Raw genomic sequence first — 559,861 nt, forward strand, 5'->3', positions numbered from 1 at the left:
TGACTGATATACCTAATTTAGAACGTTTTTTTTAGCATTTTGTTTAACGCTATCACACTTGGAAAATACGTAGGTAGTAGTAGGAACATCATAACTCGAACATCATCATAGTTATGCAAATAATTTTTTTTGCATAACAACGCACAAATAGCGAAAATTGAAGGTCACACGGAACACAAAAAACATCATCGTGATCACGCCACACCTCCATTCACGTTTGAATTTTCGTCAGTCAAAGCTATAACTATAACTTGATGATTTACAACTCATTTTCCTTTAACTGGCCTGCGTATGCAGTAATGTTTGCGTAGAGGCTCGACCGGCAACCAGTTTTTCCGTTCCTTTAGCACGATCTGACCCAATATTGTCTGAAGCCAGTCGCCGTTCGTCTTACTTAGTGTTTCATCGTGTTTTGTACTGTGGCATGATGTTGCTGAGGAAATTGTGCCGGACTTCTCACGCGATTAATATTTTTAGGACGTACAGTGTAAATGGCGGCAAGCAAACTCCACCTAAAATTTTAATTACCGGTAAGTTGGAGTATACCTACTTATACTTAGGCAGAAACTGTGTATTTTTTATTAGAGAAACAATCATCTTAGCATAAGACCTTGGCAAGTTATGTGGGTTTATCGAGTTTTCTTCGCCAATTTTGGATACAAATAAATTCACCGAGTTGGAAGTTGATAATTGTTATTATTTTATTCAACGAACGTAGAGATTCTTGAGAAAGTGAAATGTATGCCATAACGTTGTTTACCCACAGTACCTACCTACAGTAGGTACAGTACTACAGGACCATAAAGTATATTCGATGAGTCCACCATGTTTTTAGTTTACGTGTTTTACAGAACATATGGTGCTAGTTACCGCACTACTCGCACTAGTCGTGTCAATTTAAAACACTCCCTTGGAAATTTCCTGCTCTTCGCACTTGTATCGTAACGTACTACTTATTGCTAATATCATTTATCAGTTATATGACTGAATGTGTTCGGAGTCGGTCTAGGGTCCTTTCAGTGGGGGATGGAACGACTGCATGTGACCTTTGTCTCAGGCGACGTCGCTTGACTTGACTGTTCCTTGGGTTAAACAGCTGGTTTACCCCTCTTAGGTACCCGTGTTATTTCTGGCTTACGGTAATGTGTTATCAATTCTAACACAATGTAGAGCCAGATTTACAGTTTTCTACTGACTCCTGAATATGAAAATTACCAAATGCTTAAAAGTTAACATTTTCAGAAAACCATTTTTTCGAAGACTAATTTGTCTTTGGGCTTAGTAGGCCATCCTATTTTTTTCAACTGATGGTCTCTTAGTCTAGTCGACAAGTTCCAAATAGTGAAAATAAGAAATATTGCTCCTAAAAATACGTGTAATACCACGAATACCTCATTGAATTCGCAATGATATCACGCAATGGAGCGTTTATTAGCACATAAAAAATTGCAAGTTTAAATTACACAACAATTATAAGTCTTATATAGTTATTTGTGTAACAAGAGAGGAAAGTTGGTTTTTCTTGCGAGTGTTTATTTTGAGTCCCGAGAAAGCGAAAGATTCTATAATTGAATCACGAGCGAAGCGAGTGAATCTAAGGTAGAATCTTGAGCGTAGCGAGAGACTCAAAAACACGAGATGTAAAATAACTTTGCTCTCGTGTTGCACACATAATTTTTCACCTCAGTAGTGAGAACATATTAAAGGTTAAAATGTATTTCGAATTACACAGAATAAACAGAAAAAGTATTATAATATGTACGATACGATAAGATACGATACGAGACGAGACGAGACCGGACCGGACCGGACCGGACCCTACCGGACCGTACCGTACCGTACCATTAAAAAAATGTAATAAAAGTATGAAGTTCATGGCCTTCACTAAATTAAAAAGCTACATTGTTTCACTCCCTGGAGTGAGGAAAGTCACACTTTCCTCACTCCAGGGAGTGACGAAAGTATGCTTGTTCGAGCTGCTGAGGTGAAAAGTATTTTTTTCTACTCGTCGAGTATAATCTGTGTATTACAACTTCACATGCAACACTACAACCTTACTCTTTTCATCGTATGATAGTCTATGGCACTTACGACTTAAGCATAAGAATTTTATCGATACGGTTTAGTCAATTATAAAATTTTTGAAAATAGAACATACATTTCGATAAAATAATTCGATTCAATGCAAATTAGCCTACTTAAACACGCTGCTGCGTCGCATTTGCTTTGTGATTGGTTGGCCAACAAAAACATTTATATTTTTTGTTGTAGTAGAAACAATTGCTTCATAAGTCAGAAACGCGCATGTGACACCCTTCATATAGCAACATCCATACCCTACGAAAACCGCTTAGCGTTGCTTGTTAGTCTCCATAGGCTACGGTGGCCGAAATCGAGAAGGTCTTAAAACTGAATTTTGCAAGGAGCAGGTACCAGGGCCTCATGAGTTACGAGGAGGTGTCGTTGACCAACCCGCCGGGGGCGCCGGGCCCGGCGGCCGGAGCGCGTACGAGTATGAAGGTATCGCGGGCTGCGGCAGCTCGCGTTTCTTAGCTGTATACTTTTGTTTTGTTTATCTATATGATTCTACTAGTTGAAAGTATTATTTTCTTGTCTCGTAGAAAAAGTATTGTATACAATAGTGATATAATCAAGCTTTTCAATCTCGTACCTTAACTTAAGCAACTCAGCAAGCTTCGTTGCTTAAACACGGTACTCGACTGAAAAGCTCTCTATTATATCACGATTGTATAAAATACTATTTCATTTTCAATTATTACAATTAAAAATGAAAAAATACATTTTTTATAAACAAGCTACTATTTTTCTTTAACTTTTATGGCGTGATCTTGTTAAGTATAGTATGTATAGGTATATAAGAAGAGCTCCACGAAGCGAAATATTTTTACATGAATTATTTAAACATTTTTTTTTTAGTTTCCAATGAAGACAAATTGTTCAAGAAAATGTTTTTGGTTAACAATAGCCTAACTTGTTTTAATAAATAACTGATAAGTTTCTAACGGTTAAATTTTGTAATGTATTTTTTTATTTATTTTAAAATTAAATACCTTTTAAAAAATATTGAAAGTCACGTACTCGCTTTTGACGCCGCGCGCACATGCCGAAAATGACGCGCGGAGGGCTACTTTCAGCCTTAAATTAATTGGCGAAAAACAATTTACTTTTTTTTTATTGTTTATAACAGTTGCTTTTTTATGTGCTAGTAAATGCTTCGAATTCATTTTTCTAGACATTATTTTGAAACCAATGAGCCACCTATCACACGACCTTTTAAGGAGCAGGTCTCTAATTTTTCACAAGTTTGATCGAACTTGTCGACTAGAGTACTAGACTATCTACCATGACCATGATAGAGAAGTAATAGACTCGAACGCAGTAGATGTTACGCATTAGTAATATTAGTATAGAATCTAGTTGTTTACTTCATTGCTTCAACAATTAACTCACGTAGACACGACGTAAAGCAAATAAACATGTTTATACTCTTTAGGGGAAATATGTAACGTTTTGTTTGTCCAATTAGTTATAGCCATGCGGTCATTCTACGGTAGTTTGACTTGAAATTACGTCACGTAGTAATATAATAAAAGTAACATACAATTAAAACAGATTTAAACAGGTTAAGAGTCCTTAATATTTAAAATATACAAAAATAAAGTCAATAGACTCAATAATATTAACATAAAATTAAACAAAATGTAAGTCCTTACTGTTTATTATTAGTATAAATAGTAAGGACTTTTATAGGACTAGTATTATAGTAAAATTAGCCGTTAGTTGACTATAATTTATCAACTAAAAGTGGCATACTATTAATAGAAAAAAATTAGGGTTCTTGGGTAAGGTAGGTAACATTTTCCGCGATGATTTTACTTATATAAGTATCTTACCCTAACCTTAAACCCTAATTAGGTAGGAGGTACCGCCTAAGACATCCTATTATATGCCCTATGGTCACAATCAAACATAACATCCCCGAATCTCCTTGATATAACAACACACGTGATCCCGACTATTCCGAATTCCGAGGTAAATTATGATGTCGAATGTACGGTACTTACGCGATGTCCCTAATAATTATATTTTGTAAATAAAATAAAATGTTTTAAGCGAATAAACTGTTCAATAAAACGGTACATTATTCTGCTAAAGAGTAATTAGGTACTTACTACCCGTTACGGACACGGACAGTAGGCAGTTGTTGCATTTTGCATTGCAAATATTTATTAATAATAACAATAATTCCTCACCTTGATATATAGTCTGTTAAAGTAGAAACCATCTTATGGAGCAAACTGTCGCTATCGTATCACGTACAAATCCCAGCTTTAATAGAGTTAAATTCTAAACGTATACTATACATTAATAAAGTAGTGTCCTCAATACAAGGTTTGTCGCCTAGAGACAATATATCTATCGAAAATATGAATCTCTTGTCTCGCCCGCCTCGTTCTACATGTGAACAAACACTTTAGCTCTTGATGCAAGTGACCGTGTTCCATTAAAATATCTTTATACGGTGGTCTGTGCTTTATACCTATAGTCCCTTTCTAATACAGTGTACTTATATCTACGTACCTATATATATAGGGTATCGTCGTTAACATCGGAATTATTTACTTTTGCAGGAGGCCTAGGTCAGCTCGGCGTCGAATGCGCCAAGTATCTACGAGGAAAATACGGCCGAGAAAATGTTATCCTCTCAGACATCATCAAGCCAACGCCGGACGTTGTAAAAGATGGCCCTTACATCTTCGCGGACATCCTCGACTTCAAAGGCCTGCAGAAAATTGTCGTTAACCACAGAGTTGATTGGATGATCCATTTCTCGGCATTACTCAGCGCTATAGGAGAACAAAATGTTCCTCTAGCGGTCCGAGTGAATATAGAGGGAATGCATAATGTTATAGAACTCGCGAAGCAGTATAAACTAAGAATCTTCGTCCCCAGCACGATTGGAGCCTTTGGCCCTGATTCTCCTAGAAATCCTACTCCTAATATAACTGTACAGAGACCTAGAACAATTTATGGCGTGTCGAAAGTGCACGCAGAATTAATAGGAGAATATTATTTTTATAAGTTTGGGTTGGATTTCCGTTGCTTGAGGTTCCCGGGAGTTATCTCTAGTGATCCGCCCGGCGGTGGCACCACCGGTAAGTGAATTTTGATAGAATAGCCAGACCAAACGCCATTTATTAATACTACTTACCTACTGGCTGAGTGATCCAGTCCAGAGTAGATCTCGGCCTTTGCCTCAGACACAGTGAGAACTACACTTTGCCCGATGAGATCTTTTAAGGCCCCATCTCCAAATGGTGATTTGATTGATATGAAGCAATGAATGAAACTCCATTCCACGTGTAAAAAACTCTACCTACTTCTTCAATTGCAGCACTTCTTGAATTGAGTCCTTTCATAATCCCCAATGCCACAACATTAGAAAGCTTGTCTGACGGTTGTAATTGTGGAAATATGTGAGTGAAAATCGATTTATCTTATTCCAGACTACGCTATTGCAATTTTCCACGATCTCATTCGCAAGGGCAACTACGAGTGCTACCTCAAGCCCGACACGCGCCTGCCCATGATGCACGTGCGAGACGCCCTCCGAGCCCTCTCCGAGTTCCTCGAGACTCCCAACGAACTGCTCAACAGGAGGGTCTACAATGTCACCTCCATGAGCTTCACTCCGGAAGAACTGTCTGATAAAATAGCTAAATATGTTCCTGACTTAAAGATCACGTATCGACCTGACAGCAGACAGGATATTGGTAAGAAACCCGAAAATTGTGTCAAATAACGGAGAGCAAAGGTTTGGAATTTGGAAACTCTCTTACACGTTTAGGGGGTGTTAATCAGCAACAATATCTGAGGGCCTACCGCGAACCACGTTCGACGTGTTGACTCTCTCTGTCGCATAAATTCGTACGTGTCTGACAGGGAGGCAACACGTCGAACGTGGTTCGCGGTAGGCCTTCTGATAACATGATGGTAAAGTAAGCCGCGCGTCCGCGCGAAATTGGTTTGGTAAAATCACCTGATGCCACGATAGTATAGAATAGTAAGCATCAAAAGTACCGGACTACGCGTCATAAGTATATGTCCATAAATGTAGAACAATTACACTGTGACCTGTGACAGATACTTTAGACCGCGAGCTGTAGAGATACTTATATATCTTTTTGGAAGTCATTCCAAGATGTCAGATACATTCTCAACCCAGTTTGTGCATATTAGATTATTTATTATTATTATTATTATTATTAATACTTTATTTCAAGCAACATGGCTCATAAAAGCAGTGAAACATTAAAATTGAAAATAAAAAATTAAGAATAAAATTTAAGTTAATTAAAATTAAAATACAAATTCTATTGACCTATGGGACACATGTCAGAAAATATAATTAAGATTTAGAAAAATATAAACATATTATTATTGATTGTATTCTCATTTCAATTTAATTTAATGTCAAAAGTAAAATCATTAACATGTCTCCGATAAATTAATATTACATATATCTTTTTATTATAAATATATCTCTTATTTCGCCCAATTTTGAGACACTGGTGCATGCAATGACAACCAGTGTCTCACAAATGGAGAGTCAAGTCGGTCCGCGACAACCGCTAGTAGGGCGCTGCCACTGGTGCGCACGCGGCAGGCAGCTGACCAAGCCCTCTTGCGCATGGTGGCGTAAAAACAATCCACGCGCGCCTCCGCGAACATACCTGAGGCGCTGCAAAACCGCGGCAGCCGCAGCAGCGCCCTGAAGGCATCATTGTATTGGACACGGAGGGCGTTGTATGCCTTTTGTGTATACTTAACCCACAGGCTGCATGTGTAGAATGATGTGCAAAATGCACGGAACAGTGTGACCTTCACGTTATTCGAGCAGCTGGCAAACCTGCGGGCAATCATATTGGCACGAACTGACAACGCTCTCCGTTCCCTTTCAATATCAGAGTCGTCGATCAAATCATCAGTCAGCACATGTCCCAAGTATTTAAATTTGTGAACGCGCTTCAAAGGTGCTCCGTTGAGATACACAGGAGGAACGCTAGACGGACAATTGGACCCCGCTTTGAAAATCATAATCTCACTTTTTATTGCATTATATTTTAGGCCATGACTGTTGGCAAATTGCTCACAGAGAGTTATGAGTTCTCGAAGGCCCCCCACGGACGCACTCAGCAGCGCCATGTCGTCTGCATAGCTGATATTGTTAAAGCAAACCCCGTCAATGTGACAACCGACATGGCGGCTGCTGAGTACCTCGATAAGCTCATTGATGTAGAGATTAAAAAGTGTCGGCGAACTCAAACCGCCTTGCCTTACGCCGCACTCCAATCTGTACTCATCGGATACGGTGTCCCCCCACTTGACATAGTTGACCTGATTTCCATACCAATATTTAAATATTTGTATAAGCTCTAGGGGTAAATTAATTTTCTCGAGCTTTTCCCATAGCTTGTGGTAGGAAACCAGGTCAAATGCCTTCGACAAATCGAGAAAGCAGGCGTATACGGGCGTCTTTCTGTCGGTATAATATTTGACAGCATGCTTAAGACAGACAATCGCGCTTTCAGTTGAGAGATTGGGTCTAAAACCGAACTGATTATCATGCAGCTTAGCAAAGTGATTAAGATGTTTGTTAAGGAGGCTGTCAAATACTTTAGCAATTACCGTGGCTAATGAGATCGGTCTGTAGTTAGACTTATCCCCAACATCTCCCGTCTTGTCCTTAATTATAGGGACTACAACCGTTCTCATCAGCTCAGAAGGCAGGTACGAATGTCCAACACATAAATTAAACAATGTCGCTAAAATCGTAGGTAAGTGTGAACCGGCATACTGCAGATGCTCAATACTGAGCCCGTCAACTCCAGGAGACTTGCCCCTTGACATAGTTTTAATTATTTTAGCAACGTCCTCAGAAGTAAACTGCAAGACCTGGTTATTATTGACGTGCCCAGCATCGGGCAAGTGGGCAGACTTCCCAAGGGGTGATTGTATGGCAAAGTGAGACTTAAAAATATTTGCTATACCCTTGCAGTCACTGACACCGTCTACGCTCGCTGGCCGGCCAGATTTTCCATTTAACTTGGCCGTGTTCTTCCAAAAGCCTCGGAAGTCATTATTAGAATGCAATTCGGCAAGACGGTCCATTTTAATCTGGTTACTATGGCTCTGACACCACTTTAACCTTGACTTAAACAAACGCCTTGATTTTGCCATATCGTCGTAGATTCGACCACAGGTCGGTTTACCATACCAAAGCCACACTTGAAATCTAGCCCTAGCCTCTCTATGAGCCTGACTGACGTGCTTGTTCCATCCTATCATGTGATTTGCCCGTTTTTTGCGCCCATTACGCCCACCTTCACGACTCAAAACTGCAGAATCCCTTAAAGCGGCTACCACTTGTCCAAATAAATCGTCAATTACATTTCTATGACAGATATCGTTACAAGATGTACCCATACAACATAGTACGTTTAGTGCGTCAATCGACTTTAACTTTTTCTGACATTCCACAGTGTACTTCTCAATTTCAAGGCAATTACGTTCCCCCCATAATACCTTATCTACTGATAAAAATGTGTTCATAACCTTATGTCTAATTAAGTTGACGTCACATTCCATCAATAGTGGGAAATGATCTGACCCTAATATCTCATAATTCACATATACTCTATTCACGGTATCTAGGGCCGAGTTAGTTACAAGACAGTGGTCTAACCACCGTGTGGTCCCATGCGCTTCACTTAAAAAGGTAAATGTATCTGACCCTAAACCTAACCTTATTATGTCCACACAGTTCCAATTATGCTCCATACAGAAGCTATCTAGTTCATAGTAGAACGGTTCGTAAGGATGAGCGTTGAAGTCCCCTAATATAAAAACTGCCTCCGCGTTGCAACTGTCTATAATAGCGCTTACCGCTCCGAGGCAATCCGCGAACTCTGGGAGATTACACACTGCATCCGTAGGCATATACACACTGAATACAAGAATAGAGCGATCACTCACAACGATTCTGATAGCACAATTTATGAATACTTATTTTGCATATTAGGAACCTACTGTATACAATAATGTGGCCTTACTAAACCGTCGAAGGCTAGCAACCGGAAAGTAGGCTAACTTATGCTGATAGGGTTGCAGCGTGAAATTCTAGATAAGTAAACAGCTGTTTATGCTCGCTAGTATACGGTAAAAATCTACCTAACTGCCTAACAACCATCGTAAATGCCTACGCGTACGCGAGATAGTTCGAGAAACGCCAAGTTTAAGTAGTTCACTCATGTGTTCTCCGTGAAACAAGGTTAATAATCTGAAATAAGTAATGTCCTTAGCTTATTTTCCGCTACGTTTGTAGCACAAACGGCCAAGAGCAATAAATACTTACTTTCTCGCTCAAGCAATAAAGTGGCCGGTTTAAGCGCATATTTCTAACTAATATGTTTTACGTTTCAGCGGACTCCTGGCCCCAAGTATTCGACGACAGCGAGGCGCGCCGCGACTGGAACTGGAAGCCAGAGGTGGACCTCGACAACTTGGTAGCGCTCATGATGAAGGAGGTCAAAGAGAAGATTGCAGCTAACGGTTTATGAGCTGACGTTCAGTTTAGACCTATTAGTTATTCCAAAGACTATGTAACTCCGTATTAGATAGATACAGTCTAAGGAAAAAAGTGCCTCGAAAATCAAGAAAATTTGATTCGCGAACAGATGGCGCCAATACGTTTTACCACCTTTGGCCTACTCTCGAATAGATGCCGTTGACGGTTTCATTTGTTAATTTAACAATTTGAACGCATATCAGTAAAAGAAAATGGGTCAACATCATATAAAAATAATTAATGCAAATAAAAAATATCATTTATCCATATATAAATACATTTTTTGATATTATTATTTTTAGTTTTAACCGTGTGTCGATAGATGGCAGTGAATTTACTGTGGCTACAAAATTTACTATGACAGTACCGCTCTATCCTATTATATCCTCTTTTATTCTTAGGGAGGGCCGATTGTGCCAAACCATCTGCAATCGTATTTATTTTCGATTAGCATCATGCTGCTGAAACGGTTACCAGGCAATAAACTCGTTAACGCCTATTAGTTATTCTGTGTTAACGCATCTGTAGCTACTATCATTTTCAGACCCGTTAAATAGACTCCAAGAATCGGATATGTTTTTGTCCACCAATAGGGGATCGGACTGGTACTTAGAGGATATAAGCAACGGAGACGCCTTGTCTGCAAGTTGCTGTACAAGTCTGCCAATTTTTGCGGGGGAGGGGAACGTCAAATGTATACATATAGTCAAAAACGTTTGAAAACGTTTGAACGTTTGAGCTCATTGTGTATGACCATTGGCAGACTATTTTCGACAGAGGGGAACGCCTGTTAATGGCTACTCCGTTTGGTTATATCCTCTAAGGACTGCATGGTAGGTCAAACTGGTTATTTTTTAGAAATGCCAAACAATTTGTCAGCTTGTATAATCTGCGTATGACGTGACTGGAGTTCATAAAGTACCAGCAGCCAAACTTACTTTACATTTAACTAAAACAGCTGAAACAAACTACATTTTGTTTACTTACATGAAGACCTGTAAACGTTACCCACTTTTTGCAAAAAAATAATTGTTTATATATTTGTCTGTAAAGAGTCGATCATAGTAACTGATAATTGATTCACACTGATTTAACTTTTACGATTTTTACTCATTATTACGCCGTCCTCGAAACGTCGGAGGTAAATTTAAAACTAATTTTATGCGATTAAGTCCCGTCGTTGTGAATAATAATGATAATTGATTGTTTGCATTATTTGCAATGTTTTTTAGTTATGCCCACTTGATGTAGAATAATTTTCTTTGATTATAGTCCGCTTCCCTAATAAATTAGCTTAACTCTAGAAAATTTGAATTAGGACAATTATTATTACTTATTCATAATAGTACTAAAATTTTAGATAGTAAATTCATAATTGACAGCCGTCAATTTTCATATTTGTAGATTAAAGACTAAAGTGTTCAAACCCTGTGCTCAACTGCGATTTTCACATTTTATAATTATAATTATTAAATTGGTCGTGGTATTATCTAAGTCAGTTATTACTTATATAAATGCCGTTTAATTTATTGACAGTTGTTTCTTTGTCTTATAAAAATACCTAACAGCAGTTCCTTATGCTAGGATTAAGATTCGGTTTTGTTATCTATTTTAACGTAGGTATCTATATCTTTAACGCACAATTTTAATCGTAGTAGGTGTCTGTTTTTTTATTCCGTAGACTAAAAGGACGTTTCATGTGTAAGACATGACATTTCTTAGTATCACATGAAATGTCATTTTTGTCTACGGAATAAAAAAACAGAAGTTGATCAATTTTGAATACACATGCTGATAGTGCTGATATCATCAAATACCTAAATTAGTCCTAGTTTACCTATGTTAAGGATATTTTATTTAGATAGGTAAAAATTGCCTGAATAAAAACACTTGAATATGTAATCCATGACTTTATTGAAAAGCATACATAAAACAAATTAAGTAAAAATCCTTTACCTTAAGCATAGTGGATTTTGAAACTAATATTTTATTAATAAGCTGGTTAAAGCATTATCTGGTGAATGAAATATGTATACTTAAATAAAAAATAAATGACTCCAATCTGCCTGCCAAACAAAAATGTGTTTGATACCTATCATTGCCGACTCTTAGCAATACGATGAATCACTTATATCGACTTCAGTTACCCGTGAACAAGATGCATGTAACTGCGTCGAAATATCGGGAGCTCGAAAACAATACAAAAGATAATCACGGTTCATATAAGTCTAGTGAAACTAACCGTGAATCATTCAAAACTGTTAAAGGGCATTTCCTGGGCGCTCATCACCAAAATATCACCTACAATACCTACATCCTTGGGCGCCCCCTTAGAGGATAAAATCAAACGGAGTAGCCATTAATAGACCGCTGGCCATTCGCCTCCCGGGCGAAAACTCGTATATTGGTTAACAGCTATGTATGATAAACCCTAGTGAACGTCAGCTGCCGCTCCGTTGGTGGAATGGCAGCAAATAAAGTCTATAAAAAAATTAGTCATCGTCTCCCGCTTGATACTTTGTCAGATGATAGTTTAGATGTTATTGTGAATAAACAAAATCGTCAGCCGATTGTATCGCTGTGGAAAGACCGTCAGCTGGTTACATGAACATGTAAAAAAGAAAATTCTTTTCAGTGATCGGCGTCATCGCCTCCCGTTTGATACTTTGTCAGATGGTAGTTTAGATGCTATTGTTAATAAAACAAATCGTCAGCCGGTTGTATCGCGCTGGAAAGACCGTGTTACGCGTTTCGGTGGCTGCCATTCCTCAACCCATCAACGGAGCGGCAGCTGACGTTCACGAGGGTTCATCATACATAGCCGTTAACCGCTATACGAGTTTTCGCCCGGTAGGCGATGACTGACGAAATTTGCGCCTGGCTCGCGTAGTCGCGGTCCATAACAGGCGTTCCCTTCTGTCGAAAATAGGCGGCTAATGGTCATACACAATGTATGGACTGATGACGTTTATCTAACACGGCTATTTTTACGTTACGTATACATTTGACGTGCCCCTCCCCCGCAAAAATCGGCACTGTTTTATACAGAAAATTATGGCGTCTCCGTTTGGTTATATCTTCCAAGGGGGAACCCAAGTTCATTATAGGTAAATAGATGCATTGGCATGGCACGACAACATTGGCGAGATCTCAGTCTCATACTGTCTAAGATGTGGAAAATGCGTGATATAGACCGCGGGCCAGGAAAATATTTCCATGACCAATCGCCTCCCGGGCGAAAACTCGTAGAGTGTTTAACGGCTATGTATGATGAACCATCGTGAACGTCAGCTGCCGCTCCGTTGGTAGGTTGAGGAATGGCAGCAAATAAAGTCTATAAAAAAGTTTAGTCATCGCCTCCCGCCGCTTGATACTTTGTCAGATGATAGTTTAGATGCTATTGTGAACAAACAAAATCGTCAGCCGATTGTATCGCTGTGGAAAGACCGTCAGCTGGTCACATGAACATGTAAAAAAAAAAATATTTTCAGTCATCGGCGTCATAGCCTCCCGTTTGATACTTTGTCAGATGATAGTTTAGATGCTATTGTTAATAAAACAAATCGTCAGCCGGTTGTATCGCGGTGGAAAAACCGTGTTACGCGTTTCGGTGGCTGCCATTCCTCAACCCACCAACAGAGCGGCAGCTGACGTTCACGAGGGTTCATCATACATAGCCTTTAACCGCAATACGAGTTTTCGCCCGGGAGGCGATGACTGACAAAATTTGCGCCTGGCTCGCGGTCTAACTAAAAGCGTGGCAAAACATATACCATCGACAACAATCATGTGAAATGTGTAGGTACACCTACCACATGTAAGCTTGGCAAACAGATTTCTACAAATTAAAATCAATAATAATCATTCTTTCAATTACCTCTAGTCTAGTTTAAACATGTAGCGATTTGTAATTAAAAAAAAGACATATATATACATCGTCGTTGTAAATCATTCATTTCTGTATTGTGACACTACTTTAGAGAGAAAGTAGGATAACGCTTAGGTGCGGGGAGGTCTTTGGACCAATTAAATTGCCTCTACAGTGATATTTATAATTAGCTACAGTAAATTTACGGCAACAAAATACTTTTGAAGGTGCTGATAGACTTGACTTAAGCATTCACTTGTGTTGTGATGAGCATTTTCGCAAACAGAAGAATTTACTAGCGTTCGTCGAACAATTCGGCGAAACTGCGAATGCTCGATGTTCTGCTCGAATGAATGCTCAAGTCTATTTAGCACTTTAAGAGTCAAAGTGACTTTTATTGTCATGGGTAAACCAATAGGGATGATGATGACACATGTTGAATTTTATATCAAAATCTAGTAACATAGATAGCAAATGAGCAATTTATCACAATAATGTAGATATTAAAATAATATATGGAAATAATACAAAAATACAGGACTTGAAAGTTTCAAAATTTAAGTAATTTTTCAACTTCAAAAAAAGGAAAAAAGTTAAGGGTACCATTCGATTCCTTACATTTTATCCAAAAAAATATTGTACAGCAAGTATATACATAAACGCAATATTTCATCGACAAAAACGCAATTTTCTTATTTTGTCCATACATTCAAAATGATGACGTCACGTTCACTTATCGTTTTGTTAGAAGCGTTTCGCGAGTGAAGTACGACTGTCGGGCTTTGACTATCATTTCTGACTTTTGTATTGCTTTAATGCAATGGGTCCCATAGATATTTGATCCTAAAAATAAACCTGATCGATTGATACAATTAATAAAAAATTGTCATCTAGCCTATTGTATTTTTACGAAAAATATCTGTTTTATTTATGTACTTGTAGTTTTTCTTTTTAATTCTGAATACCACTTTAAGTCATCATTATATAATAATGATCATGATTATATAATGATCGTGTCAAATGCCTGTAGATGATATAATAAAGCCTGTAACAATTATGTTATGAATCACACACATCTCAGTCTTGATATTTACTCATAACTGCTAAATACTATTAGAAATGAAATCATTTACACAAGGCTCTGATAATCGACATAGCAGAAAGAAAGTAGATAATTTACAAAGGAAGTTGAGTCATTGAGTCCTAGTTAAACTTCGTATTTTATTTACACACCAAATTGTAATACTTTATCCATACATAATACAGAACGCATCAGCTTGGATTTACAAACGCCGAAATTGAGTTACTGCCTAAGCTGTAGATGAGTGTGGATGTAATGGGCCAATTAAACTATTTTCAAACTTTCAAAGAAATATAAACTCTATGAATGAATGATCTTATTAAAGGTTAGTTCTATGACGCGAATATATACCTACATATTTATATTTTTTATATGGACTAAATACGTACAGCACATGCTATTATCTAAATATCGTATGGACGTAATCAATAATTGAATGTTTGAGTCTATATTTATTAGACGTGTATAAAATTGATTAGTCTTGAAATCAAAGCGAAGGTAGAGTTATCTTATAATTTTGATATCACTATTTTAGATACTTTATCTGACCTTCCAAAATACTTGTTCCAAGCAAAATAAACAATTAAAACGAGATCCAATTGACAGTAATGAAATAGAATACATAAATTCTTATTTTTAAATAATAATACCATAATAAGAATGGACAAAATAGATAACATTGAAAAAAAAAAAAAACCAGTTATCGTCTATTATATACATATAGGCACAAATTGTTATATTGTCCACATTCAAATAACATATCCGCCAGTGATGATTGTAAAAATTACTGCATTTCAATATAAAAGAAATCTATCTTCATAATGGCAAAACCCATGATCTTTCAATCATCATTCTTTCAGCCATCGTCCAATGACGGAGGCACCATTATATTAAATAAATAATTGATTATGTTTTATTAGATAAAAAACACATCTTATTTTTTCCAAGGAATATTTCCGAAATGTTATATCGATTCGATATACTTCAATCTTTCGCAAGTTTCACTAGATAATTTATCACAAACTTAAGTATATAAATAAACAGCCATTCATAAGTCATAAATCATAAGTAATTTATTTGCGAAAGAAAGGGTACCTATACATAGGAAGTTACAGTTCACAGTAAGTGAGCCAAGCTACCTTGTCACACAGTGACATTGTGAACGTTTATTAATTTTATTATGTTTTTCATGTATCAAAATAAAGCATTTCTCATAATGTCAAAATTACATTTCATATTGAGTCTAGTCCTCTTTTATTTTGGTTTTAAAATAAAGACAACTGCATCGATTTACTTAAACCTAAAATTGTCAAAAAAATATATATACAACACAACAGTTAGTAATATAACAATTTGGACATAGAGTCTTAAATAATAATTCTGTAAAAAACATTCACAATAACAAATTAAAAAAAACTATTCTAGCGACTTTATGTACTAAAAATTAAATTTATTTTACCTTTTCTAATCGTATATTTCCATACAAAACCTACAAATACATGGCAACAGTTTAGGTTTCATATTCGTTTACATGCGTGCTAAAACAACGGCAAACTTACATTAATGCGGTAGAGTAAAACACTCATAAAATGCATGAGCATCCACAAGTATTTTCAACCCGAATCCTAAATACAGAGAAAATCCGCCCGACCCAGGTTCAGGTCCAGATAATACCCTATTGAAGAGAGTACTAGTAGCAGCGTACCTACATTTTATGATTGGTTTAACTTTATGCTATGATTGTATGTAACTTGCCGATGCAGAGCAAGCATGGGAGCGCACAAAAAATATAACAAAGCGATTTAACATCCAGATATTTTAATTTGTATTTTTATATAAGAACGCCCTAACTACTGTTACGTTACTGTTTGTCTACTGACAACTGGCAACAACGTCATGACTTAAGGAAAATAAAAATACAGTTTTATATCTTAAGTACAAGAAAATGCAAGAAACACGTAGGAAAAAATGCAGTAGGAATACTAGGATTACAAGTGCTCCCAACAACACATCATGAAAATTTAATGCTGGGCTAATATTATTCACTCTCTTATTAAAACCTTATAAATAAAGCTAGAAATAAGTGCAGCTAACGAAGTAATTTTACATCTCTGTCTTAAAAACAAACAGAAAATCTTATACTTATTATAAAACAGAAATTCTTTAAGTAAGTGGACACGGACAGTCTTAGTCGATTCATTAATTAGATATTTGGTGCACGTACATCATGTAAAGGCGGGATTCCACCAGTGTGCTGCACGAGCAAATTCAGTACAAAAATGCTTGTGCCGCACAGTGCCGCACACTAGTGGAATCCCGCCTTCAGTCATCACGTCAGATTCACTTTATTTTCGTATCGTTCATTATCTTTTCATGTATACTGAATACTAAAGAAGAGACGCGTTCCATATAAAACTGTCAATGTCACTGTGTGAGCTTGACCGGCATCATGGGCGGGATATAATTGTGCGAGTGCAATAGAGATGTCAACAGGCGGGTCAATGTACGAAAATCTATATGAAAAGATAATAATCTATATGATGATTCTCTTTAGGCGATACCCATCTTGTCAATTTTGTGGTTTTTATCTACAATCAAACATTTGAAATGACAGCTTATGGCATGGTACGTGTACTAAATCCTTTTTTTTAGTTGAATGGTGCCACTGAATTGATTGTTAATCTATGTATAGTAAAAACTAAATGTGATGAAAGTTAATTACGAGTATATAGTAGATATATGATCATAAATAAATTTTAGGTCAAACCGGGCCGTAGATATTAATTTGTCTATATTCCGTGAAGTAGGTAGACAGTTAATAAAAAGATGAAAATAATTTATAGCAAAAGCTGGATAGAGCACGTACTTATTTATGCAAGTCGTGTATATTAATATGTAGAGTCGAAATGCGAAATGTCAATACATTGTTAAGTAAAAAATGCTCTGAAAAAACTGATTTAAACAGAATGCCTGCGCCAATATTTATAATAATAACATTTCTTATCCAAAATTGATCACATTTCTTACACCAAATTTAATTAGTGATAATGGCAAAAACATTTATACTCTTTTACGCCAAATGATATCATTGGTAACCTGATCGAATATTATATTCAATCTTATACAACATCAAAATCAAAAGTATTCGGGGCTTTAGGCCGATTTTTAAAGGTAACGTGCTGCGACTGTTTGTAGTAGATACTCGATCAAGATTACTAAAGATATCATACTTTGTTTTCTTACGATCACTGCAAAAATGCCGATATTCTATCTACTGCAAAAACTAAATACTGTAATCATTTCCAGAGTTGTTTTTTAAGTTTTTTTTTCAATATTCTAACAACAAATGTGGTGCCGTGACCAGGATATCCTCTCTGTAGTTTTTGCTTGATAAAATATCTGCTATTTAGTGTCCTACCGGTACCTGTATGTTATCATTTAGTCTGACTTAATGTGTTTCTGTTGCTCTCTGTTGATGTTGAGCTCTTTCAGCCGCTGCCGTAACTGTGCCTTCTTGATGTTGGTCATTATCTGCGTGGATTGGTACAGCCATGAGCCCTGAAAAAAACGTTTCATACGTTAATTGACGAATTTAAGAATTAGGTACGTCACAAGTTAAGGAGGAGGGAGAGACATGTCAGTACATTGTATTTATAATAATAACTGTCAAATATCACACAACACTTAACAGTGTGGCAAGTTGCGACAAGGGTGCAGGGGGGGGGGGAGGGGCGTGTGTATTTGTGTAAATGGTTGTTTAAAACGAACACAAAATATTTAATACCTAATTAAACAAGATTAAATAAATGAATAAGTGAAATCTAACCATTTATAACTATATTAGATTATGTTAAGATTATCGCATTGATTAAGGAAGTACTTAGTTTGTATGTTACGATATGTATATGCGTGCCAAATGCCGTTGACATTTGCGAAAAAATAGAAAGGATAATGTCGTTTCCTACAGCAGGCTACTGTACTTGTCTATAAAAAAAGCCGGACAAGTCCGAGTCGGACTCGCCCACCGAGGGTTCCGTACTTTTTAGTATTTGTTGTTATAGCAGCAACAGAAATACATCATCTGTGAAAATTTCAACTGTTTCAATTTCAACTAGCTATCACGGTTCATGAGATACAGCCTGGTTACAGAAAGACGGGCAGACCGTTTTTACACTTTGGGCACGGAACCCTAAAAAGTATTTGATAAGTAATAATTTCATAGCCGCCATAAAACGAAACTTATGAAATATGTCCAAAAAAAAAGTGTAGGTACGCGTATTATTTTTATTTATTATTTAACAGTTCATAAAAAGTACCTAAGTAAAGATCATAGGGTTTGACTTTTTAAGAAAATTAATTTGCACTTCATATATGTAACGTAACTAACTAATCAACAAGTGGCACATCATTCGATAAGAATATAAAACAGCTTATAGGTTTCTAAAAAAGTATTTGAAGTTAATATTTTTGAATATAATCATTCCGAAAGTCCCAAAACACTCGGTCATAAAAATAATTGCGAAACTTTTTTGGTTACGGAAACCTTTTGGAATGCGAAATATTTGATGAAGGCTCAAATAAAAATAATTGTATATGTGTATTGTGAATTCTTTATTCACCACCAGACATAGAAAACCTGGTTTTTGATTTTTTTCTTTTTATTACGAGTATTCTCGCGGAGCCCTAGGGCTCCGCGGAGCACACTTTGAGAATGGCTGACGTAGATGATGGTCTGGGGTTTGTCTACTCACCACCATAATCATGCAATTCAGCAATATCGGGATGGAGAACACCACTGATATGAACAGTCCTTTGCTGTCAAAATACTGTTGTCTGGAGAACAGGGCCCAATTCCTTGCTGCCACCTCGTTTATACTCTCCGAGAAATACACGAGAAGTACTGAAAAAGAAAAGAGTGACAGGTACAATTCAAGACATATTGAATCCTTAACACATTGAGTGCCGGGAACCCCCGTTCGGCAGGTTCTCTGTTCGCTTTCCTCTACAAAGCGGGAAAACGCGGGGATCGGCTACGAGCGTAGCGCTCAAAAACGTTGGCAGTAAATGCGTTAAACTACTTATAGTTAAGAAAAATCTAAAATCGTTACTGCCTCTCCACCCCTCTTGCATATTCGAGCGATAGAAATAGGCCAATCAAATTAGATTTTTTCGAAGTATCAACTATCAATTTCCAGCAAGCTGCATGGAAATCGTTTTAAGTAATACCTTCATTTGTGACGTTTTCAACCAAAAGGTACGACATTGTCGCTTGTCGATAAGGTTGATTTCAAATTAAAGTTACATGGAAATAGTGCCTTATTGACAACCGGCAATAAGTACCCTTTTGATTGAGAATGGCACATTTAGTCCTAAATGCGTGTAATCCGAGTTTGCGCAATCCCAGGTGTGCATATTTGAAGTTTTAAATGCTCATTCGACCGTCGACACAGAATTTTGGTTGGAATTATATTTTCCGTCGAACGTACCGTTTTCGAGCTACAAGCAAAATACTGAAGAAAGAGCAAACATTTCGCTCCCAAAAGTTATGTACATTCGGATTACGCAAACTACGATTACACGCATTCACAGGACCAAATTAAGGTATTAAAACTTTAAAACGAGTTCCAGCTAACTGGAAATGCTTTTGATGGATCTAAATTGATTGGCCTAAAAGGCAGATAAGGTTTTTCGATTTTGGCGGTAGGCCCTCTGAGATTGGACTTGGAAAACTTAGAAGTAATGCAGTTAGTTTCGACAAAAATAAACTGATAAAAAGATACTCTCAAATGCTTTTTTATTTAAATTCGCCAGACTCCCCATGCTGGCGTTTTTTGTGTTAATATCATTGAAGTTCCTTACGTATAAACATATTCAACATTCGTTTTGAGATACGAACATAAGATACCATTTCAATACCATACCTACAAGGCTTTCACTAAGTGGCCTGTGTCCTTGACGGCCTACGGTAACCGACAACACTACAACAGATAAGTAATTACTAGACATTTCATTAGTGTGAAATGTGGGAAAACAATGGTTATTTTTTAAAATGCCTTATTTATTGTACTTGGGATTGGGACACACCGATCGAAACGAAAACCCGTGCAATCATGAATATCCCAACGATGAATCGCCATTGTATGGCTCTTTGCGACCAACGATTTGATTTTTGTCTCATTCTTGACACAGGCGCCGCACGCGTATCCCTCAATCGCGCATCGATCGTAACGGCCAATTGCTCCGTGTATGAGCGCTGCATCTGGCTGCCTGGCTGGCAATTTTGAAGCGTCTGATCATGATTCTCGTCAGATTGATCGAAGCCATTAATGGGACCATGAGTGAACCTCTTAAGGTGTCGTGTGTACGAATTTCCTTAGTGGATCGATTAACCCTTCCAATCTTTATCAGAGTAGACAATTAAATGTGGCTTTCTATCAGAGAAGGTTCCGTATAATAAAAACCTTTATAATAAAGACCTTTCTATCAGAATTTCTGTTGGAAACTCAGATAAAAATGGCCTTATTGCACTTGAAGCGTAAGGACCCTTCTGTGTGGAAAGCCACAAACGGATTCTATGGTTGTCACCTTTTAATTTTTTATAGTTTGTGTTTACAATATTATTTACTAAATATTAGGCACCCCATACATCTGTCGCTGCCTTATAATATTTGCAGGTTTATCATTCTTTTCATATGTGTGTGGTGGTCAAAAATGTGTGTGGTGGTCAAAAGTGGTGTATAGAGCAGAAAAAATCGTTTTCTTAAAAACGCAATAGATGACTAAATATTTGGGCAGGATCCTTATCTTACACAGACAGGTCAATAATGTCAAAATTAATTAAAATAAGGTTCCCCACTTCACCAAAATAGCAAGGATGAAAACCCTAAAACATTGTTACATCTCCTGTAGTTATTTTAAAACCATGTATCCTTTCCCAAACGTTGTTACTTTTACCTTAAGTAATGGATTTGCAATTTAAATGCCCATAACTAGTTTATTATGCAAGCCGTCATTTAAAATACAGCTCATTATTCAGCCAATGACACGCAGTATTACCCAAGACCTTGTAGAAAATAATAACATAGTACCTACATGTAACAACTTGATAACATGTAATTATTAAGTTAAGAGTAGTGAGGTCAAAATTACATGTATGGAATTGCCAATTTCTGCAGTAACCGGCAAAGAATTAAATCTCCTAACAGACATAAAAAATTTAGATGTGGTTACCACAAGCATTTGGCTTTTATTTTTAGAGGTGGGTATTTGTGTGTCATTAACTTTTGTTTTTATTTGTGAGTTTTCAAAAATCATAAGTAACATTTGGACACCTTAAAAATTCCAAATATAACTTTCCTTCTTGGTTGGCCTCTTAGAAGTTTATTAACACTTCATTTAGGGAAAAGGATCCAATCCATAAAAAACTGTCAATAGAATTTGAACTTTCTGTCAAAACGAAAAGTCATTGATTTAAATGGCAAATTTTAGAGGATGGATCCTTTTCCCTAAATGGCATCCTTTTTATCCTATAAAGAACCAGAATTGTTGTCATATCTTTTTTCCTTTATAAAAAAATGCTTTTCTTGTTTAGAGAATTGGTAGATAAAAAATTATCATAAATTAAAAAGATAAGGCAGGCCTTTTATGATCATTTTCTTATAGCAACCTATACCAATCCGTTTAAAAATCGATCCTCTATGTTGGTATACACAATTAAATTTGTTATCTTAACAGCACAAGTAGCACAATGCTTCATGAATTCAACTTTGTAAACAGTTACAAGAAACCTTTTGATAATAATTAACAACCAGTTATTGTAAATGTACTCAAGAAAGCCTGACAGTTAACATATATTGTAATTTACAATAGTAGCTATTGAGATAATATATTGCATTTGCAGAAGTACAATCAATCTGTTTTATTATGACGTTTTTAATCTCTGTCTGTTTAAGATAAGAATCCTGACCAATATTTTAATCATCTTTTGAAGAAAAAAAAAATATTTCTGCTCAGCACAACCAAGATTTGAACACGCGATTTTTGACCACAACCCACAATACATTAGTGGCTGTACTGTAAGTTTCTAACTTATAATGTCAAAGGTACATGAGAAAAGGAAAATTAACTTACATAATGTTATAAACAGCATAACTTGAAAGTTCCCATAATTTCTTGTAGAGAAGCACATAAATGTTACCAGAATGTGAAATGATAGTAAAGCTATCAGCCACGGATCACGCCATTCAATCTGAAAGAATAATATGTAGTACTTAGTATTGAATCTATGCAGACATGCCTATATTGGTTGTTCAGTTATACATGTGTATAATTATAATTCACAAATGCCTATACTTTAATCTTAAAATTGAATGACAGTATATTACCAGTAGTATTGCGTATAAATATATGTCGGTTTCGGTTCAATACCTATCTGCCTAAAAGTCTGTCTTAAACTGTCTATGTTCCTAATCCAGCCTAAATTCCTAAGCACTAATATTTTTTTGGACAAGTTTCAGGGTGTTTACGCCTCCCAACACCTACGCAGAATCTTTATAATCAGAATTACAGCAGAAAGAGGTAAAAAAATAGATGTATTGGGGTATCAAGGTCTAATACTTACACTGCGGATATATGAAACGAAATCAGATATTTCATTCACTTCAATAAAACCTTCCATAACTGGAAAAGTAGATTATTCTTCTTACTAATTAAAACTACTTTTGTACACCAATTTTAGCCACACAACAAAATAAAATAAAATAGCTATATCTATATGAATTATAGAATTGTAATATTTATAATGACATTTGAATCCACAGATAAACACAAAAAAAAACTAATGTTAAGGGTGTGCTCGTAATTAGGTAATGATCATAACAAAATAACGAGCAAATTTGTCTCCGCAACTATAGTTGGTAAAGCAAATCTTCCAGTAGAAAAAAACGCGAAATTATTTTCCATACTACTCGTTGATTAGCGAACTAGACTCCACACTCACGGACCTCACGGTCGCAGCTTCGCGCCGTGATTCGCGAGTGCGGAGGACCTTTTAGGGACATCCCTTTGCGCCTACATTTTTAAATTTGCCGCCTTTTCTACCGATTAGATCTGCTTGACCTGCTTGATATTTTATCTCTCTAAAGTGCGGAAACAAAAAACTCAAACACACCCACTTTGTCAGTAGAAAAAGGCGCAAAACTCAAATTTTCTATGGAAAGTCAAAATCAAACATCAACCCTTTTTCTACTGACAAAGTGGGTGTGCCACAAAGAGTAGTATAAAGCTCGCTCCAGACTACGCGGCGCGAGTGTGGAGGGCCCTTAATATGTGTTACCAAACTTACCAAAGAATACAATATCACTACTCATCACTTGGAACGACCACCCAGTGTGTTTATATTGTATTATCTATGCTAAAATATATATAAATAAATAAGAAATTTATTTTTTTGTCGGACTGTGTTGTTTGCAAAATCGCGTGCTTTGTTCACTTAAATATCATATTTCAATGTTGTAATCATTATAAAGAGTAATTTTACTTAGGGGTTAGATATTAACAGTGTAGGCATTTAAATTATGACACTTTACTGGCGTTAATTACAGCGCTCCTTTATACTACTTAGCCGGTATCGAAATGTTAACAAATGTTGTAATATTAAAGCTGTTATGGATATTAACAGCTTATTTAATAAGCAATACAGAATGTGCTCAACTGCCAGGTGACCTGAAACGTCCCAAGGGGAGGTATACCTTGGATTTAAGTGGCTGTGGATTATTTGAACAGCAGTGCGCACAATTGGAAGATGATCTGGCTATATTATCTTGTGCTTTGACCACAGCTCGCAACAACAAGACACAAGCGTTATCCACGTGCCAACATCAAGTGTGGTCTCATCAGTCAGAGCTCATTGACAACACATACATTAATTATAAGTTGAAACAACCATGTCAAGACGAACTTTTAATAATGGATTGTTTAAATCCTCCCGAAGTTGCTATAGATTGTGTGCTCAAGAAAAAGGCAAGTGTAAAGAACAGAAGTTGTTGGAGGATGATAAATAAAATAGAGTCCATGATCTTTAATGATTGGCAAATAATTGACAGTTTTTTAAAGGCCTGTAATGATGACATCCAGGCCTATACCTGTGGTAGAATACCGCCAGATTTTAGAAGTCTTTCACAGAGTCAAACACTGAAATGTCTTGAAACTAAGGAGACTTTAAAGCCAGAGTGCAATACTGAAATCACTGCATTAAAAGAATTGAAATACAGTACTCTTCAAATGGATAAGATAGTGTTTGTGGCTTGTAATTTAGATCACAAGACTTTCTGCCCAGATGAAGTCCCGGGATCATGGTTGATGTACAAATGTCTTGTTCGGCATAAATATGAGAATGGTAAGTTTTTACTAAAATTACTTGCAATTTATTAACATTATTGGAAATATTGCATTCTTATAAGATATAAATAGTATTCATTAAAAACATTTGTTTTTTAGGTTATCCACTTAAATGACTTTTGTGGTTTGTACCAAGATCAGTACAACAGTATATACAACAAGACAAGAAAACTAGCTTAATTACAGATCAAACATATACAGTACAGTCACTATCAGATATATGGTGGAGGTGCTCGAAAATATCTGAACACACTAACACCTTGACAATAGAGGCGGGTTCAGATATTTGTGAGCACCCTGGCTGCTCCGATATATCTGATGGCGACTGTAGACGGCAGATATATGCCATGGGACTTGGATAATTTTGATTTTGGAGTATAGTAATTGCTCACTTCCTGACTTTGGCTGCGAATGTGTTGACACAATACCTGGTACTAAAATTGCTTTTTGTATAGGAAGTCACCACATATTTTCTAGGAAATTAGAAAGGGAGTTAAACTAATGGATAGCAGTAAAGTCACCATATATACATGCAAATTAATGAATGCTAATTCATTCATTCAGAGGTTTTATTACATTGCAAAACATCGTTACTAGCCTACTATTTGCCATGTCCCATGGTTGGGCAAAGGCCTCTCCCACTTCTACTTCCATTCATCCTATTTTGACCAAAATAGATTTTATAGTAATTATTAATATAATTTTAATTTCAGCAATGACTAAAAGGTGCCAAGATCAACTTTTCTATGATCAGAGAAATATGGTAATGAATTACAAAGCAAGTAAGGGACTTGTTAGATCATGTAAGGAAGACATAAGGAAGTATCATTGTCGCAAAGGAGTGGTAGATGATAAGGATGTGAGGCTTGCACAAATACTATTATGTTTAGAAAATGTATCAAGGACTGATACTAATAGGCTCGCTCCGGAATGCTCAGCAGAAATGATTGACCACAGGAAAATGCTCCTGGATGACTACAGGTTATCACCAGAACTGATGCATGAATGTGCTAATGATATTACTGCACTCTGCCGAGGAATAGAAGCTGGAGGTAAAACACTGCACTGTCTAATGGATCATGCAAGACCCAGAAAGAGAAAGGAAAAACGAATTAGCTTGGCTTGTCACAAGTCTTTACAGGCACTGGTCCAAGAGGCGGACCCAGGGGAAGACTGGAGAGTTGACCCGATTTTGCGCAAAGCCTGCAAGCCTGTAGTAGACAGAGCGTGCCAAGAAGTAACTGGAGGTAACGGAAGGGTCATGTCCTGTCTCATGGAAAAACTTGGTACAGCAGTCATGAGTAGCGATTGTGAAGCAGCCATAATGCAAATTCAATACTTCATATCAAGAGATTTTAAACTAGACCCTCAATTATATAAGGCATGTAAATATGATGCTGTCATGCAATGTAAAGCAACACTTAAATGGGCTGATGCTAGTGAACACCAGTCGGAGAAAGATCCTGTAATTTTACCATGCCTTTACAATTTTGCTTATGATCCGGATTTGAGAGACAAAATAAAACCAGCCTGTGTACAGCAGGTTAGAAGAGTAATGAGGCAAAGGGCAGTGAGCGTAGATTTACTTCCAGAAATAGAAGATTACTGTATAGATGACCTAACTAATTTATGTATAGGATACACAGGTAAAGGAGAAGAAATTGCTTGCTTGCAGAGAAAGATTAAAGATTTATCTGCTAAATGTAAAGAGGCTGTTACTAATTTTACTGAGACCCAAAGTGGGCACATAGAGTTGAATACAGTGGTTAGCACTAACTGTAGAGTTCCTATAGAGAGGCTCTGTTCTTCTGAGCTAAAGACTAAAAAGGAGGAAGATGATGTCTTGGAATGTTTGATAAGTCACAAAAATGATCCAGAAATTAAAAGCAACGTGAAATGCAAAGCGGCAATTGATCACGAGCAGTTGATATCTCTCAGAAACTACAGATTTACACGAAAGTTCAAAAATGCTTGCAAGTCATATGTTCTCAGATATTGTCCAAAAGCACAAACAAAAATTCAGGTTGTGACATGCTTGAGTGAAATTGTTAGGAATGATACTATTAACAGAAGAAAGCACACAATATTTAAGGAATGTCGCCAGCAGCTAAGGAGTCAGTTGTTCCAACAGAAAGAAAGCATTGATTTGGACCCAGAACTTAAGGAAGCTTGCAAAACAGATTTACAAGAATACTGTCCAAACGTAGTTCATGCAGAGTCTGCTGCATTAGAATGTTTACAAACGGCTACTGGGAAACTATCTGATAGTTGTAGGAAAGCTATATTTGTAGTTCGCAAACAGGAATTCACTGATAACGCAGTTGATTACCATTTAATCAATACATGTAACAATATGATAGATTTATACTGCCACAATACGGATCCTGCCAACATATTTGAATGTTTAAAGGTATGATTTAAATTTAATTTTTTAAATAATAGGGTAGTTGACACATGTTGAATTTTATAACTAAATCTAGTTAAATATATAGAAAATGAGCAATTTATCACAATAAATTGGAAACCTAAAAATATATGGGAATAATAAAAAAATACAAGACCTGTTTCGAAAAAAAAAAATATTTTTTTAACTTTCAAATGAGAAAAAAAAACGGTACCATTCGATTCCTTACATTTTATGTAAAAAAATGTATAGCAAAATTTCCATAAACGCAACATTTCACCGACAAAATCGCAATTACCTTGTTTTCTATACATCGAAACGGCTTCTAAGCAAAGTGACACAGTGACGTCACGATGTGTTGCCATTTGTGTTAGAGCGATTGCTCAGTAAGTGGCGATGCCAGACTTTGACCATCATTTGTGACTTTTGTAATGCTTTAAGACAATGGGTCCCATACAGACATTTGATCCTCAAAACAAAACTGATCGACTGATACCATTAAAAAAATTCTCAACTACCCTATTGTATTTATCTTTAACTACCTTTTGAACGCCACGTCGCGGCGCGTCACCATGAACCTTGTCGGCATGCACGAAGGTTGATATTCATATTCATAATCGTTTATTGCACCATGGTAAAAAAACAAGTTATTACAAAAATAGTAGTGTCTCATGGACCCTAAAAGGGTATGGCAAACATTTCCTTAAATTAACTAGCTTATTTATTTTTGGGCTGTAACTGCGCACGTCAGTTGACCTCTTTGGAGGTCATAGGGTAAATAGTAAATACTTTTTTTTATATTTTCAGGCACATCATGACAAACCCGACTTTGCGGAAAGTTGTAAAGTGGTTATAGTAAACAGGATGATAGAACAAAATACGGATTATCGTTTTAATATAAACTTACAGAAGAATTGTGATATGGATATTAAAAAACATTGTTCAAGTATCGTTGGTAAGTAAAAGCAGAATCTGAAATGGTTTGATTGACCCATAGTTATTTGCTTAAAGAAAGCGTATACAGACAGGGGATTTAGGTTTTAGCCCGAGTGGTATTAAGGCGAGGTGTGATCAAGGCGATTGATGGTAATTTGAAGGGGCCAAATCCGTCTTGAGGGAACTTTTAGGATTACAAAATCATCTAAATGTGTGTTTGTGCTTACGAATAAATTATTTCTATGTCTAAAGTTCCCTTGATAAAAATAAAATAGGTACTATCTATACGGATTGGCGCCTAGCCTAGCCGTAACGTAACGCTGTTAAATAAAGAAATAATATGTTCTGCCACTTAAAATTTTGCATAGAAACAATAGATTTATGATATGACTCACTTTCGCATTGTTTACTATACTTGGTGATAGCATACTTAATTCACCATCGGTGGACCTTATGCCTTTCCGATAAGGTTTATAATTGTCAGTTAACAGCATGGACGTGGACAATAGTACGCCACCGTGGGTTTTAGTTATCTTTTTATTAGTGTCCGAAGTTTTGGTTTCGGCATAAAATCATATTTCGGCCTAAGGTTCGGTTTTGGCCAAAACTTTCCACCGCGCCGAACTGTATTTTCGGTAGTGCCCGATCGAAGTTTCGGTTTCGACATAAAAATCATGTTTCGGCTGGACTTTTTGGTGAAACCGAAGGTTCAGTTTTGCTCTAATTTCGGGCGAAATCGAACCTTCGGTTTCACCAAAAAATCCGGTTTCGGTCGGACACTACTTTTTATTTTGTTCACGAAGTCACTGCAAAATTCTGATAACGTATGTTGCAGAGAATGAACCTCAAGATATTGAACTCCAAGGAAAAGTATTAGATTGCCTAACAGAGAAGTTCCGGCAGTCTAAACTGACCAGCGGCTGTGAGAATGAGCTAACAAACATACTCAAGGAACAAGCCTTGAACTACAGACTTAACCCTCTGCTTAGCAAGCTATGCAATGCTGAGATACAGACGATATGCGCCGTGCCTAATGATTCAATCACGAAATCCGATGGACAGGTAGGAAATTATGATGATTTTAAAATAAAATTGAAAACAATAAAATGGTTAATTCGTTATTATACGAGTATGACTGATGTGTGTAGTGTACTATCGCTCACACTGTTAACCACCTTCACCTTCATCAGTGGACCTTATGCCTTTTGTAATAAGGAGTGTTGCTTTTGTACTGTACACGAGCAGGTTTGAAAAAAAATACGGTTTTTTTTCTTTAAATACTCGCCTCTTATAAAGTAATCGAAAAAAAAAAACACACACGGTATAAACAATAGATATCCACATATACTGCTAAAATAATAACTCTTCAGAGACATGCAACAACTCTTAATGATTGTTATACAGTAGAATAAAAATATGTGGGTTGTGCCAATTTCCATTGCTCTTGATGCTTACAAAGCACGTATTACTTCATAATATGTGACGTTTTCAATCAAAAGGTACATTGTCGCTTGTTGATAAGGTTGATTTCTAATTGAAGCTATATGGAAATAGCGCCTTACTGACAAGCGACAATAAGTACCCTTTTGGTTGAAAATGGCACGTATATTGATTAGTAAATATTCTAAATATCAATATACCTACTCAGAAGTGAATTAGGACGATATAATTAATAATTCATTTTTCACCTCACTAGCTCGGAAAGTTGTCTTTTATCCTTTAAAACAAGCGGGTAAAAACGCATTTTATCCACTAGTGGAGAAAGTAATTTGACCTTGGATGGAGCGTGTTTAAGTAGCTAGACAGATAACAAAACGTAAAACGCTCAAAATAATGGTTTGAGAATCTAATAAAAAATACTAAATTTTTTATAAATTTTATGTCATAAACCTTAAAATTCCATAAGAAACGTTTGTTTTTTAATAATGATGTTATGTATAATTCTGAACGCACAAGTTGAGTCGATGCAATTCCAAAACGCATCATTGACATTTCATACGTCAGAAATGTCAACATTGTCAACAAAATTTGTACTTAAAACTTCTCACGTAAAATACAGAATTTCCAGAGTTTTTTGTTATAATATTGTAGAAAAATGAGTGATTCCAGTGATGAAGATGATCTAACGCCTGTGGATGTTGCACTTTCCTCGCTATAGTGAGGTGAAAAGTTTTGTGTTACACACGGGTGCAAATGTATTTTACTTCTCGTGTGTTGAAACACTCGCTACGCTCAGGATTCTATTTTCAACTAAGGATCCTTTCGCTTGCTCGTGATTCAATTCCACACTCGCGGGTAAAATACAACTTTGCACCCTTGTATAACAAATAACTATTCTGATGACGCAGTATTATGCTATAAATATTGATAAGCTCCACGGTATTAGCTAAGTCCTTAATTTTCACTAAACAGTATTCTCATAGGTTGTAAACTCATGGTAATTCATTTCAGGTTGAAGAATGTCTCAAGAGTGCTTTAGTGAACAACAAAATAGTCTCCGCGGCGTGTGCCCATGAAGTGGCTCAAATAATTGAAGACAGGAAGGTGGACATCAATGCCGATCCGTTATTGGAGCGCGCTTGCACTTTCGACTTACTGAAGTACTGCAAAGATCTGGAACATGGTGATGGAAGACGTAAGTATTACGTAATAAAATCAAATAACTTTTTTCAAGGCGAAAAGTTTACCTGATGTTGATCTCTTCCTCTACTACAAGCACCTAATACAGTACACAATATAGGTCCATTGCAATTTGCAGCTAAGACTCGTGGGTGCACATGCCGGTTGTCATGCTTGGAATTCTTGCCAGTTAACCTCCCATCGCAAGGCCAGAGACACGAATTAACCTTTCGTATGTGTGGTGGCCATAAATCATAGGTTCAAACCTCAGTCGTGACGGAGACTGATAGAGCAAAAAAACGTTTTCGAATAAAATAAAAATTGACAAAAAAATCGTTCAGGATCCTTTATCATATCGTATCACGGTATCAGACAAGAGGTCCAAGTAGGCACTTGCGAGTAAAATGTATTATTGTTTCAGGCCTAAAATGTTTGAAAATTATACTCAATGACGACAGCCGAAAATTAGAGGATGAATGTAAAAAAGAATTGACAAATAGATTGGAAATGTATAAACATGTTAGTGCTGTAAGTATTGAATTTTTCGTCTTATTTTGTTTTTGCGGACATGATTCCTGTACCTTTCATAAATAATACTGCTGATAAATATTAAATAAATAAATATTATAGGACATTCTTACACAGATTGACTAAGTCCCACGGTAAGCCCAAGAAGGCTTGTGTTATGGGTACTCAGACAACGATATATATAATATATAAATACTTAAATACATAGAAACATGACTCAGGAGCAAATATCTGTGCTCATCACACAAATAAATGCTCTTACCGGGATTCGAACCCAGGACCATCGGTTTCACAGGCAGGGTCACTACCCACTAGGTCAGACCGGTGGTCATATTGATTTTTTAATATTAATATTTTTGTTTTCAGGCTAGACTGGAAAATCTGGGTGATGTTTTAAATGAAATGTCATCTTCTCCAGCAAAGAAATACTTCCTAGTCATAGGTATCTCTACAGTTGGCCTCATCTTTATATTTGGTCTATACTGCGGACGCATGACAAGACGGGCTATGTATGTTAAGAAAAAATAGATTAAGTAGATAAATTACGAACAAATAAATACTTTATTAGTCTTTAATAAAATGGATTTATTTTTTTAGATTTCGTAGATACAGTTAAGGCATACAAAAACTAATTATTAATTTGTTTCATTCTCATGGAATAGGGGCTTGGCCCTGGGTGTGGTATGTGGTAATAGCAATATTATTAACACATTCACTGCCAGCAAGCGCAGTTCAAGTTCAGCAAGTTCTGCTTGCAGGCACTGAATGTATTGTAGTAACAACAACTTAAATGCTTTCCCACTTTAGGCCCATTCCGGGAGTCCCTGATCCTTAATTAAGAAACATTTAATAATTTAACACACATCAAATGCTTTTGTTTAGGAATCTTTCCATTCAGATATTTCATCAAAATCCATGTCTTCAATATCATTCCCAGGCTCCTTTTTGACAGCTTTAATTTCTTTCTTAATTTGTATTTTATTTTCAACTTTCTTATCTCCTTGAAGCTTCTGGCTCTCCTCAAAGTACTGATTAGGGTGATTGATACCCAATCCTATGTCGACATTATGCACAGCATCAAAGTATTTACTGCAGGCTATTTGGAAATGACCCTTTTTGACCATATCTACAACATTGTTTACAGCTTGGGGGTCTAAAGCATATCCTTGTAGTCTATTTTTCAAGCCAGTTGGATCACAGTGTTTGAAAGGACAGCCATGGCAGTCACCAGGTCCCACATTATTGCTTATTATTCTCATGCAGCTGAATGGTGAATAATTCTTCTTGCTTCCTTCTTTACCATAATTATACCTGACGTTGTAGGCATATTGCTTCTCAAATTTGTCCAATTCCATTATTTTTGTGAACTCCTCCCTCCAGAATCTTAGCGAGTCTTCCAATGTAACTCCAATGCCTTTAAGGAAGAGTCCATATTGGAGTCTTCCTCCGTGTTTGAGATGGTGAGCTGATCGCAGCTGCTCATGTAATTGCCTCATGCAAAGTGGGAATGATTTCACAGACAAAGAGTCCAGGCTTTCAATAGGTATAACTGCCTTAGTATCACTGTAGTCAGTGCCCGTGTAGGTCTGATGCAATCCTTTCAGTAACCCTACAAGCCTTTCATCATTTTCTACTTCAGGCAAATGATGTGAAGCAATTGCTAGACTCTGCTTCAAATGTGTCCGATACTGAGCTGATAGAACTGATATAAAATCCTTATGCGGAATGTAAGCATATCCACCACTCAGGTAAGCTTTCCTAGATCTAACTAGGTCTAACACTTCATAGAATTTAACTTTGTAGTATTTCAAATTGTCAATGTTTTGATGTGGAGTAGATTCTCTCAGAAAGTGAATGATGCTTTCTTTTTCTTCATCTGAGATGTTTGTATAGCATAGATTGTTTAGTTTGAAAAATTTATCTACTGTTTCACCCCTCATGATCATAAATCTCATTCGGAATAGTTCCATCTCTCTCGCGATGAACCACCGTCGTAACTCCTCGGTGCGACAGTATGCTAGACGTAATATAAAATGTGCAATATGATCCTTACGTCTCGCCTGCAAATCAGCTTCAGAAGTACCACAAGCGGTCTTTTCACACAGCTTCATGTAGTATTTGATGCCCTGTGTTCTTAATTCATTTAGAACGTAATCCGTCCATTCTTCAGAGTAAATACGAAGTCCTTTTAAAGTAGTGGCAGTTGCTAAACTTCGCAGAAGCGTTAGTCTCTCCAAAGCCAAGGTTTCGAACTCTTGAAGTGAAACGTTTTCGGTTGGAGGCAGTTTATACATTTGGAGATCGTGTGGATAAGTTTCGACAAGACTGCCGGTAATGGGTGCTCTTGTAGACTTCCTTTTGATTTGGAGATCCATGACGGTTTGTCATTTAATTAAATCCTAGCGATTAAACACACTATTTCGTTTTATAGAGAAATTTTAGTACACGAAAACATGAAACGAAATCCGATTGCTAATGTTAGGGTTTGCAACGATTTCGCGCTAATTTTTGACACTGACATTTGACCACGTTGACAGCAAAGGGAGCGTTTAGATATCTGGAAATTCGTACGTTTGCTTTGATAGCTGTTGATTGTGCAAAAACTTATTCATCATATTTCGTCTTTACGGGTATGATTAGTATGACAATGTGTGCTATTTTTTATAAGCCTTAAAAATAGATATAATAAATATAAAAATATAATGTCGCAGAAGACCTCTGCAGAAGATATTTTTCAGTTAATACAAAAGTAATAAATAACTATAGGTTTCTGAACGTAATCTAGGGCTGCAAGTAAAAAAAATACATTTTCAATTATGTTTTCAATCAAAGATTTCATTTCACTATGTGCCTGGGTTAATGAATCTTGAAAATGGTTAAAATCAATAACTTGCGAGACATTGAAATCGCCACGGGCGCAAGAATTATCAGAAAAGTATGGTATGCTTGAAACGGAATATAAAACGTGTCACGCACGCTCTTGTTCTTTCAGTTCTTCTCTCCTCGCCCCCCTCCCCTCACCCCTTTGTCTGTTCTGTCAAGTCCGTAAACTCGGCAAAATCGAATTTTCCGTAGTATTATTTTTTAAATGATTTGTATGAAAGAAATATGCAATAATGCATAACCCTAATTTGTAATTCTAATGGTGACGTGTACAAAAGTCATTTTCAGAAGTTGTTGTTTAAATTAAGTGTATTATGGTGTCTAACGAGATGCAGTCGTCATTGGATGATTTAGTCCAATATACACAGCTATTTAAGCCTGTAGCGACTGTTCTGCAAGGGACAGTCCTGCCCTTTCTCATTTTATATCCGGTGATATTTTATTCATGGATTGTGGTGTACGGTTTCGAGGACAACGTGGAGGCAGGGTTTGTGGTCGTCGCTGTCGTGGCCACGATTCAAATCCTCGTTTGTTTATGTTGCTATTGGAGTGTTCACATTCAATGTTTCCTGTCGTGTTCTAAGGTATGAGACTGTTACTTTGTTTTATTTTATTCCTAGTTTTTATTTTTCAGGTAGCTAAAATCTATTTTACATCATAATTGTTTTACGTAGGGTTAGTAGGAAACGAGGCAGTAGGTAAGCTTGCTAAAACCGCTGTAATGGATGGCTCTGTACTCGATTCTATACCATATTCAAGTGAAGTAATTCCCAGAATTAAAAAAAGATGTTTACAGAAATGGGAATACCATTTTGGAGAACAAGCTTTATCACGGGGTGTTGGAATCTTGTACAGAACAATCCAAGATAGACCCTTGTGGATACCCTGGTTTGATTCTGCCAACCTCGCTAGAAAAGTGTTAGTCTCAGCTTTCCGAGTCTGGTCCGGGCACATCCCTACAAACAAGTTTCCGTGCATGATGGGTGTTAAATCGTCACCACGGTGTGCAAACTGTCAGAAGACTGATGACTTGTCTCACGCGTTGTTGGAATGCGTCCGGAATTCGGACTTGAGAAAAAGAATTTTTGGTAGTCTGGGCTCCATGCACAATGGACAAATTGTTGGTTGGCAGAGCCTATATCGGACAAATCAATCAGTGTTTACCATTTTATTGACCTCTCCCTTGAGTAGGGAACTATGAAAGCACCCATGAGGCTGACATGTTCACCTAGTGTCCAAAGCCTCAATAAAAACCAGATTTAAAAAGAAAAAATAATTGTTGCCTGTTTATATCTGTTTCTGATTTAGATTACTGAAACATATGCTTTGAAAGGGTTTTGCGCAACTCGATTGTCTTGTAAGCATGAAATTTTTACTATGTTTATACAGGTAAAAGACCCCATACAAGCGGAGATTGTCAAAGTTGTTCCAACTCCGAACAATGGATTTTCTGAAATCGTCAAGTTACATCATACTAAGGTAAGTTTCAGAGGTTAAGTCAAAAGGTGTGAGGCAATTGTTTCGTCTATATGGAGATAATAGATAAATAACTCTTTATGAGTTTACTTATTTTATTAACAAAGCAATGCTATCAGTTTTATTGTTTTAAATCACTAATTACTGAAAAATAATTAAACAAAAATCAATCTTATTCGGATAATAATATTAATAATACGGTTCACTATGGCTATGAACTTGTGGTGGTAATTAGTGAGTTTGGCTTGTCACCTGATGACCTGACGAAATAGAGACTAAATGTGACATTATTTATGTAAAAATGTTGTCAATTTATTATCACAATGGGTTAATAGTTTGTAGCACTTTTACCTTTAGAAAATACTAGCAGCAATGTTCTAAATACAATTACAGTAGTTACATTGAGCTTTGTTTTATTATATTTTTTAAATTTCAGTCCACAAAGAAAGGCAGTCTCAACCCCGATGTATGGTTCATGTTCCAAAAGAGTAAATATGTTTATGACTGGGATAAGAAGTCCTTCAGCACAGTGGAGTTCCCCATCAACAAAACACATGACCACTACTTAGAATCCAAGGGGTATGCAGATGATGAAGCTATTGAAATGGCAGAAAAGGAATTTGGGAAGAATGAGATGGTTATGGTAAAGTATTGTTTAAATTTCATATTTTGGCCTAGTTTAGAACACTTTCAGGCAGTGTTTCTCAACACAGGGATTTTAAAAGCATCTTGGATTACTCAGAGATTTTTAACTCAAACACTGAGTCAAGTGTAGGTAGTTGTGCCGTTCCCGGGAATGTTCCCCGTACAAAATGGGGAACATTCCCAGAAATGGCACAACTCTAGGTGTAGGTTTAATTCTGGTACAGGTTTACTCATGGTTTACTTATGAAATACAATAATTTTCAATGGTGTCTAGGCAAAAAATGTGATATCACAAAAACATCCTGGATTTGCACTTTTTGACATCTGAAGCAGTTCCATTTGTAATCTGTGCTTGTTTTGTTTCGAATAGTATTTGAAATAATGCTTATGTTGTACGTTTTTCTTTTAGGTGGTACCAGAGTTCATGGAACTATTTAAAGAAAGGGCAACAGCACCATTCTTTGTATTCCAAGTGTTCTGTGTAGCTCTCTGGTGTCTTGACAAGTACTGGTACTACTCCATATTCACCCTCGTCATGTTGGTCATGTTTGAGTGCACCCTGGTCCAACAGCAGCTTAGGAATATGTCAGAAATCAGAAAAATGGGCAACAAGCCATACAACATTAATGTTTATAGAAACAGAAGATGGCGACAGATATTAAGTGACCAGTTGGTGCCTGGAGACATTGTCTCCATTACACGTTCCGTCAACGAAAACCTTGTACCATGTGATATAGTTCTGTTAAGAGGTTCCTGTATAGTAGATGAATCTATGTTAACTGGCGAGAGTGTCCCGCAAATGAAGGAGCCTCTAGAAAATGAAAAGAACACACAACAGCACTTAGAGCCCGAGGGCGACGGAAAATTACATTTGCTGTTTGGTGGCACTAAGATTGTACAACATTCGTCACCAAGTAAAACATCAGGTCTGAAAGCACCTGACAATGGATGCATTGGCTATGTCATTCGGACAGGATTTAACACATCACAGGGTAAACTTTTAAGGACCATTTTATTTGGAGTAAAAAGAGTCACTGCCAATAATCTAGAAACCTTTGGGTTTATTTTGTTTTTGTTAATATTCGCGATCGCAGCCGCTGCATATGTTTGGGTGAAGGGCTGTGAGGATCCTACAAGAAATCGTTATAAGTTATTTTTGGAGTGCACTTTGATATTAACATCTGTTGTTCCACCAGAGCTGCCTATAGAGTTGTCTCTAGCGGTGAACACATCTTTGCTCTCCCTATCGAAACTAGCAGTATTCTGTACAGAACCATTTAGGATACCGTTTGCTGGTAAAGTTGAAATTTGCTGTTTTGACAAAACAGGCACATTGACCAGCGACAACTTAGTTGTAGAAGGCGTAGCTGGCATCGGCGAACATAAAGACGCCACTGTCATTCCACTCTCTGAAGCTCCTATGGAAACAATACAAGTATTGGCGTCTTGTCATTCACTTGTTCAACTAGACGACGGAATAGTCGGAGATCCATTAGAAAAGGCCACTTTGAAGGCTGCCGAATGGAACCTAACTAAAGGGGACGCTATAGTGCCAAAGAAAGGTAAATCGCCCGGTCTAAAGATCGTCCACAGAAACCACTTTGCAAGTGCCCTGAAAAGGATGTCTGTGATCGCCGGTTACCAGGTAACCGAGAGAGGGTTCATAGAGACTCACTATATCAGCAGCGTCAAGGGCGCGCCAGAAACGGTCAAGTCTATGCTGAAAGAGGTTCCTAGTCATTACGACCACGTTTATTTGACATTGTCGCGCAGGGGCGCCAGGGTCTTAGCTTTAGGTTATAGGAATTTAGGAAAGTTAAGCTCTCAAGCAATCCGTGATTTATCAAGGGAAGATATAGAGTCCGAATTGACGTTCGTCGGCTTCGTAATCATTTCGTGTCCACTGAAAGCGGACTCGAAAAAGGCTATAGCGGAGATAGTTCACGCGTCGCATTCCGTAGTTATGATAACTGGTGACAATCCTTTAACGGCATGTCATGTGGCTAAAGAGTTGAATTTTACGCAAAAGGAAGTTCTCATTTTAACTCAAACTAAAGAAGAATGGGGATGGAAATCTATAGATGAAGAAGTGTTTTTACCAGTACAGCCATTTAAGAAAAGTAAGCAGTTGACTTCTAAGTTTGATCTATGTGTTACCGGCGAGGGTCTGAGCCATCTGAATGAGAGTTATTACAAGTTCATGATAGAGCTGATGCCTCACATAAAGGTGTTCGCGCGGTTCGCGCCGAAGCAGAAGGAGTTCGTGGTGGTAACGTTGAAAGCTCTCGGGTATTCTACGTTGATGTGCGGCGATGGTACTAATGATGTGGGAGCTCTGAAACATGCTGATGTAAGTACCAACATTCTTGTTCTATAGTTCTATTTTCCATCGTATTTTCCTGGAAACGTTCGTATTTGTCAGGCTACTTCAGTCAACCTCAGTACTTTTTGTACCGAGACTGACTAAAATAGCGTTCGTACGTTTCCGTGAAAATACGATGGAAAATAATTATGCACAGATCTGTATGAAAATGTATCATGTTTATGTTTAGTAATAAATACATTATTGAAACTCAAGGTACAAAGAACAATAGGTACCTACAAGGGTTAGGTTAGTGTCTGACTGAAACCAGTTTTTATGGCGAATCCGAAACCGTAGGTTCGGTTTAGACTCAGTTTCGGCCGAAACCAAACTCGAAACTTTTATAGAAGTGTTAAAAACGTTAAAAAACAATTTTTCTTTTTAGACATACGAACAATGAAACACCTATAATTCGTGCAAGTGGTTTAAAAAAATTAACCGAGTGCGCCGCGCTACGCCTATTCTAATTAAGTAATAGTTATTTACGATACAAGTGCGGAAAAGAGGAAATTCGAAACGAGTGGCGATAAATTAAAACACGACCGCAGGGAGTGTTTTAAATCGACACGAGTTGCGAATTACCTTTTCGCACGTGTATCGTACAACGTTTTACAGTACATATGGCCCTTTAAATTTTCGACATATGCACGAAAAGTGCTCTTTTACGCACTAGTGCGAGAAAGTAGCACCATATGTACTGTAAAACTATTTACAGTTCTCCTACCCGTAAGCGATGCGTAGACTAGCAAGAACTTGCATGCAATTTACGTTTACTATGGTAAACTGCATTCAAAACTTTGATCAAATGCCGCAATGTTATGAAAATTGCATGCAAGTACAGAAAACTAGTCGAACGCGAACCGAAAGTGCAGTTTTTTCGCCGAAACCGAACCTTCGGCCGTAACACGTTTTTTTATGCCCAAACCGAAATGACAATTTCGGTGGGACACTATCTAATAAGGATTAGTTTTTTTTTGGATGTCAAATATTTTGAATCAAGAGACGTCACCATCAACTAGCTACAGCTACATCAAATTAAAATTGACCCATTTGATTCAGGTGGGCGTAGCGATCCTCGCAAACGCTCCCGAGCGCCTGCGCGAGCGCGCCGCCCCGGAGCCCGCGGCGCCGCGGCGCGCGCGGGACCCGCGTGACCCGCGTGACCCGCGCGACCCGCGCGACCCGCGCGAGGCGCGCGCCGAGGCCGCGGCCCGGCTGCGCCGTGCGATGAAGAAGCTGGAAGAAGAGGATCAACCGCAGTTGGTTAGATTAGGGGACGCCAGCGTCGCCGCGCCGTTCACTAGTCGGCTCTCTAGTATTCTGTGCAGTGAGTACTTTATATAGGTACCTAACTATAGTCTGAACTTTGAATTTATTACCACCCTGATGCTGCTGTGTTCCTCGTGAGGCCTGTGCGGCTACGCGCCGAGCGATGATAGAAGAAAAGCATCGGCAGCAGGTAGGTTTTGGAGAATACTGGGTAATAAGTACAGCCGTAGGTATAATAAAAGATACCAGGCGCTATTATCAGGGTCGAAGTCATTGGCACACGATTCACTTGCTCCTAAAGGTTGAGAGACATAGGTAAAACATAATTATACAATTGTAGAACCAAAGATAGATATAACTCCGTAATAGATGGATACAGTCTAAGGAAAAAACGTGCCTCGAAAATCAAAAAAAATTGATTCTCGTTCAGAGGGCGCTACTAGTTTTGACCTACAGTCGTATAAATGGCGTTGACGGTTTCGTTTGTTATTTAACAATTTTAACGCATACCAGTGAAAGAACATGGGTCAAAATCATAAAAATAATTAATGCAAATAAAAAAAATCATTTATCTATATTTAAATACATTCTATCGTATTTTTATAAATCTTAATTTTTAGTTTTAAAGTGTGTCGACAGATGGCAGTGAATTTACTGGGGTTACAAAATTTACTATGACAGTACCGCTCTAGTATAAGTTACTCTATGCTAGAACTCATGTGGATACAGATGATAATAGGAATATTATCATCTTCTTGCTCAAGGGGTCTGATTTCTGCTCGGGCTGAAAGGGGAAATAGGGATCGTACGACTACATACACTAAATTAGATAATTGGTTAATGTAAATTAATGACAGGAAAGCGACTTTTTACTCTTGTAAAAGTTGAGAAAATTCTAGAAGAAGAATACCTCACCCCAATAAGTGTGACTAGTTTATACGATGCGCTTGAACCTAATGAACATTGTTCAATCCATAACTTTCTTTTCAGTTTGCCACATCATCAAGCAAGGTCGATGCACTCTCGTCACCACTCTCCAAATGTTCAAGATCCTAGCCCTAAACGCCCTCATACTGGCCTACAGTCAATCAGTGTTGTATCTCGACGGAATCAAGTTCAGCGACACGCAGGCGACTCTGCAAAGCTTGCTGTTGGCTTCGTGTTTCTTATTCATATCGCGGTCTAAGGTGAGACAGTTTACCTAGATTTACTATATTATCAACTGACCTGATTGTCGTCACGCAAAGTTAAGTACTACTCCAACTTTACTACTCCAATATTAGGTTAAAAATAAACAAATCTGGCCTCCTAATCGCCTTTACCCCTTTTGACCGCCAAAGACGTCAACTGAAGCGCGCGGATACAGCCCCATATCAACCTTCGTGTATACCAGATACCACGTTCACGATGATGCGCCGCGCGCGATAAGGGTAGTGTTCAATAGGTTAATGAGCTAGTCATTTATTATATTATACTAATCAGGAATCTCACAACTTTTAAAAAGAACAACCATTAGAATTCATCTACTTATGTAATTTCAAAGTGGCATAAATAAGAGTTTTGTTTTATAGCCTATATTGTGTCCCACTGCTGGGCAAAGGCCTCCCCTGTCTTCCGCCACTCGTCACGGATTTGTGAATGCTCCCGCCACAAAAAGGGTCCAGGTCGTCTCGCCATCTTCTTTTTGGCCTGCCTCTGCCTCGGGTGATCTGTGGTGCCCATTCGGTCGCTATTTTGGCCCATCTTTGGGTTTGATTAGTCTAACTAACCTCAATTGATCCTTTTTTTGGGAGACCAGTAAAGCGCTATTGTACTTCGAGAGAGCCGCAGTCGGTTCGCGATTTTCTGACCCCTGAGACAGTTTGCTGAATGACAGTGATATGCTTTCATCTTTTTCTGATATATTAAATAAAATATTACCCCAATATATCACATGGTATCGAGTATTTGAAGTATTTTATTAAATACTTCTGATAAAACTATGACGCGGATGTTTGGCGTGACAACATTTGACCTTTTGGTGTAATGACCCAAATTGTTTTATGATTTCCAGCATTAAAAATGTGCATTTAACTTCCAGCCTCTAAAGCAGCTGTCAAAGCAACGCCCGCTGCCGAACATCTTCAACGTGTACACGATAATGACGGTGCTCACACAGTTCGCGGTGCACTTCCTCTGTCTGGTTTACTTAGTCCGTGAGGCCACGGAGCGCTCGCCTGGCAGGTAATATAAAACAAAGAATTTCAATATGTTAAAGAAACGACGCTTACGCTATCGCACGCGCATAATTATATTGCTGTCTCGCCCGTGATGCCGGCGGTCAATGTCCTGACACTGGACGAGCGGGACAGCTATACAATTATGCGCGTGCAAAAGAGATAGGAATACGCGGGTCAATGTACAAAATTCCTCGAGGTAAGCGTCCTTTCTTTAGAAACGGATGACACTGCTGCTTGGCCCTTGTACAGTCGTATGACCATTTTAGTAATTAGTTTTTAACAAACAGAAACGTCTGCAAACGATGCTAAGCTTAGAATAAATTTAAAAGTGGAAAAATACTGCCTTGGGTGAGACTTGAACTCAAGGCCTCTGGATCGATACTCCAGCGCTCTGCCAACTAAGCCACCAAGACATCATCCATAGTCAGCAAAAGTCCAGAGGTCGTGAGTTCAAGTCTCACCCAAGGCAGTATTTTTCCACTTTTAAATTTGTTCTAAGCTTATTAGTATTTTATTTATGTCCAAAATATAAATAACTATATAAAAATAAATAATCACCATTTTAATGCTGATTAATACCAACACTAGGTGCTGGGAGCGGAAAAATGAATCCCACTACAAAACCAGATTTATAAATGGAATCATCAGTGGATTCACTAGGATTTTTTAATCACTTCTATTAGCTGTATTGTATAACCTATAGCCCAATCCCTCTCGCGCATGAGGAGGCCTGTGCCCAGCAGTGGGACGTATATAGGCTGAAATATTATTATATATAACCTGGTTTTGTAACGGGCGAGTAATCCTCTTGCTACGTAAAAAATATCGCACGAGCTGAATAATCCTAAACTTCACCTCTTCTCCTAAATATCCGATTTTACCTCGTCGCCAAATGAATATTTTTCCACCCATAGAGACACGAAGCCGAAGTTAGACATGGACCTGGCCGAAGACGAGGAACGCGAGTTCGCGCCCGACCTGCTCAACAGCACCGTGTACATCATATCCATGGCGCTGCAGATATCCACATTCGCGATCAACTATAGGGTAAGTACCTGTCATTATTATGGACTATTACTAAATTGGGAAAACACATTTATAGATTTAAAGCCTGAGTTTTTCTATTTGGCCCTGAGCCCTAGTGTCGCTACAAGTTGCTTACATATATAGCAATAATGTGCGTACGTTATGTATAATTGTATGTGATAACCACAGAGTAACTTATACTAGAGCGGTACTGTCATAGTAAATTTTGTAACCCCATTAAATTCACTGCCATCTGTCGACACACTTTAAAACTAAAAATAAATATTTATAAAAATACGATAAAATGTATTTAAATATGGATAAATGATTTTTTTATTTGCATTAATTATTTTTATATGATTTTGACCCATATTCTTTCACTGGTATGCGTTAAAATTATAAATAACAAACGAAACAGTCAACGCCCTCTATACGAGTGTAGGCCAAAACTAGTGGCGCCATTTGATCGAGAATCAAATTTTCGTGATTTTCGAGGCACGTTTTTTCCTTAGACTGTATCCATCTATTACGGAGTTATATCTATCTTTGATGATAACTAAATAGGAACTCTATGTACCTTAACCTACGGTTGATATTCGCACAGGGCGAGCCGTTCATGGAAGGCCTACGAGACAACAAGCCGCTGCTGTACAGCATCGTGGTGTCCGGCGGCGCCGTGTTGGCGCTGGCCGCAGGGATACTGCCAGATCTGTCCAGTATGTTCGAGATAGTCTACTTCCCGCCCGATGTAAGTGATAATGAACTCTCACCCTACGTTAAGGTTTACGGTCGATATTGGCACGTGCGAGTCGTTCATGGAAAGCTTGCAAGACAACAAGCCATTGCTGTACAGGATACTGCCCGATTTGTCTAGTATGTTCGAGATAGTCTACTTCCCGCCCGATGTAAGTGATATTCAACTCTGTTACTTTACGTTACGGTTGGTTTTCGCACAGGACGAGCTATTCATTGGGATACTGCCAGATCTTTCCAGTATGTTCGAGATCGTTTACTTCCCGCCCGATGTATAACTATTAGCTACTAGCAGAGGCTTGTAACTGTAGATTACTGTTTTTTTTTTTAATGGCGCCACTTTAGTAACCTTGTTTGATCTTGCCAAAGCGTGTTTGACTACGACTTTGTTTAATACTGACCATTGGTATAAAATAAATTATCTGGTTGCAATAAGGTTGTCTGGTTGGTTGGTGGTCTGGTGGTAATAAGGTTTACAAATGCTGAGATACCTGTGCCGAAGATAGTATTTATCGTTAATGTCAACATATTTGTTTCAGTACCGGCTCATCCTCGTCCAAGTCCTAATAGCGGACATGGTGTTCGCGTACCTAGTGGACCGCGCCTGCCTGTGGCTGTTCGGTGAAGGCCGCTCGCTCGCGACCTAGCGTCCGGTCTCAACCTATTTTGTACGCTCGCGTATTGTATTAAGGTTCATTTTAAACGTATCGGAATGAGAATCTACTACTATGGTAATGTTCACATGTATTGGGAATGATTGGTGGCAGGGGTTGTGCATATACGGTTTTTTCAACCCTAAGCCAAATTTCCCGAGGTTAATATAATTATTCGATAGCGAAGCGCAAGCGATCGTCACCTTGGCTAGGCCGCTTGCAAAGAAAAGTTCTAATTTATAATAAGGCAAACTCATAAAAGAATAGTTTATTTTCTTTCCGATACGGTTATTATTTGTATCGAAATTCGTATCGGTCTCCGTATGGGTTGATCTCGTATCGAGACTCGATATGACGCTCAATTATTGCATTTACCTGTAAGTATGCCGAGTAGGGCTCGCACAGTTGGGGAATGCTCCCGGTACTGAGTTTGTATGGCGAGAACCGGGAATTCCCGGTCCCGGTACTGTATTTGTATAGAAAACCAGTACCCGGAGCACTCCCTACTCGCACTACTAGTCGCCACTTTGAATCACACAACAAAGTTCATCAAAAACTATTATACCCCGTTATTTTTAGATTAGATTTTTTTTAACCTCAAAAGTAGTTGTAATTAACTTTTTCATCCGAAATGCTAAGGTAATATTGCGGTACAATAAACACTACACACACTAAACGACACTATAATTCAGTGCATTATTACTCAGATTTAATTTCGGAGGAAAAAAGTTACCACTACTTTTGAAAAAAGGTACATTTCTAAGGACCAAGAAATTCAGGCTACTCTTAGTTGATACAAAAATAAGAAGTTTTTAACCCTTTGTTTGCAATTCGGATCCGAAATGTATGAAATTATCCGTATCTGGATCCGGATCCTCGGATCTTCCCATACATTTCGGATCCGTCGTGCAAACCCTAGCCTGCCTTATCGTATGTATCGATATTGGGCCGTTGTCGCACGCGTCAGTTGACGTCTTTGGCGATTATAGGGTTAAGGACACGATCAACGTCACGTTTGTCAAATCTAACAAGCCGTTGATAATCGTTTGTTCTTATCCGCCATTCCGACATTTCTATTTGTTAGAGAGAGACACAATGTAACAGAGGTTTATAAGAGGTTGCTGAGTGTTATGAATATTAAAAGGTCGTGTCTCGAGTTACCTTCGTATGAAACTTCTAAAAACGATCGATTTCGATTCCTAGCTGACAGTTCACAGCAAAGATACATTGATTGAGTAAGATGCGTAAAATCGAAGACAATTTCGTGTTTCGAATTTGACAGGTAAACGAGATGGCGCTGTACAGCTCCATACATTTTGCGCTGATTGTCAAAAGTTGACGTTTGACAATAACTAAATTATTCAGTGTATATATATAATATATGTATATTATTATTGACTTTTTGTTGTCAAAATATACCTTAAGTATTAATTACTTCATTTCTCTTGCATTGATGAATAAATCAATGTTACTTATTGTGGTGATACGGTCTGGCGACTAGTAAGTGTCGAGCCCCAGTTAATGAATGTGTCAGTGGTATTCTATTTATGTACTAAACGTGTAGTATTATCTATTTTGGACCCGCGGCATGTAAGAAAATAAAGTTTTCTGACAAACACTTAATTTTATTTAAATCCTGATTATGCTGCTGAGTATTGAAATTTGAGACACTATTGTTTTCACATTTGAATTTCACAGTCAATTCATAGGCGAAAACACAGTATTATACAACTAGTGTTTCCAATAGCCGGCGTCGAGTCCTCCTAAGCCGAGTCCGGCGTATTCAAGGCCGAGGCCGTCATGTCCGAGTCCGAATCCGCCGAGTTCAAGACCGAGACCGCCTTTGAGTCCGATAGGCGCGATGTCGATAGGTTCCATGATAGCTCTGCTGACAACGGGGGCCACCGCTACCGGGGCAACAGCGAGTTGCGCGGGGTGGGCAGCGGGTCCAATGCGTTTAACAACAGCGTTAAAACCAGTGACAGGGTCGGCGGTGTAGTCGACCACGCGGATGGTGCCGTCGGGCTCGGACAGCGAGTAGGAGCCCTTGACGACGCCGCCCACGCGCTGCTCGGACTGCGCCTTGTTGTCGCCGGTCAGCGGGTCGCTCACGGCGTAATTGAAGCCGTAGGACGGGTTCGACTGCAAAAAAAATGAAAATGTATTTTCTAATTTCTTTGAAAATACTTTCGAAAGGTAATAAAAATCCCTTTCAGCTATGTATTGTTATAGTGTTTCGTTTGTCTTTTTGTCCCATCCACTTAACAGCGTAATTAAGGAAAAAAAGCAATTGTAAGGTTTACCAATTTACCGCAAAACACAATTATAAACCACGTAGTAAACAATAACCATCTTATAGGTCCAACGGATTATCAAACACTATTTCTATGGACAATAAATATATTACAAGTCCAATATGTAATAGATAAAGGATCATCATTTATCTATTTGATCCTTTATCTATTCAGTACGCTCATACGCTGTGAAGTGGATTGGCCAAAAAGAAAAACGAAATATTATACGTTAAAATTCTTTGTTGCAAGAGGACCCCGGATGGTTAGTTATAGTCCCCATCAGAGTAATTGGAGCGGCTAACGCCTTTACAAAGGTTAAAATTGAAATGAAACAATGAAAATGAAATAAAACTATGAAAACGGATTATATCGGGTATATTGAATTTATAATACATCCCGACGTTTCGAACTCTTTACAGCGTTCGTGGTCAACGTAACCCGTTGACCACCCGTTGACCACGAACGCTGTAAAGAGTTCGAAACGTCGGGATGTATTATAAATTCAATATACGCGATATAATCCGTTTTCATAGTTTTATTTCATGAGTAACTATCGCGGTAACCGAAGACAATATAATGAAAATGAACTAAAAATTGAGACTGAAACAGTTATCTTACCACACTGCCGACCTCGACGCCGATGCCTTGGCTGTAGATGTCGCCGGACGGTGCGCTGTGTGCAGCTCCCAGCAGGCAAACAATCTAGAACAAAATTTTGCATATGCGTCAAACTCGTAGACATTAAAACTACCGGATCTTGGTATTAAGGTAGGTAACTAGGTAGTTCAGACGCCGTGTTCTATTTAACCAGGTGGCTTGAAGAATAACTTCTGCCAAATCCTACACCGGAACAGGTGACGCAGCAGAAAACTTTTGTCGCTAAAATGAATGTTAGTTTTTAAGATTAATTGAACATACAATTAATCTTAACCACCCTAATGTAGGTAAGTACATACTTACCTACATAAGGGTGGTATTCCACTTGGCGAATTCCTTTGTCTAATGTGAATTGCGTTTCACTCTCTCATTAAGCAAAATGTGAGACGCAAATACACATTGAACCAAGATATTGTACAAATGGAATACTAACCTAAAGGTACCTACATACTTATAGTTGCTTATAGGTACCTATATATATACTTATATTAGTCTGTAGAGTACCTATGTAGGTATCTATGTCTGTAAATAAATGATACTGATGTTACCCTTATTTAAGAGCAAAACATTTTTACTTGCTTGTAAGTAAGTTAGTGTTTTTAGGAAGTTTTTTTTATTGCCGGAGCGTAATTACGTCTAGGATAGGATGATGTTATTCAGGAACAACTAATGGAAGTTACTGGTTTCACCTCAGTTTAGTGCTTTATCTTCATAGCAATGAAGTTTTATCATAAAGTTGGATGCCTAAACTAATTATAAATACAAAACTTAAAGGAATACCTTCTGAAATCTCAGAAAACACATCAAAATGGGGTCCGATAACAAAGGGCCGACTGCACCAGTGTAAAAAATTAACCAGATAAGGCCTTGTAACACTTGTTAACTGGGTACATACTTACAGTAGCGGCAAAAATCATATCAGATTGTATCATAATCACGACCATATATGTACAATAAGTAGGTACCTACTTATATACTTGTTGTTGTTGTTGCAGGGCCCATCCTATTTACATGCACAGAACAAAACTCACCGTAACGTAGTGAAGCATGTTGATTTTTTTCACGGGTTCACTGAATTGTTCCTCAAAGCAGCAGTTGCAGTATGATGTCCTGTCGGTAAACCAATTTGTTTATATACTGCAGCATGAGCCAATAGCCAATACTTTACCCTTCGGATGTTCACGCTTATTGACTATTCCAATAGATGCACTGGAATGTTTTCGTAACGTGCGCCTTAGTCAAATGCGATCCGTTGTTTCATCAGATTTTTAAAAACAGTATTTTCAAACATTTTCATGACGCGACAACCTTGACATAGGAAATAGGAAGAGGAACACTTTTGGCGACCCCCCCTTGGCATGAATCATTTTTCGCCGCCCCCTGCTCTTAGCTGTTTCTTTTGTTTTTTTTTTTGTTTTTTACGTAGGCTTGCGATCCCGCGATCCAATTAAGTAGAATTCAAATGAATAGAACATCTTTATTTTAGGCAACTATATAGTGGCCCATAAACAATTTATATATTATAGAAATATATTTACAAACTAACTAGCATAAACATTGACTAGGCCTTCGGACCGCCTAGAGGCCCTAGAGTGTCGCGATCCACAAATTGAGAAACTGTATTAATTATGTAACTGCTTGAAGCAAATATGTATGTATGTGTATGTATATTAAGTGTTCTGCGACAGAGGGCTATTTTTGTGGTAAACTTTCAGCAACAAGTCAGTCAGGTATAACAGTAAGAACCAACCAGTTGTGCAGTAATGGTTAAATTGAAATAGTTGTATTGGTGCCTGCGTTGGTGAGGGTAAGTCCTTGAGCACACAAGCATTTAGGACTCAAAATTAGAGAATACCTTGACTGGTCATTATGTAAAATGGTGTATATAGGTAGTATAGTATGCAATTCAGTAGTGCGTCTCGCGGCATAGCGCGTACCTATGTTATAAATAAAGGAACACGTACAGTTGTGTGCAATAAAAAAGCAGTCAATAGGAAAATGAAAATTAGGGGAAAAGTAACTAAGATCGTCTTATAGAAAAAAATTTTTTTTTCTGGATGACATGAGTTTTGATGTAAAGCTTTGATGGAAACAATAGGCAAGATACTAAATTACAATTATAGTACATACATACATTCTAGTACATGTAGTTATTTTTTTCGTAGGTTGTTACGTTTTTATAAGAATTTTCGCGAGGTAGTAAAAAAGACGATTTTCAAGATATTTTTTTTATATACTTCCAATATTATTTAAGTGAAGGTTACAGTTAATTTTGAATCAATGTTAAGTAATGCAAAAGAATTATAAAAAAAGATCCAATATAATTAATCTAAATCTGCCTTTTGCCAATTTTGCCATATATGCCAAGACGTGACTGCGGTTATACCGTGCGAATATCCACGCTAAGCCGGAGATACAGTCCGGCAAAAAAGAGTAGAAATTAAAAAGTGCCAACACTGTAGTGTCGTCCCGTTTTACTTAGATTGATTTGAAAGGAACGACACTACAGTGTTGCCACTTTTTAATTTCTACTCTTTTTGCCAGACTGTAAGTTAGATTTTTTTAAATAGGGGGTATTACTGCAATGTTCTGCCACCAGAGTGCAGCACTAGCCCGTTTAGTAAACCATAGAGTAACTTATACCAACTTATAGGTACATACTGTACCTACTCAGTTGTTTGACAAGTTTTCAGAGATAATAAAATATGACATTGATGCATCAAGGCGGTTTGTTTACAAAGGACCTACCGGGAAACGCGAATCCGAAATTTCGCTATCTGCATCTTTATCTCTCGAATATGCAAGAGTGTCAGAGATGTTAGATAACGTAATTTCGATTTGGTACCCTTAGATTGTGGTAGTGGCGCCCCCTACGCAGAGTTTCGCGTAATATTCCCTATTGTCCGATGTTATCGGTGATTTTTTTTATGCTGACCGTTTAGTACTATGAGAGCTCATAGTTCTAAACGGTACGGTAATTATGGTAATTTCGGTTGTGCTTTACAGAGCAGAAAAAATAGTTTACGAAAAAAATGCTCAAAAATTACATACTAAAAATTCGGTCAGGATCAGAGGGCCTACCGCAAACCACATTCGACGTGTTGCCTCTCTGTCGCACTTGTAAATGCTTACGTAAGTGTGACAGGGAGGCAACACGTCGAATGTGGTTCGCGGTAGCCCCTCGGGACCCTTCATGAGAAGGGTATGAACTCAGACAAGAGGTTAAGTTCAAAGTTCAAAGTATTTTTATTTGTGAGTATATGTCAAACTGATTACAGTGGCGGTAAATAAATATTTGTAGCACTATACCCTGCCTGATGGTTATTAAGAGTTGTTCATGACCTTAAAAAAATGCTGTAATTTTTCGCTCATTGCTATACAAACGGTTGTTCCCATTTATTACCAAAACAAGTTGATCGTAGTGAATATAAAAATAAAAAGATAAATGCTTTTATTCTTTAAAGGATTTTTTGGATTACTCTGTTAAATAAATGTATTATAATTATAGTGACTTTAAATTCATTGTTAAATATAGTACAATATTTAAACTATACGTGACTTGCATGTTATGTTAATGATTTTATATTATTTACCTTGTTTTGACATTGTAATAAAGGGTTTTTATTAGCTTTAAGTTTGCATGCCATATTTTGGCTAAACATGTGATTGATGTAATACCTACTAAATTAATTTTACTTTTGACATCTGTATGCAATTACCATGCTTAAGTAAATAAATATTTCTATTTCTAAAGGTGTTATGTTTATAGTACATATATACGGTCTATAATGGATAAAATTATAAAACGGACCTACAATTGTTGTCGAGCCTTGTTTTTAATTTTAAAATAATAATAAACATGACTATCAAATAATCATTTTCCTACTTCGTAGGCAGCAGCATTGTCATTTTACAAAGTAAACACAGGCGAGTAGGATACCTACCTGTCTACGCTTATACGACTGCTACGCATAAATACGAGTAGAAACGGAGCAAAGATATACAATTTTGTTTACTTTAGAGAGTCGCCTGTAGTCTCCACAGACGGTACGGCGGGAAACTAAACATGTTTTTTTTAGGGCAACTGTAATTTCCTGCAAGTAATCGTCATAGAAACAGGTTTTTGTAAAAACAGTTGCACAGTCATTTAATTTCATATACCTAGGTTCACCGGAGGTTTGTAAAGAGAGTATTTGTGAGTAATTTGGTCTACCTACTACTTATTCCGTGCTGATAAACTATGATATCTGACGCTACGCAAAGCTGAACGAGGCTCACTCTAGAACGTAACAGTCCGGGTCCAGGCGTCGGACTCTTCATTTTCTATGATGGGTGATCGGTGACCAGTGATCACGTGCTTTCTATAGAAAACGAAGTGTCGGACACCTTATGAACCTTATCCCGGACCCGGAGCTCTTAAGTAGCCACAAACCTAGGTAAATATTCTTAATACCAATACAAAACAACAGAAATAGACAGCAACAGGCGGTCATTATTGTCTAAAAGCGATATCGTTGGGACTACACATTGTAAGTTGAATTTAAATTCCAATTAAAGTGTTGTCCCTCAGTTATCGTCTTAAACGTGTGCTCGGTAAGGTTCTACTTACATCGCATACATATTAAAAGCATCAAATAGTCAATAAATAATCATAAGATAATGAAGTAATCAATTTCTTCACAACCCGCAATGCGAATAACACACTAAAATGATTCAATTATGCATAACTGTTCCTATCGCAAACTTATAAATATTCAGATCCTATTTATAAGTTGTTCACCTTGTAGTTGCGAATTAATTGGAATAACTATTCAAATTAATTCGCAACTACATATAAATGTATTTTTGGCGTAAAAACTAAGTGCGATATGATCTTGTTTTACTTACTTAATTCTCATATTAAGTAGGTATGGATTTGTCATTACGACAACACTACAGCACTAGTAATAGTAGGGTTAGTAATTGGCAGGATTGTTCCTTAGGTCAAACAAATTTGGCCCGGTAGCCACGAGATCGTACCGTGCATTCCCCCCAAAAGGGGGGGGGGGGGTGAAAGGGTCGCTCCCCAGGTCCAATCTCTGCTATATTTGTTCCTGTTGTTTTGTTTTTGTGCTGTTTGTTGTTTGTTGTTTTGTTTTTGTGTTTTGTTGTTTGTGTTTTGTTGTTTGTGATTTGTGTTTGTGTGTTTGTTGTTTGTTTGTTTGTTGTTGTTGTTGTTGTTTGTTCCTGTTTTTCTGTGCATTTAGGGCAAGTTATATATCATTTTCGTATAATGTAGACACGAGGAATTCATTTCTAAAATAATTATTATACCTTTCCATACAAAAAAAATCACTAACAAAAGCAAAGCAATAAAAAATATTGTGAAGGCTACCAACAAGTCGAAAAATAGTCCGCACTTATTCCAACGCACCTTAACCGTTTTTGCAATATATATCCGTCATTAAAAGGAGGCGAATGGGCAGCAGGGTGCTTAGCCAAGATGCTAATCGCTAATGCTCGGTAGCGAACGAAACGGATGTCTCTGTCGCACTAATATGGAAGAGTGATAGAGAGAGAGACTACCGTATCATTCGCCACGGAGCGAACGATTGGCATCTTGGCTACGCACCCAGGAAATTTAATTAGGAAGGATATGAAAAAAAAGATAATCACGTCAGTTCTAACCTTAATAAAATGAAAGCAATTAGATATGCTCGAAAGCTAATTAAACCCAGAACATCCCAAACTTAATATTGACAAATTACGGTAGCAAGTTTAAATATTGGGTGCAGCAATGGCTGGTCGACCGCCTCATTACCTCTTTTCAGGCAGAACACTCTTTCCACTCCGACTACGACTTACACAAATTCACATTTGCAATCAGAGCCCGGAGAAAAGTTCCTCCGCGCCCCCCACCGCCTGCCGCCTTTAATTAACAGAAAGTGGTTCATTAGAGCTTATTCATTAAAGCAAGGAGTAATTAGCGAACTCTAATGAATGCTGTAATAATGTAAGAGCCGTCGGACTGCGGCTCTACAGCCGACTTCTAGATTAATCTAGAACTGGGAATAATTTAGTGATGGTATTTTATTAATTTGATGCGGCGGGGTTTTGGTGGGTAACCGTTCGATTTTGGCGTGATTTTAAACCAGGACGAGTCTATTCTAGACAGTCTATATTAGACAGGTCGATTCTACTTAATCCTGTCTTATAACAATTGTTCTAGGAGTCGTAGTCCTAATTACAGAATGACATTTGATATTTACATTTTCTTTCTGGTTAAATACACATTGTGAGGAAACCTGCCTACTTAATGTTTCCAAAAAAACCCATGTGTATTCGAAGTCTCAACCTGTAACGGGCAAGTGTGGTATTAATCTACGCCCAAAACGTAGTGCTGGTATTTTTAGTTTGTTTCTTAACTTAATAATGTAAGGAACCGCGGTTATCAAATACTGGGAAGCCAATTAACTCATTTTTGAGAACGTTTACTATAGGGTAGGGTAGAGGTAGGGTAGGTAGGGTACCCCTACCCTACCTACCCTACCTCTACCCTACGTGGGGTACGTTTATTGTAGGGTAATTCCTGTTTTTCTGGTAGTTACCGTTTGGTAGGTATCGCGAGAAATATGATTGTTGAAAAATTACAAATTGTGGACGAAGTTTCAGAAAAAACCTAGTTAAATTATGCTTTGCATCTTATTTTTCTATCTCTAATTAATATTTTTAAGCACAAGAAAATTGCTTGGTTCAAATGCGTGAGTCAAAAGGTTCGGAAAAACGGGTGCTTTTCCTTTGGAAAATATTATAGTTAACGATTCGATTAACTAATGCTTTCTCCATAGACTATTAACAAGTAGATGGTTTGAACTTGCCTTTAAGGGTCCAGAAAGAAAATAAGGTTTTAAAGTCCATTATTTTATGATGTCGAGGAAAGGCGCGTAGGTATCCAACGCTAATACTAAAAAACGTTTTGACTGGTCTACAATTCCTAGTGTAAGTAAGTTTACCTATTTGTCAATTAAAGTGTAATTATAAAATTTGTCTTTCTCCTCGCTTAATGTGGTTGAATTTTATTCAACCAATTAACGCAAAATAAGCGAACACCAAGCGTAGCCCAGACCCAGAGCTCTAGTAATTTAACTTAGAAATTTACAATTTACATAAAGAAAACACCGACCAACCTCGCATGTTCATTAGTATTCCTCGAAAGAGGTAAAGGGGGGAGGGGGTTGTCTTAAAGATGTCAGTGTAGCATGGCTGGCTGGCCAGAACACGCATTGATGTATGCTGACATTATTATCGTATCATAATAAGCCCCGACTGAAAGACAACGTACGGTGATGCAAAAAGGTTTGTTATGAATTCTTAATGCAGTTACGAAATTCGATGTTGTTGGTGCGTTGCTACATGTTCAGTGTTTCTTTGGCTGTGTTTGGTTGTGTTGTGTGATTTGTAATCGGTAGTAAATAATCTTTTACAATAAAACCGACTTCGTGAAACAGTTTAGAAATCATAATTTTAAAAGATCTTTATGGAGTTCCACTTCACCAAATACCAAATTGTGTTTTCTGAGAGTATCTTAATACATGAAATACTGAAATCACTATAAGTGTTGTGACGTTGTGTATAATATTCAAAAATCCCCTCAATCAACATGATGGGAGATTTAAAAAAAAAAAACAAACAAACCAACTGTCAAAAACACAAAAAGAAAAATTTTTACTCGGGAAAACCCGAGCCCTCATTCGAAATTTCGAAGTCGGTTCAACTATATAAAAAAATAGACGTAGTCTTGATTAGGCACCTACTTCTATTTATGAATTGGGTAACCCGGGTAACATCCAATTAGGGCCCTTAATTAATTAACTCTTTAAATTTACGTTTTAGTATATCACAACGTTCTTCTGCAGAATAAGGTAGAATTTCGTAAAACAATGGCTTGAAAAATACGAATAGATCTAGTAAATAATTTATTAAACAGTAGATGCCTATATATATAACAGTTTCTTACTTCATGCACATAATACAATTACCATTAACATGCCATGAACTGTACCTACTTATCTACTAGCTTCTGCCCGCGATTTCATCTGCGTGGGAAGACGATGATGATGATTGATAAAAATTATCCTATGTCCTTCCTCGCGCCTGAAACTATCTCAGTAAAATGGCTTCATCGGATACCTATAACTATATTTATCATTGAATGCGCTTCAATAAACTTAAAATGTTTAAATGAGAACTAAACTAACTCATAATACACTACCGATACACTAACAAAAAACTACCCTCCCTTTTTAATTAGCGGGTTAAAATACTTTTTCTAAAGTGAAACTTAGCTTGCTCACTGTAGCTCGGACGCGGCCGATTGACCCTTACTCTAACGATACATGCCCCCTAGCTGAGACATCACTACCCTGTACCGTATCTACATATATACGTTGTCATTTCATTATTCTGTTCGTTATATTTCAGGTATTTTTCGGGAATGCTTTTCAGGTGTAAGAAAATACGTATAGAGTTAGACCAAGCTACGAGTAAGAGTCCCCGGAAAGCTCGGTTCTCCATACAAACGTAGTTACGATCTCATTTTAAAACGACTAGCTAGATTGCCCTGAAACATAGTATTTATGTACAATATGATAAGGTATATCTAGGTCTGAAATTAGTTGATGTAGCGAATTTAAGTTTCTCATACAAGACTTGTTTTTCGTCTATTTCGATTATTTTATATACTAGAGCTATATAAACTAATTTCAGACCCAGATGTGCAAAGTATTATTACAATCCAACACGTAGTTGTAAATGAGAACGGAACTTCGTTTGTATGGGAAGGTGAAATTCGGCCGAGCTTGCCCGGGACTCCTAAGTTGCAGATTGTGCAAGTGTTGTTTCAAACGTCAAACTTAATAAAAAATAACACTTGCACAGTGTGCTATAAAAATCACTGCCAACTTAGCTTGGTCTAACTCTACCTACCTAATTAGTCGCTGTAAAAAAATGTTGTCCGTGGTATAGACTGTTCATAACTATCCGTAGACAACGGTTACAATTGTAACACATTGCCAATAGTTGTTCGCGCCTTTATGTTACTCTTAAGCTCCCTCCAGACTGTGCGTGAATCGCAAACTTCACGGCGATTTCGCGGTTTGGTTCGCGCCAAGATGGCGGAAAAGCATCAGAAGATCGAGTTTAACTGTCATTTATCTACGGCATCATACGTGCTGTAGGAATTTTTCCATTTTGTTTTGTTCTAAAACCGTAAAATTGAGCTGCTTTATATAATATAATTATTATTTATCTTGCCACATATGGCCAAAATAGTGTGTAATGTGGAGTCTTGCCAGTTCGCGCTTCGCGCCTCCTTTGACGCGGGCCGATAAACCGACAAAAAACGTGGAACTAGGCGCGAAGTCGTGAACAATCTGCGAAATCGACGCCACACTTACGTTCGCGGCTTCGCGCCGTGATTCGCACGAGTGTGGGGGAAGACGACTAGCGTAGGTAGACTACCTAATGCATTTGGCACTAGAAATCTGATTTTTTAAATTGTACAACTTTTCGTAACCTGGCCATCGTCGTAAGCAATAGGTAATATAGTCTTAATAAAGTTATTTTAAAGCACAATGTACTCTACATGTACTCTACTCTGAAGCCAGCCTGAATATTCCACAGTCTATTGATCAGCCTAACCATCACTCATTCATCGGCCGTCCGTCACCCGGCATTTTTGCCATTTGCTATTTTCCGCTAAAGGCCGGTACATATTTGATGGCTGCAGGAAGGAAGCGACGCAGTAATTGGTGCCCCGGGGCAAATACTGGTGTGTGGGGATGGTCAAGTCCAAAAATATGTATGCGATTCTGAACCTTATTGGGCGGGTGGAAGTTTCAGAATTTACACCGTAATACGGTTTTTCTGGCGACTGAATGTTTATATATGACCGAATGCATTAATTAAGGTAGGTACTCGTAATAGAAAAATCTGATAGGTATAAAAGTGAAAATCGGATGTTTTTAGTTACTAAGCCTGCCAAATGCTTCATACTCGTGTACTAAACGTGGCTGGTCTATGATGTCACCAAGCTGTAAGAATGTCCCTTTAATTTACACTAGCCAAAAAATAGGTAAAAACTGTAAAAACCGATACTAATTTAACATTTATAAGCACATTTGGCTTACTACCTATTTTTAATTCATAGCATTAAATAGTTTGGTATTTATTTTACAATAAACAAAGTTATAAACACACGAAATCATTCCCGCACCAAATACCCTGATGTATGATTATAATAAATAAAATATTAAATAATTAAAATACTATAATAATAAAACGCCAACTTGTAAGGTTAACTAGTTGGTGTAGAGTTAGACCAAGAAAAGTCTGCAGCGATTTTGATAGCATACGCAGTGCAAGTGTTATCTTAAACGTCAAACCTATGAAATTATGACGTATAAATAACACTTGCACTGCGTGTGCTATCTAAATCACTGCAGACTTTTCTTGGTCTAACTCTAGTATTATCTACTTACCACGTACCTTTAAGATAAGTACGTTTCTGAACTCATCTTTTTCCGGCTTTTTACTACGCCTCATGGGGGCCTGGGGTCCGTGGCAACTTATCTAATAAGTCTAGTTTCCCCAGGATGTTTTCCTTAGCCTTCACCGAAAAGCAACTGTTAATATCAAATTAGGTACCTATAGCGTTCATAAGTTACGAAAAACTCATTCGTACGATCCAGGGTTTGAACCCGCGACCTCCGGATTAAAAGTCGCTACCAATGTTTACAAGATAGCTTCTGAACTAATGGTGTACTTAAATTGAATCGGACCACGCTAAGTTTTTCATGCCAAGTGCTACGTCTAGTATGGAGGAGCTTATAGGGATACTTATGTATTCATTTTTACTGCCAAGTTTGTGCAAAGTTAGCGTGGCCAGTCTATAAATATTGAATACAATTTGGGTAAAGCCGACACATGTAACAGAAGGATAAATAGAAGATAATCCAATTGACGTTGCGCCCAAAACTCGTGTCCGATTGGCGTGAAGTGCGTTCGACTGTGCTTCGAGTTCGGCGTTACTACAAGAATGTCCTCTATCTCTTTATACTTTTAAGACTTCAGAACCTTTTTATACGTTTTTAGTGGAAGATCTTATACATACATATTAAAGTAGTTCCCATTTTTCTTCCTGGATATTGACTGAATGGAAAATACTTCTACACAATTAGAACATGTATGCACCTCCGTTTTTTTTAGATTATTATAAGTTTTCGATACAATTTTTTAAGTTCCCAACTCCTATAATAATTAAAAAGTTGAAAAAAAAAACGCACGAAGGGGCACTGCTATTAGACCTAGTTACATCAAATTGACTAAAAATATTTTCTATAATGTACATATCAAGAGAGGAAAATGAGGACTACGTTTGTATGGAGAAGCGGTCGTCCACTTTCCTCTTAATGTCGGTCCCACAAATAAACAATTTCCCAAGTAAGAATAAGATTCCGATTAGAAAAACATGACGATCGGGAAAAGAAAAAAAGTTTTCAAGCAAAACGTAATTAATTCACTAATGATTTTCGTAAAGGGTACGAAAAAGATACAACTGATACAAGTAAAAATAGTCCTTACCACCTTTTCTATGATTTGGCATCTTTCGCTCGAAAGCGTCCACCTTGATGAGTATCTCACGACGATATTCTAAAAAAATACGTGTTAAAATAAAAATGGACAGGTAGCATATTAAGGCATTTTTTTCATGCCGCGTATTTGTTATGCTGTGACTACTGTCCAAACGTAATTACCGTTTTTATTAAGTGAGTGTTTTTAAGCATAGTTAAAACCTATTTAAAAACCATTCCCTGATGATGAGTGGCAAGGCGGAGTGGCATTTTCAAACTGTTGTAGGCGTAGATATTTACGACTCGTTCCTGGCGTGAAAAATCTTCGTGGGTAGAAAAGTACCAAAAAAATAGGTAGGTACCCACTACAACCATGGGATTACGGGAGTACCTATTGTCACTTCAAACATTTTTGTTGCAAAACGTGACATCAAACTATGGTACGAGCTAAGCTCACGCTGAATTATCGTTGTATGTTGTATGTGTGGATCATTCTTTGTCATCCCGATAGGTTTTAATGCCCATTCATTGGTTGGAAGGTCCAATGTAATGCTCCCGGATTTAATAATAGAAATAAGGATAATCATTCTGGCTCACGAATTCCGTAATGTGAATCTTTATAGGTACGAAAAAAGTGTAGGTCTGATACGAGCAGACGTATCGCCTGCTGGTAATAACCGTCGCCCATAGGCACCCGCAACATCAGGGATTGTAAGTGCGCTACCGGCCTTTATGATGGACGTACGCTCTTTTCTTGAAGGTCTGAAGGTCGTATAGTATCGGTCCGGAAATACCGCAGGTTTATTCTACAGTACTGGAGAAACGCACAGTTGAGGACTGCCAACCATTCTGTAGTGTGAACGGTTAGTGTCCTATATACTTTGTATATACCTACTTCGATTACTTCCTTGTTAAATCGACGAAGCTTGCGTTGTGGATTTCGCCTCTGTCTTAGTGGTATAGTTAATGATTGTGAAATAAAATATTTTACATTCAAAGAGTACTTGGTCTTAGTTTCTCAAGCCGTTTGGCACACAATCATCCAAACCTGTAAGAATATGCATAATTTCCGTGCTAAAGCATAACTAATGATATAGATATATTACACAATTCTCGCTGACTACCAGATAATTCATTGCACCAGCTGCTACTTAGTGTCATTCCAATTCTTCCCAGACTGATTGAAATTGACATATTTTTCAATAATTAATTAAGTACCGTCCACTCATTTTGTCATGACGCCACCAAAAAAGGTTCCGAAAGGCTTGTTTACATAATCGTTCAATTTGCAATTTTAAACAGCGTTGACCAGCTGTTTTCTTGCCTTTTAAGCCGATACACCGTGTTTTTGCGGGATACGGTCGCCACAGTCTGCCATAAATTAAAATAAAATTAATAATGTTTTGGTAAAAATAATAATGCAGATTTTTCTTCAGTTTGTTTTACCGGCGTTGTTTACGAGAGTCGAACGAATGAAATTAAATGGAGAAATGAATGACCAATTAAAATGCCAGTTTTATGGAAATGCTGGTAAAACAGATGTTCATACCTGGGTCAATCAACTTTTAAATCTCCACATGATTAAATTGTGTATTTTTTCTTATTGTCCATATTTATATATTTTATTTAAAAGATAGGTAATTTACTCTTGTTTATAATTATGTATAAAGCAGAGCTGTTTCCGTAAGGGTCTCCGGCAAGCTCGGTCCTCCATACAAACGTAGTTCCGCTCTCATTTTAAAACGATTAGCTAGATTGCTCTGAAACTTTGTTCTTACTATAGGATAAGGTATATCTATGTCTGTAATTAGCTTATGTAGCTTAAGATACCATAGTTAAAAAAATACAGCGAATTTAAGTTTTTCATACAAAACTTGGGTTTGCTCTAGTTCGTTTGTTTTATAAACTGGAGCTATATAAACAAATTTCACACCTAGATATACCTCATGTCATTGTATGTGCAAAGTTTCATTACAATCCAACACGTAGTTTTAAAATGAGAGCGGAACTACGTTTGTATGAAAAAGTGCAATTCGGCCGAGCTTGCCGGGGACTCTTAAGAATTTATTCTCCATATTATTCTCCAGGAGGCGTGGCGAGCCCCCAGACGCGGAGGAGGCCGACAGGGTGGCGCAGGCAGCCGCGGAGCGCCTACGAGCGCGATGGAGGGATGCCTTGGAGGATAGCCACTATGGAATCCGAACCGGGCTATCCTTCCGGTAATGAATGAGTGGGTGGACAGGAGGAGGGGGGCCCTGACCTTCAGGATAACGCAGGTGGTGTACACTACCTGTACAGAATTAAGAGGGAGCCACGGCCCCAGTGCGACACGGCCCAGCACACTCTGGAAGAGTGCAATCGCTGGGTCGTGGAAAGAGCTGCCCTCAGGGCGGCAACAGGGGTGGTGGACCTGTCGCTGCATAGCATCATAGCAGCGATAGAAATTGGGAAGCGGTGGCCTTCTTCTGCGAACAAGTCATGTTGCAGAAGGAGGAGGCGGAGAGGGGGCGCTGATCCTAACGCGCTGCCTCTCCGACGCAGGCGTTCTCCCTCCCCTCTCGCCAGTTGAGAGGGGACAGGAGCGGCGAGTCCCACACACCCCCCCATCAATGGCCTTTCCGCGGCCGGGGGGACGGTGCGTAAATGCATTCGCCTACTCCGTGAACAAGAAAAAGGGCTTAGCCAAGATAGCACTTGTACATCTACAAACGAAAAGTAAAAATTAATCGGGATGAAAGATGCTACGAAAAGTCACGTGACTATTTTAATACCTACATTATTTAAGTTTCTATTGGCGTTTTCTATCGACGATTGTCAACTTGGCTAGGCCCTCAGGGCAGTAAGCGAGAATTAAGAAGATTAGACAAAGCATAAAACAAACTAAATATTTAGTAATATTCAGATATAGGGTGACTTGAGGCAAGTCATCTGTGTCTGTGTGGATAGAGCAACTGGTCATTTAGGGCAACTGAAAAACATGGAGAAGGCTTTTATGTATTATATAAACTGGCCCAAACTAACCTTATTGAATGATACCTCCAATTCTAATTAGTAACTTACTTAGTAACTTACTTAGTAACTACTTAGTAAGTATCCCATCCAATTCTACTTAGTAAATTACACGAAATAGGTATCCGAGGCAATGCTTACAACTGGTTAAAATCATACCTTAAAAACAGACAACAATTCGTGCAAATCGACCATTACTATAAAGATTCCGGACAGCTTCAAAAAATTCAATCTAAGTGGCAAACTGTCAACAGCTCCATTCCCCAAGGCAGCGTACTGGGATGTGTGCTCTTCTTAATATACATAAACGACCTCCCAAAAATTACTAACCATAAATGCGTAGTATTTGCCGACGATATCTCCCTCCTATTTAAACACGATAATGACTCAAATAATAACTTTTCACACATAAAGGAAACCTTCTTTGACATATCACAATGGCTACAAGACCATAACTTAATTATAAATACAGCTAAAACAAAGACCACAGAATTTCGACCACACCAGAAAAGACCGACTGACTTGACATCACTATTACTAGATTTAAACATAAAAGAAGAGACTGAATGTACCCTGCTAGGACTAACTATTGATACCCACCTAGACTGGAAAAAACATATAGCCAAAGTTAAAGCAAAATTATCTTCCTTCCTTTACGCGTTCAGCATCTTAAAATCAAACACACATATCCAGTGCGCCCTGTCCGCTTACTACGCATATGCACAGTCTTGGCTTAGTTATGGTTTACTGTTGTGGGGCCATAGCAGTGACGCTCACGACCTCTTTATAATACAAAAAAAATGCATCCGTATATTGGCAAATATTCCACAGACCGACAGTTGCAAACCTCATTTTCAGGAACTTCAAATATTGACTCTCCCCTCTCTGTATATCCTGGAAATAACTTCATTCGTCAAAAACAATTTACACCTATTTGAATTTAATAAGAGTGCACGTCGCAAAAATAATCTCATTCTTCCGGAACCAATCTTAGATATTTATAAAAAAGGACCGTACTACCGAGCAATAAAAATATATAATAAGCTACCTACAGAAATAAAAAATACACAAAAAAATCACTTATTTACAAATAAACTCAAGTCCCTTCTATTAAAAAAACCATACTATACCATCGAAGAATTTATGCAGGATGATCTATTATGATAGTAAACAAAGTTCCTATACTTAGAAAATATTAAAAAGCAATAATATAACGTTAAGAAGTGTTATCTGTAAGTACTAAATGTTATATTTAATTTATTTAGTATTTAGTTAATGTAGTTTTAAGGATAATTGTCATACCCTACCAGGGTGCCATGTGATCTTTTTTAATTGTAACATCTATTGTATTGTACCATGGTTTGCAATAAACGACTTACTTACTTACTTACCTACTATCTAATGACGTAACCATCTAACCGTTGAAGATATTTTATCAGAAGTTATTTTATTATCTAAACGTTCGTAGATAGTTAGTTAACTAACTACAGACCGGTTGAAAGCTTGGCTGCGTGCGGCTGATTTATATTATCAAAGATTTTGTAGCCACGGTAAATTCACTGCCATCTATCGACACACGATTAAAACTAAAAATTAAGATGGTTAAAAATGCCATAAAATGTATTAAAGCTAGATTTAGTCCAAAACTAAGCTTCTTTCTACTAGAATGCCGAGGCGCAATACTAGAATAATCGCCGTGGTTAAGTGGCAACCTGTAAATAATAAGTTCAATAAATAACCAATTTAATATTGTCTTCGGTTACCGCGATAGTTACTCATGAAATAAAACTATGAAAACGGATTATATCGCGTATACATCCCCACCCGTTGACCACGAACGCTGTAAAGGGTTCGAAACGTCGGGATGTATACGCGATATAATCCGTTTTCATAGTTTTATTTCACAAATAACCAATTTGTTCAGTATTAGAGTTCACTTCCAAAGAGTACCGCAGAGGATCAGATCACCGGTTAAATTGAATCTAATTGCATGCCAGGTGTTGTGGTCGTAGCGTGCGCTTAATCTATTCTATTAGGATAGTCGAGTGCTTTGTAGCAGACTGTTAATAAGTAATAATCCGGCGAGGTACTAAAGTGCAGTACAGAATACCAGGATATTAGGATTATTAGGTTTTAGCTTGAATTGTCTGGGGAAACGGTTACCTATGTATTGTTTTCTTAGCTGATGCAACTGCGACGCGACCGTGATTCACTTTGCAGTGCGGTATTTACCATAAGGCCTCTGAGATACACTAAACTTGTAAGTTTTACTTACGTAAGTAGGGACAAAGGTATTTGTTAGAATGAGATAATGATATTTATCTCTCATTCTGTAGTATAGCTGTGTCCCTACTTACGTAAGTAAAACTTAAAAGTGTATCTTGGGCCCAGGGGTTACAAAGTGAATTGTAGCACGGCAGGTTTCCGCAACTTGACGACTGGCTCCTATTTTGCCTGAAGGGGATGGGGGGTACGCTAATCCAACCAGCCCAACTCCTCAAGGCATCCTATCAAACCTCCGATGTTGGGGGAGTTCTCTTGGAGATCCGAGATATTTTGCCCTATATGGAGCCACTCCATTGCATTCCAGCACCACATGAGGCTGTCTCGTCTGTCTCCATGCAACCTCGTTAATTATACCTATATAATAAGTGTAACGCTGCCTGTCTAATTTTGTGTCTACCAAGCCTCGTGCACGGGAGCTCCGCTATGAATCTTGTCAACGACATCAGTTTTACTCGACTGCGCAACATCAAAACTCGGGTAAAGTTTTTGACGCAATGACGCGTATTCATCTACCTGTGTAGCATTATTTATTCCCTCAAATACTTTAAACCACAGAGTTAACTGACAGATTAGACGGACACTGACCGTGGAAAAAGGGAATACAATTTTGAGACCACCCAAACCCTTGTAATTTGCTTGCTATACGACTTATATATTATTGTTATATATTATATTACGACTAGATCCGAAATGACCGTGTCAGCTAACTTTACACCGACTTTAATATAACAAAGTGAGGGAGTGTCATTTTAAACGTCATATTTTCATAGAAATTTGACATTAATGATAACATTGTTATACTTTGTCATTGCAAATGGCATGCAGAGTTAGCTTGGTCTGACTAGTTATCTGTAGAGGTCAAATTAACGGCTCAGAAAAGGGAATTTAAAATCAATTGAGTGACACCATTTATATTTTAAGCTCAGGGCTGGAGCTTAATAATTGCACACCTCTGGAATGCCACTGTGGTCCTCAGCGAATTTTCACTTTTGGATGCTTTTTCATTTTCAATTTTCCCTTAAGCGATTGCGACATTTTCATGGATCAATATCTAGTTTTTACGTTTATCCATATTTAAAAACACATAATTACATTCATTACATGTCCGTAAGTAAAACGTGTACGAAGTTAATGTCTTGACTCTTGAGAATCCTGAGGTCAGAGTAAAAACGCATGTGACAGACAGACAGAACCACGAGTACACCTAGATGTTTTTAACGCCACTGTTTTTCGTAAAAGCTTTTTGTACTAACAAAAAAACGGTGGCTCAGTTAAAACTATGTCCGAAAATGAAATATTTAATATTTAATAGTGATAGTCTCATTTTCAGTTTGATTCATTTTAATTGATTTTTATTAATATTATGAATGCGAAAGGAAATCTGTCAGTGATCTGTTACCTCTTCAAGATTTAACCGCTGAACCGTTTAGATGTAATATGGTATGGAGATAGTTTGTGGCCCGGGGAAGGACATAAGATAGTTTTTAATGTTTTTATCAATCATCATCATTCCGCGCATCAGACAGTCGCGGGCAGAAGCTACTATAATATACAGTGGCAAAAAAATTTCTGCATTCCCGTTGCCAGGGAGGTTTTGGGGATATACTGAGCCACTTTTACTATGGGACTAACCCCGAAATCGCGAAAAAAAATTTGGTTGTTTTATACATTTTGGCTGGTCCATTTTCTATAGAAGGGTAGATTTTTTTTGCGATTTCGTGGTTGGTCCCAAAGTAAAAGTTGTTCAGTATATCCCAAAACCTCCGTGGAAACGGGAATGCACTTATTTTTTTTGCCATCCTGTATATGTATGGGTGAAAATAAACGTAAACACCATAATGTTTGCTTTTTTCGAAATTAGGTGTCTCAAAGAACCTTACCTAGTTGTGTACTATAACGGCTGAATTTTGCTTTACGAGACAGCCACGAGTATTTGCCGTTCATATTCTTAATCTCCTGCTCGTGATAGTTATGGTCGCTGAGCAGACTGGGAAATCTCGCCTTAATTTATGCGGAGGACATTAAGGAAATATATGCAAGAGAAACTAGAGATTAATTTACAAAATTTTAATTTTCTCCTCCCATCGCCGACTTAGGCTAAATAGTTGCAATGTTCTTTCTTTGTGTACTGGTAACACCATAACTGTTCTAGAAAAACTGCCGGTTTCAGGACACATTTTATACAAATATTTTATAAATTTTTACATATTGGCTTGCAATACAATTTATAACCTTTAACCTCTCGTATGCTATTGTAAAATCTTGCATGTGGGTACTTAAGAGAGAAGTATAGCTCGTACTCGTCCACAAAAAGAGAAAACGTTTTTCCACTTCTACATATTTTCCATTCTTATTGACACAATGAAAAACTAGGTTTAGATTTTCTTTTTTTAAATTTGCAATAAAAAAAACATTTTTTTAAAGCGAAACCTATAAACCTAGAGTATATTATGCTGAAGCAATCGACATCAAAATCAGTGATTTGTTAAGATTTAGTTAGTGGAAACCGTTTTCTCCCGATATGGAAATTGTATGAAAAAAGTGCCTAAGTTTGTCAGTAGCTATTCATACCTCTTAGTGATGACATGCTTAAGTCGAATCTAGGAATGCACAGATCAGTGCTAAAGCATACCAAAGGTTTAAAGTTAATTCACTGAGATATCAGGTGTCACACTTGACTTCTAATCTGCAGAGGGCACAACATTGATCGAATACTGAACACATAACACCTTGATTTAAGTAACACATTTTTGTTTGTTTTTGGTTAGGATGTATCTGTGTCTGAAACCTGGGCCGTTCCTTATACATTACGTATTGTTAGATGGCAAGATTCACTAAACGCTAACATTACATATATATTGATTCCAAATACTATATCGATTTGAATTATCGTAACACTGATGAATTTACACAATAAAAGATTCTATTTTAATAATGACTGGATAAAATTAAGACATTTACATGATGCATATTTGAGACGGTAAATAGCCACCTAAAATTAATATCAGTCCATGAATTACTAATTAGTTTCATAATATTTTAACGTAACATTGAAATTGATAGCAATTCTCTAGAATAAATGTCGTAGAATACAAAAAATGTTTAAAAACAAAATAACAAGTATATTATAGGCATGTATTTGAGTTACACTTACACGAAAAGGAATGTTAGCGTTTAAGATAACTTACATACATTAACTGTAGGTTTATATTTAAAATTTTGATTCGCACAAATTTATTTGATGGTAAAACTTAGTTCAATATATACAGAGAATGTTAGTAAACTCGAATTTTAACTTCAAAGATGTTGGCATCGAATTATTGCTACGAAGTTTTGCGCCTAAAGTTTTAGGTACACGATGTCTCTACTTAGATCTAGATGTTTATGCTAATATTTACAATTTAGAAGAATAATATTAACGGGCTCATATCGAAGTTTAAGTAACAGCTCGTCGTTTATATACGAAATAACAAATTTATTCGAGAATTAATGTTATTATTTACAGAGCATGATAGCAAATCACAGAGACGCGTGCGTAAAACAAGGTTTTAAAGTAAGGAGCTACAATAAATAATATTAACCACTGGCAAGAGGTGGCACCAGTGGACATGGACACACAAGTACCTGAAAGCACTGACTCATTCAGTATTCGATGGTGATACCATAGCAAAAAGAGAAGGAGTAAACCGTGTTTGTAATATTACCACCGTTACTCTGTCAAAGTAACGGCGTCTAATCTTACTTCTCTCTATTTACTATATCATGTCAATATCATAAATGGTGGCAATAACAAAATATCGAGTGGGTTTGATCTCGCGTTAAAAGCGTATTGGTTTAAACGCGGGAACAAACTCCATTATAAATAAACGTTGCTGAAAGTTTTTATTCACTACGAGCGTTCATGATTTCCAGTGAGAGTTTGAAACAGTATATTTAAACGCTGACTTTTGAAATTCAATCATTATTAATGTAACAATAATTGTTCGACAACGAAGGGTGTATATGACACCTTTAACGAAGTATTCTAATGAATAAAAACCATCATGAAACATCCTGTTTTGGGTCAAATACTGAATTTTGAACTTAAGACCACTAGCGTACAAACAGTTTGGAGACTAAATGTGTCAGTTTATTAAAAAGTAATTAAATATAATCAAATATAATTAACATAACTTTGTTCAAGTACCTTGTATTTTTATGATGGTATTAACTGACATTCGAAATAAGGCAGGTAATTAGTGAAGTTCGATTAAATACCATACGATATGTCGTCATTGTTTTCATGCACCCACATCTCATTATCACTTTTAAGTAGAAACGCGTTGTGTTAAACACATCTCGTCCAACGCTTAAGTACTACCAGAGCTTAATGGGATAGATACCATTAAAGCGAATTTACATAAATTGCCATTTTCACAACCGAAATTAAATATGTACGTTACTAAAGTTTAACTTAACAGATTGTAAAATTATTACTGACCGCTCTTTAAATTAGTTATGGCGATCACCTGAGTCGCTGAGTAATAATTTTATTTGATTGTCTAGCAACACTAGTCACTCGTCTTCACGCGGCGGGGTGAGCCGCGGCGCGTGCGGGGTGGTGAGGTCGAGGGCCGGCTCTGGCAGCGGGTGGCAGGGCGCGGGCGCGCGGTAGGGCGGCGCCAGCGCGGGCGCCGGCTCCGCGCCGGGCAGCGGCAGCGCCGGCCAGCATGCGCCCGGCTCCGGCTTCATGCCAGCGGCGCTCAGGTACGAACACGCCATCATCTGTGGAGAATAAGGTACTTTTATAAGTAACGAATCAAAGAGATTATATCTTGATTCGTTCGATCTCTTAAGAGATATTTTGCTGCGTCAGGGCTTTGACAAAAAATTACAGTTTTTCGTTACACCTTTTCTCTTCACTAGATGATTACTTATGCTTAAAAACAAGTCACTAAACACATTTAATAATTTAATGTGGAAGAAAGACCTCTGTTTGACGAGTCTTTCTGGCAATCTGTACGTCTAAATAGTAGCGCACTAGACAGCTAAACATACACACGTCTTTCTTTGGAGTGTAAATATTATCATACTAGCTTTTGCCCGCGACTTCGTCTGCGTGGAATTAGTTCCAGCTCTAACGAGTAAGTATAGCGCCTGGATTAAATCTAATGGCAATAGTTTTGAGCATAATACCTATGTTTAATTGGTGTAAGCAATGGCAGGCAATTCATTAATTTTCTCATTTCCACCCCCTGCATAGGTCTTGTTCGCCTACAGGCCCCATAAAGTATGAATATGTTCGAAACCTACGTAATGTCCAATTTCCTGCATGTGTACAAAATAAATATTGCGTAATCTCCCGGAGAGTAGATTGAAGTAAAACAGAGCTTACATAAATAATGAAACATGTAGTATCTATTATGAGATGAGAGGACTAAAGAATTCGCGGGCGGCAGGGAGGCTCTCTAATCACGCTAATGGCCAATGCGCAGTCCCGACCCCCGCGCCCCGCGAAGGCTTTCACGCTAATACGGAGTGGGCGCAAGAGCAGGGATGCTATTTCTGGCATTTACCGAACATCCTTCAAGTGAACCACTTAAAAACCGATCTCAAAATACTATAGTTATTACGGATCTCCGGGTCATACTGATACTGGATTTCTTGAGACGAGTACTTGTTAAGCTTTCATATTTTACAGGCAGTTCCGTGCTAAATCGTATCACACGTCCTCTATGTCGCTTCACTCGGAAGTTCCTTAGATTTACTACGGTTTTACTTCTTCACCAGACGCAAAGTGGTTATGAAGCAGATATGTCGTTTGTCGGGTCGTAACCATTTCAGTGCTCGTGTTGCGGAGCAAAATTGAAATGTATCTATGAGGTATTAGCGCTGCCAACGTCAACGATATTGTAAAATAAAGTGCAAAGTTAATTTTACAAACATTCGTTAGACGAAGTTTTAATAGTTTCTGGCGTCCGGGAATGCGTCTAAGAATTATAAATACAACACGGGGGCCCCATATATCAGGGCGCAGTGTTGCAGCGCGCCGCACATCGCCCGTGAAATTGATTCCATGCCGCATGATCGGCTTCTTACATCCCCCATATTTCACTTATTGCTGGGATTAAAATGTTTTATTTTAGTTTCAGATAAGTGTAACTAAACGTTACAAGCGTACCTTTGTTGGAAGCAGTTTTATAGTTTAATGCCACGAACAAAGCGAACCGCACAATAGTATAGTTCGCGGTAACGCGGTACCCGGTACGGTTCCAACAATGATACTGTAACTTTAATATTTATTGCACTTGATCAACTTGCTGCGCGTACGAGACGTTTCTTACCTATTCATATTATATATAATAAACGAGATTATATAAAAGGGCAAGTTATGAGTTAATGCATAAATTAAGGCAAGTCGCTAAACAATGTGCCCAAGTTAATTAAGTTGACGTGATTGTACGTTAGATCGTAAAGTGCATAATTAAGCCCTTAACGTAAACGTTTCGTAATATTGTCTTCGGTTACCGCGATAGTTACTCATGAAATAAAACTATGAAAACGGATTATATCGCGTATATTGAATTTATAATACATCCCGACGTTTCGAACTCTTTACAGCGTTCGTGGTCAACGGGTGACTGAGGAAAAATTACAAAATGCAAAAATACCCACATACTAAAATAATGAACAATCATAGACTACAAACTTTAAGGCTGGTTGTACATGCAAAATCGGTTCATAAGGCTAGTTATACACTATACTAAAACTATGCCGGCTCCAACCCTACACCACGGACCCGAGAAGATTTAATTCCCTCTTAAATTGTAGGAGGGTATCCCAATATGGGACCGGCAACAAACTCGGCGGGACACATCTTTTCAAAACATCAGAAAACAGTAAACGTTTCGGTTAATATGTTCAGGCGTCGTCGGTAATGCTTTAGGAGACCTAAACTCTCCTATGAGAATAAACAGTTTGGCTCGAGGCGAGTGGACGGGGCTCGTCGCACAAATGAATTAGTGTTGTGTTGCCCCCCGGGTTGCGGGGGGAGCGGGGGGCATGTTGCGATTAAAATATAATTAGGCGAGCGGCAATTGTTTCGCCATCGAGCCAGGTGGCGCGGCTAGGTAAATTAAATAGCCGTATAGGGTTTCCAATTACATCCACCGGGCACGGAAAACGCGCTTATTGTCTAATAATAGAACGGGGGAACAATATGAGGATCTTGTAGTTGATTAATTTATTTGTAGCGCTAGTATACGCCAGGTGTAATGCTGTAATGCGATATTAATTACGTTGAGACACTGTTAGTAATAAATCACGCACCTAGACCATACTTTCGGCATTAATGAAATTCAAGCAGCGATAATTGCGAAGCTAATTACAGGAAGATCCCGCTAATTTATAACTGTCGGATTATGAATTAGGAGTAGCGTTAATTAAACAATGCATATTTGCGGAGGCGAGTAGTGGAGCAGTATTGTCGCGGCGGGTTTCAGAACAATTAGGTTTCAAACTAATACGTACGCTATTGAAACTTGCCCGGCCGAATGTCCCATTCTATGCGGATGAAACGCGCGAGCTATTCCGTTTACATTTTCAAATTATGCAATTATGTTGTTGTAAGTGATTAACTGGCTAACAAATGGCATTATTGGATTTTGCGGAAGTATATGGTGGCTCTTGTTTTCAATGAAAACTTAAAACTACCTGCACAGGCAATAACAAAAGTTGTGCTTTTCTGTTTCGTAAAGTCGCGTTACATTGGCCCTGGAAGGTAACTGAGCTATTGGAATTAATTCGGTGCAGGTTTAATTATTGCGCTGAAATGATAGCATGTGGTAAGTAGATTTCTCTCTTTTGGGTCAATGTTAATAATGTAATTCAACTTTACGGTTCTCGAAAGTCAATTTTAGGTTGCAAATAATAAGTTCTAAAACTGTCTCGGAAGTAGTGTTTAGCCAACCAGAATTATAAGCCAATGTTTCACAAATATCCGCAATTTTAAATTACTAGAAAAAAATGACCTTTAAAAATCAAAATGACCCTTTTCTTGAAACCACAATGAAATATACCATTGTTTACAGATTCCTAACCCTATAACCCAAATAACCGATCTCCCATTTTCTTTCCTCCAAGTTTGCGAATCTCCAACTTCAATATCGTATATCGGTCATTAGAGTGCAGCCAAAGGTCCGGGGCCTGACCTTTGAGTTTACGCACCGATGCCTCGTGTTTACGACGGGGGTTACTGCTCTTAATTTAGACGTTACAGTCAATATTTTACGTGTCTACTTGAGCAAATAGCTACGGTTATTGCAGGCGCATTTGGTGCTATTTTTTCGCGAGTTATTTTGCTAAGGAAAAGGTAGTGTGGTCATAGATACCAAAGCTTGTGCCTGCGGCCAGATTCTTGTGTTTTCTACACTACTAAGTATAAACTATTTGATGTTAGTTAGAATTAGTGGCGTGTGGCGTGGACAAGTCATTTTTGGAATTCTAAATAAACCTTGAGATATCCCGGCCTCTATAGAAAGTAGTATCAGAACTCAATGAGTACCCTTGACCTACATCATACCACTTTCCTCAAATACTGTCTGTTGCGTGACCAGTTCACTAGTATTATGCTAGAATAAAGTTCTTTAAAATTAAACTGCATGTATAACGCAGAGACTATAAATTACATTAAAAAAAATATAAGCCACCGATGAAGTTAGCGTGCGGCTATACATTATCTTTGCGAAGAATGAATAATAAAGTAAACTAAAATGCGAGAAAACGTTAATATTATATGTATATTTCTTTAATATAAAACCCGTACCTCTACTATTGTTTCGATATTACAATGTGTATTGTTTCGAGAAAGTCATTAATAAATTGAGCAAATGACGTCATTGCCAGTTCAGAGTATTAAAATATGCTTGATGGGAGGCGAAAAGTTGCTTTTAGGGTTTCGTACTCCATACAAAATAAGAACACGGTACGGAACCTTCCGTTACGCGTGACGGACATGCACTTTGCCGGTCTTTTGACTTGGGTGGCTTCAAAAGTTGTTAAATTTAATATGTAAGTTGGCATTAAACCTACAAATCAGTTCAACTTAATATCGTGGTCGAATAGAAAGCCCCCGAGCTCACAATGGCCCATCGGCATTCCATTAACCGGCAGAGCAAACAGGACGCGTCCGTCTAACTCAATACAGAACGATTCCTAGCGATACTCGCATTCGGCACATTCCCATTGGATTGTAACTTGTAACAACACTAACGACTGTTTATATTGGCGACGTCGACGTCCCCCAGCCCTATTTGACTCGAGACGTGACGTAGCTACCTTACTGGATTAGTGGATTACTTTAGTGGAATAGGTGATGTCACGGAGAAACTGTAAAATTTTGTTAAATTAAAAAAATACAAGTTTAGTCACCATTTAGTTTCTACATACAATATTACATAACTACATATTACAGGGCAACTAAGTCTTATAAGTAATCCCATTTAAAGTAGTCTCATTTATAGTGGTAGCGGTACGCCAAAAAACGCTGCAAAGTGTGTTGAAAGCATGAAAATCGGTACGTCGGTCGGTGGTTTTAGGTCATTTGAATCAATTTGACCCGTAGCATCAAAAAAAGGAGGAGTTATGACATCTTTTTTGTATGGTAAAAATTTTTTTGTTTAGAAACCTATCATGTGTGGTATTAAATGAAAAAGCTTTTGCAGCCGATTCTAAAAATATATCATAAATTTTCATTATTATGCCGGGGCCACACTAACGGGAAACGGCGGGAAACGCGGTTGATTATCGCGATAATCCCAGTGTAGCCGTATGAAAAACGTCAAATTAGCATAGTAATAATGAAAAAAAAAAAAAAAAAACTAAATATATTCAAAATTGCTTTCTTGGGGTCAGATATGAGGATATTAGGTATAATTTGAGGAGTCCAAACTTGGGCTGTTTTGAAAGTAATTCTAATTAAAAAAAAAGTGACTGAAATGTAATGATGTGATATATTTTTAGAATAGTCTTAAAAAGCACTTTAATTTGATACCAAACACGATAGGTTTCTGAACAATTTTTTTCCCATATAAATAAAGATGTCAACTCCTGTCCTTTTTCTATTTATTTATGGGGTTACGGGTCAAATTGATTCAAATGGCATAAACAAAGATCAATCGTACTGATTTTCATACTTTTATCACCATATGCAGCATTTTACAGAATTTTAATTATGATCTCACAATGTAAGTTTGAGCGTAGCTGCATTACATGGCCGCGATGATTTACTTGACACCCTTCGGCCAAAAACTTTCCCCAAGCATTAGGTAATAGAAACATTACATCCAGTTACATTCTCAAGTCAAATCGGGCCCGGGCGATCCGGCACGGCAATCGGCCCGACATTCGCGAGACAATACCTATACAAGACTCGGGCCTAAATAATTTAATAGTTGTACGAGTAGGCGTCGTAGAGCGGTCGGCAAACACGGCGATATTTGGCCGCAATATTGCACTCGTCGAAGGGCCTGCTTATGAGCTTCGGACAGACTCCTTCAATGTTCATTATCTATTTATAAATTTACCTTCTCGGTGAATGTTCTTACCCTGGGTTTGCCATGGTTATGTATTTTGCTCGTCTGAAGCAGACGTTATTAATACTTTGTTTATTTTGGTGTAAAATAGGGCGAGTGTGAATTCATTACAAAAGAAGCGAGTTAATGATTGCTTAATTTACTTTTGAAACAATTACGTCACACTAATGAGCTTTAATGCTTTTTTACAAACTTTTTACTGCATATTTATAGTTTAGCGAAAAAATACATTGATGACAAACAGTTTAACGGCCCAATTCGAACAATGCTTATAAGATGTCACAGCGATACGATACAGACCTGTCAGTGTCAAAAGTGACGTTTTTGGTTGAAGAAAAATGACACTTTCGACACTCTTTTGAGCATTGTTCAAATTAAGCCGTTAGAAAATTCTCAGATTATGAAGATAAAAAATAATATGTGCCATTCTCAATCAAAAGGGCACTTATTGTGGGTAGTCAGTAAGGCGCTATTTCCATATAGCTTCAATTAGAAATCAACCTTATTAACAAGTGACAATGTGGTACCTGTTGGTTGAAAACGTCACATAATAAATATTAAGTATTACGTTAAATTAAGGGCCGGCAGTTAAACATTGAAAATAATGTCAGACAAATGTCCACCTCTAGCAGCATGGCAGATGTGAATCCTTTTCATAATCATAATCAATTATTTATTTCTTGAATGTGGTACAATAACATTTCATGACATTTCCTGCGTTATCTCAGTGACTGTGTCTCGAATATTTTGTTTTAATTGCTGAAGGTTCATTGGCCTGTTAGCATAGTCATGTCCCTTTAGATAGCCCCACAGAAAAAAGTCAGGGGCTGTTAAATCAGGCGATCTTGGGGGCCAATCAATGTCCCCGTTTCTCGAATTTTCTGCAATAGGTACATGATTGGGTTGAGTAAAACGTTTTAATAATTAAAACACGTTATAACATTTAAAACTTTCGCGTTTTGAACACATATTAAATCACATTTACAATCTGGTCTATCGCGAATTTATTTTCTTACCTTTATTTACCGACGTTTCGACACAGGTTTCACTGGTCGTAACACGTATATTATAACACGTTGTTCCGTCGTATAACGCTCCATAACAAATTTGCCGTATCTACACAAAGTAATTTTCATGCAACAACTGTCATATTTACTAACAAAACAAAATGGCGGCAAAAAAAGTTGTATACCTCCAAGTTGGTCACCCTACTTTAGTTGATTTATTTCTGACGTAATTTTCCGTCGGATCATGATAGGTTCGACACAAGTGATAAATATGGAAATATTACAGGAAAATTAAAAAAAGGCGATTTATTACTGAGAGACATATAGATAGATAGATAGAATACTCTTTATTGGCACACCTCAGTAAAAGATACAGCTTACAGAATACAATAGATATACTAGTTAGTGTAGTTCCGCAATTTTCCGCCATAATTCACCAGCTCGTCAGTTTAACCCGACATATAAGTAGTTTCAAGATGTGCATAAGCATCGGTGTAAAGATAGGGAAAGGTAAGATAAGAGTGATAGGTGCGGGGGGGTGGTAATAAATAAGGGGAGGGTGGGGTTGCGTGCGCCGCGGCAGTTTGTCGCCGTTCGCGTGCGCTGGCGCTGCTCATTCGTTATTCATGCGCGGGCAGCACGCGTACCGCGGGAGCTCAGGGCCCAGGCCACCCTTAGGATGCATCAATGAATAATTTTGCGTAGTGTTTTTTAAGGACTTGTTGATGTGACAGGTTTATTTGATTGCGCATTAAAAACTGGTAGTTTTAGAGATATAACTATTAGACTAGTTATTTAGTAACATTTCCATACAAAACAAGCGCACATCTTTGATTTGACGATTAACACTTCTTTAAACTTTGTGATTTAAATATATTTATTACAAATTATAGAAGGTGGAAAACTTAAGTATGTGTTTAAAATATTTAAGACTTGATATTTTAAGTAAGTACTTTAACGCGTCTTGACAGGGGCGGGACTGTAATTTTGATTTGTGAACGAAATGGAATAGTAAGTGTATAACAAGATTTATTTGAAGTTTCAGTAAGTATCCATGTGTAGTTATTTTCAGTCACCAAAGCTACTATTAACTTTAGCTTGGAAATATCTTTGTACGTCAAAGGATTTTGCATAATTCTCGATAACGAGCGTTCGAGTCGCTCTTTTACTTCAAAGCTGCCGTTTCAGTTACAGTTTATTATTAATAAAATTTGGGTGGGCGATGGCGGGTTGCGGGGCGGGGGGCCTGGACCGCGCTCGTTTCGCTCGTTATCGGCCGCTCCGGCCGGTCAGCGCCGCGGAAAATTCGTCCGAAACTGACGCGCGTGAAAATTTAATGAACGGCCGGACGCTAGTTAACTAAAAGGTAAAGTGCACCCTCTTGACGTGTTCGGTAAATATTAATAGTGGGTGTGTAGCGCGCGCCATTAAAAATGCACGAGCCCACGGACACGTTGCCCGCGTTCATTAGCCTCTTTACATACGGCTCCTTCAAATTAACCTAGCTTCACGCCGACGACTCAATTAAGGTTCCAAAACACGACCCGACGAAAGAAACTAGATCTAGACTAAACCAATACGCAGCCCAATCAACGTCTGCTTTCAACGAAACGTGTGCGCTGATCGACAGCGCGTTACAAATAGTTCCGACAGTTTGCATGCTGTCCTATTCAAATATCGGCCAATAATTGGTAGCTAGAACAAGCTATCTTGCTAGCTCTGTGTATAAATGTCGTTAACAAAATACACGGTACGTAGTCGCTGCGCTTTGCGATAATCGAATTCGCCCAATAAAACGCGACATTCAATATCGAACTTTGCCAGTTCTGCATGGCCTGCGAACACTTCCCGAGAACAAGTTTCTCACTGAGCCGTTTTGAAACTCTTACGGCCACTATTAAGGATAATAGAAACTGTCTAGCTCGCACGATGAGTCTAGGAATTATGTGTTCGACTGGAATGATCTAAGTTGGAGTTTTATACGTGTTTGTTTGGTTCTTAGGTCGCGAAGCGATGCACGATGCTCGTAGCTTTCAGTTCGACATCATTTAAAAACTACGGAACCTAAAAACATGAGTCTCTGCTTCGGGTGCATTGTCGATCGTGGTCTCGTGATGACAGATCGGAAGCTTTCACATCTTAGGGATTTTCCTGGTTATATCCTTAACTACTGCTTTGAAGTGCGGCATCTACTTGGATGAAATTCTGCATTATCTTTAGTGTGTTTGTTGTCCTGACGATATGTCACGATATGATAAGTAGATCAAGTTGTGGATGGTGGGACGTGGAGCGGCGCGGCGTGCGGACGCACGCATCTATCGCGCGGCGAGCGATACCCGTAATGAGGATCGTTAATTATGTATCGCAAGCGTTGCCATTTCAATTCCGAACGGCTCACTGTCGCGGGCTCTTGCGAACCAGGTCAAGGGTTCGCGACTCCCTCAACCCTGAGCCAGAGCCTCGAGGGGCTGCCAAATTAATGAGGCACTCCTTTGTAATAAAGAAATAATAAGAATTGCGCACGCAAACCGGGTCTCACCAACTTCGATGTCATTAAAGGCGTCGGAGGCTCGAAGCGAGCCGTTACCGCGCCTTGTCTAAACAACTTCCATCAAATTTCCTAATGAATTTATATCTACGTGTACAATTTAATAAGAGTACTCAGTGTCTGAGGGAACAATGCAGATAATACACTGAATGAACAAACACTAAAAAATGTACTAACTTTAGTTTAAGTTACCTACACCATAATGTTTCCATTGCTGTACTATTTTGTGTCTGGTAATAAACGTATTTTTTTAAATAATGAAGAATGGATTGTTGGCATTTGAAAGGCAGAATAATTTCAAATGATAGCTGATTACATTGTAGGTAAAAAAAGAGTAATCGAACGGAAAACCACAAAAAAATTAGGAACTTCCGAATTGTTCCAAGAACTAACTCGTTCTTATCGGAACAACCAGTTTCATGGAACTATTCGACAGTTCATTCGTAGCTAGAACATTTCGACAGTTCATCCGTAGCTAGCTGGTTGGTTAAAAAAGTTACCCACTATACCTAGATATAACCGACTAATTTGAAAGTAACCTAAAAGTGATCTAAAGTTACTATACCTAACTAGAACAATTGAAAAATAGTAATGTTTCATTGAATCTGAGCAGGAATACAGTTTCACGCAGTAGGTCAGCGAGTAAATGGAGCGCTATTCAGAATATGGTAATCGGACAGTCGCCGGCGCCGGGCTCGATGGATTGGATCCACTGCACCGCTTTGATTTGAGCTTTCTTCTCAATTGCGATGTAGAGTAAAAAGTGGCATTTTCATACGCAAAGGACTCTATTCTTAATGGACATTTGAATGCCGATTTTTATATACGAGGCAATTATTTGATGATTGTGAACGTTTTCATAAAGATCATTTATTTTCATTTTCATTGTTTTCCTCAGGGGAAGGACGGTGAGGACTATTATTTGATGATTGTGAACGTTTTCATAAAGATCATTTTCATTGTTTTTCTCAGGCGAAGTGAGGTGAGGACTATTATTTAATGATTGTAAACGTTTTCATAAAGATCATTTTCATTGTTTTCCTTAGCCGAAGTGAGGTGAGTAAAATGTAGATGACAAAGATCTTATGTATACGGTAAGGAAATCTAAATACTAGGCATCAAAGAACCCTAAAAAAAAAGCTAAGCTAAATTATTAAAAGCTTTAATAATTTTACACGATCGAATTCACAGGAAGAAATGTTTAAACAGTATAAAACATGACATACCTATGTATATCGTAAAAGTAGATATTTACCTAACTGTCAGCTGACAAGAAGTACAATTTTCTTACATCCCCGTAGATTAGTGAGGCCTGCGGGTTTCTAAGTCGCAGCTAATTGGACCAGCCCGGCCAATTAGACCGACGCGGTGATTCGTTTTAATCGCGCACCCTTATCAGTGCACCCGCTGCTTCGCTCACAGCGAAATGCTGTCTCACCACAAAGGGGCTTATGGACATATGCCGGTTATAAACTATACGTCGTTTAGCTTGGAGCGAGTATGCAGGACAAATTGTTAGCTTTCGGGACATAGAGCAGTGATGGTTAGTAGTTTTATATGAAAATCGTTGTCAAAATATTAGCCCCTAATTTCATGAATTTGATAATTAGTGAAAACACTACTGAGGTAAAGATGAGGTAAGGCCGACTAAATTCCTTGGTGATATTTTGAAATGCTTTTTTTTACTTTAAATGGTCTGTGATGGATCGAGCCATTGCATAATCCTAAGCTTTATCGACACTATATCTAATTCTCTTATTAAAAAAAAAATAACTACACTTCTTATGCTCGTTAAATTCGACTTTAAATGCGTACGTGCGTGCGTAGACGACATTAAATCGCTTTTTAAGCTCTAGTGCATAAAGTAAAATTATCTATTACGACCTTTATTGACTAAACAATAAAGTCCAAAATCTGCCATACAAACTGCCAGCCCTGTCGGGGCGCGCCGGTCGGGCGCCCCCGACCTCGCTGAGCTCGGACCGATAATTTCCTCGGATAAAAATGGATCGCTTTATACCCTTGTTGTATAATCTTGTATTATACCTAGGGCAAAATGAAAAACAACATGTAAATCTGACATATGAATAATAAATGAAACGTCTAAATAAACAATGTCATGCAAGTAAGGACGTCTGCTCTTTGATGCACTTGTGTCAATTTCTCAGAATAACAATGGAAGGTGACACTGACATTGACAGTAACATGGATTGAACAAGTTTGGGAACAAATCAAATTATTTTATTAAATATTTTGATTTGTGTTTTTTTAAGTAGTCACTCTACTATATATAAATTAAAAACTGTAATAGATGTCATATTTATATTAAAGAAAAAGTGACGAAACCCTCCAGTGGTGAAGGCCGGATTCGTCTTTAGCTATCGCGGCTAACGCCATGAACCCCTAGGCCACCCCGCCACGGCGGTGCCCGTCCGAATTTCTCGACTATATGCCATCTTAGTAAGACTAGGCGTCTTTGACCAGCTCTAAGGGCAAGCAGTGCGCGCTTGCACCCCCTAAACGAACTCCTTACGGATTTACGTTGTAGCGAGAGAGACTGGTGCTGCCATCTATGAACAAGTTTGGGAACAAATCAAATTATTTTATTAAATATTTTGATTTGTGTTTTTTAAGTAGTCACATTACTATATATAAATTAAAAACTGTAATAGATGTCATATATTAAAGAAAAAGTGACGAAGCCCTCCAGTGGTGAAGGCCGGATTTTTTTCTTTAATATATGACATCTATTACAGTTTTTAAGTAACAAGGATTACATAACTTTCAGTAGCGGCGGGAATTATCTAAGTGTATAGAGTTTTAAAGTCGTGTCACAGAATAAGTAATAGTATTATCATACAGAACGGCCACGCACCGCCCCGCCCCGACTCGTATTACTTCGCCCCGCGACAGCAGATTGTCGGCAGTTTGCCGGCCGCTCAGTACTATTTTTAAGCAACGTACTCACACTATGAAGCATGACGCGTGTACAGACGTGCCGTTCACACATAGAAACACAAGTGATTTTTGATGTATAGCGTGTCCGCCCTGTGGTCGTGTAGATCTTAAGCGTTTTTTGCTTACTGCAAAATGCGGTCTTTTTTCTTGCGAATGAATGTAGATATTCCATTCCATTTTCATTAACTCTATCATTTCTAAACTTTCTTCTTACTATCCACCTTTATGCCGACGATCTTCAGATTTACAGGGTAGTATTGGAGATCTCCCATCTAGAACATCTCGAATTGGGGTCGTAGTTTTGGCCTTAAAGTTGACCCAGCAAAGTCCCAGGTCATTGTAATTGGTAGCTCGAAACTGCTACTAACTACGAACGTTTCTTCTATTTACTTTAATGGCGTTCTGATTCCGTACTCGCAACAAGTAAAGAACCATCATCGATAGTACCTTATCATGGGGACCTCTGGTGGGCGAAGTCAGCAGGAAGATGTTCGCGGCGGTAGACTTAGAAGATTACGGAACTTCCTGCCGCTTCCTACCAAAATTGCACTTGCACAAACTTCTCCCCATTCTGGATTACGCTGACGGGGTCAATCTCCATTTCACTGAGGAGTAACTTAGTAAGCTTGAGCGTATCCAAAATGTCTGCATTCGGTTTATATTTGGGTTACGCAAAATATGAATATAAAATGATGTTTTGTTTCTTTTTAAAAATAAAAAAATGTTTCCTTTAAGTAAAATGAGCTAACTTAAGGTTTTAAGGCACTTTTCCTCCAGGGCCCATTGTTTTTTTCCACCCTGTATAATTGTATGTTTGCATGCCAAATTATTGAGGAGCATAAAATAAATTCATATAGATTAATGTATAATAATTTATACTGTAATTTATTATTATGAAATAAATTGCGGCGATTTTTTTTCGCGACTTCTTGGTTGGTCCATGAGAAAAGTTGTTCAGCATGTCCATCTCTTATTACGATTTATAAATATTGACAATGATACTGGTACTTTAGCCTATTTAGTTTGAAATAGTTTTAAGAGAGTTATAAACTGAAATAGATACTAAAGAAATAGTGACGAAGCCCGCCAGTGGTGGAGGCCGGATTCGAACCGGCGTCTAGCTATCGCGGCTAACGCCAGTCCCTATTTTTCTACTATATGCCGTGTTGAAAGACTAGGCGTCTTTGCCCAACTCTATACCGTAGGCATTCAACAATCGAACCTAAACCTACCCATCATGAGCCTTGACTAATAGCAGGCCTGTGTGACTGATAGTGTGTGGCCGCCCTACTGCCCCTTATTTACCCTCGCCTTATTTGTTTAGGATCGTGTTAACGTTGCCTTAATTTGATTATAGTTTCAGAAGAATTTACACAAAGCACCTACGTAAGTTGTGTTGTAATGAAGCTATACGGGCTAACATTAACGTTGTACTATGGTATTATACTATAGGTACGAAGATATTACGAAGTGTGTTCTAGTCGTACTGTGGTATACCAAAATGATGATAATTATTCTCTAAATTTAATTATTTTGGAATCAAAATGCAAAACTGTATATATGATTCAATAACATTGAAAGATAGTGCAAGATAACAAACTAAAATAAGTTACAGTAACTGAGTTTACGAAACAAGATTACAAAAACTTTAATCCCCACTTGTCCTCCTTTGCCCACGTATTTTTTAATTACCTAAATTAGGTTAAAACTTATTTATAAACCGGGAGATATCTATACTGTACAATAAGCATTAATTACCTATAGGTACATTTGAATATAAATTTCAGCATTCTGAAAATCAATCTCTACTACTCTACTTTATTTGTAAAACAATTTTACATATAACTTTCTTGGTCCCGAATACTTTGGATGCAATCGCATCAAACGGCCGAATGCATCCATTAGTACTAGTAAGAAGAGGACAGACTGTGCGAGCGAGACGACAAAGGAACCACTTCCGGAATGAGTTGCACTCCCTCTGATTGAGGTCCTTGCTAAGAATGGTTTTACGAATCTTTGCCGCACTACAAATAATTAATTTTAGTATAACGTTTCCGTGCGCGATGCGGTGCAGACGAGTATATTGTAGGAAATGTAGCTACTGGTATTATAATGACGAGTTCAAAAACATCTTTACAACGTTCAGTTATTGTTGAAACGTCATCAAAAAATATATTTACACGACCTTGTCAGTGTCTTAGAAGTGTGTAAATTATATTTTTAGAACGTTGGCATGATGTTTGTGAACTCGACTGTACGATTTGACAATGAGTATGTAAACAAACGAATATAACCCGTGGAAATAATTTCGAATTTTCGCCTTAAGTTTTTGGGCTAGAACCTACCTAGCTGAAACGTCGGAAAAAGGGTAAAATAATGAAATTGAATCGCGTTAGACCCGGTAATGACCTTAATTATGTGTAAAACGCGAGAGCTTAAAGTGTTATATAGTTTTTGGACTGTCAAAATTAACAAACTTTTTAACACGGATATCTGGTTAACAAAAAGTATTTTGCACAACGCTTGCTATTTTTGCGTGAGCCTACAAAACGACGTAATACACAAAGTGCATGAGGTAAATGTACCCTAAATAAGTTAATTAAGTAATGTTGTGTAAAGGGGAGGTTTATTCGGTTAAGTCTCTGATATTATCATGAAATCACAATTAAATATTTACGTGTGTAGTCCCTTCTTATTTAAAAAGTTTGAACCCCTCCAGCAACTGTGAGATGATGGTTTTAATACAATTTTATATGTAAGTAACTGTAAATTTTATGTCCGAATCCCATTTTCAAGCAACATATCTGGAGCGGGCAATAAAGTTCGAGATTATTGCATTATTATTGCAACTTACGTTAGGGGAAACTCAATATTGTATTTATGCTTAGTTCTATATTAGATCTTGTAACCAATCACTTGTCCATTATGTGGGCAATGGATTTTGTAAGTAATTGGTAAAGTAACCGTGTAATCAGTAAATGCACAATATTAGTTAATGATCACTTATTTTTTTAATAAAAAACCGGCCAAATACGAGTCGGACTCGCGCACGAAGGGTACCCTACCATTACGCAAAAAACGGCAAAAAAATCACGTTTGTTGTATGGGAGCCCCACTTAAATATTTATATTATTCTGTTTTTAGTATTTGTTGTTATAGCGGCAACAGAAACACATCATCTGTGAAAATTCAACTGTCTACCTATCACGGTTCATGAGATACAGCCTGGTGACAGACGGACAGACAGACAGCGGAGTCTTAGTATTAGGGTCCCGTTTTTACCCTTTGGGTTCGGAACCCTAAAAAACGAACCTACGAAAATACTTTTTTTCTCGTGTACATAGGGATAATTCTGGACTAAAATGTCGCATTTGACTGCTGACAGATACAAATCATAGCAGTTTGAGAAAATTAAAATCAGACAGAATCGGCCTCAACGGCTCATGTCGTTAATTTATTTGTTACAATTAATTAGCTTACGCCTTCATCAATGTGTGTCGCGCTACACGTGCTACAAGTGCTACGGCGTAGCACTGGCTCGTTCGATCACGATACGTTCCGATGCTGCTACGGGTAGGTACGTACGTATGCAGTAATTTCCACTGCCCCACCGGCTAAGTAATGACGTACATCCATTGGGATAAACAGCTAATTGAATGCGGGGTTCTTCACTAGTGCCTGCTAGTGCTGAATGTAGACAATTATTAATTATATATGATGAGTAAAAAGATATGAAAATATACTTTTTCGTAACGCCTTTTATAAAAAAAATTGTAAAGAAAATTCGTCATTAACGACAGGGACTAACATATAAGTAAGCTAACACAGTGACCATACGAATAAGTAATAAAAACTATGAAAGAGAAACGAAAACAATATATTGCAAGGAAATATTTTATTCAAGATTCAAAAGCTTCTTACAAAATTAACGCTCAAACATGCTGTAAAAAGTACTTCGTAACTAAAGTGTAGGGAATGTAATCCCGCATGAAGAATTCAATCCCGGTAGTCAGCGGGATTGTGTCTCAGTCCCGCGGGATCCCGGTATTTGCGGGATCCCGCAAGTTAGTATACAATTTTACGAATTGCTACTGAATTTGAAGATTTAAAACAAAAAGTAAACAAAATTTAGAAATTTAGAATTTGGTTAACAATGCTTTACAAACGAGTGTGAACTGAAGGCTTAATCAACACGAGTTCGTAATTCCTGTACCATGGCACACACAATTTGTTTTTCATCATGCTTGTGAGGAAAAAAAGAGGCAAAAAAATAAAACCTGCTAAATTTCAGACGTACATTACAGCCCTGGATGTAGGATTTATGGACCGTATCGTCTAGCAAGTGTACCGAAAATAGTACATTACTACAGAGGCCGGGAAGTAAGGGGTTGCCGGCCGAATGCATATATACGGCCGAACGTAGTGAGGCCGGATAGTTATGAGGCCGACAACCCCTTTTCACGCCGATGTATGTATAGTGCTTTTCTCAAACATGCAATGAAATAAATAAAGAAATCTCCACGAAATCAAAGTTTTAATTCTAAAGAAACTAAAAGTAAACTAGGCACAAAATATAACTACCACTTGTACCTATCTTTATCACACGTGTCGTATATTTTACACATGTAGTTAATCAATTTATTACACAAATGTTCAAAGGTATATTTATGTATCTTTGATTTTTCGCCTTGCATCCTTCTGACTGTAGTTTTAGCCACATAACTAAGATTACATCGTTTTTTATGTTGATATTATGCTTCACATACATCCTTGCCTTAAACATGGAGTATAATTAACAGGTATTCATTTAATATTTTCGTCGGAACTCATATTAAATAACACAATAAACAACGCACAATAAATCCAATAAAATAGAATTACAGATACACAATGAAAAATGTTCAACTTTACCTCCAAAACGATTAAAAAAACACCAACGCGTGTTTGAGTAGACATTTTTACCGCTAATATTTAAATGAAATATGTTTGTCAAAGGACTGTCTCATTTCAAACATAGACAGAGATAATCATACTATCTTTGTCTTACACTGGTACTAGCACCCAAAAGAAAAGGATGAGTATAGTTTTTTGTTCTTATTTACTGACAAACTGGTTTGACCAACTATATTTTAAATCTGTATTTGTAGGTAAATTTGTAATTCAATATTATTGGAATTTGTTAATAATGTTTTATTTATATATTTTTAGTAAATTACAAATAAAACTGCAAAATATATTAATTATCGTTTATTGTTTTTTTTAAGGGGTATTGGCTTTGTCATTCCGAACCATAAGCAAATATTGGTTATAGTTTTTTTTTGGCTGAATGCCATGATGCTGTGTCACAAATATATGTGAAATGGAAATTAAAAAAGAGCCACTTCCCGGCCTAGGCCTGCAACTTTGTATGAAATTTCATTACAGGCCCTTCGTCTAGCCGCGCCGGAGTCGTGATACTTCCCAGCCTAATATAAAGAACGTAATATCAATATTACATAGCATGTTTGAGAAAAATATATTACAATCCTGGGTCGAAATTTACGATTTACGGACCGCATCGCCTACGTGTAATAACACCTTTTACGAGCAAGTGTGATGAATAGTTATTAATTTAACTTCTTAAATAATAATTAATTATTAGACATTACTGATATAAAATATGTCCCGTAGTATTATGATTACTTTACACAACTTGCATCTAGCACTGAGAATCTCCCGCCTTCAAAAAATACTTCCACACACATCGTAAGGTTCCTACTAGATAGTCTCCTACATACTTAACAGTATTTACAAGCAAATATATTTATTCATAATATTACTCAATGCACAAGGTAGCAAAAAATAGACAAATTCGGTCGAAATTCTTTTCCGTGTCCCTACCCCCTTCCTCTACAGATGTACCTAAGCTCCGTAAAGAACTTTCGCCAGTAGGCGCGCGTCCGCGCACGTGTTACTTGTAGTAAAACGTAACAACCACGTCGCTCCACAATCCCGCAAATCCCGCGGGATCCCGCTTAATTTACGAGCGGGATTAATCCCGCAAATTCATGCGGGATCCTGGTATCCCGGTATTGCATTCCCTACTAAATTGGTATATTTATTTAATTTACTGTGTACAGCGAAATAACAATTTTTCAATTAACCATTGTAAAACGTAGCAGTGTTCAGTGGATACAAAACTTAATACTCCCTAAGCATAGGATTAAGTGAATCGATAAGTCCTGCGTCTACCGGCTAAATTAGTCCAATTTATTTTTATGTACAGCACGATAGTGCCGGCACCGTTTCGCCGCGGCACTAAAACGGAAAAACCGGTAATTTCGGGTGCAACAAGCACAGTTAAAACTATGTTTTAAAACTAATTCCGGGCCCGCGTCGATAACCACCAAGCATTTACATTTACAATGTTTTTCGTCGGTCGTATTTTTTGGCTCGTTTTACGGGTGGGGAATATGAAAAGTTTTGAGAGGTTTCGCGGAGAGGCGTAAAGGCGGTTTACGATGCGTCTTCCAACTCGAATACACCACACATTTGCGCATCCCGCGGCATAACACGTGCAAACCTGACCATGAAATTTTATAAATGCCACTTCAAACTAACAACGCCCGCCAAATTGTGTAGTAAACCCGCTTTTTAACAAAACACTATTTTGGGGTGAGGATTAAAACAAAAATCTTTTTCCCCGGAACAAAGCAATTCACTCGGACAGCTGCAAAAACTTTCCCAGTCCCAGGATAACAATGAGACGTTCTTATAAATTCCCGATTAAATTTTGGATACGAGCGGCAGTGAACACAAATTCCTAGAGTCGGTCCAATAAAGGACGCCGTGCAGCCGCGTTAGGAGGCCATAAACGAACGTATTATCCATGTAAGGCGGAATAGCCGTTGCACAATTAATTGTTTCATTTTGGGAAACAATTCCCGCTCCTCATTCAATTAAGAGCGGCGACTGTGGGGTGGGAGTGCGGGCAGCGGGGCGCCGCCCCCGCTTATGAGACGGACGTATTAATAGCGCTGCAATATTGTTATATGTTCCCGTATCGTATCCTGCTCGTACGTACCGCCTCGAATACGATATTGTTTGTTAGAGAATTCGATTTGTGTCGATCATAAATCTTGCGCCGTATGTTGAGTTTGGAGTTGATTGAATTCGCGAACGTGTCGTGCCGACCTAAGCTTTCTTAGGCTTTTAAATGAATTCCAAAATAAATAATATATAGGAGCGAGCTCATGCGATCGCTCAGGTGCCGAAGCGAGACTCAATTAGCAAAAACACACAGAATTAAACGAGACAAACATGATGGGACACATGATGAGGCGCCCTCCTCAATCCGAATTTTATATTGCGCCATTCATTATTCATTGTGTTTGTCAAGAAAATTACTGTGGGCCTCTTAATATAACTTCCCGTTACAAACGGAGCTACAAATTGAAGTTTGAGAACTCGGCCCTTAACCTTGGCGATTAGAAGGTGCGTGTCGGCTTGGACAAATTTAATTTGGTGCTACATTAATGCGGATCATTGGACCAATTAAGGGCACGGATTAAGTTGTACCCATTGATTATAAGAACAACAACAAAAGAAAAGTTTACAAGGTTGGAAATTTAAGAGTAACATTACGATTTATACTTAGAAGAGTAGTCGCGTATGTATATCATTTGTTATTGATGTTATTATTATCTCAACATACTAATTTAAAGAAGTTTCATATTTGGAAACTGCTCCTTACTAACGAAAACCTAAATATTTTCTTCCAGAGATTATTAACAAGTTTTGAGTTAAGATACGTTTCCGCCAGTTCGTCTGAAGGAAATTTCATGCAATCGGCGATAAAATTGGCATTTGTTTTATTACTAAATGTATTCCTATTCCGTTCCGCTTCACCGGTCGCCGTTGGAATAGCAAATATAGCAATACAATAATATTATTAGCGAAACATATTTGCCACTTGTTTTATAAGTAAAATATTCGGCATCCTTGGTGACAACGCCACACTTATTGGAATAGGTACACGGTCCTAATATGTACTAGTGAAAAATACCTCCAATAAAATTTAAATAATTATTAAATGGTACAGAGTTTCTTTTAATATTGTCTTCGGTTCGGTTAGTTTCTTTTGTTTCGTCTCGTTCGATTTTAAAACGAGCGAAATTCAGTTCTATTTTATAATACCTTTGACTCAAATTAGACTGCCAATTTTTCTTGTATGGAGGGCCGATAGAAGATAATAATAGAACGAGTATGTACTGAATGATTACGACAACCGCACTGAAACCGACAGCCTCACCCGACACCGTCAACTCTAAGTGTGTTGCAAAGTTAAGATCTTACTCCGTATTTAATTTAGAAGAGCGCGTGGCGAGGCTTTCAAATCAGCGGTGCTCTACAGCAATCTGTTAGATTGGTTCATTACTGCCTCCATTAGTCGAGTAATGAGTCGCGATGCATTCCGAGGCGGTGCAGCGCAGACGAGCGCTCAGAACGCCACGTACCGCTTTCATTACCCTCTATTATCATTTTACGACTACTTAGTTACTACTTAAGGATTTAATGGCTTGTGGCTAATTAACTTGCACATAAATCATGACGGTTCTTTAACGCTTGTTATGGTTTAGTGCGATTGGACACTCAATCGATGATGTAAGAAGAAAAATTGCGCCTTGGCACGGAAATAACAGTTGCAATCTTTGAAATGAATCAAAATTATGAATTCAAAGTGTGAAAACCGCTTTAATTAACATATGTTTATTGCATCATAATCATATTTCTTTCGTATCCCCTTGCCGTCAGCATAAGGCGCAACAAGAAAGAGCAGGGAGTGCAACGCGCGTGAAATTTATGACTTCACGTGTGAAAAAAAAATACTAATACCTTAGCATTTTGGACAAATTTATATAGGTTGAACAAACCACTTGCGTGTAATATCACAAAATATAACCATTATTCATATAACAGCAACATATATCAACACAGCAATCGGTAAATACTGGATAAATGGCCCCCCTCTTCAGATTTATACATCGAAAGATTTGACTTCTGAAATATCGAACCTGCTTAACATTGAAGCGCGCAAATGAGCGCAAACGCAGAGAGTAGGTGCCGAGTTCAAACCGCCCGTGTGCCCCGCCAGACGCGGCGTTTAAGGCTGAAATTAGCCGCAGCCAGGAGACCCGCGTATCCAGGTCGGTCTGTCCATTACCCTAATTGTGGCGCCTACGACCCTTTGTTGTCAACGCGCGTGTGTCAACTTTGTGCACTTTCAGATTAATTAGCCACTACCTTATTCCGAGTGTGGGCTTTGGGTGTAAGTTGGACGGCTAAAGTCGTTGTTTCGTTTCATAGGTGGTTGTTTTCAGCGATTATGTGCCGTGTTTCTAGGATTACTCATATTCCTACATATATGTACATACAGCGAAAGGAGAATGAGCTCCTATTTTTAGGGTTCCGTAGCCAAATGGCAAAAAACGGCAAATAATGTATTCTGTGAACCGCATTAAGATTTTTACACAAAAATAAAAAATAAAACAATAAATTTTGGGGGTTCCCCATACTTGGCACTGAAACTCAAAAGTTAGATAGGTCTTCAAAAATGATATTGAGGTTTCTAATATCATTTTTTTTTAACTGATTAGTTTGAGCGAGAGACACTTCCAAAGTGGTAAAATGTGTGTCACTCCACCTGTAACTTCTAAAATAAGAGAATGATAAAACTAAAAAAAATATATGATGTACATTACCATGCAAACTTCCACAGAAAATTGGTTTGAACGAGATCTGGTAAGTAGTTTTTTTTAATACGTCATAAATGGTCAACCGCAACTAACCTTTCACTCACGTTTCACATAAAAAATACATTGTTAAAATTATGTAATGTACGGAACCCTCGGTGCGCGAGTCCGACTCGCACTTGGCCGGTTTTTTTAAATATTGGTATTGATATTGGTATTTTATGTTTTTAGTTATTTAGTAGGTGCCTACCTAGCATATATTATGAAGAATAAACGTTAATAAAAATGTCTTAGGTCTACTGTTATTCAATGATTCTCCTCATCTGTGTTTAATATTATTGTTGCCTAGTAGATACCTAATTAGTGTGGTGGTTTTGGAATGACAGTGCATTTTATTTAAATTTTATTTTTTAAATAAGACACAACCTCGAGTTGAATCGCTACTTGATGTTAATTAGCAACGTATCATAAAACTCATTAATTACCGCACCTCAACTCTCACCTCAAAATTATTTCCTCTAACAAGATTCCGAACAAAAGTCGGCAACAAAACAAACAAAAACGCTCCTTTTGTGCAGCATGCAGCAAGAGTTGTGATTTGAAATACGCCCTAATGAGAAACCTTAACTTGGTCTCATTCGCGTCGCGTTACAAAGGTGAGGGCCAGACGGTACTAATTAACTGGTAAACTTCCCCCACCCCGTTCTACTCCCCCCTCCCTAATTAATGTGCCCGCGGGAACCTCGGACCGCCCCGCTACTTGACGCACGTGAATTGAGCGCATTCAATTAAATGTTTGGTCAATCAAATCAAGGATGGCTTTGGCTTAGCGACTGCGACGTGTAGACGCTTCGGTTATTTATGTGTGCGTGGTGTGGAATCAGTCAGGAACGCTCGCAGCGTTGGTAAATTTACTATTACAATACTAATACACTAGGGTAGTTGTGCGTTAGGATCTTTAAGAAAAACCAAACTACTAATAATATAAAAACTTGTAACGTCACAGGCACTTAACAATCACATAATTGGCCATAATAAATTATATCGGTCATAATTAGCTTTATTATAAATTAAATTAATTTTATAATAAAGCTAATTATGACCGAATTAATTTAGATCTTTTAGATATAAACTGGGACTTTGAATTTTCTACCCGCACACTCGACCAGTGTGTTGACTTTTTTTATTCAAAATTTAAATACTTGAGAGATAAGTGTGTCCCTCATAAGTTAATTACCGTAAGTTCATACCCAGCATGGTACTCATCCTCGCTTAAGAAGGCTATTAAAGAAAAACACAAATATCGTCGCAGATATAAACTATATGGTAATAAGTGCGATTTGCTTGCTTTTGAGTATCAGAGGGACAGAGTTAAACGTATGGAAAGGCAATGTTTCATAAATTACACTATAACGGTTGAAAATAATATTAGTAAAAATCCTAAGCAATTCTGGTCTTTTATAAAATCTCGATCTAAATCTTTTGGCATTCCTAGTAGTGTACGTTATGGTGATACTACTGTGAACTCAGGGGTTGACATTTGCAATGCGTTTTCTGATTACTTTAAAACAAGTTTTTTGGATCCTGAATCGCATAACTCTTCGAATAGTGGTACTCTCCATGTATGTGCTGATTCTATTGGTGATATAGCTAGTATTTTGGTTGATAATGATTTGGTTACTAAACTCTTACTGAGCCTCGATCCAAGTAAGTCAGCGGGTCCCGATCAAGTGCCAGCCTTGTATTATATTAACTGTGCTAAAACCCTAACCAAACCTGTTTCCTTATTGTTCCGCCGTTCGTTTGCCGAATGTACCGTTCCCGCGATCTGGAAATCGGCTTTTATTACTCCTGTTATAAAGAAAGGTCCTAAAACGGATGTGACTAATTATAGGCCCATTTCCAAATTGTGTATTATAGCTAAATTATTAGAAAAAATAGTCCACATACAGGTTTCATCTGTACTGAAAAATTCCATAGATAACTCTCAACACGGGTTTGTCCAACGTAGGTCAACTGTGTCTAATCTTGCTTTACTTAATGACTTTGTCTCAGAGGCAATGGACAATGGCCGTCAAGTGGATGTAATCTATACTGATTATAGTAAAGCTTTTGATCGAATTGATCATGATATTCTAATATCTAAGCTTTACTTAATTGGTATAAGGGGTGATCTTTTAAGATGGTTCATATCTTATATAAAAAATCGATGCCAGTCGGTGGTGATCAATAATTATATGTCAAGCTGGGTAGCTATACCAAGCGGAGTGCCCCAAGGCTCTTTATTAGGTCCACTTCTATTTAACATATTTATAAATGACATTAGTACTAGTGTTTCCAGTTTTCAAAATTACTTAGTTTTGCTGATGATATGAAAATTTTTGCTAAAATTGATACGCTTGCCGATACATATGCATTGCAATCCGATCTAAGCCGGCTAGATAGCTATTGTATAAGAAACAAGCTAGATTTAAACCCCTCCAAATGTTTCACTGTAACTTTTTCTCGTAAACGTGACATAATTCCTGCTTCATATTCGTTAAAAGGTGACATTCTACAGCAAGTAGAGAGCATGAGGGATTTAGGTGTTATTCATGACTCCAAGCTTATTTTCAATGACCATATTGACAGTATAGTGGGTAAAGCAGCTAAGTCACTTGGGTTTATAATGCGTAGTTCAGCTTGTTTTACTCGTCCTAAGACCCTTAAAATCCTGTATTGTGCTTATGTAAGGAGCAAGCTGGAATATGCATCTCAGATTTGGAATCCTCAATATCAAATTTATGTTGATAGGATTGAGCGATTACAAACTAAATTCATAAAATTCCTCTGCTTTAAAATGCATGTAAATTATAATTCTGCTAATTATTTTAGGCTGTGTAAAAAACATCACTTAATCCCACTTGTTAAACGCCGGGAAATTGCGGATATTTTGTATTTAATAAACATTATTAAAAGGCATGTTGATTGTCCTAGTTTACTTAGTAAAATCTCTTTCACTGTTCCATCGAGAAGGTTAAGGCACTTACGTCCCATTAGTACTAACGAGGCTTCCACTAAATATAGAAAAAACAGTTTTTTGTGCAGGGCAGGCAAGACTTTAAATAAAGTTTTGCTTAATTTAGACTTCGATATATTCAATGATAGCATATCTGTAATAAGAAAGAAATTAATTGCATTTTATATGGGTGATACTTCTAGCGCAGGTTCGGGCTCGGCTTACTAAAGTTGTCCTTTATAGGTGTATTTGCTTTTTGTTTTTTTTTTTTTTTTTTTAATCTTTAAAGTTTTGTGCAGTCAGCGGTTGAAGTGCATGGTTACTTTATGAATGAATTCCATTCCTGATGTGTCTATGCGGTTTTGCAGCTGGCAGTACACACTAACCTTGGCTTGTGCTGTCGGTACTTGTGTGTTGAACTGAATTTTAGTTATATTTGATTTTTGTATATTTAATTTTTATAAGTGAGAACCTGTAATTGGCTCTGTAATTCTATTGTAGCTTTAAAAATGTTTATAGCTGTTGGTTTTCCATGTATGAAAAAAAAAAAAAAAAAATGTGTAACCTAGTATGTATCTAGTATAAAAGTTAGTATTTCCACTAAACGAATCACTGCTCCAAAATACTGAAACTCGTTAAACTCTGAACTAAAATCAACGCTAATCTATCGTTTTTCATATTAATGTTTCATCAACGAAATCGTTCATAAAAATAGTGAATTCTATATATGTATAGCTAAATTGAGAACTTTTGTAGTTCTCTTAAATATCGATAGTGATACACGACAATCCTTTTAGTAAGCGCTAAAAACTATGGCAGGGGAAGTCAATGGCGGGCCGCACGCACCTGGTTCGTCGCACCCGCTCCCGCCCCCGCTTCTGAGCGCGGGCCCGTGCCCGCGGCTGCTGGGGACCGATGCCGTACTAAATGTATTGTCGTGTTCCGCTTCTCGTGTGGCCGAAACTAAACCCCAACTACTTAATTGAAAACCTTAATAGCGATTCAAATACACGGTAACCCTTTCTATCGGATATTGGAAGGTGTGACACGGAACTCATTAATTTGTCTAATTGTATCAGAGAAAGGGATATTTTCGCACGTATTAATTAAGGATATGTGACGTTTTCAATCAAAAGGTACCACATTGTCGCTTGTCGATAAGATTGATTTCTAATTGAAGCATATGGAAATAGCGCCTTACTGACAAGCGACAATAAGTACCCTTTTGGTTGAAAATGGCACATATATTCAGCAAAACTGGGAGATAAGTAACAAAAAAATAACCTAAATGAGAAGTCTATTTGTAATTTCTATGTAGATTTTCCACGAAAATAAGGTTGAATTAATTCAAATTGCTGTTAGTAATAAACGTCTGTGCTTGCGACACAGAATCTTCTGGGAGCCCGAAGAATACGCCAAAATGTCCCAAGTTTCTTCAAGCAATCAAGGCTTTAATACCGTAGTGAAGTTTCAAGCTGGGAAATTATAGGGCACGGGACGGTGGGGGGTGCGGACGTCCGCGGCGTGTCATCTCCTAACATCAAAAATGCATTTAAATTCCGCGCAATAAAAAACAGCGGCGAGAAGTTTCGCTGCGGCCCGGGGATTGAAGACGCCTGCCGCTGCTGCGACACACTCGCGATGTGAGAAAACTGTTTCGTAAAAACACTGCATTAAAACTGGATATAGTTAGCGGAAATGCAACCAAGGAAGTCTCGAAATATTCCTGATAATATTGATTAAGTATTGGTTATGAAGTTCTATGTTCTAAATAAAGTACGCGGCATGCGTACATACATATACGATTACGTCACAATTTGCGCACTAATAAGTTCTGATTGTTTTTATTTATTTATTACCAAACTTACAAAAATTTAAGTAAACAATTTTAATCTTTTAAGAACAATGCGATGACAGTACTTGTCATGAATAAATTATATTTTACATGCAGGATGCATGTAAACAAAGATTAATTTTATTTTAACACTGCATTATCTGCCAACAAGTTTCTTACCAATAGCATACATTGTCGAGTACTTACTATTAAACATTTCCATATCGATAGACAAGTCCTCGTCTCTGAACGCGGCACAGTGCCACACTCTCCGTAGAAGGAAAACTGTCCGGCCGTCGCGGGCCCGTGGTGCCCCCGTCGCGGGCCCGTCTCCCCCGGAGACGTGATAATTAGCCCGCCCACTGACAAGTAATTGGTAGATCCGATAATATTGTCCGGGAATCGCGTTTAACCGCTTACAGAGAATTAGCCTAAATGGGTACATTTGAATTATGTGGTTGGATTGGGATGTAGAAAGATGGGTGTTTTTTTAGTTCATTGCTAAGCCAAACTCGTAGCGCTAAGACGTAGCGTGTAGCATGCGTTTGCCCTTTGTAGAGACTTGTCGATATTATCGTTTTAACATGGAATAATTGGTAACTCGTTTTTCGTGCCGTGTAAGGATAAACCAACATGATGTTTTCGCCTATCACCGTGGATAAAAATGAGCTACTATCCAACAAGTAAGTGATAGAACTGTGACTGTAGAAGGTCGCATGTGGAGTAGATTTTCGTCAATTAAAAATTACAATTGGTTCCATGCCCAGGATGTCAGTTTGCAATAGTTTGTTAAATTTATCAGTGCCGAGAGTCGTTCGGAAATAATCGTAATCGAAGCGAGTACTGCGAACAATACGGGCCGATGGCGGCCTCTAATTGGCCCTTACCTGGAGCGCACTCGAGAATGATAAAGCCCCCATTAGCCGCCCTATTATTTACCTACTCGTCATTAGCGTAGACTTCATTAGGATAACGAGATAACGGATCCGGCTTGAGTAGCGAGCCCGTGCAGAATTTTTGGTGTTTTTGAACGAATTTCAAGAAGTACTGTTGAGATTCTTGTTAAGTGGCCGAGGAGAAAGAATGAGCTAATTTATTTCACCCGAGAATTGAGCTCGAACAACTGATTTGTTTTTTAAGAATTAAACAACACGTAATATCCGATCGATTCTGGGAACAAAGTGCTAATAGACAGTAGACCACCGCGGTATTGTAGCTCATGTGTTATTAAGATCGATATCGGGGGTTGGAAAAATTGTTGCAGCGAGCTCTCGGTCCAACAAAAAACATACCGAATTTATTGTTAATTATAAAACTCGGCGTCGAACATTAACTCGAGATGCGATGCCCGATAGCCGCTCGCCTATTTATTTATTATTTAGATATCGGCCGGCGCGGTCACGACGCCAGTATTGTTCGTTATAATGGCATTAATGACCCCGGTTTAAAGTTGAAGTGTTAATTTGATTTAAAATTATGCCCGCGATTATAATCTTGCCCAACTTTAGCCCTAAAGCTTTAATTACGGAGATCCCGATGGAGCGCATGATACGGTTTGCACGTCCATATAATACATATTACAGACTAATAAAGCCGGGCCACATCGGTTACTAAACTCCGCTGCAATGCAGTTTAATGCACGCCGTATAAAAGTTGAAGATTTAAATTTTTATGAACACTATTTACGTCCTTTAGCGACAAATTATGCAAACGATCCGACTATGCATTATAATAAATACAACGTTGTAATTTTGTTGACTGCATGTGTACTAATATTTTATTTTAAAGTCAAACAAGTCGGCACGAGTGTATATTTTAACCATTAAAATGATAAAGGTATAAATAAGCAACAGGTATTATTTCGATCGCTTTACTGACCGCAAAATACAGGGTACTGAAGACAGGTGGTGCAAAAATTTCTCAAAGGGGAGGCCAACGACTGCCACAGAAACGTGGTTTTATTAAGTGCTGAGTCTGCAGCCATGACAATTTATATAAAAAAAGTACTAGGCGATCGCACAAACTTGGCACTCGACAAATGTAATGTACCCATCATATAATCAAAAAATTATTCCTCGTTAGATATTTTACATTGAGTAATGTGCGAAAACCGAAAGAAAATTTGAAACTAAATCATTTTAGACCCGTTACCGAAAATTACGAGTACACATTCGCATAACAAATATGTCTTACTGTATTACTGGAATACAGTTTCCAGTACCTATAGGATACCTATACGCATAGGAATTCTGTGAACTATCAAATTTAATCAAATAATCGAGACTATATCACTATTAGCTCTTGGAACAATAAGCATACTAATATTACTAATGTTTTGTTAACTATCCACCGGTTTATAGTTGTATAATATACATGTTTATGCCTAGGTTCCTTACTAGTTATAGTACTATTGCCTTACTGCTCGACTAACCGCATGCATAGTTTATATTGAGACCTTCCGTGTTTTGATGTTACTGGCCTTTGTCCATTTTGCGCAGTACTAAGTCTATATAAGGATATTACTCGTATCTAAACTTCTATTGTTAGTCATTTTCATTCGAAATATTTCAGCAGAATCATATTTTAAAACTTCTGAGTAAAATTATAGTAGGTACCTATTGTTACTATTTAAAAAACCCGTGGCTACTGTTACTATTTAAAAATTAGACACGCAATTTTGATCCAGAATTTGAAAGCTGATATCTGACGGGCTAAATGAATAGTATGAAAGGTGTGATATCATCATATCATACTTTCATACTTCGATTCCCATTTTCCAATACATCGTGTAACTTGTGTATATTACACACGCATCTGTCATATGTATTGTGCAAAAGAAGGCGCGGGTAGCGGGGCGCAGCGCAGTGCCAAACTCTAGGCTTCGCTACAAGGGTTTCAACTTATCAATTACAGCGTTCCGTACTTACCGCGCGGAAAGGGCAAATTGATTTAATGTAACCAGCCGGAGTGCTTTGACGAATATTATTAATGTCTTTTTGCACCCTCTTTGTGGAGGCGCTAACACTTTGTTCTTTTTGCGCGGTTTTGTATAACATCGAATCATACTTATCTAAAGCGTAGCAGTGCTGATTGTGTTTCCATGTCTGTTTCGGAGTAAATAAGGAATACCCACGAAGCGACTTTTCCTAAACAGGGTTAAGGAAAAACAATGACTGTAACTTGGTCGTCTTACTAGGTACCTTAATTAACTCAATTTAATTCGTAGTGATCACTACTTACTCATTTAGTTATATATATTTTTGTTAGGCTAAAGAAATAAAATGATTATTTACTCACTGGATCAATGTTATTTGTTTTGGGTTTTAATATTACATGGTCGTAAAAATAAAATTCGGTGGATGCGAGCGGCACTGGATCGGTCGGAGTGGCGAGCCTTGGGGGAGGCCTATGTCCAGCAGTGGACGTCTATCGGCTGACATGATGATGATGATGATGATGATGATGAAAAATAAAATTAAGAAATTACATTTCACGAATGGTATTCCGATTTTAAATCGCTCTATTTACGTGGCATAAGTAATATATTGTGACACGGATGGAATATAATTCAGTTTAATCGTAAATTGTGCCATTACGCGCACACCTAAACACGTGTTGCTGCAATTTCGCCGCACTGCCATCTGATATGCGATTTATTTACATGAACAATTAACGTTTTGATTTACGAGAGTAACGTTTTACGGGCTTCCTGGTGCGTGCGCGATGGGGCGCAGGACAAGTATGTGCAGTACGTTACGGGGTACTACCCCAATTTTCCCACCGAATACGAACTTTTTTAAGGTTTTATTATTATGTGGAACAAATGGGAAATACCATTAGCTTAGAACATCAAAAATGAAAAAAAAAAATGTAAATGAAAGTTTATTAATAACAATAGTTACAGGTCTGTTTAGTGTACATGTGGTATACACATTAAAGCTGTGGTGTGTAGTGCTGGCTGCGGATGGAGAAGATTAGTTGGACCGAGAGAAAATCTAATGAGGAAGTTCTTAACCTTGTGCAGGAGAGGAGGTCTCTGTTGCAAATCATTGAGAGCAGAAGAGGGAAGATGGTTGGGCACCTTCCTGTTACGACACGACGAATTCATAAAAAATATTGTGGAAGGGAAAGTAGAAGGAAGGCGGAAGAGAGGGAGACCAAGAAGAACATACATGGACCAACTAAAGGAAAAGATAAACGTCGTGTCGTATCAGGCGGTCAAACGAAAGGCTCAGGAAAGAGATACATGGAAATTGCTCCACCGACAAGAGAATGATGATGATGAATCTACATACACGTGGTAAGTTGAGGTTTTTTAGGCACAGTCTTAATGACAATTATATTTATAATTCGTTACATATATGTTTATTTATTCCATTCATTTAACTATATTATATTTAAATTTTATAATTATTTATGTGTTTCATGTATTCATTTATATATTTCAAATTCATAATTTATCATTATATTATAAGCAGGCATCGTAAACTGCGAGCGAAATCCATTGAAATGACGTAAGACAACCAGTTACAACCCTAGTACTTCAATGGATTTCGCTTGCAGTTCACGATGCCTGATTATAAGGTAAGTGGCATGTCAAAAAATTCATTTTTTTTATACCACGTCGGTGGCAATCAAGCATACGGCCCGCCTGATGGTAAGCAGTTACCGTAGCCTATGGACGCCTGCAACACCAGAGATATTATACGCGCGTTGCCGACCCTTTAAAAACCTGTACACTCATTGTACCTAGTCATAGAACATATTAGTAAGGAGCCACTTATTTAGCCTAGATTTAAAACCGGCGGTCGGTCGATTTAGGTATAGTTAATTTACAATAAATTGTGCAAAAATATTTTATCAGAGAGGAAGATGGGGACTTCGTATGTATGGAGAAGCGGTAATCCACTATCTTCTTAACTGTATAACTGCTTCATTAAAAAAAAAAACAACTACCTATATAATTGGACTGGTTGTTTAGTAAAATAATAAACATTACCACAGACAATTAAAAGTAACCACGTTTAAAAATAACATGAGGGTAAATTTTTTATAAATCGTCCTGTTTTTTTTTAATGGTTTAAACAACCTATTAATATATTGAAGTTAAGATACTGAGCTAGTCAAACCGCGGCCCCGCCGTCCGGGACGTATATAAATACATCGCTACAAGTCTCTCATTAGAGCGCCATAAGTCCTCATTAGCGGGCGGGCTAATTAATGTGACGGGCCCGACGCATAACTCACTCGCACTCACGTCACTACCCAAAGTACTCTCTACTTCTTCAATCGTTGAAATTGTGACAGTATGGTAATGTAATGTCAGTAGTTCGATTCTGCCGCTTGACTGTTTTTTCATGAGCTTAATGTCAGATAAGGCTAACGCATAACTCATTGGCGTTTGCCTACGTCAGTGGTTTGTTTTTGCAGATTAACTGGTAAAGAATTTTGTCATTATTGAGTTAAGCCCGACGCATAACTCACTCGCTGTTACGACACTACCCAACTGTACATTTTACTTCTTCGATCGCTGAAATAGTGAACCAAAAATAAAACTATGAAAACGGATTATATCGCGTATATTGAATTTATAATACATCCCGACGTTTCGAACTCTTTACAGCGTTCGTGGTCAACGGGTGACTGAGGAAAAATTACAAAATGCAAAAATACCCACATACTAAAATAATGAACAATCATAGACTACAAACTTTAAGGCTGGTTGTACATGCAAAAACCGGTTTATAAGGCTAGTTATACACTATAATTATTTTTCAAGTAAAGATATATATATATACGCGATAAAAATAAACTATGCCGGCTCCAACCCTACACCACGGACCCGAGAAGATTTAATTCCCTCCTAAATTGTAGGAGGGTATCCCAATTTGGGACCGGCAACAAACTCGGCGGGACACATCTTTTCAAAACATCAGAATGTCCAGCATCATCCAACACTACGGTCTCACAGTCTATGTCTCGCTTGCTCCTTTATCAGGTGGACTACAGGATCCCAAGCTGGTGGTAGAGAAAAGCCATCTTCCCTATTAAAGTTTTATTAAAGTTTTAGTTTTATTTCATGAGTAACTATCGCGGTAACCGAAGACAATATAGTGAACCAAAATTTTGACAGTATGTTAATGTCAGCAGTTTAATGCTATCGTTTTGATTAATGTTTTTTTTACATATTAAGCTTAATAGTGATAGGACTGACATATATATCACAGATTCACGTCACTAGCACCACTCTACTTGTCCAATCGTTGAAATTGTTAACCTAAATTGTGAAGTTATGGCAATGTCAGTTGTTTTATTCCGTCGTTTAACTGTTAGATAGGTATTTTTGTCATTAATGTGACAGGCCCAACGCATAATTCATTTGCAGACTTCAGTCACTACTAAGTTTAATTATTGAATTCCAGAAATTTTCGTCCTCATAGATCATTTCGTTGTGCGACGTGCCCTGCCCACTGTCAGAATGTCAAACATGTAAGCTAACTACAACTACTTCTTATTTTAGAATGGCGACCACATGCCGGAAAATTTTGTTCGCCACAAGAAGGATCGTTATTTGGTGAAGGGTGAAGATAGCAAGAGCACGCTGGATAACGGCGGCAAGGGAGCAAATTTTGTAACAGGTAGCGACCATTGTAGGAATATTTCCAGCAATGGACAATTTTTTTTAGCAGCGAGTATTGACGGAGGAATACTTATTTCTAGTAATATAAAGTAAATAATGTGTAAAAGTATCGGTAAAATGATTTCATCTTGCTTGCCTTATCTTATAAAGATAATTTTGTTTTGCAAGTCTTGATGCACTTTCTAAGCAACGACACAAACCTAATTAATTTGATATGATATTAAAGGGTTGTTGCCGCACCGCGCAAGGCTGCCTGGGGTTTTAAGTATTTTTATTAATACAGTAGTAATATATTTTTATTACTTTCTGGTAAAAAAAATATTTAAACTGTTAATTTCAACAAAAGAAATTACAAAAACTACTTACAGACTTAGCCTAGTCTACACTCTAATAGATTGTGTGTGTTGTTAATCTAGTTTGATTAATTGATTAACGTTTTACTACGATTCCACTCTTGATGAAGATCATCATTTCTAAAATATATATTTGATTTCATCTATTAATATAAGGTTGGCGTACAGTCGCCATCAGATATATCGGAGCGTCCGAGGTGCTCAAAATGTCTGAACACGCACTCTAACGCCTTGACAATAGAGGCGTGTTCAGATATTTGTGAGCACCTCGGGCGCTCCGATATATCTGATGGCGACTGTACAATGATCAAACGCAACTAACTAAATGCCAGAGGAAATGAAACTCCAGCGCCCGATATTAGATTGTGACTGCAATTCTTACAAAGAAGCACAGAATCAAACAATACCCTTTTGATATAGTTGATTGGTTGATTACTTAAATTCCATTGCAACCCCCCAATATTTTCCATTACACACACATGTACACGTGTGTACGTACATGCGAGGGAGATCATAAAGGAGTGCACCGGAACAGGATCGTACGACAATATCCTAATTCACTCGCGCGAATGTAATCCATTAGTGCTCCTCTTCCCCTTTAGGGGCAGGGGGGTCGTAACCGTCTGTCATTCATAAAGCTCCATATTATTTATATTGGCACATGTTTCATATGACTAATGGACGAAAACCGACATCTTCTTAATGCAGTTCGGGACTTCAATGGATATAATATGTATATATAATGTATCTATGGGACTTCGTTTCTGCCTCAGGTGGGGAGGTAGAAAGTATTTTGCCGGGTAGATTTAAATTATTCGGTGTGCATGAAGAGTATTAATGCATTTCTGTAAAGTTTTTGTTAATCACTCAAGTTTCAAAGAACAGCAAAATATTCTCACAATGGGATATGTCAATCATATCGTTATCGACAGATTAAAATATACACATTAAATAAGCCTTAATGTAATGTAAAGCACTTGAATTCATAATAAAGCTTTTAAAAATGGAATCGTTCCGAAGTAAATGTAAGCAACTCGTTCATTACATTAGGCTGCCAGATCTACGTAAAACGAACGTATTCCTAAGTAACGAAGCAATAAGTAAGTACTTACATGTTTAAATTTTCATTCATTTAATGTTTGCTATCCAAAGCTTTAATACACTTACATACGTAGATAACGAAGGGTACATTACGTTTTTAGAAAAATTAAAGAAAGTAATCAGTGGAATTACGTCGGCTACTAAAATATGTATGCGTCATAAAAAAGCAGAAGCACCGTAATCAGTACATTGACTTTATTTTTATTTATTTATTAGATAAAAATTACACACGATTTCTATGCAGGTTTTTTTCAATTAAGCATGAACAAATTCTCAGATTTGTTTCATAAAACTTTTACTTGAATTATTTTTTTTACTTAGAGATTAAAATGGCCCCATATGAGCCGCAGTGGCGTAGCGTGAACTAATCTAGCCGTGGGCGAAATCGCATCTGCTAGGCTCTTTTCTTTCACTGTGCCCGAAGGGATCTCGCGCGAGGCCCCCCTTGGGGCGCGAGGCCGTGGGCGACGGCCTACTTCGCTCACGCCTAGCTACGCTTGGTTGATAAAAAACTAAAGATCTAAATTGTTGAAACATAATTATCTGAAAACGCTATTAGGCAATTAGTCTATAAGAGAAATCAGGTGCTAAATGATTTTTAATATTTACGAGGATGTACTTCTACTTACTGAGACGGCGTATACCTCGTCCAAAACGATTTATATCCCATATACTAAAAACACAAATCGATTGGCCTAACTACTACCAAATCTGTCTGGTTTTGTAGAGTCGGCATCAAAAGTAGCAGACGAAACAACGAGACAAAAATATCTGCCCTGGAATTCATTCGGAAATATAAAGATAAATCTCTACAGTTTCGCGTTCAAAAGTTTGTGTTCCAGTCTAGTATTTGAAATATAGAAATTCATTTTGTTCAGCTATTAGAGTGTTTTTGATGCTTAAGGCACAGAATAAGTAATAGTATTATCATACAGAACGGCCACGCACCGCCCGCCCCGATTCGAATTACCTCGCCCCGCAACAGCAGATTGACGACGTTTTGCCGACCGCTCAGTACTGTTTTTAAGGGTCTCCGGCAAGCTCGGTTCTCCATACAAACGTAGTTCCGCTCTCATTTTAAAACGACTAGCTAGATTGCTCTGAAACTTTGTACTTACAATAGGATAAGGTCGGTCTATGTCTGTAATTAGTTATCAGATACCATAGTTAAAAAAATACGGCGAGTTTGTTTTTAATACAAAAGTTGTTTTTACTCTATTTCTTTTGTTTTGTAAACTGGAGCTATATAAACTACTTAGTAACCTAGATATACCTTATGTCATTGTGTGAAAAGTTTCATTACATTCCAACTCGTAGTTTTAAAATGAGAGCGAAATTACGTTTGTATGAAAAGATGCAATTCGGTCGAGTTTGCCGGGGACTCTTAAGCAACTTACACAATGACGCATGCCGCGTGTACAGTACAGACGTGCCGTTCACACATAGAAACGCAAGTGTTTTTTGATGTATAGCGTATCCGCCCTGTGCTTTAGGTACGAGTAGGTACTGTACAAAAATGACAGTTGAAATTGCATTCAATTCGCCAGTCATCATCATCATCAGCATCGCTCAAATGTCAGTTTAGTATTTAGAAATAAAAACAGAACTTAGTTTCACGCTCTCTAAAGAGTTAAAGTACTGCTTACGAGCATCCTATTCCTTTTGCGATAAAAGTATGTGCCGACTTCTGTCTGGATAAATATTCATTATGACGGATCGCCTAACGTTTTAGCGGGATTAAACATTATTATTGCCACTGCTCTTAGTCAGATCAATCGCTTGCTCATCTACTCGTGTTTGTAGGTTTGGGGACAAACATAGGTATTGCCAATTACTAAAAACGGGCCAAGTGCGAGTCGGACTCGCGCACGAAGGGTTTCGTACCATTACGCTTAAAAACGGCAAGAAAATCACGTTTGTTGTATGGGAGCGCCACTTAAATATTTATTTTATTCTGTTTTTAGTATTTGTTGTTATAGCGGCAACAGAAATACATCATCTGTGAAAATTTTATAAAATTTCAACTGTCTAGCTATCACGGTTCACGAGATACAGCCTGGTGACAGACAGACGGACGGACAGTGAAGTCTTAGTAATAGGGTCCCGTTTTTACCCTTTGGGTACGGAACCCTAAAAACCAGACAATGCCAAGCGCAAAAATACGAGTATGAAGATTACCATGAGGCTTATTCAGATTTTAAAAATACAAATTAATATAGGTATTAGGTACGATAAGCGCATCCCGCTCAAACTTATTAATTGTTGTGAGAGGGATGCAGTAAAATTCGTATGATGGAAATTCTTAATCAACTGGGTATTACTGTGTTCTGAATATGTACATTTTTAGTATATTCGCCAACGACCTTCATGTCATTATCAAATGAGTTGCGCATCTTAAGTATGTTTAAATTTGGTTAATTACTTATTTAAATAACAACTCGAGTTTAATGTGATTCTTCGATTGATTTATTTGTGTCGTTATATTCATAATTCCATTAATACCTAGTTTAGATTAATCGTAAATGTTTATGGTTATCCTGCTGCTTGAGGAAAACGTGTTTTTAATTAATAAAACACATTTTTGTATAATTAACTCAATTGGACGGCTTAATTTGATCACGTTTTTTTCTAAACGGAAATTATTCGTTTAGGATTTCGCCACTAAGTAATAAAAACTTACGGAAAAATCTTGGCGTCCGTCTGTCTGTATATTTTTATCGTACTGTAGATGTACAGTCAGCTGCAGAGAAAAGGTACCCCCCCCCTGCATAGAAGTTTGTATACATAGGTGCTAAGCGAATAGTATTGCTCACTACCTACTTACACAGATTTCCAAAGTTAGGCAGAGTTTGTAAAAAAACATTAAGTACGTAAAAATACGATTGAGGAGGGATGACTCTCAAATATTTTGGCCTCAGGCCTAGTTTAAAATGCTGAACTTGGAAATGACAAGGTTCCACGTGAAGTGTAACATTTCCATTACCGTACGTAATCTTCGCGAAGGCGTCTCGGTCAATACAATATGTATGAGCGCTGTAAACAGCGGCAGCTTCATCCGGCTGAGAGCCCTCATTCGCCACTAATTAATTACCCAACTCGGTTTCAATTAAATTAACTCGATACCGGGGCATCGACACGATGAATCGATGCCAGCTATTCGATTAAGATCGTTAGTAGCGATCAATTTTACTCGTTAACGATTAATAAAGTTATTAAAGCCCTCATACGCAAAAGGGTGAACTTTCTCAAGGGTTGCTATGATCAAAATTGAACTGTAGCATCTTTCAGTAAGGTCTAGATTGCAACTGAAAAATTACGTATATATGGGTGCATCTGTGACCCAGTTTGCCGCCTTTTAGGGTTTTAAGCGAATTAAAACAACCATTAACGTGTCAAAGTACACCTAGTTTTGAAGGAACAACTAATGAACCCTTAGTAAAAGACATCTTTATACTTACATACCGTCGTAAATGATTAACATGAAACTATGGAAAAGGGATGTCGTAGGTAATAAGAACGGCAATGCGGTGAAACAGTTAATTAAAATGGAGTTTAATGAAATGGCAAAAAATATACTAAATAATTATGACTGACTTTGGCCTTTCAAGCAACCAAATATTTTTAACGGAATATGTTTTTAACTAGTGTTTAACCTCAAAGTTAGGACCATGGTCGTTTTTAAAGTGCGTGAATTATGGAGTAATAACGGTCAATCGGTTAGTTTAAATTATTTGACGTTTCGAACTCTACTAAACTTATTTTTGTCTCTAAAATTATATAGATACTTAAGTTTAATAATATCTTAAGAATGTTGCTAAATCTGCCTTGCCACTGTAGTGCATCAGGCATGTTAGCCGAGGCGCACGCGGATGGCTTCCATGCCATCAGACGCTAGTGGGTAGCCTCTTTACTGGACGTGTGAAAGGCAGCAGTAACAGCATCCTGAGCTACCAAGCTGGACGACTGTACTGCCCTATATTAAGGCATTGGGTTAATATTTTAACAGATTTTAGATTAGAGGTCAAGATGTACATTTTTCCCATATGTGCCGACCGGTCTGGCCTAGCCGATGGTCCTGGGTTCGAATCCCGGTAAGGGCATTTATTTGTGTGATGAGCACAGATATTTGTTCCTCAGTCATGGTTGTTTTCTATGTATTTAAGTATTTGTACATATATATCGTTATCTGAGTACCCACATCACAAGCCTTATTGAGTTTACCGTGGGACTTGTGTAAGAATGTCCCTATAATATTTATTTATTTATGTGAATTTTATGCGTTAAATTTTAACTAATTTAATTGACTCAAATTCTCATTCAGAATGATTTTTTTGATAGGCGTATAAGCGTAGCGTAGGTAAATAGTCAGAAATATAACCTAACCTAACAACGATTACCTAAATTTTTGACGAAAACCTGTTTTTCAATCGATCTGAACTACCGACTTCTTTGTTATGACTATGATTCGCGCGCATTTAAAATATTTTAATCTTTAAATATTTATGATTGATTATGCGTTTAATAATGTAGAAATATATATGAAAACTTCTGACAGATGAAGATAATACAAAAAGTAACGTGTAAATTGAAATCTCCGGGCTCCGCCGCTACAGGAAACATTAATGAAAATTCAGCATAATTAAAACTTTGTTCAATAAACATCTCCATTTTCAGTAATCACAAAAGTCAGAGGATTTCATCATTCGGGGGTTTTTAAATATTTTAACTGAGTACATTTTGGATATAATTAAACCGGTCTTTATATGGTAAAGATGGAAAGCATAGGTACATGTGTTTATCTATATAATCGTATGTATAAATACAAGTACTAAACATAAATTAACCTTTATTACCCATGATATACTCGTAAGCCTCTATTAATGTAGAACTTAGGTTAATTTCTCTCGAATCTCCCGAAATGGACAAGACCTCGACCATGGTTGTTAAGATTCTTGGTGAGAATCATTATTCGACGCATTATTGGTGTGGTGTGGTGAATAACATAATCTTTATCTTCGCAATTGAATACAGTTGATGAAGCCACTTTATTGTTATTTACTTTCCCCTGTCAACTCAATAGATGAACTCGATGACGAGTTAGTGCAATATTATTTCCCAATACAATAGACTTTTTAGTGGCTGAACATCACTTGAGGCTAATTGTCCGCTCAGAACTAGTTGGGACATAGTTTTAAACAGCGCCCTTAGCGGAGGGGCGTTTTAATTACGGCGTTTAAGTAAAAGCGACGCTACGTCTAGTTGGCTGCATTACACAAATTCAGACCAAAAGCCTCCCACTTAGCTAATGAAACATGTTCGTGTATAGTGTTTTAAGCGACGTCGCTAGGACGGGTATTGTGAGCGGCGAGCGGATTCGGCGGACTCGGTAAATCCTCATTTACTTGCATTATTTTAATGGAGCTATTGTGGGAGATGTCCTTTGTCGCGCGCGGATGCTGCACCGGGCTGTGGGAAATGTGCCGGTGCATAAGTGCATCGGCGCTGCCCTAAATTGCGCGACCGAACGAGTCGCTCCAATTTGGAGGATTCCACCCTCCCATCTGTCTACGATTACCAGAATTTTGTTCAGTTGTCAGAACTCGAAAATGTGAAATATTATAAGAAACAGGTGATTATATTAGGGGTTTTACCTAATACAAATCCATCTGACAACCCTATACTTATCTGCGTCGATTTGAGTATCACTGGCGAAGAAAATGAGGGCCATCGTACGGGTTATTGTTCCGGAAAAACAACGTATCCATTTAACTAATTAAGTAGGGCGAAGTCGTTTGGAGGTTGAGGCCACGTCCGCCGAGATATCCCTCGGACGTCTAATAACCTTCCCTAATAAGCTAAGAGGTTGTCTTACTCGTATAAAAATGCAATCGGCGGAGCCAAGGCGCGCCAACGTCGTTCAAACTTTTCAAATTTTCCACCAGCCCCACGGTATTAATTTTAAATTAGAGGCCGAGACGTAAATTGTTCCCACATGTGGTCGACTTGCGTTTCATTAAACTTTTCAGTCGCACGTTTGCGGAAATTACTTCTGCGTTCGACTAATTGCACGCCACCATTACTAAAAAAACTTTTGCTTTCTCATTAAGAAACCTTTCGATCCCACACAGGATTGCAACACTGGGAAAAAATTAAGAAATAATCTATGAAGTTGTACATTCGATCAAGGTATGTTTTTACTACTTATCGCTGTGGATATGACTTTAGTGAGTCTGTCACTTAACATTTATACACTACTACTTGTACAGACACTGTCCTGTGTATAGGGCCTTCCAAGTTTTTAAGCTATAACTAGGTGGTATACATAACGTGAACTATGAATATATTAGAAGTTAAATTCTTGACATACTTTGTCCGGGGCGGATTACCTTGCAAGTAATTGCTTCAATATTATTTTAATGTCCTTAATTGGCAGTTGTTAATATTCCAATTAGAGTTGCGGAACGAATGTGTATCAAGAAAATAATGAGCGTTATAGATTTAATCAAATAAGGCTGCTAGTGTAATTGGCGTTACCGGATCTGGATAGGGTACGTTCGGTGATGATCAGCCATCGTAAACTGCGAGCGAAATCCATTGAAGTACTAGGGTTGTAACTGGTTGTCATACGTCATTTCAATGGATTTCGCTCGCAGTTTACGATGCCTGGTGATGATTATTAGGTGGTATTAAACACTGCTTACTAATGATTTTAAATAACGTAGATTAGCACATAAATTCGTCGTCAATTGAACTTGCCAATAATGTAAACAAATATGACAGATTTTGTTAGCGTTTGACACATAACCTAACATTTTTACGAAGGTTATTTTCCCTAAAATATTAATAATTAACATTTAATTTAACTAAAAAATTACATAAATAAGACAGCCTGTTGATAAGGTGACGGTTGTCCTTTTAAAGAGCGATATTACGAAGTAATGAAGGTAAAATGATTTGTTTACATTATTTGCAAGTTCTGTTGACGACGACTTTACGTTACACGTGGTAGTCGAGACATTATAAATTTATTGAGGCTCTATGAGCTAGTGGCTAATATAAAATAAGATATATTATCAATATCATTTAAATATTGCAAAATGGCTGTAGGAGTATTGTGTAATTTGTGTATCTGTAAATTCTATACTCCACACATTTAGTAAAGGGACCTTGTTTATGGAAGTTTTGTCCTTGGGAAAAGGATTATTTAAAATTATGGTGACGCAATGAATTTGAATACTTACTATACAATCCTGGGCTAAGTATCTGTTTTATTAACTTTTGTTACGTAAACTTGGTAATGTTACGTAAGACTTGGCAGGTATTAAAACTACTAGGAAAATGTAATGACAATATTTTGCGTTATCACATAACAAATTCATCACGTGTATATGAGTAATCGAGTGTTCTAGACGCGGCGCTTAATTTAGTTCGCCCTAGAGTTGTCAAAATATAATTTTGAAAATGACAAATTACAGTTTTCCTGACGTTGTAACGTAGATTAGTCTTGAGATTAAGCACCACCGTGTAAACGTAACACTAATACAAATATAATATGAGATAAAACAAGTAGGTATACTTAGGTACCGGTATATTTGCACGACTAACCAAAATCCGAAAACTTTATACTATTTGAATTCCAATATCAGTTTTAGATGTACATAATGTGTGTAATTGTCAATTGTATACGTGTACGAAAGTAAATTTCCTAATAAAATCGAAAAGAAGATGAAGTCTCGAGCGTCAATTTTCAAGGGCAATAGGGTATTTGACTGTATTTCAAATAAATTATTTTACATCATCCATGAAATAAAGCACCAGAAGATTAATAGTGAAATGTAGACAGCAGTTATTTTTTTAGACGTAATTTCTATTTTAAAACCCGAATAAAGCTATAAAGAGTAGGTAATTTGATTTTGACGTCACATGCTAGTGTTTCATACAAATTCTATAGCAGAAAAATCATTTTGACAGTCCAAAAAGGAAACTGATTTGTCTAGTAGTCAAATAACCTATGCAAATAAACAGAAGTTTGGAAAGCGGTGGTCAAGAACACCTTGTTGCAAAGAAGTAAGAAAATTTCCCGCCATTTGACGGATTATTTATCTACGGATAAAAATTTAAGTGCAGGTTAATGTCACCATATTAAGTTGGAACACAAAATTAATTGCACCACTTCTTAGTGATATATATATTTAAAGCTAAAGTGGAGAAGTAAGTGATCACTTTTTACTAAAGCCGTGCAGTAAACTGTAGAATGTCGTGCAGGGTCGACCTCGTCGCGTGCGGGACGGAGGTCGATTGAATTAGATAGACAATAGACAAGTCATCAATCACACAAGTATTGTCGATCCGATCGAGTGGAGTTGTAATTGGAGCGATTTAATATAGGCTTCCATGTTTTTTTTTGTAAAGGGATTTATTATTTGTATCTATTTAAGGCTCGTTCAATAACATTACATTATTGATATCGAAAAGAGGAACAGAGAAGGCGCAATTGGAAAGAGAGATGGACAGATGCCATAAGCGATGTCAAGGGCGTTATTATCCGAAAGCTAATCGACGAAGACCACGATGGGGAAGAAAAGCGCTTTGGGTGGTTACGACCCTTAGTTTTCATCACGTTTTCAATAAATGGGTCCCCACTAACGTTTGACTACACCTCGAAAATTCTATTGTCTATATTTTTTTTATAAATAGCTTCGCGTAAGAAAAAGTTCAAACAGTAGCATGATTTCGCCCCGAACCCGTAATAAACGTCAGTTTGGAATTTCGAACCGAAATAAAAGAAAGTGTCGAACTGCGCTGCAAACAAGCAAGGGATGGTGAAAAGCTGTCAGCGGGGCTTGACAAACAGCTGAAGAGCGCTCCCGTCCGGCGCACTACATTAGTGGGCGAGATCAGAGGCCGGCGGACCTCGCCCGCAGCTAGCCTTTGTAGAAAGATTCCTAAAGCGTGCGAGACCACTTTGATGTCGGCCCCGGCAGGTAATTTGGAAAAACGTTATTTAATTAACTTTCGACAAGTCGGCGTAATCGCATTACAAAGCCGCCGGGTGAACCTGAACGGTCAAGTCTTTGAGCCGAGGGGCGTACGGCCGAACTTGATTTTTACGCCAAACAAACGCGGCATAAAGGCGCTGTCATTTGCAGGTGCTTTCCAATTACCATCGGGCCTTTGACCATCGCCCGCACAAAGTAATAACAACTAGCGCCTCTTTGTAATTATAGTTAACTCGGTACCGAAGGCTCGGTGCTTAGGGGGACAAGGTAATTGAAACGCGCTTTGAACAGACATTTATGGCCAACTTATAATTACCCAACTTTCCTACTAACACTAGGGAAACATTACGTTTTGCTAATTTTAAAAGTTAAAGTACATCCTTGGATGGTGGCAGAAAGTATTGCCGTTCCAGACTAACATGAAAGGTATTGATGCGAAGAACTAAAGTCTCTTGAGGGTAGATCATGTAACATAGTTTGTCTGTAAAAATGTCTGTGTTGTGTGTAAAATGGTGTTAACTCGCAAGAAGTCATGTACTTAGGTAAATACTCAATGTTAATTTCTATATTAGTAACTAGAGAGCATAATGATGTTTCATTAAAAGTTCAATCGTTAAAATCCCGTGTAAGTTACAGAAGCATATCATGTTTACAGGTTTCCAATTCGAGGCTTCATTAGCAAGGCTGGACAATAGTTGTACGAGTTGTCGAATAAAGTTCAGCGGTGTTTAAACTTCGGAATTGGTTGGCAGTGAATTTGAGAGAGCGCCGTAAGCAAAGCGTCGCCCGCGGCCCTCGGACCATGGTCGCGTAGATAATTAACTCTATGAACAATCCCTTTAAACAACTTGTATACTGCAATTAGAAAGCTTTGCGCTAATATATATTATTAGGAGCGTTTGAGGCGAAGTTTAGCGCGCAATATGTTTCAGTTTCACACTAAACGAAATTCGTGACGCCGAATTTAATGAGAGTTCGGTTTATAAGGCAGTATATTATGCCGCGGCGCTGTCCGAGTCTGCGTTCCGGCCGAGTGACTCGCTCATATAAACAAAGCCAGTCTTTGTGCGGTGTTCATTGAACAGCTTAATTGCATTTCTTCGCCACTTCTCTCTGCGGTGGCCGTGCGTCTCATAATCGAATTAGTACTTTAAAATTCCAATTTTCAAAATGAAAATTGCTTTCGCCGTTTGTGCTGATGAGGTTCATCACTCCAATTTGGTGTTTGCTAATTGTCTAGTAATGTGCTTACGCTTAGTTACTATGCGGTCAACACATTTGACTTTATTTTTACACAAGCATTTGTGACATTTTCAACCAAAAGGTACCACATTGTCGCTTGTCAATAAGGTTGATTTCAAATTGAAGCTATATGGAAATAGCGCCTTATTGACAAGCGACAATAAGTATCCTTTTGATTGAGAAGGGCACATTTATTACTATATATTCTTTGAACATTCTTTAGATAGATGTACAATTACCATTTATGATTTACCAAACAAACAATGAAAATGGCTGAAATCTAATTGAAACATTGGCAACATTTTGGTTTCTAAGATGTGACTACGACAAGTTTTAAATGATATAACGTTAGATAACTAACTACATGAGACTACCATATTTAGCCATCACAAACAACTAAGTCTGTAATAACATAAATCAAATCAAGGTAACATACCATTTACCCGATGTATGTTCGCAACGTACAGGTAATCCTTAGTAAAGCAAATGGTTCGAGAGGCCCGGGTTTACATCGCCCGCCCGCTTATGACTCGTGAATTTTTAAACCACCGAAGAACATGCACTTCCGAGCCGAATGTGTTAGCTGGTTTATTGGACTGTGATGCTGCTCATTATTTTTGAGTTTGTGCTCGACGTTGAGTAGGTAAGTCTACGGATAGTTTAATAAAAACATTTTGTGTGTCTTGATATTCCCTTTGAGACTAAATAGAACAAATGACATAAAATAATTCGTACTCATAAAAGCACACCTAAACAAGACGCAGTGTATACGCAGTAGCGTTTTACATTTCGTAATTGGTGCGTAAATGTCGAGACAGTGTATTTTAATTAAAACTTCGGCGTGGTCGATCCTAAATTTTCCTCTTTACTGCTAAACTCAAGGTTCAATGTGACAGAAATAATAGTGCCTCACTTAATTGAGATTAATCATAAATACGATCTTAATGAAACCGCCATCAAATTACCGCTAGCGTGCCAAGGAATGCTAAGCCAAAGTGCAACTCGGCAAAATCCCAGTCACGCTCGCCTCGACGATAATTAACGTATTAATTAATTAAAGGATTTCCTAATCAACGCCACGAGCCACGACAAGTCAGTGTTAATAACATAAAGGTCGAACGCCCACACTTGAGCCGTGGAAGGTAAACATGTTGTTAGACCTGGTTTGTAATTGAAGCTTGGGGTTCATATGTTTGTAGGATAATTTTATATCCTATTAATAGCAAGTACCTAGCTAGAGTACTCATTATAATTTTGCTTGACTTATTTTTTATTGACTTTCTAAATAAACTTGTACTTTACACATTAAATACGCATATCTACTAGAGCTCTTATACCTACGATTGTTATAAATAAATACATATAATTATATATTAATAATATATATGTATTTATTTATACATATAAATATAAATAAATACATATATTTGGTTTAAAATAGATTATAAAAAAAAACATAAGTAATTATGTAGCTACTTAGGAATTTAAAAAATCCTAATGGTTTTGTAATTAAAACGTATTATGTATTAGAGAACCCGATTTTAAAAACGAATGATGACTAATTCCTGCTCTGCTTGGCTGTTAAGAGAGGACTTCTTAGTTCCACTGAGTTTTATGTTTTAAAAAAAGACAGGGCATAACCTCACTACGTTTTCCTTCACTTTCAGGACTTCCTAGCATAAGTAAATTTTATTTAAGAAATAAGTAAGCTTAGAGTGCTTACTTCATACATCAGTTTCCACGTTTTCGCAAAACTAGCTTATAACTTATTATAAATGGTTTTTTTATATGTATGGATTGAGCACTCTGCTGCTTACTTATTTCCCTATGCTTTCACTTATACAGGCAATTGTAACGTACCTCTTCATAGTCCCTGTGCGAGTGTTGCGGCGCGCGCGGCGGCGGCGCGGGCGCGGCTCATTCGCGCGAGCGGCGCGGACGCCCCACCTTGCCCTTGCGCACCGGCGCGCCGGGCGTCGCCGCGTTCGCGCTCTTCATCAGCTTCTGCCAGTCCTGCTCGCACACTAGTGAGCCCGCGAGCATGTAATACCTGAGAAAAATGGGAATAGTTTTCTATCATTCCTGACACGCCATACGTATTAGAGTATTATTATGTTAGTATTCGTCTTCCTCTGATGCTGTCTTGTTAATAAATAAATAATATAAAATTGATTTGATGAACGCTCGATATCGGTTTGGTTTGACACTTGACAGACGTCATTGTCTTTTTTTAGTTCGTGTAGCTACCGTTGGCGCTAGTTGCATATGTAGCTGTAATGTTCAGCCAAGCTATGGTTGGACCGGACCGATACAGTGACTGAGTGTTATGTTATACGTACGATGCTTGTTTTATATAAATAATTTTTAATTTAATCGTTATGTTGTATCTTCTTGCTGTGTACCTTTTTCTTATTTAACTGTTTGTTCATGTATATGTTATTTTATGTCTCTTTTCTTCTTGTCTGTTACCTTCCGTGATTCTTCTCACCTGATGGTCTCATCGGAAGTCACCAGTAACATGCTGAGATATGGCCATTTCGTTCACTTAATCTTATTTTTTATTTTTTTTTCATTTATTTAGGAAACAAACAGTCACATACAGATAAGTTTAAACTTGCAGATATACAATAAGACCTATAGTTCCCTTAATTATAACATACTGATATTGATAACAAGTAGAAACAGGGCTTGTTCGGCACTGCCTATAAATAGGAAGATACACAGAAGTAACAATTGGATACACAACTAATAAAGTACCTAAGTATCAAACATGCTTACAAACATACATACGTTACATAAGACTATAGAACAATTACAATTTTTTTTTTAAAGCAAAGTGAGTAGCATTACACTGCTATGGAAAAAGTAAGCTCCGCAGACCACTACTATATTTACCGAAAGACAATGAGAAGATATCTAGATTTATGAAATTAACATTGTAATCATGACAGGCTCGTCTAAAAAAAGTATTTTTGGCGAAATTAGATCTACAAAAATCGATATGGAATGTTTGGGGGTGGCGCGAGGGAATACGAGGCAATTTAAAGACAATTTTTTCAAGAAGAGTGGAAGAATCAGTAAGGCCATTTAAGAGTTTATACAGAAACATTTGGTCTATATAAACACGTCGTTTATCTAGTGGCCCTAGACTACGACGGTGTGTGCTATTCTCTGACATATTCAGACCGTGGCGGAAATTGAGCGACTTTAACAACTTTTTTTGGATTCTTTCAATTCTTTTTATGTTTTCTTTTATATTATGTAATGTTTGTAATGTTTAGGCTTACGAATAAATCTTATTCTATTCTATTATATTATATCTAGCCTCTTAGCCTGACATTGATGCCATAAGCTGCATACGGGGGGTTAAGGAATGACCTAAGATTGAGTGTTTTGTTTTCGATACCGAAAAATGATAGAATTCGATTAAGCTAACAACGTGCACCCACTATTTTGAGAACAGGTTCTGAGGTATGAAATATCTGACAGTAAACACAATTAAAATTAAGGCCTATTTAGAATAGAAAAAAAACTGCTCAGATGGGAGACTTGAAGCGTTGTATTAAAATAAGCGCCAATATAAAATAAAAAGTTATTTTACCAGTATTCAAATAAATATCAACAGAATTGTTTTCTTTTGGACCCATTTTATTGTTCGCGTTTAATTTAAAATTTGTATTTATGTAATTGCCGATTGAATTGTAAAAATATGCCATACGAGTCATACGACCAAATAGAATATATAACTGGGCATGACACATGTATGCCAATAATTTAATATGTTGACCCCCCTCTATTTATCTGTCAAATACGTGGCATAGGTTTTCAGTCTTCGTCGTCGCCAAGGTTGTCTACCAAATGACTAGGTCATTAATTGTCAAGAACATAAGCTACACCGTAACAATTACTTACATTGTGTGTCAATCTGGAGAGTCATGAAGACAAATTGCGTAGTCAGAGTAATTGTATAATTAAGTGTCAATTACTTCGGGAGTTACCTATTTATGGGAGCACGTCGCATAGCTGCAAAACGCGTGATTTTGGAAACTAATACCGTCCGACTGTCCATCGAGCGGAAAATCAAAAACTTGGGTAAGTATGTAATGACTCTAAGCGCCACTTGCACCATTTCACTAGCCCGGAGTTAACCAGTTAAACCTAGAGTTCAACCCCGAGTTAGTGGTACGGTGCAAGTGGGCCTAATGAGATTTGATTATGTTTTTACGGTACCCTATAATAAACTTTAACGAATTGTCATATCGACATTGACGACGTATTAGGTACTAGGTACTACATTTGTGCAAAATTGGGGTGTTATAATCGTTTAATGGAAAAAAAGGGGGGGGGGGGGGGGGCTCTGTACTATATCCTATGTCATTTTTCTGGTAATAAATTCAGCCAAATCGTCGTAATCCATTCATTGACCTTGGCCTCACGGGCACTACGAAGTGGGCTAGTTTGTTGGTGCACAAATCGCGTTTGCACATGTTCATTCGGAATTATGTGAACAGGCCTATCTTTACTTTTGAAATCTTTAAATCCATTACATATCAGCGAGATTCATTTAGTAATATGGAAACAACTATTACCTATCGCCCTGCATGAGGTGTGAGCCGCATTTCGAGCACGCGAAGCACTTTATGTGGAAGACATGGAGCGGTTGCTGCGGCGCATTCGTTCGCATGACGAATTCGCTCGCGGGTATCGCCTGGCCGCACGCTGCGCACGCGCCGCCTGAACCGAACATTCTGGAACAAAGAAAATACGGGTTAAATATGTATGTCGTTTATAGGAAAAGAATAATATTATCAGACAAAACCAAGCGCTGGCAAAAAGTAAAGTTCTTATTAAAAACTGTAATAGATGTCATATATTAAAGAAAAAGTGACGAAGCCCTCCAGTGGTGAAGGCCGGATAAAGTTCTTATTATTATCATTTAGGTAGGTAGGTACAATATCAGTAGGCTTAGCATAGGAGCGCCGCGACTTTTACTAACTATAGACAGGGACGGGCAGTTTCACAGACATTATTAATAAGGTTAAAGACATATTAAAAAGGTTAAGGTTAACCTTATTATTGTATTCCGTGGGCACTTGGGCAGTCTATATCGCGGGCGAGATAGTGACGCGGCGCTCCTGTGCTGAGCCTACAGACACATTCATACATGAAATTATTAGTACATATTTGTAAATCTAAATGAAATTTGCGTAGTGCTCTGTGGTCGGGAAACTGATTTTCGTTATAATTCATATCGTTTTTTAATCCCTAGCTTTAAATTGTAAGTAATGGTGGCAAGGGAGTAAACAAGAAACTATCATTGCTGCTGCTGAATAAGTCTGAGCTAATTCATTGCTAAATTCTGCACCATTATGCATAAAAACCATAACAAAAACACATTACATTATTTACTGTATTCTCGTGCAACAAATTCCAAATTCAAACTGGCTTACATGACTGTTGCGGACACGATTGTTCCACGTGGTGAGAAAGAATCTGTATGTGATTTAAAAATTAAAACTAAACCAAATGTTTACAAATATTGAACGAGTCAACAAACACGATCTACCAAGAAGCATCAACGTAAAAGCGTTTGTAAAAGAAATAAAAGTGTATATTTTCGGTTAAAAGCCTTTAAAACACGTTAGCTAGCTTGTGTAGCTATTCAATTATCGATTCCATCAGCCGATTGAGTGAGATTCCGGTAGTAGTGCGCCTATTTGTTTCTCTCGGGTTGAGTACATCGGCGAGTACTGTTGCGATTACTTACTTCAATGATGAAACACGGGTAACTAAATATTGTAAAGTAGGTTGCCCATTAAGTCATTTGAAGGTTAGCCATTAAATCTGGGTAAATGGCGTGTAAGTTGTTTTAGTTTTGATTCTCAGTGACAAGTTGATAATTTGTACATGGTTAATAAAACTCATCTCTTGCAAAGGAATTTGAGACTAATTTGGAAAAATTAACAAAAATAAGAAGTTAATCTACTATGTTTTATATCACATCCGCTTAGTATGACGTGTTTGTCACTTCCCTTCAATGTCATTATATTAATTCTACTGTAATTTCAAATTACCAAGAAAAAAAAGGGGAATAATATCATTAAGTAGGTACTACTTAACCTACTTTTCTTGAATTATTTTGCTACAAAATATTGTCTTCGGTTACCGCGATAGTTACTCATGAAATAAAACTATGAAAACGGATTATATCGCGTATATTGAATTTATAATACATCCCGACGTTTCGAACTCTTTACAGCGTTCGTGGTCAACGAATTACATTATCAAAGGAATCAATTACGTAATAACGAATTTAATATTGAAACGCAAAAGAAGTGTTATGCTTATGCGCTACATTTTGAAAAGGTTATATTTCGATCGTAACATGCATTTTATATGTTATTCATACTAAAGGTACAGCTCGTTGAACTTTGATAGATGGATAATAAAGGGAAGTAGCGACTGCGTCGATAAATCAATCGTTATTGGATACTTCAGCCCCGAATACCTTATTTAGGCGACAGTCGCAGTTAAACATAAGGGACGAACGATTATTTGACATTTAAAATGTTTCTTAAGCATCAAGTGATTAACCTTTTTAATACCGATAGTTTTAGATAGGTACCTACTTTTTAGTAGATATAGTTGGTCAAACCAAATTGACAGTAAATAAGAACAAAAAAAAACTATACTCATCCTTTTCTTTTGGGTGCTAGTACTAGTGTAAGACAAAGATAGTATGATTCTCTCAGTCTATGTTTGAAATGAATCAGTCCTTTGACAAATTATAGTTATTTAGACAGGGACTAATCTAAACTCTTAACACAATAACTTTACTTTCGGGTAGGTACCTATATTAGAATAAAATTAAATAGTAAATGATAACGATGTTTTTGAAAATGACTTCGTACATTAACATTTCAAGATGCATACGGTCAAGCCTTCAAGAAACTGTCTATAGTTTTCTAATTGCTCTGTAAAATAAAATGTATTTATGTGAAAGCAGAACATTTGTTTGTAGACGCGTAATATTCAGACTCCATTGAAATATCATGACCAGTGCCAACATTTACGCGAAATTATACGTTGATTTTCTCCGTTTCGAACGATACCGCCCGCCCCCACCGCTCGCGTCTCTAATGATCTCCTCGAGAGGTTTTAAATTATGTTCCTTACAACAATCTACACGTATACAACCGTGCGACTTGAGACGTTCCCTTAATGAATAAAATAACATGTCAAGATACAGTCTTCATCTTAAATTAATGAGGATTCACAGTGACGTATTCAATTTTACACGTAACGAAGGCAAACAAACTTCGAGTGAGTGCGAGACTGGCACCAAACTTTTCTATGAGTCGGACCCGTTCGCTTCGCTGATCGCGCCACGGACCTAATTTATTAAACTCGTTAAACACACATTTGTTAATTAATATCGGTATAGGGGATACCTGAAAGTTTGGATTCGAAGATATGAGATCCTGTCATTACATATCATTTCGAAGTCCTGAACCCTTCGCCAAGTTCCGAAAGTTGATTAAAGTAACCCGTTTTACGGGTGAATAAATAAAACAAATGAGTGTACCAGCGTGTATACCTACTCGTAATGGTAAAGTTTTATAAGTTTTATAACATATGCCTTGTAAACAGACATAAAGATACAAGTATAATTTAAAAGTAAATAAATATCTGGTACAGCCTAGCTCGCACGCGCGTTTCTTCATAGATACCTGGACAAGGTAGCGTGTTCAATGCGCATAAATTCTGATATTTTGCAATTGACACCATGTTGTTATCCAATTAATTTAACGTGAGTTATTAAATCACATTTATCAGTTGTAAACCACACAGAACCACACTATTTCAGCATCAATGTGTACTAAACTATTATAGGTACCTTAATTTTTTTTTGAGGAGGCATCAGCTACGATCGGCAGCTAGAATTAATTTTTTTATATTGATAGAAGGCTGGACAGAACGAAATCACGTCTGTTTTGAAATGCTGATCTTTCTGGGATCAATTTTATTATAACATCTACATTTTATTAATTTCATTTTATATTTGAGCAGGTAGGTACCTAGGTAGTGCAACGTAGGGCAAGGGCACATGGTGTTCATCAGACAAATAGATACATGTTTGTCTTGATTCGGTTTAATTAATTTCACCTTCATACGCCGATACTGTTTGTCGGAGCTACTTAATTGAAAACGCTCTTACCGGAGTAAATGAAACGAATGCTATTTACCCCGAATGATTGATGCGAATTTATCTTTTAAAGTTTAAAATTTATCTTTAAACCTTTCCCATTCGACCTTTAATTATTTGAAAACGAACGAAGGAGCGCAGGTAATTAAATTTTGATTGCTTTCGGCCGGATTGTTATTGCGATTTATTAATATTTTGGCTGTAAATAACGCCGAGTCTGCGATGCTAATAGCGCCTGCAATAATTACTAATTAACTATTAAATACGGTAATTAAACGCTTACACCGATAAAGGTTTACAGTTCTACTAGTTTAAAGTTGGATGTGTGCTGCTATTGATTTTTATTGCACTAATAAAGTTAACTACAAGCAAGGGAAGTTATTCAAGTTTAATGAAGTTCACACGATTTATCGTCGATTAGATACTTATAGGCGCTTATAAATCGATTAAGTGTCACCAGACATCCTGTATTCGGATTACTGTCCGTTAATTATAAGCTCTTAGGTATGCAACTATATTTATTTATAGATACAATGATAATTAATATTATTGATAACCCTACAGCCTGCGAAAATGGTGGTCCGGAATCCGGATGTATTTTTGATGAAAAATGTAACGGTTTTAGACCACAATGTTTTTTTTAAATTAACCTTCAATGTAATAAGTTTTTAATTAATTTATAATAATTAAATCGACTCTAATCTTGTTTGCCATACGATAAAAAAAGTACCACATCTTGATAAAGCGTCATATTGTCATTTCAAATAAAAGCCTACAAAATAGAATGCGGAAATGCATTATACCATTTATACCTACCTATATTATAAGCTTTATTAATTTAAAAACACTAAACTCATTAACGGCTTAATGTCAAGTAACAGTAGATATCAGCCATCGAGCGGAAATCCGATTACAAACTTCACAAATCTCATAAGAGAAAATAAGCCTTTAACTAATATGGAAATTGCCTGGAAAAGTAGTAAGTAGGTGCAGGCGGTGGGTTGGTACACCCCCGCAGGGGGAATTGGGTCCCGGAGACGAATGGTCCCGAAGTCTCGATCAAATGCGTCCGAGGCGCGAACGGGATCCTTGGACTTGTTGCTTCCAATTCTATTTGTTTCCGAAGACGTTTAACGGGTAAGTGGGGTAAGATACGATTATTTAATTACCTATGCTTTGTTCTTTTTGGGTTTTAATTAGGTACCGTCCGTCATATATGCTTGTCATAAAAATAAGACTTCGTTTAGTTAGATGCATCTGTATTGCGATGTTTAATCGCATTCAACAGTACTACTATAACTTCTAGTCGCCCACTATATAAGAAAAATCGAACGAAATAAAACTGGCAACCGTACCATTTAATAATGATTTAAATTTCATTTGAGGTAATTTGTATTTGTTTAGTAAGAAAGTGGAACGTTAATAGAGGATAAACATAAATACATGTACAGCGTAAATATTATTGTTATAAATAAAGCTCATTAAGGCAGCAAACAAGGCAGCGGAGAAATTACAACTAATAACCAGAAATAAATGGATCGAAAATAAATTAAAAACAGAACCTCATAAAAAAGCTCAAAAAACTACTATTAAAATCTGTGTATTTAATCCGGTCGATACTGACAATGCCTGCGTCGTTAGCAAGAAACTCGTTAGTGGCGACAAGCGACAATTCGCTAATGACACGTATGTGCTGATTCACGTCAAACGCTCAAACACGTCTTGTCATACGTAAGAGATGCATAATTTTTATCTTCCCTTATTTATTAAATGATCCAGTTCTAAATTACAGGCTATTATGGATATGTAACATTAATTATTAGATATGGAATCATTAACTGGGGTAAATGTAGAGTGAAAATGAATTATAGAGCCTACGTAAAAAAAATGCTCAAATAAACTACTATTCAAAGTAAAAAAAAGTTCAAAATATCTATAATTTAAAAGCTAAAGTTTTCGGTGTATTACACGACAATGCCCGCGTCGTTAGTAAGAAACTCGACAATTCGCTAATGACACGTATGCATTGATTCACGTCAAACGTTAATAGGTCTTCTAAAGGGGCCCACTGACTATCAGTCCGCCGGACGATATAGGCCTGTCAGTTGTTCGGAACTGTCACATTTTTGTTCTTACTGACAGGCCGATATCGTCCGGCGGACTGATAGTCTGTGGGCCCCTTTATAGGTATATAAAAGATGCGTCATTTTTGTCTTTCATTATTTAAAAAAATATTCTTTTAAAAAATACAGCTTATTACAGACATATAACATTAATTCTTAGGTATCGAATCGTTATATAGGGAAATATGTACAGAAGTTATTTATTCGTGTAAATAATTTTAATATATTGTTTAAACTGTCTGTGAATGGTGAAATATAAACATAGACAAATACAACTCATGTATGCATGGCGACTCTTTAAATTAATTAATTAGAACAAGTTTTGGGAACAAATCAAATTATTTTATTAAATATTTTGATTTGTGTATTTTTAAGTAGTCACACTACTACATATAAATTAAAAACTGTAATAGATGTCATATATTAAAGAAAAAGTGACGAAGCCCTCCAGTGGTGAGGCCGGATTCGAACTGGCCTAGGTGGCGAAGTGGCCTAGGGGTTCATGGCGTTAGCCGCGATAGCTAAAGACGCCGGTTCGAATCCGGCCTTCACCACTGGAGGGCTTCGTCACTTTTTCTTTAATATAATATGACATCTATTACAGTTTTTAATTAATTAGAATTTTATTGCTACCTACTTTAATTATTTCTTCGTTCCCTTTTGTGGCATACTTACCTTATAAGAAAACGTTTAAAGTGCTCCAAAATGATCAGGTTTGTGGGCGTGATTAGTATTTAGTAAAATGGTGGCGATTGCACGCTCATGTTATTAGGTTACATTGGAAGAAGCTCGTTAGTGCACGAGTGCCGACAGCGTCATTCACTAATCACATAAAAAAATAGCAGGCAAAACATAAAACTAAAAAAAAAAAAAAATTCAATATTATAAAGCTCTTAATCATTGTGAGACGCAGATACATTATAAATAACAAAAAATAATTTATTAAAAACTAGTCACTATCACTTTAATACTTTTTTCCGCTGCCTTAATTCTAAATGAAAAAATGTGACATATCCCTAAATTGCTTCCTTAAGTTCCTTCTAGTTAAAAATCATTTCGATTTAAGCGCCGAGGTACCAATAGAAATATGAAGGACTGATAACGGATATTAACCGGGAATATACCGAACACATTTCATTTACATGCATGCAACTGGCGTGCCTAGTCGTTTTTTGTACAAACAAATATCGTATATCCCATTAGAGCCAGATGCGATAAGGCAGAAGGCAATCTCTACAAGTTTATTTTTAAATTGGATATAAGAAATATTTACCTAATAACTAGTATAGGGAATAAATATGTTGATTCGTATCAATTAACTTTAACTGGTAACGAGAGAGAGTTAAAAGTGTCATGTACAAAAAGTAGAGAGCTTGCACGCTTTGATTTGATTTGATCATGTATGGCACGTTCTTTGCATTTATTACTGCATTTTCACTTTATTCGAAGATTAAATGTAAAAAACTGGTTGTCTGTATCAGGTGGTATACTACGAGTAATACGTAGGTACACAGTTCGATGAATGGTTTGAAGTACAAAGTTCAAAATTTCCTTATCATAGTCTAGAAGGCCTACGTAACCGAATGTACAACCAAACCCACAATTTTTGAAGCCGCAAGCTATATCGGCGCGCACCCGTGCAATCTCGTATTCAAATTGACATAGTAAAACAACAGAGCCTCCGACTAAGTTCCGTAAACTCGTTGCAAACTTCCCTCTACACACTCTATCGGCGATTTTTAATTAAATCCCTTGCGAGCGGAGCGAAGTAACACCATCAATTCATTATCCTAAACTCGGCCCGATTGTTCGCTCGCTACTTACGCAAACTTTCATTTTAATCAAGCGTTTAATTAAAAATTATCCCAGAAAAACAAAATAAGCCAGTTAGGGCGGTATGAAAGTAATTAAGGCGCGTACGATGAGGCCGGCGACGTGGCGAGGTGAGCATCCTTAATTAAACGCCTTGTTCTGCTCTAGTGGCCTGCCGCTTAGCGAAACTATTACGACGTGCAACACTGTGCGATCGCCGTGAGGGAGTTTTTCCACTTGGTGACAAGTAGCGTGAGACGCGGAACGAGTGGGCGGGTATATAGGAACATAAAGTGCCGGTGCTTGAGGTTGACGTAAAAATTGCACTTGCGATCGGCCAACAAGCAGTTCTTTAACTACCATAGCTTGATTATATTATTGAAACCGAAGTGTTTGGAAAAGTATGCTTTGAGGTCTTACAAGTGATTCAAACCATTCCATAGAAGTGCCCTATTTAGCTAATCTAATATTTATGTGGTACAATATAATTTACACACTGTAATTTCTACAGGTACCTAATTTAATGGATGACGAAATTAGTATAACCTTCTAAATGGATTAGGTACTGAATTGACATCTTTATTAATATAATGGTAGGTATAAACACTTTAAAGCACCACATTAGTAAGCGACAAGCGTCATAATTAAATTAAAACTCACCATCTTTTATACATAAGTATGATTCAGTAACTAATTCAGAAGCGCTGGTGAGCTCAAAGTTTTCCAATTAATGTTAATACCTATTAAATTGTGCTAAGAATTAATTATCTCAGAATTACGGTCCCTCTAATTTATTGCTAAACTTTCACTTATCAATCTTTCAGAGTAGCTCGGAAGGACTCTTGCCTCTCTTGCGAGGATTCTTAACTCCATAATTAAATCGTATAGTTTAGAGTAAATAAATTATTTATTAGATGGAAACATTTGTCAAAAGCCGCGCTCGTACGATGAGCTAATCGACTATCACCACTAATTGCCCCGCTCTCCCCCCGCCCAGCCCCGCGCCCCGCACGCCGCCCGCCGCGGCCCTCCAACTAATTAGATAAGTTTGCAACTCGACTATACTTCTGGTGCTCCGCTGCCGGTAAGCATCAATCTTTTTAATTAAACATTTTTGACACCGCAACGATTAGCCATCGAACCCATTTCTATGCTAATAGTATGACTAGTTTTAATTTAAATGCAAAACGAGGAGCGAACGCGAACGCCATAACTCTACTTTGGTAACGCGCAATGCGATTTTTACCGTTCTTAATTAAGCGGTAAAAGCGACGAGCGAATAAAACAATGAGTTACAAATGGTGATTTTTAATACCAAAGAAACTGTTATCATTTATTTATTGGTTATTGATTCCCATTGGATAAACTATAAAAACTGTATAATAGATTCATCAGTAAAGCCCGCAAGTTATTTAATTATTTTATGTATAGCTGCAGAACCGGATTGGTGTCGAGCCTTACTGAGAATGTTCATTGGTTTTTATTCGATTTATACACATTAGTAGTAGTTTACTGTCCACATAAATGCACTTGATTTGATACGTTCTCAGTATAAATTAAGATATTATTTATTTGAATTATATGATTGTTTAATTAGGTATAAATAAATAATTAAAATATAATGATAACCTATACTATCAACATATAAAATGTATTTGTTTTTCCGAATCAAAATAAAATCTAGTCGAATACACATCACAACAACAATTGATCAGGTTTCAAAAATCTTCCAAGACAAATAGTATCTAGATACAATTCTCGTATAATAAAAATAGATAAAAATAGCGATAAGAAAGCCCGTTTTGCCGTACATACATGTACTATCGAACAATCTGATTCCTGACTCACTATGAAACCTTTTCACATGTAATTCGCATAACATTGGTTTAAATAGTAAAATTATTTACTTTGAAAATGTTCAAGTGCAGTTTGTTCGATTGTAATTGAGTCGCGTCATCCGAGCGTTAGCGAAGAACTCCGTTTCAGCTTAGGTAAAAATGCGTTCGTATGTCCGGATGTCCTCCTCTATATACAGATCGCAATCCTCAACCGATTCTCGTGAAATTTTGTGAGCAGTTTTTGGAATTGATTCAAAATGGCGGTACCATACATCTATATTCAGTTTTAAGCGATTCTCGCGAGGTCTAGAAGCTCACTGAGCCATTATTTTTTATTGTGAAGAGTGAAGCTTCCGACACGTCCAGTGTTATTAACGTGCCAATAGACATCAATTTAACATACTCGCGCCATTTATCCTTAAAAGTATCCATTAAAGATCAGCACTGCCCAATAAATCTGGAATTACAATGGCACATTGTCCGGTCTGATTAAATAAATAGGTGGCTGTCGCTCGCGCAGATCCTGATAAGATCAAAGCTGTTTCAATAGCTCACCAAATGCAACGCCTCGGAAAAACCACTATAGCGAACTGCGTTTATACATAAGTGTCCCTTATTTGACGATTTTCAGATATTAATAACGCATACTCTCTAAATTGGTTTTTTTTACCCTAAAACACACTAAAAATGAGGTAATTTCTGTAATTTTTACCCGTGGCGAATTTCATGCGATTCTCCCATACAATATTTGAAAATCAGTTGTTCGAAATGGTTCAAATTTTATTTTACTTCTTTTTAATATCAACAGCATATACTACTGCTGTATAAACATTATTTCAGAAAAAAATCTCAATGCGAACAGAAATCAATAAAAAAATATCACATTATTGTCTGACGAAATGTCTTCATAGTAGGTAATGTGTATGGCTATTTCAGATGCAAGTCGGCACGACCCCTTACAAGAATGACCTGAATTTTTGCTTAGGGTGTTTTGGGGTAGCAGCAATATATTGAGAGGGTATGCGTTGATAACTTTTAAAAAACCGGCCAAGTGCGAGTCGGACTCGCGCACGAAGGGTTCCGTACCATTACGGAAAAAAACAGCAAAAAAATCACGTTTGTTGTATGGGAGCCCCATTTAAATATTTATATTATACTGTTTTTAGTATTTGTTGTTATAGCGGCAACAGAAATACATCATCTGTGAAAATTTCAACTGTCTAGCTATAACGGTTCATGAGATACAGCCTGGTGACAGACGGACAGACGGACAGCGGAGTCTTAGTAATAGGGTCCCGTTTTTACCCTTTGGGTACGGAACCCTAAAAAACCGCAAAATAAGGGAAACCGTAACAAATTTGTTACGTATCTTCTGTAGGTCACGCTTACATTAATTTGTATACTGGAGACAATCCGTGCGGTAAGTGCTAGGAATAGAAGTACTCCGGCCGTATGTAAGCGAAACCCATCTCTGGGCACATGAACATAAAGTTTTAATGTTCCCGTAAAATGCCGTATCTAATAGGTGTTGCTTATTCACATCCAATCAAAACAATTACAACTTTATTACAACCCATGAAGGTTACAAGTTGAACATGATTCTGTGATTATACTGATTATACATGTTGAATTTGTGGAATAGTTATGTTCAGTCATTATTACACTACAGCTACAATTTTGCTATTTATAATTAAGGTAAACGTCCCAACGTCTGTCACTAGATTTCAATCATTGACAATTTGTCATGACGTATGTCTATGTCACCTATATACCTAGCTACAAATTGTAGGTGCTAATGAAATAATATTAGATCACTATCACGCACAGGTACATTAATTACAACGTATTAAAAAAAAACTTTTAATGAAGTAATTTAAGTATTAGTCACAGCTTTACGTTTTGCTAAAGGGGCCCACTGACTATCAGTCCACCGGACGATATCGGCCTGCCAGTTAGAACAAAAATTTGACAGTTCCGAACAACTGTCGATATCGTCCGGTGGACTGATAGTCAGTGGGCCCCTTAACAGTACCAGATCTGATATTTGCATACATAAGATAATCTCAAGAGTCTAAATGTACATTAATACACATATATTGTAGAAGATCCATAAAGATCGCTATCTCTTAAATACAGCCAATAAGCATAAAAAGCATTATGTTCATCCACGCTACACGATAACGACCTACAACAAAATCTACTTAAACCATGGAGACTATATAAAGGAGCCAAATCTCTATGTATGAAAAGTGTCCATCAAAAAACAGTAATTAGGCGGAGCCACCATACACCGAAATACTACCAAAAACAACCTACGTAATTTGGTCGGGTTATTTGTTGCCTTATATGGTTCATGTTATACTCATGTCCCAGAGCCTAACTAGCGCCACCGGAGAGATTAGGAACTATTATTTAAAGCTGAAAGCGGTCACTTTTGCAACAATTCTGCCATAAGAGATTGCGATCCTTTCTATACCATCCATAACTTAAACACAAGAAATTCATTTTTCAACTTTATAAAATTATCGGCCGATATCTGTGGGCTGTTTTCCTTTACCTACATTAATGAGGTTGTAAACAACAGTCTGATTAAACTCCTTAATCGCAAAACTCAAACCTTTTAAAACAAAACCTCGCAATTTGAGAGCGACCACCGCGTAAATAGGTGTTATTTCAAACACTCGCAAAGTCGAACTTTCAGACGAACCAGGATAAGCTCGCTCAGTTCTGCATGCAACTAGATGTTTTAATTAATTACTAATTTTGAAATTACTTTAGGGGTCGTCCAGAAATCATGTGATCGTTTAGAGGGGGGGTGGGGGTAAGAAAAATATCACGAATGATCACAATGGGGGAGGGGGTCAGGGAAGATAATGTCACGTGTAATTTTTTTGAAAGCGGGAAAGCCAAAAACAACAAATATAACTCAAAAATTAGAGACACTCCAGAAGTTCACTGCATACTTAGAGAAATCGATGGTGCTGAGTGGCAGAACGAAGAAGATGTTGAAGATAGTGGTGAACGCAACAGATCTTCAACAACACCATCAAAGAGGCTTATAAAAACCCGTGGACCGAGGACAGTGGTTTCAATCAAACTATTTAGTTTTGAGGTGTATTTTTTTATAATTTCCATATATTTTCTATTGTCCAATTCATTGTGATAAATTGCTCATTTTATTAATATTTAACTAGATTTCATAATGTAATTCAACATGTGTCATCGTACCTATTACGCTAGTATTTGGATTCGGCTACGTTTGACAGGCGATGAGAATACACAGCCAGTTATATCGGAGAGGCGATCTCGGCTCATTACCTTGGCTCCTTAATTAGGCACCCTTGCTTCCGATCCGATTCGGCCAAACCCTAAAGCGATTGTTTCCTAATCATTCCTATATTTCCGATATGGCGTTTTACAGTTATTAGAAACATTTCCGTTTCACACTTTTATGCCAACAAAAAATCACACTGGCCTTTAACATTAATTAAATGATGGTTTAAACAACGTCCATAACATTGCGGCACTTACGTAAATGACTATTAAGTCCGATGCGAGAGTGGCAGCCGCGACCGCATAGCGGGCAGGAGAATGTTATGCCCGGTGATGAAGGTGGGAAATCAGCGCGCTGGTGTCTTAGTTCTCGCCTAGTGTGAAGGAGGTTAAGCCATGCCTCATCGTGTGCAGCTTCTCTCTTGCCTAGGGTTTTCCTCCAGTGGTCGCAGTCATCAGCTTCCCTTTCCCAGTCGGTGGGATCGATCCGGAAGGACAACATATCTCGCTTTCAACAAAAAATAGTATTTAACGTTTTATGAGTAACGATATCAAAACATTATACAAAATATATATGTTAAATAAATTGCAAGCGCAATGAACTTTAATTCAAACGCTGAAGTGCTACGATATGCTACGACCTACGACGCTAGCATTTTTTTTCTAGAATTTACAAGCTTTTATCCACAGTAAAAATACGATATTAATATTATGAGAGTCTCAATAGATTTGTTTTTCCTAGGGTTATTAACTGTTAACATGTAAGGGCCACTTGCACCATCCCACTAACCCGGGGTTAACCCATTAAACCAGTGTCAAATTGTACTGGTCACCATGGTGACTCCAGGTTTAACCGGTTAACCTCGGGTAAGTGGGATGGTGCAAGTGGCGCTAAGCGAAATAATAGACTCAATATTGAATGTAAATCAAAACCCACAACGCTTTCATCCCGTGAGAAGCCGCAAAAAACGTTAAAATACCAATTAATCGATTCGTTGCGGGAGAAAAATTAAATTGGCTCTCATTTCCTGTTGGTACGGGTACGGTGGGCCACGCACCTGCATGCATCCGGCAATTAGGGACTTTACCCCAAATGCGGCTTTAACGAACGCTGGACGCCGCGGGATTGTATGCACCGGCTGGAGCAGAGTATTGCTCTTGCCATAACTTAAGCAGCTCACTTATTCGTATTTTATGTAGAGCAATTAGAAAAACAAAAGCCACCGAATGATGTTTTTATTATTGCACTGTTACAAGCAATAATAATTTTATACAATGTGATAATACAATTCCCGTTCTAGAATCTATCTCTATTTTTAAATTGCCGTTTTCTCTGTATTATTTTCTTTTATAGAGAAATGCAATAAAGACTATTTGTATTGTATTATATATATAAAATTGTTTTTAGAGAAAAGGGGATTATGTTGGAACAAAGCGACAGTCCAATTCATTAAATTTATATTTAATATTAAATAGTAGTAACCGTGCCACGCACAATCGTGCGGCCGGCAATTAAGGTAATTTACCCCAAATATGGCTGTGACGAATGATATACCCCCCGTCGCGCTCTTGCTATGGCATGCTGCTGCAAAGGTGAAAGGGTAAAATTAATACGAACACTATCACAATTAAACTACATAATTACCTTTTTATAAATCAAATGAGCTTTTATTCAGAACTGTCATTTTTGTTACAAGCTTTTATCGCTGACTGTACTTTTATTTCAACAGGCAACTAATACTCATCGACATCGAGATAATTCTAATAAACCCAAACACAACTAAGTAGTTTTCGTTGTTTTATCACAGAGCTCCTATGGACACATCCTGCGTTCATCATCAGATCAGCTCGATGGCTGTACCATATTGCATTGTCACCCAACATACAGTACCTACCATTTACTTTTTTTCGAGAATCCATCAACTTTTGGGTTATTTCTACTTAGAATCACGAGGACTATCGATTTAAAAAGCAAAAAAAGCAAAAAAGGAAATGGTACATTTTTTTCTGAAAATCCCCACATATGTATGTGAAGTTTCAGCGTAATCGAATAATGGGAAGTGGGTCTAATTTAGCTTACAAGATTTGACTGATTTGCAACATTGCAACTTTGCAAGTTAAATAAAAGCTTAAGTATAAATAATTTTAAAAAAACTATCTTCCCATAATACTTAATATGTTTTTTTAATACACACAGTATTTTAGTAAAAAAAGTATATCGTGAAAATAGACCAATAAACGAGGAGTTACCTTCAACATGTTTTAATAAAGGATATTGGACACCGCTGAAATGCAAGTAACGATCACTGTTAAAGTGTTCAGGTTGCCAAACTGAAACTGTTATATGTACAACGTTATAGGTTGCATAATCTTAGAATTAGTGCCATTGCCTTAATTATATTTAGGTCTAGACAATTTTAGACATGGCAAATAAATAATAAACATTATAGGATATTATTACACAAATTGACTAAAGTCCCACAGTACGCTCAATAAGGCTTTGTTGTAGGTACTCAGACAACGATAAACACAGACGATATATAAATACTTTAATACAAAGAACACACCCATGACATGACACAAGATCAAATATCCGTGCTCATCACACGAATAAATGGACAAATAAAATTAGACAGTCCTTAATGTCAAATTAACATGATTTGCAAACATTCTCAAGTTTGTTTTCAGTATTTTTCATTTAGTAATCCAGATTTGGGCATGTGTAATTCAGTTCTCAGGTAACTCAACTGACTGACAATGTAAAAAGAAGAAAAAAAAATAGAACTTAGTCATAACATTTTAAATATGACTAATATGAGTGATGATCCACGAGGAACTGACAGAACTCTTCAAATATTGGTACTGATATTTAATATTCGTGTTATAATAACTTGAAATACTAAAGAATTGTCTAATACCAAATAAGTCAAGATTTTTAAAAGAGAAGTAATGTGTGTTATCAAGTAGCAGCCATTCATCCAGAATGTCCAAACTGTACAATATGTGTCTAAGGAAATAAAAACTTCTAAAATTGCATGCTACGAGTATATCTATAGCTTGTCGAACAAAGAAACAAAGCATAAATCAAGCCACGTTCACCATTACGATGTGTCCAGTTGTCCCACTACCCTATAATAAAAGGTTTTAGAGGTCTATGAAACTCCAAGCTTTTTCTACCTTTTCATTTTGACGTAGATAACGTATTCACAAAGCATTTTATCTTTATAATGAGCTCATCCCTAGTATAATTTGACGACGAGATTCGTAGCTATTAAGCCTTATCGGAGATCACACTTTACTGGTTAATAGACATGCGCTTGGGCAAGCGTCGAGAATAACAGCCCGTGAATACTTCCAACGAAAAAGGAATCAAGTCTGTAAGAATCGGAAATATGTTCAAGTCTTTGTTGTTTCGACGAACCACTATCGCCTTCGATTGGCGTAATCTATGAAGCTGATCACGTGATGCCTTTCAACTCTGCGCCGGCGACGATGCACAAAAGGGAGTTTTTTTCCCTAATAGAGGAGCCGACATCATTAACGTATCGGCCATGCCATGTATTCGAATCGCGCACTGAACGTAGGCGAGTTGAGCGCTCAACCTGACTACTGTTAGTAAGGCCTCCAAACCCTTCTAAACTATGAGTAATCTAAGAGTGTGCTTATACCGGTTCCTCGGAGCCTTCGACCTCTGTAAGCGATCGGAATACTCGGCCAGGTTTGGCCGCGCAGTTATTCGCTAATGTGACAACACAGAGAAAGCCCGCCACAAATGAGGGACCATCTTTTTGGGTTAGGGCCTCGGTGCACTGGGGACCTGGGTAGGTTACGTGAGGGGATTTATTCGAAAAAAAAAATCAACAGATGTATTATAAAATGAATTCTTGATGGAAATATTGATAGTAAGTATACTTATCATAATGCAGATTTTCTAAATTTCAACTTAGATGCAGATCAACCGAGAAACAAATTTCAATTTTGATGCGACCAACCTACCACCTAATATACCTAATGATTTATTAAGGATAGGATTTATAGCTCTATTTATAGGCAAATAAGAGGCTGCTTTATTTGCTTATTTCTTAATCTCTATCAGATCGCCGTGCGTGCATCTTTTCACACATTCCCCACGCCCGCATGATGGATGCACAACTCCTAACGAGACGTACTAAAACCGATTATATCTTTAAGGCGTGACAAAAGTGACAAGTGAACATCACCTTATCTTAGCCCATTAAACGGTATATTGTCTCATTATCGGCGTGACAAGCGGCAGTGTGCCGCGGCCCTTAGCGGGGGTGTATTCTAATCGAGCGTTAGCGTGGCTCGTTTTTGCACTAACGAACAGGTTGCGTTAAGGCGACGTCGACGCCGAATAACGAGTCAGACGGGGAATTTTGCCTCATTAAAAGTTGCGACCTGAGGAGGAGGCAATTTGGAGGCCCGCGACTTCGCCCGCTACTTATTAACAACCTGACTTTACACTTACTTGTCACTGAACGGACGTAGTGCAGGAGCGTCCTGCGGTCGCCCCTCCCACCTGCCTCTCGAATTAGTAAACAAACGTCTTTACGAGCGGTTTTACGATGCCCGCGATATTTCGGTCTCGCGCACACTCTTTTACGACATAATGAATTTGTTGATGAACTATTAGAAAGTTGGAAATAGACGCGTCTGGTGACCGCGGCCTGCCGCATTGTTTCCACCGTAGAAGACATTAAGGAAACGATACAGATATGGCCTGACAGTTACAGCCGATAAAACAGACGTACTATTTTTGAATATGGTTTTAACTCCGAGCATCGTCAAAAGTGAGATAAGAAAAAACATTACGCATAAATGTAATGACTAAAATGTATATTTCAGTAGCAGAGCTGTGATAGCGACATGCAAAGTAACCCGTTCGCCGCATTAACGACTTGATTGACAATTTATGTTACTAAATACCTGTAATTTAGATTCAAATTAAGCTCGTTAAGGATAAATTACAGCGCTCCCGTACATAATTAAGCCATCTTCAATAAGTTAAGCGCAAATTTACATATCGGCACTAACTCACTTCTATTATTAATAAGTCGTACTAACTTGGAGTGCAGAAACACGCTTCTCATAGTTGGCGAGGTTAACACATGAGGTTAATTAAGATCAGAAGCGGGACCTCTAGGTATAACTACGAGCGCCGCCTACAGCGCCCGACTTTATGGAGGGCTTCCCCTAATACTACAAACTAATTAAAATGTATGTTTCGCTAATTTGACGTATTACAGCGACGTCATCGAACAATAAATGCGATAAACAAAAATCACAAACGGAATACACAACAAGGAATTAACAGTTGTCAGCAGAGATCCCGATCGCAGTTTTCGCATTTTCGACAGCATTTTCAGTCCGCATATTATGACAACTGGGATCCGCGTCCGTTCTAACCAAATCTCGGCCGGCAAACATTATTAAAAATTCCTTTGAGAGCGGCGGCTATCGAATAATGATTTGTGTACGTCACGCCGGCTTCCGCTGTCATACTTGCGCCAAATTTTCACCCACTTTTTTTTTCCACCAGCCAGCCGGACGCCAGGAGCTGCGTTTATTTATTAACAAAATTCGTCCATCTAACTCGTCTCGTCCGCGTTGTAACTTAATCACTAACATAAACTTTATTGTGTGTTTGATAAGGTTTAGAATGGGTTGTATGTGGGTGGGTTTGTTGCGTCGTTTGGGCGCGCGGTTGGGTCGTTTACGGGCTGCATAGGCGCGACGCTGCCCGTGCGCTCCACCCATATCAATTTCGAATAGGTTTCCTATTCGGCCGGGAGATTGCGTTTTGATCGTTTTGTGTGTAAAACTGTTGCCCTAAATTAAACGCTTTAATAATAGAATAGAAAATAAAACCAGCCATTCGATTGTTGACAGTAGCATCGATATGCGAATTTGGAATGACATTGTACGGTTTGAATCGGTATTTGTTTAGCTAGTGAGTCGTAGTCGGTAAACATTCAAATGTCCGATGCTACCTGCCCTATTTAATATTAAAGTATCTGTATACTAGGACCGACTATGAGTAGTTTACCTACTGCGAGTAGTAAGGTGGGTACCTAAATTAAATTTGTACAGACTTTTAAAGGCTAAGTATGTAACGTACGCCTAATTCAATAATATAATATGTACAAACAAAAAACCCCCGAAATCGCGACAATAATAGTAGTTTATTTGACTGCTACATAATGAAAGGCATTAAAACTCGAGTGTGGGTTTAAGAAACGAACGTAGTGAGTTTCATAATAGAATCACACGAGTGTTTTAATGCCTAATTAGGTACAGTTACATACACTGCTTTATCTACACACATATTATAAAATTTCTATGATATATTCACTAACCTCATATTACAGCCGACATTGGGGCATAGTTGCTCTCTGGCGGAATTCGCGGATATGAGGTGGCGTCTCCGAAATATCTTTATCGCACATTTTACACGAAATTTCACTAGAGTTACTCTAAAAACAACAAAACAAATTATTTTTTACTTACAAACTAATTAAAAGATAAACTGCACGTCAAATGGCGGCAAAGAAAACTTTTTTCACGCATGTCACGCATCCGTAGTTTTTTTTTAAATTCAGAGACAAACTAGAGTGGGGGTCGATTGCCATATCGTTCGATACCAACTAACAAGCGAGATTTGTCAAATTTGTATGCAATTGACATTTCATTTCGAATAAAACGTCATCTCGACTGATATTAGAATAGAGGTCAAAACAAATTTCTTTGTTTTTCAGAGATGTTCGGAATTTGAATAAAATAATGTTATCGAAATCGATGTTATTATTTAGCAATAATAACAATTTCACAGATAAAAAATTTGCTGTAACAAAACAGTTAATGTTGGCCATTATTTACGGATTTTGAAGGCATCATAGAGGGTTTATGATATGTGTGTAGATAAAATAATAAATACATTTCAGCTCATTAGATATTAAAGATTTCTAAGAAACGGCTATTGTCATTGGTCCAACCAGTAAAACACAAAAACGTCAAAGAAAGTGTTTTATATCGAGATAAATATTTGCGTTTAGAAAATCCTTTTGTTCTAGTATTCTAGCTAAAGGACGAGTTCGAGTTATTTATGTTTGTTTAATTGGTTTTTGAAAAGTTTAGTCTTTTTTATTAGAATATACTGTCTTGTATGTTTATTTTAAAACACATGAAAATACTGAAAGATAATACCTACTTGCATCTGAATTCAATATGAATCTGATCTGTCAGTGTCAAAAGTGGCGTTTTTGGTTGAAGAAATGTCACTTTTGACACTGACAGATCAGATCCATATCTAATTCATATCCTGTTATTAAAATTAGAATACGCTTGTTACTATAAGTACCTAGACAAAAAAGCTTGTTTTTATCTCGTTGACCGTACAGCTTACAGCAACAACAGTTTTGTTTGTTTCGAATGACTATTTCACCCGTTTTTAGATCCAGAGTAATTCTTAAAACAGGTGTTACGCATACCTGTATCATACAAGCAGTACGTTTAAACTAATGGTCTAATCATGTATATGGGTGATAAAAGTTGATTCAATTAACTGAGCGCCTTCATCTCTCGTCTGCGGGGACGCGACGCGTGGACTCATACGAGGGCCCATTATATGGCTTTGGAGTCCCGGGCGCGGTGTGGTATGTAACTAGCCAGTTTTACACCTCTTGATTGCGTAAACACTGATTATTACAAACAAATGGTTCAAAAACTTTTTTAGTTTTAGTTAAGGTTATGCGACTTTCCTGTAAACATTAGACTTTAAAATCTAATTTTCGTACTTTATCCTTATCGACAAATTAAAACCTTCTACTTATACATAATAGGTATAATTTTCTATGAGGAAAGTACCTATTAGAAAAAAGTGTTCAGATAGTTAACTTTTGCAATGTTTACTAGACAATCCATGAACATCTCCGCTCTCCGATTTGAGTTACTTCGGGCTCAAACAGCTTTTCATATAAATCTATGCTCAGCCTAACTACTAGCCCTGACTTTCATTTCTAATATTTACGTACGTATCTACATTTTCCATGAGGAGAATCTCTGACAAAATGTAGCTGGGTTATCGATTTTTTGTTTTTAATTTGGAGACGATGAAGTGAGGCGTCGCGTCATGATTGATGGAATTGACCGGCGGCGACCGATCGCGTTGATTAGCTTTTAGCACGCCTAGTCGAAAATGTCACACGTTTTATCAGGCCTTTGTTATTTTAGAAAGCTTGGGTTGGAGGTACCGATGTTATTTTCAAATTGTGCATTGCTGTCACTTCTCCATATAACTATGAAGTTAAACGTGTATACTTTATACAGTAAAATCGTAGTGTATAAATTAGGAATTCAGATTTTTTGTAAAATATTCGTACTATACTTTCATCTCTTACTTTTTACCTGACGGTTAAACGCGCGCGTTCGATATGGCCCTACATTCGGTTTAACCCCTTACTGCATGTAATATTTTTATTTTATTTAAACTTGAACTTTAATAGCTGTCAATGTCAATAGAGTTGAATATCATATCCGCCATTATATGGCTTCGTATGCGGTAAAGGGTTAAATTTCTAACTACATAATTGAACAGGTAACGTTAGCGACTATCTTTTTCATTTTTTGTTTTTGCTTAGCTTCAAGGGACTGTAGACGAGTATATAATTTTAATTTTAACTTGATACCTCCACGCATTCCTGAGACAACAAAGTGATCCCATAAGGGTTCCGTTTCTCCTTTCGAGGTTCGGAACCCTAAAAAAAACATTGTTTGTTTTGGTACTTGTGCGGTTCACTATGGCTCTGAACTGGTGGTAGTAATTAGTGAGTTTTGGTCGTAATCTGAGGATATGAACTCACAGTAAACCCGCTCCAAAACCTCCCCCAAACTCCTGTAAAATCTTACTTACCTCCGCGCGCCCAGCCGGGATGGAGCCGATGTGATGTTAATTAATAACGTCTGTCTCACGAGCTAACGACGCCGTCACGACTACATTATTTAGCCACCTGATTAGTTCTCGTCTCGGTCGACTCTAATTAGCGAGCGGGCTAAATTTGATTTGCAACTGCACTATCGCTAATTGGAAGTAGTTTGTAATTGACGATTGCCCGCATCGATGTGGTCGGTAACAGGGAGCTTTGTATGAGCGTTTTGAAACCGTGGGTGTATGTGTGTGTTTTGGACGTATATAAATCGTGAGCTTGATTCGAGAACGTGCTAACTCAAGTATTGAGAATACCTACATGAATCATATGCGTTTATATGCACAAATTTATACGCCAGTATACGATTGTACATTTACAATACTCGCACTCATTAATATAGGATATTATTACATATTAGGTTGAATTGAAATTACATAGTAGTTTAGTAATTTTCAGGTAGTATATGTCAAACTAATAGGTATAATAAAATATAGGTTAGGTTATGTTAGTATGTAATTCGTTTTTGTATTTGCTATTTGTATTGTTTTTTTTAACAACCTATATAATTAAATTTTAATACTGAGCGTTAAATTGTATCGGACATGGAATAGTAAAATTGAACGTTTAAGTATTTACGTTGGTACTTTTTCCTGTTATCATTCATTCATTTATTCCTTTATAAAACCTAGTTTTACATGTCAAATACAGTATCAACTATCGTTACAAACTATTATTATTTATTATGTACCTACATCAAACATTATACATTATTTGCTCTATCTTATAACAAAAAAATGCAGTATCATAATAACGGAAGTTAATAATCCACAGACATTTTTTTTATATTATGGCTTATCAGCATTGCGGCAACTACATCAAGCGGCATTTAAGTCAATAATTTAACTAACTTAATGCAATTTCTCTTGTTTTGCACCGCGACACTCTCCATGTCTCCATAAGAATCTTCATTACGATCTTAATTCATTTTGTAAAAGGATTTCAAGATCTCATAGATAAGATTATGTCGTAAATGCTATTTCATAGTCTTAGGTAACTTTAATTGTGGTATGTATTTATATATTTTTTTAAATCATGTCCATAATCTGAAGATAGAAACAAATTAGCGTAAACCAACTGATTTTTTACAATTTTTTTATAATTGTAGGTCCATTTTTTTTAAACAGAATGTTTTGTTCCGGGTATTAAAAAACAGGTAAAGTCTACTTATATAATATGACTTCGATGTATAACGCTTTACAATATTTACGTAATAATAATTTAGATTTCATTTAAACAAGTTATTTATTACACCCACGAGTAAAAGAATCGAAGATGTTTGATTGGTTCCTCCGCTGAATATGTTTCAAGCTTTCATGCATTTTATGTTCTGGATAAATGACGTGAGCTTCCCTAAGGGCACAATCTATGAAGTTGCCAAACATGATAACCTAACGCCGCCCAAAAGGCGAAGACAAACGCCAGCCGCCCCAATCTATCTAACATACACTTCCCAACAAGGTATCTTATATCCATCACACACCAAGCAATCGCTTAAGACCCAGCAAAAGTAAGGTCTCATAACAGACAAACTTAGCAAAGGATCAAGGGTCAACTAAGGCCGGTTCTATCCCACGGTAGAAGTGGCGAGAACGCAATGCAAGATTGGGCCATCTCGTGAATTTCTCCTGCCTTTCTAAACACTGACGACGGGACATGTCGCCCGAGTAAATTGAGGACGACAAATAACGTCGTCATGTCGCGACAAATGTTACCTGCGAGAGCTTGTACGACATGTGATACATGGACGTCGATTGATATTTGTGGATTAAATTAATACTACACCGTCAATCACGTTGCGCTTTGTAAATTATTCTGTTTGTTATACGGTATTATTTTAATAAATATTAATCCAGGGAATTGATAAAACCGAATTGTTCGGGTTATATTTCTGGGATTTAAAAATGTCGAGAACAACAAATAAAATACATATAGGTATAAAAGATGGCTATTTTTACCATCTCGACAGACAATACTCGTATTTTCGATAAAGAAAACGCTTTTTTTGCGTCGTGGGATAATAAAGTGCAGTTTCTCACATTTCTCGATCGATTTGTTACGTTGTAATTCAAATCACTTTCTTTTATTATTATTTAAGTCTTTGCTCTATCCAGTCTAGTTGGACACGAGAGCTTTAGAAAAGCAGTCGATAAAGGGCCTCATGGTTTACGTAGACACATTAGTCAGGAGCAATTTAGCGCGTCCTGCAAGCGACGTGCACGCACCGAACGCCAGACTCTGAAAGGGCACTTGTACACTCCAATTATACAGAGCTAATGTCATTTTCTATTGCACTGCAGTATATCATGGCGATGCAGAGCTGTTTGGCTGTTATTTCTATTGCTGAGCTAATCTAACCCAGCATGCGGCTTCACTGAGGCAAACCATTACATCATGGACTGGGGCATTCCAGGATTGTCGGGTACGTAACGTTATTTTTTAACACTTCTGTTAAAGCTAAGAAGCCCATATTTGCCACGATAACGTTTGATAACTTAGTTTTTAATTCAACGGTATATAATATAGGTTATTATTGTTATTAAGGTGCTGCTCTAACTGCTATTACTCGATAAATTTTTGACATTTATTATTTACAGTACACATTACGAATACATATCTGATTTGAGAATCTGCAGACCATTTTGCCACTTTACCTATTTACTGTTTTTTTAAATAATATCTTGTTCTAATCGTTACTTCAGGTATTATTTCAACTCGATAAACTGCAGGAATGCTAAACTTAGCATTATGCGTCTAGTAGACGTTACAACTTACTGTTACATAATATTTTTCTTCTATAGTTCGTTCTTTTACCATTAGAAAGAAGGTAAGCGATCATGACGTGTCTTTTTATTAAAAATCACTTTTGAAAAATAAGTTTCAGCAAATATGTAACAATTATAAATCATATACGGTCGTTTACATTCTTTTGCACATAATATATTATATAAACAATTTTTTTTAAATCGTTTTTTCTATAATTTTTCAATAAAAAGACACGTCATGATTGTTTACCTTTATTCTAATGCTAAAAAAAACGAACGATATGGCAGTTGAACTTTGTCGTCATTCGTGCCGTGTATAAGTATGACGATATTGTTTTTTATGTAGTTTGGATGTTGAGGTCACACGGAGATGCCTGTACCCCAGATTCCAGAACGGTTGGCGCCTTCAACCATATTTTAATTCGGCAGGAAGATTCTGCCACAAAAAAATTGTCTCTAATCTGACTGGTAGGTTAGTAGCGGATCAAACTGTGCATCCTAAGTATTTACCGTTAACTTAAAAAAAACCGTCCAAGTGCGAGTCGGCCTCGCGCACGAAGGGTTCCGTACCATTATCTATAAAAACGGCAAAAAATCACGTTTGTGGTATGTGAGCCCCCCTTAAATATTTATTTTATTCTGTTTTTAGTATCTGTTGTTATAGCGGCAACAGAAATACATTATCTGTGAAAATCTCAACTGTCTAACTATCACGGTTCATGAGATACAGCCTAGTGACAGACGGACAGACAGACATACAGACAGCGAAGTCTTAGTAATAGGGTCCCGTTTTTACCCTTTGGGTACGGAACCCTAAAAAAGAGATATGTTTCTGTCAGTAGGTAAGTAAAGTAATTAGTTAGCCTTTGTAGCTATTTGGAAAAGTATTCTAGGGTGGCAGATAGGTACTTTTTGTGCGTTGTTTCATACGCTACTACTGTTAGTACTGATGCTCACTGCTGATGCGATTTCTCGGTACGCTTTAGTAATGACAGCAAATATCGGACGCTGTTCAGACAAATGAACGCAAACTTTAATGGTTACTGAGACGCACGCACGTACAGGGCATGTGTTTAAATGTCAATTAATACGTTTCTTCTTTTGCTTGGACGATTCGCGGTGTGAGCCTGATGTTAAAGAGTAAATAAATATATGAATCTCTATTGATTGATGAATATAAATCTTTTTATTTGTATGTTCGATCTGGGTATAAATTGTTTCCCTAAATATACATTTTCATTTACCTTTCAGTATGTTCTCATATTGTTTCGACCCTATCCAGCAGAGAACGTGTATACATAATTTACAATATGCATGCAAATTTAGAAGTACAGTGAGATCGCTTCTTAGCTGCCGTCTGCTGATCTGCTCTCTGCTCTTTACCTTTACTTGAGTTGCTGTATTCATTGTATTGTTTTATACTGAGGTGTGTAATAAAGAGTACATGTTTGTATTATATAACAGTAACTACTCGTACTTATATATTGCACACTTTTTATACACAAGTAAAATATAATTATGCATCATCATCATCATCAAATTCATCAGCCTACTCCTATTGCACGCCATTTAGCACGATTTGCGGCAACTCTGGTCAAAGTTGGACCAGAGTTGGAGTTGGAGTTGGACCGTCCAACTCTTGCCAGCCGCCTTGCAAAGGTCAGTCGCTTTGCAAAGCGATAATAATTATAAGCGAAATAATTATGCGATAAATAATAATTGTATTACAGAAAATCATAGGCTGGTATAATTAATTAACTGTAAAATTTTCATTACTGACATTAATGTAAAATAATGACTACAATGTTCCTAGGTACACAAAAACACACAACAAACCAACAAAACAAAAACTACTACTAGGTACTAGGTACAAAAATACAGATTAAATATTAATCTCGTCTACCACTGTGCTACGGTTAAAATCTATCATAAGGTTTTTCCATATGGAATATATATTCCATCCATCATTTTTTTATATAATAGTTACTTATTTTATATTCTATACTAATCTCGAAGTTAATTTAATCTTATCTTAATGACGATGAGGCTGAGCTGCCTTGAACGCGTTTACATACCTAATGTTACTAAAGATATCAGCTATTAATAGCACTGTTTATTTTCCACTAGCCTATTCCCAGCATCGGTATAAAACGCTGGTCTCCAGCCAAATTAATTAATTAAAGGTCGTCGCTGAATAGCGTATAAATAGGGGATAGAGGATATTGATAATCGAATTCTAAACAAAGATTGTCCATTGGCCGGATGCTCTTTAGTTTCAATTTGGCTGTGGCGACTCGCCACAGAGTTGAACTAAACAGAGTAACATCTAAACACAACTTTGCTCTGAGTAATCTGCGCAAGGCGAGGCGCCTGTAAGCTCAAGCTCGTGTAGCGACCAGACGAAACGGTTGTAGATAACACACACAACACAGTTGCATGAAACTGTTACTCTGGCCAGTTCAGCTCTGTGACCACGGATCGGCAAAGAGACAACGAAATTAATTTGGTAGATGCGCCGGCGTCGTAATCCAATCTTCGACGAGCAACAAGCCTTTTGCGCTCCAGTCGCTGCGGGCACGCAGCGAGCCACGAGTTTGTACTAGCCCGCAACGTTTAACAGCCTTTAAACACTTTTGCCAGCTGATTTTTAACTATTTTAAAGCGTACAAGTACTAGTACAACCGTTATTTTTCTAATGATTGTATAAATCCGATATATAATGATATCGATCTAGAAGAAGAATTAGTGCTTTGGAATAAAAAAAATGTGTACTAATATGTGTAGAATAGTTAATGAATTTGAAAGCACTACACTTTGGGCCACAGTAAAATGACTAAAATGGTTTAATTAAGAACCGGCCAAGTATTGCCGCCCAATGCGTATTGGGCCACGCATAATGGAGGGTTTCGTACTTTAATACGATATAAAAAGTCATACCAGCAAAGGGGCTTATCTTTCCGGCACTTAGGTCCTTTTAATAAAGAAAACATGACGGACGGACACGACATGATAAAACTAGGGTTCCGTTTTACAGCGACTGGTTCTAGACGTAAAATTTCGACGACATATTTTTGGAAGAAGGTTCAAGATAGACAACATTTAAAATTAAATGGTACCTAGACCATTAGTGGCATCGCTTCGTTTAACTTGTAACATTAAATCTTTAGATAAAATCGGTAACACGGATATATCGCAACACCCGCTAAATTGCATTAAGCCAAAATTACGGAACCATTCATAAATACGTCGCAATTATGACACGACGGACATTATGCAAGAATAACTGAAACATAACTTATTCATTCACAAGATCGCAATTTACGACGACGATATTTAAGACCCGAGATTGGACGCCTAACCCGTGGGCTTAGGACATAAATAAATATTGCTAAGTACCCAATTCAATTTCAACGGCTTTCAAGTGTATACTGTCGTTTGTCAAATGTTTAACAGTAGAAAGTTTATTTACTTGTTCGTTTAAATGGGACAGGAAATTTTCCTGACATATTTTTTTACATCTCCCCGCCGTTGAATTAATTGGTTGCAAAAGGCTTTATTTTGACGGTAGCTATATATCATGTATTAAAAAAAAATTCTAATCAGTTGACCGTCTAAAAGTTAATTAGATTGCTAAACACGTCAAATAAATTAACAAAAGGATACTCCTTTTTGTCTCGGTTGTGTCGTAGAGTAACTTATACTAGAGCGGTACTGTCATAGTAAATTTTGTAACCCCAGTAAATTCACTGCCATCTGTCGACACACTTTAAAACTAAAAATGAAGATTTATAAAAATACGATAAAATGTATTTAAATATGGATAAATGTTTTTTTTTATTTGCATTAATTATTTTTATGATTTTGAACCATGTTCTTTCACTGATATGCGTGAAAATTGTTAAATAACAAACGAAACCGTCAACGCCATCTATACGATAGTAGGCCAAAGCTAGTAGCGCCCTCTGAACGAGAATCAAATTTTCTTGATTATCGAGGCACGTTTTTTCCTTAGACTGTATCTATCTATTACGGAGTTATCTTTGGTTGTGTAAAAATAGCCCAATTTTTTTCTCAGCTCTAGTAACTAGAGCGAAAGTCACAAGTGTCACAACCTACATCTTGTTATGTAACTGGCTCCGGTACAGTTTGCTTCTGAATGGCTTGCTTCTAGGCTGATTCTAAACTATCTAAAAACTCATCTTTAAGAATTTTTTTTATGGTTAGTTGTAACCCCGTGTATGGATTTCCCCCTCGTAATTATTTGTCATTCTTGGAACGATTAATTTAATTACTTATTTTTTATACATTGATAACACCAGACTCACCAGAGACGATTGACTAACCTGATAAAGTATGTATTTTTTTTTTATATAAATGAATGAATACGAGCATAGAGTAACTTATACTAGAGCGGTACTGTCATAGTAAATTTTGTAACCCCAGTAAATTCACTGCCATCTGTCGACACACTTTAAAACTAAAAATGAAGATTTATAAAAATACGATAGAATGTATTTAAATATAGATAAAAAAAAAAAAAAATTTGCATTAATTATTTTTATGATTTTGACCCATGTTCTTTCACTGATATGCTATAAAATTGTGAAATAACAAACGAAACCGTCAACGCCCTCTATACGAGAGTAGGCCAAAGGTAGTGGCGCCATCTGATCGAGAATCAAATTTTCTTGATTTTCGAGGCACGTTTTTTCCTTAGACTGTATCCATCTATTACGGAGTTATATCTATCTTTGATACGAGTAGCATTAAAAATCGCCGGTGACATCCACACTTCTTGACGAAGACGACGACAATGTAACTTGTGTACGAAGCCTACGCGCTTGTAATTTTTATAATTGCACTTAGTGCGTAAATATATCAATTTTCACCAGTACCTCATTTAGTCCTATAAAGTTAGCATGCTCGTTTACCAAGCTCTATTGTGATGTAGCCACATCAATTTACATACAATGTCAATTTGCGAGACGGCCGACACCGGGACACGGTCTCATTAGGCTAACGGGTGCAATTAAATGCGTCTTTTGCGCCTTAACGAGGTCCCAAATTGCACCTCGGCCGCCCTTGACACGCGCTGCAATAAAATACATGGCTTTTATGATTAAAAGGAGGATAATAAGTTCTTTGGAATAGCTTCGGTTTTTAATTTTAGCACGTTTTATCGAGGTTTTTCTGATCAGACCTGTACGTGTGCATGAAGGTACAATATAAGTACATACCTGTGTGTACTGTGTAACGATGCCTCGCTAATAGGTTTGTCGTTAATAGATTGGAAATACGAAGAAATAGAAGTACTCGTACTTTCGTAAGTATAGAAAATCAAGAGATGCGAACCATATTTGCGCAAACAAGCCGAAGTGGATCTAGATGTAAAAGGATTATTAAGCCCTATTGACAATTTGGCAAGTAAAATAGAACTTAGTATTTGACACATGGCATTAATATACTACACGATAGTTGGCAATAGGACAGTTTCTTAGGAGCGATGGAACTCGGTGATTACCGATAGAACAACCTTGATTGACTCACTCTATCTGTGTTATCGGAAAAAGGCAAGGACCAGAGAATCACGTTAACGATAATTCCATGTAACATGTAACTATATACTGATTGATGTAGCTAATAATCTAACATTTTTAAAATTTAACCGTTTCTATTTTGTCACTTTTACCTTGTATAAATGCCAATAGTTGTTTTAAGGATGACTCACCCTAAACGGTCCGAGGCGGTGATCTTTAGAAAACTTAAGTGTCGGACACTTAAAATTTTCTAAAGATCACCGTGTGATCACGGTGTCATCACCAATCATAGAAAACGAGGTGTTGAAAACCTCGGCCCGGATCCGGATTCCGGACCCGAGGATAACGGAACAACTGTTAACTAGGTGTTTACAAAGGTAGTTTCATGCAACTCTTATCGCAGGTGGCAGTTGCGTAGTATTACGGGCCAGAAACAGGCCATTTAACCCAATTTCTCAACTTTCTTTCACTTTCTCCAAAAATATTAAGACCTAAATTCCAAATTCAGATAAGCAAGGCCCAGCACATACCAGCATGTAAATACTCCAACAATGCATTAGTAAGGGGGTAAGAAGTTGCCGCGACTCGTTAGAGGCGAGGGGAGGTGATTGCCGATTGAGCAGCAATTGCCCTGATTGACGGAGCCCGCGCCCTAACGAACCGCTTCACCTAGTGGACGTGCCGTAACATGTTGCTAAATATTTTTAGAGTGGATTCAGAGGGAAATCCAAATATGTTTTAGGGAAGGAAAACTTCGTCAGGATTTTGATTTACTACAGTTTCAGTAAAAATGCCTAATATTATTCATATTGTTTATTCCCGATTGCAGCAAAACCAAAGGAGACGACGAATAAGATACGGAAGGAATTTTAAAGAAAAACCGGCCACTTCGAGTCGGGCTCGCGCACAAAGGGTTCCGTACCATTACGCAAAAATCGGCAAAAAATCACGTTTGTTGTATGGGAGCCTCACTTAAATATATTTTATTCTGTTTTTAGTAGTTGTTGTTATAGCGGCAACAGAAATTATATCATTTGTGAAAATTTCAACTGTCTTGCTATCACTGTTCATAAGATACAGCCTGGTGACAGATGGACAGACAGACAAGGACGGACAGCGGAGTCTTAGTAACAGGGTCCCGTTTTTACCCTTTGGGTACGGAACCCTAAAAAAGGATGGCATACGAAAAGTCTGTAACCAATTTTTTTTTTTTTACTTTTTACTATGAACATTAGATAATACCCAAATCATAATAAATCATTAAAAATAAGACTATTTATTAGATCCTACCGTACTTATCCAAAGATTTCCATTTTTTTAAACCTTAAAGTGTTGTTATTGTTAAGCAAGAATTTAATAAGAGATACATGTACTAAGATTTAACATTTTGGCTTACGAAATTTAGGGAATGCAATCTCGCACCAAGATTGGCGATTCGAGATCTCGCACGAAAAATCTGAATCGAGATTGACCGTCAGACTTTCGAGATCGAGATTTGACAAAGTTATTAAAATGTGTTATTGTGATCAAATATCTCTACGATACGATACTCGTACAGTGGACGCTTAGTAATAGGGTCCCGTTTTTACCCTTTAGGTATGGAACCCTAAAAAAACAAGAAATACATAGCTCTAATTTGCATGTAAGTAAGAAAAATTGGTATTAATAAATTTTAGGCACTAACGTGCTCATTGCTCAGTTGATATTTTTGACAAGCACTGAGCATTATACAATAAAATGGTAAGCGAACAAAAATCATATAAATAGTTGTGGGTACGCTAAGTTTGGCCGAACTTACAACATTCTGCCTAGGAACAACACGAATCTAGGTCAAAACGATTGTTCGAGATCTCGACCGAGATTGCAAAAATTCAGATTCCTGTCAACGAGATTGAATCTCGAAAATTTGTAAGAGATCTCGCGAGATCTCGAAACTGCGAGATCGAAATTGCGTTCCCAACTCGTGATGTCTTTAACTTAAGCGACTTTACACAACAGTCGATAAGGAAGATTAAGCTCACCTACGTTCTCCACAATAGACGCCATAAATCATTTTAAAACACAAATTAAGCCAGCTAATGTTTACATAACGCGTCTTTATCCAGAAACACGGATCACACATCGGCGACTAATTTCCTTCGCACACAACACAAGTAATCAGCGGAGCATCAAGCGCTCAAAGGAAAAAGACGGGAACGATATATGAAACTGCATACTGTTAATACGGTTTTGTTAGCTTTGTCTACCGCAATCCATCATATCGGGACAAAGGCGTAAACGCGCGTTGTTTGCGTGAAGACGTTAATTTTATTAAGGCGTCTCAATCAGAAGACGTAAAGTCGGTGGGCGCGGGATTACCTGGTGGGGGCAACTCGTTAGTTGTTGTTTGCCGAGTGACGCGGGTCAATCAGCAGAGACATGCACGGGACCGCACTTCTTCCCCCCGCTCGTTAGGGCGTCGTCTCTGTCAACTGTGAGACGAGCTTTATCGAATCTACGACGCACGGACCGCGGTCGGCTCTACACCTGGGACCTCATTCTCATGTGCATTTGAATATCGAAACGTATAGCAAACGACTGATCGTTCTGGAGCACTGCCACACGTGTGCGAACGTGATGACAGTTACAGTCATATCAAATTGGAATTATATTAGTTCAATATTCGTGTCTGTCGAATAAGTCGAATCTGCTTTATAATTTTCGAGTGAATTTGTATGTTCCTAAATATTAACCAAATACCTACCAGGCATGAGTATAATAATTCATCCGTAAGTCTGAAACGTTTCGAAACCTTCGGAATATCTGGGGGCACGGTAGTGCCCCCGCCAAGACGAGCAAAGAGAAGCGCAAAGGCCTGCCTTTATCTTTTCTCGAAGCGCTTCGTCGTTTTTTAGAACCCCCATAACTTGGGTTTGTATTATACCAGATAAACAAAATTCTCGGGATATGATGTCATTAGTGGACTTATTAAGCATAAATATTTTCAATTACAGATCTTATACTTTAGATTTTATTAATATTTAAAAAAAAACCCCGATTTCGTCACTCACTCACTCACTGATGATCATCAAAACCTTTAGGGTACTTCCTGAAATCCTAGGAAGCTGAAATTTGGTATGTAAGATAGTCTTAGTACACAAACAACAGAAAAAGTCAAAAAATTGAAATTTTAAGCTCCTAAGGGGGTGAAAAGGGGTTGGAATTTTGTATGGGGTATTAATAACCGCTGAACCGATTTAGTTGGAATTTGGTATGTACATAGTTTTTGTTATGGGGAAGGATATATAATAGTTTTCAACCCCAAAATCACCCCAAAGGGGGTGGAAAAGAGCGTTAGGGGGAAGAAGGGGGTTGAAGTTTGTATGGGGTTGGGGAATCAGTAAAAAGCAGATTGTGTAATGTAAAAGATGCCTCCAGATACGTATTTTAGGATTTTTAATAGTAAATTACCCCCAACCCTTTAAATTAGGGGATGGAAGATTGTCATAAGCAACTTACAAAAAGAAGTGAAATCCCACCAAAAACATTTTCATGTAAAATGTTGCCAAGACGAAACCATAAGGCTCGCACTGTCAAAAAGTTATCAGATCTCTTGTAGAGCCAAGCTTCTAACTCTACAAGCCCTAACTTCACAAACTCTACACCTCAAATTATGTGGCTTGGCGGTTTCGTTACTACAAGAGCTATTTGTATAATAAAAAATAATGAAATGTGAATCAATTTTTACCTTACGTCCATGTGACGGTAGCGAAGCGGCCAAGCCACATATTTTGGCTAAGGTGAGAGTACAAGAGGTCTGATAACTTTTTGACAGTGCGAGCCTTATGGTTTCGTCTTCGCAACATTTTACATGAAAATGTTTTTGGTGGGATCTACTTATTCCCAGTCTTCTTTAGTCGTCAAGGAAGGGATTCTTCTAGATTCTGCAGTCCACTTCTGATTAATAAAGTATTGCAAGATATCGTTTACATTACCTACTAGAATTCGAGACGAGATCTTTCGCACAGCGGGGCGTGGAACACTTTGGGACCGGTATGAAACAATTTTATGTACATCACGTAAAGATAAAGCAAAAGAAATATCTGGTTGGAAATCGGAGCGACGATAAAAAGCGTCGCATGTCGCAAGGAAGGGGATATAGTTAATTGGGTCGAATTCCTCGAGTTTAGCTAATTAACGCTAATGAGCGTGGAGGGGCGCCTGCGGCTGTGGCCACGTGGGCCGGTGGGCCGCTGCAGCGCTGCGGGGTGCTACAACACCGCAAGCGCACAAAACGCCGTATCTACTTTGAACGCTCTATACAATGTACGACTTTTGTAAAATAAATAACGTGAGACAGACTAATTTCAAAAGATGGTAACTACTTATGAAGCTGGAAAGTAGATAGGCTGTTTATCGATTAAGGTAGGGTTACCGCGCTTTTGGCGGGAGGGATGGTAGAAAATACGGGACGCTGTGTGCATTTTACATCGCTTATTTGAACATAATGACATTCTTTAATGTCTCTCGGTAAAGTTAACCCTTTAATGATCAATTTTTTTTTTCTATTATTTTCTGGTTTCAAGCACTTAAATGAGTTCTTAGAGGTAATATAAACTACAGAAAAATAAAAATAAAAATATTTTGTATATGTTCTTCTAGAAAACATATGCTAAGAATACTTGACGTTGCCCGACTTTCACCATATGACCATTTGCCACCAATGTCCAGTATTCTTGACATTGCGCATGGTTTAGAGATAATAAATAAATAACAGATTTATACTTTTTATATAAAAAGTTTTTATTGTGCAGCATGAAAAGAGTAGAAACAATTTCTTTTTGCTACTGCATAATCTCAATTTGCATTTTAAGCAATGTTCGTGTATCCTTTTTTGCAATACCTACATCTTCCGTATGAGGTGTACACTGGCAAGTGTCGTGTATTATTACCTATACTGAACTACAGGTAGAGGTCTTGGAACTACTGTTGCTTTTCTGACAGGTACAATCCCATTGGACGGCCCAGCCCTGTTTTTGTAGAAGCTCCAATGGTAGTTGTACTTTAGTGGCATAGTCTTTTCAGTAGCTCCTACTTGTCGCCGATACAACAACCAGACATTATTTACATATACGTCCAGGACCTTGAGAAAACATAGCCATATAGTAGCGCTTGGTTTTGAAATTTGACCGATATAGGGCCACCAACATATCAGCTAAATCAACATCTACTTCCATATGAGCGTTGTATACTGTTTTACGGTCTGGGGGTAGTCTACGTTGACTCGGGCTTTTTCGACTTTTAAGTATCGTCGTATGTAGTCTCCCACTCGCAGCCTTATGGCTTGTTCTACGAAAATCTGGAAATCCAAAGAAGTTCGTAAACCTCATTCGCCAATTCCACGATGGTATGAATGCACAGGTTCAACATGAAAACGAACTGTCTGAGGAGATCCAGGTTACAGGCGAAGTGACGCAGGGATGTGTCATGGGACCTAAAATACACTCTTTGCCATATACTTCTCAGTGGTGATGAGAGACGCTTTAAAGTCTGTAGCAACCAAATGTGTGGACTGAGAAAGGTGTCTTTGACATATCGAGGTTCAGGGCGAAGTCTAAAGTGCGATAAGTCTCCATATTAGAGATACTATACGCTGACGACGTATGCCTTATGTCTGACAGTATGGCGCATCTCCAAAGCTACGTGGACGCATTAAATCGCTCTTGGCAACAATTCGGCCTGGTAAAAAGTGCTTCCAAGACGCAAATCCTAAAACAACTACCCCGGGGAGTTGAATCTGATTCAACACCGCTGAATCTAGATGGGAAACCACTAGATCATCTTGGGAGCACTATATAATACGACAAGACAACACTGGCTTCAGAAATACCATCTCGCATTGCCAACGGCGCTGCCAATTTCCGGCGACTAACTGATCCCATAATATCAAACTCCCACCTAACCCTAATAATTCCAGTCCTCCTGTATGGCGCAGAGACATGGTGCCTGTAAAAGCCAGATATCAAAAGACTAGACACGTACCACCTAAGATGCCTAAGATCTATATTTAGGATTTAATGGCAGGTTCCATACTACGAGGTCCTGCATCGTTCCCGGGATGTACGGCATGGAGACACTATTCATGCAGCGTCAGGTCAGGTGGTGTGGGCATGTTCTCCGAATGGACGATCGCCGCTTACCTAAACCTATATTCTACTCAGAATTAGCAGAGGGTAAGCGGAAGCACGGTGGTCAGTACCTCTGATTATAAGGATGTGCAATTGTGCAAGCGTCACCTAAACGCGTGTGCTATCGATCCTGCACGTTGGGTTGGGAGGAGCTCGCTGCGAAACGGCCATTTTGGCGGCCTACCACCTTTGAATCCATCAAGCCGTGTATGTTGCTTCTTCTCTCACATTAACCTTATCTTCGCAATGTTAAAATTACTTAACAGCCCAACAATAATGTACTTTATTAATAGCGGCGCAGTGCTAAGAATGCTTAACATGCGTTACACTAAGTATATTTCTAAGAATCTCGCGAAGCTAAGCATTCTTAACACGCATAATGGTAACCCGGTCCTGTCTTAGTTAAGTTTCCATTTCGTTAGAAAAACATAAAAACATAAAGCACATACCCTCAATAACACGTTGTAATAGTATTTCAATAGATATTATAGGTATAAATATTTTTAAATATTTTATAATTATCTTACGTCCTACGGTCGATTGCTGTCGCAGCACAATCTTGCCACTAATTGTCAAAATACGTATGCCTTGGCAATGACTTCAGTCGTCAAAGATGCGTTAGGTTTCAATCTATCATTTTATTAAAAAAAGTACTGGGTTTAAGTGAAAATTACGTTGCAATATTTTTTTGATTCTGGTGTAAAGTATTCTTGGCATTGCGAATTAAAGGGTTAAATGAGACAATGGTGGAATATTTACTTGTTTTAGAAAAAATTAGCTTCAGATTAATTAATCTTGAAATCCTTGGATTTTAACTTCTTTTGTCTCGTAAGTGCAGGGCCAGCAAGAAATACTAACGAAGGAGTTATGTCACTAACGAGGTTGAACACTTTCAGTGGTTAAGAATAATGACCACAGACATATATTACGTATAGGTACAATTCAGATTTTGCACCTGCCACAATTTATATAAAAATATGTATATGGTAGTGACTTCTATTTGACGTTTGAGCGTCTTGGGGAGTGGGGGGGGGATTAAGTGTCAGACTTCAGTAGGTATATTTATTTGGACCTTTGGTTCCAAAATTGACAGTTCCATACATAAATTGTTAATCAGCTGTCAATGTTTTCTACGGAATATCATTAGTAAAAGTTGTTCAGTATGGCCTACATAATCTCACCACGGAGCATACTATGTGCTATGGCACTAGAAGCTACAGGAGCCCACTGACTATCAGTCCGCCCGACGATATCGGCATGTCAGTTGTTCGGAGCAGTCAAATTTTTGTTCTAACTGGTAGGCCGATATCGTCCGGCGGACTGATAGTCAGTGGGCCCCTTAAGGGATGTAATAATCTAATAATACCCTAGAAAAACTGTGCCAATTATCACATGTAAGAGTATGTTTGTGTTTCTGTAGTAATAGTAATGATACCAAATAGAGCGGTGGCCACTCTGCGGTGTTTCGTAACATCGAAATGACCCGTTATCAAGTAAATTAACCTATAACTCAATTATTAATTTGATTTGATGATTGTTTAAATATTATTTATCCTAGAATTTTAATTAGTCTTTTCAGCGCTTCGTTATGTTGGCCTGAGGATATGGAAATTGAAATATGATAAACAAAATATTAAAATAATAAATGTAAACAATAATTACATCAAACGTATATATAACATAATATATACTATATATAACATAATATCCTTTCACAATTGAACTGTTTTGACAAACACTCGGAAACGCTTAATAGGTACCTATTGACACAAATCAGCACAATCGCTGTAATGAATTGCAAATTGTCTTTAATCAAGAAAACAAACCATAATAATAGTCATTCGTTAGTTGTAAAGCCAACAATTATCATAATTGTTTACTTGCCCGTACCGTGCCCGTACCTACCGTAACTTATGAATAAATAACATAAGTCCGCATTGCAAGAAATATCTAAGGACGGTGTAAAAAGTTAGTTACCTCCTAAATTAGTCCTTAGCGGGCTCCTAACGAGACCAATTTAGCCGGCGAGATGCCGTTCATCGGTTGTTGTGTGCAAAGCTATACTTTTTGTCCCCGTCCCAGGTAGAAAACACAACGCAACGGTTTAAAGCATTTTCATACAATGCGCCCGCGGCTTTCTCGATATACTTTTTTGGCCGATCGAACGTTTGACAGACACGCTATTGTCATTATCAGATGATGAACTAAAAACTGAATCTTTTATCGATAATCAATGAGAAAAATCGGTTCGTTAAACACACTGAATACCTCAAGGCTTAGTTTTAACATGTTTTGTGCCGAAGAATATTTAAGTCCTAAAGTTACCCAATTAGATTGGAACATCAGCTATAACGAGGCAAATAACAAACATTTAGGGTGTGTTCACACTGAGCCAACCGTTAGCGTTTTCGACGTTTATCTGCCGCAGTGTATGTAGTCCTGTTTTTCAGTCTTCAGATTAAACTGGGTTGTTATTATATAAGTAAGCTGTAAAGACATCCTCAGTGGCGCCGTGGCGCGTCACTGCAGTGAGCGAAGCACTGAGTTCCGCGTATCTGTGGTAGTGCAAGATCATAAAATGAACGCTCTATTGTAAACCGACGGCTAACCGTGATTCAAAAACTAACAGTCTTATGTGATATTGCTAGGGGATATGACTCACCTCGTGTAATCGCTTTTGCATAATATCATCCCTCCTTTGAAGTAGAAAGACCGTCCCATGTCCGCTAAAGCTTGCTGACAGCACGTGCATTTTAGACACCCGTGATGCCAGTATCTGTCTAAGGCGTGTAAAAGGAATCTTTCTACGATTTTGCCGCCGCAGCCCGCGCATTCTTTGAGGGCGGGGTTGTTGTTGTTGTGTGGGTAATCGTGTCCGTTGGCTGTGAAGGCGGCCTCCGGGGAGGGCGGGTGCGGCGAGCTGAGCTCCGCGTACCCGTGGTAGTGCGGGTTCATGCTCAACGCGCTCGCAGCCAGCTTGACGGTTGGAGCGGGGACCGCTCGACACCACGCCAACTACACGCCCTGGAACAATGGAAAACGAAGTTAGAATGGACTGTAAATCAAGTTGAAGCTTAAGTCAGCGCTCCTGGATACCCATTGTCATTAACAGAAGCTAAAGTGTGTTGGAATTGGCATTCCGTCGAAGATAATAATGAAACTGAAAATAAACAGAATTTTTCCGGTGGTTCCGTTCTCTAAAGTGAAGTGGTCCCACTTTTCAAATCGCTGGCGCTGGTAGTTTGACCTACTGTATAAAAATGCCCTTACTTACCTACTTATTTAAGGATATTTATTCTGATTTAGAAATATAGTTAAAATGATCAACTTTTACAGCTTGTATGCTTTAAAGATAACTTAAATTTGTTTTTCCCAGTCCGAGTAATGGGGGTAACGAGTAGGGCGCTGGAGGGGAACCACTCACGTTGATTTAAACAGGCAGAGCGTCACTTGAATCTTTAATGTCGAGTCAATAGAAGGTCCGGCAATTAATTTCTTAGAGGCAAACAAGATTACTTCTGCCTCGTTTAAGAGAAACACGAAGAGGTTGACCCTTTGAATTAATTTTTCTTCGGAACAACGGAGTCCGGCGTAGGCCTGCGGGCGGCCGCGTTTATAAAATTTTCCAATTAGCAATTTCATACAATTAGGAGTGGGTGAAGTGAGGGGCTCGGGGGTGGTCGGTGCGGCGGGGGGCGCGGGGTGCGTCAACCCGATCCAATTAGCCCGCGGCCGGCGGAGCGGCGGGACGCCCGTCTGAGCGGCCCTGTCGCCATAAAACTTAATTAAACGTTTTAAAACAAGTATTCATTAAAGAATAATCAAGCTTATGTAGTCATAAATAACCGGATTGTCCCGCGCGGAACGGGTGCCGTAATTAAGACTGCACAGAGTTGATCAAACGCACTGATTTGAAACTACCCTTCATTAAGAGAGTGCGCGAGCTTCCGCTGCGGTGCAGAAACTAATTAAGAATAACGGACGGTTTAAAAGCGTAATTAATTTAGATTGTAATTCTATTTCTCTGCGAGTAAAGCGGACAATGTATTTACCTATTTCAGTAACCCTTTCTTTCGGAGCGATTTTCTTTGTTCGACGTAATTTGGTTAATTGTCGGACATACACATAATGATGGTACCTACGCAGCTATAGCGGTAATGTAATTTGTTGAATGTCTAGCGTAATTACCCGTAATATAGGGGTCATCGCTGACGAGGCGAGGCATGTCGTGTCTAAAATTTGGAGTGTAGTCGCGGTCATAAATATGTATCCATATTTTCATCACCAATGACAAAAGGTAAAACATCTAAAGAAAAAACACACGACACAAGTTGACGTTGTGTTCTGTATAAATCAAGTCTGCGTGCATGGCACATACTCGTATGCCAGTTTTCATGTCTGCTTTTAGGATTATTTAGCCTTATACAGTTTTTTAGGCTCTAATTATATATATATATATATATATATCTCATACTAATCGATATTAGGTCAAAAAGAACATAAGAATACAAACGCTCATTCACACAGCCTTTGACAAAAATGTCAAAAAACAGCCTACTCATCGCACTCATTGCTGACAAACCTACACAGGGAATAAAACATTCACTAACGAGATGACTTACACTTTCGAACCTGCAGCTCATCGTTGTAATTGAAAAAAAATCACTTACCTTGTAAATAGAGGGTCTGAGGAGGCTCATCGCGCGGCTTTGTTGTCGGGCGGTTGCTAATAAGATTTTTAAACGGCAACAAAGTATCCAATCAATGGAGCTTGAATAATGAAAACGCCACCTGCGAAGTTCCCAAGCCACCCCGCGGACCTAAACACGCACCACGTTACGCTACCCCCGCGAAAACACAAAAATTACTCTGTCCTATTGTAATAAAATCCATTTTCCTTTGTGTCAAAGCACAGATTGGCTTAATAATGGACTAAACATAAGTTTGAGTAATTATGCACAATTGTATTTCGTGTACTGGATGTCATTTTTAGGGTTGCGTTCGCTTTTACCGGAACTGTTTACTAATTCCCCCATTTTGTCAGTAACGATCAGTTTAATACAAAACATTTGTTTGGACTGAATACAAGGTAATATAATTAGAGTTCTGCCTTCTGACCCTTTAAAATTAACAACCTTTTATGACCTACAACATTTGGATACTTTCTATGAACTTCTGAGAAATAGAGTTCATATTCGGGCAAAAAGTAATGGAAGTATCCGAAAATGCCCGCAATTTAGTTTGTTTACAAGAAATACAACATTGATTACAGCATTACCCGATAAGAAACCCCAATCCGGACACCGATAGCATCATACAAATAACGCTATTAACTAACAAAACGTTGGCAAAATCAACGAAACAAAGACATTAATACCGGCTCCGTATATCGCGTAGTCCGGGTGCGATTTAACGAAGTGCGATAGGTGCGCACGCGACGGTCGCTCATTAGTAGACACGCAATGGCGATCACGCCACGAATATCTGGCCCTTATAGCCTTCATTAGACATAGCCGGCAAGTAATGGCTTTCTACACGCTTTCGAGACGCAGCAAACATTGAGTTTGACGCAATCAGCCCGTTACTAGTAACTACGTCTCTCATTCCAATGACATTTCAAATTGTAGCATGTTTAAGTCGAGATGGTGACTAAAACCAAACACCCAAAGCAACTGCCATAAGTAAACCTATAAATAATAGCGACATGTGGGTATTAATATTATTAAAATAAAATGTTTCGCTTCCTACTATAACTTGCCCTTAGGCCACAAAGCAATAGTTAAATAACTGTATCGTTTAAAAACAACTATAGGGGCAGGAACAAGCGGGGCCCGTCGCGAATAACGTAATTAAGGCGAAACCGCTGGCGAAATTAAACGCGAAAACGGAATGAGAATGTGAGCCTAATTAGAGCTGAGAGGGGAAGACGCTGCGGGCCAACCCGGCGATTAGGCGATTGTCGAATAACCTACTTACCTACGGGAGCCGCAAGGCCGACCTGACTAACAGGCCAATTCGGATGTAGGTACACTGATATCAGAATGACATCTAACTAATGTAATTCAGTTATCTTGCATTTAATTCGTACTTGTCCGTCTAAGTATGTATTGGCGCGGGTGAGACACACGAAAACTAAATAGCATAATTAAAATATCCTTCTGACGTCAGTGTACCTACGTTCGAATTGGCCTGCTAGTCACAGTTATATAACGACAGCGAAGAATAGAATATCTTAGGCGATAATATGTACTAAGTATAACCATAGATAATCCTAAATCTGAAAGCTTCTGCTATTAGATATTCCAGTATTTTCTCACAAAATGTCTAAACGAAAGAGTTTTCTTGCTGCAAGTCGTGTCACTATATAGGGATTCGTAAAGGTTGTTTATATTGTGTGTTGTGTATATGTATACAATTTTGATATTATATATTGTGTAGTTTTACTGAAAATTGTTACATCATCATCATCATAATTTAAGGGTCCCCGGCAAGCTAGGTTCTCCATACAAACGTAGTTACAATATATTTTATAAACTGGAGCTATATAAACAAATTACAGACCTAGATATCCCTCATGTCATTGTACGTGCAAAGTTTCATTACAATTCAACACGTAGTTTTAAAATGAGAACGATACTCCGTTTATATGGGAAGGTGACAAGCGGCCGAGCTTGCCGGGGACTCTTAAGAGCTTTACTCTTGTCGGTAGAGTAATTACTCTGGCAATTGCCAATCCTTTCTTTCCTGAGCCAGTCTTTTGATTGGGCAAAAAAACTTGAAGATTGTTACAGTGTGTTTTATGTTAACTGATTCTCGGTATGTGCAATTCGAACACGTTTTAGAACTCGCCAATTACTATACCCAGTAACCGTTTTTTAGAATATTTGCTGAGCTAGAAATTTTAAATTAAAACCATTTTTTTGCTAAATATTGTGTTCTACTAGAACAGCGTTCGTTAACTAAGTTCATTTTATACGGAAGGTTATATAGTTCACGTTACGCGCAGTGATTTTAGGATGCATTCATATTTGCATTTATAAAATATAGAAAATCTGGGCATCGCTACTAGGGTTACCTCGTTATCGTGATATCCAACAAATAAATTCGCGCTTTTAAATGGTGTTACATTTTTTCATACGCGCCGCGGCTGGTGGCAAGCATAAAACCAATTCGTTCTCTCACATCCATACTAATTAAAAAACTGCGGACAAATTGGTGCCCACTTTTCGCCCACGGTACATAAAATATCCATTCCATTGACGGCCCCTGGCCGCCATTGATTAATTTCATCCAATCAGCTGCGATTTCGACTTTTTTATGAGTTAATTGTCATCCTGCACTGGCTTTTCGTATCGGTTACTATCGAGTATTAAGTTCAGCTCGTCTGATGAATATACCTATTTGACGTAAAAAAACCTCCTGTCTTTCTTATCTACGAGTACCTATATGCATGAACGTTTAGAGTATGAGATATTAGACAATATACCATATATGATATGATATGATACGATTTATTTATCTCACAATATACAATTGCACTTAAAATTACACATGGTAAATTCTTAGGAATTTATATTGTGATTGTCAGTTTTTTACATTATGAATAATTGAATATGAAAAATAACAGTGACAATCAAAATTACCCCGCACCAACTATGTTTCTCTGTTTGGCCTAAAGGTTGACTGGTAGAGAATGCCGTGTAGCATTAAGTCCGCCTTTTGTCACTGTATATTCTTACTGTGCAATAAAGTTAAAAATAAATAAAATAAATAATAAAATTACATTCAAAATTATTAAATTACAATCATATGTCAGCAGTTTCGTTAAATTCAAAACAATAGACTAAAAACATTCAATAAATTAGAAACAATTATTTACAAAATAAATATATACATATGATAGTATATGATGGATAAATTTTGTAGATGAGTTCGCCTAATTCCCGTCCCGACCTACCTAAAAGCGCACGGATGATCCAAGCTCACGTAACAATCTGTTATCGGTAAGATTTCAATGACGCCAACTAATAAACACTTCAGACCAAAGATTTCAAAAGTAAGGATAGTATAATGTAGAGATATGCCAGATAGAGATGCCCTCTCATAAATGCCGAGTGAACATGAGTACCAACGAAAATGCGCACAAACGCCATTTGTGCACCAATGCACTGGCCACTTCGTGTATAGTGTTCGTAAGGGGCCGTCTTTACGAAGTATGTAATAAGTCAATGCTTCAGACAAACAAATTAGTTTAAATAATAAATAAAAATCCATACATGGCATAAACCTTTATAAAGGTTTGATTTCCTAGTAATTTTCAAACAGTACATTATCTGTAATAAGAAAACTTTCTAATCTCAAATCAGCGTCCATTTGATGCCGATACAAAATAATGGTCGTTTATTTGAGTTCAAACAACTTCTAATATTCGTATACAAAAGTGCTTTAGAGGTAATGTGGAATATTATTTGCATATAATGACCACTAATGGGCTGGGTGCATTATTCATCTGCGCGCGACCTCAAAACGGCCGCGGCCGTTTGATCGATGTGTTTGCTATACTACGGTAAAACACTGATACTGGCAATTTAGCGAAACCACTTCGTTCTTATTACACAATAGTAAAGATTGTGTCACAAGGGAGCAAAATTACATATTTACGGCGAGGGCGTACAATTGAATCCTAAACGAAGCGAAGGATTCCATAATAGAATCCTGAGCGTAGCGAGGGATTCTAACATAGAATCCTGAGCGTAGTGAGGGATTCAAGTGTCAACGCCCAAGGTGAAAATAATTTTGCTACCATGTGACACATACTGCTTTTCACATCACCTATGAGGAAATTACATACATATATTAGGTTTCAAAACATTATTATTTTAAGCAAAGATCGATACGGACAAAGTGCCAAAAATATGTATACACGACCTTGGTAGGTACATACTTCTGGCACTTTGTCCGTATCGATATTTTCAGACGTGACTGTACTGACAAATTAAAAGTACCTACAGCTCATAATTATGTACCTAATATCTTTTCAAAGACAGCAGCAAACACCTAAAATGATACAATGAAAATCAAGTGCATTATTTTTGTAGATTTTTCTGGTAACAAATTAGCTCTTAAGTACCCTTTTGAACCAAATCTTCGGAAGAACACTATGAAGACTGATATCACTTATATTTATTATTATAAAGTTATTGATTTAAACTAAGCATTTACAAATTTATACACAATACAGAACCGCATAATTATGCTTTGTGAAATATTTGTACAAAACTATTTAAATATAAACTTTTTAAATTTAAGGAGACCTAAAATGTTAAAATAAAAATTAAATTATTAAACTAATGTTTTTTACGTTTCTTTGTAAATATTACGCTAATTAATTAATTTACTTAATTTAAATATGCTATTAATTAATTTAAAATACGCTAATTACATTTATTGTTTACAATTACAACAAAATATTATTTATGTTAGAAAATTGTATGCACGTAATCGATTATAAAGAAATTGTAATCGATTATATGCATACTAATTTCATATGTCTTTGTGTCAATATTTTATACTGGCAACAAAATGTCCTTGAACAGAAAAGTGCCACTTTGATCCCTCCTAGCAGGGAAGAAAAGTTCCCTTTTCGAATAGGTGATGTGAAAAAACTGTTTCGGAATGGTTATGAACTAATTCCTCGGCGAAAAATGACTATATGGTTTCGAGTTGTCTTAGGTAAGGTACAGGTATTTAAGAATGCTTATAGGCCATAAAATAGCGCACAGCATCTTAGTTTCTTAACGTTATTGTTTTTTTTATTATTAAACTGACACACAAATGTACAACTAACATAGTTTACTTAAAGTAAATAGTCAGATTTAAAGTATATTAAAAGTCACTAAACTTAACAATAATAATAACAATTATTAATTAATAAAATTCCGTATTGTTAAGGACAGCCATAATAGCCATATACTAATATAAATTACGATTATAACTTCTTCCTAACTTATGAAAGACAATGAATGCATAGTGTGACATTGATTAATACCATTTCTTCGGTTTCAATGACGGTGCAGCCCTACCCAACCCGTCTACTTCTAACCTGTACTAGCGTCGTTTTCTTGTCGTTGCTCATTTATTATTAATATTTGTTTAATAATTAATACATAATTGATTAATACCTACATTGCTGTTTATTTGCTTTCAAGGTGTAAGTTCAGACGCTGGCGATCATCTCCTGTAGGTTCGAAAAAGTGCCTCTGTCTCTGTACTTCGGCGGCCTCGTCAATTAGGTGATTTTCCAAATTCACAAACTATTTAGCACAGTTTGACACATTTACTGTCATGAACGGATAATTTTAGTAAGCCTAAAAGCGTGGAAAACCGATGAACGGAAATGTAGATGACTGTATATTTTCGTGAAACGTTAAAGTTTGACAGGCGTATTCTGAACTAGATGTACTATTTTCACTCCAATTCGACTAAGTATAGGTAAGTTATATGGAATTTAAATAGTCTTCTACCCAAAGATATGCACACGAAAATTTACCCACTCAAATAGTCTCATACGCTCTATATCATGTGCTGACTGACAGACTGACAGCTATATGTATAACATAACGTCACTCTCATAACAAACTATGTTTGGAATGAGCGAAAAACTACAACTGACATACTTACAGATCTGTGAGCAGAAAACACCTTTCGTCGGTCAAGCAGGGGTGATGTCCATAGCCCGGTTTTTCAGGGGCATAAACGTACCAATGATGCTAATGATTCTTTAAATACCGACTCAAGTGTTATCGATATCGATAACAAGCAATTTCTAAATCATAATAACAAACATGACCCATCCTTGATTAAATTGATAAGTATTGTTTACTTCAGTAGTAATCTATACCTGTCGCGTCGAATGACGATAACTATGACAGTTCTTCAAATCTCTTTTGCTTGGGCTTAATTGAAAAAACAATTAAAGAAATATATTATTACCATGTTATTGATTGAAATGTTACATTTCTAAATAAAAATTAATGTGCTAAACTTCCAAAAAATGTATACAAACATTTAAGTGATAAAAATAAACTGATATAGGGATCATCATTCGACGCGACAGGTATAGTTTCGTTGTTATCAGTTTATCACATACTATTTATTCTCCGTCCATGTGTTGGGATGAATGTATAAAATGCATATGGCGTGTGAGTAAGAATCCGTTTCTTTCGAAAATCGGCGCTGCGTGCGCGCAATTAGAGGCGGATGAGGGAGTACGCCTGTGAAAATCGGCTGCCGAGGTCTACGCACACAACATATCCTAGCCTAGAGGACACAATGTTTAACAAAATTAATTCGATAGAAACTTCCAACTAGCTAGCTAACACAGAGATTTTATTTGATAGGACCACATTACGGAAAGAGCACATGTAGCCTTAAATCTAGGAAATCTAGTGCTCTTGTACTTGTACATAAGTAGTCTAACACAGTACAATACAAAATCACTATTAAGTAAAACATTATAATATTATTACAAATTATTATTATATAATTCCTATATATAACATATTATTTATTTCACATCACCAATTCGAAAAGGGAACTTTTCTTCCCTGCTAGGAGGGATCAAAGTGACACTTTTCTGTTCAAGGACATTTTGTTGCCAGTATGAAATATTGACACAAAGACATATGAAATTAGTATGCATATAATCGATTACGTGCATACAATTTTTCTAACAAATAATATTTTGTTGTAATTGTAAACAATAAATGTAATTAGCGTATTTTAAATTAATTAATATCATATTTAAATTAGGTAAATTAAATAATTAGCGTAATATTTACAAAGAAACGTAAAAAAAACATTAGTTTAATAATTTAATTTTTATTTTGACATTTTAGGTCTCCTGAAACGCAGCCATACCTACTTGTCTATGCAATTTAAAAAGTTTATATTGAAAAAGTTTTGTACAAATATTTCACAAAGCATAATTATGCGGTTCTGTATTGTGTATAAATTTGTAAATACTTAGTTTAAATCAATAACTTTATAATAATAAATATAAGTGATATCAGTCTTCATAGTGTTCTTCCGAAGATTTGGTTCAAAAGGGTACTTAAGAGCTAATTTGTTACCAGAAAAATCTACAAAAATAATGCACTTGATTTTCATTGTATCATTTTAGGTGTTTGCTGCTGTCTTTGAAAAGATATTAGGTACATAATTATGAGCTGTAGGTACTTTTAATTTGTCAGTACAGTCACGTCTGAAAATGTCGATACGGACAAAGTGCCAGAAGTATGTACCTACCTATACTAAGGTCGTGTATACATATTTTTGGCACTTTGTCCGTATCGATCTTTGCTTAAAATAATAATGTTTTGAAACCTAATATATGTATGTAATTTCCTCATAGGTGATGTGAAAAGCAGTATGTGTCACATGGTAGCAAAATTATTTTCACCTTGGGCGTTAACACTTGAATCCCTCACTACGCTCAGGAATCTCAGGATTCTATGTTAGAATCCCTCGCTACGCTCAGGATTCTATTATAGAATCCTTCGCTTCGTTTAGGATTCAATTGTACGCCCTCGCCGTAAATATGTCATTTTGCTCCCTTGTGACACAATCTACTATTCTGACACACAAGTCGCGCAGTATGCTGCCCCGTGCCGCACTGCACACCGCGCTGGCTCCGCAGAAAACCAGCGCCGTTGATAACGCTAGTCGTGCCAACTGCAATGCTGAGTGGAGACCATTTCAGCCTCACATCTTTGTCTTTATCTGTGTTTTGTATACTTCTTCTTTCACATTTTTGTTTAAATGCATTTTGTAATGTAACTAATGATGTGTTGCCTGAACAAACATTATTCTATTCTATTCTATTTTCCGATGTAGCTCATCGCGAAAACTAGTAAACATTATGAAATCACAAATAAAAACTATCCTTAAAAACCCACACCCATTACGGCATTGTCACCGTCATCGTCATTCATAGCGAAGATGCCATTTGTAAACACAGCGCCTACTTGTCTTATACCTACTCTATATTATCCTCAAACCAACCGGGGCTGTATAACTTTTCATTCAAACTTGCATAGTACAAGCAAGAGTGAAAGAGATAATAATATGATCTCGGACGTCATTTTGGTTTGCGGATAGTATAGTAAAATAAAAACTAAGTAGTGGACTAGGCTTACAACAATTTCTTCAAAAAGTAACTCCTCCAATAGGCGAAGACGTGGTCAGCGGACCGTCTCGTCACGCCGACCGGCCATGATTGTGGCCGACAAATATATTTAAGTATTCGTGATAAAGGCATGGTGTGTAATTTTCGAGCGTTTCGCTACAGAATGTCCGCCCGCGGCTGCGCTATGATTACGGGCATGTTTTGTTTTATTGTTTGGTGTCGGTATGTGAAAATGCTCAAGTCGTGGTTGTTGGGGTGTTTGATGATATATTGCGAGTTTAGTAAGTACGTACCTTCGCCAGCGTCTTTACTGAAGCGACAAACGGGAAAAGAATCACACAAAATCTGTCTTTCGCGTTGCGTAACTTGCATAGAGCTGATTTGATTATAGGGTTTACGAATATACCTACTCCTACTTGTCTTTCGGTTTATCCCAATATAATATAATTTTTTTAGGTTTGTTTATGAATCTACTGAGCTGAGAGGCCGTACTTCCTTTTCTCTATAATCTTTTCGTTATAATTTTATTTCTTTGTTAGTGTAAGTAGTAATTAGTATTTTTTTTTTCTTCTGATGTGTTTGTAAATTAATATTGTGTGTAATTGCAGCTGTACAAATAAATCATTTATCTATCTATCTCTATAGGTAGTCATTCTTTGAGAACTGGACATGGTCTTGGTTAGTATAACTTGTTACACCAAATCATAAACAAAACAGACCTCATAAAACAAGTTCTTAGTTTTCTCGTTGTTCTGGAATTTGCCCTTCTAATGTTATGTGTATGTGAGAAGTGACTCATTCCTTAAATGGTTATTTCGGTTCATAATAATAGACATAGGTATAATGTTAAGTAATGTATGTAGTTTTCTACAGAATGTGCCCCAGGCGTCACAGTTACTAATGGTTACAGACAGTTTCATAGCTTTGCTTTTAAAAGTTCGACACATGCAAAGTTAAGGTACATAAGTACTTATCAGGGTGACTATCTTATTCCACAATGAGCAATAAGGCGTTGCCTACCTAAGTGTTGCGCTGCAATTTTATTTAACAAAAAATATCTCATTTTTTCCTTATATTGCCATAACTTTCACTTACGGCTATGGCACTATGGTGCATCGCATAAAAATAAGGCCATAAATAGTTATCTCTATCTATTTACAATCTTCATTAACAGTTTCACTTAACCGAATGGCCCCACTTAAAATTTATTTTATTCTGTTTTTAGTAAACAGAAATACATCATCTGTGAAAATTTCTAGCTATCACGGTTCATGAGATTACACCCTGGTGACAGACGGACGGACAGTGAAATCTTAATAATAGGGTCCCGTTTTTACCCTTGGGTACGGAATCCTAAAACTCGAGATATCTGGGGCATTCATTAAAATGATCCTGACTTTCGTAAGTCGTTTAACAAGGCTGCTCTTTGCGCCTTAAGCGCTACATAAATGCTCGTAGGACCTTAAATTCTATACATATACATAATTACGTAAATTTAAACTTCCAACCGTTTAACTCAAGAGTTTGGGAAGATTCCCAAAATTCCCAAATAGCTACGCATTGTGTAAATATAGGCTCCAATAGACTCTACCAATTGACATTCACGACAAAAATGAATACAAGATAACATCAATCGGCGATTACGCGGGAGTTACCGCGCTATCAACATCAAGCACGTGTCTTGATTGCCGATGCAGACTGATAAGGGCGCTATTGTTCTACGCTCAGTCAATGCACTTTACCTAGGGCCTCATTATGAGTGTGAATATTGTTTTAGTGGCGTAATGTGCTAAGGTGGCGTTAGGCGCGACATTATTATTACATTTATTACGAGTAGGCACGCATATTTCTTGTAAAGCGATGTAGGCTTAATTTGTTTGTTTTACTACCTAGTGGTACAATGCATGTACAGCCCAAAATACATCTCAATTTCATGTTCAACTTTTGCATGAAATAATCAGATAATAATGCAATCTTTAATGTAATTTACTTGAAATATTAGAAAATATATAAACATATCCTAATGTTATAAACATATAATTGCAAAACTTTTTTTAAGTATTTATTAGGCATTTATAGGTTGTTGACTTCACCTTAATCACGTACTTACTTTATAAATATTTGTCTCAATTGACAAGCGTAAAATCAAAGATATGTATATGTAACTCCGTATAAGATAAGTCTATAGAAAAAATGTGCCTCGGAAAATCAAGAAAAATGTATGCTCGAATAGATGGCGCCATACCTTTGGCCTATACTCGTGTAAATGGTGTTGGCGACACCGTTTGATAGTTAACAATTTTAACACATATCAGTGGAAGAACATAGGTCAGTCATATGGCGTTCAAAATTTTTTTTTATCCATATATATATACACATACATTATACATTTTTTGTCATTTTTATTTATTTTCATTTTTAGTTTTAATCCTGTGTCGAAAGATGGTAGTAAATTTACTGTGACTACAAAATTTACTATGACATTAACCCTCTATACACTCTGTTCTCTCTGGTAAAATATATATAGCGCAACGTAAACAACGCTATAGTGATTACTGAAATACTTGATACTAGTTTTTCCTATACTATTACAAACTAATTAAATGCTAGAAATAATTACAATATATACACACTTTCATTACCTTTCTATCGTTGGAATGCAATGTAGCAAAAAACTATGTTTCGTATAACTACATATGTAATTTGTTGCCCATAAACATATAGCAACACATCCTACAACAACAGAGAATCAATATATCTCCAAAAGATAACCTGTATGAAATGAGAACGGACATACATATTTCCATATGACATAATTCTCAGATGAAATATACCTATATACCTACGTGTATTATTTATTAATTTACCCCCTTATTCATAAAACTTTACGGGCCCGATTTAGTTAAATTATATTTTATCCCATTCTTACAAATACATAAGTCAAAATGACAGATAAAGAGAAACGGTTCATAGCTAATTTAGGCCAGTAACGCGTTAAAAGAAAACTTATCGTACAAAAGGCGTATAAATGAATATGGAAAAGCTATATCTTGATGTTGAAAATAAGTCGTTTTTAGGGTTCCTTACCAAAAGGGTAAAAACCAGACCCTATTACTAAGACTTCGCCGTCTGTCTGTTTGTCCGTCTGTCACCAGGCTGTATCTCATGAACCGTGATAGCTAGACAGTTGAAATTTTCACAGATGATGTATTTCTGTTGCCGCTATAACAACAAACAAAACTTTAAGTAAAATGAGCAGGACATTTTACCGAACTCTACCTAAAGCGCCCCAAACGAACAGGTTAACAATTAACTTTACCAAAATAGCTCGTCAGTTGGTTACGGTGCCTATGAATAAGCATTGGCCGTATTCCAAAAGTTGTGAATATTTTCTTTACAAGAGCATGGCGATAGCTTCACTTTCTCTTGCAGAGTTGAATTATGCTCAGAGTTATTTATATTGAGATGTTTCTGGATATAATATCTAGGAATATTTTTGATTGTGGAAGAATGTCAATTGAGTATATAAATAGATATTTGGGGACACACAGAACGACCTAGCCCCAAACTAAGCAAAGCTATCCATAACTCAGGAAGAAATACTCATTGTAAGCACACAAATGTATGTTCTTACCAAGATTCGAACCCAGGATCTCCAGCTACATAAGCTACCTGAAATGCCGTTATAACAATGTAACTATAACTATGTTATAATGTAGCGCTTGACTAGATGACTCGTGGTGAATTTCAAAATAAACCATTTTGATAGACACATATATGAAATAAAACCCAAATAATTTAGCCAAACTTTAACAAAGGGTTTTATGAAATAAAACTATGAAAACGGATTATATCGCGTATATTGAATTTATAATACATCCCGACGTTTCGAACTCTTTACAGCGTTCGTGGTCAACGGGTGACTGAGGTAAAATTACAAAGTGCAAAAATACCCACATACTAAAATAATGAACAATCATAGACTACAAACTATGGATGGGACGGGATGTATTATAAATTCAATATACGCGATATAATCCGTTTTCATAGTTTTATTTCATGAGTAACTATCGCGGTAACCGAAGACAATAAAGGGTTTTATGTTTAGCGTTATCAGAAGCGGAATTAAATGACATTCTTAAATTTATGGAATAATTAACTAGTGAAATAAAAATATTGGCGTCAGGTGCAAATATATCCGAACATAGTGCTCGCAAGATTTTATATGGGACTTGAAGGAAAGATATTGCTCCTGCTCACATTACAAAATAAAATAATTGATAAATGTTGTAAATAAAGACTTATGAGTATACCATATGATATATTAAAATATGAAAGTAAATAAACCAGAAATACCTACCAAGTTACCTAGTTCTTGTGAAAAGACTTAACGGGACAGGCCTTACTATTTAGATAGCTTCAAAACCTTTCGCAAGTATAGTCTGTCAGTGTTGTTTTACAAGTGCGTTTTTCTATTGCCGGTCTGACTGATAAAAAAAAGTATACCCAATTAAATTAAAGGACCCCCAAAGAAGAATATTGTTTTGTTTTCTGTTTGTTGTATCTCTATTAACAGTTAAATTTATTTTGCCCGACTCCTACTTGTTTTAATATGGTTTTTTTGTCCGATTTTTTTCTACAGACAGTCACGATTGACACTCTTTGCAGTCTCTTCTAAAATATTTTCATGTCATTTCATATAAGCCGAACACTTAGCATAAGTAGACATTATTATTAGTAAGTAGAGGTCAGAGATGGGCATTAATCGATTAATCTTTTAGTTAACTAATCAATCGATTAAAAATATCAATCGTCATTTTTTAATCGCGATTAATTTAGTTGCGATTAAATTAGTTGTGAGAATGTTCGACTAACAACTAAATTAGTTTTAGTTTCAATCGACTAAATTTCACGATTAAATCTATATTAAAACTACGTAGTCGCCCGTTTTTGCATTTTTTATCTTGCAATATGTAACTACAAGTACGTATGTATGTAACATACGGAGGTACTCGTATGTTGTAACTATGTTAGTTTGGGTAGAATTTTGCGACTTATTTTGAAGCAGATATCTTCATCCGATTGAGCTAAAATTATGTATACACGTTTAATTTGAAATGCTTGAATGACAATGCAAATAATGCCATAATATTATTATAACGATATATTGGTAATAACGACAAATAGCGAAAAACTGCATTGTTTACAAATCGCAAACAATAAAGTAGGTTGGTGCATTATTAATACTTTGAATTATACGATACTGAGTAAATCTTAGACATAGAAACTATCAATATTTTGCTGTCTCTGACAATAGTAAAACTCTTTTTAGTGTCACGCGGTGACAAAACAATGGGATAATCCTACTTACCTGGAACTGGAAGTTGTTTGTTGCATTTTGGTGCAAGTGCCGACGCATCTTCTAAAAATAACACGTTCTATTGAATGACACATCTGCATGTTGTTTATTATCTACGCGGTCTATTTTGTTTTCAACGTGTGGTCATTAAACTTAACTTACTTTAAAAAGAAATCAAAAACTTAGTTTAGTAGCAAAATTATAGTGAGAACAGATCTCACTCCTTAGAAACGGTCAAAATATCGTAAGTAATACAACTAATACATGACTATTTTATTTTTAAACATCCGTTAAGATGTCCTAATCAGTCTGTCAACATAGCCATACCGAGGTATTCTATTCAATTTGCTTCTAACATTAGTCGCGAGAAAATAGTCTAACTAATTAGTCGATTACAAAATTTAGTTGTCCGAAATCAATCGGCAACTAATTTAGTTGTAACTAAATTAGTTGCACTCTATACAACTAAGATTGATCAATCGTCGTTTTCAATCGTCAGTCGCAATTAATTCTTGTAATCTTAATTGTTAATCGTTAGTCGATTACATTTTGCCCATCTCTGGTAGAGGTTAATAAACCTCCGACACATCTTAATGTTTTGTCCCGAGTAATAACTGTTAACCGGCGGTTATGATCTACCGTTAGCACGCGATGTCAACCGCAACGCACAAATCGTGTAACTGGACTTTGTATTTAAATATTTCAAATATTTCTTTAATAAGTAGCCTAACAAATAGTATTTCACTTTTGGACACATTCCCCCTAGTCTTATACTCTAATGGAAGGGTCCATTTGGCGGAAATTTTGGTTATTTTTTTTATCGAAATGCGTTATCCCGCCATCTCTTCTCAGGCCGGTCAGCATACCATTAAAGGGGCCCACTGATTATCAGTTCGCCGGACGATATCAGCCTGTCAGTTAGACCAAAAAGTTGACAGTTCCGAACAACTGACAGGCTGATATCGTCCGGCGGACTGACAATCAGTGGGCTCCTTAAATACGCCAGTCCATCTTGAGGCATCCTCCTTCATGGCTTGCCCTCTTATTTCTATCTCATTTATACCTGCTTCGGGCAGGCTAGTGTGAAAGAGAATTTACTACAAGCCCGTCCGTCATTTTAATTGACGGCGAGTTATATAGTTTAGCCACTTTGTGTATGTATACGATTACGTCCTGGCGGTGTTAACAATATGAACAATTTTATTTAATATTCACGATTTGATAAATCAACGATTAATTACATTCTTTTATAAATTCTAAAGATGGCCCGAGGCTAAAGGTTCGATTATAATGGATGTAGCTGATTTCAATCAAATAATACTGCTAATTATCTGACATTGGCCTGCCTTTATGCGGGCCGCTTAACAAATGACTCAATTGGTGTTGTTAATAGTCTGGGCTTGCGGTCTCATTATATCGAGCCGGCTGGTTCATGAACAGTCACGACACCTAGATCAAAACTAATAGAAATCGTATCGTATACATAACCCTAATTAATTATAGGGTACCTGTCTGGCTTTGATTGGTTGTAACGCGGTCGAGCGTGTATGCCTATAATCTAATGAGAGTTTGTTAATGTACACTCGAATTCACAAACATGACTCTAAGACAACTGGCAATAAGGGGGCGCTCAAATATTACGTTTCGATGATTTCTGACCCCCCCTCCCCCCGAGTAAATAAATAAATAGTTTTTTCCACGTCAAATACCTTTTTTTATAATATACGTGTCATATAAAAAAATACATTTTTAAAAATTGTGTAATGTACGGAACCCTTCGGAACGCGAGTCCGACTCGCACTTGGCCGGTTATTTGTTTTTATGTTCATAATATAACATAAGTAGTATATATAGTACCCTAAATAAGTAGTATATACGGAATTCTCCGTTTTTTGATCAAAATAGACAATCTTAATTACTTTCCCAAATCTCGATCTCGTCGAATTGAATTTCGTCGATTTTTGTAGGGGAATCTATTATTTTGTAGTAACTAAACAATAAACTCTGTGATGTTTTTGCTGACATCGCCAATTAACCTTAATTTTCTTCGTTTCTATACTTATTTCTATGACAATTTATCAAAGTAAACTTTTTTACTTTTTTCCTAACATACGCGAGTGGAGGAGTGGTTTGGAGGTACAATATTGTTGTTATATTAATTAGCTTCATGTTTATGGGGGTAGAGCCAACATCAAGAAAATTATAATTGCTGTCGTGTTGTCGTGTACAATTAATTCAGTGGACGTTTTCCGGGATATCTTCGTAAAAATGAAATTTTATATTTTGAATTGGTACACAGTGAGTTCGTTTATTTTTCCTTCTCTGTTGTAAATGGTTTAAAACTTAAATAATTTTACTTCTGGTTTGTGACTTACATTTAAATTTTATGTTTTATTTAGTTTTATGACGAGTAAAATACAAATAAAATGGGAAAAGTAAATTAAACAACAAAAAATTAATGAGTTACGTCAGTAACGCAACTGCTAACATGTCAACAAACGAGTCAGGTCGATATTTTTTTATCAACCACATTGACAAGAAAAAAAGAATAACTTTTTTAAACTCAAGTATCAGATATTAACTTTTTTTAAATTTTAATTATTTCCATAGATTGGAACAGTTGAGCCGAGAGGTTTATGGGCAAATACACGGTTTTTTTTTCTTGGAAGTGACAGTGATGGACAGGGGACGGGAGCGGCGGGCGGTCGCAGAGGAATGTAGCTGCGACATAATATGACTGCTGGAGGCTCATGGGATCCTGGTACTTGTGGCAAGTTGGCCACTTTTTCGATACTCTGTTTATACGATGCCGTTGTTTTAAAAAACCAGCTTTCCCACTCACATGTTAACTTATTAACCTCAATTTTCTTAAAGTAGTAGAAATTTAATAAACTTACTGTGATTTAATACATTTATGTAGAGAGATATTTAGTTATTGATTTACGAGGCATCCGTTGTTTGATTTACATATTATTTTTGTGTAACTAGTATCCATAAGTTTGTTTTGATTTTGATGTCAGAATATTCTGTTGGTTTTTTTTATTGCATACATGTAAGGATACATTAGCTAGGTTTGTTTTATAAATATCGTTATTTAAAAATACTATATTTGGTTATGCTTCGTGGGAAAATGAATATATCTCTACATCCTGTACAATACTCGTAAGTAAATTAACAAAAACGCAGTAAACCCAAGTTGTAAATTAGTCAAACCACCAACTCGTAAACGAGCCGGGAAGAAAGTTGTTCATAAATCCAGAGGAGCCAGTAATGAAGCGTTATTGGCGCGATAATAAAGCTAAATTGATTAGCGGCCCGCGGCAGGTAGCCCGCATTCCGGGGCCGGGACCTCCGCGGGACCTTGTTTACGTTGCTATAATACATATTATACAAATAATACATTATTCCCCTGTAGAATTCTCTACAGATTAGATTTAACGAAAAATATGTCTTTCATTCATTCAACTTGTAGAATGAGTACCGTAAAATGGGGTGAGTAGGGATCGCGGGAAGAGTTGGGTTATGACTGGGGAGAGAAGGGATGAAAGGGGGGTGAGATGGGATTTTTAAGGCTAATGTATTCCAATTTAAAATGGAGCTATAATAGTAATATACTCATAATAAAAAAAACGATCCAACAATCTTCTAAAATCACCTTTGTATGAAAACCCATCTCACCCCAATTACGAGGGACTACGGGGTGAGGTGGGATTTCCTGTTTATCGTCAAAGTTATGAAATGGAACTACCCAAAATAAAATAAAAACTAAAATACAAACGTCCGGAACACTTAATATATACACCATTCAGTTTGCATATGTAAAAATAAAATGTTATCGAGGTTTGAATGTCAGTTTTGCTCCTACTCACCCCATTTTACGGTATTAGTTTAACATGACCGTGGAGCGACTCAGACTATTATTATCCAGTCCATTGTAACAGTGTAAGCTAATGTACAAATCCAAAAATAAAATTATGTACTAGCGTCACAACGAAATTCTGAAATTTTTGTAAGTAGGTACATACTTTATGCACCGCATGCTAGATTTTTTTCTCGCATAGAAGAAATAAAAAAAAATATCCATTGTATTTTTTTTGCCCGTGGTAATAAATTTTAGATGTCAGCAGCTAGGTAGCAGTTTTATGACAACTAATAAAATGCAAGGCATTTCTACAAATTAAGTGTAACGTTGTTCATTGTTAAAATCATTACTAACTAAGACAAAATCACTTTATTTCGTTTCAAATAAAGCTCAATCTGTGGGCAAAACGATACATGAGGTACATACTAGCTGGTATGCTATGTTATCTATGGTTGTGTTATAAGTTTAAGCTGCATACAATGCATTCTTTAAGCAAATACTTGTACGATGCTTGCGCTGTACGGGGAAAGAAAAGATTTATTACCAACGTGTTTGGTTGTTTTCATAAAACGGATCCAAGGTTTACATGCAATGATTACAGAGGAGGGTTACACTATGGATGTTGTGACCACAACGTCTACTTTTCAAAATGAATTTTGCTTTTTTTTTTCTAGACTATCGGGTTACTTGATTTATTACATGAATTGTGTAGTTGCTAGGTGTACGGATAAGCATGTGAGGTACATTCTATCATTTGTATCCTTATAAAATCATAAATTAAAATCGTAGGACTTCTAATTTTTATTTCAATAAAAATCTCTAGGAGAAAAATGATTTAATCGCGTTGCTGACCAACAGAATTAAAATTTAGGTTCAAATTGTACGTAATTATAGTTGACCTACATTTTAAAAACATTTATCATAACGCTAAGAACAGGAAACCTAATAGCTACCTTTTATATGTGACTTTCTTTACTTAGCTACCAGTTAACCTTCTGATTCCAGGGACAATTGTTTTGTTTCAGGATTTGGAAAGATTTACAATAAAATCTTGAATATGTACAATGTAAACAGAGCCTCACGAGGCTAAAAGTTATTTCATAAGCCACAGAGTTATTCCAGGTGTGCTGTAAGAGCAGCCAATTAAAACAAACACTTTGTGACCAGCTTAGATAAATATTACTATGGCTTTTTAAATTACTTGCCATTGAGACAATGGCGGTACCTATTTTGTTTTGTGTTGCGTTTTTTAAACCGAAGGGCACAATCTAGTATAGAAAATTCTAACGAGGCGATAACGAGCCGCAAATGCTGTTGTCACATTTATCGCAAGTAACTACATACGAATTATTTAATGACACACTACTGTCCTATATAGTGAAAAAACGTTGTGTAGATACGATTTTGTTGAAATTGAAACTGGCCATCAGGTTCATACTTTTTATATATAACTGCTGTATTTTTCAAATCCTGCCCTGCTTTAAGATCTACCGAACTACACAACAAAAACACAATTAAAACTACAACTTTGAGTCTTAAATCATAGGGTTCATTTTACAACACTACTGAAATAAGATTAAAAGTAATCAGTCGATGTTTAGTGGCACTAACGGTTATTTTAGTACAAGGTTCAAAATCGTGGGTATTAGTTAAGAATCAAATTCGTTTACTGTGTCATCTGGAGCCCCGCCAACAGCGAACAACATACCTGAAACAAAATCATTTTATAAATTAGTTACGGGTAAATAAATTGGCGATAATATGAAATTGCGTAGGCATTGACAATATTGACAAACTATTTTTCATATAATGAACTCGCTGTAATTTAAATGATAAAGAATCATATAAAAAAGGCTAACGCGTCATCCATGCCGCAGTAGCAGTTTTCGACTATGTTATTTATTTAACAGCTCGTTGCATCGCAAATCTTTAACCACTTAAACTATGTTTTGAATATTAAAAGAAATAAAAAACAGACAATTTTCATAAAAGCTCAGTTTTAGAACCAAAATTTCGTCACTACTTTGAAAAAATCTCGTATCGCACACTGCTACTCAAAGTTAAAACGCAGTAACTCCGTAGTCTGTATGCATCCCATACATAGTTACCACATTTTTATTTTTATTGACAGAACGAGATACGAGTAATCTCACGATATAATTTGTAATAGATAATTTTTATTATGAGCCAACCTTGAGCCAATTAACTATGAGTTCTTTGCCACATGTTGTTCTGTATCTGTAAATAATACGAACAATAGTATCCGTATCAATTTCTACTTAGCTAAAAATAATAGTGGCAAGGACACAAGACACGAACCATTGAGGTGAAAATTACTAAATCAATAGGTACAGCAACAAGTTCCGTTTGTGGTTAGAAAATAAATCATCTACTGAATAAGTCTTATATCTGTAGGTTGCCACGCCCACGCTTTTTAGGGTTCTAGACCGTATTGTAATCTAAAAATCTACCTAGGAGTGATATATAAACTTGTAAATTACGCCTTAACGCTATTTAGCATAAATAATGTCTTAATTTTATCAGCTGAACCCAGTCCATTATGACCCAAATGACACAATATGTATTGTGTGATTTGAGAAAATATACTATTTTGAAAGATCAGATGTAAGAAATACAGAATTATGCATGCTTTGGTGTCAGGTATAATTGTATATTTCAATAATTTAATTTAAGGCAAATGACTAATATCATTGTTGTTGTATAAAGGGGAGAGGTTAAATGGGGTGGCAAATTTTGTAAAAATACGCATTTTTTTGGTATCAGAGAGGAAAATTAAACGTTATGGTGGGAGAGGATTAAAGCATGCGTTAGCTGATTTCAAACTGAAATTTGTGTATTGGGCTGGATATATTGCTGCACCTGAAAATTTACAACTAAAGGAGTGTCACATCTTATCCGCTTTCCTGGTAGCATGTAAATAAATCTTGAGTAACTGGTAAAAAAACATATAGCACAACGACAGGGAAAAATGCATATTTAAAATATACTCTTCACTATTTGTGTTTATCTCCAAGGCTAAAAAAACAAAGTTAAACAGTATTTAGTGCTAAACATCAAATAATATTTCCAGTTTAAGTTCCAATAAACTTATCTCGACTATAACTTTTATCGACAGCATGTGATGTGACAATGATGTTGAATGTTGTTGTTTTTAGTATATCCTTTAAGTTGTTATCATAGAGTAACTTATACTAGAGCGGGTACTGTCATAGTAAATTTTGTAACCCCAGTAAATTTACTGCCATATGTCGACGCACTTTAAAACTAAAAATGAAGATTTATAAAAATACGATAAAATGTATTTAAATATAGATAAATGATTTTTTTTTATTTGCATTAATTATTTTCATGATTTTGACCCATGTCCTTTCACTGATATGCGTTAAAATTGTTAAATAACAAACGAAACCGTCAACGCCATCTATACGACAGTAGGCCAAAACTAGTAGCGCCCTCTGACCGAGAATCAAATTTTCTTGATTTTCGAGGCACGTTTTTTCCTTAGACTGTATCCATCTATTACGGAGTTATATCTATCTTTGGTTGTTATAAACTTTTTGGTAAGAACAATGACTTAAATTCACTTTAAAATAAAATGAGTTTATAATGAAGTTAAAGCCTAATAAACACAACATTACCAATTTTTAAGAGTAAATCATGTTAAGTCCCATTCGGCGTCACGGCGCGTATCTCCGGCCAGTTATCATCCCTCGATGAATTACCATAGCTCATTTGCATAGCCACATACCGACGCATTGTTTATGGCCGGGAGATGACGGATTTTCTTCCGCTTTCTCCGCACCGGAATGACGGGTCGCTGGGGTTGCCAGATTCCTGTTGTTGATGTGATTTTGGTGTAAATGATTTTTGGATTGTTTGGTTGTGTAGAGTGAATTTATAATATGGAGCCTTAAAATCTAGGCGAATTAATATCGCCATTCGGATAATATGCGCTGTGAAGGTAGGTATTTTTTCTTGTTAGGTATTACTTTTCGCAACCGATCGATTGCACTGCGAACCAGTGGAGGACAAGATTAGGAAAGCTCAGCTGTGCTATTCTGTAGGAAAATATGGTTCGAGTCCGTAATTGGATACCATACCTTTAAAATGTTTTTGAATATCCCTAGATCCCTACACACAAGAGTTAACATTTCTTAACATTGAGAGCAAAAACCTATTCATAACTAAGCTCAAGACACATTTGATAAACAAAACTTATTACACTGTTAAAGAATTTATGGAAGACACTATTCATTAATTTTTTATAATGTAGCCTATATATATCTTGATCCACAAATTATAAATGTATAATAGACCTAGCGCTTTCATTATGAAAGTAATTAAGTTTAGTTTTGTATAATTATGTTTAAGCTAGTTATAAGAAAAATTGCTACACCCCACCGGGGTCCATGTGAAACTTTACATAATTTGTAACATCTATGTACATACCATGGTTTGCAATAAAGATTTACTTACTTACTTACTTACTTTTGTCCGTTACGTATAAATATTAATACGTTCACTTATCTTAACTAGATGCAGGTTAAAGAACAGGTAATGACCTAAGTATCCTGTCGCCCGTTTTGCATAACTTGTCAAATATTTGAGCACTTAGTCCTAAGCGTCCCTCAAGTGCGTCCTAAGTACAAGCACATTTCACTTAACTTGGGAAATAAGCTAACACAAACTAAGAATTTGCAATCCATTAATTCCAAGTTAAGTGAGTCACTCAGAAACAGCTGGCAATACGCTTCGCTAATATTTTAATGCGCACTCAAATTTAGGGAGAGCTGATAAAATTGGAAGTAAGTCTTAAATTACTCACTTACAGAGTAGTTATCCGAAAGAGCTTTTAAATCATTCACAAAACACTAATGGACGTGAGGGGAATGGCGCGGGACGGGAGCGGGGTGCGGGGTAAGGGCAGCTGGTTCTGTGTTCCCTTCGCTTCCCGAGTTAAAGCTAGCGTTCGGCTGTGGGGTTCCAGTGTTACCAGTGTAAGATTTCTCTTCGTTTACGAATAGTTATCACAGACCTTAAGGACGCTCTTTTACTGGGCAGCCTAAGGTAAACTTTCGCCTATGCGCGGTGGAGAATGGAAATGAGCCCTCCAGTCCCTAGTGAGCAATGAAATGGAGATATAACAATATAAAGGTGTGCGGGTGAATTGCCGGGAATTGCAGTCGGATCGCGGCAGGCTGATCGAGTGAAGATATCGTCTGCTCGATTAAAGTATGTAACTCACTGAAAGTTTCGTTTTGGAGTGATTTGCTTAGAGCGGCGATGAACACTTTTTTACTTACGAATCACATTGTCCGTATTGTTGTCTTTAAAGAATGTTTTCATACCTAGTTACTTTCTAATTTTTAATAGTCTACCAACTCCACCCGCGTGGATTTCGGCCTAGATCCCTAACCATATACCCTTACTTATTTCAAAAGATAAAATAACGAAATGAAATAAAAATCATTTTTTGTGTAGTTTATAAATTATAAGTTTAGCCATAAGCTAAGAGCTAAGAGTTCCTTTCGCATTGAAAAAAATACATAATTGAGAGGGGAAGGCACAATACCTGTTTAAGAATAAATCTAAAGTAACACCGGATGACTGGAGGTAGATAACATGTATATACCTATTTAAATGACTGCGTCTTCTCGATATGAGATTCTCCTCATTAGGAACAACAACAAATGAACTTCCCTCGGACTCAACAAAACAGATTACAAATACCTCAAGCGTCACAATATCACAAAATTAAATAACAACGTTAAATATTTGCACTGTCGTTTATTAAACGTACTTAAAGTGAAATAAATTTTCAAGTTATTATTACATTCCTTGCGTATCGGGGATGCCCAGGTAGTGTACGGCATCTTGCGACAAAAAAGTTGTATTTCACTAAGAGACTCGTACACAGATACGACGTTTTGTAAAATATGGCAAATGCAGCCGCTCGTTTGCTAAAATGTCGTAAGGACCTAGAGTTTTCTAGTGAGTTAAACTGTTAAATGTATGAGCGGCGATGGAATAATAAATGACGAGGGGTAGGGGCCCGAATGCCATTATTATTGGTGGCAATTTAATTAGATGCCCCTGCGTTATTACCACTGATTCGTTTCATAACGCCGTTGTAATAACTGGCATTACACACAGTGTTTGAATCAGCGTCTATAATTTCACTGGAATACTTGTAATCTAACTATCACATAACCGGGTTAAAAATCTTTTTGTTGGTGATTACTTAATGATAAACTATATACATAGGTGTCAGAAACAATTTTAAAACATCTGTAGTAGGTAATATTTCCCGTATACTTATTTTCCATTATTTATGCTAACTTTCATAGCTAGTAGCGTATAAAATGGTTGTAAAAAGCAGAACTTATCCTTATAAGAGGGATCTCTTTCAGCTAACCTTTGAATAGATATAAGTGAAAATGTAGACAGTTGTCTACTTACAGAATGTACAAATAATATTATTCTAAAAAGTAAATGCAGCGACTGCAATTACCTCGATGGCTATTTAGTGCACGTAATGTAATTGTAAAAACAAATTAAAACATCACACTGTCTTAAACCACGAAATCATATAAAATTCAGGTCGGACTGAAATTAAGTTTAAAAACCATAAAATTACTTTCTGATCGTCGGAATTTGATCACCCGACGCAATCACCCGGCCGGCTTCCGGCTCATCGATATTCGTAGCGAATCGTCGAAATTCAATAATTATCCCGAACACGACTTCATTGACGAAAAAACTCCATAAAAAGGTGTGAATGGAAGAGGAAATTCGATGGGCAATGGTCAGGGGAGATGTTATCATTGCTTACTGAGTTAAATGCTCGGAAAATCAGTGTACACTGGCCTCGAGCTCAGTAATTACTACGCATAATCGAAGAGCGCTTTTAAACTGGTTACTTGAACATTCGCTCACACTTGGTAGACGGTTGGAATAATACGCCAGTTTTTGTAGGGCGCGTTCGGGACGGCCGGCCCACAAACAAGGTTTTAAGAATGTTCGGCCGTCACGGATTCATACCGCCTTTTGCATTTGGTGTAGTAGTAGATAAGATTAAAAGTGGGCGCTAATCAGGGTGCGACGAAACTTGTTGAATGGATCGGCATTCATTCATGAATCATGATGCTGAATGCCATCACGCGAGAGCCGCACTCTCCGTACCTCAATGTTTCAATCGAACAGACAAAATGAACCAGTACAACAGAGCTCTCCGAATACACGTAGATACTTGTTAACGAATCTCTAGGACATATTATATACACCTATTATTAAAAGGCGGCTAATTTTTACGGATCAAAGATATGTTAAAGAGGCATATGAATAGAGCTCATATAGAGCCAACGACGTGGGATAATCTAGCCAGTGACCGTCCACGTTGAAGGCATATTGTGTAGACGCAGGTGCGTCAGTTTGAAGCCGGACGGCGTACAGATCTCGACGCAAAGCGTGACGAGCTAAAGGTCAGACCACCTGTGGCCATAATTTACAATTATGTAGGAGTGGTCCTAACCTGTTGCGAGTGTGGTCGCACATTCACTCCAAAAATTGGCTATGTCAGTCACCTGAGAGCGCACCAGAGACCGAAATCAGCTAAGAGATGATGAGGTTACATTATACTAGTTTGTCCGTATACTCGTCTTCCCTCGCATGCGCCACCGAAGGGAACACATAATAATTGTCCACAACACTTGTAAATATTACGCTCATTTGCCATCGGATAGCTTATTATGCGCCTATCATTCGAGACGTGTCATCAAGACATGTATCATTATCACCTGCTAGCGCCCTTTATAATTGTAGCATTAGATATGTTCGCGGGATTAAACGCAACCACTTACGAGTACATCGAATTGAAAAGTCATTTTACATATTGAAAAGAGGGATATGTTCATTTTGCATTTAACAGGCAAAGCGGTTAGGTATTTAAAGCTTTTACTAGTGAAGGTTTCCACTTATTTATTTCAAAATATAGTAACATTAAATTTAGTGTCTTGTTAATCATACGAGTTCTTTGACAAGTAAAAATATAATTATCATCAATAACTTGGCTCAGCCCTTCGCTGTCGTATTATACAAATACTATGATTTGTGAATATAATATTTTATCCCAATAAATACTTACGTACAGTATCTCTGCTTATCCTAAACTATCATTGTAAAATGCGTAATAAAATAAATGTTATGATAAAAATCATTATAAAAGCCATCTGCTAGTTACTATAAACACTATCTGGGTCATCAACGAATTCGGCGAATCCCCAAACCTCGCTTATGGCGTTCCAACATTAATTTTGATAAACTTTATTTGATACGCCTTTGATCTGTGTAAACAGATCGAGCGGGGTACGTGTTACTTGTGAGTTTTTATTACCGCCGTAATAAATTTATAGGTTGTACTATCTGTGTATGCGCCTACGCATGACCCGATCTATTTACCAAACGTTTTATCCTCATTCTTAGCTAAAGCCCAGTATATTTTGACCCCATACTCCTATGTAATGAGAGGTTATGACTTATACTGGTTTTATGTAGCGAAGAGGTTACTTACTTTTGTGAAAGTCCAATCCCTCTATAAAATGGTACTATGTATGTACTGCGACGGAACACTAAAATATATCGCGAGGACAATTTATTTATTGAGACAGCACGGAATCTAATAATAATATATTCGATATTTATAATAGTATATTTACAACTTTATAATAGGGAAGATTTTTATTTATGTTCTATAACATATAAGATACCTGTGAAAATTTTGAATTTCACGCTACTACGCCAGTAAAACGTGCTCACTTAGGTATTAGAAAATGTAATTTTACAAAAACATGCGTAAGATATGTTTCCGGTGGATGTGCATAAAAGTTTTTATGTCATTGCCTCAAAAATCATATTCAGGTAAGTAATTTAAGTATAATTAAGTAAGTACCTTAATTCATGATTTAACACCATACAAGTTTATTTCGTTAACAAGGTGACAATAACGGAATCGAAGAAATATTAACAAAAAATTGAATTACATACTTTGGTTTATGTTAATGATACTTGATCCCCGTAAAAAATTGTGCAGTTAAGCTTCGAGAACAAGAAGTAGTAGGTATTATTATTACATAAATGTTACTTTTACTTGATATTTTATCGCTTGTACGATTACTGCAAAATCACAGCGTAACCAATATCAGCGTTACAAAATCTAAGACATAATTTAATTACTCTAATAATCATTAAGACATACCGCCTGGCCTGACGCAACTAAATATAAACCATGTTCAGGGTTGCGTACAAATACAGGTATAGAGATTGTTACAAATACAAGCAATTCTACAAGTGCTTTTCTGAATGTTTTGGCTACTGCAAAACAATATTTTCTACGGTAAAGAGTAATAGGGCTGGATTTCGCCCGGCCGACTGATAACTATGTAAAAAAAAACAATATTTATTAAAAACAACAAACAAGAAGAGTCTACCTAACCTAAGCTAATTTTGCACGGACTTGAACAGAACAGTCATAGGTATGTTCAATTGTTCATAGAAATTGGAGATTAATGATGACACTTTCCACACTTTGTCATTGCAAACGCATTGCAGAGTTAGCTTGGTCCGACTCGACTAAAAGCTATTGGTTTCAAATTTAAACAATCATTATATATATGATATGATTAACTCAATCAACAATTTCGTCTAACCTTTATGAGTATTGAAAAATGCTTTACAATATTAGTAGGTACCTACGTCCTATTAATATTATACTTAGTTAGAGTTTCTTACGATGACCGAATCCTATAGAAAGAGCTCAAGAGTCCCCGGTAAGCTCGGCCCAATTTCACCTTCCCAAGTTCCCATACAAACGTTCTCATTTTAAAACTACGTGTTGGATTGTAATGAAACTTTGCACATACATTGACATGAGGAATATCTAGGTCGGTAATTACTTTATGTATTAGCTCTAGTATATAAAACAAACGAAATAGAGCAAAAACAAGTTTTGTATGAAAAACTTAAATTCGCTGTATTTCTTATTATGGTATCTGAATAAACTAATTACAGATCTAGATTACCTTACCTTTGACCTTATCCTATTGCAAGAACAAAGTTTCGAAGCAATCTAGCTTGTCGTTTTAAAATGAGAGCGTAACTACGTTTGTATCATTTGGACGCCTTCAAAAATTCAACTACCTATACCGCATAGAGCTGGCGCATCTTGAAACTATAAAAAGCCCTCATGTTTATTACTCTTACTACCAAACAGGTACAACCTCCCGAGTCTCCATTATCTTGATATTCATACGAATACCTATATCATAAAATAATGACTGTTTAAACACCACTTTATGAAGTATATCTAAGTCCAAGATTACCATCGCGAATCCCCATTCAAGTACCATTTAAAATGTGTCGTTCTGTCATCGAGTACAACAATAGGGTAGATTGGGGTAAATTGGCAGATAAAAATAATTTATTTTATACGTAGTTAACAAGCGCGGCGGGGAGGCTCACCCCAGCTGTTTCCCTCAGCCTCTGTGACGCCAATAACTATTATTATTGTAATCGCTAGATCATTTATCTGGCTGGTAGGCAAATACATTAGCTGTAAGAATTCTTTGGCACAAGAACGAGGTTTTGGCTTTTCTTGCGTAACTGCTTGCGGTAATTGTTCTCATAAATTTTATGACATGGCAGAATATTGTTTTGTTGGTCTATTTTAGAATAACGTTAACGTGACTAACACGTTCCAATTCCAACTACATAATTTAAAACACAAGAAAATGAATTATTATTAAATACACGTATTTTTCGAGTAAAGCGTGGAGATTTTTTTTAAGTTTTTAATTTCATTTGTGCTTTGTCCGTTAAAAAGCATATGATATATTCAATTATTAGTTTAGTATCCGAATCATTTCCCACTGGTATAAATGAAATCTTAACTACTAAACACCGCAAGACAATATATAGGCGTCATTTTTTAACTAGCCCTGTTTTATAATTTAATTAAACATATATGTTTTTCAATGCACACTTTATCACTGCAACTGAGCAGTCAAGTGCGTCCGCGCAGGTCTCATTGTCCATGATGAGCGGAAACGAAAGGGCAAACGTCACGGCTAGCTACCTACCGCTGGACTAATAGACGTTGCGACATGAGTTAAACTGTCATATTCATAACGAAATACCACAAAAACTGTTATGCTATGGTTGAAGTGTTCACAAGAACGTTTACAGCCCATCATTGGTACTATTACCTTAAATAGTCCCAGTGATGAGCAAACATTTTTTACATTTTTTGCATACTCATCCTTCTCCATTTCTGAATTTAATTAAATGCACGACTTCAGCCTCATTTAAAAATAGTTTTTAACAAGTAAGGACACCTTTAGATACGATTGTCGATATGAGGACATAATATTCAATCGAAAGCAGAGAACGTTGTTAGAACCTCATTAAAACTTCATACGTATCGGAATAACTTTAATGCAAACTGGTTAACTCCTTGTGCCCTATGATAAACAGAGTTAATTTACATGTTTATAACTTGTGAACGATTTTAATACAAATTGTTTAAAAACGAACTCGTAACCTGTTCTAGATCTAAAAACTATGTTTCCTGTACCACGAGACAACCAGTATTGTCAAGTGCATGGAATAGTTTAAAATATTACAATGTAAAAGCGGCTCGTAAAGCGCTGGGCAAGGGTACAGTGGTACGGGGTCGCCGGAAGATCGTTGTTGATAAGGCTCACACGGAAACGCATTTCACGGCTCGAGGAGTCGCAGGTAATTGTACTCGAGTGTACATCGGTTTTAACGATAAAACTTGTTACGCTGTTTAAAAAGTTATCTACTACTTAGTTTAATTATTTTAACTTATTTTAACCACTGTCTTGCTAGCAACGCGTGCGTTAACACCACATTTTTGACACTACGGTTGAGTGGCCGATGTTAAGGGTTAGTTCGTTTAATATATATAATATATCGGGGTAATATGTTGAAATGACTGTATCGTGTATAATATTATCACACATATTAGTTGTACTACAAGTAAATCATGAAGTAATAAAGAGAGGTTATTGCTGAAGTATCAAAACAAACAATCAGCACCTCGGGCGTGTGAACATATTCGTGTTGTGGTCCAAATGAATTGAACACGTATTTATTGCTAGAAGAATGAGCAAAAATATCTGAAATTAGCATTATAATTATATAACTATTGTATCTATTATACCCATTACCCATAATACACCCTACCCTACCCTTTGCTTAGTTTGCCGCTAAGTTGATCTGTGTAAGATTGTCACCAAATATTTATTTATTCTATCTGATTGAACAAGGATTCATCAAGAATGACAGAAAATCGTGAACCGAATCGTAGAATATAACAATAATAAGATAGATGGCAATTCGAATCTTGTGTTTGACCCTGCATCTGCAATGCTAATCAAAATTATAAAATGTGACGTTTTCAATCAAAAGATACCACATGGTCGCTTGTCGATTTCTAATTGACGCTATATGAAAATAGCGCCTTACTGACAAGCGACAATAATTACCCTTCTGGTTGAAAATGGCACAATTTTTTTTTAATAATAAAAACAATATAAATAGTCGTCACCCTCCGTAGCTGGACGGAGGGGGGGGGGGGTTCCGATTCGAAATTGGCAACGCTTCACGAGGGTTCTTCCCATACGGTAAATACGCAATTTGGTGCTCCATACAATCAGTCAAATGAGCTTGCAGCGCAATCAATTACGTACTTTTTACTGTGGGGTGACTATTGGCCAGTGGGTCAGCGTAAGGAAATAAATAAACTTTATTAAATTGAATGGAAATAGTAACTTACATATAACATGTGTACAATATTGTAATAATCAGTGAATTAGTCCGAACTCTGTAAACAAGCCAAAAAAACTGGCCTTTAATTAAAGTTTTGAGGGCTTTTGTAGTAAGGAAAACAAAATTTAACCCTTTTGACAACTAAGCTAATGACAAATAGCAGCACCCCACGTAGGATTGAGATAAACGAAGAATCGGTTGCATATGTCCAGGAGTACATTTACTCGGGCCAACTAGTTTCCTTCCAGGCGCGACAAGAGAAGGAACTCGAAAGACGGACTGAAAACGCCTGGAGGAGCTATTGGTCCATGAAACATCTGATGAATGGCGATCTCCCCCTGTCACGTAAGCGGAGACTCATGGACATATGCATACTTTCAATTCTCACCTACCCTACGGTACACAAACTTGGTCTTTGACGGCGTGTCAGAGGTCCAAACTAGTGAACTATGGAGCGCAGCATATTAGGTGTGAAATTAATGGATCGTATCCGTAGCGTGGATAACACCACGCTGCGCTCCAGAACAAAAGTAGTCGACGTAGTTCGGAAAGCGGCCAAGCTAACTGGTCATGTCTGCCGAATGCCGCGTGAGCTGTGGGCCAAGATCGCCACAGAGTGGCAGTCCAGCTCAAAACGAGGATTTGGCAGACCACGTCGGCGATGGCGAGACGAGTTAGACTCCTTTTTAAAGAAATGGCCAGAGACTTCACAGGATCGGGAAGACTGGAAAAAGTGGGGGGCAGGCTTTTGTCCAGGAGTGGGATATTATAGGCTCCAAATAATAATAACCCTTTTTTGCTCAAGTTACTGAGGCCTAATTTTTGTTTGTGACAACATCGCCCAATACCGGTGTTGACTTGGGCTTCGAGTATATCAAAATTGTCGGTATTACCAATGTTAAGAACTATCGGGAGCAGAAATGGCAAATGAGAAAGAGAAGAATGAGAACACAAATGTATGTATTAACCTTCGACATTTTCAACGTAGATCAAACACTAACTTAAAAAGTATAATACGCTAATTAAATACTGCAATTCTCAAATTCTTATTATCGTGCCAAATACCGTGTTGCAAATAAGTTTTCATTATTTATATCAAAAGTTTGGTTCAGCATTATGTTTTATTCTTGAAATATTTTCTTAAATGTACATACAACCTACCACTAAAACATGCACTGCACCATGGTCATAATTATCTTTGTACATATAGACATATACCATGCAAGTGTAACGTTCTTGCAAAATCTTGCCTCATATCATAAGGGCCGTTTACCCGCACTATCAGTGTGCAAATATTCCGCCCTGCTTTGCCGTCATTTCAAACGCTTACAGCAAAAGCAAGTCTAACGATACGGTAAACCAGTACATTATGCCCTCTTTACGTGCATAGTTGTTACGGGTCTTGAGGCACAGTCTCTCATTTGCTTTGAAGCTTCGACTATGCAAGCCAACAAAACAACATTCCAGATTAGATATCCCACCATCGCGATGTGGGAAAGACTTCGCTCACGCACTGCGATTTGCAAAAAGTTAATTGTATAAAATTGGAGATACTATGCTGAAATGTGTCTATTTGTACGGTTGCTTTAACGACCAGCGTCAGCATGTAAGTGGTGCTTAAGGTTTTTGCAGAGTTCGTTAAGAAAACGTTAGGACCGTTGAGATTTACGCCTATTATTATTTTTTATTGTTTTAACTGACATTATTCGGTTAGCTAGATGCTTGAAAAGAAATCTAAATTGGCGGGAACATGGTATAAAGTGTGTTTAAACTAGTATTTCCATTTACAGTCAGCCTAGAACTTTCGAATAGTTTGATGAACGAGAAATGAGAAAGGGTTTAGAGTCCAACTGCTCCTAAATAGTTGGAATACTAGTACTATTCTTCGACAAAACCCACATTTTGTAATTGTTGAAACAAGTTGTGCCACATGTTGAAATCAAGAAAACTTAGGAATTAGACGAGCCGAAGGACTTGCAATATGAACATGATCTAGAAGTTGAAGACAAATGTGGAACAGGTACATATAAAATTATAACAGTATACTTTAAAGATAGACGGACCATCATGCTGAATTAAAATTATCAGGAAGAAAATAAGTTTATCGACCCAAAAAAAACATGAAAATTTTAAACAAACTATGAAATGAAGCTTACACAGAAGAAAAATATTAATACGTGGCAATATCTGTCTGGAGTATCTTAATTCAATGAGAATGACACTTTGTGATGGATGTATGCGGAAGTAAAATAAATGATTGAAATCTTTCAAATAGCCCTTAACGAACCCTCAATCTTAGAAAACGCAGATTTAGTAGGGAGTGTCTACGCAGCAAGATAAATTAATAGGAATTCTTGGGATTTCTTTTTTTAAGGTAAGCTGGATTTATTATTTTAAATGTAAGAAATAAGAACTAGACACTCCATTATTTACGCTTTATAGACGTCGGAAACGTATTTTTTTTCAGACCTATAAGAAACTTGTTATTTGTAGGTAATTATATTAATGATAATGACTAATTGCCTATTTATAATTGATTTTGAAAATAGCTTGCATCCGAATATTGAATCGATTCCTCGCTCGCTCGCTATCGTCACTAAACTTAGTCCTTTTTTGCACAGTTCTAGTTCCTAAAATATAAGCTAAACATATTCATCCAGATCAAACAAACAGTCGTGTAACATTTTTGTCTATTCGCATAGTTATGGCAACAATGTTCAGTTCCGAGGTAAGCGGATGCGCATAATTTGATGGACCGTCGGATTTGCAGGATTCCCCGATTGGCAACTATGCTTGCGCAACTAAATTTAGAGGGTAATCGTTCCTTTAATAATATATGTGACCATTTGCGAACGTTTGGTTGATTCCAATCGTTTCTACTTTACTCTTTACACTGTTGATGATTTCGTTTTTAAATATATTTGGCGTTGTGGCATATCCCTTATTGATTCTATTACACGATCGATATAATTATATGTTTTGTCAACGGTTACACGCACAAGCAAGCTTCAAACAAAATAGTTTAGTGACATTTACTTATTTTATTAACAAAATTTATACAGTCTGACAGTATAAACCAAATCACAATTTAGAGTCAACTTTTTAGCTAAGGTACACAACACTTTACAAAAACAGTTTTATAAAATACCACTACCATCGCATCGCAATACTTCAGAAAGATACCTATACTACATACACTTGCCCATCGACTTACAAACAAATCACTTTCAGGAGCCCATGACAGAAGCGCGTTCAGAAATTTTAGAGCGCGAATGAGAGGAGATTTTTGGTGTGCTACAGTACGCGTCGTGGAACTGCAAGAAGGTTATGGTGTCTAGGACTAAATTACTGCTTGGAGAAGAAAGATACAGAGAGCCTCACTATCTGTGACACTAGGTTAGGGCAGTCGGAATCTCCGCGCAAAGTTCTACAAGCTACTACCAGAAGATTATAGTTACCCCTCACTTGCAGTGAGTTGAAACTCAGGGATAATAAAAATTATAACAGAGAATAATATTACAGAGAACAATAGTATTTTATACAATAGTGATATAATCAAGCTTTTCAATCTCGTACCTTAACTTAAGCAACTCAGCAAGCTTCGTTGCTTAAACACGGTACTCGACTGAAAAGCTCTCTATTATATCACGATTGTATAAAATACTATTGTTCTCTGTAATATGTCTCGCGACGTACAATGATTGTTTTATACAATTAATGTAAATTTTATTTATCATCTTTTCAATAAAGCTTATAACATAAAAAAATAATAATAATGATTATGTATATTTCTTAAATCTAAGTATATGTCGTCAGAATCAGGATCATATTCGCAGATTTAGATTTAAGAAATATATATGGAAAGTTGCAGAAACAAATTGGTTATTTTATTTTACGCCTATTGCTTGTATTGAACAAAAACGAGGAATGCATTGTTTTTTACCGTATTTATAACAATATTATTTACTTCGTACGTTTCCGGGACTTTAGTCCCGAAAAAAAATGTTATCGCAAGGCAGTCTCCACTTTATGACTTTGTTCTACCAAGTTTAGGTATTTATACTCTGCCTATTCCGATCACTGCCTATTACTAAGACTCCGCTGTCCGTCTGTCTGTCTGTCACCAGGCTGTGTCTCATGAACTGTGATACCGTGATAGCTAGACAGTTGAAATTTTCACAGATATTTCTGTTGCCGCTATAACAACAAATACTAAAATACGGAACCCTCGGTGCGCGAGTCCGACTCGCACTTGGCCGGTTTTTTTTTCTCGTGTACATTGAAGGAACTCCTTCATTGATCTTGTTCTATGTCGTCGTGGTTTTAAATTCCTTAGGTTTCAAAACAAATTCTTCTATTAAACTTTTGTTTATAATATTAGGTATCTCCCCAAGATCAAAGTTTTATCTCGACATTATTATTTACTTTAAGACAAAGATCTTGAACCATTGTGAACCCATTGCATAAGAGCCAAAATCCTTGTCTCCCAACACAATGCATGTATTTATTTATTTCTGTCAGCAGGTCATGGATGGCGTCAGTCGGCGCCACGGTAACAGATGGTTCATTGTTTGGTGCGGGAGATAAGGCGTGTTTTTCTCACAAGTACTCTGCTTACGGGTCTAAGCTTGTAAGAAAGTGCTTAGTTTAGCATTAATTATTTTATTAAATTCTTTAGCTATGTTCATTTAAGTTTAATGTGCACTTTGCTTGCTACAATTTTTTTGAAATTGCCGTGTATTTGGGGGTTCGTCTTCATTAGACAGACTCTAGATATAAGTTTATAAATGTTATGTATAAATTGTAATTATATAAATAATATTAATGTACCTGCTACTATATATAGAATCGCTCTTAACATAACGCGCAAACGTGACAGGCTTAGCCTAATGTGATGCACTAAATTGATGTAAATGTAACCGACTGATAAAAAATAAAAATAAACTTTACTTTGTAGTAAAAGTTGGTGGTTGTATAGGTGTATATGGTGTATGAACGCAAGAATTTATATCTGGTTAAAAAACTCCATGAAACATGCTCATATTACTGGCCTAATAATGAGATGAGACTTGTTAAGGCGCTTCGCGCAGTTTTTGGCCAAAACCTGTTACTTTTTAGAGCTTATAACTTCTAAATGAGTTAACCAAAAATTATGAAAAAAATATATATGCATCTTCACTCTATGGACAACAATCGCAACATTTGACCTTTTTCCTGAAATTTGTAGTTTCACCGAAAAAAAAATAACACGACAGGCCGTTTTGCGGCTAACTTTGCTTATAACTTCTAAACGGCTTAATCGATTAAAATTATTTTTAAACTAACAAATATGTTTTAACAGGTTCTACAAATGCAACATAGCTTTTCTTAATCAAAAAATATTTTCTTAAGAAATCGAACGTTTTTCCACATTTCATGCGTATGCAGCCTGAAAATGGCGTGGCCGGCAGTCGTGTGCCAGCTTTGAGACGAGGAGGCTGTGTCGCTCGTCGCTCCGTGCCTTCCTTGCACTATGTTCGCTTATGCACAAGCAAAGTGCTATAATATCGGAGTTATTGTGGCCAAAGAATAAATAACTGCAGAGCGCTGATTTGGTTGCGACGCGCATTATTAGCGAGCGCAACACGGTATTTTGCGGTCTATTACAATGAATGTAATGATAATATCCGTATATATTATACTATAATATACGTATGTTTGAGAAAACTTCATTTGAAATAAATAAATAAATGTTTTCTAACTGACATATTATAATGTCATTCAAGTTTTACGTTTTGAATAATGTTCCATTCCATCTGAAAACAATAAATAATTGATTTAACATAAGCTACCTATTACCTATATTACGTTGTATGTATGAATAGTACATGTTAAAAAACATTGTTTTTGTAGTTTAAAAATAATTTTAATCGATTAAGAACTAGCAAAACGGCCTATCGTATTTTTATTTACGGAAAAACTTACTATTAAGTTTATTGTAGGTTTAGTTAAGTAGTAATTAGTATTAAATAGTGTAATTGTAGTTATGTCTGTAAATTTTTCATGGGTGATCCTTGCCTGTTAATAAACGTTTTATTATTTTATTATTATTTGTATCTCCTTCTGGATTTCAGTCATTATTTCATTGGGTCAACTTGGTGTATTATGTCATCTAAATGGGTAAACAAAAAATTATGAAAAAAATATATATGAATCTTCATTTATTGTTCAACAATTATAAAAGTAAACTTATTTCCTGATATTTATAGTTTTACCGTAATATAAATAATAAAACAGGCCATTTTGCGGCTAACTTTGGTTATTTTTACTAAACGGCTAAATCAATTAAAATTATTTTTAAACTAACAATAATGTTTTAATAGCTGGCGGTCTTTCCACCGCGATACAACCGGCCGACGATTTGTTTTATTAACAATATCATCTAAACTACCATCTAACAAAGTATGAAATGGGATGCGATGACTGAAAAGATTTTTTTACATGTTCATGTGACCAGCTGACGGTCCACCGAGATACAACCGGCTGACCATTTTTTTAATTCACAATAGCATCTAAACTATCATCTGACACAGTATCAAGCGGGAGGCGATAACAATTTTTTTTGCTTGTTTCGGTGGCTGCCATTCCTCAACCCATCAACGGAGCGGCAGCTGACGTACACAGGGGTTTATCATAAATAGCCGTTAACCACTAAAAAAATAAATGACTGCAAAGCGCTGATTTGGTTGTGGCGCGCTTGTAATAAAACCGGCCAAGTGCGAGTCGGAGTCGCGTTCCAAGGGTTCCGTACATTACTCAAATTAAACAATTTATTTTTTATGTGAAACGTGCGTGAAATGTCTTTAATAAACCCGTAGGGGTTGGATCAAAAACTAAATAATTAAGTCCGACTCACGCTTGACTGCTCATTTCTAATAAGTTTTCCAGTGATCTATAGGTAAAGATCTATTTTGTGTATTTTTTTCAAAATTTTATACCCAGTAGTTACGGAGATAAAGGGGGGAATGCTCATTTTTTGCCTATTTTCGTGAATAACTTCTAAACAATTTAAAAGTGCTTGTTGCTAGGCCTATTTGAATAAAGAATATATTGAATTGAAGTGAATTGAATTGACTGTTTATCCTAAAATTATAAAAAATATACATTTGAAATTCTCACAATGAGCTCTTTCATTTGATATGTAACACGATATAGTTTGAAAAACTTTTTTTTTAATTTTTTCTTTTACCCCCCAAAAGTGGCCCCCGTGTTTAAAATTAATTTGTTTACATTACATGTTCGTCTTTGGGTCACAAACTTACATATATACATCGAATTTCAACTTAATTGGTTCAGTCGTTTCCGAGAAAATAGTCTGTGACAGACGGACAGACAGACAGACAGACGCACGAGTGATCCTATAAGGGTTCCGTTTTTTCCTTTTGAGGTACGGAACCCTAATAATGATGATATTCCCACGTAATGATTGAGAAAACTTCGAACTTCGAAAAATAACACATTTGTAGAAGCTAGTAGGTACTTTAATTTTATAAGTTAACTATTAATGGCATTATTTATATTTATTTATTACGGATAAAAAAAACTGTATAAAATAAACGCACTGTACGCCTCAATTTAGTACATACCAAGCTTTAGCTATAAATCTTAATCCGTCGATTTGACTTAGACTTAGGTTTGTAAGAAACAGATAAAACACAAATTAACTAATTGAGGCTTGTAAAGTATAATGCATAAGGGAATATATTTTTATTATAATTTACGACCTCCACTACACGCATGATCTACTCATACTCAAACAACAAAATATCTGCAAAAGATACACAAATACGAGGTATAGCGCCAAATGCCGCGCGCCTCTGGGCTGTAGGTTATTCTTTGAACCTCGTTCCGCCGCAGTCGCCGCACCGAGACGAAATTCACGTACGATCTCAGTGAGCGGGGTGCGGGTACAGAGACGCTGAGACGCTCAAGGCCAAATCAGCGAGAATCGTCTTAATCCTTTTCAATTTAGAACCATAAAAAGGACAATAGGACTCACAAACAGCCAAACTACAGGATCAAAAACCAAACTTTCTTTTCAGCTCCATCTAAAGTCACAATTAGTAAGACAATGCTGCAGCGCCCGGCTGTCTTGTCGTTATCAATCAGCGATCATCCCTCCCCAAATAATTAATCACCAGGATATAATTAAAATTCCCGATGACACGGCGCGATCACCACGACAATGTTGAAAGAACATTAACGTTCACCGAGACACTGCGAAATACAATTTTCAACCCTTTTGAAAGTGGTCGTCTTCCAAGTAATTTAAAAGTTACAACCCCTGTTTTTTAATTTGCGTTTGAAAATTTTCCGTAAGTCTTTTTGCGGATGAGGGATTCCGTACAAGCATAAAATCCATCTAATATCAGTACATTCATTTTCAATGTTGTATTACGTTCTGCATATTGTATACCTTTTAAGGTAACTTGAAATGGTCAATTTAAAAAGGAGAAAAAGGTATTAGGGAATATATCATCTAGAATTACAGATGTTACCTGTCTATAGAGGAATGTAAGAAAAGTTACACATCTTCCGCATTCTCAATATTGACCTATACGTATATACGTACTTGTAGTACGTAGTATACGTACTCAACATATTAGTTAGCTTAATCACCTGTTCTTGTCTTGGTTGCTGAAGTTTGTGTCTGACTTCTCGTACTTCCACTTTTCCACGTTTCCATCCCATTCTAATAGCAATGATAGTCGGCTTTCCTTCTAGAGGTGCCTATGAAAACATAAAACCTGACCGGCTAGCATGAGTTGCGTTCTCGCGCGCGAATCCATACTTGAAATCGCGCTAGATATATGGAAGTCGCGCGCGAGAACGCAACTCAGGCTAACCAGGTCTGGTCTCTGGTCTAGTCCTACCATCGGCTAGGAGACCTTGCCACCTGTGGCCTGCCACGTGACCACTTGCCATCCACTTTTCCCACTCCTACTACTGGCAGCTTCTCTAGAAAAGCGACGCGTTCGAGGAATCTACAGCTCCAAAGCGCTTTGATACATAGTAGAGTTTTGTCAGAATCTCAAGTTCCGAAGAAATAAGGATGAAGATTAGCCAGGAGTATCTACCTCTGAAGGGTGCAATTTGAACAATCCAGATCATAATCATGTCATCACCCGATATTGTTCGCACCCCTCACAATAACGAGCCGAATATTAGACGTAAGGCGCCTAGGCGTCGCGTCTGCCGTGTAATTACCCAGTGACTCAGCGGCTTTGTTAGACCTGCATAGGATCCGCGAACAAACTTGTTTTAATTAATTTCGTGTCTCGCACAAGCCGTCCTAGCTGATTGTTATCTACTTAGTTGCTGTTAGCGGGCGGACGCCCCGTCCTGTGTATTCGTAGTGCTTGCAGCGCCGAAGTTTCCAGAAAACCAATGGATATTTGATCCGTGAAAACTGAGGAATCGTAGAGCGCACATATACTGGTTCGACTAAGTTAGACTCGCGCGCTCTGTGAGCGATTAAAATAACCGATAATGTGGCATTACATATTCCCGAGCCAAATTGCAATTTTATTATGACAATGATGATCTCAAACCTGGCTAATTGATTTTAGCACCTTTTAAGTGCTTAATATATCTCTTGTCACATCAGCATTTTAAAAATGTAGGTAGTTTATATCTAAATACGAGATCGTTAGAATGCCATTTGTCATCAATTCTGAGATTTATGACTTTGTGTAATAGAGTCGAATTTAATGCGTTTTTGCTCGTAAAATCAAAGAACTAAATTTTTAAAAATAAGCTTCGATTTTCCTATAACAATACTCGTATGAAGGTTTAAATCTGACTTAAATTGGCTGGTAGGCTTGAATGTTTGAATTACTTTAATGCATAGAGTAGATATTTGATCCTCACAAAAAACTGTCATTATCAGATAACAATTGTAATGTTGGTGACATGGGGGCCGTCGACCACATACTCGTATTCTTCGTACTTTATAACATGCTCAGTGCCTTCGTAGATCGTATCACAAAACAGCCAACAGCTCATACATTTACGATGAAATTTGTTTCCACTTTCACGTTGATCAGGATAGCTCTATAAACAGGTTTGGAGGGCTTTTCCCAAACTTACCTTTACTATACAGAAATAAGCTTAAAGTGCTCACTCCATACATAGATAAAAACTCTTCACTATATACACCTTATAAAACAAAGTCCCCCGCCGGCGCCGCATCTGTCTGTTTGTCTGTATGTTCTCGATAAACTCAAAAACTATTAAACGGATTTTCATGCGGCTTTCAGCTATCAATAGAGTGATTCTTGAGAAAGGTTTAGGTGTGTAATTTGTTAAGGTTTTGTGTAAATTGGTAGGAATAATCGTTCAGTTCAAGTTCAAACTAAAGTACAGTACAGCCAAGCCGAGATGACTTTCGTAGCATCTATTATCCCGATACCCTTTCCTTTTAGGGTAAAGCCAGCTGAGCGTAATTTTGTGAGTTGTGAGCTGCGTAATTTCAGCTGCAAAAATTCTAACGTATGTCAGCAGAAAACTCGCCCCCGAAATTTTGCGTCGCCGTGTGAGCTCAGACGAAATTGAGCAACCGAAACTAAAAAAAAAGTGACCCACCGGTCACTTTTTTTCGTTTCGGTTGCTCAATTTCTTAGTTATTTTATATTTATTCCAAATTGTTAGAAAAAATCCACTATCTACTGGGAATAGCCCGGCCGGTCTTGTTTGGCGCGCCCGTTGCCTCGGCGACGTTGACGAGTGAAATATAGGCCCGTATTTACATCGCTTATTGCTGTTATTAGCTAAGGATAGCTATTCATTTAGACGATACAAGTACCTAGCTATCGGCCATTTTGTATGCAATTGTATTGTTTTATCTCACTTTAGAAATCTAGGGTTTCTTGTCGATAAGTTTCTTGAACGATGGTAGGATTGAGCATGTATTTAGGCAGAATTATATTATATATCTATAGATACGAGCCGGTTATACTCATACATACATATAGGAGTCCAGAAAATACTTCCAATATTTATTTCATACAGGTACGAAGAAATCTGTTTTTGTTGATTATTTTTAGCATAACATTCATCTTTGTTACACTGCGGGAGCTACAACTGTACAATTTGTACAATTTAAGCGCTTCAATTTTTGAAGGCCTATCACCTATCTGGAGACTGGAGGAGATAATATCATATGTATAATATCATTGTTCAGGTATTGTTCGGATTGCAGGGCATTGAAAGATGATATCCAGTCCGACTAACAAGCGTATATAATAACAATTCTCAATAAGGAGTTACCTGAACTCCTACACCGGTATATAGGGATCTGCCGCCGCCATTGTCGAATTGACGATTTTTTTGCCGATATATTAATATTTGAAAGGATCTCACCTCGCAAATTGTACCTGCATGGCACTGCAACGGTTGAAGTCGGCCCCTCTGATATGTAGCTCTTCTGTACTTATTGGGTTAACTTCATATTTATTGCAAAATTTTAATAAAACGTCAACTTGTGGCATACAGACAGAGACACGTTATTTTTATAAATGTACCCATTGTTACGAGCCTTAGTTTTTAATTTTGTAGAATTTATTGTCATAAAAAGACGCAAAACTTGTGATGACATGATTTATGATACACTCTTTGGTGACTCACTAAACAAACTTTTATAGAGACAAAAAAACTATAACATCATCCAAGACAATTAAGGTATCGCGTTAGATAGCTTTTATATCCCATTATGAGAGATAACTTTCAAAACAATAATTAGTACCAATTACAACACAAAATTCCCCTTACAAATCAAATAGGATGACTGGCAATACTCGAGTGGCCGCACGCAGAGAGAAATTAAGGAAATCCTCTGACTCTTTCTGAACAGAGATGAAGATACATCTATCCTGTTCCCTCCGACGATTGTTTCGACAGACTGGCCGTCTGGACTGTTATTCATAACGACCAGTATAAGGCTGACAACCGATTGGGATAAGTTGTTAAGACCCGGGGCTCAAGTTATACTGGGGCCACATACTCGAGACAAAATATTTTGTGAGATGGTTGGTTTGTCCGCGGTTTGTGGTGTTCCCCTCGGTAATTTCAATTTAACTCGGGATAAAATACAGCCTTTACTTTTATGAGAAGGTAATCTTGTAAACTGAAATAGATAACATACACACATAAAACAAACATAACTGAAATAGATTTCATAAAATCATTTGATTTGTTCCCTAGTTGGCTAGTAAGGTACTTGCTTAAAATAAATATAAGACGTATTTTTTTAAAGCAAATAATTATAAGTATTGAGTACAAATATCAAAACTTTTTTTATGTACTATTTAACTAGGTAGTTAAAAGATACTAATATTATGTTTAGGTTATGAAGCCGTTTTTTTTAACTTCAAGCGAGAACTCCAGACGTGTAAAATATCGACTCGTCTACAGCAATGTGTGTGAATGTGAACATATGAATCACCATAGTTTAAATTAACTTGCTTATAACTTTCTTAATTATAAACTATGTATAGGTACCTGAAGTTAATCCTATTATCGAAACACGCAAACGCGATTAGCTCTAGGGCCATTAAGTTGGAGCCGATTCCAATTTTTGCTGCTTCCTGTCAACCATTACCGAAGTTTAAATAAATGTTGACACAATTCCGTTCGGATGCCCCCAAAATTCTTAAAGACTCATTAGTTTCTGTAAACAGGAACCATCCAACAATACAAATAAACGGCTGGTGACTGTTTATTTTTGTATGAGTTCAATTGCTTCTCCGAAGAGTAACTCTGTAATCGCTCTGTAAATATGTGTAGAAAGTGTTTCATTACAAGTACCTAATCACGATTGTTTTATTAAAATGTATCTAATAAACTCGTGTTCATTGTTGCGCCCATTATAGTATTTTTCAAACAGCATGGGTAATTGAGTACGGTCACAGATGTCATCTCCATACAATGTATAACCTTTAAACGCAAAATCTTGCAAAAGTGTATTGAGATGGTATCTGTCACCGTACCCATGCTGTTTGAAAAATAGGGTTTCATGTGTCATTTGTGTACATTTCTTGAGTGTGAATCCTGTGATAGTACATGTGAATTGCAATGATTAAATACAATACAAAGTGGTCCAGAACAAACTGATAAATATACAAGTATACATACTTAGTTTAATTTTGTATCCAACAAGACTTAGAGATTCTCTTCAAAATTTTAAATCAAAATATTAAGTCATCCAAAAGCATACAAATTTAGAAAAATGGTATGTAATATTGTAATACGAATATGCACAACAAGGTACGTGAGAGGTTCGTTTCCGCCAAACGGATAAGTAGGCAGCCATAACCTGTAATCGGAACCGGTTTGGCCAATGTGGACTTACGGCAGATCGCATGGCCACTAGACAGAGCATGGGTAGCCACCATGCCTTGACGCTTCTAAAGCTGTTCCTACAGAAAACAGTACCTATCGCCAAAATATTTTTACACTTAAGTTTTTATTATTGTAGGTATGTATGGGCGTTTGTAAGGTATACGTCTGTGGACTAGTTGCATGAAAATAACTGGTATTAAATATTTAAGAGGAAAGGGGACGGCCGCTTCTCCATACAAACGTAGTCCACATTTTCCTGTCTGGATATTGACATTATGATATTTATGATAAATATTTTTACATAATATGATGTATATTAACCGTAGCTATGCCCCTACGTTAGACTTTCTTGATTTATTGATTATTGTAAAATTTAGGAGCCAAAAACTTCATACAATTTTTTAACCTTAAATGCATGATTTTTTATTTTTGGAACCCATTTTGTTTTATTTTATTTTTTATTTTTTGTTGAATCTGTGAGCTGTCCAAGTGTTCAATGCTTTGTATACATTTGGCAACAATATGCATTTAAGGGTTAAATGCTACTAACTCTTATAATAATTAAAAATTCAAAAAAATCAAACGTAGGGGCATAGGTGTGGTTGATATACAACAAATTGTGTTAAAATATTTTCAATACTGTTAATATCCAGAGAGGAAAATGAGGACTACATTTGTATAAAAAGGCGATTTCGCGCGGGTCCTCCACTTTCGTCTTAAAGCTCCCATGCTGATTTATTTTGTGATTACAAATTTTAATAAAGTCCATGTTTGCGGTACACGCAAAAGTAAACAATTAAAAACAAAATCAATAGCTATCATTGAGTTACAATAACTGATGGTGCCTTCTTTTAAATATGATGAAATTGATGAATACTTACTTGTGTTCAGACAACACCGCTCTTCCACTTGTTGGCCATGGCCACAGTTCAACCAAATTAAAAATATTATTACAAATTGAGATGAAGGGAGAGAATTGCAATGCAACTGAGTAGCGCATCGAGCAGCTTATTGTTTTGTAAATAAAAGAACGTTCAAGTGTGTAGTAAAAGTTAGTAGGGACACAATACGGGTGTCCAAAGCTCAGGATAATTAACGTCCTGAAGAACAGTGGCCGAGGGTGTCAGTCACCCACAGACCCGACAGTTAGTTACATCCATGATGACGTTACGTCCCGTCCAAGAAGAAGACAAGTGGTGACTGCGGGTCTTTCTAAATGTTTTACAATGCGAAATCCAAATGAGAAAGTCTACGGGACTTACGGACTGGGGAGGGCATGCGATATCAAAGCAGGTGTTCCACTAGTGCCTACTGCCTCAATAAGAATTCCGGCGAGAGCCTTAAACGGAGCTGAGATTTAGTTCACAGGGCTGGATAATTTTAGCTTGCCGTTGGATTGTTTTTGCTGGCACAGTAAATATTGCTAAAGGCAACTTTTGAATCAGACTGTTAAATAACTGATAAACTTGAATTACAGATTGGCCAAAGGTCTACTGTTTTTTTCTTAAGGGGCCCACTGACTATCAGTCCGCCGGACGATATCGGCCTGTCAGCTAGAACAAACATTTGACAGTTCCGAACAAATGACAGGCCGATATCGTCCGGCGGACTGATAGTCAGTGGGCCCCTTTATACTGTTAGAATTACTATTAACAAAAGAAACAGAAGAAAAAAAACATATAATTTTTGAGTTTCAACCTTTTTTACGAAGCTGGTGTTGTAGCCAGCTTTTGGTACCATTTTTGCAATCTTACATTATTAATGAAGCTTGTATTATGTATACTATTACCATTATTCCCCTCTAAAGTGTCGTTCCTATTCAAAATTGATTCATTTCGTTTTGTTGTTCGTTTCTATAACGTAACGAAAAGGTTTTAATCAAATCGGTATTATCATCTCTTTCAAAAGTCCCGAATTAGACTTTAATAGTCCATCAAAGAGTGATCAAACTGTATTTTACAAGCCACAAATTCAGCCGTCAATGATTTTCTCGTGAGCATAGTGAAGGCGTCGGAAAGAAGTTTGGGGTGGCGCGTTTATAACGCTTGTTTAATAATTTAGCAGCCCGCCCGGCCTGCACGGCTCTGAATAATTGATGCAACAATAATATGAGTAGACTAGACGACGATATATTCAATAATTCGATAAATAAGAACAAAACTAAAATTTTCCACTGTCTCATCTTTATGTAACGTTTTTCACGGATTTAACGGATTGGGTGTTGAGAACTGTTGCGTTTTGGTATAGCGCTCTTAGTCTCACTCAAAAAAGGAACTACGTCTATTTCATCAGCCGCCTAATTGCATATTTATTATTCCTTAGTCCAATTATTTTATCTGAGTATCCGGTGTAAATACTTCTACTGTAGAATAGAATGGAAATCATTTATTCAGACAACACATCAGATACAACACATATATAGCAAATATAAGATAAAGATAAACAAAACAGTAGAAATAGAGATGTGAAGCCGAAATGGTCTCCACTCAGCAATTTTGTTACTACTGTTTTCTTCACCTCTTTCGTTTAGTCTGGGTAAATGTTTAAAATAATTTTACCGAGTTAAAATTGTAACTGTGTATGTCTATTTTATAGGGCAACGACAACAACGCCAACGACATTTAATTTCTAAGTAATTACGCATCGATTTTGTGGCGGTAATCCTCTTACATCAACAATCAACTCAACATTCGTGACGTTTCCGTATCCCTGTCTAAATAAAACGTTACTGTTAGAAGCCTGGGAAATAGCACCTGCCGCGACGTCAATACTACGTATAGAGCTCTCAATTTAAGATGGAACGATATTGGGGAGAAACTTGACAAGATTGACAAATAATTTTGATGATTTTAATGTTTAAAATATTAAGCGGTTAATATTCATTATCAAAAAAGATCTTTATCTGTTACATTTAAGGTGACCAGATGTCAGGATCTTTCCTGACATGTCACCTGACAAAGGCCGGAATACGAAACTGACAATTTTTTAATGGTAAATTAGCAGAGTTAAACTGTCACAATTGCTGCTATTACAGGCACTGTCCGGGCTTTGAAATTGGAACATCAGGAAGTCAAAATTTGTCATTCTTAGAGCCAGTTGCACAAACCACAGTTAACAGACTGCGTCACGCAGAAGAGATCTATGAAACTTCCCATTGGTGCAACCGACCCTTAGACACAGAATGAATTTTGAGAAATAGTTAATGGCAATCCGGCCAAGATAGGGTGGTGACAGATATTTGATTCTAATTCTAATTAGCAGGAATGGCAGGACTTTTGAGATTTCTAATTGCAACTGCCCTTAACACTCATGCCATCGTGCGCTTGCACCATTAATTGGGGAAGAAGGCTCAACTTTACCAAAATCCAACATTATTAAGTAAGTATCCATTACAGAAAAAGATACCTATAATACATTTTGTTAATATTGTTCCAAATTCGGTTTGAAACGGAAACTGCGTGTAATACTTTTTGACATTCAAATTAAATCTGGACCCGCTGCACGTTAGTTATTTGTATTTCTTTTTCTTCTTTAAAATATCAAAAAATGTTGCATGAATCACCCAATAAGTATTCATTACAATTACAATTATTTATTAATAAAATTACAATTTTACACATAGTAATTACATTACAATACTATTCTAAATTGACATCATTTTTCATATCCTTACATTAAATCATAAAAATTACTAATATTACAATGCATTCAATGACTATTCATTTATTATGTTTTTTATATATATTTATATACATATATATTATTAATATTTATATGTCACTCCCTAAGGCCTTGGCAGAATAACAGCGTTGGAATTTGCCTCGCTTGCAAATTGCAACAATATGCTGAGACAGGGCCTCTTCCCTACTGCACACATTGCTGGACCCGTGTAATTTTTATGTTTTTTATGTTTTTAATGTGTAAATAATTTAATTTTTTGTTTTTTTTTGTTTTTGTTTTTGCTATTATTTTTATATTCCCTTTTTTAAACATCTTTTTTCTTTCATTGTATATATGTCTTTCTTTCTTCTTCTTCTATTGAAACTCAACAAGGTTAACCAAGCAAAAAAAGTTATCAAGAGAAGATATGATGACAATTAACACTTTATGAACTCCTACTTTTTAACCAGATTTATATGCAGACATTATTTGCATAGTAAGCGGTTCTTTTAGTTGCTATTTAAATATACCTAAAGAAAAAAAGCTTAGAAGTTAAAATAGCTCGAAAGATTAAAATTTTTTGTGATTTGTAATTTACTTAGGCTAAGCTAAGTTTTAAAACATCACAATGGAATCTTCGAAGGTAATACAATATATTCCAATTCCAAAGCTACCTATATATATTCCCTTAAAGGGATAAGTTCGCCTTTGTACTGCCTATTTCTGTGCCATATTTGTGTTCTATGTCTTTGTACAATAAAGAGTTTATACATACATATATATAATTCTGTTTTCTCCTACAGAATTATGGCGTTATTCATAAATGCTTGTCAAGTCTAATAAGCCCTAAGCAAGACAGTCGTTGTCCTTATCTGTCAATTTGACATTTGTGTATATTATAAAAAGACAAAATTGAAGTTTTATGAATAAAACTTTGTCAATTAGTATGAAATGCCTTGCCTGCCTTCCTTCAGAACTAAGAATGTTCTACAGAGATGTTACCAATTGTGCCATTAATTTTGATAATTTCGCCCTTAATCCGGTTTTAAACAGCTAGACGTTACGTACAGGGCATTTGCATGAGGGTGCAGCAGAATGCGTTTAATTTGTTAATAAATCAGGCTGCGGGGGCGGCTCGGGTTCATTAGACGGATCGCCCGCGGCCTTCCGGAGCACGAATCCTTCACAAAGCATTTTGTAAGTGAATGTGGATCGTCTAGTATAATTTGACCTCGAGATTTGGAACAAATATCCTTGTTTATCTTCAGATTTATACTGGTGAAGCTCATACTCGTGTTTATAAGCATGCTGATTATCAGAACAGACTACCAACTCCGTCCAACTTTAATGCTTGCTGGCTTGCTGCACTTCTGATGTCCTTCCATTAACTTTTCTTTTTTGTGATTGTTTTATGATGCCATTTTTCAATTAAGTATTCTTCATAATCAACGGCTGAACGCTGCTCTGTATAATATGCATTTTCATAGCTTAACTTTGTTGTGGTACTAATAAAGCATCAATAATTACAAGATCGCGATGAGGGATCTTGTTCCTGTGCCTTTAATATGTATTTACTTTATTTTATGATGACATCTCTAAATCTTCCTCAATTCATGCGCTCGCATCATTCCAATTTCATTGATGATGCTATTATTGTTCTACCAAGATTTACGTTATTGTTTTAAAATATAGTCATCACAGATACTGAAAACATCCGCAGCCGTAGATTCGCGAATCAGGTAAAATAAGCACTCAAACAAAAAGATAACGCTAACTGTTATTAAAACCTAACGTATCTAAATGGAGATTTTCTCTCAAAGAATAATAGACTCATAAAGTGATAACACTGGCATAAATTAAGGTATCCCAGCACCTCGTCCACGCACGTAGTGAAAGTTTTAATTGCGTTTAACTCTATCGCCGTCAACCGAGAACACCCGAGCGGATTATTGTTGTGTAACCCGCAAAAAGTAGGGTTTTTGAGCGCAATTAGATAACTGAGTTTTTTGGGGTTCCGTACCCAAAGGGTAAAAACGGGACCCTATTACTAATACTCCGCTGTCAGTCTGTCCGTCTGTCTGTAATTTTCACAGATGATGTATTTCTGTTGCCGCTATAACAACAAATACTAAAAAGTACGGAACCCTCGGTGGGCGAGTCCGACTCGCACTTGGCCGTATTTTATTGTGTACTTTCGTGATGCTTGGTAAAGTGAATAGCGGGCGGGTTTATCACTCACACTCACAGGTTCTAAAGGTGACTCCTAATAACGTCACTCGTTTTATCAAGGGCAGTGACAGTGCCCGCGTCAATGCCGCAGCAGTAATGACGCAACAGTAATACAGCTGCAGTTGCGATCCGAACGTCACCCCCTTTACCGCATGAAATAAAAAATATTTGTTGAAATTTGAACTTTAATAGCTGTCAATAGAGTTGAATATCACATCCGCCATATATGGCTTCGTATGCGGTAGGATTAAGGCGAGCGCACTGTTCAACAAAAATAAAGCGCAAACTTGACAACCCTAGAGACCCAAGTGGATCATCATTAGTAAGGACATTTTAGGCATCAGTAGTAGTTAAATCCGGTAATTTACCAAAATGTTAATGACGGAAACAGCAAATATAATTAGCGCCGAGTCAACAGCCTTGGACAATGTCAGCAATTATTTTGGACATAAAAAATGTCACTATTATCTCCGAGACGAGTTTAAACGTAAATACAGGACGGACGAGAGCACTCATTAATTTAGATGATTGTACAATTATCTAAATATAAGCGGAGCGAGACACCCACACGGGGGGAGAGGGGTACAGTACAACCCGAAAAGGAGGAAGGGGAACGGGCACTCGTTTTTAATTAAACCGGCGATGAAATGAAGTGGTCCGTATAATATTGCTTAGACATGTTTTAAATTAATTTCGAATCTTACGGAAGTTCATAATTTAGTCTGAATAGAAACATTGGGACTCGGCTGACCAAAATATTCTAAAATTTTAGCAGTCAAATTGTTGTTACTAAATGCGTATTCTGAAACGAATATAGGAATCAATTATATTGGTGGAAATGACAAAAGATAATTAAACCATTTTATCGGATCTATCGCGAATTTATTTTCTTACTTTTTTTTCGTCGTTTCGGCGCCATTCCACCCATTAAATGTAAAACAAATGTTTGGTTTCAGACAAATCACAGGATGTCCCAAATTGACTTCCCTAAAAAGTGACAACTCCATTCCATTTGTACCCTAAATAAGAATAATCAAAATAACAGCATCGTACCTAAATATAACTACATCCGCGAAGATAAATTAGCTAAAGGCTTCAATAACAATTAGGTTTAATATATACGTACTCCACCCCATTCCTGATAGGGTTACCAGGCGTCAGGATTTTAATTATTTGTCAGGATTTTTGGTCACTTGTCAAGATTGCGGCCGTAACATGTAAGTACGTAAATATAGAAATGATAAAAATTGTTAATGATGTAATTAAATAAATATTAGGGGACATCTTACACAGATCAACCTATCCCCAAACTAAGCAAAGCTTGTACTATGGGTGCTCGTTGACGATAATATACATACTTATATAGATAAATACATACTTATATACATAGAAAACACCCATGACTCAGGGACAAATGTTTGTGTTCATCACACAAATAAATGCTCTTACCGGGATTCGAATTCGAAGTCAGGACCATCGGCTTCACAGGCAGGGTGACTAGGTGACTACCCACTAGGCCAGACCGGTTGTGTGTGTGGCCGGTGTGTGTGTCTTTATCGTCGGTCGTGTGTGTCGTGGTCATGTGTTTTTATTTATTTATATTTAATTATTGTTATTTTTGCTTTTGATTGTAATTATGAAGTGTGATTTATGTTTTTTTAGTCTGTAAAAAGGTTGTGTACCTACGTTTTCCATATCACAAAATAGTTGTCGAATAAAATCACATCATCAAAATAACAGCATCGTACCTATCACTGCATCCGCCAAGATAAATTAGCTAATGGCTTCAATAACGATTAGGTTTAATATAGGTATACGTACTCCACCCCATTCCCGATCGGGTTACTAGGCGTCAGGATTTTTGGTCACTTTTCAAGGTTGCGGCAAGAACATGTTAAAAGTACGTACCTATAGAAATAATAAAGTTTGTTATTGACGTAATTATTCAACTGTTTCTTTAGAATATGATATCTATTTCAGTTTATGATGTAATTATTGTTATTTTGGTTTGTGAATGTACTGACGTCTGTGTAAAAGTTTTTTAGTCAGACTGTGTACGTTTTGGATAACACTAATAATTAACCAATAAAATGACACAAGGGTCTATTTACAAATAAAGCCCCCTTCTGGACAAGTGTCAAGATTTTTCTTTAATAAATCAGGGATTTTGTCAGAAGTTTAGAGTGGTAACCCTAGTCGTGACGCCAACTTGGGAAGGGTTGTACGTCTCTCCTCCTCTATTTGTTTTTCGTTAAAGCTTTAATTAAAAGTAGGTTTATTTTAAAGAAAATTAATGTTCAAAGTAAATAAATCCTTGATGGTTTAATTATCTCTTGTAATTGAGTTTCACCTGACGATGAAATTAGTATTGTGCTCAAACAGTTCTTATTAATTAATGATTTTGTAGATAGGATAGGTTTCCTTTACCTATTGCTTAATTGGTTTTATACAATGTTGTTAATTTGTGCCGGATTTTCATTCAGAGGTTTTTAAACCCTGTGACCAAGTTCTTTCAAACATGTACAGCAAGATTATTTTAGGTAGGTAGGCAGTATTCGACATTTGTGTTCGTCAAATTGTTGTTTTTTTAAAAAAAAAAATAGACCACATCGGTGGCAAACAAGCATACCCGCAGGCCCGCCTGGTGGCAAGCAGTCACCGTAGCCTATAGACGCCTGCAAGTCTGCAACTCCAGAGGTGTTACATTACGTTAGCTATAACAATAATTAACAAGAACGAACTACAGATTTAGTGCTAAATTATTTTCCATCGTATTTCCTCGGAAACGTTCGTATTTGGCATGCTATATTCTGTTTTTAGGGTTCCGTACCCAAAGGGTAAAAACGGGACCCTATTACTAAGACTCCGCCGTCCGTCTGTCTGTCACCAGGCTGTATCTCATGAACCGTGATAGCTAGACAGTTGAAATTTTCACAGATGATGTATTTCTGTTGCCGCTACAACAACAAATACTAAAAAGTACGGAACCCTCGGTGGGCGATTCCGACTCGCACTTGTCCGGTTTTTTTTCTTCCGTAGACTAAAATGACATTTCATGTGGTAAGAAATGTCATGTCTTACACATGAAACGTCATTTTAGTCTACGGAATAAAAAACAGACATGTCAGTACTTTTTTGTACCGAGACTGACTGAAATACCAAGACACGTTCGTATGTTTCCGTGAAAATACGATGGAAAATAATTATACACTACATCTCATGTAGGTACCTATACCTATACAGGTAATTTATAAATGCTTAGATTTAGTAGGTAGGTAATTTATCGTTTCTACCTATTATTTACCTAATTATTCTAGATATTTGGAATGTTAATTTATTACGAATTCATATTAAGTAATTAATTTTAATTATTTATATACCCAGCTACATAGTTAGTTTGCAACTAAATTGTTCTGGGTACATAGATATTTTGGTGACAGAGTACAGATACCTGTGTAGTCGCAGTCTTATAGTGAGAACAGAATTCCTTTTGTTTATGAATACGGTTTTCGTATCGCAAAACTGATTCATATGATTATATAGTATACTTTTAAGTTTGTAAACATAAAGTTTTATCACCAATCTCATCCACGTGGTTGACGCAAACCGGCGTATGAATTTCCTAATTCGTCCATGTTAGCGTTGTCATTTGTTACGCTTTCCTCGAAAACCGCACATTTCCGGGCGTTCTCGGCTGCCGTAGTGAAATAGATGACCCAGATTTGTTTACAAACATCCCGCGTAGACTACAGAGCATTGTATGCGTGCGCTAGGCAGCGGCCACGGTCGAAACATCCACCAAATCACAATAAATACGTTAGAAGGTAGTTACCTAAAGGCTTTGTCCTTTGGTTCTCTTGCCGCGCGTCCAGGCAGCGCCTCGATGGGACCCCCGGCTCAGGCACGATGCACCAAACAAAAAAACTCAACAATAACAAAAAAAAAACACAATCAACGCATCAACTGAACAAACTACACCGCCGATCACAGTCTAATATCCTCGGAGTCCGACGGAATAGGAGACTGGTCACATTAAACTTTTTTGGGGAACTTTAAAACAAAAACTATACTGATAACTTCGAAAAAAGTAGTTATTGCGACGGGGATCGTCGGCACTTCCCCGGACAGCGTTTCGGTCGCGACTGAGCGCGCCACGCGGTCGGCCGGGGCGGGGGCGCGGGGCGCCGCGGGGGGAGCGGCCCGCTCCGCGGTATTATTTGATTAATTCGCCTCCCCTTGTATCCTCGGCGAGTCGTTAAGACGACGTTAAGTTTTTAAATTTCATTGCGAGGGCCACAACCTTCACCTAGTTTTAACCTTAATTGAATTAATTAAGATCGATGGATGCGGAGGAAGATTAGACGTTAATAAGCAAACGTTGAAGGATCGTCCTGCTCTGCTTAATTAGCTGCGGAGCGGTCGATGTGCGCAGGAAAAAATACCTACTTGAAATAATGAGCAAAATACCTATGAAGCCCATCACAGACGGAGCGATAATATATAGGTAGATACCGTAAGATATGGCATCTGCCAATATCTTTTACGTACTATTTGACAGAGTCCCCATACGAAGCTGTAATATAATATATATTTTGGTATCTTACGATATCTTACCGCAAGGCATCTGCAGATGGCTTAAGATGCCTTGCGATATATCGCTCGGTATATTTCGTCTCTCTCACAACGTAGTTGCTAGACAGAGAGCGATATATATGTTGGTATCGTTGGCGTGTGTGGTACTTAGCGATATCTGTCGGTATCTGCCCATATCTGCCGATATCTGCCGTATTATCGCTCCGTCTGTGACGAGCTTTATGAAGCAAAATATAATTATTGGTGCATTTGTATTTTTTGCTTTGTTCGCTACCTACCTATCAATTGGGATATTTAATAGTGTCGTTCTGATGCAGTTGCAGATTTTTTATTTCATTTAGCCTGGTACAGTCTCCCACTGCTGGGCAAAGGACTCTTCCTTTGTTATTTTTTTTGTGTTCATTTAGGAGTTGGGAGAGTGTCCTCTATCATATCCTTTGATTTACGCCGGGATGTCCCATGATCTCCGCCACTCCCGTCCCGTTGTGCTTTTCTGGTCAGTTACTGATCATCATCATTAACTTAAGAGTTATTCTCTTGTCGGTGGAGTATCTTCCAGCTTTCCCTATCCTGCGCCAGCTCTTTGACTTTTTGATACGACACGACCCCTACTTTTTTTTCACTTGTTCTAAAAAGCTGCGTCTGGGTTTTCCTCTACCCCACTTGCTTCCTATCCGCCCCTCCAGCCAGAATAGTTTTAAAGAAGTAGTCGTGTCGCATTAAGTGTCCAATCATTTTCCCGCGTGTATTTGCAATAGTGTTCAGAATAGCTCTCCTTTCACTCACTCTTCTTAGCACCTCCTCATTCGTTATCCTACTCACTAAAAGGCGTCTATAGTCGGCAGAACGTAACAGCTTATATTTAACAGTTACGAATTGACCCTTATATTTATGACGCTAAGGCTGAATCATATTATTATTGTCCTTTTACTGCACTTCTGCATCCCCTGCATGCTTGAAGCAAAATTGACAATGTCAGAATAATATTATCCGAGCCGTATTGCTATCCCTAGTCCCTTTCCACATCTGTCAAATTCTTAGCTGAAATAATTTGATAAAACACAGACAGACAGACGGACAGACAGATGGACGGACAGACGGACAGCGGAGTCTTAGTAATAGGGTCCCGTTTTTATCCTTTGGGTACGGAACCCTAAAAAGTTAATAAGTAGGTACCTAGTTTTTTCTCATCGTAGGTACAATTGGTATTTCTTATATTAAAATTTCGTTATTAAAGAATATCAAATTTAAGCTTTTATTTCATTTCGAGATGAAACCTCAGAAAATGCTCTGACTACATAAGAACATATAAACATCGCGGCTCGTACTAATCAAAAAAAATATATTTTAAGGTACATCTTATATATTATTATTTATTTAATAAAATACAGAGTATTCTTAATATAATCATATCCCCGCAAAACTCAATAAAGAGTTTGACTGTGGGGTCATCAGTCTCTAGTTACATAATATGTACTTAACTTATTAAGTTAGTTAACTTAATTATACTTATTTATTTATGATTTCGACTGATTTTACTGTGATATACTAAAGATCACATATCACATCTAATTACTTTTAACACATGACCGTAGTAATTAAGGCAACATAAAAATCACATAAATATCAGATTACCAATTAGGACTGTATACCTAATAATTAGTATCGTCTCGAACCCCAAACTCGTCTCGATCGTCTTCCCACGGTCGGACACGGCAACAAAGGTTACCAGACGTTACAATTTATCCTGATTTTTCACGATTTTTATATTTTTAGGGTTCCGTACCCAAAAGGTAAAACGGGACCCTATTACTAAGACTCCGCTGTCTGTCTGTCCGTCTGTCATCAGGCTGTATCTCATGAACCGTGATAGCTACACTTGAAATTTTCACAGATGATGTATTTCTGTTGTCGCTATAACAACAAATACTAAAACAGGATAAAATAAATTATATAAATATTTAAGTGGGGCTCCCATACAACAAACGTGATTTTATTGCCGTTTTTTGCGTAATAGTACGGAACCCTTCGCGCGCGACTCCGATTTGCACTTTACATTACACAATTTTAAATAAAATACAAACACAATACATTTAAAAGAAAAAAAAAAAATGCAGTAAAAATAAAATAAATAACCACTAAAAACTACTTACAGTTCAGTTACTGATGAGCGGACAACCCACAACCAATGCAGGAAAAACACATTTTGGTTAATGTTTTCATTCACAGTCATAATTAGCCTATTATTAGAAATGCGTACCCTGTCCCAGAACGACGCTGTTCTGTTTCTAATAATGGCAAAGAAGTTAGGTACCCTGGCTTCAACAAACATCGCTGACGCACTGCAGAACCGTGGTTGTTTAGTCAGAATTCGCAAGGCGTCATTGTACTTTGAGGAGTTAGCTTCGACGGACTCTATATAGTTGGTCAAGCAAATCTTGTCAGTAGAAAAAGGCGGCAAACTTAAAAAATGTAGGCGCGAAGCTATCATCCCATAGAAAATTTGCATTTCGCGCCTTTTTCTACTGACAAGATTCGCTTGACCAACTATAGTCATTTAATCAAGCACTACCTATCATCGTGAACTCAGGATTTCTGTACGAATCGGGAATTTTGTCAGAACTTTACAATCGTCCCTAGCAGCCCTACAAGAACTCGTTCCACGCCGAGCGTCGGGTTACAAGAAAGAGGTCGGCCTCAATTTCGGGTTAATTTAATAATTCGGATATAATCGGGCTAATTGTGGCCGGCGCGGGCGCAGGTGCGCGGTGCGCGTGCGACGACACTGATGTAATGTACCGGTTACATTGCGGTGATTTGTGTGTGTGCGAATCGTTTAACCCTTAAATGCATAATGATGTATATATGCATCGTATATTTGATATGTTTTTTTAAATACTATGATTTTTTTCTTTATTTTTCCCTCAATCTATACAACATGACACATCTATTTCAATTTATTAAAAAGTTATACAAAAAATCATGCATTTAAGGGTTAACTCTTAAAATAAAATAAACACAATGTCCTCAACGTATTTGTCAGCAAGTGGTCAATGCAAGTTACACAGACTATATGTAGTTATATATATATATATACAGTACAATCGAACAGACTGATTTTTGACTCATCATATACGTTTTAGTGGGTCAGGAATCAAGTTATTGGATAGTACACTCAAAAATACAAAATAACTAAATTAAAATTAATCATTCATTGTATCGTTATATTTATATCATTTCAGTGCGTAAGTAAATACTCTTAAATTACATTCTGGCATAATACATTTTCGTTACGGTCAACCAGGATAAACGCGTCACTTGAAGTAAATTCGTCTTTTAAAGAATTATTCTTATTTTTCTTGTGCAATATATGCATGGTGTAAAGAAGAATAAATAGTTTATTAAGTAGGGTAAATTTATTTTAACTACCTACGTTGTCATATTTATTTAACGAAGCGATTAAAACTTTTTATTTATTTCTCTTTTACTAAATATAATAAATAAAATAATCGTAGCAAAAAGTAAAGTAAAGTAAAGTAAAGTAAAAATAATTTATTGTACACAAAGAATTAGGCAGAAACAAAATTAACTGGTCTTAAAACTAAGGGACAATTTATGTACATTTATGCATTTACAATGACGGTTGTACCGGTTCCTACACTAGGCGTAGCCTGTCACGTAGGTAAATTAACCTCATGTCCCGAAATTACCAGTTGTAAAACAAATAAAACAAATAATGTGCATTAAAATATACAGTTATAAATATCCTAACGATGCGATGGCAAAATGAGGCCAAGGAATGTTTGGTTCGGTATTGTTGCGAGCTGTAATGACCGAACTTCCGGACTATTACCGATGGATAGGTACGAGTACAGTGTTTCATAATTTAAGGGTTTTTTTTTTGCGTTTCTTTATTTTTTGCACAATGTTTAAGCAATTAAAAGGGACGCTGCACATTTTATATCTATACTATGAGTTTTAAGGTCCCACCATACACAGCAATTCACGTCTGTTTTGTAATCATAATATGCAAAGTTAAGGGTACAATTGCACAAAATCTAAGAAAATTATTAACATTGATGAGATGGCAAAATGCGTTTGAACAGGGCAAGTGACAATCGTTGATAGAAAACGCAAATCGAAAGTGTAATAATGTATGGAAATGATCACGTGACTTTTGGTTGCATATGTCATCCCATATAGCGTATCGACAACCTACAATAATAGAAAGTGTTCTACTTTCTAGTGTCTTTAACTAAGTATGTTTGTTTAGCTACTTATGTATATTTATTTGGCATTTTACCTAAATAAGTAACTGGTTTGAAACTCAAACTTGTAACATATATTATGTTTTGGGGAATGCAATCTCACACCAAGATATTCGAGATCTCGCACGAAAAATCTGAATCGAGATTGGGTGTTTCGAAATCTTGACCGTCAGACTTTCGAGATGGAGATTAATCTTTAAAAGCCCCTAACTCTTATAATAAAGTAATAATCGAAAAAAAAAACAAACGGTTGGACATAGCTATGATTAAAATTCATAAAATTGTGTAAAAATATTTTTCATAATGTCAATATCCAGGGAGGAAAATGAGGACTACGTTTGTATGGGGAATCGATCGTCCCCTATCCTCTTAACTTGACGCACTGTTGTAAAATTTTATTTGTTTTAGAACTGGTCATTTCGGGATATGAGGTTATTTTTCTATGATTATTTAGTAAAAGAGTAATGAAAAAGAAGTTTTAATCGCTTTTTTAATTGCTTCGTTAAAAAATATGACAATGTATCGAGATTTGACAAAGTAATTAAAAATGTGTTATTTTGATCAAAAATCTAAAAAATCAAAAGTTCAAAAAAGTTCTGATCAAAAATTGTTTTATTACATCTTTATTGTACCGCATTCAAGAAATGAATATATGATTATGATTATGAAATCCATATATACTACTTAATTAGGGTACGTAAAGTTATATTTTAAAAACAACGAATTAAATGAACATTTAACAAAAAAATACTTTTATAAAAAAATAGAAATACATAGCTCTAATTTGCATGTAAGTAAGAAAAGGTGATAATAATAAATAAAAAAAAAGTGGGTACGCTGTTTCGCCCAATTTTTCCGCACAGAGCGCGCCACAGTGCTCCTCAGTGTTTAGTCGTTAGCTGAAGCCGGTCACACACAATATTATAGCACTGCCTGAACCATATGAATCTAAGGTCAAAAAGATTACTCAAAACAAAGTCAATCTCGTTCGAGATCTCGAGAATCGAGATTTCCTGTCAACGAGATTGAATCTCGAAAATTCGTGCGAGATCTTGAAAGTGCGAGATCAAGATTGCATTCCCTAGTTTTGACACAATTACAAATTGTTAGCTAGATGGCATGATAAATTCAAAAATTGTAAATATCAGCCACCTCATCTTAAAATAAATTACGTAATGAGTGTAATGAGACCAACGGCATCGCTTTAAATTCCGACCCAACAACCTCGTGGTAGGGGGCGGTAAGAATCCCTCGCTCCGCTTCGAAATTAATCTTTGTTTAAAGTTAATGTGGCTTATTAATCACCCGCATTATGTCTAGATGGATATAATGTAGCAATCGGTGAGTCAAGACTATCGGGCCTTTATTACAAAAACAAATGCACCGTTAGGGACTGTGTCCACTAACATACGTCATGGGAAATATATAGAGTTGGACTAAAAAAACTCTGCATTGCAATGCAATGACAAAGTGTGGCCATGTGATCAAAAATGTCAAAGTTCTATGAAAGTATGACATATATAATGACACTCTTTCACTCACGTCACTTTTTTCTAAAAGTCGGTGCAAAGTTTTAGCTGAGACGATCTCTACTTATATAAGAGCGTTTGTTCTGATCGGTTTTCTGAACACAATATTTTTTAGTGATAGTAGTAGATTTCTATAAAATTACCCAAATAAATAAAGTGGGTAAATTACCCACTGTCCAGCTATGTTTACCACTACATTTTTGCAAATAAATATATCATATCTATACTATAGCCTCCTGAGACCCAGAGGCAGTTGTTTTGTTTTTGAATTTGGAACCCTATTCTATTCCACAATCTATTTTGAACTATTACTTATTGAATAACTAAAAGTTCCAAATTAATAAAAGGAGGTCACTTCTCAGAAGGCAAATTCCCAGGAAAAATCATAAAGGTACTAATTGTCTATTGTTACTGCTATAAAAAATACCTAAACCCGATAAAGATAAACTAGACTTAATTACCAGAGAAGGCAGTGGAAACATTCATTTTCCCGACCTGTTCGTTGCCCTAAGCTTTTTATTGGACTACATTAATCGATTACCGTCCTTATGCGGTTGTATTAAGATCACTTTTGTTAAGATTTAGATCGTAAGTGAATAGAAACAGTTTAGATTAGAGACAGGTGAAGGTGTTTCTATTAAACATTTAAATTAGGCATAATAGGTTCCTAATTTAATAAGGTATATTAAATTGTATCAGAAATAATGTAATGGATGCTATAGGTATACTTATGTAGCAAGTTACGGTATAACAGTTACGGTATTTCCGGACCGATATGACCTTCAAACCATCAAGAAAAGAGCGTACTCCCATTTTAAAGGCCTGCAACGTACTTTTCAACCCCTCTGGTGGTGCGGGTGTGCGACGATAATTGCTTACTATCATAACATCAGGCGGTTCGATTCTGCTGGTTTGCGTCCTATTCCTATATCATAAAAAAAAATTGTTTTTGACATTTAATGACATTGCGCACACGACGTGCCATGGTAGTAAATAGGTAACACAAATTTAGCCTAGGTCTAAGCGAACCTACACTAGCAATAGTTTACTAATCGATTTCATACTTATTTTGCAATAGTAGCCATGGTCGTACTATCATCAAATCATTAGTGGTAAGAAATACATATAAATCAAACCTATTTAAATTATTAGGTCATATACCGTCATGCCGCTCAAAAAAGCAGCGCGCACCTAATAAATACCCAAAAATTTTCCACCCTTGTTCTGTATTCGGTTATCGAGTATAATTTTCCCAACGTAAAACCAGACGACTCAACCTTTCATATGCCCAATGTGAAGTCTTGCTCCGGGTAATTTCGCACGCTGAGCAATTTGCACATATTCGGCCAGCTCCAACCCAAGGCACGAAACAAGGGTACAATTAAGGCGTTCGCACACTGCACCGCTGCAGCAAGGGCGGCTCTATCACAATGCGCCAAATGACGACCGCCCGGTAGGTACGCAAATGAAGAATATTGTCGGACGGCGTGAATACTCCTTAATGACGCTCGGAGATGTCAGCCCACACTGCATTTGCGCGATTGTCAAATGTTAATTCCGAATTATTGTGCGTTGCTAATGGTTTTTTTCAATGACCTTGAAGTTCACTTGAAGACTTGTGTACACTTTAATTAGTGCGATTTCAAACATTTGTTGCTAGTAAGTACCAAATATCAAGTCTATGAAGTAGTATAAACTAGAGTTTTGAATGATTCACGGTTAGTTTCACTAGACTTATATTGACCGGGATATAGACTATCTTCAGTCACCCGTGAACATGATGCATGTAACTGCGTCGAAATATCGGGAGCTCACAAATAATACAAAAGGTAATCACGGTCTATATCCTGGTCAATATAAGTCTAGTATAAACTAGCCATAATTTTATTATTAGGTACCTACCTACCAATAATCAATTCTGCAAACATACCTAAAAGGAACGGTTACTTAACTGGTCTACAAAAACATTGATTTATTTATAAATAAAAAAATAAAATTCGTTTATTTCAGACTTCATAATGGTCCATACATGTTAGTACTTAATACTATCTTAAGCAACTAAACTTAAATTATTTATATTATTATTGTTCGTCCTTTACATAATCTCGGGACCATGGGGTCCCGGACATTTGGAAGGCGTACGTGGGGCCGAAGCCAACACGCAGAGGCCCCTTGTAAAAAGACAATTTACTCTAAAAGGAGATGTGACACCAACCGACGATTATCCCTGTATGCACTATAGTAGTGCACCCAAGGACAAGCCCCGGTTAGTGCAGGACTATTGCAGTGATAAGAAACAAAAGAAACTAGGCTATTGTGTTGAGATGTTAATGTACTGGTTACCAGGTCTATGGAAATACTATGGCACCTGTCTCAATCTATGTTTAAAAACACGAAAAAAAAAATGGACAGGTGGTGACTCGCCAACTCACAATATGGGTCCCCGAAAACGGTCGCTCGCACGGAGCGACAAGGGGACAACATTGAGTGAGTGGCTCAGGGTGTGGAGAGGTGTGCACCGCTTTCTACCCAGTGGCTTTGAACAGCCACTGTGCCCACTCGCGTCTTATGCATATTTCACTTCCACCCTGCGAGCATGTAGCTCTGACACCCCACTCTGGACGGCCGGTAAAGGCAAGCCAGAGGTGAGAGTCCTGTGGCCCCTGCTCAGTGTTCACTCCAGCCGGCCAATGAAGGCAAGCCGGAGGGAGGGGCCTGACCGACTCTCGGGGGTATGGGACCCAAGGGACGTCACTTCCCATTCAGCTCGCCACAAGCTGCCCTGGGGGCATATTATTATTATTATTATTGGATTTCTATTTTGGCAGGAGCCAGGGTACACTCATCGGCTGCTACATACTCATGTGTACGCAGCTACCAATGAGTGCACCCTGGTCCAGTGCACGATAAGCTGACTGTCGAGCCTGTCAGCTATAACTTCTAGGAGTAGAAGGAGTAGATTTAGAGAGTAGGTTTCTAGGTTTCCTCTTTAAAATAAATACAATATAGGTACATACGTATAATTCAAGCAGTTGCATTACATTTTAACAAAAAAAAATTCTATATCGCTCGTTTACTCCATCATTCCACTAGCTAGACCTAATCATACCTGATGCAATATGTTAAATTAGTATTATTAAGAATCACCTAGAGTATAATGACAGCATTAATATTAATAATATAATTTTTTCATAATTTTATAAAAATATACCTACCTATATTAAATTAGTACATACTTAACCTTCTCGACGCCGTGTCAAACACAAAACCTGTCACTCGGATGCCACGCCACCGAAGTGTCAAAACTGAAATTGAACTTTATGCGAATGCACGTAGGTCTATGTTGCTCTGTGGTCTGTGACGAATTAATCGGTCTTTGGCGTTGGACCTGCGCTGCCGATATATCCGTCATTGGCGTCCAAACTACACTTTTTTATATTTGGAACTTTTATACATTTTTTGTTCCTTCCATGCCGTTATCGTCATAAAAATTCTATGAAAAATGATGGTAAAAGAATGAAAATAAAAACCTTGAAACATATTTTTTTCTCCTATTACAATCGATAGAGCTCGTGATACTGAGAATAACATAAAAAAATTAAATCTGAAATAGTTATTTGTGCAACAAGAGAGGAAAGTTGGTTTTTCTTGCGAGTGTTTATTTTGAGTCCCGAGAAAGGGAAAGATTCTATAATTGAATCACGAGCGAAGCGAGTGATTCTAAGGTAGAATCTTGAGCGTAGCGAGGGACTCAAAAACACGAGATGTAAAATAACTTTGCTCTCGTGTTGCACACATAATTTTTCACCTCAGTAGTGAGAACATATTAAAGGTTAAAATGTATTTCGAATTACACAGAATAAACAGAAAAAAAAGTATTATAATATGTACGATACGATACGGGACCGGACCGGACCGGACCGGACCGTACCGTACCATACCATAAAAAAAATGTAATAAAAGTATGAAATTCATGGCCTTCACTAAATTAAAAAGCTACATTGTTTCACTCCCTGGAGTGAGGAAAGTAGGCTTGTTCGAGCTGCTGATGTGAAAAAAGTTTAAGTACTACTATAAATAAAATGACCCGTTTATTCGTAGATAATTCTAAATACCACCGTATTGATAGCGTATATACTCGTATACGCGTCGTGTATATTCCGGCGCGTGGACAACTTATTTACATGCATTCCACGTGCGCTCAATGCTCGCGTGTAATTCATGTATTTAAACGTCAGTCCGAGATAGATCTCATTTTCGATTCAACTATTCGCAACAACTTAGAAACATTATTTGCTTGGTTCAGTGAATTAAACAGAAATTAGGACAAAACATCAATATCGGAGATAAAGTATAAAAACCAGCCAAGTGCGAGGCTGACTCGCGCACGAAGGGTTCTGTACCGTTACGCAAAAAAGCAAAAAAGTCACGTTTGTTGTATGGGAGCCCCACTTAAGTATTTATTTTATTCTGTTTTTGGTATTTATTGTTATAGCGGCAACAGAAATACATCATCTATGAAAATTTTAACTGTCTAGCTATCACGGTTCATGAGATACAGCCTGGAGACAGACAGACGATCAGACAGACAGACATACGGACAGATGGACAGTGGAGTCTTAGTATAAATATATATATTTATAATAGGGTCCCGTTTTTACCCTTTGGGTACGAAACCCTAAAAATTAACTGATCTAAGTTTTTTCTTTAAATATTTTCTATTAGCTTTTGAACGGGACTTAGTCTGCGTAGAATAAATAAGTAGGTACTTTAATCCCCAAATTCCATAGTAAACTACTCGTTCTCCCCCATAGTACTGAAAGCGTGTAACTAGCACATATATAAAAAAAACCCAGTAAAAACTATACGTATAATCTTCCGGCGCGAGGACAACTTATTTACATGCATTCCACGTGAACTCATTCAACATACATGGTCGCGTGTAATTCATTCATTTAAACGTCAGATATCAAAGAGTTTTCAGCTCTATTTCAATTCCAGGTATTCACTTAAATCAATTAAAATTTTGGCAATGTTGCGACTTGTTTGACTGATTCACTTGGTTTATTGGATCAAGCAGAAATAAGCTGACAATCGGATGATGACTCGTATTTGTTATGTGCTGTTGTTATATAATTTCAATCACAATCTTGTATTGTTAATGGAATAAATAAATGATAATGAAATGAAATATTACTGTGACAACGTTACTGCTGGACCGTTGACCACCAATTTTCTTATGCTGCGATTAGAACCTTCAATCGTCAGTTTGCTTGTAATTCCGAAGACCATCGTATTGATAGTACTCGTCATGGATGTAAGTACGAGTAACTCGTATATACGTCAGTCTTTGGCGCATACACAACTTATTTACATGCATTCCACGTGTGCATTCAACATACATGCTCGCGTTTAAATCATGCATTTAAACGTCAGCTGTTCAAGATAATGTCCTCTATTTCTATTCAACTATTGGCAACTTTATTTAAATCAATTAAAATGTTGCGACTTGTTTGACTTATTCGTTTCGTTCATTGGAAAAAAACAGAAATTGGGACGACTCGCCAATGTTGGAGATAAGACGTCAAAATTGATTAGGCTAATCTGGAAATAAATTCCATAAAAGGTTGCTATACTGCATCAACACACATATCTAATAGCCGTAATTGCCATTACAAAACCATTTTGGAATTTATTGCATGAGAATGACGAAAACAATTGAATCCGTTTTCCAATGGCTGTTGCTGATGCTTTACGTTATGTGGCAGTATAGGACAGGTACAAACCAATAGTTTTTAACTAAAGTGAAATCGAAGGTTTACTAATGAATGGGCCAAAAACATTTCCCAAAGTATCACACCCCAAACTATTTTACCCAAATACCGACATCGTGAGGAAATCAGACTAATCCCAATAAGGCCTAGTTTACTCTTCGGGTTGGAAGATCAGATGGCAGTCGCTTTCGTAAAAACTACGCCACTAAACCAATACGCCTACGCCAATTCTTGGGATTAGGTGCCAAGCGTATCCCAGGCTCCCATGAGCCGTGGCAAAATACCCAAATGATCATTTTCTTAAAAATATTTGGCAAAACAACTTACCGCAAATGAAATGTGAAACATTTCCCAAAATATTGTATATCATACGATTTACATCCCAATAGAGAGCCTGGGTTCCCATAAAACATACAGTTTGTTATATAATTAATATATGAGTGTACACTCACGAGTGAGTCACAAGTAATTTAAGTGATGGCTATTAAATCACTTTGCATGGGAAATAGAATAATCTGTTTATTTTTTTATGAGAGGAGTTTCAAACCTAGAAACTCTAATTTTAATAATGAATTATCTTATTTATTAGTAATTTATAAGTGATTAATATATATTTAATTTATTACGTGCATGTCAGTTGATTATCTCTCGGAAAACCAAGAAGTCATTAGTATAGCTGTTATTTGACTACATCCGTCCAGCGCCCCCTACAAGTTGTTTCAACGGTTGCCGACTGATAATAAAAGGGGCAGAACCAGTCAAAGTCAACGGCTCATTGCCTTGACAGCAGTGCCGAATGTAAACATACTTTATTGTAAAAGAAGTCACTCAATTATAATTCAGTATCCTGTGAAAATTATTTTCTTGGGAAATACTCCAATAATATTATGGGTTTAATAAGGTTTTGACACGACCTTGACGATCGTGTTGGTGATTGGCGTTGGCGCGCATTTCACCCTCGCCTTTCGCTTATTTTATAATGCACTAATCAGCGTGAGCCATCTCCAAGGTCGTATCAAAATAAGATTAAAACCGTAACGAATTGTTAAGTTTGAATAGGGCCCCAGGTAACATGCCTTCAATGCGTTCGTAACTACATTCAGTCGGTATCGTTATTAATAGGGACAACCTATCGAACAGGCCTCCATAGGAGTCAGATTTTAATTGGCAGTGACAAAGGCTCAGAGCCGTCGAGTCACCCCCTCAGTTCAAAAACGTCACAAGAGCCAGTAACCGTCAACTCTCAAGCGTCATTATGCCACTGAGTACTCGCCCTGGCATTAAGTTTTTCTCCCACCCTTCATGCAACAGGTGGTTCAGAGGACTGACAAATTTGCCCAAAACAATACAACATCGTTATGAATCCATTCCGATTATCGTTAACACTTCGCAGACTACTTTGATGCAGACAGACACACCACTTTCATGCAAATGGAAGATTAACACCAGGTAAATCCTTTGATAAGTTAATATACATAATGCGTTGAAATTAGGTACTACGTCAACTCGCAGACATTCGCGACGTAATAATTATATTAAAATTTTGTTACTTTTCTCTTTGTACCATTCTTACGTCTCTGTTTAGCCCTATGGTTGACTGGTAGAGAACGCTATTATGCATTACGTACGCCATATATGTATATATTTTATGTATTTTGTGCAATAAATCTTAAATAAATAAATAATTAATAGATAACAATTCAGGGACTTTATTTTTCGGTTGTACCTACTGATATCATTCATCATTTAGTTAGTGTACCTACGGTAAGTTGGCACGCCAAGTTTATGTCTGTCCTCCGCCTTCTTGACAACACGTGTCTCTCTTGTGTAAAATCTGTTTCTCTGTCTGTATTAACGTAATCTGTGACTTAACTATTTCCTAATCAAACAATACAAGATAATTAGCATTAATCTGAGCCACTTTGCGTCAATCCTTCATTAAACGGGGTCCTCAGCACAATCGCTCATTTTGAACGTTCTCACGCTTCATTAAAGTCTTTTTCGTGCGGCGACCGACTACCGTTTCCCCGGACACAATGAGCGGGTGATTCGGCGGCGAATAACGAGGACATTTTGTCGGCCGCCTCTCACGTCCGACGCCTTCCGACGCTCAATGAAAGTTTACCTGCAGCCGTAACGAGCGATTTGTCCCCTGGCTCACCCCACCCCAGGCCAAATCAAAGCCCATTCACATCTGCATGCCGGCACAATGCTGGCAATTAGGCCGCGCCGGGCCCTACAATCGAACGTAATGCGCGTTCGATGATGCAGCCTGCAGTCCTCAAGGATCTTTGGATACTTGTAAACATTGGCATTTGTGATACTTATAAACGCTTGGTTGACAATTATGAAATAATCTCTTGTAAATTATAGGTATTATTTGTTTTACTTCATTCAACTATCAAGACATTAAATAAAGCACGGCAGGAGAAGTTGTACCGACATTTCTCACAAAACAGGTTTGAATAAGCCAGAATATGGCTTATTTAGACCTGCGGTGTCTAAAAGAACTGCAAAATGCCGTCATAATTGAGAAATTGCGATAGAAAGTGTAGTCGAACGAAGAAGGATCACAAAACATATTTTGTGTCTCCTCCGTTCGAGTGGACTTTACAATAGAACACTTAGATTTATCATTACGATCTAGTATTACCTTCCCTGAACTCTACTCGAGTTAAATCGTTAGAAATTATAGAAACTTCAATGAAAATTATTTACTTTCAAAACACTCAGTCCTCATAACTCGTTTCTGTTAACAGCACATTAAAGCCAAATTATCGCCGCTTGGTGCATGTCCCCTCGCGTGGGGCATGTAAATAAAACTCGTCACCTAAATGTCGCCAGGTCGCCGGGTCGCGTCGACGGCTCTTTGTGAAGCAGACGGGGGTCTGGGGTCTGGGTCAGCTCCGTAAATCTCTCCAGTCCGCTATTCAGATTGCTTGCTGAGATGATTTGCTTCAGATGCACCGGCGAAGTGTCATCTCTGAAGCATCAGGTTTCTTCACGGAAAAAAATGTACATTGCAATAATATCCCCTATTATGCTTTGTGTTACCTATTCGTAAGCTGTATCGTTAAATAGGCGATTTTGACTTTTGTTGAACTCGAATTGTTGATATTACTGGACAGATATTTAACACTGTACCTACCTATCAATATGACATACATTTTTGGCAATAAATGTATCTTTAAGAATTAGTGGTACATAAATAAAAAAGTTAAATAATTTGGCAAGTAACAAATCTTTTACTGCTAGACTAAATAGAACTACAATGAATAGAATTTTTTACTTTTATTTGACCTGAGTCAAACGCTCGCTTAAGCTTGGTAACTATAACTATCAAGAACACAGCAAGAGCTTTTATTCACAAAACTTCGACTACTTCACGAGTGCCAATATAAGTGTGACATCTTATTACACACGATTATCAGGTATCCCCGGGTCAAGTTACATTGGGGACTGGTTATGACACGGGTCAGCTCCGTAAATCTGTCCAGCTGTGTAATCTGCCGTTACAGGTGTTCACGGGCTTCTTAATTAACTTGGCCGTGTTGATTGGGTTCATTAGTGTTGTAACTATTGCGATTGGTTTTGGGACGAGATATGCGGAATGTCGTAAGTGTGTCGGTAATGTTTATTTAGGTCTGCAAGTTAAATCGTTTTTGGTTTAATTTTGATGCTTTATTAGGAATAGGATAGGTAGAGCTGCGAAAGAGGCCTAAGAAACCAAAATATTTTTACTGCAACTGCAGTAGGTAGCTACAATTACATATGTCTTTCTTGCACTTTTCATTACGAGTCCATTAGCCGATTCGGTCGACTTCGTATCTCGATATTTCACTGACGTAGTTTAACTATATCTACGAATGAAACGTACATGAATATCTCAAAAAAAAAGCAAATATACAATAGTATCCCGCTAATGAACATACCAGACGGGAAAAAATACGCATCCACTTACAGCCGGAAGCATCCACGTCATTCACCTAGTTAGCGGACTAAAAAGCAAGCTCACATTGTCATGATTGTCAATTAAAATATGAAAAATGTTGGCGGGATTGGGAGTTATGGCGTTCGGGCTTGGCACGTGTCCCGTGATGTTACCGCCTTCGACATTGGGGAGTATTCGTGCTTGCGCGGTAAAATGCGGCTTAGTGTGATGCCACAACAGTCCTAAATAAGTCGTAAGAGCGGTATCAAAGTATCAACTGTCACCGGATCCAGCGAATGCGCCGAAATAGACGCGTTACCTACACGCGTCTTCGCAAAAAGCGCGAATGGAGAGTCAATTTAATAAAATCAGGTATGTTACTGACGTTTTGGTACCTAATGTGTCTACCAAAATAAAGTTGTTTTGAGTTGACTTACAATCTCAGACATAACTCGAAAGATGAGATACTACATGTAGTGGTTAGTAGCTAATAAACAGCACTTTATTGATGATACCTTAAAATCCTCTTAAGGAACCTTGTAAGTTTCGGTTGACTACAGTAAAAACATTTTTACGAGAAATAAACCCTTAAGAGGTGAAAGCGACGGTGAAAGTTTACCTACATGACGCCGTTATGCACAAGCCAGTTGCATATTAATTATATAGCGTAAGTCATCGCAATTATCCTACCAAAGGAAATATATGTAGACACACTTTTTTCCCATATATCAAGCAATTGGAACTGTAAATAATTAACTATTGACACAAAGGTGCAGAAGCATATAATTTTCACAGAACCAAATTTATACCTAACTACGAGGGATCTCCTTCAGTTAACATTATAGGTTCTTTAAAAAGTTATTTCCGAGAATCAATCCCAAAACGAGTAAATGGTCTCTAGGTACCGTTCGGAGTCAGACTACACCAACATTACTGCTGCAGTAATACGGCGCGACATTGCTGCCGCAACTGTCAAAAACCGTACAGCACTAATTACATTACACAAAATTTCGATTATTTGGAGCCCCCCTCCCTTGCCGCACTTTTTTATAGGAAAAAGATAGGTTGTTAACACGTACTGTCACACTTGGCATGACCCGCTCTCCAACCCCCTCCCCCTGCTGCTGTGACGTAATATGTGGATGAACCCATATTAGCTCAAGGCATCAAGGCACATTTCTCCTTTGGATAGCATAGATGGAGGGCTAAAGTAAAGCATGTTGTCGGAACGGGCAGGTGTCCCGGCGCCGCGGGCACAACGGAACCGAACCCACTGCCATGTGCCGCCATGTGTATGGTAATTCACATTCAATTAACGACTCCAACTAAAACATTCCATTACAATGCAATAAAGATTTCATCTACACCGGGGGCTTATAATGAGTTTTTCGTAGAGTTTAGCAGGCTAAATTTATATTTATAAAACTACTATTTATTCTATATTTCATAACATATTCCAGTGGTTCCTAACCTTTTTAGTACTGTGACCCCTTTGACTAACTAGAGAACTCGATTTTACCCCTCCTCCATAATCATTAATATTATGTGATTTTTCATTCATTTTATTCTCACTGACTAACAAAGAGTAGAAAAACAAGTCCATTCTACAATATTAATATGGATATTATGGATACCTTCATCGACTATTAAATAAAAATTCCAGTAACTTTGTCGCCTTTGGAAACGGGGTTCGTTTGCGTCAAATCCGGTAGTTGTGATTTTTTGCAGACTTGTTTATGATGTTGGTCCAATGAATAACCAAGTTTGTGACCTCGAGCGCCGAACGCAACTTTGTCAAAAAATCAGTCTGCAAAAAATCAGAACTTCTGGATTTGACGCAAACGCTAAATATATAAAGTTACTGTATTAAAAATCTGTAATTTATGGAAATTTCCATTCATTGCTCTTGACTTGATTTGAGTGTAGTTTTAACATTTGTAATTTAAATGGTACAGCCGTTTAACGCGTAAAAAGACCACGAATCTTGTAGCTATAACTTGACACCAGTTTTGTCCGCGTCACGTATTTTAGTTACATAATGTTTGTTTTTATTATTCAAAACAATGGAAGAAACCTTATGCCTAGCCTCCAAACCGTTTTCCGGTTTTAATATTTTCATAACCAGTTTTTAACTCGCTCATATGAAGGTAAAGGTTGAAAACATAATCCATATATCATCATTAAACGAAGCAATTAGTGGTGCCAAAAAATATGAAGACGTGCGCGTGATTTTCATATATCATCGCAAAGGCTGCATTCAGGCGGCCAGTCCTACAATTACGCATCTCTGTCATATTTACAGCCCAGGTAATTGCCTTTCAATTACGTCTCGAGCCTGCTGGGTGTAAGAAAGAGAGGCGACGCAGCCTTGGATAGCGGCGTCTCGTTTCCCCGCAGCCGGCCAGCTATCAATCATCGCGAACCCCCGCCGGGCGACGTAGGGAAGCGAAACGTCGAAACGTCACTGTCGAACAATGCTCGATAAGTGGGCTACGTGAAATTGATTCGGATTTGGAACTCCTATTGTTTAGCGGTTATTCTATTGGCTTGTTTGACATTTTAAATTAATTAAGTACTTTTGGATGCTACCACGGCCACAGCACAGCCAAAGTTTGACGAGGCAAAAAAATCAAGATTGAGTGTTAAAGAGTTATTGGAGTACTCAATCTAATTGCCAGGTTTTCCAGCCTAAATTCGTGACAGTGCTACAAAATATTAGACGCTAGCGACTGGAGCCTTGAGTGCCAATTAAACGGTGATTTATACTAACTCAATCTGTACAGTCTACAATCTCTATTACTTTACCTTAAGGTTAGCAGAGTATTTTGACATTCAGCTATTGTGTAATTTATTGCTTGTTGTGTTTTAGATTCTACTATTAGGTAATAGCTATCTTATCTTGTTTCATTTTCTTGCTTGTTGTTTCATTTGCTAATGGTTTCTCTCTGAACCCTTCACATGATTCATTTACGTAATAGCAGAAAACAAAATATCGCAGTAAGTATTACATTTATGAATGCGCTAAATATCGATACTGCACCCGCACTGGCCGGCGCAGGTATGCAGCGTCGTACAACTGGGCCCCATTGTGCTATTTCTCTCTCACGTTATTCATAATTTTAATCTGAGGGCACTTTACTTGGCTCTACATATTTGCGTAGCCTTTTTACAATTTTTAGGGTTCCGTACCCAAAGGGTAAAAACGGGACCCTATTACTAAGACTCCGCTGTCCGTCTGTCTATCTGTCTGTCTGTCGCCACTGTCACCAGGCTGTATCTCATGAACCGTGGTAGCTAGACAGTAGATATTTTCACAGATGATGTATTTCTGTTGCCGCTACAACAACAAATACTAAAAACAGAATAAAACAAATATTTAAGTGAAGCTCTCATACAACAAATGTTTTTTGCCGTTTTTTTGCGTAATAGTACGGAACCCTTCGTGCGCGAATCCGACTCGCACTTGGCCGGTTTTTACTTACATTCTATGTCGTACACGGATTTAAAAGCAGCGGGCTAGGCAAGGTGTTTGGCGATATGCGACAATGAGAATTTCTGTTTTGCCCTATGGTTGACTGGTAGAGAATGCCTTAAGGCATTAAGTCCGTCATTTGTACTCATTTTTTATTGTGCAATGAAGTTTAAATAAATAAATGATCAGAAAGGTCGTCATTAGTTGTTCAACTCAAGTTTTAAAAAGTGGCATTGGCAGGAAATGAAATACAATAATTCGGTGTTTTTTAACTTCTATGAAAGAAATGTACTTTTTAATTTGTCTCAATTAGTCATAAGAATGGAAGAAATTATGCCGTTTTTTTTTATTTCACAAAAAAGTTATGAAGGAATTAATCAGAACAACTAGAATAAAGAAGCAACAGGCGGCCTTATCGCTAAGAAACTGAGAGGACTGGAGGTTATGTGCCTTCATTTTTGACATTACCTATCTCTGTGACTGTTCGGGGTAGCAATTAAAGCTAGCAATTATTATTATAAGTTTGGGAACTAATCATAGGTAAAGGAGGTACAAGCACGTTCTGCTCGCCCACAGAGTGGGTCAAAGACGTCTAGTCTTTCTAAATTTCCGTAATTTTATAGCAGTAAGTAACTACTATCCAGACAAAAATATATAATAGAATTAACCATTAAGAGGAAAGGGCACGGCCGCTTCTCCATACAAACGTAGTCCTAATTCCTCTCTGGATATGGACATAATGGAAAATATTTGGGGCATTTTCTATGAAAAGGGACCTTATTGTCGATGGCGCTTACGCCGCGTCGCGCGGCATTGTATTTATATCGGAGCATCGTTTATAATGGCGTAAGCACAATCGACAATAAGGTCCCTTTTTATAGAAAATACCCTATTTTTGCGTTATTTGATGTATAGGTATTAACTCAAGCTGTGCCCCACCCCAACGTTTGACTTTTTTCGATTTTTTTGATTATTGTGAAAATTAGGAGCGAAAAACGGATTTCATACAAATTTGTCTCTTATAATTATTAAAAATTCAAAAAAAGTCAAACGTGGGGGCATAGCTATAGTTGATATACCACCAATTGTGTAAAAATATTTTCAATTAAGTATGTTAATATCCAGAGGAAAATGAGGACCACGTTTGTATGAAAAGGCGCTTTCGCGCGGGTCCTCACTTTCGTCTTAATGAAGCAGTGAAAACTTATCAAGCAGTTGTGGATGGCTACTTTAACTTGAAGGAGACAAAAGCGTGAATTCAAAGGGTGAACTTCTTGGAAGTTGTGAGGGACCTTTTAATTATAAACTACAACTTGCGTTCCTCGATCTCGTTTTTAATTATTGTTCGAGTGTACTTAATCGAGGGTGACTAATTAATACTGAAATTAAACCGGGATAAAGTATTGGATCGTTACAGCAACTGACAAAGCTTCTAACTATGGCCCAAAACGTATTTAAATGTCTTCGACCATGTGTAAATATTATTTGAATGTCGCTGTTCTGAGGTAAAATATTTTCATAAAAACCGGCCAAGTGCGAACGTGCACTAAGGGTTCCGTATCATCACGCAAAAAACGGCAAAAAATTACGTTTGTTGTATGGGAGCCCCAAATATTTATTTTATTCTATTTTTAGTATTTGTTGTTATAGCGGCAACAGAAATACATCATTTCTGTGAAAGTTGTAGTTCATAAGATACAGCCTGGTGACAGACAGACAGACAGACGGACATACAGACGGACAAGACATACAGAGATGTCTTAGTAATAGGGTCCCGTTTTCACCCTTTGGGTACGGAATCCTAAAAAGAACAAAAATCAGACAACACCAAAAAGAAGATCGGTATTGATACTGGATTACCAGTGAACTACGTGTTGACTTGTGGGCTATAGTTGTAGTATAGTTCGTTTTTTTAGCATTAGGAAGAAGGTAAGCGATCTTTTTATTAAAAATCACTTTTGAAAAATAAGTCACAGCAAATATGTTACAATTATAAATCATATACGATCTTTTACATTATTTTGCTTTCATAAGTAATATCAAAGAGGATATAATAGGATAGAGCGGTACTGTCATAGTAAAATTTGTAGCCACACTAAATTCACTGCCATCTATCGACACACGATTAAAACTAAAAATATCAAAAAATGTATTTATATATGGATATTTTTTTTTTTACTGCATTAACTATTTTTATATTCTGATTTGACCCATGTTCTTTCACTGATATGCGTTAAAATTGTTACATAACAAACGAAACCGTCAACGCCATCTATACGACGGTAGGCCAAAGGTAGTGGCGCCATCTGATCGAGAATCCAATTTTCTTGATTTTCGAGACACGTTTTTTCCTTAGACTGTATCCATCTATTACGGAGTTATATTTGGTAATATAAACTAATTTTTTAAAACGGTTTTACAATAGTTTTTAATAAAAAGACACGTCAAGATTGTTTACCTTTTTTCCAATGCTAAAAAAACGAATCATAGTTACTGGACTTATGTACCTATATAGCTGGGTGGTTTTAAAGTTATAAGAAGAGCATTGCACCTTTGAACTAATTTGGTATTTTTTATTCAACATTTAAATTTATAGTGTTATTTAAATGTATTGCATAGTCACGCTTATTATGGTGCTACGTATTGTAAATGAACAATCAATTACATATTAAGTTGGTTTATCTTTTTTGGGAAATAGACCAGCGTGACCTACCCCGATTAGGCCACTTTTTAAAAATCATAAAAAAGAACTTTCGCAAACGCAAACGTAACACGCAAACCTAAAAAAAGGAAAGCATTACATTAAATATACAAAAAAATTACGAGTAAACTAATTCAAACAACGACACAGTTTAACAAAACTCGCTTCCATCGCCTAATTCTTAAAGTAACAAATCCTGTAACAGTCGTATTTTGTATGACAGAGTACGTGTCGCGCGTGTAACTGATGGACTGAGGCCGTATCTGTGATAGGTAATAATGAGGACTGTACACCACTTATAAGTCTTATAACGCTTACTTACTGCTATAATGAACGCGATAGCTGGAACTCATACATAATGCATTTTAATTGGGTAAACTAATATCAGCTGATAACGCATTTAAGTGACAGTAAAATGAATGAATGTTCTTTTAAGTAATGTGTAAATTAGATAGATATTATTAAGTATTGTTTAGGCGGCAGTCTAAAATTTAAAGTGTTTTTAAGATTTTTTATTGCTTGCCTCTGTTTGTGACTACTTTTTGTCGGTTATTCCAGCTGAATTTAGTAAAAATGACACGGTCAGCTAATTATAAGAAGAAGCTTTGAAATAAATTTAATTCGATACTAACTGGGTACCTACATCGAGGTAATTATAAAATCTAAAGAAGTGTGGACTGAAAACAAATAGGATAATAGGATAGCTACACGTTATAACGTTACGTGCGTCTGCTTTTTCATGCAAACTTACGAAAGTAATTAAATTTACTGGCTTTAAGTTACTTTGTTTTTTACGGTGTATCGACTTAGCAATATGAAACTCACTCATCTGTGACATTTTAAAGAAAGTATTTTAAATATGTACAGTCAAGGGCATAACTATACGTACATTCCCAAAGTTTCAAAAATATGTGTACGCTCTTACACCGTAGACAATAAAGTCGTGTTCACATATTTTTGAGCCATTTGTCTGGATCGATAATTTTGCCTTCGACTGTACTTATGCGAAATATTATCTTAGCGATTTCTATCATTATATTGTTTTAAATAATTACACCAAAATGTTGATTAATAAACTTAAAAACATAACACAACCCACACAAATCATTTATCATTCTCACACATCGAACGCGCATACGAAAGTTCGTGTAATACTCCTAACAAGCTCACCTTGTGATTAATTAGTGCGGCTAATTAGCAGAAGTCATCTCATTAGGGCGTAATTGAAACAAGCGGGACTTTTCCGAGAAAAATCCTACATTAATTTGGCCACGTTGGAGTCTGAAGCCCTAGTTAGCTCTCATTCGTCGCCGTCAGACCTAAGAAGGATTTTATTTTATTGCTATAGCAGGGCTAGTCCGCTTATCACCCGCCGTTGCTAGTTTAAAAATATGGTTAGATGGTTACTTTATTTATATTACCTATTTAACTATTTATGTTTCAGTGTATTCACGAGAAACTTGTTAGTGTTATTATCAAAATTTATTTTCCATATATATACTTCAATTGTTATTTAATATCATTATTCATACATGATGTTTAATATTAAAATGTTTTAGTGTATTTGTATGTCCAGCAAGTCCAGCAATGTCATCAGGTTTTCAAACTAGCAGTACAAATGTAAGTATTAAATATTTAGATCTACCACAACTATAACATCTTTCCTATTTTTTCTTCCAAACTGAATGTAGGTAGGTATCTTACTCAATAATAATTGCTTACAAAGCAATTGGGTTGAATGACCTCTACTATTATTTTACAAAAACATCCTTTTATATGATTATATGTAAACAAACCGTCGGAATCTAGGCAATGTGCTAAGCACAAGTAGCACAACTGTCAGCGTTTTCGTAGACTTAGCTCTTTACCGACCCAATAGAAAGTTATTCACCCCTTTCTTTACTAAGTAGTGTAGTAAGAAATTTATAAGGAAGCACCTGGTCGTAAAAATAATATTATAATAAACAAAAGCCTTATAGCTGGTTTGCTTTAGCTATTTTTTTATGAGAATCTTGCACTTTGTGACTGTGCTGACTCTGATTGTGCCCAGTGTCAGAGCATAGGCAAAAAATGCAAGGTGTCATGCAATAGAAAACTAGCTACATATTATAATAATTGACAGAAAGACAGTAGAAGATAAGGCTAGAACGACACAGAAGTATACTTATAATATATATAAGTAATATGAAAAGTCTACTTTTATTTTAGCCAGTTAAAATGTTACCTGAGAACACTGAAAATCACCATAATTTACTTTATACTTATTCGTAAGTAACCACGGATAATTTTACAGTAATCACATTAATTTCGTTTTATATTCATTAACAAATCATAATTTTATGAGTGACTATCATCACGTCAGTAAAATTAATTACGGCCACAAAAATAATTACATGAAATTAATTTATACATTAAGATTTGGGCTGATAATTACAAAAGAGCGATTCTAATTTACGTCGTGAATTTAAGTAATAAAATATAGGATTTGATTAAAAATAATCCGACAGAAAACCTTCCTTTCCATTAAAGTTAATGAACATGCAACTTTGTAATACGGTTGCTACTTAGGGCTTTTAATTTGCCTGCTAATTAATAGTAAGTACAGATACACTACTATGTTTATACATATAAACGTACTAGTACTATATAAAATTCCTTACAGGACAACTTTAATACACAGGGTGAGGCCGCGATAGGCTATCTGCGCATCTGATATGATCTCCGATATTGCATCTCCCTTTAAAAGGCTTTATTTCTTGCGTAGTTACTTACCAAAGCTCGACCTTAAAGTTTCATGTACAAGGTCTAAAATTAATATACTGTAAAAGAGCGCTTTTAAAAGTTAAAGAAAAGACGCGGGTGCATGACGACTCCATCAGCGGATCCGTAAAAGGTAGCGTTTAATTGTAGGTAGCTTAGATTATAGGTTCATAAACAATCGGGTAACTGCAGGCATGGAATATTATGGAACTTATAAGTACAACAGTACTTAGGTACTTTATGTCTAGCATAACCTTTCTCTTGCTCTTTGTGATAGTGGGTAAACGATCAATTGTACGATTATATGTATGTGGTTACCTAACTAACATTATTCATTACAATCATCACTTATTGAGAATCTCATTAATTGTAGTAAATGGAACAATGCAAAACATTGTTTCAAGGGTAAATTTTCCGCATACAGAAGGAAAAAGTACGTGCCGGGAAGATACGCCCTTTTGCTGGTATGACTTTTTGTTAGAGGTTTCATTTCTATCAAATAGTATTATACCTGTACAAGGTCTAAACCCTGGCCTGGCCTGGTTAAATCCTGGCCGACAGCATATGACATGTAAATGTGATTGACGTTGTGGTTGACTTTCGATTCTTATTTTTCTTGTGCGTTATTTTATTATGTTTAAATTAACCCATACATTAGGTTATAGGCCCAGCATGCTTCCACTTCAACCCATACATTACTTTTTATCGATGAAGGTACGGAACCCTCCCTTATGCATGGCCCGACACGCACTTGGCCGGTTTCTTATTGAGCCGAAAATTGCTCGACATATGTCTGAGTCGGTCAGCCAACGTGTGCGTGCCTAATAAAACATGTCGATAAATTTTGGAGGTTTAATCTGCCCGCAACTTCGTCTGCGTGGAAGAATGAGTGATTAAAAAATTTAATGTCCTATATGTCCTTTTCCGGGCCTCACACTATCTCCATACCATTCTAAATTGGTTCAGCGGTTTAAACAGACAGAGTTACACTTGCATTAATAGTATTAGTAGGGAAACTAGACTTATATTGACCGGAATATGGACCGTGATTTGATTACCTTTAGTATTGTTTTTGAGCTCCCGATATTACAAAAGTTAAAGATAATCACGGTCCATATCCCGGTCAATATAAGTCTAGTGAGACTAACCGTGAATCGTACAAAACTCTTAGTAGGGAAAGTAGTTAAAGGGATGAAAGTTTCGATTTATTTAGCACACCGGGACAAGACAGCGCTTGACGCTATATAGGAAATAATAATCCCATATAGGTACCGTTGCGTGCTAACCAGGCATCTCGGCACTCGGCATCTCATTAGGCCCTTTCGTATGAGGCATAGCATGTCACGTCATGAAATTAAATAGCCGTAAGAAACTGATAATGACGTGACGCCTGACTTAATGATTGAAAGTAACGTACCGTATAGTGTAATTTTATCATTCACTGTCAATTTTGCTTCACGTATTGTGTTCAAGAAAGAATGAAATAGCCTAATATAGTGTGGCTGTGTGGCCAAAAAAATGTTTTAAGAGATCTAACTGTTAACATCGGTATACCTACATATGATATGAAGAAATTAAATAGCGGCAATTAGGGCACATAGAATTATCACTGTCTAATAAAACCGATGTCTAACAGCGAAAATACACGGATCGCGGTATCATTTTATCAATTATATTTCCTTCACTACAGGTTTGTTTCACTCAATGATATTATATAATTATAGATAGGTTATACTCATACATAAGGAGCACAAAAAATACTTCAATATTTATTTCTATAGCTACGAAGAAATCTGTTATTTTTGATTAATTTTCGCATTCCATTCATGTCTGTTATACTCGTTGTTAAACACGAGCTTGTCTTTTTCCCTTTCGCTGAGTGGGAGCTAGTTAGCACGTGCACATTTCTCGCTTGCCCAGGTGCGACTAAAGGCAACTTGTACAATTTGTCACAAGGTAAGCGCTTCAATTTTGGAACGCCTATAACATATATTGAGTTATAATAAATCATTGGTTTCACTGACAAATTTAGTAGTTTCTTGTACGGTTGGGCATTAGGAGGTTACTGATGCCTCGCCGCTAAAAGTCACCGAGTTCTTGTTTAAAGTTGCCAAAACAAGCATGTGGAGTTGAAAAGTTGAATGCGCCCATAATGCGCGTATGTTGGTTTCCCACCGTCGTGTTTAATTGCAGAATAATAAAATGATTTATCTTATTCTCAATCGACGAACAATAAAATTACAGTAAACCGTTAGTATAACGAGTAACACACAACGGAATAAAATAATATTCACCTGCAAGTGCTTAAAGCTTTGTCACCTTGCCTTTGTTCACGCTATCGCTATAAGGTACCTCGATTAACAATTACAGCCAATCGTTCATGGTGTCGGTTCCAAGTGCGCTTTTAGCAAAAACCTAATGAAGCGGTAATTGCAATGAATCATTCGCATACCTACTTGATAGAAGAGTATTCAGTTACTAAATATTTAATACCAATTTGATACCAATATAGGAGCATCAGCATGCACAGATTTAAAAATCACACAAGATAAACCAAAACAAATACTGGACTAAAAAATCAGTAGGGAGGAAAACGCACAGTATAGGTATTTAGTATGTTAGGGCACGTTAGGGTTAAAATAAAAAAAATAAAAAAAAATAAAAATTATTTAATTCAGACTTTCAAAAAATCCATATTTTGTTAGTGATACTTAAACTAGGGAACCTATAAACTAAGTGTTAGTCTAATTATAACATTTACAACATTTACATAATTAAGAGCTAGCCATAAAAACAAAAACAAACAAATACCTACTTACTTACTTACTTTATTAATTTGTACTGCCTATTACGATATTAGCCCAGTGCTTTAATATAGGGCAGTCGAGGCGTCCAGCTACCATCCTCAGGATGCTGTTACTGCTGCCTCTCACTCGTCTCAGCAAAGAGGCTACCCTCTTGCGTCTGATGGCATGGAAGCCATCCGTGTGTGCCTCTGCAAACATGCCTGACGCACTACAGCGGCGAGGCAGCTTTAGCAACATCCTGAAGATATTATTAAACTGAACACGAAGCGCGTTATAAACACGCTTCGTATGCTTCACCCATAGACTGCATGTATAAAAAGATGTACAATATGCTTTAAAGAGTGTGAGCTTAACTTCCCTTGAACATTTTGCAAATCTACGGATGAGCATGTTGCCTCTGATTGCTAAGGCTCTTCTTTCTCTTTCTATATCTAGGTCATCATCCAACTCCTCTGTTACTATGTGACCCAGATATTTAAACTTGCTAACTATTTTGAGAGGCACACTACTCAGCATGATCGTAGGTATACTTTGAGGGTTGAATTTGCGAGCTTTAAAAACCATCATCTCACTTTTATTTGCGTTATACCTAAGACCATGCCGAGCAGCATAGGTCTCACATCTACAAACCAGTTTTCTAATGGAATTGATCGAGGGGCCGAGCAGCACCATGTCATCAGCATAACTTATGTTGTTTACACAAACACCGTCTATATGGCATCCGACATGCATGCTGCTCAACTCCCCAATCAACTCATTAATATACAGATTGAACAGGATCGGAGAAGTTAGTCCACCCTGCCTCACGCCACATTCTAATTTGTACTGGTCAGACCATTCACCTGCCCATCTCACTTGGTTGACCTGATTGGCGTACCAGAACTTCAGGAGGGACACGCACTCCGGTGACACCGTTGTTTTGGTCAGCTTGTCCCACAGCAAGTCGTATACCACCAGGTCAAATGCTTTAGACAAGTCCAGGTAACATGCAAATATTGGCGTGTTCCTATCCTTGTAGTACCTGACAGCTTGCTTAAGGCATAGGATCGCACTCTCCGTAGACAGGCCTGCCCTAAACCCAAACTGCGCGTCATGTAAGTGTACATGCTTATTGAGATGGTCATTAAGCAAGCTGTCAAGCACTTTAGCGATTACAGTCGCAAGCGAGATAGGCCTGTAGTTCCCAAAATCAGCCACGTCTCCTGTCCTATTTTTGACTAACGGTACAACTACCGTTTTCATTAACTGCCCAGGTAGGTACGCATGCCGTACGCACAACGTAAAGAACATCGCCAATGCACGAGGTAGGTGTACTCCCGCATATTTAAGATGCTCGATACTGAGACCGTCGTGTCCCGGAGACTTTCCCCTCTGCATACTTTTGATGACTTTTTCAACTTGTTTTGCAGTAAAATGTATCTTATCATCTCCCACAACGGCCTCAGCATTACACACCCTATCCTGGCTAGATTGATACAAGGACGTTACAGTAAACAGGTCCCTAAATTTATTGGCGATCCTCTTTCCGTCATTCATGCCTCCGACGCTCACAGGGACCCCCGGCTTTACACTTAACTTGTTTGTATTTTTCCAGAAACCCTTGAAATCTCTAACTGAATGAGCCGAGGCCAGGATGTCGCATTTGATTTGTTCCTGCCTTTGTTGGCACCATTTCAGTTTAGACTTGAAGAGCTTCCGACTCTCAACCATTTCGTGGTGAACACTACCATTTGGTGGCCTTCCAGCATAGATCCAGGTCATAAACTTCACTCTTGCATCCCTATGAGCCTCGGAGACATACTTATTCCAGCCTACTACATGTTTTTTCTTGCGCCGTGCTCTCCCTGACTTTCTAGATGCTTCAATTAACACATTTGTAATAGTGTCATACATTTTGTCAAGCACCCTAAAATGGTTAACATCATTACAAGTTCTATCGGCACATTTGTTACACTCTACGGGAAAATCTAACTGCTTGAGCCTACTGTCACATAAACAATGATATAGCCCCACCTGAGCAGCCTCCCTCTCTCCCCAGTACACTTCTTCCAAAGGTGACTTTACAGTATTATATTTTATTTGTACCTTATTTAAGTCACATTCGACAATAAGTGGAAAGTGGTCAGACCAGTACACGTCTTGTCTTACTGAGATATTTCTGACCGTTTCTAAAGCTGACTTTGTGACAATGCAATGGTCTAACCACCTGTGACAACCATGCGCCTCACTCGTATAAGTGTATGTATTGGACGTGCTTCCCAAGATTTCCACATCGGCGCAACGCCACTCTTGGTCCACACAGAACTGGTCCAATTCTCTATAAAATAATTCCTTGGGGTGAGCATTGAAATCACCTAGTATATACACTACTTCTACATCACTATTTTCCTCCATAATCGCATTTATCTCGCCAAGGCACTCTGTAAATATTGGTAAATTTTCCGTAGCGTTGACCGGCATATAAACACTAAACACTAAAATAGAGCGATCTCGTAGACCTAACTTTAGCGCTGCTATTCTAGTACTTACAGTCTTAATTACCGATGCCGACTGGAAAACGTTCTTACGCCAGAGAATCGCAACTCCTCCGTAGGGGCGACCCACAAGTAATCCGGCACCCTCGTCAACCGCCGAGCAGCCCGTGTACGCAAAATCATCGCTCACTGTGCCTAGTAACGGTATTTCGTCATTTAACAACCAGTGTTCCTGCAATGCCACAATATCTGCGGAAACACACAGCGATCTCACACCATCTATAGACCTTTTCAACGATTTACAGTTGTAACTAATTAATGTTGTTGTAATGTCACTCATTTAATGTTTATTTGTAAGTCACCATCACCACATCTGTCACTGTCACTTTTATCCGTACACGGCGTTTCTTGCCTATCTCTAAAGTCAATAAAACGTCTAAACGAGACGCCCGCTGGCCATAGCGCGCCGTCCAAATAAGTATTTAAATTACTTTGCAATACAAACATTTTATATGAATGATAGTTCTTTTGTTTTCGCGATTTCATTTTATAAATAGTTACATTTTCGCTCGTTTTTTGATATACGTATTCCATTATGTCATTCTCCGAGACGTCCTTATGTACATTGGATATAAACAAAGGAATCCGCTCCTCCGCCGCTTTGAACTTTGAACTTGCGCCGGGTTCCGCCTTGCCTTTACAACCCAAAAAACGGTTTCTTAGTCGCTTTCTTTGCACTTTTACCCAATCATCATCAATTTTAGGTGGTTTCCATGTATTTCCATTTCCCACCATTTCCGCAAAGGATAATCGCTTCACTTTCTCTTCAGAGGTATCTTTGTTTACATTAACCATCTCACTCGAGCTGTTTCTACCCTCCAAGAACGTCATAGAATTTTGAACCTTCTGTCCATCGTTGTCGGTCGATTTCTGTACGTCCGTTTTGTAGGCAATTTCTTTCGCTCGTTGTAAGACTACCGGCATGTTAGGCGATGAGTGCGAGTGAGGTAGCTTTTCCTCTGCCTGCGCGTGCGATAAGGAGCGCGCGCACCCTGCGCTCGTATTAGCCGGCTCGGCAACGATCCGCTGTGATGACGACGCATGACCGTTATCGTCAGGTTCAATTTCAACGGTCGAAACTGACTTCTCACTTTGGTTTATAAAACTTTGGTTTATAAAACCCATGGGCCCGCTATCATATGCAATACATGCACCTCTTTTAGTGTTTACATTACCCTGGCTGTTCAGAAATGAAGAATATTTATCATTCTGCCATTTATTTTCTAGACCGTCAACCCGCTGATTTGTGGCGTATAAAGACTTTATCTCACATATATCAGCTTTTAATCGCACTATGTCCTTCAAAAGCGATGACGCGTCAAGGTGATCGAATGTGACCGGTGGTAATTTATTTAAATCCCTAGCTACAAACATCGGCAGTAATTCCGGATCAGCTTCACTGAATACACATATTATGTCCTCAAGATCTCTTAGTTTTTTCCCGTCGCTTCTCCTTGAAATCTTCTTCTTTTTACTTTTTAATGAATCAAATAACATGTTTTTGGCTGCTTCCACTTCTTCTTCTTTAAACGCAGATGAACATATGCGTATTAAACTCTCATTATCCATAACATCGTACTTGTTTTGAACGAACGCTAACAACTCGCATATAACTATATTGCAGTTAACACATTTCAACATTTTTGACGACGACATTTCGACAACACGCAGTGCGAATCGCGCGCACGCCCGAGCGAGACCGCGTTCGTGCGCAGACTGAACATTTGCCATCTTTTTCATAAAACCTAGTAAACCTTTGTAAAATTTTGTTCCTTTCCAACAAACGCAAATATCAAAATGACAGATAGGAACAAATAACTATCTAGGGCTTGATAGACTTGACAAGTGTAAATAACTATCTAGGTCTTGATAGACTTGATAAGTGTAAATAACTATCTAGGGCGTGATAGACTTGATAAGTGTAAATAACCATCTAGGGCTTGATAGACTTGACAAGTGTAAATAACTATCTAGGGCTTGATAGACTTGACAAGTGTAAATAACTATCTAGGGTTTGATAGACTTGATAAGTGTAAATAACTATCTAGGGTTTGATAGACTTGACAAGTGTAAATAACTATCTAGGGCTTGATAGACTTGACAAGTGTAAATAACTATCTAGGGCTTGATAGACTTGACAAGTGTAAATAACTATCTAGGGCTTGATAGACTTGACAAGTGTAAATAACTATCTAGGGCTTGATAGACTTGACAAGTGTAAATAACTATCTAGGGCTTGATAGACTTGACAAGTGTTCATGAAAAACGCCATTATGGTTTACTGACTTTCGAATGTTTGCAATAATATTACTATTATAGGTATGTAGTTTGGGCGATTGACTGTAATATTACTTGGAATATCTGCCAACAATTTTTTTAATGTTTATTGGTACTATTTTATTTAATAAGTATTTTACCCTATTTTAGTTAAAGCAGGAAAATCAGAGCTTAACTATTGCCAGGATAAAATCAGCCCGTGAAAGCCAATGGAAAACTCATTCAATAGGGTAATTTAGGGTAGTTCTGACTAGTCAAATCAGTTTCTTTTTTTGAACTGTCAAAACGATTTACCACTATGGAATCTCTATGAAAAACAGAACAATGACGTCACGGTCAAGCTACCTTCTCTTTACCTATATAGTTCTTTCGGATTTATTAAATAAAAAAGGGTCTGAAAATAACTGCGGTCTAGGTTTTTCTAATATTTTTCTGGTGCTTTATTTTGGTGCATGGTGTGAAACAATTTATTTTAAATACAGGCAACATCCCTATTGTTTATCGTATCTTGCGCAAGTTTGTGTGATGCATCGGATGAGACAATACAATGTTAAATTGGTACAATATCTTGCGTTTCTGAACTCATCCTATGATTGCTTTGCACTTGTGCCTACATTATCTCTAATGAAGCATTGCAATTAATAAAGCAATTAAACTTCATAGTCAGTCAGATAATTATACACCGTGAGGGAATAAATTTGGGGACGTTCAGGAGAATGGCTGTCTGTGTGTCTATATTTATATATATTCTATATATGTATTATTTATCTGTTAACCTTAAAAGTGCAAGATTCAGTTTCACTTACACGCGGTATTTCCGGACCGATATGACCTTCAAACCTTCAAGAAAAGAGCGTATTCCCATCTTAAAGGCCGGCAACGCACTTACAACCCCTCTGGTGTTGCGGGTGTCCATGGGCGGCGGTAATCGCTTACCATCAGGTGATCCGTCTGCTCGTTTGCCTCCTATTTCATAAAAAAAAACATATTGCACTGCACATTTTATGTTTTAAGGGGCCAACTGATTTAAGTCCGCCGGACGATATCAGCCTGTCAGTTAGAGTTAGAACAAACTTGACAGTTCCGAACAACTGACAAGCCGATATCGTCCGGCGGACTGGTAATCAGGTTTGTGCCGAAATACAGTCAAACCTGGATAAGGTAGAACTGGATAAACGAGAAACCTCTATTAGCGAGAGTAATTACTCTCGCTAACGGGACCTTATAATTATAAGGTCCCGTAATTTTTGCCCTAGATTACCTCTATTAGCGAAAGATACAAACCTCTTTAAGAAAGAGTCGTTTGTCCCGTTCGAACCTCTGTATCAGAGTGTCTCCCACTTGGCCTCTATAAGCGAGAATCCTGTGTGTAATTATTATCGGTTAATTTCATACTTTCTAATTTTCATGGAACTAACGCGCACGTGGTGCATCTGACCATTTTTAGGCTTCCGTACCCAAAGGGTAAAAACGGAACACTAATATTACTAAGTCTCCGCTGTCCGTCTGTCTGTCTGTCACCAGGCTGTATTTCATGAACCCTGATAGCTAGACAGTTGAAATTTTCACAGATGATGTATTTCTGTTGCCGCTATAACAACAAATATTACTCGTAAAAAGTACGGAACCCTCGGTGCATGAGTCCGACTAGCACTGGGCCGGTTTTTAGGGTTCCGTACCTCAAAAGGAAAAAAACGGAACCCTTATAGGATCACTCGTGCGTCTGTCTGTCTGTCTGTCTGTCTGTCCGTCTGTCTGTCCGTCTGTCACAGCCTATTTTCTCCGAAACTACTGGACCAATCAAGTTGAAATTTGGTATACATATGTAAGTTTGTGACCCAAAAACGGACATGTAACGTAAACAAATTAATTTTAAACATGGGGGCCACTTTTGGGGGGTAAATGAGAAAATAAAAAATAAAGTTTTTCAAACTGTATCGTGTTATATATCAAATGAAAGAGCTCATTGTAACAATCTCAAATATATATTTTTTTATAATTTTAGGATAAATAATTTAGAAGTTATACAAGAAAATAGGCAAAAAATGACTACTGGGTCTAAAATTTTGAAAAAAATACACAAATTAGAACTTTACTATATATTACGGGAAAATCTATTAGAAATTGCAGTCAAGCGTGAGTCGGACTTAATCACTTAGTTTTTGATCCGACCCCTACGGGTTTTTTTAAAGACATTTTACTCACGTTTCACATAAAAAATACATTGTTTAAATTGTGTAATGTACGGAACCCTTGGAACGCGAGTCCGACTCGCACTTAGCCGGTTTTTTTTAAATTGTTTTTAAAAAACCGTCCAAGTGCGAGTCGGACTCGCGCACGAAGGGTTCTGTACCATTACGCAGAAAACGGCAAAAAACCACGTTTGTTGTATGGGAGCCCCACTTAAATATTTATTTTATTCTGTTTTTAGTATTTCTTGTTATAGCGGCAACAGAAATACATAATCTGTGAAAATTTTAACTGTCTAGATATCACGGTTCATGAGATACAACCTGGTGACAGACGAACAGACGGATGGATGGACGGACCGCGGATACTTAGTAATAGGGTCCCGTTTTCACCCTTTGGGTACGGAATCCTAAAAAGGGTTTATCTTTTTCACATCACCTATTCGGAAAAGGGCTTAAAGTGGCACTTTTCTTCCCTGCTAGGAGGGATCAAAGTGGCACTTTTTTGTTCTAGGTCACGATTTTTTTTCTTTTTTTGCATACTATTTTTTTAGGAAATTAATATTTTAGAACATAATAATTTCCTCATAGGTGATGTGAAAAACAGTATGTGTCACATGCTCACATGGTGGCAAAATTATTTCCATCTTGGGCGTTAAGGATTCAATTATAGTCTTTCGCTTCGTTCAGGATTCAATGTACGCCCTCGCCGTAAATATGTAATTTTGCTCCCTTGTGACACAATCTACTATTAGGTCATTGTTTATGCTCCTTTTAAGAAAAACAAATGTGCGTCGTGAACCGATATTTTCGATCAGACTTGTTCATTGACTACGTATTGATTGTGTTGTGTAGAATGGTTGAACACATTCTAGGAATGTCTTATTGGAAAATAAGTGTTAACGATAAAAATTGCAATCTCTTTCGAGAACGGGATCTCAGAAAATTCACAGTAAATTTGGTTTCCATAAATATTAGCTGAATCAAATAAGTAATTTTAGTGATAGAACATATCACTGCATCTTCATTTTCAAACCTGCCTAAGCGAGAAATCTCCGATCCCTTACCTCTAAGAGTGAGAAACTCGGATTAGAAAAAAACCTCTATAAGCGAGAAAAATATTCGGGCCCTTTGAGCTCTCGCTTATACAGGTTTGACTATATATCTCACTTATTAATGTCACGGTTACAGTAAAAACGATTTTCATTATAGAAAAAATTGATCTCTTCACAGCTACGTATCACAAGACAAGCGAGCTACTTAGATATATCCTTACCCGTGAAAATAGTCGAATGATATCACCTGTGGCCCGCAATAATTAGTCATAAATATGTACCTGCAACAGAAATGTGATTATTTTTATCCATACTTGACTTAAAATATAGGCACGTAGCAAATGTAAATATACTAATTATACTAAAGTAACGGACCAGGAAAAATATAGTCAGCCTCCAACAAGAATCCCTATTAATTCTTAATTGGATTAATAAGTGGTCTCAGAAAATTACTGTCGTAAATAAGTAGCTACTTAAATAACGCCTGTCGACATTAAACACGAAATGTACTTATGCCTACGCATTCGTTGTCAATTATAATTATCCTTCATTATATATTTGCATACTAAGTGTTATTTATAATTTACTTGGTGGGCATTTAATTTTTAATTTGCTTTCCGGAGTTCATATATACAGATACATATTTGCCAATGGGACATTGCAGGGAAAACACCTAATATTTATGTATTAATAGCATTTTTAAACAGATACGATATTTAGAAAATAAAATCTACTAATTAATTTCATAGGCTTCGCATACACATAGATCTGTATGTTCCGTGTTGTTGAAAAAAGGACTATATTTACAATAAAATAAGGTTCCTTATGCATTTAGATTTTGTGAAATACGATTCTGAGAAATATACAGTGAACAACTCAACATTTTAACCGTTCAGTATCGGTAATTAAACGGCTCTTGCTATGGTAATGAAATTCAATTAAAGAGGAATAGTTTTAGTTACATAGCTGTTTGATTTTGCTTAACGATTTCTAGGCAATGCAGCTCTGTACACTTGCAGTTAATTCCGTCTCTAACCTGCTGGTTTCTAAATATTTAACTACTTATCAATAAAATCATGGTGTATATCTACACTGTATCTTGAAATATAAAGTTTATAGATACCATAAAGTTTATAGGTATAGAGAACTTCCCAAACTAAGCAGTTTATATCATAAGAAAACCAATCGTAGATGCTCATGAAAACAAGCATTACAAAATACATAATAATAATTTAATATCATTGTGTACGCACGTACCTTTTTAACACGATTATAACCAGAAATATTATGCAGAATGTTTTTTACGATTGTTATAAAATTTATGTAACCTTTCACCTCACCACATGAGCATAAAGATACAACACAGAATGTTCAGTATTATGTACTTAAACATATTAATGAACACAGTCGCAACATATTTTAAATGTGTTGGCCACACTGAACGACTTTTACTATGGAAACAATCCCAAAAATTAAAACATACTTTTCATTCGCATAATTTCCAAAGATTCCACCTTAAAAGTTGAACATCATCGCCATCACGTCCTACGCTAAAAGTTGCTCCGTAGTCTCCGTACCACGCAAACTTACTAGGGGATAATGGTACCTCACATCGGCGATCGATCGCCCCCTCCGCCCAATCAGCTCCATCAAAACTCGGGCTCATTACTCAAAATCAATTAGCGTTATTAGTGCGGCGCGTCTTCGTTAGCCCGTGATAGAGGGTAATTTATTGGCATCTCTTAATTAGGGATAAGTCTAATTGGAGGCTTAGTCGTAACGAGGCCCTCGAAATCTGACGTCCCGACGAATAAATTGGTCGGTCGGTGCGGCCTCGGAACGCACTCCACTTGCTCTATTACCAGTGATATTTTGACGTGCCAACTCGATTTGTGATCTGGGCACGTTAACGAGAGCTCTAATAAGTTTCAAACCGAATGAAGGCTGCGAGATAGCGGCCCGATTTAATAGACTGTAATGTGAGTCGTGACGCGGCGGTCATGCCTGAAGAATATACACACAGGGTGAGAAACTGAGAAATACAAAGGGGCAAGGTGAAATCTGAAAGTTACGGAAATTTGTGAAGCAACTATACTGACGTAAGATTAGATTTATTTTACCCTGCAAAAAAAAATGTTCGTTTTTTACGAAAATAAATACTTTAGACTGTACACTATACAGAATAGACATCATTACGAAACATTGTATCTACAATAAAACCGAAGGCCTCATTTCTTGCTGCTTGACGGTAACTCGAAGCTGTAGCCAGAACATTTTCATTACCTATGTATTTATTTTTCTGAAAATAATTTAATTAATAAATTAACAATTAATTCTACGAATACAAATAATTACATGAGGTAACTATTAGTCAACCCGGTCGTTATCGCTCCCGGTGCAAAAGTGCCCATAATGTGCCATTACTGAAAATCATTATAATAAAATATAGAAATCGGAACGGATTCATTAATATCGCTTCCCCATACACACGCTATATACGCCTAAGCATAGTATTTTAAACATAGTATCAGACAAATAATGAGTAAGTATAGTAAAACTAATTCTGGTTTGCGGCGAGCGCTAAGCGGTGCGGTGGGTGCGGTCGCCATTGAGCGGCTGAAAATAAAGGAAAGCATAAAGCATACAAATAAAAGAGTTGAGACAACGGCATGATCAAGTGCGCGAGCGATGTAACGCGATACTCGGGGCTGCATTCGGAAACGAACCATTAATATCGTTTAATGGAGAAAATGTTGCTATATTTTGGAACAGCCGAACTTAGGAATTTCGCCCTCTTTAATAATATACGTATTCCGGCACTCGCCAATCCGGCAAGCCCAGTAAACTAGTAATTAGCAGCTCAGGTGACCCGCTCTATAATCTGGCAGTTTACACTGCCGAACAGTACAGAGCATTTGATACGAAAAATTTATTTTTAAAAAACGCCTATTGTACTTACTTCTCATTATGTGGGTGCTATTGAGTGTGTATTGATTGCCACACTTTCCAAGGGTACCTGCTTTTTGCTATGGCATACGTCCCTTGCGTTTGTCCCGTAAGATTAGTATCTTGGTAACACTCTTATAGTGCACTCTTATTAGATTACAGGCTCATCAAAATGTATCTGGGCAGATAGGGGTAGTAGGCATAGTTAGCAGTATTTATGGGAATGCTTGGTCGCGTTTGTCGTAGTATAAATATTTTATTAATTATTTTATTATATTTTATTAATTAATTAATTTTATTAATATAATTAATATAAATATAAATATTTATTAATATTTATTAATATCTTTTATTAAGTTATTTAGGAACTTTGTAATTTTTAACTTTTGACCTAGCACTGTAGTGTAGGTACATAATGTCAAATCAATATTAAAACTCAATAAGATTTTTTTTAAAGTATATCTATCGAATAGGTTTTCAAAATGTACGCTCGTGCGCATGTTTTTGTAGCCTAAAGCAAGTACATATATTCAATCAATATGTTTTCATTGTCATTTCGATACGTCAAAAGCACATTAGAGAACAATTCTCTTCGGTGCTTTATCCGCGCCCGCCGGCCGATCACGTGGGGAATTATTATAATTTCAATCCTTATTGAAGACTTACTAAATGCTCAAGTATGTTTATCCTTACAAATAATATAGGTAATTGGTTGTCTGCTCAGCTTTAACTTACATTACATAACTTATTAATATATGGCTATTGTAACTTCGTCGTGTATTTTTTGTAATTTCCGATTAGGTGCTGTTCTGCTAGAGTAGATAACCTTGTTCAAATTACATAAAACTGATTAAAGTGTAGGTAGCTAAATCAGTCTCATATCTTTTTCTATGCTATTTTTAACAAATATGGCCTATAATATAACAATACAATGTTAACATTAGACAGTATGTGTTATATTATTATAAATCCCAAACAAATTATATGAATCTCTAATTTTCAGGAAATGACTGCGACTGTCTATACTCGTAACACTGTTCCAGAGTAATTGATTGTATGTATTAATTACCAGTATAAAATCATAGTTGTCTAAGCGCCACTGCCATCCCAAGTGGGCCTAAGAGAAAAAAAATGGCGGTGCTTTCCTACACTATAAGGTACGAGTTTTATTTATCTATTCTTTATAAGTATTTGCTATCGGCGCAAGATAATACAAAGAGATATTAATTGCAGTAAAAAGTCTTATTAAAATAGGAAGGTAATAAAACTACAAATTCAGATGATTTTAGATATTTCTTCAAGCAACAGGACATAGTCTCATTGATTTATAAAAGGAAATCACAAGTCTCAGTGTCGATATCAGATGCAACTAGTTAGATTAGATACCCACGTAAAGATCCTTGAGCGTATTTACCTTATTATAAGGCCAACTTTATTTTATGTATTTATTTCCATTTCCCAGTGCGAAGTTGACTCTATTTCATTTCCTTTTGACTATTTTTAGTATCTACATATTTATTCTTATTTATTCTGGTGTCTCATGTAAAGCAACAATTTTTACGTTAGGTCGACGTGACACAAGGGGGTCTAGCCAAAATGACAATCATAGATACAAAACGGCAATCGATTCTTCAATAGTATATGTAAATAGTCACGTGACTTTTCGTAGCATCTGTCATCCCGATACATTTTCTGTTCGTTTGGCATTGATCGGCTCCAAGTGCGGAATATATAATAATAGGTACCTATAAATGAACTTAGTAGGGTTACTGCAAAATAAAAAGTATATAAGTACATGTGAGTTGAAAGCAGATTCCCCTTGAAAGTCCGGTACAGGGGTGCAGGGCGCGGGCGCGCGCGGAGAGCGTCAAAGAATCGGTTTAATGTCAAATTAAATTACGATCAGCCTTCGACGCGGGCGCAGCGTAAGATGCGCACACTGGACCTTTTAAGAAGTAGGATAAGTGTTAACTACAATGTCCATTCTCGCGAATTTTTTCGGACAATTGGAGCCATAATATGATGCATCAGCTTACTTATGATGTCACAATTTGAATGGGAATACAGATACACATTTCTATAAGCTATTCGTCTACGCAATCGTAACTAAGGCATCACACGAGACCATTAATTTGATATTTGACAAAACGGCACAGAAACTTACTAGTTTGCTTTCGATCATTATATTATCAGCCATTCGGATGGAATGAAGTCGATTTCCATACACTTTTGAGGCAGTAATATTAAGTACTGCATCTCCTAGCTGACTAGTAATGGATATCATAATATTTACAGTTAATTAAAATGATAAATTTAATAAGTACACAGCTTATAATTACGAAATGAGGATATAAAAGCGGACTTTTTAAGCCTAAGGAAAACCACTTTACCGCTTAATTATGGGTTTTTACTCTCTGAAGCGGATAATGCATTTATTTTCCCATATTTAATAATTAAGTACAAATGAAAGTTATCCTGTAGCTGTGCGGAAAGTTGGTTATAATAATTTAACTTTTCACTTCGTTATTTCAATGATTGTGTCAGCGTCGTTTATTAGTATATGTAGCTTTAAAACAAATAACTATGATACAAAATGTCATACTCATTCAGGCAACATGACTTTTTGAGTGGAGGCCTGCGAGTAAGTTATATCCATTTTTTTATGTTCCGAAATAGCGACATATTATTTATTGTCATTATTACACAATAACAGACAGTTCGCTTAATAGTGACGATTCGAAAATTTGACAAAACACCCTCGACAAACCTCACTTTAAATTTGTTATAAAAAATGGACATTTAAATATGTCGTTATCGTTTCCATTATATATCAGAGCGTAAACGCAAATCCAAATGACTGAAAAAAAAAATCAGTTAAAATTATTACTTATTAGTCAATTCTACCAGACACCACAAGGAAACTTTGCATCTAATGACTGACTTATCCACAAAATTGGATAAATGCAACTTTCTCATCAGTTATTGAAAATAAAGAGAGCCTTTACGAGCTGGTGTGATCTAAACACGACTTAAAGTTCAAGGCGTTTAAGTAAATCAGATTCGAACAAATATTTTTGTGCACCCTGTGCATTACAGATATTTTTGATGGCGATTGTACTAAGCCCGAAGCGTTCAATAGCAAATTAATTGGCATGACTTATCAACGAAGCCCATTATAACTCAAACATTAAAACGAAAGATTGAGAAGAATCCGGGACCATAAAGATCGCTTTAGCCAATGACTCGAATAAAAGCAATGGAGTATCGTTCGGGCTAATGCCTACAATGTGTATTATAGCATTTAATATAATAATAACGTAATGAAACGTCTCGGTGGGGAGAACCGGTCGGCAGAGGTCATCGGCTGAGCCTTCGCGGCGGGTTGCCAGGGTTCAGCTATAATGCGTGCCGCTTCTTAGGATAATATGCAACTCAAGTGAGGTAGAGTTTTGGCGACGACTATTTGTGGCATTTTATTGACATTAAACTAGGGAACAACAAATCAAATACTTTTTATAATTTTTTTTAATTTGTATTTTTAAGTAGTCACACTACTACGTATAAATTATAAACTGAAATATATCATACACTAAAGAAAAAGTGACCAAGTCCACCGGTGGCCGAGGCGGGAATCGAAGCCGCGTCTTCAGCTTACGCGGCTAACTTCCTGACCACTAGACCACCCGATCACGGCGGCACCCGTCCCAAATTCTCTCATGTATGCTTTGTTGTACTTTAATTAAGTGAAAGTTAATATAAAGCAGAAATAGTTGCTTTACCTTAGAATACGTAGTAGTATCAAGAGCTTGAATTCCATCTTCATTATCATCAACATAATCTTTTTTAGATATTTTTTGGATATGTTATCATGTGGATATATGGAGGCCTATACACGAAAACAAAATCTAATTGTACCTACCTCAATGTCTATTGGGACTTAAAAAAAATTTACAAGCTTTTATTTAAATTGCAATGTTTGTATGTAAATTATTAAATTGAAACTTAACATACATATGTAAGTTGGGTGACAATGTAATATTATACCGTCGAGCTGATCTGATGATGGACACAGGATGTGATCATAGGAACTCTGTGATAATTGTGCTTGGGTTTATTAGAATTGTCTCGATGAGTATAGTTGCATGTTGAAGGATAAGTAAAGTCAGCGATAAAAACTTGTATCAAAAAAGAAAATTAAAGAAAGGTATTTTACTTCAATACTAAGGATTTTTTTAACTATACTTAACTTCAGTCAATAATTTGCCGTTAAAATATACACATACATTTTCTAAGTAGCTGGTATCCCCACGCGAATCAGAGGTGAGCCTTGCGTATGTTAATGCTCCATTAAGATTATAGTTACTAACTAATTGGAAGCCAATAAATACAACGGCTATGATTATTAATTTTATTTGGCTTCGCAAACTAAACCGGAATAGGCCCACTGCTATTCCTTTATCAATCTCGTGCTCTATCTATCCCACTCCTCTTTTTAGTTACGTTTATGCGTGAGAACGGAACAAAAGACAAGATAAGACGTGTAACTAACTTTATAAGATAGATTAGTCAGCTCGCGTGCGAGCAATTTGCATTTATCATAGGTTTCTTTTTTATTATATCAACATACCTTTATGTATAGATTGGATAGTAAATATGAACATTGTGGTCGGAAAGTTGTTTACCTAACTAAGATAGTTTAGCTGTAATGTCTGCTATTAGCAGGTTGATCTGAGAGCTATAAATAAAGCCAATCAGAACGATATTGTATCCGTCCACGAGTTTATAGCAAGTTGTTGTCACGATTTAAGTAAAGTTTTAAGGCCAATGAACTTGAGAGAGGTATTTTATGGTGTTTATTTGAGTAGCTCTGTAATTAGTCACGCGTCGACATTATAAAGCGATTTGTTGTATAACATACCATGATTATTAAATAAAAAAATCTTGAAAAGTACCTACCTGCAATCATAGGTAGTCTTAAGGTAATATATTTAAGTTATATACTTACATAAAATTGTGTAAGCGTATACTATATATAAACTTATATGTGTATGAATTAAGTTAGTACAATAAATACAAGAAAATACAATTTACATGGTTAATTTTTGTAACACAATGGAGTCAATTAACTTAAAACTAATCACACGTAAGCTTAACTACGTACAATTGCGAATTGTGCAATTCATTTTTTTAAAGAGTGAACGAACACGGCCCTACTAACAATTTATATATTAATATTAATATCAAAAATATACAACCGAATTGAGAACCTTCTCCTTGTGAAAAATAGCGAATTCCAGGAATCTCACACTTTGTCAAAGTATTAGGTAGGTTAGGTACGTAAAGTTTGGATTATTTAGGTAAGTACTTTTAAAATGTTCTACTAATTGTAAATCATCATCTTCCTCGTGTTGTCCCGGCATTTTTGCCACGGCTCATGGAAGCCTGGGGTCTGCTTGGCAACGAATTCCAAGAATTGGCGTAGGATAATATAAAAATCCATAGCATGAAAATCACAGTTTTTATTGTTATTATAAGCTTGTATATACTTTGGCATATGTTACACGTTTAACGCCTTGTGTAAACTAGGTATACAATTGAAGGGATATTTACAAAAACTACATAATTACATTATTTTTTACAAAAAGAACATAACTGTATTCATATGACTTTACGTAAAAAAAACTTCCCTGTAAGTATAATATCAATATTCAATATACTCTATGCCTATACCCTATACAGTATACACCCTTAACATTCGAAATGAGAAAAAAATGCTTAATAGTTTGAATTTTAAACGTGCTTATGCATCTTCACTCCTTAAATCTTCACACAGTACGCGACTTAAAGAAATTGACACTTTTTAGTAAAACCATCGAGCCATCAATTCTATACATCGATTCTATCTCCAACAACGTATCAAGAATTGTCGTCTCTGGAGGTGGATAGTGATGACAATAGCAGCGGATATGAGGATTAAAATTAGTCCACATAATGTAGTAAAATAAACCTGTATTTCTTAGAATTAGAAGACAATTACTAGACAAATTTGTTTTATTTCCGTACAAAAAGAACATAACTAACAAAATTTTGCAAAAACCGCATGTCTGTTTAACATTTTGTAAAAAGGCAATTAACTTAACTTTGTCCAAATTTATATGTTTTATCTTTTGTACAAAATATTAGGGTTTGTTTTTAATCATTTGGGGATGCCTAATATTTTTGGTTACCAATATACATACAACTTGTTTCCAGACTTTTGGCCTGGGGTAGTAATGGTAGTATACTGTACTACTTTTAGATTTACTCGTGTATTAGAATAAGCCAATTTAATACGCCTCGGGCACTGGTATTATCCGGTTTTCCCGCCAGATTTTCATCACTGTTTGTGACAAAGCATTAGGCAGGCTCGTCATATCCAATACTGCGAAGTGCGTTCCTCTTTTTGTATCGCATAGTGCATTCATTCAATCCAATTCACCAATTTGCCTGTGCTCTACTTTTTGCTGCACGGCCCAATATTTGCGTCATGCGTAACACGTCGCGTTCATGTCTAAATGTAAATGGCATATTGTATACTACCAATATCACACAATATCGTTTTTGTATTATATACAATTTAAATATTAGTTACTTATTACACTATGTTGGCAAAGGAGTAGGTACTTAAAATCTTCACCACTAGATGCAGTCCTCAACCGTGCGTTTCTCCAGAAACTCCTGGCTTGCACAGCTAATTTGTGGAATAAACTATCGCCCGAAGTATTTCCGGACCAATACGATCTTCAAAAAAAGAGCGCACTCGCATCCTAAATGCCGGCAACGCAACTGCAACCCCTCTGGCTTTTCAGGTGTCCATGAATGACGATAATTACTTACTATCAGACGATTCATCTGCTCGCTTGCCTCCTATATATCATAAAAAACTACCTCATTCTAAGCAGACTTGCATACAGTTTAGCTGACTGTACATGACAATAAAAGAAAATATAGATGTTTTATATAGACACTAACCTATCTATTCCAGTTTTGAAGTTTTTTTCGGAAAATTAGATAACTGTGCTATTCATGAAACACCTAATATGACTTAGTAAAGTAACTTAGTATTTTCCAGAACAGCTGAGCTGAGCTCATGGCGTCTGGTAGTCGTAAAACTAATCTGCAGAGTTTACATTAATTTAAATAAGCCTCAATAGTCATCATTTCCATAATAAAGATGTTTATATGCTGGTCAAACCTAAGTAGGACCAGTCAACAGATATAGAAAAGGAATAAAACGGTCATCGCGTGTCGCCAACTCTTCACGTAAGTACGCCGCGGGCCACTATCTCGGCCGGTAAGGGTAGGCAATAAGTGTTGCCAGCTTTATTTTTTGAAATCCCGTAGACCTTAGATACACTATAAGTATGTTTGGATTAATAACTGTAATTTAAAGATAATTAAAAAACTATTACATATTTTAATTGATATTGAAATGATAAAATAAAGATATATCAATCTGTATTTATAAAATATATAATATAAAAAGTCGACACACAAGATCATGTATAGATCCTTGAAAGCCAAAGAAGACTCTCTGGCTTTCAAGGCAAATAATCTTTACCATCGTAAGACGATCTTCGTCTCAGAGTGTACCTACTAGTAGTCCATCATTCGAACTTTGTTGTTGATTTTTGACCGACTACTTGGTTTGTCATGGGCGGCTTTAGAGGCTCAAGCAAAAAAACAAAACCAAGTAGTTGGTCAAAAATCAAAAACAAAATCCGAATGATGGACCACTAGTATCTCTGTTACGAAGATCGTCTTATAGAAAAGTTCCTTTTTTTCTAGATGATGGGTTTTGATGTAAAGCTTTGTTTGGAAATAATAGGCAAGATAATAAATTTCAATTATAGTACACAATTGTATTTTTTGTAGGGTTTTACGCTAATTTCCGCTAGTTAGTACCTAAAACAGCCGGTTTTCAGGTTTTTTTTTACTTCCAATATTATATAAGTAAAGGTTACAGTAAATTTTGAAATAATGTCAAGCATATTAAATATATTAATAACGGGTCACTCACGTATTTTAAGTCGAAAAAACTCTCAAACGTAAGCGGCATTATTGTCGCTTGACAACAATGCCGTAAACGAGGGTAGTTTCTCGCCCCCCCTACCGCAACCGGCGCCCGCGCCGAGTCACCGGGCGCGGAGGGCTGCGGTTCGCAGTCTGCGCCGATCCGTCACCGTCAACGCAAGCTCCTGATGACACTCCTCGGTACGGAGTGAAACATGTCGAGCGTTTTTCGACTTAAAATAAGTGAGTGACCCGTTATTAATATATTTAATATGTCTGTATCTCCAGGAAGTTTTGTTATTAAATAATGTCAAGTAATGCAGAATTATAAAAAAAAGATCGTATATAATTGATTTTAAATTATAATTTTCCCCTAATTTTCATTTTCTTATTGACTGCTATCATATTGCACACAACTGTATATATTTCCAGATTTTTTTATACCCTGGCAATACCTGGCAGTTAGCATATCTCTTCGTATATCTGTCAATCCCGTTTAGGTCGTCGATTACGTAGCGACAAAACTAGAAAATTCCAGTTCCAGTTAGTTACAGTTTGTAAATTACTCCTTAATATCTTTTCCGTTTTCCTGTATCAAGGATTACGCCAATAGTTAGAGCCAGAAATGAGAGCTTTCTTTCGAGTTAAAAACTACTTTTCTAATCGAAAACATGACCAAGTAAGTAGATATAATCTTATAGTACAAAATATAAATAAATACAAATACAAATGGTTTATTCGTTCGTAGTAATATTTTGCAGCAGTATTTCTTAAGTTAACCGGTATAATCTGTACATGTCCTGATTTTTCCGTACATCTGGCAGCTCAGTTAGCACACCTCGTATTTATTCCTGTCAATCCCGTTTAGGCCGTCGATTACGTCGACAAATCAATTACGGCTGCATTCTACCACCGATGAATTCTCTGTCACGATCCAATCTGCGATGACGAGATTTCGAGGCCGATTCGAACTTGCAAATGGATGTCGATTTGATCTCATTTTAACGTCAGAGCGATATCAGATGTCAGATGACCTTTGGAGAAAAACAGCTACTAAAAATGCACTATGGCATAAAGTCCTTTTATTTTTGCATTAACGCTTTATTTTGAACATCGTACAATAATTAAATGTATAAAAACCGGACAAGTGCGAGTCGGACTCGCCCACCGAGGGCTCCGTACTTTTTAGTATTTGTTGTTATAGCGGCAACAGAAAAACATCATCTGTGAAAATTTCAACTGTCTAGCTATCACGGTTCATGAGGTACAGCCTGGTGACAGACGGACAGACAGACAGACAGGCGGACAGACGGACTCTTAGTAATAGGGTCCCGATTTTACCCTTTGGGTGCAGAACCCTAAAACATACAGAGGCACTTTTTAGGGTTCCGTACCCAAAGGGTAAAAACGGGACCCTATTACTAAGACTCCGCTGTCCGTCTGTCCGTCCGTTTGTCCGTCTGTCCGTCTGTCACCAGCTGTATCACATGAACCGTGATAGCTATACAGTTGAAATCTTCACAGATGATGTATTTCTGTTGCCGCTTTAACAACAAATACTAAAAACAGAATAATATAAATATTTAAATGGAGCGTTTCGTGCGCGAGTCCGACTCGCACTTGGCCGGTTTTTTACTTTTTACTTCTTTCTGGTCGTATCCGACATTCGCTACGGACCGGAGAATGTAAAAAACCTCTCACTCGCTCGTATGTCACGCTTATGCTTTAATACTAGTAAAGCTACTCTTCAACAAAAAACTCCTGTCAAAAATAAATGAGGTTCAAAGGTATGATAAAATGTGTGAAATATATAGTCGCGTTTGTTTTCGAAACCATTTTCCTGAAGTCACGTCCAGTAAGATGTTTTAAAATGTACTTTATAATTTGTAAAATGATAATTTGCATGTTCGGTATTATTGTTGCATTTTCGATGGCATGTTACACCATTTAAAATAAATCTTAATACATAATTATTAGTATCGCGATGAGAATAACTCTTTATTTATATATCATTAAATTAAATTTAATTTAATTATTTTACCTTTTTTCCGACGTTTCAGCTAGGTTGCACTGGCTGGGACGTCAGTCTTCCGTGACCACAACAACCTAGCTGAAACGTCGGAAAAAAGGTAAAATAATGAAATTTTATCGCGTTAGACCAGTTAATGACATTAATTATGTGTACAAAACGCGAGAGTTTAGTGTTATAGAAACCTCAATAGCTTAACTGTGAAAAATGTGTCTAATTAGATATCTGTCTGTATATTATGGTGCGAGCGAAATGCGTTAAGAGTGCCTTTGATAACAAAATCAATAAGAAATTTCAAGTTCGAATCCCGCTCCTCATCGGCCGACGACGGAATGCAGAACATTGCGCCGCGCACTAACCAACCGAAAGACTAGATTGGCAGACCGAACGCGATGGATGACGCGCCTCAATCAATTACCTGCGCATTCCGGGCATTCGGACGTACGTCTATTACGTTCTGGCTGCCATTCCAGAGGTGAACGAGTCGAGAGTTCAGGCTAACTCAGAGCAAACCAGAGGGGATTTCATGAAATTGTCTACCGTTGTCTCGTAAATTTTCCAAAGATTTTCCACTGAAAAACAATCATCGGCTTAAAACGCAGGGAAAAAGATTCAAATACACGCAATAAAATGTGTTTGTAATGGGAAAGCTCGCGTGTAATGCTTCGTGAAAACAGAATAAAAACTGAAACTATAACACTGGATTTGTGTGTGAGATTAATGAGATTACAGCATTATAGTATAACATTGTCTTGTAAGAATCTACTTAGGATTAAAAAAGTCTTCACTAGACGCTCTTTCTAATTTTGGCTATTTGGATTAATTAAGAATTTATAATTAATGTGCTATTTATGTTCCTAATTAGTTGTCTGTTATCTTCTCCTTTATAATACTGGAATTCCCGAAAATCCTGAACAACTTTTACAATTTATAGTCAAAATCACAATATTTTGGCAGTATATTTTCTGTCTATATTCAGAAGTTTCAAATGCTTTGTCGGGGCTCGAGTAGGTAATTTAAACGTACACTTTACCACCAAAATATAAATATGATATCTGAATGATGTCATTTACAGATATCATTTTGTTACTATCATTCGCGCCTGCATTTCACTTGTAGATACTTTTCCGTACATGTATCGGCACGAGGGAGACGCACGTGCGAATGAAGTAGTAATTTGTGCAACAAGAGAGGAAAGCTGGTTTTTCTTGCGAGTGTTTATTTTGAGTCCCGAGAAAGGGAAAGATCCTATAATTGAATCACGAGCGAAGCGAGTGATTCTAAGTTAGAATTTTGAGCGAAGCGAGGGACTCAAAAACACGAGATGTAAAATAACTTTGCTCTCGTGTTGCACATATAATTGTTCACCTCAGTAGTGAGAACATAATAAAGGTTAAAATGTAATTCGAATTACACAGAATAATAAAGAGAAAAACAAAACAATTTGTAATAGAAGTATGAAGGGCAGTTCATGGCCTTCACTAAATTAAAAAGCTACATTGTTTCACTCCCTTGTTCGAGCTGCTGAGGTGAAAACAAATTTACATCATTTTAATGTCAAAATATAAGTTTGAATTAGCCTCGAGGTCTAAGTAACACTGGTCCTTTTCACTGTCCGACTCACAACACAAGCTATGGCAACACTACAACTTGGTAACCAACCCGCTTCAAGAATTTCGTGTTTGGATCCTGAGTAGGAATGTTATCAGTGCCTCGCATCTCTAGCATCTGACATGTCAGTTACAGTTGAGAATCATTTGGATTCTGTTTGGGATTATCTGAATCTGATGACTGTTTAGTATTTAGCTTAGCCGGTTGCAGTGCTGTCTTCAAATATAAAGCTAATTATTCTAGTTTCAAATCTCGATAAGGGTGATTACTGATTGACATGACATGCATACTTGACTTTGTTTTCTTGTTATTCAGTTAGGTACTAGTATTTATTTATGTAGTGTAAACCTGCTAAAGTCATTTCCTATGGGAGTTATGTCTAAGACTATACTCGAATATTATTTTGTGCCTAATTTTAACTGTAATAGTTTATAAAGTTCGAAATAAATCGATAAATTACAGCAGATGTAGCTAAGTGGACGAAGAGGTCAAAATATACTCACACTCTTATTTATTATCTTACTGATAAAGGGTTGTACCCGTACCATGATTCACTGAGAGTGTCAAAACCGACATATAAGCTAACGTCTACGTAATTTACTTTTCCCCTCACTAGCTCGGAAAGCCGCCTATTATCCTTTTAAAACAAGCGGGGAAAAACGCATTTTATCCACTAGTGGGGAAAGTAATTTGACCTTGGATGTAGCGTGTTTAAGTAGCTTGACAGATAACAAAACGTAAAACTCTCATGATAATGTTTCGTTCGATATTAATTATCATTAAATAAATGGTTTGAGAATCTAATAAAAAATACCAAATTTAGCTTTATTTAATAATTTTAAGTCATAAACCTTAAAATTCCATAAGAAACGTTAGATTTTTTGTAATGATGTTAAATATAATTCTGAACGCACAAGTTGAGTCGATGCAATTTCAAAACGCATCGTTGACATTTCATACGTCAGAACAGAAATATCAACATTGTCAACAAAATTTTTACTGTTCTTCTCACCGACTCACGTAAAAATCAGAATTTCTAGTGTTTTCTGTTATAATATCGTAAAAAAATTAGTGATTCCAGTGATGAAGATGATCTAACGCCTGTGGATGTTGCACTTTCCTCGCTATAGTGAGGGGAAAAGTTTTGTGCTACACACGGGTGCAAATGTATTTTACTTCTCGTGTGTTGAAACACTCGCTACGCTCAGGATTCTATTTTAGAACCACTCGCTACGCTCGTGGTTCAACTATAGAATCCTTTCGCTTGCTCATGTTTCAATTCCACACTCGCGGGTAAAATACAACTTTGCACCCTTGTATAACAAATAACTATTCTTTACATCTTAATCGCACTAATATGCGAGTACGAGCGAGATGCATAGAAAGTAAGTTAAATACGTTCTCGATAGATTCAATTCAATAATTATTTATTTCAAATAACAAAGATTCCTAATAAATGGTTAGTAACAGAATAGCTCATCATCTTATTCTCTACGTTAGTATTCTAATATCTAAGGTACTTATAATGTTGCGAGTAGTGGTCAAACCAAATTGGCAGTAAATAAGAACAAAAAAAACTATACTCATCCTTTTCTTTCGGGTGCTACTACTAATGTAAGATAAAGATAGTATGATTCTCTCTGTTTATGTTTGAAATAAGACAGTCCTTTGACAAACTATATGTACATAAACAAATAAAAAAATACTCCATTGCAACAGTGCGCTCATCACCCGACTACTTGAGCATTGTTAGAGATGTGCATACTACAGCTGCTGTGCTATCTGCTGCCGTTGCGGCTATCCCGCACCCTCCGCACCAGGGATGCGCATTTCTTTCTAATCGTTGCATAAAAGCAGTCAATTCTCGCCTCCGCAAACATCCCTAATGCGGTGCGGAAGCCGCATCAGCACCCTGAACGCATTATTATATTGTACGCGTAGGGCGGAGTAAGTTTCTCGAGTATAGTTTATGTCAGTGCCAAACTGACAGGTGGTAGCCACACTGTACGATTATTTTGAACACCTCACTCGGATAGCTTAGCTTTGACGACCTGTCTGGCCTAGTCGGTAGTAACCAGGCCTAAGAAGTAGATGGTCCTGTGTTCAAATCCTAGTAATGGCATTTTTTTGATGAGCACGGATATTACTGAGTTACTGAGTCATGGGTGTTTTCTATATATTATGTATTTGAGTATTTATAAAACTATTTATATCTCTACTAATAAGTATTATAAATGTTACAGTAACTCTGTCTGTCTATCTGTCAGTTTGTTACCTCTTAAACTGCTGAACCGATTTAGATGAACTTTGGTATGGAGATAGTTTGAGGCCCGGAAAAGGCGATGACGGGATATTTTTTTATCAATCATCATCATCATCATTTATTGATTTATTTATCTATTTAAACTTTATTGCACAGTAAAAGTTGTACAAAAGGCGAACTTAATGCCTGGAGGCATTCTCTATCAGTTAACCTCAACGCAGATCAGTCAATTTGTGTAATAATGTGTCTGTAAATTTTAATAGCTAGGCACTTCTGCTGCCGACTAAATAAAGTCGACTTGTACCTACATTACCAGTCGCTTAGTTTTAACTACTGTATGAAATTGTGTGTGTTGTATTTATTTATTATTATATTTAACCAGTTATAGTAACAACGTCCGTAACCACGTCCAATTGGACTAATTGGATATGAATAATTGACTCCGCACTAATGATCGGGCCCGACGGATGGAAATCGTAACAAGCTAGCGTGTAGTTAAACATCTTCAATGCTGTTATTCCAAAAACCACCTCGAAACTCACGAAAACCAGCATTTTATTTTTAATTGTATATTGTTACCGTCGCATACCACTAAATATAATTTTAGTATTAAAAAAAACCTAGCTAGTTATATAGCCGAGGGATTTGACTAGCAAAATTTTAAACAGAAGTATGCTTTCAGAGTTCTTGAGGAAAAACGTTAAAACCCGCGCAATCGCCAAATATTCACTCGCAAGTTTCGCGCGGCGCCTTTTGTTCCTTTCTAATTTCCTTACTTTGCGCCCCCTCTTAAACTAAACACGACAGTACCAGCAATACTGCTGCAGTATTGCGGTCTAGCCTTGCTGCCGATTGCACTGCTGCAGCCAATGTCAAAAATCTAGGCATCCATATTGATTTGACCAATATGAAGACCACCTTGTATCCGTAACAACGTACATCACTGGGAGTCACAGGTTAGCTTAAAGCGAGTGCTTGGTACGTCATGAGAATATAGTCCCAGTTTTTGCGTCGCTAGATTAACCAATCACACCAATCACCTGCCATGTATTCCATATGAATTGCATACATTAAGTGAAACCAGTGAAATTTGGAGAACTCGATTGTCGCCCTGTTTGCAGTAGGGCAATAGTTGGAGCAGTAATACGTGTTACCATCTCACAATACCATTGTACTCTTAAGACTAGTTAAGCCAATAGTGGCCTACCGCTTCTCCATACATACGTATTCGTCATTTTCCTCCCTGGATATTGACATATTAGAAATATCACTATCTTATCAGCTGCAGGACCGTGAACACACAGGACATTCATACTTTATACTGACATCAACTCCAACACTGCTACGTCTAAAACGCAATCAGATCCGCAACTGGCGGCACTTGCTCCTGCTAATCCGCACCCAGACCAAGAACTAACTATGGCAAGAACTCGCAGTGGCCAAACCGTACACTTTCGGCCCCTTCTTCTTGACTATCGACCGTAGCCAGCAACGGTCTCGGCGGGGGAGTAGTGTGGCGCTCTGGCTTTTTCGGCACTAGGCTTAATAATTGATAAGATAATATTTATTTCTGATTGAAAATCTACATGTTGCTTTTCCTTGAAAATAGCAGAAATTCACAAAAAGAAAAAAAAAAAAAACATAATTTTATAATCGTTGAGCGCACCGGGATTCAATTCAAACCGGGAATCATTAGCTTCGTAGCCTTACTTATACTGGTTTTCTTAACAGTTTGAATAAAACGCGATTGCAACAATGTCCACATATCCGCATAAATGTATGATGACGTATTTGTGCTTAACGTCGCGATAGCGGGACTATAAAACTCTTCTCTCGAACAAGTCGATCACGATAAATCACAACTTTAAAGGGCCCTCCAAACGGCACCGATAATAGCATGCGATTTGAAATGCATTGCGGCATTTGATCGATCGATTGAATTCGGTGCTCCTTCTTAGCCAGCAATCACCTAAAATCGAATGCCATTTGTTGCAAGCCTTTACCCATTTCTCGTCAATCATTAATAACAAACGTCTGTATTAATTTGCGAGTTATTATTATGATAGTTACATACAACGCTTGTAATTCTTTTAAGCGATTATCTTGAGATTCTCATTACGATTAGGGATATAATTTTGTAGTTGGAGGTTACAAGTAATAGCTTGTTATGATGATGAGTGAGTGAGCGAATGAGTGAGTGAAGCAGAGCGAAATCAACGAGGGCACAGATTAATTAATACTACTGATCCGCTACTTGAAATAAAAATGACAATAAATTATCCCCAACATGACCATGAGTTTAGTAGGTAGGCTAGCTGCGGTCTATTATTAATTCTTCATGTATCTAAGGGTTTTGAATTAAATCCATTCATAAAGTGGCCATGCAATATTACAAATATAAACCCTAGTTCGTGAAAACTGCAACAGCGATAAACTAACAGGCGTACTTATGTGCGAAGACCCGATCGCGTCGCGAGGGTGCGTTTGTTAATTATTTCGACCGGCCCCCAAGCAGCAGGGGGACGCATATAATAAGTAGGTACAAAACAAGTGGCATACCTGTACTAAGCTAATATAACTGTGTCTCAGCTCAATGCCGGCTCGTACTCGTACAATGTTCATTAGTGGGCCGCGAGGTGACGTTCGTTGATTACTTCGACCGCTTTGCGATGTGCCCAGCAGTGAGACGATGATGAGTACATACTCTGTACCTACTTATCATCGTACAGAGGAAGTGGTATATCCATCCTATAAGCTAGTAGTCTGTGTCTCGTCTCAATGCCGGCTCGTGCAATTTTCATTCGCGGGCCGCGAGGACGCATTTGCTAATTATTTCGACCGGTTACGATGTGCCCAGCAGTGGGTCGGTTATAAGTACAGAGCAAGTGGCATAGGTACCTGTAATAATCTAACATAATAACGTAATTTAAATTAAGCTTTTACAATGAAATTTAAGTAGATAACAACCTCATAGCTTAGTCGGTAGAGATCCTGTCTACGAAGTTGGAGGTTCCAGGTTCAAATGTTTCGAATCCCGGTAAGGGCATTTGTGTGTGTATCACAATTTGTTATATGCATGTATGTATTTTATTTATTCTCACAATAAATAATAAAAAAATACACTATGCGACTAAGTGGTTTGATGTAAAATAACCCTAACAATAATAATAATATGTTTATGAATTATACATTTATTTCTAACCGGCGCGGTGCGGTTTTCCTTCGCGGGCCGCGAGGTCGCGTTCGCTAATTATTTCGACCGGCTTGCGACATCTGTTGTAATGTAAGATGACTAACTGGGGTTAGCGCTCTTAAACTGCTGTTTTACTTGCTTGTTGGTTTTTAAAACAACTAATTAGTTGTGTGTAAAAGAAACACTAGTGTGATAAGATTTGAATCACTCACATGCATGCTATATGCTCCACTGTTGTACGGAATATACCTACATTCAAAAACGAAAAGAAACAGCCTAAAGATAAGTAATCCTTACACTATCCAAGAGTGCGTAATGTGCATCGTATGCGTATACCTAAATCGTCTTCATTTCTTCGCAGATGTTATTTAAAATACCTACTTATTTAAACTGTTTTTCTTTCACAACGATTGGTGCTAACGTAAAGCTAGCGTCTTAAACATCTGGATAAGAAAAAGAGTAAGAAGAAAGCTAGAGGCAAATATGTATGTATTATATTTATTCCACAACACCACAACACCTATGCATGTATATTATAAAATTTAATTAAAAATTACAATACTTATATTATATTGTGTAAGCAATTGATTAAATCTAATGTCTCACGGAACCAATCTGCTAAAACAACAGCAATATTATTTCTTAAACAGCAATTTGTTAGAGTAAACATGTTTAGTGACAATACCGAGAGAAAGCCATTATTACATTAAGTACAGCGCGCCCACGCAGCGGTTTTATGTTAATCGAAGAGCCGTGTCCTCGCCGGACACGAGCTGCGCTCCTCGCGGGCCTTGTGACACGATATTACGCGTATACCCGGGGTTTGGGTGCGGGAATGTTTTACACTAGCCAAAAAATAGGTAAAAACTGTAAAAACAGAAAATATTTTACATTTCTAAGCACATTTGGAGCTTAATGCCTATGTTTAATTAATAGTGGGGTAACTATTTTACATCAGTCCCGCATCCATAACCGCGGGGTATGGATATGAGTCAGAGGGCTTACCGTAAACATCAAATTTTCGGTACATATTTGTCTCTATTGCTCGAATAGGTAGGTGCAATAATAATAGAGGCGCAGTGCAGGTAATGAAATTTTGATTTTAAGTGTTCGAGGTAGGCCCGCAGTAACTCATATGCTGAAGAAAGTAACAAAACGCGAAATTTTCCACATGGTGAAATCGTGGCAACTTATCAAATTTCACATAGGAAACTAAATTTCATCATTAGGTACAAAGCGCAAACTTCCTTTCCTTATTTTTTTAAATATCCGAGATACTTGTAGGTGTAATATTATAAACTAAGCGGTTGTACATTTATTTTACTCCACCGCTAGAATAGAGAACCTCTACTGAATACCAGAGCCCTTACCCAAGTTAAAGGCTTATAATATTAGGTAATCTTTTTCATTTTTAGGGTTCCGTATCCAAAGGGTAAAAACGGGACCCTATTACTAAGACTCCGCTGTCCGTCTGTCCGTCTGTCCGTCTGTCTGTCACCAGGCTGTATCTCATGAACCGTGATAGCTACAGTTGAAATTTTTACAGATAATGTATTTCTGTTGCCGCTTTAACAACAAATACTAAAAAGTACGGAACCCTCGGTGCGCGAGTCCGACTCGCACTTGGCCGGTTTTTTTAAATAAGTATTTATTACCTACTTTTCTTCAACCCCATTGAAATAGCCCAAGGTTGAGTTAGAATTCTAAGTACGGAGCGAACAATCTGATTTAAAATGCACGTGGCCCCAATATTTAATGAACACTAAGTAATTAGGATCACCTGATTTACGATGCACGAAATTTTTGATAATGCACGCCAATTTAGCAAGCAAATGCTGAATGCAAAGTGTCGATATGCTTCTAAAACTCTCATATCTTTATTTGCACTGCATCACGAAATACAGCAATAAGTATGTTCTGTGCACTGCATGTTCTTCGTAAACGCATATATAAAAAAAACTAACCCTTTCAGGGGCAGGATATAACTATCTAGAGTTATATCCTGCGTCTTTCTATAAATCAACTGTTGTTATGCTACATAGTATAAAACAAAGTCGCTTCCTGCTGTCTGTCTGTCCCTATGCATGCTTAGATCTTTAAAACTACGTAACGGATTTTGATGCAGTTTTTTTTAATAGATAGTGATTCAAGAGGAAGGTTTATATGTATAATACATCAGCATTGCACCGTGCGAAGCCAGGGCGGGTCGCTAGTTAAATAAAGCGGCCCACAGTGGAATAAACTCATCGCGTACAGGCCAGCGGTCACGGCGCAGCATTACGGGATCTCCGGTCACAGCTACATTCATACAGTCCTTATATTATACTTCCACGTATACACCACGGCAATACCTCCCTTATAGGTACAACACACCAATCCTACTACGAAAAACGCAGTTCACACAAACGATATTAGACCTTATCTGAAAGACATAAATACGATGACGTGTGACACGTTGACACGGAACGTGATTGACCACGTTTATTTACCATTATCCGCAACAGAAAACAATTTAAGGTTTACGAGTGGAGTCGTAAATGGGATTTATTTATATTCACAATTGCAACCTTGTTTGCACAGGTCAAGTGACGTTTTTTGTGAACAGTTTAACTATAATTTGACGGTTATTCCGTTTATTTTGAATGCAGTTTTCAATATACATATTATCGAACATCATATTTATATTTGTATATTACCTACCGCCTGCTGTATACTATGTGTATTTGTGTATAGCAAAGAGCAAAGTAAGTATATAGGTATATATACCTAGGTCAAAGACCTATATAACTTCGTATAAGATGAATAGTCTAAGGAAAAAACGTGCCTCGGAAATCAAGAAAAATTTATATTCGGATAGATGGCGCTACTACCTTTGCCTATTCTCGGCTACATGGCGGTGACGGTGTCGTTTGATATTTAACAATTTTAACACATCAGTGAAAGAACATGGGTCAAATTCACATAAAAATTATAAATACAAATAAAAAAATTATTTATCCATATATCGTCGATAGTGGCAGTAATTTTACTGTGACTACAAAATTTACTATGAGTACTAAGACAGTATTAACCCTCTATCCTATCTATTCTCTTTGACCTAGGTAAATGCAAAGCAAGACTCTTGAAGCATTTTATGTATACTCATTTGAAAGCGCCATCTCTGACTTTATCCTGAAACTAATTATGTATATGTGAGTGCACAACTATATATGCACCTATGCGTGTACTTTCGTCCTACATCATATTAGGACTACTTAGTCGGTTTACACTAAATTTTTGGTTTGGTTTCTTGTAACAAAGATCTTATATTGGTTACCTAATATTATGTAGAAAAGGATTAAAAAGACCTAGAGAGAAGAAGATAAGGAAAAAAAACCTAATAGTAAAATTAAGCATGTTTATTTCTTGCAATTTGGTATACAAGATAGATTTTTAGCCTTGTTTATCTTTGTGTACAAAGCTGCATCAGCCTCGTGCTCTGTGACTTGTATCTCAGTCTGACCTAGAACTTTCGTGTTTGCATAACTATGCTTGCCAGGTTCTCAACTCCTTCTTTGACATTAAGAGCTAACTGGACTTGAATTCAAGATATTCCGGAGGTAAAGTGTCCAGGATCTTACACATTATGAGAATTTCAGTTCGCTCCAGATATTCTTTTAAATTAAAATAAATTGGTTAAACCAAATTACCAGTAAATAAGAACATAAAAAACTATACTCATCCTTTTCTTTTGGGTGCCAGTACGGGTGTACGACAAAGATAGTATGATTCTCCCTGTCTATGTTTGAAATGAGACAGTCCTTTGACAAACTATACATGAGAGTTTTAAATGATTCACGGTTAGTTTCACTAGACTTATATTGACCGGGATATAGAACAACAAACAAAAACAACAAGAACAAGAAGTGAACAAGATGCATGTAACTGCGTCGAAATATCGGAAGCTCATAAACAATACAAGGTAATCACGGTCTATATCCCGGTCAATATAAGTCTAGTGAAACTATACATGAGTAATGAACTAAGAACTAATGATGTGATTTGGGTCTGTCTTGTAGCTGATGAATTTCAGGCGTAGGTTGTAAAGACCGTATCGATAATAATGGGTACAATTTTACTTAGCCGCTTTTTTTGGTACCATATTTTTATTTAAAAATTACATATGTGTTTAATTAGTGCTTTAATAAGGTACACATTTCGTCCTGGGAGCTATACGTAAAGCATATGCATATGGTTTGGATAAAATTTACCCAATCCTCCCGAATAACAATAACGATTTTGGACAAATACTAACAAAAAAAATTACGGTTTACGAACAAGACGATATTAGACAAAAAAAGTCGTACTATACGCTTTGTACGTAAACAGTAATTACACATGATTCGTAAAGCGAAATAGTGTAACAATTTCTTTTAGTTAAAAAAAGTAATGGATCTGTGCATGGTGGCCTTTTATAGAATATGGCATGTTTGTTACGACAACTCCGACTTTGATATCCAATAGGTATAACTATCATGGAGTGTTTCTATCGACCTGCTCTTGTTGTGGTTCAACGCCATGAATGTCCGTTAGGCTTTGGTTTTTGGTAGATTATTGTAGCTGTCTCCCTTGTTCCGCTTGCGTCAGAAATTGACGGGAATCCAAAATGTTGCGTAAAATGTCGTTTTTATGTAAAAATACAAATTCACCACATTTATTCTGTGGATGCTCAATTGGGCAATCATGAAGAGGACACTTGGATAACATGTTTTGGCAGCATATTAACCTTTTGTTTCTATAAATCGTAATATCGTAATCATAAAGTCCCTAAAGTAAAAAAAATGTAAAACCTTCTTATATCAGATATGGCGTAAAAACACCCTCAGATCATACCCCAAGAACATAGTAATACAAAATATTACACATGTAAACAGAACAGTTAGACCAAGTTTTGTCTGTACCCATAATTAACGATACGGTCTTTATGTCTTGTCTACGCACGTACCTCTCAGATGCCTCTGGCGGAATCTAATCGCACGAATCTTTGCAGAGTGCGATCGAACAAGTTTTACCTAAACAAAATAAAATCACGCTAATACATTTTCAAAATTTGAAAGGTCTTTTTCATAGCTATACTTGCTCTATTGTTAATCAGCTACCACTTTAAAATTAAAAAAGAATAAATAAGCTCATATGTCTGTTTGTTTACTCCTGGTGTAAAACACTAGGTATAAGCATAGATGTAGGTAAAATAAGGGACGTGTAGTTTTTGAAGTGAAATAGTGCAATTACCTGATCCTATAACAGATAATGTTGTGTAGTCCAATAATGTACCAAACTTTACGCAAATCTAGTCGAGCGATCATTATGTCCTTTAGCTAACACCAACAGTCGAATAATAAACACACAATAATCACTTGGAAACTAAAAACTTTTAGCATTGACAACTTCAAATGCCGTTTTTGGTTGCTAAGTAACTTTTCCTACTTTTTAAATTCTACGGATTATGAACTCCGAGTAGGATTTAACTCAGGTCATTTCTTATGAATAGAATAGCTTTTAGAATTTATGACTACCGGATATTGACTCACGGGTATAGTAAAAATTACGTTATTTTTAATCAGGATAACCCCTGACCAACAAATAAATATTGTTAACAAATATTGAATCTGTAACCTAATAAATATTACGATTATATCTTTATATACATAACAAATAAGTTGTCCATTTTGCTATGCAGACGTATCCAAATTATGGGTGTAACATTATAATAAGCAGACCAATATCTATTGCGCCTACACGCCACCTACTCTATCAAAACGTGCCTCTAAATAAGACATTTTATTTAAAAGCATTGGTATGGTTAGCAACCATGTTTTATTATATTATTGGTATTGGTATATTGGTAGATAATGACAAGATTTTTATTAATAATTATCTCTTAGCCATGAAAGTCAGGCAGTGTTATTTAGGTACCTATTTTATTGGAGCCACCCATTGACGTAAACATCTATATATATAAAATTGAAAAACCAGAACGGGATAAAAAACGAGGGAAGAAGCGAGATGGCGCCTTACAAATTTCTAAAAAAGTTTTTGACACGTTTCTCGAATACGACACACGTATGATAAGAAAAAACTGTTCAAATCTATTATCTAAATATGAGAATAGAACTAGACCATAAAAACTATCGCTTTTGCTGCGTATTTAACTTACAATAAGCAAAAGAAATTTTCATAACAATCTTCATTTTACGACGATCGGCCATTTTCGGCAACTCTCGGCTGGTTTCGTTGCGTTGGTAATTATTCTGAGTATTCTACAGACCTCACAGACCAAATTATTTGACGTAAGTTCAATAAGTTCAAATAAGTTTGTCATGTTTGTATACAACATGACATACAAATTATTATAAATTATTTCGGCGTTTTTCACTCAAAGTAAAATAAAAAGTGCTGTCAACCTTAGTCTATGCCCATACGAGTGGCTTATGCCATATGACTTATGTCATAGTGGTGATGTATGAAAGTCTTAACATCGTATTTATTACTTATTTGTATTTTATTGTTTTAAATTCCTGAGTTTTATTATTCAATGGCTTTTATACGGCGGGTGGATGGCGAGAAGCGCCAAAAGTTAGATTCCATGGCCAAAAATACAAAGCTGATAGCAAGTTATATGTAGCCTATATCAGTTCAAGGAATGCTGCAAAGGGATGGTGCCTGTAATAAGGGATGATGGTGGTGGTGTCGGTGTATGTAAATATGTATTTTATTAAGTTAATATTTGTTATTATAGCGGCAACAAAAATACATCATCTGTGTAAATTTCAACTATCACGGTTCATGAGATACAGCCTGGTGACAGACAGACGGACAGCCGGACAGCGGAGTCTTAGTAATAGGGTCCCGTTTTTAGCCTTTGTGTACGGAACCCTAAAAATACAATCTTGCCTTTTATAAAATCCATCATTTATTGAGAAATTTGCTAACTAAAAGTTATCTAAATAACGGTTACAAATGAGTCCCTATCACAGCTATGAACCCTGGCAGGGTTGAATGCTGAAGGGATAGATTACGTAGTAAGGTCGGTATTTAAGTAAACATAAGACAAACCCTTTATTTCACTTACGCGAGCGGAGCCGCGGGCCCGTCTGGTAATTGATAAAAAGAAACGCACACATTTGATGAAGATATCGCATTTCATATCTTCGATTAGAATTCAAAATCGATAATTAAAATATTAAAAAGTTTATAAGGACAGATGGTTTTTAGTTCATTTATATACATTAATATGTAATACAAATTAATAGTCACTTCAAATGAATTAACATTTTCATATCATGCCGCTGCCATCGCTACTCCCAACTCCAATATTATTCAAAAGATATGCAAACCTTACACATTTACTTTAGAATTTGATTAAAATTTGAACAATAGGTACCTACCATATTAATGTTTTATGGCGGATTCAGAATTAAAATAAAACAGAGAGGGTCTGGCTAAGCTAGTGTTAATTAAGAGGGCCCTCTGGTCTCTAATTAACCGTGCCCTGCCGCATTCAGTGTAATTAGTTTCCTTACAGGGTTCGGACGTTCTCACGCCTGCCGACAATTTTAGTCAAATTGTGTAAATAATACAAGGGCGTTGTTTGTACGAAAAGGAATATTAACACGTGGATTTCTTTTGGAGAATAGGGTAATTTTTGAATCTTACTTTATCTTAATGAAAATAATGTTCTCCTATTTTCGTAGGTACCTAATTAAATTAAGAGTACATGAAGCTATTATGGACATGGACCTTGTTACTTTTTGCGCGCAGACCTTTTAGCTATTCTTTAGATAGTAAGCTATATACAGTACTGATTAGAAATTGATGTCACGAATCAGTTTAACGATCTTATCGTACAAAAAGCAGTTTATTAATAAGGTACATATCACTGAGCCAATGAGTCCGGCCTGGATGTCGCGAATATCGCGAAGTGTCGCGAATCGTTTAATAGTTACCAACGTCATGGAGTAGATGGCGCTCGTAGTCACGTTTTAGTTAAATAACCGCTTCTAAGTGGTTGTGATTTTTTGGGGGCAGACAAGAGGGTAGAACGACAGTATGAAAAGTAGGTTGTGTGCGAACAAATCGACGGGAAGAGTGATTTGCTATGGGATCTATTCAAGAACTTTCTTATGGTGTTATTGGAATTATGAGGTGTCTCATGTAGATTGTGACTAACGTATATCAGTATTCAGAGTGTGAAGTGTGATCCGAGGGAATTGTTCATGGTTAATGTAAGGGGTTGGACTAAAGCAAAGGGGGTGCCAACACTTCATCGGAGTGATGTTATTATGACACCTATTTTTTATTGTGTTATCGTAGAGAATACGCTAAAATAAGCATGTTTTGTAGGAAAAACTTTTCTCTAAAATAAAAAATGGCCGAGATATTTGTCCCGCAAGTTGAAACCACTACTTGACAAATTAAAATCTAATATTGTCTTCGGTTACCGCGATAGTTACTCATGAAATAAAACTATGAAAACGGATTATATCGCGTATATTGAATTTATAATACATCCCGACGTTTCGAACTCTTTACAGCGTTCGTGGTCAACGGGTGAATTAAAATCTATCATTTGGAACAGTAAATTTAAGTAACAGAGACAAGATAGGTGCGACGACGAGCGAAGCGAGGAGGAGTGTGTTAGGTTGACCGCGATGATCGCGATCAAACAGAGCGCGAAGCCGAGCGAGCGAAGCGAGCGTGCCGCGGCAGCTTTGCTTTAGACCAACCGTTACGCGAAAGTGTAACCACTCATCATATGAACTTAAGGTAAACTTAGTGTGATGAATGGGGTCGCTATAAGGGGAGGTTGGAGGCGACTATTAGCTCAAGAAACCAGATGGATAATCATGTGAAACTCATGTTGTATGTAGGTAATAAAGTAGGACACCAGCAATGAGTTATCGTCATCTGACATCTCACTAACGTCCAGGCCTCGTATAGGTATGTAGTATGTTTACATATCGCTTTCCAGTATCAGTAAAGGCATCAGCTCATTCAATAGGCATAAGTATAGTGAGCTTGACGACACTGGGTCTGTACATACAAAAGCTTGTTAGCTACAAATTATGCAACTATTAAAGTACAGTTATAGTTGATGATATCCAATCGTAAAACTAAGCATAATGAAACACCTGGTTAGGTAAAGATGTCTATCACTTAATTGCCAGCGCCATTTCGTCCTCACCTTTCTCTTACAAGCGATAACTTAAAACACGACATTGACAACGAGACAAGATCTTATTGAGATACTGCGGACACGTCCCAAGAAACATTATTGTCGTTCCAAGGCACAGTCAAATATAAAAGTTAGTCTGAACAGAATAATTAAACAATATTACTTAATAACAGTTTTGAATGATTTCACGGTTAGTTTAAGTAGACTTATATTGACCGGGATATAGACCGTGATTACCTTTTGTATCGTTGTTGAGGTCCCGATATTTCGACGCAGTTACATGCCTTACTGCGTCGAAATATCGGGAGCTCAAAAACAATACAAAAGGCAACCACGGTCTATATTCTATGTCCCGGTCAATATAAGTGTAATATTACTTATAGGCAGATTATACTTTATATGGCAAAAACGCGTGACATATTCGCAAAGACATTGTCATAAAAAATTATGATGGTTCATTATTTTTGTATGTGGGTATTTTTGCACTTTGTAGCTTTTCCTCAGTCACCCGTTGACCACGAACGCTGTAAAGGGTTCGAAACGTCGGGATGTATTATAAATTCAATATACGCGACATAATCCGTTTTCATAGTTTTATTTCAAGACGAACATGATCTTGAAAAAGCTCAATGTATTAAGGGGCCCACTGATTATCAGTCCGCCGGACGATATCAGCCTGTCAGTTAGAACAAAAATTTTACAGTTCCGAACAATTGACAGGCCGATATCGTCCGGCGGACTGGTAATCAGTGCTTCATCTTACAACCACTTTATCAAAAAAAAAACACATAAATCTATGCACCCGGATCAGTTCAACTTGTTCAGCGGTGAAATGGCGGTACAAGAAAAAAGAAACATCTCAGGTATTTATTTTTGATATATATTTTTTTAATTGAATAGTGTAGAACTAGAAAAGTTCAGTAAATGGTTATTTTTACCAATAACGAAATCACAGAGATTCAGAAAAATCGGCCAAGTCACTGTTTATTAAATATAACGCACCTATATTCTTGTTCAAATACTAAGTTTAATTTTTTTAATAAAAAATACTAAAATGTTATATTTGACGTTTCTTATGTACCTAATCTTGACATCCGCATCTGCAGATGTGCCTTTAAATATCCGCATCCACGGATGTCAAAACATCTGCATCCGCAACTTCCCTGATAACGACTAACGACTCATAAACTTTGCGTTATACCACAGCAACTGCCGTTGGTAAAAATAATGATGATCGACTTTAGCTCGCGACCGTACCTCCCAGATGAAAAACTGAAACGTTCCGCAAACGAATGGCGCACGTCAAATAAATTGTTATTCATTAACATCGAAGCAACTACAGTAAAAGAGATGTCATACGTCATTACCCGGCGCTCGCCAATTTGTCCGAGCTACGTGCATCGGATATTAATCTGTTACAATTATATACTCGACCGCTCTGAATTAACCGACCCTTATCGGGATATTCACCTGACATTGTACTTTATCGAGATAATAAACTTTTTGCACTTTATCGCGAAATTAACTTCTTGTTGGCGACAAACTGCGATATTCTTATTGGCGAAAAAACACGCCGTGTTTAATTTTATTAACTCATTTCTTATTAGTGTTTTTGAGCTCGCGTATAAGGAGCTACTCGTTCCGTACAAAAACATATTTGAAGCAATAATATGATCCCGATATAAATTAATAAATTACCTTATGTTTAACCTACACAATACCTACCTCCAAAAGAAAACGTAATAAAGATAAACCTACTTGGCAACACTTTCTTTCATTACCACCTTGAATAATAAATTACAAACTTGATTAGGTATTACTTAGGTATTAAATTTTAAACTGTTTGTAGTATACCTTGAACTTTGCCTTATAAAGAAAGCCTCAACGAAAAAAAACGTTCTACTTAATAAGGACTTTTAACAATAACACTTCCACAGAGGGTGGTCGGGAATCTTTATTAAAATCTCGAGCAAGTAATAAAAGCACAGTTAAATGCGAAGAACTCTGATGAAAATATTAATTAATGTTTCGGAATGGAAAACATGTTGCTAATTAAATGGCGATATCGCATAAAACGTAATTAGAGGTCGGGAACATTCGTTTCTCACGGCGCGCGGCGCGGCCCGGGCCCCATTCAGAAACGAAGACTATAACAACAAAATACAATACAAATACCAACACTAAGCTAGCTGGTCGCAGATTTGACCCTGTTTTAGGGCTTCGTACGAAGTTTTTAACATGCTGTGTACATTTCCCCGGATCGGGTTCATGTGTTGTGAATATGTATTTAATTTAAGTTGCTATAGGAACAACATGATTTTTATTTCCTTCTTATTTTAAACTACTAAGTAAATATTATCTTTGTGATTGCCACATCCGTGAAGACTTTCCGTTTTCCGTGAAATTTATAATGCTTAAAGGGTCGCTTAATATTTGTTCCTTTGAGGGACGGATGTTGCAGTCACTAAACATTTTCGGTATTTTACTAAAATGTATAAAATCCTAGGGACCAAGTTTGGGGTTGAAATCAGCACCCACCAACCTGGATGCGCAATGCGCATGCTCCTTTACGTTCCGGAAGGTTCCCGTGCTGAGGATCCAGAACCACGGCTGAAGACGGCCAAGGCCAAGTGCAACGTTCTGCAACGCAGTGCAGGGAAGTGAACCCCCTATCAAAGACTTGTTTCGCGCTGATTTGCTAATTTGCCAGCTCAGAATTAAACTCACGACCCTATCTTCCTATTGGTTAGTTTTTTTAGTTTTAAATATATTTTGTTTTACTCCGGGTATTTTCCTTCTCTCTCTTATCGTAGTCTACCTTACTTTATGCGACGCTAAAGTGACTACCTTCGGTCTCCATCACCAGACTAACAGCTAACCATTAGCTCGATGACACTATATGTAAGTTCCTACTTTAGATATCGGAGATTGTTTGATTTGTCCTTTAGGTATTACGATGATAATCAATGAAATACCAATTCGATAGAATATCAGTGCACCTATGTGACGTCAATCTGGAGAAAGAGAGCACGCGCAAACAACACATTTCTGATATAATTTTGATACGTAAAACGGTAATTCGAGAATAAGGCCCTCAAACGCGACCCGTGCGATACCGCTCGCACATCATCTCGCGTACACCCCACCAACAAATACTTGCTCCTTAATGCATTACAACAAGGACTATTTTACAATCAGCCTTTTCTGTTGCCCCTGTATACAGTTCTTAGTACCTATGTATTTTATGAAAGGAATGCAACGCGTAGGTACTCACGTATCTACACAAAGTACCAAAACAGGTTGTTACAACTCGATGAAGGCTCATTGTATACGTAAATATTTTCTTCAAGCAGCTCTGTAGTGCCTACTTGTATAATTTGTTATACGGGCTAGCTCGTTAAGATTTGAATGCTTTCACCTTAAAACGCAATTCATTGTGTCAACAGAATCTAATGGGTCAGCTACCACAATTTGAATTCATTATAGAGATAAATCCTTTTTGATAAAAATCTCTACGTGTTTAATGTGTTAGGATCATTTAACGATCGCCATTTTTCTCAGAAAACCCGATAAAAACCAACATAATTATACCCCTTAGTTAAAAGGCAAGTTAACCCGCTCCGAATATAATAATGCAAGATTTCTTAATGGTTTAAAAGCGCTTTAGTTTTTAATTGAAATTCCGCGATTGGAACTATGAACATTCCGCTGTAGCTGGATTAATTAAATGCACTGACTGGTAACTATTAGCCGGGATGATGGACGCCTCAATGGGCGATGTAATAAAAAAACTCAATTATCACTTATTGTAATTAGCAGTGGTGCCGACAAAAAGGTAATTGTTTTCTGACGGCGATCAATCGACTGGGCGGTCTAATCATGCGATCCACGTATCGATACGGTCACCCGACACTAATAACTATTAATATTAATACTAATTGTAACATTGACAGCGTAAAAAGTAAACTCCGCTCAACACGACGTTACGATAAAAATAAAACAGGTTTATCCCTTGATGTTCCTTAAGGTGGTGCAGAATTACCTACATTAAGTGTATCTGACGGTAGTTTGAATAAAAAGGCTTTTTTTGGAAAACTATAAATGAGAAGCCACTTATGTTTAAAAAAATATGGTCAGGTAATTTAACAAAATGCATGTCTGTAAACATCAGTTTACTCTTGGTTTCATGATCAAAATTCAAAGTAAACTATCCTTGCGATGGTAAAATAAAAATTATAGGAGTTTTTATTAACCCTTCATTACATTGTATTTACATCAAAAAGAAGAAAAACTTATCCCAAAATCAAACAAAGAGTAGCTCGTTTTATTTCATAATGAGGTTATTACAGAGCATCCTAGTGCTATCTGCGGCGCAGGAGCGCGACTAGTTCCAAATTGGCGTGGCGTTGTGCGCGAGCGCCGATGCGGCCGGAGATATAGCTAATTAAGGGCCCCGCGCACCGATCTATTTGGCCAGATCCAGCCGTTGACGTGTGAAAATACCCAATTAATTAACGCGAAACCCCGATCGCAGGGCATCGCTCGCTCGCGTGCTCAAACCTAGAATAACGCTCCGAGCCTTTCTATTTCTGCTTTAATTTGAACCATTTCCGAGTATTGGACATATTGATTAGAGGGTTTCGTATTTAATTGGCATCCGTCCACATATTCCACCGCGTTCTGAAAGACCAGAGTTCTGGGACGTCCCTAATTGGCGCATTTGACGGATGCAAATAACGGGTTCAAATTACTCGACTAGTTGATTGATTTCATGCATATTAGATGCGATAATGTAATTTTTTCAAACCCGTTATCTTTAAGTAAACTGTATGTAATTGAACTGAAAACAATCCAAATTTCTGCGTTCTATTTCAAATGGAATCATTTGATAAAAACGCCTGTGAGAAACGAACCATACATACATGTCTCGTTTTTATCAATTTTCACAGGAGACGGTCAATAATTCCGTAACAATAATGTGCTATAGCTATAAAACAAACATGTAGGCATATTTATGAGTCAGCGAATCTTAATAGTGCTTATTCAAAAACCAGATCCTACTATAAACAAAACAGTACCTACCTACACTAATCCCTTACCGCTGAAACTGAACCGACAACTACTTAAATCAGCACATTATACCGATTCGCCATAACGTCCCATATAAGAGGAACTTACATCGATAGTTACGTGACTACGCGTCAATTAACCGATATGTCCCGTCGTCGCCCTGCCCACGCCGGGGCGGGGGCGGCAGGGCGGTTTAGCTGGTTGTGGAATAGATGGAGGCGCGATGACCGCGAGTGTAAAGCGAGTGTTAATGGGCCATTAGCCGGCGGTGTGGAGAGCGCCTAATTGGCGCGAGGGCATGCCGCGCGCTGCACGCGGCCAGCACGCTGCACGCCGCACTAGCACGCGCTAGATCCGCGCGATACCACGCACGCTAACACTCGACTTGTGTTTTGGAGGCAATAAACGAAAATGAGCCAAATAGAGAATTGGATCGAGTGTAACAGAGAGCAATTTTCTAGGAGTTTTCCAGTGTTATTGTTGTTGCTCTAGGCTGTTACACAATGTTTCGGGAGTAGTAAAACTTGGATGCAATTAGTAGAAACATTTTCCTGTGTCGTGTGCAAACATTGTCTAACGTGTTGGACACTGTCCTATCAAGTAAACTGAAATATATGTAAGGAAAACAGTAACAATTTGTTAAATAAATATGTACATGTACCTAGTTAAGGTGCTTAGTTAAGGTAGAATTAACTCAAACTGAGTGACTTTCTTCTGAAATAAAGAAATGAAAAAGTTGATATTGTTTAACTAGGGAACAAATCAATCTTTTTTTTCCGAGCGCCTTTTGTAGACGCCTCTGGTGACCAGAGGGCTGGCAGCTACTTCGTTTATTTTAAGCTTTATAAGTTTAGTTTAGTTTTACAGATTAGTTAAATTATTTTATTTTATTAAGAAAAAATATGAAATATTTTGATTTGTGTTGACTCTTTATCTTTAGTGTATTATATCTATTTCAGTTTATAATTAAATTTAAACTGTTGTGAGACGTAAACATGTCTCACAACACTTTGCAAGTGCGAGTGACTAAAACAAGTCAGTTTATAATTGATATTGTTTAGTTTAGGGTGAGCAAATTACAGTTACATAAAAGGAACTTATATAGGCCATTTTAACGGTGACACTAAGCATTTTAAAGGGTATTTTAAAGGTGAATATAGTATCTTATTTATTACAAAAGCAAGATAATTCGATTAACTTGTAACTTTTGCATCCAGGAATGTTACATATAAATATGCACGATAAGACCCGAATGCTGAAAACTATCTATTCCAGCCTCTGCAAGCGCTGGTCACTTTTTCTTTTATATATGGCATCTATTTCAATATAAAGAATATTAGATACGACTAGCAAGCCCTAAGCTACCCAATTCTTATCTACAGACTATATATAAATAGTGTCTAATAATCTCGCAACATTGGCTCTATAATTGAATGCACAATTATCAGATAGTGTGCCAGCCGAGGAAATTAAACGTCGTCCGACCACTTTCTTCACAATGCTGCGTCAGACAAGCGTCGCTTTGATGCCGACTTTAGTTATTTCTGATCCAATCACGTATTGCGATACTACTTTAGCTAGGTATTGTCTTTGGTTACCACGATAGTTATTCATAAAATAAAACAATTTAATCGGATTATATCGCGAAGAATAATTGCATTCAAAACTCATTATACACGAATTACACGATATAATTACTAGGTGTTGAAACTCGCTTAGTATCTATTATTAAGGTAAAATAATGGGTAACACATCAGTGACGGATTTAACAAAACAACACCTTGCAAGTATAATCCCTGAAATCAAATAGATGTGTGGCGAGAAAAAGGGAAATCTATATACATACATACATACATATATACCTACGCAGAAAAGCTTTTTATAAAAATATTCAAGAAATAGTTGAATTTTATTTTGTGATGTGCTATTAGGTACCTAATTTAGAATAGCAATAAATTCGACACTTATTCTATCTAACCCAACAGCGAAAGTTTGGTACGTAACAAATTGGCCTTTTCTAACCTATTTTTTTTAACAAAGTGCAAGTACTTTTAATACGTAGGTGGCACAAATATTTAAGCCATTCCTATAAGCTGGGACGATCGACAACGACATGTTATTATAAATGTCGGGCGCAACCAGAACTAGAATGCAGCTCAAAGTCACTAAAACACACCCCCACTATCCGAACGTCAAACTAAGACTTAAAAACTAGACACGCATGAAAGCGTTCTTCGCTGAGACTTGAACAATCCAGGCGGCGTCATCAGGAAATTAAACGCTTGGATTCTAACCGCTCTCAGTGTAGGCGACTCAAAAGTGTATATACGAACCAGTTTAGGGCCAAAAGGTTCAAAGGAGTCACTAAGGTAAATATGGAACTTGGAAATTTAAAAATGCTGCAGGATAAATTTCACGAAATCGCAAAAATTTGGTTGCTTCTTAATTTTTGAGACAAATTAGATTATCTTCCAACTATGTTTATTATTATTAAACTTTTGCCAATAAATGTATCTTTAAATTTTTTTGTTCCAACGCTATGGGACTCGATACACCAAAAAAATCACGGTTAGCTCTGATTTTGAAATTTTTTTCGTCTAAAACCTGAACGATATTAACTTTTAGCATCCTTTTTAATACCTTTCGTAGTACCTACACCTGTTTTATTTTTTAGATTATGTTTGATAACCTTATTAAACTATATAAAAAAATCAGATGCTGTACTAATACTAAAAAAAATGCTCGTTTTGAGTGCGGATTTCTCACCATAACATACTTTATTGCTTTTCGATTACGCATAGTTAAGACGAATCTATGTAGAGGTCAGAATTCCAGTGGTTAGTAATCGTTAGATTCGCCGAGCTCGCTAAGGGCTTGGAACAACACCCTTGGACAGAAGCACTGCCGTCATTCAACTTCTAATGGCGTTGACTGAGAGTTGTTTTATGTTGCATCTCGCATTTTTGCTTTAATTAAGCGATGGCTAAAGATGTACTTGAGTGGGATTTAATTAGAGGAACTTCATGCCAAAGTCGGTCGTCTAGCTAATTTGCGATCTTTGGCAAACAACCTTACAATTACACATAGACAATTATTTATTTTGTTAGTTTTTCATTTCCCACCTTGTTAAAGTGACACATTGTTTTTTAACGAAGCGGGTTGAAATGAAACTGATACGTTTCGACCTAAGGGAGTTGATATTTTCCAGGTATCTATATAACACCTACATGTTTTTTATTTTACTATTAACGCCAAAATATTTCGTCAGTAATGGGCCCCTCTCATCTCTTGGTTAACAATATTTTACCTATTTATAAGTTTGTAAGTGCACTCGCGCTGGCCTCCGAAAAAACGATACCATCAAATATAATTTTGACGTAGTTATAATGAGTTTACTATTAACGCCAAAATATTTCGTCAGTAATGGGCCCCTCTCATCTCTTGGTTAACAATATTTTACCTATTTATAAGTTTGTAAGTGCACTCGCGCTGGCCTCCGAAAAAACGATACCATCAAATATAATTTTGACGTAGTTATAATGACTAAGAAAGTAATATAATAATTTTATTAAATAAATCTTCAAAAGCAACAATTTTTTCGACGTCCAGTTTTAAAAGTTATAGCGTACATTTAAATTAAAAAAAAAAAACCGGACAAGTGCGAGTCGTACTCGCCCACCAAGGGTTTCTTACAAAGTTATTGTAATTTGTTTTACCAAAGATAGATATAACTCCGTAATAGATGGATACAGTCTAAGCAAAAAAACGTGCCTCGAAAATCAAGAAAATTTGATTCTCGTTCAGAGGGCGCTACTAGTTTTGGCCTGCAGTCGTATAGATCAATATCCCTGATCAATATGACCTCGGTCTCTTTAAAACAAGAGTGAATAGGCTGTTACTGAACCGGTGAGCTCCATCTTAGGCCCTGTCTTCACTTTCCATCAGGTGTGACTAGGGCCAATCGCCGATCAGTTTATAATAAAAAAAAAAGATGGCGTTGACGGTTTCGTTTGTTATTATGTATTACAAATTAAATTACTAAAATATCTTACTTTAACCCTCAAACATAGTAAAATTTAAGATTTTTCCTTGTGGCTATATCCTATTATTAGGTATACTCGTACACATGCACGCCTGTCATAGACGTAAGGTTTAATTGAATGTGGCAACACCGGCAGCGGGTGTGCGCGTAATTTCCTGACGGTGACGACCAAAGCCGTTGGGCGGCTGTGACCGATTCAGCGCGTGAACTGCCATCATAATAATATTCATTTGCGTTACTAATATTATAGACACTGTATGAAGAAGTTGGAGTCATTTACTCATATACCTAAGATATAAGTAAAATTTTACATTAAAAGAAAAAGAAAGAGATTATTTTTTTCAAATTAATTAGTATTGTTAGCTACAAGCTACTTTTAGTACTAAAAGCCCAATCTTATGGCAATAAATTCCAAATTTGGCCACTGACATCAGTACTTAATTCCAACAAAAATAAATGCGTTTAAAAAAAATTTAATTTCGTATACAGTCACCGGGGACTTTTTTGAATATATTATTCTCAAAAAAATATGAAGAAGATGAGAAAGTTTATGCACCTTAGCTGATCCTTTATATATCGGTGACTGTACGTACTTCCTAATTTTATTTCAATATCTTTTGCTAACGTTGTGGACGCTAAACCTAGATATATTTGTTTTATTTAGGGATTTCTCGTTTCAGTATGATCTTACTAACCCTCATAGAAGACGTTGTTAAACACAGTCAACTTCAACAAAGGCATCAATGAAAGGACTAAACTACCAAATATCGAACTTTTTCCACATTGCCTGCAGGCAGAATTGTTCTTCCAAACGCTCCTATCATCCGAGATAAACCATTATAAGGTATAATCTCCGATTGCTAATTTTTGTATAGACTCGAGTCCCTAGTAATACTGGTTAATTCAAGTAGAAAGAAAATCGATCACAACACAACAGCAGGTTCAATTACCCCGGTGCCTCGCCAATAATTGGCACCAGCCCGCGACAAAGCGCCCACAATGGTCTGATTAATTTCCAACTACCCCCGAATTCTAACTAGCAAACATGCGGGGCGCAGCAGGATAATTACCCTTACCCGGACTGAGCCTGCTTTTTGTCTTGTGTCGATCGCAAGTGATTTCGAAACGTTGGGTTTAGGAAACAATCCACGTTTGGAGTTAGTAGGCACAAATACCTATATATAAGTAATAATGCTCTAATTTCTGGGTCTTTTGTAAAACAGTCTCAAAAAGATTATTTTTGGGACGAAGTTCCTTATTATCGGACAGTTGGCCTATGGGGGGCTAGGCGAAAAAAAGCGTAAGATTTTGCCGTCACAAAAACCCGTCACGGCCCTTTTGTTTAAATTTTTTTCGAGAATAAGATGCCAAATTTCACCTTCTTATATCCTATAGTGGCGCAGTTTTGGCAAACAGCCGCTTAGAAACAGGTGATAACATTCAGCGACGATCCGGGTTCGACCCACGGACGTGTATGCAGATATTACTTTTTGTATTTTTTTTGCACATGAATTTCATATTTTTGATTGACCAAGCGAGTGTGAAGCTCGAGCTAAGCGTATCAGTTTCAGCTTGTACAAAAATGTTTTCTTTTATGTTTATTTAGTTGTTCTCCCTGCCAGTAAGTTGCATTTCTGAGCTGATTTGTGAAATTTTATGAGCAGTCCCAGTCCATATTCTTTATGATTTTTTATAAATTTTCGTTGTTTAATTGGTGAATTTGTTTTTGCTTCCAAACATCATAGTTAGTTAAAACTCCTCCTTAAAGACCTCTTAAGTAAAACGCGTATGTCTTGTGACTTCATAAGTTCATAACTTGTGCAACACTGATATTGGGCTGCCTAATTTGGGCATTGCTGACGCTTTAGTTAGGGCGCCTAACTTTCAACTAATTTAAATATCCAAACACTTCGAATGAGGTAGGTAAGTTAAGTAGTAGTAATAACAGTCACCAAATTATGCTTGTGACATAAATAAAGCTTGTGTCAATGTTATCCGTAATACGGAATGGAATAAGCCTTTTTCTAGGCAAATATAAAAATCCGAGTATAAACTCAGTATCAATCAACGCATGTACAAGTGTTACAGAATTGCGTATGAAAAGCCCGTAAATACAGTTAACAATCACATCATAAGCAATCGCTCCGAGTGAATGAAATAAATTGCACACCCATTTACAATATTCGTTGTCGAGAAAAAATGGAATGAAAACACGATTCAGTCGGTAGCTTCGCAATTTGGCTGGTTTGTGTCGCCTACCAGCGATCCTGACTTGATCTCCACGAACCAAATTCACACTGAACCATATGTGTCGTGCTTGTTTTTCTTGTCATGATAAGAGATGGAAAATGGGAATCTGTACGGCTATGTGAAATAGAATCCTTAACGGCTGCATCCTCTACTGATTGATAACAGTGAAATAAAATTATATGAAAGAGCTCACATTAGTGCTCCGTGCAAAGATTTTCATGGCTGTTTTTATTTATATATTGCATATCGTATGCACACCGACTTACAGTCTCATCAACACTTCTGTAGAAGTACGCTATGGGTAAATGCGTTTTCGAAGTGCACAGACAGTTGATGAGTAGAGGTGATATATGCAATGATCCTGAAGCACTCTCTTTTTCAACTGTATTACGTTAGGTATTAATCACGCTCTGTGATCACGCTCTTATGCGTGTACACTTTAGTATAGGTTAAAATTATAATAATTATGTAAAGTATGTACATGCCCAAATTTTAATTTAGTAGTTTGTAAAGATGGGACCCAAGACAGAAGATGATCTAATTACATGTTATTCGAATCCTATAAATACCTAATATTCTATGCCTACACTTCAAGTTACTTACACCATAACTAAAACTTAAGCTACATAATGTCGGGTCTAACGCTTTTAAATTTCATTGTTTTACCTTTTTTTCCAACGCATGGTCTAAGTCCAACTGACTAAGTTGGGGTAAATATTTTCTTTTTCATTTGCAATATAGATAATATATCCAACTCCAACTATAGTCACTAGTTCAATACGTAATTAAGCATTAATACCAATGTTCAGTTTGGTTTTATCTAGGTTTTATCTCCCACTTATGAAAATGATATGCCTTAGAAATGCATCATTTAAGTAATAATCACACCTAAATGAAGATATTGGATTTAGTTTTGGGCCGTAGTTGGAAGATTTTAGACTATGGTTTTGCAGTAAATACCTACTATGTATAATCATACTATATTTATCTAAGGTTCTAATATGACTAACATCTAGCACTCGTATGTATATTATGTAAAGCTCGCAATATTACCCAGCTCTATAACATCGCAGTCAACTTCAAAAAATCCCAACTAATCTGGCCACTACCCGTCCTGAAAGACGAAAAACAAAAGACTGTCCAGTGCTCCGTTGACAGCCGGCCAGGATTAACTTTCCCTCTCTCTTAATCGGTTTTCATTTAAGCCCCAGCCGAAATGTGCCTATTGGTTTTTAAAAACCGCCGTTAAATTGATAGGAAAAGTTCCAGCCTATTTAGTCTTTTAGTGCTAAATGTCTGTGATTTCAATTTAAGCGCGGTATTTTAAGAGAGTTTTATGTTTAGTTTATATTAATAGGACCTAGTTAGAATTTCAAATACAACAATTTACTATTATGATAACTTCACAGTTAAATAAATAGTTAAGTAAAACAATAATAGGGACAATAGGGTAGAATACCATAAATGAAATTTATGTAAATTAGTAAAGAACCAATTTTGTTTTATTTTATTGGCATTGTAATAAGATGTTCGATTAATTTACAAACTGACACTGGGAATAGTTTTAAATATGTACTAATATAATATTTTTGTCTTTACCACGATACAAAGTTGTACTTTAGTCCGCTTAGAACGAAAAGTCACAGAGATTTTTACACCTCAAAAATAAACAAACCATAACCCTCTAATATCTCGCGTACAGTGAAGGAGGGTTAATGAAATAATGAATTTAAGCCAACGTCCGACTAAAGCATTAAAACAATGGTGCCCGTAACGCGCTGGTAACCGCCGAATTTGCATTCCTCATTGGGAGAGCACATAAAAATGCTCTCATTAACCCCCAGGTAAAACAACCCCGTGGACAGTTCGGTACGGGCCTGTCGCCGAGTTACGGTGCGACTAATGTTTATAGTTAGTGTGGGGAAAATGATAACGTTTATTGGAAAATGTATTATGGCCGTGCTTGGCATGCATGACATGCATTGAGCATACGGCTCTTGCTTACGCGTGAGAAGAGCGGTATATGTGCGTCATAAGTGCAACCATAATACGACTTCTGGATTTATTTAAGGCATCACTTAACTTTTTAGTCTCGCTCTAGCGTTCTTAAAAAACTGAATTCTTAATGACAGGCTGATAGTTAAGTACTTTTATGGGTGTAGTTTACAACGACGAGAGTTGCTTGTTTCCAGACATCTGAAAATGCATTATTTCAGTAAGTAATTAATGGCATAAAAATATGTGCCTAGGTGTGTATTTACAGTAGTAAATACTACTCTACTCTACTGTGTATAAAAATGATCTTTCTAACCACAGAAATGTCACAGAGATTTTTACACCTCAAAAATAAACAAACCATAACTCGTCTAATATCTGGCGTACAGTGAAGGAGGGTTAATGAAATAATGAATTTAAGCCAACGTCCGACTAAAGCATTAAAACAAAACAATCACAGGTGACTAAGTACGTGAACACGGATATCAATACTAAGCGTTATAGTCGTACCTACACACTTTAGATCCCAAACCACAGAAAACAAATGAACCAAACATCCTAGGTATTTCGGGCAAATGGCAGAACTTTAAAACAACGAGGTATTTTCGCAGCGATTAAAACTCGCACCTTTCGGTGTCGAGTGTTTACCCAGCATCGCAGAGATGCGACGAACTCGTTTTCACTACGACCTGCTTAACATACCGAGCTGCTGCTGCTGTGCAGAGCATTCCCGGCACGTGTCCACGTGTCCACTTTTTACTGCCGACGCTTTATTGCGCAGCCAAAGGGTTACTAATGTGTAATTACACTCAAACCGATAAACATTGTCCAACCCACAAAAGTTATTGCTATTCTAATAACAAATATTCAAATGAAGACGTAAAGTAAAAGGCGTAATAAACGCTCGAAGCTGACGAGATTAAAACGCTAAGTTTGAGCACCTATTCTTAGACTGAAGATTATATTAAACTTTGAAATTTTAATGAGAATAACGTCCTTGTTTTTACTTAAAAATTCTGTAATGATATTTCGACTCATTAATTCGAAAATTGAGACGGAAGACGCATTGTTCGATTAACACAATTTAATGACCGACATATTTAAACTAGCTGTTGCCCGCGACTTCGTACGCGTGGATTTGTATGTTGGTGGTTAAATATTCTACATGAGCATAGAACACTATGCAGCAAAAGATAGCAGTAGGGACGGTTAATCATTTGTTAATTATTATACAACGCATGAGATTTGTCTGTCACAACCCACGAAGTTTCAAGCCCCTAAGTGAAAAAAAATGTTCTCAATTATTCCTCCTCAACACACTTAGAAGATTTTCATGTTCACTCTTTAATAATTAATAAATGTTCGCTCCCGATACAAACTTTCAACCCATTTTAACTCCCTTATTATTAGAGGAAAAAAATTTAAAAACGCTGAAATCGCTTTTCTTGTTTTCTATTAAATTTGTCTTTTTCGAAATTTCAAGTTCACTATTTATAAAAAAAATTGTTACCGATGCAAATTTTCAACTCTTATATCACCAAGTTAGGGAATGAATTTTCAAAAACGGTGATATCTGTTTTCGTCTATTTTAATATATAGTGCCCTTTTACCAAGTTTTATGATCCTAGCTTAAAAAGAATGTACCACATATAAACTTCTACCCCCTTTTAAACCCCTTATGGGTTGAATTATAGAAATCACTTTTTTGTAATCTCATATTCCTTTCTTAGAAGTTTTAAAGCATTTGTAATGGATTCAAACTTTCAACCCCCATTTAACACTTTAAGGGGATGAATATTTCTTGTATTTTAATAATATCTTTTTAAAGATTCAAGTCCTGCACTCAGAAAAATGTTTGACCTCCATACAAACTTTCAACCCCTATTTCATTTCAGCACTTCGGAAGATGAATTTTCAAAAATGCTGAATTTGGTTTTTTTATTTTTCAATTAAATACCTTTTTACAAAGTTTTAAATTCCTAGCTTAAAATGAAACTTGAACCCCATACAAACTTTCATCCCCGTTTTCACCCTCTTAGGGGTTGAATTTCTCAAAATCACTTCTTATCTTCTGTACACTTTATAAATGAAATCTGGTGTGGAAATTTCAACTTTCTATCTTCTGTAGTTTCGGCTCTGTGTTGATGAATCAGTCAGTCACTCAGGACACACGCATAACAATATAAGAAGATAATAAAAACTTATGCCTCTCTTAATTAAATAATTTAGCGGCGGGCGGAGCGGAGATATGTAAATTGTTTTAGGGGATAGATCAAACAACCCTTTTTTATGACTTTAATATGCGGTCGCCGCGCGGGGCGGCCGTGAGACAGGGGCAAGGGGGGTAAGTTATGAAATATTTAATAACGGCGCACACGATTCCATTTGAATTACTTTCCAGGAAATGATGACGTGCAAAGCAGGCGGCACACCGCGCCCGCGCCCTTGGACTACGGACTACGTGGAAACACCGAAATGAGCGCAGAAACAAATATTGCTTTATGAAACAAACTTTTCGCTTTATTAAAACTCACAGATGAACAAGGCATTCTTAAAGTTGGCTTCTACTGCCTTTGGGTAAGGCTGTTACTAATAACTATGTGCTCTCCTCTTTTCACTTTCTCCTCTCATCTACTCAAAGGTTAACTGGAAGAGATCCCTCATAGGGATAAGTTCGCCTTTGTACATCTTATTATTTGTACCATGTAATTTTTAATGTGTATATTTGTACAATAAAGAGTTTACTACTACTACTACTACTATGTGTGCAAGAAACGGATTCTTGGGGCCTAAACTTTGGATTATTGAGTAAAAAATGTTATGGAAAATATCATTAGCCATTAAGCAAGTAAGTACTTCAAGAACTTATTTATATTAATACAAGTAGGTATATAATATTGTCTTCGGTTACCGCGATAGTTACTCATGAAATAAAACTATGAAAACGGATTATATCGCGTATATTGAATTTATAATACATCCCGACGTTTCGAACTCTTTACAGCGTAAATTCAATATACGCTCTTTAAATTCAATATACGCGATATAATCCGTTTTCATAGTTTTATTTCACAAGTAGGTATAGTATAATGCGTTAAAGTGCATAGTAGCTGTGACCAAACCAATAAGCAAGTGCATATTTACCGAATACGGCATACGCAATCAAGTATCGTTGTTTTTTTTTAACCCCCTTATTCATAAAACTTTACGAGACTGGACTTATATTGACCGGGATAATAGACCGTGATTACCTTTTGTATTATTTATGAATGAGGGTAGACTGAGCGCGGTCTATACAACTTTGACACCCACCCGCTATCTTCAGTCACCCGTGTACATGATGCATGTAACTGCGTCGAAATATCGGGAGCTCATAAATAATACAAAAGGTAATCACGGTCTATATCCCGGTCAATATAAGTCTAGTGAAACTTGACGAGACTGATTTAGTTAAATTATCTTTTATCCCTTTCTTACAAATACATAAGTCAAAATGACAGATAAAGACAAACGATTCATAGCTATTTAATTCAGGCCAGTAACGTGTTTTTGAATAACGCCATTAATATATACCTAAATACTTATGTATGTACATCCCTACGATGTTCCCTAACTACATACCGGCTGAATCGATGTTGTGCCTGATATACAATATAGATTTTTGTAACGTTTTCTTGATCGAGTGTCACTGGGTATGTTAAGGCGGTTCCCTGAGCCAGAGAGCGAAAAATCTCCTTATATGATCCTGTTTTTCTAAGAGGCGTTGATATTTGTAGACGTAGAAAAAATATATGTAGTTCTTGACTATATTATCTTTAATATCATAGCTTCCGATACACGAATTATGACACTTCGCTCGATACAATTAATTCCCAAACTAACCTCTAACTCGGACTTTTAATCCAACTTACTCGGTTATTTATTATGTGATACTATAAACAAAAAAAGAAGAAAAAACAATCCTAACTTATATAATAATTTCATAGCTTTCGAATTTCGATATTGTAGGGTAACGTTTTTAAAATAAATAAAAATCGACAAAATTCGATCAAAATTGACACTTGGCGCGCATGATCTTTCCCGTTCTTTCTTGCGAAATGTGACAGAGACAGCGGCAAACCGATGGAACGGCCTTAAAAGAATTTTTAAAATGCCGGGATCTTTTATAGAAACAACCGGATTTTACCATCAACTATTGTGCCCCGCTGTAATACAAATACATGAAACGAATCGCCACTGTTTATAGCGAGAACATTTTTAATTAATATTTGCTAACAAATTTCAGAAAAAAATCCTTATAATGACGTCGCGGGAGCGGGTAATGAGGATCCGTGCCGTGGTAATGGCGGTATTAGCATGATGGACGTAATCAAGGAGGTCCTTTACGGGATGGCGCGCGGAGTACAGGAGCTGGTAAGATGATGGCGGCTTTTAAATAATTAAACGTCTGAATACGTTGTTAATGTTTTGCGTCTGATCTGGGGCTCGATTCAGATTTACCGGTTCGTTGTGGTTTCGATACGACCATCAAAATCTCTTCATAACCATAACATTTTTTAAAATTAGAATCGATTCCCTGGATGCGTGTGTTCATTCTGGAATAACACTTTTCATATCTATACACGGTGTTTTTTTAAACTTCGTTAACTTCGGGGTATGGCAAAATACATATAAAGAAACTGGATGGCATAGTTTTTATTTAATTTTTTCGTAAAAAGTAATTAATAGCATTGTTGTAACACGGACATTATATGTAGATCAATCAAACAATTGAGCTTATATATAACATATCAATGACATTTCGAATATCGATGGTCCGAGATAGTACTTTGGCAAAATTGTCCCACTGGACAGATGCCATAAGAACCAAGAACTGAAATAGTACTTGCGTTTAGTAGCAAATGTATAAACTCATAATAAACACTAATCAATATGTAAACAGGCTCTAAGGCAAGTGTACACGCTCGTAGGGGGCTTTTCAGATAAATTGATTATCTCCAAAATGGAGTTAATTAGAATAAATACCGGTTTCTTTGAGAAAGTTACTTAATTGAAGCTCGGGTATACACCCTTGAAATTTACGGACTTTGTTACGTGCATTTATAAAAACTCGGAATTTATGTTGTGTGAAATTTTAACTTAACTACTCGCCCGTTTGTAACCAGAAAGTTGATTATTTACAGTCAAGGTATTAAATATATTTACGAACAAAATACCAAAAATATGTATACACGACCTTATTACCCATATATATTAAGGTAGTGTGTACTTATTTTTGATCTTTTGTTCGAGACGATATTTGAAACTTTATGTACTGTATGGAAGTATGGAACCTACTAGTTAAATAAAACTATGGAAATTGAATTTATAATACATCCCGCACAGGGATACGCGAAATAATCCGTTTTTATAGTTTTATTTGTAACTATCGCGGTAACCGAAGACAATACTACAACTAGTTGTTCAAACGTGTGTCATAAAGATGTGGTCAATTCATTTTAACTAGCCCCCTTAGCAACTAATGCTGCTGACTATCATATAAGTACTACTTACCTACCAATTTTTTTTATATCTTGCTTGTATTGTAGACTTTTGAAACCTGTAACACGTGTTTTTTGAAGAACCCCTTATTGTAGCAGGGAGTCCATTCCACGCTGAATGTTTAAAGACGAATGCGAAGGACAGACGGTCTGACGGTCGATACTGAAGTAGGTAGTACCTAATTTCTGTGTTAGCGACCAATGCCGCATCGTCTGCATATAGGAGTTCTCTGGCCAACAGGTGGCATCTGTTTTTCTTTGATTTTAACAGACGGATGTTGAAAAGGTGCCCATCCTTCCTTGTGTGCAGATGAACTCCAACGTCACATTCTTTAAAGGCCACTAAGAGAAGAACAGAAAAGAAGATACCAAAAAGGGTGGGAGCAAGAACGCATCCCTGTCTGACACCTCGATTTACATTAAACGGGTCAGATTCTTCTCCGTCAAACACCACCTTACCACGCATGTTGTCATGGAAGGATTTAGTGATTCTTAAGAGAATGTTCGGGCAACCGATGTGTTCGAGTACCCTGTAGAGCCCCTCACAGAACATGGGCTCCAAATTCTGCTAATGAACTACCACCAGCAAGTTGTGCAATGATCGAGAGATTGATACACGGATGTAGGGCTGCGGCCAACTTTGGAAAGCTTCAAGCTCGAGTCTGGAAAAACAACAAGCTGAAACCCTCTACCAAGATTCTTGTTTACAAATCATGCGTCCTAAGCATCCTCCTGTACGCATCTGAAACGTGGACCACCTACTCCAAAAAAGAGCGCCGCTTAAATGCTTTCCACATGCGCTGCCTACGTACGATTCTCGGGGTTACCTGGAGGGATCGTATGACAAACGAAACAGTTCTCGACCTTGTTGGCTGTTGTAGTATCACTGCCACCATAAAACAGCGAAGGTTGCGGTGGCTGGGCCATGTTTTACGTATGGACCCAGATAGACTTCCCCGGGCAGTGTTGCTGAGCGAAATTGCATACGCCAAACGACCAGTCGGACGCCCCATGTTTCGCTATAAGGATTCCTGGAAGCGGGACATGTTGTCCTTTGGCATCGACCCGAACACCTGGGAAACGGAAGCCCTTGAAAGAGCGGGATGGCGTAACCTTCTACGTGATGGCGTAGCGAAGCATGACGAAGTCTGGCTCGATGATTTGAAGCAGAAAAGACTCCGGGGTTCACAGGAACCACCAACAGACTCGCGTTTCACCTGCGATCTTTGTGGCAGAAAGTGTCATGCTGCGATTGGACTTTACAGCCACAGGAAGAGATGTGCCGCACCTCCGATCTCCGACGGCGCACAGACCTCTTCTTCATAATAAACTGTCGCTGCAACAATCATCTGTCAAGATGCTGTGGCCAATGATGATGAGTACCTAATTTAGAACTTAGGAAGTATTGCTTTTGCTAGGCACGTGTACGAGTATGTATAGGTATCTATAAATATACGTAGAATCATATAAATATAATAAAGTGGACCGGAAATTGTATGCAAAAACACTAACGACCAATTAAAACTACTCGTTTAGTTTTGTTTATTCATGTTTTATGTTAAAAACTAATTTTTGTATTAATTGGAACATGCTTTACATTTTCGTAACGAATTAACATTATCGCGTTTGTTTTAAAACCTATCGCTGATAAATGACTGAGTTGACTGACGGTAAACGTCAGGCGCCATCCGCTTGTTATCACCGACTCGACTTTGTACAGTGGTCCAAAAATATGTTAACAATGTTTTTTTTTCTTACTTCAAAATCTTTTACAAAATGTAATTGAAAACTAGAACTACAATCATTTTAGTAAAACTAAACGTATAAATCTTTAAAAATATTCTCGTCTAGCTTTGATAGCGTTGACAACTACAACTGCTGTAGAATTCTGACTAGAGCTGGGACACGTAGCCAAAATGCGTACCAAAAAACGTCTCTATGAAAATTCCAGTTTTACGACTACGACCCCTAATCCCTAATATATCCCTAATAGGCAATTTACGTGTTTACCGTGTTTAAGCGTCTTACAAATAAGGGTTATTTATGCAAATATCGACTTTTTATTAATAGGGATCGGACGTTTTGAGTCAAAGCCATTAATCAACTGACATATTAACAATGTAAGAATTATCTCGATTATTTTTTGATCCAACAGACAGACACCCAGACGACCGTCTAATAAAAAAATATTTTACTTAAAGTAAAGGTAACAATGGAGGTACGAGGTGATGGAAATGTTATATTTGTTTTATTATAAAAATTAAAGTCCGCCCTTTTAAATACTCGACAAACTAAAAGTCGTTTTTAGTTGTATCTAACGTCAATTCACTACTGTTAGCTACATACTGCCTGTGAAGCCGATGGTCCTGGGTTCGAATCCCGGTAAGGGCCTTTATTTGTGTGATGAGCACAGATATTTGTTCCTGAGTCATGGGTGTTTTCTATGTATTTAAGTATTTATATATTATATATATCGTTGCCTGAGTACCCATAACACAAGCCTCCTTAGGCTTACCATGGGACTTAGTCAATCTGTGTAAGAATGTGCTATAATATTTATTTATATTTATTTAATATTTATTATACTTACAAAATAAACTTAAGCTACGGGTTTTACCTATGCATTCGTGACTAGCGATAAAACATACGTAATTTTAACCATTTCGAGCTATGTAGGTAGTACTTACAATATTTTTAAAGTTTTCCATTATATGTAGCTTTCAAACTGTCGTCGCCGCGAGCTGTGTCAAAACTCGAGTCCATCGCATTAAGCGGAATGGCCGCGCAATTGCTGCGCTCCCAGAAACGCCTGCAGTGCCGCCGCCGGTAGACTACCCTCCCAGAGACTTCGCATTATGAAGCACTTAACTAGTAAGTACGAAAACGGGACTACACCCCGTAGGTATAATTACGTTTCAAAATTACCTCCGATGGTTCGATGTATTCGTAAATAATAATGTGTAAAAATCTTCAATGTTAAAATTAGGTAGTGTTTCACTTAGTACCTAGGATTAGATGCGCACTAATCAAGAACTGTTTAAGGCTGGAACTACTATTTCTTGTTGCAGTACGTATTAGCAGCTTATCAGAGGTATAATAACACGCTTTACTCACTCCATACAGTAATGATGGCTCTTTATGAAAGGAAGAAGAACTAGGTACCTACTACAAAAATACATGTTTAGTGAATTTAATTGCTAAACTGTAGTTTTAAGGGTGAAAACGAGTGACAAGAAAAAGTGGATCCACACATAAACTGAAAGTCACTTTTCATGCACTTTTTGTTATTATGCGTATTGGTATGCAAGCGGATCCATACTTGTAAAATACTAGTTCCGCAAAAAACGGGCTACTTTTTGTAATATAGAAATAAATGTCTTTACTAGATGATCCTTTTTAGGGTTCCGTAGCCAAATGGCAAAAAACGGAACCCTTATGGATCGTCATGTCTGTCTGTCTGTCTGTCCGTCCGTATGTCACAGCCACTTTTTTCCGAAACTTTAAGAACTATACTGTTGAAACTTGGTAAGTACATGTATTCTGTGAACCGCATTAAGATTTTCACACAAAAATATGAATAAAACATAATTTTTTGGGGTTTCCCATACTTAGAACTGAAACCCAAAATTTTTTTTTCTTCAAATCTGTGTTTGATGGATAGGTCTTCAAAAATGATATTGAGGTTTCTAATATTATTTTTTTCTAAAGTGAATAGTTTGCGCGAGAGACACTTCCAAAGTGGTAAAATGTGTCCCCCCCCCCCCACCCCTGTAACTTCTAACTTCTAAAATAAGAGAATGATAAAACTAAAAAAATATATGATGTACATTACCATGCAAACTTCCACCGAAAATTGGTTTGAATGAGATCTAGTAAGTAGCTTTTTTTAATACGTCATAAATCGTAAACCGCAATTTACCTTTCATTCAATCAACTCGAATATAAAAAAAAAAAAAAGTACGGGACCCTCGGTGCGCGAGTCCGACTCGCACTTGGCCGGTTTTTTAATTGTTCTTTTTGTCTTTTAAAGTAAACGAGCGCCATATTACATGGCCACCATTACTTGTCTTACTTACTCTATCTAGTGGATACATTGTTCTGAGCGCCAAAACCATTCGAAGATAAATCGATAGCTAATTTAAAATGGCTCATTGTTGTCTGCTCTATAGTCTATACAAAGGAACACAACTTTCACAGATACGAGTGTTGCGCTTGCACAATAGGTACAGACACTCCGGCTGAAATGGCAAAGGGTTGCCGCGATTTCATGAAGCATTCTGCATTTGACGTATCAAAATGACATCTAAAATCTATTGGTTGTTTCTGTTCATTCGCTTTAAGGATGACTCACGTTAGACCGGGACGTGTCCGGGCCGGAGCTTCCGGCGCTTCATTTTCTACGGAAGGCATCACGTGATCACCTGTCATGTCATAAAAAAGTAAGCGCCGGAAGCTCCGGCCCGGACACGGCCCGGTCTAACGTGAGTCATCCTTTATTCGCTCCGTTCATGACTGTGGCGCCGCTCTAGTGGGTGTGGGACATATTACTGTGAGTCAAATACAGTTGGCAGCTGCCAAATATGTAGTATGAAGTTGGCGTCCCACGAAAGTTCATTCATATTTTCACCACGTCGTGCGTTGGCATTGCATGTATTTTCTCCACTACCAACTTCGCACTTCGCAGTCTTCGCACACAGCCAATAACCTAGACTTCGTTTCCACTTGTGTGCGAACGCGACGCACTAACATTACCTATACATTTCGCATTGAATTGGTATTCAATTTTCGTTTCTGAATAAAGTTAAGGTATGTTCGATGGCACAGCTAAGTGCGAAGTTGCTTCACTTGATCATTCTACGCTTTATTATTTTCAATGAAATGCTTAATTGCTGTTTAAGTACAATAAGTATGTCTCTGGATAACTCTAGCTTTTCCCGCGTTTTAGGTAGTTAGGTACCGCAACGTCCGCAACAGTCATGTTAGATATGCAAAAACCAATTACGTACAAGAGCCGGACTCAATGGCTCAGACATCGTTCCATCACAGGAAAATTAATAAAATTATGGTAGCTATAGTAATTACTAACCAAACGTAAGTTTTCTATCCAGGCAAGGCAAGTTTACAAAATTTCTGACAAGGCGAGTGCATCGAAAAACATTTCACAACACTAATAATAAAAATTTCGAAGCATTGATAAAACTCATACATTACTCATTCGGTCTCCGCATTTAGAAAACAAGCTCAAACTTCACCGTGTTATTAATTGGATGACAATTATTAATTGCCCCGCGACTTTAACACACTGTGTGGCAATTATGTTGAAAGCCAACTAATGCCCTGGTTTTACGTGAAACAAAGATTTAAAAAACGTAAATGAGTACAGGAACTAATTAAGAACTATTTCTGTTAATCAGATTCCTGCGAATGAAAGCTGAACATGAATGAAACGAAAACGATCTGAAAATCGTCTGGAAGAGAATTGTGTACTTTGTGGTACAGCAGGTAGGAACTATTTTTAATGAATTGCAACCTCTACCCACTTGGTTAATTGAAAGGAATAAAGTTATACTTTTAAATTAAACAAGTAGTACACAGGTACTTGAACTATTTCAACAGCTTGGATACTTACCTAATCACTGATCGGGTATGAGATCTTGATACCTTAAAACATGCTTTGCCCATCTGAATTTGCTTTAGTACCTAGCAAGCAAGCCTTTGACAAATTAAACCTCTCACTTATCGTTCCTTACTTATTAGCATTTGAAAGCTGTGTGAAGATTTTAACCGAAAAAGATAATAGCCGCTAAAAAAAAACTAGCCATGTAATTAAACCTTAAATAATTTCGTTAAACAGTACAATGGCACCTCTTACCCGGAATAGTGGATTGTTTCTAATATACCTACAAAACAAATCAAAATCAGAATTTTACTTATCCCAAGCAACTTTCGTTGCCACAAGGCTCCGCAGGACCAAGGATAAAGTTGTGGCAGGGCACGAGGGCGTGCGCGTGGGCCCCAAGATGGCCGCCAACGACTTAATAAGAGGTTACGCGTGATTTACGCGCGCCCGCGGCGCCGGCGCACCGTCACTACCCCCACTAATTTATGACAACAAACATCAATTCTACTTAAAAACTAAGACCATTGCAATGATAAATTGTAATCAAAGAAAGAATTATGACGGGAGTTGAACTCGTGATTTCTTTGTGGGATCGCTTAGTTGGTTGACTGAGATATTAATACTGTGCGAATGTTTATAGAAATCTAAACTTGATGTCGGCTTTTATAACGTAAACAGATCGACAGACACCAAAAAATGTGTCAATGTTCGAATTGTAGCGACCGATAGGTCTAATTCCAACTTTAGCAAAGCTTTTACCAGGCACTGTTATTAACTTAGGCTAAGTTTTAAAAATAAATATACCAATCGTACATAAATACATTTCGATTAAGAAAACCTATTCAACGCGCTAATTGATACCTACACTATAATAACTTATCAAACTTGTGTCAGACAATGATGCTAACGGCCTAATTTAGATATACCTATGTCAGTTTTGATTGAGGCTTATACCTTTGCTTTAGTTAATATACATACACATAACCATGTTAACATTTTACAAGTATTGAAAAAGTTAAGGCCTTACTAATTGGAGCGCCGTGTTGGCCGCACCTAATAAATCTCTCTCATATTATAGGCTGTAAATATACCACAAATACGCCATAAATATACAATTCCGTGGCGTCATAGGCCATAGACCTCACTCGATGCGAGCGCGGGTCACAGTGTAAATCACAGTTACAGTAGTCCAGAAAATATAAAAAATTGATAGTAGAGGCCCTTGCCGTGGCCACGAAATCAATGTGCTATTAGGAAATTATTAGTAAGCTGTAGACATGAAATACTTAAAAGCTTTGATTAGGACTAAAATTAAAGGAAACATTTACGACACAAGAATAGTTTAAGTACTAATAGTTTAAATATTGCCTGACACAGTAGTAGTAAGTAGAGACGATTATTTTGACACAGAGGAGAGTAGGGCTTATAGTGTTAGAAGAACACTTAGTTAGACCTAATCTAAATCTTTCTTTTCTCTTGGTGATAATAGCGTGCTTTTACATGAAATTTTGTAAGTAAGTAAAATATTCTTTATTACATCAATAATAACACATTTTACATGTAAAACTACAAATAAATTGGAAATTGAATAACTATATAGATACATAAAACCCTGCATCAATCGTTTTACACGATTTTTTTTTCTTTTGATTTGACCATACGAGTAGGTACCCAAATACAATAAGTTACTGAGTATACTACTTAATAATAAATGTGCTTACGTCAAATTAACGTTAAGAAGAGGACGTTGCCAGATATATTTTTAAATCTCAATGCTCTGCTTAGATACTTAGAATAAAGTACTGATCATGTATACTGTGTCTACTGTGTGCAAGTTATGGCCGACAACTGGCCCGCAACAATCGGTGTGAATCGAAAATAACCGGAAAATCTTACGACTTTTCTAATGGCTTATTGTTGTGCCGTCGTTAACGTCATTTCTGCTCCTCCTGACAAATGGTCGTGTCGTCAAATGTGCTGCAATTTAATAAATATGGCATTCAATTTAATTTCATAAATACCAGACATTTGTCGCATTGTTAATTTATGTTTTATGGATGTACCTTCTAACTCAATAAATGGTAATTACCTAATAAAATAATCGCAGAACATTAGAATAGAATAGAATAGAATAGAATAAGATTTATTCGTAAGCACAAACAAACAAGACATTACATAATATAAAACACACATTACTGGACACCTTACATTGGTTACCTTGTAACTCAATAAACGGTAATTATAGAACAGAATCGCAGGACATTATTAATAGAAAATTCCATTAAACATTAAGCTCCCATTATGCCTTGTAGCATTAAGTCCGCCTTTTGTACATTTGTATATTCTTTTGTGCAATAAAGATTAAATAAATAAATAAGCTCGCATAATTTGTAGATACTTTAATGCATACATTGTGCAGTAAAGGAGCCCAACCATTACCAGTCCGCCGGACGATATCGGCCTGTCAGTTGTTCGGAACTGATAAATTGTTGTTTCTAACTGACAGGCCGATATCGTCCGGCGGGCTGGTAATGGGTGGGCCCCTTAAGACTAAAAACATTTTATTAAGAAATACAACTCCTCAAATAAATAAGTAGTAAAAGGTAATTCATTAATGTGCTGCAATGCACATCTGGCATTAAATTTAATTTTATAAGTACCAGACATTTGTTGCATTGTATTGTTAATTAATGTTTTATGGATATACCTTTTACTCAATAAAAGGTAATTACCTAATAAAATTATCGCAGGAAGACATTACTGCTAGGTAAATGTAGGTATTTTAATACATAGGTATTTGTGCAGTAAGACATAAAATAAGAAATACAGCTTATTAAATGCTAACTTTAATTACGAATTTCCTACAAATTGATGCCAATACAATCAGGCTTTGGCTGTTAAAGACGAATAAAAATCTTCATAAAATTCTTGTACCTACTGTTAAGAATAAAACTTACGAGTACCTTACATTCTTTCAGAAATATAAATGTAAATAAAGCTTGTCCCAGAAAAAAATGTCGTTTGTATTCGCACAGGTTGCACATCAGACTTCTGACCAAAAAGCTTAATACCTGTTTTTTATTCTTTATAAAAATAAATCCCTTTCCTTTACATTTTCGAAGATATCGCCATCACAGAAAAGACTACATCAAAAAATGTTGTGTTCGTACAAACACAAAATCGAGGCATATATATCCACGAAAAACTAGCAGTGAAGTTAATCTATGTAGTTAGTAAAAACAATTCTAAGAAACTGATGTTAGACGATGGCGGACTGGAAATGGTCATAAGCCCGGGTTTTCTAATAAATAATACAGAGAAGAACATCATAGCTGCGTTGCGAAAAACGCCTATTACCCTGTCTGTACTAATATTTAGCCAAAAGTGCAAAACGTACAAATGAACAGTGCAAAGTCCTTAAAAAATACTGTATAAAGACCTACAAATAAACTAAAGTACCTAACTAAAACGCAAAATAGTAAACTGAAGTGGAAACCACATCTACCATTATCCAAGAAAGCGATAAAGCGACTAAGTCAACAATATCTAATTTGTGGAAAAACACCTTATTGCTCCCAACTGCTCTGAATTACGATCCATTGAAAAATAATGGGCTCGTATAAAGCAGAAACTCTTAAACCATAAAACTAACGCCATATCAGTTGAAAACTTCAAGTCCAAATAGAAAAAAAGCTTAAAAATTCCTAGTCCTATGTACAAAACCGGACACGAAATTATCTGGTCGTGCATGATATGGCAAATCTTTTAAATGAATGAGGATTTTCAAGCAGTACTTTTTAATGATTTGTAGATATCAAACTACATAATAAAATACAATCATAATATAACGTTAAGTTGTTTGTTTCAGCATTATACATATATTCCACCATACCTATGTTTTTTTGAACAGCGTTTTCAGACATTATTAACATTTTTTTTTTTGAACTTGATATTTCAAAGTATACCCTATTACATCGTCATTTCACAATAGCTAACATTTTTCTACTTTTCTAGTCGACTTCACTCTGATTGAGATAGTTCGGCGGTGTTTTAATTATCGTGTATTTGCCTTTTATACAGAAAAATGCCTCCCATATAAAAACAACTTTCAGTGCTGGGAATAGAAAGTCTTCCTGACTACCTTCAGTAGAAAAGTGTTAAAACAAGTATTTTTTTTGGTAAGATGATATTCTATTGAGCGTAAAGCAACTTGTGAAAATATAAATACAATTGCAGCATTGTAGCAGGAATAAAGCAGGAAGCGAGTGAAGATTATCAGAAAACGCTGTTCAACAAAATATAGGTACGGTGGAATATATAATGCTGAAACTCACAATCAACTTAACGTTATATTATGATTGTATTTTTATTATATAGTCTGATATCCACAAATCATTAAAAATAAGTACTGCTTGAGAATCTTCATTAATTTAAAAGATTTACCATATCATGCATGACCAGATTTTTTCGTGTCCATACTTAACTATTAGGTATACACAAATTTGCCCAAACCGAACCAGTAAACTGTCTCACATTGCCCTAAAATAACGTACTCGTCATTATTACTGCATTGGCGTTCCCTTTATTCAAGCTGAAGTAACAGCAAGTTTCATAGTCCACATAGCCCTGTGCTAACAACTAGGGGTTGCATTCCGATTGATAGCCAAGGTTTAGCGAGTTGATCGCTCGGTTGTCTGAACCAGTAAAAATCTATGCTTTGTTGTTACATCACAGATACTAGGATGCCAGTATTTTTATTAACTATGCCAGTTATTTAGAATTCACTACCTAATAGACGCGGGCTAGGAACAGATTTCCATGACCAATCGCCTCCCGGGCGAAAACTCGTATAGTGGTTAACAGCTAAGTATGATGAACCCTCGTGAACGTCAGCTGCCGCTCCGTTGGTGGGTTGAGGAATGTACCATACCATACAACAAACGTGACTTTTATGCCGTTCTTTGCTGGTACGGAAACCTTCGTGCGCGAGTCCGACTCGCACTTGGCCGGCTTTTTGAGCTCTAGTCAGACTTCCATAGTTATTGTAGTTCGTTGTGCTTTTGTATCAATTGTGTAAAAATGTCAGATTGGTCAGACAAATTGAGGCAAACTTACTGTCATTTTAGTATTTGGGGTATAAAACAAGGATTAATAATTGGTCCTGCTTATCGTCTGCATGAGAATTTCTCATTTGCATTTGCCAAAGTGGGAAAGTATATAATGCCTGAAAGTACCACCTTACTTTATCCGATAGTTGCCTAATTCTCTTGAAGGACAGTGAGCACTATAAATGTAGGTTAAGAGTACTCTAAATAAGTTAAGAGTAAGTTCTGCTGGAGTTACGTTACTGCATGGTTTGATAAAAAATTGCACCGTGTATGCTTGGAGGCCAAGGAACACGGTAGTTAGAGTACGCTAGGCGCCAGCTAGGCGACGCTAGGAAATATTCGCTGTCAACGAGTAAGTCTCGGTAGCTCAGTTGGTAGAACTCGATCCTTGACGAGAAAGTGGGTTTCCCCAAGTTTCCTTTATTTCTAAGCATTGTAGTTGACTAATGTCAAGTATATTATGATAATTTGGGCCCCTAAAGTTTATGGGTGTCCACTGGAGATGGTAATCGTTTACCACCAGGAGAAAATATATACACAACCATTTACCTCTTCTATCAATTAAAAAAACCAAGTCGAACGCGATCACCATTTTTAATCCCACCGCGCAGTTCGCACAATGGCACATATAGTCCAAAGATGTCCTTACCAACTATATCAAATTTATACTGCTATACTTAAGCGCTACTATTGGTAAGATTCGTGAATAGCACCTGCACTAATTTATGCAAACTAGTTTGCATCATAACCATTCATGGCGAAGTTGGGTGCTTTTCTTTCAAACTAATTATAACAACCGTCCGGAATTAATCTATGTTCGTTACCCCTCTGTTTTATGTTTGGATTTCAATAGAATAACTCGCGTATGCTACAAGTTTTTACTTATGAATTAAAGAAAAAAAAAACCGATAGGTTGCAATGTTTTCTTCATAACATTATTCACGCTTGGCAGATTTTTATTGCTACGTAATAAATGCAGTAGGTATGTTTTACTTATAAAATCATGTTTAGGCTCATGGCATGTTTAACCGTTGTTGTAGAGATAAAACCAAAATTAAGAATGTTACGTTTACGAACATTTATGTTCATGCCAAGTTACATTAATTTAAGCACGCCGTTTTAAAATGAGAGCATAACTTCGATTGTATGTGGTGGCGGCTAGGTTCGTGTGACTCTTAAGCACTACAATTATCATCAATGTAAAACACCACTACATACAGAGAATTACAGATAGACCTACACCAAGCCGCAAAATTGCATGGCCATTTCAGGAAATTCATGAATCATTAATTTATAATATGCCCATCCAATTTTCCAGCTAGTGCTACAGTTTAGTAAAATGGAACCATTAAAAGTAGTTAATATTCATAGTCTAAGAAATCTATAGGAATAAAGAATAAAAACAATGGCAAAAACTAGCATTTTGATTTGCAACTCCGCGTACGCGTGGGTGGGCAGTATGCTTTTTGCTTCACGCTTTGCTTCATGCTTTTGGCTACGCCAAGTAAAAAATATTCTCTTAACGGATTTTCCAACTAAGCCAAACCAGGATGGCGCCATCCTGGTTTGGCATCATGGCGCTAAGCCCTAAATATGGATGTTATCCTTCAGTAGTTTAGACTGGTACACAAAGATAATGTTTGTAGAAAAATGTTGCATACCAAAGACGGTATGATTTTCAGTCATACATTCAGCATCAAAAGTAGTGTGTGTGTACTTTGGTGTCCCACTGCTGGGCAAAGGCCTCCCCTCGTTTTCTCGACTCGACCCTGTCATCGGCTGATGTTACTGAGTGGGACCCACAGAACACCATAGACGGTACAGACCGGGGTTCAGGCAGACCGAAAAGGATATGGCGGTACGACTTGGATGCACATACTACCCCAAATGGTGGGAAAATGCCGATCAACCATATTATAAATTTACAAAAAGAGACATGTAAATATCTATTATCTGGATCAATCAGACTGTTAAGATTCTTTTGAATGCGTACTGTAGGTAGAAATATATCCTCTATTTGGAAAAGTATATTCTAGGTTGACAGATATTTTTCGCTCTTTGTTTCATCACTTATTTCATGCTCTAGGCACTATGGATGCTGTGTGTATCTACTTAAAGTTCTTTTAATAGATACGTAGGTACCTAAATCGTTACAAAAATTATAACTTGTCTAGAAAGATTCTTTGATAATAGAAATATCCAAAGGACGCTTCTTTTTTCAAAACCTTAAGACACATCGATTGACATCTCATTTATCAAAATCAGGTTTGTACATTTGACGCTGCGATGGAACACGCGATAGTCTCTTCCTAGTCAGGAAAAAAATCAATAGACATACATATCTTTTAAATACATTTCACCATATTTTATAACAACAACTTCGTATTCGTACATCAAAAGCAAACAAGATTTAACAACCCATTGAACACGCCTTTGACAATACAATATCAGACACCAAAATTCTACTTTATGAAATATGGAGCGCTGAAATTCATGATGATACAAAATACTCGTATCAGGCACGCTATTCTATTTGCGTACCGACCTTGGGTTAGCCGATCCAATATAGAGTCGGGCCAAGGACCAAGAAAGTGTGGTAATGTCATTAAATTTCTATGAAAATATGACACTCAGGGAGTGTTCTCTTTGTTCTGTTTAAGTCGGTAGACGGACTCCATGCCGTTGTTATGATCAAATAATGTTATTTTGTGTGACAATAAAAAACAATTTAAATCATGGTATTTTGTTAAAAACAGCGCGTTAGGTTGCCTACGCCAATAACAATTGACTATGAGACTATGACACAACTGGCATATGATATTAAGGTGCTGATAGACTTGATCATACACACGAGCAGAACATCGCGCATTCGCAGTTTTTAAACAGATTCGTAGAATTGTTCGACGAACGCTAGTACATTCTTCTGTTCGCGCGAATGCTGTTTATAAGTGAATGCTCAAGTCTATCAGAACCTTTAAATTGATAAGGATGATGACATATGACTAGTTAGACAAAGACAAGTCTGCAACGATTTTAATAGCACACGCAGTGAAAGTTTGACGTAGAAATAACACTTGTTGCAAACTTATCCTGGTCTAACTCTATGATTGTTAATTTTGGAAAATATTTAGTTTTTCTCCTAAGCGTTATACACTAAATTTTTTTTACTTCAATTAGACATCCCAATCTATGGGTAAATTCTTTCGGGTAATATAGTATTCAGTCCCCCAGTAGGTAAATAAGGTCGCTCTTCGCTCTCATACGGCCCGATTCGAAGAATGCTTATAAGAAGTCGCAGCGGTACGATACTGATCTATTAGTGTCAAAAGTGACGTTTTTTGGTTGAAGAAATGTCACCTTTGACACTGACGGATCGGTATCGTACCGCTGTGACTTATAAGCATTGTTCAAATCGGGCCGATAGTTGTTACAGGTCTCTAGATGTCACTACACTGGTGATGTCGAACTCAACTCTCCTGAGGCCTTATCAGTGGGAATACACGACCAGGTTTGCGTTTAGTGGGAGTTCTGCGGAGTGCTACATCCCCACCCATAGATTACCCCCTACAGACTCAGTATTTATAGATTTCGTAATAACGACTTTCATCATGAAGCATATTTAAGTTACAATACAAAGACTGGCGGTTCCTGATTAGTTACTATCCAGTTATGATTTTATTTTACCGTAAGCCGAACCACTCAGTTGTGTGACATTGGAAAAGCAGTTTTACCTTGCACTTTTGGGGCAAAGTTGCAACCCATACATTTTTTACTATATAAAAAGTACAACCCACGCCTTCTACTTAGAACTCAATTATCTAACGGTACTAGGACTCATTGTTTCGAGGACGGATTGTTTGTCCCCGTTGTCTCAAAGACTGGCTCTGACATCAACATGTTCTAGACTTCTAGTGCTCGCGCAGTTTTTCGAACTACCCACACTTAATGTGTAAAAATCGTGAGAGTTTTAACAAGTGTAATGTTTTGTGATCCGAAATGTCTTATAGTTACCTATAATATCCCGTCTACAGTAAGTGGTCTGTGTGTCCCCGCGTATTCAGTTTGTGCGACCGCATAGAACCGTCGCACCTCCAACCGGCTTATTCCACTTTGATTCGCACCCGCGGTATATCAAGCGAAATACCGCGAAAAAAATATAAAAAATATATTTTTCTAAATAGTGTCTTGGCGTCATTCATTTATTACGTAAGACGATTTTTGTCAGATTTCGATTTTCGACCCCCTAAAGGGGCCCACTGACTATCAGTCCGCCGGACGATATCGGCCTGTCAGTTAGAACAAAAATTTGACAGTTCCGAACAACTGACAGGCCGATATCGTCCGGCGGACTGATAGTCAGTGGGCCCCTTAACTCCCTTATGTAAGAAAAAATAAGAATAGGCCGACCTCCACCCCAATTTTAGGAACTTTTATTTTAAACATATTAATAACGGGTCACTCACGGGTAGTTTCTCGCCCCCCTGCCGCCACTGGCGCCCGCGCCTAGACATCGGGCGCGGAGGGCTGCAGCCCGCAGTCTGCGCCGGTCCGTCACCGTCAACGCAAGCTCCTGATGATGCTCCTCGGTACCGAGTGAAACATGTCGAACGTTTTTTCGACTTAAAATACGTGAGTGACCCGTTATTAATATGTTTAATATGTCTGTGTCTCACGGAAGGTTTGTTATTAAAACTTTTATTATGTACCCGCAAAAGTACATTTTTTTTTTTTGCAATAGTTAATAAACTGGCTTAATTTTATAGTTTTTCTTTGTCGGCACTCGCACGGATACACGCATTTTTTCTAAGCATAATCTTTACTTGCGCATTTTTGTGATCTTACGTGAGAACTATCAAGCCTCCCCTCCCACCCCCCTGTAATAAAAAATAAGACACGGTCGACCCCCCTTCCCCCCTAATTTGCCTTACGTACTAAATGAATGGCGCCCTTGTAAGTAGCAGAGTGGATGATGTTTGAAGAGTGAGCGAAAAAGATAAACGTCCCTTTTTCTAAATTCATTCATTTATATTTAAATATTACAAAAAAAAAAAAGTATGAAATCGGATTTCATAGTTTTATGTCATAAGTAACTTTCGCGGTAACCAAATTAAGACAATTATATTACAAAAATAATTATTTGACATAGATTTGATAGTAATACTTACTGATACATTAATATTTCGCAGGCTACCTGTACAAAGGTACTTAAAACCCAAGGCAGACAATAACGTTTCCACAATTGTACATATCCTATACCTGTTCTAGACACAGTCTCAATTGGTGACAAATAGGCTGTTAACTATTGAAAATAGTCTGTCAAACATTAGGACGATTTCCGTACAGTCATTAAAACCCTGATATCTTCCCGTATACAGACAATGCACAAACACGGCGGGAGCGTGCGTGTGCGTGCGTGAGCGTGTTTAAGCGTGCGTGATCGTGCTTGCGCGAGCCTCTAACACTGTGCCGCGGACCTGTCGTCACGGGCCCGCCGCGGGCCCGCTTACGCCCGCGCACACACGCTCACGCACGCACACGCACACTCCCGCCGTGTGTGTGTGCATTTAGCTTCTCCAATCGTACGTTTTCCGTTAATAGACCTGTACCGCTGGCTATATTTTGACCCCTAGGTTATAAAAATATTAAAGTCAATTCTGTTTTCGCTTATGAATACTTTGTTAAGATGTAAATCTTACATTTTGTTTTGTGTCATATATATAATTTGCTTTTCTAGTAATTTGTTATTTTGTGGTAATTATTTTTTATTTTGAATTATCTTGGAGAAAAAAATATTCGAGAGAAAACATGTAACTGTGTTGCATTTAGGATAGTGTTTTTAGTGTGAAAACATAGTTTGTGTCAATTACGTCCACTGCAATCTGATACTATGTCATAATATTCTAAATGACACAAAAAAAAATTAGAGTTAAAAAAAATACTTAGGTCGAATTTAATCGTTTAAATAGGTCCATTAAATGATTTTGTGTCTTATTAAGGCATAGCTTCATAAGATATTTGATGATTTTGTTGTAACAGGCTGTCACCGTTACAAAAGAATATTAAAGATATTAGAGTTTACATCTTATTAATTTGAAATGCGGGATAAATAAGATGTATGAATTTGTGTCACTTGCATCCACTGCATAAACAAATATTACAAAAATATTATTTGCGTTCAAACGAAGCTAGCGGGCGCTCTGAATGGGCAACGGAGGCCGTGCAGGGTGGGGCCGCGGCGTGACCTTGCCGTACGCAACGCATGTTTACTTCGCCTGTGCGCCAAATTAACGCAACTTATTCAAAGAAGTTACGCAAACAACACAACAACAAGCAAAAAGCAAGTAAAGAATGCGTCGAATTATCTTTTACCTATTTAAAACTCATAGATATTGTACAATGTCACCATTATGCAAAAGAACTGTAAGTACATGTTTGATTTGCGAGCGAGCTGGCAACATTGCGCAGGGAAATCTTAAAAATATCGCGTTTACGTGAACGCCACATACATTTGTGACAGTGATAGGAAAAAGGTACCAATAAAGTAAAATTTGGTTATTAATACCGTGACTTTCTTTCATTCTTTGATAAAAAAAAATTGCTATTTATGCAACAAGTGCGGAAATCATCTTTACGCACGTGTATCATACAATGTTTTACTATGCATTGTGCGAGTAAATAAAAAAACATGTCATGGCAAATAAGTTTAATTATTAAAAGGAGTGTTTTAAATCGACACGAGTTGCGAATTACCTATTCGCACGTGTATCGTACGTTTTACAGTACATATGGTCCTTTAAACTTTCGACATATGCACGGTAAGTGCTCTTTTCCGCACTAGTGCGAGAAAGTAGCACCATATGTACTGTAAAAAAAAATTGAAAACAAAAAGCACTTGTGCGGAAAAACAGTACTTTCCGCACGATATGGCTCCGTAGGAAACGCACTTTTCGAGCACATGCATTGTAAAAAAATATATAGGACTGTATCTCCTAAACCATGCGTCGTAGCGCAAAAATAATAAAATTTTCGTTCCCCTTTATGTAACCCAAAAGTAATACATGAAAAATACAATGAAAAAAAAAAGAAACAAAATCTTTATAGGGCTGTATTAGCTGTATCTCCTATATCGTGCATCGTAGCGCAAAAATAATCAAATTTTCGCTCCCCTTTAAGAAGCCCCTAATTAAGATTTAAAAACGCAAAAAAGAAAAAAAAGAGGAAAAAATCTTTATAGGGCTGCATCTCCTAAACCGTGCATCGTAGCACAAAAATAATCAAATTTTCGTTCCCCTTAAGAAACCCTTAATTAAAACTTTTAAAAAAACCAGGAAAAAAAACTTTATAGAGCTATTAAAGCTATATATATAGATATAATATCTCCTAAACCGTGCGTGGTGGCGCAAAAATAATAAAAATTTCGTTCCCCTTTATGAAGCCCCAAAGTAATATACTAAAAACACAATGAAAAAAAAGAAAAAAAATAACAAAAAACTTTATAGGGCTGTATCTCCTACACCGTGCATCGTAGCGCAAAAATAATTAAAAAAATCCCTTTATGAAACCCCTAATTAAGATTGAAAAAACGCAAAAAAGAAAAAGTGGAAAAAAAACATTTTAGGGCTGTATCTCCTAAACCGTGCGTCGTAGCGCAAAAATAATAAAATTTTCGATCCCCTTTACGGAACCCCAAAGTAATATACAAAAAACACAATAAAAAAAAAACAAAAAAAACTTTATAGGGCTGTATCTCCTAAACCGTCGTAGCGCAAAAATAATCAAAATTTCGTTCCGCTTTGTGGAACCCCACAATAATATACAAAAACACAATGAAAAAAAAAACAACAAAAAAATCTTTATAGGGCTGCATCTCCTAAACCATGCGTCGTAGCGCAAAAATAATAAAATTTTCGTTCCCCTTTATGCAACCCATAATTTATATTTAAAAAAAAAACGCAAAATTAAAAAAAAAAAACATTTTAGGGCTGTATCTCTTAAACCATGCGTCGTAGCGCAAAAATAATTTAAAAAACCCCTTTAAGAAACCCGTAATTAATACTTAAAAAAAAACAAAAAAAAAACCAGGAAAAAAAACTTTATAGAGCTGTATCTCCTAAACCGTGCGTGGTACCGCAAAAACAATAAAATTTTCGTTCCCCTTTATGCAACCCATAATTTATATTTAAAAAAACGCAAAATTTAAAAAAAAAATTCTTTATAGGGCTGTATCTCCTAAACCATGTGTCGTAGCGCAAAAATAATAAAATTTTCGTTCCCCTTTATGAAACCCCAAAGTAATATACAAAAAACACAATGTAAAAAAGAAAAAAAGAAAAAAAAAACAATAAAAAAATCTTTATAGGGCTGTATCTCCTAAACCATGCGTCGTAGCGCAAAAATAATAAAATTTTCGTTCCCCTTTATGCAACCCATAATTTATATTTAAAAAAACGCAAAATTTAAAAAAAAAAATTCTTTATAGGGCTGTATCTCCTAAACCGTGCGTCGTAGCGCAAAAATAATAAAATTTTCGTTCCCTTTTATGAAACCCCAAAGTAATAACAAAAAACGCAATGACAAAAAAAAGAAAAAAAAAACAACAAAAAGAACTTTAGGGATGTATCTCCTAAACTGTGCATGGTAGCGAAAAATAATCAAATTTTCGTTCCCCTTAAGAAGCCCTTAATTAAGATTTAGAAACGTAAAAAAGAAAAAGAAAAAAATCTATATAGGGCTGTATCTCCTAAACCGTGCGTCGTAGCGCAAAAATAATCAACTTTTCGGTCCCCTTTATGTAACCATTAGTTTATACAAAAAAAACGCAAAAAAAAGTTTTTTTTTTATAGGGCTTGATCTCCTAAACCATGCGTCGTAGCGCAAAAATAATTAAATTTACGTTCCCCTTTATGAAACCCCAAAGTAATATACAAAAAACACAATGTAAAAAAGAAAAAAACAATAAAAAAAACTTTATAGGACTGTATCTCCTAAACCGTGCGTCGTAGCACAAAAATAATCAAATTTTCTTTCCTCTTTATTCAACCCTTAATTTATATTTAAAAAAAAACGCTTTCACTAAACTGCTGTAACTCGGAAACTTATATTTATATTTATATTTATTCAACATTACATGTCATGTGAATTACAAAAGATGTTAGTTACAGGTAGTTGGTACATGACACCCTGATAGGGCACAAAATGCTAACAGATAGGTACTTACAATTCTAGCGAAAATCAAAATAATTAATATAATTTAAAGCTAAGATAGTTCATGCAAAGCAAAGGTATGTCAAAACAATATTAATTAAATTAAGAAGTTATACAATGCAATGTCATAATCTGATATTATAATTATTTTTAATATTTACATAATCATATTCATTCCTACTATATTTAACTTAACGGATTCCATTTCAACAAAGTGTCATCATTTAAAAATTCGTCAATTGAATAGTAAGACTTATCGGTGAGCAGCATTTTTAACTTATTTTTAAATATTTTGTCATTACTTTCCTGTTTCAATATTTTGGGTAGTTTTTGCTATGATGACGCATCTACAGTAAGGACCGTTTCTGTACATAGCTAGTTTCGAGATTGGTAAGAAGTACTGGATTTAGAATCCACAAAGGGGACTTTACTAAATTATGACACATATTAAAGCCTGACCAGTAATATATGATCATTGTCAAGAGGGCGCTGTTCATTCTCATGTATAGGGTGACAGTTCAGTATAGTATGAAAAAATATTGTATTTAATGAACATCATCATCAATGTAATTAATGTTGCTTGCCACGCTTAAACATAACAAAAATCACAAAAAATTGCGTCTTAAAATAAACTTAAAAAGTCTACTAAAAATCGAAACAAAAGTAATTTTTAAGTCGCTGTTGTGACATTCTCAATCAAAAGGTAGGTACCACTTTGTCGTTTACCATAAAGACGAAATTTGATTATATCTTTATACAAATAACCTGTCAGAGAAAGTGGTACCTTTTGATTAGGAACGTCACAAATGTTGGTCAGTATGAGGAGTGCAGCCTACAGTTTATTTTTAATTATATTTATATACCTACTACGGTAAGATTGATAAGACAATGTAATTATGCCTCCGAATGAAATAAATACACTGTATCGCAAAACTAAGTGGCGAGACAGCTCATAATGCCATCTCTTGGTTGGTCTTAACAAGGGTAAAGGAGATAGTATTAAGATCTCAGTCGCCAGCTGATATTGCGGCAAGTATAATAAGCACCCCACCCGCGTAGGTACCCTTCCCCGCGCACGCCCTTCTTGCTCAATTGAGTTTTATTTTGCCAGATAGTAAAAAAACCGTGGATCAAAATGACCCAAATTATGAATGATGTCTCAATGTGGTATTATAATATTGTAGACGTAAACTTAATAATATGAATTTTTTTTTGTGGCAGATACAGGGTGTTAATTAGAAAAAAATTTTTTTTAAATAAAAGCGGTGGATGAATTTGACACAGATTTGTTTGAATAACATATAACAATGTTCTGTAAAGTACAACACTTCACTTACCGACTCTAATATTTTTTTAGGCGTTTTAGGATCAATATTAGGTATTTATTAAATGCCATTATACCCGTGGATGAAAATGACACAAAATGCGTGTGTACGTCGGAAGCCACTTTGCCTTTACAGGGAAACAAAGAATTTCGTCTCGAATATTTTTTTTACAGAATGCTGATTGAAAAAAGAAATACCTAAATTTCTACCTAAGCAAATACCTAGGATGACACAAAATATTATTTTTAGGTTTAGTATATGGTCTGGAAACTATATATAAAAAATAAGCAACATTAATATTCTTATAACCTCAGAAGTTATTGGTACAGGTCTATAAATCATAGAGTAACTTATACTAGAGCGGTACTGTCATAGTAAATTTTGTAATCCCAGTAAATTCACTGCCATCTGTCGACACACTTTAAAACTAAAATGAAGATTTATAAAAATACGATAGAATGTATTTAAATATATATAAATGATTTTTTTTATTTGCATTAATTATTTTTATGATTTTGACCCATGTTCTTTCACTGATATGCGTTAAAATTGTTAAATAACAAACGAAACCGTCAACGCCATCTATTCGACTGTAGGCCAAAACTAGTAGCGCCCTCTGAACGAGAATCAAATTTTCTTGATTTTCGAGGCACGTTTTTTCCTTAGACTGTATATATCTATCTATTACGGAGTTATATCTATCTTTGGTTAAATGAAACACCGTATAAAAGTAGTAAGTTACCAAAGGATCAACAATATCGAAGCCTGCGTCTTTCACAAATAGTTTGGCGCTAGTGCGCTTCCGAGTAACAAGCGCGAAAGGATTCTGCATTAAAACAGATGAATGATGCTAAATGGTCACGGCAGACGGGCGGGCAGAACGTCGTTTTATATGTTTTTTTTATACTTAGAAGAGCAGTTAGGTTTACATAAAATGAACGTAATCATTTCTTAGTTTTTATAATTGACTAACAATAAAAAATTAAAAAATATCACCAGTACAGTACTACCATACCATGTCGTATTCAAGTCATGTTTGATTTTTTAATCACAACAAACCAGAGGCCGTGGTTTAAATCCGTGGCTTGTAGATACTAGTAAGTTTCTTGAATCTTTCGTAATCACATATTAAGTATTTGGTATTCACCAATCAGTCCTTGAATAAGACATAGCGAGGAAACCTGACTAATTGTAATGGCTCCTAATTTCTCTTCTGGGTAGGAAAGTCAGATGGCAGTCGCTATTTCAAAAAATTAATGCCTGTACCAATTCTTGTGCTCAGCTAATAAGCAGACACCGGGTTTCTCGAGCTCTAAAATGAAGAGGAGGATCCTTGTGCCATCCAATCCATCCAACGAAACAAACCTTTTAAACACATACTTGAATATTAAACGCCGAAACAAACATATAATTCTCCTTATTGCACCATATTTTAGTGTTTCTGTTTGGCCCTATGGTTGACTGGTAGGAGGAGAATGCCTTTTGGCATTAAGTCCGCCATTTGTACATAATTGTATATGAATTTGAAGATATTACTTTTCCATTTTGACATTGTGTACGTTTAATAAAGTGGTTAGTCAATCTGATTCAGAATGTCTGCCAAGTTAAACCAGTTAGACAGCATTGGCTTCCCTCGAATGCGGCTGATATCTTTGTGCAATAAAGTTTAAATAAATGAATAAAAAATAAAATAAATTGAACCTAAGTATAGAAAAGGGATCAAATATTTATACGTAGCATAGGTATAGTTACAGAGTATTCTTTATCATACGTATACCTACCGATATCTAAAATCAGAAATGCGCTTGCTATTACATATTTCTGTATTTAATTGAATAATCAAAAAAAAACACATAAATGCAAGCTTAGATATCAAAACATCATTATCATTACTCATTTATCATTACGTGCTCTTCAGTTCGTTTGTGGTGCACGTGTCGCGGCCGCTGCTGGGAACTTCTGCCCGAAGGATTTGGTATTTCGGCGGTTCAGTGGGAATCTGCCGAATTCTTTACCGGAACAGGTGGCGCAAAACTTTTAAGAGTTTTATTATTAATTTATAATTATAACCCTTTGGGAAGCGAATGAAACACCGACTAAACTACCGGTAACTTTGGCCAATGGACTTGCATACGAGCGCCGCGACAGTATCTCGCGCGCAAGACAGACTACCTGTTATTTTCTAACAGTATTAATTAGAAGGAAACGGGTAGTCGATCTAGCAGGCGAGATACAGTCGTGGCACTCCTGTGCTAAAACTGTACAGCGTAGGGCGTTCCGCCCGCCCGTCTGCCTCGGCAACGCGACCGATTGGTTTAGTTAGCAGGCAGCGCGCCGCCGCCGCCTCATTTGCTTGCCGCCACGACTTGTTAGCGCTCTTTTCATCCAACACCAGTTCTAACTATCGCTTAAAGCGTAAATCGTGTCATAGATGACGATATAAACGTTTACCTACAGTGGTTTTAAAGTTGGAAATCTATGGAGCCGGGAATCAACGGCAACGGGGTCTTTAGTCGACGTGCGTTAAGGGGAAATGTCTTCTAGGTGCATTTTCTATCTTTGGGACCTTGTAAGAATTTTGGATTTTCTAGTAGGAACTAAGGATGTCAGTAGTTCACTTTCAGATATTTGATAAACAAGCGTCAATTATTTCTTTTCCGAAAATTTACGTTTTTCCCGCTGACTATACAATTTTCCAAGAATCTATGAATATGAATTTTAGGTAATGTGTGTAAGGCAGTTACCGCAAAGCGAAAATAAATCCTATTCTACTTTAAATCCTTAACTCACCTCCTAAATTGTTAGCATGTACATGTAGGTAATATGTAATTATTTTACATTACTTCATCTATCAACTAATTAAATTTACAAATAAGTACATATTATTAATTATTAGTCGTTTTTCTTCCCAACACTTTATGCGTGAATCATTCAAAAGTGCGTAAAAAAGATAACTTTGCCATAAGCAGTTAACTTTTACGATACTCTTCGATCCGAGAACATCAGTAAATAACTCCAAAATCTGCAGTGATCTCACGACTAACAATCGGCGCTCGATACTGCAAATCAGCTCTCATTTCGTGTGAAAACTGTAATGTTATGAGCTATAAATCGAATCCCATAAATGACTCACAAGTTTGTACAAACTATACTGAGTAAGCACTTGGTTACATACCTTCGAATTCAAGGGTTATGCGAAAAAGTGATATATAGAACATAGAAATAGCGAACATAGAATTTTTACATTTTATCATTGGAAGCTTGACATGTCCAATTGCTCAGTTGAATCGTTTTCGTTTTTTTCTAATATTATATCCCAATTTGAGCAGATTCGGTATCCGTACCACAAGTCACTGACAGTATCAATACCGACATATACGCTAACGTCTACGCTATTTAATTTCTATAAGTACATCTCGCTCGCACTAATATGTCAATAAGAGCGAGATGCATAGAAAGTAACTTACGTAACTTACGTAGACGCTAACAGGGGCGCGAAACTCCTCGCTTCGGGCAAACTCGGCTCCGTTCGGCTCAGCATTGCTCCGAGCAATTATTAGGGTTGGCACAACTTGACGTCCCTTTGCGTGCACGACCACAGATAAGATAATGACTTGAATTTTGACAACCTAAGTAGCCGAAAGGGATAGTGCCATATATTAGAAAGGGACAGCATGATTCGACCCCGAACCGCTGTCAAACTTCGGTTTTGTAGGAAGATTCCTTTCTGTACGGTAGTACTATTATTTATTCTGTGTCGTTAGCGTATATGTCAGTATTGTTAGTGTTGACACTATCACTAGGTGATCATTTATTTAAAAAAACTTTGATTTGTGTTTCAAACTACCTGTTTCGGATCCGAAGGCTTATTGAGGCTTTATTTTTATTAATAAAAGAATATATAATATGTAGTATAGTTTACACCTCAATTTAAACATGCAGGTGGGTATTTAATTATGTCACTTCTCAGTGTTACCGTAAAAACCCATAAAAAACCGTAATTGAAATAAATTTAGAAATATGGACAATTAGTCAAAAGTTTTGACTGAAAAATCCCAGTGAAAACTAGTTTTCAACGAGGCCTTACGGTAAAATAGTTTTAAATAGTGAAAACGCGTTTTCACTGTGGCGGCGATACGGAAAACTAGTTTTAAGAGGCCGTAGTCGATTTTGGAGCAAAAATGTGAAATTGATAGATTTAGTCGTTGAAATTATACACGTTTTGTTACGTAATATCTAAATAACAAGTATTGGTTTCTATTAGCACGTCTTCTCATCTTGCCTTTTAATAAAATGAGGTCGCGAGCGTGCGTCACCGGTAATATATGAAGAGGGGCAGTTTTTAAAAATTCATCATAAAATTATGGTGGTAAATTATACAAATTTATGTATAAGAATAGTTTCAGCAAATGTTGTAGATTGTTTAAGTATCAAAATTACATTGAAATTAAGTCGATTTTCAGAGAAATTGCCACTTGTTTTGAAGTAATTTCTGGAGAAAATTGAATTCGTTTAACTTTCATTTCCTCGAACTCTGTCATATAACAAAAATGTAATCTGATAAAGGTCAAGTACAGAATATGTATAATACAAATTAACCATATTTAGCAGTCCAAACTTAACGAAATATACAAATAAGAGCGACAAAATCAGAGCTTTACGCGCGTTTACCTAAACTTCCATCAGAAATTTAGTGAGTCTGTTTTCAAAAAAATTATCAGATAAAAGGCAAGATAAGAAGAGGTAGTAATAGAAATCTGTACTTGTTATTTCAATTTGGTAACAAAAGGTGTACAATTTCATCGACTAAATTTGCGACTAAAATCGACACCGGCCTCTTAAAACAGTAAGAAACTTACTGATATGTATATGTCACCGTCAAAACCCGCTTTTAATGAAAACGCTTTTCTTACCTGTTTTATGATTTTTATTTAATGGTCAACCTACAAATCAGCAGGGTCCGTCGAGGGCCTAACCTGTGGCCCTAGCAGCCGCGACCCGTGACTGGCGACGTGAGAACGACGCGACGTAATGATTTCTCCCGCGGTGGTACCGCGCGAACTTAAACAGCTAGATGTGCCATTTTACAAATTAGTACTTACTTTTAGTGTCATATCAACTTTTTAAATATTTTATTTTTATATTTTCATATTACTGTATATGTCGTAGTGCAAAGGAAATAGGTACCTCAGGAGAGTCAGGAGGCAACTCATTTCACACTCTGAGGAAGTGAGGATAAGCTTTACTCCTTTTGGCGGGAGCACCGGTGATAAAATCGAGACGCCTACTACTATTGCAATTTTCTACTGTCTAATTTATGAAATTTAGATAAATAGACGAGATTTTTTATGACAATCCTTTTGCTTTCCATTCTTACGTCATTCACGATTGCGATCTCATACGCGCCGGTATCGGTGCGCGCCATGCGGCGTGCCTCTGCCGCCGGCGGCCCATTAAAAATAATCGATGCTTGCAAAAATATCGAGGGCTTTCCACTAATGACATCGCGCGGGAAAACAAAGCGAACGGGGTCGGTCGTGCCGACACTCGGCTGAGGACCTCAGCGTTCTTACCGCGTACCGAGAGTGATGCTCAGCCTGCTCAGGTCAGAATTCGGGTAACATCGCTCTTGATCGGCTCCTCACGAGTGAGTATCATTTGCACTAGACTATCCTCACAACACGTAGTGTCCTTTAAATGCTAACAAAACTTAGGCTAAGGTGAGCCCTTCGATCGATCTGTCCATGTGATCACAGACTCAAGGACATTTTATATGACATGAACACAACCCAAACCACTATCAATTGCTGAAGAAATATTTCAATGGGTTTTTTTGAAGTGATAAAAGGATTAACTCGTTGGGCCGCCTCCAGAGGTATCATGATGGTGTCCTAAATCACCTGCTGTACCACTTTAACTCATTGATCTTCACTCCCTTTACCATCCTTGTCTCGATATGTTGCAAAAAATGGGGAATACCATGGAATACCTGATACACGTATCAGCAGTTAACAATTGTGCTAATTCGGTCAATCCATGTGGAAGTACCGATACGAGTTCTTTGGGACGTTCTACTTTCTTGTGTTCGCTAAGCGAGTGGAACAGCGCTCCTGCATAGTTAGGTAAGGACCGCCTAAGCGTCGAGTTTGGACGCAAAAAGCCTGAGATTTGGTCGTCTTGTCGACAAGTTTTTCTCATTAGTTTGCAGCACTGCTTAGGTGAGTGTGGTCATTAATTTTATTTTATGTGAGCCTTGTACAAATTATAAAAAATGAATATGAGAAATTAAAATATTTCCGGGTTGCTACAGTAAATTTTGGAGGGGGGCTTTGCAATTATTATTAGTTTACGAAATGAAATAAAAATATTTATATTTGTATTATATTGCATGGCACTATATTACTGTATAGCTCCCAAGCTGTGAATATGAAAAACAAGTAAAAAAACTGAAGTAATTTTAATGCATTTTATATTTTAGCACTGTCTTATTATCCACTAACTGTAATATACCTATGCAACAACTATTAACAAAACACAGTAGTAAGTATAATAATTGCTAAACCAATTTGTGATGCATAAGAAGAAATATACCTACTGAAAGCAAAATTTTCAGTAAATAAACATTGATATTTTCCTGGTATATTTTATTGCATTTTATTGAAGCTTCCGTGAGGCCTGAAATGAAACAGAATGGAATACTTCTATTTTATAGATCGAAGACGTTAAAACACCCCTTCACTTTACGAGCTCCAACCGAAGTTTATTCCCAAAGTCAGTGTTTAATAAGTTAATTCAGGTGAAGAAGCGGCGGCGCGCCTTTGTTTTTCTTGCAAATGAAATTATAGCACGGATAAAATATTTTACTGTCTGTCAATTTGGCCGGAATCAGCTTGAAATGTTAAGTTGTAAAGTTAAAATTTTATTTGAGTGTTACGAGTACATAGGTATATAATACACGTGCAGGGTACCTACTATTTTTTTTATTATTGTTTGGCTTCTTCCGTTATAAACATGGCTTAGTACAATGAAGGGAAATATTACAGTCAAATTAGGTTTTAACTTGGACATTTAAAATTACTGTACGGGACCTTTTGGAATATGATCGGAGACCTCAAAAAAGTCCCAGGACCTCCTTAGTGGGATAGTCGGAAAATCCTAGTAGTAATCCGTCTTTTATCCTTTAAAACAAGCGGGAAAAAACGCATTTCATCCACTAGTGGGGAAAGTAATTTGAGGTTGGAGCGAGTTTAAGTAGCTTTAATACCAAAACGTAAAACGCTCATAATAATGGTTCGTTCGATATTAATTATCATTAAATAAATGGTTTGAGAATTTAATCAAAAATACCAAATTTAGCTTTGTTTAATGATTTTTAGCCATAAACCTTAAAATTCCATAAGAAACATTTGTTTTTTTATAATGATGTTGAATATCAATCTGAACGCACAAGTTGAATCGATGCAATTTCAAAACGCATCGTCAGAAATGTTAACATTGTCAACAATTTTTTTACATAATGTTATACTATATTGATAATTTAATTGTTAACAAGCAGAAACGTCTGCGATCGATGCTATTAAGCTTAGAATAAATTTAAAAGTGGAAAAATTACTGCCTTGGGTGAGACTTGAACTCACGGCCTCTGGAGGCCTCCAGAGGCCGTGAGTTCAAGTCTCACCCAAGGCAGTAATATTGATGATGATTATAATTAATCCGATGATTATAATGTTTATAATAAAAACTAGTTTTTTATGAGCTTTATGAGTTTTTTAGTTTTTGCATGTTGCACATTCCTCGATATAGTGAGGTGAAAAATGTTGTGTTACACACGGGTGCAAATGTATTTTACTTCTCGTGTGTTGAAACACTCGCTACGCTCAGGATTATATTTTAGAACCAACTATAGAATTCTTTCGCTTGCTCGTGTTTCAATTCCACACTCGCGGGTAAAATACAACTTTGCACCCTTGTATAATAAATAACTATTACTTACTTATTCAACATATTTTTTTATGTAACTTCTAGAGCCGTTTGACTTACTACTGTTTACTAGTAACTCTAGTAAGTAAAGGTTTTCCCTCCAAAAATATTAGTAAAAATTGTTTAACTTATTTTAGGTTTTGAACTAAACCAAACGCTTTTCATACTAAACAACTAGAATATCTAGCAATGTACCTATATTCCACGCGACAAAATACCGAAATACATCAAGTAGCGGGAAACAGCGTAATAAAAATTAACGAAACCGCTGCAACAAATTTACAGGAATATACGCGACACGGCGGGTTATTTAAAGACTAAATGACTGTAATAAATTCATTCTGGCTAGATTCCTCCACTTCTCTTTATCTGTCCCCTCTGTTCAAGATGAACGTATCTTGAGTACTTTTCCGACGAAAGAAATCCCTTTGTGCAAGAACATACTGTAAGATTTTTGTTTAAAATCTACAGACTCCAATTAGGCTAAGTTACGGGGCATTTATTGCAGTTGAAAGTGAGATAACTCTTGGCGGTTCGAAATGACTTTGAATTATTGACCGACCTAATAACGTCTGTACTAGCAATTTATAGACTCGAGTTTGCAAAATTATTACGCCCCGAGTTACACACAATGTTTGTCGTCACACTTGCGATACAAAAATGAAGTACAAAGACAAAAAACTGTTAATTATAATACTAAAAACTTCATAACTCCCTAGGGAAAACGCTTTTTCTATAGTTCCTGTTAAGCCTGCGTGCAATTCCATATTTACTGAGCGAGTGTGATGAAAACGATTTTAGTAGTGCCAATCGCATGGAGCAGCAGTTATTTAAAAAACTGGCCAAGTGCGAGTCGGACTCGCGTTTCAAGGGTTCCGTACATTACACAATTTAAACAATGTATTTTTTATGTGAAATGTCTTTAAAAAACCCGTAGGGGTCGGATCAAAACTAAGTAATTAAGTCCGACTCACGCTTGACTGCACATTTCTAATAGGTTTTCCTGTGATCTGTAGGTAAAGATCTCTTTTGTATATTTTTTTCAAAATTTTTGACCCAGCAGTTTCGGGGACAAAGGGGGAATGGTAATTTTTTGCCTATTTTCTTGAATAACTTCTAAACTGTTTATCTTAAAATTATAAAAACAATATATTTGAGATTCTCACATCATATGAAAGAATCATATGATGTGTAACACGATATAGTTTGAAAAACTTTATTTTTTAATTTAAAAGTGGCTTCCGTGTTTAAAATTTATTTGTTTACGGTACATGTCCGTCTTTGGGTCACAAACTTACATATGTATACCAAATTTCAACTTAATTGGTCCAGTAGTTTCGGAGAAAATAGGCTGTGCCAGACGGACAGACAAACGCACGAGTGATCCTATACGGGTTCCGTTTTTTCCTTTTGAGGTACGGAACCCTAAAAAGTGTTGGTGTTGTTAAAATTATTTTCTATTTATTTGTATTTATTGTACATACATATTTTTAAAAAATTATGAAGGTATTAATTATATGCACTCTTGTAGATTTATACCTACAATGTAAATAAATATTAGATTTTTTATTTGTTTTCAAGTTAGAGACATGAAACTTCAAGTACGCGGAGCGTTCTAGGATAGTTCTAGATTTTATGAAAGAAAATTTAAAGTCCACGTCATACAGCCCCGCCGACAATAGACAAGCGAAGATGTGCAGAAATCATGAATGTTCGCATTGTGGGTCGTTACGCGTTTGAATGATCCGCGATAGAGGTTGGCGGGGCGGGGGGTTGTATGCAACAAAGCTGGCGTATAATTGGTGCTGCGTAGTGGGCCCAGGCCGCGGGCGAGCATCGTTAGCCTTTCTTTCGTAGACGCGGTTTTGTCCGGAACGGCTGCTTGCTAATTAAGTATGAAATTAATTGATGCAGCAAACTTTGCGAGTGAAACTTGAATTAATTGGCACGTCCGGCTTCAGCCTAATTAGGAGCCTGAGGCTTTTCAGTATCGCGCTCGTTGAAGCCGTGAAAAACACACAAAAGTGTTGTGAGTAGTGTGCGCGGTATCAAATATGGCTGCTTGGTTTACTACATAATGGCGGTCGGTCTTCGAATTTGTACATTTGTGGACTTATATCAATTAAATTTATTACACTTGACTAGATTGCGGTATTAAGCTAACAATGGATACTTTTATTTTATATATTTCAAGCTCAATATATTATGAAATATGTGATTACAAGAAAACTAAACCTGAAAAAAAATTACGAATCCGTTCCTATAAGTTTTAAGCAAAAACTTGTAGGAACGGATTCGTTTTTGCTTAATAAAGCATTTTAAAGTGTAATTTTACTGATTTTGTGGGTTTTGATGGCTTATACATAGGTACATTTTCCTACCTGTCCGGCTAGCACATGATTGGCGCGAGAGTATCTCGCCTCGACATAGACTACCCGTCCCCTTTAATTCATAGTTAGTAAAAGACGGGTTTAGTACAGCTTTGATGTCTACCGTTTTCCAACTGTCCCTCAATTGCACAAAGGTTAACTGGAAGGTTAAGTTAAGTTAAGGTTAAGGGATAAGTTCGCCTTTGTACAAATGATGCGTTTTTCTTGTGTTTTATGTTTATTTTTGTACAATAAAGAGTTTTACTACTACTACTACTATCTCGCGGCGAGATACTGTCACGTCAATCATGTGCTCGGCCTACTGATGATACGATTTTATTGACATTTTTATCAATAAAATCGTTAGTTGCCCACATAAAAATTACATAAGTACCTATGTATGAACCAGGGGCCCGTTTCCCAAAAGCTTGTAACTTGTAATATTATAAGTGTAAAGTGTAAAACAGTGGAAGCCCCTTTCTAACAAAAGCTGTCAAAAAGTGCCATCCGCTTGTATTACAAGTTACAAGCTTTTGAGAAACGGGCCCCAGGTACGAATTTCTAAAGTCAACAACGCATGCGCACATTAAACTTAGTTTTCGCGTGGTAACATAGCCAGTCAACTGCTTAATTGCCGATGGCAGTATTCTTTTGAAATTTATAATATTGCGAACTGCTTACACATTTATAAGTAGTTTTTAGGGTTCCGTAGCCAAAGGGTAAAAATGGGATTCTATTACTAAGACTCCGCTGTCTGTCTGTCCGTCTGTCACCAGGCTGTATCTCATGAACCGTGATAGGTAGACAGTTGAAATTTTCACAGATGATGTATTTCTATTGCCGCTATAACAACAAATACTAAAAACAGAATAATATAAATATTTAAGTGGGGCTCCCATACAACAAACGTGATTTTTTGCCTTTTTTGCGTAATGGTACGGAACCCTTTGCGCGCGAGTCCGACTCGCACTTGGCCGGTTTTTAACATTACTTACTTCAAAACGAAGATAGATATAACTCCGTAATAGATGGATACAGTCTACGGAAAAAACGTGCCTCGAAAATCACGAAAATTTGATTTTCGATCAGATGGCGCCACTAGTTTTGGCCTACTCTCGTATAGAGGGGGTTGACGGTTTCGTTTGTTATTTATAATTTTAACGCATATCCGTTAAAGAACATGGGTCGAAATCATATAAAAATAATTAATGCAAATAAAAAAATCATTTATCCATATTTAAATAAATTTTAACGTATTTTTGTAAATCTTAATTTTAATTTTAAAGTATGTCGATAGATGGCAGTGAATTTACAGTGGTTACAAAATTTACTATGACAGTACCGCTCTATCTTATTATATCCTCTTTACTTTAAAACAATGGAAACTATAATATTACACGCACAATGAAATAAGATAAGGATACATTTTCGATACAGAGATGAATTCACATGTAAAATATAATTTTAATGAGTATTTCCCACTATTTAAGACAATAAATATAGAGTGAATTTTAACATGTGCATTTTTAAATCCTAGGTACCGTGTGTACTATTTATCAGTCCCTCTCCCTTGACATATAACCATCAACTCATGTCTTAAAGTTACGTTGACTGGAAATGATAAAAATAAAAGCATAAAATTATCAAAAGCAATCCGTACCATTGTTATAGGTACCCTAGTATATCTACATTGATTCGTCAGCTCTCGCCCGAGGCGAAGGCCCCTCCATAATTAACATACATTATGAATTACTGAAAATGACCGCCTCCAATATCCCTAATTGTACGTTACCTCGTCTCATCGGAGTCGTATCCTATAATGAATAGGTCCGTATTTATCAATACGTTTCCGACTATCATTACCCGCAGGGAATTATGTTTTATGTCTCTTATTATAGATAATTAGTTTTAATAAACATAATTTTTATAATTAAACGTCGACAGGTCATCTGTATCTGGGTGATGATTTTATTTATGGATGGTATAGAAAGGATCGCAATCTCTTATGGCAGAATTGTTGTAAAAGTGACCGCGTTAAGCTTTAAATAATAGTTCCTAATCTCTCCGGTGCCGCTAGTTAGGCTCTGGGACATGAGTATAACATGAACCATATAAGGCAACAAATAACCCGACCAAATTACGTAGGTTGTTTTTGGTAGTATTTCGGCGTATGGTGGTGCCGCCTAATTACTGTTTTTGATGGACACTTTTCATACATAGAGATTTGGCTCCTTTATACAGTCTCCATGATTTTATTGTTGCTTACTAATAGATTCTGACACGTCTGATTTTTTGTTCAGTGAAGGATTTTTTACAGATTTTTTTACATTTTTTTTAAATGCTAGTTAATCTGTAAATGGAGTATGGAGTAACTATTAAAACTAAACTTGTTTAAATATTATGGAAAATTTATATGTCAGAAAATGTTTTGTTAATTTATGAAAACATTTATCAAATGTCCTTAAGTCAGTTTTTTTCTTGCTCTTTTTGGCGATATTTTAATGTAGTAGTAAACCTCTTAAATTAAGTTACTTACAATTAATTGCATAATTGAACCGCATACAACGTGTGATAATGTAAATTCAATAACAATGTCGAAGTTTATCTAATAAACTCTTCATGCGAAAGCACTACTTACCCAATGAAACAATGAAAATATATATTTCAACATTTAAAAATGACTATAAATATGGAGTTGTTCAATAGAGTCACAGCACAGCTTCACATATATAACCTTCTGAATACAATTTAGCTCAGTAATTACTTCACACATAAACCTATTACATTAACTAGCGAGCTTATGCACATCATTATCTTAAAATGTAGCTGAATGCAGCTAACAACATGTAAACAATACTTTATAATGATGGCAGCTCGTTATGCGCGTGTAATAACGTGGCTTAGTTTTAGCTCTTATTTAGCGACGCCATTACCATACGGATAGTTTCATTAGGACTTGAAAAGTGTAAGCTTTAGGGCCAGTTTTTTAACATCTGCGGTAGCACGGTCGCATTTTTATCACCGGTCACCATGCCTGTCACGTTCTAACAAGTATGTAAGTGCGAAAGTGACGGGCATAGTAACATACGATAAAAATGGAACCATGCTGCCATCGAAGGTTAAGAATAAATTAACCCTTGGCTTTTTATTTATAGGCTTTTGAATATGTCAAGAAGTTATATATCCCACCCAAACATTTTCATGTAAAATATTGCCAAGACGAGACCATATGGCTCGCACTCTCAAAGAGTTATCAGATCTTATGGAGAGCCAAGCTTCTAACTCTGCGTCTTACGTAGTACGCGAACAACTCGCGAACGCGAAGCGAAGCGGCGCGGCATGAAGCGGCTGGCTCACGGCGTTCGCGTTCGCAACGAGATCGCCCACGTAGGAGTAGGACACTTCTATAGGTATCAAAGGATTGATTCACCCCGCGCCGCATCGTTTCGCTTCGCGTTCGCGTATTGTTCGCCTACGTAGTACGATTTGTAACTCTTTTCGTGAATAGGGAGGTAGAGCCATTGCGGTACGCTTGCCCGCAGATATTTAAATAGTAAAGGTTAAGTATCAAGCGATTAAAAAAATATTAATAACTTGTTTTCGTATTTGTATAATAGTTTGGTTACCTAACCCGATAGACATTAATAAAATAAAATGGATTATGTCACGTATGTCAAACACATCATTGCGTTTCGAGCCCTTTACTTGTTTAAGACAAAGTAATAAGGATAGGTATCCAATTTTATAATTGTTTTCCTAAAACAAGTTTTAGAAATCAAGCAATGGAAGTATAGTCGCCAAAACTATTAGCTAACTAAGCTAATACTGGTACTAACTAATCCCTGTACCTATAGATCACTATCACTACATAGTATAAAACAAAGTCGCTTCCTGCTGTCTGCCGGTCCCTATGTATGTTTAGATGATTTAGATCTTTAAAACTACGCAACGGATTTTGATGCGGTTTTTCGGATCACCGACACGAAATTCACGTACGATCGCAGTGAGCGGGGTGCGGGTACAGAGACGCTGAGACGCTCAAGGCCAAATCAGCGAGAATCGTCTTAAAATAGTGATTCAAGAGGAAGGTATATAATACAATAATACATCAGCATTGTACCCATGCGAAGCCGGGGCAGGTCGCTAGTTTTTATATAAAGAGGTTGCTTTGCTGACTGTACATAATAATAGGTATTAAACTAAAGTGCACCCACAGTGATAATATATCAGAGACTAAGATATTAAAAAGTCAGCAAAAAAAACTTACTTATGAGTTTTAATTCGCCTTCGTTACCCACTACTACGTGACTTTTTTCTGTTTTATCTATAAATTGCATTTAACCAAGCTTGGTTTGTTGAGTTAATAAACTGGCTTTACTAAATATTTAACACAGAGGGACACGTAGGTGACGTCGGTAGGTCTAACGCTGACGTTTACGTTACGCTATCGGCTTTAATGACGCGTCGTTAGTGAATGACGGAGCTTCGTAAATAATGCATGCTCAGATATTATGACTCTGATAATAGCGCGGCTCCTTTGAATGGCGTTTTACTATACCATTTGATAGTAACAATACTATATTTTGTTTTGTTTATGTTTATTGTTGTTAATTTTGTAACTGAGCAACGTAGCCGGAGTAGAGTTATAGTACATTATTGCAGAGGCCGGGAAAGGGCAATTCGTGGAGGAGTTTCGATTTTGTCGGACGACGCAACGACAAAAAAGACAAAACCACTAATTGCTGTAATGTAAGTAAATTGATTTTAGACAATAGTTATACAATTAGTTGACTCAGTTGACTGTCAATTAGACTACACTAGAATAATTGCTTATTAACATCTAATTCCCACATACTTAATCCTAATCCTTCTGAGGTACTAACTAGCTCGTTACGTTACGCCTCCGTAATTCGTGATTATGTTTATTTCTTTTTACTAGTTTTTGCCCGCGACTTAGTCTGCTTTTTTCACATCTTAGTGAATGATTTCCGGGACAAGAAAAATCTTTTGGTTACTTCAGCCTGATGGAAATTACTGTGTACCTAATATGCTTAATTATTTATTTTATTTTTCAATTTTAGTACATTTTGCTAAATTACGGATTTTATTATACGCCTGTATATGACCAATTTCAACGTGGGAGGTTTTGATTGGGTGTATGCTTTCTTTTTACTGATTAAATCTAAATGGGCTCAAGTACGTTTAATTTTAAAGGGCGGATACTTGATTTACGTCTGCCTGAGACGGCCTTTCACAAAGGCACATGAAACATTAGAGTTATTCGATTTCAGGCGCTATAAGACCTGATAAAATATAAATTTGAATAAGTATTCGCTGCATCGACTTAATACAACGATACACAGGCGGTTTTAGTCATTTTATGATTAAAGGTCTTAACTCCGCAGCAAGTATTTGGTAATTTCGTCATTTTATACCGGACATATATAGTTTATCGCAGCGACGCTCATTACGCTTTGAAACGCGACGCGGTGCGATGCGATATGTCGCGCAATCATTAGAGCGACAAACAGGTACAGTCGGCTGTAACCGTGACTATAGCTATATCTATCTACAATACCGATATTTTGACAAAGACTAGTCATTTAAGGGTTTAGGTTGTCATTGGTACTAATGATGATATTGTTGAAGACTGTACCTATCTACGTATTAGCTGAATATTGGCATACATATAGCATATAAAATATACATATCTTAAAACAAAAACTAAAAGAAAAACTAATATTTAATTGTAAGGTGTTATGGCAATAATAATAAGGGCAAACGAATGTTATTTTGATCTAACTTTTAGTTATTTGTACCTAAAAGTAGGAAAAAAAATCATTTCCCAATTACTAAACGGATACCTTTATCCCATCAGTGTTTCCCCTAAAACAATTGAAATTCAATATCCACCTCAGTTTTCCTCAGTATAAAAATTCAGTGGATAAAAAGTCGAGTAGGACAAAAACCGCGGGACAAAGCACCCTCTCAATAGGAATGGCGAAACGATCCTCCGATTGCCATAAAAAGATCGCGGCCAATAAAACGTGGCGACACTGTCAACGATGATTTGATCAGGGTTGCCAGGGTTGGGAAGAGAACTTTAATTTGTGTTTTTATGACGTATTCGGTAAGTTATTTTTGAATTTCGTGCCGGTTTTAATAGTGGAAATGGTTTAACTATTTTTTGAAGATAGAAATGGGAGTTGAAATTACTTATCTTGAAGACGTTCGTTGTAATGGTTTTCTGAACATTAATTCAATTTAGAAAAAATATTAATTCAACGTGTTAGGTTTTGTATTCATTTTTTTTGGAAAAAGTTCTAGTAAGTGAATCCAAACTACAGGTAAATTAGCTAAAATAACTTCTTATTGCTACTGTTACAAAATAATTTAATGAGATAAAACTTATTGACGCATTTTATCAACTCACATGTAGGTATGTTCTCGTTCATATATGTATAGTCAACATTAGTTGTGCCAGTTTGTTAGTATTGAATTTTTGTGTTAAATCCGTTAGTTCCCACCCTGGCAACCCTGAAAGATAAGGGCGCCGGGCGGCTCGCCGCCCGCGACACGGTTTGGGCGGTATTTTTCCGCGCCGCAAGTCAGCAAAGCAAACCTCATGACGAGTGATTTGTTCGTCTAAATTGCCTTGACAAATCGTCCTACTATTGGATTGAATTCAGTGAATTGTGGGAAATCTGTGATTTAAAATACAGTATGTTTGCATAATGTACTTATATTTTAACTTGAGGTGCCCTTTACTTTGTACAGCTGAGTTTAAACTTATAGGACAATTGAGCGTCAACGAAACGTTTTTTGCGCTTCAAAGGGTTAAATCAATAATAGAGGCGTTTGATCAAATCATGAAAATAACTGCTAATGTGCTGCTAATAAATAAAATAAATAAAAACCATTTTTATCTTTCCTTTGCTTGACTGTGTTTAAAAATAAAAAAATTACACCATGCATGAAATAAAGCTCCAGAAGATTAATAGAGAAACGTAGACAGTTATTTTTAGACACAATTTCTATTTTAAAACCCGTATAAAACTATAAAGAGTAGGTAATTTGATTGTGACGTCACATGCTAGTGTTTCATATAAATTTCATAGTAGCAAAATCATTATGACAGTTAAAAAAAGAAACTGATTTGACTTGTAGTCAAATACCCGACCCTAATCCTACCTCACCTAAGTCCTAGTCCTAGTCGTACCTAATTGTACTTACCTATGTGAAGTCTCAAACCAGCTTTAATTTACTATACTTACCTCAATCCCTCTCATACATGAAAGTCCTATACCCAGTAGTGGGATGTACACTATCTAGGCTTGAAAATTTTTTTTTTCTATATTTCATTATCGTCCCAGTTCATGCATTTTTATACCTTCAGGGTGAAATTTTAATCATCAGCCATACCCTGCATAATGACTTTATGTCATACTGATCAACTTTTATTATGTAACCAATGCCGAAATCGCGGAAAAAAAATCGGCTGACCCATAGAAATCAGCGGCATGACATCAGCCGGAATGTATGAAACAACCAAATTTTTTTTTGCGATTTCGGCATTGGTCCCATAATAATAGTTGTTCAGTATACCTAGATATAAAGTCACTACACAGAGTATGGCAAAAATAAGTATTAATACCTATCTGGAGGCACGGTAGTGCCCCCGCCAAGACGAGCCAAGCGAAGCGCAAGGACAGTACCTTTTTTTTTATAGAGGGGAAAATCCTCACGGCTATAAGGCGAGGCCACAGGAACACTGGAGCACTCTTCCGCAGCCTCGCCAGCGGCTGTCCGGACTCCGGACCCAACTCTGGAGGGAATTTTTTATTCCCCCTACCTCCCTAGTAGCGCGCCTTTTTATCGGCGTGCTCGCCATCCCAGGGACCCTAGTGTAGGCGACAGACGTCCCCGCAAGGGCACTACCTACCTTTTCATGAAGCGCTTCGTCGTTTTTTTGAACTCTCATAACTTGGGTTTGGATTATCCCAGATTAACAAAATTCTCGGGATATGATGTCAATAGTGGACTTATTAAACATAAAAAGTTTCAATTGCATAGCTTTTAAACTTTAAATTTTATTGATATCAAAAAAACACCGATTTCGTCACTGACTCACTGATGACCATCAAAATTTTTGAATACTTCCTGAAGTCCTAGAAAGCTGAAATTTGGTACGTGGGCCAGTATTAATACACAAAAAACAAAAAAAAATCTAACACTTGGAACTTTTACCCCCCAACCCCTTTTAAACTAGGGGATGAAAGTTTGTTTGAGACTTCCGCAAATTTTGATGCTAGAGGTCTGAAAATGGATATATGGATTCCTTGTTATAAATAATAAAATACATATTTCAGAATGCCGTGAGCATTATGGGCACTTTTGCACCGGGAGCGATAACGAACGGGGTTGACTAATAGTTACCTGATGTATTCATAGATTTCATAGACTGTATATAATTGTTAATTGAAATAAGAAATATTTCAGAATTATTAGTAAATGACCCCTCACCCTTTAAATTAGGGGATGGAAGATTGTCATAAGCAACTTACAAGAAACTTCTTATAATATCTGTTTTGCATTTGTAACAACAAAAGCCAAGCTTCTTATGTGCTCTGTTGTAAAAACACACGCTTCGGCAAAGTAGGTAAATATTTTGGTGAATGTAAATCTAAATCAGCTAGGTACCTATTATTGTTTACTAAATTTTACGTTGTATGTTTGTATTTCTTCTTCTTTGTAATGTTGAGTTTTTTTTCATGTAATTTTCACGAAAACTATTACATATTATATGAATTAAATAGGAAATTTATTTAAGAACACTTGTGCGGCATGGCCTTATAAGTCATCATGACATTTTAGCGCAGGCGCAGGTTAGATGGCGCTGACGTCACCGCAAAGCGCAAAGTGCAATACGTTTAAGTATGTAGTTTGCCATGAATAAATGAATTATTCTTAATTTTTTTCTTTAAAAAGAAGTGAAATCCCCTCAAAAACATTTTCATGTAAAAAGTTGCCAAGACGAAACCTTAAGGCTCGCACTGTCAAAAAGTTATCAGATCTCATGTATCACTTCACAAACTACACCTTAGTCAAAATATGTGGCTTGGCCGTTTCGCTCGCTGGCGTTCTCCTTACACTCATGTGACGGTAGCGAAACGGCCAAGCTAAGCCACGTATTTTGACGTAGATGTAGAGTTTGTAAAGTTAGGGCTTGTAGAGTTTAGAAGCTTGGCTCTACATGAGATCTGATAACTTTTTGACAGTGCGAACCTTACGGTTTCGTCTTGGCAACATTTTACATGAAAATGTTTTTAATTTTATTGCTGTGGTTAGACGTAGTTTGTGTAACGACCACAATAAAAGTTAATAATAATATGTATAGTATCTTGATCAGTGAATAAATGAAAAGTTTACTGCAGAATTGCAATTATTTATGTCATAATATTACTTGGATTGAATGGAGCGACACACCCTACAATTTCAGATATGACCATTAATTTTAGACATATCACAAGAATCGTTACCGTCTTAAGTTAATTTAATTTACCTAACTTTATATTACACGTCACAATCTGATTTACATAAGATAGATTAATACAGTAATTAATACAGTTTCGGGTGGTATCAATAGTTAAATATGGAAATTAATAGTACAATAGTTAGCATTATATAATATAACTAACTTAATTACCTGCTATCATTTATTTTAATTACAAATGCAATTAAATAACCTGTGATTAAATCCCAGACATCAACTATACCGCTCTCGTTAAATTAAGAAAGAGACAACAAAATTAATAGCACTTGATTTATATTTTTACTGTCCAATTAACTGTATTTGCGCAGTCAACTTGAGATATGCCAACTTACACAATACGAGTATGTACTTTAAAGACAAAATGCGTGGCAATCTAAAATCGACCGTAATACTGAATTATTTAAAGTCGTTTTCAGATCGCCATAGTATAGCTTTGTCCAATGTGCATATGTGCTAGACGTTCACGTAGACTAATTAAAACATGTACTCTTCTCGAAGATTAATGATCGTGGAATAGTGAGGGTTATTATATAAGCATTTAATTTAATTGCAAGCTTGATATTTATGCCCACACTAATGACGGAAATTCAATTAAAATACAAACTTACAGTTTTTTTTTGATAATGTAATGCTGGTGAGTTTGTATAGGTAAATGGTAATAGATATTAGTTTAAAGGTAGGTTTGTTTACATTGTTCGCCATTTCTATTGAACTCAGGTAGGTATATATTATTTTGTCATTAAGTATAAATACTTTTCCGTGTAAGTTTCAGGCACACTAAATTTATTATCATCAGATTTATCAACATTTTGAATAAATATTATTTTTATTGTCCACGGTACCTAAGTTTAGTAGGAGAAAAGTGTATGATTTGAGGAGTTCCTCATACGCTTTTTGCAATCAAAGTGAGGAGACTTTTCTTAGCGGATGTTACGTTTACGAGTACGTACAACGACAGTTACTTACTTACAGGACGTTCTCATTATTTAGTTTGGTTTTTATTAGCAAGTTACATCTAAAAGAATCGGAGCTAATGACGTTTCATTAAGTCTACAAAAATTACAATTTCAATGAAACAAAATTATTCTGCTTCAAATTTTAGATCTTGTAGATATGTACTTACCTATTTTTGTCTTCATTCAATTTTTCAGAATCGGTCGGAAAGTAGGTAATGGAGTTCTTTGTGATACCGAAGAGAAGATTACCAAGGAATTGTCATTCATACGTTTTCCTGAAATCATACACTCACCTTAAGTCGCGTGTGTTGGGAAGTGTGACACCACCAACTGTCAGAAACACGTGGCGCCCTCCACGGACGCACACCGACACTAGTTGAACACAATACAGAGTTCCTACTAAAATTCTGGTCTTAGGTTGAAATCAAGTTACAGTAATCTTAAGGTGATTACTGTTACTGAGAGTATGTGGAAACGCAGTCGACGTAATAAAGTTGATAGCGACTTCGATCGCGGGTGAGCGCTGCAATTCGCGTCGCGTCGTCAGAGCGACTGAGCGATGCGGCCGCCGAACTTAGCCGTCTGCGCCGCGCCGGTAGGCGGGCCGCGCGTCGCCAATCACGCCCACAACCCCGCCCACACGCGGCCACGCCCACTTGAATTAATAAAGCTGGCAAACACCGCCGGACACGCGGACAATGCCGCATTGTCCTATGCCCGAAATAGTTTCAAATTTCAATTAGAATCGAGGACAAGGCACAAAAGCGTCGCCGGCGGATCATTCACGGCTAAATTGGCCGATGCATCGGCGATTAGCAAATGGCCGCGACAAAACTGCTGCATAACGGAGCTGGGAACAACCTGTTAGTGGGGCACAATCAGCAGCTTGTTGGTTGGCGCCAGTCGCTGCTGCTGTTGGTAACTACCTTAAACAGTTCAAAAATTAAATTCCTAATACTTTATAGCCTGAAATGTACACATGCATGGTGCATAACAATTATCATTGTTGTTACTGAATAACTAAATACTTTTTATTTCGCAAATAACGATTGACAAATTGTCATAGGTATGTAAAATATCATTTAGAAATGTCGTATGTTCGGTCACGTGTTTGGTTAACGAAATCACAAAATAAAATTTTAATTTAACACATTCGCTGACCCCTTTTCTGTTCTGAGAGTCGCAGTTCTAACCTAACCCACTTTTCTTATAGTAGTTCGTTTCCGTAAGAGTTTTAACCTAACCTAACCAACTTTTCAGGTAGTAGTTAGGTATACAGGGTGGCTAAAAAATAAGTGCATTCCCGTTGCAAGGGAGGTTTTGGGGTTATACTGAGCAACTTTTACTATGGGACCAACCACGAAATCGCGAAAAAAAAATTTACCGTTCCATGGAAAATGGACCAGCCAAAATGTATGAAACAGCCAAAAAAATTTCGCGATTTCGGGGTTGGTCCCATAATAAAAGTTGCTCAGTATACCTAATCCCAAAAGCACCCTGGCAACGGGAATGCACTTATTTTTTATCCCACTGTGTATAGTTTGAGAAGATGGTAGGATCCTATAGATGAGCTACACGCGTGTGTCCGTGAGGGACAGAACATACGAAATGCGACAAAATGATTGGTCGGGTGAATTGTTGCCCGCCATAAACCATACTAAATTTACAGTGGGGCTTACTTTCACTGTGAAATTTGGAATTATTTTAATGTTTAATTTATAATTATGATTGACATGACATACGCTTTACGTATGCTTTGATTTATTTTTAAGATTAATTGATTAAATCGATTGTCTACTTTTAGTGTAATGTCTTTTGTATGTCTCTTGATTATCCCGACTATCCCGTTATGACAGTTCCCCCCACCACTCATGCCCAATCCATGCTAATATTAGATTCATGTATGAGAATCACAGTTTTAACCTAACCTAACTAAGATATTCGTAAAAATATAAAAATAAAGAAATCCCGAAGAAGTAGCAATTTGCAGTGCTATTTTTTGCTAGATTACAAGATAGAATAGATAGAATTAGGAACAGTGTGATAAGGGAAAAGTGTGGACTGAGCGAAGATGTAGTGACAAAAATTGAGAAAGGTATGTTGAGATGGTTTGGACACGTGGAAAGAATGAGTGAAAGGAGGCTAACAAAGAGAGTATATAAGGGAGAGGTAGAAACGGGAGTTGGAAGGGGCAGACCTCGGCGGACTTTCTCTGATCAGATCGGGGAAATCCTGAAGAAAGGCCAGGTCAAGAGCACCCTAAACCGGCGAGCGTGTATGAGGAATGTTATGAAAGTGAAGGAAGCGAAAGAGGTATGTCAGGATCGTAGCAAGTGGAAATCCGTGGTCTCTGCCTACCCCTCCGGGAAATAGGCGTGATTATATGTATGTATGTATGTATGTATTTTTTGCTAATATCTCTAGAAAAATGATTCCTCATCTTTTTCCTGAACTAGCATACCTATTAACTACTAACCTATAAGTTAATTTTTATTTACCTACGGTTTTTTCCTCAGTGTAATGTTTTCACGGACGTCACACTAAATCAATAGGTATACGAGTAGGTAGGTTAGGTTCGTTAGGTAGCTTCAGATGCTCGAAGGGCAAACCGCCCAGAAATCCGTCGACTCAGGGTAAGAAGGAAATGTTCTCGGAAATATTGAGTTTCAAAGTACTGTCATTAGGGTTACGTACCTATTTTGTGAGCACTAGACATATTGACTTTCAAAGTATTGTCATTAGGCATTTTGTACAAAGGAATATTGATTTTCGAAAATGAGATCGTTCGATTAAAAGTGTATTAGGACATGCATCTTTAGAAATTTCGTACATTAGACATTTTTTTTCGATTTTCGATGTTCTGTTTTAGGAATTTCGTACTTAGGATATTTGATTTTAGAAATTATGCTATGTAACCGTATTATTGTGGGTGGCGAAATATAATCCTTAGGGAAAAGGAGGACGGTTTCAAGGTATTTAGGTGATCGCGATACTTAATTAATAAGTAGAGGGCATATATCGCGACTAAATCTAACGAGATAGCTGACTTCGAACCAGTAATCCCAGCTTTGTTAATTTATGAACGTTCTTACGTATGATTAAATCCAATGCAAGCAGCCATCATTCAACAAAATATCTTCATTCACAATCAAACAGCCACGACTTAAAGACCTGGAACTTAGATTTTCTCCAGCGACGGATTATTTGAAAATCGCTCAGAAATCCCTAAATTTGTAAGCCAGTGAGTGTTGACTGAAGTGAGAGGTGTCCAGCTAAGCAAACTGTAGCAGTACAACCTTAGCGAAAAGTGTTAAGCACCCATGCCTTTTTCAAACAAGACTCAAAACTTAAATAGGAGCATTGAGGTACTCCACCTTGAACTTATTTTAACAAGTTAACTGCGTAAAAATACTGGTGACTTTAATCTGGTGCAGAGGCGGTTCAAAAGTGGGTCTATCAGATTTTCGCACTATGTGTAGCAGGCCCGTTTGAGCCGATATCTTTAGATGACTAAACTCCTATTATATTTGTGAATGAATTACATATCTAGATCAATACGGTTTCACTCACTATTATTTTTAGTCGCTTTTGGCTACATGTTTCGGATTCTTCGGGAAGCCGGTTGTACGTCGTGCACTGGTGATAGTGACAGTGAAATAATAGTGAGTGAAACCGTATTGATCTAAATATTTTCAAATATGTCTCACGATAGTTTAATTTCGATTAATGAATTACATATTTGAATACTATTAAAATAGTCACGAAAAAGTTTGCCTCTATATATTGCAAACAAAAAGTTAGAAATTAGCAATAGAAAACGTTGAATCGATAACGACTGATCTGCACTAAAAATAAAAGTGATGGGATGTACTCGTAGAAAATAAACTAAGAATAAATGTAGTTTATTTTTCGAGGAGCATATTACAATGCGCTTATGAACTTCAAATAAAGCTAACGTTTTTAATATTCGTTTATTAATTTTTTTATTATACATAATACATTTCAGTTTTCATAATAACATTAAAATATAGAATAAAATAAATTTAAATTGTTAAAACAACAAATAAAATGTCAACGAAATAACTACAGTAACATAATTGTTCCTATTATAATATTATACCTATTGTATTTTTTTAACTGTTCATTTTTAGGGTTCCATATCCAAAGGGTAAAAACGGGACCCTATTACTAAGACTCCGCTGTCCGTCTGTCCGTCTGACTGTCTGTCATCAGGCTGTATCTCATGTACCGTGATAGCTAAACAGTTGAAATTTTCACAGACGATGTATTTCTGTTGCCGCTATAACAACAAATCACTTGGCCGGTTTTTTAACTTTTATCTATATTCTGGATTTCATCTATCAATCATTTAATAAAATGGAATATAATAAATCTAGCAAGGAGGTAGATAATACTTTATTTTTATTTTAAGGCCGTTCCATCGGTTTTCCGCTGTCACTGTCACATTTCGCAAGAAAGAACGGGAAAGATAATGCTCGCCAAGTGTCAATTTTGATCGAATTTTGTCGATTTTTATTTATTTTAAAAACGTTACCTTACAATATCGAAATTCGAAAGCTATGAAATTACTATTTAAGTTAAGATTGTTTATTCTTCTTTTTTTGTTTATAGTATCACATAATAAATAACCGAGTAAAGTTGGATTAAAAGTCCGAGTTAGAGGTTACTTTGGGAATTAATTGTATCGAGCGAAGTGCCATAATTCGTGTATCGGAAGCTATGTTATTAAAGATAATATAGTCAAGAACTACATATATTTTTTTCACGTCTACTAATATCAACGCCTCTTAGAAAAACATGATCATGTAAGGAGATTTTTCGCCTTCTGGCTCAGGGAACCGCCTTAATAGAAGCGTCCGTTCTAGTCATGTGCCGAGCACAAAACTACTGGTGATACGGCGCGTACGCATCAGAAATGTTCTACTTGTATAAGATATACGTGCTAGTACTTGACAGCCGAAATCCGATGATTAACAGCCAGTTTGTCTCTTCTATTCAAGATTCAACTATTGGGAAAGTGTCCAGCACTAGTATATTTAGGCAATATAACTTTTAATAGTAATGGACACATGCCTTCTGCCCAGTTTACTATATAGTTTGACACCCATATGGATGTCAAACGTGGACTAGCAAGATCAAACAAAAAAACCGGCCAAGTGTGAGTCGGACTCGCGTTCCAAGGGTTCCGTACATTACACAATTTAAAAATCTATTTTTTTGTGAAACGTGAGTGAAAAATGTCTTTAAAAAACCCGTAGGGGTCGGATCAAAAACTTTTAAGTAATTAAGTTCGACTCACGCTTGACTGCACATTTCTAATAGGTTTTACTGTAATCTATAGGTAAATAACTATTTTGTGTATTTTTTTCAAAATGTTTGACCCAGTAGTTTCGGAGATAAAGGTGGTAATTTTTTGCCTATTTTCTTAAATAACTTCTAAACTATTTATCCGAAAATTATCAAAAAATATATTTGAGATTCTCACAATAAGCTATTTCATTTGATATGTAACATGACATAGTTTGAAAAACTTTATTTTTTAATTTTCTCATTTATCCCCCAAAAGTGGCCCCCATGTTTAAAATTTATTTGTTTACGTTACATGTCCGTCTTTGGGTCACAAACTTACATATGTACACCACCACCAGACAGACAGACAAACAGACAGACAGACAGACATACGCACGAGTGATCCTATAATGGTTCCAATTTTTTTTGAGATACGAAACCCTATTTAACACTACACAACGAGCTATGGAAAGAAGCATACTGAGATTTAACAAAATGCACAGAATTAAAAACGAAACTATAAGAAGTAAAACAAACGTAAAAGATGTGCTCACACAAGCCCTATAGCTCAAATGGCAACGGGCAGGACACATTTCAAGGTATACAGATAACAGATGGACAACACTAACAACAAGATGGAAAGGACCATTACCAGCTAAGAGGAAAACTGGAAAACCTGTCAAACGGTGGACCGATGACATAGTAGAGGTTGCCGGAAAAGACTGGATGTACAATGCCAAACACAGATATTTATGGAAGAAATGGGAGGGATCCATACCCCATCCATACCCAGAAAGGAAAAATCAACCAAAACAGCAATAGTATAAAAAGCTATTTTAACCAAATTTAAAAATTAAAATTGTAAACTAAATAATTTAAATTGAAATCACGAAGCGTCTGGTTGACGTAACTGGTGACCGAAGAGCTGGCGGCTTTCTCGCACAACGTATCAGCATTGCGATACAGCGGGGAAATGCCGCCAGCATCCTTGGTACAATGCCTCAAGGGCCTATTTTAGATTTAAGCTAGTTATTAATTTCGTTTACGTAGTACCACTGTATATATCTTGTATGTAAATAAATGTTTATAAATAATTTAAAAGAGTTATGGAAACAAAGAGGCTATAATAATAATAATAACTTTTAATTTTATGAGTCAGTTTTTTTATTTAAAGATTGGGAATCAGTAAGGTAATCATCTTTTAACATACGAACTACTTTTGAGCATGGTTGTACGTATTGACGGCTCCTGCGATGTTCGGGACATCGGATTATGTCCGCTAGTTCCGTATATTTGTGCATTCGATGTTTGCTGAAGGATAATCTGATTAGTCGCCTTTGTTTACTGGAATGAATATACTTGAAGGTAGTTTGGTGAAGCGGGGACTTGGATGTATTGAGATCTTTGGCGTTATTTGTACGTAAAATTCCTTATTTTAATAACCGAAGTCGACTTTATTAGATAAAAAATTTTTTTTAAACATTTGAGCTATGTTTTCGCTGGAAAATTTTATGATTGTATTGCTTACATAATTGAATCTAATGACAAACGCAAACCGAGATTCCTCCATAGATACGATGGAAAATTGTTTATAACATGAAACTTGATAATTTTTTATAGGTCAATTCAGCTTCTCTCATCTCTTCAATTTGCTTTGTAAGGTTCCTTTTATTAAAAACAACAATAAGAACTAGGAACACAGATAAAATACGAACGTACGTAAAAACCAATTACTTAGTAGGTACAAAACTCAAAAACGAACTGCAAATACCAGAAAAATACGATTTAAATGCAAAGCTAACAATACAATTACTAATACCGTTTCCCAACCCCTTTCAACGCTAGAACTCCTCATTTTCATAAACGAATGAGCACAATTTAAACTCAGGTACTTTATCAATAAAATTAGCTCGCTATTGAAGGCGCAATTCCAATGAGTCGGCAAGGCAAACACCGAAGACAAAGCCAGGCACCGACGGTCACGTATTCCAATATTTATTTTATCAATATTCAACCGCTTTAGCGCGAGTGACATTTTCTCTGTTCCAACAGGGTTGGGACACCCTTTGTCTTTGAACAGGGCTGTATTTTGGTTTCAATTGTTAACTGTGAAAATATCTGGTGGTTTTATAGCAATATTGGTTTGGATGTGGCGTGTCATTGGTCTTTAATGGAGCTATTAGAGAAAAAAAAAATAGATGTGAATATTATCCATACTTTTTATATTATTATCGTTAAATTCTGAAAGAATTGACAGCAAATGTAATTCCCATTTTCTTAAAAAAAAGAATGAAAGATTGTTCTTCAATAATTCCGAGATGAATAAAATGCCTCATAATTTACTACCTACTGTGTAATATAATGAAACATAAGCGCTTTCTTACTTTTCTTTCATAATATCTACTTGTTTTATCAGCATATTTATCAGCTCATTACGTATTGAAGAAATCTCACTTCTTCTGCCATCAATCGGGCCTGAGTCTATTTAGATCCGTCATATATGATATGACCATAGATGACTCACAAAAGGTAAGCCTAGATTAAGTTGGCTTGGCAAGACCTGGAGCCCGATTCAGATTATAAAACTTATTACGGTTTTGCACTTATTTTAATACGTCCCTGACGATCGCTCATTGGTGCATGCGAAATAAAGTGAAAATTGTCTGTGGTACGCCCCAATCTCATCTTCTCTTCTTCCTTGCCGCATCCGGCAATGACGACCTCATTAACAATTCTTATCCGGATTATGAAATGCCCTAATGTGGCTCGCAACTCGCAAAACCAAACTTCACACGATCAAACGTCACAGGATGCGCAATGGAGTTGTCCAGTCGAATGGACTTGCAGGTGTACTTATAGGAGGGCTTAGGTCGTGTCTTGCGGATATGACGCTTAGCATCTACGCCCTAATCACCAAGACGATCGCCAAGGTCGCATCAAAACCAGTTTCAATCATAACCAATTCTTAAATTGGAATCAAGTTCCTTGACGCGCTACTAGTAATAAACACGAAAAAGTCGAGGAAGTACTCAAAATCTTAGGCTGCTAAACCAAAAAAATCTACTTAATACAAAAATATGTCAATAAGATTAAGTTCTTATGAATTTCTTAAAACATTTTAGTAGGCTAGAGTAGGCAATGCATACACTTAAAAACATTACCCTCCTTTCTTCTTCAATAGGGTAAAAAAAGCTTAAGAAGGCCGCCATCCCTGTCCACCGCGTACCCACTAATGCCTTAACAAGGCGCTTGCAAATCGAGTTGGCTCCGCGGCCGCGGAATGCTAATGCCCGATAGCCCGGAAAATACACTTCACAGGTTAAAAATGCCATTGATTAGGGATACACTTTACACTTGCTGCACGCAAAGTGCCGTTCGAAGGGGCGTTGAATGAGTCCGTGGGACGTAGGCAAATAAGCTAAAAAGTGGCAATCAAGATACAATAGAAAAAGCATGTGCAATATGTGCATATGCTGATTTTCTGTTTTGGTTAAGAAAAAATATTTGAGTTCTTTTGGTTAAAACAGAAACGAGGAACAATCCTAAGGGGGATGCAGTTCTATTCAAAGAGAGACCCTAAAATCAATCCCGGATCTTTTTCTTTTTTTGTTGCTCAGGAATATCCAAAATTTAGCTAAACAAGTGCGAGTCTGACTCGCGCACGAAGGGTTCCGTACCATTATGCAAAGAACGGCAAAAAAATCACGTTTGTTGTATGGGAGCCCCACTTAAATATTAATTTTATTGTTTTTAGTATTTTTTGTTATAGCGGCAACAGAAAATACATCATGTGTGAAAATTTCAACTCTCTAGCTATCACGCTTGATGAGATACCGCCTGGTGACAGACAGGCAGACAGACAGACGGACGGACAGCGGAGTCTTAGTAATAGGGTCCCGTTTTTACCCTTTGGGTACGGAACCCTAAAAAGGTATTGGTGTTATAAAACTTCCCTATAGGTATATAAGGTGTTAAACATCGAAACAGACCACATATTTAAAATATGTAGAGACGACCTTATTTCCCTTTAATTAAGGGCTTTGCATATTTTTATGATTAGGGTTTTTTACATATTTATGATTAAAAAAGAGTGTATATATTTTTGCCACACCTTTTCCGTGTCTATTCTTAATTGCGGTACCTTGAGTGTGTTTACATTCTGCTTGCGACTGCAACATCGTTGCTTGGCATTGCTGATGTAGTATTGCAGCAGTGGGAAAGGTGATGTCATTGTCAATCACAATGATACAAACACGTAATCACAACGGCAATGAGAGTAACACAATCACCAGCAATGCTACTGCAGTTGAAATCAGAAAGAGCAGACAATGAGACGCTAGCAGCAAATTCAAACGACGGGATACGGCAGAGCCAACACAATAGTCTATTTGTGTGTACCATATATCGCCATATTTAACCACAAAATTACCTGAATCCAATTCCATTAAACCCACCTTCCATGTTGACAGTCACCAACGCGGCACCCAAGAAATTGACACGTCGCGTATATTCAAATTTTAACTGAATAAACTACGACCAATTCACAAAAATCCCCTGAATATTGCATATCCTAATTTTCATGTTGCCAAGTTCCCGAGGGCGCTTCTTATCGGTTTACCCGCACGTCACATCGCGTCGTCCGACGCCATCATTGTCGGGAATAAGTTTGAGCAAATACGACTAGAATATATCTGTCGGGCGCCGGGACTTAATTCCTGAGGCTCCCGTCGCTCCCTGTCCGTCAAATTTAGTGATCAGGGTTGCTAGTGCCTTGAAAATACTTTAGATTTTTATCTCTTTTTTATGTGTCTGCCACGTCAGCTCGGCTCTGACGTTACTTATGGTATCATAAATTGAAGCTATCAAACTACCTATATTATTATTATAGGTACTTTGATATATAACTTATTAGTTATCGTCTTTAATCAGAGAAAGGTTGTTTGACATAACCATATTAATTAATTATTAACCCTGGACAAATAGAGAATGCAATAGGTAAGGACTCATAGAGAATGCAATATAGGTATTCACAAGTTAATGTTGTTTTCATCGATTCAATAATATTTAACCAGTTGTACAAGACGCATCCCTGCCAGCATCCAGGTACAAGAGTGACAGCCGGCGACATATTTTATTCACGTGCCCGCGCCAAACGCCGTCGATGCAGATAAATTGTTTTACCGCGAGCCACGTCCCAGACTTGGCGTTTGCATGATGAGCCCCTTTTTTATGCCCGAATAAAATTGTGTTAGCTGCGAAATTGTTTCCGCCTGCTCTGATATTTATGGAATTTTTGCCTGAAGGGTTTTGGAAATTTGGGAAATCATTTTATTGCCGCGGTAAAAAATCTTGTCAGTGTTTCGTTTGGAAATTGTGGCAGTGAAACAAATGTCAGGTGAAAGAAAAAAACATCAGCACAGTATCTACGTGTAAAAGGTGAATTTGTAGTATGCATATTTTAATTTTATATAAAAACAATCACTACCAAAATCATAATTAGTGTGGTAATAAAATAAACCGGGTGCTTTAAAATAAAATGTGTCTGTACCTAAATATATTGACTGGTAACTTCAAAATAGAATAAGTAGGTACCTATAAAAACTTAACTTTTAAAAATAGATAAACAGCTTGAGCAATTGATACGTTTGAAGTCAGTGCCAAGCTAAATCTTAAAACATACTGTCGAACCGAATGCTGACCCTGGTGCGGTTCGAAAAGAAGGAAAGAAAGCTGTCCATTAGTTGTTTAGGGGTATTATTGATCAGTATTATAACTATTTAGCATGGCACCGACTTCAAACATATCAGTTTCCAGCGCATATAAATACTGCGCATACTCTTTTAGCATGAGTAGCTTGACCAAAGAATATAATACTCACTAGCTTGACTGTAAATCAAAGAGTAAGTATATAGATTTGATATAGAGACTGTAAATCTCCTATATATTATACTACTCTTTGCTGTAAATGTTAATTTAAGGAATTAAAAAAACCTTTTTCTAGGTAATTAGAATAGAACCGAAACGAATGGAGGTAATATTAATATCAATCTAAGGACTAATATTTTAATTTATCTATTTTTGTCTCTGGTTGCCCTGTAAACCAGCGCCATGGCTAAGTATCTTAGTCATCGTGAAATGCTGAGTGACATCCATTTTGGTATTAGAATTTATATTAGAATAAGATGTATGTTTAAAACGTAATAAATATAAGAGCCTCGGTAGAGAGTATCATTTCATTCCATTTGGAGTTGAAACTCTAGGTCCATGGGGTCCCAGCGCGCACAAGTTGTTTGCAGAAATGGCGAAGCGTCTGGTTGACGTAACTGGTGACCGAAGAGCTGGCGGCTTCCTTGGACAACGTATCAGCATTGCGATACAGCGAGGAAATGCCGCCAGCATCCTTGGTACAATGCCTCAAGGGCCTATTTTAGATTTAAGCTAGTTTTTAATTTCGTTTACGTAGTACCACTATATATCTAGTATGTAAATAAATAATTAGTACATTTAAAAAAAAATGTATTTGTAGGTTATTTTGACACCAAATAAACTATTTCTGTTCTATCCTTTTCTAATTTAAAGCTGGTTTTTCTTTTTCTTATAGGGGATTTTAAAATTTTCCATTTTTAGTTTTAAGTTCTTATTATGACTGACGCAGCATTGTGCAGAACTCGTTCTTGTCTGGCCAAATAGGCATATCACTAAAAAGTTTTGCGGGAATGTTTCAAGACTCAAGGTCTGGATCTGTACCATCAAGATTTGATGAGTTCCCTCAATTCCTCATGGAACTCATCATCAGAACTGGACCTTGACGATAATGTTTCTTAGAACCTTAATTGCTTGCTCAACATACATAACGAAGAAGACAAATTGTCCAAATGTGAAATACGCGTCTTTGAAGAGTTTCATTCTGATTTTCATCAGCAGTTCCACTTCACCAAATGGCATTTTATTGAACGACAATGCTCGATTTGTTGATGTAAAAATTAAAAATCGCTATACGACTTATACGAGTATTGATGCCTATAAGATTTAACTAACACATAAAACTTATTTTTAGAAATTTTGTTTTTAATTCACCTAACCATCAAAAGAAGAAGCAAACTCATGTCTAGTGCGCACATCAAAAACGACTATGAATAACATCATTATTGTTCCGTACAAATAAACTTTCAAGACCATGCAGATAACATGAGTTGATGCCTTGAGACCCAGTCGAGGTAAGTACTAACTGGTAGCAAAACATCTCTGCCACTAGTTGCAAATTGACACAGGCACCGTGACGCTATCAATATTAGATACATCAAATAAGCGACGGCAAACGGCGGGATTTAATCACTCCGCGGATAACTCACGTTAATGCAATCACCGTATTGCGAGAATTATTTACTGTTTGTGAGAGCAAGTTTGCTTAGGATACGTTCCTACGGTCTCAATTGATCGAATTTTAGCTGTACCAAGCTTGAATGTAGTTATTTTAATGTAGTTTCTATTTAAATTCCATTTAAATGTTGGTAAATATACCTACCGTTATTACCGTTGAAGTGATGGTTGAAATTTGACAAATTAAACGTTTGCTAATTCCATAACAGCTTATTAAGATGCCAAGGTATTAAGACCTTGGTTGGGTTGATTTCAAAAGAAAACACGGTTAAATGAATGAATGTTTCTTTATTCAGTCAATATACAAATTACATAAATACGCATAAGTCATGTTTTTCATATTTTAGCTCGATATAAGTACAAAAAAGGAACAAATTCTTTTGTTCGTATGTCAGACACATAGTGACCTAGCCATAAAAATCTTACAAAGATCCCTTCCCATCCCTTTACTTCCCGTGGAAGTAATAAAATTAATAGAAACATATTATATATCAGTCATTAGTTGTTTAAGACATGCAAGGAACACGGCCTAAACGTACAAGCAAGTGTAATGAAAAATTAAATACTGTGTAAGTACCTTTAGAAAGTTACAGGTTAGTTGAAAATCTCGCTTGAGTCCCCACAAAACAGGGGCGGATTATGAATGTTTATACTGAAAATAATGCTCGGTTGCGGTCAGCGCAAATATTTGAAGGAGTCAAAGGGTGGGTTTTTGCGAGCTTTGAGGCCGCGGTCGCGGTCAGATAACCGGATTACGCCCTGTCAAAGAAACTGTCATTTTATTACTAGCTCAGCCCCGTTACTTCATTTGATATGAATTCCAATGGTATTATAATACAGTAGGTAGGTATGTGATATACCTAAATTTACTTCGTGTACCTACCCTACACTATTGTTATAGGAAAGACACAACAAAAAAAATTGAAATTTCCTATACATCTATAGTATTCATTGATTGCTTATAGATCCTATGAATGGTCGCGTAGTTAAGACTGACAAGCTAGAAGAACCAGTTCCAAATCTAGACTTTATCTTCTGACTTTTAAATGCAAATTAATAAGCGATAATAAACAGTATCCATGACCCAATAAATATGTGGTGCTTTGACATTTAAAAAAATTAATACTTAACTATAGTCTTCATCTTCTCTAATGATTTTTTCGCCTAAGACAGTAATCTGTTAAACAAAAGCCTAACCGGCCAATTCGAACAATGATATTGATATCAACTAGATATCCCTATAGATATGAAACAGAAACGTTAACAAAATATTTAAGAAAGTCATGTTAAATTCTTGATCGATCTCTTTAAGATTTGCTTAAGATATTACTTACACATCCAATGGATATCTAATGGATATCCCAAAACGTCACAATAATTGTAGCGTGCAATGACAATTGGTTTCTCGAATCGAACTACAAAAGATAACTAGTTGAGAATTAAATTATAACGTATCTATTAGATCTCGTATTGTTCTCGTATCTAATAGTAATTATCACGTTGTTCGAATTGACCGGATTGCCTCTATTGTGACGGGCTCTAAGCTTGGCAAAAGGGCAATGCCGTTTAAAAAGCAACTGAATCGCGATAGTACTAACGTTCAAATCTCAAGTCAAGTCTCATACGTCAAAAGCACCACCTGCTTTGAGTATTTATTTTTACTTAAACCTCATTCAATTAGTTTAAGGAAGGATAATCAAATACCCAATGTTTTACACTACAACTCCCATAAACCTACCACTAAATTTCTCAACAAAAAAAAATAGCCTTTATTTCAGCTTTAGTAGAAGTTTATTCGAGCACACCCAAATAACGTGCTCTATTTACGACGTACTGACACTAAAATTGCTGTCCATCAAAATATCCCATGTTCCTCTCACCGGCGGTATGTACGTATGTACCAAGTACGCTTACGTTACACGGAACTAAAACTTCTAAAGATAAAAGCAGGCAATAAAAATAGATCACAGATGTCACAGCACCCCAACAGGGACAGTGTCTTCACCTTACCAAAGACCACCATATGATATCTAAACGTAAATACTTACTAATTTATCCCTCTAGGAACATTGCTTTATTATTGTCTACTGAAGGTTCATCTTCTTCTTTCTCATCATTTTGTGCCGTCATAAGCTATGTGGACTGCACGGTGCACATTGCTGCCAGCCGACCTTTTCATAATGAATAGAAGTTTTTGAATTATGTCTGAGGACGGATAAACTGACAGCTACGATGGATCATGCAGATGGACCTGACACAATATAATTGTAAACAAAGAGTATTAAATCACCAAAAAAAAATTGTAGTGTAAGTACGTTTACTTTCATTTTACCTGGCTGCGAAGCGTATAGGATTGTTCGTGATCGCTTTTCTAGAAAGTATTTTTAATATATATTTATGTGTTTTCTATTTATCATTAGTATCATTACAAATTCATTGTTACACACAAGGTGTAAGGTAAGTAAAGAACGAGTTAGGCAGTAAGACATTTCGCTATCGTATCTAGTTAGCAAGATCTTCGAGTGCTGACTTATTCAGAGCCCGGCAGGCTCCGCGGCTCTGCGGTTAGGTGTAACTTAACGAACCCTCTTTGAATCTTTAATATAGTTTCGTTAAATGTAAGCTAGTTGCGAATAGGGCGCGTTTGTTTTGAAACGCTCAGCTTTGAGTGGGCCGAAAATTAGTGGACTTTTGAGTTTTCTAACGGTCCGGAGTTTGGTGCAACAAACTTACGAAGAAGGTTGAGGGTTAGGCATATTTTATGCTTGGACGAATTAAGTAAAATTAAATTATGCCAGAATATAACTTTTCAATTAGGTTCACTTCTCTCCTGTGGACTTTACGTACCCAAACGTTACGGGCTATAACTATAGCCTAACTTTCTGACTGAATACTAATCCGCATAAACAGGTTATTCTTTCAGTATGATATAATCATTACTTATATACACACAAGCTATAAATGTTTGTCCCCTAGTGTGACAACTTTCTAAGTCTTCCTTATTCTAAGGCATGCAATGTTTGGCCATAATTTAAAAACAAATTCAACTCCATCTCTAATTTAAATATACACTTACCTGACGGCAGAGGGTTCATCAAACGAGGCACCCGTTCTTCGTAAATTAAATTTTCGTATTAAGCCTATTTTAATTCGTGCTGGTATTGACTCTGCGCCGAGCAGCGGCCGGTTGACGTTGTGAGCAAAGCAAACACCGTGCTGGTGGAGGCTGGTGCGATAATAAGCTTACCAAGGCAGCGGGCAGCGCCGCCCGCCCTATACTTCGCTATTATTAAATTCTTTTGTTGATCCGCGCCCACGGAATGCCCAGTTATTTACGTGCGGTCCGACTCAACGGGATCAACGTAAATATTCCTACCCGTTTTGTCTTGAACTCGCGTAGATGAAAGGATAAAAGAGGATTATTTGCATCGCTGTTTTTTCCGAACATTTGTCTTGCACGGAAATTTCTAAGAGAAATTTCTAACAATTTGATATGGAAATGTGAAAGCAGCAGGTGTGTTAAATCTCATAGGCGCTACTCAGATTTCTACCTATCGCATGAGAGGAAGCAGTTATAAAATAAGTTGCATAAATTAAATGTTTGTGGAAATCTGCCCTCCCTCGCACGAATTTAGACGTCTAAGCTTAGAGCGCTTCATTTCGGAACATTACTCTCTGCACAACAATAAAACTCATTAAATCGCTGGCGCGGTCGCGTTTTATAAATGTTTCAGGTATTAATAAAATTAACAAAGCGCGCGTACGCGAGAGGGCTATTTTCCGACAAAGCGTTGGGGCGGAGTACAATAGAGACTAAAATAAATACGAGGAATTTAGCAAACAGGAGGTTTCACAAAGCGTTCACCTGGCGGGCTCGGCGCGCACTATTGAAAATTAAGTGGCTGCGACGGACTTCAATTACGGCCGGAGGAGGCCGAGAGCGAAGGACTGCGTCCGGCAGCCTAAACATACATTATAAGACACTGGAAACCTTACTCAGACTATTATTTTAGTCACATGCTAGATAAAGATAAGCTCGTTTTAACTATACTAGGTACTATTTATGTTACAAAGATTCAAAGATTCAAAGATTCAAAGATTTATTTGTTCAACATAGGTAAGTTACAAGATGTTAAATACATATTTCAGTATCACTATGTCGTGCCTATTGGCATACAAATTCAATAAAAATACACGCTAATCATAATATCACAGAAAACAATAATAGTCAAAACAGGGTTATGTCATGCAGTAAATCTTAATTAGGTAATTCAGTCAAAAATTCTAAAATAGAGTAATATGCTTTCTCGGTAAGAAAAGCTTTTAGGTTTTTTTTAAAAACATTATTCTTGTTTTTACATGCAATTATATTCGCCGGTAACTTGTTATATATTTTGTGAGCCATTCCAAGTATACTTTTTTGTAGAAGTGCCGTTTTATTTGGTACTTTTTGCATAGACTTTAGTTTGTTTTGAAGGCGAACGCTTTTAAACTTACTAAATAGGCTGTGGTTTGTATTTACAAAATTGGCCATTTCGTATATATACAAACATGGCAATGTAAGAATTTTGAGACTCTTGAAAAATGGTTTACATGGCTCACTTTCTTGGACACCGCAAATTGTTCGTATGCATTTCTTCTGAGCCTTAAATACAAATTCTTTATTGGTGGAGTTTCCCCAAAAAAGGATACCATATCTTAAATTAGATGTGACATAAGCATGATAGGCGGTTAAAAGTGTCGATTCGTTTGCGATTTTTTTCAAATTGTACAACGCGTATGAATATTTACTTAATTTATTACATATATTGTCAGTTTGTGTTTTCCATGTCAACTTATTATCTATACTTAATCCTAGAAATTTCGTTATGTCCGTTTCATTCACTTTATGTCCCTTATAAACTATGTTTAAACTAGTAGATTTGGTTCTTTGCTTAAATGTCATAATATTTGTTTTGTCCAGGTTTATTCTAAGATTATTGTTATCAAGCCATTCTATAATAGTTTCTAAGGTATTATTTATGTCAGTTTCATATGATTCTATATTTTGTCCAGAAAAAATAATGGTGCTATCATCTGCAAAGAGAACCATCGGGTGTACCGTAGCTTTAGGCATATCGTTAATGTAAATTAAAAACAATAGTGGGCCCAACACACTTCCCTGGGGTACCCCATAACAAATACTCCTAAAGTTAGATGAGTAGGTTTCCTCTTTTTTCGTACTGGGAGATATTCTTTTGATTTGTGTAATTTGTTTCCTATCTCTCAGGTAAGAACGGATTAGACTGAAAACATTACCGCGAATTCCATAAGCATGTAGTTTGTCTAAGAGAATATTATGGTCAACAAAGTCAAACGCTTTTGACATGTCCATATATAAAGCGCATGTAGGGATTTTTTTGTCCATGTTATTAATAACTTTTTGTACTAAATCGAAAATTGCTAAATTTATTGATTTTCCCTTTCGAAACCCTTTTTGTTCGTTTGCAAATAAGTTTTTTTTTTCAAAGTAATTGTAAAGACTGTTGTATATAACTTTCTCTATGATTTTGGCAAAGACAGAGATTAACGCAATAGGCCTGTAGTTCTTCATGTTATCTTTATCCTCCTTTTTATAAAGAGGTCTCACAATGGATAGCTTTAGTTTGCTAGGAAACTCACCATGCTCAATACATAAATTTACTATATGGCTGAGTATAGGAGAGATAATGTCAGATGTTTTTTTTATTATTTTCGTATGTATACCATCGTGTCCAGTGCTATTTGTATTTTTTAAAGAATTTATTATTATTTTTATGTCATTAGAATTTGTCGGCTTCATAAATAGGGAGTTAGCATAGTATGTCATTGTTTTCTTATAATTATTTTTGTTGCTAGTGCCACTATGAGGAGTAGCAAGACGAACTTGGTCCACGAAATAATTATTAAATTCCTCTGCAATATCTTTAGGATGTGTAACTGCCTTTCCATTGGATATAATTTGCTTAATATTTTCAGTAGGGTACCTAGCCTTAGATGGGTTAATAATTTTCCAGGTGGCTTTTGTTTTATTCCTTGATCGTTCAATGATACTGTCATGTATGGATCTTTGAACACTGCTTATAATTCTTTTAAGATGTCTGGAATAACATGTTAATTTTTCTTTTAGGTCCGATTTTCGCGTCAGTCTATATTTCCACAACAATTCTCTTTTCCGTTTACAACAATTTTTAATACCGTTTGTTATCCATTTAGGTTTAGTAGTGGTGTTAATTTTATTTAGTTTCTTAGGAAAACACAATTTATAAAGTAGGTTAAAGATCTCAAAGAAACTATCAAATGCTTCATTCGGATTGGTTGCTGAAAATACATCACTAAAACTAATATTACGTAGACAATCTATGAATTTGATAATGTTTTGGTCTGATAAATCAATTTGTTCTACAAACCAATATGGAATGGAGCATGTTTTCTTTACTGGACATTTTAACAATTGTGCGGTATGGTCCGATAGAGCAAATTCTAAAACCTCAGCTTTACTACCTCTAACATTGTGGATTATATTGTCTATGCAAGTGCGACTGGACAACCTAGTTGGCTGTAATATTCCTAGCTTAAGGTTGTAACTGCTTAAGAGGTTTTTGAAGTCAATCGAGTGTACAGTAGATTTGAGTAGATCTATATTGAAGTCACCACAAATGACAATCTTGTTCCCGGTGTGGCAGTACTTATTTAAGATCTCATTTATTTTGCATAAAAACAATGTTACTGTAGCTAAATTGTTTTTTGGTATTCTATATACACAGACAATGATGATTTTATGTTCTGTCAACTCAATTCCAGTACACTCTATGATATTAGGAATCGAGGTATTTGTGATTTCAGATATTATATTGAAACTGTGAATGTTTCGTATTAAAATACAAGAACCTCCATTTCTGTTGTCTCTTGTAAAGACTGCTGCTAATTTATAATTTGGAATAGAGAGGTTAACTTCATCGCCAGCTTTCATGTTGTGTTCAGTTATACATATTACATCGATTTGTTTACCAGAATCGTTTAGTTCTTGCAGATTAACGCATAATAAATCGGCTTTATTAATTAATCCATTGATGTTCTGGTGAAGCACATAAATATTTTTATAAGTTAGAATATCATTATTATTGTTTTCTAATAAGTTGTTACAGTCTAGTTTATCATTATTCATAAAAAAATATTACTGTTATAATATTTTTCATTCACAGTTTTCAGTATTTTGTTTACATGTTGTGCTAATTTATATTTCCCTTTATAATTTAATTGGTTACCATCATTTTGGTAATCTGTCTTTCCTAAATAAATACTATTAGATTGTAGCCATACATGCGGCATGCTGTCAAATTTGTTATGAATTGCTGAATTTAATTTATGTACAAAATTATTATAATATTCAGAATAATCATTAATGGAATACGGTATGTCACAAATAATTACATTAGTATGAGTAGCAGATTTAACAGTTGTTTCTAGAAGTCTTATGATCTTGCTAATTGGTGTGATGTTATAGTCACTGACTCCGCACATTATAACCAAACAGTCACTTTTCTTAAAATCTGCGATTTTTTGATGAACGTTGTGTAGGACCCGTTCCGTTGTTCCGTGGTTTATAATGTCAGCTGAGAAATCATAATCATTCCTTCTTAATTTGGAGAGGGGACGCAGTACGTCCGATCCGTGGTAATCAGACAAGAGCAAAAGCTTCGGCTTGTGTCTATATGGCTTCTTAAAGGTATTTATTAATTCGTGTTCTTCTTCTTCTTGCAGATTATTTTGGTCAGGTGACGGACGATGTTTTGTCAGATCTGGGTGATAGGTTTCAGAACTGGTATTATAGCTGACCTTTTCTAATTGTTTGATGGTCTTTTGTAGTGTTCTTGTTGATTGTTGTATGCGTGACAAAGTTACGCTTTTGTTTATTAATGCATCTGAGTTTTGTTTGATTTCTTTATTCGTAGTCAACGCCTTACTTAATTTAATCTGCAATGTCCTAATTTTTTTATTCAGAGTTTGTATTTCATTTTCTAGGTCCTTTATTTTATTATTAGTTTCAATATCAATGGTTTCAGTTAAAGGTAATGTTGGATTTTGTAATATATTTTTTGTAGGGGAGCATTTGCCTTGAGGGTGTTCTTTAAGTAGCGTGTTATATACGCATATTTTTTTCTTGTAATCATCTAGTTTTTTATTCAAGTCTTGATTTTCAGTATTAAGATTAGTAATTTCATCATGTGCGCTTGCCAATTCTACGGTAAGTTTTTCAACTTGTGCTTTCAGGGCAACTATTTGCGATGATTCCATGTTAGATATGCTCGGGAGGCTCCGAGGACTTTCGTACGTACTTTCATCTTTAAGCGTGGAACTTAATATATTATCATCAATGTCGGCATGCGATACGTCAAAGGAATTCGATTTTGATGGTAAAACACGTTTTCTCTGAGTTATGTTATCTGGTGATTTATTTACAGTGCTTTCAGTGTGCGAAATAATTGGTGGTGGGGTTGCCTTTTTCTGGGTATTTTCGTGGCAATTTCTGCACTTCCAGGCTAACTTATTGTTACTCGTCATTAATCTAAACCTCGCTGGAGTAACATTTCCTGTGCATTCAAGGTCGAAGATTTTTAAGCAGCCTGAGCATTTTAAGTATTCTTTATTTTTTAGTATTTTCTTACATCTAGAGCATGCATTTGAAGGTATTGGAGTCATTTTTATGTGATTATTATGTATTATTCTAATTTGAAACAAAGTTCGATGTCAATACTGTATTGTTATTGCCATAGTCTTCTTGGCGTGTCAATAGATGGCGCTCGATTCCGAGATGTGTTTGAGCTATCTTTAAATACGCCCAGCTGCCTATTCTGGTGTAGCAACACTCAGTTAATTTCTGTAGGTTGGCACAACATGCACTAGTGTTAACTGTCAGTCATGCAGCCAATTAATATTGGAGTGATCGCCGGAGTGTACCGTTAATTTCTTGAAAATAGACAGTTATTCCTTCATTTTGAATTTAAAGTATCTAATATATTAATATGTAACGGCTAATTAGCTTCTCACCTTTGTGTTTTTTGTTTAGTGCGTGCTTGAGATTGAATATCGGAATATGATAACCTGATGTAAGTTTATTGGTTATGTTTTCCTTTGCACTTTCACTGATTCTACATAGTGTTTACTATTATTTTAAGATAAAAATTCACGGACAATCTCTTTGTATGTGTTTACTTGGCTAGGGTTGCCAGGGTTTTCGTCAATATTAAATCGCAGCAGCACCTATACTTACCGACATATCGTCATCCTACTCAATGATACGCAATATGGTTCAGTCCATAATCTTCTTATCTGTAGCTAAAAAAGCAGTTCAATTTGTCGTCACATACGCGAACTATCAGCCCCCGTTGGTTAGCAGATCCTATCGTGCTCCCTCGGAACACAGAAGCGTATATGACGACGAAGTTCGTAGGGGAATACGACACTTTTCTACTGTAGTCCATTCTGTGGCCGGCGCGCTAAACCGGCGCTTATCTAGGAAATTACACAGTTTTACTCGATCCTCTCAAAAACTGCGGAAGGTTGACTTTTTGCACGGCTTAGCAATCCCCTACTATAGTCTCTTTTTGTTGCAGTTTACACGGAAGTATTGTTACGCTAACTTTATTAGAATGGGGGTAATCTATTTATCCAAGTACTAATTAAAAATACCAGTTAAAGATGATTATTTTAGGTCGTGTTGAAATTTGAAATTACAATATTTATAGATAATAAATAATATCTACAGTTATTGTTACACAACGCATGACAACCATTAGAAAACCAGTTTGAATTTTATTTTTTTTGCACGAAAATCTTGTAAACAATTGAATAAGGGTTACAATGGCTGGAACACTTCTGTTATGCGTGGTGTGGCCACCTGTAGGTACCTAATCAATAATGAATGTAACCTTTCTCCTTTTTGCGCAATTTTACTGTACCTACCTACATGCAATGATATATGTAACTCCGTATAAGATAAGTAAAGTCTGAGGAAAAAACGTGCCTCGGAAATCAAGAAAAAGTTATGCTCTAATAGATGGCGTCACACCTTTGTACTATACTCGGGTAGATGGATATGGCACAACCGTTTGATATTTAACAATTTTAACACATATCAGTGAAATAACATAAGTCAGTCATATGGCATATTATATATATATTAAAATTTTAAGTAGAAAAATATTTATCCATATATACCTAAATATATGTATTCATTTTTTGATATTTTTATACATTTTTAATTTTAGTTTTAATCCTGTGTCGATAGATGGCAGTAAATTTACTGACTACAAAATTTACTATGACAATAACCCTCTAAATTTACTATGACAAAAGTTAGTTAAATGAGAATATATGTAGCTAGTAATCTATGTATATTCTCATTTAACTAACTTTTGTCATTTATGTTCAATATAATATTGTAAACCAAGCAGTTATGCAGCTGATACTGACCCACTTTTCAAGCTACAATACTCCAATAGGTGAATTCATACAATATCCCAATACCTAAATGAACGCAGAATACCTGGGTGCATCAACATTTTTGTGTAGTTATCCTGTCCCGTTGTCCAAGGGACACTATTGTTACAGTTTATAAGAACCATTATGACCTTCTACCAACATGCTTAGCAGATGGTCCATTATGATTTATTACGATGGCTTATAACTATCACAAACATGCGTGTTTGGTAAAAAATACTATAAAATCAGGATTTTAAGAGTTGTCCAGGGGAACGTAACCATGGCAACGAGTTACACAAATAAGTTGATTCACCCACCTACATCTAAAAAGTAAGCGGTTACGTGGTAAGGGCGCGGGCTGTAGGCTTAGGCGCCAATCGCCAGTTAACCCTCGGCGCGGATTTTATTGCCATTCGTATTGTCAGAGATTTAGCTACTTTGACATGTTGGGAATTCGATTGTTGACTTTGCAGCTATTCAGCCTTTTTTATCTGGTTTTATGGCTTACTTCTAAAGACAGTTTAAGTATGTGGACAGATTTTCATTGGGAACACCCATTAATTCCGAAATATGTTTTTCCGAATTTCATAAGCACGATTTTCATAATCCCGATTTTTTATAAGTCCGAAGTATCAAAATTACGATTTTTAAAAACACGATGGAAGAAAATCACGAATGTGCTATTTCCGAAAATTTAAAATTCGATTGTCATTTTACCGAAAGCTTAAAGTTCCGATTTAACACTTTTCCGAAAAAATGTTTTTCCGAATTCTTAAATTCCGAAAAACCATTGTCCGACCGGAAATAAAATAATTCGAAATTAAGAAATTCGGTCTTTAATAATAATAATGCCGTCATTATGACGTCGCTGACGTCATTTTGCTACCTGGGGGTTAGGTTAGATTAGAACTGCGACCCTCAAGAAAACGAACTGTCGCCAGAAAAGTGGGTTAGGTTAGGTTAGAACGGCGACCCCCACTGAAAATAATTGTTTTTAGAGAAATAAAAGGAATAACGTCAATTCGCAATTAAAAAATTCGGAATAATGGCAATTCGGAATTCGTGATTTCAAAAATCGTAAATGTAAAATTTTTCACTATCGGAATTGTTATAATCGGAATTATGTGGTTCGGATTTTAAAATTTCGGAATAATGGCAATTCGGAATTCGTGATTTCAGAAATCTATACTGTTAAATTCGGTGTTTGTCACCATCGGAATTGTTATAATCGGAATTATGTGGTTCGAAATTTACAAAATTCGGCTTTTCGGCTTTTCGGAAATATAAATCTTCGTGATTTTCATCATTCGTAATTACGACAGTCGGAATTTTGATAGGTCGAGCATTTAAAAATCGGAATAATAACATTCGGTATTCTGAAATTCGGCATAACGTTTTTCGGAATTATGTAGTGTACCCATTTTCATTACACGTTATGTTGTTCTCTTGTTATATGGTTGTGACTATTTGAAATGAAAATGGATGGGATGCTTATGTTATGCTAGCATCAATACCGTTAACTGATCATAACTCATACCTATACCTACATCAGGGCTTTCGGTGCGGGAATGTTTGACATTTGTCACTGTATTGACTTAAAAAACAGAATGTACTCTAGCAGCTGCTTTCTTTCTACTTAGAATAATCAATTAAACAAAATATTAATTGAAACACAATTTTTTCACGACACCAACGCTAGGAAAATAATAGCTATAACACATAACAAATCAAATCCAAATAAATTTTATTTAATGCCTATATTAAAAACCATCATTTTAAAAGTAAATACTACTCGCCTACATTAGAAATCAACTCGGAATTTGCATCTAATTACTTCGCCACTCTTGTGGATAAAATGCAACTTTATCTTCCGTTTTTGAATGGTAAAAGGGGGTATTTACGAGCTTGTGTGGTAAAAATAATATTGTATCATAGTGTGTATAAAATTCACAGAGGCTGTTATTCATTTTAGGCATAATATGATGTTTTCTCAGACTAACTTATCTGTTTATCTCTACTCTTACTCAAATCATTCCCGCACCGAAAACCCCGATGTACTTTAGGTACTTTGAGTAGTTACAAAAAAGTTAAATATTTAATGGATTTTAATAAGTTTTTAGCATGCGGACAAAGCACAAGTAACACAGGTATAACCTACGAACTCTGGCGCACCCTTTAAAATTCCAAGATAAGAAGAGTCACGGGAGGTTACATAACTGTACATCCTAAAAATAAAATTAATCTTAAAATAATATGAACTGTGACTATCGTCAATGATTTTCGTAAAATTTAATTAAAAATAAAATAAGCATTTCCTTAATTATTTAGGCCGCCTATGAGTGTATCAGGTTGATTGATACGTATATTTAGGTATATAGGTGATGTATGAGCGGCGTGATAATTAATTAGTTTTCCCCTCAGTTTAATGGCCGTGTTGCAATGCGATGTCTCAGGTAAAATGCATAGGGTAATACGTTAACAGCGTTTCGAGCCTTTGTCTGCTCTCAACGAATTACGGGAAAGGCGAAAATTTAAATACCAGCCGAGCTGTTTTACATGTAAGAGATGCACTTTGCATGTAATGTGGCGACTAAATGAGGCGACAAAACGTACGGAAATGTTCCATGAGTGCTGAATTTGCACCTTAACCACTTGCCTCGGCAAAGTCGTTGGAATACCAAATAATAATTGTGTTGGTAAGGAAATTCTGGAATCTGAGCCGTGTCTAGGGTACAAAGGTCTTGCACGCGATCGAATGCTGAAAGCGACCCTGCGGCACCCCATCTAAGGCTGCTCGGCACTCGTTGCTCTCGTTGGTAGTTTTAGGCGGTAGCGGTAGTTCTCTGGTTAGTCCGTCATCCTCCCTGGTTCCCCGGACCAGTTGGCATGCGTAAAAGCATTTCCCCAACGAAAAAAAAAGGTACACAGGTCTTGGTTACATGAAAATAGTGATAAAACCTCACGATAAAACTAGCGACGTCATGACAATAGTTATAGTCTCGTAATAAATAAAGTATTGGGACCGTGCACGATGGCAGCGCCACCTAGCGTTCGCAACAAGGTAGGCGCTATCAAATAATGAGCAAAAAAAATGTTATAAAATATGTTATAATTATTCGGTCAATTTTCTTCGTTGTTGTTTCGTTACAAAATGAATGAAATTTTTTATGTTTCATTATGTTTCGATGGCCCACTTCGTGATCCTCTTCCTGGGGATACATATGATGCTTGCAAGTATAAAAACTATGCGAGCTTGTATAAGTTACTTTATGATTTACTAAAAGGCACTGGTGGCAGAACATTGCAGTAATATCCCCTATTGTCGCAATCAAAACCTCAGTTCTATACGTTAGTAATGATAGTTTATTGGGCACAGGAGGCTTAATACCTACTGATTGTAATAACTGGTTATTGTTTTTTTTTATTTACATTTTTTTTTTTACAGAACCCTTTTAACAGAACCCAGTGTATTCGATGTGGTATATAAAAATACTCGCTTAGCTGTTCCTGCAATGGAGGTTCCTCCTAAGAAGGGGGCGGGAACTCGCTCGCGGCCAACGCCCGCGGATCGGACAGTGATAACGTGATAATGATATTGCCTCCTTTTCAATGCTGCCTGCGAGTCGAGACTCCATGTGATTTTGTTTAAGACGTTTTTGATCCACTCCAAAACAGAGGTTATGAATATGTGAAACATTTTAAGTTAGCAACTTTGTTTCATTTTTAATGACAAAAATTTTGGCATATTTTACCTTGCCACTGTGATATCTTAAAATAAGTAGGGTTAAAGGACTTAAAGGTACAAGGATGATAAAGTAATCTACCCTATTTAATAATTATAAGAACTCAGCTTGTTGCATTGACGCAGTTTGAGAAATTTTACAACTAAAAACTGCAAAAAGAAATGAAATTATATGTTTTCTGGTATAGATATGGGGTAAGTAACCAGCGAACATAATATTGTCGTATTATCACATAGTCAGACTGAACTCAAGAGTTCATACTGCAAGGGCTGATTTTATATTTTTTGTCGATAAAATTTGCTTGCTTAGAAAAGCTTCTCATAAAATCCGTACCAATAGAAATGTATGAAACCGCTAAGTTACGTTACGAAGCTGGAATTGTCCGTATATTATACAGAATATAGAACTCCGTCTATCCACCAAATATTATCCAAATCTGATGAAAAAAAATCGACAACAAATAAACATTGGAACAACATAGTAAAATACGAAGTATATTATACACATCTACCTAAGTAATTGCTGACCTAAGTAAAACTACCAGTAAAACACAATATTTTTAATAGCTTAGACGTCAATTAGGAAGTAAAACCGTCGCTATCATTTATACGGCTCTAGAATCCGAAGGGGAATTTATTTAGGATCTGGTTCATTAATTGATAGGGCTCCGCGGCGGGTTTACGAGCACTGGAAAGGCTGGGGTGCGCCGTAATCGACACCGAAAATTACGACAACGCTGTATTAATCGCTAATTAGACGTAGCTATTAAAAGGCGAAAGGCATTTTTTTTTGTTTCAGCAAGTGGTTACATTTATTGGTACGTAGTAAATGTATCCACATCATATGATCATTTGTTGAATTTGAGCTACAGCATCATATAACTCTGAGATCAAGATCTACACGGTAAGTACAGTGGCGGAAAATAATCTATCATATTTTTCAGATACATTTGCATATATATTTTTTTAATTTCTCAAAAACGGCTCCAGCGATTTCGATGAAATTTACAATATAGGGGCGTATGAAAACGACAATTCGATTAAGCTAGGATTTATTCTAAAAATAATTAATTTGCCCGAGTTTTCGCGGTAGCGGGTACAATTACGATTTGGATTGTAAAGCGATGCGATTTAATTTTTAAACTAGAAGCTAACGAGGCAGCAAAATCGATCCATCTAAGGTTTTATTGTTGGTAAGATTGAGTGATTTTTTATAAGAAATAAAATCTTTATAAGTTTTATAACATACATTGAAGGTGTGTGAAGTCCCCAATCTGCATTATGCTAACGTGGTTGCCCACTTGCCACGTGCAGTAGATGGGACGTAAGATATATTATGGTCGTGATGATGATAAAATAATTGTTTTCATGAGTTAAATATAGTCTAATTTTATAAATTTTCGAATGCCTGCAAAAATGGCAGTAGATTTTTTGCCGCTACTTTATAATTCCGCTTTGTTAAATAAATAGCCATTTTACCATCGCCATGAAATAATTGTTATTAGCAAACACATGTAACAAATTTTTATTTCAAATTATCGAGTTGTGTCACTAAAAAAATATGTGTTTCTTTAACACAACATACAAAATAATAAATATGTAACATAGAAGGTTGTCAACAGATAGCAAAACTGGCAGTAGATTTTATGCCGCTACTTTATAATTCCGCTTTGTTAAATAAATAGCCATTTTATCATCGCCATGAAATAATTGTTATTAGCAAACACATATAACAAATTTTTATTTCAAATTATCGAGTTGTGTCACTAAAAAAATATGTGTTTCTTTAACACAACATACAAAATAATAAATATGTAACATAGAAGGTTGTCAACAGATAGCAACCGATAAAGCCCTTTAGAAATTCTAGAAGAGTTCTAGAAAAACCAATAGAAACACCCTTAAAACAGGTGATGATTGTCATCAAGTCATCATGCAGGTACCCACTAACACACTCAAGATGAATTTAGATACAGTGACAAATTCGCGTACCTACGTACTGAGTAAATATACAGAGAAACTACTAGAATAACTCTACTGTCTACTAAAATATTTCCCCATACCCATATATCTGTAGTAAAATTGACGAGTTGGGTCGATGTTAAAATATTTGTGGAATTTTAACACACAACACTCGGTAGCTTCTTGGCAAATGAGTCAGGATACCAGTGAAACTGTAGACTGTATACCCCTGGTATACCTACTTTATTTCCGCTATCAGCTTCTGTTCGCAATTAAACACTTCTTAGGCCAATTCAGTTTACGATCGAGCCTCCGACACTTTCGCGCCACCGGCGGTTTTACGAGCTTTTTGCCAGAAATTAGCGATTTTATTGTGAGATGAATAAAAGTTATACTGCGGCAAAGTAAACGCGCCGAGAATGCTACAGAACCTATTTATGTTATTCTCTTAGATTTATTGGTAATTTCTTTGGCTCTCTGTAATAATTATAAGAGGACAAAACTATTGAGCATCGCGTTTCTCATTATAACATCAAACACGAAAAATGCTGTTTTTTAAATATGGAAAAATCCATAGAAAGTAATATTTTAACATCAACAATAACTGGTGAAATATTCTCATCCAAAAACAAATTTAAAAAGGTTGAACTAATTCTGGTTGTTTTAAAATTAAGAATATGAATTTATTTTCTTTTTTTTAAGTGAATTTTTACTCATGCCAGTTTCAGCGCACGTTTTAAGTTATAGTTTGTTTTTTTAGCATTACAAATAAGGTAAATAATCTTGACGTGTCTTTTTATTGAAAATATTGAAAAACGCTTTTAAAAAATTAGTTATATTACTTATGAAAGCAAAAGAATGTAAAAGATCGTATATGATGTGTAATTGCAACATATTTGCTGTGACTTATTTTTCAAAAGTGATTTTTAATAAAAAAGACACGTCAAGATCGCTTACCTTCTTTCTAATACTAAAAAAACACAACTAGTACGCATGTGTTTGAACTAGGTGTATCTTACACTTATTTTATTAGGTAGACCTATTAACGGCTAAATATTCTGAATATTCGGCACTCGCTACATAATATGTACTTATTTCTTTATGAATTTGTGTGTCTTTACATCCCTCAAGCCGGTTGCGAGTTGTGCGGGAGTTTTAATAGCGGCGTTGCGTGGCGCCGCATGTAAATCAGGAGGAAACCCCTATTCTGATGTTCGACTTTTACTTAACCCTTTATAGACCACCTCATAACATTATCTTTTTGTATTTATTCATTAAACTACAACACTAGCAGGTTATACTATTAGGTAAAACACTGCCAATTTACGCGAAACACCCAATTATGTTTTAATCCTTCTATAGGTAATATCAAGCATCAGAAAATAATCAAGGAAAGGTATTTATTTTGTGCTCCTCAAAGTTTACAAGGTTGTATACTAAAGGTTATGTACTCTAAGCCATACAGATTCCCAACGAAAGACCTCTACCACCTAAGTGACTTACTAACAATGAGGAAGCTGTATGTACTGAGTCTAACAACGAGACTACATAAAACATTACCATTTAACCCACAGCTGCTAAATCGTAGAAGAAAACATAATGTTGCCCCCATATCAACTACAAAATCTGTATTTGCTAAGAGACAATTTGGAGCGCAATCTGCATATGTGTACAATAAAATAAACAAAATACTAAATATATACAATTTACAACTATATAAATGTAAAAAAATATTAACCGAGTGGCTTAAAATACTTAACTACGAGGAGACAGAGGCTCTGATATATTAAATTAAGTTGATATTAACTCAAACTCTAAAGTACCTACTTATCAGTTTTAATATAATAAGTAAGAAAATATGACATTTTACATTTTACAGTACCTATTGTATAAGAAAATACCTATTGTGTAAGAAAAGTACGATACATAGTTCTATGCTTTAAAGTACCTATATATAAGAAGTGCCGATTAGTACATCACCTCACCACCTGCACTCACACGATCTCATACACCTACACACACACATACACACTCACTCACTCTCACATACACACACACACACACACACACACACACACACACACACACACACACACACACACACACATATACACATTTAATGTAGATAAAATTGTATTAGCTTAAGTTTTCTTTCTGCTTTTGTTAAACTAAAAATTACTTGTTGCTACGGAGGAGCGGGGCTTCCTGATACAGGTATAATATACTTAAAAGGAAGTCCCAACCTACTACCTTGTAATGTAACATTTTATTAATGAAATAAAATATTTTCATTTTCATTTTCATTTTCATTCTGACAAAGATATGTCAAGTTTTAGGTATGTAACTACCTATACTTAGATAAAAATAATAATTTTATACAAATTGAACCATTTTGCTTCTAGGCCTGCATACCAAGGTTCATTTCCAGTAAATAGACATAACTCTGTACTATGTTTTGTATGTTAACTGAATATATTCAAAGGACAAGTAACTGCTTAGTTTCCGATATCTGACGTTCGCTATATGACCAGCAAGTAACTGTCAAAATTTTTTTCTTGTGACACACACTTTTATTGCCGACTGTACTTCTTCTCGTTTGCATGTATCGAGTACTTCTTGAGACCTTTATAATGAGCCTAAACTTGATGTGTTTGTGTTTTTCCATCGAGGAGTTCCTTTGGCTACCTACCGGCTGCATCATCAGAACACCTCCATGGTAGCATATTATTGCATTGCCACCGGAATTATGACAGTACTCCAAATTTCAACTGAATCAGATACCGGGAAGTGGTTTAAATTTTAGTTACAAGATTTGAAGCACTATATATACAAAGGTACGTAGGTATATACGCAGTGAAGCTAAATAAAAGTGTGTAAAAAAACGCAGAATATTTCATAGTCTACATTAAAAACTGAATCTGACGCCGAATTTGCGTCACCTTGTTATTTATGTAGGTAATTTGCTTCATCTCTGTAATTTTCCAGAACTTTCGATTCCAAACTTTAGCACTGACAAAATTGGCCTGCTTAACAAACAATTTCATTTTATGGCCTTCACCAACCAACGTTTACTCAGTTTTAATTTAAAGGCGACAAAGCAGGAATATAAATTAAAAGCTGCTTTATTCATAAATGTATTTTTCAATCTATAATGGTTTTTTACATATATTTTTATTTTGCATTACAAATATCGTTACACTTATTAAAACACACTTTCAACATCGCAAAGTCAGGTACTTGAAAATTGAAATGTAATTGCAAGCCAGCTTGCCGAGTCAATTATATAAGGTTCCGAATACACTCGTCACTTTTAACTTAAAAAACACATACTTAAAATTAATATTCTTCAGCACTGGGAAATGTACACTGAGGGCCTAGCCAAGATGACAGTCGTTTGTAGAAAACGAAACGCTTTCATTTCCATACATTATTTACGCTTTTCTTTAGCGTTTCGTTTCGTTTTCTGCAAACGATCATCTTGACTAGGCCCTCCCTCCAGACCGGCCAGAACCCAGATCTGGAAGCAACGTTTAACATTATTTTGGTGCCTCCATGCCAAATGTAATAACTTAGTGCAAATTTCTTTTAACTTCTAAATAAACAAAATTAAAGTACTTCCTAAATAAATATGTGTAAATTGTGAAGTAATAATCGAGAACAATAATAAACAGTAAAATGACAAAATGGTTTATGATTTGTGCAACAAAATTTAAGTTGCAGTGCAGTGAAAATACTAAAAAATACTGTTACGAACAATGTGATAAGTACCTAAAACCCTAAAGAATAATTTATACTTACTAAAATACTAAATATCTCAGTGGAGTTTATAGATTATGCTTTCGCAATATTTACCGCTTAATGAGAACTACTTAATAAAATAAAGACGAAACCTAAGATATTTCTTTTCTTGTTATTAACTAATCTAAAAAAGAAATAATTTGATATACCTACGTAATTATATCAATATTGAATAAAGTATCATAAATTATTTGTTGCAAAGGAAGAGTTCAGAGTATCCTGATTTTTTGTTTATTTGGCGAGTCCTATAATACCTGTACACAATTTCTGGATAATCAAGTCAGAAACAAAGTTAGGTAAGTACTTACCTAAACTTAAATAAAAAACCTTAGGTGTTCCAGTAACGTAATATAAAGAAAATAAGAAAGCTTAACATAGCACCCTTACATAAGTATAATATTAATTTAATATACTTCGTTTTCTTAGCATTAGAAAAAGATCTTGACGTGACTTTTGATTAAAAAACACTTGAAATATATGTATGTATTATCACTATAATTTACATTATTTTGTTGTATGTTTCATAAGCAACAGAATACTATTTTTAAAGCGTTTTTCAATAAAAATACACGTAAAATTTTCCACCCTTTTTCTCGTGCTAAAAAAATGAAGTATAAGTATTTTTAGGATCCAACGAGTAAAAATGGGACATATATGTAGAACAATGGAGAAGGCAGACAAACAAAGTTGGCCTCCATCACTCAAACAAAATGGAAACTTTAAAACAAAAAAAAAACGTCACCAGGAACGATGTTCAGATTCAAAATTCTATTTTCGATTTAATATTGATGTGATATAAAAGATTAATATTTATATATATTATATTATTATACCAAATCTGAACGTCGCACGACTATCATAATTGCTGAAAACTATTTATTGATGTAATGTTCTATGTTGAAAAGTAAGCAATTATTTATCTAGGTACTTACCTAGTGTTTTACGCCCTTATTCATAAACGCACTACAAGCCACGTATTTGTAAGAAAGAGATAAAACATAAATAAGGTAATTATTTGAGACTTGTAGTGCGTTTATGAATAAAGCCTCTAGTGATTATTTACCACTTTATTTCATTCAAACGGTCATAACACTCATAACTGCAGACTTACATTATAATCGCATTCAATTTTTTATATTCACATTGGCCCCGTTCATTGCGTTTATTAATATAAGAATTAGTATAGGTACAGTCGAAAAATAAAATATGTATTTATACCCCCCCCCCCCCCCCCTCCTTCATAGGTGCTAAGTTTGTATTGTAACTATAGCAATATTATAAACTATAAATACAGTAAGCAGACTGTACTTACAGTAAAATTCTGAATACGTGTAGGATGAGATCCCAGAACATATACAAAACGCCAATACTATTTATTAAATATTTTACAGCTACAGAAGATCCCACTTCTAGCTAGGTACCGCAAAAATCTAAATCCAAATAGAATGTACTATGTGCGTCCCTATGGTTCTCAAACTCCCCACAGACAGAAACCCAGACAAATTATTTCATATATTCGATTGTTGCGGTAGGCCTCTGTACAAACACTAACACAGCACAGCACATTCTGCAATCTTACACCATTACTAATACCACTACCACCAGTAAGATCCTGAGTGCATAGAATTATTACCTACTTAATCATATACCATATAAATATTATAGTGAAGAGATATATCAGTATATCACACCGCATCCCTTTTCTTGGGAATACTCCGTAACAATCACAATCCGTCGCAGTCACAAATACAAACTGATTCCTCGAAGTTTTTGCCAAGTGCAGAGATATGTAGTGGTCATAAGTTTTGTAAGCTAAAATTCAGACCTTGTAAGTTATTTCAGAATACATCACAATTCGTCGCAGTCACAAATACAAACTGATTCCTCGAAGTTTTTGCCAAGTGCAGAGATATGTAGTGGTCATAAGTTTTGTAAGCTAAAATTCAGACCTTGTAAGTTATTTCAGAATACATCACAATTCGTCGCAGTCACAAATACAAACTGATTCCTCGAAGTTTTTGCCAAGTGCAGAGATATGTAGTGGTCATAAGTTTTGTAAGCTAAAATTCAGACCTTGTAAGTTATTTCAGAATACATCACAATTCGTCGCAGTCACAAATACAAACTGATTCCTCGAAGTTTTTGCCAAGTGCAGAGATATGTAGTGGTCATAAGTTTTGTAAGCTAAAATTCAGACCTTGTAAGTTATTTCAGAATACAGGTCATCTTCCCGATCTGCTGGCTTCCCCGTTCATCTCAACCTGTGAAAATAATACGAGTTAACTCTTGCTTACATAAATTTGCGGCAATAATTTTGACAGGCAGGCTTTTGTAACCATTAATTTGGAAATACGTACTTGTTATTATTCACAACGACGGGACTTAATCGCGTAAAATAAGTTTTAAAACTTAAAACTTAAATTTAAAACTTATTTTACGCGATTAAATCTGGTCGTTGTGAATAATAAAGAGTTAAAATCGTGAGTTTAAATTAGTGTAATACGTACTTATTTTTAAGTTCTCCACTTATTGTAATCTGGGAGGCGAGTGTTATACTTTTTTGAAAATAAATTAAAAAAAAAAAAAAAACTTATATTCTGAGAGTGTCATGTAAATTATGTCATTTGATTATTATTCGCGCATGCATTTGCTCGTACTTGTCCGTACATGTATTTGCGCGAGACACACGCACGGGCGAATGACATCATTAGATATCGTTTTGATGCCAAAATGTAAGTTTTAATTGGCCTTTAGGATTAGACAGCTGGGTCAAAATAATTTTCGTTGTCTTGTTTCTGATCACTGTCACGCTTGTATTATTATTGTCTCTTATCAAATAAATAAAAAAAGTCGAGTGCTATTGCATGTCTTTCTAGCTGTAGATTATAATTCACACAAGAAAAATTAAAACCGGCCAAGTGCGAGTCGGACTCGCGCACCGAGGGTTTCGTACTTTTTAGTATTTGTTGTTATAAATAAATAAAATTCATCATGTGTGAAAATTTCAACTGTCTAGCTATCACGGTTCATGAGATACAGCCTGGTGACAGACAGACAGACGGACGGACAGGCGGACAGCGAAGTCTTAGTAATAGGGTCCCGTTTTTACCCTTTGGGTACGGAACCCTAAAAACTAAATTTCACCCCATACAAAAAGCTCCACTCTGTCACATTTTTTGGGGACAAAAAACAAGACAACGTAAAGAATTTTGACCCAGCTACGGCCAAAAGTGACAATGAGCTTATATGTTTGGAATAATAATATACCTTAGCTCCTATGGGAGTCAATATGAGCGGTGCGTTCGGCGCCGGCTCCACGTCTTTATCCAACATAGCGGCTCTCCGCACCTCGCCCGCTCTCTCGTGGGCCTCAGCCGGAAGGCAGCGCCATATCACCGGCGTAAACAGCTCCTTGTCCATCACGATGGACGACTTGCTGTCCAGCAGGTAGCCCATCACGGCCCCGACGATCAGGGTTGTGAAAAGTCCGAGCGGCGCGATCCAGTGATAGGAGATGCGGAATAGGGGGAATATTGTTTCTGGGTCCTGTTGATATAATTAGTGGGTTTACATTAAAAATAAACAGGCACAGGTACCTAAACTAAACTTTACTAAAAAAAACCGGCCAAGTGCGAGTCGGACTCGCGCACGAAGGGTTGCGTACCGTTACGCAGAAAACGGCAAAAAAATCTCGTTTGTGTGAGGAGCCCCACTTAATTTTTTTTGCAACAGAAATACATCATCTGTGAAAATTTCAACTGTTTAGCTATCACGGTTCATGAAATACAGCCTGGTGACAGACGGACGGATGGATGGTCGGACAGCGGAGTCTTAGTAATAGGGTCCCGTTTTTACCCTTTGGGTACGGAACCCTAAAAATTAAATGAAGAATGAATTATAAAGGGTCAAACATTTGTTTTACATATTTTTCTTTTCGTTATGGTAAAACTTTTGGCGGGCAGGTCCTTTTGGCATACATATGTAACTACAAAACTTAACTTACTTTTGACATACGTCGAAACTTACCAAAACATCAGAAGGCGGCACGTACGACGAATTCCTAATACACTCCATAGAGAAGCTGAGAGGTGGCGCCCTCAGGCCCTGCGCCGAGGCGGCTTGGATGCCCATGGACGTGGTGCCGGCGACGATAGCGCCCGCGACGGCGCCTGTAATGGCGCCCCGGGGTCCCACCCAGGGGAACGCCATGCCGAGCGTGAAGATGCCACAGGTGGCGCTGGCGGCAATCGCTGATAGCGCGGTTGCGACGCCTGTCGTCAGTTTTAATGTTGTATTTTATTCTAGCAATCGTATCGTAGTATCAAATCAGTACGTAGGTAACGTAGGTAATAGTGGCTATCCTAAGCCGAGGGTTAACGTACAGGCAGCATCAATTGTAGGGGATTGAACACCGTATCAAAAGTATCTGCCAGTTTAACGAGTAGGTAGAGATATAGGTATCTCTACAGTTCGCGTTCAAAAGTATTTTCCACTTTTTTTTTAAACGCGCGTTTATTTTATGCGATAAACGCAGCGTTGAACGCATGCGTCAACGGAATGTAGGAAAAATGACAATGCGACGATACATGAATCAGATTTGTTGTTCAACGTTTTTATCTTATCGCATCATTTATTTTTCGTGGGTTAGACAGACAGGTAGTACAGTCCGACAAGAAAGCATAAAAATTAACTCAGGGCGCCACCTAACAATCAGATAGCGGGTCAATAAGGATATGGCATACCTACGAGAGGGAGAAATGGAAAATACTCCACTGACAAGAGGACTCCTCTTAAATTGAAGAGAAGAGATATGAAGGTAACAATTCGAATCGTTATGACACATATGTCAAGAAATCTGGTATCTGACTGTACTTAGCGTTATTTACACTTTACACCAATATACGTGAAAGTAACTTTTATGAGGGTTTGAAGTTTATCTTCATCCTATTGTGCATCTTATCTTAAAATCTGTTGTCTGTAGGTATAACAAAAATCTATATCAAACTTACGTAACATTTGGCAATCTTGACGTAAACGAGTGAGTACCTACTAATCGGTGTACGAGACGTAATGTTATTTTATTAAACAAATATTAGGACAAGACGATGTTTGGACGAGTTTGCGTGTTGGCGCAATGTAACTTCAATACCTTGAGAATTATTACAAATTTATTACCAATATGTGCATATAGATAGAAAATTAAACTCTCCCTGTGACTATCCCCGTAATATTCCCCCTCCTATTACGCCCATACTAACCGCGTAATGTCGGTCACTTGTCGTATATCACAATATTAACTCATCCAGAACTCCAAATGACAACCATCATGATGAGAGAGATGATGGTGAGCACCAGTCACCATCCATGCGATAATGTCTTCGTGTAAAAGCTTCAAGGGCGCACGCAGCCGCGCAATGTCGGCCACTAGTCGTTTATCACAATATTGACTTACCCAGCACTCCGCCCAGCTTCTCAATGACAATCAGCATGATGAGGGAGATGATGGCGAGCACCACGGTCACCACGCGCGCGATGATGCCTTCGTGTAAGGGCTTCAAGTGCCAGCGCAGCCAACCGCGCATTATGTCTTCTACTGCCACCAGCGCGCAGGCGTTTAGTACCGCCGACAGCGAGCTAAGGCAAAAACAACAATTATCAAAAAAACCGGCCAAGTGCGAGTCGGACTCGCGTTCCAAGGGCTCCGTACATTACACAATATGAACAATGTATTTTTTTATGTGAAACGTGAGTGAAATGTCTTTAAAAAACCCATAGGGGTCGGATCAAAAACTAAGTAATTAAGTCTGACTCACGCTTGACCGCTTGACTAATAGGTTTTCCTGTAATCTATAGGTAAAGATCTATATTGTGTATTTTTTTCAAAATTTTTGACCCAGTAGTTTCGGAGATAAAGGGGGGGAATGGTCATTTTTTGCCTATTTTCTTGAATATCTTCTAAATTGTTTATCCTAAAATTATAAAAAAAATATATTTGAGATTCTCACAATGAGCTCTTTCATTTTATATACTTCTCATTCTTGCTCATTCTTGTTATATACATGCTATAGTTTGAAGAATTTTCTTTTTTAATTTTCTCATTTACCCCCCAAAAGTGGCACCCATGTTTAAAATTAATTTATTTACGTTACATGTCCGTCTTTAAGTTACAAACTTACATATGTGTACCAAATTTCAACTTAATTGGTCCAGTAGTTTCGGAGAAAATAGGCTGTGACAAACGGACAGACAGACAGACACACGAGTGATCCTATAAGGGTTCCGTTTTTTCCTTTTGAGGTACAAACCCTAAAAAGTTTTATGTGGAAAAGCTCGGACGTTTTTCGTGCTGATGAAGAAATTATAGCAATAGCTATTAATTACCTTTAATCTACATGCAATATGTAAACAGTTTCAACATTTACCATATTTAAAATAAATTGGAATAAGGATGGTATTTATGTTGTCTAAATACATAAGATATGACATTAACAGAACAAAAAAGGAGATGGATTGTAAAATATAGATTGATGCAGGCCAGAAAATGACACCTTAACTTGAAATAACCAACTAATAGCATTAAGTTTAAAACAGTAACAAATACTCCAGTCTAGATTTCTCCAGCAAGCTCTGGTAAGTGCCGAAGCCGGCAGATGTATAAGACAAACGTCGGCAAAAGATCGTCGCCGCCTTGCATCTTGGCAGCCCACTGCGCCAATCTACACTAAACGTAGAGCAAGAGCACTGGCGAAGAACATAAACAGAGCACTTGAAATAACAGACAATTACCTCAAACCAGCACCGAAAACACCAGCCAAAAACACTCCAGCCAACCCCGGCAGGTGTTGCAACTTGCTGATGTAAGTGACAAAAGCAGGCAGCAGGCGGTCATCCACCAGCGGCACCCCGCCGGGGTTGCAGCCACCCTGCACCCACGCAGCCCACGCCGCTAGGCCGCACCACACGCAGAGCGAGATAGCCAGGACAGCCCCGAAGCAGAACATGGCTAGAGCACTGTGGACAGTTGGACATATATCAAGTGTGAGAGTCACTGTCATGCTTCTATTGGGTTTATTATGGTGAATATGCTGATATACGTTGGCGTACGTCCTTATAGGAACGCCTAAGATTTATCGCATAAATCTTTTACTTTTAATGATTTCAAGTATTTTTATATTTACGTGGCTTTTATGATCCGTAAGGCATTACGGATCATATTTCTACAAAGGTAAACATTCCCGAATCAAATACTTTAATTATTTATCCTATCCTAACTATTGCCAAATTACTACTGCTATTCCTGGATATCAGTATACGCTCAACATTTTACGTCTAAGTGGCGTTATAATAATCAAGAACTGACTAAGGACCTATACTTACCGTTGGTACTTTCATTCTACCAATAATTTAGTACATAGGTACCAAGAATGCAAAACAATAATTGCAACCTGCGATTCAAATCTGTCATGCCAGTTAATTAATGGTTTATTGACGTAGGTTCTAACGTCGACCGCCTAGTACAATACAAAGATAATAAGCAACCACAAAATAGTCAAGAGAATTAAACGTGACTCGTGCATACTCCATTCTAAAATGCGTTCTCGCTTGTTCTAGACTTAGTCATAAAATGCTGATGCCAAAATACAAAAAAAAATATTGCCGATTGTGATGACTTGTATTTGGGTCATACTTTATTAACAGTTATAACCATAGCCCGGAATTTTCGCGACAAAACAAAAGACTGTCGCAATGTTGCTAAAGTTAAGAACATTTTTTATCGATATCTCGCGTCGAACGATGGTTCCTATGACAGTTCATTTTTATACGGAGCTCTCACGTTAACTGTTTGTAGACATTTTTTGGAAGTTTACCAGTTTAGTTTAATTTATTTAGAAATGTACACATACCAAAGTAATAAAAATACGGTAAAAACATATTTAACTTAAGCAAGCAAGCTTAATTTAAGCACAACGAAAAGAGACTTGAGGGAGCTGTTATATTAGGGACGTCCCATCATTCGACGAAAGGTATAAGGTTAGGCCTTTCCTATCCCTAATGTAACTAATAGTCACCAAATGTGTTTTAATACAAGCTAAACTACAATAAAATCGCTGATACAAATGTTCTTCAGAAATAGAAGAATGATTTTAAGTTTATTCTTTTTTTTATAAAACTCACTAGATGGCCTGCCGCTTGGAGGGCAGCGCGATGTACCGCTGCACCATGGTCTGGTTGACGGAGTTGAAGCACGTCCAGTAGATCATGCCGCCGAAGACGGCACCCCACCCCGTCTGACGTTCGTACGGAGAAAAGCTCCAACTATGAAAAATATATATATCGATATGCTTTGTTTTTATATTACAGCATCTAATTCAACCCATGGTCTGGGAGTTTTGTTCACTGCTTTCAAGCAGTAAAGTAGGTACTTATGATTGTTTGAGCATATAGGGTGAAGACAATATTGAAAATCCTGCATTACATTTATTCAAGGGTTATAACGGTGCTTAAGTATACCGTCAATACCGTCACGGCTTTTACTCAGCTGTACGGGTACGATTGTCATATTTGTCTACGTGGCAGTGAGATAAGTGACATTCATTTTATCACGTGGATAAAGCCATCCATACATATATATTATATATGCCTGCTGATTACATCATGCTAGCAAACATAACATTTTCTGATAAGAGTAATTATTGTAAGTACCTTTTGTTTACATAGTAAATAAAATACAGTACCATTTTTATGGTTTATTTATTAACTACTTAGCTATAAAAATGTTTAAATTGTTTATCTATTTACTACTACAAACACAGACCAGACGAAATTATACCTTACGCTACTAATCTCACAATAGTTTTTCGCACTTTATATACGTATAGCAATAAAACTAAAGGTTAAATAGAATAATTAAAGTACGAGTAGAAGGTTTCTAGTAACATATTATGTTAAAATACCTAAGTGATTAAATTTAAATAAGAGGCCGTATAAAAACTTACTACTACAAAAAAGGCGTGTAGGTCCACTGCACAGGTTTCCTACAAGGCGGCTACGCGCATATGGCACCTCTGGACTTGCAGGTGTCCATAATAGGCTACGGTATCCGCTTATTTTCAGATGTTTGCCTGTCACCAAGATGGTAAACAAAAAGTACCTACTCCGGCGCGGAGAAATAGCCACCGACAGCGACGGTGCCTGCCGCCGCCACCAGTATGACGCCGATGAACATCACGCCCGTTAGGGTTAGGATGAGTTTAATTTAAATGTTTTCTTACTTGGATAGCTGCACCCTGCCGGACTCCGTCGCCACGTCGAGCACGGAGAAGAAGCCACCGACGGCGACGGTGCCCGCCGCCGCCACCAGAATGACGCCGATGAACATCACGCCGGTCTGCACTGAGTCCGTCCACACCACTGCTCTTAACCCGCCCTGGGAAAAATACATGACATTAAAGTTTATTTCTATAACCGAGGTAAAATATTTATTGATTGCAAACGGTGGGTAAAGTAAATATTTGCTGACGTACGATCTAGTGGAGTAAGAACAACATCGTTTATTATTCTGGAGATATTAGTGGCTCAATATTTCGCACTACCTATTTATTTAGATACCTATTTATAGCGTCCAGTTGACATTTTATATTAAATAAAACATTAAAAAATATCTTGCGATGATGATCGTTACTCGTGTTTTTTTATTTTACCTTTTTAATCAAACAATACCGAAGCATTTTTTTAAATAATTACCTTAAAGCTTTTCAGATCAAGCACTTACTTTATTAAATTGTAAAACGGGACTTAATCACGTATTTCAGTTTTAAGATTTACCTCCGACGTTTCGAGGACGGCGTTGTCCCCGTGGTCTCGGAGAAGACTGGCTAAAGTTGACATCAACATCTTCTAACCGCGCGGCTACTGTCAACTTAAATACTCGTTTTACAATTTAATAATGTGTAGAAATCGTGAAAGTTTAAATAAGCACTTACTTATCAATAACTTTGTGAATAAAATAATGCAAGTCAAATAATACAATCCTCAATTACTCACTAATGCTGTATAAATACCACAAATGGCCACCATGATGCCGCCCACGTAATACACGTTGAACCCCGTCACTGAAAGAGAAGCATAAAACAAAGCTTGCAAATAAAATAGAACTTAAACTTATCTTCCTTTCATCGAACAAAAGTCCTTTCTGATAGTGATAGTATACGTTGTGTAGTGATATATTGTACTTATCTTTTTTTTCCTTTTCTTTTCTTTTCTTCAAAAATTACTTTGCAGTTTTAAATTTTCAATTCAAGTCACAAAATAAACAAGCACTAAATGCGATGCGCATGCGATTTTAAATTATAATTTGCGTAAGAGCACCCGTAAATTACTTCAAATGAATCTACTTTAGGCTATATTTATAATTGTAAACTACTCGAGTACCTGTCCCTATCTTGGGTGTACGAGTACTATTCTTAAAATTAAAAATGTAGGTAGATTTGGCTCTAGTAAGGTTACTTACATTTTATAGTGCAAATATTATTAGCTTCAAATATTAGTGCTTAATAAAAAATGGTAATTCTAATACTGTCTCTAAGACTGTCCTAATAATAGAGGTAGCGGTTTAGTTCAAGCCTTTGAAATACAGGGTGGCTAAAAATAAGTGCATTCCCGTTGCCAGGGAGGTTTTGGGATTATACTAAGCAACTTTTACTATGGGACCAACCACAAATTCGCGAAAAATTTTTTTACCCTGCCATAGAAAATAGACCAGCCAAAGCCAGCACTTATTTTTTAGCCACCGTGTATATGCTCTCTTTAAAATCGGACTCTACAATGTACATAAATAACATTGAATAAAATATGCACGTGAATAAAGGACAAAATACTATAGTGTAGGTGTGGGTGTGTTATTTAGTTGGTCAAGCTAATCTTGTCAGTAGAAAATGCGACAGATTTAAAAAATGTAGGCGCGAAGGATTATCGTCGAATAGAAAATTGGAATTTCACGCCATTTTATACTGACAAGATTTGCTTGACCAACTATATATATACGTATATATACGTGCTTCTTTAACCCAATTTTCAATACAAAGTTAAAAAGTTTAAAGGCCAGTACATGACATTCATTACAATAATACTTACATTGATTAAATGCTAATGCAGGAACATACACGACCATAGGCAGGAACAATACCTGAAATTAAATACATAAGCGATGAGCCATTTCACTTGACTTTATTCTTGATTTTTTCTTTCGTGCTTTATAACCCAAGAAAATAAAGCCAAATCACGATATTAAATAACTAAGCAGATTTTTTGATTATGTACGGTGCCTATCTATTTAACTTTTCTATAAAATAATAACAGAGAGAGTTTGCAGCTACTCGGCAATATACGGAGAGCTAGCGATAGGGATAAAAATTGTATTTTTACTACAATTTTAATTGTATTTGTTCACCAAAACACAATTACTTTGCAATTTTACAATTACACAATTATTTTGATACTAAACAGAGACATTTGCTAACCAAACAACAATTTGATCAAGCTAAAATCTATAAGGACGATGACCCAAATTATCTTTTTAACTTTAGTCTATGGAAACATTTCCATCGGTTAATTACTTCCTACCATTGTATCAACCTTAATTGAACATTGTTGATGGATTTGATTACGATGTCAACTAGCGTACTTCGTTCAAAGTCCGTCTTCAGACTACGGCCTTGGCCGAGAATTTTTCTGTTACGCACGTAATTTTATAATAAAAAATATGCTTGATGTTCCATGGAAGCAAACATACGAAATTAAGTAAATTTAAATAATAAGATAAATCTTCTTACATTAAAATGTCCTATATATCTTAAATTTAAAGATCTCATATTAACATATTATTAATTTAAATATAATATACAGTCAGAAAGCAGTTTGTCTCTTAAAAATTAGTGCCGCTAATTCTCGGGAATGGGTTTTCAAACGGATCCCAGACTGTGCGACCTATTTACTTAATTGATTTCCAAAAAGGACAGAGGAACAAAACAAACCGTACCCGGGTCAACTTCAAATTGTAGGTACTACACTTTCCTACCACCTACTCTTTATTTTGGGACTAAAGTCTAATAATCCTAGTCTGCTCTTGAATAAACAATTGTGCTAAAACACGTTACCAATTAATTTATTGGTTTTGATTAGTTAAAACTAGTTCCAAACTAGATTAATGCAATAAATTCTAGGTACTTAGGCATTAAATACAAACCAGATGCAGTTGACATTTTGAAATGTGCGCAAATAGGCACGATGAACTAATTGCTTTAAGTGTTTAATTTACGTTTTACAATATTTAACAAGGGGCAATGGTAGCTTTATGTCAAGAAACAGATACTTATTTGTTTCTGTAGAGTCGATCGATCAATATGAGATTTATAGTATTATTTAATAATTAGATAATTACACAGGTACCGTGTCTAGTAGAAAGATATATATTTAATCATAATAAAAAGGGATTTTTAAGCTAACCTTGCGTTCTCTTGGATTTAAAATGCGACTTGAGCGAGATTACGTTCATTTTTCTCAAGTCTAAATTACTTGATAGTTGATACATATTTCATGAGATTACTGATTGGAAACTAATATATCGCAGAAATCATGAAAAATCAGCCTCTAATCAGTTAGATAATTATCTGCCCAAGTATTGAATATACATTGTGTATATGTACAGAATGTTAAATTATTCAAGGAACAAAACTAAGAAGAAACAGGTAAGACCTATACTGGCAGCATCCATAAAAACCTTTGACAGTTGCCATTGTCAGTTACGTGGGAATCTAAATGCTGCGATATCTTGGTTTGCGATCAATAACGAGCAACAGCGGACAATTGATGTTGACGATACCAATCAATCGACACCATACCGGACCGGGCAAAGTCCGCGTGTTGCAAATAATGCGAACGACCTCTCTAACCTGTTCAAAAAATATGCATCCGTTTTGGAACTTATGTCCAGGAAATAAGATTCATAATAAACAGTATTTCCAGTCTTGACCATTATGGTCAGGTTTGCTGGCTAGCTTTTTGCACGCTCGCCCAGTAATTTTCCGTCGCAATTTTGGTAAAGACATGGTTTAAGACTACTCTGTTATGCTTAAGTAAGTACTCATAAGTAGGTACGTAAAATGTAGATGTTGCACTCATTTACCTACTTCAAAATATTTGTTAGATAATTTTTAGGGAACGGCGACGGTTGATTACGAAGTATATTTGTGAACTGAATACTTACAAATTACTTTAGGAGTACTAAGTACAAAGACACAGGTCACCAAATAGGTACAGAACTTCTAATGCTCTTAAAAACTAATCTAACTTATCTTTATATAAACTGCCTGCCTTTTGCGCGTGTCACATTATCTAGTTAACTCAATGTGTATTCTTATATCCCCAAACCCCACTTTAATGTCACTTAAGTTATATTAGCCTAACCCAGTACTCCAATTTTATTGTGTCAATTCAATTAAATGTTGATGCATCAACAAATAGGTGCATTTATAACTCTGTCCGTACGCGAAAGCTGAAAGTACGTCATTGGAATAAATTATTGTTTTATTTTGGCGTCGAGTAGTTGCATTTATATAATATAGACTATTTTTTTATCCTCCGCTAATTATGTACCTACCTACTAATTTTACCTACTATGCGTTAAGTTTACGGGTTAAGTCATCACGTACTGTCCATAAATCCCGCCATAGTACATGACTTAAGTTCTATAATGAGTGACAAAAGGACGATACGATACGATACGATCATTTATTGATAAAAAATATTTTTACATGTCATTATGTCTTAATACTACGCCGTGAGTAGTGTTAAAAATATCTTACCAAAAGCGTTATGAAAATACCCATATAGGTAGCAGCATCGTTTTTTCTCAAGGAAGTACTTGTGTCGATTAAAAATATGACCTCATTTAACAATAAGCATTTTTATTCCGTTACGGAAGGAAAATTACTAAAATGTATACCGTGAAACTTGGTTTAGTGGGACCTGGATAAGTGGGAAACCTTTATAGCTGGGGCCTGGGACTCATGGTGCGGTCCCGACGCTTTAGCACTGAATTACCTACCTCTGTTAGTGAGATAAAACAAACCTCTATAACTGGGATTGTTTCGATTTTATAGTCACATTTACCTCTATTATTGAGACAGTGTATTTTACCTCTATTACTAAGACTATAATAAGTATTTGAAAGATTACATTTGCTTCATTGTTTTTTTAGAATGTTATAGGAATTGACCTCTGTATCTGAGATAACATCAATCTATAACCTCTCTAACTTGAACTTGATTGAAGATCAATTTCCGAATTTTTTCTAACTCTTTAGTCTATCCACAAATTCCGCATTTGGTTAATTGTGTCTTTCTTCAATTTAGTTAATTTAAATAGTTAAAACTGTCGAAACGAAAGCTAAATTCTTGACACGCATACGAAATACGCAAAAACAAAAATTAATTTTCATTTATTAAAGTTCTAAGATGTAATACGCAATGAAGTCCGTATCTTTAATTTAAAAAAATCCTTTGTAGAATCATTCAAAATAAATTCGGATAAAAATTTAAACAGACTTAAAAAAAGATTTAAGGAAAAAGATTATTTTAACTTATTTTTTTAAGATACAAATAATGTTTACAAAATTACCCACGTTTATAACTGAAATATCCTCTATTCTCACCTCTATTAATGGAATCCTCTGTAAATGAGACAGAAATTTATTTATTCCTGGCTAACTGAGACCCTGGGTAAGTGGAATAGGTATATTTAAAATGAATACTAAACAGTTTTAATTACAGTATACCTACTCCTGTACCCGTACCACGAGTCAACACTTACATACCTATCTACGTAATTTACTGTCTATTTAGTGCGCGCGAGATGTATAGATAGTAAGTTAAGTTCACGCTTGCGTTTATGTTAGTGCCAAACTGGTGATAGCTGTACTGATTTAAAGTCAAACTTCATCATAAAATATTTGCGGTAAGTAATTATAAAAGGATTTATAATCACCAACGCCTAGAGTAAGAAAAAACAGCAAATACATTTATACTAAAAAGATAAGCAAGTAAAATGTGCATTAAAGACCATAATTATTCATAAACATAAAATAACAAACTATTTATCTAATCTTCGAGACTGAACAGTAAATAATTGTTCCGGAGGTTTATTGAGCCCAGACTATACTTAGGTCGGTACGGTACGTAGGTATGAGGCGGTGGAATCTAGATATTCTTATTTCTATACTGAGATTCATACATCAATTTAAATCCATTGATATTGCATTGAATATTATTGATAGAACATATTGTATTAAACATATACAAACATACATATTGAACATATTACAACATATTAACATATAACACATATAACATATTGTATTTAAATATTGTCATATAGGTAGTATGGTTAGGTATGGTAGTACCTATTTATGATTATTGTGTCTACTGCTACGTATACACTAGTGTTTGTACATTTAGGTACCTATTAGTCACAAATATTCAAGCAACCTAAAAAGTGTTTATTTAATAATGAATAGTTATTAAATTGTCACTTTAGTCTTTCATATGTGGTGTCAAAAATCATGGGTTCAGCCCGGTTGTGCTGTATAGAGTAGAAAAAATCGTTCACGAAAAAAATGCATAAAGATTACTGAAAATTCGGCCAGGATCCTTATCACACACAGACAAGAACTTAAGGTAGAGTTTGTCGTCCGTATAAGCTAGCTCTGTATGTATCGATTACTCTTAAATAGATACGTATTTTATTGTGGCAATAGCATACGAACGTTTTAAAGAACAAAGAACTACTTAGTTGTATTCTAATAAAAAGCGTTCTAAAAATACTTGCAATTAATGCTTACTTTGTCATCAATGGCATCATATACCATTATATTATACGCGTAACACGAAAGTGTGACATCTTCTACTTGATACAAAGTAAATGTTGATGATGGATGTCATTCGATGCCTCCCTGAGAGGAGGTATGAGAGGCCGTATCCGCCTTCCGGCTGCGATGGCTTTTGCAGGTCGCTCCCTACCGTCAATGTTCGTCGAGTTGAGGACGAAATGGATGCTGGTGTGCGCCAGCTCTTCGCTACCGATCGTTACCCAACCCCACGACCCGCCTGGTGATACCGTTTGAGCGGGGCCAGGTTTCAGGGCCGCGGTGATGGCGACCAGTAGCTTAGCTGGCGTGTCCGAAATATAAATGTTTCAAACACTTGCTATATGTCGGCTGTACATACTCGGCACCGCTCCGATCCAATCGGAAAAGCGCGAGACGAGACAAGGATGAGCGAGACGGTGCAAAAGTCCGACTCGCACTGGCCGGTTGTTTAAGCACCTGTACAAGAGTGCATCGAAAATGTATACAACTATAGTATAATATAGTTATCTAATTTTATAACTTTGGCAGACTTGAAACCATAAAAAAATAAAAGACTACGAGTAGTTGATCCTTATTTATCTCAGATTCCTTATTGATTGAAATTGTATACTTATGCCGTGTCGTGTGTATATTGCTAAGTACATTGCAAAGATAACATGGATGTTATGATAGTTAAAACTAACTAAGCTGCAAATAATGGGTAATTACCTGGTGCTAATCAATAACTTACCTCGTCCAATAAGAAAAGTAGTGACGCTACGGCGCGAACGTGACGATTGAATCTAAACTCTAAATACTGAAACAAAAGAAACAATATATAATTAATGTAGTGTAAATGAAACATAAAATGTAATTACATCGATAAAATATGTATTACCTGCTTTTCAGTATGTATTTATTACCTACTATATAGACGTACTGTTATGTTATCCATATGGTAGTTAAAAAATTATTTGTCCTATCCGCTTGGCAAATCAGCAAAATGACATTATTCAAATTACTTTGAAAATATTATAAAATATATACTGTATGGTTTTCAAACTAAGCTATCTCGTTGTACACTTGTAGGCCGGGTGGTTTTCTTTGCAACAGATTTTTGACAAAATATTTTAATATGTGTACGGATAAATCGTTCATACAAACATTATGGACAAAATGCCTGTATAGTATTTTGTTGTTGGTTATCTTATCATAATATACATTTCAGCAGCTATAATATACTAATTCCTCAGTGGAGTATGAGGAATTAGTACTTTAGTCTTGAGACAACAAACCGACAGATTGTTTGAGTACACTACATAAGGTTTTAATCAGTTCATCATAACAGACATATACCTAAATCACGATACAGCTTGGGGCGACATATTCGTTCACTCGAAAAAGCCCTTTAATAAAGATAAAAAAAAAAAACGATACAGCTTTTGTTTATAATTATTTACGTCATATTTCATCATAATCTGAGTAGTACAAAAACATTCCTTGTGGGCCCGTCTGTATTCGCGCGCCTTATCTATATTTGGTAGACTAGGCAGCCTTTCACTACCAGATTTGATTATGAATGTTATGACAGATTGCCTAATGCATCGATAACGTGTAACGACCCCACTCGTATCATATCTCGACTTAATTTGTTATGTAGCTGAGATAAACGGATTGAATTTTGATTTATTAGCTAAGTGAGAAAAAAATACTGTTTAGATTTTTTGTTAATAAGTATACGTTTGTATCAATATCGAATGTATTTATTCATTTAAGGACATAGTATTCTGTCGCAACATATGCAAATGAACTAGATTCTCAAGCATATAAATTAAAAAGACGGCCGTGACTTTCGCAAGAAGTTAGTACCTAATGTAATCCTGTCCCGCTTTTACATACAAATAACGGACCAGACAATATATATTACTAATTACATATATGTATATCTTTGAGCTAGCTTCTGCTGCTATTTAAATAAATAGAATTTAATACAGACAACTGTTATGTTAATGAGTTATAGCTCTCTATCTATGTTACTCCTAGTGATTACGGGGGAAGTCTTCTCAATACCTGATTTATTGTTATTTTATTGTTAATCAGTTTACTACACGTGTAGTTGATAACAACAGAAGTTCATATACTTAACTACATATACAAGCTACAAAAATACTCACAAAATTTACGTAACATTCATTCATTTTACTGCTTACGTACAAATCTGTTTTTTTTTTTCAATTGATAACCCCGTTTTATGCTGTACTGTGTTGTATTATTAAGTATTATAATATATATTACTTACAGCAAAGAGACAATAATGAAACATATCCAGTTTTCATTACCTACCCAAAAGATAAGACCCACTTATTGCTTTGTAAAATGAGTTGACTTCTACTTCATAAAACGGCGATTATCACTATAATAAAACAAAGTCCTGCCCCTGACGCGTCTGTCTGTATGTATATTCGCGATAAACTAAAAACCTACTGAACGGATTTTCATGCGGTTTTCACCTATCAATAGAGTGATTCTTGAGGAAGGTTTAGGTGTATAATAAGTAAAGGTTTTGTGCGAAGCCGGGCGGGTCGCTAATAAGTAACACAATAAACAACTGCCGATCTTCTGCACACGCAGTACGCCCAAACAGAGTGCCTTAAGATGATGCAGTTGAGCGTCACGCCGATGATCACCAACCAGTATTAAGCACTTACTTCATAAGACGACGATAACCTCAGCGTGCAGAACACCGGCAGATAAACAGCGGCCACGATGATGCAGCTGAGCGTCACGCCGATGATCACAAGCCAGTACTGTGTGCCGTAATTGTAAATCTCCGCCGGTGTGCCCAGGATTGTCACACCTGACACATAACTGTTGACAAGATTGTTATTATAAGAAACAAGTAAACGGGTAAAGGGCACTCTAAACCTAACATATAGATTGTATACACAGATTTACATAGGTTCTAACATATCTTTTTCTATTGACAAATTAGCGGCAGCCTTAAAATATATCGAGACCATTTTTGACCGATTAGTCACAACCAGTATTTTAAACTCTAATATCCTTTCGGGACAGAAGGGGTGACTTTTGTTTTCCTGCGTGTAAATTTACAAATAAATAAAATATTAGCTTTACCTCCAGCTAATATTTTATTTATTATCAGGAAAAAAATTGGTTGATCTTAACTCAGCAATCGGGCTCTAAAATGCTGCAATAAATTACACCCTAGATAAATATTATTTCAATTGCGTTCCATGATTTCTATCACCTTTAAACTTTACCGTATGTCATTATTGAATAGAAAAATCACAATTGTTTTTATACTGGTTGGTAATATTTCACTCACGATAAGTATACTACATTTCCTACAATAGGTAATGTACACGTCCAAAGGTCAATATTTTCAAATTTTCCGATCAATTCGAACAACGTGATAATTACTAGATACGAGAACAATACGAGATCTAATAGATACGTACGTTATAGTTTAGTTCTCAACTAGTTATCTTATGCAGTTCGATTCGAGAAACCAATTGTCATTTCACGCTACAATTATTGTGACGTTTTGGGATATCCATTAGATATCCATTGGATTGGATGTCTATAAGTAATATGTATATTAAGAGATCGTTCAAGAGGACGTATCTAGTTGATATCTAGATCATTGTTCGAATTGGCCCGTTAATCTCCGTATTTTACAAGCACCTCTGATAGAGATGATTAACGTGATAATTGAATTCTGATTTTGTTATTACCTCCTCTCCGTGTATTATCATTTATCACCATTGTCATATTGTTACAGAATTCCAGTTATTTGTTATGTATCTGCACATCCTTAGACATAATAAACCTTAGTATATGTATATTTTAATTTCAACTTGATACTTACACGCGTTTCCGAGATAAAAGGTTTTGACAGACAGACGGAAGGACGGAAAGACGGACGGAAGGACGGACGGACAACAAAGTGATCCTAAAAGGGTTCCGTTTTTTTTCTTTTGAGGTACGGAACCCTAAAAAGTTACGATGAAGTAAGTAATCGCTGATAGTCTCAATCATAATTAAAACTTTTTTCTTACGATATTGTTAAACAAGCGAGCGATAGTAATACTAGACTTATATTGACCGGGATATAGACCGTCATTACCTTTTGATTTGTTTATGAGCTCCCGATATTTCGACGCAGTATAGTAATACTGTAGCCTATGTATTGTTACATGCAGCTTTGTCTTCTCTTTACCACAACACAGACACAACACATTATAATTTCAGAGTAAAAAACAGTGAAGGAAGGCGAACACGGTACACGAAGAGACGGCGGCTACACGAAGAGAAGCCTCTATAACAGTGGGTGACAATAAGGCAGAAATGATGATAATGTTGATGTCAATGATGTTGATGTCACCTGGCTGTGAGCCAGGTGGGGTGGATAATATGACGTATGTAATGACACTTCCACATATTATTCTGTCAAAGTCGGTGCAGAGTTAGCTTAGACTAGGCGGACTCCAGTTTCATCCGATATAAATTACAATCCGAAATTATATTGTATTCTAGTCAGTTATCAATGTTCAGCTGATTTTCAGGAACCGAGTTGACAACGTTTGGTTTTCTGCGTCTATAGATATGACATGTTACGAGTATCTGCTCACCTGGCTATAAGCGACATGGCCACCGGCCCCGTGCTCATGGCCTTGCCGCCCAGCAGGTAGTCCCTGATGTCCACCAAGGTCCGCTTGCGCGAGCCCATCGCGCTGTACCACACGCCGCCGGCGCACGACGCCGCACACAACAGCCCGAACGCCACGTAGTCGCCGGTGCCGAAGCCACCTTCTTTCATTGTGAACGGCATGGTGCTTTATTTTTGTTTTATTGAACTGTAACAAAGAAAAGGTGTTTTTTTTTCGTTAATTTCAAGGGTGTATTCCTGAGCTTAAATTAAATTACTTTCTCAAAATTTCAATTTCTCAAATTAACTCCATTTAGGAGATACTTAATGAATGACTTGTTTATCTGCTAAGCTGCTACATACAATTTCCTACTAAACGTAAGTACCATCTCGGACGATCGATGTTCGAAATAACATTGATATGTTACAGTTTTTGAGTTAAATAACAATGCCCGTGTTACAACAACGCTAAATGCGACATTTCGTTACTTTTTTTATTTTATTAATTATGCCATTTAGTTTCCTTAAACGTACTAAGCCATACCCCGAAGTTAACGGAAATCAATAAAAACACGGTGTATTATAGGATACACCGTGTTTGTGTTTTTATTTTAGGCTAAAAAATTGACGACCATTCTGGCCTAGTGGGTAGTGACCTAATAACCGTGCCTGTTAAGCCGATGGTCCTGGGTTCGAATCCCGGTAAGGACATATATTTGTTCCTGAGTAATGGGTGTTTTCGATGTATTTAAGTATTTATATATTATATATATATCGTTGTCTGAGTACCCATAACACAGGCCTCCTTGGGCGTACCGTGGGACTTAATAGTCAATTTGTGTAAGAATGTCCTATGATATTTATTATTGTTTATTTAAAAATAAACTAACGCGCGGCTACAACCCAATATCAACCTTTATGCTTTCCGACAAGGTTCACGACGTGAATAGCATAGTTATGCTATTAAAATAGAACCGTTTTTCTCCCGAAGGGTAAAAAACGGATATTTAGGTTCCTGCCGAAGCTTGAACCACATATGAGATAACACCCTTGTAACTCAGCCCTAATTAAGGGAATTTATCAACTTGCAGCGCCTTCTATCGCGCCACTCAAGTACTAATGTCGCCCGGTTGTTAGCGCTCGGCTGCTTTCTCGTCAGTACCATATGTATAAGCCGGCAAGGCCCTTAGGCGTGGTTCAAGCTTCGGCAGGAACCTAAATATCCGTTTTTTACCCTTCGGGGGAAAAACGGTTCTATTTAGGTATCCTTGCCTCCAGCTTGAACCACATATGAGACGTGTTTAAACCTCTGCCGGCGCTGGCCCGGGCGTACTGTGACCTGTGACTGATAGTTATAATATTTATGCAGAAATCACATAATAAGAATATGGGCTTGAAATATATTCCGTATTGATATACCAAAAGATTGTTTGCAACAAAACCTCAATGACTAGAATTTCCTCATTTGTAATTATCGATAGATACGACAATCGTTAGCACTGACTGGCAACATAACTAAAGTTATTCATTGCGACTATGTAAGTATGCTGAATCACATCTGAAGCTACGCGAGCTGTGATGCTTGCAAAGTGAACCCCATCAAGTGAGTTTTATATCAAACCCGTCCACACTACCTCTGATGCTTTCCTTACAACACCCCACTAGGTGAAAATGATAAATAGGTTATGTTGTATAATGTTATGATAATTATTATTTTACAAAAAAAAGAATACTACTTGTCTACTACTCAACACAATGAAATATAGAACTGCCGATCCATCCAAAAATCTGTTTCAATTCGTAACTAATTGGAAAAACCCTGGGTCCTCTCTGATTTAAAGTATTTTCTATCAATTAAATGTAAATTGGTAAGTATAGGTCAGATGTAATAAAATGTGTATTTTAATATGCACGAATAAACAAATGTTTGTATTTTTAGACATTAATAGTTATTTACTATACCGGCTTCATTTGTACATAGCCCACTACATAATGACAACAAATTCCGTAAATGTGTTGAAAATTATATGTATACCTACATAATGTGTTTATTTGCGGAAATAATTGAATTGTATTTCGAATCGAGTACTGCTCTGCCTGAAAGTAGCGTCAGAAAATGAAGAAGAAAATACATCATTTCACGATTTAGCACTTTAATATCTAGTAACAACTTTTAGCTAGTAGTAGTTTCAACTGAGCCGATAATACATCCTTATTGATTGGTTTTAGGTGAGGGTTGCTTTAAAACAACCATATTAATGTTAAGCTATGAATAGTTAACAATTCTTATATGAAATGGTAGGCTCCTATTTATTTTAAGTGTCAATTATGCTGCTAAATTTACTATCCAACTGAAAACATGCCATTAGGCTGGTACCGCTTCAACTGAGCTTATATTATATACTTGTCAGTCATGCAAGCGAATGTAACGAATGGCGAATGAACAGAATTACTGAGTACTGACACGCAGGTGACAATCGTATGGTGTTGATAATTGTAAATTTAAAGTGATGCTGACAACTCCAGTTGTTGTGGATGGCATCTCTCCATGATACTGTGCGTTTACTGAAGATACGTCTACCAAGTAGAATATTTTAGAAGATATTTTAATCATTGAATCATTCAAATGAGTTCACCTATAATCTTTAGGTTTGGAATTTTAGGTTGTTTAACGTTCACTCTTTCTGGTGGCGAATTGATTCCCAAAATGAAGATTTTATGGTTAGCGCGCTGGTACTGGATTGTACAATAGTTTATTGTTAGTCTTAGCACACTTCGTGAGTTTTTTATTGCTTTCGTACCTATACATACGATCTTCTAATAAGAGCGTAAACACCTCTTGGCTGACCACGGAAGACTCTTTGAATAAGAATAGACGAAGCGAAAATATCCACTTTAAATTGTATTGCAACCTATTAAAACCAATTGCGAAACTTTCGTGAGACTAAGACAAATTACATTACATTACAGTATTATTTGTTTATGTCCACGGGTCGAGCTTCATAACGTAATCTAATCTCAAGTGCTGCGCTAGCGCCGTCGCGCGTGTGGTGCCGTGGCACAGTTCCTATTGGCCCTTGACACGTGTAGATGCATTCATTACCAAATATTAATTTTGATAAGATATTTAGCAATGCAAGGACGTTGTATGTTGTTTATTGACTTTCATGCAATTGTGCCATCAGGCAGGGTATAGTGCTACAAATATTTATTTACCGCTACTGTAATCAGTTTGACATATACTCACAAATAAAAACACTTTGAACTTTGTATATCAGTTGAATTTAGACTGTTTTTATTATCTTGAAGGAACCCTAGTTCTAATCTGTCATCATGATGCGACATATTATTTGTCACTTCGTTGACGTAAAGCTGATATATATCTAGAAATCTCATATTTACTATATTTAATGAATGTATCATGAATATATAAATATATTAATTGTAGTTGTCTTCATAAGTAATGCTGTAATTCGATTAGCAGCGCGTCTGCCCTATGTCCAAGACACGATGATTTTGTAGGGTATTACAAACCTACAACACTACTTGATTGCATTGACGATGATGTTTACAATTGCGAGTACATGCCATACGAGACCTGTTACAACAGTATGCTGTAAGCCCTGGACTGCTGTAAACCCTGGACTTCTTTTTCAGTTAAGCTTGTAGTACTTAGATCTGGCAATGACAACAGAACTAGTGTTGATTTTTAGAGTACATTGCACTCTATTTAACCGGCGAGCATATTGTAGTCATGAGACACTACTAGAATCATATTCGGCTTAGATCTTGCGCGATCCTTTGATCCTTCTAACGTTATTATCAAGCCTCTGATTCTGTGCACTGGTATCTATTTGGGATTTGACCTAGTTAACTCGTCTTTTTAAGGATGTTCTCTTTCGGGTATTCCTCTAAGAATATTACATATTATCTTAAACTTGGGTGCCTTTGGCCTAAAACGCCGTATGTTATAGTTCTTTTGTAAAAGCATGTGACTACTTCGTAGGAAGGGAAACATCTCAACTAGAAATCGAAAGAAGGGTTTGTATTTCCGATCCGTGCTCTTTTCGAATTAGGTATCTGCTATCGGTGACTGCCTGCAAATATTTTCTAAATATTACTCTTGTATGTACGTTTGCGTACGTTGTACCTTTGTATGTACATATAATAGCTTGCCCCGCAGTCCACATGGTTTCAAAGATTTTGAAGTGATTTCATTTATTTGTCTTATTGGAAAATCAAACAAACCCTCGGAGCAATTAACGAGTTTTATTGTTCTATCATGTGTAGTCGTTTGAGTTAAAGACTTCCAAGTTCATTTAGATACAAAGCCGTGGACCATGGCTGTTGGTTCGACGGTTTAGTTCCCTTAGTCGGCTTCACTAATTTAATTCGCGATTTTTCGGTACACAGGATCAGTAACTCCACTCTAACTGAACTACCGAAAAAACTTTTCATAAATTCTTTCTTTATTTACACAAAGGGAAGCTTCGTCAGACATATAACTTCTACCACTAACGAAACCGATGTTTCCACTCCTATTGATCAATCATGGGTGACAATGCGTATTGTTTTTAGTCATTCTGTGAAAGCACCTCCTACAAATACCATTCCGTTTCCGATACTTATATTAATAGTAATGGAACTCTTTGAAATGGAACTAGAACGTTTGCGGTCAACGTATTATGATTTAAAACCCGCTGCTAAGATAATCTTCCAAAGTGGAGCTCGTTACTTACAGCATTTGAAGCTGAGTTTACAAGTTTCTACCTGATTGATGTGAATAGAGCATTATAAATGCTTTTGTAAGTTTGGCCTTTTGAACGGAATGTGATAGAAGGTATGTTTTCTACGTGTTACTCTTAGTTCTGTGGTCTCTGTGTGACAGCTACTTAGTAGACGTTTTGAAATATAGATAATTTCTAGACTAGCGCAAAGGTTTCTCTTTGTGACAGGCCGCTATTTTGTAGCTATAGACTATAGTCAACATTAGAAGAGGATACAGGAGATGCTTTAGTATCCCCAAAAAGACTATCAAAACCTGACTAGTAATTCAAAAGAGGGATTAAGTGCGATGATTTTTCACTCATATATATCATAATATGACAGTCGTAAACGAATTTGTATTTTACGTGTATTGATATTCCTATTCAGAGGAGTTTTAATCTTCTTTTCTTCTTTAAAACTGATGTCGATTTTCCTTGCCTCCCCCTCTCGTTTTGGTAAAGGATCTAGTTGGGCAAAGTATAACACAAGGTTTTTCACTCTGTGCTTTTCCCTCTGCACAGTTTCTTAACTGCCATTTTGCAGTTGGTTATACAGTTACGATCCTCAGAATGTATATATGTAGGTTAGTTTTTTAGGTTCGTTCACGGCAAACAATTCCTTGTTTGTTATCGACCAAGACCAAAATTTGTACACAACCAAGATTTACTGTAACTGCGTTTCGTTATCAATTTCGCGCCAAACCCGTCAATAGAAATTCAGCTGCTCATCGTCCTAAAAGGTGACACACAATTCGATCGATGACGTGACTAACCGGGTCGCACATGGGTAATATCAGGACCATGCAGATCTTAAAAAATGTGAGTCCGACCAAGCAGACATCGAACAATAATGCGACCAATAAGACGTCCGCCACCGTATTAATGGTAGACCATGAGACAACGGTTGTTTGTCTAACAAGACAACGTCATTTCATTGTCATTTCAGAGGACGATACGATGCCGTCTCATAGGACGACACATTAGGGTCTCACGATACGACAAAATGTCGTCTTATCGAACAACGGAATGTAGTTCTATGGGGCGACGCAATATCTTCTCACGGGACGATACCACGGGATGACGCGATATCTTTCCACAGGATGATGTAACTCATCAGGACGACGCCTTGTCGTTTTACCGGACGACGCTTGGCGTTCCACAGGGATGCCAAGTCGTCTCACGAGACGACGCTACGTCGTCTCACGGGACGACGCTATGTCGTCTCACGGGACGACGCTTTGTCGTCTCACGGGACGACGCCATGTCGTCTCACGGGACGACGCTTTGTCGTCTCACGGGACGACGCCATGTCGTCTCACGGGACGACGCTTTGTCGTCTCACGGGACGACGCCATGTCGTCTCACGGGACGACGCTTTGTCGTCTCACGGGAAGACGCCATGTCGTCTCACGGGACGACGCTTTGTCGTCTCACGGGACGACGCCATGTCGTCTCACGGGTCGACGCCATGTCGTCTCACGGGACGACGCCATCTCGTCTCACGGGACGACGCCATCTCGTCTCACGGGACGACGCCATGTCGTCTCACGGGACGACGCCATGTCGTCTCACGGGACGACGCTTGTCGTCCCAGAGGCGTAAGTACCAGTGTACTTTTTATGACGGTGCCTGTAGTAAGGTCACTGCGTCTCGTCGCTGGGCCACGGGCACCGAGCGGAATGTCATCGGAATGATGAATGTCAGGGATGCCATGTTGTCTCACGGGACGACGTCATGTCGTCTCACGGGACGACGCCACGTCGTCTCACGGGACGACACCATGTCGTCTCACGGGACGACGCCATGTCGTCTCACGGGACGACGCTTGTCGTCCCAGAGGACAAAACCATGAGGCATAAGTACCCGAGTACTTTTTGTGACGGTGCCTGTAGTAAGGTCACTGCGTCTCGTCGCTGGGCCATGGGCACCGAGCGGAATTTCACGAAGTCGGAGGTATTCAAAATTCTTCCACGTCCCACAGGACGACGCCATGAGGCATAAGTACTTACCCGTGTATTTTTATGACGGTGCCTATAGGAAGATCACTGCGTCTCGTCGCTGGACCATGGGCACCGAGCGGAATGTCACGAAGTCGAAGGTATTCAAAACATTTTCACGATTTGAAATTTCTCGATCTTTTTTAAACTTGCTTTGTAAACGTGTTGCTCGGCTGAGTTACAAAAGCGTACTGACGAGAAAGCAGCCGAGCGCTAACAACCGGGCGACATTAGTACTTGAGTGGCGCGATAGAAGGCGCTGCAAGTTGATAAATTCCCTTAATTAGGGCTGAGTTACAAGGGTGTTATCTCATATGTGGTTCAAGCTGGAGGCAAGGATACCTAAATAGGTATTTTTCGACTATTTTATGCAATTATGCTACCGTGCAGCTAATTCATCAAACGGCGAAAATAAGGCAGGTGCAATAGTGTAATCTTAATCTAGATAGTTTTCCATATAAGTAAACGGCAAATTAGGGTCAGGTTCAGGTGCAATAGTGTAATCTAGAAACTTTTCCTTAATATAAAATAATAGTAATTAGTACACTTTAATGTTTATAAATAGCTATTGTCCTAGATTCTCAGCAAATTAACGTCGACTATATTTAGAAACGCAGACAATTATTTTGCAACGATTCTTAATAACCTTGTAGAGTTGCAGCCACCGCGATTCGACGACCTTTAATTCTGGTTCTGAGGGCCTACCGCGAACACCGAATTTCGCAAATTTCGGGCATCTTTCTCTTGTACTCCAATAAAGACGCAATTACAGACAGACAGTGACAGAGAAAGCTGCTCCAAATTTATGAACATCGATTTTTGCGGTTACCTATAACCCTGTATGCCCGCGTATTATGTAGCGTCCTTCGTCGTCCCAATTCTTATAATAAAAATAATAATAAAAATAGTTTCAATCGCCCGGATCGAAGGTAAGTATCTATTATATAATTTTTTAGAAAAAAAAAACCGACTTCAATGGGGGATGCCGCTGAAGCATTCTTAGATTCCAGACAATGAAATGAAAAAGACGGCATATTTTGCCTAATTATGTAGAAAAAGAGGTAAACCGACCCACTTTTCTAGTAGCATTTCGTTTTTGTAAGGGTCGCAGTTCTAACCTAACCTACTTTTCTGGTAGCATTTCGTTTCTGTAAGGGTCACAGCTCTAACCTAACCTAACCTACTTTTCTAATAGCAGTTCTGTTCTGTGAGAATCGCAGTTCAAAACCCACCCACCCACCTAACCCACTTTTCTAGTAGCATTTCCGGGTCCGGGTCTGGGTCCGGATCCGAGTCCGGGTCCGTGTCCGGCTGTCCGGGTCCAGGTTTGGGTCAGAGTTCGGTCCGGGTCCGGGTCTGAGTTGGGGTCCATGTTCAGACCCGGGTCCGGGTCCGAGTCCAGGTCCAAGTTTGGGTTTGGGTCCATAAGGAAGAGAACAAATCGCCAAACGTGAACTATGTGTCATTGAATAGTTCCATTCTGATCATCATCAGCAGTTCCACTTCATCAAATGCCACTTTTTAAATGTAAGTGCTGGATCTGTTGATGAAAATACAAAAATCACTATATGTATGCCTTTCACATTTGAGGAGTTCCCTCGGTTCCTCGTGGGTCTCATCATCAGAACTCGAGCTTGACAAAAATATGTCTTAAAAACTTAAGTTGCTTAACAAACATAAAGAAGTGGACAAATCGCCAAACGTAAACTATGCGTCAATTAAGAGTTCCATTCTGATCATCATCAGCAGTTCCACTTCATCAAATGTCACTTTTTAAAATGAAAATGCTGGATTTGTTGATAAAAATACAAAAATCGCTATATGTATGCCTTTCACATTTGAGGAGTTCCCTCGATTCCTCATGGATCCCATCATCAGAACTCGAGCTTGACAAAAATGTTTCTTGAAAACCTAACTTGCTTAACAAACATAACGAAGAGGACAAATCGCCAAACGTGATCTATGCATCATTGAAGAGTTCCGTTCTGATCATCATCAGCAGTTCCACTTTATCAAATGTCACTTTTTAAAATGGAAGTGCTGGATTTGTTTATAAAAATACAAAAATCACTATATGTATGCCTTTCATATTTGAGGAGTTCCCTCGATTCCTCATGGATCCCATCATCAGAACTCAAGCTTGACAAAAATGTTTCTTGAAAACCTAACTTGCTTAACAAACATAACGAAGAGGACAAATCGCCAAACGTGAACTATGCGTCATTGAAGAGTTCCGTTCTGATCATCATCAGCAGTTCCACTTCATCAGATGTCACTTTTTTAAATGTAAGTGCTTGATTTGTTGATGAAAATACTAAAATCACTATATGTATGCCTTTAACATTTGAGGAGTTCCCTCGATTCCTCATGGATCCCATCATCAGAACTGCTTTTTGACAAAAACGGGACCAATCTGTATGTATATACTTACAATCAAAAAAAGAATTTTCAAAATCGGTCCAGAAATGACGGAGTTATGGAGTAACAAACATTAAAAAAAAAAAACAAAAAACAAAAAAAAAAACAAAAAAAAAAACATACAACCGAATTGAGAACCTCCTCCTTTGAAATCTTGAAGTCGGTTAAAAAGTAGGCTAATATTGGTAAATGTCAGAATTATTTTAGTTCTTCCTTCTTTCTTCCTATTTTCTGTGGGATTTTTGAGTCTCTGTATGAAAGAAGGCTAAATTTGCTTGATGAAGAACATACAAATAGCATTATTTTGTTCATTTTATTGGTAAAATTTCAATTTTCTGTGAGAATATTAGTCGATATGTTTTCAAGACACAATAAATCGCTATTATATATTTACCAGTTCTGCAATTAGCATTTAACGTAACTATACCTAGTTACGTCTAATTTGTGTAATGGGGTTAATCTCTTCGTGTTCAGACGACATGAACAGACAATCGATCGAAACTAACGAAATATATACATAGGTATTAAAAAGTTTAAGATCAACTGTCTCATTTTTTAGGAACTACCTACCTACCTACGTTCTGTCACTCACTCCCTACCGTCTGTCTGTCTGTCCGTATGTCACGGCAATTTTACTCAGTGGAACGTAGGTGTACCTAATTTGTAAACCGCTCCTTAGTTTGTAAAAACATATTTTTAGGGTGGGGGGGGCACTCCATACATGATCTAAAAGCGAAAAAAAATTTGAAAAATCAACGTGCGGTTAAAAATAACATTAAGGTTGGTAGAAGCGTTTTTTGATTTAGTAAAAACTTTTGGAAATAATCGCTCCGAAAATCTAACATAGTGTGTGTGTGTGTTTTGTATAGTATTAGGTACCATCCATTTCGCATGATCCGACACGCACTGTGTTTTTGTAACTAAGCATCTGATTTTACCTACACCTCATACGAATTAAAAAAACGTTTAACTAAGCAAATATATAACATACTATTACTACAGGTAATCAGTAAGTTAATCTGGATTTAACTTTGAGCAATTATTATGGATAGTTTTAATAAAAAAATGCTTACAAAAACTTATACACCGTGGGCTGGGTCTGGGCCTGGGTTTTTAAGTTCATAAGTAAACAAGTTTCCCAAAGCCGCATAACTAATTTTCCTAAAAAAAGTACCTAAGTTAAATAAAAGTCCCACCTACTAGTAATTTCTAATAAATTAACAATTTAAATCTACAAATACTTTAAATCCTACAAATGTATAATATTCAACAAGAAAGAATAAAAAGATACTGCTGCCAAAAAGAGTTCCCCATTCACGCGTAACGTTCTATTAATAACCGTACTAATTTATCGTCACATCAGGAAATATTGACACGATGCGAGTGATCACTCACATTATGCAAACGTTTAATCTATAGCTGATCTGAAGGTCAAAAAAGGCGATGATTATTTTCTCCTTCAAGTACAGTACCGGCCAATAATATATCACCTTTGTGTTTTCTGTATGAGCATGTATACAGTAAACAATATAGGTTAGTTTGCAGATTGCATATTTTACTAGCCATTACATATTGTCATTATTTATACAAAAATATGATGAATACTGCAATGAAATACGGTGAATTACAATAGGAGACTCAGCATATTACTAAAAAAACTGTAATAAAAAAATTGAGCACGCGATTTGGCTTATTTTAATATTTAAAATAAAAACCTCTATGAAAAAACCATTACATGAGACCAATTTTTCTCATCCCTCGCACAAAGGAATACTAACAGACTACTAAAGTAGTGAGGTGAAAATTACTTACAAATACCTATACGAGTATAATAAAAGTTCTACCGTATAAACATGGAGATGATATTTATTACAAATTTTCTTATGTTTTTCAACGTCAGTTTGCAGAAAGGATGCTCTATCATATCATAATGATCAATGTTTAATAACACTTTTAGGGTTCCGTACCTCAAAAGCAAAAAAAAACCCTTATAGGATCACTCGTGCGTCTGTCTGTCTGTCTGTCACAGCCTATTAGCTCCGACACTACTGGACCAATTAAGTTGAGAAGATGGTCATAAAACGTAAATAAATGAATTTCAAACATGGGGGGCCACCTTTGGGGCCTAAATGAGAAAATTAAAAAATAAAGTTTTTTAAACTATGTCGTGTTACATATCAAATAAAAGAACTCATTGTGAGATTTTCAAATATTTTTTTCTGTAATTTTAAAATACATACTTTAGAAGTTATTTAATAAAACAGCCAAAAAATTACCACCCCCCCTTTATCTCCGAAACTACTGTGTCTAAAATTTTGGAAAATAGTTCTTTACTTATAGATCACAGGAAAACCTATTAAAATGTGCAGTCAAGCGTGAGTCGGACTTAATTGCTTAGTTTTTGATCCGACCCCTACGGATTTTTTATAGACATTTCACTCACGTTTCACATAAAAATACATTGTTAAAAATTGTGTAATGTACGGTACCATTGGAACGCGAGTCCGACTCGCACTTGGCCGGGTTTTTTATATTAGATTTGTAATATTTGACATCTATGAATAATAGTAAGTTCTCTTCGCGGAAATAGTACATTTCGATGCTAGTGCGGAAAGTATGTCATTATTTACTCCACGAGTACCGAGATATCTTGCCATGACCCGCAGGCGAGTGGCAAGACTCGGGACGAGTGAAGAATGACATTTCCGCACGTGTATCGAACGACGTTTTTAAACAACAAGTAAGGAATTCGAAACTTTTTTATTACTAATTCTGTGACATCATTGACATTGACATTATGAAGAGTTGTTGTTTTAGCTGGGTGTTATTATTATTGAACCCACTTCAATAAAAGTTTTTTTTTTTTAAATGCATGTTCTATAAGACAGAAACAATTGTAAATATAAAACATTGTACTATTATTACCCAAATATTGTTAATTTCGATTATTTGTGTATCGTACATTTATAAAAACAATATCGAATGTTGCCTTTGGTAACTTAAAGCAGAAAGAAAAAACGCCTCTTCTTTGACAGGCGTTCCGTTCCATTCAGACAACTTATTAAGAACGGTTTTTCAATATTCAATATTTAAAAAAAGACGTGTTATAATGATGAAGAGGTAAGTAATAAAATATTAAATATGTGTATTTTTCGTATTCTTACATTAACAGTAGGTTTTTATGTTGATTACGACGTTTAAAGGAAACTAATATTAACACTCATCAATAAGTAGTCATGAATTGGAACAAGTATGAATTTAAAAAAATTGGAAAAGTAAAAAGCACTAGTTCGCGAAAACCAACTTTCCGCATGCTAAACAGCTACGTAAAGTAGCACTTTTTGAGCAACTGTATCAAAAAATATGTTTCAGTTCAGTTAAGGAATATTATTGACCGGTATTATAACCATTTGGCTAGGCATTGACTTCAAATTCAAACATAAGTCAGTTGGTAGCGCATAAATTATATATTAAGAATAAAATTTTATTTTATGATTTTTGAAGATTATTTTATTTTTGTTTTTTTACGGATTTATGTTCTAGTTTTCTTGTCTTGATCAGAAGTAGACTTTACTACCTACTTGATAACAGTCAGTTTAGCGGTTTGAAGATCATTCACTTGATCACAAATTTGATATCCCGCTTCACCAATCACTAAAGAAAAACCTGGTAACTTTGACCTGATGCTGAAGCAGCACATGGAATCTACAGCTGGTACCTAGCTCCTGTTATGGCTTGAAGTCACCAGAAAGAGTTATTTGCTTCTTGTTCTTTTTAATTAGAAAATATCACAGAGCCGTATTTATTATCGATACAATCACTACCTCTAAAAATACCATACGTTACTTAACAGTTCTTTAAAATACAAATGGTAACAAACTTAAATTTTACATTATAAAAAATAGACCGCAAAACAAAAAAATACCTAGTCTGGTTATAATACCTAAATCGTAACTGTATCTACTCACACGAAAACATTTTCCTCAATCGTCAACAACAGATATTGCGCAATCTGAAACATACAGTTTTCACAATCATCATCATCATCATCATCATGTCAGCCGATAGACGTCCACTGCTGGACATAGGCCTCCCCCAAGGCTCGCCACTCCGACCGATCCTGTGCCGCTCGCAACCACCGAATTCCCGCGACCTTCACCAGGTCGTCGCTCCATCTTGATGGAGGCCTACCGGCAGTTCGTCTTCCGGTACGCGGACGCCACTCCAGAACCTTCCGGCCCCACCGGCCATCAGTTCTGCGAGCAATGTTGTTTTCACAATATCGACTATTAATTCAATTGAAATTATTTATTTATAAATATACCCGATGAATAGTCCGCGAAACTTCTCGTCAGTATGCAGAAAGATTGCAGTATTGATAAAAAAAATCCTCAGTAGTCAACAGACATCCACACGCCAGGCATTTCAGAATCACCTATATTGCCAACCACATTCTAATTTCTAATAAATACTCCACGCTGCATGTGCCATTTTTCTTACATTTTCCTGTATTTCTACCGATCAATGAGTTAAATTTCTTGAGTTTTATGATTAATTTTATGGCTAGTACTTTTCAATTTAAAATATCGATTATCTGAACCACTTCCAAGTAAAAGATGATTTGAGATTTTCACAATCCGTGAAACGGGCATCAATCGAGGGATTTCAGTGTCAATTTGCACATTTGCGATAGGTCAGATACCGAGACAGGTAAACAAATTTGTTTTCCGAAAACGGTCCATGTTTTCATTTGTTCTGCCCAAAGGTTGACTGGTAGAGACACTGGAGTTTGCCTATTCTTATGCAATAAAGATTAACATAAGTACATCATTACACCTCACATTATACGTCAACATTACGAAACAATTGAATTACATACCTTCTAAAATACGACAATTACAAATTCAAACAACTTGGACAAACTGTAGCTTTTTCCCGTATTTCAACTAGACTGATGCTAATCTCTTCACACGCTTCCAAAAATAATGTATGTCGTACCCGAATATTTATGAGAAAGTCATTATTTACATTTCTCAAGACGCGCAAAATCACGTAACACTCGATTGCATAGCAACGTACTGCTCACCTCTGCAGTAACCTAACGAGCGACGCGACGGGACGACTTTTTTTAGTTATTCGATAGCTCACAATAAAATTGCATCACACTCGCCAATTTCAGTGTAACGAGGCGGGATTTTGGGAGAACTTAATGAGGAATTTTAAGGGCTCCGCCGAAAAATAACCCAAGGCACCCAAGGCACACTACACACACAGCACATCCTGCAGCCTTTAAGGCTGTCAAATGGATATGCAGCATAACGTCCACTCTGCATCTGATATGGAAATGATCCTTAAAAATGTATGAGGTCTACTGCTCTACACCATTAACATCGTGTCTGTGTGATAAGGATTCTGACTGAATTTTCAGTCAACTTTATATATTGCATTTGTTCGATAACGATTTTTTCTGCTCTACACAGCACAATCGAGGTTTGACCCACGATTTATGACCACGGACCACAAATGAAAGGTATGGGAAACTACAGATGTCATAAAAAATTGCCAGATAATACTTTGGCCAAAATTTGTGTGTAAATTGTTGGCGTTTGAATTGAATTAAAGCCACTAAGATTTACCTACTTATTTAGCCCCAACAGCCTGAGCATTAATATTTACAATCTAGCCAATCTAATCTTAAATATTGTATGGGAATAGTCACATGACTTTTCGTAGCAGTTTCTATTCATCTTGTCATCAGTCATCTCGGCTAGGCCCCCAGAGATTGCTAATAATCTCACCTGATAGTAAGCGACGGCATAGCCTAAGATGCAGCTCAATATTTTTATATTATTAAATTGTAGTATAGGTATCATAATATCACTTACCATCAGGTGATCCGTCTGCTCGTTTGCCTCCTATATCATAAAAAATAAAAAAACACTGAGATAGTATGGTGAACTTCGATAGTCGTTAGAATTTGAGCATCTTGTCATTTTCTATGTTTTGATTCAGTTCAATAGCTTGCTACGTACGTACAGTACAGCCCGTAGTTAATTCACGAAAGCAGGCACGAATGGAATGAACGAAAGTTTCGTTGTATGAGTGACACCAAGTGCTCATTTCTCGAACGATATTAGTCTAACATTATTAGTGTGTTGTCATGGCAACCTATACGATTTGACAGTTCGTGGGCTAATAATATTAGTCTAATACCGTTCGAGAAATGGGTCCCTGTATCGGTATACAGTCAGATTAGTCAGAACCACAACATTATTGGTTAAGAGGATACGTTAGTGGTCATTTTTCCATACAAACGTTCTCGACATTTTCCTCTGTGTTTATTGGCCCTAGATGAATCTTTTTTATATAAGTTCAATATTAGCAGTATCTGTATCTACGTTTTGCTTTTTTTTATATTCTTGTTTTTATAAGAACTAGGTTAGTTCAAACAGCGCTAAAAACGGCCAAATAAATGTGCGCCGTAAACAGACTAGACGCCTAGCATACAAAATCGGCAAGAATAAACGGCACAGATAATTTCTTTCTCATTCCGTTCCCAAAATTTCGTTACAATTTGTTTTGGAGGAGGAAAATGCCGAGAATGAAACCTCGATTTCTGCATGAGATTTTTACGCAGGATTTTTCGCCTGAGCTGCAGTTGTCCTTATCGCACTAATCTTAGGAGCCGTCCCCGTCAGCGCGACGGAGATATTTAGTATTTACCAAAAATTCTCAAATCTGAGAATGGGCTCAGCTAATATATCCTTCATTCCATTCATACCAGCTCTTGAGAATCGATCTGTAGGTACCTATACCCTTAAAAAAATAGGCCGAGATAAAGTACAAAAAGGCCATAATAGTGGCCAGTTTGTAAAAACAAAACTACATTAACTTCGATGGTATGTAACATAATGTTATTATACACTACGAGTACACCATATTAAAAATATTTTTAGTACGTATATACATCTCATTAATACCTATCGTTACTTTTAGCATAAACACATACCTATATCTAAACATATATAATTGTACTTACAAAGTACCTGCCAGTACTTTTCGGCTTAGATACAGTACCTATATGTACGTACATATTTGAATTGTTACAAACAAACAACTACATACCTATATTCCGGAAGTTGAATTGCAAACACATACCTGTCTTGCCAATCACACACGGGCGAGCAGAACTATTGGCAACTACTGCCGCTCCATAACCGCATCACAAGCAACTTTCACTCTACAAACTCTGAGAACAAACACTAAATCAGACGCGGGACACTACATTATTTACAAAACTTCACTCGAAATTCCCGCTCACCGAACGTCAATGTCATCGACTCAATACAGTGCGCACAGCACACGTTACAGCGATTTCAGGAGGTTATTATTTCACACGCGATTTTTAATAATAATAGCCCGATAATGTCGGCAGATGTATATAGTTAGCATCCAACGCGGCGGAGGCCAGCTACATTATGAATCGAGTCGGCGTTCATACGGCCGAATGTATTCAAGTTTTCTAAGACAACGTGCACTTTGACCGCTGTCGTGTGTCGCGAGTCGCGAATAAACACACCTACTCCCGCGCCATCTAGTTTAGTCTCGACGAACTACTAGCGACGCACTGTTTTACCGACTGAGAAATCCGTGGAAAATGGAAAATCAACATTGACACTGCTGAAAGTTTTCTTACATGAATCACGTAGTTTTTTTATTTATACGGATTGAATAAGAACATTTTATTTGCGAATTTTTAAAAATTGTCTATATTTTAACCTCGTCAAAAATATTATTACCAAAATGCCGCCAAAAGAACCGGCCAAAAAAACTCCACCGCCGATTGTACGTTTACCAATAAGTGACTCAAGTCTTGTTTTATTACCCGATAATGTTTTAGAAGGTATTGCAATACACTTATAATTATATTTTTGTTTCCCCTACGGTAACATATTTTTAGAATTGCCTTTTTTATTCACACGGGACAATACCTTTTGTAAAACTAAAACTTAACTGTCAAAGTCAATATATCATATCAAAGCACCATGTCAGTAATAGTATATATAGTTTTAATTTCGTTCGAACAGTCACATTGCATATACATATTTAATTAATAAATAAAATTAAAATCACACAAATTTGTGAAACGGAGCCGATTTGTATGTATTTGTTTTGCATTAAAGTTAATAAAGAAATCGATCTCAATAAGAGTGATCAAACGGGCCCCGACTTTATCACCTAGGTGAATCGGGACCAAAGAATATATCGGGACAGTGATACCAGTCCAATGCATAAATAATTATGCGTAGTCTGTGCGGAAAGAAAAGTCTTCTCTTTCCGCACAGACTACAAAATAATATTGTTCTTAAATATGTGAAGCATGTTTAATAAGGATCTTTTTTATCTAGATATAAACCGCTGTTTTATAAACATGTATATACAAAGTCCATTATTACTTAAATACCTACATGGTTTTTGTTAACAGCATCACTTTTGTTCACGGTTTTGTGGAAATAAAAAGTAGATTTTATCGGCCTCTAATATAATATTCTGCTGCAGTACTTGGGCGTCGCCAGTTTATGGGCTAAGGGGGGGGGGGGGCAGTTGATACCTATAGCCGACGGGCTAGGGGGCTAGATATAATAAAAACAGGAGTAATAGAATAGTAATAAAAGTTCCTTAATGTAATGGAATAAAGTACTTATACTTAACATGCTTATTCGATTTCCAATACCTTCCTCACTACCCACTTTCTTGATAGTAACCCTAATTATTCTTCCAAGGATTCCAAGAACGACTTGAAACAGGTATCGACTGGACACACGAAGCATTAGCTCGAAGGTTTCATCGATCAAAATGCCTAAGAGAGGATATACCTACAGTACCCTTCAGTAAAGGACTTCAGAACAGGATTCAGAAAAGTATCCTTAACGGATTTCTAGACGAAAATTCACCTATTAGCCTGCAGGACCAATGGGAGATACTTTTACCCTTAACTCAATGGGATATAAGTAGATTTAGTAATGAAGAAGGGAAGGTTTGCTTCCGCAGTGTCAACTGTATCACCGAGAATGTTGAGAGACTTATAAAGAGAGCAGTGACAGCTGGGGATCGTGCTCTTTTGAGGAAAGAATTAAAGGAGGTTCCGATGTTGAGAATTTTCGACTCAAAGGTAACTAAAGTAGTAGGTACTAAGTAGTAGGTAATTTTACTTTAAGTTTAAAAAGAAATATGTTTTCTGCAAATAGGTCTGAACTGCATTTTTGTTTTTTTATCACGTTGGTGGCAAAGAAGCATATAACCTGCCGGACGCTTTTAACTCCAAGTAAACTCACAAAAAAGAAAAGCATGCTCTACTTGTGCGATTTAATTTTGTCAGAGATATTCTTAGATAGATCTTAAGATTCCATTGTAATAGATATAGGGTTGTACTTGTATATCTAAACCACTTACAAAGTAATAATACTAATAATCAATCTATCGAGTAGGTACCTACTTTTTTTAAATAAGTTCTTCTTTTTATAGATTACCGAGTTAGACAGCGGCCTCTCCGAATTCACCAAACTGGTGACATTAAATCTGTGTGGCAACTACATTGGTGACATCGACCCCGCCTTCCTTCCTCCAGGGCTGAAACTACTCGAGCTCCAAGCTAATCGGATATCGAGCACTGAAACGTTCGCGGAACACCTACCGCCGACCTTGCTGTATTTGGGCTTGGCTAGGAATTTATTGACAAACGGTAATCCAATTACATAAATATGGTAGTTATTGCTAACAAACATAGCAAAAAACTTTAGTCTTCTTATTATATCATCAGAATTGGTTACCAAAAATGATTGGAATCTGTCCCAAAGGCAGTTTTGATGTGACGAGGTAATAACTAAATGTAGTCATATCTAGACAAACATGAAGTACTAGGTATTACAATGCTAAGTAGTCAATATTTTACATATGTTTTTACTTTTACAGTTTACAGAAGAGCTAGGCATTGTTTGACAGTTTATATTTTTTCAGAAAGTCTTCAAGGATTACCAAGACTACCACGCGTTATCACAACTTTGGATTTGTCTGAAAACGACATCTATAATCTTGAAACGGTACTAGATGGCCTGGGTACGCTGCCGTATCTCAAGGCATTATCGCTCGCTGGCAACCCGTGTTCAGTGAGTTACCAAATTCACGTGCTTCGTAGTTAAAGTGTTTTTGGAAAGATGGCGCTAGCAGTCTTAAAAGATACTATAATTTTCCTGTTATTTTGTCCGAGATTATTAAAAACCATCAAGCAGAACTAGCAGAAGTGCTTGGATTGTTATGTCCCAGCTTATGTGAGCGTGATAAATGGTGGAATCACTAATAAGCATTTCGTCTTAGTTTTAAAATTGAGCAATACTTCCAATATTTTAGGCGCTCAGATTCTGGGGGACCACTGTAATACCATTACGCTCATTTTATTGGTCTTTTCGCTTACTAAAAGAAAAAAATGCTTTATCACATCTTTCCAGGTATGTATGGGCTACAGCTCCATAATTACCATGAGACTACCGAACCTACAATGGCTAGACTCTCGAGAGGTCCTACCCACGGATAGACCCGAAGATTTCTGGGAACCACACCCTGATGACTACCGGTCCAATTACTTCAACTTTACTGTACTGCGAATTATGTCTATACCTCAGCCGCCGAAACCTGATAAGGTATAATAAAAAAAACACTGAAAAAAGTAGAATTTTAGCGTTAGCCTTTTTACCAATCCCGTATCCCGTATATTAAATGGGGACCTGTAACCTAAACCCAAACCAAAACTCATGGTGTTTAGCGACTGACATCAAACTTTTCAATATATAGATGTCATATACTAAAGAAAAAGTTACCAACCTAGCCCCAGGGGTCGGAAACCGGTATTTGCTCCATACAAAAATACCGGTATTATTACGTTCTTTTTCGTTCTTTTGTTTATAATTTCATTTTTGATGGGACGTTTTAATAATGCAAAATTGTTTCCTAAATACATGATTCAGCCCTACGTAATGAGCATAAAAAAATTCAAAATATTGGGCTATTTCGGGGTTTTTAAAAAATACCGGTTCCGAGCCCTGCCTAGCCCTGCTGTCATTTGAAAATATGTTCCCTAGTTGTACGCAACTATTGTTTATTTTATTTATTTATTTTTATTTATTTTATTTATTGTCACTTAGCAACTATCCTTACAGGTTAACCCTAATACAATAGCGCCTTACTACTTACTAGCTATGTAATCGGTATTAACTTATATTAATTATAATAATAACATAAAACATTTAAACAGATTCTTACAAATTTAGTGTACGGCGTTGTTCGATTAGGTAGAGTCTTTTTTTTATTATTTTATTTTATTAGAGCTTTTCATTATTCTACAGAGAATTATTATATGAATTTGATACATATATTTTAAGATTTTATTTTATTTTTCCGCTATAGACCCCTTCTGGGTAAAAGCCTCCTCCAGCTGTTTCCATTTGGCTTTATCTAGCGCTACCCTTTGCCATTTCTGGCCTGCAGTGGCAACAATTTCGCCCTGCCACCTGGCTAGTGGATATCCTCTCTTTCTAGAGCCCGGGGGGCCCTTCCATTTGGTCACCTTTCCTGTCCACCTCCCGTCGTTAAGCCTTGCCACATGACAAGCCCATCTCCATTTCATTCTCTGAGCAAACTGTAAGGCATCAGGTAAGGTAGAGTCTTTACCATAATATATTTAAGATAAAAATGCACCAATTGCTATTCATAGGGCGCCACGACGACGTTCCACGTAGAACTAGAGCTGCCCCTCTTGGACTCTAAGAGAAGGAATTTCCTGATGTTCAGACGCAACGAATCTTTGAGAGAGATGCTGCCGCTGCCTGAATACGATTCCGAAGTGTTATTGGGAGTAAAAACGATGCCGTCGTCGATTGCGGGGCCCAGTCCCAGTAGACAGACAGACATAGGTATAGGTGCGTGCGAATGTGCCGCAAATAGATTGCGCGCTTAATGCGCGACTTGCATGAGTTGCGTTAATTAAGCGTGCAGTCTGCAGCTCTTTATATCTGGACGCACCTTGACATCATCGACTCTGTTAGGGTCAGTTGCACAAAATTTTCTGTCGCCGTTAAAACGTTCGCTAAATCTTATTGTATGAGAAGCTTCATAGTTCAGTGCTGTGTGACTTTGAGTTAATAAATTGTGGTTGATGCAACTGGCCCTAAATTTGCCATTCGTAATGTTATTGCAACGATAGCTCTACGATGATCAGTTCCAGTATGTTACTGTACAACTGCTGATGTTAGGGACTTTGAGTAAATGAAGACTGAAACTTGATGCTTTCGTGCAATTACTTGAGGTTAACATAGGTTAGTTACATGCTTTGGATTTTTCATAGAGTCTGATCTCTAACCAAAATCAGCAACGACGATGCTCATCATTAACTATACATTTTCCAAAAGAAAATTAGTTTTGAGGAAACTAATGGGACAAGTTTTGCTACATATATGATTTTACTAACGGTGGTCTTCCATCTGTCCAATCTTTGTTCAATGTGCATTTGATGAAATAAATTGAGTGACTTCATCTTTACTAGAAACACCGACATTTGATCGAATATTACGAATGACATTTTATTCAAAATGGCTTCGCAAATAGTATAAAAACTTGAACTATAAGTGGAATGGGCCTCCTTCAAAGAAATTTGTTCAAATATTGGATATATAATTTGGGCAATGATATTGGACAGATGGAATACCACGCTAAAAACCACTAATATAGTACAGGCATTTATATAATGAAAAAATCTCGACAGACCTTGAAACCACCACACATGAATCCGACATCTACGCCCACCTTTTACCCAAGGAGTCCCGTGAGATCCTCAACTACACCGTCTTTGAGAGCAACAAAGTGCAGTGGAACAAGGTGATCAATTTCCAAGAGCCTACCGTCAGGATCTTCTGTCCGGACCTCGTTGGTCTGAGGGACACCTTTCAAACTGTGGTTACTTTGAGACTGGTATATACAGTGGTAAGTTATATCATAAATATCATCATCATACTGCTCGTAGGTTCAACTAGGGCAGGATCTAGTCGTATAATCTCTTAAACTCAAAACGTGTATATATTTTTTCACATCACCTATTCGAAAAGGGAACTTTTCTTCCCTGCTAGGAGGGATCAAAGTGGCACTTTTCTGTTCAAGGACATTTTGTTGCCAGTATGAAATATTGACACAAAAACATATGAAATTAGTATGCATAATAATCGATTACAATTTTTCTAACTTAAATAATATTTTGTTGTAATTGTAAACAATAAATGTAATTAACGTATTTTAAATTAATTAATATCATATTTAAATTAAGTAAATTAATTAACTAGCATAATATTTACAAAGAAACATAAAAAAACTTTAGTTTAATAATTTAATTTTTATTTTGACATTTTAGGTCTCCATAAACGCAGCCATACTTGTCTATGCAATTTAAAAAGATTTATATTTAAAAAGTTTTGTACAAATATTTCACAAAGCATTATGCGGTTCTGTATTCTGTATAAATTTGTAAATATTTATTTATTTATTTTATTTTAAACTTTATTGCACAATATAACAAATAAAGTACAAATGGCGGACTTAATGCCTAAAGGCATTCTCTACCAGTCAACCACCAGGCTAAACAGAAACAGTGATAGGTGCAGGCATTGAACAAAAAAAAAGCAGAATAGGTAACTTAAAACGTTGTGGGTATGGTATGGGGAACCTATGTCGGGCCATATGTACGACGATATGTGTGAAAGTCGAAAGGTGTTCAAGTCTCGTTTAAAATGGTGTCAGAAGCACGAAGAGCAGTTAAAATTGGACATCATTGCGAAACATCATTCTAATCGAGATTTTCGCCAGTTTTGGAAGTCTACGAATCAGCTAAACGGTAAAACAAGCCTGCCCGTGAGCGTCGATGGAGTGAGCGACAATGGGTCTATAGCAGAGCTATTTAGAGATCATTTTACAGTTAAGTCACCTTTGGGACCATCGCAGGCGGCGGATGCTGTGCACTGCGGCTTTAGTGGGCGGGAGATATGTACTCGGTTTACAGCGAAAGATGTAAAAAACGCTATAAGTTCGATAACGCGAGGGAAGTCTCCCGGTCACGATGGCCTCAGTGTGGAGCATCTGCATCATGCTGGTCATCATCTAAATAGAGTGCTTGCGATGTTGTATACTTTTTGTGTACAACACTCATACTTGCCTGCAGACATGATGAAAACTGTAGTGGTCCCAATTGTAAAAAATAAAACTGGTGACGTCAGTGATAAATGTAACTATAGGCCTATTTCCCTCGCTACAATAGTCGCAAAAGTGCTTGACTGTCTGCTGAACCGACAATTAGACAAGTGCTTAACTTTACACGATAATCAGTTTGGTTTTAAACCAGGTCTATCGACTGAAAGTGCTATTTTGGCGCTAAAGCAGACAGTTAGGTACTATACGGACAGGCGGACAGCCGTTTATGCTTGTTTTCTAGACCTATCTAAAACATTTGACCTGGTTAATTATAACATCTTGTGGCAAAAGCTAGATAGTTTGGAAATGCCGGCCGAGGTTAGTAGTATTTTTAAATATTGGTACCATAACCAGGTCAATGTGGTCAGATGGGCGGATACATATTCACAGCCGTATGGACTTGAGTGCGGAGTGAGGCAGGGCGGGTTGACCTCGCCTAAGCTGTTAAACCTCTATATGAACGCGCTTATAGAGGAGCTCAGTAACACCCGTGTCGGTTGCCATGTAGATGGAGTGAGCGTTAATAATTTAAGCTACGCTGACGACATGGTGTTGCTGAGCGCCTCAGCGTGTGGACTTGCCAAGCTCATCTCCATTTGCGAGCGATACGCAGCGAGCCATGGGCTAATTTATAATTCTAAGAAAAGCGAGTGTGTCGTCTTTAGGGTTAAGGGTAAAAGCCCACCGCTGTTTCCACCTGTTAAACTATATGGCCAATCACTAAAAGTTGTCGATAAATTTAAATATCTAGGTCATGTGGTGACATCCGACCTCAAAGACGACGACGACATTGAGCGCGAGCGCAGAGCGTTGTCCGTCAGAGCGAATATGATAGCCCGCAGATTTGCTCACTGCTCGAGGGAGGTAAAGCTCAGTCTCTTTAGAGCCTATTGTACTTCCTTCTACACCAGCAGTCTGTGGGCAGACTATACGCGTAAACGGTACAACGCTCTGCGCGTTCAATATAATAACGCGTACAGGGTGCTGATGGGGCTGCCTAGGTTCTGTAGCGCGTCAGGGATGTTCGCGGAGGCGCGGGTAGACTGCTTCTACACCACTATGCGCAAGAGAGCAACCTCCCTGGTGCGCAGAGTCCGGGCTAGCTCCAACAGCATCCTGACCATGATTGCAGACAGGGTTGACGGTGTTTATTTGAACAACTGCTGCCTCATTCATGTGCGCAGGAACTTATAAATATTTAAATATGTAAATAAATATGTAATACGGAATTGATAATAATATAATTAATTTTGCTGTTACTAACCGTAGTATAAGATTACCCATAAGCATTACTAACACTGATTGATCCTAGTTGGTCGTTGAATAAAGAATTTAATTTAATTTAATTTAATTTAAAACAAAAAATATAGCGATAAATAATACACACTACCGAAAATAAACTTACATATACATACTATACATACTATAATTAAATAAACATACATATATATTACTTTATTTTATGTACCCAGTGCAAATAATACTATGCCTACGATGGACAACTAACCAGTGAGCTTGTCGAAAAAATGCTTGCGTAACATGCGCTTAAACGAGAGCTTGGTTGGAGCCTGTCTGATGTTGAATACTTAGTTTAAATCAATAATAATAGGCCTTTTCATCTGTGTTAGATGTTTTAAGCAGCATCCCGGTAACGACACTAATAATAATAAATATAAGTGATATCAGTCTTCATAGTGTTCTTCCGAAGATTTGGTTCAAAGGGGTAAGAGCTAATTTGTTATCAGAAAAATGATTTTGATTGTATCATTTTAGTTGTTTGCTTCTGTTTTGAAAAGATATTAGGTACATAATTATGAGCTGTAGGTACTTTTAATTTGTCAGTACAGTCACGTCTGAAAATATCGATACGGACAAAGTGCCAGAAGTATGTACCTATAATAAGGTCGTGGATACATATTTTTGGCACTTTGTCCGTATCGATCTTTGCTTAAAATAATAATGTTTTGAAACCTAATATATGTAAGTATGTAATTTCCTCATAGGTGATGTGAAAAGCAGTATGTGTCACATGGTAGCAAAATTATTTTGTCCTTGGGCGTTAACACTTAAATCCCTCACTACGCTCAGGATTCTATGTTAGAATCCCTCGCTACGCTCAGGATTCTATTATAGAATCCTTCGCTTCGTTTAGGATTCAATTGTACGCCCTCGCCGTAAATATGTCATTTTGCTCCCTTGTGACACAATCTACTATTTCATTTCTCATGTTCTGAAAGTGGGTCGTTATTATTCTAAAAAATGTGCAGAAAATGATACGTTTCTGCTCTAGAGCACTGTATACTTTCTAAGTACGTTTTTTTATTTTTTTACGACAAGCAATTAAAATTTTGGTTTTAAATGGATTTGTTATACAATTTCCATTCTGATAATTAACTCTCCATTCCATAAATAACGATATTTTCACCTAAATTGTTAATTGAAAGTACCCTAAAGAAATACTACTGAAGTTTATACTTAGCCGTGTTTTTAGGGTTCCTTACCAAAAAGGTAATTAATACAAAAGGAACCCTTATGGTGCGACTCTGTCTTTCCGTCCGTCCGTCCGTCCGTCCGTCCGTCTGTCTGTCACGTCGCTAAATATCTCGAGAACTACAAGCTATCGATTTGAAATTTGGAATAGTCATGAACAACGCTAACCCAGACACATTGAGTGTTATTTCTTTATTTATTTTTATATTAAAAATGCCCCATATAAAGAGGGGACAAAATTTCAAAATCTAGTTACTAGGTCAATTTGGGTTTCGTTTGAAAAAGCTTAAATTGTACATTTTAAAACAAATATTATATTACCCCTCATCTCCGACGTTTACCAATAAAAAATCATGAAATTATTACATTCGCAAATTAGTTACTTAGCCGATTTGCCGATAGATGGCGCTGTACATAATTATGCTTAGCATACTTCTGGTCAAAAGTTTTTTGTGTTTATAGTTACACGAGATATTGAAAGTTTGTAGGTACGGAACCCTCGGTGCGCGAGTTAAACGAACTCGCACTTGACAGGTTTTTTTTTAACCCACATGTATTTTATTTTTCTTGTATTCGAAATGAAAAGTAGAGTGTTTAACTCGGGTAAAAGGCACCATTTGATCCCTTGGTTAACAATCGACTATATTTTAGGTAATAGGGAAACAAGGTAAACCAGAAAAGGGTCGGAAAAGCGCTACAACGATCAAGCAACCGCCAGGCGAATTCCGAGTAGTTCTCGCCACCATACGCTGCGCCTTGAAGAACCCAGACTGGAGCCAGCCCTTCCAGCACTTTCATTGGGACGACTCGCTCGGCACCAATGATGCGATACATTGGGGCGATGGGGACCTTGCCGTAATAATATAGACTAGCCTCTATAGCTTGCATTATGAATCCAGAGTAATTCTTGCCACCATCCGCTGCTCGTTGAACCCAGTCTGGAGCCAGCCCTTCCAGCACTTTCGCTGGGACGACTCGCTCGAGACCAATGATGCGATACATTGGGGCGATGGGGACCTTGCGGTAATAATATAGAGATTAGCCTTTATAGCCTGCATCATGAATCCAGAGTATTTCTCGCCACCGTCCACTGCGTCTTGAAGAACCCAGACTGAGGCCAGCCCTTTTAGCACTTTCACTCGCTCGGTAACAATGACACGATACATTGGGGAGATTGGGACCTTGCGGTAATATCATAAATTAGCACACTAATTTCTGTTCCTGATTATGAGGAATATGTGACGACTAGCTTCGCGCTCAACAATGGTAATACCAATAATCATACTTATAAGTCAAAATATAGCTTGACGCGTTTGCGGACAGTATTACGACAGGTAGGCTATTTGTGGACTTAACAAACGCTTAAGGGCAGTACTGTCACCGAAAGTGTTAAGAGGTACCTTTACTACTTCAAAAAAAATTATTGAGAAATTCAATAAGCACTTTTCATATTCAGATTCTCCAGTATTCTCAAGGTCCGCCCAAAGCCGCAAAAGGAAAACCAGAAGCAGACGCGTCGAAGCAACCCGTTCCTGATAATCTGACGTGCCACTTCAGCTTCGGAATTGACGCTATCCGGTTCTAAAAAACAGAAATACAGAACAGGAAGCAAACCCTATAAAATAAACCGTTGACAATTCAATTCGTATTCGTATTTCCTTTATTTGGACCTACCAGTACTCAACAACTCATTATCCTATTGAATTGAATACGATTTGTAATCTCTCTTGACTCAGTGTCGCGAGAACCCCTATCGTTTGCGTTGGAACGTGACTGGTCAGTTGCTAAAAAAAGAATCTGGGTTAGTAAACAAAACATATCAAAGTGGTGCAAATAGTGCTATCAGTGTTTTCAACAATCTTATGAGTTTGCAACTTTGCAAATGACGGGGGCGCCTCGTGAACGCTGGGGCAGCCAGTTCGAGTATTTGTTATCGTGTTTAGGGTACGCGGTTGGCATTGGCAACGTCTGGAGATTTCCCTATCTATGCTATAGGAATGGTGGAGGTAAATATTTACCGCTAAATAAGCCTAATCAGCAGATCAACTACGCTGATCATTCCTGATTAAGGATTTTTTTATGAATGAGGCCATATCGCTACCTATGCTAAAAAACATATTGCAAGTGGGATTTCTTCTGAACTATCGCTTAACACTTCTTGCCTGGATTCAAAGGATCCTAGAACTGTGGTTATAAAGCAAACTTAGAGGAAAAATATCCTCAAATTTGATAGTTAACTTCGGCATTTTAGTATAATTTCTATTAGTTTCTATTTTTGTAAAAATCAGGTAAGTACATTAAAGCTATACAATAAGTCAGAATTTAGAAACAAAGTCGGTCGGCCTTATTTCTAGCTGAGAACGCCTCGTACTAATGAAATTATGTGACGACAGGGCTAATAAGCAGCCGTCCCAAAATAATGGAAAATTGGAAAGACAAATGACTAATATTGCAATTTTGGTTGTGAAATTTCGGAACGTTGGCTTATATAGTCGAGTTCACATACAAATGTGATCTCGACTGTACATCAGTACATGTTCTTTTAAATAAAATACTGGTAAACTAAAATGTTACATGCGTAATACTCATATCAAAGCTTCTATTGTAATGTAATCATTTGCAGGCGCATTCCTCGTCCCCTATTTCCTCACCCTGTTTGTTTGCGGAATCCCACTGGTGTACCTGGAGACGACACTTGGGCAGTTCGCCAGTGCAGGATGCATTTCCGTCTTCAACATAAATCCTTTGCTCAAAGGTAAGACAAAAATAATTTCTAAAAAGTACTTGCTTATTACAAAAAAATAATAAAATAAAATTTACTGATTAATTTTGCTATGTTCGCTTGGATTTTAAAACTTAATCGTACGGTTTCGTCGTTACGGTTCACCTTAAAATCCTTTTAAATCCCCGATGCAAAGAGAGGTATGTTATAAGATCAATTGTATTTGTGTGTCTGTCTGTGTCATTGTAACTCTTGATCAGTCATAGCTATGTAAACGTATGTATTATTTATTCCTTTTTCTGATAAAAATTGATTTTCCTGATAAGTATATAACCCTCTTCCTGTAATAAGTACGAGTAGGTATCTACATAGTTATAATTTAATTTCAGGGGCCGGATATGCTACTGTCGTTCTAAACGTGATAGCCATAGTTTATTTCTCCACCATTCTGGCATATCCGATCCTGTTCATCTACCATTCATTCAGCTCTCCGCTGCCGTGGCAACACTGCGGGAATTCCTGGAACACTGACAAATGTGTTGAGGTAAATGTACAACTAAGTTACTATTGCATGTTACAGACGTTAGAGCGTTTTGGGTAAAACATGTCTAGACCACGAGCCCGATTCATATTTAACTACTTGGTACGTGCAATATTAGACCTTGACGATTGTTTTGGTGATTGGCGCGCACGTCACGCACAACTTTCTCTTAATTTCGCATGCAATCAGCTTAAGCGATCTTCTAGGTTGTATCAAAATAAGACCAAAAGCGTTACAAGTTTTTAAATCTGAATATATAGGGCTCCAAGTCGGGGTCACGAACTGTTTTCAGACCAAAACGAAAGTTACCAAAAAAATAAGTTTTACAATGTCACATTTGACTATAAAAATACATAGGTATTCAGTTCATAATTGCACGCAGTGTCTACATAACTCGCTTCTCGTCGGCTGGTCTCAAACAAGTTGACTGCTTGAAAACAATTGAGAATTTTTCGATAACCTCGGTTTTATTTTATTTTCAGATAACGAGTAATTCAAGCATATTTACCAGCAATGGAACTATTACAACTCCTGAAGATGAATTCTATCAGTAAAAACAATATTTTTATTGAATTTAAAATATTGAAAAATAAATAAATAAACCTTTTCGTGAATTTATTTATTATAACTGAATCAATATTATAAGTATTGTAACAAAAATAATTTATTATAAGTCGACATCCAGGCCAGGCAGCCAACTGATCGGGTCAGGTGTCAGATTGGTATAGAGGTCCTCACAATCATAATTTACACGGTTGTTATTTTTGGTACTTGGTATTTGGTGGGTACTTATTTTTCATTCTCAATAACGCAAATAATACTTTTCAAAAATTATAATAACAACTGATAATTTTCGCAAAAGGTCGATTATTATTGATCAGCGTCAGCATAATGATTAACAGCTAATGTAAAAACCGGACGAGTGCGAGTCGGACTCGCCCACCGAAGTTTCCGTACTTTTTAGTATTTGTTGTTATAGCGGCAACAGAAATACATCATCTGTGAAAATTTCAACTGTCTAGCTATCACGGTTCATGGGATACAGCCTGGTGTCATACAGACGGACAGACAGACGGACAGTGGAGTCTTAGTAATAAGGTACCGTTTTTACCCTTTGGGGGCGGAACCCTAAAAAGGACCCTCTTATTGTTCCAGCATACGCTTGTTGCGAATGTCGTCAGGCATACACGAAATCGGCAGCATGGTGTGGCCAGTCTTCTGGTGCAACTTGATAGGCTACGTGCTCGTGTATATGTCCATCTGCAACGGTGTCAAAAGTGTTGGTAAGGTAAGTCTATTCACAACAACTCTCAGGTTCGATTGAGAAAAAATATTTTCACCAGGCTTTCTTTATTTTTCAAAAACTGATGAGAAAGTTGCGTTTGATGCAAATTTTGAGTTCTTTCTCCTCCTCCATTCCATATTTGCATTTAAGAATCTTTCCCTTGCTCGAGTAGGGATCAATATAAGCACAAACAGATAAACAACAACGTTGCCTCTTGATTAAAATGAAAACCGGGTCACTTTGTCAACGTCCTAAAAATATTCAAAACTTACTTAGCAATGTGCATCAGTTCTTTAAACACGCACTTGATGTCAGACCAGTGGAGGGTTCCGTACCCATACGATATAAAAAGCAATACCTCACAGCAAAAGGGTGTATCTTCCTGGCATGCATTGGCGTCTTTTTAATAATAAAAAGATCTTCTAAAAAGTCTCGTCAAAACTTATCAATGGGTCAGCCAATCATATTCAAAATAATTTTATTGCCATCATCTTCCTCGCGTTGTTCCCGTTTTTTACCACAGCTCATGCGAGCCTGGGGTCCGCTTGTCAACTAATCCCAATAATTGCCGTATGATCCAATTTTTAAACAAATGTACGTTAAAGATTTTGATATAAATGGCTGTGACATACAGACAGACGGATAGCCGGACACACGGACATGCGGCGAAACCATAACCAACGGCTTTCATTTTTGCCATTCTGGCTATGGAACCCTAAAAATGACGGTAAAGTGAGTCAACCTGGCACGCTGCCGCTGTCACTCACAAAACTTTCTGAAAAACTTTTTTTGTTTGTTTATTTCGGTTAAATTTATTTTCTTCTTGTAAATTTTATTGCTGTACATGTACAAGTTAATCTCAAATTACTGTTGCCAATCCTGTAATATTGTGATCGCTATTATTTTTAGATAACTATTAAACATAGGCTACAGATCTAAAACGTTAAATAAGTACTTGTCGTCGAAATCGAAAGAGGTCTTTATCAACAGTTCCATTTCACCAAATAGCACTGTTTACGCAAATGGTTTTAGGTAAAAATAAAAAATCGATTTGCTTATGTCATCAGGATTTTGAATAAATGGGATCAAATCTGTAAGTACATACTTACAAACAAAAAATAATATGTCCAGATAGCTTGAAAAATGACGGAATTCTGAGGCAACAAACATTAAAAATAATTATAAAAAAACATACAACTGAATTGAGAAAAACATGCGTGTATAAGGGAGAAGAAGAAGCGGGAGTAGGAAGGGGTAGACGGATTTTCTCTGATCAGATCGGGGAAATCCTGAAGAATGGCCACGTCAAGAGCACCCTAAACCGGCGAGCGTGTATATGAAGAATAGTTGAAGCGAAAGAGGTAGGTTCGTAGCAAGTGGAAATCCGTGGTCTCTGCCTACCCCTCTCCTACGGGAAATAGGCGTGATTATATGTAGCGTTCCTTGCTCTATGTATTGAGAATACTGTTCCCTCTTGTCTTGTCATATATTCTATCCTATCATTGTATATGTATAGTGTATTTTAAACTAGTATATTTTAAAGGCTTTGACGCTGTGTTTGTTCGCAGATCGTGTACTTCACAGTGGTATTTCCCTACGTGGTATTATGCGTGTTGTTCATTCGCGGCATTACGCTGCCTGGCGCTTGGCAGGGCATTATTTTCTACGTGTGGCCTGACTGGCAGAAACTGGCAAATTCAAAGGTACAAACTAATATGGAATAGGATGTAACACATGCATCCTATTGGGATAGCGTGGGGACTATAGTATGGTCCAAACCCCATGAATGATGAAGTACATTTAATACTATGAGCAAAGAGGATAAAGCGGTACTGTCTGACAGTAGCTGTCATAGTAAATTTTGTAGCCACAGTAAATTCACTGCCATCTATCGGCAGACGATTAAAACTAAAAATAAAAATATCAAAAAATATATTTACATATATGGATAAATGTTTTTTTTTTTTATTTGCATTAATTATTTTTATATGATTTAGACCCATGTTCTTTCACTGATATGCGTTAAAATTGTTAAAGAACAAACGAAACCGTCAACGCCATCTATTCGAAAGTAGGCCAAAGGTAGTGGCGCCATCTGATCGAGAATAAAATTTTCTTGATTTTCGTGGCACGTTTTTTCCTTAGACTGTATCCATCTCGGAGTTATATCTATCTTTGCTATGAGGGAAGGCCTATCCCCTGCAGCGCGTCGTATACCTACTAGTACTATGCCTTATGGGAAACGGTTGAAGAGATAGTTCAGATCCGGAAACCGCTACCAAATTTTAGTATGTTGTTAGGCACGGTACTGAGTCTCCAAAACTGCCGGGAGACAGCGGAGCCGGCCATCTACTTTAGCGGAATGACGTCATCAAAATGACTCCCGCCTCGTTGCGAATATTGCATTTTGCACCCAAACTATGCATTGCACATACACGTATGGGGTGTTAAACGAAAGCTAATAAAATATTATATATTTCACTAAAACACTATGTACCAAAATATACAATAGTTGAAATTTAAAAATAAATCAAAATGATGAAAAAAAATATTCAATTATTTGGGTTTTTCAACCAAACCAAAAGTCGGACGTTAAAGCAATGTACTACAAAATTAAAGCTGATATCTCAAGCCATACACTGATATCAAAATAATCAAAATCAGACCAAAAATGTAAAAATTATGCATCAAAATGTAGGTATTTGCTAGAGCAAATGCATTAAAGTAAAAAAAAACGCAAAATTGTTATAACGTTTTTAGTTGAGCTATAAAATATATATACACGAACTTTTCTCAAAAAAAGTGGTTTTTCTTTGTTTGTAGCTCCTAAAATATACATTGTTTTTATAAATAATGTATTAACGAATCATAATATATTTAATAACCTTTCGTTTGATAGCACACGTGTATGTATGACGCATGGTATATATAGTTATAATTTAGATTTTTCAAATTTCGGTAGTGGTCACATGTATGATGCCATTATTTGTCACTCAGGCACTATAGAGATTGTCTCCCAGCAGTTTTATGATCCTTTTTATATTGCTAATAACATACTAGAAGCTTATGCGGATTATCCTGAAAATGACCAATTTCGATTTTTTTAACTTTAATGCATTTGTTCTAGCAAATACCTACATTTTGATGCATAATTTTCACATTTTTGGTCTGATTTTGATTATTTTGATATCAGTGTATGGCTTGAGATATCAGCTTTAATTTTGTAGTACATTGCTTTAACGTCCGACTTTTGGTTTGGTTGAAAAACCCAAATAATCGAACTTTTTTTTTCATCATTGTGATTTATTTTTCAATTTCTCTTAAACTATTGTATACTTTGGTACATAGTGTATTAGTGAAATATATAATATTTTATTGGCTTTCGTTTAATACCCCACACGTGTATGTGCAATGCATAGTTTGGGTGCAATATGCAATATTCGCACCGAGGCGGGAGTCATTTTGATGACGTCATTCCGCTGAAGTAGATGGCCGGCGCCGCTGTCTCCCGGAAGTTTTGGAGACCCAGTACCATACCCAGCAACATACTAAAAGTTGAAAGCGGTTTCCGGATCTAAACTATATTCCCATAAGGCAGTGCACTATACCTACAAGGCTTGTAATAATGATCTTTGTTCGAATAGAAAAAGCTCTTTCGTCGCTTTTAACTCTTGGGTTACTCATACTCCGCTTACAGAAGGTCGTTACGTCTGTAGAGCAGAGGGAGTAAGAGCGTTTTCATATTGTCCGATCCGATATCGGATGTTGCAAGGAAGTAAAATGTAAGATGTATGTGTTTATCTTGTTTATGCATATAATAAATCATTTCATTTCATTTCCTGCAGCTGTGTTCCAACATCCGATATCGGAAAGGCGCTTCCGATAATTTCAGTCATGTCGGAAACTCGGAACCCCCTGTCTGCTGTCGGACCGATAGTATTTGTTTGTGTGTGTAGGCATAATGTTTGTTGTAGTGTGCGTGACCGCTAAAGACGGCGCCCGCGCCCCCGCGCCCCCTCGCTTGCGGCCTGACTACGCGGATGTAGGATCCTACATCCGATATCGAATCGGACAATGTTAAAATGCTCTAAAGCTCTTTCTTTCTGACTATGTCTAAGCGACGTATGTATACAAATACGAGAGTTCTTGATAACGGTCATCCCAGCAAATTTTATATATCGATATTCCTCACATTGACCTTCCTTATTTTACTTAGGTATTTACCGAATAAGTTAATTTCAGGTTTGGGCAGACGCCGCTATGCAACTGTTCTATTCGCTTGGACCTGGTTGGGGAGGATTAGTCAGTATGGCGAGTTTCAATAAATTTCATTACAAAAATTTAAGGTTAGTAACGCTTCAACAACCTCTAGTTAATTGACCGAGCGAGAACGAAGGTCTCCGTTCAGCTTGGACAAATATGTTTTCGATTATCTGTTCGGCTATCATCACTTATATGTCTCATTTTTAATTTTTTTGACTATTTGGTTTTTCGATATTTTTCAAAATGGTGAAGTCGTTGGAGTCTCCAGCTCACAGAGCCACTAGTTTGTTGATTTAAATATTTTTTTCTCAACTGATGTTAGAAATACGTTATCATTTATCACGCATTTACATGACTTCCGTAAGGCCGGCCTTACACAGTCTGAATCCGAATCTGAATTCATATTATTAATTCAGAACGCACGCATACAATTTAACTATTCCCCACACACATTATGACTTTTTCAGATTATGAATTTCTCAGATTGATCTGTCAGAATGATACTGACGTCCGTTATAAATTCAGAATATGAAAATTCAGATTATGAATTCCGGACGCACCTCTTTCTATACAATTAGTTCAGATGAGCACACACATACTGGATTCAGATTATGATTTTGCCATTTGACATTCATGGGAGAGAGTGAGACAGACGTTGGTGAGACAAATGATCAATCTGAATATTCTGATTATTTTATTATCTACATGTGTGAAGCAAGGCACCGGAATTCAGACAAGGAAGTCAGATTATTAATTCGGATGCAGACTGTTACACCAGCCTAATAACCATAACTAAACTTAAAGTCCTCATTGTATTTCAGATCATCCATATTAATTCCCTTAATCAACAGTGGAACTAGTATCTGGGCAGGATTCGTAGTGTTCTCCGTGCTAGGCTTCGCCGCGGAACGGGCAGGGGTCGCTATAGACAAAGTGGCGACTGCGGGTCCGGGGCTCGCGTTTGTCACATACCCTGCCGCTGTGTCCATGATGCCCGCATCCAACTTCTGGGCCCTTACGTTCTTTCTAATGCTGTTCCTCTTAGGCATCGATACTATGGTAAGTAAAACTGCCTGGGCCTAGCGAAGATGACAATCGTTGAAAGAAATTGCTTTGACGTGACTTTTCGTAGCATCTGTCATCCCGGTACATTTTTAGGGTTCCGTACCCAAAGGGTATAAACGGAACCCTATTACTAAGACTCCGCTGTCTGTCTGTCTGTCTGTCCGTCTGTCATCAGGCTGTATCTCATGAACCGTGATAGCTAGACAGTTGAAATTTTCACAGATTATGTATTTATGTTGCCGCTATAACAACAAATACTAAAAACAGAATAAAATATTTAAGTATTTACTTACACTTGGCCGGTTTTTTCTATTCGTTTAGCGATTGTCAATGTATGTTATCTTGGCTAGGCCCCCTGAAATATCCGCGTAAAACTTCAAGACTCATAAATTTTATATTAAAGGAAAAAATGAAAAAAAAGTTACACTTCCGGCAGGATCTTTGTTCCTGTTCTGTGTGGGTTCCTGCCGGAAGTGTAACTTTTTCCATTTTTTCCTTTAATATAAATTTTGGAGTATCGCTCGCAGACGTATCTGCATGTTAAAAAATTGATTTCAAGACTCATATATATTATTGACATTACATTATTATTAAGTCCCGTCGTTGTTGAATAATAATGAGTAAAAATCGTGAAAGTTTAAATCAGTGTATTACAATTCAATTTAGATAACAAATTAACAATGTCCAATCCAATATACAGTAAACGAAAATTCAACTCCATTCCGTGTAAATTTCTCTCACGATATAATAAAACCCTATATTGTTTCAGTTCGTGACAATAGAAGCCGTAATCGCTGGCTTCATGGACGAATTTCCGAAATTACGGGTGCATAAACGATTGATAACATTATTGACGTGCGTTGTGCTCTTCCTTTTGGGCATCATTTGCAATACTGAGGTAAGCGGCAAACAAAATTACACTAAAGTCCGAGAAAGTCGACTACGCGGACGTGGAAGTATAAACGCTATAACTACTTACTTTATGGGGATAATTTAGTCAAGTATTTGCCATAATACGGCTTTGGCTTTCTTTTGTTTTTCTATACTAAGAAAATAGATATAACACAAATATTTATGCAAATAACTCAAAATGAGCATATGGATTTTGTGGTTATATTTAAGTTCTGAAACTATAAGAAGCGGATTTAATAGGGCCGATATGTACAACAGTATAAAGGTCCTGTAAAGTAATAAAAAAAAAATAAAAAATAAAAAACAAAATGACTTTCTCACATTAGGTATTATTAATTAATTATGCACCTGTAAACTGCAAATTATGGTGCGATGCGATAGTGGAGAACATGGATTTAGTAGCCTAGTTTTATCTAGTAAACATAGTTCCAAAAGAATAGGCTTGTTGCGTGACTCTGGCTTTCGCATAGTTTTACGATAACCGTGAGGCATTCTTAGTGCAGCGTGCTGTAGCTTCAAATTGCGACCGTAACTTTGTATGTAACGACACATAACATTTTTGCTTTATGGGCTTTTGTCAAGCAAGGTCGTACTTAACAAGTTTGACTTAAATTTAAAGTCGGGCAAAATGTTTGACTTAAGACTCATTTGAGAAAAGTGTAGTTATTATTCGAGTGTATGTATGGGTATGGGTATCGTCTCTGTCAATATCTTTGACATGTTCGTTCGTAAGAAAAACCAATTAAAAGGGAGACATTTTTTTAGCCTTTAATTAATTTTAATTGACATATTCCATATCGAAGATCTCGTAACAGATAGCGTCTTTTTTTAGGGTTCCGTACCTCAAAAGGAAAAACGTAACCCTTATAGGATCACTTTGTTGTCCGTCCGTCTGTCTGTCTGTCAAGACCCTTTATTATATTTTATTGTGTGTGCCTATAGCTATGATTTATGTCACAGATAAGTTATGAGCAATTTAGAGTTATGTTTTCATCATTGGCTATAAAAGAATGGATCACTTCCACCAGTGCAAAAAGCTTCACATCAGAATAATAGAAAACTTCTTTTTTCAGGGAGGCCTCCACGTCATTGGCTTCCTAGATACACATGTGGCCATCGCCGCCGCACCGGTAGTGTGTTTGATGGAGCTCATAGCTGCGGTATACACGTACGGCGCCTCAAACCTGAGTCTGGATGTACGCTTCATGACAGGACGACCGCTGAGACCGTTCTGGCTTTTTATGTGGCGTTATATAGTGCCACCTTTCTTATTGGTAATTGTATGGCATTTATAGCTTGTGGCCGTCGCCGCGACACCGGTAGTGTGCTTGATGGAGCTCATAGCCGCGGGGTACGTGTACGGTGCCTCAAACCTAAGTCTGAATGTACATTTCATGACAGGTCGACCGCTGAGACCGTTCTGGCTTTTTATGTGGCGTTATATAGTGCCACCTTTCTTATTGGTAATTGTATGGCATTTATAGCTTGTGGCGGTCGCCGCGACACCGGTAGTGTGCTTGATGGAGCTCATAGCCGCGGGGTACGTGTACGGTGCTTCAAACCTAAGTCTGAATGTACATTTCATGACAGGACGACCGTTGAGGCCGTTCTTGCTTTTTGGTTAGCGTTAGTGCTACCTTTCTTATTGGTAAGTGTATGGCGTTTATAGCTTGTGGTCATCGCCGCGGCACCGGTAGTGGGCTTGATGGAGCTCATTGCTGCAGTGTACACGTACGGCGCTTGAAACCTGAGTGGATGTACGCTTCATGACAGGACGCCGACTAAGGCCGTTCTAGCTTATATATTCTTCAAATGCATATTTTTTGTATTGTGGATATTCTTGTTGACATTGCGGGTGTACCATTGGGTTATTTGCTGAAGCTCATAGAGTAGGTGTAAGTACTTACCTACTCGTAAAGAGGCGCGTGGAATCCTATGTGGAATTACATTTATATATTTTCCATTTTTCCCTAATAGTGAGCAATTTTTTTTATTAAGGCATGTCATCGACATTAGATATAGGTAATACTGAAGTGTAAATAAATACAATTTGGCCATAGTCATCATCCCGACGTTGTGCCTCCGAACAAGAGGTCATCTGGATTAACATAATATAACAACTGCCGCAACTATTTGTAGAGCCGCGCCTTATAGCGCATCATATATATATTTTAAGTGCGTAGTTCTGCAATGTAAGTGCAATATTACGAGGCATGGAAAATTTATAGCGAGAAAGGTTTCAAAATTTCGATAGCCGTGCTAATTCAATACAGTTTTGAACTGGTGCTAAGAAAACTTACTTCGCATGATTATTGGCCGATAATTCATCAGTATCTTGTCTAAAACACTTTATATTTTCATACAGGTTATAATCGTGTATGGGATGCGAGAAACTACAGGCCTTGCGGGGTTGTGTATCGCCTTGTGCTCAGTCATGTGCATACCCTTATACGCCATCAGGGTCCTGTATCAATCTAGAGGTCCTCTGATGCAGGTAATCATTTATTAATTTGTTCTTATTTCTTATTCTTAGACGCCATGAAATTGATATTATTATTTCCAAATATTGTATAACAAATTTCTACATGCCTCATGTTGCTGGAAGAGCGTTAATTTAATGCTTAACTGTCGTCACAAAACTGTCAAATGCCATATTTTTATCACAGAGCGTAAAGTCAGACGTATCTAAATAAAAATTTGACCTAAACTTAATTTAGGTTTGAATTATACCACTATGAAAACGGATTATATCGCGTATATTAAATTTATAATATATCCCGACATTTCGAACCCCTTTACGATGCCATACACTTTATAGCGTTCGTGGTCAACGGGTGACTGAGGAAAAACTACAAAGTTCAAAAATACCCACATACTAAAAATAATGAACCATCATAGACTATAAACTTTAAGGCTTGTTGTACATGCAAAATCGGTTCATTTTTTGCATGTACAACCAGCCTTAAAGTTCTAGTTAGTAACTATCGCGGTAACCGAAGACAATATTAATTTAGGTTACAAATCAAACCAAAAAAAATGCCCAAATAATTACTTATATAATTCTTCTTGGGATAATTAAATTTGTTGGTGTCCAGTGCAGTCAGTTATTTTTTTAGGGTTCCGTACCTCAAAAGGAAAAAAACGGAACCCTTATAGGATCACTCGTGCGTCTGTCTGTCTGTCTGTCTGTCCGTCTGTCACAGCCTATTTTCTCCGAAACTACTGGACCAATTAAGTTGAAATTTGGTATACATATGTAAGTTTGTGACCCAAAGACGAACATGTAACGTGTAAAATTTTAAACATGGGGGCCACTTTTGGGGGGTAAATGTGAAAATTAAAAAATAAAGTTTTTTCAAACTATATCGTGTTACTAAATGAAAGAGCTCATTGTGAGAATCTCAAATATATATTTTTTATAATTTTAGGATAAACAATTTAGAAGTTATTCAAGAAAATAGGCAAAAAATTACCTTTCCCCCCCCCCCCCTTTATCTCCGAAACTACTGGGTCTAAAACTTTGAAAAAAAATGCACAAAATAGATCTTTACCTATAGATTACAGGAAAACCTATTAGAAAGTCAGTGCAGTCAAGCGTGAGTCAGGCATAATTACTTTGTTTTTGATCCGACCCTTACGGGTTTATAACAGACTTGAAGATTTCAAAAGGAGGAGGTTCTCAATTCGGTTGTGTTTTTTTTTATGTTTGTTACTCCATAACTCCGTCATTTCTGGACCGATTTTAAAAATTCTTTGTTTGATTGTAAGTATGTACATACAGATTGGTCCCGTTTTTGTCAAAACGCAGTTCTGATGATGGGATCCATGAGGAATCGAGGGAACTTATAGTGATTTTAGTATTTTCATCAACAAATCAAGCACTTACATTTAAAAAGTGACATTTGATGAAGTGGAACTGCTGATGATGATCAGAACGGGAACTCTTCAATGACGCATAGTTCACGTTTGGCGATATGTCCTCTTCGTTATGTTTGTTAAGCAAGTTAGGTTTTCAAGACACATTTTTGTCAAGTTCGAGTTCTGATGATGGGATCCATGAGGAATCGAGGGAACTCCTCAAATGTGAAAGGCATACATTAAAGGCATAAGGAATTGTGTGTATTTGCAGCAAACAAACAAATAAACGCTTTATCTATCTTTTATCTGTCTATACATAGTGATTTTTGTATTTTCATCAACAAATCCAGCATTTCCATTTAAAAAAGTGACATTTGAAGAAGTGGAGCTGCTGATGATGATCAGAATGGAACTCTTCAACGACACATAGTTCACGTTTGGCGATTTATTCTCTTCGTTATGAACCCAGACCCAAACCTGGACCTGGACTTTTTTTCGAACTGCGATCCTCACAGAACCGAAATGCTTTTATAAAAGTGGGTTAGGTTAGGTTAGAACTGTGACCCTTACAGAAACGAAATGCTATCAGAGCATTGGGTTAGGTTAGGTTAGAACTGTGACCCTTACAGAAACGAAATGCTACTAGAAAAGTGGATGGTTTTACCTCCTTTTAGTTAGGCAAAAGATGCTGTATTTTTCATTTCATTGTGGAGTGCACCATCAACAATAAGTAACCTTTCAACGGCAACCCCCATTGAAGTCGGTTTTTTTTAAAGACATTTCACTCACGTTTCACATAAAAACATCTGTTTTATAAGACTGTTTGTTTCTTAATAAATAAAAAAAAAAAAAATATATTTTGTTGTTTTGTTGTATAATGTACGGAACCCTTAGAACGCGAGTCCGACTCGCACTTGGCCGGTTTTTTTCTATATTATTTCTCACATAGCTTGTGCACGGTGACAGCTGTTATTTACGTACAATTTATAAACTTAAAACGCAAAATTGTACTGAGATGACAGCTGTCACCGTACCCAAGCTTTCTGAAATATATGTCTATATCTACAACTGTTTACTGCTTGTAACAAACTGTTTTTATAACATAAACACTTATAAAACACGGAGTTAATTCGTGTTATAAAAGTTATAAATTATGTCATTTATGGCACTTAAAAATGTATTAGTCACAGCGATGTCAAGAAAAGTGGCGTGTACTCTCAGAGGCGGGATTTATTTAAGTTTATTCAGAACAAGGTCGTTATATTATTCGTGAATTCAGGCAGGCCATAAAACACTCAAAAATAACTTTATTTGTCTATACTGGTGGCTGGCGGTATAAATCGCGACAGCGAATATGTAAGCTAAATTTCAGACAGCTGTAGGAACAAAAATATGTATGTCGACCTATGAATCCTATGATTGATATCCCTTCAGGAGCCATACATCATTTCAAAGTTGTTGGAATTATCAATTTCTGTTAAAAATAGTTCGTGTCCCACTGCGGGAATTTATCACGCGAAAAAATATGCCATTCGTCGATTTTTCCTTTTTTTACTTTTAGTGACATCTATGGAGTCCCACCTAAATATATATATATATATATATATATTTACTTTTGTGTTTTAAATTTTATTAAAATATAGTTGTTGATTAAAATGGTGGTGACATATGGACAGACACCAGACGGACATCACGAAACTGTAAAAGGTCCGTTCTTGCCATTTCGGCTACGGAACCCTAATAATGTGATTTTACTGATATTTTTCATTTCAGCGTATCCGTGAAAACTGCCACGCGAGCAAGGAGTGGGGTCCTGTAGACCCAGATTTGCGACTAAACTGGCTGGCGGCGCGGAAGCATGAGCGGACCAAGCGGCAAGCCAACAGCGAAATCGAGTGTTTCGGACATGAACAGGCCGTGTGACCAACTCAATAAAACTATGTACATTTATAACCTTGCCTTTTAATTTTGTAACCCAATTTCTATCTTAGCTTTTTCCTGGTTGCATCCTATCCTTCGGTAATCCACTGGATCTTCGAACCTAGAGAAAACTAGGTTTTAGTCCGATTTCCTTACGATTTATAGTTTCTATCACTGAAAAGCGACTGGTAAATATGAAATAACAAGCCCTACATCAGATCCGAGGAACTCACTGTAAAGTGCAGGCCTCTAGCTCAAAGAGACGAGATTTTTGATGTGTATCGAATATCATATCGAAATTTATTTATGTGAACCCAACTGGATACGATAAAGAATAAAGATGAAATGCCCGATTAGACATTATTTGTTGCCTGCCCAATTGTATTTTTAGCCGGAGATGGTGCTACTAGGTATTGTAGGAAATTTGTATTCAGCAGCGGTGACCAGTCAGCAGTCGACGTCATTCGACCGACATAATGATGATGATGAGTTAGCTTTACCGTTTATGTCTACTGTTCTCTTTTCATCTTCCCGTCTTTCATATTACTTTATTTTAGTTGTTATTACTTACTTCCGCGAGTCTCGCATTTTGCCCTAGAATTTAAAAAAAAAAAAAATTATTGAACCTTGTTGCTATGTAACCTTTGTATACAAACTCATTCGATTCTGGCTAGACAAAACTGTTTTTTCGATAACATGACACAAGTCAAAACACTTATGGCGTAACCTAAATTTTCGTGTTTTTTTATTTACAATTAAATTAAATTTTCAGTGATAGTTTCAAAATTTTTGTATTAAATCTACATTTTAAAGTGCTAACTACAAAATTGTAAAGTGTAAAGATAGTGCCAACAAAATGCCTGAACAAAAAGAAACCAAAGATAAAAGAGTAAAACTCAATGTAAGTACCTAAAATTTATCTAGCTGTACGTTTAGTTTTACTACCTGACTGATGAAAAAAGAAAGGTTTTTTCCAGAATGTATGGATTGTATGTGTGTCCATTTCTTCGGAAAGCACCTACAACCCATTAAAGAAATCTGAATTTAATATGTCATATGAAAGTAGTGCAAAGTCTAGTAATCAGTTTACGAAGAGAGTAGAACAACAAACTCTATTTTTCAAAGCATATTATGTATACAAGTAGATAATTACATTTATGTGAGGAGATGCTCAGAGATTCAATGACAGTGATAAATTACACTAGCTCCACATTATTTACGCAAACCGAGACAATCTTTAATCTTAAGAAGACGAGATTTATATATTTATACACGAACATAGTTATTATTACTCCCTATATAATTGTGACAAAATTAAATCTGAGCACCTAAAAAATGCAACTTAAAAATGTGGATCACTAAAACCCTTTTTTTGTAACTCGGGTAAATAAATCGTAGGGCGGTTCATCGACACTAGACAAATAATATTTAAAATGTTATAAATAAATAACTAGGATTATGACAATTACTAATAAGTTTCACCTTCAGGTTGAAGGCGAAGATGAAGTCGGCGAAGGCGAGATGGGCCGTAAAAAGATGAAGCGGTTCGTGATGCCCAACGTGCCGAGGTGGTGGCAGCTCAAGGTCATACAATATGCGTAAGTCACACAGTTCAAAACCATAACAAATTGTTAAATTAGAATCGACCTCTGGGACAAATTTGAACAGAACGCAATATTGTGCTACGCTTGACTTGACTGCAGGCAATACTCGTATTTCATACTCGTACATTCCTACTAATATTACTAATGGCGCTGTGAGCTGTAGACCTCGCGATCCCCCTGGCTCCGCCATTTTTCATACTCGTAAATCTCTACAAACATTACTAGTGGTAGTGGCTATGTGAGCTGTAGACCTCACGAACCCCCTGGCTCCGCCATTTTTAAAACCATTCCTAAAACTAAATCAAAGGAAGATTTTTTAGGACATATGGTGAAAATTTCGCTAATTAATATTGTACAGATTATGGATCTCTATTTATTTACTTACTCATAAAATTTTATCGAAAAATGACGAAGAAAAATTCGAAAACAAAATAACAATCGGCCCAAATGATAAAAGTAACTCCGTCTGACGAATACCTCGTCATGCCAAAGCCGCTGGACCGATTTAGATGAAATTTGGTATGGAAAGTTTGAGTCCCATGGAATGTCCTAGAAAGTTTTTTTTATTACGGAAATCATCATTATAGGCAGACTAAATCGCGATAGAAGAAAGCCAGTAACATTTGTATATTACCTACACAGTAAGTTCAAATTTGAAATCAAAACGCATCAGCTCTGGAAACTACTTATTATCGAATGTGTTTCTGAATATGTTTGTATCATTTCTCGGTACCTCATATAATCGTGTTGACACCATTTTATTCGCATTGGGCACTTCCTTATTTTATTTTCGAAATACTGATATGTTCTTCACGAAACAAGGTTAAGTTCAGCGAAAGTACCTAATCGGCTAATGTATATTTTACGATCACACATTTTATAGGTACTAGGTGTTTTACGAGTAGAACGTATTCAGCGGATCACAGACTACTACTACTAGACGAACAATATCAGTAGACATGTGTCGTTCACGAGTAAGTGATTTAAGTAAACTATATATTTTGATTTAGATCGCTCAGTAACTCATCTATCTCAGTGTTCCTTGCTCGCTCTTTCCCACTCGAATGAGTCGGCCGAGGAGCGTGACGAGCGAGTGAGCAGCGAGACTATGCGAATAGGTTTCGGAGCGGTTGGGAAGAATTCGGAGGGTGTCGGGAAAACATGGCGGGATAGTAACGCGTGATTCGCCATCTTGGTTGGTTGCACTCAAGCCTGTCACAGACGGAGCGATAAGTAATAAACCAGAAGATATTTTGTAGCAAGGCATCTTACCATATATTTTACGTACTATTTTCATATTTTGGTAGGTATATGACGATAATATCATATAGCAAGGCATCTCAAGATACCTTGCTATATATAGCTCGGTATATTACGATATATTTTGGTATATGTCGTGTCCCTGTAGGTGCTAGACAGACAGCGACGAGGTTTATGACGGCAAAAATATATATTTTGGTATCGTTGTCATGTGTGGTGCTTAGCTACACTATATGATATATTTCGGTATGTTACGGTATATTAATATATATTATCACTCCGTCTGTGTCGGGTTTTATAGCTGTATGTATACACCAAGATATATTCGAGAGCAATATAGACTACAGATCCACTGAGCAAAATGAGCGAAATGAGTGATATATATCACAGCGAACGAAAGATATATCTCTTGAATACCCTATAGGGGATGTGTCAACCTATAGAGTATTCATGACATACCTACTTAATATAACTATCCCAATGTAAGCTTATTATAATATAAATTTAATTAAGTATAAAATAGTGAGACTCATATTATATAACTGACTCCACAGTCGAACTAAATGTAGTTTTGTGGAGCTTTGTCCATAACAAAAAAAAATTAACTTGTATAATAAATAACGAAACAAATAAAAAAATCTCTTCAACTCGGTTAAGCGTTTTGCGCATCTACATATAAGGCGAAATACTAATTTATTTTAGTTGTATTCATCATTACTCCAAACACAGGCAAAAAAAGAGCTTTTAGATACTAGTAAGAAATGATTAAGATTCAACCAAGTTAAGTAGTATTTTAAAAGTAATAATTTTTAAGAAAAAAAAACCGACTTCAATGGGGGATGCCGCTGAAAGTTTACTTATTGTTGATGGTGCACTCTTAGATTTCAGACAATGAAATGAAATAGACAGCATATTTTGCCTAATTATCCTAATCCATCTTTTGACTAGTTTTGCCTAATTGCCTAATTATTATAATATTGCCTAATAATGTAGAAAAGGAGGTAAAACCACCCACTTTTCTAGTAGCATTTCGTTTTTGTAAGGGTCGCAGTTATAACCTAACCTAACCTACTTTTCTGATAGCATTTCGTTTCTGTAAGGGTCACAGTTCTAACCTAACCTAACCCACTTTTCTAGTAGCATTTCCGGGTCCGGGTCTGGGTCCGGATCCGAGTCCGGGTCCGTGTCCGGCTGTCCGGGTCCAAGTTTGGGTCAGAGTTCGGTCCGGGTCCGGATCCGAGTTGGGGTCCATGTCCAGATCCGGGTCCGGGTCCGAGTCCGGGTCCAAGTTTGGGTCTGGGTCCATAACGAAGAGAACAAATCGCCAAACGTGAACTATGTGTCATTGAAGAGTTCCATTCTGATCATCATCAGCAGTTCCACTTAATCAAATGTCACTTTTTAAAATGGAAATGCTGGATTTGTTGATAAAAATACAAAAATCACTATATGTATGACTTTCACATTTGAGGAGTTCCCTCGATTCCTCATGGATCCCATCATCAGAACTCGAGCTTGACAAAAATGTTTCTTGAAAACCTAACTTGCTTAACAAACATAACGAAGAGGACAAATCGCCAAACGTGAACTATGCGTCATTGAAGAGTTCCGTTCTGATCATCATCAGCAGTTCCACTTCATCAAATGTCACTTTTTTAAATGTAAGTGCTTGATTTGTTGATGAAAATACTATATGTAAGCCTTTAACATTTGAGGAGTTCCCTCGATTCCTCATGGATCCCATCATCAGAACTGCGTTTTGACAAAAACGGGACCAATCTGTATGTATATACTTACAATCAAAAAAAGAATTTTCAAAATCGGTCTAGAAATGACGGAGTTATGAAGTAACAAACATTAATAAAAAAAAAATACAACCGAATTGATAACCTCCTCCTTTTGAAATCTTGAAGTCGGTAAAAAAGGCAGGCTGGTGACTGCGAGGCAAGTCTTAGTTAACATTTCATACTGCGCCTACTGTGGAGTTGGCTGGGAAGCAGAAGCTGTTACCTAGGGTAAATTAAAAATAGCTGGCAAGAGACACGTGGGCATGGCAATAGATATAGTCCTGATTTTTTATCATGTTTTCACATATTTCGTTATCTTGTAGTGACAACAAATTATTTAAAAAAGGCTCATGATACGTGGCTAACTGACCCCGAGTTCAAATTATGAATAATTCAACAAACACAGTAATACTGATAAAGATGTTTTTAGATCGAAAGAGCGAATAAAACAAGCCTTATAAAGAATAGGTACACAGATAATCAGCTGTTCTTTTGCATTGATAATAAGAAAAAATTACTTTATCTATTCGAAGATCGATAATACACAATCGTTGCCAATATATTTCTTCTACTTTCCCGTCTAAAACAAATGAATCGTAAGTGTCGCCGCAACGCAACCGTAATTACATTTGAACCGCGAAGGTCGGCTTATGGCATCCGGCTGACCCGGTCGCGACGTTCGCGCCATCCAGGTCACCCCCGCCTCACAGGAATCACTGCACCTAAGCCTATCATATTTAGTCAGCTAGCGAAGGTGCAGCAGCATTTACCATTCCAAAATTAACTAGTTTATACTGATATTGATTAGTCTGATTTAGCTTGAAGGTAGTTCAATAAAAACACCAATTCTTGAAACCAAGGAAGCAATCAACCACCAATTAAAAGAACTATGCACGGCCAATTCAAACTTTAAGTGTCGATAGTCGATACCATAGACTTCAGTGAAAGCGCGGCAAATTACCTGTGAAAGGTGTCAGGGCTAAATTAATGTTCGCGTGTGAACACGTGGGGTGTTAAAGGGTGGTAGGGACAACGCCGACAGTCATTGCACCTTCGACGTCGGGGCCAGTAGCATGCAGTGAGCCATGCAGCGACAAGCGTCCGGGCCTCCGAGCGAGGGGTCGTTCTGGACGACCATCGAGCTGCTGGCCGGGAGGGACAGGCGGCGGTCAGCAGGAGATGCGGAACACACGGTCGAGCTCCCGCTGCCACCGAGAACAGCCTCCTCTCTCAGGTGCTTGATCAAAACATATCCAGCAATACGAAATGACAAAACTTGATTTGCACTCTGAATGTTTAAGCTGTGTCACAATGAAATAAAACAATTAAAACGCTTGTAATGAATTTTTCATCACACTTGCTCGAAAAAGATCTTATTTCATGCAACACAGGCATACCTATATTGTTCCCGCGGGAGTTATGGATTGCGAAAAAATTGCTATTTGTATTTTGTATTTACAAGGGGGCAAAGTTGTTGTTTAACCTCTTATGCTAATATTGATACCCGAGCAAGCGAAAGATTCCAAAATTGAACCACGAGCGTAGCGAGTGGTTCGAAAAATATAATCTTGAGCGTTGCGAGGGTTTCAAGGTACGAGGGCTAAACAAATTTTGCCTCTCCGAGTGAAACACAGAATTTTTCACCACACCAGCACAAGGAAAATACTAACTATAAAATATCAAACAAAATCAAAGCAAATCGATTCAAAATGAATGTTGTTAAATATGTATCATTGAAAAGTCAATTTCTACCAGCAAACATAAGAAAACAACTCAAAATTTGCATTTGATTACTTTGCCTGACATGTGCATAAAATGCAACTATTTTATCAGTTTTTGAACAATCAAGAGAGCCTTTACCAGCTGGTTTTCATTGTCATGTATTTTCAAGTGACAGTGTTACAGCATGGTTACGGCCAATCAGAGCGACTAATTTTATAATAGACGCGTATTTCGGGTCGGTGAAATTGACCAATCATAAACTTGTTCAAAGAAAACCCATACCTGAACTTTGACTGCAATTGGTCCACTGGTGAGCATGCATGCGTATTCTAATTCTGTAGCCTCTTATATGCTGATATTTTCTTTGAAGTTAGTCATCCATGTTTATTATCAATCGCTGTTACATTCTGCTAGGTTCTACGTGATATTTTTGACTAATGTTAAATATATAGTATTTTTATTATATTTATTTTATTAGGGCCGGATTTAGAGCCGTGGAGGCCCCGGGGCAACAAAGGAGTGGAGGCCCCCTGGCCCCAAATTCATTTTTCCTATCCTTTCCTAAGTCTCTATTGTGGGGGCCCCTCTTTTGTGGAGGCCCGGGGCAGTTGCCCCGTTTGCCCTCCCCTAAATTCGGCCCTGATTTTTATTAAGATGAACAGTCCAGGAATAACTTATGTAACTGTGATAAACAGCAACACACAACACACACGTGCAACTCGTGCAAGTATTATAGATTTGCATCATATCTTAATTTAAATAATCTGACGTTATACATATAATGTTAAATTTAGCCGCCATGTTTATCGTTGTTACCAAGAGATAACGTGAACGTGTATACAAGCATCCAACAATAAAATAAAATAAATGTTTTTTTAAGAAGATACGTTTAAGTACCTTACCTATTCACTTCTTAGGGCCACCCCACACTAGCGTCTCCCGAGCGTCAGCGTCTAGTCAACTCTATGACTGTTACCTACTCGACGCAACGTTGACGCGCGCAGTTGCGCCATTTTCCATAGCGCTGATCAGACGTCGACGCTCGAAAGACGCTAGTGTAGGGTGGCCCTTAAAATAAAACAAAAATATATTTGACTTCTAGTACAGCTAATAAATCGTATAGCTCACTGACCCGTTCATGCTGCAGAGGGTTCTAAGTAAACACAAAGGTACACAGTACCTACACACGTAGCTCGTATCAGTAAACCAGACCGATTAGACATACCTACTCATATAAAACCATTTCAGATGTTATTTGTCAAAAAAACATTTTTGATGAAAGGTGATTCGTTGATTGTACTTTTCTAATAACAGTCAACTAATACTAATCGAGACAAATCTAGCAAAACCAAACAATCAACAAATAAAATACGTTTCTGCTTACTATATGTGTACTCACCTTTACACAATTTCATCAGCATTCTTATGTTCACATAATCAAGAGTTCTAAAGTGGTTCGATGATAAAAGTGTACGTAACAGCATGTAATATTAACAATTTTGCGTCATTCACACTACAGTATATTCGTTTAACATAAATATTTGGCAAATTCGCTGCTGGTGGCCGTTATCATCATACCAGACGTTAATAGTTCTCGAACACTGCGATAAAATTGATAACTAGAATAGTGTACATTTTTGTTTGCTTCGGTTTTAGCGGGGTTTTGAAATCCAAGATGTCGTAGTTCCGTTTTAATGTATTCACAATTTTTAGATCCATAAATAAATCACAAATTATGCGTGATACAAGATGAAGAAAGATAGTTTAATATTTCAGTAAAATTATTAATATTTCAGTAAGAACAACCTTCGTGAAAATATTACCTACGTCATAATATTCAAGTACTAAAAACTAACGATATAGAACTTTTGATTAATCACAATCAGATAGGTAAAAGCGTTATGGTATTAAAATCATTTACTTTTTTTTCATTAACGTGACCAATACGGTTCTCTCAACGGTTAACTCCCGTTTAAGGACTTTAAAGTGACATGATGTTGAAACCTGCTTTAGCTGCAGAGGCTGCAGTCTGTCTTTTGTGTTTATCTTGTTGACTCATGCAAGTCATGCATGAGTCTCTTCTTCACAGGTTAAGTAAATACGATATTTGTTTCGTAAATATTTACGAAACAAATATCGTGACTCTTAAATTATTTTAATTGAGTCGTAAATAAATGCACGTTGAAAACAACACCAGGGCCGTGTTGTATAATAAACTACAACTTTACAAGCGGAACTCCTTTTCTAATAAGTCAAATTAGAAAAGGAGTTCCGTTTGTAATATTCGTTGTAGGTAGTTTATTATACAAAACGGCCCGGTCTGTTATCTTTAGACTTATATTGACCCGGATATGGACCGTGATTACCTGTTGTATTGTTTTCGAGCTCCCGGTCAATATAAGTCTAGTTGAAACTAACCGTGAATCATTCAAAACTGTTGCCTGTTATCTCATTTGATACATATCAAATTTGTCGGTAAAATTAAATAAAACTATGAAAACGGATTATATCGCGTATATTGTATTTATAATACATCCTGACGTTTCGAACTCTTTACAGCGTTCGTGGTCAACGTGGTTCTCGGTAAAAATTTGAGGAAACGCTCCAAAACAAAAATATTATGATAAACATTTTATTACTTGTTCGATGAATGCCAATGGTTGTTCAGATACTCACGTAAAAAACACATACGTTGTTGCTTTATACTGTTGTTTTATTACCTACATGGAGTTTAGATAATTTTATTACTTGCCTATAAACTAATGTTTGGTTGCTCTGGACGTATGGTTGTGATAGAGTAATATAGGAAAGGGAAACATTAGTAGGTTGGCAAATCAGGTTTTAGGTTACTTTCCGTTCATGTCATCTCGGATATGGGTGAATATGGTATCAATGCATTCAGTTTGATGTCCTGAACACAAATATATGAGATGGCAAGCGTGAAAATGGTGGGGGTAGTTACTGTGACGTTATAAAGTCGGCAGTACAAAGTTTTTTACTTTTTTACTTTTAAACATACCATGTGGGGTACTAAATGAAAGGGCTCTATGAGTAGATTACTCAATTCTCTCTATCTCTATAACATCTATCTCTAACTCATCTATATAACATACTATAATATTTTCACTACTTGGTCTATCAGCAAAGTATTAGAACATCGACCTTTCTAAATTCATTTGAGTCACGGCAGGCCCCACCACCCTTAAAGCTTTGCAGTCTTTGCACCAATATTCTCATCGCTTAACAACTGCATCAACTCAGGATAAACTACTTAAGGTATTACCTCGATATCCGTAACACCTACCCGAAATCATAGATCACACAGAAACTACTTCTAGCGAAGCGATTTGTTATGTAGGTGACGGAAGCCCTAGCATGACAAGCCATCGTTCATGGAAATACAGTTCTCCAATATTTACGAGGTGACAGCTGAAAATTTAAAGAAGACGATTCGAAGCATTTTCAATAGTATTGGCTCATGCAAACTTTTATATGATTTGAATAAAACAATCGAAAGAAAGAAAATATATATAAATATATATAAATGTATTCAGGACGCTTACAGTATTGCACACTTTAATTAATATAAAACAAACGTCACAGAAAAGGTCTCCCCTCAGCTTGATGTCAAGTTACCTTTCAGGTATCTTGACGCTGGTCTTCCGTGGAGACAATCGAGTTACATAATTGCGTTGAAAGAAGTGTAATCGCGAAGTGATTTTTTTTAAAGACACGCCATGTTTTTAATCATTGGTATAGTCTACTTTTAACAGGTGCTGTCTTTTTAGAACATTTAAATAGGTATTCCACTTCCACCCGTATCCTCGGCTATAATATCAGCTTGGACCCATTGATAATCGTTTGGCTCTCTTCCTGACAGTCAGCAATATTTTGACGTCGTCAAATTATTGAAAAGGTTGGTGCTACTTGTGCCTGAAAATGGCGACTGATCTTTCAACCTGTTTTCACTTTGCCTGACAGCACTGTCTAGCCCATTTGACTGGTTTTAGTATTTACCTATCTAACTTAGCATGATGACTATATCTAGATACATTGGTTTCATAAATAAAAAAACCTAGTTTACATGGCACTTATAAAATTGTGACTTATAATATGCAATATTGAAGAATATGCAATATTGCATATGTCTCAATACTGAAGGAGCTCGGAGTAACCACCAGGCTTTCAACCACATGTCTCCGGAGAGTTCTTGATTTCTTCGTTCACATAGTCAGGAAGACTGGAGACAACCTGGAAAAACTCAAGGTCACTGTTTCGGTGGAAGGAAAGAGAAGGGGCCGCAGTCCAACGCGGTGGTCCAACCAGGTTAGCAAATCGCTATCTATCAAGCTCCATGATGCCTTGGAAGTCGCAAGAGATCGAAATGCCTGGAAATCTGCTGTCCGGAATCATGTGCTCCACGTAGGAGGTCACGACCCTCAGCACTGAAGAGAACGAAGCAAGGAGAAGGAATATGCAATATTATTATAAATAAATGAGTATGAGTGTATAAGAAAGCTTTCCAAAGTTTTTTTAGATTTTTCGCTTTATCATAAGAAAACGATAAAATCCATTGAAGTTCCAAATTGTTTGCAATTTTATAAACAAACAAAGCAGCAACTCTCGTTTACCAAATTCTTGAATATTTCAGTGGTATTTTTACGATATTTTAACAGCCGAGTAAAAGCGCACACCTTTTCGTTATTTATTGCTCGTGATTCGCCGCCACTTCGACCAATATTTCGGCAGCGCTTGTAGTTTTATAAGCGTTTTTCACGTATAAAATCATAAGACCCATTATTATTTTGCTTAAAGAACAAGACTAAATTGTTCACTAGAATGTAGAATACATGTATAAATGTATTAAGTAATGTGCGAGTTATTGTGATAATATTGACCGACTGAAAAGAACGCGCCAGTAAACGAGTTGACTCACTCATGAACATTTAATTTTTAGTTTGGATTTGGGGCACGTATTCCTCATACTGCGTCACACGTTGCGTAGGGAGTACTGTCGTCATGTGTAATTCGGGAACGATTTAAACATACGCGCTATTCACGCGACTTTGTAAATTTTGTAACAGAGAGTCATCGCACTCGGACACCTATTGTCGAATAGTATATTTTTTTTTGTTGTATAATTTTCTTTATATACTTTTTATTATAAATTAAGTCCGACTCAATCTCGAGACAGCGGGGTTAAGCCCAGTCACATTCCCAACGTGAAATAGGCGTTTGACGAAGATCAAAACTATACATTGTCTTGGCATTATTTGCAGGTGGAGCAGGACCTACTCCTGCTAGGATACTAAGTACAGTTTTCCAAATATTGTCCCAATTATACCATCCGTCCGGTAACCAATTATTTCAATTAGGTATACTGTCTGAGCAGCACTAACATGCACTGTTGCACGCTTATGTCCACATTCAGGTCTAAGTCCAAATAGTCCAATACGGATGTTAAAACTCATATGCAGGAATTGACCCATCGGTTTTATGATATTTGATGTCCAATAAGTGTAAAATTATCATTATAAGTTTAAATTTTACTAGGCAATGATAAGAAGTGGGAATTATTAATGCAAACGTTTATAACAGTCTTTATGTTCTGAATCGCTAAATATCACCTGTATGGCGTGTTCTCTGGCTGTTACGGCGGCGGCTGTTGTTTCTGAGACGAGCCAACAGGTTGAGCGAGCGGCACGCGAACAACTTACCTACCGACAGGAAATATTCTGAAACCGGCAAATACTGAATTTTTAAGGATTCTTTTTAATCATTTTAACCCTATTTGCTCGTGCTTTCTCGCCATTCATTCCAAAAATTCCAAAACGTATCCAGGAAAGCCCTCAGTGTTATCTTCGCCACCTTTCTCAGGCAAGCGTCAGAATCGTTCCATCTAATTCCATATTTATGAACAGGTAGGTACACTATTGAAATATAATGATAATAATTATAATAAATTTTAATAACTTGTATAATTTGTCAAAAGTGGTCGAGGTTATGCTTTGAATATTCGAGTCAACGGAAAGTTGTGTAATAAATAGTAAACCAATTTTTCCAGTTGGTACTTGGTACTTGTCGTTCGCAGAGAAACGAAACGAGATGCTGTCTCTCTATCACACTAATATGAAAGAGTGATAGAGAGGCAATAGCGTTTCGTTTCGTTTTCTGCAAACAATTGTCATTTTGGCTAGGCCTTCGGACTTTCGGTAGAACTGTAAGTTTATTTACAACAATGTATAGTTATTGGCAGGAGAATTTAAGGTGCATATACACACAATTATAATTATAGTGCACCTACTAATTGCAAAAATGTAGTGAATCAACGAATGTCTGAATGTGATTGAAATGCAAAAATTTATTCTAAATCTCTTAGATCAACCCTAAGATTGGCTGTTGATTTTGCTATGGATACGATAAGCAACTAATTTCAAAATCCAGCTTTCATTAGATGCCTCGATCATTCTCATCAATCCAACTGCAGCCCTTTTTATTAAACACATGCTGAAACATTTATATAACAATTTAAAAGTTTACATATTAAATTTATTAGTAGTAAATTCCGGAATTGTGAGACAAACAGAATACGCCCCGATAGTCCCCGCCCTGTATGTTACGCCACGAAGGTTGCTTAATGCGGCGGCGTCTCACTGGAGCTCGTTTATTTCTAGTTTTACTCCGAAACCGGGACAAATGGCAATATATCTAATATCCGTAAGCCATTATACCTTTGTGATTGTCGTACAAAACAAGCATTCCATGGTCACGAGAACTAGAAGAGTATGCAGATTGCAGACTCGCGATGAAGTGAAAGTCATATAAATATGTAAGTAGTTAAAGTTTTATAGTTTTCATTGTTTTTTAATAAACAAAATTATAATCGTGCTATCAGACCTTCTTCCGGCGGCGTTTATGTATTCATTTGTTAAACAAAAGTATTGTATTCAATACGCGTTATTGATGCAATTAAATTAAATCAACGTTAATTTATAAATAGAACCACGTAATTGCTTTATTTATTTATTCGTAGTGTAAGTAAAATATGATGTAATAATTATTGTAAGTCGCTAGTAGATTATACTTATTTGGAGATTCAATGCGTGCACAATAACCTTCAAAAACACAAGTACTTATGATACTATAGCTACTTGGTGCGGTTTAATTCCTTTTTAAAGTCCCGAATAAAGTTAACTTCTCGTTTTGTATTTTTCACTCAAGAATTCAAAAGAAATTAAATGAAAATGAATGAAGAAATGAGTCACTTTGTGTGGAGATCTATGGGATCTAGATCCGTTGTATAGACGGATATGTGCAGTGAAATCTCGATAATCCAGCATTTCGATTGTCCAATATACCCAGTAATTCGGCATTCGCATTGCCTGGAACACTAGAGCATGGTCTCCAATAGTCTGGTTCTTACTAAAAAGGCAGACCCTAGCAGCAAGAGCTTAATATTATCAATGAGGTTCTGAACGTCTTCGCGCACGAACCATGTCCAGAAATGGGCGAAATGGAAGCCAAATTAAATTATAGGGATGATGGTGTTGTATTGAATTATAACACTATCGTCCCTATACATAAATCATCCCCAAAATGTATAATCATTTTGACATTATATGTTTCTTTTTATTCGTTCATAGAAAATTTCAGTCATTAAATAATAACCTAACCACTTTACAACCATTAACGGTATTGACATTTTTTATTATACTTCTTTTGACGTTGAACTTATTGTACTCAGAAAGAACTCTAGGCATTTTATCGACCACTTAACAATCTAATATGAATACGTCTTTACACCAAAATGTGGTTGTAGCTGTATGTGTATGTGATGTCGGAGGGGGTCGTGCCATACCGTGCCAGCCTCGCGCGCTAAGGTCTCAACTATGACACTGGCAACTCGCGTCAAAACTACTAAAATTGTGCGGTGAGAGCAAGAGGCCGCGGTCGCGGCCGACTCTCCGAAACAACCGAAATCATTCAAGACGAACCGCAACGTACAAAGTGATCGCACGAGCTGGTAAGTAAATTGTGAATAACATAGCACTTGTGTCTCATTCATGATTAAGATTTGAGTGAATATTTGTATAACTGCGCGGTGAGGGTACTACCGCTGAAAAAAAGGCCGTTGCGTTTCGTCACATGCTTGATACTTAATAAACTGACAGCACATATGCACTTATCATGCATTCAAATAATAAGAAATATTGTAATAGCACTTTGCAGACACCTCTATGACTATGACTCGAATGCGTACTCGTAGAAGGGCCAAAATCTGGTCAGAAGTTAAAATATTATTATTATTTGTATCTCCGTTACAAACTGTCGGGTTTTCAAGCCCGGTCATTTATAAGGCGTGCGTGGGGATATAGATCTAACACGTAGAGACCGTGTGGAGAGCTTTGATGTGAAGTAGAACGCCTGCTGGAACCCATTTACGGGTACATATTAAAATAGATACCCGTTAACCGGTTTCAGCAGGCATTGGGAGCTATAGTATGAATCTTCTCAAATGATTTTTACGTCTAAGACCCTAATCTGTTAAACAAAAGCCATTGTTTCTTTTGTCTGAACATTGTGTGTGAGCGCGTGGCATGCGCTCAGATACTATGGCACGCGCCGTGGCACGCGCCCACACACAATGGCACACAATGGCTGACCACTCATACAAAAGAAAAAATGGCTTTTGTTTAACAGATAGGGTCTTAGACGAAAAAATCATTTGAGAAGATTCATACTAAATGGGAAGGGTCTTGGTTTATGGTTTAAATTTGGGTGGAAATAAGACTTGGCTATTGCAAAGAGTTCCGGAGTTATCGAGTCAGTCGGTCGCTAGATTATTATTACTACATATATAACTACTAGACGGGCCTGCGGCTCCGCTCGCTTAAGTGAAATCAAGGGTTTGTCTTATGTTTACTTAATTATTACCGACCTTACTATGTAATCTATCATTAACCTTCAGCATTCAACACTGCCACTGCCAGGGTTCATAACTGTGATAGGGACTTCTTATTTGTAACCGTTATTTAGATAACTTTGTTCGCAAACTTCTCAATAACTGATGTGATTTGATAGAAGGCAAGATTATTTTATTTTTTTATTTTTTTTATTAAGGAAAACATACAGCATCATTTATACATAAGGTTACATACATATATTTAGGTGGAAGATTGTATTTTTTTCATCAACTTTTTTTAACAAAGTTATTATTTTATTTTATAAGCCCAGTTGCAAAAATGTTCATTAGGTACATTAATTTCCGCCTTAAGACGAAAGTGGACGACTTTGACACACTTTCGTTTGTTTTTTTTTTTAATTTTGAATTAAGTATTATAAGAGTTAGAAACATTAAGAGCATTTAAAAATTTGTATGAAAAAATGTCTCTCCTAACTCTAATAATCAAAAAAATATCAAACGAAGGATCATAGCTATGGTTAATATACTTTTATTTTGTGTAAAAATATTTTTCATAATGTCAATATTGACATGAGGGACGAGGGACGCGGGACTACATTTGTATGGAGAAGCGGCTATCTCCTTTACTCTTAAGTTCCATGCCGACACTTTTCTTCTCGACATTCTTGACGAACCAAAAAGGAGCAGCTAAATTAAATGGCATAGTACTTTGAAAAATTAGCAGTACTGAATGTTTGTGCGACTCAGTCATTACTTTAACTACAAGTAGCAATGTTTCATGTAAGCTGAAAGTAACAGCAATAAACATGCAGCTTTGCCACTGCGCGGTAAACATATAGACACAATTTTATGTCTGGCCTTACTCAGGTTGTTGGATTCTCAACCCTTGTTCCGTTTATACATTTTATACCCAGATTTACTTGACGCTAAGGCTAAGCCAGCGGGGAATTAATGTACATTTTTTCCGCAGCTTCGCCCACCCGCACGTCCGGGCGCGGCTCGAGAAGCACATGGGCTCCAACCTGGTGCGGCTGACGGACAAGGCCTACATGACCGAGCTGGAGGACCGCATCCGCGCAGTCAACGAGGAGAACCTCAACAAGAGGATCTCCTCCCGAGTCGTAAGTACCTTGCGTTGCGAAGCACATGGACTCCGACCTGGTGCGGCTGACGGAGAAGGCCTACAATGCCGAGCTGGAGGATCGCATCCGCGCACTCAACGAAGAGAACCTCATCAATAGGATATCCTCCCGAGTGGTAAGTAACAAGGTACTACCAAAGCTCATAGGCTCCAACCTCTGACAGAATATAGTAGACCCAAACCAAACGGACGACCGAGGTCATATCTCTATTTCTCTCACCCTACCTTCGACCACGCGGGCACGCGAGCGTGATAGCGTGAATGAGAAGTTTTACGATCCCAACCGTCCGTTTGGTTTGGGTCTATTATAGTCTCGTCAACCTCGCTATTGCTCCACTGTGCACCAGAAAGTCCAGAAACACTGTCTGAATATTACTTTGATATATCAAAGTCTGTTAGCTTTACTTCAAAAAAGACTTTGATTGACGTACTCTACTGAGCCTGGCGTATTATTTATATAAATTTGAAATGCTGGAGTGGCAGTAAAGTTATGTAGGTAACGATGAATGTTAAAGCTTTATAGTTTATAACAATATTTTTTATTAAACAAAACATTTTATTCGTGGCATTTCGCCTGGTCGGTTCATTGTTTTTTGATAAATTAAAGGTTATGTGTAAAATTATAATAACACGATATCTTTGCAATGAAATTAAGAGTTTATAGGTAATATAAATATATAAGTATAGGTAGAATCACGTAACTTGCTTCTATTATAAGTTATAACTTTCTCGTATTGTGTTTGTATCATACAATCTGTGGTAGTGGTAATACGAGAGTAGCTTAACATTGGTGCAATACATTAAAGTATAATTTATTAAGTAATTTAAGCTGAGCTTGTCAATATCATAAACAGGACACGTTTTTCGTTCCTATCTCGCAATTAAATATAGATAATTAATGGGCCCGACATAATAGGTACATTACGCAACTAAACTGATATTTCTGTACACGGTACAGTCCTCATACCTACTCCGGTATCATATCTAGGTATATATAACACCACATAGCAATACTCAGAATCGTTTACAAAGGCAGACATTGATCTCGCGTACAGCGTACAGCTTTATCCCATCAAAAGTTGAGCGACATTAAGCGATTAGCTGCCAATCACACACGACTACACGTGTATCACACGTGTAATATATACGGGACCCGGTTATTAGGTAGCGCGTGTTCAGTAATTAGTCTAAACTTGTATGTAGTGCGGATGCCTATTGATAAATGTTTATGTTCGCAAAGGTGGTGCTAACCAGTTATATTGATCTCGTAGGTTAGATTAGAAGTTCTCGAAACATGTGTGCATATGATAACACATATTACACAATGTATAAGTATAAAGGCAAGCTCATTACAGTCATTACATATTGATAAACATTCTGAGATATTAATTCATTTTCATCGCAGTTGCTCGTCAAGGATGTTACTCCAAGCAGGCTTATATAGGGAGTAACACTCGTATCTCGTATTACTTCCTAGGGAGTAACAGATTATTATCTTTAGTAAATTTAGGACAATAACTTTAGTAAATTAGAACAAATTTCTATCTTTATAGAAAATCTTTAGGACAATAACTTCAGTAAATTAAAACAAATTTACTAAAGTTATTGTCCATCAAACTATCCTCTGATAGTTCAGCTTAAAAACATCGAAATGCCGGGACGTGCCCCTAGCCAGCCGCGTGTTCCAAGTTGAATGTAAGAACTTTGCTTCGCTTCGCTCGCTCTTTCAATAATATCTAATATATGTTGAAATATGAAAGAAATCTGATTCCCGGCTGTATAAAGCCTGTTGAGCGTAGACTGTTTTTCCGATGAAGCTCGTACGCCGAAGACTGGAACGCGCTGACCGAAGTGAAGCTACCGCTGCCAATTACCTCAGAAATACCACCACCATGTTACCGGGTTAGTGTGAGGGTTAGTAAGAACACTTATTTTAGGGTTAATAAGATGTTAAGTGTAGACTAGTTGTTGATGGACTGACGAGGCTAGGTTGGGCAGTCATATTTATATGATAGCGCGACCGCGCCCCGCCCACTGTGTCACGTGGGTGTGTTGTGCAGAGTCAGTATCCATTTATTGGCCAATCAGCTTACGCTATTTTACAAAGTTAGGGAATAGGTAATATTTATTGTGGGACATTGATTCTTATAACTATGCACGAAATATAAAAATAAAACATAAACACACAATGATTAAAAGACATAGAAAGTTACACAATAATAAAACACAAAATTAGAGAATCACAAAACGTACAATAAAAATATCTTAAAAGCTATATACGACAATCTCCCCCGCGTGTGCCAACACCGTCTCCATTCGTGGAGTATATAGGTATAAGCCGGGAAACTGGACGGCGGACTTCACCCGCTCGGGTGCGAACAATGGCTACTCTTACGTGGCCATCAGGGCCGGGAAAGAGTTGTGCGATTTCGCCTCTAGGCCATGTTCCTCGTGGCATAGAGCTGTCCGCTACGATGACGATGTCGCCTATATTTAGCTTCTGCACGTTCTGGTGAGCACTGGGCCGAGGGAGGAGGCTGGGTCTGTATTCTTTTTGCCAGCGCCTCCAAAAGTGATCGGCTAAGTTCTGCGCTGTCTTCCATGACGACAGTGACATATCTTTGTCTGTGAAGACGCCCAGTGGTGCCATTGCGCTCGACCGGCCGATGAGAAAATGGTTCGGCGTCAGAGCCTCGACATCTAGGTCTGGATTCACAGGTGTCAGTGGTCTGGAGTTCACTACGTGCTCGGCTTCTAGAAGCAGCGTGTGTAGAACTTCTTCATGAGGTGCTCTCTCTTTTAGTGTAGCTTTCAATGCAGTTTTTACGCTGCCCACGAGTCGTTCCCATGCACCGCCGGCGGAAGGGTTGCCAGGCGGTATCTTTTTCCAGGTGATCGCTCGTTCAGTCAGGAATGGCTTTAGACTGTCTGGCAGCGTTTTCTTGGCCTCTGCAATTTCTCGTTCTGCTCCGTAGAAGTTAGTTGCGTTGTCGGAGTACAGAACGGTAGGCGTGCCGCGCCGAGCTATCATTCTGCGCAGTGAGAGTATCATAGAGGATGCCGAAAGTGAGGCGGCAAGCTCTAAGTGCACAGCTCGGGTAGTGAGGCAAGTATATAATACGCCCCATCTTTTCTCGCGGCGGCGGCCTATTGTAATATTCATTGGGCCAAATAAATCTACGGCTGCGGCGGTAAATGGCGGTTGATTCGCCTGGAGCCTCTCTGGTGGTAAGTCGCCTACAGGAACCTTGAGTGTGGTCCCCTTATAGGTCCGACACCATTGGCACTTATTCGTTATATAACGAATGCTACCGCGCAGACCGATAATATAATATCTCTGTTTCAGCTCGTTTATCACTGTTGAGTGGTTGCCGTGATTGTAGAGAGCATGAAAATGATGTATTAGCAGCTTGACGAAATCTTCTTTAGCGTGTAGAACGGGTATGTGTACATCTTTATCTATTCTGGCGTTCAGCACGATGACTCCATTTTTGTCGAGTTTTACTGCGATTTTATGGAGTGGCGATTTCTTCGGAATCGGCCGTCCAGTTTCCATTAACTTGATTTCCTCTGGAAAGGCTTCATGTTGACTCCGGCGTATAAGCAATATCTCTGCTAAGTTCAAATGCCCCTTATTTATGTCTGTGTCTGGTTTCTTTTTAAGCAATGCGGCTTTAAAAACCTCGGCGGCAACCAGTGTTTTAGCGGTGGCGCGGACTAAGCGTACGAACTTTGAGAACCTACATACCTCCGGCAGGTACTCAAACTTATTTTTCGCGGCGCCTACCGAGCATACGAGCTTGTTAACGCGTTCTTCGCCCGTATCGGCGACGGGCGCGGGCGTTTTCTCTGTCGGCCAATGCTCCTCGCTTTTACGTATGAAATCGGGCCCTATGAACCATCGGTGGTTCGCTCCAAATTGCGTAGGTATACCGCGCGTCGCGTCGTCAGCTACGTTAGTTGCACTAGGCACCCAGCGCCAGTTGGCGGGGGTGGTAGTGTTCTCGATTTCCGCTAACCTATGTGCGACGAACGTTTTGTACCTACGTGGGTCCGACCGTATCCACGTGAGTGCCGTTTTGGAGTCAGACCAAAAATACTTGTCCTTTATTACGTAGTCTGACTCTTTGACTATGGTCTCCGCTAACCTAGTCGCTAGTACGCAGCTCTGTAATTCCATTCGTGGAATACTAACTACCCGGAGAGGTGACACTCGGGCCTTTGCGGCCACTAATGCGGACGTTCTAGTCCCCTCGGGGTTGACGCTGACTAGGTACACGGCCGCGGCATATATTTTTTCACTTGCGTCGCAAAAAACATGCATATATGCCTCCCTATTAAATGCGGGCACGTGTCGCGGAATTTCCAAGTCCCGTAATTGTTGTACGTTATCTATGAACGATCGCCATGCGGGTGCGAGCGAGACGGGTATGGGCGAGTCCCATCCGATTCCGGTGCGCCATATCTCCTGCATTAATGCCTTGCCTAAGACGGATATGGGGCTTACGTATCCGATCGGATCGAATATTGACATCGCACTACTCGTAACCTGTCGTTTTGTGGGTAATTTCTGACCGTTAAGTACGTCCTCGGGCGTGTTGCGAAAGTTTACGTTGAAACCTAAGGTGTCACGCTTGTGATTCCATTTCAAACCTAACGTACGTTCGCTCTCGCTAGCGCCTAACAATGACGTTTCCTCTTTACTGTTAACTACGTCAGCAATAACCGCAGGATGGTTCGACGCGAACCCGCGAAGCTCGAATGACGCGCGCATATTTAGTTCGTAAACCTCGTTTACTATGCGCCTGGCGTCGTCCTCGGACGTATCGAGCGCGATCAACATGTCGTCCATGTACGTATTTTTTATTGTTTTTTCAGCTGCGATCGGAAATTGTTCGCTATGCGTTCTTGCGTTTTCGTTTTTGACGTATAGCGCGGTTGTCGGCGACGCTGCCGATCCAAATATAAGCCGCTTCATTCTGTATTCTTGCGGTGGAGAGGTGCGGTCCTCCCCCCGCCAAACGAAACGTAACGCATCGCGATCTTGCTCAATTATCTCGATCTGTAAAAACATTTCTTTGACGTCCGCTATTACCGCGATTTTACCCTCGCGGAAACGCACTAGTACGCCAAAGAGTGACTCTAATAAGTCGGGGCCAGCCAAAAGCGCGCTATTGAGCGACCGTCCGTAGGCCGTGGCGGCCGCGTCCCACACTAATCTCATTTTGCCGCGTTGCGGGTGAAAAGTTGGGAAATGCGCTAAGTACCACACCCGGGGCGCATCGAGGGGGGGCGGCGACTCCATTTTCTCCGCGTAACCCTTGTCAAGCAAGTTAGCCATATGCTTTGCATATTCGGCCTTTAACGTTGCATCTCGGTCTAGTTTTCGTTCTAGACTGTACAGCCGTTTTAATGCTTGCGCTCGGTTATCTGGGAGCTTTTCGTCGTCCGTCCGCCATAATAAGCCCGCTCGATACCTATTCTCCCCCGGTATTTTTACACAGGTGGTTTTCAGCAAGTCTAGCGCACGCTGGTCGGGATCGGCCCGAGGTAGCTTTTGTGAAACGCCTAATGATTCTATGTCAAAATGCCGTTTCATTAGCTCTAAAGCCTCGTCGTCCGCGGTTTTAGGCCGTGCGTGCCCTACAAAGTTTACCGCGGCGCGGCGCGTTCTATCTGGGCCGTGTAAAACCCAGCCCAGTCTAGTGAGGCTAGCAATGGGAAGCTCAGGCGGGCCCTCTAATATTTGCCGAGAAATGATGAGGTGCCAATTATCTTGGCCTATCACGATGGTAGGTATGCCGGTCGGGTAACTCAATTCGTCCGCGATCTTAGTCAAGTGTTCGCACTTGTCGACTACGTCACGTGGTACGCCCTGCATTCCTATGCCAATATCGCCAATCGTGATTACCTCCATCATTTCCATGTGTCGGCTACAAAAACCCCGTATTGCGACTCGTAACGTATACGAATCTGGATTTCTGACTACGCCGCCTATGCCTTCTATCTCTAGAGTTTCGCCTTTTACGCGAGGCGCGAGTTTATCGGCCGTTTCGTGAAGCATCAAAGTCATAGCCGCGCCTTCGTCTAACAGCGCGAGGGTTTGTACGGTACCTAGCGGTCCCGACACCTCTACAGGCATGACTTTGAGGTACGTTTGCGGGAGCCTAATATTATTAACCGCTGCCGCCGGAGTACTATTACCGTTCGCGGGCGCGGCCGCGTTCAGTCCGTGTAATAGCTTATGATGTCCGGCTTCGCATTGGTTAACTCCGCACGCGATGTACTTGCACTTGAACTTACGGTGAGCCGCGTCTAAGCACCTATAGCATAATCTAGCGCCCTTTGCTAAGTCCCACCGTTCAGGAATCGTCGCCGCTAAAAATTTACGACACGCGCTAACTTTGTGCTCGTGGCCGTTCTGGCAAACGGCGCACGTGCTGCGCGAGACAGGGACGGACGATGTCGGTTGTTTGGGCTTAGCTCCGGTCGACGCGGGTTTTTTTTTGTTACTATCGCGAGGCTTAACTTGCGCGATAGCGGGTTTATTACTACGCGGCGCTTCGCGTACGTAATGATCGTGGGAATCTGATTCCGACTCCGTGCTAGGATCGCGGGAAAACGCGGGGGCGCGACGCCTATCGCGAGAACTGCTTGCTCGCCTAGGGTCGTGCTCAAAAGATACCGTGTTTACTGTGTTCCGCAATCTGTTCGACGGCCTATGTCGGTTGACGCGTTTGGCTGCAGTGCTAATTTCGTTCAAAAACTCCGATAATGCAACTAGACCGGGAGTTTGACTATTAGACTGCCTATATTTTGCCCATTCGTAACGCACAATCAGATTGAGTTTGTCCACGATTTTGTTTACAAGTTCAGGCGCGTGTAAGTACTGCTCTTGTCGCAGCGAACGTATGGTTGCGACGGCATTCGCAATATGTGCGGCGAAGGAAGCTATGTTCGCGTTGTCTTCTGACAAGCGCGGCATACGTTTTATATTATGCAACTCCGTTAACACTATTTCCTCCGGGTCGCCGAATTGCCGTTCTAGCGCCTCCATAATTTCGTACGGGTCCTGAACTGTGTACATAATTGATTTCACGGCGGTCCGAGCCTCGCCTTTGAGCGCGCGCCTAATACGACTTACGTTATTGACGGCACTAAACATGGGAGACGTGTCCTCGAACTCTGCCCTAAATGAAATCCATTCGGTTATATCTCCTCCGAATGAGGGTAACTCGGGCGGCTTATGGTAGATAGGTGCATAACTGCCGTGTGGCACCTCTAAATAACGCGGTTGCGGCCTACTAGTACCCCGCTCAATGGCGGCGGCGCGCGGCGGCGGCGCTGTCTCCTTCGGCAAGGGAATTTTACTATTCACGATCGCGACGTCGTGCTCCTGCGGCCTACACTGTTGTCCTACCCAATTCCTAGTACGCCGTTCAGACTCGTCAGCCACGGTACTGCCTCTGTCAGAATTCGCCTCTAATTCGGCGATCTGCAGCTTTAATTTGGCAGTATCGGACTGCTTCTGAGCGACAACTAGAGCGGCTTTATGAACCTCGAGCTCGGCCATGAGCACCGATAATTGACTATCACGATCCCTATTTACCGATTCGCGACCTCTGATTGATCCACGAACAGACGGCGCCCGCGGCGGCGGCGGCGCGACCACGGGGTCTTTATTTACTAGCGTATTCGACCTACTGCGTTCTACTACCGTATCTTCGAATGCGTTCGAGTGTACCGAATTGTTGTCTATCTCTCCACCGCTATTCACTTGGTTGCCGGTGGAGCCTTTGCTCCATGTATGTGTCTCGGTATACGTGGTCTTGCCGGACGAGGGGGTAGGGGTCTCTGTGGGCGCGGGGGCAGGCGGGCCCTTAGCGCGCGGTCGAAGATTTCTCGTACTCTTCGTAGACATCTTCTTCTTTCTTGACACACACGCGGGGGTCCCTAACTATATACAAATTTACCTGCCTAACACCTATGCCCTGACGCCACAGAGCGCAACGTCAGTGCCCCTAAGCGTAAATCCCTCGGTGCACTGAATCTCCCGCAATGACAAAGTGCAATGCCTAGAGCGTTCGAAAGCAGTGTGATGGCATCACCATGTGACACATGCAACGAAAGTTGCCAGGACGCGTGAGTGGAGGAAAACCTACAACACAGCACGGTCCGACCGGCAAGCCGGTATAGTGGGGTATGGAGGGGTAATTGGGTAAGGGTCTGAGCCGAAGCGTACTTCAAGGCTCAGCGCGATCGTTTTTCAAGCTTCTTTTTTCTATCTGAGTGGAGAAAAATCTCGACACTCAGCGCGTACTTGTTTCTTTGTTCTTTCTTCTATCTGAGTGGAGAAATTCTCAACACTCAGCGCGTACTTGTTTCTTTGTTCTTTATTCGGCTATCGAAGGACCATAATTGTTGAGCGTAGACTGTTTTTCCGATGAAGCTCGTACGCCGAAGACTGGAACGCGCTGACCGAAGTGAAGCTACCGCTGCCAATTACCTCAGAAATACCACCACCATGTTACCGGGTTAGTGTGAGGGTTAGTAAGAACACTTATTTTAGGGTTAATAAGATGTTAAGTGTAGACTAGTTGTTGATGGACTGACGAGGCTAGGTTGGGCAGTCATATTTATATGATAGCGCGACCGCGCCCCGCCCACTGTGTCACGTGGGTGTGTTGTGCAGAGTCAGTATCCATTTATTGGCCAATCAGCTTACGCTATTTTACAAAGTTAGGGAATAGGTAATATTTATTGTGGGACATTGATTCTTATAACTATGCACGAAATATAAAAATAAAACATAAACACACAATGATTAAAAGACATAGAAAGTTACACAATAATAAAACACAAAATTAGAGAATCACAAAACGTACAATAAAAATATCTTAAAAGCTATATACGACAAAGCCTTTTTTACCACACCAGCTGGTAAAGGCCCTCTTGATTGTTCAAAAACTGATGCATTTTATCCACATGTGAGGCAAAGTAATTGCAAATATTGAGTTGCCAGGTAGAATTGAGTTTTTTGAATGATAAATATTTAATAAAATTCATTTGTATTTGATTTGATGTGATTTTATTTGATATTTTACAGTTAGATACTATTTTCCTCGGGTTGGTGTAGTGAAAAACTTTGTTTCATTTGGTGGCAAAATTTGTTTAACCCTCGTGCCTTTAAACCCTCGCAACGCTTTAGATTCCACTTTTTGGAATCTTCCAAATTAGGAATCTTTCGCTTGCTCGGGTATCAATATTAGCACGAGCGATTAAACAACGACTTTACCCCCTTGTAAAACAAGTAAATGTGTAGTTTTCAAGCAAAAGGTACCACATGGTCGCGTGCCATAAGGACGCTCTGACAGGTTATTCGTATAAAGATACAAGCAAATTTCGTCCTTATGGTAAGCGACAATGTGGTATACACCTTTTGCTTGAAAACGTCAAAATTATTATTCGTCACGTCAAAAATTAACAAAATGGCAGACCTTAAGGGCAGACAAAATATATGTTCTTTAAAATTTATTTCAGCTTAAAATCTTTTCTTTTTAAGTCTAATAAAAAATATAAGCGATATTAAAACTATCAATAAAAATATAGTCTCGTTGACCATCTAAGTTATAACAGTAAACACGTTGAACCTTTTATGTTCAATGTAGGTATTGTTTTTGACGTTGACTCGCAACTCGAAAACCAAAGAGGGCAGATTATCAGGTTTTGAAATTACCTTTAACTATGAGTATTAATTTTTATTATTTTCACAACGTAATTTTAGCTCGACGAAATGGAGCGGCTAAAACGGCTCATCCTCGTCGGGAAGACTCCACTGAAGGAGTGCCCTCCTGAGCTCTACAACCACCCCGTCTTCGTGTTTTGGAGGATGGTCAACAAGGAGGTCCAGATTGCGTCGAAGAAACGGGCCGATGCGTTCTATTACAGAAAACTGAAGGCGTCGCAAAAGACTAATCAGGTAAGTTATTCTGGCGAATATAACTTTACCCCTTGATGCTTAGTGATATCATAGAGATATCGACACAGAAACACATATCGTCGGTATAAAATCCAAAATTTACATAAATGCATGGGTTTCGAAAGGTTAAAATCAAAGTCCTTAGATTTTTGCAAAGAAGATATACAGTATAACTAGAGATAATATAAGGCGAACTTTTTGGCTTGGGCTGGTGGACTGAAAAATGTTCACCTTAATATTAGCTCGATTATATCATGAATATTTCGAAGCATATTCTAAATACCTAAGTTTTCTCTTTCAATCCTTTTAAGGCGAGACACTTCTAATTATAATATAATGGTTTGTCAACATTTACATAGGTACTCTTATCATGAAATTGCAAATATGTTTTCCCCTCACTAGCTCGGAAAATTGTCTTTTGTGAAAAGTTTTGTGTTATACACGGGTGCAAATGTATTTTACTTCTCGTGTGTTGAAACACTTGCTACGCTCAGGATTCTATTTTAGAACCACTCGCTTCGCTCGTGGTTCAACTATAGAATCCTTTCGCTTACTCGTGTTTCAATTCCACACTCGCGGATAAAATACAACTTTGCACCCTTGTATAACAAATAACTATTTTTTTAAGTTGCAGCAATTGTACTGACCATTTTTTACTACAATTTTTTGTGTAGTTTATAGATTTAAAAAAAATTCAAAATCCCCACGAAAATAGAATTACCTAGCTTGTTAAATTTTCAGACTGCCGACGAAGACGTGGAAGCGGTGGAGGAAGAAACAGAAAGCGAGCAACTGACGCCCCAGCAACTGCTGGACAAGGTCAACGAGGAGCTGGAGCTACAGAAAGCAGCCGACATCGAGAAGGGCGTCCGTTTCACCGACGAGCAGTTTGCGCTCATCAAGTATGAGACGCAGGATGTTAAGACTCTCAAAACTCTTACGGTGAGTACCTTTGTTGTATTCTATATGACTTTAAGCCTCAGCCAAAAAAACATGGAGCATCTCGACAATCCTACTAATGTAAAGATCAAACGCATGACGCTCAATGCTGTCACCATACTGTAACTAGCAGCGAATCTGCCCGGCCTTTTTTACGAAGCGTTAGAGTCTAAATATTTGTTGTATTAGTGAAGAAGTGTCTAAATAGTATTTGTTCTAGATGAAGTTCTCACATCCACACAGGATGGACATCGGTATAAAAACCAAACTGTTATACTCATTATTACTTAAATTGTTATTATGGTACGAGTCGTCGACATTTAGCATGGTATTATAATTAAGAGATATTCAGCGAAAATGTGCATGTCTACGATCTTATCAAGTTTGACTTACCTGCTTAAAAGCAATAATTTGAATTCATGCTAATCAGTTCAGCTTAAACCTTTTTATACATTGGGAAATGATTTAACTGGGAGATAACAAATTATGCTAAGACGTAGAACCCAATGCACTGTAATGTCTCTGAGTCCGACATGAATGCGGTTCGAAGTATTAAGTGTACTAACTGGCTGGATCTATCAAATGTAAACAAACGGGCTCGTGTCAAACCGGTCTGTACTAGATATCGGAAATCGAAACTAAACTAGCGACCTCTGACAGCTGAACACATATTCTAATAGCTAATGAAGCGCAAGCTAGACGACCGCTCAAAAGAACTCGTTAGCTTAATCGGAGGAGTCGTAATCGGAGAGCTTTTTATACTGGTTTCCTTAAGCGTGTAGATTGCCTGCACTCTGTACGCAATAGAAAATAGACGAACTGCTCTGTGGACTTTCTTATCGATGTAGCTAACTTATCACGAGTTTAAATGACTATGAGCAGACTTTCTGGAAAGGCCAGATTCGATCTACTGCTAAGAATTATTACATACATTACATAGTTTTCCCGGAAAAGTTCCAATAATATCTACTTACAACAGGAGTCATAATATGCTGTCATTATTATAATATGTCACTAAGAAATTCACATACACCGTTGATTTTCTTCCCACAAGTATGCTGGTTTTCTCATGATGTTTTCCTTTACTTGTATTAGGCCAAAACCACTATTCGTGGCATCTCTAAATGAAGTCATTAATGAAAATCAATACGAAATACGAGCAAGGATTTGAAAACAAGATAAATAAAATATTGACGCAACTTGTTTTCGACCAAAGTATATGCTGAATTAAGACTAATTATTATGATCTCGGAAGCACACTATCGACTTTTATCGTATTTACGAATCTGATCGGTATAGACCCCGAGCCAACAACAGATTTCATGACCAAGTTCATAGTTATCAGGCGATAACTTTTTCAGAGAGCTGCATTATGAAGCCAATATGCTGAGATGAGGCCATTTCGTGGCACTTTAATCTTATTTTATGTTTTCTTTTATATTATGTAATGTCTTGTTTGTTTGTGCTTACGAATAAAATCTTATTCTATTCTATTTTATTCTATTCTATTCTAATATCAGACAAAATTTTATATCCTATTTTTAAATATAAATAATAATGTTAGCTGGCCGTAACTTGGTGGCAATATTGTAAGCTGGGTTGAGTTAGCTTTAATTTGAATTATCAATAGAGGAAAAATATGGCGTTAGAAGCCGCACATCTCTACCCACCTACGTAACCGCAATTGACGTTCACGGTTCTTTTTAACACAATTGTCCGATAACCTACGAGGTATCGCCCGAGAGGAGCCTAAGATGTTGACCATTATTTAAGAAGCAGTCACAAAGATATCTTTAACGCCCTTAATATAACCTCTTAACATTATATAATGATTTAAATATCATCCTAATTAATGAAAAGTATACATTCGAAACTAAATATCATAATTATATACAGTCTTGCGCTTGTACTAATTTATTAGTGCATGTCATCGCTATATGAGATCATTTGGAAAATTGTAATAGACTTGCGGGGAATGCGGGGCTTCCGCCATGGCGCTTTCCGTAGAAAGCCTCGCTACAAAGTGCTACGCTGTGTCCCGTAGCAAGCGTGTTTCTTGTAATATAAACGTAATACGTTACGTAAAATTATGCTACGCGCGCGCGTCACATTTGCGTCATGTGCAATGAAACCACGCATGTGACTAAACTACGTGTGCGAAGGGGATTTTTTATAATTTCTATGACTAAAATGCTCTTTTTTATTTCCAGACCGTGGAAGAGCTGTACGCATTGGCCGACAAGATTATTGGAACAAAACGCATTTGAGCTATTATGTAAAATTTCTTGGTAAAGAAATTACTTTAACTCAAAAAATCGTAGAACGACAGTATAATAAAAACTGGAATTAAGTGCATTGGTGGACCTCGGACTAGAATAAACCCCGCCAATAACACTAGGCGCATATTATGTAGTAATCATATGAGAACTACCTATAATCGAAACGGTGTAAGGTACTCTATTCCAACTCTATTCAAGATATTTATTAATAGTAATACCCGCTTGAATGATACTAACATTTTATAGTTATTGTTATCTAATAACTTAATGGATCATTAGTTGTGTATCGTTAGTATCAGTAGTGAGAAGCATTTTTAAGTAACTATTTTATTGGTATAGAGCCTTATTAAATACATGTATAAATAACTCCAATTATTGCCGAAACTCTAAAACATGATTAAGTAACAATAATAAACAGACGGTCTATTTACTGATACTGACATGAATGCTGTCGCACTGTTTATCAAATTGGTGCGAAATAGATTGCTTAAGTTTAAACAATAAAATAAAAATAGAAATCGAATTGACCCCTAGTCAATGTTAAATGTATAAGTGTTCAAAACGTGTATAAGCAACTGTGATTTTATATTAAATGGTGTCGTAATAAAGCTGGTTTTACTATTATTTATTCCTTGAATTGGTACAATTTTGTTAATATTAAAATTTATATTAGGTATGTGTTTGTTCAGATCATATAATTATATTAATTTCAGCTGAAATTTGCTTTACCTAATCTTTAAATTTAAAATCAAAATGGAACAATATAACTGATTACTATTTATCAATGAAGAAAATAACATAAAAAATGCTTAAAAATATTTATTTGTACTTCATACAGGGACTAACAAACATTACAAGAGAGAAAAGAAACATTACTTAAGACTAGAATATACCTAAAATTACATTGTCAACAAATTAATACAATATTCGCAAGTAAAATGCACTTTACAGACTCCAATTAATCTGAAATTTCTTATATTAACATTCATACAGATATACAAATATACAAAAAAATTATATGTACCGATTACCGAGGTCTAAACCCTTTTTTATTTTATTTTGCATATTATAAGACGACTTAATATTTTTTTGCAGAGCCACTTTTAAAATATCGGTCGAAATATTGTTTTTAATAAATACATGTATTTAATAACTTAAAGGGTTCATAACAAATGTCCACAATCTGCAACTTATTCGACAAACACAAATGGCGATGTGATTTCTGAGCTAATACATTACGTAAATTATGTAGACCAAGCCACACCTTTACAACCTTCTTAAAAAAGTAGGAACAGAACCGTTATCGTGAGACAAAACAGGCAACAAATGCAAAACAGAGTTAAAATTTCATAGAAGTTTGACGTTTAAAACAATACCTGCAGTGCCTGTGCTGTCAAAATATCTGCAGACTTTTCTTGATCTGACTAGACAACTGACGTGCCAACAGGCAGTACTGGAAAGGTTGCATCGTAGCGGGCTCTACGCCGCTACGCGTCTACGTTGCTTCATAAGTGGCTTTTCGGCTTGCGCCTTAGCTGAGCATAAATGAGGCCCGCGGGTTTATCTATGGGCTGGTAGATGTGGTGTCGGGGGTCACCTTTCGTCACGTTGGCGGGGAACTTGGACATGTCGATGTTCAGGTAATGCTTGTTCGGCATCGTCATCCTGATCCATGAGATCTGCAATGAAAGAACCAGCTCAATATTTGTTACACACGATTAAATAATCCAAATCCTAGTTTTGAGGCATCATATCATGCAGCTACATTTAGCATGGTAGGATTTTTATCATTTGTCACTATGCCTGTCACTCTCACACTTACATACTTGTTAGAACGTGACAGGCATGTTGACAGGCGATGAAACTGCGACCATGCTGATAGAGTATAATTTTACCGCGTATAGTTAATCAAATTGATAACGTACTCGTTGCAAAATTAGTATGTAAATAATTATATGAAGATAACTAGCGACCCGCCCCGGCTTCGCATTGGTTACACAAAACCTTAACAAATTATACACCTATCTTCCTCAAGATTCACTCTATTGATAAGTAAAAACCGCATGAAAATCCGTTGAGTATTTTTGGGTTTATCGCGAATATACATACAGACAGACAGGCAGACAGACGCGACGGGGGACTTTGTTTTATAAGGTGTAGTGATGAATAGTTAATTGCCGTATATTAGAAAATTAATCACAATGATGTATTTCCGATGAGTAAGATAGGGAACGCTATAAATACTGATAATTTTTAGACCTCTTCGACAATGCAGAAAGATGACGCAAATTTAATTTACCTAATACACACCAGTAAACGAAACGTAGAGGTTATATTATCCATGACTTTTACAACACAAAACATATATAAGTACCTAAATTACGTACACATAACAATCAAACAACATAACATTTAAAAGTATCACATTTTGAACACATATTAAACAACATTTTGAATATTTTTATTACGTTATATACCTACGTTTTTTTTTTCGTGTTAAATTGGTTTTTGTAAACAAAGCCGATTTTGCCTGTAATGGAAATTGTTTAGTTTCTTATACTTAAGAAAAGAATATTTCTTATATTATTGGTTCTACACGGAAATATTCACAGGCGTAAGTAATTGTTCCACTTATATAAGAATAATTGGAACGATAGTCAAACTGGAATGATGTAGTTATCGGTCTTTAAACTCACACGATTTTACTATCACAACCGCAGTACACCAGTTTCAACAGGATAATTAGATTAATTACTGCACTAGCAATATTTTGTTGACTTGATTTATAGACACATCCTCGTCTGAGAGAGATATGGAGCCACATGACCAAGATATATATTATTGACCAACTTGAGCGAAATTACTTGACGTTATTCTCTTCTATCTTTATCGATAAAATTGCGTCTTGTCGAGGCATTGACCGCGGTCACTAAGTTTCTGAATATCCTTCAGTAACATATAAGGAAGCAAATAACAATGCCAGTATTTGTTTACATTCGTACACGTTTTTTCGCTTTACGTAATAAGTATGTAACCAAAGATCAATACCGGCGCAATCTCAACACGTGTTTTATTACGGTTTTAATATAGTTTCTAATATCAAAACGTACCTCAGCTACTTTCTCCAACACAGTTTTCTCAGCTTGATACAGGGTGTGCTGGACCGACGGCGAATACACGCCGACGTCTGGTGGTCCAGCGAACTTGTCAAGAATGGCGTCCTTGACCGTCAGCCATGCGTTGTCAAAGTCCGCTGAACGCATGCTGTCGTATGTCCACTCTGCCTCCACTACCGTACTGTAGGTATGAGGAAAATTTAAAATTATTTCGGATCCAACTAGATCAATCTTTAGGACGATCTTCGACCAGATGGAATTGCAATCCAAGAACATCAAAAGCAAGATGAATTTGCAATTAGCAGGGCATTTCTTACTACTTTAGCTACTCAACTTAGGAGAACAATTGATGGCAAAAACTATTTTTATCTCATGAACAAAGAAATGTCAACTGAACGAAGATGTATGAAGTGTCTTACCTGAAAATTCTTTCCGCAGCATCAGCTAGCGTGGTGTACTCGTCTTGCACAAAGTCTACGAAAGCAGATTGCGTTGTCTTCAACACTCGCAGACCGCTTAGACCAGACTTCACCACCACAGCTTCTGTATTACAAAAGACACACAAACTTAATATCACTTTTACAAAAACAGGTAAAAAATAGCTTATCACGTATTTTGATATATTTTATTGTAATTGTTAAATCGTATGAATAAAATCTCCTACTTAGGTGAATTAATGAACTCACCATGTCGAGCTTGTGACACTAAAGACCATCTAGTTGCAGTTGGTGAAAACACAAATGCGTGATTGTGGGGCGTTCCTGCTTGGAGCCTCTCCCAGGGATACTCGACCACGCGGCACCTCGCCTCAGCAATCTGCCGGTAGGTATACAAGAAATGGTTGACGACCACTGCTCCAAATTCTTCAGGTGTTTTAACTCCGTGCTTTTTGGCTAGGAGGTACACCGTGTTCTTCTGGGAGTCAGTGGCGACGACTTCTTTATTGTCTCCGATAACGTAAGCAGATTCTGAAGAGAGCTTGAGCTCCGTGGAGACTTCGAACTCGCGAATGGTGTGGTAGTCGCCATCGCGATGGACGTGGAGAAGTTTGACGGAGCTCTTGCCGTAGCCATGATCGCTGAACTCGAACCGGCCGCCACTGTCCGCCGCGGCCGTCAGCGCGGGCTTCGCCCCGCTCTGACTTAACAGTGGGCCTTCACCTCCGCTGGTGTTCGAGGGTTTCGCATAGATTCTGAAACAAGTAGATAAATTATTAAGCCGCAAATAACCAATGAGGGCGAGACACTAAGATCTAAACGTACGAAAACAGACACTATAGAAATTAGTGGAGACAGATATTACGAAATTTAACACATAGTTAAAATGTCCTGGAGTGAGAACAGTAGTTAAAATAATAGTTAATACATGCTTTACCAATGAAACTATGCATAAAGGATAAGAAAATGACTAGAAAATCTTTAGAAAAGTTTGAAATGGCTGCTGGAAGAAAATGGAATAAATAATAACGAATATTGTAACTAATTACCTGTTAGTGCTCGTCCACGGCATCTTAGAGGAAAAAATAATCACTTGATTTTGAGAGTGTGTAAAAAACTGCGTCGTCGCATTTAGTGCGAAGCGAAACGGAATGTGACAAGACGCCCGCGCACCCGACTCTTATAGTGGCGGCCTGTGACCCGAGATAAGGGTAGGCACGCGACAACGACGCGATACCACTATCATAACAATAACAATCAAATAATAGCACAATCGGATTAGGACTAATCTCGAAATCTCTGGGACAGTTCTGAAATTTGGTATTGTATGTTAATAAAAAGTCTCTTTTTCATGTCCACACTTTGACATTTGGGGACATTTTATTACTGCCGCTATTGAAAAGACCAGCTAACTCCAGTTTAGACCTAAAATCTGTTTTTGCCGTCACATTATTTAGCCCTAAATATTTCTCCTTCATTAATTTTAGTTTAGGCGCTATAACAAAAAGTACGATTTCATATTCGGCGTCCTCTCAAGGTGGCTGTATTGATTTTTATTCAATGAAACAAATGTAAACAAGTTGTGAAGGGCAAGAGCAATCTACCAATACGTCATTTGAAAAAATCCGTCCTCTATCCTAGGCTACAGGGTGTGTTTAAGTACTAATAATGCATTATTAGTACTTAAACCCATTACCCTACTTTCTGCTTAAGTCGCAGTCGAGTAACTTTCCTATTAAGAGAGTGTCCCCTGGAAGTATAAGCCCAAAATCTGGATTCAGCAAGTATTTTCTCTAAGAGCATGTATTTTTTCCGCAAAGGTATCGTAGACTTTTATTTTGTCATCATATTGTCATAAGAGACCTTAGATTTTGAATAAAATGCAAATTTCTCACAAGATGGTGAACATTTTCCAAGATCGCGGCGGTTCCTCGAGATCCCCAAAAGTCAAATAATGTGGACATGAAAAAGCGACCTTTCATTAACATACATACCACATTTCAGGACTGTTCTAGAGATTTCGAAGCTTGTCCTATTCCGATTGTGCTAATAGCCAAGCATTAACAACGTGACAGACTGGATATGGTTCCGCGCAGTGTTGATGTGTAAGTACGCGAACGTTTTCCGCGAGTGACGTCAACAGTCCAAGAGATGAAACGGCAACGAAGTTTTTAATACAGTTGCTCAAAAAGTGCTACTTTTCGTGGCTGTTTAGCGTGCGGAAAGTTGGTTTTCGCGAACTAGTGCTTTTTACTTTTCCAATTTTTTTTAATTTTTACTTGTTCCAATTCATGACTACTTATTGATAAGTGTTAATATTAGTTTCTTTTAAACGTCGTAATTAACATAAAAACCTACTGTTAATGTAAGAATACAAAAAAAAATGCATATTTCATTTATATTTCATATCATTATAAGTATTATAACACGATTATTTTTTAATGTTGAAAAACCGTTCTTAATAAGTTGTCTGAATGAAACGGAACGCCTGTCAAAGAAGAGGCGTATTTTCTTACTGCAAGAATGTTTTAAGTTTCCAAAGGCAACATTCGATATTGTTTTTATAAATATACGATACACAAATAATCGTAAATAACGATATTTAGGTAATAATAGTACAATGTTTTAATATTTACAATTGTTTCTGTCTTATAGAACATGCATTTGAAAAAAAAAACTTTCATTGAAGTGGGTTCAATAATAATAACAAAATCTATTCTAGTCGAATAAAAGCTAGAAAAACACCTCTTCATAATGTCAATGTCAATGATGTCACAGAATGAATAATATAAAAGTTTCGAATTCCATTCCTTACTTGTTGCTTTTTTTTATTTTTTCGCAACTGTATTAAAAAACGTCGTTCGATACACGTGCGGAAATGTCATTCTTCACTCGTCCCGAGTCCTGCCTACGGCTCGTGGCAAGATATCTCGGTACTCGTGAAATAATGACATACTTTCCGCACTAGCATCGAAATGTACAATTTCATACTAGATATGATATGCATGTATGTAGTAGAAACCTTCGTGTTGATACGAATACGAATTGTGAGTAGGTACGTAATTCGCCTGATGATCACCGTCCTGATTACAAATTCTTTAAAAATTAACTTATTAATCCATTTATTAAATTAAAGTTAATTAAGTATAGTTCGGCCTTCGCAAGTAGGGAGAGGCGGTCGGTCTTTAAAGAATATTGAAAAATTAGTTAAATTTGGGTGGAATTCTTGCAAAGACTGTTTATAGCTTTAGACACTGTAACTTGGTAACTAAGTAATTAGTCCTAAAAATATACATTAACATTATTAATGCTTATCAAGTTCGGCAGTCTATATGATTCACGAAATGGTTGTAATCAGGCCCTAATTTTCAACGATGGAACATTTTACACTTGAAAACGTCTAACTTGTGAATAGATCTTACTAATGGGAACTGCAAAAAACAAGTGCTACGTGGAATATAATTTCGATTATCTTATTTTTCCGGGAGCTTGACCTAAGAACCTATATCAGAAGGTAGGCATGGACGCTATCGGGCTTAATAAAAAGATTCCAAAGTTCAACAATTTAACTTATCAATATTGATCGGTAATTACGTTTTAATTTCATGGCAGCGTGGTCGAGTTAAAGTAAAGGAAAGTAACAATTTGAAAGGAGACGGTCAATTAAGGTTCATATAAAGGTTATTAACCTTCATTAATTTTTTCAGCTGAATTTTACTTTTTTCTCATGCTCTGAAAGAGGGTCATTGTTGTTCTAAAAGGTGTGCAGAAAATGATACGTGTCTGCACTAGAGCATTTTACGTTCGAAGTACAATTTTTTGATTTTTTTTACGATAAGCAATTGAAATTTGAGTTTAAATGGATTTGTTATACAATTTCCATTCTGATATTTGACTCTCCATTCCATAAATTGAGACACTTTTGCCTAAATTGTTAACTGAAGGTACCCTTAAAATACTATAAAAGATTATACTTGGTCATGTTTTAAAAAAAACATATACATTCTACTTTCCTCTTAGTCCGACAAGAAATTGTAGAAATTAAAAAGTGGCAATACTGTAGTGTCGTCCCGTTTTCTTAGATTGATTTGAAAGGGACGACACTACAGTATTGCCACTTTTTAATTTCTACAATATCTTGTCAGACTGTAGCCGCCCTTTGTACCAATTTGACTACCTAATAGTCGTTTGGCTAATTAGTGTTTACCTAATACCATTATATTCTCCGGTGATATCGAGCTTTAGGGTCATATGGTAACCATGCCGAAAATACATAGTCAATAAACATGCCTAATCAAACAAAGACATAATTCAACTAGGGAACGAATAAAATTATTTTATGAAATATTTTTGATTTTTGTTTTTTTTTTTGGTCACTTTTTCTGTAGTGTATGTTATCTATTTCAATTTATAAAGACATAATTAGCACAGATTGTGGTATAATGGCTAGAAACATTGACGTTGGCAACGTTATACCCATGGAGACTATAAGTTATACCCTAAATTTGTCCAACAAAAAGGTCAGGTCTCTTGAGAACAAAAGCGATAAGTAAGTACGTTAACTGGCGAGCAATCGCTGACGTTAAAACAAACGAGATAACTTGTTGTGTAGACTACCTCCCGTGGACTTCGCATTATGGAGCTTTTACAAAAGACTCGGTCACCAGTGACGGCAGTAACTCCCCACACATGGTGACATATGACTTGTAAGTACCATCGCCCACACTGTTAACTGTCCATCGGTGGACCTTATTACAAAAGGCAAGATTGTTGCTGTTTGTACTACACCGCGAGCCATGTTACTCCGTGGCATCCCACATTTAATACTTCAACAATCTGTAGTAATTTTATTTTTATTGGTTTCTGTAGATTATATGAGTTAGACCTTGAACATTCGCGCAACTGAAATGAGCTGTCGTAAGTGGGCGAATTGACTTTTTGACCGACAGTTTTACGTTGCTCAAAATTTATCTGGAGTGTACCAAAATGTATCGCCTTAAGAGGATAGGGGACGGGACGATCGATTCTGCATACAAACGTAGTCCTCATTTTCCTTGACATTATGGAAAATATTTTCACACTACAATTTTATGTGTTTTAATCATTAGCTATGCCTGACCGTTTGATTTTTATCGATTTTTACTTTATTATAAGAGGACCTTTTAAAAATTTGTATAATACCTGTTTTTCGCTCCTAACTCTTATAATAATTAAAAAATCGAAAAAAAATCAAACGGTGGGGCATAGCTATGATTAAAATACATCAAATTGCGGAAAAATATTTTCAATAATGTTAATATATACAGGAAAATGGGGAATACGTTTGTATGGAAAACCACCGGTTTCAAGGAGGTCGTCCCCTTTCATCTTAAATGGTCCATCTAGAGTGTGAGCGATCTGTGCGTGTTGCTAACTGACTCAATTTGATTGTTATCGTCTTGATTCGTTGTATAATTAATATCTAACGAGCAATTACGCAAGACAGTTGAGTTTAGATCGGTGCCTACTATAAATTTGCACGAGACTAGTACGGTCTTTATTTTCAGCTCTTAAAATTCAGATTTTCAGGTCATAATGAATAACGTAATTAATAAAACTAAGTCAGTACTAATTAGTGATTTTCGCGCTATCTACAAAAAAAACCTTTTATCAGTAAGGTACGAGTGTCTAACCACGACCACGACTGTCTAATATGTAACACGATATAGTTTTATATTATTTTCTCATTTACCCCCTAAAAGTGGCCCCCATGTTTAAAATTTATTTGTTTACGTTACATATCCCTCTATGCGTCACAAACTTACATATGTATCCACCAAATTTCAACTTAATTGGTCCAGTAGTTCGGAGAAAATAGGCTGTGACAGACGCATAGACAGACATACAGACGCACGAGTGATCCTATAAGGGTTCCGTTTTTTTCCTTTTGAGGTACGGAAAACCCTAAAAATACGCAAAATAGATCATTTCCTATAGATCACAGGAAAACCTATTAGAAATGTGTAGTCAAGCGTGAGTCGGACTTAAATAGATAAATAATAATAAAAAATACATGGTTTAAATTGTGTAATGTACGGAACCCTTGGAACGCGAGTCCGACTCGCACTTGGCCGGTTTTTTATAGAAAGCCATATGACTTCGACCTATGTTCTATCACTGATGTGTTAAAATTGTTAAATAAATAAATATCAAACGGTGTCGCCAACGCCATCTACCCGAGTATAGGCCAAAGGTGTGACGCCATCTATTCAAGTATAACTTTTTCTTGATATTCCGAGGAACGTTTTTTCCTGTGACTTATAAGTACGGAGTTACATATATATATTTGGTATCAAGCTACCCCTTTTTCAAAAAAAACTGTTCAATTCAAATAACTTTAAGCACCTCGTTCGCGTAGCTATATACTCTACAGATAAACAAGTATAGTAATTGTTTACTCGTATCTGAGAAATATGTATATGTACATTAAATGAAAAGCATATACAATTTAGTATAAGTATCTGTACTGATTTTTACGAGCTATAAAACTTCTTCAAACGCGCTTTCAGAAGCATTATTCGTAGACGGATAGTGTGTAAGTTGCGAAAGCGGGCGGTGCGCAGGCGCGACAGGGCGGGCGCCGCCGTGACGCCATGCTCGCTCAGCTGACGCCGCGCCGTGTGACGCGCTGTACGCATCGATCCTGCGATGCTCGCTATCGCTAGTTACTCTCGCTAATTCGTGATGATGGTTCGACGCAGCGGCAGGTACACCACCTGGCGTGGATTTAAAGATTTCACACTTGGAAAACCACCGGACGAAGGTAAGCCGGAAAATAAACCCTTTGCACTGCTGTATAGAGCCGTTTTGTTACGAATTACGGGATAACCTCAAAGCGAAGTGTTGTGTTGCTTTTCCGCGAAATTCCTTGGCCAGAAAAACGTTTGTACCTATTACCGGCATTATGACAAAGTGAAATGCGTGGGTTTAGTTATTTCGTGAATAATATTTTACTTTTGCTTTTATACATGAGTTCTAAACATAATAGCTTAACTATCCTTAATCTTCCTTTTACTACCAATGTATATATCTTGCCATGATAATAAATATAAATGTTTGATAGGCACTACCTACGTAGAAATAAATTTCTTCCCTCATATTTTAATCTAGACACATACTCGTATTTACAGTAATCCCATTACCTAGATGACCTTCTAACCAGAGAAGTCTGAAAGTTGCTTGAGCATACGATGTTGCAGAATCCATTTAATTTCCGGGTACATTTAGTACAATCGGATTAGGTCTAACCCCGAAATCCTTTCAAAATTATGAAATTTGGTATGTATGTTAATTAAAGGTCTCATTTTCATGTCCACACTATTTGACATTTGGGGACCTCGAGTAATCGCAGCCATCTTGGAAAATATGTACCATCCTGAATATATTTGCGTTTTACTCTAAATATACGTTCTCTATGAAAATATGGTGTAAGGCAACATTAAAGCTTATTAAATTCTACACAAAAAAGTCCTAGATATCTTTGCGGAAAAAATACATCTTGTTATAGAAAATAATATCTAAGTCCAGATTTAGCGCTTATACCCTTTCAGGGGATATTCTCTTAATAGGAAACTTTTAGGAATATGAATTCCACTTTTGTCTATACATTTGTACACGTTATACCCCAATATCAACATTTTACTCGACTGCGACATAAACAGAAAGTAGGGTTATGGGTTTAAATACTGATAATCAGTACATCCTGTAGCTCAGGACAGGATATAATGATTAAAAACTACAGCACAAAATCCGGGCATGCATGATATGGTAAATCTTTTAAATGAATGTGCATTATCAAACAGCACTTTTTGTTAATAATTTGTGGTTATCATATTAGTACCTATATTTTTTTGTACACGGTTCTGACAGTCTTTACCAAATTCTCCTATAAAAACATTTTATTATTTTTAATCATACAAGCCAAATTATACCTCATTACACCATTATACATATTCCACAGTACCTATATTTTTTGTACACGGTTCTCAGTTTTTACCAAATTCTCCTATTAAAAACATTTTTTTATTTTTAATTATACAAGCCAAATTATACTTCATTACATTATCTTTTCACAATAGTTAATATATACTTTTCTAATTGTATTCAGATTGAGATAGTTCTGAGTTGTTTTAACTTTAGTGAATTTGACTTTTAACAAAAAACGCCTCGAAAGTCTTCCTGACTACCTCAAGTAGAAAAGAGTTTCAAAAAGTGTGTTTTTGGTAAGATTACATTCTAATGAGCATAAAACAGCCTATAAAAATAAAAATAAAAATGTGACATTGTAGCAGGAAGCGACTGAAGATTATCAAAAAATGCTGTACAAAAAATTAAAGGTATGATTTAATATATTCAGCGAAAACTCACAGAAGCCCATTTATTGTAATATGGTTGTATATCATGCATCATCCAAAACTAGCGGAAAAACCTTATTTACAAAAACGCTTTACCTATTGCATTTTACAGCCGTCAATGGTGTACCTTTTGCCTGAAAACCGCACATTTCAATACATACTGCCAAGTAAACTAGGTAAACTCGTACATTCAAACACCAGACTGTATTTTTCCCAGGGTTTGCAACAACTTAATATTCCACGGATCATAACAGTCCGTACTATCGGCGATCGTCCCAATATTCATACTACACGCTAACCCAAACATTCTGAAAATAATAAGAAACCTTTTCTCTTAGCACCAGAGTCTAAAATTGTTTGGAGCTAGTGACAACTCCATTGTAAACGTAGCTAAAGGTAAACCCATACATACTCGTATAGGATGGACACGCAAGTTTTCATGGGTACTTATTCCCATAGCATGTACTCGTAAAGAACCAAAATAAATGTAACCTTAAAATCCATTGGAACTATGCATATCCGGAGATCATTATCCGTTGGCTTGAGGCGGCTGTACTTACCTAAACGATTACTATAACATCCGTGATTATCCTGACACGGCTAATGATGTTTGACATGACGAATTTACGAGTTTGTTTGTATTGCCTTTGCAGTGTTGTGTGAAACGTGTAACCTAAAAAAAAGGGTTTGTAACTGTAACTCGTAAGGTTCATTTTTGAATTACTACCTGAAAATGTTTGAGTCATTTTTATTGCGAGGTTCGTTAATGTCATGTCCTATTAGGAGGGTTACTAAGCGATATTGTAAAGAAAAGTTACATGTGGACATAAAGACAGACAGGCTTTAGATACCTATAAGTACCTGAACAGGTTGTTTAATCCAAAGAGTAAAGTAAGTATAATTTAATCAAAGAGTAAAGTAAGTATAATAGGTATAATCTAAAAAGAACCATAGAGGAAAATCTGACAATATAGATGAGTGAGTTGCAAAAATAAATAAATACATACAATAAAATTTACACGGTTAATTTTAGTAAGACAATTTAATCAATTAGGTAACTTTATTTATTTATGTTTCACTTATATACAGGATGGCTAAAAAATAAGTGCATCCCCGTTGCCAGGGAGGTTCTGGGATTATACTGAGCAACTTTTACTATGAGACCAACCCCGAAATCGCGAAAATAAATTTGGCTGTTTCATAAGGGTCCTCCACACTCATGCGCGAATCACGGCGCGAAGCCGCGAACGCGAGTCTGGAGCCTAGTTCACTAATCAGCGAACTAGGCTCCACACTCGCGTTCGCGGCTTCGCGCCGCGATTCGCGTATGAGTGTGGAGAGCCCTATACATTTTGGCTGGTCCATTTTCTATTCCCATAAAATTGATACAAAAAAAATTTGTTAAGTTATTGGGGTTTTGGGTTTATTTCCACGCATTTTTTGAGAAAAGCACTATGCCTTCGCAGTAAGGTACTAAATATTCCTTTTCATTTTTAGAAAAAGAAAAGCCAAAACCAGAGGACGACCTATCGAACCATGATGAAATATTCTTGAAAAGTATCGTTGAAAGTCCGGATTTCGGGCGAAAAAGTGAGGTAAGTAGTTCAGTTGTTTTTTTATGTTGTACAGCAATACAGTCAGCATCTAATCAGAGGAACACGTCTTTATTACCATAAAATAAGAGATGTTATGATATGTTTGGTCAAAGTACACCCCATACCACCCCCGAACTGAATTCTCGCGATTTAAAAAAACCGGCCGAGACGAGTCGGACTCGCGTTTCAAGGGTTCCGTACATTACACAATTTTTAACAATGTATTTTTTATGTGAAACGTGATTGAAAATGTCTTTAAAAACCCGTAGGGGTCGGATTAGAGACTAGTAATTAAGTCCGGCTCACGCTTTCTACACAGTTGTAATAAGTTTTCCTATTATCTACAGGTAAAGAACTATATTGCGTATTTTTTTCAAAATTTTAGACCCAGTAGAGTAGTTTCGAAGACAAAGGGGGTGGGGGAGAATGGTCATTTTTGCCTATTTTTAACCGACTTTAAGATTTCAAAAGGAGGAGGTTATCAATTCGGTTGTTTTTTTTTTTTAATGTTTGTTACTCCATAACTCCGTCATTTCGGGACCGATTTGGAAAATTCTTTTTTTGATTGTAAGTATATACATATAGATTGGTCCCGTTTTGGTCAAAACGCAGTTCTGATGATGGGATCCATGAGGAATCGAGGGAATCCTCAAATGTTAAAGGCATACATATAGTGATTTTAGTATTTTCATCAACAAATCAAGCATTTGCATTTAAAAAGTGACATTTGATGAAGTGGAACTGCTGATGATGATCAGAACGGAACTCTTCAATGACGCATAGTTCACGTTTGGCGATTTGTCCTCTTCGTTATGATTGGTAAGCAAGTTAGGTTTTCAAGACACATTTTTGTCAAGCTCGAGTTCTGATGATGGGATCCATGAGGAATCGAGGGAACTCCTCAAATGTAAAAGGCATACATATAGTGATTTTTGTATTTTCATCAACAAATCCAGCATTTCCATTTAAAAAAGTGTCATTTGATGAAGTGCAGCTGCTGATTCTGATTTATATGGCAACAGTTCAGTATAGTCTGAACAATATGGATTGGCAACTCGTTTGACTTACATCTACTTTTATTCACCGTAATCAAAATCAGAACCCATTTATTTGGTCTACACTTTTTTTAATATTCGGTACTTTTTTTTGCCGTATATAATTCATGTATTTTCTTACGTATCACCACATAGGTCAAAATCGTCTAATTGCATCTTTATTTTTTTTATATATATATTTATTTTTGGTTTGCATAAAACCCCAGGAGGTACAACCTTCTCTAGTAATCCGCGTAATCGATGCCTCCGATTTACCTAGAAATTTATATAAATTTACATATATTTAATTTAGTCGTAACATACCAGATGGTGTGACTACTATTAGCCACACCATCAGCTCAGTTCAGCTCTATAGCTGAAAAAATATTTCGTCTATCATGTTACTCCATTCGAGGGAAGACGCCTACATCCAAGATTTTATCACCAAAAAGCCACATGATGATGATGATGGTCATGTTACTAGGTATATATTCCGTAACCTTACATAGGTTCTGCTACATTGTCAATTAACAAGATTGATCGTGTCCTAAGCCCATAGTAAATATTTTTCAAACTCAAATTCATTTTTGTTACTGTGTTTCCTCGCTTGTATAACATAACACTACAATAACTAAGTCGTAATAACCAGACTATAAGACTGACATTTTGATTTGTTTACCTGTCAGCTCTGATGGTAATTTTGAAATGTTTCGTATTGAAATAGTTCAATTTCCCGAACTGTTATTTTCCAGCAGTTTATTATTTACATTATTAACAATGTTCCGCTCCTGACTATGTATAGTTTTGGGCATTTTTGTTATTTATTTAATATTCAACACTTAAGCATTATTCAAGTAAACCGCCACAATGACACTGACAACAGTGACAACCTATCATTAAAATTATTGCCAGTGTAAGAAATTAGTTCCTGTTGAAATAAGGTTGCAAGCTACAGGCCACTTAGAACATATTTCAAATATATAATATAGAATTGATCTGTCAAGTCAATGAATTGTCATTCGATAAAAACAGTCTGTGCTGTTATTATTAATATTATATTTAGATTAATTGTGGTAACTAATTTACTAAATATATTCATTGAAGATTCATCCGTTGTGCTCTATTCATAACATTGCCCTCTGCTTAGCCTCACCCCATCAGGGTTATGGGCGAACATTATTCAGCACAAGCATGAAAAATGTCAACGGGCTCTGGCGATTCTTCTAGTGAGGTGGATAATAACAGAGGTACTGGAATTATGAATAGTACGATGCTCTTCGATAAACTGGACGGCTGCTCGAACTATTCAACATGGAAATTCCAGATGGAACTATATCTAATAGATACAGACTTATGGGAATACACGAGCGTTACTCCCGCGATTACCGATTTACCAGGTACGAGAAAGGATCAAAAAGCAAAAGCTAAGATTTGCTTGATGATAAAACCGCATTGCCTAGTGCACGTCAAACACGTGAAGACAGCTAAAGAGGCGTGGCAAGTGTTGAAAGATACCTTCGAAGACAAAGGTTTGAATAACCGCTGTAGATTACTCTCTAGACTAGTGAGTTATAAACTAGAGATGTTTACGACAGTAAGAGAATATGTAACAGCGGTAATGGAGACATCTCAGGAACTGTCAGACCTTGGAAAGGAAATAGATGATGAGTTGTTAGCGGCTTTGATGCTTCAAGGCCTCACGAGTGAGTTTCAACCTATGCGGCTGGCTGTAGAAAACAGCAACATTATATTGACATCTAATTATGTCAAATCGAAACTTTTTCAAATGGAAGAGACGTATACGTCACCGAGCACGAGTGGAACTTCTACAACTTCTGCATTGCTTACCAAGCAAAAAGGCAAGAAACTGCCGAAATCTAAACAGAAGAAGATAAAATGTTTTATTTGTGATGGTCCACATAAGGCATCAGTATGTCCAGAGAAACCTAAAAAGCAGAAGGAAGCTTTAATTGCCTATGCATTTGCCATGACTGGAGACCGAGAAGAGGAATGGGTCCTAGATTCCGGGGCGTCCACACATATGACAAATCGAAGACAGTGGTTTAGAGACTATAAGGTTACAGATCATGTTCCTGTAAATTGCGCTAATGGTGGTAAGGTATACGGAGAAGGACGAGGTACGGTACTGTGTAAGTCAACTGGAATGACTGTAAGTAACGTCATGCATGTCCCAAAGTTAGCAACTAACTTGATGAGTGTGAGTACTATAGCAGAGAAAGGGTATGTTATAGTATTTGGTCACAAGCGGTGTGAAATTTATAGAAGTGATGAATGCAAAATAAGTGGTACGGTTCTTGTCAAAGGTATAGAAGATAGAGGTGTATACAAACTTAATGAGTGTTGTTTACAGAATACGGCCCTTAATACTACGTCGGAACGCGGTGATGCACTGAATTTGTGGCACCGCCGTATGGGACATCTAGGTATTCGAAATCTTCTACTTTTGAAAAACAAGATGGCGTCTGGGGTAAGTTTTCCTAACAGCAATTCAAACCTGGAATGTGTATCCTGTCTGAAGGGAAAACAAACCAAGCAACCGGTGAAGAAAAATCGTGTAACACGAGCAACGGAAGTGTTAGGACTAGTACACTCCGATGTGTGTGGACCCATCAACGTACAATCCTTTGGTAAGTGTCTATACTTCCTCACGTTTATTGATGACCTTACGCGCAAAACTTTTGTTTATTTCTTAAAAAATAAAAGTGAAGTCTTTAAATACTTTCTAGAATTTAAAGCATTAGTTGAAACGCAAACCGGTCATAAGTTGAAAGCGTTAAGGACAGACAACGGAAAGGAGTACGTCAACAAGCAGATGGAAGATTTTCTCAAGCGTCATGGCATTAAGCACCAGCGCACGGTTGAATATACTCCAAGTCAGAACGGTGTCGCAGAGAGAGCGAATCGCACGATTTGCGAGAAGAGCAGATCGATGCTGCAAGAATCAGGTCTGGAAAAGCGTTTTTGGGCTGAAGCCGTTCACCACGCAGTATTCTTGAAGAATAGATCACCTACAATTGCAGTCAAAGACAAAACGCCAGAAGAGGCGTGGACGGGGAAGAAATGTAATTTGGACAACATAAAGGTGTTTGGATGCAGAGCTTTTATGCATATTCCTGATCAAAAGAGGACAAAGTTTGACCCTAAAAGTTTAGAATTGGTATACACAGGTTTTGCAGATGATGCGAAGGCATACAGACTGCTAGATCCAAAGACTGGTAGAGCATACAATGCGAAGGATGTGGTATTATTTGAAAACCAGATGTACCGATCCCAGAGGCAAGAAAGTCAAGGAACACCGACCAGAGATATCCCGGTTTTAAAAATTATACAAGATGAGGAAGATCGAACAGAAGTAGATGCAAGGGCTGAGCAACCAACAATCGAATTTCTACCTGATGTTCTCGAAAGTCAACCTCTCTTCGTAGAAGAAGACATAAGGGTAGAATCCCCAATAATAGACCTCTTACCAACTGTTCAGGAAAGTCAACCTTCCTATATAGAAACAGTAGAACAAACTGAAGAGGATAGAGAACAACCAGCAGTTGAACCTGTCATGGAAGGAGTTCAATTTCCTCGAGTGGAGATTGAAGTGTTTGATGATGAATCTGATGACTTCATGTCAGCGGACGAGAAGGACATAGAAGAACCTGCGCAATCACGAAGGTATCCCTTAAGGAACAGAAAACCCAAGCAGTTTCCGGACTATGACCTTTATCACACAATCGAACATGATGAGGATCCAACTACCCTGAAAGAAGCCTTGTCAGGTCGAGATGCTGACAAATGGAGAGCTGCGATTCAGGAGGAGTTAGACGCTCTCAAGAAAAACAATACATGGACTCTTGTGAAGCCTCCTAAAAAGTGTAACATCGTTGATTCTAAATGGCTATTTAAAATCAAAGAAGAGGCGGGAAATAGATGCAGATACAAAGCCCGACTGGTGGCAAGAGGCTTCAGTCAAAGGTGGGGCATTGATTATAATGAGACCTTTTCGCCTGTTGTACGCCACAGTTCATTGAGAATGCTAATGGCTTTAGCAAGCAAGATTGGACTGAACATAGATCAGATGGACGTTAAGACTGCTTTCTTGAATGGAAATCTGAGCGAAACTGTTTATATGAAGCAACCTGAAGGCTTCGAAGTCAAAGAGAAGAGGGACTATGTATGTCAACTTAATCGTTCGCTTTACGGATTAAAGCAAGCACCTCGAGCGTGGAACAATAAGCTTGACAGTGAATTGAAGAAACTTCAATTTCAACAGTCCAAAAATGAACCATGCATTTACACAAGATCAAAAGGAAACAAGATCATCATTTTAGCAGTTTATGTGGATGATTTGTTAATTTTTTGGAATGATGAAGACGAGCTTCGTAAGGTCAAGAGTGACCTCATGTCCAAATTTGAAATGAAGGATCTTGGAAAAGCTGCATTAATTTTAGGAATGCAGATAACTCAAACAAAGGATGTCATCAAAGTTGATCAGGAGAGGTACATTGAGAAACTTCTCAAGATTTTTGGAATGGAGGACTGCAAGACAGTAGCAACTCCGGCAGTTGCTGGGTCTCACTTAAAGAAATCAGATCACAAGTCTGATGACAGGATCCCATATCAGAATCTTATAGGATCTCTGATGTATTTAGCAGTATGTACGAGGCCAGACATAACGCATGTAGTCAGTACTCTGAGCCAATTTAATACTTGCTATACAGAAGAACACTGGGTAGCAGCAAAGCGTGTGCTCCGCTACCTAAAAGGAACAAAATCTCGTGGAATAGTGTACTCCAAAAGATACAGTGCTGACAGATTCATCCAAGGATATTCAGATGCAAGTCACGGAGGTGATGAAGATAGAAAATCATGGACAAGCTACACCTTTATAGCTCAAGGGGCAGCTGTCTGCTGGCAAAGCATCAAGCAGAAGACAATAGCACTATCTACTGCAGAGGCAGAATACGTAGCTATGTCAGAAGCTGCAAGAGAGGCAATATTCCTCAGAAGGTTAATTGCGGAAATCACCAGGAAGGACGAGGAACTGATTCCTATCCTCAGTGATAGTCAATCCGCAATAGCGATTGCAGACAATCCAGTGCATCATCAGCGGACGAAGCACATAGACGTACGTTATCACTTTGTGAGAGAAGCGATCATGAATGAGCAGATAACTGTTACGTATGTCCAGACAGATCGTATGATTGCCGATGCACTAACTAAACCTTTGCCGAAAGGAAAGTTTGTATGGTGTACAAACAAGTTAATGGGCATACAAGGTGATTGAATGTTTTGATGACAGTTTTCTATATTAAGGAGGAGTGTTGAAATAAGGTTGCAAGCTACAGGCCACTTAGAACATATTTCAAATATATAATATAGAATTGATCTGTCAAGTCAATGAATTGTCATTCGATAAAAACAGTCTGTGCTGTTATTATTAATATTATATTTAGATTAATTGTGGTAACTAATTTACTAAATATATTCATTGAAGATTCATCCGTTGTGCTCTATTCATAACATTGCCCTCTGCTTAGCCTCACCCCATCAGTTCCAATAAAATTCCGCAACATGGCGCATGATCATATATTTCTGGTCAGGCTTTATCATAGTGTAACTTATACTAGAGCGGTACTGTCACAGTAAATTTTGTAACCCCAGTAAATTCACTGCCATCTGTCGACACACTTTAAAACTAAAAATGAAGATTTATAAAAATACGATAGAATGTATTTAAATATAGATAAATGATTTTTTTTCATTTGGATTAATTATTTTTATGATTTTGACCCATGTTCTTTCACTGATATGCGTTAAAATTGTTAAATAACAAACGAAACCGTCAACGCCATCTATACGACTGTAGGCCAAAACTAGTAGCGCCCTCTGAACGAGAATCAAATTTTCTTGATTTTCGAGGCACGTTTTTTCCTTAGACTGTATCCATCTATTACGGAGTTATATCTATCTTTGGGCTTTATGAATGTGATAAAAATCAAAGGGTTCCGTTTTTGGCTACGGAACCCTAAAAAGCGGAAAAAGCTCATTCCAGATGCAACATGGCAACTTTTCTGACAAGTCTCGTATACTATTTTATCTTATCTGTATCTGGTTCAGTTGTGTACTGAGTGGGGAAGTGAAACGGCGGGTACGGGTACGTTTCCGCGTGTAACAGATTTCTCGTGATTTACAGCAGAATAGGTTCCTTGTGACTTATAAATTAGTTAATTCACAACAGTTTTACGTAATATTAGGAATTAAGCAATCAATTAACAGCACCTAATTAGTTTTCATTCATTAATACCAAGTGCCACGCCTACGTCGTTTGTTGTTTTGGAAGTTCCATTGTGAATCTTGTTGGATTTATATGAAGTGCTAGTGTTATTATTGCAGCTCATCGAATCAGAGGAGGACCTGGTCGTAAAACCCGTATCGTTGGATAACGTAAACATAATACGGTTGCTGAGCGAGTATCGTGGCACCAACATAAGAACTATTGAGCAAGCGGAACTCGCTATATTGCTATCCAGAATACATTTTAAGGTATGTTTAGATGCAGAATCACTTCCAAACAATATTTTATTACCTTGATGCTATTTTGGCTCGGCTACTGTATCATGAAGTGTTGATAAATAGCGAAGCGTACTTGTTACGTTCATTTAGTTTCGCTGTTGTGATTTTACTGACTGCTAGTTATATGATACAGAGAGTTATTCAGCGGTATAGATACTTTTAATCATTAGTAGTATATAATTAAAACTGTCCATGTTCCATTTCCTTGATTAAAATCAATTTACCTATTGTGTAGGAGCAAGTACTGTTATGTACTTTCTCCAAACCGGTTTACGTCATATTATTGGTCCTTGTACTACTAAAGTCACACATTTGTACCTAATCAACCGTGGAACTTTTATTTTATTTATTTTCAGGCTTTAATAGATGCTCATGATGCAATAGGTGCCTTGTGGCTTCAAAGAGGATCTGGCATTGAAGAGCCACCTGCTAAACAGGACAAAGACACTGCAGAAGGTGCGGAAAGTAGCCCCGAGGAAAACGGAGATATGCCTGTAGAGACAGTCAAAGTTGTAGGCCTTAGGAAAGTGCCTGGACAACCTTTAGGGTTAACGGTAAGTTATTAGAATATTCAGTTATTAACCTTTTGAGACCCGTCGGCTCCCTGGGTAGCCATATTTACTGTATTTACTAGAATATGGGTCCGGGTCTCGAAAGGTAACTCATATTTTGTCTGGATAATCTCTATATTGTAAATTATAGGGTTTAAATCTCTTGACTATCAATGTGTTTTAACCTTATAAGACCCACTTCGTTTTTAGTTGGTTTCTTCAAAAAATATTTTATTTCTTTTCTTCAATTGTTTTCAACATATGTGAAAATGATTCATTGTTTACATAAACAAACTAATCATTCCAGTAAGGTCAGCACATTTTTGCACGTAAATTGCATGCTGTTTACAATTATGTTCCAATAATATAGTGTGTCAGTCATAATACGAGATTAGATTATGCAACTTTAATTGGTTCCACAAAATCTTCATTTACTAATGATTATCATAAGGACAGTCAATTATTGGGAATATTCATTAATATATTTCTTAGTCCCTTTATTCCTTGTAAAACCCAATGTGCACTATACACTGTTTCAATCTAATTCAAACCTTTCATAAACCAAATAAGGTAACATTTATTTTGTTCTGTTGCTTTCTCAACCAAACGAAATTTATCCCAACTTAGTATACAACAAGGTTCTAATTAGAAATAGCAAAGTTTTGTATGGTGGGTCTTACAAGGTTATAGAAGACAGGCCAAAAAAAGCCAATTATTATAATCCTTACTCGCCTCTGATATTATATAGTCCAAACAAGATTAGCTTAACTTCCTTTTACATTTCAATTTAGTGTTTGATACTAAAAACTTTTACTTTCAGGTCACAACAGACGAGCATGGCCAACTCATAGTAGCTAGAATATTAGCCAGCAGTGCCGCAGCCAAACAAGCCTTACTCTCCATAGGAGATGTCTTGCTAGAAGTAGATGGAGTACAAGTAGATACTGAAGAGCAGCTCAAAGAGGCAGTGTCCAAGCCTAACGATAGAGTAACATTAAAAGTGGGGCCTAACCTTAAGGAGAAAAGTTCCCAGTTAACAAATAAGCTTAGTGTGAGTAAATCAATTAAGGCGTGACTATGTTAATTGAGTTAGTAATTATCTAATTAGTTTCTGTCGCTACGGCCCTGTGCGCAGTTAAACATGTCGCAATTCTTATTTTAATGATGTCCCTGCCTGAACAAAGTGAAAGTCGGGGGCGGTATATGACACGTCTGGGATTGGAGGTGTCCGTAGGCTGCAATTACCGCTGCATATCAGGCGAGCCGCTTGCTTGCCCTCACTGTGGTATAAAAAACAAACAGATCCGCCAAATGCGGTTGAGCTAAGTCAGACCTTAAAATACGGAGCAACACATACTCTAAAATTCTTACTTATAACTTTTAATTTAAACAATATAAAAAGGAGTGAAAATGACCTGCCGCCGTTAAAAATGCTCCATACAATATTATTACCATTTGTATCCTGTTTTTAATTTTGTTGTTGTTTTGTTTCTATTACAGTGCTATATGAGAGCTCTGTTTGACTATAATCCGAAGGAGGACACACTATTACCATGTAAAGAAATTGGATTGGAATTCAAAAAGGGTGATATTTTACAAGTAAGTTAAAATTTATTCATCTTTGTAGATGTTCACCTAACAGATTTTGATTCTCAAATCTCTCATACATCATAATTATGGTTTTAATTTTTTTATTATGATTTGAAACACAGTGTGCCAATTTTTGAATTTCGAGTGCTCGATTTCGTGACTCGAAAATCCGTGGAAACGGCGAATTGATATTTTTGAAATGAATTCAAAATATAAAGATGTGCAAATTATGGAAAATTTCCATAAAGTTGTAAAAGATATCGAAAATTTTGTAAGAATTTCTCAAGAAATAAAGGACATTTTTGATTTTAATTTTTAAAATGGAAATTTTGCTAGTCAGAACTCCGATTTTTTTCTAATGTGAAAAATTTAACATCATTGGAAAATTTCCATCGCCATATCAGTAGAATCATTTTTGCCCAATCAAAGCTAATGGAAACCTAATTCATGCTAATTAATGAATCATTATAGTTAAATTGGATTTACATTAATTTCATTTGTGTATTGTTGGCGAAGGTGTCGCCACTAACTTATAGTTTTAAGGTCCCCACTGAAAACCAGTGCCACGGATTCCGGCGGAATTATGCTGAGTGGGTGTCCTATTTTAACGTCCAATGTTCTTTTATGTCTGTATTGTCTTCTTTTCCATATGTAATATGTTGTGGCGTTAAATAAACGTATTTTCTTTATTTCTTCTTTTTTCTTTCACTTTTCAGGTGTCAGACAGAAAAGACCCCAACTGGTGGCAAGCGAGTCACGTAGAAAACCCTGATGTAGTAGGTCTAATACCCTCTCCGGAACTTGAGGAAAGAAGAAAAGCGTATGTGCCGCCTGAAGCAGACTTCGTTCATAAAATTAGCATATGTGGAGCTAGGGTATGTACATTATGTAATGTTTAAACATACTACGCGTAGGCTTGTGGGCGTGTTTGCCGCTCCCGCATTGGCTTACACAGCCATGAAAAACGTTGTCGCCCTACCTGTGCACTGTTTCTATAGTTTGCAATAGACTTTAAGGCCAATGATGATGAAACATACTACTTATAATAATGATAGCTAACAGGTATTTCTTCTTATTTGTTTCCACAATTTTTTTCTCAAATCTGATCCTTATAAATACCTTCGTAATTTCACTCCCTAAAAGCTGTGTTAAGTCATGCTCAATTCCGATATGTATTGTCTTATTACTCTATTCGACTCGACCACAGTAAAATATGCGTCATGATATGCGTTTTCGTCTCCGTTAAGCCCGTCCAAGTCGAACCCGACTCCAACTTTCATAATTTGAATCATTTCGCAGATATCTAAAAAGAAGAAAAAGTTCGTATACGAGTCCCGCTCAAGCGTGCAGCTGGAAGGCGCAGAATTAGCGCTGTATGAAGAAGTAGCGCGAACTCCGCCGTTCTTACGGCGCGTGTTAGCGCTAGTGGGCACACACGGCGTGGGACGACGCACGCTCAAGAACCGCATGATCCACGAACACCCCGACCGCTTCGGAGCCGTTGTACCACGTGAGTGTCCAACTATGATGATATAGGCACCGTGTTGGCGCTGAATGAAGTAGCGCACACTCCGCCGTTCCTACGTCGGGTGTTAGCGCTAGTATAATATCCAAAACAGCTTACTTTATACATTTTCAATTTCCAGATACCTCCCGTCCGCCCCGGCCGCTAGAAGAGAACGGCACGTCATACTGGTTTGTGTCGCGCGAGGAGATGGAACGGGACGCGCACGCGGGCCGCTTCCTCGAGTACGGGGAGCATAATGGGCATATTTACGGGACTCACTTGGACTCCATCAGAGCAGTTATTAAAGAGGGTGAGTATTCGCTTGTTGTAGTGTTTTTTTTTTTTTTTATTCAATTACAATAGGGATGTTGACAATTACTAAGACTCCTCTATCCGTCTGTCTGTCTGTCACCAGGCTGTATCCTATGAAACGTGATAGCTATAACAACAAATACAAAAACCGGCCAAGTGCGAGTCAGACTCGCTCACGAAGGGTTTCGTACCATTACGGAAAAAAACGGCAAAAAATCACGTTTGTTGTATGGGAGCCCCATTTAAATATTTATATTATTCTGTTTTTAGTATTTGTCTTAGCTGCAACAGAAATACATCATCTGTGAAAATTTCAACTGTCTAGCTATCACGGTTCATGAGATACAGCCTGGTGACAGACAGACGGACACCGGAGTCTTAGTAATAGGGTCCCGTTTTTACCCTTTGGGTACGGAACCCTAAAAAGTACGGAACCCTCGGTGGGCGACTCCGACTCGCACTTGTCAAGTTTTTTTATTAATTTGTTACGCATATACTAACAAAATATGATTTTTAGTTTTCTAATATTCCCTGCTATGGTAAAATCATAACATATTATATATTCGCGATTCATGTCAACATCCCTATTATAAGCTTACAGTACAGTAGTACCGAAGCGCCTATAATGCTAACAACAGTATCTAGCAATACAATAATGTAACAGTATATATCTTAAATGTAACGGTAAATCTTCATCTTCGGTCGGTCCCTCAATACTGAGGATCGTGACATCACGTCCTTCTGCTGAAGACCAGGTTCCTCCATAGGGTTCTGTTCCTCGCCAAGCGCATGGTCTCGTGCAATTTTAATTGCATAGGTGCCGTAACAGTAAATCTAATGCACATTTAAGTTTTAAATTAATTCATTACATAATGAACTTTACAAATCAAAGTGTGCCAGCTATCGGCGAACACGTCGGCAAAACGAGTTGGTTGAGCAGCGCTGGCACACTTTGATTTGTAAAATACGGCGGCAACGGCGCCAAGTATTATAATAGGTATACATTAATTGGGATGTGTGAATACACCATCCGTGAAGCCACTCCCACTCCACTGTCGTTGCGCAGCCTGTATGGCCAAGTCTAAAATGAGGAGATAGATATAGAAGACCTTACATGACCGTCACAGGCAAGATGTGTATCCTGGACTGCGCACCGGCGTCGCTGAAGCTGTTGCACAACAGCAGCGAGTTCCTGCCCTACGTGGTGCTGGTGGCCGCGCCCGGCATCGAGCAGCTGAGGAACCTCACCTTCGCCTCCAACCGCAATCTGACGGTATCTCTTACCCCTACCTACTACCTACTACTTATTACAGAAATCATTGTGAACACTCCGAATTAACTCATTTTGTTTTTGATACAAATATCGACTATGATAACAAAGGATTTATGCCTGTATCCTTGACTTTTCTAGAATCCAGATGCAAAAATTTGCTACAAAATACTTTGTTTCAAAATTTACTATTTTAAGTTTTTCTCACTAACACTAGTTAGCTGATCTTGGCAATTAAAAAATGAACCCATTTTAATATCAAAAAACCGAAGGGTTCCGTACCATTAGGTAAAAAACGGCAAAAAAAATCACGTTTGTTGTCTGAGAGCCCCATTTTAATATTTATTTTATTCTGTAAATACATCATTTGTGAAAATTTCAACTGTCTGGCTATCACGGTTCATGAAATACAGCCTGGTGACATACAGACGGACAGTGGAGTCTTAGTAATAGGGTTCGGTATTTACCCTTTGGGTACGGAATTCTAAATATCAACGTGCCCATGTGCCACACGTTCAAAAAAGGTCATATTAAATTGTGGACAGCAACAATTTGGGACCGTTTCATTGTCTGGACTGGAAATGTAAAAAAAAAAGTATGTTTTGCAAAAAGTAGTTCTAAGAAAACAATCTTTGTATCAATATTATAGTGTGCTATTATGTTCCTTGTGCCCAAGCTGTAAGCCAATTTTCATTTCATTTATTTCATGCAAAAACCATGGTTATTAAAGATTAGATTTTAAAGCCCTTTGAATGTCATCATCATCGAAACGTAGATCGAAATGTAGATTATCGTGATTGCCTATTTTTTATTAGATGAAGCCTAGATATCCCATATGCCTGAGTGCAGGAAATGATACAGTATTTATTGAATTGATTCATTTATTTTCGGAATGCCAGTTTATAGTATTAACCTTTTACGTAACGTAGAATTTAATGTAGTTTCAATATACACTAAAAATCAATGAAAACGGGTCACTCTATAAGGATATGTTCATGCAAAATGACCCATTTTCATTGTTATCAAGTGTTGAAGCTGCTGACGGGTTAATGCGGCTATATACTGCAAATGATAATAATTATGTAGACAAAACGTAACACGATTGTGTGTGTTAAGTACGTGAAAAGGTTAAGCCTCTTCTGCTCTCCCAGTTTCTAGATTGCAGTTATAAGTTGTTCTGTTCCCCTAGTTTTTAGTCAGTTGTAAGTTGAGTATCCTTATGCCCCTGCACAAACGTTCAATAAATTTTATTGCAAGCCAGCATGTCACTTCATCTCCAATAAAATAAATCTTCAAGTGACAACAATAATATATGATTAAAGATTCATTGTCTGTGTAAGATCTGTAAATAAAGTGTTACAGTCAAACCAAGCTAAGTTGGCAGCGATTTTGATAGCACAGACTGTGCAAGTGTTAAGTAAACGTCATAATTTCATAGAAGTTTGACGTTTAAAATAACACATGCACAGTCTTTGCTATCAAAATCGCTGCCAGTTCGGTCTGACTCTAGACAATTTCGTGCTGCGAATGTGACAACTACATGAGATGGCGCTTTACAGCTCTGTACATTAGACGGTAACTCAAAAGTTGCCGTTTGCGTACAGCGCCATCTGTTTCGGTTGTCAAATTAGGAAGCACATTTTATTCTTAGACTACCTCAATATTACCATCGAGTTATTCGTCTATGATAAAAGAACGTTTGTGTAACCGTGTGTTACTCGTAGCATGCCAGTGTTTGATATATCCCGTGTTGTGCGCATGTCTAGTTCGACCGGCAGAGCTCCATTCGCTTTAGCTCGCGCCGCGCGCGCACGCTAGAGTCCCTCGCTTCGCTCTACGAGGTAAGTTTTTTTCAGTTTTTCCAAAGAAAATTGATTATATACTTAACTTACTAACCTAGCGGCGTGGCTCACTCCGCGATTTCGTCGCGTCGCTACAAGTACATGCGGCCCACACCAATTTTGGTGTCTAGCCATAGTAATTGCCGCGCACCGCTACGGAACGGTCGCCTGCTCGCGCTTGCGCTACCTAGCGGTCATATCTGTCGTAATAGACGCGTCTTGTTAGAGAGTGAATCTTCTGTACCTAGTACTATTATTTATTCTGTGGTATAGGTTTCCCAGCATGTCCACTCAGCGTCAAATACACTGTAGCAGTCAAAGTGGCCAAATAGTTCGGTACACCATCCTAAATAAATAACTATTTGACTGCTTTGGTTGCTACAAAGTATTTGACACTCAGTACCTAGGTATGTGTGAGCATCTGAACATTAAATTTATAGACCTAACCTTTGTCAATATTAAAGTCCAAATCGTAAGTCACGTTATTGTTTTCTCCGTAATTACCTATATAAAATCTTGAACATTTAACATGGATTATTAGATTTATTAGCATACCGACCGTGAAGCGATTACAATTTCATTTAATAGGGATGATGACACATCGTTGGGTTGGCAACTGTTAAAGGTTTGCAGAGATGGCGCCATCATAGCTTGCGCCTTTTTCTATGAGATTTGTCTTAAAGGGCTGGCATCCAGAGCATTAAAAAAAAACAAAAATTTGACACAATTCTAGGGATTGACAGGGCAAGCTATGCTGGCGCCATCTGCTAAATATTTCGACCGGCCAACCCCATTAAAACCAAGCAAGCCAAAATACAACTCTCATGAATCTTACTTTTTAATTTGTATGCTTGAATTGAAAGATACATCGTAATACTAATGAATTATTGAATGTTAATGTGGTGTAAGTTGTGTTCGTGGTTCGTGTGCAATTGTGCATGATAGTTTTTTTTTTTGTAATGGCAGTAAATCAAAAAAAAATATTTTTTAACATTATCTATTTGGCGTGTTTATTTTGTATCACACTTAAAACAATAACATATACATAATGGATTCTAATAAAAAAAAACTTAATATGTCACTAACTTATTAACTCTTTTTATCTATTCTCCCTAAATAAAACCCTTACGTGTGAAACAGGAAGAAGACATGAAGCAAACGCTAGAAGAGAGCGCCCGGATACAGCGCCAGAACGAGAAGTACATCGACCTCGTGTTAACCAACCACAACAACGACACGACTTACTCGCGCATCATGGACGCGCTGCACACGCTCTCTACCGACCACCAGTGGGTGCCCGTCAGCTGGATATACTAACACACTTCGCTGTACGATCCAACACGAAGTGTCCGTTAGCCCTTACAGTTTAGCAAACGTTAGAAGAGAGCGGATACAGCGCCAGAACGAGAAGTACATAGACCTCGTGATAACCAACCACAACAACGACACAACTTACTCGCGCATTGTGGACGCGCTGCACACGCTCTCTACCGACCACCAGTGGGTGCCCGTTACCGTTAGTGTCCGTTAGACTTTAAGTTTAGCAAACGTTAGAAGTGAACGGATACAGCGACAGAACGAGAAGTACGTCAATCACAACAACTACACGAGTTACTCGCTCATCATGGACACGCTGCACACGCAAGAGCTTTCTGGGGCCCATTTCTCGGACGGTATTAGACTAATAATATTAGTCCACGAACTGTCAAATCGTATGGGTTACCATGGCAACACACTAATAATATTAGACTAAGACCGTTCGAGTAATGGGCCCCTGGTTATTGCTAACTGCAAGGGTGACACTTCGTTATGTGCGTCAAATATATGTTTACATTTTTACCCTTATTACAAGGAGTATTAATCGTTGGCGTTCATTTGACGTCGCCTGTTAGAAGAACTTGTTGTTTAGTCAGTTGCGTCATCTACGAGTTGCCAGAAATAGTGTTACAGATAAAAGTCAAATTGCCATCGCCAGGCACGTTGTTTAAATGGGTCGCTTCTTCACTTACCATACAGCACACTTCTTCCGATTTCCTGAGCGACACAGACTTACGGCCAAATCACGCAAGCTGTCTGATTAATTACAAGAATGGTCGTATTCGAAACTCCATGGATAATAAAATACATCGGTCGGTCGGTCGTGTACGTCGTAATAAATAACCATACCTAGTATAAATGGGGGTTTAGTCAAATACTCAAAATGGCTTAACCTTTTCGACGCCGTGTCACAGAAAAGCTGACACTCAGGCGCCACGTCACCGAAGTGTCAAAACTGAAGTTGAACTTTATGCATATGCACGTAGGTCTACGTTGCTCTGTTCTGTGACGGATTAATTTGGACCTACGGTGCGGATATATCCGTCGTTGGCGTCAAAGGTTAAATATGTAATCGTTTTTATGAAGATGGCTTACTAATCAGGCTCAATAGGTTTATAAATTTACATACCAGGTCTTTACTCTTTAATCCGCTAGTTCTCCATATACCTTAACGATTTATATAAGCACTTACGGTGGTACTCAAAAGGTATAATGGAAACTAGACTAGGCAACTTTATTATTTTTGCTTTTTACCATTTTTATTTAACCGAACTATGCTTTTTAGTAGGAAATTAGAATAGTATAAAATTAATTTGTATTAGGTTAAGTCATACCTACATCACAGGTTGTATGTAGTTATATTTTAAGGATGAAATCTCGATTTTAATTAAGTTTTAAGAAGTATCTCTAATTATACGCTCGTATATTCTTTTTCCATAAAGAATATCAAAACAGTATTCTGTGAAATGTATTATTTTATCGAATATATTATACCGTTGCTTAAAACGCGGGTATTTACCATGAAATCCTAGAAAAGGATATATTAATTGAATTCGTACTGCAGGCTTAGTGCAGTTGTAATCTACTAGTTAATTTTGTAATAACTACTAAAACACAAGGTGATAAAGCTCTATCACCTGTTTTGTGCCACGCGTTAACTTTTTAATACTAAAATATATTAGGTGAAGTCATTCCAGTGATCTACAACAATCCTCTCTTTACTAACACATATTGTTACCACATGCTATGCTGTACACCTAAATATGCTGTAATATTTCTGAACTTTTTCCTTCCATAGCCTCACCATTGAAAGTGTTCAAAATTAAATGTCCCACCTAACAACCATATTTTAATTTGTGTTCTCTAAAAAGAGATATTTTAGGTGTAGACGTAGTTTAAATTCTAATTTACAATGCTCTAATAATAAGTTTCGCATAAAAAGTATTCTTCAAGTATTCATTGAGTTAGAAGTAACAATTTACAAAGACAACATCACAAGACACGTCCGCATAATCTTTGTACGAAGATAATGTGGTTTGTAACCAACTGTATTTTTGAGGCCTGAAATTTAAACCTGACATGAAGATTTGACCAGTGTCATGGACGCATTGGACAACTCTTAGCACACCGTGTTTATCTTGGATTTTAAAAGTCTCTATCAAGTAGTGTACATGAGGGACAAGATCCTTGCGTTAAGCGGTGTGGTTTATGTTGTTAATTGCATGTGTGCTAAATATGCTATTACTATTTGGTTGGTATTGTCAATGTGCCCGAACTTTGGTCACTTCTTCAATCATGTTTCACGGCCTAACATGTGTTTTAATAATGTACCTACTTTTATATCACATACTTAAATATAAGCTAACATTTATTAAACTAGCTGATACTTCATTTAGAATCTCACATTCCGTCCATTTTTGTTTTGTTATTTAGCTATAAATTTTATTGTATCAAGATTTATTCAATATACATTATGTAATTTGCTTGGCTTGTTTTATTTGTTTGGCTGGCCAATAAAAGAAGAAATGCATTTTATTATGTTTTATTGGATTGTATTAAAATCAGCTCTTGTATTACCAATTTACCATAAAGAACTGAACTGTTAAACCACTTTCAGTCTTGCAAGAGAGAGGCCGCTATCTGCTGCTAGATATAGATAGAATAATGTATAGATATTACCATCTCACTCTATCAGACAGCTTCCTCCCCCTCTTACAGGATCGTTAATACCAGGTTGTAGACGCGCAAGGTCAAACAATACAATCATGTCGTAGAAATATAATACATGGTACATACTAGACTGTCAAACAAGTTTCCTTTTGACAGGCAATGGCAACCTTAATAAAGCTAAAAATATACGGATATTGTCCTTTTAGAAATTGTTGGCGTTAAATATGACGGCGGCAGCACTCACCATAGAGTACTGTCAACCTTGTCATAAAACCCAACTTTGCAAGTCGCTATTTGGCAACTGGCGCTTATTGTTGACCATGCTCGTCTATTCCTTTAATGGGGTTGGCCGGTCGAAATATCTTACACATGGCGCCAGCGTATGTTTTATGTCTTACTAGTGTCAAATTCTTGTTTTTATTGACCGAAGCGTTAGCGAAGGCATGGCAAACTCGGGCATGTCCGGATGTTCTCCTCTACAGGCCGCAATTCTTAACCGATTCTCGTGAAATTCTGTAACTATATATTATATGATTAAATTGTTTTTTTTTTGTAGATCCAGTTTGTGGATAATTTTTTTAAATGCGGAAATTGGCATCTATGGCGCTTAAGACCATTGTGAGTTCACTGTGATAGATAACGACTCAACGAACTAGTTTTCAATTTTACATTTTCTAAGCTTAACGCGAGGTCTACAGCTCTCTTATGCCCTTTAAGCCAAATGTCAAACTAGAAACAAACCTATGCTATGCTAGTGCCATCTACCTATATACAAACCTTTGACAGTTGCCAACCCCATTGCCTGGTTCTAAGCATTGGTCTGCCTGGAAGCGTTCTTGTGCTGCCTCGCGGAGACTTTGAAGATGTTTGGGTCGATATGGTTCAGGCTGGCCTCGGACGACGATGAAGCCACTGGCTTTTCGTCTACTTTTTCCAACAGATGCGGCGCCAGCAGAAGGAACAGTTGCTGTGAATTACAAAGTAAGATTTAAAAAGTTCATGGTAGGTATTTAAGTATCTTAATGATTTTAATAACAAACCTTCCGTGAGACACAGACATATTAAATATATTAATAACGGGTAACTCGCGTATTTCCTCGATATGGAGTGAAACATGTCGAGCGTTTTTAGACTTAAAATACGTGAGTGACCCGTTATTAATATATCTTAATCCATGCCGAAATTGGGTTATTTTGGTGCCCATTTGAAAGGGATGCATTAAGGTAATATTATATTCATTGTTATCGGCCACTTGGTACTCCAGCCAGACAGCCATCGGAGTCTGGCGGCTTTCTTTTCTCCAATGATGTTCGGCTCGGACACCAGATCTCCGTCCCCGTCCGTCCACCGTCCCCGACCGACCGTCTGGACGCCCTAGGTACCGCTGGAGAGACGAAGTGCAGAAAGAACTCGGAGGCGTCGACTGGAGAGAGTAGCATGGCGGTCTTTGGTGTCGGAGGCCAAGATCCACTTCGAATCTTTGCGCCACAGCAGTAAGTAAGTATTGTTATCGAGATTTGCTGATTTAAAATAAATAAATAAAATAAAATCACTTTAATTCAGACAAAAGTCCATAGAAAAATTAGGTAAAAATAAGAGTAAAAATTAAAATACAATACAATAAAACTAAACTTATACTAATAATTGCTTCAGTCTATAGGTATGACTAGTCTCATTTGCATTATTAATAGGTTACAATCTCATTTGTATTATTAATAGGTTACAATGATTTGATACCTATACAAAGTATAATATACTACTGCAATAGGCATAACAATTTCTTTGCAACCTCCATTGTTTTTACAAGCTTCTATGTGGGGAACACCAGAGGTTCGAGGTTTTCTCATGGGACTGCAGTTATCGAAAAAAGTAGTGTCAGTTTTCTAGATGTAAAGAGCCAGCAATCAGTGTTGGCTGAACGTTAATTGTAATTAACCAGTACAAATTGAATCTCAATTTGTACTGGTTAATTGCATTAACGTTTCGGCCAACACTGCCAGCAATGCGCATGTGACCACTGGAATTACAGGTGTCCATAGGTTAAGGAAACCCGTTACAGTTGGCCGTATGCTTGTTCGCCACCGATGTAGTATAAAAACCCTACTTAATAGTTACGATAGTATTATATAATCTGTGGTTACGAGTACCCAACCGTTTTCATAACTGGACGATAATTACCTCGGCCCAGGGTATTGGTGGCAAGCCCGCGAAGGCGGCCTGCCAGCCGGGTAGGCCGAGGTGCACCAGCGCCATCCTGAAGTACTGCGTGAAGGAGTCCGCCAGCCAACCCCACGCACCAGAACGAGTGCCCAGCCACACCGACCACGAGCCTCCAGTGTACACCAGGCATACCTATTACCAGTAATAACATATACTAATCTATGGTATATAGGGCACATCATCAGTCATCATCATCATCAGATTTGATTGTGTATAGGTATTAGATTAGCTACGATATATTCGAATACCAAATCCGGGCACAAATACACGATAGCATGGCATTCGTCAGTGTACTTTATCTAATTCTGGACACGAGGTACGAATTTAGTAATAGGTTGGTTACTTCGGTTAGGAATTAGCTTAGGGGGTGGTCTGTGGCTTATTATAACCCGGTAGGTCCGTAGATTGTAGGCATTTTCAACGTAGTGGTTATATACTCTTTGGGCATTTTCATAAGTAAACTGAACGAAGTTGACTGAAGAATAGGTATGTGCCGTTAAAATTGCTTTTTACCAGATGGCAGACACGACGGCGTCTAATAGAAAGCTTTACAAAATGTGTGGCGCCCTCTAGTGGAGTAGTTATTTCAAAGCATCTTTTATGTAGGTATAACGCTGCCCTACCAAGCTTAACAGGCAATGGAAAAACAAATTGAATTTAGAATTTATTGCGCGAGAATACGGTAACCAAATTGCTCTCAGGCATTCAGACTCACCTTGCCGATTGTTCTACAAGAATCTAGTTCAAACACTTTGCTCTTGGTGTTGAGAACCGGTCGTGGCCCAGTGTTCGGACGAGTAAAAGAGAAGTCTAGTAGATCCTTCAAAGCTGGCGAAAGAATCAGTTCGTTCAAGGAGTTCACTCGAATGGAACCAACGGGCAGTACCTGATCAGCTGTAATTAATTAAATATCTTTGATTTTAGTATATACAGCGGCAAAAACATTTTGGGTTCCCTCAGTTTCCCGGTATTATTTTCCCAAATATTCGTGATGCATCTCTTTCTTTGATACTGCAAAAGAAAGTGATATATTTGCCCAAATACAACGACCAAGTGTAGTGTGCAGTCAGGGGAACCCCCGAGTACACACAAGATACTAGATAGTATAATCAAGGCTGCCGTAACTTATTTTGATTGCACTTGCTGAGCATGCAGCTTTATGGCACTGACGAAGATTATATTATGCATCAAATGGGCCTTTGGGCGGTTCAGATACGATTCTGGCTGCGCTACTGTGGGAACCGCCTTACTTACTTGCTGTTGTATGATGATTAATTGTGATGTCCTGGACATAAGCATGTAGTCTGGCAAAAAAGAGTAGAAATTAAAAAGTGGCAACACTAGTGTCGTCCCTTTCAAATCGATCTAAGGGTATGCGCGCACGAGCAACTTTTGTCTCGGCGACTATTTTGTCTCTCACATTAAGTCTATGGGTTAGTATGGAAGTGCGCACACGTAGCGACGCGACTCCCGGTCCCGGGAGACTTTTTGTCCGCGGGTTCGGAGACAAGCCCGCGACGCAACTGTCTCCTTCCCTATTGGTTTCAATGCAAGTGCGCGCACGGCGACTCTGTCGCACTTGTAAATTCGTATGTAAGTGTGACAGGGAGGCAACACGTCGAACGTGGTTCGCGGTAGGCCCTCAGAAAGTCTCCCGCTTGTCGCGTCGCTACATGCGCGCACTTTCATACTTACCCATAGGCTTGATGTGAGAGATAAACTAGTTGCGGACACAAAAGTCGCTCTCGTGCGCGCATCACGAGCAACTTAGTCGCAACTGTCGCAAGGCGATTTATTTGTCAAAAAGAGACAAATAAATCGCCTGGCGACTAAGTTGCTCGTGCGTGCATACCCTAAGAAAATCGGGACGGTGTTGCCACTTTTTAATTTCTACTCTTTTTTGCCAGACTGTAACTGCTATCATTATCTATCTTTGCTGCTATATAAAGCTATTATACCCGTTCGTCCTAGTAATCATATTAATATCTTTATTGCTATCATATTCATCAGAGTACAAGTGTTACAATAAATACATTTGTAGGTACATGACACCCTGTTAGGCATAGAGTAACTTATACTAGAGCGGTACTGTCATAGTATATAAATTTTGTAACCCCAGTAAATTCACTGCCATCTGTCGACACACTTTAAAACTAAAAATTAAGATTTATAAAAATACGATAAAATGTATTTAAATATAGATAAATGATTTTTTTTAAATCCATTAATTATCTCTAAGATTTTGACCCATGTTCTTTCACTGGTATGCGTTAAAATTGTTAAATAACAAACGAAACAGTCAACGCCATCTATACGACAGTGGGCCAAAACTAGTGGCGCCCTCTGAACGAGAATCAAATTTTCTTGATTTTCGAGGCACGTTCTTTCCTTAGACTGTAAACATCTATTACGGAGTTATATCTATCTTTGCTGTTAGGGCACTGCAATATTGCCAATATTCTTAAATCTAGTAACCCGCGCCTTTGTTTCTGCTGCTACACGTGCAAGCACTATTACTTACCTGAATACTTGTAGTGCCAAGTAAGTAAAAATCCATCACTTGAGGCATAGAAATTTCGAAGATCCTCAGGTAATGCAGCAGAATGTCTTTGCTCCCAAGTAGAGAGGGCGACGCGGTCGCAAGGAATCCGGCGTTCCACATTCACATTGCAAATTCGAGGGTCGGACTCTACAACCAATATCACTATGTCTTCATGTGCTTGAATTATTTTTAACAAAAATGTTATTATAGTTACAGTAAAACTATAGAAAATAGTGGAGCTAGCTTTAGAAACAGAAACACGTGTGTTTGACATTGACACTTGACAGTTGTATAATCTGCTTCGGCAATCTGTTCTGTTTAATAACCTACCTATACCTATTGTAGTATTATTATTAATATTATATCGATTTCTCTTTTAAACTGGTCTGTTACAGGTTACAGAGCAATTTAGTAACATGGCTAATCCAAATGCTGGCGTGTGTGTTATAAAAGAGGAATTTGTTGTTAAAAATTCCGAGAAAAATGGTGAAAATATAAATGACCCGAACTCTTGTGAGAAACGCAAATTAGACGAAACCCCCGACTGTAGCAATATAGATAATAAGAAGGCTAAAACTGGTGATAATAAGGAACAACCACAAAAAACCAGGGAAAGGAAACGGGGCCAGAATAAAGCAAGACCAAAGACCTATCAAGATGACAAACAAAATAAGCCGTGCCCTAGCATCGTTAATATAAAATCGGCGGCAGACTTACAAACTTGTAAGTATAACAATTGTAAATTTATTCACAATCCCCTGGATTACTTAAAGAGTAAACCTAAGGATTTAGGGGACCGTTGTCACCTGTTCGAACTTCGCGGTGAATGCCCGCGGGGCATTGCCTGCAGGTTTGGGTCAAGCCATCTCACGGCAGAGGGCTATAATATGGTGAATGACATTAAAGCCAAAGAATGGAAAGATGACACGAAAAATACTCTTCAAACTGAACTTCAAATATTCTTGCAAAAAAGAACCTACAATTTTGATCTTTCTGAAAAACTAGTAAAAGTTTTGGACAAAAGAAAAACAGATTCAAAACCTTCATCAGATGAGCCAAAATCAGAACAAGAAGCGATAAAGAAAGAAGACTCTAAAAGCGGGGCAATTACTGATGAAGATTTGATCAAACTTTTACCTAGAGAAAGGAAAACTATTGATTGGCAGGATAAACTATATCTCAGCCCTCTTACAACTGTTGGTAATTTGCCATTTAGGAGAATATGCAAGGAATATGGGGCAGATATAACCTGTGGAGAGATGGCTCTATGCGAGTCTCTCCTCAAAGGAATGAAACAGGAGTGGGCTCTAGTCAAAAGACATGAATCAGAGCACTTGTTTGGGGCACAAATGTGCGGAACCAATGTTTGGCAAATCACAAAAGTGGCTCAGTTACTACAAGAAAAAACAGAACTGGATTTCATAGATTTAAATCTAGGTTGTCCTATAGATTTAATTTATAAGAAAGGAGGCGGTAGTGGAATGATGCACAGGTTGCCAACTTTAGAAGCTTCAATTACCTGCGCTTCAAAGCTGTTAAGCATACCATTTACTGCAAAAATCAGGACAGGAGTTTACCAAGACAAGAAAATTGCTCATACTATTGTGCCCAAATTGGCTGAATGGGGTGCCTCCCTTATTACATTACATGGAAGGTCCAGAGAAGCCAGATACACAAGATCAGCTGACTGGGAGTATATTGAAACCTGTGCGCAAGCAGCTAACCCTTGCCCTGTCTTTGGCAATGGTGATATCATGAGCTATGAGGATTATGTTCAAAGAAAAGAAATAGCTCCTACAGTTAAAGGTGTAATGATTGGACGAGGAGCTCTGATCAAACCTTGGCTCTTCACTGAGATTAAAGAACAAAAACTCTGGGATATCAGCAGTAGTGAAAGATTTGACATTATAAAGAAATATACAAACTATGGCCTTGAACACTGGGGCTCAGATACCCAGGGTGTAGAAAACACACGGAGATTCCTACTCGAGTGGCTATCATTTTTGTACCGCTATGTGCCAGTAGGCCTTCTTGAAAGACCGCCACAAAAAATAAATGAGCGTCCTCCCACATATTTTGGTAGAAATGACTTGGAAACCCTAATGGCCTCTGGAAACTGCCAAGATTGGATCAAGATTAGTGAAATGCTTTTAGGGCCTGTACCTGATGGGTTCCATTTCCTACCGAAGCATAAAACTAATTCTTATTAGGTACTATTATTGTTTAGCCTACAATGCCTACATACAAATAAATATATGTTTTCATAATACGTTGGAGGTTTCTTTACTGACCTAAAAGTTTAGTTACACCCAAAGTAATATTTTCATAAAAAGAATCTTCTGAGACTAGATCCACACAAAAACTCATTTTGTTACAAATTGAGTAACTGTAATTATGATCTATTTCGAACAATACATTGTATTTACAGAGTGAATGAAATGAGCATGACTAGGTGCTGTCAACAAAATAATAACCATAGAAACACCCCATTCTCAGTGGACCACTTTGGTTCCTTAAAATCGGACCTAGCTGGAGATAGTCAAAACGTAAATACTTTATTTATTACTTCAATTACAACACCCTAATCTTTATCGCCAGGATAAAATAGGTATTATACTTAGCGTTAGCCAAAACTATGAGCGTGATGAATAAAATAAAACTGATAAAATAATGGGTCGGGACGGGATTATACTCTTTGGGGTGGACAGGTTCATAAAGCAGCAGAAAAAGTAAAAACGAATGTTCCCTTTCCATATATTCCACTCCACTTCTCTTTCCGCACACTATGAGTAAGGCCTCATGTACGAGCGCTTTTTCAAGGCACGTTAAAAAAGCGCTCGTGCATATGAGGCCTAAATATCCTGATGTGATAACTCAGTGTGATAATAGTACTTTCAATAGATGGCGCTGGTGACTACATATGTGCGAGATAGTGGCGGTCTTGGTTCAAAAAATAAGCTGAGAAGCCTGCTTCCAAAGAATACTATTTATGTCTGTAAATTACGTACGTAAATCCCGCCATCCACTCAAGTGTCCATGAAACCCCAGGCCATGTATCCTTTTATCTGCATGACTCCCTCATCCAGCAGACCAGAAGGTCGTTCAGCATGGCTCTGTAGTAACGGATGCTTATAGATCATGTGCGTTTGGGCCGTGTTCTAATTTTCTCCTGAAGCTTTCCTTCCGCATAAAAGGAACCAGGTGCAGCATGGATCATCTGTATGTCTGTTTTCTTAGTACATTTTGAGAACTTGTTACACCATTACTTTCTCAGAACTACAAATTTCTTTGTAATACTGACTGTGGAACCCTACACTGACTGAGCATAGTCCGACATGCACATGGCCATCGAAAATACACATCTGAGGTTTACACCGTTTCATGAATCTAGTATAACTGGATCGGGCGTGAGGGGTGGGGGGAAATGACCGAACGGAAGTCTTATGTATCTTTCGGTAGGAGTAGCAGAGAAAGCGCTGTTATTGTTTGTCCTTGCCACAGTCTCACTTTTTTTTTTAATTACCCACCGTAAATTTACTATGGTTTATGTTGGGCTACAAATCTACTCGACCATCATATTGTCGCATGTCCTGTCCCTCACGGGCGCACGCGTATAGCATCACCGTTTACACATTAAAACCTGGCAACACTGCTTTTTGTGTCACTGTCAGATTGTCACATCACATCTGTCAGTGGCTCATATCAGTACAGACAGCATCATTAGTTTGTTATTATTATTAATTTTATATTATATATCATGTTTCGAAATTTCAATTCTTAGGTCCTGAGATAAGTTTTTTGATTCAGTGCAATTCCCAAATAAGTACTGACGTCGTTTATAGCCATGGGAAGGGGAAAGGCAATAAGTAATGAAGTGCGTAATGTGTTATACAAAGTTTTGACTTACTTTGAAATGGAGAAAAGAAACAAATATATTTTACTACCATTACATCGAGCCTTGAAACGCACTGCTATAGCTACAGGCGTACCGGAGCGCACAATCAGAAGTATAAAAAAAGAAGCCATGAGAATCAAAGCAGCTGCATTAGTTGATGGATCTTCAGACACAGACACAATTAATTTTACAACAATAACTCGAAAACGAAAAAGCCCTAAAAAGAGATTAGATATAGATGATAGTATGATAGAAGGAATAAGAAAAATTATACACAGATATCAAGCCGAGAATAAAGAAGTGTTAACTGTAAAAAAAATCTTAATTGCTGCCAAGAATGAGTACAATTTTCCAGGACAAATCGACACATTGCGTAGACTTTTAAAAGATAAACTCGGTTGCAAGTTCAAAAAATGTGATAATGGGCGCTGGGAACTCATAATAGGCAAGCCCCAAGATCTTGGACAGGATATGCGGGTATCCAATAAACCTTCAGGGGATTTTGGCCACATGTTGGTACCTGGGCAGCCAGTAAGCTTCAATATAGCGTTAACATAGTGTAGATATTAGACTTATATTGACCGGGATATAGACCGTGATTACCTTTTGTATTATTCACGGTCTATATCCCGGTCAATATAAGTCTAGTAAAACTAACCGTGAATCATTCAAAACTCTAAGTGTAGATATTGTTTTAAAAATAAAAATTACTTAAGAAATGTTGAATTATTGGATTTCATTTATTCAATTTTAATTCATACCATCCCAGATAACTTTCACACAAGTCCAGGACCCAAAAATATGTTATTTGACGTTAATTGATATAATTTTACAGCATTACAGCTAAGGGGCGCCAATGCGCTGTAAAATTAAGTCATAAATATCTGGGAGACCGAGCTTTGCTCGGAAAACATAAAAAAAATTGGCTGTTTCACATTTTGGCTGGTCCATTTTCTATGGGTGGGTAATTTTTTTTCGCGATTTCGTGCTTGGTCCCATAGTAAAAGTTGCTCAGTATAATCCCAAAACCTCTCTGAAAGCAGGAATGCACTAATTTTTTAGCCACCCAGTATAGGTACGTAGGTACCTACTTTTATGCACTTCAATCATTGAACTTGAAGTCTAAAGATATGCGCCCAAAAAATGAATTACTGCTATCAGGCACTAATAAAATTCTGAATACCATTACTGAAAGTCAGCAGCAGAAGTTGCTAAGCGGGTGAGGTGTTCAAAAGCTTGACGCGCTCTTTATTCTCTTAATAAGTTTTTGGCAAAAAATTCATTTTTGGTATAAGCTTTTATTGCTGCTGACGATCGAGACAATTCTAAAAACCCCAAACACAATTAGGTTGCGTTGTTTTATCACAGAGTTCCTATGACCACCTGTCTCCATCATCAGGTCAGCTCGATGGTATGTATGCAAACTATCAGCTTCATCGGAAACCGGGAAGCAAATATAACTTGCAAGATTTGACCCATACAAACATAGTTACCATAGAGCGGTACTGTCATAGTAAATTTTGTAACCCCAGTAAATTCACTGCCATCTGTCGACACACTTTAAAAATGAAGATTTATAAAAATACGACAAAATGTATTTAAATATGGATAAATGATTTTTTTTATTTGCATTAATTATTTTTATGATTTGGACCCATGTTCTTTCACTGATATGCGTTTAAATTGTTAAATAACAAACGAAACCGTCAACGCCATCTATACGACAGTAAGCCAAAGCTAGTAGCGCCCTCTGAACGAGAATCAAATTTTCTTGATTTTCGAGGCACGTTTTTTCCTTAGACTGTATCCATCTATTACGGAGTTATATCTATCTGATAGTTACATACTTACTTACATAGGTATTACATTGCGAGTTAATAAAAAGCTTGTAAAAATATAGTCGCGTCAAGATCATTTTGAACACCTCGTCCGCAAATATTGCTGTGTTCAGTCAGCACTAGAAAAAGTTAAGTAGGCCAAGCATACAAAATGATATGTACTTTAATCCCCCTAACAAAAATGTGCTAACCCTTATTCAGCCATAGTACAATTTATTGACCACATACACGCCAGTAAATTTCAACTTTTCAGCATTCCGATTTAGTTCAAATTAGATTGGCCTTTCGGGAAATGTGACTTGTCTTCAAATGAATCATTAACCCAAAGAGTAAAGTAAGTATAAAAGGTACATTAACCTTTTCGACGCCGCGCGCCCGTGTCAAACACAAAAGCTGACACTCAGGCGCCACGTCACCGAAGTGTCAAAACTGAAATTGAACTTCATGTATAATGCACGTAGGTCTATGTTGCTCTGTGGTCTATTAATCGGTCTTTGGCGTTGAACCTACAGTACGTAGTGCGTATATATCGGTGATGGGCGTAAGGTTGACCGGTCGAAGTATTTAGCAGATGGCGCCAGCATAGCTTGCCCTGTCAATCTAGAATTGTCTTTTTTTTTAAATGGAATCCTATGAGATTTGGCTTAAAGGGCCATCCACCTTTAAGCCAAATCTCATAGGAAAACGGGTAAGCTATGACGGCGCCATCCATGCATACCTTTGACAGTTGCCAACCCCATTGGAACATATTTGGATTTTTTGGCAAAACCTTGTAGATTGGTGGGGCCTGGAAAAGGGTTAAGATATTTTACCTAGCCCGCCAGCAACTTCTATTGTTGACTGTTCATTAATTGGGGCATTTTCTATGAAAAGGGACCTTATTGTCGATGGCACTTAGGCCTTTGCTTACGCCGCACACCGTCGCGCGGTATATTATTTATATCGGAGCATCGTTTATAATGGCGCAAGCGCCATCGACAATAAGGTCCCTTTTTTATAGAAAATACCACAATTAATATGATACAAACATAAAAACAACAATTTGAAGTGCAAATTTATTTACGCTCACGTAATTATACAGAGATATAATAAAAAAATGGAATTACAGGATTTATTAATGACTTAGCCTAAGATATAAAGCCATTATTTTATAAGACCATACATAATGTATGTACACTACAAACTGTATACCTAATCCGTTAAGAGATGATTAGAACACGATGAGCTTCACTTGTATGCAGTGTGCTCTCTTCGTTCACATTTTAATGTACTTGTCCGCTTTTTAACAAACAAATCAAATTTTCTCACAATCACAACATACAATTCCGCCACTACACGCATTCCAAATTAAATAGCGTATTACAAATAATTATGTATTCGAGCAATGACCAACTATTTTTTGTACAAAAACTATTAAAATCCTTGCAACCCAGTAAAAACTCTTTTATTACACTACGAAACTTTGCTTACGAAATTATTTTTTCATAGCCAACACGTGGTAAAAAAATAACCAAATACTTAATGTAAAAAAAAAGGTTTTTTTTTACAAATTTTGTAATAAAAATTAGAAATCACTAACATGTCTGTACCTTAGGCAATGGGATTGCAAATGATTACAAGGTATCGAAAAGCCCCACAAAAGAACCCATCTATACCTTATTCAGTATGACATACTAAATCTAATTTTTAACCTAGACTAATTGAAGTGATGTTTCTCAATAAGATTCTTAAACACAGGTATTCTTTTGTCAAACATATTATTGAAGCTTGCTTTAAATACTGGTATTGAGAAAAGTAATCCCTAATACATACAATACATGGAATGGAATACTACAAATATAGTGAAATGTTTACATAATTATTTTTTGTTCTCATTTTAGTGATAAGTACTACTTATATTTAAATTAGGATTTGCAAAAAAGAAAATATACGGAAAGCGTAACTGCACTATGTCACTGAAAGATTCAGTCAATATTACTCCTATGTAGAGGTTTGGCCGCATTCTATCTTCTTCTGCGACGTCGCGAATCCCCATTGTGTCCGTTTTCTGTAATAAAATATCAATTAGTATAAAACAATAGCATAAAAATATTGAAGATACAAGCACCAAGTTTACAATTATTAGAGGTGTTGAATGATGTACCAACCATAAAACTTTCATGATTATGAATAAAAGAGTGAATTGCAAAAATAGTGTATTTTCCACAATCAGAAATGTCCTCAACATTAAAATATCTGTAAAAAACCCACCTGTGTTACGCTATTTCACGCGTTTGAAGGAAGAATATGAATGAATGCGTTCATTATTACTTCTTAAAAACTTTAAACCTACGCCGGTGCAAACGCACGTGTCGTCAGCTATATTGGCTTTCGCAAGCAATGGTGAGACAATGTGTGTTTTAGTAGTTTGTCGCAAAAAAATTGGAAATTTAAGCTAACCGTTTTCTACTACTGTTTTCCCATTGTTCTATAAATAAGTTACTTGGCTATTCGGCATGGTATTTGCGGATTCCTGAATTCGACGCCACCTTTTATCTTACACGCGGTAAAATATACTGCGGCGTCGATTTTGGCTTCCTTTGTGTGATGTAACACGAAAAAAATCATCAATCAAATCATTTTTGTGAATATTCCATTGTGTTACCTACACTTTTTTTGTAATTCACTCAAATAGCACTAGTGTCGAGTCGAGAACAACGCATCTCTGCGAGGTCAACAATAATATTATACTTATAGTTGGCACATCAAGAAAATAGTGATTGTTACGCATGGAGGTGAGTTTGCATTTGGTTTGAAGGTAACAAACCTCAAGAATTTCACCGTCGTTGGCGATTCCTCTGGCGGTCATTGTTGTACCCCATGGAGCCACAGCCACCAGCCTGCGCATTGCCTGGACCATTTTGATTTGGAAACATACCAAAACCTTGCGGTCTGCCCGGGCCCATGTCTTGTGGGCCGTAACCATTATTGTATGGAGCTCCATTATACTGATTAGAATCATTCTGGTACTGTTCGTTTTGTTGTCTCTTGTTGGATTTTTGTCCATAGGACCCAAACGCTGTAAAGTTAGCCTGTGGCCCGACGATCGCTCCGCCATTCTGAGGAAGCATGCGCGGCAGCAGGCTCCCATGGGGTACGTCGGGACCGCCAGAGGGATACCCGTAGCCGGGGGTGGACCCGGGGCCCCCGCCGAGGCCACCGGATCCCAAGGGCTCGGCATTGTCCGAACCGAGACCGCCGCCACCCGAAGTTTCGTTAAAATCGTTGCTATCGCGTCCTCTTCCGCGTCGGCGGGGCCGGTCGCGGCCGCCGCGGGCGCGCGGCCCGCCACCGCCGTCGGAGCCGAGGCCCCCGCCAGAGCCCAGGCCGCCGCGAGGGTCGGCGCCGAGGCCGCAGCGGGGGTCGGCGCCGAGGCCGCCACGGGGGTCGGCGCCCAGGCCGCCGCGGGGGTCGGCGCCGAGACCGCCGCGGGGGTCGGCACCGAGGCCGCCGCGGGGGTCAGCGCCCAGGCCTCCGCGAGGGTCAGCTCCGAGACCACCGCGCGAGGCTCCCTGGTCCGAGCCGCCGAGCCCGCCTTTGCGAGGTCCTCGCTTCCTGGAATCTGGCTCGAGGTTGCTCTCTCCCGAGCCGTGTGGTCCGTAATTAAAGTTGTCGTAAGCGTTGCCTGCCGACGGGGCGGAGGACGGGGGAGGGGGAGGGGGCGGCGGGGGCGGATGGCCCCAGCCGCCGGGGACCATGGCGCCGGCGCCGGGGGGAAACGATGGCATCATTACACCGTACTGGTCGGCTGGGAAAAAGGGAGGCATGACAAACCCTTGGCCGTTCATGGGGGGCATACACATGTTCATAGGATTCAGGCCCATTAGTGGTGGCACTTGATTCAGAGGGGGCGCCTGCATCTGTTGCAAGTAATTTGAGTTGTCATTATTTACATTCCTAACTTCATTATTAGTTCGAGGCACGTCCTTGCGAACGGGAGGCGTCGCTGAGCCTTTTCCATTGGGTTGGTCAGCAGGGTTTGCCGACAACTGGGGACCGATAATGGGAGTCGGAAGGAGAGGTTTCGGCGTCGGCAGCAGAGCTTGGGGTGCGGCCTGCGGCCCGGCAGTAGGAGCATCCTTGTGTGGGCTGCACTTGCCTGAGCGGGAGCGGGTACGCGAGCGCGAGCGGGAACGTGAACGGCTTCTGGATGATCTTGAGGACTTGCTTCGCGAAGAACGGGACGAGCTGTGGCGGCGGCGGCGGCGATCGCGGGAGCGCGAGCGAGAGCGGCGGCGGCGGTCGCGAGAGCGGGACCGAGAACGGGTGCGTGAGCGACGCCCGCCGCGGCGATATCTGCCGCCACGGCCGCGGTGGCCTGCACAAACATTTACACGAGTTATAATATATTTAAAGACAACTAAATATAATGACTATGACTTATACATATGTATATTCAAACAATCTACTTACGTCTGCCACCCCCACCCCCGCGTTCGGCTAATTCCTGCAGCTTGGGATTAACGACTTGTTTGGCTTCCTTCAACACAGACACGAGATCGGCCGCCTTAGCTGCATTTGAGGGAGTGAAGAACGTGTAAGCTGTTCCGGTCTTATTCGTACGCCCTGTCCTTCCGATGCGATGGACGTAGTCTTCAGAATTGCTGGGATAATCAAAGTTTATGACGAATTTAACATCATCCACATCTGTTAAAACAAAGGAAACATATGTTAATAATAATACCCCAAGAAAATTCCCATTTCCAAAGAACGGGTTTTTTTTAAAAGTGTTACATACCTAAGCCGCGAGCAGCTACATCCGTAGCTACTAAAATAGGAGCTTTACCACTTCGAAAATCTGTAAAAAATTGTTTGTATTATTAGTACAAGACTCTAAGTATGCTCCGTATGCAAGCTCAGTGTAGCGTGCATTTGCACTTCTGACATTCCTTTCTTCAACTCTTTCTTTCATTCACAACTGCACTTAGCAAGCATACGGAGTTCACCTATGAAATCCAAGTAAGACCTATTATGTATACATTACCCAAGCCTGCAGCCTGTAGTTAAATCTTTTGTAGAAAGTGGTTTCAATTAATGGTATACAAATTGCCTTGAATGTTTCACTCGAAGTATGCCTCTAGAACATCTGTTCCTTTTTCCATATGCTCTGCCCTCTTTTCCATAATGAATTTGAATGTATAAACAGTAAATAAGGTAAGGGACAAAATAATAAGTAAGGAAAATAATAGGCAAACAGATTTATAAATCATGTTGCAGATTACTTCAAAAAAATATAGAGACCACAGGTACGTTAAATGCCAGTCAGGGTTGCAGATTTTACTGGGTATAACATTCCATAACTTCTCGAATAAACTTACTAATTGTACTGTCTCCTCGGTATATCATAAGACAATACACGCAAAAGAATAATCGAGAACGAATGGCGTGACCGGCGGCGAGCGAGCCGAACGGCTCGACGAGGCACTAGGGCGCCAGACGGCTGTCGCCGCCAGCCGTGAGCCGACACGTCGGGTCGCCGCACGAGAGCGGCGCGGCCGACGAGCCTCGCCGGACGCTCGAGAAGCGGCTCAGACTGGCCGCGGCACCGCGGCGCGGCAGTGCAGTGCGAGGGTGGCAGAGTTACTGCTCAGGGCTAGCTACTAGCCCCGACAACTAGCGGCGGCGCGGCCCGGCGTGCCGCGGGGGTCGCGGGGCCGCCCGAGTCGCCGCGCGGCCGCATCGCCCCAGCCTGCACATGCAGACACGAGTCAGATACAGAGCGCTTCACACACAGCCTGCGCTGCCCCACTCCCACACCGCCCTGCGGCAGCGATGCCACGGCGATCGCCTGAGAATCTCAATCCGACACCGCTTCTCGAATCCATGTTATTTTTTTATTATAATTAGTATTGGGCGAATTTTTAGTGCAAATCATTCTATTTAATAGATTTTATGTAATAAATATGAAATCTCAATACAATCTGTTGATATAATAATAAAACAAAAGGTAATCAATATTCATTTATGCATAATACCTTGTTCACATCTTACCTTGCAGTACCCAGTCTCTTTCGCTCTGAGATTTGTCACCATGAATGCAGACTGCAGGCCACCTGCATTAAGAAAAAACACAGTTAAGTGTTTCATATGAACAACAACACACAATCTACTATTTCATATAAACTAAAAAAATTGAGAATAGTTAACTTACCCATCACGCTTCATTTTTCGGGTTATGTCATCTACCCTGCGCTTAGTCTCAATAAATATAATAGTTTTGTTTTCTTTCTCTGCCATTATCTCTTTGAGGAGAGTGCTCAGTTTTGTCTCTTTTTCATACTCCATGCAGACATCAATAATTTGAAGAATATTGTGATTAGCTGCCAATGACAAGGAACCCACATTGATCTGTAGGTAATCTTTCAAAAATTCTGATGCCAAACTTTGTACTTCCTTAGGCCACGTTGCAGACCACATGAGGGTTTGTCTGTCAGGTCTGATTTGTTCAATGATTTTCCGGATTTGGGGTTCAAAACCCATGTCCAACATTCTGTCAGCCTCATCAAGTACTAAATATGTTGTGCGTTTTAGATTAGTTCTTCCACTTTCCAGGAAATCAAGCAAACGGCCAGGAGTTGCAATTACTATTTCCACACCTGCATCCAAATCTCTTGCTTGAGGGCCCTTGGGAGCACCACCAAATAGACAAGTGTTATGAATTTTAGAAGTGTTTGCAAATTTGTCACACACTTCTTGAATTTGTTGTGCTAATTCTCTGGTAGGAGCCAATACAAGAGCAATGGGGCCATCACCTCGGCTAGATTTTGGCTGATTATTGATGTGTACTATTGCCGGTAAAATATATGACAGAGTTTTTCCAGAGCCAGTTGAAGCAATGCCGACCATGTCATAACCACTGAGAGCAATGGGCCAGCCTTGTGCCTGAATGGGTGTTGGTCTTGAAAAGCCCATTTTATCTATTTCATCCATCACATAATCCGGGAAACTTGCCTCATCAAAGGTTAGTGTCGGTTTCGGGATGTTGCGGCCTTTTAATGTAATCTCATTTTCGCTCCTCCATGCTTCTACTTCTGAATCGGATCTGCTCTCCACATCTGCGTGTGGAACATAAAAATCTTTTTTGAAAGGTTTAAGTCTGTTCAAGTCCCATTTTGGTTTACGCAAAGTAGCGCCCGGGTTGTTACGGCGTCCGCCGCCACCGCCGCCTCCGCCATAACCGCCACCTCCACCGTAACCGCCGCCGCCGCCGCCGCCGCCGCCCGATCCAAGCCCATAGCGAGGACTGCGACTGCGGCTTCGACTCCTACTCCGGCTTCGGCTACGTCGCCTATCACGACTACGATCCCTAAAAATCATTATAAAACATTTTAAGCAAAAGTTGTACATGACGCATTCAATTAATAAAATTAGCATAAAAACGTGCCCTTACCTTCCTCGTCCCATAGTACTTCTTGAAACTAATACACTTCACTAGTAATATTAATTATTACACACTATATTTATTTTATCTCAAAAAGTCAAAAATTACCACAAAATATATACAATTTTATGGCCACAATCCATCCACAATTTCCGACTCTCGAAAGAAACAAGATGGCCGCAGTACGCAGTAGGTAGCGGTAGCGGTGAAGGGTGAAGGGTGAAGCCGCACAACGCGCTGTAACCACAGACTGCATAGAGTCGTGAATGAATGAATGAAACAAGATCGAGATACACGAGAGAAATTTAAACAAAATTAAAAATAATTATGAATTGTAGTTTCTAGCCGTTTAACCAGCCTTATAATTATTGCGTTTTTACAAAAGTTTTAAAATCTGCTTTTCCTTTTTTACAAATAAATAATATTCGGTAAACTGTCTTCCCCTTAAAAGTATTTTGTTATGTGAACGCGACTTATTGGATGGAATCCATTTTCCTTGGTGTTGTTGTGACATTTTGCTCTGTTCTTGTCCTTAGAAAAATGAAATACTAGTGAATAAAATTGTATTAATCCTAAGAAATTCAACGACATAAATGTGTTATGCTTTATCTTAAAACTACAAATACATTTTAAAATAGAACTGTGTAACAGTGGAAACGAATGCACGATGGGTTGAAATTGTGACTGTTGTCGGCATAAATACATTATTTTAATTTCAAGACTGCTCACGCTCTACCTTAGAAATAAGAATAATAAACACATACTTCCACAATGGAGCTTGATGTATCTCCTGCAAATGTAGAGGAGAACGAGATGGAATTCTCCGACAATTCCTCAGAGAGTAAATACTTATCCTGTAATATCAGTGAGCAGTATTCCGTTGTACGCATTCCAGAAGACGGTGAGGCACCTGAACCAAAATCGAGCAAGCACTCATCGCGGAAACAGTCAAAACGAAGAAAAAAGAGTTCAAATCATTCAAGGCCTCTACCAAGGATTATAGTGAAGCCTTTACCACCTCCTCCACCACCAGAGGCCAGGGAATGGACGGCAGCTACGACTTACATGGAGACAAATACTAGTTCTAATAAACTGTCTACAATGCGCGAGGTACTTGCCAGTATACCAGGATTCTGTCTCAAGCCTCGCAAACGAAGTGGGAAGAAGTTATCTACTGCTGCACAGTTGCAGCAAACTAGAGAAGGCTGCATAGATTTAGAGACCCCCGATTCAATATTAGTTAACACTAACATTAGAGCACTACTAAACAAGCATACATTCTCATTACTTCCGCCTCTGTACCAGTACAAGCTTGGGCAGCTGCTTCCAAGTGTGGATCGCCCTAGCCCTTCTGGTCGCCTAAGTTCTTCTAGTCTAAATAATGAATTCTTTGCCCGAGCCTGTCTAGAGTGGCAGGAGAGTCTATCGGGTGGTGAATTTACTCCTGAAAATCAGCAGAAAATAAAGTCGGAAGTAGAGAAAGAAAAAAGCAAAATTGACCCATGGAAGTTAAAGCATTTTGAACCCTTTTGGGGCGAAAAATTTAGAACAGAGAAATCTTCCCTTAATTTAAATTCAGAAAGACCTTCATTAAAAACAACTATTAAATTGAGACCCACAGCATCCATTACAAGCACTAGTACTGTTCCAAAGATTAAGAAAAGTAAATCGTCCAGTAATAGTAAAAGATTAAGGAATGTAGGGGCAGTAACCCGGTCATCCGCCAAAGCAGATGATGTTGTAGAGGAATCTCCTATCAATGCCAAGTCATCAGCACCAGTCCCGGATTTACTCCCTCTCAAACATGCCAAGTCTCAAAGGGGCTATGTAGAATGTCAAGTTGACTTTAATTTCTCTGACTCCTCATCGGCACCTAGGTTGGATGACTCTGTTCCTTCCACACCTGTGGATCCCCTGTTGCTACCAGATGCAGAAGCAGAAAGAAGTGAAGTTAAACAAGAGTTAGACCTTAATGTTGTAGCTATTGAAGAGTCAAGTGCATCTATAGAAAATGAAAAAAATAAAACTGACACAGAAGCTTTATTTTCTGAAACTGCTAAGAGACTAAGTGATGACAATGATAATGAAAATTGTAGTATAGCAAAGAGAACCAGGTATGAAGATGAAGAAGTATTTAATTATTTAGGTTTTTTAACACAGAATGTAGAAGAGGCAGGAAGCAATAACTGTTCTGATGGTGAAACAAATGATCCCAATGATCAGATTTGTCCAAGTGATGAACACACATACCCTGAACAGGACCATTTGGACACAAATAGTGAAGACAGCAAGGCAACCGCTTCTGTGTATGAATATGATGAAAGAAGTGTATCCTCACTATCAAGTTTGAAAATTGATAATAATGTCAGTAACATTGGAACAGGTGAAGAAGCGAATGCCAACAATGACACTCTGCAAGGTGAGAATTCAGTCACAGAAATGGAGAGCCCTTGCAATGTTAAAGATGAAACTAAAGACTCTCCAGCTCCTGTTTCACCTCAAGCTTTCATACAAGAACAGTTTTCTACAGAAGATAAAAATGTTTCTAATTTTGATATTGCTTCACCACAAAATACTGCAACTGAAGATGTTAAGAAAGAATCATATCACACGCCTGAACAAGGAATAAATAGTCAAAATGTTCAACTTCATGAACATCCTAATGAAAAAGAGAATGAGGATAGTTGTGATAAATTTGAAAAAATAAGATCAACTGAAAATATTGTACATAATTACTATGATGAGCACTTTAAGGATGCAGAGTCCTTTATTTTGGAGACAGGAGGATTGTCAATACTGAATTCTCGTAAGTCTGAGTAGCATAATCATTGTTTATGTAGATTTGTAATAAATGATTTTAGTACTGATCATGATTATTTATTTTTCAGAATGTGAAGATGTAAAGTATGTATCTCATCCCAATTTAATGGAATTATCATCATACATGAGTGAGACAAGTAAGTTTTCATAATTTATATTTTTTAAATTATGGCTAAAATACCTAGAAGTCAGGACAAAATAATTCATTTAATTTTTTTATAATGAGGGTATTTCATAAAATCTATTTCCTCCATTGTCTATTGAAGTAAGTTGTCAAATGGAAGAAACAAGTGGTTCTTTCAGTACTGTTTTCTTTGTTTTTAGATGTTACTGCTGTTGTGACCATGCCTATGCCCCAGAATTCATCAATACCTATTATGGAAGTTACCAACACATCTGTAAGTACAACTACAACAACACATTTTAATCATAAAACCACATGAATCTCAGCACATTTCTTAATAACTTTTTCTTGTAGATGGTGTCATATCCTGATGACAACATGCAGGACCCAGCAAAACCAAAAACTTCAGCAGTATCATGGAAAACCGAGAACAATTTGACAAATGATGTCATCACCTTACACAATTTCTCAAACGCAAACATAGAAAATTCAAAATATCTAAGTGAAGATTCAAAAACAAGCATGGAGGACACAAACATAAATGAGGATAATTGTATGTATAAAGAAGATAGAGATGCAAATTTTAATATGGAGTCCTCAAATTCATCAGAAAGCTGTCAGTCAATGAAAGATGCTTCGGTAAAGCTAGAGTGTGAACCGGCAACTAGTCTAGTGTCTAGTACTACGGCCACTAACCCACCTGTGAGTTCAACTACTATGACAAATATTATGAGGCCATCAGGGAAAAAGTCGAAATCGGGAAAGGAATCAAACAGGTAATTCAATTTTCATTAATAATGTTTAATAAAACAGGGTCACAATGCCTTTTGTACATGTTTTTCTGTTGTGCAATAAAGTTTAAAGAAATGCTTTTTTTTTCGAAAACATTTTTCATGAGGATTTAGTGCAAAAAGGGTTCCGTACCGTACCCTAAAGGTAAAAACGGGACCCTATTACTAAGACTTCGCTATCCGTCTGTCCGTCTGTCCATCTGTCTGTTTGTCACCAGGATGTATATCATGAACCGTGATAGCTACAGTTGAAATTTTCACAGATCATGTATTTCTGTTGCCGCTATATACTAAAAAGTACGGAACCCTTGGTGGGCGAGTCCGACTCGCACTTGGCCGGTTTTTTTTAATGTGATTTTGTGACTATGGATTTGGACACTTAGCAAAACTTATCCTAAGCAAAAATAAAGTTAATTTAAAGTTATGGTTTTTATAAAGAATTTACTTTCTATTAAAATATTTAAAAAAGTCTTATGTTTCCATAACAGCCTGTATAAACTTGTATGCTTAAAAGCCAGTCCGGATTAAAGTTTGCAGTACTGTGTAATGTTACCTGCATCTGTCTAGGATCAACAACAGAAATGAACTTACTGAGCATGCTCACACGTCCAATGTGGACTTTGATAATCATTGCTGTGTCTCATGCTCCACCACCCATTTCAGAAGCCGCAGCTCGAACAAAGTCCCCCCTGGCGCCGTGAACCTCGAGCGCAGCTACCAGATCTGCCAAGCCGTGATCCAGAACAGCCCCAACCGCGACGCGCTGCGCGGCCAGCTGCGCCCGCCGCCCGCGCTGCTCACGCGGCCTGCGCGTGCGCCGCGCCCGCCCGCGCTGTCTGCGCCGCCGCCGCCCGTGCTGCTGAGGCAGCTGCCAGTCTCTGTCATACCGCACAATGAGGTACATTATCAAACTCCCCCCCCCCCCCCCCCCCCCCAGTGGATAGCTATCAGATTTGCCAAGCCGTGATCCAGAACAGCCCCAACCGACACGCAGTGCGACCGCCGCCATCACCGCCACCCGCTGTTAAGACAGCTACCCGTCTCTGTCATGCCGCAAAATGAAGTACATTATGAACAACGAAAGCATAAAACGACCCATTTTAAACCATTTTCACTTGGAGCAGAGTTGTATTCCTTTTGTTTCGTTCCATTTCAAAGCAATCATATTTCATACACTGATTTCTAGCGTAACTGCTAATTTTCTTATATCATGCTGAACAATTTCTTCAGTTTTTTTTGCTGCTAGTGCTATTTAAGTAAGTACACCTATAGATAGTAACGTGATGTACATGTTACTATCGCACATTGTATCGAATAAATTTAAAAAGTAAGTATTAAACTTGTGTTGGCAAGTATTTTTTTTACCACGACATTGGGACTCATAAAATGCATAGAAAAAGGAATCGTTGATAAACAGCAAAAAGTTGTTGATAGTAGAAGAGACATGAGAAAAAAATCGCGCCTTACAGTTTTACAGCTAATGTAGATTTCACAGTGCTGCCCCAGGCCATATGTTTTGTGGTCCTCCACCTTCAAAACACCATCTGCATCAGTTAATTCGAAGCACAAATTTGTAGACCACTTTAAGAAGTAAAATATTTCTACTTCCAGATGAATGATAACAGAGCCAACAACATGGGACAATACATTCTTGTCCAGCGGACTCCTAACGTAGCACCAAGGGCATCTAGCGCACCGCCAGCTAATCAAAACACCAATGTTGTAAGTACACCTATTTTGATATTCTCAGTTTTATGTAATATTTTTGATGTGCTGTCTGATCTGTGTGCTGGTGTGAATGCGTTAAGGAATCCATCCTATAGCAGGGGTAGATTACTGTTAATTGACATTGCCAAACTTTATTTCGAACACCGGTAGTAACCTACCTATACATACATAGTTAAATAACGTCTCTATTTTAATACTGTAATGATTATCAAAGTCCACATTAGACGTGTGCAGAGCGTGCTCAGTAAGTTAATTTATATCATTATGTGATGGTTCATTAAACACTTTGTGCGTAACAGACTAATTAGTCTTTTGCGCACAGTGGCTTAATATTTAAGCGCTAAGTGCGGAAACTGGAGCCCATAGCCATAGTCCATAACCATGGTTTTTGTTAGATGTCTAGTCTTCTGATTATATGGGGTAGATCTAAATAAGACATGTTTCGTTTCCAGAGCCAGACGCGATGCCGCAGCGTGGGCGCGGACGACGCGTGCGTGTGCAACCTGCGCGCCATGATCCTGTGCAAGAAGTGCGGCGCCTTCTGTCACGACGACTGCATCGGGTCGGCCGAGCTCTGCCTCACCTGTCTCATACGCTGACACGAAGCGGCGCCGAACGCGCTCAGCCCCAACTCTTTAAAAACTCTTGTGTGAAGTGAAATGTGTCCACAGCGGGGCCTCGCCTCACATCACACGGCTATCTCGCGCTTGACCCGGCGAGCGCTCAAGGAAGTTTTTGTACTGTAAAAGTAAAGTTCGGCTCAGAGAAGTGCCCTGTCTCTGTCTCAGTGACTCGCTACTCAGTGAATTCTCTCACAAACTCTCGTGATTTGGCGTTGTATAGTGTTTGAACATGTGTGGAATGTGGTTTTCAGATGTGGTGCTATCATTTTGAAGAGTGAGAGTCGCACGTGTAGAGTAGATGACGCCGGTATCAACTAGCATTGTATTCACTAAAGTAGTTTAATGATAGTCCCAGATAATTCACGCTAATATAATCGAAATCTTCAGATGAGGGTGCAGCTTAACTAAACGTCGTAAAATAGGTCTTTTTCCATTTAAGTATTAATTATTTATCGACAATAGAAATATTTTTACACTGTTAAGCAAAACAAGAGAGATGATTAGTAATTTCGTAAATAGATTTGCACATCACATTATTAGATTTTAATGTTCATTTTGCACAACTATGCCATTTTTTAAGGCTCATTAATCTTATTACATTATTTATTTCATAGAACAGTAAAAAATTTCATTTGATAATTTTCTCTACTTAGAGAGTCTTACTGTTGTAATTGAATCATTTGTTAATTTTTATTGAAAATAAGGATCATAGTTCTTGATAAGAGTACATGCGAGGAAAATTAGAACTTAAGCTAGGTATAGTAATGATTTTGCCATTATATTTTTAATATCTGATTATCATCACAAGTTAGTATTGTTTTTAGTTTGTATAGTTTTTTAGCCGAGCGTGAGGCTCGCCTCTCAGGGGCCGCGGCAGCAGAGATGCGGACTGCTTCCTAGTTGTATGTCTTCATTAAGGACATGTACAGATATTTATTGACGAAAGATAGCATGGTCGCGTATTATAGAAGACTTTTAATCCATAGCCGCTGTTTTCCGCTCTTTCTAACAAATATGGTTGTTTGAAAAAGAGGCATACATTGATTGCAAGTTACAAGCCTTTTTTAAAACGCGACCCAGGTGGTTAACACATCGGGTCGAATTGTAATATTACAATGGAGGGTTCTATACATTTGTATAAGTATTTACTATATTAAAGTATGGACACGAAAAAATCTGGTCATGCATGATATGGTAAAACTTAATTTAAATGAATGAGGATTTTCAAGCAGCACTTTTTTTAATGATTTGTGGATATCAAACTACATACCAACTGCTTGTGAGTTTTAGCATTATATATTTTGTTGAAAGCGTTTTCTGATAATCTTCACTCACTACCTGCTACAATTGTTTTATATTTTCACAAGTTGTTTTAATCGCAATAGAATGTCATCTTACCAAAAGAAATACTTGTTTTAACACTTTCTATTCCAAGCACTGAAAGTTGTTTTTATATGGAAGGCATTTTTCTGTAAAAAGGCAAATACACGATAATTAAAAAAACAGTGGAACTACCTCAATCTGAAGTCAACTAGAAAAATGTTATGTAATGTAAATACTATTGTGAAAGAACGATGTAATAGGGTATAATATGAAATATCAGGTTTAAAATATAATAAAAAAATTAACAGGAAAATTTGGTAAATACTGTCCGAAGACGCTGTTCAAAAAAACATAGGTATGGCGGAATACTCACAAACAACATTGTATTATTTTTGTATTTTTTATTATGAAGTTTGATATCCACAAATCATACAAAAAGTGCTGCTTGAAAATCCTCATTCATTTAAAAGATTTACCATATCATGCACGACCAGATTTTTTCGTTTCCATACTTTACTTGTTATATTTAAGTTTTTCATTATGGCGTGTACACTAATACGACACTAAGTTATGCAATATATTTATAGCTGTCTATCATATTTTTGTAAGGACATTTTACAGATTAATATTGCTTTTGCCAATTTAAGACTTGGATTGAAATGAACATGATCCATGTAAACTCAGAACGAACTCTTGATTTTACATGGCCTGTCGTACGACACGTAACATTTAGCGCAATAACGATATTGTAACGAGATAACTGAAATATGAAAAAGTAACTGATTCAATATAATTATGTTAATTAGATAGCGACCATATAATGGCTATGCCTAGATTGTTCACATAGCAATGCCTTAAGTGATGATTTCTAGACACCCTATCTCATCAAGGATGTTACAATTATAATAATAAGCAATCTTAACATATATAATATAGGCATTTAATATAACGTATTGCTCACTCTGTTTCAATCAGAAAATATATAATACATATATCACACATTAATAACTGTTAACATTGTTTTACATGTATGTATACATAGTGTCACAATATACTATTATTTAGATGTTAACAAATGCCTCCAACATACCTATTGAGAATCAAGCATGCTACTTTTTTTAAAATTAAATATGCCCTAGCATAGTACGATCTATCGCCGATTTAAAGGGCTTATTACACTTTGCTAAATTTAGTGACTAACAAGAGGGACACCGCTATACGTGAGACGCGATAAGAGATACATCCTATCGTTTCTCACTTATAGCGGCGTCCCTCTTGTTAGTCACTAAATTAGGATAGTATAATAAGCTCTTAAAACAATTGTTTCTTTTTAGCAAGTTTGTAACTATAGTTGGTCAAACACAAATTGTCAGTAAATAACAGGTACAACAACAAAAAAAAACTATTCTCATCCCTTTCCCAAAGATAGTATGATTCCCTCTGTCTATGTTTGAAATGAGACAGTCCTTTGACAAACTATATAATTACAAATTGAATGAATGGTTCCATTTGGTGATAAACCATACTATGGTAGGCGGACTGGGAGAGATATTTAGTGGTATAAATAGCAAAACTTTCATTATTTGAGTTGTGAAACCTTATATATCACAAAAATTGACTAAGAACTAGAATAAAATTGTAATAAAAGTAACATTTCATTTGTAATGGCTGAAACTTGTGAGCTTTGAGATATGTCAGAAATATGTCACCATCCATATTGAATATGTGCATGCATTACATTATATATCACATACGTTAAGTAAGTACCTATACTAAAGTAAGGACTCTAAGCACTTAAGAATTTCGCACATGAACCCAGGCGGGTTCATGTGCGATAGGAACATTCGTTCCTATCTCTATCGCATGCGCATAATTATATTGCTGTCTCGCTCGCACAGTGGCATTGACCCCCTGTGGCATCATAGGCGGGACACGATACTTATAATTATGCGCGTGCGATGGGGATAGGAAATGGCGTGTCAATGTACAAAATTTGTTCGTGCATAGCGTCCTTACTTTAACACTAAGCATTTAATGCTTTGTGTCAATTAAGACGAAAGTGGACGACCCGCGCGAAATCACCTTTTCATACAAACGTAATCCTCATTTTCCTCTCTCGATATTTGTATTTGACACAATTTGTTGTATATCAACCACAGCTATGCTCCTACGATTTTTTCGAATTTCTATAATAATTAAAATTTTGTATTAAATCTGTTTTTCGCCCCTAATTTTTACAATAATCAAAAAATCGAAAAAAATAAATTATGCAAAAATATTTTCCATAAATCAATATCCAGAGAGGAAAATGGGGACTACGTTTATATGGCGAAGCGGCCGTCCCCTTTCCTCTTAAGGTATACAACTGTATGTAATATGTATGTATGGACTTGGATACACTGTAGCTCCATGTGCGAACCTACACAGACAACTGATTTTGATAAATATTGTCCAGAGACAATTTTTTTGCGACAAAGTATCAGCAACTAATTAATCAACCATTTGTGTGTACCTTCGTATAAATAAATAGCGTATTCCATTTTGCTCATATTTTTTAGTTACCGATTCGCCGGATTCTTGTTTCGCCGGATTCCCGTTTCGCCGGATTTACTTTAGTACGTCACAATCCGTAAGAGAATCTGACGAAACAAGAATCTGGCGAATCGGGAACTAACCATTTTCTTAACCAAACTATTTGTGTCGTTTTCAAGCAAAAGGTACCACATTGTCGCTTGCCATAAGGACGCTGTGACACTGACAGGTTATGCGTATAAGGATATAGCAATTTTCGCCCTTATAGTTAGCGACAATGTGGTACCTTTTGCTTGAAAACGACACATTTAATGGAGTATACACAACTGTGCGCTCAAACTTATTTAGGTACAATTGAGCTGCAAAAGTGCATATACAATTTATGAATGGAATTCATTCATAAAGTGGGTATTCACTTTTGCAGCTGGATGTACTTAACAGAAATGTTATCCACTGTGCTGGTCCCAATTATTCAGTGTATCACAAACAATAGCTATTGAACACCAACACACTTAAATAACCATTATTAAACCTTAATTCGTTGCAATAAGGTTTATGATAGTCATTTAACTGTATTGACGATGGTACTGTTTTTTTTGTTTGTATATTTAAGGCTTGGCCAAACAAACGGCGTGACGCAGCGCCGCGTCAGCAGTCTGTTTGACTTCGCTAACCTGTTAGCATGGGCGGCGGCGCTGCGTCGAGCCTTGTGTTTGGCCAAGCCTTTACTATAGTGCATGTAAACACTGCATCATGGATAGACAACATGACTTTATCATACTGGTGAGGTGTCTGCAGTGCGAACGATGCATCGTTATGCGCATGCACTCCCACACCAGCGAGCAGTGTCATTGCTAAGTCTGGTCATATGGATGTAGTTATGAAAATCAGTTGCAACTAAATCCGAAGAGTTACTGAAATAGCATTCACCATTGTTTGATTAGTATTGGACTTTATGATATTAACGTAATTAAATTAGATATCTTTTATTTTTCATTTGGCTCCCTACTAATAGACACTGAACTTTTCTTTGTTATATTGATAGTAATATACTATTACTATTACTTCATAATGTTTTTAATAGTGATGAAACATTCGCATTGTTTTTTATTGGTAAATACATGATTATTTTAGACATGAACGTTCTTCTCGAATAAATTTATGTTCTAAATCTATTTGAGTGTTTTAACTTGCGCAGCTAACACCTATAATATTTGGTTTAATTTGTACATACATTAAACAGACAAAAAATAAACATTACGGACTGCCAAAAAGATAGTCGCAGTATCCCCATAGTCACTCTTGTCGGGGCGGCTAAGGTGCTCACAAATATCTGAAGACAGTGACGGTATGCGGCAATATGCGGTATGCAACACACTTCTCTCAGTTAACTTTGGGAACCACTGTATTAGACTAATATCGTTCCAGAAATGGGGAATGGGCCAAATCGTATGGGTTGTCATGACAACACACTAATAATAATATGTATTAGACTAATATTGTTTGAGAAATGGGCCCCATGTACATACGTAGTATCTTCTTAGTAGTTTGTGCCATGTACTAAGTATTGTATAGTCGGTCAAACCAAATCGGCAGTAAATAAAAGCAAAGAAAACTATACTCATTCTTTTCTTTTGGGTGCTAGTACTAGTGTAAGACAAAGATAGTATGACTCTCTGTCTATCTGCTGACTGTACAAATTTTACAAGCCTCAAGAAAAATAAATATTTGGGTATTTCTAAATGTTTCATTTTTTAGTCAATATTTTTTATCTGATTTCTATGAAATTATGACGTACAAATAACTGCGTGTGCTATCAAAATCATTGCAGACAAGTTATAGTTTGTCAAAGGACTGTCTAGACAGAGAGAATCATACTGTCTTTGTCTTACACTAGTACTAGCACCCAAAAGAAATGGTTGTGTATTTTTCTTTTGTTCTTATTTACTGAAAATTTGGTTTGACCAACTATAGTTGGTCAAACCATTGTCAGTCAGTAACAACCAGGAAAATTATACTCATCCCTTTCTTTTGGGCGCTAGTACTAGTGTAAGACAAAGATAGTATGATTCTCTCTGTCTATGTTTGAAATGAGACAGTCCTTTGACAAACTATATATCTTGTTCTATTTCTATTTTTGAGAATATTTCAGGGGATTAAATAATAAACAATCAACCGGCAACACTGAGGTTGTCAGCAATTGCACGCTGGCCAATCGTAGATCGTTTCCATTGACATTTGACAAACAAAACTCAACTCACTTGAGTCAGTTGTCATTTTGTCGTGGCGGCGAAGGGAGGCTTCATGGCCTAGTTATATTACTATTTCCCTGATCGCTTTTTCTTAATCGCTGTAGTGAACTTATTAGCTAAAGTATGTTTTAAAGTAAAACTGTGTACCAGACGTCCTGCAAAATGTCTACAGTACTTCTAGCTGTTGTGGCTGTTATATTATGTGTACTATTTCGTATACTGAATGTTAACAGCCAGCCACAGAAACCCGTAATTTACGGAAGGGATCGAAGTTTTATAGAGAATATCTTATTCGTTTCACCTTTCCTTTACGAACCGTAAGTAGAAAACAGTGTTATAGTTTTATAACTGTAACATTTTTTGTAGATACCTACGCTTTCATTAGTTCGAAGCGTGCATGATGATGTCATATTATTTTTGGAGCAATGATATGATAAGCTTGCTGATGGAAATATTCGTGTACTAAGGATTGGTAACACGAAAACTGTATACTTGATTGATTATTCAGGGTCTCATGTTGCTCTCTCAATTTGCTTGGCCAATCAGCTGCTAAATATGAGGCAATATCTAATTTGAAATCATATAAGTCGGTACTATTTTACTGAGTAATAGCAAACGTAATAGGTTCATAGTTCATAGATCTACATGATCTCATCCCACATGGTCACATGGTGGTGGTGGTTTTAATTTAAGGTGGTAAGAAAATGTCTACATGATATTTTCTTAAAATGACCTAGAATATGTACTTTGTGTTAGAAAAAAAAATTTCAATGTGATGACAATGAATGATCTAGAAAAAGCAATGAAGGCCACAGCCGTAAATTGTACGTTCTGTATTAAAAAAAACCGGCCAAGTGCGAGTCGGACTCGCGTTCCAAGGGTACATGACATAATTAAAAACAATGTATTTTTTATGTGAAACATGAGTGAAATGTCTTTAAAAAACCTGTAGGGGCCGGATCAAAAACTAAGTAATTAAATCCGACTCACGCTTGACTGCACATTTCTAATAGGTTTTCCTGTAACCTATAGGTAAAGATCTATTTTGTGTATTTTTTTTATTTATTTTAGACCCAGTACTTTCGGAGATAAAGGGGGGAATGGTAATTTTTTGCCTATTTTCTTGAATAACTTCTAAACTGTTTATCATAAAATTATAAAAAAAATATATTTGAGATTCTCACAATGAGCTCTTTCATTTGATATGTAACACGATATAGTTTGAAAAAGTTTATTTTTTAATTTTCTCATTTATTTTATTTTCTTTTCTTTATTGGGGAAAAAAACAGATACAGGCCAGTGATTTGGGGGGTTTGCCCCCCAAAAGTGGCCCCCGTGTTTAAAATTCATTTGTTTACGTTACATATCCGCCTTTGGGTCACAAACTTACATTATTATTATTATTATAAACCTTCTTTATTCCTTATGTAAACTTAGTCTATTTGTATATATTTTTTATAATACTTTCATAAACAGTTGTTATTAAAGTTTGTTGAAGATAATAGTTGTTTTTTATTTTATTTAAGGCCCCTTTCGGGTAAAGGTCTCCTCCAACTTTATCCAGCAACTTCGGTCTTTGGCTGTCTCCATCCAGATTTTACCGGCCACTTTCGATATTTCGTCTGCCCACCGTTCTTTTGGTCTTCCTGCTTCCCTTTTGCCTACTGGGCCTTTCCAAGTTGTAGCTTTTATTGTCCACCTATTGTCTGTGTAGCGGCTATGTGGCCTGCCCATTTCCATTTTAGGCGTTTGGCATATTGTAGAGAGTCTATAATATTCGTTTTTTTTCTAATATCAGTGTTTCTTTTTCTGTCTCTCTGTTTGATGTTTAGGATACTCCTCTCCATAGCTCGTTGACAAATTTGAATTTTATTTTTTGTTTCTTTGTTGTATACCCACGTTTGACTTGCGTAGGTGAGGCAGGGTAGAAGACATGAGTCCATTACTTTCTTTTTAATTTTTAGAGGGAGGTCTGATTCTAATACTTCCTTGTAGGACCAAAATTTGTTCCATGAGTGTTTAATTCTTCGGTTTATTTCATCTATGTGTCTTGACTTTTTGAAAGATATCAGCTTCCCCAGGTATATATACTGGTCTTTATAGTCAAGTTGTGTTCCGTCTATTACAATAGGTGTGTTTATACTGTTAGTGAGAATTTTTGTTTTTGAAGCATTTAATCTTAGTCCGATTTTGTTGCTAAGAGTGCTCAATTCTTGTATCATATCCTTCAGTTGTTTTGACGTTTCTGAGAAGATAGCAATATCGTCTGCAAAGCGTAGATTACTAAGAAACTGGCCATTGATGTAGATACCTTTTTTATTCCAGTTTAGGTCTTTCATAGTGTCATAGGTGACAAGGGGTCGCCCTGCTTTACCCCTCTGCATATTTTTATCTCTGGGCCCAATCTGTCTAACTTCACTCTGCTCCTGCTGTTACAATATATGTTTTTTATTATATCTATGTATTGTTTGGGTATGTTCTGTTGTTCTAATGCCTTCCATATGCTTTCATGGGTTATTGAGTCGAAAGCCTTGGTATAATCAATAAATGCAACGGATAATGGTTTTTTTAACTCTTGGAATTTTTCTATAATTTGTTGTGTTGTATGGATGTGATCAATTGTGCTGTAATTTTTTCGAAAACCTGCTTGCTCGATGGGCTGGTGTTCTTCGATTTTGGCCTCTAATCTTTTTTCTATGCATGATGCAAACAGTTTGTAAAGTGTGGGCAATAGGCTGATTGGACGGTAGTTGCTCACATCCTTCGGGTCCCCTTTTTTATATAGCAGGATTATTCTTGACTCTGTCCAGGTAGATGGTATTTTTTTGTCCCGCAATATTTTGTTAAATAGTAGAGCCAGTGGAGTTGCTAAGAGAAATAATAAATTAATAAATATTATAGGACATTCTTACACAGTTTGACTAAGTCCCACAGTAAGCTCAAGAAGGCTTGTTTGCGGGTACTCAGACAACGATATATATAATATACAAATACATAAATACATAGAAAATACCCAAGACTCAGGAACAAATATCTGTGCTCATCACACAAATAAATGCCCTTACCGGGGTTCGAACCCAGGACCATCGGCTTCACAGGCAGGGTCACTACCCACTAGGCCAGACCAGTCGTCAAACCAACGGTCTTGTAAATGAGAATACCATGCAGTGTAAGAGAAAAGTCAGAAAGGAGACCCTGGGCTCTGAAACAGTAGCTGTCAATTCATCTTTATCAGAGGATGAAGATGCTAACCACAAGTTTTATTTACAGCTACATCCCAACCCGTTTGTGGGGCTTCAGTGGCCATGTGCAGACTATCTTGCACAGTCTCATCGGCCGGGTCCGCTGCCCCTGGCCCATTGGTGCTCGGATATCCCTAGTGCTACCCGATAAATCGACGCTCACCTACGATCTGTACGAACCTATGGGATCTGAACATGAAGGTATGTCCTATGATTAAGATGAGGACCCGTAAACAGCAAAATGTATATAGATTTTAAAATATTTTCCATGCCTACTAGTATAAGTATAAGGTATTGACATTATCTAGACATAAAACTAGTGACTCTACCACCTTATCTTATCTGTTTCATTCATTTCATTTCAAAAAAGCTGTTTAATATGATACTCTTGCATTTGTTTTTCCCTGATACCCTGATACTCTTGCATTTTATTTTTCATTATTATTGTTATTGTTTTTGTTCTTGTTTGCACAAATAGCTCTGTTTTACTCTGTAGAAACTTTATTAAACATGATGTTAAAATATTTTCATTAAGTAAACTGTACCCCTAGCTTTAAGAAAATTCCCAGTGTTATGTATAACTATAAAAGACTGTTTGTTTCTTAAATAAATAAATAAAAAAATTAAATTAATCCATCGGAACCCAGATATTCATGTATATATCATACTGACGTATTGATGATGACGATATACACAAACATTTGTATATTAAAAACTAAGACCAGTTACTGATAAAGTTTTCCAATTTGGGAATTGGGATTGTTCCCACGTCTACAGATTTGCGATACTACAGATTCCGAATACTACAGAATTCCATTTCTACAGATTCTCAATACTACAGATTCTCAATAGTACAGACTCCCAATACTACAAATTTTCATTTCTACAGATTCCCAATCCTACAGATTCCCAACTCTACTGATTCGTAATTCTACGGATTCCCAATTTCACAATTTTTCATTTCTACAGATTCCCAATCCTACAGTTTTCACGGATATCACACTAAATCAATAGGTAGGTAGGTTAGGTAGCTTCAGATGCCCGAAGGGCAAACCGCCCTGAAACGGTTAAGTTGTGAAGGAAATGTTTTTTGAAAAGAACGATAAAGAGTCTGTAAAATTGGGATTCTGTTGAATTGGGAATCCGTAGAATTACGAATCAGTAGAGTTGGGAATCTGTAGGATCTGTAGAGATGGAATTATGTAGTAGTGAGAATCTGTAGAAATGGGAATCTGTAAAAGAAGTCTGTAGAATTGGGAACAATTCAAAGAGGATATAATAGGATAGAACAATACTGACTGTCATAGTTAATTTTGTAGCCACAGTAAATTCACTGTCATCTATCGACACACGATTAAAACTAAAAATGAAGATGTATAAAAATACCACAAAATGTATTTATATATGGATAAATCTTATTATATCCTCTTTGGACATACCTATCAATCGTCCCGTGCGCCGAAGCAATTCAGTGTGTACTGTGTGGTACCATTTTTTTAAACAAAAGTATATACATCAGTCATCAGTCAAACAAGCTGTTTTATTAACAGACTGATGAACATATATACCTACTTTAATTACATACATTCGCTCTGCTCTGCTCACCGCAGTCACCGAAGCAGATCGCTTTGAAGGCATTATCTGCAGTGTGTGAATCGCCTATTTCGATGCAACGCAACTTATTAGTCTCTGGTGTTGACAAACACCTACCTACACAAAATCGTCTAATATTTACTAATACTGGACAATCACGTTCGAAGCAGCTTAGGTAGGTATGACTAATCCGGCATTCTTCGTCATGTCAGAAATATTGTCCGTTTCCTCAGAATACTTGGAACATTCAAATAATAGGACCTCGATATCCGCCCGATCGGTTCCATACCTTGAAACTTAGTATATCTAATATCACCTACATAATAAAAATATAGGGGTCTCGGCCCCGAATACGATTTCTTACCTTTTGGCGTCGAGAGCCTTGGCCCGTGGGGTCCGAACGCGTCTACACTATTTAAGGAATTGGCTAAAAGAATAACAGACGTCACCGGTGATCGTAGAGCTGGCAGCTACCTCGCACAAAGAGTAAGCATTGCGATACAGCGAGGAAATGCTGCCAGCATCTACGGCACCATGCCGCAGGGGAATAGTTTTTAGTTATTTATTTTAAGATTAGTTTTATTTATTTTTAGTTTTAGTTTTTAAGTTTTATAAGTTAGTTATTTAATTTAGAGGTGAAAATGTATGTATGTATGCATGTATAAACTCTTTATTGTACAAAACAGAACACAAATATGGCAGCACAGAAATAGGTAGTATAAAGGCGAACTTATCCCTTTAAGGGATTTCTTCCAGTTAACCTTTACCTACATAATATAAATATACGTACTTTAAATGTACCTACATAATATAAATATACGTGTACCTATAGCAATTCCGGGATAGGGGCGTGGCGGCGATAGGGACAACGTCTAAATGTACAATATAATACTTACCAGAGGGCGTTCGACGTGTTGCCTCCCTGTCACACTTACGTACGAATTTACAAGTGTGACAGAGGCAAAACGTCGAACGTGGTTCGCGGTAGGCCCTCAGATCATCGCTATGACATCATAAGCATGAATCACCGTTGCCTTACACGTGCTAATAATGGAGGTGACATCTTATCATCTGTAACGATGTAACTAGTTATAGTATAGTAATAGTTATGTCAACATTATCAGCGGGCCTATCGCCAAAATCGAAAAATGTTATCTATGCTTTTCCGTCACTCGAATACTCAAGAGCGGTAGAGTGGCATATATAACGATTTTAGAATTTCATATGTTGGCGGTAAAAACCAAATGTAGAGATTTGAAGTTGTGTTTAGCGGTTGCATGTTCACGTAAGGTTGACTTACCAGTTGGTTCTTTTCTTTTACTAGGACTTTCATCATACAGCTTTTAAGATGTAGATGGTTTGTGTAGCAAGAAGTAGTATTTATTTTCTGATATAACGCTAACTAAAACGGTTATGTTATTTTTCCAAAGAATTAAAACCAGCTAGACCGATTTAAAGCCCTTGTTCCAAAGTCCAGAATATTGAACAAATGGACAATTTACGAAATCGTTTTCAAGAGCTGATTTTAAAAATGCATAAATGTTATTTTCATGTTTCGTAGTATGAAAACTGTTAGTATTCTGTAAGTATTTTCCGTTCTCGATAAGACTAACTGAAATAACACATAGCGTTCATAACAATAACAAATAGCAGGAACTAAAATATCACGATGCCGCACTTGCGAAGGAAGTCAAACACTTTCTTGCACGGAACTACCGTCTTGATTAAACAACTACTTAAGGGTCGATTCAATTTAATAAGAAATATCTTGTATTTAAAACGACTGCTTCTCTTTACATCAGTCTTTCGCCTCACGTTTGCTTTTTTGCCATGATAAAAGTACGTCAGGATTGTCAGGAGTCCCATTTATATTTGGCATGACATATCTTGTTCAAAATCATTACATGTTAGAAAGTGACATTTCAATAGGTACACTGGTCTAGACGAGTTATCTAGTTCACTAGCATTCAATTCTTTATTGTGTTCGTTGTGAAAAGGGCCCTTTGTAGGTAATGAATTGTAAGATAATTTGAAAGGTTACTACAAACAGAACATATAATAGAGACAGTACCTAGTACTCATTCATAGAAAGTTCATTGTTCAAACCTGGTGCCTATGAGAAAGTACTATATACTTTCTATATGAGATTCAATCCGGAGGTCGCGGGTTCAAACCCCCGGCTCGTACCAATGAGTTTTTCGGAACTTATGTAGGGAATATCATTTCATATTTATACCAGTCGCTTTTCGGTGAAGGAAAACATCGTGAGGAAACCGGACTAATCCTAACAAGGCCTAGTTTTCCCCTCTGGGTTGGAAGGTCAGATGGCAATCGCTTTCGTAAAAACTAGTGCCTACGCCAATTCTTAGGATTAGTTGTCAAGCGGACCTGAGGCTCCCATGAGCCGTGGCAAAATGCCGGGATAACGCGAGGAAGATGATGATGATGATGAGAAAGTATATAGCGAATAGCCGAATCATGATTCATGTTACAGACATGTGGCTTAATTCTTAGCTTATTAACAGTTACCAGTATAACATGTTCATCTATGACCCAAATTCCAAGTCGATATAGGTACGGTCAAATCTACACGAAGTGTGGAATGGAACCTCTCGGTAGGTACTTTACATATCTAGAACACAAATGGTGATCCTATTAGGGTTTAATCCTGTTTCCAATTTTGCCTTGTTTATTTGTAACCTCCAGAAAATTCAAAGACGTTGATTGTCCACAGACGACGTGACAGTGGCAATATGCCCTGGCATTGGCAATACCTCGGAGAGCGTGTACATTCGAACCTACGTCCACTACTCCCAGTGGCACGGCTACCGCTGCGCCGTGCTCAACCACATAGGCGCGCTTAACAGCGTGCCTGTTACTGGGGCTCGAATATTCTCTTACGGTGAGTACATTCTTCACATCGGCTTTCTACAACGTACACTACCGCTCATAACTATTTAGGCACTTGTAATTTTTTCCATACAAAATTTCAAAATATTGATATAAATTCCTTCTGTATCGTAATTTGCAATAAGTATTTAAAAAAAACTGTTCATGTTTATTTGTTTTTCAAAAAAATATTGAGGGTTAAAGTGAGTCAGTTTTTTCATTTTCATGAAAATGGAGAAAACTGAGATCGAGTTGTCATACAGTTTCAAGTTTAAAAAGGAAAAAACGGAAACCCACATTAAAACTGTGTTGCATCGTGCCATAGGGGACTCTTAACCTTCTTTTAGTACCGTCCGATCTTAGGTAGATGATTTCATATGAAGACGACAAAGCGTCAATGGCGTGTTGGCGTGTCTCAGGAGTTGAATCCCAGAAACGACCAAAAAAGTAAAAGTTCGAAAGTTCTATATCCCGGTCAATATAAGTCTAGTGAAACTAACCGTGAATCATTCAAAACTCTAGTTCGAATGAATACTCCATTTGCCACATTCGCAGGATTTTGACCCCCGCGACTTACTTAATATGTGTCCAATTTTCATTAATGGCTAATACGACAGAAAAATCCACCAACACCAAAATAATTGACGCCAGAAATGACTATTTTAATGGGCCTTTATAGAAAATTATATGAAAATGGAATAATGGCCCCGGAAAAGCTTAGGTTTAGTTATATCGAGCTAGAAGGAGCATATGTAGAAAAATAAATTAGTCAGATTCAAATATCTTTGTTTTTTCGTCTTCATTTCGGAAACTTATCAACCCGCTCTCGTACCACGAATGTAGGTAGGTATACTTGGCAAACGTTTAATTCAAAGCAATTTATCTGTGATTGGTACTCATTACCTAGACAATATAGACTGATGCTATCATAGCAACGCCCCAAGCGATACAACACAGCATGTGGGTCGATACACAACTGGCAAAAACATTTAATTTTCATATGGTATGGTACGTCAATTTAAAGTATGGTTTCTGTAATCGATAAGTTAGAGTCGGATATCTGATGCAATGGGATATACATCCGATTAGCAAGCGATTGCTTCCCGGCCTGAGAGATGATGTTGCAAGTGTCCCATAATCGTGAGCGGCGGAAATCAATTTCCTTCAATTCTACCGGCTGTCCATGTGTTAGTTTACCTAGATCAGTTACCTGCGGGATAGGCTTTGTTTAGCCTAACTTGTAGCTCTAGATACCATACCTGTAACTTGTTCATTCATTATGTCTATATCTAGTTGATCAACCTAATTGATCATTACACCTTAGGTTGCCAGGGCGAGTCGCAACTGTCGCAAGATAGCTATGATTATCTGTCGAAAATCCCATCTGCAAATAGTTGTCTGTGAAACGAATGTCGGATATCGGCGTAATTTTACTCGGATAATTACATAGTAAATGATGGACTAACTTTTGTAATCAACATATGGAATTTGAAAATTCTTCGAAAGTTCCCAAGCCCATTTTACGTATCTACTCGTACTTAGCTTAATTGTTGAAAGAGAAAGCGTAAAATATGCGACTTATAAGTTTCTATTGTTAATTTACTTCTTGTTTGAATGTTGTTTTGTCTGGCCCAGTTTCAGTGCTTAGCAATCCAAAACATTGGGAAAAAAAATACTGGAAATGTGATAAGTTAATATTAAGATTAGATGTTATGATTAGGTGTTATCGACTACAGTTCTTGAAATAACTTTTCCCTTCGTTTAGGTAAAACTCGGCGCGCTTAATAAGAGGAGAGATATTAGTAATTACATGGGTGATAGATATATTGACATATGCTGCGTTGATTTAATTCATTTGCGTATTGATTCCTCATTGCCTCCTGCCGATTTTCAAGCAGAGATATCTGCTAGCGAAGTTATAAATTTTAAATTAAATGGAAAAATGCGCCAACTTCAGTGAGATTCGAACTCACGTTTCGGAAAACCTAAAGAATCACCCGTGCATACAAAATATGAAGTGGTGGACAGATTCACATGCTTTAACTTCGGAATTTAAGATTCGGTAGCACAGAAGGTCATACAAAGCTGAGTGAACGGGAGTTCTAAAAGTTCGCTCGTGGTGGTTCATTTCCATTTGAATTCACATTCCTTTAAATCACATTACATGCGTATTTAAGCTTACCTCGATAACGGAACCTTTTAATGGATCTCGTGGCGCCACGCCCTATATAAAATATGTGCGCGCTTGCACTTCTTGTGAAACAGCAGTAACAGCACCTATTAAATGCCCAAACTTACCTATAGCTATGCATACACATTGACATTCTTGACATAACTATTAAATAAACAAATATTATATACCCTACATTTTCAATGTTAAATTTAATTGTTAATAATATCTCCAAGACATTAATAAATTTGTTGCAATATAATTTTAAATTACAATCTCTTAACCATTGTCATAAGATCTAGTTTATATAATGATTACATTAATACTAATACCTAGCATACTTTAGATTTAAGACTATTGCTGTGCCCTACCAGGGTCCATGTGAAACCCACTATGTATGTACCACCAAATGTAAACCATGGATTCCATAAATAAATTATGAAATAGATTATGAAATATAAAGCCTGACTAGGAATATATGATCACGCACCATGTTGCGGAATTTCACTGGAACTAATTTTTTGATACTATACTGAACTGTCTGTCACCCTATACAAGAAAATAACAGCGCCCTCTTGACAATGATCATATATTCCTGGTCGGGATTTAATTATTGCACAAGATTTAAATGAAGAACTAATTGGTTTCGATAAAGTTTAATGGCCTTCACCGCATTTTTTCTAATCGTTTTCCTAAACGTTTTTGTATATCAAGTGAATTGGAGAGATATAATTATAATAATTATTTATTTAAACTATTACACAATACATGAAGGTACATAAGGCGGACTTAATGCCTTAAGGCATTCTCTACCAGTCAACCAATGGGTTAAACCAGAAAGATTAAGTAGGTGCAGTGTCTTTTAAAGTAAATGAATTTGTAACCAATACTAAATTAATATAAACTATATTGATAAACTTACACATATATTTAATACAAATAAACATACATACATAGATACTATACATATTTATATACCTAGTATAGTGTAGTTATAATTCCCGCATACGGGATAAAATTATTGAATATTGTCAGGGGTGGGCCACAGGCAACAGGCTATTATGTCATCGTTACCGTTTATGCCGTTGAAATATATCTATCGATTTAAAATGTGTGAATGGTTTGAATGAATAAGGAATTAGTAGGTAATAGCCAACCGTGATGTAGTCGCAAGGTCAGCTCGACTCACCGTCTTTCGGACATACCGGCCGGTGATTCAATTTTATTAAACATTCAAATGTTTTAAGCATGCCCCTTTTCTTTCTGTTTTGTTTACTGTGTAGTAATTATGTAGGTAGGTAAAAGCTTTAAAAAAGTAGATTATTTTTTATACTTAAGAGTTTATCGAATAAGTATCTAGTAGTAAGTAGTATAGAAATGTATACACAAAATGCAAGGACCTGTTTAATATGTCAGTTCGTAAATAATAAGGTTCCACTATTTAAAGTGATCAGTAGGCCTAGCACATGATTGACGCGACAGTATCTCGCCGCGAGATGACTACCCGTCTTTTACTAACTGTATGAATTAAAGGGGGACGGGTAGTCTATGTTGGTGCGAGATACTATCGCGCCAATCATGTGCTAGCCCGGCTGCAGTAGTAATTTAAAGTCAGTACTCTTTCTTGCACACCTAACATACCTAATTTAAATAGAGACTGACAATATAATAGGGTAATAGTTGACACATGTTGGGTTCCGTACCCAAAGGGTAAAAACGGGACCCTATTACTAAGACTCCGCTGTCCGTCTGTCCGTCTATCCGTCTGTCTGTCTGTCTGTCACCAGGCTGTATCTCATGAACCTTGATAGCTAGACAGTTGAAATTTTCACAGATAATGTATTTCTGTTGCCGCTATAACAACAAATACTAAAAAGTACGGAACCCTCGGTGCGTGAGTCCGACTCGCACTTGGCCGGTTTTTTTACTCCTTGCGCTCAAATTTTGTAGATATTCTAAATAATTATAGCCGCCATCCGAGTAGATGTTATTAGAACTCTCTTATTAGAACTCTCTATTAGAAGCTCTTCAACATTTGAAGAAAGATAGATAGTTGTACGCTGTCTGCCAGTATCTAAATCTAAGCAACAGAACTATTGTAATAACAAAACTTCCGTGAGGCACTGACATATTCACATTAAATATATTAAACCGGGTCACTCACCCTCCTCCTCGCTCCATGCTCCTCGTTATGGAGCAAAATAAGTCGAGCAATCATCGACTGTATGAACGTGATTAATATTTTCACCTCAGCAGCTCGAACAAGCCTACTTTCGTCACTCCCACGGTTTTTAGAACTAAATCTAGTTAAATAGATAAAAAAGAGCAATTTATCACAAGCCTCACACCTTTTTTTAAACTTTCAAATAGAAAAAAAAATAGTACCATTCGATTCCTTACATTTTATTTAAAAAAATATTGTACAGTAACAATATACATAAACGCAACATTTCACCGACAAAATCGCAATTTCCTTGTTTTCCATCATCGAAACGGCTTCTAAGCAAAGTGACACAGTGACGTCACGATGTGTTGCTATTTTGTAAGAGTAAGAGCGTTTGCTCAGTAAAGTTCGGGTGCCTGACTTTAAGCATTATTTGTGACATACAAAAGTCAGTTAAGACAATGGGTCTCATATTACAGACATTTGATCCTTAAAACAAACCTGATCGACTGATACCATAAAAAAATTATCATCTTTGATTAGAACAATTTTTCTTTATAATATCCTAAGTAGCTACTCGAATTTCTTAAAATCGAGTCAAAACATAATTAGAAACCTTTCATGTAAAATACTGTGAAATGATAAGTATATGTCAGATAAAACATGTAAATGGTTTATGTACTTCATTGCTTATCTACCATACCATTAAGAATTTCATAATAAAACAATGGTTATAGTTTATCGACAGGGGGTGATCAGACGAACTGTTTTTAAACAATTCAAATGCAAATTATGCTTTTTATCACGAAAGTTAATCAACAGATTATGAAACAAACTAATTTAGTTTCAGTTAGCCACCAAAGTTACGCTAACTAATTAGAATAATCAATACAATTTAGGTAAGTCTAGTTTAAAAGGTTCAGTGTCCTGTCACCTCAGGTCAATTAGTGTAATTATTCCTTTAACCTTTGAGCGGAGGGGTCGAATTGGTCTATTATTATTATTATATTAATTTAGATTTGGAATAAAGGAATAGGGTATAAATAGCCTTAATTTAGAATTGGAATTGGGTATTTGACTGTATTAAAAAAAAAATTACACCATGCATGAAATAAAGCACCAGGAGATTAATAGAGAAACGTAGACAGCAGTTATTTTTAGACACAATTTCTATTTTAAAACCAGAATAAAGCTATTAAAAGTAGGTAATTTGATTGTGACGTCACATGCTAGTGTTTCATATAAATTTCATAGGAGCAAAATGGTTTTGACAGTTCGAAAAAAGAAACTGATTTGACTAGTTAATTAAATACCATATTGTATACAATATTCGTGACAAACGTAGTCTAGAATTTAGATTATCTACTAGATTAACTGTATCGGTAGCTACACTAGCTACCTATTAGTACTAAATGTTTTGCACTGGGTTTTAAAAAGATACGCCGTTATGGCGGTATCGACATCACTTTTCCAACATTAGGCATACCACATTTTGATTGTATTGCATATTATGACACACAAATAACAAAACAAATGTTAAAACTAACCCTTAAAGAATTCCGGCAAATAATACACAGTCAAATTCATAATTCACTGCAGTTTGTATGCAGGGATGCATAACAAATAGCTTTGTCTGTAAACGTGCTAAAAACGTCTTTATTTGAATTTGACATATCTATTCTCATTGCACGTGTTGACTCTAGGCGTCACTCCTGTGACCTTGACAGCAAATGAGATGGGACAATTTGAACAATTGTCTTAAACATATACTTACAATGATCCATTAAGATTTTAACAAGTTTGTTCCACCTGTGACCTTGTTACGATCAAATACCGGTTTATGGGTCTGCAGTCATTTTATAACTTTTGGCTTATGATTATGACTCAACAAGCATACCTAAGTATTTAGGAACATCATTTAGCATAAATAGGCATAAGAGACTGGTTTCAATCGCAACTACAATACAACAAACTTGCATGGTTTACATAAGCCTCAGGATATAGTATCCTATCAGTAAATCGTATACGCAACTTATAGGTTTACGTAATAGACGTCGAGTTTTTTTATTAAATCGTCAGATTTCAGATTATAAACCTATCTCTTAATTAAGACAGTTCGTGGCAAGTATGTAGTAGTAATGAGGTAAGCAAGCATTATTGTTACTGGTGATGAAAGCGTTGGGCATTCTACCTACACCACACTACAGGTAAAAGCAAGTCTATTGGGCTATAGTCCCCACCAGTTTAAATATTTTCAGATCGTTTTCGCACGATTTCTTGCGTGGTTTATTAACTGATTGTCCTATTAAAGTATGTGGCAAAAATTGTTGCGGGTTATAAAACTATGTATTTTGTTGTAGGTCACACCGACGACTACGCTTACATGATAGACAATCTGACAGAACGCTATCCTAACACTAAGCTAATCCTAGTCGGATTCAGCCTCGGCGGCAACTTGATCACGAAATACTTAGGCGAGGAGCGGAGCAGACCCACCAACATCATAGGAGGCATCTCCATATGTCAGGGATACAATGCCATTGAGTAAGTATCGCCACAGCTTAGAATAAATAATAGTACTACCGTACAGAAAGGACACTTCCTACAAAACCGAAGTTTGACAGCGATTCAGGGACGAATCATGCTGTCCCTTTCTAATGTATGGCACTATTCCTTTCGGCTATTTAGGGTGGTCAAAATTCAAGTCATTATCTATCTGTGGTCGTGCACGCAACGGGACGTCAAGTTATGCCAACCCTAATCGCTCGGAGCAATGCTGAGCCGAACGGAGCTGAGAATGCCCGAAAGGAGGAGTGTCGCCCAATGCTGGTATCGCTCAACTAAGACTATTTGTACCATCGTTCACCCTGTTGTCTAACAATTAGTACCCCTTATTGGCCCAACGATAGTCAGTTAAGGGGGTTGCTGTTATAGTACGAGCGCTATACAAACACGAAGCTAGTCCTGATGAGATTCAGCCTCAGTGGATTTTTCTTCTTCTATTGTTCACGAAATATTTAAGCAAGGAACGCAGTAGAGTGGACCTGTCAATAATAGGAGGCATCTCCATATGTCAGGGATACAACGGCATTGAGTAAGTAGCACTCAACAAACACGAAGCCAGCCCTGGTCGGGTTCAGGCTCAATGGCTAAATTGTTCACGAAATACTTACCTATTCATAAAATATTACAAACCTTTGTTAAATTTTGTGCCTTCTAACAAACACAAATATGGATAACGACAAACAATTATCATAGGCTTGTTTAGATTTGACAAGCGTTTATGAATAACGCCATTTGGCGAGGAACGGACGGAAGACCTGTGGATAACAATAGAAGGCATTTCCATAAGTCAGGGATAGGAACTAGGAAGGATCTTCATATGTCAGGGATGCGACACGATAATACATGCGGACAATACATGGCATTGATACAGTTTGTTTAATTTATAGAATTGGATGTCTTGCATTACTAATTATCTTATTCGATACCTTTTCCACGTAAATTAGTTAGTCTGCATGATTACAGTTGACTTTTGTGCTGTTTATGTTTATTACTCGACCATATCTTGCATGAAATACGTAATACGAATAGGTACATAATTTCGTGAACAGATAAGTAATGGAATATTCTCGAGTGACATCGTTTGCCATATAAAACGGAGAATGTTCTCGAGACCGGCATGTAAAGCTTCCTGTGACATACGGACGGACTGACGGGCATAACAAAACTATAAAAGCTCTGAATTTCCCTAAAAATTACTCGGCTTACTTGCTTGACCCTTTTACTGGTTCAGGTTAGACAATCAAGAAGCCTGCAGCACATTCGTTAAGTTCCTGCAATTGGCCCCCTAAAACTAGTTATTGGTACTTTTGGCTGGTTATACAGGATTGGACGTGTCAATGACTGAAGGGGGACTAGCAAACTAGAGTTTAACCTAAATTGCTATTAGAGAATATTAGTTTGATTCTCACTTTTATGTACCGATACCAACGTGTTTGGATCTTGGGATTAAACTTGTCAACCTATGGTATGTTCCCAACCACACAGTTGATTACTTTCTCACACCGATCAATGTAGTTCGTGTCGCCACATATGTTAGCTAATTCCTTTTTCCCAACTTAAAACATGACGCGCTTTAGATGTTCACTTTACTCCATCACCATCCTAGCGTTCCCTTGCCCTGGCGTCAGGGATCCTGTGGTCCCCTCGGCGAACTAATAAATATTAATATCGTGAGACATACTAACATTAAGTTAATTTTCCGGCTTAACTCACGTGTTTTTAGTCACTCGCGCGACAGGTTTCGGAGAGCCTACGTGTCCATTTTCAAGCACTAACAGTGCATGATTATCATGTCGCGCGAGTGACTAAAAACACGTAAGTTAAACCGTAAAATTAGCTTAATGACTGGACAAATGTCAAGTTCTAGGTAATGTAATTAACATCACCTCGTGTCAATAAAAAGCGTCTCGCCGGGTGTGAATTCTTTTGACCCTGTCAGGTGATTTCATCGATAACCGAGACCTTGTGGCTAATATCCGTTATCAGCATTATGACATGCACGTGCATTGACAGGTGCATTCTGTTCTATAGTTAAAATCATATGTAATTTATCGGCACTTGATGTTTATCAAACTGCGTGTACCTATACATATTGAATAATTCGATCGGAAAAAAAAAAGGAATTTGATTATTCTAAGATATGACGATAATATTGAAGTTAATAGAAATCTAATAATGAATGGTGCAAGATTTAATTTGAATTATAAATCTCGAGTAACTAATTCAAACTCGTTAATGAATTCAAACTTTCGACGCTCATTGAATACCTGATTCATCCTCGTGCGTAATTAGTGAATAAGTACTTTCATTTATTTTTGTTGTCTACCTACTTACAATCATATACCTATAGCTAAAACCTAGTTACGAGGGTTTGAAGGTATACTCAGTCAAAAACCCATGTAATAACAACAAATTGTTGTTCCAGCTCTCTAGTGTACTTGCTCCAATGGCAGAACTTCCGTCGGTTCTACCTATACGTGATGACTGACAACTACCGCAACATCATCACGCGGCACAAGCGCAACCTGCTCAGCCCCGAGATCAAGAGCAAGTACGGCCTCGACGAGAACATGATCGTGTCCGCCGGGACCCTGCCCGACCTGGACGAGGCCTATTCTAGGTAAGAACCTGCACTCTAGGTTACAATGGCACAGCATCTACATAAATATACATACTAATATTAATACATGCGAAAGTTTGTCTGTCTGTTACCTCTTCACGCTTAAACCGCTGAACCGACGATTTAGTTGAAATTTGGTATTAGAGATAGTTTGAGTCACGGGGAAGGACATAGGGTAGTTTTTATCCCAGAAATCATCCTTTAAGGGGGCGAAAAGGGGGGTGGAAGTTTGTATGGGAAATCGATAAAAAGCAGATTGGATAAAAAATAAGCTATTCAAATTACTAACTCCACGCAGACGAAGTCGCGGGCAAAAGCTATATATATATATATGTATATAAAATGACCGCCAATAACGTGACATATCTTATTGAGCCTGACCTGCTCTTTGCATCTGGCCATGGCCCATTTCTTAAATGATATTAGCGTAGGGATTTGGCAGTCCCTATTTAGGAAAAAAGTTACTGGGGCCCATTACTATACATATTTGCTATTCCCGTTGATTCAATACACAAAAACTAGAATAAAAGGGTTTGGAAAGGTTGCAATTGTGTTGCAGCTATGGTTGCCGCTTTCGCCAAATCAGGTTTTTGCGTCAAGAAATTACGGACATAATTAAAGAGGGTTACTCAAGCTTGCTAATATTGCTCATGCTTGCGCAGTGTCAAAAGCGCCACGTCTAATGGTAAGGGACTTTCCTCATTTCTTTTAAGGATCCTTTGGGAAGGTGATATCACATTAAGGTTTCCTTTCATTAATAATTATACTCTGGTATTGTATTGATAAACAAACCTAGGCGCAAAAGATTAATTTTCTATAAAATTTTGAATTTCGCGCCTTTCTACTGACGAAATTGGCTTACCAGGGTATATACCTAACAAAAGAGTCATATTAACAGTTGAATGGTTCCATAGATTGCGGAAGCAACCAACCATACATCTACTCACCCACCCGTAGGTATTTTATCATAAATTAGTATCTCATTCTTAAAGGTGAGTTTCCGAGCTTCGCGACCCTGGTGCAATGGTCCGTAAGCAAAGCATCAAAAGAGGATTAAAACGATATAAACGGATTTATTATTATTAAAACGTCGCAATAGAACCGCAGCATTTAGTCATGCACTGATGCGTATGTAACTCTGTATCGCTAAATGGCAAAGAACTATCAGAAAAACAAAAACAATGGCTATACTGCGATAACCTATGGCTTAGTTTTTACAAACAAAAAACTAATTTAATTGATATTAATAGGTACCTACAATAAAAGTCAATAAGGGTAAACTATGTATAACATTTATTAAATCACATTTACAATCGGGTCTATCGTGAATTTATTTATTTAGACCCGATTGTAAATGTGATTTAATATGTGTTCAAAACGCGAAAGTTTTAAATGGTATATGTATAACATTGTATCCAATACTAATATTTGATGGCTGCACGTGTAGTAATAATGATATTATTGGTATGGCCTAGAGATATTTTGGTATCTGCTTTGCTGTTACATTTTTAAAGAAGTCAACGAAAATACATACACGCAACGCGATACAATTGTATATTCTTAAGGCCGTTCCATCGGTTTGCCGCTGTCACTGTTACATTTCGCAAGAAAGAACGGGAAAGATCATGCGCGCCAAGTATCAATTTTGATCGAATTTTGTCGATTTTTATTTATTTTAAAAACGTTACCTTACAATATCGAAATTCGAAAGCTATGAAATTACTATTTAAGTTAAGATTGTTTTTTTCTTCTTTTTTTGTTTATAGTATCACATAATAAGTAACCGATTAAAGTTTGATTAAAAGTCCGAGTTAGAGGTTACTTTGGGAATTAATTGTATCGAGCGAAGTGTCATAATTCGTGTATTGGAATCTATGTTATTAAAGATAATATAGTCTAGAACTACATATATTTATTTTTCACGTCTACGAATATCAACATCATCATATAAGGAGATTTTTCGCCTTCTGTCAGGGAACCGCCTTAAGGACGCATTTAGCGGAGTCATTACTGCCTATTATGAAGCTAGAAGTTCTGGGTTTGAATCCCGGTCACGGTGTAGTATGGACAAATATATGTACAGATGTAGTGCATAGTGCATAATAATTTTAATCGTATTTTCACGGAAACGTACGAACGTGTCTTGCTATTTCAGTCAGTCTCAGTACAATGAGTACTGAAGTTGACTGAAGCAGCATGACAAATATGAACGTTTCCGAGAAAATACGATGGAAAACAATTATGTGAATTATGCACTACATCTGTATGCCTATCTATACATATGATAAGCAAGAGTCTTATATAGGGATATTTCACCCCCTAGAACCTAAATGGTCGCGTACTGTGCGGTTTAAGAGGAATTTCCTCCCGCGGACGCTTCGGCTGTGGAATGAGCTCACTGCAAAGGTTTTCCCGGGGGCCTACAGAATGGGGTTCTTCAGAAAAGGAGTGTACAGGTTTTTAAAGGGTCGGCAACCCGCATGTAATATATCTGATGTTGCAGGCGTCCATAGGCTACGTTGACTGCTACGTTGGCTGCATCAGGCGGGCCGTATGCTTTTTTGCCACCGACGTGGTATAAAAAATATATTTCATAATAGGTTTGTAATTTAAAGGTGTATGTGAAGTCCCCAACCCGCATTGGGCTAGCCTGGGGACTATAGCCCAATCCCTCGTTCGTTAGAGGAGGCCTGTGTCCAGCAGTGGGACGTATTTAGGCTGAAATATTATTATTATGTTTGTAATTTTGTATGAAGTTATAACTAAATATTTATTAGTAGGTAAAATCTACACAAACAGCTGACAAGGTGATAAGAGACATAATTGACGTAAATGGTTGTCTCTTGTGAGTCTTGTCGGCATTTAATACTTACAGAAGTAGGTACCTACCTATTTATAACGTTCATGTAGCGATGGCCATGTATGGTATTGTGCACATAACGACAGTCAAGAAAAGTAATCACGTACCTAATGATCATTCAATGCAATCTAGCATTTCCATTACACACATTACGTTCATGCTGACATTAGCATCCCTTTTCCACGATTAGGTATGGTTTCCTTTTTACACTACGGAGAAAACATGGCGAGCGATAGAGAGAGCTGTTATTACTGTCGCTTACAGAGCGAAGACAAGGCGAATGGTCTGCGTAATAGTATAAGGCCGTTTGTATACATCCGTTGGACAACAGACCATGTTACGCGACTACGTCCAGTTTTATGTATTAGCTACCGGCAGACACACCCAAGAATAAAGACATCGTGGACTAACACGGACAATCATTATTTATTATTTGTCCTTTCCATATATCGGGACCATGGGGTCCCGGACCTTTGGGAGGCGTGCGTGGGGCCGAAGCCAACAGCGCAGAGGCCCTTTAAGACAATTTAATCTATTATTGGGTTATTGTCCGGTGAAAACATCAGACGTCTAAAGCGGCCTAAAGGGCGCTCTCCTACTAATAGGCATAGTCAAGACCAAGTCACATCGTGTGAGACTGTTGACTAACCATTCGTAAACCTTATTGCTGAGAGATAAAGTCTATTGATGATATGTGAATTGTAATGCTATCAGTACAGCATTGGTTTGCCTAACCATTCGACTCGCTGTCGCTTGGTAACCAATACGAATATGTACACAGTACTCACTAACGCGCGGTGAAAGTAGCCATTATCAAACATCTGATTTTCCATGTGGGTAAATCTGTTTTTTTCTAGAAGCCAGTAATGTCAATGTGACAATTTGTTTGTAATTTGCTGTGAGCGATGAAATGGAAGATATCAGGATATCACATATCTAATGGATAATGGGTTGACGTAACTTGTGCAAATTAATGAACCACGCGTCGTTTACTCTGACAAGAACAATAGCATTTACAAACATATCACAATGCATACAGTTTTAGTATTATTAGGTACTATTAAATGTGCAGATTTGCTTCCATACCTCGAGATAACGCGTAAAAATGAAATGTAAGCCGTACGATTAAAAAAATGATAAATTCTCACCAGTGGCGTAGCTAGACGTGGGCGAAGTGGGCCGTCACCCACGGCCTCGCGCCCGAAGGGGGGCCTCGCGAGAGGCCCCTTCGGTCACAGTGAAAGAAAAGGGCCTCGCAGATGCGTTTTCGCCCACGGTTAGATTAGTTCACGCTACGCCACTGATTCTCACATGCGCTAATAGGGTATTGGAATTGGATGGGAAATGTGGTTCGCATTCGCACTTGAATTCCAATTCATACATTTTTGTAGACATAAACTGTTTATCATCTCGCAATGATTCTCTGTAAGTTTCCATTTTAACTATAACTTACTATACTATACTTACCTACACTGTGAGCGATGGTAGAGTGGATAGTATCTGAAGCTACATAAACTAATTAGAGGCATATATACCTTATCCTATTGTAAGTACAAAGTTTCAGATCAATCTAGCTAGTCGTTTTAAAATGAGAGCGTTACTACTTACGTTTGTATGGAGAACCAAGCTTACCGGGGACTCTTAAATTAATAAATCTTCGAAATTATAATAAGTACGAGTTGTTCTGCGGCTCTACATCTTGAAGAGTCTAAGCGTTACATGTTATACCATACCTATGCATATACATTGTATAAATTATAATATATTCGAGCCTTTCACTAACATCTGTACTGTTTATTACAGAAAAGTGTATGGATTCGAGTCTGTAGCGGAACTCTACAAGTGGAGTTCATCGGCCTTCTACTTACATAACATTAAGACCCCAATGGTGTTCGTCAACGCGCGCGACGACCCCATAGTACCTGAACCGCTGTTACCTCTCATCAGAGAGTTTGCTAGTAAGTATTTCTAATGAAAATGTACTAATTATTCTTGTGGACTAAATAATCATCCGGGATAGCGCTTTCAGGGAGCATATATATTGTCAGGATGGCCAAAGCGCAACGACGTATGTGTCGTTTAACTTCAAACTCGAGTAAATCCATTCGACCCTCTCAGCAAATATCTACCCTATTATTACTTTTCATAATACCAAAATCGCATAATCTGACCGATGGATTTACCCGAGTTTGAAGTTAAGCGACTCATGTATCATCATAGGGGTCCCTTTGTTTGACAAAAATGAAATGAAATACCTTACCTACCATAATCCATACGGATTCATCGTTTTTATTTTTCCTCTTTTGACCATAATCACATACAATATAAGTGAGTAAACAGTTACGTAAGTATTAGTCATGCTTCCATGACTAATACTAGTATTTCGAGTCATCGATAAAGTGTGCAGTGCCGAATATGCTAGACAGACGGAATTTTAAACAGTCAGAGAGGTGTCAAAATATAGTAATAAGTAATAACAAAAATTCATCAATGAAAAACAATATATTTGGATCTTGACTATTAGTTTATTTTGAAATTTAACCACTTTCACCAATATTAAATAAAAAATTGACGAAATGACAACCGTCACCACTCTTTGAATCCGTTTAAAGGTTTATGGGTTTACTCTACATAATAATTATTAAATCACATTTACAATCGGGTTTAACGCGAATTTATTTTGTTACCTTTATTTACCGACTTTTCGACACAGGTTTCATTGGTCGTGGCCGCGGCTAACTGACGTCGCGGATAATAAATATTATTTCAAATTTCCTAAGCTGAATATCACCGAAGCGGTAATAACGTTTTATCCTATCCTAATAGTAACTTAACCCTTTAAACGTCACGCCTATCGTACGCGGCGAGTCATCGTTGATTTTTGGATTTAGCCACGTGCGTCACTTGATATCTTTGGCGGTCAAAGGGTTTAGAATAGTAAATAACAAACACTTTATTTTCTCCAGGTTCCCACGACAAAACAATGTTCCTAGAGCTTGCCCACGGCGGGCACCTGGGCTTCTACGAGGGCGGACTGATATACGCCAACCCCGTCACGTGGCTCGACCGCGCGCTGGTCGGGCTCGCCGGCGGCCTGCTCATGGCGCACAACAAGTGCTCCTCTAAGGAATCCATCCTCGAAAACATCTCCGACGACGAACCTGACCTCATCAAGTCCGCCACCATCGTCTATAGGGATCCTTTGGATAAAACACCCGTGAAATCATAGAATACAACCATCATAAGACAATTTGGCTCGTAGCCAAGCTCAGGTGTTCTATGTGTTTGACGTCACGCCAACTATCAATTGTTTTAGGTGTGCGTGTGAGAAGCTTTTTGAAGGTATTTACTGTTTAAAGATAGGTTAGGATAAGTTGCCATGGACCAAGTAAACAGAAGCGTGATATTATATCAGCATTCAGTAGAACCTAAAATGAGCGAATGTTTTATGTCGAGAATAACTAGGGCAGTATTTCTTTTTTGCGGAAGTATTCTGTTTAGAAAAGAGATAAGATGCCTAATAAGTAATCTACGGTCACTAACTCACTATATGATAAGATTATTATTATCGCACTGGAGATTGTACTCACTCTACAAACTACGATACCCCTATATAAAGATAAAATTCTAAGACATTCTGTACTATTTACGTATACGAAGTCTACTTTTTTCTTGGTCCATGGAACTTTGTACGCTAGGTCCGTGCAATAGGTACAAGGATGAAACCTGGGCCGTGTTGCATAATAAACTACAACAAATATTACAAGCGGAGCTCCTTTTCTGATTTCCCTGAAGGAGTTCCGCTTGTAATATTAGTTGTAATTTATTATGCAACACGGCCCTGACATCAGGATATTTCTACCAACGTTTCAAACCACTCAGTTCCTAGTCGGATGACCTGTTGTTACGGATTACCATTTTTTTTAAAGTCCAGGCGTTTTACAAAAATAAGTGATAACGGTAATCGTGACCTACAGGATATGATTAATAATGCAACCAGGAAACTAAAGCAGCGGAACTAAGGAAGCGGTTGAAACCCGGGTAGAAATACATGATAGTAACCAAATAACCACATAGAAATTACTAAAATAAAAGAGTTGAATGAAATTGTGAGTGTGATAAACGTGTACCAGTTATCGTCAAAGTATTGATAAATTCCATGTAATGGCATTTTGCTGAATAATCTCAAATAACCCATTCCATACAAATCGAACTGCAGCGGTTAGCTTGGTTTTCAATATTGTGATATTTTATATGTAGATGTAGTCAAGGAAATTTGCAAGTATATTATTAGTGAAGGAAAAAAGATGCGATTTTTTATACATAGATATACTTTCAAATACAATGTGGTGTGCAATGCAATGAGTCATATTTATGTTGAGTGTTAGTCTTTTATAAACGTTTAAACAAAATTAATATGCACAACTTTATTTGCGCTAGGTAAGTAGGTACTATCGGGGACATTGGCGGTGAACCAGTTTTACCTCAACCCTTACGAGCGAGCTAAACTCCGCCTCCCATAGAGATAACCAATTACGATGCATTTAGGATTCTTTATCTTGATATTAAAAGGGTAAAAGCAGATAATGAAACAAACAATGGGTAGTAAGGACAGTTTATTATTATATTTTATTTATTTATCTTAGTTTGCAAATTCCGCCCGTCACAAAGACAATGGACGGCAATAAACTTTACCTGAGCTAACCCTTTTTTTCAACACCTACATTTTTAAGTGCCATGCGTTTAAACGATTTTTTGCCCTTAAGGTGGTTCACCGCAAATGTCCCCTATTGTACTTACAAATGAGATTTTTTAGTGCTTGTTTCCAACTATGAGTTTCATTTTCCGAGTAGGTTTAGGAATTGACACTTATCAAATGGCTGCAAATTAATACTGAGTCAATATATTGCATTTCTTATTGTCGCCTAACTCAAAATAATAATGTAATGATTTAACTTTGCACATAGTAATATTAAGTAATGTATTTAAAGCACAAATACTACAACGCAGTTTGCAGAAAATAGAGGTAAAATATCGTTCACAACTGCCGTGTTAATTGCAATTGCTAAATATATTAACAGTAAATATGTATGAATCAATTTTACCTGTAAAAAAAACTGGAAATGTGGACTAAATTAGCATTCTGTATAAGCAGCACTTTTAGGGGTAGATTCTATGTCAGGATGGCCAGGATGTGTAATTTTCTTGTGAGGTCAAGTCAGATATTAATGTGTCGAAAATGGCCTATTATGTAAGCCAATTTTGAATCCGGCCTTGAATTAAAAAAAATCATTTGGGGTAGAAGAATATGTGTTCATATTTGCAGTGTCATTTTACATACATTGCTAATACTAGTTATTTTATAGCTGGGTGTGTGTAACGCCATGCCAGTGTGTAAGAAGGGTGAAGTCACATTTCCACATTCCGTTTCATTAATGATAACAGTGAGACTGTTACCATAAAATCCATAATTAGTTTTAATGTGGATTCTGATCGATGTTTTTTAGGTTAATTAATGACATTAAGAAGCATTACTAGTTACGAAAATGAGATGAATAATTCATGACTTGATGATACGGTGGCTGCAATGAATTAACGAAAACTGCCGCATTTGACCGCCACCCCTTTTTAGGGTTCCGTACCCAAAGGGTAAAAACCGGACTCTGCTGTCCGTCTGTCTGTCACCAGGCTGTATCTCATGAACCGTGATAACTAGACAGTTGAAATTTTCATAGATGACGTTTTTCTGTTGCCGCTATAACAACAAATACTAAAAACTACGGAGCCCTCGGTAGGCGAGTCCGACTCGCACTTGTCCGGTTTTTATTTAAGTATATAACACAATAGTAAACTTTATCAGAATGTATTAAGGTTGATTTTGTACTGTCTACCTTACCTTTGTTGGTTATGGTCGACAGTGGCGGTCAAAAGGACTTAAAAATGTTGCATAATTACCTGCTCATTTTAGCGCTTTCCCGATTGCTTCCCAAAACGAGCCAGGGGTTCGCTACCAAAATGTGGAAAAAATGCATTCAAGTTTTGCGTCCATTGCTTAGACATTTTGTGATACCAATCATCTGATCTCAGAAGCCAAGAGTCAAGTGAGTTATGGTACTTAGAGAGACCACACTAGCGTCTTTTGAGTGTCGACGTCCAGTCAGCGCTATGGAAAATGGCAGCTGCGCCAACGTTGCGTCGAGCAGCAGCAATATACACGGTGGCTAAAATATAAGTGCACTAGTGTGTGAAATCGCGAAAAAAATGTACCCTCCCATAGAAAATGGACCAGCTATAATGTATAAAACAGACCAATTTTTTTCGCGATTTCATGGTTGGTCCCATAGTAAAAGTTGCTCAGTATAATCCCAAAACCTCCCTGCAACGGGAATTCACTTATTTTTTTGCCACCCTGTAGAGTAGACGCTGGTGTGGGGTGGCCTTTATCACCTTTATGTTTATGATATGTGTGACACATCTAACATGTTAGGAAAAATCAACCTTATAATGGCTAATTTATATATGACACACTTGGATTATATAAAGTACAATTTAGAGCTGTGTGATTTATGGTTTTTTAAAGTTTAAACCCAGGACTCCCAGGAGATATGATTAAAATAACGATAAATGAAGTTTGACGGGTTAATACATAAAGTTATATTAACATGTTTCAATGAATGGTTTTGGGGTTTCATACTTTAGAAAATTATTCTGATAAATATATAATATATATAATATATACAAAGAAATATGAATGTAGGTGTTATTGTTTCTTTTTTCAATAAGTTTGAGTGTCTTAAATGATTGAAAATCAATAAATTGTTGGTATGGAAAAACTTCTGCTGGTGTTTTTATAAAACAATATGTCGTTTATAAAAATACGTATATATTTTGTAATGTTTATGCGTTGTTACCGTTTTAATTAATAATATCAACAAAAATACTCCTTGCTTTTAATTTTTACAACTTTACTTACGTAGAGGATCTACTATGGCCGATTTTTTCTACTGAATAACTGGTTATTTTGAAGCGTTTGACCAACGAATAACATGTATCTGATTTATCGGTTAAAGGGTCCGTTTACCCTTTTCGCCGCCATTGACTTGATATAAAGTCAGTACATGCCACACGCCACGACTTCATATCAGGTGGTGGTTTTGGTCAGGTTTGTTTACGTGCAATTTTTGACATGGCGTTGATTGATGACACTATTACTTCATTGACGTCTCACGTATTGCGGCGTCCCTCTCGTCAGGTACAAAATGTAGGAAAGTGTAACAAGTTCTTAGCCCTTTATAAGGTAGGTACTAGCTTATGCTTATTTATTTATTTTGTTTATTTTATCTGCTCGATCTCTAGTCGACGAATGTAGGTATGTGTCCGAACATTCTGAACTTGATTTTGAAATTATCGGACCTTGGAGACCATACAAAGGTTATGTAAAATTGTTATTGAGCTGGTCTCCCTAGATGGCCTAGATGCATGAATTTCAGAGAGATAAGCCTCCGAAAAGTCAATGTATTGGAGGATATACCATATGGTTCAATAGAAATTGGTGAACATGTAAACAAAACATTTTAACTTTCTTTCTGCGTAATCCTAATCACATCACGTACTTTTAATGTTTCAAGTGTCATACTTGTTTACTATTTTGCCGTTTCTATTGATGCCATTATAAGTATTGTTGCTACTTAATAGCACCAATAAAAATGTGTTATTTTCGGATGAAATATACTACATTATTAATTGTTGTTAAGCGCCACTTGCACCATCCCACTAACCCGGGGTTAACCGGTTAAACCGTTAACCCAGTGTCAAATTGTACTGGTAACCATGGTAACTCCAGGTTTAACCGGTTGTTTTTTCCATTTCCTCCCGGTGTGGAGGTTGTCATGAGGGACCAGTGTGTGGTGTCGCCCTGCACACTACCTTCGAGAGGGGGAGCTTCGGCTCCAGGGCCTTCGGGTCCAAGGAGGGGACAGCTTCGGCTATCGGCAGCAGGCGGTGTTCACCGCCACCATTGCTGCGAGACGGGCATACCGTGGAGGGTTTAGTCGGTATTTGGCCCCTTGGCCACGAGTCCGACATATCCGTCCTAGTTCCCCGGATGGGCGGAATGCCTAAATGCATTACTCCACCCCGGGTTAGTGAATGGTGCAAGTGGCCCTAAGGCACCCAGGATAGAGACAATTAAAAATCGACAGCAACATAGTGGCACATTTTACTCGACAACGACACTAGTACATTTCGATGCTAGTGCGAAAAGTAAAGTATGTCATTACTTCACGAGTACGAGTAAAGAATGACATTTCCGCACGTGTATCGAACGACGTTTTTTAATACAGTTGCGAAAAATAAGAAAAACAACAAGTAAGGAATAAAAACAATATCGAATGTTGCCTTTGGAAACTTGAAACATGCTTGCAGTAAGAAAAAACCTGCCAAGTGCGAGTCGGACTCGCGCACCGAGGGCTCCGTACATTACACAATTTAAACAATGTATTTTTTATATGAAACGTGAGTGAATAGTTATTTCGTGTTTTTGAGTCCCTCGCTACGCTCAAGATTCTACCTTAGAATCACTCGCTTCGCTCGTGATTCAATTATAGAATCTTTCGCTTTCTCGGGACTCAAAATAAACACTCGCAAGAAAAACCAACTTTCCTCTCGTGTTGCACACATAATTTTTCACCTCAGTATAGAACATATTAAAGGTTAAATGTATTTCGAATTACACAGAATAAACAGAAAAAAAAGTATTATAATATATACGATACGGGACGGGACGGGACCGGACCGGACCGGACTGTACCGTACCGTACCGTACCATACCATAAAAAAATGTAATAAAAGTATGAAGTTCATGGCCTTCACTAAATTAAAAAGCTACATTGTTTCACTCCCTGGAGTGAGGAAAGTCGCACTTTCCTCACTCGAGGGAGTGACGAAAGTAGGCTTGTTCGAGCTGCTGAGGTGAAAAGGTAAATTGCGGTTTACGATTTATGACGTATTAAAAAAACTACTTACTAGATCTCGTTCAAACCAATTTTTGATGGAAGTTTGCATGTTAGTACATCATATATTTTTTTTAGTTTTATCATTCTCTTATTTTAGAAATTACAGGGGGGGGGGACACATTTTACCACGTTGGAAGTGTCTCTCGCGCAAACTATTCAGTTTAGAAAGAAATTATTTTAGAAACCTCAATATCATTTTTGAAGACCTATCCATAGATACCCCACACGTATGGGTATGATGAAATAGTTATTTACGATACAAGTGCGGAAAAGAGGAAACTCGAAACGAGTGCCGATAAATTAAAACACGACCGCAGGGAGTGTTTTAAATCGATACGAGTTTCGAATTACCTATTCGCACGTGTATCGTACAACGTTTTACAGTACATATGGCCCTTTAAACTGTCGACATATGCACGAAAAGTGCTATTTGACGCACTAGTGCGAGAAAGTAGCACCATATGTACTGTAAAAATGTTTTTTGAGTTCCAGTTCTAAGTATGGGGAACCCCCAAAATTTATTCGTTTTTTACTAATTTTGTGTGAAAATCTTAATGCGGTTCACAGAATTCATCTACTTGCCAAGTTTCAACAGTATAACTCTTATAGTCTTGTTGTCTGGAAGAGATCGCTTTTTAGCGATAAGTCCGCCTGTTGTTACCTACTCACTTATGTCCTGTCATTGTTTGTAACATGTATTTTTCTTTGTAGTGCACAATAAAGTATTTTATTATTATTATTATTATTATAGTTTCGGAAAAAAGTAGCTGTGACATACGGACGGACAGACAGACATGACGAATCTATAAGGGTTCCGTTTTTTGCCATTTGGCTACGGAACCCTAAAACGCCTCTTATTTCTACCTCTACCTTCCATAGCTATTCCGTTCCATTTAGACAACTTATTAAGAACGGTTTTTCAATATTCAATATTTATAAAAAACGTGTTATAATGATGAAGAGGTAAGTAATAAAATATATGATTATGTATATTTCTCGTATTCTTACATAGTAGGTTTTTATGTTGATTACGACGTTTAAAGGAAACTAATATTAACACTCATCAATAAGTAGTCATGAACTGGAACAAGTATAAATGAAAAAAAAATTGGAAAAGTAAAAAGCACTAGTTCGCGTAAACCAACTTTCCGTACGCTAAACAGCTACATACGTAAAGTAACACTTTTTAAGCAACTGTATTAAAAATATATATTTGCCTTATGTGACCGACTTCAAGATTTCAAAAGGAGGTTATCGTTGTTTTTTTTTTTTTTATGTTTGTTACTCCATAACTCCGTCATTTCTGGACCGATTTTGAAAATTCTTTTTTTTGATTGTAAGTATATATATACAGATTGGTCCCGTTTTTGTCAAAACGCATTTCTGATGATGGGATCCATGAGGAATCGAGGGAACTCCTCAAATGTTAAAGGCATACATATAGTGATTTTAGTATTTTCATCAACAAATCAAGCACACATTTAAAAAAGTGACATTTGATGAAGTGGAACTGCTGATGATGATCAGAATGGAACTCTTCAATGACACATAGTTCATGTTTGGCGATTTGTTCTCTTCCTTCTGGACCCAGACCCAAACTTGGACCCGGATCCGGGTCTGGACATGGACCCCAACTCGGATCCGGACCCGGACCGAACTCTGGACACGGACCTGGACTCGGATCCGGACCCATATCCGGACCCGGAAATGCTACTAGAAAAGAGGGTTAGGTTAGAACTGTGACCCCCTAACAGAAACGAAATGCTATCAGAAAAGTAGGTTAGGTTAGATTAGAACTGCGACCCTTACAAAAACGAAATGCTACTAGAAAAGTGGGTGGTTTTACCTCCTTTTCTACATTATTAGGCAATATTATAATAATTAGGCAATTAGGCAAGACATGGATTAGGATAATTAGGCAAAAGATGCTGTCTTTTTCATTTCATTGTCTGGAATCTAAGAGTGCACCATCAACAATAAGTAAACTTTCAGCGGCATCCCCCATTGAAATCGGTTTTTTATTTCTTAAAAAATATTTTTATTTATTTATGTGTTGTACGGAGACAAGGTACAGTCAGCACCAGAAGTTACTTAGCGGGCGAGGTGTAAAATTTTTCAAATATACCTACTGAACACAACTTTACTTGGTTTGACCAACTATATATTCTAGGTCTATATATATAGGTTTTGCTTTAAAAAATCATAACCTAGTTTTTCATTGTGTTAATAACATATTAAAAAATCATGGAGAATATTTAAAAGTGGAAAAACATTTTTTCTTACGTACGTCGTATACTTCCCTCTTAAGAATAAAAACCGTTCAAATTGCGATTTTAATGTCTACACTAGAAGGTTATAATTGTAATAGCAAGGTAGCTCCGAGACATCCCGCGAAAAAAGTACAATAACATAACAATAGGTAAGGTACTTCATAAATAACAATAACATAGCAATTAATTTCATATGTACACTTTATTTATTTTTATGTATGAGAGGCATCTCTTGTTGCCGAAAAATTGAGAATTTTAATAATTATGACATGCACAATAATTGTTTAGATTTTGCTTCTACGTTGTAATTGATGGAGCTTACAGTGTTCAAACATGAAAATGATTTGTTACAAATGTTTATTTATTTGTGTGTTTTGAATGTGAATATTACAACAGTATTAAACTCGGGACTTTTATTTATTGTTTAACCCTGACATGACCGGGGTGCTGTGACCAGCCGTTCAATCAATAGAGCGCAGTAGAGTTAGTAGACCAAGATTAAACTCAGCAACGATTTTGACAGCACAGACTGTGCAACGTACGATCAAGACGTATTTATACGTCATAATTTCATAGAAGATTCACGTTTTAAATAACACTTGCACAGTCTGGGCTTAAAAATCGCTGCAGACTTATCTTGGTCTCAC

At 37.2% G+C, this 559,861-nt stretch overlaps 18 protein-coding genes across 22 annotated transcripts; 10 read left to right on the forward strand and 8 right to left on the reverse strand.

Moving 5' to 3' along the window:
- The first annotated feature begins 317 nt into the window (after nt 1-317).
- On the forward strand, nt 318-11,178 carry LOC134741005 (L-threonine 3-dehydrogenase, mitochondrial). Its single transcript, XM_063673724.1, has 4 exons — nt 318-530; nt 4,653-5,177; nt 5,529-5,795; nt 9,505-11,178. Exons 1-4 carry the CDS (start codon nt 425-427, stop codon nt 9,639-9,641), a joined length of 1,035 nt encoding a protein of 344 aa, XP_063529794.1. The 5' UTR covers nt 318-424; the 3' UTR covers nt 9,642-11,178.
- Nucleotides 11,179-11,546: 368 nt separating this feature from the next.
- Nucleotides 11,547-23,381, reverse strand: LOC134741024 (transmembrane protein 18). Its single transcript, XM_063673753.1, has 4 exons — nt 23,219-23,381; nt 22,729-22,846; nt 19,350-19,498; nt 11,547-18,156 (listed from the first exon to the last, which is right to left on the reverse strand). Exons 1-4 carry the CDS (start codon nt 23,273-23,275, stop codon nt 18,037-18,039), a joined length of 444 nt encoding a protein of 147 aa, XP_063529823.1. The 5' UTR covers nt 23,276-23,381; the 3' UTR covers nt 11,547-18,036.
- Nucleotides 23,382-24,036: 655 nt separating this feature from the next.
- On the forward strand, nt 24,037-32,063 carry LOC134740542 (Golgi apparatus protein 1). The gene is made up of 7 exons (XM_063673057.1): nt 24,037-24,994; nt 25,710-27,406; nt 28,208-28,355; nt 29,172-29,398; nt 30,788-30,971; nt 31,377-31,483; nt 31,850-32,063. The coding sequence occupies exons 1-7, from the start codon at nt 24,232-24,234 to the stop codon at nt 32,009-32,011; spliced, it is 3,288 nt and encodes a 1,095-aa protein (XP_063529127.1). The 5' UTR covers nt 24,037-24,231; the 3' UTR covers nt 32,012-32,063.
- Nucleotides 32,045-33,986, reverse strand: LOC134740543 (DNA primase large subunit-like). Its single transcript, XM_063673058.1, has one exon. It carries the CDS (start codon nt 33,856-33,858, stop codon nt 32,362-32,364), a length of 1,497 nt encoding a protein of 498 aa, XP_063529128.1. The 5' UTR covers nt 33,859-33,986; the 3' UTR covers nt 32,045-32,361.
- Nucleotides 33,987-34,505: 519 nt separating this feature from the next.
- Nucleotides 34,506-46,479, forward strand: LOC134740544 (endoplasmic reticulum transmembrane helix translocase). Its single transcript, XM_063673059.1, has 10 exons — nt 34,506-34,950; nt 35,756-35,845; nt 36,279-36,485; nt 36,897-38,837; nt 39,909-40,176; nt 41,109-41,305; nt 42,199-42,341; nt 43,252-43,384; nt 43,968-44,111; nt 44,656-46,479. The coding sequence occupies exons 1-10, from the start codon at nt 34,681-34,683 to the stop codon at nt 44,761-44,763; spliced, it is 3,501 nt and encodes a 1,166-aa protein (XP_063529129.1). The 5' UTR covers nt 34,506-34,680; the 3' UTR covers nt 44,764-46,479.
- Nucleotides 46,480-46,500: 21 nt separating this feature from the next.
- Nucleotides 46,501-49,036, reverse strand: LOC134740545 (larval cuticle protein A2B-like). The gene is made up of 3 exons (XM_063673060.1): nt 48,752-49,036; nt 47,682-47,765; nt 46,501-46,911 (listed from the first exon to the last, which is right to left on the reverse strand). Exons 1-3 carry the CDS (start codon nt 48,767-48,769, stop codon nt 46,501-46,503), a joined length of 513 nt encoding a protein of 170 aa, XP_063529130.1. The 5' UTR covers nt 48,770-49,036.
- A 17,640-nt stretch (nt 49,037-66,676) lies between these two features.
- Nucleotides 66,677-340,479, reverse strand: LOC134741020 (LIM domain transcription factor LMO4). Of its 2 annotated transcripts, none has more exons than XM_063673749.1 (5): nt 340,373-340,479; nt 157,992-158,353; nt 119,196-119,354; nt 116,467-116,656; nt 66,677-69,388 (listed from the first exon to the last, which is right to left on the reverse strand). In XM_063673749.1, the coding sequence occupies exons 2-4, from the start codon at nt 158,282-158,284 to the stop codon at nt 116,524-116,526; spliced, it is 585 nt and encodes a 194-aa protein (XP_063529819.1). In that variant the 5' UTR covers nt 158,285-158,353; nt 340,373-340,479; the 3' UTR covers nt 66,677-69,388; nt 116,467-116,523. The 2 variants fall into 2 exon arrangements, with proteins under 2 accessions (XP_063529819.1, XP_063529817.1); XM_063673747.1 differs by lacking the exon at nt 340,373-340,479 and adding an exon at nt 213,702-214,063.
- A 34,409-nt stretch (nt 340,480-374,888) lies between these two features.
- LOC134740978 (sodium-coupled monocarboxylate transporter 2-like) lies at nt 374,889-393,552 on the reverse strand. The gene is made up of 12 exons (XM_063673671.1): nt 393,328-393,552; nt 391,384-391,543; nt 389,427-389,492; nt 383,908-383,959; nt 382,819-382,886; nt 382,047-382,201; nt 380,950-381,090; nt 379,561-379,785; nt 378,227-378,408; nt 376,801-377,045; nt 376,042-376,320; nt 374,889-375,035 (listed from the first exon to the last, which is right to left on the reverse strand). The coding sequence occupies exons 1-12, from the start codon at nt 393,525-393,527 to the stop codon at nt 374,997-374,999; spliced, it is 1,812 nt and encodes a 603-aa protein (XP_063529741.1). The 5' UTR covers nt 393,528-393,552; the 3' UTR covers nt 374,889-374,996.
- A 16,705-nt stretch (nt 393,553-410,257) lies between these two features.
- LOC134741029 (uncharacterized) lies at nt 410,258-420,886 on the forward strand. Its single transcript, XM_063673757.1, has 9 exons — nt 410,258-410,428; nt 411,309-411,697; nt 412,051-412,267; nt 412,543-412,691; nt 413,031-413,222; nt 414,293-414,473; nt 415,340-415,557; nt 419,953-420,156; nt 420,758-420,886. Exons 1-9 carry the CDS (start codon nt 410,329-410,331, stop codon nt 420,884-420,886), a joined length of 1,779 nt encoding a protein of 592 aa, XP_063529827.1. The 5' UTR covers nt 410,258-410,328.
- A 24-nt stretch (nt 420,887-420,910) lies between these two features.
- Nucleotides 420,911-435,900, forward strand: LOC134740982 (sodium- and chloride-dependent glycine transporter 2-like). The gene is made up of 12 exons (XM_063673676.1): nt 420,911-421,307; nt 421,925-422,056; nt 422,413-422,567; nt 423,047-423,114; nt 423,720-423,852; nt 425,418-425,552; nt 428,092-428,195; nt 428,934-429,171; nt 429,947-430,075; nt 431,163-431,363; nt 432,455-432,583; nt 435,721-435,900. The coding sequence occupies exons 1-12, from the start codon at nt 421,184-421,186 to the stop codon at nt 435,868-435,870; spliced, it is 1,698 nt and encodes a 565-aa protein (XP_063529746.1). The 5' UTR covers nt 420,911-421,183; the 3' UTR covers nt 435,871-435,900.
- A 699-nt stretch (nt 435,901-436,599) lies between these two features.
- On the forward strand, nt 436,600-465,503 carry LOC134741144 (uncharacterized). Of its 2 annotated transcripts, XM_063673914.1 has the most exons (6): nt 436,600-436,768; nt 437,356-437,465; nt 452,134-452,284; nt 462,089-462,283; nt 463,025-463,225; nt 465,433-465,503. In XM_063673914.1, the coding sequence occupies exons 1-6, from the start codon at nt 436,724-436,726 to the stop codon at nt 465,487-465,489; spliced, it is 759 nt and encodes a 252-aa protein (XP_063529984.1). In that variant the 5' UTR covers nt 436,600-436,723; the 3' UTR covers nt 465,490-465,503. The 2 variants fall into 2 exon arrangements, with proteins under 2 accessions (XP_063529984.1, XP_063529985.1); XM_063673915.1 differs by lacking the exons at nt 436,600-436,768; nt 437,356-437,465 and adding an exon at nt 441,516-441,752.
- Nucleotides 465,504-466,908: 1,405 nt separating this feature from the next.
- Nucleotides 466,909-470,312, reverse strand: LOC134741145 (uricase). The gene is made up of 5 exons (XM_063673916.1): nt 470,104-470,312; nt 469,304-469,809; nt 469,037-469,160; nt 468,612-468,798; nt 466,909-467,180 (listed from the first exon to the last, which is right to left on the reverse strand). The coding sequence occupies exons 1-5, from the start codon at nt 470,124-470,126 to the stop codon at nt 467,007-467,009; spliced, it is 1,014 nt and encodes a 337-aa protein (XP_063529986.1). The 5' UTR covers nt 470,127-470,312; the 3' UTR covers nt 466,909-467,006.
- Nucleotides 470,313-475,700: 5,388 nt separating this feature from the next.
- LOC134740979 (protein PALS2) lies at nt 475,701-497,532 on the forward strand. Of its 3 annotated transcripts, XM_063673672.1 has the most exons (12): nt 475,701-475,856; nt 478,945-479,042; nt 486,482-486,631; nt 487,018-487,215; nt 488,033-488,263; nt 488,713-488,811; nt 489,519-489,677; nt 490,102-490,312; nt 490,449-490,619; nt 491,749-491,894; nt 493,658-493,732; nt 494,873-497,532. In XM_063673672.1, exons 1-12 carry the CDS (start codon nt 475,778-475,780, stop codon nt 495,047-495,049), a joined length of 1,794 nt encoding a protein of 597 aa, XP_063529742.1. In that variant the 5' UTR covers nt 475,701-475,777; the 3' UTR covers nt 495,050-497,532. The 3 variants fall into 3 exon arrangements, with proteins under 3 accessions (XP_063529742.1, XP_063529743.1, XP_063529744.1); XM_063673673.1 differs by lacking the exons at nt 475,701-475,856; nt 478,945-479,042 and adding an exon at nt 486,203-486,236; XM_063673674.1 differs by lacking the exons at nt 475,701-475,856; nt 478,945-479,042 and adding an exon at nt 486,221-486,242.
- Nucleotides 497,533-498,493: 961 nt separating this feature from the next.
- LOC134740547 (tubulin polyglutamylase complex subunit 2) lies at nt 498,494-504,918 on the reverse strand. Its single transcript, XM_063673062.1, has 5 exons — nt 504,773-504,918; nt 502,461-502,628; nt 500,655-500,833; nt 499,898-500,071; nt 498,494-498,686 (listed from the first exon to the last, which is right to left on the reverse strand). The coding sequence occupies exons 1-5, from the start codon at nt 504,846-504,848 to the stop codon at nt 498,528-498,530; spliced, it is 756 nt and encodes a 251-aa protein (XP_063529132.1). The 5' UTR covers nt 504,849-504,918; the 3' UTR covers nt 498,494-498,527.
- On the forward strand, nt 502,783-504,742 carry LOC134740546 (tRNA-dihydrouridine(47) synthase [NAD(P)(+)]-like). The gene has a single exon (XM_063673061.1). The coding sequence runs from the start codon at nt 502,898-502,900 to the stop codon at nt 504,689-504,691; it is 1,794 nt and encodes a 597-aa protein (XP_063529131.1). The 5' UTR covers nt 502,783-502,897; the 3' UTR covers nt 504,692-504,742.
- A 4,344-nt stretch (nt 504,919-509,262) lies between the features above and the next one.
- Nucleotides 509,263-515,803, reverse strand: LOC134740548 (uncharacterized). The gene is made up of 7 exons (XM_063673063.1): nt 515,644-515,803; nt 514,405-515,559; nt 514,245-514,306; nt 512,992-513,051; nt 512,667-512,900; nt 511,021-512,571; nt 509,263-510,261 (listed from the first exon to the last, which is right to left on the reverse strand). The coding sequence occupies exons 1-6, from the start codon at nt 515,655-515,657 to the stop codon at nt 511,031-511,033; spliced, it is 3,066 nt and encodes a 1,021-aa protein (XP_063529133.1). The 5' UTR covers nt 515,658-515,803; the 3' UTR covers nt 509,263-510,261; nt 511,021-511,030.
- Nucleotides 515,804-516,113: 310 nt separating this feature from the next.
- On the forward strand, nt 516,114-526,750 carry LOC134740956 (polycomb protein Asx). The gene is made up of 7 exons (XM_063673631.1): nt 516,114-518,440; nt 518,523-518,591; nt 518,779-518,852; nt 518,933-519,354; nt 520,033-520,267; nt 520,981-521,091; nt 521,550-526,750. Exons 1-7 carry the CDS (start codon nt 516,406-516,408, stop codon nt 521,694-521,696), a joined length of 3,093 nt encoding a protein of 1,030 aa, XP_063529701.1. The 5' UTR covers nt 516,114-516,405; the 3' UTR covers nt 521,697-526,750.
- A 1,102-nt stretch (nt 526,751-527,852) lies between these two features.
- On the forward strand, nt 527,853-554,870 carry LOC134740549 (abhydrolase domain-containing protein 2). The gene is made up of 7 exons (XM_063673065.1): nt 527,853-528,144; nt 531,098-531,270; nt 535,397-535,564; nt 542,246-542,429; nt 544,876-545,070; nt 549,734-549,888; nt 550,897-554,870. Exons 1-7 carry the CDS (start codon nt 527,990-527,992, stop codon nt 551,157-551,159), a joined length of 1,293 nt encoding a protein of 430 aa, XP_063529135.1. The 5' UTR covers nt 527,853-527,989; the 3' UTR covers nt 551,160-554,870.
- The last annotated feature ends 4,991 nt before the right edge of the window (nt 554,871-559,861 follow it).

Source organism: Cydia strobilella, chromosome 4 (genome assembly GCF_947568885.1).
Source record: "Cydia strobilella chromosome 4, ilCydStro3.1, whole genome shotgun sequence".
Lineage (NCBI taxonomy): Eukaryota > Metazoa > Arthropoda > Insecta > Lepidoptera > Tortricidae > Cydia > Cydia strobilella.

Coding starts and splice junctions, on each gene's coding strand:
- LOC134741005 (XM_063673724.1), top strand. CDS start 425: ATGATGTTGCTGAGGAAATTGTGCCGGACTTCTCACGCGATTAATATT. Junction 5,178..5,528: donor GCCCGGCGGTGGCACCACCG/GTAAGTGAATTT, acceptor ATCTTATTCCAG/ACTACGCTATTGCAATTTTC. Junction 5,796..9,504: donor TGACAGCAGACAGGATATTG/GTAAGAAACCCG, acceptor TTTACGTTTCAG/CGGACTCCTGGCCCCAAGTA.
- LOC134741024 (XM_063673753.1), bottom strand. CDS start 23,275: ATGGAAGGTTTTATTGAAGTGAATGAAATATCTGATTTCGTTTCATAT. Junction 22,847..23,218: donor TCGTTTCATATATCCGCAGT/GTAAGTATTAGA, acceptor TTATTCTTTCAG/ATTGAATGGCGTGATCCGTG. Junction 18,157..19,349: donor TGAATTGCATGATTATGGTG/GTGAGTAGACAA, acceptor CGTTTTTTTCAG/GGCTCATGGCTGTACCAATC.
- LOC134740542 (XM_063673057.1), top strand. CDS start 24,232: ATGTTAACAAATGTTGTAATATTAAAGCTGTTATGGATATTAACAGCT. Junction 24,995..25,709: donor TCGGCATAAATATGAGAATG/GTAAGTTTTTAC, acceptor TTTTAATTTCAG/CAATGACTAAAAGGTGCCAA. Junction 30,972..31,376: donor GGAACATGGTGATGGAAGAC/GTAAGTATTACG, acceptor TTATTGTTTCAG/GCCTAAAATGTTTGAAAATT.
- LOC134740543 (XM_063673058.1), bottom strand. CDS start 33,858: ATGGATCTCCAAATCAAAAGGAAGTCTACAAGAGCACCCATTACCGGC.
- LOC134740544 (XM_063673059.1), top strand. CDS start 34,681: ATGGTGTCTAACGAGATGCAGTCGTCATTGGATGATTTAGTCCAATAT. Junction 38,838..39,908: donor GAGCTCTGAAACATGCTGAT/GTAAGTACCAAC, acceptor CATTTGATTCAG/GTGGGCGTAGCGATCCTCGC. Junction 40,177..41,108: donor GCTCTCTAGTATTCTGTGCA/GTGAGTACTTTA, acceptor CTTTCTTTTCAG/TTTGCCACATCATCAAGCAA.
- LOC134740545 (XM_063673060.1), bottom strand. Junction 46,912..47,681: donor GCGTCGAGGTCGGCAGTGTG/GTAAGATAACTG, acceptor TTTTTTTTGCAG/TCGAACCCGTCCTACGGCTT.
- LOC134741020 (XM_063673749.1), bottom strand. CDS start 158,284: ATGAACCCGCACTACCACGGGTACGCGGAGCTCAGCTCGCCGCACCCG. Junction 119,355..157,991: donor TGCAAAAGCGATTACACGAG/GTGAGTCATATC, acceptor TCTTTGTTCCAG/AATGTTCGGTTCAGGCGGCG. Junction 116,657..119,195: donor CACCTCATGCAGGGCGATAG/GTAATAGTTGTT, acceptor CATTTTTCTCAG/GTATTACATGCTCGCGGGCT.
- LOC134740978 (XM_063673671.1), bottom strand. CDS start 393,527: ATGCCGTTCACAATGAAAGAAGGTGGCTTCGGCACCGGCGACTACGTG. Junction 382,202..382,818: donor GTGGTATTTATACAGCATTA/GTGAGTAATTGA, acceptor TATTTTTCCCAG/GGCGGGTTAAGAGCAGTGGT. Junction 378,409..379,560: donor GTTTTCGGTGCTGGTTTGAG/GTAATTGTCTGT, acceptor TTTTTGCCTTAG/CTCGCTGTCGGCGGTACTAA.
- LOC134741029 (XM_063673757.1), top strand. CDS start 410,329: ATGCCGCCAAAAGAACCGGCCAAAAAAACTCCACCGCCGATTGTACGT. Junction 414,474..415,339: donor GATTGCGGGGCCCAGTCCCA/GTAGACAGACAG, acceptor AAATCTCGACAG/ACCTTGAAACCACCACACAT. Junction 420,157..420,757: donor GGGGCGATGGGGACCTTGCC/GTAATAATATAG, acceptor TTTCATATTCAG/ATTCTCCAGTATTCTCAAGG.
- LOC134740982 (XM_063673676.1), top strand. CDS start 421,184: ATGACGGGGGCGCCTCGTGAACGCTGGGGCAGCCAGTTCGAGTATTTG. Junction 422,568..423,046: donor ACACTGACAAATGTGTTGAG/GTAAATGTACAA, acceptor TTTTATTTTCAG/ATAACGAGTAATTCAAGCAT. Junction 423,853..425,417: donor GTGTCAAAAGTGTTGGTAAG/GTAAGTCTATTC, acceptor GTTTGTTCGCAG/ATCGTGTACTTCACAGTGGT.
- LOC134741144 (XM_063673914.1), top strand. CDS start 436,724: ATGCCTGAACAAAAAGAAACCAAAGATAAAAGAGTAAAACTCAAT. Junction 437,466..452,133: donor CTCAAGGTCATACAATATGC/GTAAGTCACACA, acceptor TTTTTTCCGCAG/CTTCGCCCACCCGCACGTCC. Junction 452,285..462,088: donor AGAGGATCTCCTCCCGAGTC/GTAAGTACCTTG, acceptor ACGTAATTTTAG/CTCGACGAAATGGAGCGGCT.
- LOC134741145 (XM_063673916.1), bottom strand. CDS start 470,126: ATGCCGTGGACGAGCACTAACAG. Junction 469,810..470,103: donor CCGTGGACGAGCACTAACAG/GTAATTAGTTAC, acceptor TACTTGTTTCAG/AATCTATGCGAAACCCTCGA. Junction 468,799..469,036: donor GCTGCGGAAAGAATTTTCAG/GTAAGACACTTC, acceptor TCATACCTACAG/TACGGTAGTGGAGGCAGAGT.
- LOC134740979 (XM_063673672.1), top strand. CDS start 475,778: ATGATGGTTCGACGCAGCGGCAGGTACACCACCTGGCGTGGATTTAAA. Junction 490,313..490,448: donor CTTCGGAGCCGTTGTACCAC/GTGAGTGTCCAA, acceptor TTCAATTTCCAG/ATACCTCCCGTCCGCCCCGG. Junction 493,733..494,872: donor CCCTCGCTTCGCTCTACGAG/GTAAGTTTTTTT, acceptor CGTGTGAAACAG/GAAGAAGACATGAAGCAAAC.
- LOC134740546 (XM_063673061.1), top strand. CDS start 502,898: ATGGCTAATCCAAATGCTGGCGTGTGTGTTATAAAAGAGGAATTTGTT.
- LOC134740547 (XM_063673062.1), bottom strand. CDS start 504,848: ATGAGTTTTTGTGTGGATCTAGTCTCAGAAGATTCTTTTTATGAAAAT. Junction 500,072..500,654: donor CTTGTAGAACAATCGGCAAG/GTGAGTCTGAAT, acceptor TACTGGTAATAG/GTATGCCTGGTGTACACTGG. Junction 498,687..499,897: donor CACCAATACCCTGGGCCGAG/GTAATTATCGTC, acceptor TGTAATTCACAG/CAACTGTTCCTTCTGCTGGC.
- LOC134740548 (XM_063673063.1), bottom strand. Junction 514,307..514,404: donor CGAAAAATGAAGCGTGATGG/GTAAGTTAACTA, acceptor TTCTTAATGCAG/GTGGCCTGCAGTCTGCATTC. Junction 512,901..512,991: donor TGTAGCTGCTCGCGGCTTAG/GTATGTAACACT, acceptor TTGTTTTAACAG/ATGTGGATGATGTTAAATTC.
- LOC134740956 (XM_063673631.1), top strand. CDS start 516,406: ATGGAGCTTGATGTATCTCCTGCAAATGTAGAGGAGAACGAGATGGAA. Junction 518,441..518,522: donor ATTGTCAATACTGAATTCTC/GTAAGTCTGAGT, acceptor TTTATTTTTCAG/AATGTGAAGATGTAAAGTAT. Junction 521,092..521,549: donor CTAATCAAAACACCAATGTT/GTAAGTACACCT, acceptor TTTCGTTTCCAG/AGCCAGACGCGATGCCGCAG.
- LOC134740549 (XM_063673065.1), top strand. CDS start 527,990: ATGTCTACAGTACTTCTAGCTGTTGTGGCTGTTATATTATGTGTACTA. Junction 535,565..542,245: donor GGCTCGAATATTCTCTTACG/GTGAGTACATTC, acceptor ATTTTGTTGTAG/GTCACACCGACGACTACGCT. Junction 549,889..550,896: donor TCTCATCAGAGAGTTTGCTA/GTAAGTATTTCT, acceptor TATTTTCTCCAG/GTTCCCACGACAAAACAATG.